Consider the following 478,955-nt stretch of genomic DNA (forward strand, 5'->3'; position numbering starts at 1 on the left):
ATTAATCGGGAAGGCGTCGCGAACATGTCGGTAATGTGGTAGATAAGTTTTGAAGTATTATGATTTTTCATGAAATTTTCTTGGAACATCGATTTTTTGTCTTGAAAGCATTTGCAGCTCCTCGGTCGGCGGCGAGCGTATACACGAACACGCGTCGCGGTAAAAGCCTCCGTCGGAGATGATAAAGGGGTAAGATCGGCGGAAAACTAAAAAGATATGAAATTGCGGCCGATAAAGCCGGGCTGCCGAGAAACCGGCAGAAATATGCAAAGAGGCGCGAGGAACCACGCGAACCGGGAAACACCGTGTGGCAGCTCGTATCAAGGAAGGGACCTAATGCAGGAGCGCCGGGCGGCTGACCGCATAGTTTGAACGGGAACTGCGATTGGCCCATAAATTAACGGTGATAGCGGGCCTGGCGGCAAGCGGCACGACTAAACCGTGTTTCCGATGTGTACACTGGTATCGGGTTCTGAAACATGGTCCTAAGTACTCGGGTATTAACTATTCTTGTCTAGACCGTGGCATCTGAGGCCAACTTTCGGACTTTGGTATTGCGAAAACGGGAAACTTTTCGTTCGCCCGGCTTGCGTGCACGTTTTCCGTTCATGTTTCAGCGAAGGCCGGAAATTTTTCAACGGAGGAAAAACGACGATTAAGTTCGTTATAGACGGTCAACTAGATCCTTGGAAAAAATGGATTTGCATGGCCGCTATTATATATTATCGCGAGATTTATTCGAGTGATTAACTTCAAACCTGGCGTGTACCTTCGGGCAAGTTTTTATTATCGTTAGTGCCCGTGATCAACGAAAGAAAATCAAGGATTACAAGAACAGGGGAATATTGAAGAGTCCGGATCGATTTCTCCCTCGGCTTTAATCTTTCGCTGGAATATCGCGGCGGAGGTTTGTTTTCACTTGATCCCGGAACAACAGACCTTTTCAACCTAAACTGAAATCTGAATGTTTAAAATATTCCCTTACAAAATTTCTGTTTTTGTTCTTCTTGGAACACGTTAAGAAATAACAACTCGACGGTGTGATTTCTGTTGAAAGAATATTCACCTCAAAACAGCGCTCCAGAGTTGACTAGGATACTATGTATTAATTTTCAGACTAATTGCGGTTGTAGCACCGGTAACGATTTATCAACCGTTTATAAATATAAAACCACAGGACCGTGCACGCGTTAGAAATGAAAAAGCACCGGCCGTTGATTTTCGCGAAAAATCCGCGTTTCCGGAGTCCCGTCGATTTTTCCGGGCTCCTGAGCAGCGCCTCGAAACAAGCTAGGTAGGAAAACCGCGTTGCCAGGGAGATTAGCGAGCGTAACTTCCGAGAAGCTCGGCTTAATGTACCGTTATGATCTTTATGGGAGGCGTTTATGGTCCATTACGATACAGTTTTCGCGCCGAAAACCATACAAACGGACGACCGTCTGCGAGATCCGCGCAAAGTCCTCAGGATCCTCCGAAAGGGGCAGTTTCGATTATTGAATTTTTGCCGCGGGTCGATCGACGACGAAATTGTGCCCGTGACGAAAAACCCTCATTAATTGTCCCGTTCCGGGGGTGGCTACGCGCGCGGGCACGAGCGCACTCTTCCACTTTTAATTACGCCAGCCAGCCCCGTAATTCTCCACTCGCGCCGATTTCGCCGCGTAATGAAAATCTCGAGCTAACAGGATGATCATCGGTAGACGAATGAAGCGAATTTGCAGTAATCGCGAAGGCAGCCGGGGATATTTAATTAACGAAGCTTATTTTAATGGTCCCCGATGAACCGTGGCCGCCTCCCGACGATCGGTAACAGTCGCGTAAACCGAAAAAGAAGCGTGGCTGGCGAAATCGGCGGGCATGATCGCGCCCGAGTTTTTCCCGTTTTCCGAGAGAGTAACGTTAAACCGCGTAATCAACGCGCAGCGAAATTAATCGCTCGGCAAACGACACCGTTTACGCGGCAAATTATTGGCCGGCCGCTCAAAGAGATACTATCTTTAATTTTCGCGGTGTACGCGGTGCCCGGCCTGTACAGTCGATTATCGTTCATGCTGCGCTGCCGGACAACATCCGCGGATCGCGGATTTTATGCGTTTATAACTTTCTCGATTTTTAAAACCGGACAGAGTGTAACGAGTTTCGTATCGTACGTTCACGTCAGTTTCACGAGAGATTTGCATTTCTTGTATGAGTAATCCTCTAATAGGGGGAAATCATGTTTCGATTTCGTTTTCTATAAATTGGTTCCACCGTCTAATTATAAGTAATAAAATGGTTGAGAACAAAAACTTTAAAAGTAACGTAAAATAGTTACTTTTAATGGTCCGTAAATCCGGTGCTGAAGCGTTGCTCGCTGGGCGCACGAGAGGACAACAGTTTCGTAAATAACGAAGCGTCCAGGACGTGGCAGGACACCCAGTAGATCGGATTCTGGATCGCAGCGATGATAAAGATGATGGTAAATTGCTATTAGAAAAAAAGCCGTGGTCGCGGCGAGCGGTGGACCGGGGCCGGAACCCGGCCATGCGTTTAAGTGCACGCGACAGAATGCATAATATAGATGCGCCGTCGATAAAGCGGACGCGCGTGCAATCGCCGCGCTGCGCGCCGCCGGGCCCGCGAGGCTGCTCTATGAGCTTTCAAGGCTGCCGCGCGATTATCTCGGTAACGGTAACGACGAGCCAGCCCGGTTCTCCTTCGACAAGGGTCGTGTTAATTTTCCACCCCCGTCGCCTTTCTCCTGCAACCACCCCCTCGGCTTCGGATCGCTATGATCGACGACGTGCCTCCCATGGGCCCTCGTATTTATGGGGCTCGAGATTAGCTCCAGACCCCGGGGCCGTAACCTTTTTCGACGAGCAAAGACGACTTTTATGGGATCGCTGCGTAATCGGGGATACGTTATCGTCGTCCCTGCCGCTCGAATAACTTCATCGCGAGCCTCCTCTTTCTCTCTCTCTCTCTCTCTCTTTCTCTCTCCCTCTCCGTGTCGAAACGCCGATCATCCGCACATTCTTGCCCCGGTAAATATTTTACACCGGTGTCTGCAGCCTGCCCGGGTAAATTTAACCGGTCGCTGAAAAATCCCGAGCAGAAACAAACGGACGCGCGCGCCGTAATCGCCACCTGAAATATTGAAGACTTCTTTTATGAGCTGAACGTTCTCGGAACACCGACTCCGAGATGCGCAGGTGTGCCGGAGATCGGATTTACTTTCGCGGAAATGTTCTTATGACGTTGCGCAATTTTTGCCCTGCATTGTTAACGCGTTCGCTGTTTATGTCACGACTATGAAATCTTTTCAAGACGTTCGATGAGATTCTCAAATGTAGACGTATCAATTTCTTCGGTTTTCCAGTAGCTTTCGCACTATTATCGCGATTACAGTAAAATAAATCATAAGCGGTTAACACTATATTTGTTAGTACTCTCGACGAAATGTCCAGACACATGGACAACACAGTGTTTGTGCTCCGGGCCTGATTTATCTGAAAACAGACCGCAGCCCCCATGAACCTTGAATCTAGACGTACCTGGACCGGGTCAATCCGGACCCCAGAGCCAAGGGGTTAAGCCAGCGTGCAAGCACTCTCGATCTCGCTCGGTCGATCGAACAAAGCCCGGATCGTCTCGATTGCCTCTCGCAATTCATAATGGGGACGGTAGAGGGGGTTGCATTATCGTCGCGCTCCCCTCCCCACCCCTCCGGAGCGCATTACTTTCCGAGATACGATCGGGCTTCGATTCCCTTAATGAGTAACGGTCGATCGAGCAATGATTTCGCCGGATTTCGAAATCGGCGGAGCAGCGTGGATCAAACCGGCGGTGCGCGCCCTCCGCCCGTAGACAACGGTGCCGGACGGGGTAGATAAAATCTGTATTACGTTTAGGGACACGCACGTGCAAACCTATTAACGTGTGCGTCGCGACGCTGCCACAGAGAAAGAGATAGAGATAGAGTGAGAGAGAATCGTCCGGCGGATCCGCGTGATTTACGCGCGCCAGAGCTGCTCCGAATTCCAAAGCTTCCTATTAACCGATCCCTCCCTCGCGGATGTTCGTAACGAATTTTGAAAAACGATTTTATCGGCCAGACTCGATTGTGCCCGATAGAACGCAACCGGCGCGGCGCGGTCCGCGATATATTTCACGAGGACAGTCGCGTAATTGCGGCATACATCTCCCGGCGCCCCTAATTTCGCTATAAGTCTCGCATCAAGGCGAAAAACCTTACCCGACGGAAAACAATTTCTCCACGGTTTTTACACGGCCCCTGGAGCCAACGTCGACCGGCGACGCCGAAGAACGCTTTAATCGACGAAATTTCCTGGTCGAAAGTAGATTCCGAATTTTCGCGACGAAGAAGTTTAATTGCCGACGTCCGAAAACTTTTAAAGCGTTTCCGCTTGTCCGCTCCGAACGAAGACTTGTTCTTAGCCGGCATGCTGGGAAAAAAGAGCCGTCGAGGCGGTTTTTACGCCGCGACGCGGGAAAGCTTGTCGATGGCGTTTTAAGCTCGAATCAATTTTCGACGACGGACACGGAAGACGAGGGCCCGAAGAGCTTCGGAGGAGACGATATTTTCGCGCGAGTTTCAACGCTTTCCGATCGATGGAGCTTTCGCGGGGAAGAGTGCCGATGCCGGATCGATCGATTACGCGTTTTGACATCGCCTCGCTGCTGGAGACAATGGAACTGCGACCTGGAAGCCATCGAGTTATCTGTTGACCTATGCCGAACTACTCTTCGTCGGAATATTTTACGTGGCAATTGAAAATCGACATTGTGCTGGTCGGCCACGCGTAAACCGGTGCTTGAGCATTTGCAATAAGTAGATTTTGTGCATTTTTGAGAACAATCGGTAGATGAAATGTGAAAAATTAAAGATATAACATAAAACAATTAGAAGAAGGAACACATTTCTGATTTTTGATTTTTAGTTTTCGTAAAGATCCATAGTCTGAGTATCCTATCCGAGACTTTAAAAATCGAGAATTACAGTTATTGTCAAAAAAGAGGATGATGTCCAGGCGATTTTTCTGAGTGGAAACACGCGGTGGAAACGTTGTAAATACATCAAAAGGTTGTAACAATGGTGAATTTACAAACGCGAACGTTCGATAACGAGAATAAAAAAACATTCGGTGTAGCTAGGATTCCATTAAAAGCTCGATCGTTTTCATCTAAAAATCGGGCAATTCGTGCAAATGGCTCCAATAATTCGATCACCCGCTGCAATATGTATCTCAATCTGAACTGGAACGTTGGCTGCCAACGTTCGAAAATACAACCGCGAACAATTCCATAAAACATCGCAGACCAGAAAAAGACCACGCTTCCCATGTTTCCCTCCCATGGTTTCGCGAGCTAACGAATCGGACGGTTCCGCGTCAATATTTAATTTAATCATCTCCGGCGGTCCGCAGCCCGTAAACAATTCTGCGAAGCGGTTGCGCCACGTTTTCCCGTCGATTAGAAAACAACGGGATTCGTTTGTTTCGCGGTGCTCGCGGCTTGTAAAATCCTCGGGAAACCTTCGCTTCGGTTCTCGGCGTGATTCCGCGCGGTTAACGAGACCTCCGAACGTTTACAGAACGTGGCTCTCGTTTCGCGGAACGGGATCGCTGTTAATCTCGCGAGCCTAACGCGGCCATAAATTATCCGAACGAGCTGGCGCGCGGAAAGTGTTCTAGCGAGCTGGTTTTCGCGGTCGATGGTTTATAGACTCGATCCGGCGTACTGTTAGATTCCGGATTCCCCCGGTCATTATCATCCTCGACCTTCCCGCGATCGAGACCCGCTATCTCGATTCGCCTAAGCGCCGCCGTCGATCCGCGGTGGCCTCGCGAACGCATACCTGCTCGCTTTGGAAACGCGGCTGCCGGAGATGGTAATTCCACGATACCGGATCGCCGGCCCGTGTTTACTCTGTCAATAATAATGAACGCAAGGGCGGTCGGACGCGGCGGTTGTATATTTTCCCAGAGATCCAAGCGCGACCATTGTATCTTCCCGGAAGACCTTCAGATCTGATTCCATGATCTTCGGCCGATCGACCTCTTCCACGGTGTGTCGGAGATTTACTAGGGACCATGGATCCGACGCGGACCCTGTTCCACAGATCTCGAGGATCACCGTGTATTCATAAATTTCAGAGTTAACGATCCGTGCGCTGTTGCTCAACACTTTCGCGGCACCGCGACATAACGTTGCCGAGATTGTAAAAGGAGCGCGGGAAAGCCGACTGCGTTTCGCATTTCATTCGTTTTTCATCATTGTTAAATGGAACTGTGAGTCAAAATTACTTGTTTCCGATTTTTTCTGATTTCTCGCCGAATTTTTCCCCTTATCCTTCGACGCGTTCGAACGGCTCTCCCACTGCTCAGCAAGCATGTTCGCGTTAGGTCGTTCAATATATACCAACATCTTTTAGTATGTAATTGATTATATGTTTGAAGTGTGCAGTTAAAATTAAAATGTACCAGCTATTTTTGCCGATCAGACGGAGAGAATTGTAAGAAATCGTTGTTAGTATTAACGTACTGTGAATTTTCTTAAATTTACATCAATTATTTTATAAAATATTATTGGCTTGGTCAAAAAATTCGTTCCGAAATACATTAGGTAGCTTCATACGGTTCTTCTTATAATATTATGTCGTCCCATAAGTTCGTGCCGTGGATATGTTTATATTATTCACCATTGAAAAGTATTTTAATGAAAAACCGCAGAAATTTTTTAGTGACGGTATGATGTCTTTTGACCTCTTCTGGTTGTGGAATGAAAGGGTGATTACATACTTTATTTTTAGAATTTAAATGGTACAAGAGTAAACGGCACGAACTTATGGGACGACCTAATATGTGCTTCGATAGTGAAATTCATTCAAACATTTTACACAGAATCGTCTTTAACACTAACTTTACGGAGCACTAAAAGTGGCCAGTTTGGATTGTTTTATAAAAATATCAAGAATATATTCAGCCAGATTTTTAGCAGCTTTATATACATATATTCCAAGGAATAAATGTGTTAAAAAAATTTCCTATAAATGCATTTTTACAATCACAATAATCGTAAATCAAAGAACATAGAACCCGCAAATCTAAGGTTGAAATCAGTATATTGGTTTTGGGAAAAAGGTCGTTCGTTTTTCCTAGAGCTACCTTAAGAGGAAAATCTGCGTTTCAATGAACGGTATACAAAGAACGTATTAATACCTGTCTCGCGTGCAATGTGTTAATGAGAAAAGCGCAGAGAAACGCAAAGAAATCCTGGAAAAGGATCCTGAGGAAGGTGGATGAGCTCGGGTTTCCCACGGAAGAGCAGGACAGTGTTCCACGCAAGGTACCGTTGCACTTCCGGCAAGGAGGCTGGTAGTGGGAGCGAGCACGTGGTCGCGGATGCACCCCGCGATGCACACTGAACAGAGAAGGGGGCTCGGTGGTTGAATAAGGGCGAGAGCAGGCGATTGTATGCGCGCGCAACCTCGGGCCACGCTACAGCCGGTGGCTCGACGCTCGGCCGCGTGGTCGGGCTCTCGGGCCGCTTCAGTAACTCCGAAACCGTCGAGCGGGAGAGTCACGTCCGACTTCGAACCATTCGAACGACCGAGACGCGCGAAAACAGTGTTTCTGACCCGCGTACCTCTGACCGAATCTTTTCCACGTCGCCAACAGCTTGGCAACTGAACCCTAAATCTCGATCTATCAGAATTCATACCGACCCTTAACGAACTCAGTGTTTGTGTGTGTGCAGATTCTGGTCTTTGTGACTGAAAGAATCGGCCGAAGGATCGAGCGAGTCCTTCGCTCCTCGGTGAACTGTCGCAAACTTCCACGGTGCTTGATAATCGGTGTCTCCAGAGGATCCCCGGTAAATTGTCTCCGCGCGTCGCCGTTCCCTGTGATGCTCTCGGCCTGAGCTTCGAAAGGGACTCTCTGAAAGGCTGTTTCGGTTAATCAAAATGAAGGCGATTCGCCTAGCTGCGATCCTTTCCGCGCTCGCGATTCTCGTCGACTCGGTGCCGACAGATTCCGCGCAGTCGAAGGTCGACGTGCTGAAGTGTTGCCTCGACAAAGAGGAGCTGGTGGTTCCGAAGGAAACCGATTCGAAAGCGAACCCAGAAACCTCGATACGCTGCAAGCCCAGCGAAAGGGACTGGCAACCGCACATCTACTCGCCGTCCCTTCGGGCTTTTGTCCCCCAGATACCACGCGAATGGAACGTCGTCCAAGGGAAAAAGCCCGAGTGCGGCAACACACACGAGTTGACCTACGTGCCCTACAGAAGCTCGAATCCCTTCATCTTCTTCGACGACGGCCAGGCGATACTGGACATTCATACTAGTGACAGACTGGAGCCGGAGAAGTACTGTGCGGACTCCGCGGCTCTGCTTACGTGCGTGCCCAGGACGATGGAGGGAAACCATGCGGCCGCGACCATGAGGCCGCGCGTGCGACACTGCTGCGGCGAAAACGCTGCGTTTCACGATGAAAAGTGAGTTCCGCGGGATTTTCTTTTTCGGTTAGAAGATTTGCATTTGTGGCAAATTAAGGTTTTAGATCATTTATTTTTGAATATTAAAAGCTGGACCATTCTGACAGCTTCATGGTTCGAGGACTGCTTATAGATTCGTTCAGGAAGCTTTTAGATATTTTTTGAGATCAACATAATTCTCGATTGGAGGATCTGATTAGGATCACCTACAGATTTATTTAGAAAGTTTTTGAACATGTTTTGGACATGCTATTTTCCGTTGTTTTTGAACTACGTAGATCAAATGAATCCTTAAATGGAGGATTTTTCTGGAAACTGCTCAGATCCTCCGTGCTGGACCAGAGGGTCAAAACAAAGGTCGCTCGGAAGAATTGCAATGTTGACGGTACGGCGTCGCTGGAATTAATTCTGAGGCGCGCGACGGCGACGTTCTCGTTTGTAGATTTAACGGAGACTCCGTCGGGTTGACGTTAGATTCTTGTAGATTGAATATCAGATTCCGGGAGAGGATCCTATTAGCTCGGACGGCTTAATAGGCCCGGCAGAGTTCTGGTAAACGGTCGATCCGGGTCTAGTGTGCTCTAGCGGTGGTTTTCTCCCAACAATCTGTGGCTAATGTCAGTCTAAACTCGTTTAGAGGGTTAGGGTAATGCGAGCCTGTCAGAGGAATGGTCCACGAGCTCCGCGAGACAGCCCGTATGCCTCGTGGGCGCACTTGGTACTACGGACGATTAAATTGATATTAGAGGCCATTATCCGAATAGATTGAGATTTAACTCGGACGTAAACGATCGGTGACACACCGGCTCGTATATGTGTACACACGCACCTGATAACCAATTATGCGATCAAACACACGGCGACGGTTCCGGGTGAGTCCGCGACGACGCCGTGTGTTTACGTATGACAGAGAACAGCTGAAAGTCGGGGGTCAGCGTCCCGTTTGTGGATACACGGGAAGAACGCCCGGTAATACACTCCATTGTCGAGGTCGTCGGTACAGGGGACGCGAAAACAGAGAATAACCGAATAACATCGCGGACTAATGGCCGTGTCGCGTGCGTTCTCCTTTACAGAAGCGGATAAACGAGTTTTAAGGCACGCTTAGGCGTCCGCCCCGCGCATAGTCTAACGGCCAACGTAACGCGCCGACCTGGCCCTCGAGAGTGTAATACAGCAACGTCAAACTGGAATTGCGCTCTCGAAACATACCTCCCGACCCAGACCCAATAAACTAAAGTGCAGGGCCCCGACCCTCGGCGCCCCGCTGCGCCGCACAAAGTAAATTTTTGACACGACGCACAAAAAGTCTGCCCTGCGAAGCGCCGGGAAACTTATGTTGGGGCGCACGGACCGTCCGCTAGGGGCGGGCACCTTTCAAAGCGACGCAAACTGTGAGAAAGTTGGTCGGCGACATTCTTTACATTTTTGGATCGGTGGCGACATCCATTCGCGCGTTTACTGGAATTCTTTTTCTTTAGTGCATTTCCGTTTGAGATTTATAGCGTTTTCTTTCATAGTCTGATTTGTTTAAGTCACCGCTGGGTTCTTTTAAAATATTGTGCGTCGAAGAGCCGGTAGAGGAGGCTTTAAAGTTGGGAGTAAAATTTTTTTAAGCCTGATATGGTATATTAACCCTTTGCGGTCGTATTAAGTTTATGGATAGGTGTCGGGCTGGTCGGAATTAATTTTTGTTGAACGAGCAGTGATACAAAAGAAAAACAAAATTTATTAATTCTTTTTTAAACTTTAGATATGTGTAACACAAGAATATGTTTTAATTTTATGTAAAAATTATATTTTATACTTCTCCATCATTTAGTCTTCTTTATATATGTTTATGGGGATAATATAAGATCAGGATGGTTCTTTGTTGTGGCAGCTGAGAGCAGACATACGACTGGAACGGTGAAAAAGCTTTATTTATTAAATTTTGTAAATGTATTTTTGAGAACGTGTGACATGAATTTTTAAGGATACGTCTTGAATATTAACTCCTGAACAAAATCTGTTAAATATGAGTGTTATACCTTCCTTTTGCGACTCGATAACAGTTCTGTTCTTTTTTAACCAATATTTCAGCATTAAGGTAAATGTAGATTTGTACGACAAGGGACTAATCTAAACGGCAGAGTAATACCGATCTTGCAGGATTAAAGGAATCATCGAATTGAAAGAATGGCCGGATAAATGTTAAAGAAACGAATATTGTAAATGGATCGGGGAAGATGGAGGAACGCAGTAGAATTGATCGGTCTTTTTTAACAATAAGCGGTGCGGTTGGCACAGTTTTCGGGGCAGCGAGAATAAACCACGGGAGTTCGTGAAACGAACAGTTCCGACGGATCTGTAGTGACAGTCTCCGGGGTCCGGATGGAACAATCCATGCGGCGATCAACGAAAATTTATCGGTTTCACCTGGCTGTAGCGTATTTTTATTGAAAGCCCGGTTGTCGTTCGACACCCGGGTCAAAAATAAATGATTGCAGCCGTGCCGCGCGCGGGTCGGGTCGGGTCGGGCCGGGCCGGGTCGGGTCTCTCTCGAACGCGTTGTGTTTGCGATGCAAGCGTGACGTTCGGGTAAACAGAGAACGAAAGCCGGGGGGCTCCGTTTTAATCGCGTTCCCAATCGGCCGAGCTTGGGCGTTCCGTGGACTTTGTTGGCATTCTGTGTAGCCAGCTCGCGCGTTTCCTAGATAAATTCCTGCGATACGGCGTTTTTTTTTTCTGTGGCGCGTGGTGCCGACTAGAACAGACAGAAAGAACGAGAAAGAGAGAGAGAGAAAGAAACTTCTATTCCCGTAGCCGTTCCCTATTCGCGTCTCAAATTCCGTGAACCGCGGATCCGTCGAGCACGAATTCTACGTGACCGCGCATTTTGAATCGCTCGCCGTGGCCAATGTTAACACGCCACTTTCGGGAAACGAGATGTTACGACTTTCACTTCTTCGACGGCGATTAGAAATGGTGTTTTTTACCGGCTTCGAGCCGATTCTGGGTCATGGCTGGATCGAACCGTCTTCTAAAACTGAAGGAAAGAGAGAGCTACATACGCTCCCGTCCACATTATTTTCGTATTAACCCCTTAACGTGTACGCTCGAGTTAATTCGAGCGCGCTAAACAGGCCAAACTGTGCACACGAGATAATTCGAGCGGCGTTGTATTTTATGCTGCTATAATGTTTAACACTCGAATATAATTCAGAATTGAAAATAACAATGTGAAAGCAAAGAAAACAAATCGTTTTATTGATATTTATCATTTACATGGGATTGTAAGCTATAACGCTTATTTATTCAAGAATAAAATATAGCTTTTTTCCATGGAACAAAAGCGCAGTATATCAAAAATTGATTTTTTGGCCGGTTTTTTAAAAAAACTGTGCGTTAAGGGGTTAAAGGACGTGTATTATGAAATAAAAATGGTAATATCGTCTAATGTCGAGAACATGTATTTCAATCAAATTGTATGTCAAAGGTCTGACCAAAATATCTCACATTTTCTTTTCATCAGTACATCTGTAGATTAATTTTTAAAATTTTAGTGGGATAATCATTCTTGAATTTGTCTTCTGGATTTTGGGCACGCTTCTCTTCTTCCATCTGACTCATCCCACAATTCTCAATCTCTTCCTCCCAACATTTATTCAAATTGTATACCTTTAATTTTGCGTTCAAATATTATCGTATAATACCTGCATATGAACCAATAAAGTCAAGCCCGAAACTTTCATTCTTGTACCCGATTACCAATTTGCTGAAAATAAGTGTCTGCCGGTGATTTATGGACTGGAGTGTACACATATTTTGCTTTCGAACTCGTTTTTAAAAATATTTACGGCGTTTATTTTTCGGACCGTAACAAGCGAAAAAATCATTGCAAAACCTGCGATACTATTTTTTCACTGGGATAAATTTTTTTACCTTAATTGAGGCATTACAAAAATATCATTGAATTTGTGTGTCGCGTATGGAATAATAATGAAATGTGTTGAATTTGTTGCAGACACTCCTGTGTGGTTCTAAACGAATCCGTAGACGACACGCCGCTCTTGCCGAACGCGTCCTCCGCTGTTGAGATCATACCCGGCTTTCCATCATGTCCGCGATCCGACAATTTCTCGATCGTTGGCGATACGAAGGATGCGGTGTTGTTGCCGGATGGCAGCATGGAGATCGGCGGGGTCACTTTACCGGCTGGTCAGTTCTGCGTTGAGAGGATCAAGGAGCTGAAAGTGGCCAAGGTGTTCGCATGCGCTGAGCATGATTCACAAAGGTTCGTTCGAAACATACCTGCGTGTATTCCTCGTCGGATCCTTTGTAAACTTTACTGCTACCCGATGATTTAGAGCTTCCTTCGACACTCGAATTCCTATTTGAACTCTTGCTAGACAATAAATTTCCTACAGGGTCCTCAATTTTGTGTACTCGGTGATTAAGAGCACTCTTTGCTCCCAGAGTGCAAAAGGTCACGGCACCCGGTATAAAATTATGTATTATATGACAAATAGACTGCGAATTTTATGCATTTATGAGAAAAATTAGTAGGTGTAATTTTAAGTAGCAAAAATATTAGAACGATTTAAGCATACTATTATATTATTTTCAATCTGTCAAACATAATAAGAAAGAAAATAAATTTCTATCTCACTTCAGATTCGTTGCAGTTCAGGTAAAAAAATTGTATTTCGCATAGAGATCCGCAGCGTAATGATAAAATAATTTATATTATAAAGATGCATATTTCGTCTGGAGAGTTTGTAAGTTCAAAGGAAAATGGACGGTTTGCGATTGGAAATCCGCTATTTAATTATCGCGATGGTTAACAGAAGCGTTAGTACATATTTACTGCAATGTCGCAGCAGCGTGTCCTTAATTACACGCGCAATGACTTTATTACTTTCCTTGTCGTTTCCCTGGCGGAGGCCGCGTCAGGATTTGCTCTCGTTAACGCGTCGGTCCTCGAGCTTAGCGCAACGAGCGTCCGTCTCGACGGACCTCGTTTCTTCGTTAAGGGAAACTACCGCGGCGAGCCAACGTAAAACGTCCATAAACCGTTCAACGTCCAGAGAAACATCCAGAGAAACGTTCGCAAGCCGTCGAACAACGGGGCGAGCAAGTTCGATCGTTTCGGGAAAATGATTGCTCGCGATTCATTGGGTTCGGATGAAAATCGGGGTTAACGGCACGCAGTTCCCCGGGTTCCTTTTAATTTATTTCCGATCGATCGCCTCCCAGTTTCGCTCGACTTCTCGGGATTTTGCACGTGGAATCTGCGCGTTCGATCTCCGAACCGCGGCTTAATTGCGCGAGCGTCGACGACGACACCACCGGAAAAAGTCGGCTGCGCCTCACTTTCACTTCTCTCGCAAAGTATTTCTAGGTCACACCCGACCGAGTCATCCGATGATCCGCTCGAAACCGTCGCGGTGTCCCGACGCTCGAACTACGGAATCATTGGCATTTCCTGACGTAACGAAACCCCCGAGACTGATTTCAGTGACGGGAAGCGTCTGATCGAACACGCTGAGCGTCGCAGAAAAAAAATTGCAGGATGCACATATCTGCGCGACGTCGGTGGAAGAAATTAAATTGTTCTGTTCGCGTCGTCGGAATGGAATGTGTTCGTCTTTTTCTTGAAATGTGGAGCAGGAAAAGTGAACGCGGGGCTCGACAAATTCTATAAGCTCTCGTCTTTCTACATTCGATTGCAACGAAAACGGAAAGAAACGAAAGATTTCATTCGGAGAAAGACGCCGCGAGAGAATGTTCGCTCGGAGGGACGCGCGAGGTAAATTCCCGATTTTCTTTGCGTTCGGAGATAAAATCAGGAGCATCGATGCGGTCGGCGGAGATTCCAGACATCCGAAATCCGAAACGGAATTTCTTAATCATTTTCGAACGCCGGTATAGATCCGAATATTATGGATTCCGTTTGGGAGGGACGCTCGCTTTCGTCCGGCGGCGTTCGGTCTCCGGGATTCCGGGACGACGGTCGGTAATAGGGTCCGTGGCACAAGAGTCCCGGAAATTACACAGAAAACGTATCGCGGGTTGGCTGCACGGGTTTCGCGTGTAATTTGCAAAGCAACGCTCGAAACTCAATTAACGGGAGCGTTTACATGTGGCCCGGCCTCTCGGCCCACACCCCTCTCTCTCTATCTCTCTCTCTCTCTCCTCTCCTCTCCTCCTCTCGTCGAGAAACGGCCGGGCTTTTACAAGTGACCGTCGCACCACCTGAAGCTCCGGCCTCCGCCGTCGACGTTCCGTTTCGAATTCAAGGTGTTTCGAGTCGATTTGCACAGCGGTGGCACGCTAACTCCGGGAAAACCGGATCGATCCCGAAAGAAAGCTCCTGAGAACGAAAAATACAGGTGTTCCTCGTTAGCGTTTTGCTTTTTCATGAAATACGGTATCTACACGATACATGTCCAAAAGACGGGACTAAGCAGTGACATGTATCGGCCTGGAGATACTGTTTTGATCCACGCTGAACGTAGAAAGGGACAGTGAAGCTCTAGAGCCCCGCGGCAGTGGGGATAGTTCTGAGACTCTTATCCGCTAGGCATTTGTGACATATATCGAGTAAACACTGTACTCTGTTCCATCACCAAATTTCTAGATAATAGAAAGTAGTGCCTACTACTTCAAAGTGTCGTATAGCGTCCCCCGATCACAAAGACCGTTGCTCCCCTCTTCGTCTCTAACCAACGAACATAACCGCCTACCGTTTTAATAGTCACTACTCGATACCGTCGTGGTACGTTCTCCCAATCCCGCTGACGAGGTAACCTCGTACCTCAGGCATAAAGTGCCAGCTATCTTCTGAAAATCACGTCGGTCAGCGTGAATCCTAAGGGATGATCGTACGTAGCCGATGATCAGGGAAACCTCCTTCTATTTACTATAGTTTCGGCAGCTGGCGCGTTCCCTCGGCACCCGTCGCCGGTGACCCAGCTGAAACCATCTCTGGAATCGGAGAAACGTTTTCTCTCTCTTCGGGACTTTCACTTGCCTGTCCAGAACAGGTTGTGGATTCACGTCGGAATTCAGGAACTCCGTATGCCGCGCGGCCGCGTTTCGTGGCTCGAGAAGAAGCAACCTCTAGGACGAGCATGATCTGCGGGATTCGGACCGCTGTGTTGTTTTCAAACGGACGGAGCTCGCGTGCGCGTTGCGAGAGACGCGCGCGGTGATTGAATGATGGATTAGATTGATTCCCCGGCGTTGCTCTCGGGTTAATCTGATCTGATGCTTGACTTTTCTCATTTTGTTTCTGTGCTCTACTTTGTATTCTCTCGTTCTACCTTTTTTGTTAGATGCCTTGCAGCAATTTGTTTTTAGGCTACTGCGCGTCGAATCAATTTTTCTCTTTGTAGAATATTAAACTCTTTACCTGGACAAAGACGGTAACATTGCTGATCGCAAGCTAGTAATGAATGCTCAAATATTAACAAATAGACAAATCACGATGACAGTGATTGTGGAAATTTTGCCTAGGCTGTTGCGCTAATTTTCTCGTCTCATGAATGAGTAAATATTGGGACCACCAGACTGTATGCGTAGACGAATTTAATGATGTTGTTCTATTATTTTCTTGACATTTTCAGGCGATTGAAAGAGAAAATACATTTTCAGTAAATTTTGTTTTCTTACAACTGATTTACAAGGGAGCATACTTTTCTGAGAACTACCTTAAAATTCTATAAAAATCAGTTTGCTTCGCTTCGGTGTGTTCGCTTGTAATAGAATTTTAATCTTGCAAGATCCGCAGTCCAGAATCTGTTTAAGACGAATCTGACCGATTGTGTGTCTCGGAATATTTCCAGACCAAAGATGCAGGCCGCGGACATCAGGTTCACCTTGTACCCCGTCGGCTTCATCATCAGCGCCGTGTTTCTAGCAGCTACGTTAGCGGCCGGCTGCCTGCTGCCAGTCTCTCATCACGTTCTGCATTGGCGTTGCCAGACTCATCACGTCGCCTGCCTAATGCTCGGCGATATTCTCATGGCCATCATCCAGCTCGCCGGCGTTTCTCTGCCTGGCGGAAGCTGCAAGGTGCTCGGTGAGTCATTCTGTTTTATCGGTGTTTTCTATCCTAGACAACACGCGGCTTCCCTCGACCGTGTCAACCCCGTGGGAGCCGATGGTTTTTCAGGGAGATTAAATCGAAACGAAGAAAACGGGAGGGTTACCGGCTCGGGAAATCGTTTGTGACTCAGGCGCTAGCCTCGATAATCGCGATTCTTCAAGGCCTGTCGACGATTATGTAAAAAGCCGCCGCGCGAACAGCTACCACGCCCTCCAGAGAAGTCCGTGAAAGCCAGAATTATTGACTCCGCGTTTTGAGGTCTTCCAGCTTAACTGCTGGACGCGTAAAAATCCCGTGAAGCATCTTCCTTAATGACACCGGGTCTAAAATCAACCTTTATCCTGGTCACAGAGTCGCTTATCCTCTTGCATGGTCATAACTCAATTTAGCCCGTTCGATGTATCGGCTATAAAAGCTGATTCTTTGATCCGGACATAAAATTGTGTTATCTTTATGCGGTGATAGTAAACTTGTCCTGGCTCTGCAGGATGCGGCTGTATGTTCGTCAGGATTTGATTTATTTTGTATAATATATATTATCATTTATATGATGTATAATTAGAACTTTTGTTTTTGTCCGATCGATTCGTTCAAGCTTCTATAATTTCTCTCGACCCGCGCCGACCTTTCTCCGATTTTATTAATCTTCCGAAACGCTGCTCAATTATGTATATTCATTTTAACGCGCAACCCGACTCCAAAGGTTAAATATTAATGACGGCAAAATAACATTTCACTTCTAATCACGCGAACCGAATTCATTGTATTAATTAACGCTGCCCCCATCCCCCTCGTCAAATTTTCAGGATTAAATTCTCTCGCCCGTTCGCGTTATCATTCTATTAGCCCGCGGGCATAAATGCTGCTCTGTTATTTTCCAATTTGTTTCAGTAGCGAGCTTGTAATAGTAACGAGGTTCGATAATTACGAAGTTCAATAATTACGTAGAATTACAACGGAAGACCATAATAGGTGAATTTCCACGACCCTTCAAAACCCTTCTCTCAGCCACTGTAGCATGTTTAAAAAAGAAAACCGGATGGGTAAAAATGGTTTTTCTTTTACTGGAAGATATTTTCAAATCAAGACAGAATAATAATTCTACTAATTTTATTTCTTCTACTTGATTTTCATATCACCGTTTCAAGGTAATTAGAATGACCAAACTCTAACTTTTCTAGAATGTTTGGGTTTCGTAGCTTCAAACTATACACCTGGAGGTATTTCAGTATTTACAGAATTTTTTAGAAGATTCCTGCGCAATATTTCACAGTCCGAAGATACAGGATCCATCTTATGAGTAATAAAAATCTGTTCGCAACTACGTAGAATTTCCAGACACCGCAAACGCACAATCAGTGAGCAATCAATATTCCAATTACAACTATCGCGTTCATCGAGCGCAAGTTAAAACGTATAGCTTCAAACTATACACCTGGAGGTATTTCAGTAAATTTTTACAGAATTTTTGAGAAGATTCCTTTGCGATATTTCACAGTCCGACGACAACGGAACCATTTTATGAGTAATAAAAATGTGTTTGCAACTACGTAGAATTTCCAGACACCGCAAACGCACAAACATCCAGCAATCAATATTCCAATTACAACTATCGTGTTCATGGAGCACAAGTTAAAACGTCGCCAGAAGTTCCCGCCATGAGAAATCGAACGATTAACCCGATCCAAGTTCGGTGGCCGCAGCGTCACCCAGTTTCCCGCAGTTAATTGGCAGTCCACTGTACTTTTCGAAAATGCATGCCACTTCTGACGCAGCACCGGAGTTCCGGCCGTTGAAAGAGGGGGGGGGGGGTGGGAAGGAGGTCGAAACGTTTCAGGTTCAGCCGAGTAGAAGGAGCGCAATTTCCCGTTAAATTAATCGCGAGCGAGTCGATTAAGCTTCGCACGCGCGCACGCAACTCTGTGAGGAGCAGAGGGGTTTCGCGCGCCGCACGAATTTTTCTCCGCGAACAATCGCGCGCGGGCGATGATACGCGCCGAGCGGGAAACCATGCGACTAAATACACCGATGGAATTCGAATTCGAGTCGGCCGGGCCGCTCGGAACGCGCTTTATTTGCCGGTCCCACCCCTGAAACTGCCGGCTAATTATTCGGATAATCGTGGTAATCCCTCGCAGAGCCTCGCCTGCGTTCCGCCTCGCTCCGCCTTGCTCCCGATCGCGAGAATCGATTACCGAGCGCACCTGCGAGACCCGGTGCACGCCAGGAGAGCCTCGGACCAACGATTTTCTCATTTGCGTCTCGTCCGGCCTCTGTGTCCCCGACATTATCGCAACCGACCCGGCCTTTTTTCGCGCAAGCAGATTCCACCTTGGTCCGTTTTGCCCGGCAATTATGTCCCGCCGCGGGATAACCCGGCGCCATTTGCATGGAACGTATTTCTTTCGCTTCGACCCTGTAATCCCTACCAGCCGCGGACATATATTTCCGACCGCGCTACGAATTTCCGCGAGAATTTCGCCAACGACGCCACGTGCGCGAATTTTATTTATACGTTGCGGGTTTTTTTGGAAAAAACCTACCATTTGTAGCATTTTTCTATTTTATTTTCTAACGTTAGATACATTTTCACGAGATCCTCGCGCAATTGTCACTCGTTTCACAGATCAAGTAGAACTTTACTCGTAATTTCATGCTTTGAATGCATCTTTAACGCTAGGTTCACGGGGCACTAAAAGAGACTATTTGACATTAGTTTATAAAAATAACGAGAATGTGCCTCCCAAATTTTGAATAGCATATACCCAAAGAAATAAATTTGTGGAATAATTCCTCACGGATGTGTCTTTAGAATCTTAATAATTTTGAATTAAAAATATTAGAACCCGCCATTTTGCCGGGTCCCGCAAACCTAGTGTTGAATATCTCTGAGGAGCGTGACCACCAAAATTTGTATTCGCGTGAACATCGAATTTTTGAAATTTGATTTACGAACGATTCTTGCATAAACACCATAATGCTGAATTTGTTGTAAGAAAATCGCTGGTAGAGTGGGAACAGTATTTTTCCTAGAGACGTTTCAAAGCAGTAATATTCCGTCGACAATGGCGGCAGGCTTCGGGCCCGAAATATTGCGAGCCACGCGAGTTCACGAACACGCATGCCGACCAACAGGTTTATAGCTTCCGGTGATGAGAGCGTTTCAGGTTGCAGCGAAGGGCCGGGCCACGGATCGTGGGGAAAGGAGAGAAAGTGGGACAAGGCACGCCGAGTGACCCACAATCGTACTCTCCCGGTTACTTCTTGCTTTTTCTTCGATGCTCCTCGCTTCCCCAGACGGCGAAAACTTTTCGTTCCCTTATCGGAGAGTTTCATCTGGATTCTCTCTCACTCGAGGGGGAACGTTGCTGTGTTAGTGGAACGTACACCGGCTCCGAAAATATCCGACCACTTGTTCGCGATGAACAATGAACTTTGCTATTTGAACGTACCGAACGCGACTGGGTGCATTAGCATTTGTACACTTGGTATTAACCAGTGTCATCGAGGAAGAAACATTTGCGAGAGAATGGCTTCAAATTGTGTGACTACCGTAGCCACTGTAATATTGCAAATCTTTTGTATGTTTCTTGACTGAAACTTTTTGCTCCGCTTTAGATGCTGTCAAATAATTTTGTTCCTTCAATTTTGTCTTACAGTTTGATGTACTTGTTCTAAATATGGGATCAGGAATGAAACATCGTGGAATTACTATTTAATTTATAAATAGAAAAATACTAGATACTATATAAAATACTAAATACTGCAAATACTAGAATTAAATGCACGAATTAATTGCTTTTTAATTCCTGTAGCTTGTACATCGAGGTTTTCCACAATGGTTACGCATTTTAGAAGTGGAACATCCTTTTTTCGGTGCAAGTGAAAAGCGTTCAATAAAATGTATTTACAAATGGTGCTCGAAATAGCGAGTAAATGGAGTACGGTATACGTGCAGCAATTAAAAGCTACGGGTTCAGAGCAGCTGACAATACCCGCTCGTGTAACAGTCCAACTAGGACGTAGCGAGTAATTTATACAGTGCTTCGGAAACAAAAAGCGACTTCGGCTAACAGAGGCCATAACTTTCGCGCGAAACAGATCGCGCTTCAGTCTCGTCGGCTCCCGGGAAGCGCGAGTTCGTTGCATATGAATTTTTCAGCTCGCCAATCCGGCCACGACCGACTCGGCCAACTATAGTAGAAGCGATGCAAAATTTAGATAACTCTCGAGAGCCACCGCGAATCGAAGAACGTCGCGGTACTCGTTTCATCCGTGGAGGAGGGAAACACGGCGAGCAAGAGTAACCGAGAGAAAGAAGGTATTAAAATTCACGAGCGTTTTTAATTCGATTAGTTCTCGGTGGTCTTTGAGGAACAAGATGGTGGCAACAGAGAGAACCAGCCGGGTTGAAAAATTCAACTCGATTACTCGCTCGCCCCGCAAGCGGAATCTAGTTTCCCGGCGGCGGCGACGCGAACCTCTTGTTCGACGGTTCTCTGCTCGCGAGCAGAATAATTCGCGGATTCGGAAATGTACTCGCTCCTTACGTCGATCACATTCGAGATCGAGAGAGAGAGAGAGAATTATTTCCGGCCGATCAGTCGAGATCCGGCGAAACAAATCGACGTATCCGGACAGGCACAGCGAGCCTCGTCAAAAACTGAGCATCGTGTTTGACTTTCCCGAAAGTTCGAATTTATTTTTCCGTCGGATCAAGTTCCCGGAAGCTTGTCGGAGCTTCCTTCTGCTTCCCGAGATTCGAGACAGCCCGTCGGATAAACTCCTCGAGTCGTTTACGACGGTTTCGTCGATGCCGCTTTGCGTACCGGGTCATTCCACGCCAAATCGATCACGGTTCCCCTCAATGTCAAGAACTGCGCGCAGGATAGGATGCTTGTGACGCAATACATGCGAAATTAGGGGGGAGTTCAGTCATCGTACAGCGGAATTCGTATTCGTTTATTAAATATGGATTTTTGAAATTTCCAATCTTTCTTTCATTTTCACAGGAATTCGCTTCATGCTCGTGAATTCTTATTTCGGGAACCATTCGTCGGATCGAGTTCATCTTTTTTTCCATTTGAATGAGGGAGGTTTTAGGCATCTGAGAACCTTTTTATAAAACCCTGGCCACTGAATTCCCCAGTCACTTTCCGCATACACGAATTTTTTCCCATTTTCGCAAAGCCGCTTCGTGCTTGAGAATTTTTATCTCGAAAACCATTTGTCGGATCGAGTCGGTTCTTTTTGCACAATGTTCCACAAGGTTTGCCCTGCGACAGGAATACCTTCTTCGCGCGATTCCTGTCGCAGCCGCGCGGCGCATATTAATTGCGCCCGGCTCGACAACAGGATAGTTCGCGTTTCACACTGTCGGTTTTACGTAACCCGAGCCGGTCGGACTCCCGCGGACGAGTCCTCGAGGACGCGATCGAACGCGAGGAATCGATTTTTCCCGGCTACCGAGCCCCGAGCCCGACTTTCTGCGGTTTTCTGCCTCATCTTCGTGTTCCCCGGCGCCGCGAGCACGCTTCTCCGGTGTCCGGTTACGGAGACCGTAGACAAGGCAGAATTTCGTGCTACCGATGGCAGGCTGGGACGCGACGTTCAGCTAACGGTAGCCGATCTTTTTCATCGGCGGAAAACGCGTCTCTCTCGGCGATCGTTCGCGGAATCGACGTTGGCCTTGCCTCGCCTTGCCTCGCCTTGCCTCGCCGCGCGGCGCGATGTACGAGGCGAGCCATTGGATAACGGGTTTAACGTTTCGCGCGGCAATTACCGGAGTTTTTCTGCGCCCGCGGAGCAGCACTGTGTCTGGCGATGTTGGTATGCGGTCGAACCGATTACGAGGACGTGTTGCGTTTCCTTTTTTCTTTTTTTTTTTTCTTTCTTCTTTTAAATTGTGACGCGATTTACGATCTCGCGTGGCGCAACGATACCACGGCCCCGCGTTGCCGTGACAAGAGAGTTGCGTGCGATCGACGGCTGTCTCTCACGGTAGCGAAAACACCTTCGACTTAGGGGACCGTTCTCGCTTCAAGGGAAACGTCCAGCTTACCCGTGAGATCGGTTCCGATACCGTGAAAGTGGATTCCGAGCGTCTTTTGTACCAGGTGCTTTCGAAATTGGTCGCTTCGTGTTCGTTTCAGGAAGTTTGATCGACTCTCGTGTTGACAGTGACTGCTGTTCCGTGGTGTGGCTAGTGTATGCTCTTTTCACCGTACATGTTTCGGACGTTATGCTGGGGACTGTTAGGGAATCTTGAATTTTCTTAGCTTCATGTGCAGGACAGAAAAGTTTAAATATGTGTAAGATACAGAATTCTCAATGTGCGAAGTGCAGAATTATCGATATATGTCAACAATACTCGAGCCTTGTTATGCTTACAGTGAATTCTCGTTAAGAGTCAGTGCCAACCTTACGATTTGGAGTCGGTGGAACTACCCACACCACCGCGGTGAGTGTGTGTACGTGCAACATTGTATCGGAGAAAGACATTTTCTCAGTCTTCTTGTCACTATCGGTTGGTAGTCATACGTTTATGACTTATAGACGGATGTGACTCTTAGGTTTCCAGCGTGCCCTGTGTATTTCAAATGCGACGCTCGGCGAGAACCTCAGATTTCCTCTAAGAGTCAGTCGCCAGAACCGCGCAACTGACTCGTAACGAGAATTCACTGTACACTCGGCGTCCGAGGCCTTTCGAGCTCTGCGGCCCCTCAAGGGGTATGCCCCGCGGTAGTGTGGATAATTCCACGACGTTTATCATGCAGGCCTTCGCAACATATATAGAAAAATCACTGTAAATATGAGAGATTGAATATGCAATGCAGAAATTTCTTAAGGTGTGAAACACAAATGCTAGAAACTTGTAGGTGCATAGAGTAGAAAATATTCAGTCTCCGAGGTTGTCAAATAGAAGGAATAAGGAAGTAGAAAAAATTGAATGGAGGAATAAAGAAGGTGGGCTACGTAAAATAAAAAATTCCTATACAAGCTATAAGAAGAAGGCAGTGGCTCTGCGACATGCAGAGTAGGAAAAGTTCGGCACGAATACAAGGTATCCGATACGAAAAGTAGGAAAGGTTTGTCTTGTGCCCGAAAAAAGTTTCGGAACCAGAAGAGAAGACGGGATCGTCATCTGGAACGTATAAATACCGAGAGGTGACAAATCGGAGAGAGCACCGACGGCAGCGAACCGGAGAACAAATACGGGTGACGGCGTCGTCGTCGTAGTCGTCGTCGTCGCCGTCGCTTGAACAAAAATTCGTGACTTTTCGTCGCAGGAGTCGTGTTTTTGCCGTCATTAATTCCGGGGATATCGCCGCCGTCACGGCGGGGGTGGGTTTCTTTCCTCGTACGAGACGGACAGAGATTATGGGTCCCTCGTCTTTTCCACTAGCGAACGAATGAAAGCGAACGAAAAGAAAACAAAAGAACCTGCCTCTCCTTTGTGGACTTTAATCGAGAAAATGAGGACCGTTCTTAAAAATCGGTCGGGGACCGAAGATTTTCTACGAGATACTAGGGAAGAACGTTTCGCGAATGTGTTTTTGGCGTAATTGAGAGCGACGAGCACACTTTATAATCCTAACGACGTCCTCCGTAAATATATCTTCACTTTTGCATATAACATTTTCATCGTATTATGCGTTCCCTGAACGTTTTATCAGAGTAAAATAATAGTAGATCGAAATTATTGGCCTCTTTTTTGTGGACTTTAATCGAGAAAATGAGGACCGTTCTTAAAAATCGGTCCGGGACCGAAGATTTTCTACGAGATACTAGGGAAGAACGTCTCGCGAATGTGTTTTTGGCGTAATTGAGAGCGACGAGCACACTTTATAATCCTAACGACGTCCTCCGTAAATATATCTTCACTTTTGCATATAACATTTTCACCGTATTATGCGTTCCCTGAACGTTTTATCAGAGTAAAATAATAGTAGATCGAAATTATTGGCCTCTTTTTTGTGGACTTTAATTGAGAAAATGAGGACCGTTCTTAAAAATCAGTTCGGGACCGAAGATTTTCGACGAGGTACTAGGGAAGAACGTCTCGCGAATGTGTTTTTGGCGTAATTGAGAGCGACGAGCACACTTTATAATCCTAACGACGTCCTCCGTAAATATATCTTCACTTTTGCATATAACATTTTCATCGTATTATGCGTTCCCTGAACGTTTTATCAGAGTAAAATAATAGTAGATCGAAATTATTGGCCTCTTTTTTGTGGACTTTAATTGAGAAAATGAGGACCGTTCTTAAAAATCAGTTCGGGACCGAAGATTTTCGACGAGATACTAGGGAAGAACGTCTCGCGAATGTGTTTTTGGCGTAATTGAGAGCGACGAGCACACTTTATAATCCTAACGACGTCCTCCGTAAATATATCTTCACTTTTGCATATAACATTTTCATCGTATTATGCGTTCCCTGAACGTTTTATCAGAGTAAAATAATAGTAAATGGAAATGATTGGGAGTAACCGGGTAGTCGAAGAGTTACAGGTAACCGATGGTGCGTGGAATATCGGTTTTTGCATTCGTTTAAAGCAAGACGAGGATCCGCGTCGCTGGCAGGCCCGACCGTACATGTAAATCCGTTCGAGGAAGGCGCGCAGCTTGGCAGAATCAAAAATAGTCCGGACTTATTGGTAGTCATCGTACGCGAGCACCGTCGCGATTTATTATTCACTGTAACAGCCGGCAAAAAGCGCGGAACTAATCGAGAGACGCGGCAAATGGAAACCTGCGCTCTCGATTTTCCCGTGGACGGTTCTCTCGTGTCGACGGGTTTTTCCCATAAATGGCGGGTTCGGCTCGCCGTTGCTCGGTCAAAGTCACGGCCGAGGAAATCTCGGGTCTCTCTGTGTGCCGTGTTTTCTTAGGAAACACGGTTTCACGTGGCCGGGCTCCGGGAACTGATATCCGAAAACTGAGCCGGGGGAAAAACGCTACATAATTCTTCTTCTATTCACTCTCCCACGACATGTCCGAGATTATTTAGAAAACCAACATGGGATCGGTCGATCCTCGACATTTATTTTTATACGTCTATAGTAATTATCAGACTGCAGATTTTATGCATTTATGGAAGTACAAAGGAAAGATTATAAGAATCAGAGGATATGTAATTTTCAACAAAATTATTGAAAAAATACAAGCAAACTGATATCTAGATCCTATGGCTTACAGTTGATGGATTTTTTATTTTCTGTTGACTTTTTCTCGATATCTGTCGCAAATACCTGGCTGATAAAAGTCGCAGAGCTATCCCCACCACCGCGGGGTGTACCCCGCGAGGGGCCAAGAAGCTCGAGAGTCCAGTATCGAGAGAATAGTATCTCCTCGACGATATATGTCACTGGCAGGATCCGTGTTGTTGACATATATCGAGAAAACACAGTATAGAGAAGTGGTAAAAGAAGCATCACAAGTTAAATCTGTCGGTCTCCATCAGCGCCAGCTATTAAAATGTTAACCGTCGTACTATGCAAATTCGACCTAGAAACTTTCCTGAATGAAAAGGAAATCGCTCGGCCTATTTGATCGGCAACACAATCAGCGTGGGCGGAGACGGTTTTTCTGCTCGCGGCGTCACGTGGAGGATCATTCCGCGGATATCGAAGCGGCGAGATCGATTAGAAAGGAGTTACGACATCGTGCTCTCGCGATCGTCCTTGCAGGTCGCTCTCGTCACGAAGCGGCGCGGCTCGGCGCGGCGCGATGTTGCGCGCCGGAAGAACAGTTTCCATGAAGTCATCCGGCTCGAGGCACGGGAGGCACTCGCAAGGTCGAAAGTAATTAAAAGTGAATCGAGCCTGGCTAAAGGAAGGCGAGGGGCGAGAAGAGAGTTCGCGGTTCACCGCAATCAAAGCGTTATGAAACGAAGACATCTCGTTGGTATCCCTTCGGGTGGAGTTTCTGGCGAAGCCGAGCACTGTACATCTCGAAATGTCCACAGAAAGTTCTAGTCGCTCGATGACTCTAATTAAGGAAGTCTTTTAGCGTGACAGGTGTTTTTTAGACTCCTTTACAATTTTTTTTTTGTGGACATTCTATAAAAGCTATTACAATTTTTTTTTAGAGAAATAGAATTCAATTTGGCCGCAGTGGAACATTTGATTTTCAATGGCTTTGATGCTGCAACGGCAATTCGATTCCCATGGTTTGCACGGTTTTGGTTGTCAGAGAGAATGAAAAAAGTCTATAGGAAAAAATAGAAAAATATTGAAAATTTCAGAATGGCAGCACTTTGAGTATAAAGTTCCGATTCCATCGGCTTTTTTGTCCGTTTCCGAGGCTGTAATAATTAGGATAAAATTAATTTTGGCACGATTGTGATACCGACGATAGTCGCACGTGCGCTGAAGATATATGCAAAATTTGAGCTCGATTGGTGCAGTAGTTTTTCATTATTGCCGGCCTCTGATGCGTCACACCGAACAATCTATAATTTCATGATTTTCCAGACTAAGATTATAAAATTTCAACAGTATATTTTTTAAATGTACTAGTGAAGTGTGCAAATAGAAATCGATCTTTTGGGCACTCTAATCTCCCCTTAATCCAGATTCGAAGATCTAGAATCAACGGAGCAGGCCTACTTTATTCAAAAGGGTGTCAGTCCCGTGGCCCCCTTTCCCTGTGAATCATAATTGCGATAAGTCGACCACGTGGCGAGCTGTGTGGAGCTTATTGTGGGCCGCCATAACAACCCGTCCGTCAACAACGAGCCCTTTTATGCCCGTCGACGGTTCCGCGAAAAATGCGACATCGTGAACAAAATAATGCTTGTTTATCAGTTTGAACAGGTGACGAAACCGTTCCGAAATATCCTCCGGAAGATCTCTCGTCTCTTTGTTGCACTGTTCGTTATTTATCCCCGGGATCGTTCTTAATTAAAAGATAAGACAGGGGGCAGAATGCGGCGACGTTATCCGGTCACTTTCTTTCTCGGCCTCTTGATCGATGGCTCGGCTAATTAGCCTGAAACGTCGGCACGCGCGGATTTCGTGTTCCGACCGTTCCGTTGGGGGATATGGCTTTTCGCTCTGTTCGCGAACCTGTCTCTCTCTCTCTCTCTCTCTCTCTCTCTCTCTCTCTCTCTCTCTCTCTCGCTGTGTGTCTTTTTTTATTTCGCGTGGCCACCCACACAACGACACTTATCTCGCTCGTCGACCGTGTCCCCTCGTGGAAAACGCGCGTTTGTCTGATAATTGTCGCCTGTCCCGAACACCGGCTGCGCGTTTCGCGCAGAAGTCGCGGGCTGGAATAATTGAAAACAATTACGGGGAATAAATTGTCGGCGACTTGTCCGACTAAACGGACCAGCAGCCCGACAAAAAAAAAAAGAAGAAACAAACGCTGCACGAAATACTTCGCGGCTGGTGCTTGCTGCTTGTCCGCGAATACGAGGAGGACGCGGAATTCTTGACGCGGCAGTCAGAGTGACTGCGGATATTTGTTCTAGAGTCACGGACGTTCTTCTGTGGGAAGTTATTATACAAATTGACATTTCGGATCGAGAAAGGTCGAAGTTGAGAACTTGATATCAATTGAAAATGTCTTGTTACAATAATCTAGATTTAGTACTGTTAACTTTTCTTTGCTAGATCACACCCTTGTTTAAGAATAAATCATTTCATTCACGGTCACGTTTTTGCTGTACAACGAAACGCATTTTTTGGCGCTGTCGTTGCGACTTTGACAGCGCGCGTAACGAGCGGCAGTAACGCCACCGTCGCCGCCGCGTCGTAAATAATTTCCCCGTGGCAACGATAAAATTAGAAACTCCGAACCTAATTTACTTTCGCGCCGAAGTTATTATTGCTCTACCAGCAGAATGTTCGGGCGCGAGTTCTCTCTCTCTCTTGTCTAAATATTATGAAACGTTCGCTACAGGTTCGGCCATTTTATAACAGCGGGTAATCCCTCTCTCTCGCCACCTAAATCCCGCACGTATCTTCCATTTTTCTGCTTTCCACGGATTTCTGCTGTCCGCAGTTCCGCTTTCGCGCGACGGAAACCACCGAGGCGTGCGCACCGTGTGTCCGACGGATCATAAAGCCGCGAGACCGTGACAATTCGCGCGCACTAACGCAAAAACCGTCTTAAACCGTTGCCGAATCGGGACCGACGATTTCGCGACGAGAAGAAGAAGAAGTTTCCGCGCGAATAACTTCCACGAGGCATCGGGACGATCCGAGTTCCCCTCGGTTTCTCATTGTTTCGCGATTTCCATTGTCCAAAAAGGACGATTAATTCGCTGTCAGAGGCTTTCGCCGATCTGTCCGTCCGGCGAAAATCATTTTCGAATAATGGATAAGTAATTTCGCCTACTACTACATTTATTCCAGGAAAATTGAAATTCTAACAAAAATGTAGATCGAACGGTATTTCTCAAATGAAATTGCGAGTGGTTCAAGAGAGACCCGAAAAAAAGCGGCAGGGTCAACCTAAACTCTCAGAACAATATTCTCGGGAAGCATAAACTTTGAAGGAAAAATGGAAATGTGAATTCATTTACAATACCTCGATCTCTTCCACTGAATAAAAAGCAAATAGTAAATTCGCCAGGAGGAAGTTGAAGAAGTTCTGAAATAAATATAAATAATAAATATTCTAAAATCTCGCACACTTCGTGTCTAGTTAATGAATGAACGTTACCAGAAATGCAGCCTGCGAAAATGATCGATGGTATCGCGGTGCAAGGATAAATATGCTGGATATAGAGTGCAGCTGTCGCGAAGTGGTCGAATAAAATGAGAAGTGGACAATTTGATAGAGACTGATGGAGTAAAGTGAAACTTATGGCAGATGCTTGAAGAGAGGGAGGTTTTTGAACAGTCCTATAATTTGGAAGCAGACGAAATAATCTGGCAGGGGCTCGTAGAGGCCGTCGCGGGCGTATTTAATAAATGCGCAGCGAGCGCGGGATTTGGTTGCATCGATTGCCTATCTGGAAAGCGAGAGCGGCACAGGACCGGGTCTGGGTCCGGTTAATGAATAATCAGCCATCGTTTCGCGTCCTTTTTCCGCGGATTCCGTTTGTGCGATTACCGGGGCGCTTTAACGGGCTACCGCAGATAGGGAATACCGGAAACACCGTCGAAAACAGCGGCGCCGGGCGTCCGCGTCGAAGCTCCCGCTCGTAAAAGCTTTGAATACGGGTCTATGAACGATCGCGGGCGCTGGGATTTCCTCGAAAGTCCAGTCAGTCGTTTTGCCGCGGAACCGCCGAATAAAAGCGCCTGGCAAACACGAGCCGGAGTTTTGTCTGGTGCCGCGGCAAATCGCAGCGCGCCATTTTTATGTTTGCTCTGCCAGAGAGAAAGAGAGAGAGAGAGAGAGGGGGGATTAAAGGAGAGAGGAGGGGATAGAAGAAGGAAAAAGAAAGAAGGGTGATTAAAGAGCGCCACGGCGCTCGCGGGCAAGAACAAGCCCGAGAGCAAAAAAAGAAAAACCGGCGAATCGTATGTCATACGTGGGCGGGGGGCGGTGTGCAATTGGAACCACATGGCCGCATTTGCATCTCCTTTTTTCCGTCTCTTCTTTTTGCACGCGGCCACAGGCGGCGCGGCGCGGCGCGGCGCGACGAGCCCGGTTCGCGCCGACCGCAGGATAACAAGAACAAAAGTGCTTCTAATTTTTCGGAGACAAAAGACCGGTCTTTCGCGGAACTTCGGAAAACGGCTTTCAACTTTTCCCGAAAAAAATCCGTTTTCTAGACGCTCGGTCGACCGTTTATTTTAATTCCTTTGTGCCACGGACATTTTTCATACCTTTCGACGGTTCAACCGCGCCGCGGGATTTTTTCCTTCACTTCCGCCGAACGCTCTTTTTCGTTCGACAAACGTCTCTTTGACTAGATTATCTCCGTGCCCAACGATCCTTCGTCGGTGCTGCCACTTTTCTTTATGTTTTTAGAGAATTCTTTTTGTCCGGTGATATTTAAATCGCGGACCTTTACGTTGAATTAAACTGTATTTCTGAACTACACAGCACACTTAACATTTCTTTTTACGAAGCTGCAGGAGCTCAAAATTGGACCTTTATGACTCCTCTAGTCTTGTGTAGTAGTATATTTATGTAATATCCGCAAAAATTGTGTCCTATGGACACGAGAGACTAAAGAGGGTTGAAAGAAGGCTACTCAGTATTAGACATCGAGCATAATACGAAACCAAAAATTGAAATACGGAACGGAATCAGAAATTACGTGAAATCTTCTTCCTGCAAAGTGAAAACAAAAATCGTGCAAACACCTCGAGTATCAACCACGCCGGGAAATATCGTCTATATCGGTGCATCGGAATGTAAAACAGAGATCTGCGCACGCTAATTGTCAATAATTGCAGTGGAGGGGGTATAAAAGGCGCAGAGGGCGGCTCGTAAACTATTTCGATAGCGTATCTGGCGGCGGGCGGGCGAAAGTCGGGCGTCAAAAATTTTATGCGAACCGAAGGCGGTTCGTCGGCCCCGTTGCGGAATGAAAAATGGAGGACGGCACCGGTTACGGAGGAACTTTGCCACCGATAGACCGAGAATAACAGCTCGTAAAACTTGCCGGAGACACGTTAAACGCGATACCGGTGGCAGCTCGCTGGTTTCATAAATTCCTGCCATTGTTCGGGGGCTGGTTTCCATCGAGCGGCGATCTTGATTCGGGAGAAGAATCAACGGCCCCGGACGTGTTTCCCCGGGCTCTCTCTTTCTCGGATCGCGAAAATAAGGCTTGAATATTTCCCTTCCTTTATCGAGAAGAGCGCGATTGTCTGGCACACGCTCTTCCTCGGACTGCAAACGTCGGCGCGGCTAGGCTGGGAGAACGATTGGGAAATAATTGACCAATTTAAGGTTACGTGACTGGAACGTGTCTCGCCGGGAAAAAGACACGGGGGAGGAGAGAGAAAGAGAGAGAGAGGAGGTCGGTTCTGGTGGTCCCACGGGCTCTTCTGCCACCCCAACGAACATTCCCGCCCCCTTTTTTCTGCTCCCCCGATTCGACTGTACCTTGTCGACAACCAGATTACGTTTCTGTCGCGCTGTAAATATGATCGATGCGTTCCGTTCGGTCGGATCGAACCGGGTGCGAGCTCGAGACACCCGATTCCTGTCTACGACTCGAGATTGGATTGAAAGTCGCGACTCCCTGATTGAACCCGCGATCGGTTCGTTGCGATCGATTGGAAACCGGATAGCTTCTGCTTTATTCCGTACCGTTCGCGGGAGCTCTGCCCGCGCGTTCATTGTCGACGTTTGCGAAGCGTGATTCACGCTACCTGCACTGATTCATGAAGATGCTTGAACAATTACTGCGGAATACTTCTGCGTGACGGGTATGTTGTACAACCGTTTTTCAAATGCTAACAATACCGTAGATCAAGATGTGCGTCGAGATTACGCGGAGAAGATTTGAAACGAAATGTTTATTGTAAGCATGCAATTGGTTGCGAAAGTAGTTGGACATACTGTTCGAGAAATCGTGACTTATTGTTTGCGTTACGATAACCGGTTAATTATGTCTTTATGAAACTGTTACCGGTATATTTGCGACAGTTTTCTGGTTAGAATGAGACCAAACACGACACAGTTTGGATCATGTTTACTTGTTTAATCCACGTTTCAGTGGAGCCTCGATTATCCGAACCAATGGTATCTGAATTCTGTGTCGTACGAATACGTGCGTATATGTACGTGCGAACACGTACGAATACGTCATCCATAGATTGTGCAGAACACAATTTACTGTGAAAATCGGTCAAGATTTAATGGAACACTGTAGCTAGAGTTCGGATAATGCAGATAATAATTTGGTTCAAACTATGTCGTGTCTAGGATCATTTCAATCAGGAGAAAATTGCAAATTTAGTGGTAAGAGTTTTACAAAAAAATAACGTTTTGTTACTGAATTAATACTGTCTCATCGATACGCAGGTGTCGCTGTTTTATTTATACAAGTAACACTTCGGCCCCGTATTTTTCGCACGTGCGTCGGTGCATCAACTTAAATTTGACGGATTCGAGAGTGAATATGAGAAGGTTGGCTGGCGTTCGGACAAGAAATCGCGTCGACAGTTAATTCCGGGAGGGGTTCGAGACGAGATTTGTAATCGGTCGACGGGAGCAGTAACGATAATTGATGGATCACGACCGAGCAGCCCACGGGAAACGAATCGTTCGACGCGGCCCTTAAACCGAATTAATCGAACCGGGTTGTACACACGTACTGGAACCGTGGATACCAGATGGATCGTCTCGCGTATTCGTCCCGGCGCGGCGCGACGCGACGCGCGCTGTAAATATGATAGATGAAGCTCGCTCATGCTCTCGTAAGGACCGGGAAATATGTTACGGCGCGAGTCCGATTCCGATGTGAAAAATTGGCCCCGGCCCCCGTCGGCATGGAATTTCCATCCGTGACGGAGCCGGCCGACCATAAATCTCGGTAAACAGCGTGCAGAGACGCGCAAGGCATTTTTTTGTGTCAGGCTGCTGCAACGACGGACGGTTGCATCCACCGAGAGGGAAACGTCGAACCGTTCTCGTCGAAAGAACGAAATACGATCGCGTCCGTTTTCTCCGCGCCGAGGAAACGGCGCGGGGTTGGCGAAATCCGCGATAAATAAACCACCCCTGCGTGCAACTCCCACGCGTGTCAATTTGGATACTTCTTTACGGCGCCGGAGAATAAGGGAGTCCGCTGGATGGAGGTTTAGCACCCTAAACAATCGCGCTCATCTTCCTTTCCGAGAGAAACGGCTTTCAATAATCCGCGCACGATTTACTCTCTTGGAGAAAATTATACAGCTCTTGTCGTTATATCGACGTTCATAAATCGTTTAAATTTTTCCGTTTTCAAATGCAAAGTTTCGCCATGAATGCATCAAATTCGGGCTCCGTTATTGCTGCGAAACTAATTATATTATTTCGCTTTACGTACGTACGATCAACTTTAACATCTCTCGCAACCCCTAATGTTTCCCGAGAATCTGCCTCGCTAATAGCCCTCGGTTCGCCATTATCAATTGCAGAAGGAGCTGGCTCGGGACTGCAGGAATAATTCCATTAGCCCGGCGTCGTATCTTCGTGGCCTGTTTTTTTCCTCGGCGCGGCGCCAGACTGGGCGAATAAAATAATTGTCATCGAGCGGCGGCGGCGGCGGCGACGCATGTCGCGGCCGTGCGGGTCCACGAGGGACTTGTCTAGGGGTAAACCGTGTGGAATAGGGCGTGTAACTGCATTTTCTCGGAGAGAATCATCCCCCTGGAACACCGTTCGCCGGGGGTGAATATGCTGCCGCTCTCTCGGATATCGTGTGGGGTTGAAAAAGTCTCGCGATCGCGTGCGGTTTGCGGGGGATGGTTTCGGAGGGCTGCTGGCCGTCGTTGCGCCAGGTGGAGAGCTTTCTTTTCATTTGTTAACGAGGTTAGAAGCCGCTGGGAGTAGCGGAAATAATTTTTCCGTCTCCTCTCTCCGCCACGAAACCGACCGCGAGCCGCTTACCGTGGCCGTGCTCTCCCGCCGGGCAGGAAAAGCCCCGAGGAAACTGATTGCCCCGGCTTCCCGCGAAATCACGGCGTTATTTATTTTTATTCCGCGCTAACGTACCGCGAAAAGCTCTCCACGATCTACGCGCGAGAGCCACGATCTACGACGCCCACGCTCCCGGTGATGCGTCGCGCTAAATCATCGGGAGGCCGCGTGTTTATCGTCGGGACCCCGCGGCGAAAACCAGCCAGGTGAACGTGCGGTAAATTCGAGAAACTTGAAAGAGAAGCGTCCCGGCGATAAAGTGCCAGGCATTAAAGACGGGGTTGGATCCAGAGAAAGAGAGAGAGAGAGAGAGAGAGGATCGACTCTCTCTCTCTCACCCCCTTCCCCTCCTCCCCACGAAGAAGACGGGAAAACTGAATCGGTTTTCCCAGAGAGAGCCTGGTCTGGGAGAGACGGTCTCTCGCCGCGGCGAAACGTAATCAGCCGGTGATTTCTTTACCCCTTGACGGCACCCCTCGAGCGCAACACCCCCTCGATTTACTCGAGACCTAACGGGATCAAATTATTCGGATGAGTCGGATATTTGTTCTATCGCCGCGCCGCGCCGGGATATTTCCACGACGAAAAAGAGCACGCTTCCTCGTTCTCCTCCTCTCGCGAGAGGAAAACGTAATCAAGCGCCGATTTCTTCCGACCCCCGAGTCCTCGGGAAAAACATCCCCCGACGATTCCGGCTTGATAACATTACCAGAACTCGGACCACCGTGGTCGGGGACGTGTGCTTCGAACTGAATCTGCAATACCGAACAAAGTTTCGCGATGAAAATTGCTGGCTAACCATTACCTAGAAAGCAAAATATGTTCGAACGCTCGTTACTTCGAAACAGTAACACCTGTAGCAAATCGAAATGCGTACTTTTTTCATTGCACGGACTCCAATATTTCTGCGATATTACGGACTAAAATAGAAAACAGACTGTTCAACTGTTTGCCACTCGTAGTTCGGAACGGCGACTAACTCGTAGCAGAAGTTTTGCAGGGGAACAGCGAACGTGCGTCGAGAAAGGGGCATTTCTCTCTTTCTTTTCGCCGGAAGATCGAGATAGGGTGTCCCGCGGTCCGTGACCGAGGCACGAACGAGAAGACCGATGGTTTTCTTGCGAGTTGATCGCGCGGCCCCGGGGTAAACCAGGAGAACAATTGGCTGCGGGACAAAAACGGCGGGCGTAAATTGAAAGGAAGAAGAAAACGGCGAAGAGCGAGCGGCAGAAACGGACGTACCGCCGATCAGCCGCCGCGTCTGAACGACGACGCTGGTCGACGCGACGCGATGCGACGCGACGCCGCGTTATGCCGTTCGATCCCGTTGTTTTACAATCGGCGTTCTGGGAACCCGGCGGCGGGGAACACTCCCGAAAAATGGACGCATTCCAAACGGAGCGAAACTGTCGCCAGACGCGCATACATGGCTGCGCGTGTGCTTCCTGGCCGACTCGAACCAATACACCATATTCGCGAAGTCGCCGAGCCGGCGGAAAGACGCGCCCGAGCTCGAGGTTTTCCGCTCGGATTCGCCGGATTTTATACCTTCGGACGCTCGCCGAGACGGAACTGCAATCCCTATAAAATTGCTCCGTATTCCACGACCGACCCCCCACCCCCCACCTCGCGATTTTGCTCCATTAACGTTAATTCTGACCAGTCGCGCGAATTCCGGTCGGTTTGTCTTCGTTTTCTGTCGACAGTAACGATTGTCATCACCGCTCGTCGAAATGGATTTCTGAACTCGGCCGGGCAGAATGTTATTTAATTCGTTCAATGTTCTGTTCTCTTCAACCGTGCTATTTCAACCCCCAACTTTAAGGGCTGTTTTTACCTTATCAGAAATTGATTTTACACGATCTCTGATCCGCACAGTGTCCTCTCGGCTCAGTGTTTTTACCGGCGTGTCTCTTACCAACTAATTTTACGATAATGGTCCCGACCGAAAGCTTCCTCGACGTTTCCCGCAGTGCGTCGCTGTTTATTTCTCTCCTCAATTTTCCCCGGCGACCAGTTCTCCTTCTCGCAAGCGTTTTACGATTCGTGTATCTCGAAACTCAAGAAAAATGATATGGTAAGCGTTTGAGCCGACGCAAGCGTATCCCGCACGCTCCGCTCGCGGATCAGACAATACGCGGGATACGGAGGCAACGGCAGCAGCCGGCAGCCTCGTAGAAACGGTTCTCCTTTCTTTGTCCCGCGGCTCTTCCTCCGTTTTCCCCTCGGCCAGGCCTACATTCATTCTCTCGCTGCTCCCGGCGCGTCGTCTTTGTCCGCTTCGCCGCTCCGAATCCAGAATCCGGCCGTTTTTTCGACGGACGTGAAAGCCTCGACGCAGCGGCGGAAAGCCGGTTGCGAGTCCGCGACGTCAAGTTTTTAACGTTGTGCGGAAGGGAGACGTCAATCGACGTCTTTTGTTTTCCCACCGATGATTCGCATCTTTCACGTTCTCCGCTGCAAACTTTCTGCGAAATAAACGTTTTCTAGGTTAATTGCTGGAGGCTGGAGAGTTTATTTATTTGCGACGCGTTGGAAATATGAGAGGATTCTAAAACAGACTTGCTTCTTAAACTCCTCTCCCAATTTAAAAATACTATTTTAGTTTTACGTTCTTCGAGTGCTTGAAGAGAAGCAATTAATATTGCTCCTGTGTATTGCCGGTTAACGCAGACAATTTTTATCTCGCGTAAAAGTTCGCAGTCCACTTGTTAGTATCCTTCTGCGAGGCTGAATGTTTTGAAACTTTATTTTCAGGTGTGCCTATTTATACATTCTAAAAATATTACGATCGATAAACTCTTAACGCGCTCGAGTATATTCGCGAATTTATTACTCAATTTGCGATGGCTCGGGGGAATTAAGAGCAAACGGACACGTCGCAGTGCACCGTTCACGCTATGTTAACATTTTAAACATCCTCTTTAGTGGCCTGCGGATTTGGAGTTCGCTGATTCGACGAAGCGCGTTCTTCGCGATGCTGCGCGCGAAATCGATGAATCACTCGGGCCCGGGTCTCTCTGGATTTTCGGACAGGTAAATTATCGCGTTCCTGCCGACCGGGATCGAACAAATGGGCGATGATTCACGCCTCCGCCCCAAAAAACCACGAAACTATTATTATTATACCGTTTTCCTCTGAGACTGTGCAGCAGCCTTGCGGAACACAAAGCGCGGATCAGAGAACCCGCGAAAGTGAAAAATCTTTTCGCTTCACGGTATTACACTTTGTTGCTTCTCGCTGTATTTTGCAGCAGCTCTTAAAAAATAATTACCCATAAATTCAACACCGACAGTACCGACCGAACAAAGTGGCTTTAAAGTGAATTTTATTCGCAGAGTTTATCGTTTCCAATTACGCGCAATTCCGAAGGTGTTGAGTTCTATTACCTTCGAAAAAGATTAATTAAACGTCAGACGCGATTCGAGGTCCGTCAACTACTTGTTAATGGGAGTCGTTGATAACGGCGCGGCGGCACGAAGAAAGTGAACTCTAATAAAAACGGTCATCTATTTACGACTAACGCGGCACGATTAATGCGTTCGCAGTCATCAGCAGCCAATTTAGAGCTAAACGCGTTGAAAAGTCGTGCGATCGCAACCCTCCGCTGTAATTGAGGTAGCGCTGACGATGCTGACGAGTAATCACCGTGGAGAAGTTATGGCTGAAACGGAGTCGATATTTTTCAGCCGTTTCTTATCCCGCGTAGTCCAGTCCCCGCGCTGATCGGGTTCCGCGGAGGATCGTAACGATGATTATGGGACTACGGACAGCAACGGCAGCACACCGCGCACCGGTGCGGCGCGTACATGCGTCTCTGGAGTCGTTGGTAATAACGATAGCGGTAATAAATTGTCGTTGGCCGCGACAGCGCCGACCATATTCACGATTATGACTGTAATAAATTGGTGGACAACCGCTCGGTGGACCGATCGCGCTTATTATTATTAGAGCGAGCACGGAGGCGGTTTCGCGCGGCCGATTACACCGTGCCTCGCTTGTAAGTGAATTAACGCGAACCGCGGGCTAATATCCCATGGAAACCCTGCTCTCGCCCTACGCGATTTTGCCCCGGTTTTTTTTTCCCTCGGACTCCCTATACGGGGACGATAATTATAGTGGTTCTCGCGAACGGTGTCGCGTTTATCGCAAACCGAGCGCGAATATCGGGCCGTCCCGTCGATGGGACGAGTTCTCCAGTCGCGGGAAGATTGATACACCGTAATCAAAAGACACTCTGTAACAACCGTGGGACTCGAGGATCGGCTAACCGACACGTGACCGTGAACCGTCTACGGAACGCGTTCTAAAGCAACGAGCACACTTTCGCCGACGGTTCCCCTACTTCGGATCCTCGCGCCGTTATTACCGCAAATTATTTGTCATTATCCTCCGCGTTCGCTGGCTCGTTTTGCGTTATTAAACCGCGGACGTTTATGCGAACTCCTATTTCAGAGACGAATTTTCGCGGCCGCGCCGGCGAAAATAATTCGCTTTTAATCTCTCCTAAGTGCGGCGACGGTATTGGACCGTGTGGAGGGTTCGCGCTTTCAAGCTCTAACTATGACTCGAGATCGTTCAATGTACTGGTTATTATTTTCTTTTGCATTCACACAGAGGGTTGAATTTGTACAGATGTGCAGAAAACCATAATTACTACAGTCGTCAAAACTGGTAGAGAGGTCGCTTCTTCGGGTTTGAATTTCCCGCGCGGTAAAATTGAGCGGATCTTGCGGAGCGGGTTGTTCGCAGCAGTCGTTTCATCGCGTCGGCGACGGAACCGCGTCGCAGTTATTAAAATTAGTTGCGCGGGACGGGTAACAGAATTTTTAGGTTGGTCCCGGGCACCGTGGAAATATTTTTCGGCTCGCACCCGATTAAATTCGCGCGGCCCGGCAACTCTGCGCAATAATTCACGGCGCCGCGTCGCCGTATCCTTTTCCTCGTTTTTCCGTTCCCCTTTTTTGGCAACGTTTTTAAGGCTCCGTGCGCGGCTAATAGGAAAAGATTGTGTCTCGCTAGGGTGACCATGCTCTCTCTCCGGTTCTCCCCCTCCCGGCTCCGCAGTTCTCTCGCTCGATTTATCATCGTGACGTGTACTGGCTGCGCCTCCTCCCCCCTGTTAGAGGGTGGCTTTCTCTATCCTCTTATCCCCGGCTCTCTGCCTCTCTTTCCCCCTCTTCCCGTTCCCTGCACGAGATCCGCAACGGGCTTCTCTCATCCCGTGAAATTAAGGCGAATCGCGAAGTTTCGTATTTCACCGACCACCCGCTCGCTCTCTCTACTCTCTCGTATGCGATTAAGTTTCCGTCGATGCCCGATAAATCCTTGCTGAACCTCCTGGCTGGTAGTTACGCCCGGCAGGCCGAGGGGCTGCGATCGAAACCTCATCGTTGCTCCCGTGACCCGTGAAACCCCATACCACATTTTCTACGATTGCGGCATCACGGGAGGAACCTGAAGTCGTGGCACCGCTCTTCTACCCTGCGTGTTTAACCCTCGCGCGCCGTTCGAAGCATTATTCCACTCGGACCTCGCGTTTGAAATCGGTTCGAACGTTCTACCCACCCTTTTCCACGATTTTTATAACATTCTTTCGGCTATGATAAGTTGTAACAAGATTACATTGTATCTACATTTAGTTCCAACTATCTACATGTGAAACGCGTTCGTGAGGTTCGGATAAACGAGGTTCTACTAAATCGTCAATTAAACAAGTAAACATACAAAAAATATGAAAATGAAAGGAAAAATGCTAAGTTGCCTAGATCCTTACCCATTCTGTTAAGTTCTAAGGAGTATATCGCCGGTCTTGCCAAGTATATCAAGGATACAAATATGATATAATATATTGTAAGAAAATGTACCGTGTTGCTAATGACCTTTGATGTTGAAGCAACATTAAATAATTAAATTATATATATATATATATATATATAACGCATATCGTGTTTGAACTCATTTCAATCAGAAAATTGTCACAAATGTGTCAATCAAACTTTAACAAAGAGTTAACGGAAATCGACCGAGTATAGAAAGAACAGAAAAATTATATCAAAAAAGGGACTCCGAACGAGTCGAACAATTTCTCTATTAAAAACTTGAAAGATGCATTCAATCTTCAGCTGGACACATGATCGATCCCTACAAAAAGGAGCGTAATAGAACAGGAAAGTTCACTTTCGCTCGGAACAGTCGTGGAAGCCGCGAACAGGGTGGGAACGCGTGCTAATCGCAGCCATTTAAATTCTCCGGCAAAGCGGCCGGAGCATGCAGTCGCATAATTGTGTTACGAATCGAGTGGCCCGATAAAACCGGTATCGTCCCGTCTCGTCCGAAAATAACCATTGGGGGGCGAAAAGAAGGGAGGGGCAAGATCGAGTTCTCCTGTTCTCCTAGCGGGAATCCCCTTCAATTATCAGGGGTAGCCGAGTGGCACGATGAAATTCGAATTCGGACGAAATTCACCGTGTTTCGGTGGTCGAGTACCAATCCACGTCCGGCTCCCGTCGAGTGGGCGGGAAATTCGAAATAAAAGGAACGAGAGACGGGACTACGGGCCTTCGGAAATTTATTCACCGCGTCCGAGGGAAGTTAACGGAGAGAACACCGGTCGTGTCGACGGTCGAATAGCTCCGCGGTATTACCCTGCCGCGAAATAGTGCTGACCGGTGTGATCCCGCCGCACTTCGTTTTAATACATATTCAGACCGGGGACCGGAACTTGCCCGGGAAGACTCCGACGTCTTCCTACGTCGCCGATCTTCCTTCCTCCGCGTTTCCGGTTTCTTCCGTTTATTCCGCCGAGTTTATCGACGTTGAAATTAGGGGGCGTTTTCTCCGGGTATTTTATTGTTCCCTGGTCCGCGCGAACGCATTCGGGTAGTCCCACGCGAAATCGAACACGGTATTATTTAAAATTTTGTGGGAATTTGAGTACGTTGTTCTCTTCGGTGATATACGAACGTGTTTCCAAGGATTTTTTGAAGTTTTGAACACTTGTCATTTTATACGAAGCTTTCGCGGGGGCGAACTGGTTTTATCGCATTCCATTGATGGACACAATGCAGCAATTTTCTGTAGGAAATGAGATCAGGTATTGCACTGTTCAATGTGAGAATTTAATCAAGAAAAGCATGTTACGTTTGTACTCCGGAAAATATCCAATCTAGCGTACAGTGGCACTTTCCATAAATTCGAAATAACATGAGCATTAAATCGGACTTTTGATCATTTGTTTGCAGACTTTTGTGCACCGCGTACGCACGAATCCTAATTCAATCCGGGTCATTACGATTTAAATGCGTCATTACCTTGTATGGGAATTATTGATGATCCTAGCTGCGAATGCGATTAATAAGCTGAATAAATAATGACATTCAAAACATCAATCATGTCTGGTTGCCAATGTCATCGTTATATATATTACAATGTACCATGTGCAAAATTAATTAGCCAGCTGCAACGCATAAAATTCTGTTACCTAAACCAAATGTCGATGCTTATTTACGTGTTTACAAATAGCAATAATAGTATTGATAATTCATTAATTTGTTTCACGGTTATTACTGAAATACAAAAACCAATAATATCTGCGTTTATAAACTGATGCACATAGAAGTCGCACAAGCACAATAAATAAAGCGTTTCTACAAATTTTTAGTTGAAATACCTAATTTGAAATAAAGCTTATTTATTATTTTGCTTATTATTTTCTTACTATATAATACCTTGCTTATTATTCTCAACTCATTAAGCTCAAGGAAGAAAGAAATTCCGTTTCTGTTCTTTAAAATCGATAGAGAAAATATTCGTCAGTTAATTTCCACAAAAAAATAAAGAAAAATATCAGAAGCAATGGATACCAGGGCCGATGAGAAAGGAGGTCGATGCAAGGACACGTCCCGCAAAAAGAGGACCTCCCAAAACCGAAGGACTCTCGGAATCAGAAGTTTCCGAAGCTGGCCGGTAAATGCGGCGTTTCTCGTCTCGTCTTTATCTGTATATTTCATAACCGAGTCTCGCTCGGGTTTTCCGGCGCTCGGGGCTGGCGCATGATTCCTTTCAACCCCCTCGAGCCGGCACGATCTCATTGTAGCACTGTCGGGAGTTGGTTGGTGGGTGGAAAAAGGGGCGGTTGGCGAAAGTTGCCGGTCCGCCGAAAAATACTCGGTTGCTATTGCTCTTGTCGCTGTTGTGGCGCTTCTCGTCGCTTCGCGGGTGCTCGGTTTCCCGTAAAAAGACACCTTTATTCGACGCGTGGAACTCTTGCTTGCGTGCTCTCTCGCGGGCGTTCTCCGCCGTTGAAAAGCGCGTCGAGATTTTTCTTGGCTCGGTTCTCGCGCCGCGCCGCCGTGTCTTCCTTTTTGCGGTGGCCGTCACTCCGGGTAACTCGGGGTTTTCTTCTCTTCCTTCCTTTCCTCCGGTCTCCGCCATGAATTCCCACCCCCTACCCCCCGGAACACCGGTTTTCTGTGCCGGGGGCTTTATTTACGTGTTTTCGGCCGAGTACAAGTGTCCCCGACTCACCGGGCGAACTTCTCCGGCAGTTTGCGAGAAGAATCATTGCCCCCTTTTGCCCGATCCCGTGGGTGTGTCCTAGCTTCCCTAGTGGAAACTAATGGAATCACGTTGGAGACTTTTCTTCGAGCGTACCACCACCCACCCCCACCTACCCTCTCGATTCTAGAGGCTGCTCTGCTCGTTGGCTTGTTCGCGGATGCCACGACTCACCGGATTCCCCGTTGCTGAGCGCTCCGGCTCCCGACAGAATTTCTGAGCACGCCGAACTTTATCGGGCCCCGGGAATATTCTCTATTTTATTAGCAGCGGACTACCCGCGAGAGCCTAGTTTATCGGCGCCGCTGGATTAGAACGGACCAAGAGGCTTAGCGGTTCGAAGCTTCCGCGCCGGATCGCTGATTCGATGATAGAGACCCCGGTGGTCTTGCTTGTACTCCGTAACCGTGCGACACTGTCCTGCCGATGCTACCGATCGTGAGGAGGGTCGTCAGTTGCTGGTCAATAAAGGCGGACGGGAAATTGCTTCCATTGTCCCTGAGAATCTCAAGAATGCGACGTTATGGAGGGAATAGTACATACCTAGTGGAGACAGTAAACCCGGACGGGAGGTAATAAATATAATTTTTTCGTTCGACGCGTGTTTTAGTATATGCAGGAAGTAGGATTATTTATTTTCTTTTTATGTGGAATCACCCCCTGTCCCCCGAATAATACGTAAATTTAAGTGGTCTAAAAGTGAGAAAAGAAATGAATAAGCACGCTCAACGATCAAGAAGAAGCAATGGGCTCCACATCCTGTAGCCAAATGCCTAGAGCCAATAAAATTTCTTTGAAACCGGAGCACGCTGTGTCCGAGTCCACCCCTCGCCGCTTGGCAACCTGTAAATTGGCAAACTAGGTGATGGCGAGTGTCCTATCGATTGAATTCCGCCTCCGAAGAGCCGAGGATCGGCACCGAGCGGACGAGCCGAGCGAGAGTTCACCGAAGCGTGCTAATTAAAATTGATGTCGGGGCGAGGGCACGGCGCGAGGTGGTACGGGGGGGGAGGGGGTAGCGGACCCCGCGTGAAATATGAGAAACGATGGGACACGCGCGGCGCGAGCCTCGAAATTTCGAGTCCGGAGAACGCGGGGGCGAAGGTGGAAATCGCGGCCCGAGGAAATTGAAACCCATAAAACATAATGGTGAGCGACACTCCGGAGGGATTTACGGGCATCGCCATTTCCCATGACCACCTCATTATTTCTCGGCCGTGTCATTTCGCATTCGCGAGGCCACGTTACGTGCCCGGAATGCCTCTCGGACCCCGGTCCTCGGCGACGAGCGATCATCCTTTTCGCCGTGGGGAAGAACAGAAGTACGCTCTCGCGCCAGGTGTTGCTGCGAGCTGCGACACCGTCGACACTGCCATATGGTCGCGCTGTGCCACAGTGCCGTAACATTGTCGTGTCGGGGCGAACTAGTTTCCTTCGACTTTGCATGGAACCACCTGAAAATTAACCCGCTTCCGCTCGATTTGTTCGTAATTCGAAACAATTTTCAGACTAGCTTTGTTCGATTTGAACTGTTACTTGACCAAATAAAAATTTGTTTCTTCCTTTAAAAATTCTGATATATTGGTAGTTATATGTCAGTATGTACAATGTTTACTCGACGTATGTCCAGAACACGGGTCTAGCCAGGGACGTATATCGAACAGGAGATACTATTCTTGGATCCATTCCTAACATAGAAAACGACAGCGAAGCTCTTTGCTAGGGATGATAGATATAAATACTTCTTACTAGGGATGATCAATAAAACTCCTAAAGTAATTAAACTTTTGCTCCTTCAACATTCTCTTACATCTATTTACACAAAACAAAGATAAAAGCCATTTTGAAAACCGTTTAAAAGAGGTTCAAGCACCACAATGGAACAGCCAGAGTGAAATGCAACGGGGTTTCAGAACGAATGTGCAACAAATGTGCAACGAATGTGCAACGTGTGTAGAACGATTCTCGCAGAAAAAGAGATAGTCCAAAGCGACGATGCGCCGAGGACGAGCGATCCTGTCCAGCACCCTGATTTGAATCCAGAGCGCTGGCCATTGTTTCCCGGTCGATCGATCGAGCACGTGGATCGAAGGAGGATCGCGCATCGGACGACTATTTACGTCGTCCTGCCTCGTAATGGCACTCGGTCCTCGCGAGGAGAAGAGGAAGAGCTCCGAGGTCTTCGTAAAAAGGGAGGATTCTTTTCACGCGGCCGCGACAAAGGAGCCCCGAATGACGCTCTCTCCCGGAGAGCAAAATAAAAAGGTGGCGGGAGGTTAATCGCCGTGGCGAAAGTACACACTCGCCTCGTACGTTTTCTCGGTGCACTTATCGGCCGGCAGAACCACCGTCGCCGTATATGCTCGCTTCCACTCGCCACTTACGCGTGCTGACCGACATACAAAGGAGCCGCCGTGGTTCTCAACCCTCGCCTAATATCCTGTGGAATGCCCGGCCTGCTGGGAGAGAGAGAGAGAGAAAGACGCCTATCTGATGAGCTTTTGCCTGCATAGCTCTATTCTTCAAACACTTAAATTGGATAAGAAATTAGTAAATATTTTATCAATCAGGCACATTTTTTATCGCAAGCATACAAGTGCTCTTCGTTCTAATAATTCAGTAAATTTTTAATCGTATGCTTGGAAGTATTTCTTTTTTAATTTTATCCTTGTTTAAAATTATTTCAAAATCTTAGATTTTTGAGATATGTACTATCCAGTAATTTACAGCGAGTTCTCGATATATGTCAACAACACGGGTCTTGCCAGCGTCGTGTATCGTCCAGGAGGCCTCCGAGGCTTCTCAAGCTTCGTGGCCCCGCGGTAGTGGGGATAATTCCGCGACGTTTATCATCCAGGCCTTGGCGACATACATACAAAAATCACTGTATAAATCACTGTAAAAATCAGAAAAAATTTTCCCTTGGCACGATAGCGCTCCCGACAGAAGCCACGCATGTCCCGAAGACGTCTGTAGAATTTGAGTTCGCCTGGTCTCCAAAATATCACAACAACCGTGTCCAAAAGTGCGTTCGACGTTTCGATTTTCTGCAGCCTCCGACGCGTCACACCGAACGATCCATATTTTCTCGAGTACGATTGCAAAGTGTTAGGAGCGTGTTTTTAAGAAACTGTACTTTCGATGTGCGCAAAAGAAAAATCATGTGAAAGAAGGAGAGACGCGGCGGAGGCTACCTGCGCGACTGGGACTCCGTCACGGTGTCGTTGCGCTGTCACGTCGCATTACCGAGTCCCCACGGCTCACAATCGTGGCCATTATGTTTCCACCGGTGGCATGAAAACAGTGGCTCTCCGAGAGCGGCTCGAGGATTTAATTGAGCCTGTTAGGCCGGCGGTCGCCTATTCTTCGAAAGCGAGCGCGACACCGCGCCGATTGTTCGCGGCGCGGCGGGTTTCGAAAGAATCGGGTGTTAAACGGATTCCTCTTTGTTCCGATGGTTGCGTGGACTCTACGGTAGAGGACGCGTACCGGGAAGTCGGCTCCAGGCGAGAGAGACACTCGAGCCATCGGATAGTTTGCCTAGCAATCGTCTTCCGCTCCTAACGGAATCTCACGGCTTTCTATCATCGAAGTATGCCAAACTCTCGCAGGGATCGTCTTTAAAAGACTCCGGGCCCGCTCGTGCCGACCCGGTTCGACAGGACCGGAGTTCGAAATTGTTGACCTTTTCATTTACCAGGGGATAGTAATCACCTGCATTTTATATTCGCGATACTTCTTGCAGACGCCTCTAATTGAATCTCTTGCTCAATTGGTGCAAGATGTAGTACATGGTGGTACATGGACCTACAAAATACGGTGAAACATGGAAAAGGAAAGGAGTCCATTTATAGTTTCGTACGCAATTATTTGTCAAACTAATTCAAGATTACTATCTTGTTATTTTTGGAAGGACATCTTACGGTGGTCGTAGATCATTTTTCATACAGCATGCTTTCTATTCACACAGGCGCGTGGCCTGTTTCAGGACGACTTCAATGTACTATAATACGTTGACCTTCCAAGGTCATTCAAGGTCATTTAAGAATTAATCGTCGCTGTTCAAACTATTACCTACGTTAAACGATTTCGAAGCGATTCAGCGCTTTTTGTACTCAAAAGAGCGAACTATGTATGGTAGCAACGAACACGAGAGAGTTTTTGTGGATAATTTCCTGCGTGGCCTCGTTAGAAGCTGATCATTGCTTGCCGATGTAGTTGTCAGTTATGCAGAAATCCAGCGGACAGATCGGTTGCAGATCGTTTTACACGGTTTCGAGGACGCGGGCAGGAGTGCCCTTCGAACATGTATCGCCGATCGAGTCTTTTCGCCGGCTCTTCTGATGGCGGGGGCGAAAAAAAAAGGAAAAAACGGTGGAAAAGGATGGAAATGTGCAGCGTACGGGGGAGCACAGCGAATCCCCTCGAACGCGTTACGGTTAGCCGATAAATTGCCGCCGCGCCGCTTCTGGAGCACTTTGAAACGTTCGCCGCGATCAGCGAATCGTTATACGTATAAAACGAACGAAATTGCGTTTGCACGCTAGTTTCGGCGGACGATAATGCCGGCACGCGGCTACATCGTTGGAAAAAGGCCTGATGCAGCCACCTGGCCCGCCAAAGTGTCTTCCAATCGTCCCGGCGACGATTTTCCGGCGACTTTTCGACGTGGACGCGTTGCACCACCAACATTTCATTCTCAGTTCAGCGGATCATGTTTTCAACAGGACTCGTGAAATAACCCGGTATTTACAAAGATTTTGTTAGGATCTTCATAAATACAGTACAGTTCACACTAATATGAAAACTACGATAGAATAAAATGAAAGAATCATTAGTCAAATGAAGCAAAAACAGAAAATGACCGAGTTAACTCGTCTTCCCCAGTGAAACGGAAACGAAGAAGAAGAAGATTTTGTTAGGACCTTCATAAATACAGTACAGTTCACACTAATATGGAAACTACGATACAATAAAATGGAAGAATCATTCGCAAAATCAAGCAGAAACCGAAAATGAACGAGTTGACTCGTCTTCCCCAGTGAAACGGAAACGAAGAAGAAGAAGATTTTGTTAGGACCCTCATAAATACAGTGCAGTCCACACTAATATGGACACTACGATACAATAAAATGGAAGAATCATTCGCAAAATCAAGCAGAAACCGAAAATGAACGAGTTGACTCGTCTTCCCCAGTGAAACGGAAACGAAGAAGAAGAAGATTTTGTTAGGACCCTCATAAATACAGTGCAGTCCACACTAATATGGACACTACGATACAATAAAATGGAAGAATCATTCGCAAAATCAAGCAGAAACCGAAAATGAACGAGTTGACTCGTCTTCCCCAGTGAAACGGAAACAGTCGATCCGAAGCCGAGGACGAGGAAGTCGAATAGAGAGATAAATAAGAAGGGAATCGATCGAGGAACGCGAATGATACAGTAGAGAACGGAGTCTGAAATCCGTCTCGTGAGCGGAGGATGTCGCCTTCCCATCTTCTTTTTTAATAAATTCCTCGGGACGATAAAATCGTCGGTCGTCGTCGGTCGTCGTCGATCTTCCTCGAATTCCTGAGCAGTAATTCCGCGACGGAGAGCGAGGCCGACGAGTGGCAGGATTGCGTGGATTCCTAACGTAACTGGATCCGATCGAACCGTAAGCAGATATTTTAATAATCCTGTTTCAATTAAACGTCCTGGCGACTGTTTAGCCTGGATCGAATGCCTTCTTCGATCTCTCGGCGGAGGCTTCGCTTAATCGCGACGGTATAAAGTATCCTCCGTGCACCTTGCGGTCCTCCGATCCGTTCTGAATCATGCGAACCACGGGGGTAGTTCATCGATTCGGAAGTTCCGAATTTTAGTTCATCTCGGAGGAGTATTAAATTCTTTTCTATCATTTTGTATTAAATTTTGTTTATAATAATTTAGACATACGGGAGAAAAATGTGCTTTTCCCGATCATCGTTAATTTAGAGCCCGCAAAAAAATTAATTGACCGCATTACATTTTCAGAAAAATTGCAGTCTAGAATGAAATCTCGTGTAAAATCAAACAACTCTGAACGAAAAGAGAGTTCCATGAAGAACCTCGCCGAGCAACACTAAAATTGACCAAATCACGGCCAGTTTTGACTCATTGAAAATCCCCCGTACCGTGTCCGGCTGTCTCTGTTTTCCGTCCGGCGATGTATGTCGCGCGGCCGCGTAAAATCCGCGGTCTAGTTGCAAGCGATATTCGAAACCCGCGAAACGAGACTGCCTATTGGAATTGCCGGGGATTCGTGAGTACATATTGAACTTGATCCCATCCCCGTTGCTCACGGTGCGCATATACGCGCTCGCGATCGCGTTACCCGCGTTCCCCGGGCGCAGCGGACTAATAGCGCCGAACTGGAGCAGGCAACAAAGCCGCGCGAGAACGCTCCGCTCCGCTCCGCGCCGCACCGCTCGGGCCGGCTCTGCATCGCTCTGCTCAAGCCAAGAGGGCGACTCCGGTTCTCGACAAGTAGAGCATGAAGCGTAAGCAAGCGAGAGCAGTCCGGGGGAAAATGAAACGTCGCTTGGCGCCGAGCAGGGCGGAGCATTGCAGAGCGTTGCAGAGCGTTGCAGACCGATGCGGAGCGGAATGGAGCTGGAACCACGCGAAAACAGGACCGTGATCTCCCCCCTCTCTGTTTCTCTCGAGGACCGTTCTTGTTTACACTCGGGCCACTTCCGCCGGAAAGCGGACCGCACAGCCGCGTTATTGTTCCCTCGAAGAGCTCGCGAAACTCTCTCGCTCCATCTCGCTCTTCGCGTTCGTCGTCGTATGAAGCTTTGATCTACGGACTCGATCTCCGAATGTCTCTCTCTCTCTCTCTCTCACTCTCTTTTTCTGTTTTCTATTGGGAATCGATTCGGGATTACGAGATCCTTCTTCACCTCCTCCACCCCCTCCTCCTCTTCCTTGAGTGCAGAGGAATTTATGGCCCCATTGTTCTCGCTAAAAGTGGACCAGCAGCTGCCGATGGAAACCGGGCCGCGCGGCGAGCCAGGCGGAGGATGCTTCGAGGAGAGGAACTGGTTCCGCTGTTTGCGAACTCGTACAGCTACCGTTCGCTCGTGAAACTACTCCGCTCGCGTCTACGTATATCCATCTGAAAGTCTGAAGGATGCTCCCGAGGCCGCGGACCAACCGACCGGCGGCGTTTCTGCTCTGAAAGTTACCCGATAATCCCGTAACTCGCGGATCCCGGACAACTTAAATCCTCGATCGCGCTATTGACACGTCGAACCGTGATGCTGTAACTCCTCGAACCCGGAGAGCGAACTCTTCTGGATGGCTCCCGGGCGTCGAAAGTGTCCGTCGATCTCTTCGGGATCGATTTTTCTACTGGATTCGAGCCTGTAATGAATATTCCTCACTGGGCAAAAAAATTTATGAAAATCTGCATTCATCGCGAGACGCGGGAGGTACACGTATTTCTTTTCGCGAAGATTGCAATCGGATGAAATTTTGCACTTAATCTACCCAAAATGGTTAAAGCAAAAATAGTCTCTTGCGGTCGACGAAGACAATTTTCATGTTGCGCAAAGATCCGCCGTGAAGTTCCAACAAGTTGCGGAATACACGACGGGAAATTTGTTTTTGGGCCGTCAAAGGGTTGAGACGGCCTGCGGATTTAGTGTGTCGATAGCCGATGGACGGTTATCAGACTGTTCTATCGTGACCGGTAACACGAGAGACTGCCATCCTCGCTCGAGCTGTCCGGGGGAGCGAGCAGTAAAGCTGTCCGTAGGACCGCATTCCGTCAACGGAGCGGACGACAGAGACCTGATTCGCGCGACTGGTTGCCGGTAACGGTTTCCCTCGTCAACGGGGGCGCTTGTTTTCACCGTTGCACTACCGGGCAAAAGATCTGAAAGAGAGTCCCGGTCCGCGTCCTCTCGATACCCGATACCTAATGCGCCGGATTTAATCCAACAAACCGCGGGGTTAGTGGACTAGAACGCTGCACTCGCGCGCGTTTATGCTCCTCGTCGTTGCGCTACGCCGCTGCACATGGTCGTCGGGGGCCCCCCGTCGCGAGAATCGCGATGTCAAAGCGAATATGCAGTCCGGCCGTTTGATTTTTTGCCGGCTTTAATCCCCGCTCGGCCGCGTAACGATCCCCGGCACACCGAGGCTTTTTATTCATGCCGCGCGGAATAGCGCAGAGCGGCGCAGAGCAACGCAGAACGGCGCGCACGCCCGCGCAAAAAGCCAGCTCTCTCTCTCTCTCTCTCTCTCTCTCTCACCGCGGTAAATCGCGTCAAAGGACGTTGCCGCACGTATTATCGATTCCTAGTAGCTTTTAATCCACGGGCCCGGCCTGCCCGACAGCCGGAAATCCAACGTTTCGCGCTCCAATTTCAGCTTTAATCACTGATCACCGAGTGATCGCCCGTTGCAACTCGCAACGGTGACGCAATCGCCTCGACGTTTGACCGAGTATCGTCCGACGGTTCTCGCGGATTTATTGCGCGAGACGGAGATCACCGTGTCGCGACCTTGTTAGCGAGACCTGTCGCACCAATTTCTTTGATCATTCTGGCCATGTCTTAGTTTCCGCTTGATTGTTGACGACGAGGGAATAATCTAGTCGTGTACACTGAATTCTCGATATATGTCAACAACACGGGTCTTGCCGGCCTCGTGCATCGTCCAGGAGACATACGCGAGCCGTGTTTTGTTCACACTCCTCGAGCTTCGTGACCCCACAAGGGGTACACGGTGGTGGGGAGAATTCCGCGATATTTATTGGGTTGTCCGGAAAGTTCGTGTCGATTTTTAAGGAAAACTGAAACCCAGTAAATTTCGATATACATTTATTGAATTATTATAAGTGCCATTTTGTTTCATAATCTTTCTCCATCTTTCGCGCAACTTGCGGTTTTCGGCGAACAACTTTTAAATATGATATTTTATGTCGACCAAAGAGTTAAAGTTTTTGTCATTATGGGAATTTCGTATTGACCTAAAGAGATGAAAATCTGAGGGTGTAATGTCTGGTTAACCCCTTGCCGTACTTTGACGAGTCTGGCTCGTCATGAGAATTTCGGACCAAACGTAAACATTAACATTGCCAGTCAGGTTCGTAGTCGTAATATCACTTCAAACATAAATATCACGAGTCTGACTCGTATTCAAAATTTCGAACCAAACATGAATTGACGCTTGGGCCCGAATTCTTCCGAGCTAAAAGGTACGGCAAGGGGTTAACAATAAATATTGCCAATAAGCTTACGTAAAGGCTGCAGGATCTCTCCATTTAATTTGTATGCCAAGGGGTTGATAGAGTGAATGGGGTAGCACATTCCAATCAAGCTCCAACAGCTTTTAAAAGAAAAAAGCATCAAATGCCTATAATTTACTCTATTTCCTTCCACATTCGAGGGCGTATAAAACTAACAAAAATTAATGTATCCTAATCAAACTTTTTTCTAAAAATGCCTCAAAGATCACCTTTTTAGACTGTCTACGCATACCATTTGCTTTCGATCATTCTGACATATTCAGACCTATCCCAATGCCACCTACGGAAAAACGGCGACATATACAGAGAAATCACTGTACTGTTATCGAGGCAGGTGTCGTTGGGTCGCACGGCCTGCGATTGATCCAGAATAAAAGGAGAAGAAGGCAACGATTGCCAAAGAGATTATAAAAAGACAATACATAATACACGTTCGCAAACTTACCCTGCAAGATGTGGCGACGTTATGAAAACTGTAAAATACAGAAGAAGCCATAAGAAAAATTAAAGCAACCCGTTATCGTTTACGAATGGTCGATGATTAACGGGTGGACCGAGAAAAGGAAAAAGCCAATCGAGACGAACGTTTTCACCTCGGCTAAAATAAAAGTAAATCGCATCCTCGGGGTCGTCCCACAAGCAATATCAATCGGCGAAACGACTTTCAATATCGGCCCCGGTTTTTTCGCTGTCGAAACCGGCGCGGCCGATCCGATAATCGCGTTCGCGACCGAGGGGTTAATTTTCTCGAGCGAGTAACCGGTCTTAATGGCGATAGACGCACACGGTCTCGGGTCCGGCCTGCAAAACGAACGAGGCTCGCGACGCGCAAGAAACGCGATAGGATGCAATTAATCGAAGCCTGTCGACGATAATCCGTCGCGGACGTCTTGCGAAACATCCGATGACGTATTCAATCTCCTATGCTCGGCGGATACATCGGTACATACTACACGGCGCGGCGGCGTTCCGATCGGTTTTCAGAGCGGAAATTTCGCGGACAACGCGATCTAATTAGAAACCGGATGAACGGACACCGTTTTCGAGGCTGTTCGAGAGGCGAAACGCAGAAGCTCTCTGGATATCGACGATATTAATTCTCGAGGCCGACGGCTACGGTGAATGCCAATGAACCAGACTCCCGCAAAAACCAGGCTTGACGTTTCCGATTCACTCGCACGATTTTCGACGACGCCCGCATGCGAACATACTCCGGTTAATGCTTCCCACGTGATTTCAATGATAACTAGTTTGCGAATGCTCGCGCGAATTCGCATTCTCGTTGGCAAACATACCCGGAGAATAGAATCGAATAAAAGTCTTCTGCTCGCGAGTGGGGTCCCTGTCGATCGACGCTTCTTTCATGAGACGCTGTTCAAAAGTACGTACAGTCATTACTCGATATATGTCCCGAATGTCTAGGGGATAAAAGTCCCAGAACTATCCCCACTGCCGCGGGGTATACCCTGTGAGGGGTCAAGAAGTTTCACTGTCCTTTTCTGTCCTGTATCAATATTCTAACCGATATATGTCCCTGGTTAGACCCGTGTTGTCGACATATATCGAGTAAACACTGTAGTTTGCATAGATGTTTGGAATCATTTGCTATTCAGAGACATTTCATCAACCATGTTTGAAGAAGATTCTCCTCATCCGACCCCGTAAGCTCTTTCACAACTAAGGACCATTAAAATTCGCCGTGTGTCATTTGTTCAACATCCTCGTTAACAGTGTGTACACAGTGAGTCACTCGACTCTGTCGCTTCGAACTGCACGGAGACAGTTCGTCACGCAGAAAAATGTTTCAAGCAAAAATTATACTACATTTGACAACGTGCACTTTATTAATTAGTTTCTTCTCACTTTGTTTGTTCGTGGACATATAAAACTCTCCCGACATAAGGTGTAACGCTTCGCGAAAACAATTATTAGCAATTTCTCAAATAGATGCCCTTGTAAAAATTTGATTTCGCAATTTCTAACGTTCCAGGCTGTTCAGTCGAGTCAAACGGGTCAGAGTACCGTTGATTTTTCACGAGGTCTATTTTCAACGATTCCGAAGACACCGCGTCGCCCGAGGCGCATTAAAATAATAAGCAGTCGCATTAAAGTGATTACGGCGCGGCGCGAGGCGACCGCAGGAGCCGGAAGTTCAAGTGTCCCCGTTTAAGAGGATCCGCGGCGGTGTTGGTGGTCGCCATTGTTTTTCTTCCCGTTCTTTTAACAAGCTCAACGAGCGACCGCGACGTTTTCGCCAGCCGTCGAGGAGAGAAGAGAATGGCCGAGCGAGAGCGAGCCGTGGAGCGCGCCTCCTGCACGTCCCAATGAGCCAGCACAATCCGTCGACTCTCGGAAAAATTTCCCTCCTTTTCTCATCCATTCTCTCCGTCTACCTGGGAAAACTCCACTGTCTCTCTGTCTCTGTCGCCGTCCGTTCGACGTCTTTGTTCCTCGCAAACGGAGCCCTTCACAGCTCGCGGGGACTCTACCTCGACGCCTTTTGTATTTTCCGGCTGAAAGTTCGAGACGAGTTTAAGACCCCGGCTACGTCAAACTCGGGGAAAACTCGAGCCCGGCTGACGCGGCGAATCGGTAATTCGGATGTTGGAGCATTTTTTCCGCGAGAAAGCTTATAGAGCATGCGTAACCATCCATTTCGTTCTCTTTCGCAAATGTTCACGGAAACAGCCTCGCAATCAAAATTGAGACACGGACGAGTGGAAATTACGAGTGGTGTCACAGTATTGTAAAGTCGCAATTAAATCAGTAAGAAAAATTCTTTCAGTCTTATTAGTGGTTTCGATACAAAGTTCACCATCGATCGAGATACGAAAATATTTACAGCGTTACTGAACGCAACAAGTCAAGTATAGTATATTCATGTATATTGTGGTATATTCTAGTGTATACTGCTATATTCTAGTATGTTCAAGTATATTCTGGTGTATTCTAGTATACTCTAGTGTATACTGCTATATTCTAGTATGTTCAAGTATATTCATGTATATTCTAGTATATTCTAGTGTATACTGCTATATTCTAGTATGTTCAAGTATATTCTGGTGTATTCTAGTATATTCTAGTGTATACTGCTATATTCTAGTATGTTCAAGTATATTCTGGTATATTCTAGTGTATTTTGATATATTCTAGTATATTCAAGTATATTCTGGTATATTCTAGCGTATTCTACTATATTCAAGTATATCCTGCTATATTCTAGTGTATCCTGATATATTTTAGTATATTCAAGTATATTCTGGTATATTCTAGTGTGTTCTGCTATATTCTATTTTATTCGGGCAACTTGTTTATTCGGTTTATTTAGTGCTGCTAATTTCTCGTAAATTGTAAAGTAGGTCTAATCCAGGTTCCGGTGACGATTCTGCTCCTCTCCCTTCTATTTTGGCACAGCAAAGTTCGCGAAGGGTTAAAATAGAATATTCCAAGTGTCCTAGAAAACGGGAGACCCCTATTTTTCCAAAAAGAAGATATCTGAAGTCATAATTAGCTGTCTCCCTCGCTCCCAAGTCGGGAATCTACAGTAATAGAAGCCAACTGCAATCTTCCACCGGAAGCACAGATAGTCCTTTTGACTCTCGGACTTCATCGTCTCGAATAAACCTCGCCAGAGGGTTTACCGTCCCACGCATCCTCTTCCTGATGTCAGAGAACACCGGTGTATTCTCGGAAGAAGTGGTTGGTCAAGGGCGCGCCCTTGGTCCCCGGTGTACCAGGTCCACACATGTCGAACACCTTCGTGAAACAGATGGTCCCCAGACTTTTGACTGGAGCAAAAAGGGCGGAGGCAAGTTGCCGCGCCAGCATAGAGAAACAGAGTTACACGGAGGGAAAGAGAGAAAGAGGCGGCGCGGCGGCCCGCACTGATTTGGCAGCTGTCGAACACGTTCGGCACTCGTCCAGCTGCCACGTTAATTTTCCTCAGCGCCGTGGGGTCTGCAATTACGTTCACCTCTCTCTCTCTCTCTCTCTCTGTCTCTCTTTCCCTCTCTCCCGCCCTCCGTAGGTCCACGACCAACTAATCGGTATACAATCTGCGAGGCAAATTCGCGAGGACTCGAGGCAGGAAGTTTTCGAGTGGCTCCTGACGGGTAATTGGAATGTCCTGCGATATGTCCCGAAGGATCGTCTAATGGCACTTAATCCTCCTGTTTATTTGGAAACAGACGGAACCTCGAAGGCGAACGAGAAGGGAAAAGAGCCATTTCACCCTTGAGGAATTACAGCTGTTTTTATTCTCGTTGTCCACTCGTTTTCCTAGCCATCTGAGAAACGTAACTTCAATTTTGTGGCTGCTACGAGCGCACTCGTTTACCCTCAGCGACTCGTTGGACGAAGTATAGTCGACGTGTTCGACTCGCACCGCTTTTGCCATCGAACGATTGAAATATCCGAGTAAACGGGTCCGAATCCAGGATCCGCGGATAAACGGTCGCGAATTTCTCGAGACACTTCAGCCGGGAGCGATCCGAGACTACTCAAATTCCCGTGGAACGACCACTCGATCGTGCACGCTACGCTGAGCCCCGAAAATCGCACGCGAAACCGGGCCCCACCCCCTCCGAAATCCAGAATAGGAGGGTGCGTTTATCGTCGCGCAAGGATTCCGCAGCCAAGGAGGAGTTTATTCGATATTCCGCTCGCGGAGGAAGCCGCTCCGATGTGTCCTCCCTCTGCTCTCGGCCCTCTTCACCCCTTTACCGTCCTCCCCCACCACCCCCCGTGGCCCCGTCCTTCGTCGGAGATCCGCCGCAGCAGGCCTGACTCGAATTTTTTATTAAATCCTCGCCACTCGATAATGGCGACTTCTCGTGTGTATCGAGATGAAATGCAATTTTCATCGGCCGTGTACACTCCGCGCGATGCCGAACCCCTCGCACTCGCCCACGGGGGTTTATTTAACCCTCCTACCACGCCTTCCGATTGGATGCCCTCGCTGCTTGCCCTCTACGAGCACAGCCACCCTCACCTTGCCCGCAACCCTTCGAGCGAATCCGAAATAAAATCATTTCGCTTCTTTCGCCTCGAACACTCGCCCCTCGCACCCCCCGGGTGAACCAGGCAACCTGGGCTTCCTTTGTGCTGCAGGTGTATCCTGTTCCGGGCGAAATCTCTCTTTTCGCGTCGTGCTAATTAATGTGGAAACGGTGAGAAGTCTATAGTAATAGCCGGAGGTATCGAAGGGTGTAGACATTAAATATCCAATTTTGTAGTCCCTGGTTTTCCTTCACAAAATTTTCTAATTTAAATGTTTTAAACCGTTCGACTGCGAACATTGATGTACACACATTTACAATTTACACAGTTCGAAAATCGAAGGGAAGTTTCCCCGGTCCGTTAATAGTTGAATGCAGGAGGGTAAAAATCTCATCAAATTTAATTCAACATCCTGCCGCACCGAGTTTAGGATATCGTGAATGTCATGAATGCATAAAATCTGCGGTCTAGTTATTACTAAACTGCGAAAGTTTCGAGATTTATGGCATCTTCTATCGTGCAAAGCAGGGTGAAATAAAGATTGCGGGAAACTTTGTGGCTATGCATAGACCGTGAACAGGCCATTGTCTCTTAAATTGCTCTTTCCTAAACTATTGTGCATAGTGTCGCGAAAAATTAGTAAATACTTCATTGATCGCGCTGTGCGAACCTATTTTACCACCGTGCTGTTTGCGCTCATGTTGCTCTCGACATTTTATCGGTTATTCGGTTACGAAAAATCGATTCAACCGCCTGGGGGGTAACGGTAAAATCGGCGCGGTATCGAACGCGTTAAATAACGACCGGAGAGCTTGAAACGCGTCCCGAAAGGTTCGATCGGCTCGGATCGGCGCGACACGGCTCCGAAGATCGCGGAGGCAGAAATTTCTGGCCGGTTATTCGGGAAACGATTGGTATGTCGCGATAACGCGGATAGAATCGCGGGCACCGGTAAAACGATTCCGGGCCGCAAGCTACAAATAGGCGGCGCAGATCTTTATCGGGACGATCGGTCGCGGAGGTAGATTGAATTTCGAGCGGATTGCGCGCGCCCTGCCGGGGTTATTCCGGGGCGCACGTATAGCCTCCCAATTATTCGAGCAAACATGCGGGTATGCATACCTGCTGCCCTGAACCCCAGGTGAGTAATCAAGGTGAGAGCCGCACACGATGTACACAGGAGGATCGCGGTCGAATTCGTGCGAGGGGACCGTGCGCTGCACTGTCGGCCCCGTGGCCTCCGTGGAATTACCACGTTCCTCGATCGACCGGCACTATTATTTCGAGAATGATAATCCGTTAAAAACACATCGGTCTCCGGCACCTGCTATTCGGGACCTGTTCGCCGTTCCTCGGCGCGAATCGCCGTTTGCTGGAATCAGCTGTGTCGACGCGCAGAGGTCCACACTCAGAATTAGCCAAAATTGAACAGATCCGGATAGCAATTAGTATACAGGGTGTCCCAGCTAACTTGACCACCTTGAATATCTCGCTTAGTGTTAATAATAAAAAGAAAAACGTTATAAAACAATATTAACCTAACCGAAGGGGCAATATAATGATTAGGAAAAAACTTTTTTCAAGGTCATTTTTTTCCAGATATCAAGGTCATCAATTTTTTTTTTAATGGAACTATATATTTTTTTATCGCGATGTAATAGTAGGGGTGAAGATCTCTTCAATGACATATTATCTAATGACCTTCGTGTGACCTTGGGTATGAAAAATCCAAAAAGCATTATAGGTATTATTAGCGATTAATTTACTACACTAATTGGTTTGATTGAACTACTCTATTTCAATAAATGTTTGAAAATAAATGATTCTCTGCCTCTTCTAACAGTTTCATTGCTAATATTGGAACATGCGGTTCTAATACGCATCTTCATATCTTCGGCTGTTGTTGGAACATGCTCATAAACAATACTCTTAAGTGTTCCCCATGAAAAAAAAAATCAAAGACCACGGATTCCATAAAACGTTTGCGCCTCGCCCAATCCAACGTGGAGGAAACTTTTCGTCTAATATTTAACGGGCTATTCTTCAGTTATGTGCCGGACATCCGTCATGCTGATACCACATCTCGATCCTTCGAGCTAATGGTATTTCTTCCAATAGGTGAGGCAAATCTTCAGTTAAAAAATTGGCATATTTGTTACCATTTAATGTATCGTTAATACCTGATAATACCTGTAATGCTTTTTGGATTTTTCATACCCAAGATCACACGAAGGTCATTGTATAATATGTCATTGAAGAGAAGAAAAAAAAATGTAGTTCCATTTAAAAAAAATTGACGACCTTGATATCTCGAAAAAAATTACCTTGAAAAAAGTTTTTTCCGAATCATTATATTGCTCCTTCGGTTAGGTTAATATTGTCCTATAACGATTTTTTCTATTACTAACACTAAGCATGATATTCATGTAATTTCTAAATTCGATCGTTCAGAATTTTGCCTCAAAAATTAATATCGCTTCTGTTGATTGCAGCAGAAGATATTTTAACTTACCGATCCATGTCCGTAGCAAAGACGAGTTAATAAAGGTTTAGGGTTTAGAATTTCAGACCAGGTTTCTCCGAACGTCGACTATTGTGCATTGACGCAGCCGCTTCAATTTTCTTCCTGATTCCCCGGAAGACAGCCTTCCGTTGCGCGATCCACGCTATCCTACTTTTCGATAGTGATTACGGGGATTCCAGCTCGCCAGGAGCCCGGGCTCTCTTTTCACGGTAATCCTGGATGAGAGACGCGCGCAGGCTCCGTTGGATGAATAAAAAAACGGTTTTTTCTCCCCCGGTGAGCCCCTCCAGAAATTGTTAATCCGGTAAGAATTTGAATCGGTTTAATTCGATAAAATTAAAGCCTTCGGCTCTTAGAATGGTCCGTGCTTTTAGAATTCATTTTTTTTTTTTTTGGTTCATGAAAGAAGAAAAAAGTAGAAGAGAAGATGAAAGGATTTCGAGCTCGCGGTAATGGAGGCGCTCCGAGGATGAAGGTGTTATTAAAATTTTTGCTGTAGCCACTCGACAAAATACCGCGCACATTACACGGATTCAGACTTTAGATACTAGCTTATAGGAAATGGAGTTGAGCGGAGTTTTAATGGGATTCTACTGTGTGCGCTATACGCTTGTAATGTTAAAGGGCGTTTTTTCCGTGAACGATATTCGAGTCGAATTTATGTAATGTAAATTTCAAGAAAGTTCTGCGAGAGAGTGACTGCGAGAAACATGATTGCTTCGTGGAAAAATGGTCCAGAAGATGCTGATAAATTGTTGCAAATATTGCGGATGCAAGAGCTGTAGAAAGAATGTCAAGCTAGACTGAATCTCTTTGTCGAATTTATATCGGTTTCTATAATACAATTAGAAAATGTGTAACCCTGCATTTTTCTTAGGCAACAAAATTAATAAATTCTAATTTAAAGTGAAGGAAGTTATGCTAGACCACTTGGAATAAATACGAATTAATTACGGTGAAAGTTCTATTGAAATCAATGCTTTTTGGCACAGAGATGTACGGTAAACTAAGATTGCGCCTATGCTCAGACTCGCTTCGATTATGCGATGTTGCGAAATCGAAGAATCGGCGCGGCGGGGGCAGGCGAGTAGCTCGTCTATCGTGGCTCGCGAAGTGGACGACAGCGTGTCTACTAAACGGCGCAATGATTAACGATCGTCCCGTGGTAATTAATGATCGAGCGCGACGGGGGCGCGTCCCGGGCGCTCGCTAATTTCGATCGCTGTCATAATTAAATACGCGGGGGCATACAGGCCGGGCTGCGGCGTTCTGTAATTTCGCGGCGCGACTAATAACCGGCGCGAGTCCCAAAGCTTCGGAAAATATTTCGAATAACAGAGACGGCAGAAAATTTCGATTAATTTCCACCGGCGAGCGTGAAAGCGGGGGAAAAGGAGAGGGAGAGAGAGGGGCGAGCAGTCGGCGTTGCGGATTCGGTTTTCGCGACGGGAATATTGCGGAAAACGGCCGTGACGGGGTGAAAATCGGCGACAAAGAGTCGTCCGCGGGTTTCCCTTTCCTTTCGGGGAACTCTCTCGTAAAAGAGTTTTAAAACTCGACCCGTTAAAACGAACGGGTCCGGGATTGGTTTTCGCGGTAAAGCCCCGAAGTGGTTCGCGATCCGCGGTCTTAGACGCCCGAGAGCTCTGGAGGGTCTCTCTCCCTCTCTCTCTCTCTCTCTCTCTCTCTCTCTTCCTCTTTTTCCCTCTTCTCCCGGTATTATGACCGCTTATTGTCTTCCGTTCGCGCGCACTTTGCGCTCAAGAAATCCCCTCCACCCCTCTTTTCCCCCCCTCTCGCATTCTCCGGTTCTTTACGGGGCCGCTTCAACGCGGAACCGGCTTAAGAGAATGGCTCAATTCCCGTTGGTAAATTAATTTCCGCCGATGAGGAGAAAATTAAAATTTCCTCGAGGTGTGCCTTCGACCCGTCCAAAACTCTCTCCACAACGATAATTGTTACCGAGTAATTCCACGGTGTATCAATTAATGCTTCGTAGATCCTGGAGAGTTCTCCCACTCTCTCCCCCTCTCTCCGGGGATTTTGTCGATCAGTCGATAATGCGTCGGTGTTCGAAGCCGATAACGCGGCGAGAGGAACGCGGAAACGCGTTTTCGACTTTCCCCGAGGTTGTGCAAACACGTGGACCAGCCGCGTGTACCATTCCCAACGCAACCGCGTATTGTGCGTGCCTCGGAAGCGGCTTTTCAACCGTTGCCAAAGCCGAACAATACCCGAAGGAACGCGCCGCCAGCTCGTGTATACACGGTGTCTGAAAAAAAAACACTGGTCCCGACGGTGTCTTTCGGACACGAGTGCATATTAGTCGAAATTGGAATTCGCAGACGATGAAATTCCTTTTTGGTTACCTCTTTGCTTCAACTGTACCGTGTGTATTATGTAAAAGAACATGAATTTTTCGACGTCGCATACGTCTTCTTGGGTACACTGTATGTCATGTAACTGGTGGAACAACCACAAAAGTGGTATTTTTGCAGTACAAACTGAATCAGAAAGAAACAATGGAACTTCCCATGGAAACAATTACCCGAAACCATGGTTTTCCGCCAGTAGAATTCCTCTTTATAGGAACAAAGGTAACTCTGTGCGAAAAAAATGAATTGAAAGCAGAGAAAGAAATTTTTGGATTCGCTGTACCTCGCCGAACAGCAGTTTGGCCGGTCTGATCATTATTTGCCGAACTTCGAGTGACAGACTTTTATTGGTTGGATTAAAAATAAATGAAAAGTGTAATCGTTTGCAATGATAAAAACGAAGACGCATTATCGAGTTTTAAGAGTAAAATACAACGACTAAAACTTTCTCGAGAGGCAGACATAAAGTATTGCGAACGAACGAGGTCGATGGATTGAAGTATAATAAAATAGCGGGTAAAATAAAGGAGCCACAAAATTTTACTGTCTTATGAGCGGACACGGAAAGCTCAAACGCGCGTTTTACGGTGATTGGCTGATTTCGGTGGACATCGCAATTTGGACTTGGTGCTCGAGCGGACCCATAAAATATCCGGCGATAGGATAGGACCTCTTGTGTTCCGTCTCTCTCGCGTTCCGTATGCATCAAGTGTGCGTTAATCTCATAAAAATAACGAGACTGTGTTTGTTCAAATCTATTCAATAACTTTCCGCAGGAGCGTCCATTTCCTCTAAAATCTTTCTGAAACTAAATAACTTTATATGGTGTCTAATAAAAATACACTTGTACGCGTAAATAGAGTTTAATTAAGTTTGTAGAGTCTGTAGCGTAGAAACAATTTAAGGAATTAATGACTAAAACGAAATTCGACGCGGCAACTTTGCATTCGTTAAACCAAGACCTTTCCGTCGCCGTCTAATAATTCATCAATGACCATGTTAACAAACGACCCCGCCTAACTCTCATCAGCCGCAAGAATGCCGCCTTTCAAGCAGTTCTCTACGCATTTGAATACGAGAAGCCAACAATCGGGACAATTCCTCGAATTCCTTTCGGCACGAACGTCTCAAAGCCCCGAAGTCTCGCCGTTCCGGAAAGTTTATTTTGGAAAGTTATTAGACCGAGGAGATCGTTACCTTTACAGTCGATCCTGGAATCGATCGCCGACGGGAAAACCGTGGTTCCCCGAACACCCAGTGCACGCCTCGGACAAAAACCGTGCTCGCAGAGGATCCGTGTGTGTACGCGAGCCTATGCGGCGCGCTCTCTGTTACGTCTGCCATAACAGCGCTCGGCTGCAAACCACGCAAAACCGAATGCCGCTCTCTGCCGCATACCGAAACGAGTCCGCAAAAAGCGGGACGCGAAATCGATCAGCTCGGTATAAAAATACAGTCGAGTTTTCGGCGTGCACCAACGGGAACACGCGGGGGATGGGTGGATCGCTTTTTTCGCGTCTCTGCGAAAGGAAAAAGTCGGGGCTCCCATTCGTATTACCTTTGTGCTCGCGATTCCTGGTTCCTTCTCTAAAAAAAAAGAGAGCTGCTCGTTATGATTTTTTTTTAGACCAAGTAACGCTTAATTTGCGTGCGAACCTCGTGCGAACGGTTTCGTTGCAGCTCGTTTCTACCCCTGAAATGTTACTTAATTCCCTTGTAATGGGATTGGAAGAAAATTTGTGCCTTTCTCTCAGCGCTTCCAATTTTATTGACATGTTATGCATTTTATAAATTAATCGATTTTTTAAGCACAGAAAATCTGTCGTCTATGTGTATTATATCATCTACCAATCTGTTACAATTTCTTTTGTGTTTTCAATTTTTCTTGGGTTTCTTAACGGAAGACTGACATACGTAGTCATAATAGATGTCCGCACCAGTCTATGGACATCTATTATGACCAGCAATATATATCGGCCCCTTTCTTTCGAGAAATAAAGTATAACACACTGTTATATTAATTTGTAAATAATTTTGTCTTAAAGTAGCAGTTCCAAGCTCTTAGAACCTCAAGGAAACATGTATTTCAATATTTAAACACGAACGAAAATTCACCATCAAGCAACAGATCACTATCGCGTATTCTAATTTCTTCCACTAAATAGTATTATGTTTAATAGTATTGTCCTGCTAATAAATGCACTCATGTCATTCCTTTGCACGACCCAAATAATAATTTCCCGTGCACTCGATCGATCCGAACGACGATCGAAAATTGCATCGCAGCGGAACACCGATGCAACTAATTTAAAAAGTTGCGTCGATACGATCGCGGGCTAAATAACAATTCGCTTGGCGCTCGACCGATTCGAATGATCAGAACTGTTTCGGAGCCAAACAACGATAGCTTATTCATGCTTTTCGAATCACCTTGCCGCGTAGATGGTTCCGGGGAAGAAGTTTCCCGGCGACCGGCCGCGAAACTTTTCCGAACCAGTGTTTCCGCGGTGTTTCAATTTTCATGCGAGACAGTACATTTATTCAAAGATACGCCGGGCGAACGCAGCCGGTGAATTTTCAATTGTTGGTGCGCCCGGCGGAATTGAATCGAATTGAAATTCTGCCGGAGCTCGCCGCTCTGCACCGCACCGCTCCGCTCCTCGCCGCGCGCGCGATGGTAGCCGTCAGTTGCAGGAATAAGGCCAGAACAGTTTTCAGACTGTTCAGACGCCGGTGTCTGAGATCGATCTGCTGTTTCCCGTAGTTTTGACGAGCATCGAGATCCGGGAAATCCGTGTCTCGGTTGTCATCGGGAGAGGAGAAGGACGGGAGAGCAGGAAGAGGGAATTCGCGCGTGTTCCAGCGGGATAAAACGACTCCGGGGGATCGATGGCTATTCAACGTCAGTCTTGTTAATTATACGAGCCAATTAGCCGTGGTTTCCCGCTCCTGTCCGTCAGGAACAGCCCGGTTGTTCCGCGCGTGCTAAGGTCAACGCGCGCATAATTCCCCCGACGCGCGACGTGCGACGCGCGCGGTTCTTTTTTCTTCCTCGAACGCGTCGACGTTAACGAAATTCGACACGCGAAACCTCCGGGCATTCGGTCTCTCAATTCATTTTCCGCTGAGCTTACCTCCGCGGTCTTTTAACCCCGCTTTTCCTGCTCGCCTCGCGAAACCACGTGTTACACCGCGTCACGCGACACGCGAAACGGGAGGGACGCGAGGTGGACGGTTTTCTATTCTACGATTAGCCGCGACAGCACGTTGATCAATATTGGCACACTTGTCGGTAATGGAGGAAGGAAAGATTCCTCAGTCGTCGGAGCACTTGAATAAATATTGTCCGTAGATCGAAGCGGATAGACTGTTTTATATGCAGTCTGAGGCGGTTCGTTAGAATGATCTGTGTTCCTTGTGTTCAGTGGGAATAGTTCATTTGGACAGGGAACGGTCCAAGGCGCGATTTACGGTACCAATTAGTATATTAAAGAACTGGTTTACCAGTCAAACGTCTGTACCTACCCGATTAGTGTGAATGAATAAGGTTCTAGTCGTTCTTCTTCTGTTTATACCAACTGCAGTGCAAGAGAAATTATTGTTCATACGGTGTAAATTATATAGTCTTTATTGTGCTATTTCCTGTGCTAAGTACTTTTGTAATTACAGTCATGATTCGAGGCAGTTTAATATATGACTGTAAATTGCGAGCTTACTATTAGGCGTTTTTCATAAGGAAAACCAGAAATCGCGTTGTCACGACGTCGAAGCGATGACTTTTGTCTTCGCGAAAACCGAGACGCGCAGAAGTCATGGTTTTTAATAGCAGTAATGATTCGCTTTAATCCTGTGCTCGTTATTAAAGCCACACAGACCCAAAAAGGTTGAAAAAGTAGCATTTTTGCTCGTGAACCGTCTCGCAATGGGATAAAAATAATGATAGCGTGAATAGGCTACATTGAACGCGCAATAACAGCGGTGTTATTAAATGTAGCCACGATTAAATCTAATTTTAATATCACGTGACCTTATATATTTCATAAAATGCCCTGTAGTTTCACGTTGATGTTAATTATTTTTTAAAATCGTGTACACAAGCCCCGGGAAAGTAATTACGGTCCGAATATAGTCTTCGTGGTTTATCAGAACTATCGAATATGTTTACGAGCCTGAATGAAGTCTGGCTACTACGAAATTGTCAAAAATGTCCACCTGGTAAAGATCAGACACATTTAATTTTTCATTGGTTCTGCGTTTCATGTATTTTACATTCGACTTGAATACTAAACGTTCTTTACTTCGATGCGCTTGTTTGAACAGAAATATTTTTCCGAATGAAACCATCCATATTTTCGATTAAAATTGTCAAAAACGTTCACCTCTTAAGGGTTAAACTTTAAAAATGAAGGAATAAAATTACATCGATGCATTTATTTCGGTAAAAATATTTTTCATAAAATTAACTCGCGATGGCTGCCATAAAATAGTCAGAAACGTCCATCCTTTAAGGATTCGACTTACCAGAACGATGCGCGCACTGTTTCTCGCTCGACTGCAATTACCTGCACCGTTGAATTCGCCGAAACAATTAACCGCGTCGAAATGAACAGATAAACGAGCGATTCGAAGACAGTCGACGAGTCCGGGGAGTAAATCGAGAAGCAAGAACAGTCGGTTGCAAACCGCGGGATCCGGGATAATCCGGGATGCCCTCACGTGTCCGTCAAAACGTGCGCCGAACAAGGTCCGCCGATGCAATTGGCTCTCGCTCCGGCCGGTTGCGTTGTAACGGAGTTTCGGGCGCGTCGCGCGTGTGTCAAGGCGCATCCGCATGTCGGTCGCATCCTTTGGCACGCGTAAATGCACAGCCACGATGCACATGCAGCTACCTACCCACACGGCACGTTCCCTTCCGACAGATAATCGATACACGGGACAGGAGAGAGCATCGATGATTCCTGTCATTAGCTCGGCTACGACTTCCGATCTCGGGCCGGCAGCAATTTGCGCGCATCGATCCCCTCCGTCCAGTAATTAAAATCAGCAATCAGCGGACCGTAATCTTCAGGAAACATATCGTAGACGGGCGAGCCTCTAACAAGAATCGGATATGCGTTTTTGCGAAATCTGGCGCGCGTTGCGGCACGCGTAATTACCGCTAATAGAGGTTTCTCAAAGGGGATACAAAGGTGCAGACGATTTTTGAATTAATGAACAAGCCACTCTCGTGCGCGATGTGGGAAACGATGCTCTCGATTGTTCGTGGACGAGGAGTTTTTACAATGTTGCGTAGAAAACATTTTCTTTGCGCAACCAGATCGCGCGTGACAGTCTTTCCAAGAGCCTTCTTCTAAGGTTCTAATGGCCTCTTTAAAATCGAAGATGAGGGTTTCACAATAAATTGTTCTAAAGCGACAGCGATTTCATCGCGTAAATCAACAGATTTTTAGAATTAATGTAAGGTAACAACTTCTTCTGAAATAATTATTAAACCGAAAATTATCGAGCTACTTTAATATACAGCTGAATTAAAACAAAACTATGGTTTCGGTAGATACAGCAATTTGCGATACAATTTGCTCGGTCGATTTGCCGAAGACGGTTGCCAATAGAAACCGCGGATGCGCCGAAAACTTTCTCCGTAAAAATCGCGGCAAACGAAAACGAGCCGTAGAAAGCTCGGTTTCTATTGGAAACTATGTTGTTTCGCCAACGATGTTTTCGCTCGCAGTCGCAATTACAAACACCTGATTCTCGTTCTTCACCGTTTCTATCGGTATTCCGTCGAGAACGCAGCGATTTCCCCGGTCGAATGACCAAGAGGCTCGCGCACCTCGAATGCCCACGCGTAATAAATCAAACGCATAAACTTTCCAGCACAATTTTTCCCTTAGCCGCGCACCGCCGGCTGAGATACGAAATTGATTTCCCTCCCCGATGGGAAATCCTATTCCCGCGGGGTCACGTTTCCCTAATTACCCTCCGGGGAGAGAGAGAGAGAGAGAGAGAGAAAAAGAGAGTTCGCATCGGTCCGCCGGGTCGAGGATGCGGGGAACATCTGTTAGGAAATCGAACGATTTCCGAAATTGAATCAAACCAAAGCGGAAATTGCGTAATCGCGCGAGAGGCGGAGGCGGGACGTTTCACGTGGACGAGTATACGGGGTGTCTGGCGCTGATGCACGCACTCGATTATCCCGGAAACCACTGGACACGCGAAACCGTATTTCTTGCACGAATTATGTGCTAATAGACTGTAAACTTTTTGGTCGAACCGAATTTTTTCGTAGAATTAATTTGCACGGCAATGCGCATCGTCGAAATCACACATTCATTATTCGCGTTCTTCCGTTATCCGCCACACAATTTTTACAAGTTTACAATTTTTTCAGTCCGATTTCGGTTTATAGGGTCTAACATTTTATTGCAGCATCAATTCTTCAGTGGCCAGTGTGGGCTTTTCTGGTCGCGCAAGTGCAACAAACGAGAATCTGCGTTCGCTGAAAAGTTTCAAAAAATGCGTTTCCACCGAACGATTTGCCAATTTTTCCAGGAAGAACTTTTGCGAATCGAGTGCAGAAACTTGGTGCAGACACCCTGTAGATAGGCCTCGCCGAAAAGCAGCGTCGCTAGTGTCCGGCAGCCCCCTGGGTCCCCCTGCGGACCATGCTCCCAGTGTTCCACCTGGATGCCCGAGACCGGAGAGCACGTTGGATTCGGCGCGCATTCGAAGCGTGTCCGCCGGGGCAAACGCGACTCGAATTCGCGCCGATCTAACACACGCTCCCTGAGCCGAAAGCGTCGTTCCGGAACGACGTGGACCGTGACGTGGACCGTGTCCCGGCCCGTCGACGGAGCCGAAAACCTTAAAACCCTGCAACTCTGCTGCTTGGACCCTGGGCGTCGCGGTTATTAGAGATCGCCGGGCCAACTCGTCCGAAAAGTGACGCTGTTTGCTTAGGATCCCGCTGACATGCACGCTACCCTCGCAGTCGATCGAGCTCCGTCTGCCAATTCTTTAAATCGACGTCCCTCTGACCGGCTGGACCTCGCTTCGCCAAGATATTGGTGCGTTTAATACTTTGGGGCTGTCCTGACCCATTAAGCCCCTTTTTATTCTTAGATTTTCGCTCTAAACGGTTAGTATTTGTATACTTAAGATTTATACCAAAAGTTAAATTAAATTTTAAAAATTGAATCTTCGTGCGATTAATGGACAAAATATTCCCGGTTTAACCAGCTAGATGCGGAGTTTAATGTTAAAAATCCCTCACGAGTGCGGAATTAAAATCAAACGATGACAAAGTATACACGTCGAACGTAGGCTAAATGCCGCTATTATAAATTTTACGAGAAAAGTAAAGGAAAATGAGAAAGAATAATATTTTTATTCGATAAGAAATTAAGAATTGATTAGCATCAATCGCACAGAAATAGAGATTTGGTCCGACGTGTGTACACGTCAAACGCGCTTAACTGGTTAAGATGGTGGTACTTGGAATGTATTTAGCTCTTCTTACACCATTTTAGACAATTTATGAGATACAAAATGGTTACTACAGGTCGAGCGTTTTAGAATCTCCTGCACGTTCGTGTATACTTCAAGATGGCAATTGCCTATATTATTACGTAAATCATTGAAAAATTGATTTGATCCATCCTCTTCTAATTTTACTGACACATACACTTCTCCTTCGACAATGAAAGCCCGAGGTGAACCGAGATATGTTTAAAATAAGATTACCCGAATATCTTTCGGAACTAATAAAACTCTAGAGCGTGTACTGCTCGCTCAGCATCGGTGGAGAATGTGCGAAATCGAGTTTCGAGCGAGCGTTGAGCAAGAAAAGATCGCCGCACATTTTTCTTCTCCGAGTGGCCCGATATACGATACAATTCCTCGAGGAAAAAGCTGAGAGCATTTCAAAATGCCATGTCCCCAAAGATTTAAATCGTCGAGCGTCCTCGGTAGTGCGTCGACCCCGGACCGGTCGTAAATCGGCCGGGGAGATCGTCCCTGGCGGAGAATAAACGAACGGGTGCTCGTTCCGCGGGATAATCGATGGTGGAGTGATGATTTTTCCGGGCGGATTCGCAACAAGTGAACGAGGGAATCGTCGCTTCGAGGAGCGAGATCTTTGCCGCATCCGCAGCGCCGGAAGAGACGCCGAGAAACGAAACGATTCGAAACGTGGATCCGCGGCTTCGGGGAGGGCGGCTCGGAAAGAATGCCGGAGAGACAAAAGGCAGCTCTCGGAAAAATATGTATCGCGGAGCACGCACGATTGCACAACGGCTTACGGTGGCTGGGCCTCGAAGATTGTCGTTCTGGCAGCCGGCCAGAGGCCGGGGCAAAGTTCGGCATTTTCGTTGCGCCCCGGTATAATAACGCCGCTACCGGCTGCCTTAGGAATTCTGCAGGCTTTCCAGCCTCCGCAGAGAGATCCGGAGAGAGCAAGAGAGAGATGCGAGTGGCTTTAGACTGACGGTCTACGCGCGTTTACCAAACCATACGGGGTTAGATCTCTCCACGTGCTGTTGCCGGTGGCAGTGTGCGCGCGTCGAACGCCGGTCGATCGCAGAGAGTCGAGAGGGTCCTCGAGGGTTAAGCCGCTTTCCAATGTTGCTCGAGCACGCCGGTACACAGCGGCGCTATTAAATCGACCACCTCGCGAAAAATTCAACCCCCCACGTTCACTCGTTAAAATCCCGGAAACCCGGCGACGATGCTTTCCCCGCTCGGCGCGAGACGATTCCCCATGGCTATGGTTTATCGCGACGCGCTGGTCACCGATCTTCCACATCAACCATCGCGATCATTTTCTCCTACATCATGAAATGTCCGACTTTAACACTCGGTTTGCGGACCACCAAAATTACAATATTTTGTAAAAATAACAAGAATTTATCCATCGAAATTTTCAGCTACTCCTTTTCACAGTTTACACCCAAAGAAGTAAATTTGTTGGATAATTTTCCGTGGATGCATCTTTACAATCTCGGTGATTGTAAATTAAAAATATTAGAATCCGTGGTCTTGACGAGTCCCGTGAACCTAGCGTTAAGTTGGGGGTCCAGCACTGGTTTCGCACAGAAATCGTAACGCACAAAATACGGATTTCTATGCCAAGTAGAAGTTTTCAACTGTGAGAAACAGAAATTAGGTAAAAAATATTCTTCTTCTCTGAATGATTTCAATCAACTGAAAACGGCGTAACAGCGCTGTTCGCGCACGGATCGCTCCTTCTCGCAGATTCTTCGGGAAAAACAGTGTCGTCGCGCGAAAACACACGGGGGTCTTCTCGGTACGATCGCCGGCTCCTGTCGTATTTTTCGGAAAACCACCTCGTCCATTATTCAACGTGGCAAGCGCGCGCGCGCGACGTCGTCGTAACAATCCCGGGGACACGGCGCGGCGACTCGTTCGTATAAATTCTCCGGGAAGCGAGACGGCGAAAAAAGGGGCCAGGAAAAGCGGGCGAAGAACCCCGCTAATTGACGTCCCACGAGAGAGGCTACGTTGTTTCTCTTTGGCAACAACGACGACGGGTCCGGGACGTCCGCGAGGCTGCGCCAGGGTCCGGCGCAGGGCGCAGGGTGCGGCGTGGCTTCGTTCGTTAATTATCCGGACGCAAAAAGGAGAGACCGGGTGTTGTAGCGTCCCGGGCTAGAGAAAAAAAGAGGCAGCGTCGAAGTTCCCCGACGAAGCGGGAAATTAATTAGACGCGAGGGGTTGCGCCGGGGTGGGGGTAATTCGTCACGTGGACGTTTACGCCGGGGGTTAAGGGGTGCTATCCGAGTCGGGGGTGGCTCCAGGGGGTGACTGACGAGCTCCTCCAGGAACTACAACGACGTCATCCGGCAGCAATTTCAGCAACACTCGAGACAGAGGCTGTGTGGGCCTGCTGGCGTCGTCGCGAGCGCCGTATCCTCTCCGGCGAGCAGCCATAAGTGGAGATCTCTCGAGTGCCACCGCACGCACAGTCTCTCCATCGTTCGGTCGATTTGTTACCGGATTCTCTCTCTCTCTCTCCCCGTGTTCTCTTTCTCTGGTTCCTATCCCACGGCCACTCATCCGCCCCGATTGGCCGGCGCTCGTTACGGCTAAATATAACAGAATTTCATTGGAACCGGTCGTTGATTGCTCCTCGAGGACTCCGCGCCGATTAGAGGGACCACTCGCGCGAGAGGAACATCCAGACGGGAGAGTGGCTCGTCGGCGAAAAGTTGCCGTGATTTTCGGGGGCTAATCGGAAGCAATCGAGACCCGAGGCGCGTCGGGATTCAAGCAGGATTTCCCGCCACTAGGAAACTCGTTTGCATACATATACAGCTCGCTCGTTTCGCCGAACAATGGCAAAGTCGAAATTTATTAGCAGGGATCCGCGTAGTTCGCCCCCGTTCCAAGGATTAAGCCCCGGGAATACCCCGAAGCTTCGCCCCGGCGCTCGGCCGCCGATAAATCGGCGCTGATTCTCGATGACGTCGGACGCCGAATTCTAAAGACCGGCTACTTTGTGCACAAGTTTATTTTCGTAACCTCCTTCGCACCTCGGGGGAACGGCCGTGCCAGGTTGCGAAACATCGCGAAGACGCACATGTGTCTTCTGGCAACAAGGAAGTGTCGGCCGGATGATTGACGCGGGATCACCTGTTGTACGAGCGCCAGTTGGAAAATTATCTTTCAATAGTATCAACTATTTAGGAAATGTTGAATTCGTCGATTTTATCCTTCGCCTCGTGAATAATGAAACGTTGGACCGAGAATTTTTACGAATCGTATCTATCCGATTTCCAAAAATCATTCGGTTATTCTCCGAAGCTATGAAGATTCAAAACCCGCAGATTTTTTGGACAACAGGAAGAGAGCGTAGAAGATTCCTTATCAGGAAAGGAGGAAGACGCGATGGGAGATGATTTACAACGACGCCCCCGGTCCAGAGACAATGTATCGATTACGTCGAGCACTCCGTTGGCATTGTTCACAGACGAGTCGTAAGAACAGATAAATTATGCCCGCTGGATGGTCTATCCGGCGACGACGATTGTGTCGGGGATTCGCATTGGGCGGTCTCGTGTTCCACGGAAACGTCGCGAAGGGATGGTTCGCGAGTATTTATACGCGGCCGACGCGACATGCTGATTCACCGAGAGTTATTTTCGAGCCCTCGCCCTTAATTACTCACATTAGGGCCGCGAGACACGTCTTGGTCGAGCGAATGGGCCAACCTGCGGTTTTCGACTCGATCGATCGCTAATCTGGATTACAGTCCGCAGCGGAGAGGGGTTTGCGGACGTAAGCTGATCATCGGCGGCGTGTCGTTTGACCCCTGATCTAGGCAACTCGTGACATTTCTTGCTAAGAAGGTGATTTATACCTTGGATAACTCGAAAATACGAGATTCCGGACAGAGAGTGGGAGGAATTATTTTTTTCCGTGGGCAATGCTGCAATTATTTTTCTAATCGAGAATTGTGACGGTAGGACTCACCGTTTGTATGTGGTTTCAGTTTTAGCGTGGTCTTGTTGTCAGCGGAAGATTCAAATATACAATTTTTATTCATAACTTCTGTCTAAACGATGAAAAGCTCCAATATTCGCGTCGATTTTCTGACTTGTTGTTCGACGCACGATCGCGAAACTCTTGTCGGGGAGCCTGGCATTTCCGAGTTCTCGATGTAAAGTGGAAAAAGTATGACCGATTGTGGGAGTTATTGTTTTCCGAGCAGGAGCCAGTGTTTGCCAGCGCGACTGCTTCGTCAACAAGTTCTTGCGCCAGTCATAAGTTCCGAACGACGCAGCCATGCTTTCTATCCGCCCCGATAATTCTTCTTCCGCTGGGTCCTAGCGGGGCTCAGCAGTTCTGGAAAGCGGTTGCCAAACACGCTTCCCTTATGGCTTCTGCATCGTACCGAATGACTCGGAAAATAGTGCAATTTGTGCAAGCTATTAATCAATTTCCCCTAAAAACGAACCTCTGCTTCCAAACCCCCATACAATCTCCAATAACTATTCTAATTATAAATTGTGCTGTATTCATAATCTCACATTCGAAAGAAACACGCAAATAATCTTACTACGGCAAAAATTGTCAGAACATTCAAGAAAGGAAAACTAGCATTTTACAGAAACGGGACTACGACGAGTGCATGCAACTGTGACATTGCACTTTGTGGATTAAAATAAACAAATTCTTGGCTCCCGCTCCGCTATCACCTGACTGATCATCGACATTTAAAACCGCCCAAACTCCCAGAAACGCGTGATCTCCGAGGCAAAGAAGAAACATCCTCTCGTTTAATCGTCACTCGAGGGGCTGCGAGGCCCGCGCGTCAAGTTAAACAATTTAGTGTCCCCCAAAGACACTCTCCTTTCATCCGCGGTTCGGTTCTGCGATTTCGCGCCGCAGGGAAAATAAATATCGCGGCGGAGCGGCGCGGCGCGGCGCGTGTAAATTGGGACAAATCCGCGCGAGCAAATGCGGGAACGATGTAAGCGACAGTTTGTTTTCTTTGGAGTTGCACGGAGAGGGGTCCAGGGCGGCTCGTGTACACACTTCGTAGTGCATTCTTTCAGCGGCTAACATTATCCGTCGCCCTTCGAAGCCGTCGAGCTCGTCTTTTTGCCGGAACACGCGCGAGACCGCGCGCGGATTCCGCTCCCGGCCCGGGCCCACGGGGAATAGCTGGACGCGCAAATTGCCACCATTCTTTTCGATTTTATAGAGAAATTGTTTCGGTGACGTTACGTTATTTTAACCGTAGATAACCGAACCGAATAGCTGAGAACAATATTATTTTCAACGAGATGTCAAGATCAGATTTTTCAAACGAAATGTCCTTTGTTGTCCAAGGAAAATGGCCCCCGTCAATGGACCGAGCGACGAGTTAAACGCTTTTTTTCCCTGTCGAGGCGCACGAGCCTCGCTGTAAATATCCAGCGAAGCGTCGATAGCGCGATTATCGCGGTGAATCCCTCTCGCTGTCTCTGTTTCTCGTTTTTTTTCTCCCCTTTCTTTTTGTTCTTTTTTTTTTGTTATTTTCGCGCTGTACAGGCTTCCGGGTTGGAACGCGCGCACGCGTTCGTATTTCACGCAGGATTTATACTAGCAATCCATTTCGGAATCTAATATTCGCCGCATCAGTTTTATCGCGGGCTTGATTAAATTGGTTCACAGACGCGCGGACGCGCCGCACGGCGCGGCGCCCGCTGTTTGTCGACGCGCCGCGACGCTCGACACGACACCGGTTCCACGGAAATAGGAAAAATTACTTTCTTAGCGACGCTGCTGATTACTACCGTGTTTCGAGGCGGTTGCTATGTTTTTCACCAGAATTTTCCCAGCTGGTGCGACACTCGCTGAACCAAAAGTAGTTTTCATTTATTTGAGTTTAGTGCTCGCTAGCTGTGATATTAAATATTAATATTCCATTTTGAATCAGCCGCGATCTCACGGTATTACTAGCAGGCAAAAATCCTCAGCCGTGGCGGTTTTCAACGGATAACGAGCCCCTCGTTCGCCAGGTGTTCGTAGACATTTAAAAACGTCTAAACGTTCGAATCGCGTGTAGCGTTTCCTAAATTCATTAATTCCTCGGCGTTTCCGTTCCATAAATTTTTCCCTCGCCCCTCTTCGCGCTGCGGCGTTTATTTATTCACGTTAATCGTTTACACGGCCGGGGCCGGGGTCGGGGTCGGGGTCGGGGTCGGGGTCGGCGTATCATCTCCACCCTTCGCGAAATGATTTTCGACGCGTGCTCCGCTACGTGCCACCAATTAATTCCGCTCGGAATTATGGATGTAAAGTACGCATCGGCGAAACGTTCGCCCGCGCTAGCTCGCTCGCTCGCTCGCGGAGTTCTCGAAATAACGCGGACACGGCTGCCACCCGGCACGCCCCGATAACTCGTAAAAACGCCGATCGTAATTCGCCGGGAAAAGCGCGCGACTTTTATTAATCCCGGCGAATTTATCCGCTCGGTTGAGCTTGTAATTCTTGCCAAGACGCTCGAGTATTTTTGCACCGGGCGGAATTGGCGCGAGCGAGAATGTGTGCGGCCACGCTCCCGGTTACAAGTCCTCGAATGATCCCGACGCGGCGCGGCTGCTGGAGGAACATATCGCTCGCCGACACCCGTAAACATTACATCAGGAGCGAGCCGCGTTACATCCACATCCACCGGAATGTCCAAGTAATGTGTCCTAACGAGAGTACATTAGCCGCGTGTCAACACCGCGTTAACACGTGCAACGGTACATCAACGCCGCGCACAACGGATAGAAACGCTACACCAGAACGAAACCCGGCGTTGTATCAACATCGAGGACTGTCTGTTTGCAGCTTGTAACCGCCTCATACAATACCGGAGGTCGGGCACAATTAGACGAGCGTTGAAAGCGCGAGAACCGAGCTCGAGTAGATCAGAACAGCCGGGGGAAAGGCAATTGTTTTTCTCCAGGTGGAAAATTACTGCTCGGATACAAAAACTTTTGTTCGGATAAGGAGGTTAGGAGATTAAATGCAACTTTATATTTTAAGTGTTTATTTAAACCCCGCAACGGAATAAACGTTGATCAGCTTGATTAATATTGTTCGCGTATAACACAATTCTGTATTCGACTGATACACTGAAAGTGCGACTGTCGGTAGTTGGAATAGAAATGTGGGAGCTGTTACTGGTCCTCCTTAGGCCCTTTAATACGGAAAAAGGCGGCGTTCGAAGTGCAATGAACCGCAGGTCATAAAAGACCTCCCTTTTCGCATGTTTCGTGCATTTCGGTGCATACTCCAACAATTTTATTCTAAGATACTCCAAATGAAACTCTAATTTCTTAAATACATCGCGGACGCATGTGTCAGTTTCTAAATTGAAGGGTAAAGCTGTAGCGTACCATTAAATCGCAGTAATTTCGGAAGATTAATTCGGTTTACTCGCGGAGAAACCGCTTGGGACCGCGGGGAGCTCGTGACAGCTCGCAGGAAAAATTTCGTTCGCACCTAATCGCGGGCATGTAATGCTCGACGGTTCCGTAAACGTTTCCCGGGTGCAGTCGGAAGGGTGGAGGCACTCAGCAGATGAGTCTTCGCCGGTTCCAGTCGAGCGTTTCGCTTTTTCCTGGCGGATCAACGCTTCCGGTGTCCTGGGAATCAAGTTTGCGTCGGGATGTCGCGTCACGTCGAATCGCCGGCCCCCGGTGCGTCGTTCTTTCCCCCGGATTAACGTTCGCAACTGACCGATCGACCGTCCCCGGAGTCTGTCGCTAACTTTCATAATTCATCGGCAGCGCGGCTACCCTTTCCGGCTTAGCCGAGCATGAGCAGGAGCACGAGCGGCACAAGCGTGGCGAGACGAGACGAGACGAGCCGGAACGGTGACGGTTCGCTCAGCGCGTTGAATCAAACTCTAATCCCATCTAAATCGGGACGGTGTAATAAATCCGGTATGATTTAATTACGACTCGTCGCGGTGCCATTCCGAAGTATTTAACTTAATCACGGATGTAAATGCCGCCGCCATTAATCTCGGAAGTTGCTGCCGGCTCGCTGCCCGCGTTGGGGTTCTAATCAATTTCTTCCGCTGGATCCGAAGACGCTAACTGTCCCCCCCCCCTCCCCCCGAGTAACTTTCGCTGCCGAAGCGACTGGAACTTAAATTAAGTCTCCTCGCGTTGACTCTCTTAGGGCAGCTCGATCTTCTCTGTATTTATGTTATTGCGCCCTGTTAACTCCACCGTCGCGGATGATAACTTCACTTCGAACGCGTACGAAGCCGTACTGAAGATTTCTAACACCATTCGTGCTTTTTATCAACTGTTTAATCCGCCAGCATTCCTTAAGATTCAATAGGGTAAGCGTTACAGTGAAATTAATGTGATGAATGGGGGAAATATAATGCAAAGGATGGGGCTGTTGCTCTGGCATTTTTTAAAATATAGTCAATAGATCTCTGGTTCCACATTTTTATAGCCTATCTTTCTAAAGGAGATACCTGAAATACACCCACAGTCATAATAGCTGTCCAGCCCAGTCTTATTGATTTACATTTGTGATACACGACCGGATCGGACATCTGTTATGACTATGAGAATATTTCAAGAAATTTATTTCGAAAAGGAACTGTAGTCAGTGAAGTCCGTACAGCATCGTTCAAAAGACAAGAACATATTTACTTTGAGAACGAATAATCAACCCTTATGGCATTGAGTGGATAACAATGTGATTGGAAAAGATCTAACGAAAGTTTAATTCGATTATCCGAAGAGGGGGGACAGCTGGCTGAAACACTGGCACAGATTCCGTTTTAAATTTCATCGGGGCGTTTTAATATTTATACGCCACCCCCTCGGGGACATTAAAAGACACCAAGATCGATATTATTTACGAGAGCCGGAGGGGGTTGCACGGGTCCCCCGGGGCAATTAGATGAGCGCGCGAACGAAGAAAAGGATAAACGGCGGGGTCAAGGCTGCGCGCAATCTAATTCCGACCCCATGCAAATCGAGGCCCTTAACTAGCTGACGTTTCAACCCTTGACACTCGCCCTCCTGCGCGCAGGCTGGTAACGTAACATACCGTGGGCCTCTCCTTCGTTCGAGTCTCTCTCTCTCTCTCCCTCTCTCGACGACTTAAATTAACCCCTCGGACGGTTTCCCGGTCCTCTTTCACCGGCGACACTCGTTATTTCCCTGTTTCCTGCCCCCGACGCCCTTCCCCAGCCGACCAAAGGGTTCGTATCAACGACCGGGACGAAATTAGTTGTCGCGATAATGAAAAACAGCGGTCCGCAGTGTCGCTCCCGATTGCGGCGATACCGGAAGCTTTATTGCCCTCTGCAACCCTTCACGGCCGCTTTTCTCCGGAAAAACAGTCGTTATGCAGCTCGATTAGGACTCTGCTGGCCGGTAAATTAATTCTTTTTAACCCTCCTCCGGCGAGACGAATTCTCTAAAACCCTTTGGCCATTCTTAACCCTTGAGGAACGGGATGAGGCCTCTAAGGCTATTTAGCAATTTCCAACCCTCACGCCCTCCCCCGAAGTAGTTGCTTAAAAGATCCTAAGATAGCACTTCACCCTACTTTTGCTTCACACTTTACATATATGAATTGAGGCACAATTTTTGGTATACAATTTTAGAAAAACAAATTAAACTTTTTTCTGATTTTTCTTCCACAGCTATGACTATTGAGTTTTTGAAAATATTCTCATGAGAAATCACCTATTCAACGGTTCGAACTTTCCATAGACCGTCGACTTTTCCGTATCATACTTGAGCACCATTTCGTCCGCTGGAACCTCCTTCTGAAACTTCTCAAACACAAGTGGCTCAATTAAAAAAGCAGATGAATTCACGCTTTCCAAACGCATCGCCGCGTCCCGGGAAGACAGCGAACAACTTTCTTCTGCCACTCAGGATTTTCCGTCGCGACTTCAGTTTCCCGAGGCAGTTTCTAATTGTACGCCGCGAATCATTTCTAAAGAGGCTCGCCCGGCGAATAATAATTTTCCTGTTGAACGCGCCGGCCATGCTAAATGAGTCAGCGATGGAAATCGCCGTCATTCAGACGGCTCTTTAATCGCCGGAAACGCGGGAAAGTTTCCACGTTTCGAACGCGCGTCCGGAGTTTCATTGAATCCGCCTCGGATCGGATCAACGAGTGGAAACGGTGTCAGGGCGTTAATCAGAGCCTGACGAATCGCTGCACGCAGTATATCGAGTTCGAGCAAACACGCGAGAATCGAGCAGAATCGAGTAGAATCGAGTTTCGAGCGCAGCTTCGACGCAGCCGGCGCAATCGGCGGCGTTCCAACAGGCGAAGCTTTTCCCGAAGAAAGGAAAAGCGTGGGTGAATGGAGAGGGATGGGGTAGGGCGACGCCATTACCATAACAAAGAGGGCGCGATCTCGCGAGACTCTCGATTCTCGAGCCCTCCTCTTTTGCTCCCTCTTGTTCCTCGCCCCGTGGCCTCTACAACCCTTGACTATCGAATTAGGAATACAAAAATTGTATTACGCGCTGATTCTTCGGAAAATTCCGCCGTCACCGTGTTCACCCCGTTTCAACAACGGCGAGATTATTTATTTCAAGACCGCAGCAAAAATAGAATCTTCCTAATTTCTAGAAATCCTGAACATAAATCGTCAATCAGCCAAGAGGAACCTGATTAAAATTCTCTAGAAAGCGAAATTATTCCGCGTTCATCGAAACTCCGCGGAACAAGAATTCCGCGGAATCGCGCGAATCGATGGACGAACCTCTCGCGACTCGCTCGGTCTCGCAACACCTGGAAATTAGTCGCGTGTCCTTAGGCGTTCGGGGGTTGATTAACGAACCCGCGAGCGGCGCTTGTCGCCGGGATTATTCGCTCGCGAGTTCTCCGTTCGCCCGAGGTCGGCTGCGTGTTCGGGATTAACGGCTGCTACGTGGGAAAGACTCGCCGATAATTCTTCGTCGAAAGGGTTACCGGCGTAGGACCGGCGGCTGCCGGCGGCGTTTATCGCGCATCCCGCCCCGGAAATAATTAAATTTCCAAAACTAATTACGCCTCGTTGCAATTATAACTCCGGCGACATTCATCCGTGAACACGCCCGCCCCGTCTCGAACCGGCGCGACGCGACGCGGCGGGGCGGGGCGGGACGGCCGAAATCGTTTCCACCCTTCTTTCGGGGGCTGCAAAACACGCGTGACGCTGTATGTTTGCGCTCGGCCGTCCGTTTCCCATTTGCCGGACATGCTCCCGCTCGAAATTACCGCCCCTGGTGATCGAGTTAGGGCCACTTAATATTTTTCACGGTTTGGGGAGAATTGAAACGGGCCCCCCACCCCCCTGGAAAATTTTGGAGATTTTCATAAGCTCGACAAATGTCCGGACTCGATGCTAACCTTACAGAGAAACGTTTACAAAAATGAGGAACAAGTTAGGCGACAGTTTGTCCACACTTTTCCCGAGTTCTGTTTGCACCCGTGCATCTCTTCGTACTACCTCCTACCTGTGTTTCTCGTGAGGTCTGAAATACTTTCACCGGGAAACTAGTTTCGTTTTAACGTAGTCCAAAGTGCTCCGATAGCTAACAGCAAACTGGCTGATTCAATATTCGGTATTCCAATAAAAATAATAACTGTGAGTTACCATGCTTTCACGTAGATGTAATTAAAAGTGACTGATATTGTTGCTTCGTTTTCACCATGAGAAATTTTCTAGTCACTGAAAGAAATTTCTCTCTCATTTTAGATCCCACTAAATTAATTATAAAATCGAGAATCCACTCATTGCATTAACTTCGTCGAACCATTCTCCGTGGAAACACCTCCGACGTCTGGATAATAATGAATAAAGTAATTTTAGTCGTACGGTTCTCGAAACGAAATCAAGGGTATTTCCCGAACATTTGAAACACGAGTCGCGTGGGCAGACCGCGCAGCTAGAAAATTCGAATGGTCTCGTAGGCGAATGTAGTCGGCATCGCGGGCGCGTAGGCCGATCAAATAAATACGCCGTAAACGGGGTAATATTCTTTTTATCGCGGTCCAACTGCGAAGAACATCGAGGACGGGTAATAATAGTTTGATTCGATCGCTTGGGGTTTATTATTGTAGATCGTCGGGGGCCGCGTGCTCGCGCCTGTTCCTCTATTACCGGGCACTTCCGCGTAGATTTCCGCGATTCTCGCCCGCGGAAACTCCCGACAGTCTGAACAAGAATTAATTCGCTCCGCCAGCTAGAAGATTCGCGAGAATCCTCTCTGGCGTCGCGCGGCAGACGACACTTCGGTGTCAATGATCCGGCGTCGCGGTGCGAGTCGAAAAAAAAAAAACGAGGTGGAAAAATGACGACACTCGGCTGACGAGTCGCCTGCAGGAAGAAGCTCCTAACAGGAAAATAAAAACGGGGAAAAAAGAACCCGTTCCCGCGTTCGCTAACGGTGCTTCTGATCGCGAACATCTCGCGTATGTATCGCCACCGACAACGAGTGAACAGACGGCGAGTATGTTCGCGCGCATGTTCGAGAAACGCCGAGCCCCGCCGAGCCGCTCCGGTGACGCATGAGAAACTTTTGTAACCGAGCCGCGAGATTTGCATTCGCTTCGTTATGCACCGACAACCTCTCGAGCACGAGGCTCGGCCAGATGTTTACAATGCGCGGATTTTTCCTGTATGAACGGATCATGATGAATGGAGGCGTGCCGCGTGTAATTAGCGCTCTTCTCCGCGGAGATCGCTCCCACAAACGCGGAAACGTGGGAAATCACGATGTTTAGATTGATCCTCCTGACTGCCCTGGAGGCAATGAATCATTCGGTGACTCTTAAACGACACTGGAATCGTGCGCAGGTACTAATTTATCCAAAATTAATTGATTACGGTTTGTCTGGGTCGATTGAGACTCGCTCGTTCCTCGTCTCCTCGATTTAATTGGCTCCCTTGCGTCTAATCGACACGGCGGTGAAAAATATGATTATCACACTGCTCCTTCGTACATTTTCTGATAATTTATGATTTCATATTTCGCTCCTGTTCAAGGATTATTTTAATTCGTTTTGGTCTAAAGAAGCTTCAATCCATTTACTGCAAGACGAATATACAATGTTAATTTTGTAAATTTCTTCTGTGAAAATGAAAGCCTAAGGCGCTGTTACATAAGTTTGAAAACAAAGTGTAGAACATGCTATTTATTCAGAATCGATCAAAGTCGATGTAAGTATTTTCACAGATATAATCAAAGAAGCTGAAATTGAGTAAAATAGTATTCGTAGTATGAAGTTTATAATGCGCGGTGTCGGTGCACCGAGCACCTTTTATATTAATATTTATGGGATTATAAATTTTAATGAGACCGTGCACTGTATTATGTATGATTCATCTGTCTATATCTACCGTAAATTATTCAGTAACGGCACGGTTTTCTAATCTACAAATTTTACAGTTTATCGAGATGTATTAATGAATAACCGTTCACACGATTTTGCCCTGAACGAACCAGGAATCATACTCTGTAATGTGTTCAATGTTTAATTTAAATTAGTTCCGCCTACACGGATAAACATCATTAGAATAACACGAAGAGACAAAGAAAGGAATATTCCACCAATTTCACCGCTCAGAAGTTTACGAGCAATAAAATAAATATCCTCGCAGATTTTCGAGTTATTCCCGCGTCTCTTAGCGTGCGTGAAAAGACGCTGTCAGTGCAGTAGATCAATTATACGGGGACAATAACGCCAATAATTAGACAGCCAAGTTCCCACGCGCTAGGCAAACACCGCCGAGCAAACTACCCCACCCCCTCGTGTCGTTCGAATCAAACCAACCCCCTCGACGTGTTTTCGTCAGGGTTGTCGTTTATGCTAGTGCCTCGATTGGGTTTTCCCTAATTCATGTAAGCCCCGATGAAGCCCCCACCCGAAAAATCGTCTCTTACGTCGGTTATCGAAGCCACTCTTTCAACGAGCCTCTCTCGTCAAAATAAAAACCAGCGAAAGCTCTCGCGAGTCTTTTGTGCGCTCGATCGAGAGGGTTGCTTTTGTGCCACCCCCATCCCCCAGCCCCCGCGCCGGCGGTTTTCTGGACGCGCGTTTCGCGATTGCGTTTTCAGAAATTAATGGCCGCGGTCGGGCCACGCGCGAATTCTAAGAACGACTGCGGACGACACCGTGAAAAATTTATCGGGACCGGCCGCCCCCTAGCGGCCAGCATCTTTTCAAACGGATCTTCACAAAAGCTGTCGCTCCCCGGAGCTTTGTCTGGCCCCCGACGCCGCTCCGAACGCTCGCCCCCTATCTCTGTTCATGAATCTTTGAGGATTCGTCGCGTACCTGGCAATCGGACGTTTCCTTTTGTTTCGACTCGCCGTGTACCCGCGCTCCCGAGTCCTCGGGGGTGGCTCTGCTGAAAGAATGATCGACGACGTGGCTGCCGCAACGCTTATCGATTCGGGCTTCTACAGCCCCTGCAATTTTAAACGATCCAGATGTTATTTAACTTAGCCAATTTTTAATCGCAAGCGTGCAACTTCTTCTGGTGAGCAGGATTTACAACTGAGTTGCTTCTTTAGGATTTTACTGTATCAGTGAATACATATTATTCCTGCCATTTGAAATTTTCTGAAAATTTTCTCTTCTCGGCAGGCTATTCCATTTTTCACGATTATCTCAGAAACATTTTTATTCAAGAATTTGCAGTTACTATTACAGACTCAATCTCCAGAACTCGGGCCACGTTGGAACAAAACAGTACCATTGTACCCCAACAAAACATTCGTGTGAGAACAGTATAACAAGAACGATACAAAACCGAGAGGGCGGAGGCGCGGTTGGGGGAGAGATTGTGGAGGATTGGAATGAAAAGAAACGTTTACTTTAGAAAGATTCCGAGTAGGTACAAATGGATCTATCGATTTCGCGTCCCGACCGCAAACGATCGCGGTTCTTTCGATTCTTATCCCGCCTGGCCCAGTAAACGAGGCTTTGTTGTCGCCCGTGGGAAAAATGATTTTCCCCAGGGGACAGATCAGTAAGCGCCTTAACCACCGGCAAAGAAGTTTCTAACGAAGCCCGTTTCTATTGTTCTGTTTCAGCGATCATGGCGCATTTCTTCTTCCTGGCTGCGTTCTTCTGGCTGAACACGATGTGCTTCAACATCTGGTGGACCTTCAGGTGAGTCTCTCTTTTGTCTGGTACACAGTCAGGCGAGCGGGTCCGCAACACGGATTTCATTTGCGCCGGTTCAGTCGTCTCGAATCGATGCGAAACGAAACGAATTTACCATAGCCGCAGGATTCTTAATTGAAACCACGAAAATTTTTGTACCCCATCCAGATCCGCAGTCCAGCTATTTTTCGACAGAGTTGATAAATACAGTGGCAGTATAAAACGTAAAAAACTGAGACAAGAAATATCAATTATAAATTCTGTCGAATAAATTACAAAGGAAATTAGACTACTTTCGCAAGCCAGATTCGCAAACGCCAACCCGTTCGGTCAGCGTTCCGCGAACGGCCGGTTAAAAATTCCGAAAACCCGTATGGCGTTAATTGTCGTGGAATTTCCGAGGCGAGTTAATGGTAACGCTCGATGGAGGGGGGGATGTTAGTGTGTGGGCGTGTGCGGAGTATCCCGAGACGCAACTCCGGATCGTGTACGCTGTCAATTAACACCGGAGGCCAGGTTATCGACCTGGCCGAGTTACGGCTCGCTCGTCCGCGTCGTCTTCGATCAGAAGGCCACTCGTTACTTCGCAATTATGCAATTGCCGCGCAATTACGCAACCACCGCCGGCAATTAATTCATCCCGTCGGCGAGTAAATCGCGGCCCGACGATACCCGGCCGATAACAGTTAAGTGGCCGCCCGAGACTGTTTCTGCCCGCGAAAAACCGCTTCCGGGAGGCACCCCGTTGCCTTTTTTTGCCAGCGAACCCGGCCGTGGGGATAATCACGGGAAACGATCGGCAGAAACTCCGACAAGAAACCCCCGATGCGCCGCGCCGATAAATAATAACTATTAGCGATCACTCGTTTCGAGCGATCGTCTGTTTGCCCGATGATTTATTCGCGGGGCGCGTACACGCGCGTGAATAAAAACGGCGAATAATTATAATTTATCGACAGGCCAGTGGCCTCTCGCTTAATAGACAACAACTATTCCGCGAGGATTGCTTCGGTGAAAGAAGCGAACGCATACTCTCTGAGTAATTGCCGATGTAAAGTTCACCGGGGAACTTTTTCGAAGAGTCAACGACTCCACGGAATGCGGTTCGAACGGCTTTCCTATTCGGCGCAGTTTCCTCGCAAAAATCTCGATGATCCTGGAGAAATTGATTTCCGTACATCGTCTGCGCCCCACAGCGGTATCCGAAATTTATGCATTCGCTTAGGTCGCGGCCGAAGGAGTTGCACAATTAGGCGCGCGAGGTCCGCGGTAGCGCGTATTTATTTATGAGCTCATCATTTTGCCAATGGATGGTTTATTAGCTCGTAAACCGAGACTTTGATCCTTTCACCGGGTACTTCTTGCCTCGGCGATGAATGTAAAAACCAGCTGGCGCGTTCACTGTGCAATTTTCAGCGCTGGCAACCGTTCTTTTCTGTCTATGAGAAGTAGAAAGAATTCCTTCGATCATTAATTACTGTGGACGTTTAACTTGCGACATGGGGAAATCAAATTCTGATAAAATGCTTTATCGGATTTATCGCAAAAGTGTATTTTGCTGAATAAAGTTGTGCTAAGAGTGCAAACAAAAATTCTATTCTTTTCCGTTTGCGTACGCATTTTCTGTTACGCTTCCTGAATTTTACAAATTCTCAGGTGCCACAAAAATAGGTGAAGATTCGTAATCTGTTGATACAAAATTGAGGATTCTTAGAATTAAAAAGGGCTCCAAGCTCATAGGTAATTTTTACCGTGACATATTCAAATATTACAAAATTTGATTATTGAGTTTTGAGGTTGATATTCGGCATGTGGGGTACCAAAATTTGCGGCGAGCCAAAGTAAGGGTTCAGACCGGAAGCAGAATTGGCGAGCGATCGTTAGCGATCGGATCACGTTTGAGACGATGGGGGAAGAAGCAGGGCGCCGCGCCGCGGTGAGAGATGGGATCAAGATCACTCGGTCGACTGGTTAATGCGATGCAACACGGTCGCCATAACGGGTCCTCCCTTCTTCTTCTGCTTCTTCCACGTCTTCGTCGATTTCTTTCATCCGATCCTTCTCGGGTCGCCTCATTTCTCACCTTTTCTCCTCGCCCCGACCCTTTCCGCCTCCTCTTCCCTCACGGTCCTCTTCAACGTCTCACTCTTCTCGTTCCAACCGTTTGCCGAACGAACCTGTACAGTGTACACGCAGCTTCATTTTACCTGCAATTTCTATCATCTCTACAATGTTTCCAATCATCCTTGAGCTTAAAGGAAAAGAACGTTGTCGTCTACTTTATCTTAATACCTCTGCGCACAGAAGAAGAACTTGCTCGTCTGCCTTATCAACCGAGTTCTCGTTAAAGAACGCAACGCCTTTTGCTTATGATAAGACTGTCACTTAAAAGTTGTTCGAAAACTGCTGCTGCTAAAAGAAAAATTCGTCTAGTCTATTAACTCTCGTAATGTTCGATAAAACTGTGTTCGATAAGAGCGCAGTAAAAAGAGTCTTTACATTCAATCATTACTCCGTTTATAAATGAAATAAAGAACATGAAATTTTCGTGCAACAGACCGAACGTCTTGACTGAAAGAGTAACGAAGGGTTAACACCGAAGAACCTGATTGATACCATTATATCGAATTAATACTTGATTATCGTCGATATTAATAATTTCCTTGCTAAACTTCGACAACGTCTCTTGTACCTCCATACTTTCTCTCGATCGAGCCGCGCCATCGCAGAATCCCGGAGCAATTAGCTCCGCCATACATAACGATGATTGTCGATCGATTATGCTCAGGCCCGCAGGCTCGCAATTATGCATTATAAGAGTCGAAGTAACTGGCGGCTTCGCGCGAAAATTGAATTCGCGTTTCCAGCCGTGCGTGCGACCACAGAAACTTCGCCCGAGCAACCGGAAGTCCTCGGCCGGCTCGTTATTGCACCGCGCCGCGTCGCTTCCTTTCCGCCGGCCGTTTAATTGCGGAAAAATCGGGTTTACGCTCGGACTTCGATATCCCATTTACCTTTTTATTACGCTCGGCCGTTTCTTCGTTGCTGCCGCGCGGAATTACGCGCAATTTCCCTTTTAGTAGCGCTTTATTGCCACGAGACCCGCCGGAATTCGCGGCATTCGCTCTTCCTGCGGACCTCTTCCCCTTCCCGAATACTCAGTCCTCGTTGAAGAAGGCAAGAATTACTATTATTACGCCGGGTTTAACGACTGGGACGTGTTAAACAAAGCATTCTTGCTGTTCAATTGTTACAACAGCTGGACTGATTCTATACATTTGTAACAAAAATTAAATAAGCGAAGTTTGGAACATTAATGCTAGGTTTACTGGGCATTAAATATGCCTATTCTACACTACTTTATAAAAATAACACGACAATGTATCTATCCAAATTTTTATCCATTTCTTTTACTATACATACCCAAAGAAATAAATTTGTTTGATAATTTTTCATTCCCGCGCCTTCACAATTTCGATAATTGTGAATTAAGAATGCTAGAACCCGCCATTTTGACGGGTCCCGTAAACCTAGTGTTAGAAGAATTCGGGGGATTAAAGGAATTTGGGAACACCGATGCAACATTCTCAGTTTGTCAAATTTATTGCAGAAACAAAGGGATTTCCGTTCAGCCCCTGCATCTTGCAATTTGCATACCAGGAAACCTGCAAAATAAAATCACCTTTCGGCACATTCCCAAAACGGCTCGCGCACGTTCGGAACACGTACAAACCAGTCGAACTTTTTCCGGAATCACCGGTTTCCGGCCGGAAGTTCGCGGTTCCAATTTTCAGAACTATTTTCGCCCGGCAAATACAAATGACCGCCGATGATCAGGATCGATTCGTTCGTTCCTCGGGATCGGCGAGCACACACCCCCTATCGAGACATCGAAAGCGGCTTTGCGCGGCGGAACGGTTTCCGACTAAAAATAATTTTCGGTTCGATGGATCCGCATCGATGACCGTGAGTTTTCGCGGCCGCGGTTCGACGAACCCCCGTTTCCGGTGCTCTCTATCTCTCTCTCTCTCTCTCTCTCTCTCTCTCTCTCTCTCTCTCTCTCTCTCTCTCTCTCTCTCTCTCTCCCTCGCTCTTGCCGATCAGTCCCGCGTTGCGTTTCCATCCCCCGTGTTCCCTTGCGTTCCGCACACGTCGAAACGTCAGCGACACGTGCGCGAGCGGAGCCTTGTTGTATCCACTTGTTGAGGTGTCACCGACACGTTGCGTTCACGGTGGCCGCTCGCCTCCCTGATTTTCCAGCCGGAAAATTAGCCCGGTGTCATTTGCGGCTGTGCACACGGTCCAAACGTTTCCGCGATGGTCTTGCATCCACCGTGCCACCAGCCTTTCCTTTTTGCTTTTCGTTTTTCTTTTTGCGGAGACGGTTGCCGCAGCGTGACTCGTCATCGGGATGTTTCAGCTGCTTTTGCCTCTTGCTGGCGAATGATACGGCGAATAATTAATTACTGGTGAATACTTCATTGTTTCTTAACACTCATGATCCATAGCTCAGATTTTCTTAAAGATTATTCAACAACAATGGCAATTTTCGATGCAAATTTTATTGATGATAAAAATTAACACAGTGGCAGGATTAAAGGAATTTAGGAACATTGATGCATCACTCTCAGTTCATTAAACTTACTGAACAAGTAAAGAGCTTTCTATTTAGCTCCCGTACCTTGTAACTAATGCATGAGGCGTCTATTTAGCCCCCGCACTGTGCATTCGATGCATTAAATGTTCATTTAACTGCTGTACCTTGCAATTGAAGCACAACATTTCTCTTTGACTCCTGTATCTTATGACTGATGCACGAAACGTGCATTTAACTCCTGTATCTCGTAATTAATGCATACACTTTCTATGTAACTCCTGTATCTTGCGGTAAATATTCATTTAGCTTTTGAACGTTGCAATTGAAACGGTAAATGTCTAATCAGCTTTGTACCTAGCAATTTGTACACAAAATTTCCGTTTAGCTCTTGTCTCTTGCAATTACAGCGTCTACTCTATATATGTCCCAAACGCCTAGCTGATAAAAGTCACAGAACCATCCCCACTACCGCGGGGTGTACCCGGCGAGGAGCTTCGCTGTGGATCAAAGAATCCCCTGGCAGATATATGTCCCTGGCTAGACCCGTGTTTTGGACATATATCGAGCAACCACTGTAATCCATAACCTGTCCATTTATTTCTTGTATTTTGCAATTGATTGTGCTCTGCAGTTGATCCACAAAATGTCCGTTTATCTCCTATGTGTATCTTGCAACTGATGCGTAAAACGTGTACTTAGTCTTCGTATCTGGCAATTAATTCGTAGAATGTCTACCCGCTTCCTGTGCCTCACAATTGATGCGCAAAATGTGTGTTTATCTCCTGCATCTCGGAACCGATGCACAAAAATGTCTGTCTATCTCTCGTATCTAGTAACCGACGCGTAAAATGTTTATTTCGCATAAAGGTTCGCGATGCAGCGCGTCGGACAGCGGTTCCGTGAGAGCGAGTCGCGCAACGCTTCGACGGCAATAACTTATCAAATTTAATTAGCGGCGTTATGGGCGGCTCCAATAATTGTGCCTGCACGGTCGAGCAACCGCCAGAACCGTGACTGTACCAGAAAACGACTGCGTCACGGTTCACTCCTATTGGAGATCGAGCAGATCGCTTTGTTCTTCGAGCTGTTCCGAAGCGTAGCCGATACCACGACCCCGGAACGAGATGCAAGGTGGATTACACGCCCGGAGATTTATGGGATGTTTCCGAAACCATGGCGTATCCAAACAGATACGATTTCGTTGCGCGAAAGTGACCGAGAGTGGAAATCTCATGCGAGGATTCACTTTCGTTTTATGAAGAGAATCGGAGTCCCGTGGTTCCGTAGTCTAACTGTTTTTTTTTGATACCGATCCGCAGTTGCAATTTTAGTCACGGTTACGTGAAAGTGGCTGTCGGAGAAGGTAATCGTCGAGGTGCATTAAAGCGAATTTTGTTCTGAAACTTTTCGAAAAGTTTGAAGCGAAGAACATACGTTTTTGCTGGGGTTCGTTAAAATTTTTAACTAGTCGACGAAGTTTCAAGCACAGCTGTGTGACTTTTACAGCTGTTCTCTAGCAGCTGCATTTTTTGCGAACCTGATTTCTGCGAAACAATCGGACGTATTGATCCAGAAACTTGTACAGCACGCGGAAACTTCGGCTCTCTATTCTGTATCCGCTAATTTTCTCGTAAACTCTTGAAACCCTCTGTCTAGTTACGAAGAGGAGAGAAATTAATGTGCGGGACAACGCTTCGCTACAACCTAAAGAAGCGGAGTAGCATTTAAACTCATTAAGCGCGGCTTCGACTAAACCACCTCGCCTATAACGCAGTGTTATAGGTCACGAGGTTAATCGGTAAAAAATTGAACAGAGGCCCATAGCTCTCGCAGCCGTCGATGGAATCGCAACCGAAGTGGTTAATCGTGATCGAGTGGATGGCTGGCGGCGGTTCAGAGCGGCAGGAAGAGTGTTTCCCACCTTGTACCAACGGGAACAGTAATTTCCATTGACGACGGTGCGCAGCGACTGGGCGGGTCGCGATCGCGGGTCCAATTAGCGCCTTACCCGCGGCCTCGAAGCGTCAATGAGGACCCGATGCCATCGCCGTTACGGTTAATTGAGCCTCGGCAAGAACGGCAGCAGCAGCCTGAGCCGTTTGGCCACCGTTCTCCGCGAGTTCTTACCTCGAACTTGCTCGCCGTTGCGTTGGCGCGCGTGTGCCAATTTTCTGAGAAATTCTTCAATTACCTAACATATCCAGGCAGCTTCCCACGGTCACTGCACAGCTCGTCGCGATCGCTGCCGAAGCGATGCACGCTCGCGCGCGTCGCGTCGCATGACCCCGCACGCCGGTTGCAGTTCTCTTCCTGGCTGCTCCGCGTGCACTCAGCGTTTCTTCTCTAAACGAATTTGCATTCTAGAAGCCCCGGCTACGCCGCGGTAACGCTCGTCGGGAAGATTTCCCGGGGCTCGGCACGATACTTTCGACTGTCCCTTTTATGGGTGTTCACGGGCTTTCCCGAGGAAACGGGAGAGCCGGAGCGGCGCGGCGCGGCGCGGCGTCCGGATCCGCCCGGATTTTCACCGGAAAAATTCGTCCCCTGCAGACAACTTTGCGAGATAGCTCGCGGAAATATTTTATGCGGATGCGAGGCCCCCCTACCCTGCCGCGCGCCATGCTAAGAGCCTGGGAAATGAGCACCGAACCCCGAGCAGGAAGCCAACGGGCAACGAACGCGAATCGCTTTGGCCACGGCGCCGCCTAATGGCCCTGCACCGCTGGCTTTGCGAATTTTTTGCGGTGAAAACTGGCGGATCAATCGATGCGCAATTTGTCGTACCTTACGTTACGTGTTGTACGTACCTTACACTGTATCCGTGATTTTTTTTGGTAATTGAAGACGGTACAGATTGCACCTGACACGCATCCGAACTGGTCTCTAGCAGCGACTCCGAGTGGAATGAAAAGTAGCAAACAATAACAAAATGACGACTAGTCAAAGTTTTTCTGCAGCCCTTAAACACTAATACAGTGATTTCTCTACATATGTCGTCAAGGCTTTGATGATAAACGTCGCGGAATTATCCCCACTAAGCCACGAATCTCGAGAGGCGAGGACTGTAAACATAACTCGTGTATGTCTCCTGGACGATACACTGACAAGACCCGTGTTGTTGACATATATCGAGAACTCACTGTAATTCTTAAGTAGCTGGATAATTGCCAAGGAAACGCGTTTCAAGATAAGTTTTAACGCGAAAAAACAGAAATGGTCGAGCAATTTTCGAGCACTGTAGTCTTAACGACCTTAATGGGCAAAATAGCAATCACGGCTAGACAAAATCTTCCTCGAGCCCCTAAAAACAAACCAAGCGTTAACATACTTTCCACAGGAACATATTTAAAGCTGGCGCAAGACCGTTTCTACCACGGGACAGCAAAAATGGCAAAACCGATCATTTTTGGGCAATAATGGTCCGTAATGGGCTCCCAGAAAATGGTTGCGATTTCAATAGAACGTCGGACCACGGATTCCAACTCCGCCCACGCGATCAATCGTCCCCGACGTGGAAGAAACTCCAATCTCGATGCTTGAACGTGAAACAATGGTCAGTTCTGGCCACCGAGAACAAAGGCAGAACGTGTCGTCTGAGAATCGTTACGGTCCAGTGTGTTACGCACGGTCGGTGTACGTGTGCGCGTGTACACGTGTACACGTCGGTCGTTAAGGTCTCCACTGTTCCCGTGGAGTGGCTCATTAACTTCGTTTATCTCGTTCTCGATAGATGCACCGGGGTCAGTCGGTTTCTCTGGATGCGGGGGCTTTGGGATTCTTGTTTGCTGGTCGATCCTGGGACTGGTCGAGCCTAAGCTGTCATTTAAGCACTATACTTCTTGTGCAAAGAGTAGGTTGCTCCAGTACGATCACCTTAATTACATGGGTGACTAGTCGATTGAAATTCTAGTCTGCACATCAATCATTTCCTTAAAAATGAATTTCACGACTTTTTAACATTGATCCTCTGTAGTCTCGAACAACGTACACTAGAGATCGTATTGTGCTGTCAGCGGACAATTCAAGACGGAATGAATCGCCACTATTGTCTCGTATGCACTCATTGAATCCATTGCGAATAATCAATTGCATTCATTGCTTCCTGATTGTTCATTATACTCTAGAACTGAAACAACAGCTCCGTTTCCTCGTTCTTATTAATACGTTGAACGCCATGGTGGTCGCCGGCACCGTAGTATTGCTTAAAGATGAATGAGAGTTTAACGTCAATTTTTTACTGCCGAAATTAACTAGATCAGAGTGTAAGGTGAGAAGTTGTGCGAAGCACACAAGACTTTAGACGATGCACGACGACGAGTAATGATGTGTACATTTTCGAAGACAAATCCAATTCGGAATTCGCCGAGGATGCTGGGTTTAACAGTTGCCAAGGGTAACTCGGTTCTGGAGGCAAGATATTACAACGTTCCAGGAGACATAAGCAAGCACGCAGCCTCTCCTCGGCAGACGCGAGGACTCTTGAACCGTGGTTGCGGAGCTGTCCTAATGGCACGCAGCGGAAGACGATACTCTAATCTCCGAAGACGGCGGACTGGCCGGTATTAATCAAGCCGAAGGGATCCGCTACAGCTTGCAACTCTCTGTTCGGGTCGGTAAATGAACAGCCGCGGCCGGAATCTCTAATCAACGGGGACCCGTGCAAGTGCCCCGGAAGCATCGGCGTAGCTTAAACGAGCCCCGCGATATTCGCGGAGTTGGCAAGAAATGCCGAAAAGAAAAGAACGCGAGAACCGGCGGGTTTCGGAGACGCTGGAAACGTGATCAAGAACACCAGCCGGCCGGTTGCGGGTGTGCATCCCAACGAGGCTTGATTAAGGCTCCCTTCTGTCCCCGGAGCACAGTGGCTCATTAATTCCGTTATCGCGTTTTCCGTTCCCGTGGCCCCGGATGTATCTCTTGGCCAGTCCCGAATCGAGAGTGGAGCGATTGATTCCGTAGAGAGGAGGAAAAAGAACCGTGCTTGTCTATGTACCGAAATTCTCTCGTGACTTACCGGACATGATGCGACCGTCCTCCGGTCTGCACCCGCCGCGAATAGAGGACCGGTCTAGGCCCCGGTATAAATAGATTGATTCTCATTCATCGGAAATTCGCCGGGGCTGCCGAGCAACGTGCCAAGAGGAGCGTGACCCACATTACCGCGATCGGGTACAACCCGCCGAATTTCGTCACACGGCCATTTTCATGTCGTCCGATTCGACACGGTGGCAGACGGAGCTCGTTATCGATACTATCGCCAGGGAGCATATTTCGCAGCCGCGACGCGGAATGTCCAGGTGGTCAGAGAGTCGTGACGCAAAAGTATGCGGTCTTCTGGTCACTTTTTACCAATTAAAATATTTTTTCCCCACCGTACAAGTGGCTTTCGATTTTATCTCCAGTTTTAGTTTCGCTTCCGAAGAAACGGCAGCCAGAAAAATGTTCCCCAAAAGCGTGTCGTTTTCGCGAAAGAAAAATTGTTACGTTGAAGGTCCTCGCGCTCGAAAATGACCATCAAATGAAATTCCAATTACAATTATCTGATCGCACGTTAAGAAAGAAAAAATAAAATATCGCAACATTTTAGAAATTACTGGACAAATCTTGCACTAGCTTTGGCGCGTTGTATTATGGCAGAAAAATTATGGAAGATTCTCGCTGCTAACTGAGCTGTGCTGCGTGAGCTTGTTTTGAAATGCGACGCGTCTCTCTACGCGTCGCCTGGCTACAAAGAAGCAGTAGTCATACCGAACGTTCGTTCTGAATCTTCTTTCTGAAACTACTGAATCTTTTATATTTCTTGCGTTCTCAATGTGCTTCCCTTTCATTTCAAATAGCAGTTGCACTGGAGCGTCAAGTGGTGACTTGTCTTCGAACTTGCCTGCAAATACAAAAAGTCATACGTACACGAAGAACTGGAGGAATAAAAGAATTTCTTTCCACGAAAAGTCTCCTACACCACTAGAAAAGATATTGTAACTTTCGTCCGCAGAAGATGCACTCTGTATATACTTTCAAAGGAAAATTATAAGACGAGCCGATAATAATAGCATCCACGGTCCCGCCCAGCCGCGTCTTTTTAACCGTATTACGTTATTACAACAGGGTGCATTAATTCGTCGCATCCGCCGCACAATAACGAAAGAGGATCGCTTCTTTGTGCGCGAAGAAGATGATCCGAGACAGCGAGAATAATCGAGAGAGAAAGAGAGAGGGGCACTCTATATTCCGTTCCAGCGAGTTCCATACGGCTGGATGTCCACGCTCTCGGCCCGATGAACGTTCGAACGATTCCCTCTGACGTCCAACTAATTAATTGAATTAAGTAGTTTCCCTGGTCCCTGCTCGGTATTCTCGTCCGGAGGCAAGAGGGAAGCTCTCGGAGAACGGGCGGGCCGGGCCGGGCGGGCTGCTCTTCTTTTGCGCCCGGCTATCGTGTAACGCCGATGAATACCACGGATTACAGGCATCTTGAAGAGACTTCTAGTTCGATGGCCTTTCAAGGGGAACTCCGGGACCGGAGGTAAATTAGTTTAACTCCGCGAGGCAGTCCACGGGCCACGGTTTCAAGCAGGCGCGACTCGAGACCGCCGAGTCTCGAGACCCGACCCGACCCGACTCGACTCAACAGGGAAACTTCGTTCGGGGGATTCTCGAGGACGCGCCCCGGCAACAAGATATCTCGCTGACCGTCACGTTTGCGGTCGTTGCTGTCGGTTTACCAGCGTACTGCCTACGTCGGAACGACGCGAAGTCCAGTTTCACCGGGGCCAAGTTTCGGACGACGCCTGTTCCACGCCAAGCAACCGGCAAACCGGTCCGTCTCCTTGCTCTGTTGACACTTCTCGGCCCGTACCGTGTCCAAACACTGCTTCCACGAGGAATCGAGACGGGGGAGACTAACATTGTAGAACCATCGGAGCTTCGACATCGGAATTTACAAAATTTTTAAACGGAATCTGTATTTGTTCCGTCGTAAAAACCCTCTGCGAAGGGACATCTGCACGACCGCGAAGGTCAATTAGACTACCATAGTCTAGCGTAGTTGAAAACCCGAATAAAACTCAGCTGACGAGCACATGCCGAACTGCGAACCGTTAACGTACCGAAATTTATAGTTTTGTAGCCGTAGCCGCCTCTATCCAAAGGTACCTCTACTCCTACTCTTCCTAATTTTCCACCACATCCAACACCTTCCAAAACACACCCTTCAACCAATCATAGACAATTTCCTAAGACCACACCTACAGTCCGCGACACTTGATTAAACGCAGTGTTATTTTCATAATATTTTAATGTAATAAAGTTTAAATTAACTTTTTTTCCTTGTGCATTCTATTTTTCAGATATAGTAATTAAAGCTTACGCACTTTGCTTGAAGAAATTGTTTATTCTGTATAAAAGTATTCGCTTTTTCTGAAAACAGTCGAAATGCATATGCGACACTTGATTAAACGCGGTTCCTTTTTTTATAGTCACGGTCCTGTTTTCTGCATTTCTTTTGTTTCATTTCGTTTCTTAGCAACCAATGTATCATGTCCAGAATTATACTGCAAGAGCAAGCTAAAAATTTGTGAGAAAAACGAAATAATGGGACGTGCAAAGCAGTTAAACGGTATCGAAATTGGAAAGATTCAGGCGTTAAAAGAAGAAGGGTATTCCAAAAGAGAAATTGCAAGAAGATTAAATAGAAGTGAATTTGTCATACGTTCCTATTTGAAGAATAGTGAAAATTATGGAAAATTATACAAAGGCAGAACTAAAGAGGCTCTATCGCCAAGAGAAAAAAGGTCGGTTTTGAGGATTGCATCGAATTCTACTTGTAGTGCGAAGCAAATTGCTGAGAAGGCTAATGTTTCAGCGAGTGTACGAACCGTACAAAGATATTTAAAAAAGATACCCACCATCGAAAGAAGATGCATGAAGAAAAAACCTTGTTTAAAAGACCGTCATAAAAAGGATAGACTCGAGTTCGCCAGGAAGCATATGGATTGGGTGTCACAATGGCAAAAAGTAATTTTTTCTGACGAGAAAAAGTTTAACTTGGACGGTCCAGATGGGTACTCCTATTATTACCACGATTTGAGAAAGGAAGAAAGAATTTTTTCTCGAAGACAGCATGGAGGAGGATCCGTTATGATTTGGGGAGCCATAAGCTCTAAAGGTGTCGTGGATTTGAAGGTCATGAAAGGGCGGCAGGATTCACAAAAATATTTGGAGATATTAAGAGCAGCAAAAATTAAGATTTTTGGCGTTATTAATGATAATGATTGGATTTTTCAACAAGATAACGCTGCAATACATACTGCCAAGATAATCAAAAAGTGGTTTGAAGAGCAGGAAATAACGTGTTTAGAATGGCCAGCACTATCACCCGACATAAATATAATAGAAAATGTTTGGGGATTTTTGTCAAGAAGGGTCTATATGAATAATAGACAATTTTCAAGTCAAGAAGAGCTGATAACCGCGATTGAAGAGGAGTGGAGAGCCATACCACAGGATTACATAAATACATTGTATAAATCATTACCAAATCGCATATTTCAAATCATAAATAAGAATGGAGGATACTCAAAATATTAATAAACCATGATTGTGATGATAACAATGTGTTTTAGCGGTTTAATTACAGTGCGTTTAATCAAATGTCGCAAGATTATCCTTACTTTTTTTCAAACAAGCGAATAATTTTGTACTGCATAAATAATTTCTCGAAGTAAAGTATGTAAACTTTTATCAAATAGAATCTATCATATTGAAAACACAAAAATGATAATTTAAATTTCATTTAGTTAAAATACAGCAAAAATACCACTGCGTTTAATCAAGTGTCGCGGACTGTACATCCGAGCTTTTCTAATTCCTATACGATTGTGACAAGATTAGAACTGTTTCAAACACCGATCCACCAACAGCAAGCCAAGTCTTGCATCTAGCAAAATAAAGATTCATGTTCTCCGGAGTTTGACTATACAATCATTCGCCGTCAATCTTCACCTTGTCGCGATCCGATTTCTCCCAATTCCGGGATCGACGCGACACCACAATATTTCTTAGAGCAGATTTGTACGTTGGCATTTTTAGAGAGCAGCTGTCCCGATTTGCATTAGGTCCTTCTTCTTGCAAAGGGCGTCATTGTCCTGAACCCTCTAGGTCTTGAAATTTAAAAAAATACATGTTTTGTATCCTCAACTTTGAGGACTGTTTTTATAGTGGATGTGGATCATCCGATTTCCCTTGTAAGAGTACATCGTCATTGAACATACTTATCTACAGAGTCCAATTAACTTCGTACGTTGCACCCTTATTACCTGGTCAAAGACGACGGTTAATTGCCGATTTCTTTCCGCAAGACCGACACTGTACAATATCACAGATGCTACCAAAATCCCTTAGCGATCTAGACTTTTTAACCCTTAGCACTCGAACGGGGACCGCAAGGCGTCACTAAAAATTGCTGTATCATTACCCAAAATATTTTTTTTACATTATTAAATTTGTTTGCCTTTAATAAACTACTAAAAATTCAATATTGTACGAGTAAATTGCACCATTTTCGTATACATAACTTTAAAAATATGTATATAGAAGGGAAATATTCTAGGTCGGAAAAAGTATTTCGTTTTGGAGTTAAAATAGCGTCGAGTGCACAGGGTTAACACACTTCATAGCAAATCGCTAAGATTCTAGAGCAAGCAATAATATATGATCGTGCATCGTATTAATAATCAGAGCACACGCAATCACTTTTGAAACGTTCAGCGCGATGTATGGTCGTCTTAAGGGATGAAGCTTCAAGCAGAATAGCACACGCTGGCCCACAAATAACCAATTCTTCTTCCCGTCGTCCCCAATTAGAAAATCCTCGTTCCCGCATCGAGTTCAGTCGATCCGAGAAGAGAGACATTCGATAAATCCTTCGAGCAATAGATTTCCGCCTTTTTTCTCGAAAAAATAAAATAGTTCGCCGGTTTCTAAACCGGCGCGGATATTCTCGATCAAGGACGCGATCGGATTCCGCGGTGTGTCCCAGTCCCGGGGGCGCCGAGTAAAATTAAAAACGGTTGCGCGGCGGATAAGCCCCGGCAAAATGGATGGGGTCCCGGAGGTGAAAGTGTTTACGATCCATCAGCCGGTAAGCCGGCAACTATTTCTGCCACGGACAGTTCGAGCGAGCCCGCGCGCGTGTCCCCCTCGGTAAAAAATTTTCTTGGCAACGGCCCTGGCCGCGGCGCGCGGGATAACGTTGAAAATCGGGTGTGCGCCCGGCGAATTATATATAATTCGCGGACACACCCGCGGGGCTTCTCTTCTCGTCCGGAGGCTCGTAAATAAAGTCCGAACTAGGTTCGCGAAACTAGGTTCGCGAAACTGATACGCTGTCTCCCTCTCCTCTGGACAGTCGGATCCGGACGGGCTTCCGCGAATTTCTGCGCGAAACCGTTTCCAGCGGCGGTGGTTCGAATGCAATTAGGCTCCGAGCACTTGGCAGCGTGCTCAAAGTTACGAGCTTGGACAATCGGTCCTTTGTCCTGGCGAATAACGCCGTTTGATCGACGATCAAATTGTCCAAGAATTTTTTGAAACGCCCCCAGAAAGTTTCTTTCGCAACGCGTACGTGTTTAATATCGTTAAATGACAGGAGCATATATTCCGGATGTTTCTACCGACATTAAATACCTTTGCCTGTTCTAGACAGTTCCAAATTCCGGCGGAAAATTATTCGTACCTCTCATTGAATATTAAAGTTCAAATACGTTCCATGCAAAACGCATGTTATTACGCACATGTTACCTTCCACGAAGAAACGCCTGCAGAAATCATTCCTGTAACGAAATAGGAATAATAGACACCATTCGTTCTGCGCTAAATTGTATTTACAGTGCAATTTACTTTTCTCGCACAGGAAATTGCATCTCCGCGATTCCCATTCAGAGACACGGTGAATCGACTCGCGGCTAGTCCATTTCCTTTGCCCCGGCGACACTATCGCTTCCACCGGTCCCGAAACAAACGCCCAAAGCCGAGCAAGTCGATAAACATTTCAAAAACGACAGCGTGTCTGTCGATATAAAACGCGGAGCCGCGACAATCCCATCCGGAAACCAGTCGAACAGGTCGTTGGGAAAAGCCGGTCGGTGAAAAAATGATTCGGTTCGCAGCAGCGCGCCGATTGGGAGGCTTGACGAAAGGAAGAATCGCCGATGGGACGTCTAAATATATAACATTCACGGATAATACACAGTTGCGCGGGTAATTGCATTACCGCAAATTGCTACTCGTTACCAGAGGCTGCGGACCGAGCGCAAGAAGGAGCCGCGGCCACGAGAAAATCGAGAGTGACGGCGCGGCGGACTCGATTCGCGGAAAATCGACCATAGGGCGTGTCCGGACGACGAATGATAATACGATCTAGCCTCGATCGCCGTCCGGGCGGCTCTGGATCAGCACCGGATCGGCGGGTTTGATAACTCGGGCTTCGTTCGCGGCGGAATTCCAACGGAAGCTGCCACAGCGGCGACGAGTAATTTATTTTTCTCCGGTTACCGTCAGGTGACAGCTCGACACAAAATCGAAAAAATACACAAAATTGCGTGAAACAAGATTAATTTATTATACATGTGAAATGCTGAGGATATGATAGGAATGGTGTTTCTCCTATCATGAAGCACAGCGTTAGTGAATAAGCAACTTTCTTTAATATAAAAACTTGGAACTGTGAACTTAATATATATAACAGGTATGTCCTGCCCAAACCGATTCTTTTATCGAACTGAACCTTGGTTGGACGCGCAACTAACGTCTTCCCGACTCTCGTCTCGCGTCGATCGTCCTTTTTTTTCCAATCGTCATTTCGACGTATGACGCACACTCCATTAGGCGTTTTACAAGTTGTTACATCGTAACAGCCAAAGCGACGCCGCGCCTACGCCCCGACATTCCCGGATGTGAGTTTTACTTACAATGTGACTACATTATTTCAGCATGAAATACATGCGAACAGACGTTTGACCCTCGAAATACCATATTCGTTACACTCAAGACAATAAGCGGATTTTCTTTACGCGGAATAAAAATTGCACGAATTTTGTTGAAAATAAGAAACCTCGGAAATTCAATTCCGACCACGAAGAACCCACTTTCAGCCCGTTTCAGCCCACTGTGCGCCGGGCGGATCGTTAATCGCGGCAACGTACCCTCGGTTCCTTGGGCTCTTTCCTTGGCCGGTTCGGTCGGCTCGTTACGCGTTAGATAATGCATGCAAATTGCATTAACCAAACGTGACTACCGGTTCTGGGGGACCGCCAGAGAGAGCGTCGGTCAGCTGTCGCCTAGTCAACGACCTGTCCATGTAAAGATAGACGAATCGTCACAGTCGGTTTACCGGTGCAGCTTCCAGGCCAATCTATTATGCGCGACTGTCAGCCCGCGGCCGTATTACGGATGTCCACCGGAGACCAACGCTGAATCATCCGCGACGTTTTCGAAACTTGCTGTGCTCCCTTTGAGCCCGCCGCCGACGCCCGACGTCGTCGTCGTCGTCGTCGTCGGATTGTTCATCGCGTTTTCGACGAATCCTGCCCCCTCCCCTCTCTGTCTCTCACTCTTCCCCTCCCGTGCTCTTCTCTCGTCCCGTTTCTTGCGAGGCCAAGCCTTAATTATTCCGCGGACGAACCGCGCAAGCTGTCCCCTCCTCTCCCCCCGAGGTCTGACGAGCGGTTCTCGTTTTAATCCACGGTAATTAGGGACGCTTCGAGCGGCCAGCAAATAAATTGCCGCCTATCACCAGGTAAATTGCCGCGTTTCTTATTGCGGCTAATAATGATAATTCGTTGTAATTGACATACCCTCTAGTGGTCACCTTCCACCGGGGGAGAAAGTGTTGCGTCTCGTCGCGTCCCGTCACCTTAGAACAATTTCTGGCGGTCATATTTGAGCAGACTTTATGGGCCGCTCTAATGTGTGGTATTTCCAGGTGTAAGGTTCTATTATAGTGTATATTCGAAGAGGTGGGGACGTTTGCCGTAATTGATTGCGACCGTAATCGCTGGCTGCGCTCGTTTATCACATTGCGTCGCGTATAAGCTTCTATTACTGTGCTCGTTATTTCTTTTGTCGCGCGAAAGCACTGGTTAGATTCGCACGTTGAAAAATCTTAGAGGGGCGTGGCTTTTTAAACGGCTCGTAAAGGCTTGGAAAAAGTTCTATGGTTTATGTACTCGTTTATTATCTGTAACCGATACGAACAATTTCACTTTGATCTCCGGCGGGGCAATTTAACCATTCGACTATCCATCTTCTCGCGATATTCGTTTTCGTAACATCGACCCAACGCCAAGATAGAAATTAACCCAAGAAAACAAGGGCCGGCGGAGTGTCAAGAAAAACACGACCATACTCGAGTCGAGAAAGCCAGCTCCGCACCATCCGTTCCTCCATTATTCCGTTCGCTCTCGTTTCTTTCTATTATCGCGGCCACTCGGTCCGCGCTCCACCCCCAACAATAACATAATTGTATTAGTGCCGGGACCGCAGAGAGGCGCCGATAGGGAAGCAAAGAGAACAGAGAAGAGTAAACACGCTCGGCGTTATCCGATCGTAACGAGGGAAGGGAGAGAGAGTAACGTTCGACGAACGAGTCCTCGAACGGTACGCGCAATCGAATTTCAATCGAGCCGCGCATGGCTTACGTCCACCATGCAGTACCGTGATCCAAAGACTAATACGTCTCGGTTATCCTCATCTGCGTCCGGGTGCATACTTTTTTCGGGCTGGCAATTCGTGTCTGACCACAACCTGACCATTCTACTTCTCGCAAACGGTGATTCATGAGAATCTCACGATGTTTCGAGGCCGATCTCTTTCTAAAATCTTTTCATCTAATACTCGAGCTTCTTACAATAAATATCTAATTTATGCTTGTTGCAGTTTTCCTTCTTCGAGCGATTTTTACTTTTGGAATTAAATAAGACATCTCCTGTTATTGAACCTGTTAACCGAGCGGGACGTATAAATACGTCAAACGTAAACAATATCGGGTACGGGTAGGACATATGAATACGTCCTTTTCTATTTGTTTGTAATTTTGTATTTTCCTTTGTGCTTTATGTATAAATAAACGAAAAAATATATATTTCATAGTCTTTTCATTTATTTCAAGCATAAATAAAAAAAAATAATATGAAATTATATCCTCCGGGCGTGACGTATTTATACGTCCTAGTGAAAGAGTTCGCGCCCGTTATATGCTGCGTAATTAAAAAGGGAATTCCCCGGTTAACAGGTTAAGCACGGATATTAAATATGTACATACATAAATATTATAATATACATTATTTTCCTCTTCTTGCCAGGAAAATATAGAGGACAATTCTAGTGACAAGATGGAGATTAAATTTAAGAGCTCCAGAGTGCAAGACCCAGCATGTTAAAATTATTCAAGGAGCATTGAAATTTCAGTTTTTACTTTGCATGAGAATTCGCGGGCTACTGTAGCTACGAAGAAAATGATAGGGCAAGGGGTTGGACATCCTGCGTATCTAATCTAACAAGAAGAGATACGTGGACATGTCAGGGTCTCGAATGAAAATATGTGGGGTTTTAATGCTGCCTGTCCTATATTAGCGATTTCACAGTCGGCAGGCCTACTTGGAGCGAACGTGCGAGCGGTGCAGCACGCAACCGTCACGCACGACTATTACCTGGCCTCCGTGCAATAGGAATCGCTCGAGTGAATCACGCACCGGGGCCCGGACGTCAGGGAACCGGCTTCCTTTTGCCCGGAACGCCCCCGCGCGCCTTCGACGAGCCCGACACCGCCGATAGAATTTCAATTTCGCCGCGTTAATACGTCGCCGATCCGATATCTTCGTCCCCCGAGGTTATTTACATTTCACCTGGGAGAGAGCCGTCGATCGTAATTGGCGACTCCATTCGATCGGCCGGCGGACGCGTTTGCTCGCCGTATCGAGTCGGCACAATCAACCGGAGACGGTGTCCGACCAATCGAAACCTCTTTTAGGACCTGCACTCCGACGGAGCCCTCCAATCAAATTAAACGGGCCGCGGGGAGTGGCGAAAATGGATTCGAACTGGGAACGATTGCTTGTACTTTTCTCTGCGAAAAGAATTCCGACGCAATTCTCTGTAATTGTGCACGTATCTTAACGCTTATATGTCTTCGGGAATATTTGCATCTACCGATAATTCATCCATATAAGCATAAATTGCGTAACTGGTGGTTGTGAAATTTTTGGAAAGTCTATTACAGTGAATTCTCGATATATGTCAACAACGCTGTTCAGGAGACATACCCGAGTTATGTTTACACTCCTCGGTGTCCGAGGCCTCTCACGTGGTATACCTCGCGGTAGTGGGGATAATTCCGCGACGTTTATCACCCAGGCCTTGGCGCCATATATAGAGAAATCACTGTATCTATTGCTAATGTTTCGAGAAGGCTGGCAGTTAGCGCACGTACGAGTCGGGGGAAGGGTAGCCAATAAAAAAAGGGGAAACCACGTGTATCTTGGAAGAAATCTTGGCTACCGAAAACGGGGGTGCAGGGACGAGCCGTGGAAGCTGCATTATGTTGTCCTCGAACCAGGACAAAGACGTATCGCGCCCAGAGAAGGGGGTCCTGCGGGGGTGCAATGAACTTCTTGGCAACTCCTTGGCACCGCTCCCTGAGAAACGAACGCAACGGCTCCTGGGGGACCATGCTCGAAATCCTAACGACCGTTCGTGATTTACTCGGGACTGCGCTAACAGCGAGGACATTTACAATACAGCTCTGTCCGTACATTCGGCAGGAATTTCTTTGGGCAACTGCCTACCGACGACTCGGCGGCGTCCCCTCTACAATCTACTATAATATGTCGAGAGCGTTTCGGTTGCTCCTCGAGATAATGGTCATCGGATAACGTCCCTTTTCACCGGAGACCAGTGTCTCTGGATGATGAACTGCCGGCCTTTGATCTTCCGAATATCCGACTCGAGGAGGAGCTTCTCGGTGTCTCTATATGGCTTAATTACTCAACGATCTTCTTCTTCGTCTTTAGGCGATCGGCGAACTGTCGCCGAGCCCCTCCCCCCCCCCCCTCAGTCGTTGACCTTGGTCTCTGAATTGGGTATTGAAGTGGGCTGTATGTTTCGGAGTGTGTACCGGGAGTTCGTCGAATTATGTTATTTTGGAAGATTGATCTCGGACGCTGAGTGTTGGCAGATTTTATCTGAATTCGCTGTTTGATGGCGGTAGAAAGGTCTGGAAAATATTCTAGCCTATTTCTCTGTTTGTTTTCTGATTTTTAGGTGGAAAGTTCTGGTCGTGAAAATTTAATAATAATTTCTAGTACCCAGTTCAAATAATTAGATACTCCTGCTGGGCTCATTAAAATCAATTTTCATCTCGGAGAGGAAGGTTCGAAAGTGTGTGAAAAAAATTTACGAACAACTATTTAAATTAAACTCTTCACACGAATGTTCAGAATGTTCAGACTGTGATCTAATTCGTCGGATCATGTTCTCCGCAATACGTTCCTGTCAATGGTCTCGATGGACGCGGTAATTCTCAATTACAATTCACGAACGTCCTACAGGTTCTGCAGTCTTTTCACCTTCCGACGAACCGCTGAATACCAACAACAAAAGCAAGGAATCTTTGTGGAACAGAGCAGAGTCTAACAATATTATTGAAGCCAGGGTACGCCGGGATCGCGAAATCCTTCGCGTTCCATTGCCTCCTTCGTTTTCCATTAATTCCTAGTTCCACTCGTTCCCGGTTTCGTTAGCATACGTCAACTCTCGGTTAATTACCTCGAGAGCCGGGTTCACGGGAGAGAGCTGTCGCGTCGTTTCGAATCGAACCCGCGAGCAGAGCCCTAAATTTCTGCTCGTTATCCTTTCCGTGCGTTTCACGTCCTTGCACGGTCGTGTACTCTGGTTACACGCATGATTTGCGCGCGTGCGAACAAGCGTAGGAGAGGAGAGCCACGGCTCCTTGGAACTTCCAGTTCGAGTTCTTCGACAGAGCGTAGCGTGATGTCACGCACGTTTCAAGATGTCTTCGGGTTCTCAGGGAATGTCTGACGAATCGAAGGGACAGCTACAACTTAAGCTCGATCCGCATGTGTTCGTTCTTAATCTTGAATCTCGACAGAACTGCTGTGTGTGTGTATCGAACAGGGATTTAAACTGCTTCGGGAGCTAAGTCAGGGTGTACTCGAAACTTAGCTTGTGTTGGTACACCGCTGATCTGGACTCCTACCGAAACCTAAAGCCTTGACCTACTATAAATTTTGGTGGAGCTCGTGTCTGTACGTTCGACTGGGATTTAAATTGTTCCGGGACCTGGACATAGACCTCGAAGTGTGGATTAAACAACACGAAGATGTAGACTTAAATCCGTTACAAACTTGACCAGTGTTAGAGTGAAGTATCGCATCTCCGTGCAAGTCTCCAACAGATCTGGTCGTCCCGGACCCGCCTCAAACTTATTCATAGATTCGATTCGATCTCGTCCAAATGAGAGCAGGCCCAGCGGGCCAGTCACGGGATCATTCGTTTAATTATCTCGCGAAGACGGGGGCTGGTTTCGATAAGACAAGAAGAGTAGCTCGATGACGGGATCCAGATAAGCGTGGCCAGCCGAAGCTAAGCCGCTCCCGGTAGTCGTACAGCCGAGGACGATCGCGAAATTACGAGCCGCTCGTCCGACAGCGAACTCCCGGAGCGTGACATTGTCACGGATCGTATTGCACGATATGCTCGTCTTCCGTAACCGTGGTTCGTGACTATGAGACCGGGCTCGGTCAGGCACGGCTGACGAGCTTAGGGCCTCGAGAGCGAGCGCCGCGATATACGCTCGCGGATAGAACGTCCGTCCAATTCTCTGCCTAACTGGCGATCAAGTGGTTTTTACGGTGACGTGATTGAAACACAGCGTAAAACGGAATCCGCCGAGGCGGGTGACCCCACGCGGATCGACCGCTCTACAACATCGCGGGATCTCGCTGCCGGAAGTTAGTGTGCTGGCAGCGATCCGCGGGACCTAATCGAGCAAATGGCGAACGCCGAAGAGAACCAAGCTGGAAATTCTGATCGAAAGTCCGAGCTGAGCTGTGTGGTTTAATCGAGTCAGCTGTAACGAGTCTATCTTCGGGAACCCTGGCGCCATTTTGTGATATTCACACAAGATTTGGAAGAGGAACTTGAATTCTTTTGGAACCAACTCGTGGCGATTAATTTAAATTCGGAGCTGTTTAGTTGGGTGGTGTACTATTTATTAGTAAATCGGTAGGACATGATCAAATTAGTTGACCGGGTCTAAAAAAGTTGATGAAAATGCATTTGAAAATTATGTATAAATAAATTGACGAGGGATCCATTTTATGAGCTGAAAATGTTTCCCTCTAAGCAACACTTTCACTCTGCGTTTATATTATCGTGACTGTTATATATATACATATATATATATATACACTTGTAACTGTAAGCTATCGATAAGGTAGAAATCAATGTAATACCTGTCTAACGACATCTGTATAATTACAAACACAATACTGACACGCGTCTGGACAGCGCACACGCGTTGACCTAATCAGACGTTCTAGGACCTTGCTACCATAAACACACTGAAAAGTAAGACTACTGTGTTACATATTCACATCCACTGCCATATCCATATACCTAATTATAACAGTGACACACTGGTCGATGCAATTTCAACATTTGCATCCCCGATCCAAAAATGAGGATGAAGAGCACACGCAACTGTTTAACGTTACTTTTGGCCCCATTCGTCCCAATTTGGCGAACGGGGTCAGACCAGGGTTCACCTGGCCGCAGGAAGCCTGTGTTGGGCCTGTCGCGGGCCGCGAACTCGGTAACACGGTAACGCCGTCATGAAAGTGGAATGAAAGGGCGGCGAGATGGGGGAGGGGGGCAGAGAGCAAGAGCAGGGGGCACGGAAAGAGAGAGGAACCCGTGTCGACGACCCCGGGCCCCGGTAGACTGCACCTGCATCACCTGCGGCCAGGCTCTCCTCGTCTCCGACGATCGTCGGCTCCGTCGCCGTTCGACCGTGCCGCGAACTTGATCTTAGCCGTGAAAAAGTTGCCCGGCCATCTGCGCCGCCGAGGAAGAAGCATTCCTGACGTGTGGTACACGGGCCTACGCGTCCACAGCCACCCAAGGTCACGCGACCGTGTACGCTAAACAAGAAAATGCAACGCGGAATCCGCGGATTCACGCTGCTGCGGATACTCGATCTCTCTCTTTCTCTCTCTCCCTCTTTCTCTCTCGCTTCCTGTCTCTCTTCAGACTCCCCTATCGCGGCGAACATCACGCCGATGTCTTCCCTCGTTCGACGCGGCTCATTAACTACGTCTTCGTCGGCTGTCGCGACCTTCTGTGAATTACTAACCCTCCGCGGGGTTTGGGGATCCCGGGTTCCCGGAATTTCTTGAATGTTTTAGTCCCGGGGCAAGCAGGCGGCCGATTATTGCGATCCTGTGTTCGTGGCGTGCGAATTTTGAGACCCTGATGGCCTGGCTAGATTTAACACCGGAACTACCGAGCCCTGAACGAGACTGATGTATATTCCTTTATGATAATAACGGGATTGAATTTATTCTGATTTCGTAGGACTTTTGTGGTAACGCGTACTTGCATAAAGAAGTACACTAAAGCATTTGCCAAAAATATATTTTTATAACTTCACTAATTCTATTATTTCAAAAATCTGGAATCCGTCATTTTTATGGGTTCGGTCTTAATCTCAGATGATGCTCACTGGTGAATTTATCCTGATCTGCTTCTCGAAGTTTGTATCAGGCTCAGAAGAAATCAGAATCGGAAGAAAATATCGTTCGCTGCATCAAACAAATCCCCGTGGTAAATTCAGAATTAACGCATTATTAATTTTGGTTAATACGCTTGTTCCCGTGCATTTTACAAATTCCCATTACTGCCGTGCAAATATATAATTCACCCTGTAAATGCATAAAAATCCACGGTGTATTTAGTACACCTCATAAAAACGTCTGTTAAATTTAATTCCCCGGTGAATTATTGCAACGAGCCTGGTTTTAACTTCATTTGGATGAATGGATTGAAATACAAAATAATTTGCACGAGATTTACTTGGATTCGACACGATGTAAAGCAACGTTTATTTGAACGAACGGATTGAAATGCGAAATAATTTGCACGGGATTTGCTTGGATCCGACGCGAAGTACCATTTCCCACTATGAGTTCTAAAATAAAAGCAATCAAGTAGCGCCAACAATCCATTATTTCAAAACCGGGTTGCGCTGCGTTGTTGCTCCTGTTCATTTCGAATCGAATTCGTCCGATTCGAAACAATACAGAAGCACAAAGTCCACGAACGCTTTTTTAAATAGTGGAACAAACTTCAAAAAATCGATTCGTCCAAAAGCAAACTTAATAGAACATTGATCGATCCAAAAACACTTGAAGAACGCAACGTGATCGGTTCCGAGCGACAGAATCGTTCGTCTAAATCTTTATTACACCATGACGGGTCTGGCCCGTTGTTACGGGAGTTTCGTAGGCGCGTGTAATTATTTTCGAGACGGGAAGTCTTTGGCGTAGGTGCGCGAAAGTCACGGAAGTCTCGGAGCCGAAGTTTCGCAGGGAGAGCACGCTTTATAATTGCTGCTCCGCTTATCTTGATCGATGAAAGGACCTCCTTACCACGCCACCGATTGCGTCCTGTTGTTTCCATCGGCGCGAGTGTAACGGTACCACGGTACACAATCCTCGCTCGGAAACCCATGCAACCTGTATCCACCGGGCGTAGATCTTATCGGGGTACAAGTCGTGCACAAGCGAAGGCATGCCCGGCCGATCGTAGCCTTGGTTTTCATTGTTCAGTCTACGGGACGTTGCAAACGAATCATTCCGCGAGCTCCTTCTACCGTTAGGCCGCTCTCAAAACTTCTATGAACCGGTTGGCTCCGGGGCATTGTTCTTTTATCCGCGAGAGCGGGGCTTCTTGAGAAAAGGACATCTCTCTCTCTCTCTCTCTCTCTCTCTCTCTTTCTGAAACCACAGCATTTAGGTCAACTTTTAGATTTTTTGCTGGGGAACTGCTGAACCTTTTGCTGGAGGACTTTTGGGTTCAGTTTTGGACATGCTCCGACAAGGTTCGGGAATTTTTTGGCGAGACTAAAATTGAGCTCGTTGTAAGTGGATTCAGGCACTAGGGAAACGAAGAGAACTGTATAGAAGCGTAATTGTATTTAGGTCTTTCTTTCCTATTAAACGATTGAACTTTTTGTTAGAGGATTTTCGTGTACAATTTTGGGCGTCTTTTAGCTAGGTTCACAGATCTTTTGGCAGAGAAAAAGTCAAAACTGAGCTCGCTGTAATCAGATTATTGATTTTCATGCACCCATTAGGGAACAGAACAGAATCATGCTCCGATCTTTGTTCGAAGGTTTCGTAATCCAATTATAAGCCACCCAAGTGGATAATAGAAAGTATGAACCCAGTTCCTCGTTTAACAATAAGCGTATCGATACCACAATTAAATAAGAAAATCGTTCGGCCAGGCGATCGGAAAGGTACAAGAAATATTTGTGGGCGTCGAGCGGTGGGAGGCGTCACCGTTTATTTTGCAACGTGGAATGCAGGACCAGACGCTATTTACCCGGTTATGCGAATGATACAGATCGTAAACCGATTGCTTTTCTCGGGATTCGAGGATGATGTCAGTCACGTATTCGTCTCGTCGAGGATTTTATTCGCCTATTCCGAGTCGGTTTTAAAATTTATTAAACTCTGATGCGAATTTTCACCGTATAAATTGCGCGGACAAATTGCTATCGACAGATTGAAAATAATAAAATCTAATCTAACAAAGCGATCCAACGTGTTACGCATGATCCGGAATTTTACTCTTAAGACCTGTTCATCCCTTCGTTGATGGTTTCCACGAGATAATTCAATTACTGGCTCGCGGTGGAGGTCCAGGAACCTCCGCTAATATCCTGAAACAACACTGGTTACGGAACAGCGCAATGAAAAGGTTTCCCGTGCCAAGTATCGGAGCCAGAAAAGAAAGCAGCACGCGTCCAAGTGGGGAGAAGCTTTTACCGGTGTATACGTATAGAGCGAGAGGCGTCTTCGCGAGAAGCAATCCGCTCGAGAAATTACACGCCGCCTAATTGCCCGCCTAATAGACCGCCGGGGTCATCGTGATCTCACGTTACTCGGTCGCCCATTTCCTCGCGGAAATGAGAAAAGACGATCGCCGCTTTTCACCTAACTGTACCGGTTCTCGCCTGCCCCTCTGCTCGCCCGATTTGTTTATGCAGTCCGTTAATTAACCCCGATAATTAGCCTCGCACTTGGTATGCATTACCCACTTCGCCCGCTTCATTCTTTCTCGCTTAGAAGTTCACTCGCGCGCGAGCCTACGAACGGTTTTAGAAGGCTTCACAAATGCGTCGCTGTTCGCTGTAAAAACTACTTGTTATTTCATCTTGTTCTTTGTAAAACCTTTACCGGCACATTTTTGGCATTTTTCTGGTTAAATCGAGTCCAAACGTGACATAATTCGGAGCATGTTTGTTTTTTCAATTCAGGATTGAGTAGAATTTTGATTATCAGAACCGAGGATGTAAATATTTAATGTTCTACTATGAGAGCACTAGCGTTTCAGTGAACAGTTCAGATAATCGGGGTTCTCACTCCGCCGGGAGTAATTTCAATCAGAGAAATGTCACAAATATGCTGCTACAAGTTTCACCAAAAAAAGAATCATTAACCTCAGAGTGCTGAATGCGTGCAACTCTGGACCAGAATGAAGCGAAATCCCGCGACTCATTAAACGAACCACTCGAGTTTGAGAATCTCACGGTGGTGGACGGAACTCATCAGCCCCGCGAGCACTTTTCAGCGTTGATCCGCGAGCTCGTTCCCGCGATGAAAGTCGGATCACCGTGGAATTTGAGCAAAGCGGTTCGACGGCGGATTCCGCACACGTAGATGCGCTTCGTATGCAAGTTTCGTCCGCTGTCCGGGCCTCTTTATTTCGAAAATTCCACATTCCTCGAGCGGAATAATGGGCAGGACTCGTTCCGACGATTCATCCGCGAGCAATCTCGCGCCGACTGGAGTCCGCGAGGATCGCGGAACCACGCGAAGAATGCCCAGGAGTAGTCGGTCCAACATTTTAATAAACCCCGTGGCCCCCTTTCTTCGCTCCTCGGCAACTTCTCCCGAACGTCCTTTGAACGGCATTTAACCCCTGAGGACACGCGGCAGCTTTTACGAGAAGGAGCTGGACCGGGCCGGGTCGGGTCCCTGTTAGAATCGATCAAAGGACAAGATTGAACGGCTAATTGGCGGTAGGAGAACCGGCCGGAGTCCCGCTGATTGCTGTAATCGTTGACCCATTGTCGTTCTCTATTAAATTAGAAGGGAACCTTGACGCGCGATACTCCGTCAGCAGTGATTCTCAAAATAGAATCGATACAAGCCCACGGTAGAGCTGGTCTTTCACCGGAAACGCCAGCTGAATGGGCGCCGTAATTGTCGCGCAGAAAAGCCTCAAGCCAAGCAACCCCGTTTGATGACTCCGCCGGGAGGTTCTATCCGTTTCCTGATTACTTTTACCGCTTGGTGGATATACGGTCAAAAGAGGTCTACATACGTCGATTGCCGTATCGCAAACTCGAGCAGAATAGGCAGTCCGACGGTGGTAGAGTACGCGCCAGGAAGACGCCGGCTGACAGGTGCATTTGCGGCGTTGCATATTACACGAATCCCAGCGAGGATACCTCGCGGTGCATAGGGGAAGACAAATTTCTGCCATCTGCTTGTCAAAGACGCTGTTTCGGGAAGAATACGTCATTCACTGTAACTAACCTTTCGAGGAAACGGTCGGGACATTTGGATCTGCACTGCTTTATGATTACACTGATGTCTCTATAGATGTCGCCAAGGCCTGCATGATAAATGTCTCGGAATTATCCCCACTACCCCGTCAGGGGCCACGAAGCTCGAGATGCCTCGATAAACATAACACGGCTATGTCTCCTGGACGATACACGTCGCTGGCAAGACCCGTGTTGTTGACATATATCGGGAACTTAGTGTACATCGATTTTGATACAGAAAATCGTTTCCAACGTTTTATAAAATCCTCGTCTTCGAAGGATTACAAAATAAAACCCTTTCTAAATTTATGAGGATTTCTCGCACATAGAAGCGAGATGGAAACGATATTACACGCGAGATTATCGCTCTGGGAATGGTGTTCCTAATTTCTCAACATTTTTCATTTCTCGAGAAATGAGAAATAAGACTATATTTCTCGAGAATTCGCGAGAATTTTTAATAAAATAAAAAAATATTGGGAAACTTTGACCAAACTTTTATAAAGTGAAACGTTACGCTTTTCTTTTGAAATGACTTCTTAAGAAGCATAATGCATCTAATGTAGAATCAGACAATCTACTTCTTTTTTTTTTGTAACAAAATCTTTAGCCGTAGAAAAATTTCTTTCATTTTGTGTGGATGTTGGCTTTATCGTATACAGAACATCCAAAAGTTGCTGAAGATTGGGTGTCCTTTTTTTCAGTGGACTCAAAAATTTGGAATTCCTTTGTTAGAGTCCGGAATTTATTTTCTTCTGCCGCTAAACTCTTGACACTAAATTCTTGAAGGCTATCTGCAATTTCTAATTCTAACTGTTTTTCCAGTGACAGTTCCGCATTCTGAGAATCTGACAGTTTTTCACTATTTTCATAAGAATCGTTGTTATATTTTCCATAAAGTCTGCTTGGAATTTGTTTCGCTATTTTATACATATCTGCCTCGGATGTTAAATAAAAAAAATGTATTTTCTGATTCTTTTTGCAGAGATTCTGGATTATGCAGATATTTTATAAGGGATAAAACAATCTTGTCTCTTCTATCAGATATTTCTTCTTTAATAACAACAAGAAACTCATTACTCAATTCACTATTCAGTTGTTCTAAAGTTTTAAATAAGAATTTAAGAGAACTTAAGAATTTATATGTTATAAAATAAATGAGATTCATAAGAATTTTCCTGAATTTAAATTTCTCGAGAAATACTGGAATTTTTCTCGAGAAAGCGAGAAACAATCAATTATAAAATTTCTCGAGAAATTCTCGAGAAGGAACACTATCTGGGAATGATCGCGGAGCATGTTTGGTGGCAGGAACTATAGCCTGCAAACTTTTCGGTGAGCCCCGTTAGCAGGCCCGATTATTTGCCTGTAATTGCACACAAAATCACGGTTCCACGGTAAACTCGGAGCGTGGCGGAGGCTTTCAGAGGCAGAGTCGCGTCTCTCTCCATTAAAGATGATAGTTGCCACCGCGAGCGCACCCTCCAGCGAAATAATTGAATAATTCAGGCGGCAGCGTCGCGCGCCAGTTTGCGGAGTGTCAGAGGCCCGCCTCGTGGCCGTGCGCAGGGGTTCTCGTCTGTTGTCGGTGTCGCTTTTCGCGTCCGCTTGATACCGAAACCCTTCTTCGTGCCGGCGCGACGCTGCTGGGCACGGCGACAGGTTTTCGCGTTGAAAGGACACCCGATACGTGGTCCGTCTCGTTTAAAAGGACACTTAATCCCGCGCGGACCGCAAGAGCTATTTGGGAACCATTCTTTCCCGCTCGACGGCAATCTTCGTCCGTGCACGCTTCCCTTAACCCTTTGGGGACGAAGGATGAATGCGAACGTACGCTCTTCCAGGTCTATTCTCGTTGTCGTACCTGTCATCCTAATAGTATCCTCGGGCACAGCGTTGTCTCTTCGGGAACACATTTTTCCAGTTTGTCTCCCCAAAAATCTTTCAAATTGAAAAATTTCTATACCCAATTTGCGAATAATTTGCACAAGCCATGGGGATACCCGTGCGCGACAATTCCGCCATTTACGGAGCCACGGATTAGGCCGCGGCGCATCAAAAGGGCTCGGGCATGGTCGTAGATTTTTCTGAAGCCGACCAGTTTCCGCGGAAACTCCTTTCCGAGGAATCGATTGGATCTGGAACGCGGAACGACGCTGCACAAGCGTAACGCCTGCCAATTAGGGGCGCGAGCTGCTCGCGATTGGCGCGTGCGACGATAAAATACGAATTATCACGGTGCCTTATCGCGTATTAATTGGCGAGGATCGCTTGGGCGACGCACAAGGGGCTCCTCGACGACGTCGACGACGCGGCGAATCGTTGAGCGATTCGCGAGACTAGAGGCGGCTTGGTGGCACTTATCAAAGAGGGTGGTCCTCTCTCCGGAGGATGTGTCACTCGCGGCACCACTCAAATCAGATTCTGTTCGCTTAACGCCCTGTCAGTTCTCGCTTTGCAAGCGCGTTGCTCGCTTCAGGAATCACGTCGGCGTCCGTCAGGCCGGTTTATTGCATTTCCAGCGGGTTTCGTCTCGTTTTCACGGTTTGTTTCGCCCTTCATTTCCCGACGCCCCTCTCCAGGCCCTCGCTCGAGAACCAGCCCCGACGCCGACGACGACGTTTCTTCGGCGTTTGCACGCCCCGAAGACGCCCGGCTTCTGACACTTTTCCCCGGGTCCCCGAGTCCCGTCACCCTTGTATCTTTCTTCGGCTTCCGCCTACTCTTTGTCGTCTCCTCCTCCTCGTCTTCGTCCTGCTCCCCGACCCCCCTGTTCACCCTTTCCTCTTCATCTTCTCTCTCCCTCTCTCTTCCTTCCTTCCTTCCTTCCGGACTGCCGTCAACTTTGACACAAAGAATTCGTCTCTTTTAGCCCGTCAAACTTCGCATCGTCCTTAAACCTCCTCCTCATCCTTCTTCCTCCTTTTCTTCGTCCTCGTCTGCTCCTTCTTCCCCCTTTCCTCATATTCAGCCGACAATCGGATCAATCCACGCTGAAAGGAAATTTATAACCCCGCGAGGAGCTGTATCGCGACAGCGGGAAACGCGTATCGCGACGAGATAACAATCCGGGAGGTGGTAACTCGATAAGACCAGCCAATGGGATCGCTGCGCCGCCGCCAGGCTGTTTTACTTATTGAATTTGATTAGCCGATTAGATTAGACGTTTCGTTAGGGTGATCCGGTTACAGGATACCGGGGTAACAATCTTATTTAACATGCTGCGCGACGCTAACGAGCCGCCTCCATGTTTCTGGAAGTGTTCCGCTTAATTGGACGGGATTGACCTGTCGGGAGCGTGTGCAGTTTACACCCTTTGCTCGCGAGCGACGACGCCGGGGCAGTGAAAAATGATTTTGGCTGTTCCAAACAGTTCAGTGACGTTTTTCGACGAACTTTTTTTGGAACGAGATATTTTTAATTTAAATGTTATATTTGGCTCTGCGGTGCGTCATCTTGGTTTATAAGGAAAATCAAAGCGCCAGAGTCACACAAGGTCAGGAAAAATTCAAGATTCTAAATGGAAGAAGTAATATTCTATAACTACCAAGTTTTACAAATCCCCCGTCGATTTTTTAACTTAATAATTCTCAATTTTCTTTATTCTATCGAATGCGTTGTTGCCAGAAACAAGAAGCTGCAAGCGATACAAGAACGACCCCCGTCCACTCTATCTCGTTCGCGCCGCGTAAATATTAGCATAACAGGGTAAAAGTATAATATTAAAGAGCCAGTATCCACCGCACGGGGGTTGAACCGGTCATCCGGAACATCTGCCGCCAAGAATCGGACAAGAAAGATTCGTGTTAGAGAACCGCGTCTCCCCTCTCCCGATCTCTTTATCGGGGATTTAAAAAAATCCTCGAGGTCGTTAACGTCGGCCGAATAAGCCGCAAGAGGTTATTTTTGTTTCACCGCTCACAGTTTTATACGCGATCGGGAAATGCCTCCCGAGAATACTTCTTCAACGCTGCACGCTATACTTTGAACGGATGCCAATTTCTGATTGTCGACCTTCTGAAATGCCATTTTTGGAACCGAGCAGCTTTGATCTCTTGCATACGCGCTCCTTAATGTTCTCTGCTCAAAATGAACCCACATTCTTATAAATGCATGCATTCGCTTTTGGAGATAGGATGGATGGACTTTTTCGACGACGCGCTGCAGATAAAGCATTGTAACTCCTTCGGGTCTAGATCTTTTTGACTAAGAAAAATATATTTAGGTGCTCCAACGGTGCGGTGAAATGGTATTAGAATTGCAAGAGAATCGGTTGCACACACTGCGTATAATAAATCCCCAAAGATGTCCTCTCGGAACGTCGGATTGGATATCGCTCGCGCGGCCACGCGCAAAGATCCGCTTCTTCGACTTGTACGCGGCGTCTCGGCGACGATGCGTGACTCGATGCACGCGCGTATGCGTACGCATATGAAATTGCCACGGCACGAAGCTTAGACGGGCGAAAAAGGAAGTCGAGTGTCGACGGAATGCGACGCTCGGTATGCCCGTCGCTCTCTCGTGTTTTCTCTCTCTTTCTCTCTTCGTCGCTCTCTCTCTCTCTCTCTCTCTCTCTCTCTCTCTCTCTCTCGTGCACGCCGCCGCTTTATTTGCCTTGCCGGCGCCTGTTGCTCTTAATTGAATCCCGTTTCGCGCGGCTGCCCGGGAAAATTGCAGCTTTTCCTTTTTCGAGCTGTCGGGGAAATTTGATATTCCCCTTATTGGCTGCGAAAATCTGTGCACCGTGGCGCGCGCCGCTCAAAATTCCTTTGTCCCCTCGTTCCCGGCTGAAAGCCGAATGAAAAATCTCTTCGATCTGGGAAAAAGAGGCAGCCTCTCTCCCTCTGTTTTTTTTTTACCTCTTCCCGGTATCGCGGAACTCGTCTCGAGTGTCCTCCGACCTGGAAGTTTTCGGGGGACTCGTCGATCACATTTTTCCTCGTTTCCCTGACAGAGCACGGCTTCCCCTTAGTCTTCAGTCATCGATCAGGACTCGAAACTTCCGAAGCACTTTAATAAATCCCCGCGCTTAACCCTTCGGGTAGCGGCACACGGGTCAGAATGACCCGACGTGAAAGTTTACTACACGTACTTTCTGGAACGTTCGGAATTATTAGACTCGGAAGCTGCACAAGCGTTCCGCAACGACGGGGACAGAAAAATTAATAAATATCGCACGTAAATATTCGTACCGCAGTTACCACGAATCGTAGTTTAATATTGAAGAGACATGGTCCGAGCAGAATTGTCAAGATTTTGTATAAAACCGTCAAGGTAACTCGACCAAGAGAAACGACACTGTACACACACGTGTGCGCGAGCTTCTATAATTATAAGAGTAGATTTTAAAAGACTCGGACAGTGGACAGTTAGTAATGTGTTGAATAAAAAAGAATTCCGTTTTTCAGATTTCACGTTTGATGTGCGTTCTCGTGACCGTCGAGACGCCATCTAAAATAGAAGGACCTTGACAAATATATTTATAATTTTCGACACAGACATTTATTCAAGCTGAAGCCTCTCATGTTGGTACTACATACGATGACATGTCTGCAATAAAAAAAAAAAAAGAAAAAACAACGAAGAGGTTCTATGAAGCCGTTGAAGTGGAGAAAAATTAGAATCATTCAACGCGTCAGTCACCTTAAGCTTCTAGCCGAACAAGAACGACTCCTATCAACTTTCTTCTTTTCTTAAGAACTCATTTTGTCAAGGGAATGCGAAAGTTAGGATTACGACTTCTATTAGATTTAGAGAACTTTTTGTAGGGGCCTTACGTCTTCTTTATATAACTTATGCAGTACAAAATGACAACGAGTCTCGCAATGATAAGTATCTACAGTGAGAGGTTAGATGACTGAAGGTTTATTAACTGAACTATAGCAAAGAGATACAAGCAGATTAGACTCTTCAACAGCTAAAGCTACATTGTGCAGCATCATGCGAGTTTAACGGTTGAAGGGGGCTGCGACGATTTTTGAGGCTGAAGGGGGTTGCGACGAGCTTAGGGGATGAATGGGGTTCGCCATAGAGGAGACGGCCAGCCGATGTTCTCGTTTATTTCAAATCAGATCCCCGCGAGGTCCTTCCTCGGTTATGAATGAGGCTCAAAGGCGTTGTTCGAGGAGCTCGCGAGCCTGGTCGAGGGGGCCCGTGCCCCCTTTTGGGCTCGGCGAGCAAACACACGGGATTATTAAACCGTCTACGCGGCACCGAGACGTTTCATCTTTGATTGGCCTCGACGTAATGGGAATACCCGTTCGATTCGAAGTTCGGGCCGAGGGGTGATACGCACACCGCGCGCCTTGCCTCGGCTTCCCAATGTACACACTGTAGGGCCCGATCTTTCCCTCGACACACACCGGTTGCCTTTAATATTACCACTGTGTTCGATACTGATGAGAGCTTTAATTATGCAATTCGGGGCGCCGTGGAACTGGGATCGGCCCCGTGTAATTACGTGTCCCGCCCGGCAGACCCATCTACGTACGCTTTTTAATCCGGAAGGAATTCGCGGTACACCCTTCCTGCGTTATAACTCCAGGATCTCCGGAATAATTCTGAAATAGTTTTTCGTTCACACACAAAATAATACTTAAATAGTGTTGAACATAGTCGAATAGACTACGCCGAGACCGGGGAAGAAACTGTCATTCCCGTCAGTTTTCCAATCTTCAGCTCGAAAGAATGCTTGCTCGATTATCAGACATTAGCCCTTGGGACTCGAATGGCGACTGTAAGGCGCCCCTAAAAATTGCAGTGTCATTATTCAAAATATTTTTAACATTATCAAATTTGTTTGTCTCTCATAAATTACTAAACACTTCAGTATTGTACAACATGAAAACAAATATATACAATTGTTCTAAAAATATATTAAATTTTGGAATTAAAATAGCTTCGAGTGCAAAGGGTTTTAATGATCGAGAACTGTAAAAAATGTTAAACTTGGAATCCACAAATTCCACCATAGTAACTGCTTACCATTTTCTCGTGTATCGTATTACCGAGTTCCATAGGTCTTCAGAGTCCACTCCGTCGCAACAATATGCCGAACCGACGTCCACCATAGGAACAGAGCGTTATCGGGAGCGATCGGCGGAGTCCCCCTAACAATAATCGCGAAAGCGATCGGTGATGGTTAGCTGGCAGTCTCGGGACTTGACCGAAGGGTGTCCATAAATCATCGTCCACGGGGTACGCGTTCGACGAGGTAGCCGTGGAAGGTTTCGGGGGTGCGCAAGGAGCAAGGAGCAAGGACCGCCGCGCCGAAAAGAACAACGGGGGCTTTCAAGGGAATTGGAGTGGCCACCGATAGGTCGGTTTGGCGATGAGGAAAAAACGCGAGAAGTCACCGGGCGAGGCAAGAGAGCCGTCCAATCCATTAGGAATGGGACAACGGTAGCATGGCGGCGGTGGCGGTTGCGGCTCGCCTTGCAAATATTTGCTACATAAATCCGGCTGGCGAAAACGATCGTCGGAGCTCGACCCCCCGCGGCGCTCGACATTCCTCTTCGCTCCTCGTACCTTCTTCCTCGGATCCTGCACACGCCGGGCTCTCTCCGGGCGTATCCTGCTGGGAACAACTTCGGGAACCCGACAACGAGCCGAATGGAAACGCGAATATCGGGTTACCGCCGCGAAACACAACGGAAGCCGTACCAATTTGCATGCGAGCCGCGGTCCCCGTTTCCTCACGCCGCCCCCGCGAAAAGAAAAAAGTGCGACGAGACGCGACGCGACGCGACGCGACGCCGTCTGGGAGCAGGTACGGTTGCAGCTCGAAGCGCCGACTGCCGCGGCATGTTTACTGTTATCGATTATTGCACGTTCACTGGGTCAATTACGGACTCCGGCCGGGTAATTTGACCGTGAGAGGCCGCGAACGTAAACATCGACGAACCCGGCCGCGCTCAGTCGCTACTCGTAATTGCGGCCGCTTTAATCATCGCCGCGAACCTTGCCTGTTGCGAACCGCTAATTGTAAGCAGTTTCCTTCAAACCTCTTCCGAGACCTCGAGGCGAGATTCTCGGCTAAAGTTGGAGAATCGACTAGTATTTGAACATTTTTTTTTTTTTCTAGACAACTATTAGCCATAGGAAACTAATTCCTCTAGGATCACCTGAAAGCTAAATTGTTAGCTGCTTCATTAATATTTCTTTCCCGATTGTTGGAATAAAATTCTTGTCTTTCGTAACAATTTCCGCTGTTTAACACTTTGACTGCCAAACTAGAAACCTCGAAAATTCCATAAAATCCAAGTAAGTTATTTAACGAAATAAAAATTGAAAATAATTAAATATATGATATTGAGTAGTCCTCCAACTTTATTAACGTGAAAATTCATTTTACAACTTGGACAAATAATTCCGTCACCCACATATGGGTGACGTGGCGGTCAACGTGTTAAAGTGGCTAATTCAGGAAACGATTAAAGCCATTATTCGGTCATCTTCGGCGGTGTTGTTGTTCTGAATATGCTAGGAATAGGTTGATAGTTGTGCTTATTCGAACGGTACTTTATCAGTAGTTCCTTTGATATTAACAAAAAGGCTGACTGCAGTGTTTTCTCGATATATGTCACCAACACGGGTCTTGCCAGGAACATGTATCATCCAGGAGATACTATGATTCTTTGATCCACGTGAACGTCGAACCCGACCTGTATTACTTTTACACTCCTCGGCATTCGAGGCCTCTCGAGGTAGTGGGGATAGTTCTGCGACTTTTATCAGCCAGGTATTTGCGACATATAACGAGAAAAGACTGCATTGGTAGGCACTGAAATAAGGCTCTATACTTTAAAGACTAGACCTCGCGAAGATGAGCGAAAGGAATCCCTCAAATTCCAGGTACCCAGGTACTCAATCCTCAGCACCTGCCCAGCAGCCAGCCACCTGGCCCGACGACCACTCTCCCATCTTCCACATGCATCTTGAGCGATCCCCCTAACCATCGGACAAACTCAGACTCTCTAGCCGAAGCCTAAGTAGATCGGTGTAAGTCGGTTTCCTCCGCAAGAAAAAGGATGGTAACTCGATTCCGAAAGTTGCTCAACACCGTGGAACGCGCGTCGCGTTCCAACCGGGGAATTTGCACGGCAAATAAGCGGCTCGGCCATCGCGTGTACATAGCGTGCTCGGAGAAGTACAAAGAGAGGCACGGAAACGGGAAAAGAAAATCATTCGATTCCCCGTCGTCGGTTCTACGGTGTTCTCCGCGCCCCGCAGCCCGCGCCGTTGCCCGCGCCGTTCCACACCGTTCCGCGCCTCTCCCGCGCCGTTTTCGTGTTCCCTTCGTTCCCCCGTGCGTCAGACGACCTTCAATTTCCGGCGGACGAGAGGCAGAAAGCCCGTTTGCACGATACCCACGGTAGGCAGTTCGCCTCGGAACGATGCCTCGGTTGCCAACAGCTACAGAACGCCGGCTAAATGCGCGAGTCAGGGACGCGCGATGCCTCGGACGGGGCTAAATTAATTTCGAACTTAATTGCGCCCGTCCGAATCGGATACCCGACGGCCGGTTAATTGATTCCGCGAGGATTCGTTAGCTTTTCCCGGACCCGCGACAGTGCCGCCTGTCCTCGCGATTCGAACAACCCGATCCGACAAGCGAGTCATGCTTCCTACGTGCATAAATTATTATCAACCCCTTCGCCGAGGGAGGAATTTTTCAATGAATTGTCGCGAGTCGTTCGCTCAATGGAAAATAGCATTCCTTTGAAATACAGGGGTACATGAAGTGTTGAACAAATTGTCTTCCGTGTTTTGTACGGTCCTTGACACTTTAGGAACAACGCGCGAGTTCCTTGATGTACGACCAATGTTGTGTAAACAATAATGCTTGTAGAATGTCAGATACAGTGAATTCTCGATATATGTCAATAACACGGGTCTGGCCAGGGACATATATCTGCCAGGAGATGCTATTCATTGATCCACAGCGAAGCCCTAGAGTAGTGGGGATAATTTCGCGACTTTTATCATGCAGGCCTTGACGACATGTATAAATCACTGTATGCGTACCTTTGGAAGGTGAAATATTACCCTATGTATATAGGATACCATGCACAAAAATATTAACGAACTTCACTTCTAGAATGATCTAACAACTCTAGAAACATCCAGTGAATTTTTTTGACAAAATATGTTTCGTCGCCCGTTCGTGTCAACATCTGGTCCGTCCGAGGCGGCGCGCGTTTTTCGCATAAACAGTTGTATTTCCCTGCGAAATAAGGGGACCGAAGACTGACAGATATGTCGTGAATATCGAGCCCGTTAATTAATTAAAAAGCACACACGGCCCGGAGCGGTGATTCGCCCGAAACAGCCAATTACGGATATTGGAGAATAATGACGACAACGAAGGGAGAGCCGTCGGCCGCTGTTACTCAATTAGCAACAATTATGATGCCGGGAAACAATAACGCCCGGCTCCCCCCGGTCGCGGCGACGCACCGGGCGAAAACACAACGGGTGAAAACGCGTCGACGGGAATATCGGGGACGCGCGGGGGCGGTTTGGGACGTCGATCGACATCATTGTGAAATGCATAATTACAAAAAAAGCATTTTCCCCATTCTCTCCGATTCATTCTCTGCCGGAAAACGGCAATCGATGTCGACGCGCCGCGCGCCCGCGTCTAGATGAACAAACACGGGCCGAATGAAAGGAAAATGAGCGTCGCTCGGCCATTGTGGTGGAAAATAGAATCAGGAAGACCGAACAGTTTTGATAATCACGTTCCGTTTTCTATTAAACTTTGCCATAGCTCTCCCGCTGCTTCGAATAATTTTATGAAACAACCGCCTCGCGTTCCCCGATGTCTGTTCGTTATGAGCGGCCCATTCGTTCTTCAATGACAATAGTTAATAAACATGTATTCAGAAATTTATTTCTGCGGGAGAACATCCTCTGCACGATGCAAAAAATTGCATTCCGATATGCAGACAGATCTAATTGAATAAATAGTGAGAGACGGTTACACGTGGGAAGAAATGATGACAATTCCCTCTGGAAAGTTAAGAGGAGACAAGTTCCAAAATTGATCCGAATCTCTAAACTACAGCGAATTTTCTCCCCACACAGCATCAAGTTAAATTCCCCACGCGAAGCCGATCTGCGTAGAGTTGTTCTCTGCAGCTTCCGAAGTCGGCGGAACAAAAACAAGAATTTAAGTTCCGGAAGGAAAGTTGGTTTCTAATCCACGGAAGAAACGGCGAAAAAGAAAAAATTGAAAGGCTGGGCGAACGCAAACGGAAAAAAGAGTGAGGCGACGAGGAGGGAGCTGCGAAAGAAGCGAAACGGGTGGAGGGGTGTATAAAAATTAAAAGTCGATGGATAGACAAAACTGAACGAGAGACGGCGAAGGGGGTAAAAAGTCGCGGCTCGGAAGACGGGGCGGCGGAATAAAAGAAGAAACGCAGAAGAAAGGAGACGCGAGAAGGAAGGTAAAAAAAAAAGGGAGGAGGAACGGAGCGGAAAAGAAAGAGGGAGAGAATGGAGGTCGGCTTGTGCCTGGCAGTACGGCGAAAAAAGAGGGTCGGGATAAACGAGTTAAGTTAGAGCGACAGAAAGGGGCCAACCTCTGCCAGGCGCCGTGTCTGTCCAGATTGCAGCTCGTGGACGGAAGAGGAAGAGAGCGAAACGAATCACGGAACAATAATGCTTAGAGCGCCGGCTACGATTAAAGTATTTCCCTTTTACGCCGGGATAAGTAAGGCGCGTAGCCTTTTTTCCTCTCCTAGCCGGTAATTCGATTTCGAAAATGAAAAGGCTCGACACCGGTGCGCCTCGATATTTCACCCGTGCCTCTCCTCTTCTCTATCTATTTCTCTCTCTCTCTCTCTCTCTCATCCCCCAGCGATATCTTAAGGATAAATCTCGTTTGTATCCTTTCTGCCTTTGCAGAGCCAGCCAGCCCTTCGGCCGACTTATTTTTCCATTTCCGACTTTTCCGCGTCCGGGCAAATGAAATAATTCGGATCAAAGCACGTTTAAGGCGAATCCGCGAGGTATCCGAGACGAACGCGTCTTCTTCTCCCGCGAATCCTCCGGATCCTCTCGCGAGCTTCCCAAGCGTGGTTGGATCGCTGCTCATTTGTGCCGTTAGTATTAAGCCCGATTATTAAGAAATTTCTTAATACGTAGACTCCGGATTCTATGAATTTATGGCAAAATTTTTATGAATTTAGGTGCAATTTAACACTAGAACTACCGAACCAGTCAAAATGACTGATTTCAAATTTTTTCGTCCGCAATTACTGAAATTATAATAATGTTTTCATCAGAAATCGTTGAATGAACTTTATTTGAGCACACGTTGGAATAAAACTTGTACGAGGTTTGAATAGATGTATTTATTACTCGGTAGTTCCAATGTTAAAGCAGTGGACAGGAATTTGAGAATCACTAAAGTCCCTCTGCCTAATAATTTTCGGGAGACTTGCATAAAATGTTGCAAAATAGAGCGAGCACACGACGGTTTCAGTGTCGTGTCGCATTTTAGAGTTCTAACTTTAGTAAAAGCATATACTATGTACCAAAGCAGTAAGATGATTCAACCTGGTCGAGAGTATATCAATGACACGAACACGAATACCCGACGCTACAAGCGTAAATTACTATAGCTAGGTTATTCGAAATAACCATGTCACCCGCATTAAAATCGCATTGAAATGAGAGAGGCGACCGAGCACGCGTCGCACGCAATCGAAAATCGCATCCACTAGAACCGCGACAAATGACGGCCGACCTGCAGCTTCCGGGGGCCAGGAATCTGACTTTAAAATGAAGACGTCTCCGCCGGTGAGAGAGACGACGTGCTCTCTCTTCTCCGAAGATCAGCCGGCCGACACTTTTCGGCTCCTCTTTCAACGCGGCTCTTCCCCGGAATAATACAATCCGGGAAGCCGAGCAGACACTTCCTGACGCGTATTGTTTTACACCGACACGGACGAAACTGCTCTTCCGCTTTCGAACACGTTCCCCACCCCCCGCGCACTGCTAGTTTCAATCCAAAGCAGCCGAGCGCCTTCTTCCTAATCGCATAACCGAAACCTGCATTAATCGTGTAGGGCCTATACAATATAGGTACACAAAAATTCTCCGGAAAGTTTCATGTAAGTTCTCGATGTATGTCAACGTTACGGGTCTAGCCGGTGTCGTGTATCGTGCAGGAGATATACTAATTTATACTCCTCAGCGACCGAGGCCTCTCGAGCTTCGCGGCCCCTCACGGAGTATACGGTAGTGGGGATAATTCCGCGACGTTTATCCTCTATGCCTTGGCGACAAATATAGAGAAATTACTGTATCGTCGGTTTATAAGAATTCACAAAGCTAGGTTTAGTTTCGCGTATCCGATTTATCTGCCGGTAGACCCTGCAGTAAGACGGTAATCTTGAATACTTACCGACGTTAATTAAAAGTGTCTTAGTAACGCAATCGATACATTTTTCTACGCATTTCGCCCGTCATTTTCCGCTTCGCAGATTCCTCGCGTGCCTTCGGATCGCGTGGTTCGTTCCCGGCGTTCCTCCGGCGTCGGCCAATTAATCGCGCCTCGGTCCGAGGCGAAAAAAAAAAGAGGAAGAAGAAGAAGAAGAAGAAGAAGAGAAAGAAAAGAGATAAAAGAAGGAAAGAAAGAATCCAGGTCGCGGGTTCGAAGGCTCGTGTTAATGGCTCGCGCCTCGAGTCGGCTCGTTAATGGCGCGGCGCCCTAAATCCCGAGCAATTATTTGTCTTCGGGCCGCGAAGCGCGAATCGGAGATAACGCGTCGAACAAACAGTCCTCTCGCTCTCCCGAGACACGGAGAAGCGCAGCCACCGGCTAAGCCAAACCGCAGTCGACGGCGAAACGTCGACCCTGTTTTACCGGGATGACCTTTGTCCAGAAGAGGATGCACCGGGTAAACACGGATTAGAACGGAGGCTAAGGTCGGCCGTATAATGTAGCCGGGGCTTGTAAAATTAATGTTATTTAGTCTCGGCCCGGTGAGCCCGGTGTTATTTAGTCTGACGGTTTTCAGGTTCAGGAAGGTGTGGGCGTGACTTAATGCCTGTTTGATAGAGTTTACACGTCGGATTGTTTGGATTTGCTAGTATCTAGACTAACGCCGTCCGAGTTTAGCATACCGTCGCTCTACGGATTAATCTGGCCGGAATATTTCCTTGACCTAAGAAAGTTCTAGTTCAGTGGCCCTGGGGCCCGGACCTGCCCTAATCCTGGATCAAGACTGCCACCGAAATGGTAAGGAGTGACACGAAATTGGAAAAAGGTCTAGCTAAACCGAGATGATCAAGACAACACTGAGGGTCACTAGGCAAATCTTGCGACGATGGGATCTGGTGATATTTAGTACTTAATATTTCGGTATTTATGTTCGGTATTTCTACAGAGTGAATATATCACCCTCTAGGCTCAGTAGTTCTTAATTCGAGAACTGACCCGGGCTCTGCTCACCTGGAGGCCATTTTCTTTGAATCGTACACGGAAGTAATGATTTTTTAGGTTCAATGCCACCTAGTGGAATAATAGAATTAATATGTAACACTTGCTAGTCCTGGAAGGAGGGTCTTTAACTTCGCCATGCTTTGATTAGAAAATTGAGTCCCACTCGTCATTCCCTTTGTCTTCGAATCCCACAGTGCAGCAACTACTTCCCGAGTCTACTACCGCCTGGGAAACTCCCAAAAATTCAAGTTTCACACCGTCGAGACTCGGTAGAACGCGTGTACGCCACTCAGCGAGCTGAGGAGCCCTCGGCTGCGCCCTAGCGAACCAAAACACAGCGCCGGTACTTGCCACATGCCCCTTCAGTGTCTACAGTCAACGGCTTCTTGCCTTAGCACCCTCTGCCAAGCGAACACCCTTCGGGCCGGGTAGTTTATGCTCCACGCAACCCGAGGTTTAGCCCGGTGGCGAGAGAAAACTGTGCTCGTAGCGCAATTAAAGTTGTTACACTGTAATCAAATCGGTGATTAATATACAGGGTGCTCGTGGCTTCCCTCCCGCGTAGTTGAACGCAGCAACCGGTAGTATAGGTTCACCCTTGTTCACGCTCTTCCGCCCTCTCGGAAAGGGATAGGTTCGCACGTGACTCATCGGAAAGGGATAGGCGCGCACGTGCGCACGCACATTTTAATTCGAGCACCGGACCGGCGGCGGCTTGTTTTATTATGCGTGCGGCCAGCCGTATCTCTCTCCCAGGTACCGTGGAAAAGTGCGTGCCCGGACCCGGAGAGCACCGGCGAAACGAGAACGTGCCGATGGCACGGTCTCACGCGAACCCGCGGAAACTTCCCTAACGAACTCATCCCGCGAGTATTATCGCCGCGGCTGCGTTTCCACGAAGATCCGACTCCACAGGCCAGAAGCAATTGCCTGCTATAATAGTCACTTCGCCGCGATTAGCGTGATCATCGCGTCGCGGACCTTCGCCGAGACACGCTCGACTTCTCCGCCGCGATCGTTCTCCGCAAAAAACGATCGCTCGGTATTTCCAACGCTGTGCGCCATTTTTACATTCCGTGATTTTATGTTCAAAATACAACTGAATACTTTTGCTGGCTTTCACAGTCTCGCAAATTGCTGTTAAAAGACATTTTCTGTACATAAACTTTTTATTATTTTCGTTACATTTATTAGAATTTATTTTAGCGTTTCAAGACAACTTTTGTTCCATCAAATTTAGTCGAATACAATATGGACCCATTTGATTCGAAATTTAATGGCATCTTCGGTTTATACATAAGTGTTTACTCGATGGATGTCCAAAACACGGGTCTAGCCATGGACATACATCGGGAAGGAGATAATATTCTTTGACCCACGCGACCTTACGCTCCTCGGCGACCTAGGCCTTTCGAGGTTCGGGATATACCCCGCGGCAGTGGGGATAGTTGCGTGACTTTTATCGGCTAGGCTTTTGGGACATATATGGAGTAAACACTGTATCTTTTCTCGTACGTAATAGCATCGTTATATACTGAAAAGGAGAACTAGGAAACTGTATGGACGTGTTGATAATACATTTTATCGTAGGTACAAAGATAAAAACGTGAATTATCTTGTATATTGTAAACTGTCATTGCAAAGGTATCTCTCGGCGCAAACTGTTGGAAAACGTAACTTACTCGGCGTACGAACAGCGCGAGCATCGTCTTTTTGCCAGAAACAGCTATCTCGTTGGAAGACGAGGCGAGCAAGGCGAACTTGGAGCAATTGTTAGTACTATTTCGAAGACCTCGAAGTTCGAGGTTCCATTTGGAGAGGCACTACGTTTCTGCAGTAGATTGAGAAGTCCGATAGTCCTCCTCAGATCGTGCAAACTTGCGGATGAAGTACATTTAAGCGCCACTTTGCCAGTGTAGTCACGCTCCCGAGAGGAATTAGAGTATACCTCGAAGCGTTTAAGCTTTAAAGTCATTCTTTTATGGGGACGAGGCGTTCCGAATGAAAAAAATCCTTGGGAACCAAGTCGGTTGGACAGTCATCGGATTAAGCTTGATACACTCGCGGTTTTACTTCGCTCCTTTCGTTTTAGTTTATCTTAACTTTCCTCTTAATCCTTTAATTGCCACCGGTCCGGGATGTTTTTAATTTGGATCGGCCTTCTGTTTATTTCTTGCTCGCCATGCTTTCTGAACTTTGTGTCGGCTGTATCTATTATTCTTTATTCTTCTGTTTATATCCTTATTTGTCTTGAATAAATTCGTGGGCTTTCTATTGCAGAAGAAGATATTGAATTAATATAAAATCGAGATATTGAAAGAATTTAAGAAGGCCGATATATTATTCTTGACTAAGTTTATTAAAAGAGGGGAGATTCTCTGTGGCCGCTGTCTCTAGCAACCGACGCGTTAATTTTGCGAAAGGATCGGCGGTCCAGTTATTAATATCCAGAACTCTATATTCGTTTTGGCAATTGCGCAACGTCATTCGATCGAGGGGCCAATTGTTCCTCGACGGAACGGCGAATCTCGTCGAAACGAACAAAACCAGCTGCGTATCCGGAAATGTCCATATTTCGCGCAACGATCCATCACAGTCGAATCGGTTTTAGGGGGAGGGGATCCTTCGCGGAGGAAGATTGAGCCGGCCTATCCGCGAAATCTCGCGTCTCTAGTAAATATTGATGTAACAGCCCGGCGCTATCTGAATATTGCGATCGATCGATCGCAGAACGGGGCAAACATCGTTGCGCAAACACAGACTTTCGGCCGTACGTTCGCGTACACGTACTACATATACACAGGCGAGCGTGCGCTCGCTCGCGCGCACCTGTATTAATCCCATAATGGAAAGACACGTAATTAATCCGGTGACTGCGGTCAACTAGCGCGCCGACGGGAAACGAGTACTCGCCGGCGACGACGCCGACAAGTCCGGTTGTTGCGAATCGCCGAAACGCGTCGGCAAACACCGACGCGAATTTTTTCCGGCAGAGTTCGTTACCCGCCGCGTTAAACCCTGTTCCCGCTTCGGGAGTCCCGTCACGCGGTCCGGACAGGAATAACAGCGAAGAAACTTTTACTCTTCCCCTCGTTTAGTCGCTTTCGATCCTACCTGCCGCGAATTGTCCGCGCAAAAAATCCAAGCCAGATCCAGATCGAAGCTTCGCTTTTAATTCGCACGTTTGGTCGAAACCGGAGCACAAAATATTCTATCACCGGCGAGGGAAACTCAAAGAGCGCTGAATTTTCGTAAATTTCCAAATCACACAATAATGATTCGAGGGTTCATCTAACACTAGGTTTACGGGGGAACTAAATATGCCTATTCTACATTACTTTATAAAAATAACGGAAATGTATCTATCAAAATTTTTAGCCATTAGAATTTTTTCCCCCAAGAAATAAAGTTGAATATTTTCTCATTCGTGCGTCTTTATAATTTCGATAATTGTGAATTGAGAGTACTGGAACCCGCCATTTTGACGGGTCCCGTAATCCTAGTGTGAAGTTAGTTTTTCTCGAAAAAAGAACAATTACTTCTTTCGAACTAGTTTTCAGATTGAAATAATTTTACGGCATTGAAACATTTTTTTACGGACTAAAACCAGTACAAATTTAAATATGGAAGTCTCCCCTTTATAATGACCTCGTTAAACTTGATGCACGATTTTTTTCACTGTTTTATTCGACTTCGTACGGCAGTGTGTAACCTACTGTAACAATTTAACTACCGGAACCGTCAAAATGACGGACTTCACGTTTCACGGTTTGCGAGAGAATAAAAATGCTTCTCTAGGAATTTACTGAATAATTTCTTTTGCTGGAGCGTATAACAGCGTATAATAACTATCGCGCAAAATCTACATAAATGCAACCTTGTTTCTTCTGTAAAAAGTAGGCTAGAGTAGCTATCGTAATTATGAACATGTTTCAGAGGTCTCCTTTCGGAAACCGAACCATGATACTTAATGGAACTAGTATAAAAAGCAAGGATAATCGTGGGACCTAATGGGTTTCAATTTTTGCGACGATAATAACATTCATTTCGCGGGATAAATCTGTTGCTAGATAATTCGAAATAGTTTAAAAAATGTTTAAGACACAAAATACTTTAAGCAGAGCATCGTAAGTCGGATTAGAATATATTTTCATGGTGGTTTTCAAGGATTAAGGAACGAGGAGAGGGTAAGCTCATTTTTTCGGATAAACACGAGCCTGATTGAGAACCTCGGGTAACTATCTTCTCGCTTTCGCCATCGTTGAGCGAGTAGGTGTCATAAGCGCGAGGGAAAAGGTGTTCCGCAACGAACGTCCATGATCGATCACCGTCTAATCTCTTTACCGGATAAACGTGTCTCCGTCTGATAACGAGATCCTTCTTCGGAGTGTTTTATGGGTCCTCGGCGATCGTTCAATCGCGCCGGAACAAATTACTCGTGCTCGCCGAGCGGAAACCGCAATTTCAATTTCTTTTTCATTTTATCCATCTCCGTCTCAAAAATCGTCGCACGCAAAACTCAAGCGGCTCCATTTCAGGTAACGCGTTCCCCTACTTCCAATTTGTCTTACTTCGCGACGGAACGTCCTTCTGGAAAACGATTGCACTTATTGGGAACAGAATTACAGAATTGATTCGCAAGCACGCTGAAACTTTAGCCAATTTTCGTGATGCAATAATTGTTTGGAATTATGGCCAAAATGGTGGCCAAGGGTTATATTTCACCGGCCGATTTTCGTGACGAGCGATCGAAGTCTCGGGTGTCTCCGTCAGCCGCGAAGCAGATTTCCGAAGAGCAGCTTCGCAATTTAAATCGGGGAATCGCGCGTCGCGTTTCGCGCGGACGACCGTGCGACCCCCCCCCCCCCCTCCCCATTAAATATTAGTTTTGAATTCGAAACCGGAAATTCGAGGAGCGCAGCCCCGTCGGTCGTGCAAACGCGCGGCAATTGCGTTCCGGGCGGGGCGGAATGCGATTCCAATCTCGATTCTTCGAGCCCAGCCAGTGTACCTTTCCCGCTGGAAATTTCCGTCAAGATTAAAATTATATTTACACGGCCGGCAGCAGCGGGAACGGGACGATGGATTTTCGAGTCACGCGCGACTTTTTCCGTCCTGTGTACACACAGTGCTTTCTTGTCCCTCCTCTGACGAGCCGTGTCGACGCGGTATCGCGCGCGGAGATCGCCGCGCCTCGGCCCCGAAAAATACCGTATATTCGGAGATCGTATCTTCTGTCGTCAGTAACTCGCCGAAAATCCCTTGTACCTCCTCTCTCTCTCTTTGCTTAAGATCAGCTTAAAATCCTCCCCGAATCTCGGAAGGGTCCATAAATCATCCGACTGTCGGCGTCCCGGGGTCGAGCAATTAGGCCTGGGCCTGCGTTACCCGGCCCATCGGCTCGGTCCTTCCGGTCTAATCCTCGCGAAGCATTCGAATACATTTCACTGGAACAATGAGGCGGATCATGCTAAGTAACTCGAGAACACCTATCGTGTCGAGTTTCTTTTATTTTTCGCGAAACGGGTTTTTCTACCGTCTGAAAAGCAACGGAGCATTTGTGAATAGTGTAGAGCCGCGATCATCGCGTAGTCCGTTCAAAATAGAGGATACAGGGAGGTCTAACCGGTGGTTTCCGGAGTTGAACGAACACGCGACCTTCCCGGCACTGGCGATCCTGTCGGCCGCCGCATTCCAGCGGGGCGATCAGGTTTATTAACGCAGCGGAGTCTTATTTGCCCGGTGGGTGGTTCCGCGGCTAGATTGCCGGTTAAGGGTTAACGACACAGCTGGCCGCTCCCTCCCCCGCAGCGAATTGGCCTGGTCGCAGGTTATGGCATTGTCGTGGAGGGGTTCTCGATAGGCGCAAGCGGAGAGGTAGAGGGGGGCACACGCACCTGGTGCAAGCGATGGTGGCGATGGTGGCGCGGTAGACCGACGGAATTCGATTAATCCCGTCGCAACGGAGGATCGATCGGTCCCTGGGTCGACTGGACCGGAGAATCGGAAGCGCGCGACCCGCTCGCATAACGTTTAATTAATCCGCCGCGTGTGCACCTCCCCTACCCCGTCTCCATCCGCGCATGTACTCGCCGCGCCGTCTGCTTAAAAGGAAGGAAGCGGAGCAGCTTCTCGTCGCTGTTTATTAGCGCCGGGGCTGCGCAACCCGGGCCAATATGTTGCGGCGATCGAGCCGGCGCGCGGCGGCTCGTGTTTGTTTATCCCACATCAAAAGGACCGACGGTTAATCATCGCTTTCTCCCGCGCAACCGCGTTTCCGCCGCGCCGCGCGGAGACTCGCAATTCCGCGCGCAATTCCTCCGATACAAGTGCCTACCTCCAAGTCTTCGTCGCTGCCCCCGGCGCGGTGCGGTGCGCGGACGATCCTCTACCTCCTCAGCTACCGGGATCAACCGTTCGGATCTCGACAAGCTGGATCCTGATCAACGCAACCGACGTACCATCCGTGTGCACTCCGGTTTCATATACACACGTCGAAGAAAGTCAATGTTTGAGCTGCGATCTCTCCGTGGTTGCGGTCATCCTATCCCCGGAAGATGAACGCTTTGAGATTGATGCGATCTACCGGACAACGCATGCATCGCCGATTTTCGTTGAGACCGGTCTTTGCCTAAAATGTTTGTTCCGCGCTTTACTTTCCAGAACCAGCGGTGAGAGAGTTGTTTGGTTTGGTGTCTCGATGAACTGTGTCGTCGAGGAACCAAATACCCGGGTACATCGGAACGTAATTACAGTGATTTCTCCATATATGTCGCCAAGGCCTGGATGATAAACGTCGCGGAATTATCCCCACTACCGTGTACCCCGTGAAGGGTCACGGAGTTCGAGAGGCCTTGGCGCGCCGAGGAGTGTAAACATAACTCGGGTATGTCTCCTGGACGATACACGACGCTGGCAAGACCCGTGTTGTTGACATATATCGAGAATTCACTGTATGTATTATGATCGTGAGAGAGTACTGGGGCACCGTTGTAAGGTTACTACGAATTTTTGTCGAATCGGTGAAATCAATTTTACTCTGCGGTATTGTACACGTTCAAATTTTATCTGAACCTTCAAACGACAAAATTCTTCAATATTTCATTGTTAGGGCTGATCTTGTCTGCTGATACCGCAATTTATCTTTCTCTTTAAGAATTTTGTGCGTGTCAAAATTATACGTTGGACTGTGGACGGTAGAAAGTGGAACGTTTGTCATCGAATAAAAATCTCGGTAACGAAATCACTGTTCGTTCTCCATACGTCTGCGTCGTCTAATATTCCGAAGGAATTAGTAATTAAGCTTCCGCACCTGGTTTCAGAAGCCAGCTCCGCAGCACGTGTTTAATATCGCCGCTTTTCACCGAGTAATCCACCGGTACGGTGGTTTAACCTCGTGCAGATAATCGAGTCATTATTACCATTATCATCCTGATCGCTCCACATTCCAAGGATTAGCACACGATCATACTCCATTAACCGACCACGCCCAAATCCATTGATTTGCCGAAAAATTGCATCGGTTCCAGCGCACGGCCCACTTCGGAAAGTTCATAGGTTCGCCGCTAAATAGAGCGACGTAAAAAATGAAGGGCGTGGACCGGATTTAAGCGAATCCGCTGGGCAGAAGCCCCGGTGGCCGAAATAGCCGACAGTCGAAAAGCCTTCGGGTCTCAGCGGTCTCGGTCCGGCTCGTTCGCCTCTCCGCTCTCCGGGTCGATTAATTAAAAATTACCCAGGAGTGCAATTAGCCCGAGCCGAATGGATCGATCGAGGAAATATAGTGAATTAATTAAAGCTGTTCGTGCGCGCACGAAGCGGAGACTGATCGGCGCACCGCCATCGGTGGCGAACATATATAACACGTGTCCCCGTGGCTGGTCCGACAGATCGAAATTATCTTTCGCTCGTTCCGCCAGCGCGAATGGATTAAAGGCGAATAACCTTCCCTCCCTTTCCCTTTCCCTTCCTTTTTCTATCTGTCGCGCGACCGATAGCTTTCTGTCATCGGCAGTTGCGGAGCGTAGATACGAGTTGCTCAGACTCAGTCTTTACTGGTTTGTAGTTACATTGAAACGTGTTAGGATACAACGACTACAGAAAATATAGCGAATTCTCGATATATGTCAACAGCACGGGTCTTCCCAGCGTCGTGTATCGTCCAGGTGACATACGCCGAGTTATGTTTACACGCCTCGGCGTCCGAAGCCTCTCGAGGTATACCCCGCGGTAGTGGGGATAATTCCGCGACGTTTATCGCCCAGGCCTTGGCGACATATATAGAGAAATCGCTGTATCTGTCCTTTATAAATTCCTAATGAAAATAGCCCTCGATTAACATTGTCTCCAAAAAGGGAACTGATCAAGCGCCACGCGCATAACCTTCTGTCCCCCTATTTTTCTTGATCTTTATCTGTCGAGCGACAGAGAACTTCCTGTCCGTCTTCGGCGGTGGCCAGACCGTCGACCTGGCCACCGTCAGGTAATTACCCGTCTCTCCCTTTCGGTCGCGTTCTCTCGCTCCTCCATCTTCCGGCGGTTTTTGCACTGGATTCCTCTACCTGCCTCAATGTACCGTAAAAACTCATGACTCACCGGCAGATTTTCCCGCACGATGAAACGCTATCGTTCCGAGAGGCGGCGTCCTAACGGATACCACGGACGATTGCCGGGGTCGCGCCGACCCCAACCGGAAGTGCTTCGAGGCGATCGACCGAGGAAAAAGTATACGATCAGAGTTGAGAGCGAGATTTATTTCCCATTTTTAGCGAGGTCTACGCTCGCTTCGCTCCGGAGAACCGCGAGGCCTCGCGGCTGTGTTCCGACGCTGTTCCGCTTGATCCGAGCGGGTAGAGGCGTCTCAGCTTGGAATCGTCAAAATTGGAAAAATTATTTCACCTCTGCACGGTGGCCCTGTTCGTACAATCTTGGAAATGATTAAACTATAGATTTTATGCATAGAAATGAGCAGATCCAGTGCAAGACCCTAAAAATATTTTAGTATTTACGATCATTTTGAACTCGTTGATATTATTAAGAGCGAAAACGAATGTCTATACATCTCCTGCGTTAATACAGACAATTTTTATTTCGCATAAAAATCCGCAGTCTAATTCGTACACACACTTTCCAGTCCCAGAATGGCAATAGATACTTTTTGGAACCGCCACAGTCCAGAACCCTCTCGAACATCCCCGGCCACATAAACCAGCATGATGCCTCGACGATCAAAAGCTTCACCAATGAAAAGCCAGGAAGAAAAATTCTCAATTAACCCGGCACAGGTGTACACAATTTTTCGCGGAACCGTGTGTCAAAGCGCGAGGATTCGGCAAATCCGCGAGCGTGTAAAGAGAGCGTGTTCCGCAGATATTCGATAGATGAGGCAGGCTGCGTAAAGCGCGGCGTATTATAATTATGCTGTAATAAGTCCCGTGACACGTAATGAGTCTTTTGACGGGGCCATAATTAGAGTTATCCGAGCGTACATCAAAGTAGAGGGAGCGAGAGAAAGCGGCAGGCCGAGAGAAAAGGGGACGAGCTGGCTGCCGTTAGCTTTTCGGGTTAATGTCCATCTCTCGTTGGCACTTGCCGGTGCTATTTGACGCCAACTGTCCTACCGGAAGTGGGGCCGGAAACCGCGTTCCGCGAGGAACAGTCGACCCGGCGCGATGACCCGCTCGAACGACGGCGGGTCGCCGGAACTTCGTCGAACAAGTTCTCTGTGGCGGGTCCTGCCCTGCTCGAACGACTCTTCCAAGTATCGGAATCGCATTTAGGGGAGTAGAGCACCCTCATCATTAAAACAATTTTGATTCAATCTTCTCGCAGTTTAAAGCGACTGTGTCTTTTAAACAAAATTTGTCGCCGTTATTTTATAATTTAATCTGCGGAGGGCACTCAATTTTGCAACGGTCGCAAGAGAACGCCCTTTTAATCGATCCGTCGCAGGTACCGATCACGCTCGACCAGCGGAATCACGTTTAATCGATCTGTCGCGGACAGAGCGATTCCTCGAAGCGTCGAAATCGCGGAGCTATCGATCCGCGTCCCGCAGATTTATTGTCTCCGGACGAGCAATGCTTCTGCTCGTCGCTTTTTACGCTGTTCACTTTTTTTGCGCGGAATAAAGGACCCGTTCCTCCAAGTTTCGCGCCGTTTTGCTCGGTTTTTACGCTGGAGCGCTTGTAATTAACCTTTTTCCGATCGATGCTCGAGTCTTTTTCATCGAGCCGGTCGAATCCTATTGCGATACAGGGATGAAGAGTACGGATAAGGACGGTCGACGGTTTCGAATGTCCAGAGAGGACGGGGTTGTTTTATAACGATGTAATAAATCCGACGGAGTCGCCGGCTGCATTAATTATCCGCGCGCCATTTTGGCGGACCAGCTCCGGGGGAACCTTTACCGAGCGTTCCTTCCTCGTTAACAGTGCAACCACCGGACCAGTCAATTTGTCTGGTCCTACATTTTTTATTTTTTGCACAATTTATATAACTGAGAGTCCTACCAGTCCTGAATAAATTAAATTTTGCCATTTTTGCGAGACGCTGGGACCTGGGGTCGCTTTTAGTGCTTCGAAGTTACTGTCGTGCGGTAGTTCCAACAATTTTTCAAAGCTGCTTCGGGTAGAATCCGAAGAAGATTTTAACGTCAAATGTGGATATTCATTTTAATTGTGGTATTCTCAAAGAAATCGAATCTTATCAGAGTTTTTAGCAAAGAGGTACCACGCTATTTTCCAGAAGATATTTCCGACAGAAATTGAACGCGCTGTTCAGTGAACGCATCCTCCAATAAAAAGCCTCGGTAATTCGCGAGGACCGATTAATCGATCGCTTAACAGTTCCGGAGCAAAGGAGTTAATGCCGAAAAAGGACGGCATTAACGTGGACGCGGCGCGGAAATGAGCGTAGGTGCGCCGTAAACGCATTAAACGACGGCATCCTGATTACGCGGGACATCACGGGTGCAATTAAGCAATTGGTCGCGGTTTCCATTCCGCAGACACCCGGAAACGGTGGACGCGACGAATGCGCCCGTCGAGACGCCTCGTCGGGAGCGTGACGAGCGATCTATCAGGCCGGGCATTGCCGGCCGCGGTGTTAATTTTCCTCATTAATCCGACCGATGCCGGCTCGCATATCAATGTTGTCCGTCAATCGCCAGGAAACTTCCCATCGACATGGATGACGAGTTCGCCGGGCTTGATTTATGGAGCCGAGCTAATTGTTTAACGTCCCGACTCGTGCGCGACTCGACAGCGGGATTCTGTGTACCGGCGTGCTTCATTTCGCGGTGCCGGAGGAACGTGGTTCGCGTGACTTACTGCCGGAAATTGGCAAACCTCTCCTGGAATACCGAATTTCATCGACAGCATCATCGACAGTGCACGCGGCTGTATAACTCTGAGATTATACATTTATTATTTCTATTCGACTTTCTTCGAAATCCTTACCATCTTAACACTATTCCTACCGACACTTCATGTATACCTACTCCTACCGCGACCGGTCAAATGACCGGTCTTTAGCACAACTTATATTCTTTAATATAGAATGAAGATAATAGCCAATTTGACAGTATAAAAATATAGTTTCTTTTATTTAGGAGTATATAATGTATATTTTATTCGTTTTCACCGCATAATATTTCGTTTACTATACCCTGTTGGGCCTGATGTTCCCCTAAAAATATTCTGAATAGGTGCTCTTCCAGGATTAGACCCTTCTTTTACTTGTTGCCAAACAGTTCCGTCTACAGCAGTTTCGATTACCTCTTCCTCATTCTCACTATCGGAACTAACTAAAAATCTCCTTCTCTTTCGTCCTCTACGTACGTTCGAAACATTCTCTTCGTCCTCATCGGTGTTCGAGTCGTTCTCAAATGGATCATAATTTTCCGTATTGTCATTTTCAATATCAAAAATTTCGAACGTCTTGACATTTTGGGAACGAATATTGAAGGGATAAAATAAAAATTAAAATATAAAAATGTAAATCAAGATGGATAAAAAAATGAACGAAAGATAAAATGTGAAACTTACTACGAAGTATTGTTGGTTTGTTCACTGTTTTGAAAATGACACTTATAACGCGTAATACGATATAAAATAAAAGTAGAATAATAATAGAATAAAAATACAAAATAGTAAAAGACTGCCGAATATGCTCCTTGTAACTTTCACGTTTTGATGCTCTCTGTTCAGCTCACAAGACTTTACCGATTTGAATTCGTGAGAAGACGTCTAGGCATCTCCTTCGGCTATGATTTTATTTATTTTACAGTCATAGTAGATAAGACGGTGTAAGAAAATCCGAGGTTCTGGACCGCTTCGGATACCAATCAGGCAAATAAACACCGTGAGGCCGATAGGCGAGCGAGAACTGTTAACACTTTGAAGTACCGTAAAGCAGTCCCTGGATGGCACTTTTCGACTAAAATCATACCACAACTGCCTTACCTTTCGTTTGTAACGACTTTATAGTTTTGGAATTGAGTCTTTGAAAGAATACTATTACAAAAAGATATAAATCGTTCTACCGGTCAAATGACCGGTCGCGGTAGGTAAGACAGACTAGAAATTTTTCTCAGAAAATAAACAATAAAAAAAGAAGCGAATATTGAAAAATGTATTATACGCATATCTCAGGAAAAGTCGTGAAGTTTAAAGGCGATTCAATTACGTTGTACATAAGAAATTCGAAATTTTAAAAACGGTCATTTGACCGGTCCCGGTAGGAATAGTGTTAAATAAGTACTAGCTTAACGCCAGGTTTACGGGGCACTGAATACAGCGATTTCTCTGTATATGTCGCCGAGGCCTGGATGCTAAACGTCGCGGAGTTCTCCCCACTACCGAAACTCGAGAGGCTTCGGACACCGAGGAGTGTAAACATAACACGGCTCGGGCAGATCTTTCTGATTAATCGTGGATCTATGGGGGCCAGATCGTAATTGGGCAACGGCCCAACGAGTCATGGAGCCGGAAAACCGTCGAAAACTCGCATCCTCGGGGCGGCAGTTCGCAGTCGGGATGGATTAGGCGACGGAACGCAGTCAAGGGAACAATGTCGCGGTATTTGTGGAATACGGCCGTTTCATTGTGGACTGGTTTCGGGGGGTCTGGGTTTACGATTCGCGGCGGAATGGTCCTCTCCATTTGGATTCCGGCCGGTCGTTCCGTGGCGCGGCGTTCAAACAGAAGACGTTAAAGGGGGCATAAAGCGGCGACAATGTAAAGAATTCCTCGGAAACAGCTCCCGGCCAGACAGTTGGGAGTCCGCGATATTGTCCCGAAACGCGGGCTTATTTCTGGAACCGGTGTCGTCCCAGGAATCGCGTTCTTCGCGTATTCTTAGACCACCTTTCGGCGAGCCGGGACTCTTGCGGACGTCTTTAGCCGGCGAGACAAAGGTTCTGCGGACGTCGCGATCATAGTACCGGAGATCCGAGAGAGGAACGGGATTTTAGGAGAGAGGGAGCTGGGTCTTTCGGTGGAATCATCGAGGTTGCAGTCTCAAAAAATTTGTCACCGTCGAACAAGTGATCGACACGGTGTTTCCTCCGTAACATCGCGCAGGACGCTGCGGAATAGTGATATTTTTCTTCGTTTTCGCTGCGCAGCGATTGACCGTTTCCTCGCGATTGCATCACGAGATGACAGGTCGAGCTAAATGGAGGTAAAAGGGGCAGCAAAACGTGACGCTACGGAGCCGGCACCGCATACGGGAATCGTTAACGGGAAAGGTGTATCGGGCAATCACGATCAAAAGGAAGCTCTGGTAACAGTGATTACGCGTCGCTCGACGGCCTGGCCGCGTTACAGATCGATTAGCGCGAGCCTGGACGGATTAATCGATCGTCCATTCTACCATTTCCTGCGAGAGCCACGGCTGTCGACGGCAATTCGCCGAAATCAGAACCGGCACGTCGACCGATCGCCGGGGCCAATCGGCTGCTAATGGATTTATAATTTCGACCGATGTGCCCCCGGCACGCTACTCGCACTTTTCCGTTGTTCCTGGTGTGTACACGCGTTCCGACACGCCGGAATTAGTCGAACCGTGATGTAAATCGAGTGGCCTATTGTCACGGGAACCTGCATTCCCATTGTTCTCCTTGGGAAATATCAGTGGCTCTTTCTCAAATTGTATGTCATTGTTATTGCTCGCATTTCCATCCCGATTGCTTCGACAATTTTTCCCCTATTTTTATTACCCTCCTTGGTATTCTCGCTCGAAAATATTTTCGTGCTCGAAAGTCGAGGAGAGTGGGAAGAATTCTGCATCACTCCGTCCAGTAGGAATTAACTAATTTTTTGAGGGGATGTTTGAGCCACACACTGTGGAGTAACGGTGGCTGTTTTTATTATTTTCTTGGATATTCTGTACCGAAAATTTTATTAAAAGACACCTGAAGGTCGTGGAAAGGGTGAAAAATTCTGCACCGCTACGGTCTTAATAATAATTGAGAACTTGAAATAAAAAATTAATGTGGATTTTTTTAAAAATGTTGCGATGGGTTCAACGGTAATTAAGATCGGAACGGAGGCAGTCGTCCGCAAAAATCTCCGAAAATGTCCGCCGTCTGAAGATCGGCAGATATCGGGGGTGGAAAAAGCGACGACAGAATTGCGACCGGTGGATAGGTAACCTATTTCTGTTGGCACGTGCCGTAACTTCCTGTCGCGGGCAGTTTAGGTGGTCGGGGGTGAACAGGTTGAGGGTGAACGGTGGCTTGCCGTTGACAGATCGGACCGGACCAATTGGCCGACATCGGAAATCGGAGATTTCTCGTGGAAAAGCGGCGTTCCCTCCTTGAAAGGACTCGATAACGCGTTCACGCGACACAAAAGGGTGACAGGCCGGGGTCAGTTGCGAAATCGGAACCGGGAGGTGAACGACAAACCTGTCCGGTCGGCGTTTCTCTCTCTTTCTGGTTCTGGTGGTCGAGAAAAAAAAACTCCGTGCAAAAATGGGGTGCGTGCGCTCTAACAATGTGTAATGGTCGGCCATTCACACCGACGCGACGCGAAGGATTAACTCGGCGCGAGGACCGACGCGACGCTGTTTACGCGTTTCCTATTCGCAGCTTTTTTACGAGCACTCCATTTTTAATACCGGCAGAATCCCCGAAAAACACTGGGATTCTGGGACGGTGGATGTTGCGGTGAAATTGTGGCTCTCCGAGGGCGTTGTTAATTTTCTTATGGACCGTAGTTACTGTCTACGTGGGTATAAAGTTGTAAGTTGCTCCGTCAGTTTGTGCCATTTATGTGTTGCTTTACCGTCTACTTCAATTTTCAATGGCACACGCTCCGAAATGATGGCAAAGTGTAAAGCGGCGAAGTTCTACAACCCATTTTCATTTTTATGACAAAGACACCGATCAAAACCTCGCGCAATTTGAATAATCCTGCAAGAAAAACTGGGAAACACGTCGTTCCGTCAGGTGAGATGATTCCAGCGTTGGAAAATCTAGAAATCGAACGCCGATCTGTCCGCGCGCAACTGTGAAGCATGAAACGCGGTTGCAAAACAACGCGGCGCAAATCAGCGCAGACCTTGTCGGACTTTTCCTAGCGAACCGGTCGCGTTTCAGCTTAGTGCGTCATAGTCTGCGAACCATTTTCCGGTAATCTAAGATCAAACAAACAGCCGTACAAGTTTACACGGCGACCAATAGCTCGGCCGTCACGCGAACGGCTAAACAGTGGAAAGAGAGACACAGGGGCTCTGGCGATAATGTTTGCGGCTCGGCACGGTCGACTCGGAAGTTTGTCTGTCGAGAAGTTCCTCGAGGCGCGGAGCGTTTCTCGGGGTACACGGAGCATAAATTAGGAATGGAAATCAGGCCCGGGTACACGGGTTGCACGGCGCGGCGTTGCACCGCGTTGCACCCCGTTGCACCGACGACGAGGGAGCAACAGCGGGCCCGCAGAGAATCGCTGCTCTCTTCAATACCATGAAATCTGGATAAACCTGGCGGAGAGATACTCGGTTGCGTCAATCGCCCACGCGTGCCCGACAACCAGAGTCGCCCGATGTTTATTTACAACAAAGTCCCGTCGCGCCGGATGGTCGGAATTACGCAAACACTTCCGAGGTCCGAAGCGAGCGCCAGACGATCCCAAGAAACGCTGGAGTTTTGGCCCTTTTTGGTCCCCTGGATGCGTCACATTTTACTCCGGATAGTCAAACTTGGCCTGAAATTAACCCTTTTGTTTATCTTTAATTCGCATTTATGGTTCCGAGAAGATTCACCATTTTTAAGCATCGATAAGTCTAATTTGTAAGGAATTTAAACAGACGTAAAACATTAAATCATTTATTAACAACACGTCTTTCTCCGGTGTCCGACCTGACGAGACTGCTCGTCCTTTTATCGTCTCGTTCGTTTTTCGTTTTTCGACGTTCGTTTTATCAATAATTTGAACATATGAGTATTTGCATGAACAATATATACAGTGACGGATTAAATCTTAGCTTACAAATTGTAGCTGTACACAGTTTATTCAGGTTCCGTTCGCATCCTCCGGTTTTGCAATGTGCAAGGCATAAAAGCAAGATAAACTATTCGAAGATGACTGTTGTTGCGACCACGACGCAGGAGGAAACAGTCATTCTTCGCATCATCGGCGCAGATGAACGGTCGGAAATATTTGCGGAGTATTCCATGCGCGATGCAGTTTTGTTTTAAGTTTAATCCGACTGTTTACGGTTGCATTTCCGTCGTTTCTGACACGCTGTTCGTGCAGCCCGCGTCGCTCACGCGCGATTCGAGCGCAATTACGCAATTTGCACGCGAGATTCGAAATTACGGGCGTTACTCTCTTCCTAGTTACTCTGTTTCTCTCTTTCTCTCTCCCCCTCTCTCTCTCTCTCTCTCTCTCTCTCTCTCTCGTGCGATTTCCCTCCCTCTCTTTTTATCTTCGACGTATCCTTCGATGTAATCGGCCCTCTTCGAGTCACGAACTCGCGATCGACTCTGGGAATTTCTTCACGGCCAGATCCCTTGTAGAAGGATTATGGGCCCTGGAACTATCCGATGGGTTGGAATAACCCATTCCAGTTTTATTATCGAAAATTGCTGATATAGCTAGGATACTTCGTTGGGAAAACATTAAACAAGCTTTCGTTTACTCGTGTTAACGCTGCGATAGAGTGGACGCACGAGGAATGCATCCTTGTGATTTTTAAAAAAAAAGTGTGGATGGTATTTATTCCTTGGAGGCTAATCAAATACTTTTTGCGATTGTGCAATACGACGTTCAGTCGTATTATTATGAAATACCTCCAGTTAGGCTGGTCATAATGACGACTAGCGTAAAACACGACGATCCAGCTCGGCCTATCGTTTTATTTCCTCAGTTGCAATAATCACAGCTCTATCCGTCTTTAATAACATCCCGAAAGAGGAGAATACAGTATTTATGTACATTGTGTGCATACATTTGCTTCGATGCTTAAGTTTTATCAACGAGGAGATATTTTTAGCGAAACGGTTGAAATTGTTGAGATTCTTGTCACGAGTCTGACGCGGTATTCTACGACAAGTGGTTAGAAATTTATGTACTAAGTAATGGTTATTTATTTGTTGCAGGTAATTGTTTTCGCAGTCCATTTTTCGGGAGGAGGGTCCTTTTGAACACCATCCATCATAGTAGCTGTCCACCCCATCGGAATCACTAAAGTCTGATGACGTTTGGCCCCTAGGGGTGGAGCAGACAGCTATTATGACAGACGGTATGTTCCCTTTAATTTCTTTCTTCATAAAACAGACTATTAATTTAACAATATTACTATATTTCACAATATACTTTCTGCTTTATACGTTTACGGTGCCAATTAATGTTTGTTTGTTCCTTGTAATAATACCGTCTACAGATGAAACAGATTTACCACAAATTATTATTAAATTGACACTATTATTGTGTCTTACTGTTTCTTCCAAGTGCAATCAAAATAATCGAAGAATTAAAAGACTGATAGTCGCATCATGCCATAATTCATCAATTGCCAGCTCGATTAGTCAAAGTTTCTCCCGAAAGAACTGAGAAGCACATGCTCGGCCTCCCACGCAGCGATCAATCACCAGATTTCCATCATTGCCGGAAGATCATTAAAATCTAATAATCATTTCGAGCCGAAACGGCGTTCTCCGTGGACCGGAAGTAGCTCGTTCCCGCGGCAAGGGCAAACGCGTCGCGTCGCGTCGGCGACTGGCACTCGTAAACCAGGAACACAATTACAACCGCACGAGCGAGTAAATATTGTTCGAAGCGGGGAGCAAAGAGGCTGAAACGCGAGCACGCCGGCCAGCCTCGCTCGAAATTATGTGCATCGGAGTAGTCACGACGCGGAGCGGTTTTCCATCGGCTATTTAAAATTCGCTTCGCCATTGTTTTTCCAACGTGCAGCGTGCTGGCGTCGCCGCGGTGGCCAAATCCGCCAAAAATGCGGACAAACGCCATACATTTTTTGGTCATATTTTATTCATTAATAACAGGCCAGTCTTAGCCAAAATAAAAAGCCTAATTCTGGCGCTATCATTTTTCTGAGATAGAAAACCACCCTTGCGGGGGATGCTCTACATTAAAAAGATGAACCCTTGACTGGTGCGATAGAAATCAATAATTCTTTCTAGGAAATAGCTTTAACACTGCTTAACAGTCCTAATGGTCTGTTAATCGTATTAACACATCTTCCGCGGGAAGCGACTAAAGTCGTTTTGTGCGGATTATTGATGGATTATTGTTATCGATGGGTTTTTGTGATGTTTTTACAATAAAATCGGATAGACATGCAAAACGCAACACGGTAAGACTTTGGCGGCAAAGTGCCCGCGCAAGATGTGTTAAATTCCATGAGCATGAAACCTTCTTTTCAATTTTGTCCACATTTTCGATCAAATTGCCGATTACAGCGACGTGTCTAGTTTTACTGTAGGACACAATTGTCTGCAGTGGACCGATGGTCGCGAAACCGGTCGAACGGCCACGTGATCGATTAAAAGGCGGAGAAAAATGGAAAGGAGCGTGAAAACGAGGCGAAATTGCAGCGGCGTCGGGCCGCGTGCTCTTTCCTCCTTCCAGTTGCGATTCGCGGCTCGGAGAGAGTGCTCGGGACTTCTATTATACCTGAGCTAATAACCAGCTCGCGATTCTCTGGACCGTAACGCGATACGTTTACGAAACCGTGAGCTGTAACGTCCGGTCGACGCGCTAACGAAAGTCCCGTCTCCGCTTCTCGTGCAAAGCGCGCACGCACACACACACGCACGCACGCACGCACGCGTTTGTATCAAGCGTTTTCTACCAGCGAGGGGTCCCGGTATCGTCGCGACGTGTAATTCTTGCCCCGTGTACCGTAAAACGATAATTACGTCGCGCGGAAGGCGAATCGATTTCGTCTTCGACGTGACCGTCGGTCTTGAATTACACGACATACCGGCTGGACGTCGTCCGGTGACGTTCTTTTGCGTACCGGAAGTGTCGTCCAACACTCTGCCGCAGAAACATTATATTCCTTGTTTCTCTAACGCGTCAGAATTTTATACGACGTGCTGAGGAAATATCAAACTTCATCAAATTCTTAACACTTTATTTGACGACCAACGGTTGAGCATTTGATAATGAATTGTCGAAAAGCGACAGCAGTTTTGTTCATATTACAGCAAATTATGTGGATGAACACAGTGTGACAGCTTCTTCTGAAATTACTGCTTGAAAGAAAATTGTTGAGGTTTTTTCTTTGTACGTACAAAGCGGTCGTTAAAAAGTTGATTGATAAACTATAAAGTAGCATAATAGACTACATGGAAAACCTAAGAAAAGAAGAAACGACGTCCAAGTGTAATTAGTAATAATTACTAATTACCCACACCAAATTTTGAAAATAGATTGTTTAGAGATTATTTGCTGGTTCTGTAGACTGTTTGGAGGATCTAATTGAAATTGTAAAACGATACAGTTGCTGCGGTAATAGATCTCTCTGGGTGGATCTATTCGATCTAGACCGCGGAGGTATTAGTGTCAGTGCTGATTTTTACGTAGTTAAAACATCTACAGATTTGTAGATTTCAGAGGAAACTATGTTGTTACATATCGACTGTACGTATTTCCTAATAGTTAATTTCCGTCTTTGGGTCTCTGATGCGAACCATAAATGAATCTTCAAGAATTTATTCTAACTAATGGGTTGTACCAATCTTTTTGAAATTTTAAGGCTGTCTTACCACACTGTTGAAGCACCTAAAGTATTTTTTTTTAACCAAAAAGCGTTACGCATAAAGGAGCTATAATCACTTACGCACAGCTCGTCGTTGAAAGATGCCAGCCTGTAGATAGCAAGAATGATAATGCTCGCCTAATTTTTTCTTTCGAAGAATATTTTCAAAGGCCATCGATCTGTACAAAATTGACTATTTCAATTTGCTGTAGAATATATCAGGATTTTTCGTTACGAAGCGGCCGAGCTCGGAGGAGGTCCGCCGGAGTTCAAGGTCCCGAGGATGGTTGCGAAACGATGGAGGTCCGGGGAGTTGGCCTGATCCAGGTTAGCGTACCCAGAAGTCCGGGGCTCGAAGGAATAATGGATCAGCGCCTAGCAGTCGAGCATTAGCTACCTTCTCCCCGCTCCATCAATCGCTATCTGCGAATTTCGCAACGTTTATCGACCGATCGTGAAACACGCTCGTAAATACTCGCTGGAATAAACGACCCGGCTTTCTCTCTCTCTCTCTCTCTCTCCCTCTCTCACTTTCCCTCTCTCTCTCTCCTGGGAGCGCGTTTCTATCGTTGCACAGCGGCGTGTCGGCTAGTTTCCTTATCTAATCACGCGTCGAGCTGCCGCGCGCGCTGTGAATCACGATCACGATCCACCGATCGAAACAAAAACGCGTTCCCCGTGCGTCAACTGGTCCTCTCTGCTTGCCGGGGCCCGACGACTTTCGCCATAAGCGCGCCTCTCACACCTATGCGTACCCCCGATCGACGACCGGTCTCTCTCGCATTCCTGCGATCCCCGCTGACGTCATCGGCCAGCCTTTTTAGCATCGCGAATCTAGCCGAGGAATCGGCCGATCCCACGGCTAAAGGTTCCGATTAGAATCTTTCCAGGTGAGTCATCTTTGTTTCGTATTGCCCGCGGTGCTCGGTTCATAGAGCGGTCCGCGTCCGGATCTAATTAGGATAGCAGATGTATGGTTCGCACGAAGTGTGATCGAAAAGAAACCGGTCCCGATCGGTTTTACGAAGCCGATATCAGATGAGGTGCGTTGGCTGTGATCAAATTGTTAGCGTCACTTTTCTTGTCCACGTGACGAATGATATTACCTGCGGCTAAACGTGTATTCTAGATCAATAATCCATAAAGAAAGAATAGAAATTCAATGTGGTGAGGTTTTCATTTAACAATCGATTGTTTCAATGACGGACGATCTATCACGATGAAAAGTGCCCAAAGTCTCTTCTCAAACGTCGTCTGAGCGATGGTGGATTTAGTATTAAATGAAAAGGAAGAAAAAACAATGATTATAAATTAAAGAAATCTAAAATCAGTGGTCTGGCCGGTGGAGGCCGGTTGATTGTTGCAAGAAAACGGAAAAGGAGAAGAAAAAGCGCATTGAAAGGGCAAAGTATGCGGGGTGCGCGCGCGCGTCGGCTTGTCGGGTCCCGAGCCAGGTAAATAGTTGGCATAATTTGCGTGACGCTTAGCGCATTCGGCGAAGGAATCATCGTCGGTCGTATTTCTTGTCGCGGAACGATGCGCGCCGGGGTCGTCGACACGCGAGCCGCAGAAAACATTGCACCGGCTGCAGTTCGCAATTGGCAAGATGCGCCGGGATCCCCGTAGGACAACGTCGGGCTGATTATGGTCTTCGCGTGGGTCGTGGTTCTTTCCAGCGACGCTTAGAGCCAAGCCGGGAATAATGCCCGCGACGAGGACCCACGACGATCGCGAGCCTTGATCATCAAGGGGAGACCCCTCTCGTATCCCGCCTCGAATCTTGATTGTTGACGTTGGCGAACATCGGTTTTTCGATAAATCAAGCCGCGGCGATCTAGCGAGGTGAACGCACCTGGCTCGCTTCTCCCCCAGCCGCAACAAATCATTTCGCGTCCAAGGAAAATACACGCCCGAGGACAACCGGCGGCCATCGTAATTTCGTTCGCGAGCTAACGATCCTATCGCCGCATGCAACCGAATGCATAATGGATCGCCTGCTGACAAATTCGCTCGGTTTCTTCTTCAACCCCTCCGGAAAAAGCCGGCCGAAGACTGCATTATGTTTGACGGTGTTGGGCAATTTTCTGGTCGTTCATTATACCACCGCGTTTTCCCTCGCGCAAGATGCGGCGTTGATCTAACGGGACGGCTGTGCAGCTTTTTCTTGAGTCAGACCTGGCTCTAACCACCGTCGCTCGAAATGAACGGTTCCAGATTTTTTATTTCACAATTACAAATACATTTAGTAGAGCATAAATTGTAATGCGAACCGCACAAAATCTGTATAAATTCAATCTCGTCGGTTTTATAAGACTCGGTGGGTTTAGTGTTAACATGGAAACTTTACTGTAACTAGACTGCGGATCTTTATGCAAAATAAAAAATTTTTACCTGAATTGCAACGAACCGAAGTCAAATATTTAGCAGATTGAAAATAATGTAATAGTATGTTTAAATTTTTCTAATATTTGTGCTACTTAAAATTATACCTAATTTTTGTCATAAATGCATAAAATTCACAGTCTAATCATAGCCTATTCACGAGCTGTTTAATGCAAAAGGGAAGTAAGCAATTTTAAACATTGGGATCAACTTACCCGAAATGTTCTTCGATATTTCACTTTACCACGACGCTTTCTGTCCGAGGAATTAGAGGCTTTTCTTTATTTAAAATCAAAACGCCAGAGAAAATGACACAGCATCGGGGACTTAACGATTTAACACCAGGCGTTGGAATAATTTCCCGAGCCGTTGTGCACACGGTTATCCTGATTTTCACGGCACCAAGTGTTTCCCAGTCGCCGAGCGCGGCGCCTAACGTCGTCACGGGATAAGATGCGAGCCGAAAAACCGTAGCAAGCGTTGCAAGCCGGCAAACAGGGGGTAAAAGCTGTTTATTATCAGAACTTGGTGGAAACTCGAGGAAGAGGGGTCGGGTGGGCCGCAATATGTCGCGTCGGCGAACTTTTTCCGTTACCGAATAATCGTTTAGCGATTAACGCGGCGAAAGTTAGTCGGTCGGTGGTGTGTGGGTGGAAGGCGTCGTGTCTCGTCGTCGTCGGGTTGGTACTCGGAGGAGCAGAACAGCGTGCGTCTGGCGTCGGGGCGGCAAACCGAGACACCTTTTTCTCTCTTCAGAGAGATAGAGAGAGAGAGAGAGAGAGAGAGAGAGAGAAGCCTGACCATCTGCCGCCAGAGTCTGCACGCCAGAGGAGAGAAAGAGATGGTTCGCGCGGAGAAATGCGAGCAGAGAAATGCGGGTTACTGATTTGAATATCGGACATGGGGCCGGCGGCGGGGTTCGCGGGTTTAATTAAAACCGCTGTTTCGCTCGAAGTGCCGCTACGTGTCGTGTCTAAATGAAAATCGAAATATCGTCGAGCCTGTCCCTCCCCGCGCCTACGACCTTCCTCTTTTCTCTCGGCGTCCGGTGCTCCTGATGCCTAGACTCTAACACACACACCCACACACACACAAATATACACACATCCCCTAACTCTCTCATGCTCTCGCCGCCGCCGCGCCGCCACCCTCGTCAAAATCGTCGTCCGCCGACCCGGCTGATCGGTCCTGATGGAGCCTACCGAGTTATTCGTCATTCGTGAAATTGGAAAGCTCTCCGCGAGCGGATATTGGATGAGCGAGAGAGAGCGCCGACTGATTCCGAAAGGAGCAGCTCCCCGGGCGGAGTTTGTACAGGGGTTATATTAGACGAGCATCCAGCCAAACGTTACCCGTAGGAAAACGAACTCTGTCGCGACTCGGGGATCGTGCTGTTCCAATACCGGGCTCGATTCGGCCCGATTCTCGCGGGTGCGTCGACGGAAAGGGATGGGGCCTCCGGGAGGATGCTACTCTTCCCGTAGAATGCGCTTTTCTTTTTAGGAGGAACGCCGGTTTCGCGTGTCTGCCGTGGGACCGCGCGAGATACTCGAAAGTGCGACTGTCTTGTTATCTGAGAGGCGGAGTTATGTTCCTGGGAGAATGGCTCTTCTGCGGTTACGCGGGGATGTTAGTCTTCTTACGTCTTACGCCCTCAAAGATACTATTTCAGGTATTGTTTTCGGTAGAGGTGTTACTACCTTGATTCAGAAAATTATTTTCTGGCCTTATAGTTTCTCTATGGTATAAATGGTAATAAAATCTTCCTCTATGGTATAAGCTGCTTCTCACCGCTCCACAGGATCAATCCTGGTCCAAAGGGGCAAGCGTTGCTCCGGAACAGTAGTAAGCGGCTGCAGCTGGTACACCTAATCAGTTTCGCGGTGCGCTTCCGTAGTTTACGGTGCGCGGCGAAAAGAATTATACGATTGGTTGGCTCTCGCGGCTTCTCTCGGAATATTCATAGAGAACTTAATTACGGCCGAACAAGCCCTGGTGCGCGGTGGAAGAGACGGAAACGTGGGGTGGGAGGAAGAGAGAGAGAGAGAAAGAGGAACCGCAGGTAACAGCTCCGGAGAGCCGGAGCTAATCGGCCGCGAATTCGCGGAACGAAAAGGATCTCGCAGAAATTTATCGGCGGGCGTTAATCGCGGCCGACATGGCGAGGGCGGGCTCAGGAATTCGAAGACATCGGTCCACCGAGCTGATTCGCCGTGGGGATTCCGGGACGAGTCACACTTTTCCATGAAATCGTCGTCGGTCGATCCTCGGTGTGCGCTCCGAGCAAGCGTTTCTTCTCCTTTTCTGGGACGAAATGGTCCCTCGGGGACACTGCGCGCGGTGTATGGGCTTATCGTGAGAGAAATTCGATGAACTCGTTGGGGAAACCGCAGTCCGTTCTCTTTGACCGTCGAGCGTGCCAGCGTGCCGGTGAAAAATATTTTCGATGCGGGACGTAAGCAAACAATAATCCCGCGAGCGTTGCATCACAGCCGCCCACGCGATAGATTCATCATGCCGCCGGCCCGTTCGTTTCCAGCTCACGTGTCGGCCACATGTTCTCGTTCTCCTATTCCTTCCTTCCTGTTTCCTTTCTTCTGGCCCCGGCTACGTGCTACGACCAAAACCAGACTGATGGGACCTCGTTTCGTCCTCGATAAATGATCGCGCGCTTCTTCAGCGATTTTCATCCGGCCCAACGAACAGCTTCCCCATTCTCTCAATCTTTTCTCTCCGCTTCTCTCTTTCTATTTTTCTACCTTTTTCTCGCGCCGTCTCCCTTTTCCTCTCTTGTTCTCCTCGTCGGCGAAAGAGTCCTTGATAAACGATCGTGGCCATCCACCGTGCACTTTCCCTAGACCGATTCGATCTGTCCGGCGAGCACGGGTTTTGCCGCCCTTTGCAAGTAAATTAGTGCTCAGTCGCCGGCCCATCGATCGCCTGTCCTTCGCCCTGCACGCTTCGCCTACCGTAAATTCGGCCGGGCGGCCGCAGCTCCGCAGATCCAGCCGCCCCTGACCATTGGAATGCCTTAATTTCGAGTGCAGTTTTTTTGAGAAACGATCTTGCATTTATTTCAATTTTTCTGAACATTTTTTGCGAGTTTCTGGGCAACAAGTGTCGTCCGACTGGCCTCCTAGCGCTCTAGATTGCCCCCAGGGGCATACGCCAATGCATATATTTCTCCTAAGAATTTCTCTTTCCTTTCCAACTCTGTTACGCGATTATTCTCTATTTCCTGTCCTGCTAGTCGCACATTTGGTGACCAGCCCTTCACGAATTTCCAATGCATCCTTGAGAACGTCGCCAGAGTTCTGGTTTTCGTCAGTCTCGGTCCTTCGCCTACCTCTTAGCTTTCTCTGTTTACGACTCTTTTCCGCCGTCCCCATCGCTGTCACTGTCTTCTCAAGTTTTCCTCTTCTATTCTCTTTCCTTTTTCTCTCCTCTCTTTTTGCCTTTTCTAACTCCGACGTGTTTAAGAATGCAACGAGAGTCGCCAGTTGATTGTAAGCCTCCGAGACTACAACACCAGCACCGCACTGACATTCGCGCTTACCGATATTGTTAATAAACGAAGTGAGCACAATCTCTGTTATTTTATACCGCCTTACCCACTTCAGAGCTATTGTCAGAAAAGAGACAGAACAAATGGTAGAATATTCTCATTTCTATTTTCCGTGGATGGACTGTAAGAGTACTTCTTAGTAGGCGTAGCCTCTTGCTCAATCATCGCACATGGTTGCACAAAGTTTGCACACGGTTGCGCAAAGAAATATCAAGTTTGAGCAAATAGTATCAGAGGAAGGGATAGCAGGTTAGGAAGCTCTTAATTCTACCTTTTCTATGCCAAATGCTGTAAGTGGGCGTGTCCTCGTTGCTCTTTGTTTCGACAGAGTTGCAGAGCTCTGCTGCATAGGATGATCGGTGCACCTATCATCACGTGTTTGCTCGGCTACAACGTGGATGGACTGTAGTAAGACCGTTTCTTAGTATGCATGGCCTCTTGCTCAATCATTGCACATGGTTGCGCAAAGAAACATCAAGTTTGAGCAAATAGTATCAGAGGAAGGGATAGCAGGTTAGGAAGCTCTTAATTCTACCTTTTCTATGCCAAATGCTGTAAGTGGGCGTGTCTTTGTAGCTCTGCAGAGTACCAGAGCCCTGCTCCATAGAATGATCGGTACACCTGTCATTAAGTATTTGCTCCGGCTACAGCGTTGATTTTAGAAGTTTCAGAACTGGCGCAAGAATTACCTTTCGGGGCTCTGCCTGGCTCCTGGAATCGAGAGCACCGAAGCCACGCCCACTCGGATCCCTCTAGGATCTAGAAGATCTGCGGAAGAGTTTACAGAAAGAGGCAGAGATAGAAGATAGAAATAGAGAGGTCTTGTAGCACCACCAATGCCTAATTTTCAAGAGACCCACAGCCTCTTAATTATCTCCCCCCCCCCCCCATTTAAAACTCGTGTCCCACGCCCATTCTAGACGCAGGACCCGACTCTTCGAATCCTCGTCCGCTTTTTGCATTTAATCTCGAGGTTATGGACGTCGCAGCCAAAGAGAAGGCCCTCGACCCTAATTATGGGTGGAGCTTCCCGTAGCTTCTTCCCCGGCCCTCGAGACACACACGGTCAAATAAAAGTGGCGCGACCGTCTCTGAAGCATCCCCTCGCGGATTTCCATGCTTCCTTTCGCAACCTAATTAGGTGGGCCGGTGATCGGCGCAATTTCTCCCACAGGCCTCTCCGAAGCCGTACGAATCCTTGGGGGAACACTGACCCAGCCACGTTCCTCACCCCGAGTCTTCCCGGAATCCAACGTTATCTGGCCGAAACGGAAATAGGGATGGCTTCCAGTCGCTCCTCGACCCTCGGTTCGTTAAAAATAACCAGAGAGAAGAACCGAACGCAGACGATCGGTCGATCGGCGGTGAAAGAAACCGCGATTTTTCCGCCGAAGCCTGGTCTCACCTTCGCTCGTTCTTCTCTTGTTGCGTCTGACTCGGATTCTTCTCTCAGAACCCGCGTTCCTCTGCGGATGACGGTGAAAGCAGCATGACTGTGAGATTTAGAAAGAAAAATTTGCGATCGAGGTAAACGGTTGTTTTTCTTACCCGGGGATCACTATCTTCTTAACCCCTCGGACCCGACGTCAGTTCGCCTCGAAAGCCCATTTTCTGGACAGAGCTCCATCACTGGAAAGTTAATAGAAGGGAGCACATTTGTATTTGTTCGACGATCCACAAATCTCAGAAATTTCCGATGCAGTTTGCCAGCCACGGCCACCCAAGATAACAGGGTGCGCCTTCCTAATTTATAACAAGGGCCACTGTGCGGCCCGAAGCGGACCAGATGTTAGGCGTTGAAAATTAATTATTCAGTGACAATGGCGAGATCCTATTACAATGCAGCCGTCCCGAATGCACCGGATTCCTATGGGGCTCTACCAGGCACTGCCTAAACGCACGTACAAAGCGAAGCAAGCTCGACCCTCGATACCGAAGAAAGATATCGCATAAGCACGAAGCGATATCCCCGGAGCCGGAGGATTAAGCGCAGCACCGTGTGACAGCATGAAGCTCGAGATGGCAGGGTGTACCCGTTGAAAAATTTCCGGATTAATTCATCGGTGCCAGATCCGGTGGACAGCGCTGCGCATTCAGAAGATCGTAAACAGCTCTCGGACGCCGGAGAAGTAGCAGACGTCCGTGCACAAAGGGGCCGATGCATCCGCGTCGGATATCGCGCGAGCAGCGAGCCACGGGCCCCCGCAAGAAACGCATTAACCAGTCTCCGATAAACGAAATATAGCGACATAACAGTCGGCATGACCGGAGAGAGAGAGAGAGAGAGAGAGAAAGCGCAGCTCGTCCATGCGTCCTCGGTGCAACCCTGCGCTGGCTACGTCACGCGACAAATGTCCCGCAATGGCGCACCGAGACCGGCGTAAAAACACGCGTGCAACGTCTGTCATTGGCGTCTGGCGGCTACAACCCTTGAACTTCTATCTTTAGAGCCGGTGTCTGCGGGCAGCGCACGCTTCTGGAGTCGCTTCAGGCAAGAAGCCCCGTCTCGATCAACGTCCGCCACTGTTCCTCGAGGTATCGAACGCAAAAGGAAGCGACCTCTTCCCGAACTAAAATATTTTAATCTCGAACGTTTTACAGGTTTCTCGGTCGCTTCCTCCCAAAAACGTGCACGCGAGAGATACATTCATGGCGGCATCCCTTCGCCACCATATCCCTTCGTACACGAACTTCGAACGAAATCGCACGGAATATTTGTACCGCTTCCAATTAAGCTGGCCTAGCTGAACAAACGATATCCTGAACATCCGGGAATGTTGCCCGCAGTTCAAACTTATCTGCAGACCATTATGCACGAACAAAACCATTTTGTGTGCGAGTCGCTTCGGAGTACGCGCTCTTTCTGAGCTGTTGAAGTGGTTATTGTTCGCATAGGAATGTGGATTTTATGCATTTATTACGGAAACGAGATTGTGCGAATGCCTCAGAGCGCCGATTGTTTCGCGTAACTAAGATTATTTTATATTATATTGAACTGGCACATTTCGAACAGCAGCAAGACTAACGGAAGGGACACCTGTACACCGCGGTATACCTGTGAAGGGTTAAAAATGCTTGTGGCACATGGGTAGACCTATAGAGTGCGATGCACCTGGGAAAACATTTTTGCAACCGCGGAATGGTTTCGTAAGTGGATTGCTTGTTCGTAGTTTAGGTTTCTAGGCCTGTAAGAGCGAAGACAAAGCGAACACCGAAAACACTTGGACTCGCCGAAGCCGAAGAACCCCTCGAGCCTGGTTCCACGACAGGGTATAGCGATGTTAGGGCCGATCGTATCGCGGCGAAGATCGCGGAGCCGAGTTCGAGCGTGTCTTGTCGAGCACGGTGGTCTGGCTGATAAAAAGACGATCCCACCTCTCTTCTAATCGCGATGTCCCCGGGGTAAGATCCTCGACACGGTGGAACGAGAGATTAACGTCCAGCTGCGTCTCGCAGATGCAACTCTCGCGCGGCGTAGAGTTTGGCTGCCATTAGCGAACCGTCTGGACGGATGAAAGCTCCGAGCCGGCCGGCTTTCCCTCTCCCTCCCCCTTCGTCCCCGTCTTCTGCATCGTTCCGTAGGCCCGCGTTCGCTCGAGGTGGAATAACTGCTCGGCCCATTAGGCCTGAATCCGGCTTAACCGAGAGAGGAGGACTTCTCGGCTCGATCTCCGGGGCCGGGAGGCGCGACTCGCCGCGCGGAAAACCCGGCGAGAATTATTTATCGGCGGAATTATTCCGTGCAGAATCGAAGGAGCCGCGCGAGCCCGCTCGTTACGCATTCATGCGGCCTCTATTATCATCCGTCTAGCGTTGCAGCCGGCTGAAAGACGCCGAGAGGAGTGGAGAGGAGGGAGGGGGCGGGGGGCCTCTTCTTCCCCGCAACGGAAGTTCGGTCACCCACGAGCCCTGACAAAGGATCCATTCTTGCGGCGGGACCCCGACCCCCCGTTTTCCGTTTGGCCGCGACGCCGTGCCCCACTCGTTAACGCTTCCATTTTCTTTTCCACCGACCAAAGTTTAAGCCCACAAATTCACGACATCAATGGTCCACGGTCTACGCTTCCCCGGGAACAACCGCGATCGTGTAGCCCAGCCGTGTACCGTGCGGAGAACCCTAAGTTGCGAGGGTCCAGGAAGCCTAGTAAATTGTTCATGGCATGATCTGGTCTATATAATGGTATAGACTTTATCATCATCTGCTAGATTGTTCATAATAGTACATTAACACGTTAACTGCGATGTCGGTCACATGTGAGTGACAGTGATTTTTGACTAGGTTGGAGTCATTCATTTTTAGTGTGACATATCCAGCTAAGGCGAATTTTATTAAGATCTTTAGAATTCAAAAGGGTTAAAACAGCATGCCCTATAATACATTTAAGATTTCTGGTTTCGCTTTCTCTCGGAATGATATTTGGCGCTTAACGTGTTAATACAGTTGGTAGTCAACAATCTCTGCACAGCACCTTCGTGTACGGCAATGCTGGAGCAACTGATCGCTTCCGAGCATTGTCGCCAGATTAAGACTTGCCTCCCACTCTACCGTACCCCTTCTACGACGGCTGTTCTCCATTCAGACGGCGAGCATCCCCACCCTACCGCCCGGTCGCGTGATTAGTCTCTGTCATGCAACGTCACGTGACTGATCCGATAACCACGGAGAGAGGGTAACTGTATACCCCTGAATTTCCCCGGTCCGGCGTACTGCTTACGAGCCGCTGGCCCCACTAATTACAGGTGAACGGTCACCTCTTTCGAGCAACAGAATCTAGGAAAACCGAGTAGACTAAGCGGGCGAAAAATTAGTGGAAATTTATTCAGATGTAAAGCTAAGTAAAGCATTACACCAGCCGAAATTCGCAGGATCCCGACAAAAGGGCGCGACGGACCGTTTCCCGGGAGGCGTGTGCGAATTCAAAGAGCCTCGGGTACCTCCGGATACTTTATTATTCCGTGGTCGTCCCATGCAAGGAACCGGGGCTGCTCCAGTTGCAGGCGTCCTGCACGGTGCACCGCAAAAACGGCTGGAAATCCGCGGGATGCACCGGGGGCCCCTCCCGCGCGGGTGCCGGTTTTATCGCTCGTAAAGCCCCCGGAGTTCCTCGCGACTGCCATAAACCGTTCTCCGCGGATGGCTTTCTCGTTCACGCTCGCTCGTAACTCTGCGATTCCCCTATCCCCTCCGCCCCTCTTTCCCGGATTGGTCCACGTTTCGTCGGGGACGATCCTTTCAAACAATGCCACCTTCCAAAGGTGGGCTAATACGTCCGGTGCCTGAGCTTGACGTCGGTCTTTTAACCTGTCGCGCGCACTCCCCCGAGGTTCGTCCGTGAATGAACCGTCGTCGTCGTGGTCCCGGAGTGCACCGCGCTAGCGGAGTGCAATAAAACAGATAAAGGCTGTAAAAGTGCCGCCACCGGATAGTGGATCGAGATGATTGCCGCCTCGCGAACGTTTCGGCAATAACGCCGCGGCGGCGGCGGCGGCGGTCGGGAAACGAGCGGCGGGCTCGTTGATTGAAACAATTAAACTCGGAACCGTGCCATCGGTCAACTTTTCCCGGCGACAAATTAAAAAACTTGCCGGCTAACCTAGCTCGCACCGTTTCCGGAAACCGAGGACGTCGAGGTGACCGGAATCAGTGCGGACAGGTGGAACGGCGCTGCGGTCGTCGATTGAAACAATAAACTCGGACACTGGAACTTTTGCACCTCGTTCGAGAACTTTCCTCGCGGCCAATTGAGAAATTTCGCTGAAAGTTATTTCTCTCAGTCTTTTAGAACAACGGTTCGCGTGCGGTTTCGTTCCCGAAGAAGTTGGTTATCGTTAGACTGCGGATTTTATGCGCTTATGATAAAAATGAGTCGGTGTAATTTAAAACAGTAAAAAGATTAAAGGAGTTTATCAATGTCGACATACCATTTTTAACACGTAGAAATGATCAATGAGCAAAATAAATTGTTACTTGGCTCCTGTAGATTGCAATTGATGTTTTATTTTGCATAAAGATTCGCAGTCTAGTTATTATTCAAGGATTGTCACTGTTTCACGGGGGCAGCGGTTAACAACATGGTTAGCAAGTTTTGTTGCCCAAAAAGTTATCGAGAATACTAAACGCCGTAAATGCACAAAATCGGTCTATCGATTAATCAATCATGCGCACCTGCCAGTCGATAAATTCGTAATTGGATATGTTAATTTTCTGGCTCACCGCGGCGTATCGAGATCGAGCGTGAACGGACTAAGATCGTGGCGATCCAGAGCGCCCGCTAAATCCACGGATCGATGAAAGGGATCACTCACGGCCGGTAATCCGAAACGGTTTTTTGATCGATTCGAGTGCCGGCTATGACGCCACCGGCAAAAACGCGTCTCGCTGCTTCTCGCGGCGCGGCGCGGCGCGGCAGAGGCGCATCAACGAGAGCACGTATTAATTAGGAAAGGATCTTGCGGGAGACTGAAGAAGCTTCCTCTCGAGAATCGCCAGGGCTTGTTTTACGACCGGGTTAAGCGTGGTTCGTTTTATGGCCGCGCTTTTTTTCCCTTAATTTTATAAAGAGTATATAACTCAGGGCTGGCACGCGCTCCAGGAGACTTCATCCGGCGGGATGGATTCGCTTTAACCTTTTCCTCTGCTCTTCTCGTTTATGGTAACGACGCCCAGAAGTTCACTGGACCCGGCTTAATTTTCATATAATTAAAGAATCAAGCTGTTACACGAATCGGTCACCTGGATCTCGATGTCTCAGTCACCCTTCTTACGAGGGGATGAAATGTTCAAAGTTACTCTCATCTGTTCTTCGTTTCTGTCGCTTAATCTGCCTCTAAATTATTTATACGTTTCAGTACTTAATCTGTATGTTAATCACTTATCTCTCCGTCGTATTGATTTTTTGCGTCAACTTCACAAAGATTCCCAAGATTTTTACCTTTGCTTGTTGGTCACAAATAGATTGTGGATTTTTCGCGGTTCTAATAAAACTAGGCAGAGCATTTCTGCAGTGAACATTTTTATTTCGCCGAAAAATTCTTCTAATGACTTTTCATCATCGCGTAGATTGCAGACGATTGTAGCGACGCTTGGCGCGAGTCTTCGGAGAGCGGTGCCGCGATTACAGGTGCGATTAAGTCGTTTCGGCCGGACGAGGGTGTACCGGTTCGTCGCCGATTTTCCGGCGCGGCGCGAAACTTCGTGTCCGGGGCTCAACTGCCGTTGAAAATCGGCTTCCGTTCTATCAATGGCACGCGTGCACTTCGGTTTTGCGGGCGAGCATGGCGGGCTAATGGCCATTTATCGACACTATCGGCTCCGGGGCCCCGGTAAATGGTGTCGGCGCGCGAGGCCAGGACGTTGAATGCCGCTTCCCGTACACAGTTCGAACGTCAAAGAGCTTCCTTCGCCGGTTCGGGCGCAGTCGGTCTTGCGGATTTGCGGTTTCGGGCCATCGCCGGCTGGCCAGAATTCGATCGACAGTTTTCCAAGTATCGATCCCGGCCGCATAGTTGCCCGGGAACCGGCAGAGACGAGTCATCCCGCGTGTCGCGTCGAGCCGCGCGATTTTCCGCTCCGCGTGCCGAGAAGATGATCGAATCCGAGCGTCTGCGTCGCGTCGACCAACCCTGAATACGAATAGGGAGGACAGCCGCCCAGCTGCATCTTCCTCGAGATCGTTTCGCGATCGAACGCTCCCGACCGGCTCGCACTCTCGCGCAAATTACTCCCGAAACTTGGCGACGATCGATTACCGGCGACCAGCCCGAGGATTGCCCTGATAAATTCGCCGAGTTATCGAGATGATGAATCGTCTTCGCGATCCCGAAGACTGAGCGGATCCGGATCGCGACCCGGCACCGCAGTGACGTATGGAGTTTCGCCGAACGGGACCGGCTTTTGTTTCGCGACGCCGCAGCTCGCGTGAGAAATGTACCGCGCGGAAACGAATGCGCGATGGCCCCGGATAAACGATCGTGAAAAATCCCCGCAGCCTCGCGGACATTTATCTGGCCGGCTCGCGTCTAGATCCCCGGGATCCGAACTTTTGTAGCTAACCGTTTCGCCCCGTTCAATCTCGAAGCAGGATCACTGTCCTCGCGCGTTCCACGTTAACCCCCATCGCCGGAAATTTGTTATAGCCCGATGCAGACGCGCCTGCGAAAATCGAACGATTTGCAAGCCGGCGCACGGCGAGCGACAGCTTTAAGGATCGTATCTTCTGATCGGGTCCGCCGCCTCTATTCACCTGCATCCGGAATTTATTGTTTCATCTCGGTCGGAGCTGCCTATCGTTCTCTTCTATACTATTAATACGCTTCACTAATAATTGACACAGTTTCTGAAATCGGAAAAATATTAGGGGGACCCATAAGTAATTAATTATTTTGAAATCTAAAACAAACTTTCTAGTAAATTCAGGTTTTTATTTCTTAATTTATTATATAATCTCCATCATTATTAAGGACAGTTTGCCATCTTTCCTGTAAATTTTTGAATCCTCCTCTTATAGGAATCCAGGGTTCTATAGAAGTGAATGTTTTATTTCTCTATAGATCTTCTACAGAAGTGAATGTTTTATTTCTTAAATAATACTCCAGAGATCTGAAAAGATGATAGTCAGAGGGAGCAATATCTTGTCAGTACGGGGGGTGCTTCCCATTGCAATTATTTGATTTTTCCCTGAGTGAGTTTCACTGTATTGGGCATTGTCAATTTGCAGTATTACTCCTTTTTTGTGGACTAATGATACCCTCTTTTTCAATAGTTCTGAATACAGCCGTTGTAACTGTTTCTCCAGGTTTCAACAACTCAAAGTGAATTATGCCACGACAGTGTCACCAACCGCACAGTAACACCTTTCTAAGTGATAAGCTGGGTTTAGGGGTTGATATTGCGGTTTGATTTGCAGAAAGCCATTGCTTGGAACGCTTTATGTTATCATAAAGAATCCATTTTTCATCTCCGGTGACGATTCTGCTAAGAAATGGATCTCTACGAAATCTGGATAGCAATGAAGTGCAAATTGATCGACGAATATTCTCGTTGGTCTCAGATCATTGATGCGGTACCCATATTCCTTGCCTATAAGTCTTTCCCATTTCGTGTAGGTGCCTTTGTATAGTTGACCATGTGGACCCAAGGCTTCTCGATAATTCTTGTATACTTAATTTTGGATCAGCTTCCACTAGAGATTTTAGGGTGTCATTATCAAATTCAACTGGTCGTCCGAGGCCTATCAGAGAGATCATAATAACCAGCAGCAGACCTTCTGAACCAACGTTGACACTTGTTGACCTTCAATACATCTCCATAAACATCGCAAATTTTCTTTGTTGTTACCGTTGCATTAAATCCCGCATGAAAATGAAAAATTATGCAATGATGAATATCGGAAGGTACGACGCCACCATTTTATTACAAGGTTGTATAAGAATTATACGTTTTAGAATATTTTGAACACAGGCTGCTTTGCCGAAAACTATAAAAGAATACGTGTTTCCTCTTCAAATATCGGTACAGAACTAAAGGCAAAACAAATTCTTTGCAAATAATTGATTACTTATGGGTGCCTCTAATAGCTCCTGTAGGAATGGAAGATCGTTACATCGGTTTTTGATTAGTTGTTATCTACTTGGTATCCCGGAGTATGCAGAAGATAGTGCGGTGGCAAATGCGCCGTCAATTTTCCGGGACAATCGTTCGGTCGATTGGCTCGGGGACCTTTGAAATAGACCATTTCTTTTCGTCGTTCCGGGATTCCATCAAAACGAGGAAACATTCGCTTCCTGTCCCGTCGGATCCTTATCTAGCGAGCCGACGCGACGACGTCGCACGGAACAGAAACCAGACGACCAATCCCACGGAAGACGTCTGTTAGGACAATAATTCCCCGGCGGTGATCGAATTATACGCGAACAAACTACCAGCAGCCGCCGCCGCAGCCGCGCCACGGCGACTACCGTTTCCGTCGCACCACCGTCGAGTCCACCCTTTTGACCTGTCCTCAACCCCTGGCGGCCACCCGCCCCTTCTGTCTCCTTTCTTCGAGCATAAACTCTCCGGCATCCCCGCAATTTCTCTTGGCCACCCCCCTTTCGCAGACTACTTCTCTACTGTTCCGCATTTGTGGCCCTTCATTTGCAGATAACCACTCGTGGAACCGCCAAACAATCAGCAGGACCCTCCAGTGCATCCCACCATTCATTTCCTTCCTTCCTTCCTTTCTTCCTTCCTACATTCTCTGCCTTCCTTCCTTCCTTCCTTTCCCTCAGGCGCGTTCCTTTTACGCGCGACAACGTTTAAACAGCTAACACCTGGAAAGGATTCGCGACGAAGGGGATGAAAAAGTAGAATGCCGAGGGCGGACGCTTCGAATCGCCTCGAGAACCCTCCGCCCCCGAATGGGGGGTGGAAAAAAGAATGAAAGGGTGTCGTCTGGCCTCTGAACCGACTACGAACGTGGCGTTCGCGCTTCTTTCGCTTTTCAACCCCCACGGAATTAAATAGCGACGCTGGGTCGCGGCCTCCTCGCCAGACTGGCTGCGACGACCAACCCGGCCCTTTCACCGAGCCCTTGTCCGGATCACCCTACATCTGCTGTTTACGTTACTTCGAGCCGGTCCCGGCATTAATCGCGGCGTCGACTCCGTCTTAAAAGACCGCCGGAAATCCTCTTTCAGGATCTATTATTTCGATTCCAACCCCTCGCCTTTGCGTTTCCGTTGAATCCGTGGAACGTGCCTCCGATCCTCCACCTAAATCTCAAAAAATATCCCGCATCAATTTTAAAGAATATCGACAATATATTTTATTCGGTATTACATTACGTTACATTTTTATACAGGGTGAACAGTTGAAAGAGAAAGAGACTGAAGAAATATTTTAATTGAAAAAAGAAATATTAAATAAAATCGTCAGCGTATCTCTAAAATAGAAGTTATTCTTCGTATAGAAAATTCTATCATAATATCAGTTACAAATTTTTTTAAATTTGAGGTGGATGGCCGAATTCATTGGACGGAAAAAATATCATTAAATTCTCTGATCCAGCGGTCGGACCAGCTCCAAAAGCGAAGTCGAAATTAATTAACACTGTCATTTAATCTCCTCCGTTCGCCGCACCGCGAAACGGCCGCGCTCGATATAATATTAAGTTTCCTCGTGAATTATCCTGGCATCGACGCGCATCGTGCGCCGTTTCTTTCGCGCGCGCGCGCTTGTTGCGGACTCTCGCGGAAATGTGATTTACAATGACGCCGCTTGTTATTGAAAACTGCGGCGAACAACACGGCGCGGCGATAAATATCGGGAACGCGTCGCGGGATTAATTAAATCAGAGTGTAGTTTATTCGCGGCGCGAGATTCGTTAATGAATTAATTGAAATGTCTGTCGGTGGTCCGGGCGGAGTCCCGATCCGACAATTATCGGATGCTCGTGCAATTTTCATTACCGCGGCCCGGCCGAACAGAAAGGACCGTCAGGATGGCCGGCGCGTGTTATCGCGTGGTCTCCGAGCGAGAGGGAGGAAAATAAAGGGGTGGAACGTGGCCCATTTTTCCGATAATCGTCTGGAATCCCTACCAAACGTTTCCTACCGGTCCTGCGCGTCGCTGGGAGATCGTTCACCTCATAGATCGCTTCCTGGGGATCCAGAAGGTCGAGGTCACATTCGAGGAATGCATTCAGATCCCGATTCACTAATTTTTCTGCATAGATTTTCGCCCGTTCTTCTCCGAGGCGATTCAACCCTCGCCTGGTCGACCGTCTTCACAGTTGACATTGTCAAAGACCATTTACAGCGTTGTTTCTGAACGCTTTCAAACTTATTTTGTATGCCCCTAACGGCACCGCTGCCAAATTAAATGATTCACTAGTAAATTAGAAATAAAAATGTTTCAAATGTTCTTCGTCAATGACAGAGAACAGGAATTAAATAGAAATGGTCCTCGAACGTGTGTAGAATATAATCGAAGAATATGACTGGGGAAGATTCTCTATGAAATATGCAAACATAAGACGAAAGAAGCGCCGAAAAGATTCAAGAGAGGAGCTTCCATCTCGAATAGAAATGCTAAAAAACGAATTCATTTCTGTTCAACGAAACCTCCAACTTTTTCCGAGTTCACCAGCCACCGTGGTCGGGGGATGACGTTTCGGTTTTCTCGCCCGGCAGACACCCCATAGAAATCCGCTGCCCTCTTGTTCTTTTTTTTTCGGTTTCACCCCTGGCTCTTCCCGAACCCTCTAAGTGGATCGATATCGTCGCGGGCCTCAGTGTTTTGTATATCAACCCTCTGTTCCTGTAGAACGCGCGACGCGACGCGACGCGACGCGACGCGACGTTTCGTCACCGCCGATGGAGCGTGCCGGAAGAAGAAGTCACTCTTCGTTACCGCTCGAGGGCCTCGCATAGACCCCGCGATAGCTTGTCCTCGGCCCTGGTACACCCTCCCTGTTTGTTTTCCTTCTGGTCCCTTCTGTTTTTCCTCCATTAGCGAGCGCCCCGCCGCCCGCCCGTAACACGTACGGCGCACCATATTCCTTGTCCCCGTTGTCTCCGGTCTGTTGTCGTTCCGTTATCCGCGTCAATATACACCTGACAGCTTCTCACGACGATCCCTCGACTTGTCCGGCTCCATCCTACCCACCGACCCTGGCTTCTTCGCGTAACTCCGACGAGATTGCGCCTTTCCTCTCTGTTTCTTCAATGGCGTCTTACTCGATGGGCGAATTCATCTCGGGATCCCGAGAAAACTCGGGCCTTGGAACGATTCGAGGGACTTCAACACCCTGGAAGGGGAGAGTGGTGTGGACCACTCGAGGGTGTCGTGAATTATCCCTAAGTATCACGTTACAGGACACCCTAGAGCATAGGTCCCGGATGTACGTCGAGAAATATTCGTACACTACAGTAATGCCTCGATATACGTGACAGAGATACGCACGATACTTGCAACTTTATCTCCACTACCGCGACGTATAAATCTTTAAGAGACGTGTAGCCTGAAAGGTATGGTAGGGTTAGATACATCGGTGAGACAATATTAATAGCAAAATCTTGTTTGTTTTCTATCATTTCTTTACGAAAAACTTCAACGAATATACTCGTAACATTTTCCTAATTAAAATGTGTCCAAACAAGACACGATTCGGAACACAGTTCCCCGTCGATCCACGATTTAGTAGAACCTCGATCATCCGAACCGATGATGCCCGTATTCTCAAAGAAAAATTCTCGGAGCGGTTCAATCTAACTCGATGAAGACTTAATTTAAGTCTGTTCTGTTATCCGAACAGTCGTGCCTCGGTAAGGATAATTGATTCCTTGCAATTAACCTGGACGAACATCGGAAGACGTTCGCACAGCATCCTTGCATTAAGTACAACAAGACTGTTAATTGCGGGTAGATTCTTGTCGGTGCTGACATGATCAGCTTCCGCCGGTCGTGTACCGAATAGCTGTCCGATGTTCCGATGATCAGCTTCAAGGCTACCGGGTGTTGCAGGCGAAACAGCAGGATCGCAGCCGATCTTTCTGGCCGCAACACGCCGCGGTTTCTCGCCGATTATGCAACGGCATTCCTCGAACCAGTTACGTCAAGGACGCGCGTGCACCATGCCGGTGCACTGTTGCAGCTCCCGGACCGCCTTCGGGACGGACAGCCGCGACAGGATACGGACCATCGATCATAGCTCGCGAGTGAAAGGTGTCACCGCTCTGGGCTTCTCGTAGATCGCTCTTCAACGTTTGCAGATTTCACTTCCCTCGCTTCATTCACGTCAGTCCGTTTGCGGGAAGGACACGGGGAATGATGGATACACTGTGTTTCTAGTTTCGGGAACGTCATTCCGCCATGGAACAACTGTTTCAGATCGTCGAGGTTACAAACTATGCGACGTATTGCCTCTTTGTGCATTGCTTACCGTCGTGTGATAATTATAACAAAATTTTCAGGCACGAAGGTTGCCGGGAAAAATTCTTTTAGATTTGGGGATTATTTACGCAGAATCCTATTCTCACAAGCAACCTTATAAAAATCAGGTGAAGGAATCAGAAAAATTATTGAAATATTTTCTGCTGGCTAGAAGATGACTATCAACTGTCCTAATATACTTCTTCAATCAAACACTTCCAACCAACCATGTGATACCAAACAATTACTCAAATCGCATTCGGAAGTCGCTCTTGAATCCACAAGAAAAAAATGATTTTTCAACCAAGCTCCGCCCACGCAACGGCGTAGAATTTCACGAGCGAAATATTAACAGCTCGCGGCTCGGGGTCTTCGAGCATTCCGTCGGGTTCACGGTTAATGAAAGTTCGCGGCGCTCGGTGATCGAGATCCAGGCACGCCTCCTTCTTGTCGCTGGATCGCGGCAATTCCGTGGAGCGGCGTTGCGGGGATCGAGGCGACGGATCGCGGCCGCTTTTTCTCCGGGGAAAGGAGCCGACCGAACGCGTTCGTGTTGCACGCGAGACCTACGATAACGTCGCGTGAACCCCCGCGATCACCTCTTCTCTCCCTTGATCACCCGATAACCTGGCGATAGGTGCGCAAGCCTGATACGCTCCGCTTGACGAACTTATCGTGACCGCGACAGGATTCTGACACTTTCAATTTTCTACCCCTAACCGGCCCGCGGAACCGACTCCGACTTCACGCGATACCTGCGAGTTCTGTTGCGAGGCCTGTTAACCTTTTAGCTACTGTTAGGTGTGTGCTGAAGCAGCCCCTTTCTACCGTTCATTCATAATGGCTAGTGATTTTTAATCCACCCTGTATGGATGTCCATTAGCCAGCGGACGTCGAAATCAGTTCAGTGAGCTAATACAGTGATTTCTCTGTATATGTCGCCAAGGCCTGGATGATAAACGTCGCGGAATTATCCACACTACCGCGGGGTATACCCCGAAGCTCGTGAGGCCTCGGACGCAGAGGAGTGTAAACATAACACGGCTCGGGTATGTCTCCTTTACGATACAGGACGCTGGCAAGACCCATGCTGTTGACATATATCGAGAATTCACTGTAAAACTAACTGGAACGTTGATATTTGCGACATAGCGACTTGTAAATTGCAGACCTGCCCGAGTAGATCCAAACGTTGAAAACTAAAATGACTCCGGTATACTTAAATTTTAATACACTGTGTGACACTACTAGTTCGGTAGTATGGTACTCTGAGTTTAAAGCAACTCTTAATAAAGTGACGTTCATAAAGAACCGCAGAATCATGATTATTCTGTCTACGCTTTTGTATGTACATTGGAGATACTGATCAAATTTAGTACGCTGTCAGTACAATAGTCGATTTTAATTACTCTATCTAAAGTTCAACAATTTTCTTTTTAATCTCTTGCCTCGTAATTCATCTCGCAACTACCCTTACCGGGAGCTCGCTTATATTTTAATAATTCCATAAAAGAACATGGAATTCCACGTTCATTTTAGGTCTACATTTACTTTGCAGATTAAACACCGATAAGTGAACCGGAAATGTATGCAAATTTACATATTCAGAAAGAAACCGTGATTAAATGAAATTCTCTTTCCCTGGCCGATGCTTTGCGTAAATTGCGAACAAAACGAGACCGTGTTGTACTCTTACAAATCTTGGATTTCGCGTTTTCTTGAAAACTTTCTTACGTTATACGCGTGTTTGCATATGCAATCTCGTAATCGCTGTTCCCGTTCAACAAATTAATCAGTCCCTTTATGGGGTGATTCTTTACAGTGAAAACTGGGACTAGAGCAAATGTTGTGATCAATTCCAACATGATAGTGACGTCGCTGAAACTCGTCTCCTCGAATTAACATCTCAAAAAATCCTACTTTATATTATATCTGTCGTGCCTCTTGTTGTTCGTCCTGGATCGTCCAGCTATTAGAATCGAGTAGAGTAGAAAAACTAATAGAAACATTTCAAGAACTGTCATTTTGTCAAAATCGTCGATTCACATTGCCACCAGCGAATAAGAAGCGGAAAACTGCACGCGCCTCTCTGAGGAGGCTGTGTCGTCGTTTATGCCCTAAGTAACCGCAGGCACGTAAAGTGTTGATAGTCGCAGACCTAGGTCTAATCCCTGCAGAAACCATCAGCAGACGTAATCCGTCTCGGTCCGGGTCCAAAGCACGGCCGAGCTTAACCCAGAAAGGTGCTCTTCCGACGCATTCAACCATCCAGCGAGATCGTTCCGCAAAATGGGGAAGACACCAAGAATTTCCAGCTGGTCTGGCTCGAAGAGAGAAAGCGAGAGAAAGGGAGAAAGAGAGAGAGAGAGAGAGAGAGAGAGAGAGAGAGAGAGAGAGTGAGGTGGAATAAAAGTGAGAGCGTGCAGAGTCGTCGAAACGAGGCTCGGTGAAAAAGTTCTCCGTCAGGCGGTTTGTCTATTGTCCGCCCCCTTCAGTCGGAAACTTCCCAAGAATGCCGTGCGAGAGGGCCACGTGTGCCGCATGAATTATTTCACGGGGGCTTTTCCCGCGTCCCCGCACTGCGGAGCGGTGCGGAGTGAAGCGGAGAGAACCCTTCCGCTCTAATTGCCGTAATCGCTTCGGTGACGTTACTCCGGAATATTGAAAATTCTGCGCGAGCCAGGCGTCATTGCCCTTCGCCCGTGGAAACTCTTCGCTCGTTCGTCTTGAATTACTCCGGCGGGGGTGTGTTAAGCCGGGCTGAACACGCTGAAGGGGTGAAAACGGACGTGACAGAGCGCGCGTGGGGGTGGATCGGTGAAGGGAGAGGAATACCGAATGGGTGGCGACGCTTTCGAAACGCGAAAACGACAGACCCTCTTCTCTTCCGCCGGTCGTTATCTTCTCCGGTCGTAATCGACGTCTAATTCCGGAAGCGCGATATTGATTATGCGGAAACCGAGCGACCGGCGAGCGCGGCTGGCCCCCTGTAATTCCGCTCGCGAGAGACCACCGGGCCGATCCGTCGAGTTTATATCCTCCGTCTCAGAAGCAAGAAGACGCGGCGAGACCGGCAGCCCTGTAATTGTCGCGATCGTCGCTGGTTATTGCGGCTAATTAACGTCCGTTCGTTAGCCGCTCTTTCCACCGCTCCTCCCCTCTCGGCTCGATGCTAACCGCCGCGCAGTGTCCTTCAGTCGGTCTGCTTCTTCTTCGAGCGGGACCTCCAGCCGCCGAGCAGACCGCCAAAGAGTTGGCCTTTTTCGATCCATGTGAAGCGATCGATTGTTGAGCGATCGGATCCTTTTTTTAGACTAGGTAAATAGACTGTTTCGTTCGAACTGCTCGAACTATCGTCACGTGTTCCGTGAAACATGTAAAGCGACTGCAATTTAAAGGTCGCCGCCCATTTAACGCCATTTCACATGAGTTGCAAGTAGAATTGCGTGGGTAACATTTCAAACGGCAGAGACATTAACCGAGTGTAAATTCGTACAACTGTGCACAACAAGATTAAGAAGCCACTTGTTGAACTCCTAACGAACAAGTCGCTTTTGCTAAACAGAAAACGACTGCTCAACAAAGACAAATATTTGCAGGGGTATACAGACATCCAATCTAACGTTCTAGCTGCGCGATCTTCAAATACACTAGACACGGCAGAAAATGTCCTGAAGAGCAAACGCAAACGCGAGAAGAATTCAAACGAACCACACGCCTAATCACCGAATAAATAGTAGTCAAGTGGTTCTGAATGAATCGTAAGGACGAATTTCGCAAGCAACAAGACAGCGGAGCATCTTCGCGATTCCAATTAAACGGGAATTACAATGATTTTTAAAGGAAAACTTCCATCTCCCGTTTCGGCCGTCACGACCAGCGGAAGATTAATCTCGAAAAAAAGAAAACGAAACGAAGATAACTTTCCGAGCGGGAGGCGGAAATGAAAATCCAGTCTCGCGGACGAATTAATTTCACGTCTCTCGCGGTGTTCCCGAGGCGTGGCGTCGCGTCGCGCGAAGAAACTTCCCACCGGGAAAGAAGATCAGGAATGATAATCCGCGACGTTCGAAGGGGCGTCGCGCGGGGAATCCGGCAAATGTTGCGTAGGAACGATAGTGGCCCGAAACTTTGCCCTTTCCGGGAACGTATGGAAAGCGAGAGGCCCGCGCGCTTTATTGAAAAGTTTCCGGAGAGCCGGTTAAGTGCGAGCGAACTTCCAGCGGCGCAAGAGCCGCGAGGATTTCTCGCTTCGGAACCGCGCGACGGCGGTTCCGCGCCCGCGCCCCCGCACGCGATTTATCTGTCCGGCCACGCGGTTCTATTTGCCCGTTTACCCGGAGCTGGATCCTCCGGTTATCCGTCCCATTGCTCCCTTATCGATCGTGTACCGGCGCGGCGGCGGCGGCGGCGTGTCCATTTATCTGCGGCCCCGATAAATCCTCGGCGAAGAAACCGACTCCCCGCCACCAAAGAATGCGCTTATTGCGGTCAATTAGCAACAAGATCGCAAAGTCTATCGTTAACGTCTTAACTCGTCCGATTAGGTGTCCGCCAGGGAGACCAGTTCCACAGAGAGCCGCGCCGCTTTACAACATAATCGATCACGCAATTAGTCTACGCGCCAGACCTTGCCATCGGGAGAACAGATTAATCGACGGCAATCAGATGTTTTATGATCCTCCGATGACGAACAAACTCCCGGCTTTTGGATTCCCGACGACCGGGACGAGTTCTCGAAGATTTCGGAATATATCGGAATTCCCGAAAAATTCTTTGGGAATCTCGACAAACTCGAGAGCCCGATAACGCGACGAAACGCTATTGCGTAGTCACAGTTTTCGGATGACGAGATTCTTTGCTCGGATCGTTAAAATTCGCCTCTGCCGCTCACACGTTGTAGAAAGAACGCAAGAGCGCGTTAGTTTATGTAAATTTATGACCAGAAAGTAACATGCCTGAGATAACGAGAATGTTAATGAATCGGTAAGATTCAGCCTTCAGAACAAGACAAATTCAACACGAAAAGATTTATGACAGACCTTAATGTTAACTAGTTGCGAGAGTCCCGACTTTCCGACGACCAAAAAGGACTTCACCGTTCGCGGAGCGTTAATAATCTTCTAGATTGCAGTTCATTAGATAATAATCAAGTGGATAACAAAGTAGCCGGCCTTTCCAACTCCGTTTACGCTCGAGACCGCTCCGAACTTTCCCGCGGAGCGCGATGATTTATTTCGAGCCCGAGGATCACTCGCCGGCGCGGCGTAGCCGGTTGGTTTGCTCGTATCTTCGGCGACGCGAATTTATGCGCGAACGGATACGCGCTCGTTAATTGGTAATAACAGCCGTGTAACATCCCGAAAGCGGAAGAAACTCTGTCGTGAAATTGACGTCGGTTAATCAGCGTGTTACGAGAAAAACATGTATGTACATCTTGGAAACGGGAAGGGCGTAACTGATTACTTTGTTACAGTCACTACAGTGAATTCTCGATATATGTCAACAACACGGGTCTCTGCCAGCGTCGTGTATCCTGAAGGAGACACACCCGAGCCGTGTTTATATTTCCTCGCGAGGTATACCCCGCGGTAGTGGGGATAATTCCGCGACGTTTATCACCCAGGCCGCGGCGACATATATAGAGAAGTCACTGTATCCGCTGCGCACGGAGATGGAAAATGGGATTGTTTGTTGTCACGTGCAAGGAAAAGTCTCTCGAAGGATTTCTCAAACGCGACAGCTTTCACCGGATTCGAATGTTTCAGAGTTTCCAGTGTTGCGGCGATCCGCTTTGATGCCTCTACTTTAATTGGCCACCGTTCGCATTAAGAGCTCGTATTAAGGGATCGAGCAAAAGCGGCGTGCCGGACGTTTTATCGTGGAAACGGGGATTTTTTCCTTCCTTCCGCGTGCACGCGAGCCACCGCACCGCGCCGACGAGATACATAATATCTTCTCTGTCCATCTCGGACCGGCCCGTAATGACCTATCCTTCCCGTTCCGTATTCTCTGCGAGCCGTGGCGCGATACCGTCTGCTAGAGCAGTACCTCTAACTGGCACTGCCACTAATTGCCGTCCGTATAATTACCATATCGGGCAGATAAATATAGGGCTCTTACCTTCTGCCTGCGAGACAGTCGGCGGTGGCGTTACGCTCGCCGCGTGCGCTTGAAAGATACAAGACCGGCAGACAGAAGAACGGGGGTGGTCTGTAATTTACGCATTTTTATCCTCGACGGACGGGGCGACGACGCGAACCTCATGATACAATATTTCCCCGGCTTGTCTTTCTCGCGAATCGATCGCCCTTTGTCTCGGAAACTGCTCGCGACAAATGTTTCCACCTTGTTTCCACCCCTGTGCAACAGATCGATCGAGACAGCAGGTCTTTTAACCCTTTCGAGGTTCGTTAATATTCAATACTTCACAGTGTTAATACTGTTATGCAAATTATAAACATACTGCAGATTTTATGTATTTACCGTGGATTTCTCTATATATGTCGCCAACGCCTGGATGATAAACGTCGCGGAATTATCCCCACTACCGCGGGGCATACGGATCTCGAGAGACCTCGGACGCCGAGAAGCGTAAAGTCGCGTGGACCAAAGAATAGTATCCCCTGGCCGATATATGTCCGCGGCTGGGCCCGTGTTTTGGACATATATCGAGTAAACATTGCATAGCATTTTCAAACGTTGTAACATATGTTATATCGTTGTCAATTCTTGCTGTAATTACAGGATTACTGATTACAGGCTCTGCACTATCATTTTATTTCTTGTTTCCAATATATTGTATTTTATAATTTACTTTCCCGAGTAGATGTTATCACCGACTCAATCCAATTGGCAAAGTATTAATATAACAATTACCTGAACGCAGAGTACGATCGAAACAACATTTAACTGCGTTCGTATTTAATATAATATTGGTATATTGGATTACTGTGCAATAAGGATTCTCGTATCCAAGATGGCCGCTGTCGAACGAGTTAAAAAGCGGAACGCTGTAACGCGCGACGCTGACGGCGACAGCGAACGAAATTCTCAATTGGTTTTCCTCCGTTATTATTATTTCCGTGCAAACACGCGAAACAAATATTTCCGTAGCGCATACACGCTTTTATCCCGGGCAGATTCCACGTTCGCGATTTTCAACCCTCTGCAAAATAAACCGCATAAAACGAATATTCCTTGTAAACCGCGGGGCCGAGTACACAATTGTATCGAATGTTTGCGTTACCGTATCAGTGAATTTTTTTTTTTATTTATTGCCATCGTTTACCGGCGCAAGTGAATTCTCCGTTATTAACGTGGCAAACGGGTGGGAACGGTGATGTAAACGTCTCGCTTACTTTATTTGCGCAGACATGGCAAACACGCGACGGTGTACGATTAAAAGACGCCGTTTCGATGGGTACTTTGTTGTTATTAAACCGACCGGCTCCTTTCGTTTATTCCTTGCACACGATGAAAGATCGCGTGCCGTGGGAAAGACACGAACGTGAAAAATCATAACTGGACTAACTAGAATTGTAATGGTATTGTAGAAGCCTTCAATTTCTACGGGATCTCACATTGGTGCGATCTCTATTTCATCGGCGTGGTAGTCGTCGACCGGAAAGCCCTTCACGGGGAATCCATTATTACAAAAATAACCTTTATCTCTTCCGTGCTCCGACAATGGGTTATGCTTCCTGCGCGAGAGCAGGAAGGAAAAGAGACAGAGCACAAGCTTGGCGTAATCCTCTTTGTCACGGAAGACATCGTCGTTCGCAAATTGCCTGGCTGCGTCGGTACTCCGTCGGCGAGCGATACACTCGTATCGGCGACGTTTTCTGGAGCGAATGGGAAACAGAGGCCCATAAAAATATTCGCGACGCGCGAATAAAGATGCCGCACAAAGGAAGCGGCAGCGCGTGATGCAGGCGCGTCCGCGCGCGCGCGCCCGCCGGTGGCCACGGTAACGGCTCCCTAATTTTCTACGACCGTAATATTTAATGCGCTCCCCCGTGATCCCTGGCAGCGGCTCGCCAACGATCTTTCTCTCTCGCTCTCTCGCCGTACGCTCTCTCCGACTCCATTTTCGGCGAGGGAAAGCGGGGACAGGGTGGAAAATTATTGTGGCGCCGCGCCGACATCGAAGCGAGACGCGAAACCGCGCGTCCCGACGCCGAATCCGCTCCTATTCCGCCCCATTCCGCCCGCGAAACTTTCCTCCGGGCCTGGCCGAGGACTAATCGCGCGGCTCGGCCGCGGTGACGACTAATTAGCGCTCCCGGAAATGAACCGTGCCGCCAGGAATTAATATATCTCCAGACCTCGCCCTCGTCTCATCCTTTTTGGAACGGAGACGTACCCAGGACCGACAACGATACCGGAAATACTGCGAGCTCTCGGCAGTTCCCTTTGGTCCGGTGCTTTACGAGCCGAGTAAATCGTGCCGGTGATTAGGGAAATGATCGCCACGGCAATTAGACAAAGAACGCCGCAATTCCGGCCCGCGGACCGCTTACCTCCGCGCCGCACACCGCGTTGACGTACTCCGGCTCCACCGTGTCTTCGGCCGCGCTGAGATACGGTTACGATCCCGGCGAGATTATGGTATCAACGGTCCCGAGTAATCGAGTCGCGAGATAGCCGATTGAGGAGCACTTTGCCAGTCCACGGTTCAGGATGCTGGGGCTAGCGAGGGGTTCGAACTGGCCGAAAAAAGTGAACTAGAACGGCAGGAAACGAGATTGCGGTGCTATTAACGATAGGTACTCTGCTAGAGGCGATTCGCGATATCGGAGTAGCGATGGGTACGAACCGGCTAAAATGTGAACCAGAAGATGGTGGGGGCTCGGAAAAGTAATTACGCTGCTGGTAATTGTACGGGGGAATCGAGTCGACAGATAACAGAACGAACAGCACTTTCCTGGCACGAGGATTGGAATGTGTACGATTAGATGTGGTATTGCAATTTTCAGTGGAACTCGGGTGCAAGTGGTTTGGAATTCTTAAAATTTGAGATGTATTCTGTGCCATTTAACGGGGATTAGTTACAATTAAATTGGAGATTTAATTACTATGTCCTGGTAGATATTAAATTTTTAGATATCAAATTAGATATCAAATTCGATAAAAAATTATGGTTTTTCTTGAAATTAAACTTGAAGATAGATAGATCTCAAGGATAACGTGCTGTTTTAAAAACGTCAGAAACGGCCTTCTACATAAGAATGCAACAGTACTTAGTCAACCGAATAAAATTAGCGAGGGGTTAGAATGTACCACAAAATTCAACTAGGCAATCGAAAGACTAGATTACGCTACAATTAACGACCCGGAATAATGGAGTCTCGAGATAGCCGGTCTAGGACCACTTTGCCAGCGCAAGGACCAGGATGCCAAACTAGTAACGGCTCGAAACGTACCGAAAAATTGAACCATGGAAACCGAGATTTAGATTACGCTACAATTAACGATCCGAAGTAATCAAGTGGTGAAATAGCTGGCCGAGGAGCACTTTACCACCGCAAGAATCCGAATAACAATCCAGTGACGGTTCGAAACGTATAAAAAAATTAAACCGGATAGTCCACAGACTAGATTAGGCTACAATTAACGACCCGGAATAATGGAATTGCGAGATAGCCGACCGAGGTGCACTTTACCACCGCAAGGATCAGGATGTCAAGCTAGCGGTGGCTCTAAACGTACCAAGAAATTAAACTAGTTGGTCCGAAAAACTAAATGACACTATTATTAACCATTTGCACTCGGAGCCATCGACTCTAGATTCATAATGTCCCCTTAGAGAGAACATCCGAGTGCAAAAGGTTAACATCCGAGTTCAAAGGTCGAGATATCAGTTTAGCGATGGGTCTGAACATACCAACAAAATTGATCAAGAAAATCTAAATCTTCGTAGCAATACTCCTAATGGATTTCAAAGCTTTTCTGCCGTGAAGCAGACACTGAACCGAACGCTGAAGTACTTTTCACGGAACCCCCGTAGGTTCTGCTGTAATTTATCTCAGACTAGCTGAATCATCCCTCGGAACGTTTCTTTTTATGATTCCCGCTTTGTCCGACGATACCGCGGCCGCTCCCCGGGTCCCGCAACAATTTTCACTTTTTGACAACAGCCACGGTCGACGTTTGCCATATCCGCAGTAACGTCGCTCCAGATAGGGTGCGATTTACGAGCGGGCAACCCTCCGCGCGCAGTAAAGCCGCCGCGCCGCGCCGGCCCCCTCCGCTCTGTTGTTATAGCGACGTTAAACTAGCCAGACAATGACGTAGCTTTACGATTCCGGCAGTCATTGGTCTGCTGATCGGGGCCGAAATATAATGAATCCGAAGTCTCGTTAATAATCCCGGCACGATAAATCCGCGAGCGGATCGGAACTGACCCTATTATCCGCGGCTTTGCCCTCTGACCGCTTCGGTGCGCCTCCTCGTGTCCGATCGCAATTTTCTCCTCCTGCATCGAGTCTGATCCGACATTGACACTTGCAGCAATAGTTATGCACTCTGTTAGTCCTCGGCGCATCAGTTGACAACGCCAGAATTACGCGGTAGGCGAGTAGCTTGGCAAAATTGCAAAATTCTGAACTGTTCTAAACAGGAATGTCATTCACGGTTGTGTATAAATACATCAACCAGATTTTATAAATACATTGCCCAGAAGTTCAATAAACAGCATTGTCACATTAAAAATTGAATTTTTCGAAATTCCAGCGCAGAACCGACTCGGCATTTAACGTATTGCTGACAGAGTTACGTAATCGGGTTGCACGACGTAGCAGCAAGTTATGAAATAAAGGAGAATATATTTTCCGGACCACAAAGGGTTAAATACTATTCGGTAGCCGTCAGCCTTTTCCACGGGAGCAAATGCGCCCCTAACGTCGTCGCAAAAAGGCGAAAATGGGTGATTTACTTTCAGAATCGAGCGCAACGACGACGACGACGCGATGCAAATGTGGATTCGGTGGTCCTCGTCGGCGGCAATTAACCTCGGCGCACAGATTTCCCGGTGTCCTCGCGTTTATTACTCGTCACGGTTAATTAGATCGTTACCGGCGGATTCGCCGGCGCGCCGCGGCTTGACACGCAAACGACCGTCATTCCGCCGGAGCGTCGTCTGATCCGCGTGTCGCCGGTCGGACATATTTTTTATCGCGTCCCATCATCCCGAGGAGCCCGATTTTTCGGGGCTGGAAGCCGGCCAGCGATTCTCCTTATTGCGAATTCGTTCGTTCGCCGAACGCGATTTGCATCGGTGAGGGACGGCGAACGGTGTAACTTCCTCGGGAGTACAAGCGCCTCGCGCGCGGTTATTGTTCGTCCGATTGTCACTGTAGAACGAAAATAGAGCACCGGTTGCTGTGTCGCTTCGGCCGACGACGCCTCTCGAAGTTGAAACACGACCCGGTGCCCCCCACCCCTTCGAATTGCATAATAACGCTCCCGAGAGTCCCGGCGTGTTTGGCCGATGCTAAACAGTCGCGAAACTTTCCGGCGAAACTCGGCGCGGGCGCACGCGTTCCGCTCGGTCAGGCCTTTCGAAAAAGGCTTCCCCGGTGTTCGACGGTGTCCGTGGAATGCCCGGCATGCATTAATTGCGTCCAAGGTAATTGTTTCGCTCGTCACACCGTGGACGAGCTCCACGAGGGCGTCGATAGCTTTGCACCTTTTCCTTTGCTAGTCTTGCCTCGCCACGCCTCGCCCCGCCTCGCGCTCGAGAAACCGCGTTAATTGCCGACGTTTTCCTCCACGATTTCCGCGAACGCTCTGGACCGCAGGGAAACTGGGAAAACTCCGGGAAAATGCACTGAATTCTTCGGAGTGCGTTTAGCGTCCGTTGTTGCCGTGGGTTTCACTAGTTTTCTGTGCGATCCACGAATCTATTGGACAGGTCTTTTGGCTTCAAGGGGGGATTCTCGTCTGCAGCAGCAGAAACTACTAATGTTTTAACATTTTCTGAAATCAATTATTTTATAGGTACTAAGAGGCGACGAAAAGTACAACCAAATTTTCTATTCGTCTTTGTACCACTATCGCAGTGCAGGAATACACTAAAAATCCGTTAAAATTGTACGAAAAATTTATGTGAATGCACAGAATATTATAAACGAAAATTAAAGTCAAATCCACGTAAAAATTACGTAAATATCGACAGACGTACTTCGAAGAATATATTTTAGGGCTACAATGTCCAAGCATACAGAAGAATCTAAAGAAACTATATACAAATATACACATTGTACATATACACATTATTACATTATTATATACATATTAAATTTTCTATATAATGGCTATTGACAGAGGTACTTCGAGGAATATATTTTAGGGCTTCAATATCCAAGCGTTCGAAGGAATCTAAACAAACTATATATATTAAATTTTCTTGCCATACACCAGAGAACAAGAGTGTGCGGAAAATTATACCAGGGTCTCGGAAGACCCCAGGGTACCGTTCGAGGGTTAAAAAATGTACCATCTTCATAAGAATTAAATGACAACATTTCCGAGAAGCATCATTCGCAGCTAAACTCAATTCGCGCACGTATTTCCGTGGAAACAGTGATCCAACTAGAACGCGCAACCTGTAATCGTTTTCTACGTTCTAAACGAGGCTCGTATAACTCACGGAACGTCCGGGCATCGCTAATTGCGTTCGCGGGGGGTTAATTGAAACGAAAAGCGTCGGTTCCCTGGCTCCTGATTACGCAAAACGGCCTGGCATCGATCCTCGAAGTAGCGTGGTTCCCCGATGGAACGAACCACGGTGGAACTTTTATTCCCCGTCGGTTCTAATGGCGTTTCCCATAGAAACTCGACTACGGGATCACCGGGCGGGGGTGTTTTATTGTTCGCATTCCAGGGCGGCGTTTAAGTGCACCGAACGGTCTCGTGTTTCGTGGCTTCCGCGCGTGTCTCGTGTTTTCTCTTTCTCTCTCGTTCTCGTGTTTTTCCTGTCTGACCGGTCGTTTCCCTTTTTCGTTGCAGGGATCTGAGACCAGCCAGTTTGGAGAAAGGCCAAGAGGCCCTCAGACTGCGAGTGTACACCATCTACGCTTGGGGTGGGCCGCTCTTGGTCGCCGGGGTGGCTGCTCTTCTGGATCATCTTCCGCCCCAGCCGCAGTACACGTTCCTCCGGCCACGATTCGGCGAGAAACACTGTTGGTTCTACGGTAAGTTCCCTTTTCCCCTTTCCCCGTTCGCATGAGATCCTGCGCAGCAAAGCCGGCCCGGGAACCTTTGAACTCATCACGGAAAAGTTTCCACGTCGGGAAGAGTCGCTGGAGTCTCGAGCAGCTTGACTTTAATCAGAGTGGCGGCGCGACGTTCACTCTCGACTGATTCGGTCAGCCTGCTTGGAAAACCAGCCCGTCGAATATTATCAACCATCCCCTCGTGCACGGGGGTACGGGGTCCGTACTCATTACAAATCAAATTCCGTGCCGCGCTGTTTGCGTTTACACACGCTTTGCTCCGAAAACAAAATTTGACTGTGCAAAGAGTAACTGCGGCCGCGCGACCGACCCCTGCTGTTAAGGGCGAACCCTTGGCCCGCGAATGCGGGTACCGCTTTGTTCCTGCTGGACCTACTATTTATTTATTTATTTATTGTTTCCGCGCGACAGTTTTACAGTACCGTGTTTTATTTCTTTGTTCATTCGGCCGGATGGCTCGGCGCGTATTTATAACGTAAAAGTGTACATTGACTACGACAGAATTACTGAAACACTGTTTACCAGGGAATGTAAAGTCTAGTAATTTTATTTTAGTTGCTTGGAAGCAAATGATTTACATAGGCAACAAGTTGAAATTTTTCGGGGTTTTTTGTGTAATCGCGAATGGAAATAGTTCATTACGGAAACGAACATCGATCGAGAACTATCAGGGAGGTTCAAGGAAATATTTACCGGTGCGAAATGGATCTCGGAACGGAAAGAGGTTGCCGCGGTAATTAATCCTCGGTCGTAGTACGAGCGCCACGAATTAATTCGATCGCGTCACACGCGACTTATCAGTGAATTAATTTCCCGGTGGTTGTCGGGCCGCGGATCTCTGGTGTTCCGTTGTTGGAACGACATTCGAGGGTGGGGGAGGGCCGGACTTGCTGACATTAGTAACGGATCAGTTCCACAGACGGTAATGGAGCCTATTACCGAAAGTAATACACGCTGGCAGGAGTACGGTTAACACGTAATTCCCTGTGATCCGATTATTCCGCTAATTAATAGGACTGGTCAGTCGTGTTCGGGGCGCTGATTAAATCGGTTTCGTTAACCGATCGATCGACGGCCCCCGGGCGAGGGGGTTGGGAGGGGAGCGCCGCGGATTAATTGGTAATCGAGGCTATGCTATCCACAAGAAAATCATTTCGAAGAATCTCGATGATCTGCGCGACCACCTGAAAATTACGAGGAACGCTCTTGCGAGGAATGGGTATTAATGATTTTCTTAAATATACTCGATCGAATTCATAGCTAGATTAAATCCAGAGAACTTCATTTCACGAAACCTATAAAGAAATTGATCCAGATTGATTGGTCCGGAAGATTGTTTTTGCGACATATTTTCGTACATTTTTCAAAGGTATGCCATAAGTGTATAAAAACAAGTATGTCATGTATGTCTATTAATCATTTGTACATCAGGCGTACCTGCTCAGTGCAAGTCACTGTATGAATAAAACGAGTAAAACCAAACATAATAGTCAACATTGTAGCGCGTGACACGTTGACGTCTACGCGGTATGAGCAGAGCCATAATTCGTAGCTGGGATCACGTCGAAGGGTGCGCAGGCTGAACTATGCGGTCGGAAGAAAAATTAACCCTAGCAACACGCCGCTAATGGCGACTGCCTCGCTAAGAGGATTACTCGGCTCCCAAAATATCTCGTTACCGGCGTGTACAGCCCGCGTCTCCGGCCTCCGTCTTCGGGCCCCTGATTTTTGGTAATGTACACATAGGCGTAATCGGCCGAGATAAGAAACAATGGCACACGCTATCAGCGTCCGCATAGTGGCAGGCGCGGAGAGGCAGCGAGTACTTCGCTAAGAGGATTACACCGTTCCCGAAAGATTGTATTTAAGTATGACGCAGGGTGGCCGAATAAGAAGATCGATACCCCCGGAGTACGCTTAATACCTCGAATCCCTAATAATAACCGCCGCGAGCCCTAGCTACCTCTTCTCCCTGTGTGTGCGTGTGCACGGATGAGTGGGTTGCACGGGCGCACACCGACCGAGGATAATAAGGAGCCGAACGGTAATGTCGTGTCTTTATTCGTGGCCGAGGCTCCGGCTACGGTTGCAGGCTATTTAACGAGCAACCCCCGTAATCCACATCCAGTGCACTCCGTAATCCGGCTGGCATACTCTTCCCACCCCTATACTACCCTCTCCGTGTCTCCCTTTCTCTCTCCGTTTCAGTTGGTGCGCGCAAATACTCGTTTCAAACAGTAGCGACTACCGCGTCGCGTATTAATTTCCCGCGGTCGTGATATTTATCGACGACGGGAGGGGTGGGCCGAGGAGCACACCCCCCGCGGCGAATTAATGTTTAGCTTTTATATCCTTTGACAAATATAAATTCCCCCCGCGCAAACCCCCTCCCTCTCTTTCTCTCTCTCTCTCTCTGTCCCGTGTATTTTCGTTTCGGTTTCCGGCCGACCGGGACCACCGGGCTCCGGTTTTCGGATCCTATCCCGATCCATCCCCGCGAAATTCACCTACCCCCCTACCCCCCCCCCCGTGTTTATTGATCGTACGCCGCGATTTTATTGGCTAGCAGGCGCGCGTGGCGCGACCCGGACGCGGAATCCGCTGCGAGTTTCCGCGAGCTCGTCCAGAAACGGGGATGGGGATGGCGATGGGCGCGTTTGATTGGAATTCTTACCGTACCCCGACCCGTTTATGGGCATCTGATACAGGGATCTGAATGGCGAAATGACGATCTGCGTGGGGATCGATCGCGTTTGTTCACTCTGATCGGAGTACGTTGTTCGGTATACTGGCAACGGAGTTTTACGAGTTTGCGGGAGAAATGGGGGGAAAACGAACAGGCAGAATGTTAGCATCCCTTAAATAAGGAAACAATTTTGATAGAATCGGTGTCGGGCGTTACGATCTTTTTAGGGTAACGAGTCTCGTATTAGGCAGCTTCGCCACCCTGCTTCGCTATGTTCGCGCGGGGGTACGTCGCACCCTGTTTGCAAATTCTACGGGTGCGCGGCAGCGTGTTCCACGCGTGCAACCCCTAAGCGCCTCGCTTACCGGCCGTATTACCTGTGCATTTTGTCGGGGCACGGTTTCCAAGAGGGGGTTGACGATGTGCGGGGTGGGTTCATGGGGTTCCCTGCGTAGGGGTTGGGACTGGCTGGCGCCAGGATTATCTGCCGACCCCATCGTCTCGGGCTGCGTTGTTACGGGGTGTGCCCGCGTGACGTAGTGGGGGGGGACGTGAAGTGTCGAGGGAGCCGGAAAGGGAGCGAATCGACAGGATCGGCGGGTAGGATGGCCTGCGGAACGAGCGAACCTGTCGGTGGAGCGCAGAAATTACGTCTGAGAGTGGAAATTTAGTGGGGTGCGCCCGCGTGTTTACGCAACTTTGAGCCTCCCGGTAATTATTGCTACGTGTTTTGATCCCCGGTAGCTGGAAACGAGGGGCGAAAGGGTGAATGGAGGGGGGTCGAGGAGCCAAAAAGAAGGCGAAAAAGAGGGCGGCACGAACGGAAGCGTGAAGGAGGACGAGAGCGCGAAAGGGGTGTGGGAAACGCGGGCTAACGTCCGTTGCAGAGAGCCCCGTCTGTCTGTCTGTTCGTCCGTCCGTTCCTCCCTCCCTCTGAACCCCTCACCGGGTCTCCCGGTGCAAAAGCATTGTGTCAGGACGTAACAACTCGCGATAGTGCGACGCGCAGCTTCCCATGGGGCACCATTATCCTGATTTAGCGCCACGGCTACGACTCTATTTCCTACGCGTTTCCCTGCTACGCTTCCTCCCTTTGTCCGGCTTAGCTTTATTTGCGCGAAAAAGAAGAGGGGAAGGGAACGCGAACGCGGCACCCCGGGCTGAACGGATTGACACGTTCGAGTGCCTTGCACACCTAACCTGACGCCGCGGCACTCGTTACGATCTCTCCAATGCGATTACGTGATGCCCACCGGCGCACGTCGCGCCGGACACCATAGGACACCCACATGCGCGACAGACGTCGTATACCTCGTCTTTGGCCGCGCCACACGCATCTCCTATCGGACCTTTAACAAGGAACGACGGTCCACTGACTTTTGCACTTTGCGACTTGTGCCTTTGTCATCCTGGCTCGTAAAAGCCACGGATAAAGGGAGCGTAACTCTGCGAGTGTTCTCCTACTTGCTACTACCATGCTACTTCAGCATGGACGATGCCCGTTGAAAGAAATGTGTGCACATGATCTCTACCTCATGAAAAAAAAATACACAACTTCGCCATTTAACACGTTGACCGCCATGTCACCCACATGTGGGTGACGGAATTATTTGTCCTGGTTTTCAAATGAATTTTTACGTTAATATATTCATTGTACCAAATTTAATTAGAATCTGTAAAATGCAAGAAAGCTGGAAATAACTTACTTTGATTTTATGGAATTTTTCAGGTATCTAGTTTGGCAGTCAAAGTGTTAAATCATCCCTCTAGCTCTGATAGTCGCCAGGATATTCTTCGACTAAACGTGGTTCTCACGCCTAAACTTTGAAGATTGTTTTCACCCCTTGAGCATGAACGAAGGTCGCAGAATTTGTAGTTTTCAAGATATTCGAAAAAAGTTCTCACGTACGATACATTTGCGATCATTACTGTTTGCTTCTTTGGAGAGGAGAATGGATACGTAATGTTTTAGAAAGGGTTTAGTTAATCAACGTATTATATTCGTATTGTCAACTGCAGCACTAGATAACTTGGTCGCACAGGAAGAAACCGTGTCCCTGAATGGCGAAGGGCAAAGGAGCAACGGCCGCATCGGCCGCCTTTAGTGTTTGGCAGTTGTGGTGTTAGAGGTCTCAGGACACCCCTTCAGGATGGTCTGCTGTTAATGCTAGAGAATTTCGCAAAAGCCATAGTAGAGGGGGCGGAAAAATTCTGCTAGTCGAATGCAAACGAGGATGGGCGAGTGTAAGGGGCTTGTCGAGGAAGGGATGCTTCCCACCCTCCGGGGAGCGAAACGGCCTCGAAGAGGGTGAATAAACGGGGACGTAAGAAAACTCATTTACCAGCACATCGAAACGATCCGTGCTCGATGCCGGCAGACTGGTATTCAGGCCTCTCTCACTCTCTCTTTCACTCTCTCTCACCCCCCCCCCCCCCCATTGCCGTCGTGCACCGGCATTCTGGCGTTCCGGTGTTCCGCCGCGCCCCATAACAACGTAGGCCGAAACGATGGGGTAGAGAGATAAATCTGGTGCCAGCCAGTCCCAACCCCGCAACGCGCTCGAAACCAGCGGAACTCTGGTTCCCCTCGCCTAAGCCCGCTAACTACCGTGCGGCCCACTAAACTGTACACGTAAACGCACACTGGCACGCGTCTGCGGGAGTCCTCTGGTCTGGAACTATAAACAAAATTTTCTTTTTCCGCGTTTTCCCGAAGCACGCGTCCTTAAAAACGTGTCTGCGAAGGAATTGGTTAAAATCGTAAATTCAATAAAGTTACGGATGCTCGAAGCACGCAGCTCTCGTATACGAGAAGATTTCAAGGGAAAATCTTCAGAAAAATTTGGTGAAAATCTTCAGAAAACTCACCACTATCGCATGTACCAAGAACTGTAACAAAATATGTTTCTCTTCTTTTATCATATCAAATGTCAGCATAAAGCGCAGGAAATTCAGTGGTAATTCGACTTGAAAAAATTATGTTATACAGTCCAAGTAATAGACAATATTGTACGCAAAACAGTCGTTCCATTTCTTTGCGAGGACTACAAAATAACGCTCTAGACCCTCCTAAGCAGCAGACGAGCTTCCCATTCGACGTTCCTTTGTGTGGATACGTGTTATTAGCGCACCTGCACGCGTCGCCCGGCAAAAACCAGTCGCGGGATTTCAGGGCTGTGTTGCAGCGCAATTTTCTGGCAGGAAATCGGCCTCGTCAGACGGTTTCCTGTTCCGCGAGCGAGGGAACCGAGCCCGGATCGTGCGCGACGATTCCACGGGAAATTGCGGCTGCATGCTGCGGACCCTGAAGAAACAGGGGAAGAACCTACGCGGCGCTGGTTAGCGGAGATTACCGGCCTCGTTCCGTTGTTCCAGGATGGGAAGTTTTTTTTTCTGTGGGATTGGGCAGATGCGATCCGACCAGTGATAACGCTGTTACGGCGATTAGACGAGATGGGAGATCCTGGAGGCGGATCCCAGGACCATCGAGTCCTGATCCTTGCGGTTTCGATAGGGAATATTGAATGGCTCTGCGGTAGACTGCAGATCATTCCTTGGAATTTAGATGACAGCTTACCTGTCTGGTCCAATGTTTATTACATACTTTATAGGCTTAAATAGCAGATGATTTCTTAGATATCTTTTACCAACGATTTTTTCTCGTAAATGAGTTTTTAATAGTTTTTAGTATCTTGATTTCCTTCTGCCTGAAATCATTAATCGTTCACCAAACGTTCGTTACACAGACGAAGAACGAAGGGTTTCCAGAACTTCCAGAACAGAAGGTTTCACAAATACCACTCACCCCATTCTTTGTGATAGCGTTTAACCTTATTCTCCTAGATCTATATAGGTAAGAAGAGGGGATTCCCTAAGAGACCCCCAGAAGAAACTCGAGGGAATGGACGGGAAAAGAATCCTCTAAATGTCAGGGAAGAATCCCGAGGAACTGCAAACCTAATCCGAGGGATGAGTCCTCTGGCAAGCCTAACATGAAGCGCTTTTCGCGCGTTAAAGCGTGGCGGCTGCCACTGTAATAATTCACATTATCGTTCCGAGTAAAATTCCCCAAAATATTTGCAAATAAAAATGTCCAACTCGTATACAAGCTATCCGAGTTGCCACTGCCTGGCAACACACAATTATTTATTAAAGCGTTAAAACAAGCTCACCAAAATCTGTTAAAAATGGCTAACAATTTGCTCGCTCACCGAACAACGAGTCACAGAATGGAAGAAGAGGAAAGGATCGGTGTTTCGTCCCAAAAGAATTTCTTTGTCCGATCGGCCGGGACGATTCCTCCGAATTAGTCGAATTCACCTGGATTCTGAATTATTGAATTTTCCGGCCACTTTGGAATCTAGACGGCGCGGCAAGGAATCGCGATGAAAAAGGGAGAGGGAGAGAGAGTGAGAGAGGGGAGGGGAGACAGGGAGGAAAAAAGGATTCGGGGACACGTTTCGTCGGGGACGGCAGTTGGCCAGCAGGAGCGGAATATTCAACTAACGTTCGCATACATTAGAATGGTAAATCTCCGGACTATCCTCCGTATCTATGCAATCTCATGCCCGTGGAAGTTCGGCGGAGCCGGGTGAACACCGGAGACCCGAAACGATAGGATTAGAGAGATAACCTGTCCGACTCCGACCGTGCGAAACGCCACCCTCGAGCACCCCTAGGCTCCACCAACACCCCCTCGTTCTCGACGGGGGTTGTGTTCGTAGTAGACGCGTCGTTGTCGTCGATATTTATTATCGCTTTGCTCGTGCCGCAAACTCTTATTGAAAGGCACGCCTCCCCGCGGTGTTTCGCGCCCGGGGCCAAACTATCCGGGAACTTGTTTCGAGCGGGCGCCGTGCAGCGTCGCGCCGCGCCGCGCCGCGACGGTTTAATTGGCTGCGGATTCAGGGAAGCGTTTGTCATTCGAGGATGTAGAATCACCTGAGCTCCCCGGAGGCACCCGCCGGAATCGGTATCGACGGGGGAATTCAATTTCCGCGTTCGGTTTACAACTTCGCGGGATTTCCACCTGGAATCGGGACACCGGACCACCGGGCGGCTTCAAATTAACCCTTGGTCGACGTTTTGACCCCCATCGTAAACGCAATTGATATTTTTTCGGTGCAGAAGTAACCGGAGAGCGGTGGTACGCAGCACAGATTCGTCCTTTAACCCTTAAATGCATGAGTGGGGTCCGCAAAGGACCCCAGTGTTGGATTTTGTGTTAACATTTTTAGCCGCGCCATTTGTGAACTGAGGAGTTCAGCTATTTGCTTCTGTCAATATTTAGGTTGTGTTTAATGTGTTTACAGAAATAAATTGTTGCTGTAATCAAAGTTAGCAAGGAATTAGGTAAGTGGGGTCCTCAATGGACCCCATGTATGCATTCATGTTCCTAATATTTAGTTTACCTATGCACTTAAGGGTTAAGTTTAACCCTTAGCACTCGAATGGCGACTGTAAGGCGCCACTAAAAATTGCTCTATCATTGTCCAACATATTTTTTACATTATTAAATTTGTTTGTATTTAACCCCCTAACGCACAGTTATTTTGAAAAAAATCAATTTTTTATATACTGCGCTTTTGTTCCATGGAAAAAGGCTATATTTTATTCTTGAATAAATAAGTGTTACAGCTTACAATCCCATGTAAATGATAAATATCAATAAAACGATTTTTTTTCTTTGCTTTCACATTGTTATTTTCAATTCTCGATTATATTCGAGTGTGCAAAATTATAGCAGCATAAAATACAACGCCGCTCGAATACAAGTTAAGGGGTTAATAAATTACTGAACACTTCAGTATTGTACGAGTAAATCATTTTCATAACATGAAAAAATATATGTAGAAGGGAAATATTCTAGGTCGGAAGAAATGTTTCGTTTTGGAGTTAAAATAGCTTCGAGTGCAAAGGGGCAACCCTTTGAGGGCGAATACCCGCCCGATGCTGTAAATATCTTATTTGAAAAAATCAGTAAATATTGTTCATTTTTCGACAATCTAGTTCTCTGAGAAAAACGTTTTTACAACGACACTCGAATAAATCCCGGTGAATAAATGATTCGAAGAAAATTAAATTCATAAAATGTATTGACTTATTCCAGCTTTCTTTGTATATGTTTTTTAATTAAATGGACAAGCCGATATCGAAGCTGAACCTTCGACTTTCGAGGGAGAAGACGGATGCTCTCTCGACCTCGTGGCTCGCATTCGCCGGGCCAGGGTAAATCCGATAATTCGGGCCACTCGATTCTTCCGTCGTTTATTTTTTTTTTTTTTTTCGTTTTGTGTGGCTTGCGTGTGCATCGTTGCCGGGGATTTCGCGGCGTTTAAACGCGACGCATCGGATCGCTCGATTATTAACGCGCTCGCAACGAACGGGCCGAATGTGGGCCGTTATCAATTTCACCGATGGGATTTCCGAGCGGACCTCTTCCGCGGACGCGGAATTCAAAGGACTTTTTTTTATCCCCGGCCGTCGATTCAGTCATTATTCGCGTCGTTATCACGAGCGAAACGAGCCAAAACGATCCGTTTAATCATCCTCGAGACCGGTCGCGCCTATTAATTACATCGCTCGGGCCCGTTTTCAACTGTTTGCGTTCGAATGGCACCTCTGCGAATCGAATCCACTCGAGCTTACATGGAATGCGAACTGTGCCTCACCGTGGCCGGTTCTACGTGTGGCATACGTTCGTGAATTCGTGTTTCGTGAATTCCTAAGAATTTCGACCAATGGGAGCACCGTGAATACACTCGATTACCGGTTTGATGGATTTATGTTACGAATTTCGGTACCGTGCCCATTCACTTTGCCAATTGAAAATTTCATTTTCGGCGCGGGCGGAACTTCAAAGGGCGTGCGATGTGTTCTGATCCCCGCAAATCCAGATATAACAATCCACATTCATACAATTTGTAACAAATTACGTTTCGTCACAAATTATTGTTCTATATAATACAAAGGGGCAAGGCTTGTATTGTCTGAAACATAACGTAGATAAAACAAGTTAAAACCGTCTTCAAATAATTGTTCCAAAGAATATTAACACGTTAAGCGGCAAATATCATTCCCAGAGATTCTCTCAAAATCAGAGTAATTTAATTAATGATAACGAAACTAGAAATTTTAAATGTATTATACGGGATGCCGCTTTAACCCTTTTGAATTCTAAAGATCTAAATAAAATTCGGTGTATCTGGACATGTCACAATAAAAATTAATGTCCAAACCTAGTCAAAAATCACTGTCAGTCATATGTAACTGACATGGCAGTTAACGATGTTAATAATATAAATGCAGAAGTATCTATAGCAATTTGAACTACATTTTATATAAAAATGTAGGAAGAATGAAAATGTAAGAAGGCATATTTTCAACTGTCTACATGAAACGATGTATAAATGCGGATAAAAAATGTTTTCAGTTTGCTTGCCTGAGTCACATTAATTAATCTTCAACATTTTGGATCCATATGAAAGCACAGAAAATCATCCCCTAGGCTCCTCACGTGTCAGAATCAGTTTTCCGCCGGCAGTTTTCGCCTCGGCTGAAACGTCTTCAAACCAGTCGAGTAGCCGGGTCCGCGCGGACCCAGTAGGGCCCTCCGCTATCTAATTAGAGCGAATCCCGACCGCGGGACCGTGAAATCGCGGAAACAAGTTCGTGGAACGTAATCGTTCGGGGAAGGGCGTGCTGCCGGGGGTGGGCGATTAGGACACGCGAGTCGGCAACGAAAACGCGGAGGGAGGGAATTAGCGAATGCTAAAGAGCCTGGTGGAAGTGTCCCGGGTCGGAACGGTTGTTCGGAATCCCCCCGGCGATCCTGCTTTATTTATCGCGGCACTCTCGTTTTATTGGCCGCGTTCGCAATGAATCGGAATCGCGCGCCGGGGCTGGGAGAGAGGAATTCTCTTATTGTCGTTGTCCCGAGGTTGGAACCTCGTAAACTGGGCTTGCCGGGGGTTGGCGAGGGTGTGGCTGTGGGTGAGGGTGTGGGTCGTTGTTTTACCGACGAGTTTCCTGTGTATCGCGAAACATTCTGCAACAACAACAACAACAGGATCAAATGGAGGAGAACAGTTTTCAAGATCGAATTAGTCCGGCAAGGATTTCGATCGCGATTCGATCGGTGTTCGGAGGGGAAGGGATGGTATCCGCGGTGGCCATCCCGAAATTCGTTTTCGTTCAACCCCCGTCCCCCTGTCCCCCGGAAAATTCGTTTAACGGCCGATTTCGGGGGCAGCGGGGCGCGACGCGGCGCGACGGCTGAAATTTGTTGGCAACGGGTTCGCGGGCTCGTTGCCCGATACGCTGATACAAGCTCGCACAATCACTTTCGATTATCTGAAAAACCGTCGGTGATTAAAATGACGCCGGCGATAAATCTGCCGCCACCGTGGAAAAAGCGGTCCCGCCGGAGGAGGAGGGGTTCGTTGGGCTTTGCGGGGTTTTGGGGGGTCTTGCGGGGACGGACGGAGAGAAATGCGAATCGAGGCGGAATCGTCGCTTCTCCACTCTCTCTCTCTCTCTCTCTCCCTCTCTGTCTCTCTCTCTTTCCCTCGCTCCGGGCCGCCCGCTCGGCCGGCTAATTATATTTGACAGCGATTTGTGCGCGCGAATTTAACGCGTTTTTCAAATTCCACGGCACCCCCCTCTCTCTCTCTCTCTCTCTCTCTCTCTCTCTGCCACGTTGATTTACGCGCCGGCGCTCGCAGCTCCCAGCCGCGAACATTGTAATTGATAAAGCGAGGAAAGCTTGTTGTTGCGTGCGGATCGCCGCTCGTAAATCCTTCGACGGCGCTCGATGATCCGGAAAAACACCGACAATTACAACGACGTCGAACGATGCGTCACTGTCGCCTTCGTCGAGCCGCGACGACGACATTAACGCGCCGCGTTTTCGCGACGAATCTATCCGGTTCGCGAAAACTGGTCTTTTTGCGGGCCTGCGCGTGCGCGCCGGACGACGGTAATAGCGGCTCATCGGGCAGATCTGTTGCACTTTAAATAATCCCGCGCCGCACGGAATTCCCGTGATCCGACGCGGATAAACTAATTCGTACCTCACAGACAAAAAGTTTCGCCAGTTTGTCCAATTATCGGTCCGACCACGCTGCCTCGATACTCCCGAGCTTGATACGCGAGAGTGAATGGACTCGGGATAGCTGTGAACACCGTTATGGTCGCTTCGTCCTTCGTGTCGTGATCAGTGCATTCTCTTAAATTCCCAAGTTAAAATCCCGAGCAAAACGCTTCGCGAGCCTTCACTCGGAAACGCATAATTCCCGGTCGATTTTTGTGCTTGCTAGTCTGAAAGTATTGTTAGCTTCGTTACGATTCAATTAATTTAAACAAGTCGCCCTTACCGATCTTCAAATAATTTTAATCCTCTCAACCGAATGTCTGAAACGTTATAACAAATCTATATTCACGCATCCGCATTCCGGTTCTGGAATACAATGACAGAAATTCGGGTTTGACTTGGTCCCAGGGTGCAAACAGTTCCAACGGACAATAATTCTAAATTGTCGAAGATCGCAGCACAAATTTTATTTTACCGAATCCACTACAGATTACCATAACCCATAAATCTGTAGATCAGCCCCCAGATTCGCTGGAAATTCGCGTAATCGATCGTCGAACGAAGTTTCACCGGTCGCCAGAGAGCGCGCGCGTTTGTAAATCGTGTTTGCGTGCACAGGTTGACCCCATAGGGGTGCGTACAAAGGGTCGGTCGTATGATTGACAAGCGGAGGAACATGTTTGAACGCTAATTTTATGTTCCGCGCGGTAATGTTTGAAAACATAGTATAGCTTCATCGATCTCGTCGTAAAAAGGGTACAGTTAATTCCGTGGACCCGTTTAAGGGTTGCAGCATCAAGATTCGGAGAGCGCAAGAACGGCCAGAGCGACGGATCCTCTATCTGCTCGCATCCTTATCTTCGCCAACTCGGGCAAGTTGTCCTCGCAAAAACGTGTATATCTCTGCTCACGCTCGAGCGAACAGAACCTATCCGAAAGGGCCGGCCTGTTCTCAAGGGGTGGCTGCGACGGAGGTTCGAAGTCTGATTAGAAACGGTGATTACCAGGTACACGCGGAAACTCGGCGGACGCGGGGGATACCCTCGCGGAGAAAAACATCCACGTCCTTTTTGCGAACAAAATCTATTTAGAGTTGGATGATAAGAGACATCATCCCCCCGCCGCGCCGGGTCGCCGAGGGAAACTCGGCTGATCTTGATAGAAAAAGTTTCGCGGAGGCGCCACGACCTCCCCGGAAGGATGAAAGGTCCTGCGGCCGAGGAAAAAGTTGGCAAATTTTGGTCCCAGCCTGCCTGGACAACCGCGGAATTTTGAGTTGGTCTGATGAGCGGCCGGATAAAAACCGGAGCAACCAGCGGCGGAGTAATTTTAATCAGCGACCGACATTTCCCGCACAAAACGCGACTTTTCCCTGTGCAAATTTACTCCGATCAAATCCGGTCCAGCACCTGTCACTCTTTATTCCGGCTAAAGTTTCTTCGGCGCTTCTTACTTTACCAAATTTTCTGCACAAAACGCGACATTCGCCGTGATCGGTAAACTGTTCGGTAAAGCAAGCAGCGCCGAATGTATTCCAGCAGACTGAAATTGATAGGTGCCGGCTCGGTTTGATTCAAAGCGAAATTTAGAGGATCGTCTGAGTGATCGACGACGCAACAACCTCTCGTCGAGCCTGCGATCAGAGTGGCTGAAGGAGTCGGATCACAAAGGAGCTCTCGCGCTGAAACAATGGAGTCGTCGAGCGAGGAAAAATTCGATTGCGATCGATCGAATCGTTGAAGCGCGAAACTGCCGCCGGAAGTGGTTAATTAAATCGGGAATGCGATCGGGAATAATCGTGGATCTGGGAGCACGAGATTCACGAACCTCGGGAACTCGATGCGAGCGCATTGCGGAGCTGTGTTGTACGTTGGCGCATAGTTCGTCGTATTGGAACAATTTTTGAAATTGTTTTACAGAATCGAAACTGGTCAAAAAGTTTTCTGAATCGTCGTATACCTGTCCAATGTCTTTTTCTCGTTCGCAGAAATAATGTTGATAAAAATTCTGATTTCTCGCCGAAAAGAATCGCATGATCGCGAAGCGAACAGTGGACGTTGGAGGGGGACGAATGACTGGATCCGCGGCGGCATAAGAAACAGGGAGAAGAGTAACGAGCGAGTTACGAATCTCGGCAGTACAGGGAGCAAACTGGCGTCTATATTTGCTGAGTTTTGGCGGGTCGCCAACAATAGCTGTTTCGGCCAGGTTATATCTCACTCCATGGCAACCCATAACAAACATAAGTGAATTATGTCGACGCGTGCCGTTCGATACTTTACGGAGCCGATTAATCGGCTTGTCGGGAACGCTCCGCGAGATCAATTGCGTACGTCGCCCGTCATCCTTTCACCTTCTCTCTCTCTCTTCCGCTCCCTCTCTAACGACGCCAATTTATTCCGCATTATCCGTTTAGCCAATTTTTCAGACGATCGCGCGTGCGCGCGCACGAGATCAATTTTTGTTCGCGAACCGGGAGCACCGGGGATCGATTGATCGAGAGGATTAACTGGTCGGAGCGGAAACGGAAGCGCCCGCGGCTCGAATCCGCTCGAATTCTGGACGCCGTCGGGTTAACAGCCTATTAACTTTATCGCGAGAACGATCGCAACAATATTAACTACCCGAAGTCGCGGCCTTATTACCGGCAGTAACAGTTCTGTCGCTGGTACTAACGGAGTTAATAACAAAGTCGTTATCAACCGAGGAATACCCTATCAATACGCTCCTCCAACGGCCAAGATCAGCCCAGATAATGCTCGAAGTAAAGTTAGTCGTTACAGTATGGACTTTGTGCAATTTATGGGGTAGTTACACATTCGGTACGGTGGTCGATACACTGCTGTGACAGTTTTAATTTCCTTGGACCACGGTGGGCAGATTCCGGGCTGTATGCATTTATTATCAAAATGAGTAGAGCATGTGTTAAACGAAGAAAATACTTGAACCATTTCAAAAGACTGTTCTGTTATTTTCATTCGTTTAAGATCATTAACCGTTTGCTTTTGCGCTGCGAGTTTCAGTGTATCTTTGTTGCTCCGTGGGAGTGAACGTAGTCTGATATTGATTGATATTTGTCTAAATGAGAGTGTTTTATTTGACAACATCAAGTCAAAATATGTCCCGCAGTTTTCGTGCGTTCTTGCAAGAATTGCTTAGCAGTCAAACGGTTAAGAAATTAATGTCTTGAAATTCACACAGACAAATTTTCCCTGGATAATTTCTAGAAAATTAGTTAACGACACTTCAGTCTTCAGGATTACCAACGAACAGTGTATTATTCCTCGGAAAGTTTAACACTAGATTTACGGGACCCGTCAAAATGACGGATTCTAATATTTTTAATTCACGAATATTCAGATTGCAAACACGGATCCATGAGGAATTATTTAACAAATTGATTTTTCTAGGTATATACTATTAAAAAAATTGCTACAGATTTTGATAGATATATTCATGTCATTTTTATAAGGAAATGTAAAATAGTCATTTTTAGTGCTCCGTGAACCTACTGTTAAATAACTTGCTTTGTCCTTCCAAGACAGCACCGTCGCTCCGCCTGCAATCCAAAAATTCTGTGCCAGCATAAACATCCTAATGCCCGGTTTCCGGCAATACTTCCGCGTTATCTCGTATCGATTCGCCATCGCGGACACGTGCTCCCGAGCCATGGCAATTTTGAGATCGGGGGCGAAGTGTATGGGGCTGTCGGTTCGAGTATTCACTCCCCGCCCATAAAGCGACAGTATAGCGCGATCAAACCGTTCGCGAAGTATCCTCGCGAGCGTCGATCGTAGGTAATAGTGGGGAGAAAAAAAAAAAGAATCGCGCGTGCCGTTGACAGCTAGGATATATCCTCGAGGCTCCCTTTTCGCGATGCAGCCTCGCCCGGCTAGGATTAACACAACTGGGTCAGCTGCAGCCCAGTGTCAGGGTGCATCGGCATCCATGAAAGTTTTGCGGCGTAAGGATTTTATGTATGAGTTTGTTTGCGGACGAGCGCGCGACCCTCTCGCCGATAAGTGGCCACGAGGCTCTCGACAGCCGCGTGCTCCTGGCAGATTGCGCGCGCGCGCGCGCGCGTTTTCGCACATGGTGATTTTTTTTGCCCCTCAAAAGCCGGGGTTCTATCCCCCGATAACCGGTCCAGGCGACCCGCGGTTCTTTATTTACCATAAAACTCGAGCGCGGCTCGCGGACCCGGATTTCGACCGCGGCTAAAATTTTATTACCGCCACCATGACAAACCGGCCAATTACTAACCACCGATACGCTAATAGAGTCGTTTTTCACGAATGCCAACGAGGAAAAAAAAAGAAACACGAGGGAGCGACAGAGAGAGTGAGAGAGAAAGAGCGAACCGCCGAGCGATTCAGTTTCGAACAAAAACTGCCGGGAAAAGGTATATTCTTTATTCGATCGAGGTAACACGTGCTCCCCGACCGCGGACCGGCATGCCCCAGTACGTACCGATTCGAAAAACAGGCTGCGATCGCGAGCCGATGGACACCGCGGATGAAATGCTACCGCATGGTGGTCGATTATTCTGGAAAATACTCTGGTACATGTTATTTCTGTGTTTCTGAAAGATGAACTTTCGATCACTTCAATTTTTCCCGTTGTTAGGAACACTATACGCGAAAACGATTATAAGTGGACTGCGGATCTTTATGCGAAATAAAAAATGTTTCCAATCATTACAATACACGGGAGGCGAATAAAAAGTTTGTACTTCGTTTAACTATCTTATTAACCCCTTGCACTACAATATCGAGTCATGCTCGTGACGAAGATTCTGAACAGAGTCTAATAAATATGTATGTTATTAATTTCCTCTAAACCGAAATAAAATTCTATTTTGACGTTGTTAATGTACAGCTATTGGAGAACATGTAGGCATACGATAGATATAAATTTTCTCCTTTTTTAAAGGAAATTAGGAATTACAAGAAAGTTCTAATCACTGAAACCGCAAAATAAATCGTGGTGCAAGAGGTTAAACTGAAACCAATAAGCTGATGTCCTTACATTTTTTCAATATGGCCGCTGCTTTAAATTGTGCGTACCCATTTTTATCATAAATGCATAAAATCCGCAGTCTAATACACTTATACAACAAACTATATAAAAATGCTAATTTAGAAAATTGTTTCTATTTCTGTCTCATTTTTTAGAACAGAAATCTAAGGCTTACAAAAATAGGTGAAGTTTCGGAATTTTTCCTTCAAAATTAATTCCTTCGAATTTTATTTAACATTCTAGATTTTTCGAGGTATAGAAATATACCCTGCAGTTTTATGGATATTAGTTCTCCCGCGATCATAGGGAAAATGAACGTTTCCGTTTCTGCGAGTCCCGAGCCACCCCGTCTGACTATTTAATAGCCAGAAGAATAGCGAGCGTACGATCACCGTTCCCGGGTCTACCCGCCGACAACTCCAATTACCCATCGATCCGGTAATTGTACCGTTTCGTTATTATCCTGTATCAAGGAAAAACTTTTCCCTCGGCCGGTTGATTCAGGGTACGCGCGACCATAAACGTTCCTCGGGGGTAGGTTTACGCGTACCAACAGGCCAAAGCAACGTATCAATTTGCTCGGGAACTAGTCATCCGCCCTCTCTCTCTCTCTCTCTCTCTCTCTCTCTCTCTCTCTCTCTCTCTCTCTCTTTCTCTCTTCCCAGCACGCGTTTATACTTACCGGATCGACTCGGCTCGGTTGATTCACGAAAACTACTCCCGGCACCCCCCGACCGTTATGTATCGCATCAAAACGAACGGTATTCATATTCATAGATGTGCCGCGAGTTCCGGGGAAATTTCGCGATCTTCCGACGATCCAGACACGCATCCCCCGACCCCCTCTTCGATCCCCGAAGTCTACGAGGTTTCGATAAGTAGACGGTGTCGTGATCCGATGTAATTTCGGACCGGGAACGAGGATGGATTCGCGTGATCCGCGCGAGAATTCCGTGACGCGATTCTCGCCCGTTGCGCTTTCCGGAAGAAAGGAGATCCGAACGAGGGTCGACGGTGATTAGGCTGTTGCGCGAACGAGCTATCGCCCGGGGATTCCAACTTCTGTGAAAGTTTGCCGAGCGAGGATTTTTATCGCTCGTGCCGAACACCGGTTCTTATTCGTACCGATTTTCACCGTAGAAACTTTTACAGAATTCTGAAATAGTGCATTCAATGCATTCAAACGGTAGGTCATTTTCTACGTACTGTAGCGGTCGTGAAAGAGAACGGAACACATCAGTCACCGGTTTCTCCGAATCAACCAGCAAAAATGCGAGCATCGATCCAGGCATTGTATCGACAAGGTTGCTCCCCCGATGCAGTTACAAGGGAATCCAAGGGATAATCGTAGAGTATAAATCTTGGACACTCCCCGGAGGGTCCGGCGAGGCCGCAGAGTGCCCGTTGATCCTCGGAAGACCGCGCGAGGCTTTGCAATCCTCCGAAGGGTATTCGAAACGAGAGACTGATAGAAAATAGGCTGTTCCGTAACTAATTGGTTTCCATGGAGCCGAGGTTTCCGAAATCGTTTCGGATAACGAGGTCGCGGGCGAGAGAAAGAGAGAGAGAGAGAGAGAGAGAATGCGAGAGAACCGTCCGTTAACGAAGCAATGGAAATTGCAGGGAATAATGACGCACGAGGTCCGGGGGAGCCGTAACCGCGAGAAATATCCGAAAACCCGGGAACGGTCGTAATGGGATCTTGAAAAGGGAAACAAATGGATCCAATTAACGACGTCGAAGCGGCGGAATATTGAAAATATCGGCGGAGCGTAATTAAAATGCGCCGCGGTCCCCCCTCGGAACCCTTTTAACCAAATCATTTCTGCGTTGCGCCTCGGTGCATGCACGTGACCGCGGCAAATCTCGTCTCCTGTTCTCTCTCTCTCTCTCTCTCTCTCTCTTTCGTTCTCTAGCGTCCTCTGTCTTTCCCAGGCGGACAGAATCGCCGGAAATAAACCGGGCGACGTAACGGCAGTTTACCATTTCGAGCCGCTCACGCAACACGGGCGGACACGCGCGTCTCCGCTTTGGCCGTCTTTTCGCCCGTGTCCCCAGCCCCCGTAACGCTACCAAAACAAACGGTCCCTGTCAGCGGATCGCGGCTCCGCGATTTATTCCTCCCACCCGTGAATTATCGATCTATTTGCGGCTGTTCGCGAGATTTTTCCACCACCGGTCGCTTTATTTCCGTCCGCAAGCGTCCTTGAGCGAGCTCCTACCCTGCTCCCGCCGTCGCTGGTCCCGGAAACGATCGGTTTCCCGCTTTTACGACGGAAGAAACCATACCTAGTTGCTCGTTCTCCCCGCTAACAGATCGTAGGGGCATCGACGAGTGTCGCTACAAATTTACGTTCACGGAATTCCTCTCTCTCTCTCTCTCTCTCTCTTTCTCTCTCTCTCTCTCTCTCTCTCTGTCCCCATGCACAGATCCTCGAAGCTGTCAATTCGCGCGGGAGCCCAAACGGGAAACCCAGCGGGGCTGTTTACGTTCGCAGAACTCGTCTATTTTCGGCGCATTTTGCAACCGGAACGATCCAATTACACACGCAAATGGAGCACCAATTTGCGCGTCGACGGACCGGCCGCGCGCGTTTATTAATCCGGGATGGACGGCTTTTTGCGATGGCTTTTGCGGGTGTTTCGATTCGGGCTTCTTCTCTCGATGCCGAAGGATAGTTGCTAGTTTCGTTCCTTGTTCCTTCAGCTACCGAATTTGCGCCTCTTTAACACTTCGACTGCCAAACTAGAAACCTGAAAAATTCCATAAAATCAAAGTAAGTTATTCAATGAAATAGAAATTGAAAAAAATTAAATGTATGGTATCGAGTAGTCCTCCAACTGTCGTGCATTTTATAGATCCTAATCAAATTTGGTACGATTTACATATTAACGTAAAAATTCATTCTAAAACCTGGACAAATAATTTCGTCACGCACATATGGGTCACATGGCACATAAGCGGCATGGCACTTTACTTACTGGGTCGAATGCCGCGTATATGGCGGCAAAAATCAAATTAATTACTAATATAAATATTTAAATTTATAAAAATGTTGAATCCACAGTTACTCTTCGTATGAAAAATAGCTTGGACCTGGTGGGAAGTAAACTTGATATACTTCCGGATCGTTAAGGGTTAAATTGCATTAGGCATTATTAATTCTGCTAGCAAATGTATCGTGTACTATAAGAAAGAATGATCAAACTGTTCGAAATCGTCCGGCCGCCCTTACAGTCCAAGGGTTAATACAATTTTTGAAGGATTTACTATCGAAACAAAAAATTGCATAAAGATATCCTGGTCTGCTAATCACCCCGGTGGGTTTAACACAATAAGAACCTGAGGGCTACAGTGGACCCCGCCTCGTTCCTCGTCACTGTAGCGCCTAATCTCCTCGAGACGAGATTCTACGTCAGAATTCGTCAACGCCGGATTAGCGGTCGCGTGAAACGTTAAAACCAACATGTCCACACGCGAGAAAGAAAGCAGCACGTGCACGAAGCCTCAAAGTCGACTGTCAGATCTCCTAGATCATAAACTGGTTACCGGTTCAAAGCCCTTTGCCCGGCACCGTGATAACAAGCAACCCGTACGAAATTATAATAAGCAAAAGCTCGAGCTGCCGTGTGCACGGGAGTCGTTCAACCCAGCGGGGATCCGTCGTTTCGCGATCGCCTAATCGTTAATGGCGGTCGAACCGACTTCCGGTTAATCGGCGCGGCCACGCGGCAAAACAACTCGTCCTCTGTTTCGCCAGAGACCCGGTGAATCGAACCGACTACTCGGCGCGCGCACACCAGCTTGAATTAAACGTCGTAAAGATAAACTGGCTCGGCCATTCAAGCTCGATCGGAGGGTTTATTATTGAACGGACCGGCCAGCAGATATTTAGAGTGTTTCCAGGTCCCGGCTTCTGTCCCGACGCCGCTCACGCTCGCAGTTCTTTCCTCTTGACGACGCGGGATAATCGGGATTAATCAGCGGCCTCGTCCGACCATAATTAATTCTTGACCCATTGCCGCATAATCGCGAGTCTGATGAAGGGTTCAACCGCAATCTGCTAAATTCAAATATTGTATCTAGACCGCGGCTCGTCATCTTTCTTAGGTTGCTTCATATGTCCGATTTTACAATGCAAATATTATGAGGTGTTTCAGTCTAGAAATACTATCATAGCCCGCAGGCTTATTATACACATTGTTCTGAGTCACGAAGCTGATCTTTATGGCCGTACCTTCAATTTTTTATTGACGGGTCTAATTGTACTCTGAAGTTTATTTTAACGTCAATCAATGTGTCTGTCGTGTATGCTTTCTATACGGTTTATGCTGTAGTATTTTTTTTTTAACTTCACGATACATGTAGCATTCGTGCTGTGGCATACATGTTTAACACGTTCACTGCCTTGTCACCCATATGTGGGTGACGGAATTATTTGTCCAGGTTTCAAAATGAATTTTTGCGTTAATGTATTCATTGTACCAAATTTAATTAGGATCTGTAAAATGCAAGAAAGTTGGGGAACTACTCAATATGATACATTTAATCTTCTTCAATTTTTATTTCATTAAATAACTTACTTTGATTTCATGGAATTTTTGAGGTTTCTAGTTGGGCAGTCAAAGTGTTAATTTGCAAGGTATGTAGGAGTAAAAATAAATATTCCGCGAGATATCAAATAAAGTTACATATTTTGGGGTTGAGGAAGATACTTAAAATAACGATCGCACAGGTAAATCGTTAGCTTAATCCAACCGCTCAGACCAGCCGCCATTAAAAAACGAGATGAAGCGAACTAAAATGTAAACTGTGCAAGGGTGCGGTCCAGCAGGTAGCTCAGCGACTAATCCCAAACCCTAACCAGCGCCACCATTCAGGGATTACATTCGGGCACAATAAACCTCGAACCAGCCCTAAGTAAACATTTCCTCTCTTCTGATTACAGGTGACATGGAGATCCTAGCGTACTTCTTCGGGCCGATCGGCGTTCTTCTCGCGGTGAATCTGCTGTTCTTCGCGGCGACGGCTCGCGAGCTGACGTGCGGCCTGTGGAAGGGTGAATTCGTGAAGAGCACCACGGAAAGGTGAGTCGAGCGTACCAAGCATAAAAAGTCTCTCTCGAGAAGAAAGAACCTAACCCCCGACATTCGGGAAACGAGGTCCCGCGGTTTGCCGTTCGCCGAGATCCGCAGCGAACCGGCACGGCGCGCCTGTTCCTTCCACGGGAGAGACAAAATATTTACCTGCGGAGCATCCCGAGGCGAGTCGCCCGGCTCTGCGTCCCGCGCCGCACCCAACCGCGCCTTTGTATCTCGTAAATATTTACGGGATTTTTCCGCGAACGTTCAACAGCCTCTTTCGCAACGGCCGAGCGCAAAAAGGCTGGAGAGCCGCGGGTCGGGCCCAGGCGGGCCTTCGATCTCGCTGAAAAACTTTCCGTTTCCGTTGAGCGTTGCCAGAACCGCAACGGCGAAACGAACGGTAGCCGGGCCGAGTTGCTCCCGGTTATTTTCAGTTTACCGAGTGGCACACGGTGAACCCCGATCCAAATCACGTTGAACCGCAACTCGCTGTACCGTGCGTCTCCGTTTCGTTCGCGAGCGTGTCCGCGGAAACGGTTTTTCTGCCAAGCAACCGGAACTTTCTAGGAAAAAGAAACCGTCGAAGATCCATTAAGTCCGAGGCGATCGTGGAAACGGCTCGTTTCCGCGAAATCGCGCGAGAAACTCTGCGCGGAACGATTACCCGGCGAACCTGGGAACCTTAAACCGCGAAGTTGAAGAAGCTCGTTTGTTTGGTCGGTTAGGGCGGCGGCTGGTAAACGCGATACACAACGATTAACAGGTGCAACGGTAACGCGTCGGTGTAGAATAGTTTGGTGAAACGCGATGCGCTACAACGGGTAACGGAGACCCGGTCGCGTCGTCTTGTCTTCTTCGTTTTATTGCGCGGACGCGAACGATGCTTTATTTCGGCGCGAAGGACAACGCTCGGGGCCGATAAACATCAAGGATAACTGGGCTCCATCGGAGACGTTCCTCGCGGATAATCGGGATCATCGAACGCGCTCAGCCTCGGGACATCCGCTTAACAAGATGGCCCTACGGAATCCCAATGCCTGCGAACGTACACAGGTGAAGATTGACGAGCGATGATTTCGGTATTTAGAACGAGATCGGGGTGAACGGGAGGGAGATCGATGCGGCTTAATCCTGGAGACTGCAGGAGACCTGATACACCTAAGAGTTGCCATTTTTTACCGGGACGATCGAGAGATACGGAGAGCTTGTCTGATTAGCGAGATAACTGACCCGCGATTTTGGAAAGGATAGTCTGCTGGAGCGTTAAATAGAGATACTTATCAGACAGGTATAGAGACACTAAGCCCCTTTTTCATGTTCTCGGCGCCGTTGGTTCAACCTCATGAGCTCCTCAAGTGAAAAATCCTGGATTTTTTGGTTCAGACGATGCAGAATCTCTTGTTTCTTCAGGATTCCGTTACAATTTCATCTGTTTGTTTTAATACGTCGATTGATCAATCATAATCCTAAGGAATTACATAGCAATTAAAGTCTGCTGGGATCCTACCGCTTTTTCAATACAACGGAACGAAAAATGGATGGAAACTATGGGAGACCGTACAACTATTTCTGAAATCATTTTTCTGTGAATTGGCAATTCATCGTCGTTTGCAAATATCCGAGAGAAGCTCTTTAGAGTGCAAAGAAAGGCCATATTTATCTAATGCATGTAATGGACATGTGTATTTTCAGTAATGTTTTCTAACTGCTGAGCAGAGACAATTTTAAGACTGAAAATGTTCTTGACAATATGCAGAAGTGCTTTAGACGTTCGAGAAGAGCTGCGGCAAACCTTCTCAGAAAAATGGCCCAAAAATGGTCCTCTCCTTGATGCTAGAAACAAAACCAGGATTGTAATATTTCGTCCGCCGGCCTGACCGTGTATGCATCGACCTTGAACCAGTCGATACCCAACAAACAGGACTATGTCATACCGATCGGGTTTTCCGTTCCGTAGCCTGCCATTGTTAGAAAATGGTGAACAGTCCGGTTTCGGCCCGGCAATTACCTTGGCCGGGCGTGGACGGTGAGTCACGCGGGCCGTTTTCGAAATCCTGCTTCATGAAACTCGCGGTTTACAATCGCGTCTGCGTCCAAAGCTCGCGAAACGCCGTTCGGAACAACTGCAAAAGATACGTGGTCGTAAACCGGCGTGAAATTCCCGGAGAAACTGTCCAGATCGATGCGTAAAAAAAAAAAAAAGAGAAAAAGGAAAATATTATCTTCGGACCCTCGCGCGACCGTGTGCGCTCTCTTTCGCAACGAGTCGCCGCGACGACGAGTGCCGTTTGACGAATCACATTTTTTTCGGATATTTATGCGAGCGTGCCGAAGCGCCGAGCCTTTTTATAGAGCGACGGGGCTCAAAGGAGAATTTATTTTATCAGGGCCGCGCGCCGACAGATATCAGGCATCGAATCGTTATTTTCCATTCGTTCACGGGGTCCCTCCGTGCCACCTTTGCTCCCTCTCGTCCCGCGCGCGAAATTGATATTGACGATCTCAATTTGCGATTCTCTTTCGGCCCGAGCCTCTACCATTTCCCTCTCGCCGTCTCCCTTTCTCCGGCCCGGTCTGTTCCTTTTTGTTTCTCTTTTCTCCTCGTTTCCATACGGGACACGGCCGCCATAATGGCGGATACAGATTCTCTGTAGCTCTCGCGTTCGTTCCCCACAGCCCCCCTGGTTTTCTAACCCCATACGTAATTTCGGGGAGACCGGGCTCTTTTTCATCCGGCCGCGCGGTTATTCTGATACGAATATTCGGCTCGTGGAAGAGCTGCCGGAAAAATTACCGTCGGGTCCACGCGTCGCGCCATTTGTCGATCGCTTCTGAACATGCTGCTTCAGAATCTTCGTGTGCGCGCACAGACTTTGCGTGTGCGTGTGTTACGCCGTATACACAGTTTTATGCTGTATTTCGTAGCAGATGCTCCCGCGGATTTACATTTTTATAGACAATTCTCTACCTCGTCAGGAGAAGCCATGGGAATTATTTGTGTTGTAACACGACTGCGGATTTTATACGTTCGTGACGAAATGGAATAGGTGAAATTGAAATTGTAGGAATAAATAATATTAAAAAGGGTATCATTCGATATCACGAGATTTGCACTATTTTCGCAAAAGGTCAATTATTCAGCGCCGAAGCACATTTCGTGCCGCTTCGATGCATCATACTTTCAACAGCTCCATTACTTTGAGAAATCGTCCTGACCGACTTTCCTCGGGACCAACGTAAACGACCTCGCATTTTTAATCTGCCTCGCCTGGTAAAATTTCAACAGAATTCTCACGTTCCCCCGGAGTTTTAAAGAACTTCCCGTGCAGTGCACCGACGACCATGCTCTCGAGCGCGCGTACACGAAATCCGACTGAAAACACTGTCTCGGTTGAAGAATAAGACGAGGGTCAGACTGTTTTTCAAAAGACCCGTGAGCCTCTGTACGCATGACGGGGTCCGCGTTAGAAACGGGCTCGTAGTATCTTTTTCACCGTGCACAAATAAATGCCGCACGCAAAAATAGAAATTGTTTCCGATCTCTGTCAAGGCTGATCCGCGGATCTATCTTAACACGGTGTGCTCCCACGCTCGGGTTCTCTTTGTTGACTGTACAGTGTGGCCTAGTAATTTCCGACAGGCTTTCCCACCGAGATCAAGGGAAAATCGACCTGACAGCATGGAACTGTAAACTCCGTGTCAATTAAGCCTGTGAAACTTAAATTCAGGAAAATGTGCAATTATAGATTATAATTTTTTGAAATTCAGTGCGAAAAAGAACAGTTTATGTGTACGCATTACTTGCATAAAGTATGAAGTGAAGAATTTTGCACAGTCGCATTTTGTGCTCGGTAGGTTTAGCGTAAAAGTGACTAAGAGAAGAAATACATTTTCATCTGGCTCCATATCGCAGCCTCGCGAGATCCGAAAACTAAATGGACTTTTCCCTTGTCCCTAGCATAATCCCTAGCGTGCCGCACAATGACAGCAGCGGCGCAAGCAACAGTTTCAAGGTTCGGAAATGAAAGCTCGCCGTTCCTCCGCGAATGTTACACCGGGTCTAGCACGGTCACGGTTTAAAAGTTGCAGCATCGCCGCGAAAATAAACGCGCCGCGAATAAAGCGAGAGACCCGGCTCAAAGGGACCTCTTTTGAGTTACGCCCGTGCCAGAGGCGACAAGGTTGAACGTGATAAAACACGCGCTATAACCGTCATGCCGTATGATGCTTGTCCCGCGAGATGCAGCCGCGAGACTCCGGCTCCCGGAACGTTTCCGCTCTTCGAGGTTCCCGCGATCGTAAACTTCTGTTTTCGTTGGCTTCGGGGATGCTCCTGGCTAGACGTAACCGTAACCGGAAGTCGTGGCGAAAATTACCGACCTCGCTCACTAACATTGTTGTTATTCCAACGTCAACAGGACCGACTACATTACTCTCGATCGTTTGTCCCAAGTTGAAACGAGGAAACACGCCGAATCTTCTGCAAGAAAAGTTCCTTTTCAAAAGACAAAAACGCGAAATCACTTGCACTCTACACTGTCATATAAATTCTACGCTGTTATATAAATAATTTCTTTATTTAAGTAATACCTGCAGTTCTGACGTTCAAAAACTATGCGATTGCCTCGATTGCAGGTCAGACGATTATAGAATTCTTTCCCAAGATACAGTTAAAATGTCAAGTCGGTTGGTATTTTACCTTCTTCTTAATAATGCAAAACCCACGACGACGTTGTCTCCAGAGAAGCGACCCAGAAATATGTGTCAGCCGCATACGCTTCTGTAGTTAATAACTTTGACAATACCGCGAATTCTAACTTGAACTTTTGCAGTGACGTTGTGGAAGAGTCAGGGTGCAGAATCCTGCAAAATGAATTCGCCAAATCCACCGTTTTCCCTGTTATGTTTTGCAATAGCTTCCACTTTTTCGTTCGATTCGCGGAGACAGTCGGATCCCATCGATTTCTGATAATCCACGAAAGGTTGATTCGATATAAATATCGGGAAGTTCGCGCACATGCACACGCTCCTCCAGATCCGACACGTGCAACCATAACACACGCGTACGCACATTTTCCGTGTACGCTTTTTCGCCGATTTTGCCGGCTGGCGAGGAATGCTTGTTTTATAGCGTCGTCTAGACAAAACGCTCACCATTAAATATCCGTCGCATTATATCGAGAGTAACAAGCGATCGTAGGCTATATACCGTCGGCTGTCGGCGCCGTTTTCCCGGGGATCATTTTTCCTTTTTCTCTGTTATTAATGCCGTCGATATTTCCGATCTCGGCAGACGCTAACAATCCATATCCACCCTTCTGTCTCGTTACGTCAATTAACTCGTCGGTGGATCCGCGAGCCTTCCTTTCCGAACGGATAGAGTGGCATTAATTTGAAGCATCGAATAAAAATACAAGCGAGTGTCTGCCGCGAACGATCCTCCTTCGCCTGCCATTGGTCGTTGCACCCCTGATCGCGATCCTACTTCTTCCTTTTTCCACCACGGACCGTCGCAATCGGCTTTCTTCTATTTTCCGCAGAGCGACTTGAAACTCGAAGATCCCGAGATCGAGCGAGGCGACACGTTGCTGTTTAAATTCAAATTTCGCCATCCCTCGTAAGCCTCCACCACCGTATCAACGCACGGTCGAAACTTTCCAATTTTATGCGACACCTGAATCCACTGCTGCGAACACCACCTGAAATTAAATCTTAAACAGAGCGAGTTCTCGGCGAGTGTCTAAATGAAATGTCTGCGAGCGAATTAACAGTTTCGACCCAAGTGCGCTGAAGGGTTCAGAAAGTTCAGTCAAATGTTTAAGACGGTTAATCGATTCAGCCCGCAGACGGTTTAATTTTCATTCTTTTCTCTTCCATTGGCCGAACTAGCATCTAATTAATTCCTCTAGCATGTGGTCGCATCGTCGAGCGTTTGGATGTTTCGATCGGTTTTGTCCAGGTACGGGCCGCGGCTCGGCCCGATGAATTTTTCAAGGGTTCCGGGCCGATGAAACTTTCATTCGAATAATAACCGGTCGACCGCGGGATTATTCGCTCGTATAAAAACCGGATCAATAATAAAACGGGCGGCGTGGTCCGCGGTTTAATCGCCGGGCAATATTTCCATTAGTTCACCGGGTTATAACCGGGGCCCGGGGGCCGGCGTTGTTTGATTTTCGATTTTACACGGTCGTTCTGCAACGGCATAATATCGTCGTACATGCATACATCCGCCGCGGAACGGCACACGTGTCCGACCGTGAGTAATAGAATCGGACCGGGCCGGCGCGATTTTGTCGGAGCACGGGGCCGCCGCGCCGTTCGCGGACCAGTTTTGGTTAAAAGATGGTTTACACCGGATCATGTAAAATCGAAACCCGCGAACGCACGCGTCGAACCCGAGCGAGCGATTCCGCGAGCGGAATAACAAGCAACCGTTGCACACAACACAACAATACCCGGCGTCCGGTTGAAAATCCATCCCGTGTCGCGTTTCGAGGCTCCATTGTGCCGTCGGTCGATCGCCAGACGCGTAATAGCCCGGTCAAACTTTACGCGCCCGTACGTCCGCCTCGCTGATTTGACTTTCATAATCCGAGCCCAACCGCCCCTCCTCCCCCTCCCCACCCTCCGCGCAGACACGCTACATTTAGGGAGCCCGGAATCACTTTCGAACTTGTACGCGAACCGTGATCGCGGTCCCATCGAATTTGCCACCGGCCCTGCCGAGGACCAGATCCGAGGCTCGTTCGGAATCGACTCTTTCGCCAGACCTTCGATTTTCCACGAGTTGGTGAACCTCGCTATAGAACCGTCTTCTAACTCAATCAATTCGCAAAGTGGGAAACCTTTTCCCAACAATTTTCGTCTCGACATTGATCCCTATTTGTCTAATCATTATTGCTGGACTGCGAATCTTTATACAAGTTCCAATTGAATTTTATAAAATCACGTACTATAAACTAGTAAGTCTAATTTTCACACAAAAGGGCCCAGTCTTCGTAGATTCGCGATAAGGTAGAGTGACTACGTTACCGTCAAAAAATGGTTTTACGTGCCTCAAGTTTTCGTCCTTATATAAGAATATTTTGTCGCTGGTGAAGGGCTCATTCGAAAGAGGAAGGTTCAATCCAGTGCGCGCTGGTCAGGAGCTGCCGAGATTATGCCGATATTTGGTAATATAAGCGTTAGAAGTAGGCCAAAAATTGACGATGTGCATGCCGTGGAATCCAAGCATTTTTATGCCATTGGATGAGTTTTCTGGATGAAGTCGAGACCAACGCGCACTAGAAAATATCTCAAGCTACAAATTGAGCTATATTTTGTCTCGATTCTCTGCGAAATGAAGCCAAAAACTTGAAGCACATTTCTGGCGTCAGAACTCATAATATCGATAATACAGAGCAAAGACTGTGACAAGTTTAGTCACAGATTTAAGACCCGTCGAATCAAGACCAACACGGATCTTAAGTCTGTGTCTGAAGACTGTGAATGGAAATTATTAATTAAAAAATGACGTGACTACCCCGGGCCCCTAAGAATGGCAGCTCGATTTTTTAATCCGGAATGACTTTCAGCTGTTTTCCTATTTCAAAATGGCCTCGAGATTGGTCGGAATAAACTCACAAGCACAAACCCACCGGAGTGTTGGATAAACAAACTATAACATCAACAATCGCCGTACAAATACGTATGAACATAGCCGCTGTAAAAGGTCTCCCCTTGGCGGCAGCTTTGAATATTTCATCGAGAGCAGTACGGTTCTCGGAACAGGCGTTTTCGAGCAAACTTTTTTTTCCAACTGGTCAACTATCCACGATTACGGTTTCTGTCGTTGATTGACGGTTAAGAGGAATAATTGCGGTGTCTCCAGACGTCCGGCGCGTCGTGTGAAAAGTTTCCGTAGTTCGGAGGCATAACAGAGCAGAACGGTTGAAAAGACTCGCAAACGGTTCGAGGAAAAGAAGTGTGTGTTGGTTCTCGGAGGGGTTGGCAATAAGCGACTGTCAGGAGGACACGGGAACCGGTGATGGAAGGTAACCAGAACGGGGGTTCGGTGTAACCTTCATAACGCCATAATTTCCCGACACACGACACCGTAACGGGTCGCGAATGTTCTGCCGGAACGTATTAATAATGCTTTGACTTCGACCACAATGCGATGCATACATTACGCGGCGCAACGTGTCATGCCGAACAAACGGATACGTTCGCCGGGTCTGATTTATGCCCGTCGTAATTGAACGCTGTGCTAATTGAATCGAGCGCCGGTTTTTCGAGCCGGAAACTCGTCGGCTACGCTCGTGCTACTCGATAATGCGCGAATCAAACTGGAACAGGTGCGCTTTTCATTCGGCAAAATAATGCGGGCACAGTCGGCGGCCGCTTGTTACCGCGAACGGACAATGAAAAATTCAGGTGGGAGCCCGCTTGCTCGGATCTTCGCGGCGAGTAATTAAACGAATACTGACGATAGTGTCTTCGTCTGCATACCGTTCGTACAGAATAGGCTTTACCGCACAAACCTTTCGTCTAGTTCAATAACTTCCTAGTTATTGAACTAGGTGTCTTATCGTTTGTATTGTACCATTAACAGTGACGATTTCTTTGATTCCAGAGCGGCGTTAGGACGCGTCTGCATGAAGCTGGTGGTGGTGATGGGCGTCACCTGGGTGGCGGACGTGGTGTCGTGGGTAGTCGGCGGTCCGCAGTACATCTGGTACTTCACGGACCTGATAAACGCCTTCCAGGGCGTGTTGATCTTCGTGGTGGTTGGTTGCCAGCCGCAAGTGCGTGCTGCCTTGAAGAGGCTGTTCAACAGGAATCCGCGAACGAACGCCGGAAGGCAGGGTAACGGTCTGAGCACGACCAGCCACGGGATGCCCAGCATGGGGGACAGCGTCACCCAGAACCCGAGCACCAAGACAGCCCCGTTGGAGACCATCTGCTAAAGAGAAAGAAAGAGAAAGAGGGGGAGAGAGAGAGAGAGAGCGAGAGAGACAGACTGGCTTTTCCCGCCACGGTGATTTAGCGGGAATCTTCTGATCGCTTGCAGGAAGCTCTATGTCTCCCGTGGATCGGGTCTGCGGCCTATCATCAATAAACAGCCGATCGACGGGATCCAGAGGACGGGGCGCAGAGCTCGTTCACGAAGAGATAGACGTCCAAAGCCAGACGCGGAAGTTAACCGCGGTTGATCGAGCTGGGAGACCGGAAGAGAACACGGTATACGAAGCGATACGAGCGTTCCCACCGGAGCGTAGAGGCGCGTAGACGCGTAGGGGTCGCGACGATAGGGTCGAGGAAGGCAGGATTTTCAGTTTACAACCCGGCCGTTATCGGATCCACCCAGAACAATACCGATCGGCGATGCTTATGCTGGATGCTCGATAGCCAACCGTCGAGCCGGGTCGATGACCTCGAGGACCGTGAACCTCGGTTCCGGACCACTTTTCAAGCGATCGAGAGAGACTCTCCGCGGCAGCTGTACTCGGATGTAGGCCTCGAGTCGAAGGCTCCTAGCGCCCGAGGTCGTCGACCTTGACGACAGAAGTCCCCGCGAAGAATGCGCCGACTGTCGCAGACGACTGTCCCCGTGGACCCGGCCGCGGGGAATGCGACACGCCGAGAGCCTGTCACGTTGAATAGTTCATTGTCACGGTAGAACACAATGGGAGAGCGGAGAAAACAACGCGATGCGACAAATATTCATAGAGACCAGGTTCAACCTTCCCCGGGGACCAGGTCTCTCTTGTTCCTCGGGTTCGAAACGTAATTCGTGCATCGTCGACCTCGTCGCCCGCGATCGGAGCTGCGCGGGAACCCGATCATCGGGCCGGGTCGGGTTCTCCAAAATTTCGGGATTCCCAACATCTTTATTTGGGAATCCCGAATACTCTCAGGACTCCCGAAGCATACCAAAACATTCTAGAACCCGCCCCGAAAAATATTCTCAACCCGTCCCGACCCGACAGTTTCGGGTCCTCGCACACCTCCACCCGCCACTGAACCACGAAGAGTTTGCAACGGGACGTGCCGCGACCACTCCGTCGATCGGGTATTTATAAACGGGGGACTAATGAGACGACGCGTGCCCGATACGAGACGCTACTTTGTTCGAATGTTATTAATAAACGGCGCCAGCCGAGGTCGGTCCTGATTCGGGGTGAGCATCTCTCTTCCAGCAACGGTAACGATGATCGACGACCGTCGAGAGCAACGATCCAGCTTTCTTTCTTTCTTTCTCATTTGTTTTTGCGCAATGACTCGGCCCGTCCAGGCCGCGGTCAGAATTTCGCGTTCGGGGAACGATTGCTACGTTCGGGGAAATCGAGTTTTAATCGGGACGGTCGGGATCGTGGAAGAAATCAAGATTGAGCAACTCGTGAGCGAAATCATTTATATTCGGTGTTGTTTTTCTGAAAGGAAATAACTTTTTGCGAACGTTGTAGGTGAGAGAAATGATTTATTCGGTTGTCAAAGTTGAACCGGCTCCTGAATTATTGAGTATATTGAAATAAAAAGCATTCGCAGCGTTCGTGGTGATATTAATCTTTTGGGGACGACAGTTCTGCTCTATATTGGCTTTAATACTGCTTCAAAATTTATTATATGAAGTCAGATTGTTGGAAAAATATTCAAAAGTGCCAAATTTGAAGTATGACCAGATAAAATCAGTATCTTTTTTATATTTCGTAACTATTTTTCTTCGAGATGCTCACCTCTCAGTCTTCCCAGGATGAAATTTCCAAGGGAAAAAAGCAGATCGACCTTGACCCCCGTGTTTCGCACGAAGCTCCGTAGAAAATCGTGCTATCCCATGGTGTCTACTTTCGGCCTGGGGCTTCATTATTCATCGGGCGCGCTCCAAGCCGCGAGCGATCGCGCTTCAATTTTCTTTAGCATAAATTTGCATCGACACAGTCGCGATCGAGGGGGGGGGGGGGGGGAATCCTCTGCCATTGGTATGCGCGACGTCCGGAGTTTTACACCGGCGAGCCTCGTCATCGATCGGGCTTATCGATCACTCGTTAAATAACCCGATTCCGCGTACTTTCCTGCCGGGCTTATCGCGCGTAATCCATTCATGGTTTTATCCCGGCGTGCACGATTTCTTGCGCGATCACGTCTTTTTACGACCGCACTCCGCAGCCGTCCCGTTCCGGGAGAATATCCGCTCACTGCCGACCATCGATTTCGATAAGAACACTTCGAAAATAATTAGCAAACGGCTTTCGCAATAGCACTCGACGAGACTCGACGATCGCGTCAGTAATTCTGTACTCGAGACACGCCGAACCTCTTCCCGGCACCTTCTCTTTATTTTACGAGAATGATAGTGAGTACCTTTATGTTGTTTTATTAACGAAAATCTACAAGCTTTTTACGAATAGACAGAAATGATTTTAGTTTTCGCTTAATGTTAATTAGTACTCGCAGCAAAGTGGGATAATGCTTATCGGACTGCTGAACTTTATGCGTGAGTTATTAAGTAAAATATAATAATAGCAGATGAACAAAATTCAGTATTGTTATGTTCGTTTTAACCGTTCGTGAGTAAATTTTTGTTTGATGTATGTTTCTTTGAGATTGCATAAAGTTTCAGGGTCTAGCAAAGCAGTGGCGCACACGTGCGATTGTAGCCTTGAATTATTTTTCCGTTTGGTGAATAAATAATCGAAAGAAGGAACGAGTCGGTCGACTCGGGTACAGAGTGTCCACCGGAAGCACAAAGAGGCGACATCGTATACGATTTGCGAACCATGTTTTTGTACTTTTCATACCGCAGATTTTCGAGATTTTACACAGAGGACCGCGAAACGGCTCCGTCGTTCGCGATCTGTCAACGGGCGAGTCCTTTTCCGTTCCTCCTCGCCCCGTTTAACGATATACACGCACTTCTGTTTCCTTCAACCGTTAACGTGAGTCACGCATCCGCGGCGACGTACACGCAGGTAGGTCAGGGCATAATCGACTCGAACTCGTGACAATACACTCTAGGAATTCAATGCCTTCGGAAATGCCTTCCAAATGTGGTGTTCAACGTGCCGAATTGTATACAATGGGGAACCAGGCGAGACCAGGTGAAATCTCCTCCCGGTTCTCGCGTTCAGCGCGTGCGGCCGCGATATTCGGCCAGCAACTTCCGGTTACGTTCGCCCGAGATCTTATCCTCCGTCTGCATAGTTAACCCTATGAGCAAGAACTACCCTCGTTACACTCTTCATCTTCTATTTCTCCCTCGACTCGTTCCCTGCCGTGGGTACCATTTTCGGTGCGCCTTGAACTCAAGGACTGACACGACACGCATCGGGAAACAATGCACAATCAAATAATTTGTCTCACTGCCATTTTTAGACGAGCGTACTTCACCTTTCGTATCGTATTTTATACTTTTTAACAATGTTAACGATAACACCCTCGATTTTCTGCTCTATTGAACTTCTCTTGCTCCTCTGTGACATTCGGGCAGCACTTTGACCGCCACGTCAGCTGGTCTGACACCGAACGTCCTTGTTCAAAATTGATTTTCCAATCAGAATCGAATACAAAAATGGTCCCACAAGGAAAATCTCTATATCAACGCCAGTCACAGAAGGGACAGACGAGGGTTACAAATCAATTTTTGTAGTTCAGTTCAAATTAAATGCAAAAATGGCCCGACAGGGAACGTCTCTATACGAAACGGCAAGTTTCATCGGAGAAAGCGATTTTTTACGCCACTTCATACCCGTCTATCCCGCCAAGTAACGATATAAGTAAGTTCGTAGTTTAACGAGCTCTCGGGGGGTTAATTAATCACGGTAGCTCGTCGATGGGGTCACGTTCGAGTCCCGGCCCCGTCGAGATCGCGAAGTTTGAAAACCGCGTGGAGTAATAGCTCGCGCCGAGCCGCGTCGCGTCGGCGAGAAAGACAGGTATAAGAAACAAGCGGCGATATCGATTTCCGGATCGAGTTCGCGGCGAACGTGATCGGAAGTGGGCAGCGATCGCACGCACCGCATAAAACCTCTATGTAGAGTTAATAACGCCGCGCTCGAGTTTTGCTATTCGCCAAGCAACACGTGCGCGGCCTTTGACGAGCGGCACGAACCAGCCGCAGAGAGTAAAATCGTCGTCATATGTTTCTTCAGGTGCACCCAAGAGACTGAGCCGCGCGCACCCATCGCTCATGCTAGCCAAAAAGCTTTCCGTTTCCATTCGAGGATCCTCTGAAACTGCGAGCATGGTCTCAACAAAAAAAGAAAAAAAAAATTGAAAAACAAAGACTGGTGTTCGGAGAAAAAGCACACACGATCCTCGAGCGGGAGCGGATCTTTTCACGAGCCTCCTTAGTTCCTTTTCTTCTTCGGTGTGAATGTGAGAGCGGACGAGGGCGTCGTTCGCGTTTAATGACGATGACGGGGGGAACCAGGAAATTTTCCAGCCCGGAGACTCGAAAGAAAGAGAGACGTCGACGACGTCCCCGTCCTCGCGTTGCGTGCGTCTAGTGCGTGCCAGGTTGTAGCTGATGCGAGTTAATCGCGTGACAATGCGAGCGTGCGAACGGCACCGTGTAATTAGTGTATTAACGAGCTGTAACTTCGTTACAAATCCCCTTTCGCTGTGTATAATCGCGGCGAACAATGCGCGACGTCGCACGGCGACGGTCGCCGCGTGGCACTCAATCGTCGGGGGACTTTCTCGTCTTCTGGATCAAGGATCAATTAAACGTCTCCCACGATCCATCTGTCCAAGATGGACGCACGGCCACGAACCCGACGCCGCGCGTCTCGTCCTCCATTGATCGCCGCTCGCCATCGCATCCTTGTAGATAGCATTCACTCGTCATTGTATTACGTGTATAATTACTGCGTACGTTGGATCGCGATAATTGGACGATAACGCTGCTCTAACGGCCCACTAAATCTGTAAGTTATTATTAGGCGTCCGGCAACGCCGGCGGATCCCATAGACCGCGGGGCTACGCGGCCATTTTGCGGACAATCGGCTGCCAAAATGGACAATGGCACGCCGAACACAAGCTGGAAGTGAAGTTCATTAGCTGCACCGATATGCAATCCAGCTGGTTGATCCCTAATCTACCGCTGTTGTGATCCCCGAAAATTAAAATGGTAGACACCTTCTATTTTATTAGAGACAAATGTTATTGACAGACTGCCGGATTCGTGTGCAAAATAAAAATTTCCTGCATCCGTAAATAATGCATCTGTAAAGTAATTAACTACGTATCTAGTTAACTATTCAATATTACACTTTCAGCTCCATTTAATTAATTAAAGTCGACTGCATCAATCATTAACTATCATCTTTGAAAATAAAAATGTCTGGAAGATGTCTTCGTACAAATGTGAACTTTATACATCTTTTAGAGACACCTTTCAGAATATTAGAAAGCACAGATTAATTATTCAATAGTGCTCTGTTGCACGTCATCATTTGAAGTCGTTCCGACTGCTGTAATTTTTGTCTTCCCGAGAAAAATGAATTCTGTCCAGCAGTTTTCTTTCTAATTCGTTTATTGGTGCATCTAATAAATTGAGTTTCTTAACGACCAAAAAGTAATAATAATTCAAAGGGGGGCTGAAAGCAATAAGAATGGCAACTCTGCGAAGATCGCTCGAGTCTGCAGGATCTGCCGGTCGATCGGGCCCCAGTGTACATTAACGTAACGTCCGTCGTAGTCGGCGGATAGTTAGTCAGGTAGTTAAGATAACCTAAGCCAAGGGACACCCGTAGCCTTAAACTAATTTATTCGGAGTAGACGTTGTTGGCGTACGAACAATAAGATGAACGGTAATGTATTAGGCGTAGCGCTGTTGATATTGCCGGGATAGCCGCGTTATCCTGCGAGATGTACGCGAGCGTCTCTGGTAAGTACACGATTCGAATCGATAGCTCTAGGGTAGCTGGTATACACGCGCGTTTGTGCGTACACTATCGCTCAGAAATAGTTGGCCAGTCACGACAGTCAGTTTCTAGGAATACAGAAAATAAGAGACAACACGGGCTATTTGCTTTCCGATCGATCTCGCACCGTTCTTTTCCGATCAGGCCAACTGTTCACTGAAATTGTAAAACAGTGAAAAAATTGCGAGAGTTTATATTTTATACAGCTTATTAAAATGATTAAGGACTGAAATTTCAACTCCAGTTTCTTACAATCGATGCAGAGCGTTTAGTTACGGTACAAAAGTTGAGTAAAATGGGGATGCCATTTTGAGCGCCGAGGAAAAATTGAATGTAGCGCGGATAAAATCGAAGAATCCTGCGAATCCATTGGATTGTTGTGCGATCAGATGGTTTTGAGCGGTAGTGTACTCGGTAGCTTGCCAGTATAGAGGCGTAGGGTTAAGGTGAAGCTTGAGAATCGCGCGAATCACGCGGACAGCACCTGAGAGAAGACCGAACGTGCGTTCTCCAGCGAGGAGGAAGGAGAGAGACGACCGACGAGTATGGTCGTTCCTGGAGAAAATCCGTAGTCGTTCGAGCAATGGCTCGGCCGATTATCGAGTGCCGCGTGCCATCGCGTAATTTACGTGCGTGCACGCGGTCCCGCGGCGGAAAATCCAATGTTGAATTTAACATCGCGACGGTCGCGGATGGTACGCGCGTCGCGTCGGTATGTCGCGCCAACATCTTTCGGAATCGCATGAGAACGCTTCTTCTCTCCTTCCGAGCCTAGATCACTCGAAACTCCAGGTGGTTCCCGCTGGTTTCGCGGAAATCTTTCACTTTTTGTACATTTTTTACACTCGCGTCCGATGCAGCAGGCAATTTTTGTTCGATGTTGTGCAGACTGTTGTGAAGAAACGCGTGCGGATTTCTTCGGAGAGAATACGGAGGCTATATGTATACAGATTTAGAGAGAATGAGAGAGAGATAGAGCGAGAGAGCGTGTGTGTGTGTGTGAGAAAGAGAGAAAGAGACAATAGTATTAACTGGTCGAGACCAACCTGGACGAGCCTTGCGGCGGGGCTCGTCTCGGCTCGATTCAACATGTAGAGGACTGTCGATTCACTTATGGTAGAGAGTTTACGATTACAACGACCCTGTACTACGACCGAAGCGTACACCATTCCTGTACAATGTATCGTAACAGTATTTACTATCGCACTAATGGTAATAAACGATAACTGTTAGTACGTTCGCCGGGAGCCTTCATTCGCCAACCCCTGAACTATCCTGAACCTTACTGTCCTACAGATTGTGTTTCTGGAAGCGATTTCATAGAAACTTCATCATCAGAGCGACTTGGCGCATCCTAAAATCTTCCGAAGTATCTGCGAGCCTGTCTTTGGCGAAACGAATGTCTGTTCGATCGCAGCGACGGTCAAGTGGCTCATAAAAATCTCTATGTTCCGATAAACATCCGCAGTCTAATTCGGAACGACCTCGAGCACCGTTCGCAGAGTTCTCCGATTTACAACGACGCGACGGCGCCAGTGCACGCGCCCATAGAATCTAAATTGATTAGCCCAATAATCGTGTAACGACGTTTGCCCCGGGTATGCATCATCGATTCGGTGGCGGGAAGTTTGGAGCCGGACAGACCCTTTCTAATTCAATCAGGCAACTTCCCTGTCACGGACTCGGGCATTAGCCGAGCGAAGCCGGAAACTTCGACCGCATTGTTAGTCGGGGACAATTACGCCCGGGCTCTTATTAAACGAACGAATTTTACAGCCGGTTAATTAGATCCGTGTTCCCCGGCGTTGCGTTAAATTCCGAGTCTGGAGAGCGAGAGAGAACGGTACCGCGTCGACGAGAGTGTCGCCATTAATCCCAAACGTTTCGAAACGGGGGCAAACATCGACGCCCGATAATTCTTGTCGAATAGGCGAGCCTTTATTTAAGGAAGATCGATGGTAGCAGCCACGTTGCATCCGGTGGCCGAACCGACGGGTGCAACGACCCTTTGTTTACTCAGTTCGTAGGTCGAACGTTTACTCGCTGATAGTTGAGTGACATCCTTAGAATTTGGGTCGACGTTTGGTAAATGATTCCGTTCGATATTCTCGGCGTGTGACTTGCCTCGTTGGCTCCGTCGAGAGAGACCGCGCATGATAATAAATAAATCTGGAACGGCCGCGGTCAGGCTTCAAGGTGAAATTGTTTATTTGGACTATATCGACATTATACAGTACATGGATTCGATTTTATGTAATATATCAGTCGCAGAATCGTCGCTGGAGTCACGCCTGAGATTCGACTGGCTGCCGCTATCTGTGGTCATGCATATGAACCATCAACAACGTTGAAAGAGAAATATCGGCCAGGGTAGTTACTATTTAATGAACAGGATGATGCACCTAATTCTGTCACCTTAAATCGTTCGTTAGCTGCTTGTTATTAAATTTCCAGTCAGAGGTCAACGAAAAGCAAAATAAAAGTAAAATAGCAAAAAATTAATGACTACATTTCAGACCTCCCTTGATGCCACACAATTTTTCTTCGGAACATTTGTCCATTTAACAAACAGTTTACAAGTAATTTAAGATGTTAGAATTAGGTATCGCAACCCGTGTACTTACCGTATACGGCTGCAGTTTCGACAATTTCTCCTTTTCCTCACTGGATAAGTTCAACTTTTGTCTAAAACGATACACAAAAACAGTTGCAATTGTTTACAATAATATTTTGAATATTGCAATCATCAAACGTACAAGTTGTAGTCGATGTCCTGAGGTATGATCATCTGCTCGTTCTTGCGAATTTCATTGACCTCGTGCTGTTGTTCCTCGATCCCGCGCGCGTAAAGCGCCTCTATCTAGAAGATCAATTGAGCGGTCATAATAATCAACGATGAGCATCTACTGATTTACCGGTATTAGTTGTAGTGAAACACGCGGCAACTCTGATGTACGTTCGATAGCACCAAAGAAGACGCAATCGCGCTGCATAAAATGATGTTCAGTATGTACCTCCAATCTCCGTGCAACTATTGGATCGTCGCCTAAATGTTGAAATCGTTCCGGAAGTACTTTGATTAACGCTTCGATGGAAACACGATCCTCGAATATGCTCAACGCTTCAAAGGCAGACTTGCGTTGAACACCTCTGCTTTTGCGCATATTCAACAATCTTCGCCATTCTGTGGTAGATCGGGTGTCACTTTTCAACAACTCTATACCATCTTGTAATTTCGACAGAAGGCTTTCCGTCTTCGACATTCTCTCTTCCGATACGCAACCCGTTTCGTATCCTTTCCTGGTGAGCCTTTGGTCGGCGTTATCTGGTCGCAGGCTTAGCCTAAACTCCGCGCGGCTGGTGAACATTCTGTAAGGTTCGTTTGTCCCTTGAGTAGTGAGATCGTCGATAAGAACGCCTATGTAGCCCTCTGTCCGACTTATTATCAATGATTTTTTCTTGAGAACCTGGTAAATTAATCCTGAATGTTATTTTCAAAATAGAGCTGGAGCGGAGATTGGTACAACTAATTACAAACCTTAGCTGCAGCATTAGCGCCCGCTATTATACCTTGTGCAGCAGCCTCTTCGTAACCAGTGGTGCCATTTATCTGTCCAGCAAGAAACAATCCTGGTATCCTCTTCGTTTCCAATTTAACGTTCAACTCTGTAGGGTCTATGTAATCGTACTCGACACCATAGCCAGGTCTCACTACAGAAATATAGTACAATTTTTAGTCACACGATCGGAAAAATTTGTTATGATTAGATTGCGGATTTTTATGCAAAATAAACATTGTCTGGATTAATTTCAAGATACTAAAGCCACATAAACATTTATTTCTTTGCTTAATCGTTTTAAAAAGTCGAAAATAAAAGAAAGGTGTTTTCAAATTCTTTAAATATTTCCATTGTTTTCTATTTAATTTACCCATTTTTACCATGAATGCATATGATCCGCAGTCTAATTATGATCAAAAGAGAGGAAACTTACACATTTTGGCATTTTCTAATCCTGGTATGTACCGAATCAGCTCCTGTTGCTTCTCTGCTGGAAGGGTGCATGATAATCCCGAGGGATATATTACAGGTGAGTCAAATCCTTCCGGTTCCAACCAAATTTGGTGCTCGGAGGCGGGAAATTTTAACACTTTACTCTCTATGCTTGGGCAGTATCGCGGCCCATTTATCTCCTCCGTTATGTGCGAATTGCAATGTAAATTCTCTTTTACTACTTTGGACACACCTTCCGTTGCAAATGTTAGATGACAGCTTACTTGCTTCTCTGCGGGTAGCCAGACTGTCTTGTTCAAGAATGAGAAAGGTGTTGGTACTTTGTCTGGCAACTTCAAACTGCATTTGGAAAAATCTATGGTAGATTTTTCTATTCGTGGTGGAGTACCTAAATAGCACAATGGTCTCGTGAATGTAATACTATGGAGGTAAGAAAGATAGTTAAAGTGGTACATACCAGTTTTCAATCTTCCCATCCTGAATCCAATCCGTTCTAATGTATTAGCTAAACCTATGCTTGGTTCATCGCCAAGTCTTCCAGCAGGTCTCTTCTCTAAACCAATATTGATTTGACCCTTCAGGAAGGTGCCAGTTGTTATAACAACTGCTCCACTGTATATTTTTGTACCATCCTCTACAACAAGTAAATTCTTAATTTTTTGAAAAACAGATTTAGTATGGTCATAATATGAGCATACTAAGAATTATTCCGTGACAACTTGGAGAATCTCCTTGGATGATTAAATCTTCTACAGAGGATTCGCATATTTGTAAACCGGGAGTGTTGAACAGTTCTTCCTGTAAGTGTTTCTTATATAAATCACGGTCGATTTGTGCTCTGTAACCCCATACAGCTGGACCTTTGCGTTTATTTAATATGGTATATTGCATCCCAGACAGATCACATATACGACAACAAATCCCATCCAAAGCGTCTACTTCTCTCATGAGATTCCCTTTGCCGATTCCACCGAAGGATGGATTGCACGACATTTCTCCTGTTCAGTCAAAACATTGTTCTGAACTATGATTCCACAAAGCTTTATTTCACTGTATCAATAGTACAGATGGTCGAGAACCCGTTAATGTTAGCTATCTGATGATATTAGGATTTTCGAGAATCTCGATACATTCGAAAACTCGAATACACTTGGAAATCCTGAAATTTTCAAGAACTCATCCTGATCCCGAATAAAATTCTTGATCCGCCCAACCCGACATTTCCAGGTTTTCGCACACCTCTAATAAATAGGAATCATACCTACTGTGCTTTTCTTGTGGGTGACCAATAAAGTTTTAGCATTCATCCTAGCAGCTGCTGCACAGGCTTCTGTTCCAGCATGACCACCCCCAATTACAATAACATCAAATTTGTGTTCATTAACTGTGGATGATGCATTTCGTATGCAATGGTAAAACCTCTGTCTATAGCGCAATCCCAAAGAGGGCAGTCCAATTCTTTTCAAGCTCATGTTACTGTTAAATTGACCTAGGATAAGAAAATAAAACACTCTTTACAATTTTATAAATAAATTCTTGTTTAATTCATTGTAGTTAAATATGCAAATACAAAATTAAAAAAAAAACAAATAAATATAAAAAAAGAGAAAGGTGCTTATGATATAAAAAAGTCATGATTTTCAAGTTTTTTAAATATGCAATTGTATTTAATTGCATCTTGAATCTTTGATAAAATGAACTCGTTGCAGAAATCTGCTTTACTCTCAAATCTTATGTTCATGTATTGCAAATTATTTAGGAACTCCATAACAAAGTCAAAGCAATTCATTGCTGTTTCATCATAATTTTCAGACTTCCACTTTGCAGACTCTAACATATTTTTTAGAGTTGCATCCCAATGGCAATCCCAAGAGTTTGGAGTTATTTTGAATGCAATACAACTTGTCCACTTTGATTGGTCATTCAAGATGATGCCTTGTTTATCATATTCATAAATAACTCCACTTGAATCTGTTATTCCTATATGCAAATCTTTGAACACATCATAATCATTTATGAATGTGCCTTGGGATGGTCTAACAATTATAGCAGCTGGATGATATGTTGCATTTGTGTATGGATATGGTACTAAAAAAGGCTCTATAATATAATCCAAAATATGTGACTGACAAATTGGACACACTTCTAGAACCCTTTTGCAAAAAATGCTTTTTGAGGTGCAATGACGGAAACATATAATTCCAGGATCAACAGCCATGGTGTTCCTACTTTCTTTAACAGCCTCAAAGGAATAACATGTTCATAGAATCAAACGAGATAGATCTAAAGCTATCTAAAGCCATCTAAAGCTATAAAAATAATGAATTTCCTTCATTATTAACATGGTTCATGCTTACAATATAAAACAAGGCTTGCTAAAAATATTTACCTTTACGAATGCAATGTTATGACCCGCATTTAACGTTGGAGCGGTACCATAAAATATAAATCTAATTAAAGTTTATGCATTTTTATACATATATTTACAAGAACATGCGAGTATTTTCCATACTTGCACATAACCTCAAGTCGTGTCACTTGTACTATGTACATACATACACGGTATCCGGACAGTAATAAAATTCGAAAAGCCTTCAGCGCGTGCCTAGGGGATTTTATCTTGTGGCGCAAAGATCCCCACATTTTTAACAAATGTTAAGTAAAATTCGACCGATTTTCTCGTTGACATATGAATTGAAGATATTAATAACTAAGAGCTTTATTCTAAATTTGGACATCTTATATGCACCAACATAATAATGGTTTATGGTTTATCGTTTATTCTTCCCTTTATATATATCATACAAAGATGGCGTTGGAGAGCCTGAGCTCTATCTGCCCAATACAAAAAACGGTCCTTACATATTATTGTTAATCTAATTACTTATATATTATAAATATAAATACATGTGCAATATACTCCTTTCACCTTATTTTATCCATTATATAATCAATATTCAACACTAATAATCCGCGCATCTACCCAAACTTCTCTGCCGGTACATGGTCAGCCACTCGGACATTTACCATAGTACTTTGGTTAGGGTATATTGATCACTTGCGTAGGTGTTTGTTTTGTCATAGAGAACGCTTCAAACTGTTCAATTTTTAATTAAAAAAGTCAATTGACATAACGCTTCACAAATTACATATTTCTTGTATAAGTTTAAAAACATGCCATGTAATTTCAGAATACATATAATACAATTAAGAATGTCCTTCACAGTTAAAGAAATATAATATAACCGTGAAGCTTAATGTAACCATTTACATATAAATTGCTTCCTTTATCAACATCTCTGGTCTCAGAACAATAAGAATATGTTCACGCAATCGGTACTTGTCAAATTTCTTTTCGACTGCTAATGCATCACTCACTGTCATGAAATAAGCATGAATGTACCTAACTCCAGAGTATGGTACTTGCTGGATGTCTGTTGTTGCGATCGGATGATGATCATTGAAAAGAGTTAATATCTCTTTTAGCTCTACACTGGGATCAATATTGGCTATAATCACCTCTTGAGCTGGAATAATGGTTTTTTTATTTCTATAGACCAAGGAAGGAATTTCACCTTCGTCAAATGAACTCTCCATTGTCTTTGTAGTCTGGTCAGCAATTTCAGAGCTGATCGAAATTTCAGATCTTCTTTTGTTCATGTGTACTATCTTCGTTGACGTTGATCCAATAGAGGTGTCACAACCACTGTCTATTTTACTGACCACATTATGATAACCCGATTGCTTCTGAATTGCTTCTTCAGAATTGGAGAGATTGATTGGTTCTGTTTTCCCAGGTTTATGTGTCTTGTTCTTACATTTTTGGTTAATTTTGTGTTTATGTGGTAATATCTTAATGCTCTTATGATCTTTGAAACCATTTAGGCAATTTATGGTGTCTTCTAAATTTTTATATCGTATAAAATAGAAACCAAATTGACCACCTGTACCACGTATAGTCACAGAGCCATAAACGGAAAACATTTTATTGATTTCGTCTTCACTTATCCCGTGAAAATTCGAGAAATGTATTACATATGAATCGTTTCTTCTATCGTAGTAATGTTCGTAATTCATATTTGTATAAGACTTTTCACAGAATTCCAGTAGAAAATACAAATATTCTTTCGTTTTGACTATATATTGTGCTCGCGACGTTAGCGTCCTTCTGCTTCCTTCAACGCCGATGAGACCACTGACTACATATATAAATTATGGCCAGAGAGGAATTTATGGCAAGGCAAGAATCATCTGATTCATGAAATTAGTTTCTAACTGATGGCGCCACCTGTGAGTGCAAGCTGATTTACCGACCAGAAATTGGGACCGGGAAAAAGAGTTTTCAAATAAGATAAGAAGAAAAATCAACTGTATTTTGTAATACAAAAAGGATCTATCGTTACCTGCTTTTTTATATTGTGATAAAATAAAAGTGGCTTGTATTTAATGCCTTGTTGTTTACCGAATGTTGCCGAACGCTGCGCTACAGATAAGCCATCTTATGGCTTGTCTTGGGTTTATTAGATTCGTGTCATAGATGTCGTCGTGTATATACATACACATCGGAGAGGGTGTTCACCAGTGCCAGTGTTCGCTTTTACTTGCTTTCTTGACAGTAGCATTCAGAAAGAAAAGAACCGCTAGCAAACGTTATTTTAGGGTTTGTTAACACACTGCTGATCCAAGCCTCGTCATGGACGATTTACAGAATTATAAACTGCAGCTCCAGCAGGTGAGACTTTTGTTTTTTGCTTAACCTCATCGAAATGGTGGAATGGCGAGTCCATTTTTGGTGATCCCGTCGTTGTTTACGAGCTCTTGGGCAGAAATGAATTTTCGGTTTTCTCGGTTTAGGTGGAAGCAGCGCTTACCACGGATCCGACAAATGAAGAACTCCTGAAATTGAAAATTGATCTCGAGGAAGTAATAGAGCTGACACATGATTTAATTAAATCACAACAACAGGAAAAAAGGCAAGCCAATGGCATGGATGCTAAAGATCCTATTTTACTTGCAGTTCTGGCCAATAAATGGAAGGTTGGTGATCAGTGCATGGCACCCTGGAGCGAGGATGGCAAGTAAGTAGTTCTTAATGCCATTTAACGATATATTATTATCCCTTTCGGACTCTCAAGTTGATAAAACCAATATTTTGTGATTATTGTTTCGTGTTATAATCTTAGAATTCACTAAACCTTAATGTTAGTAACACTAACGTGAATCTAATGTTGTTTTATCTATCGTTCAAGCAATATGTAAACATAAAACATTTGTGACATACTTTAACTGACAGCCATTATCATTTCATTCATGAGATTCTCATGACCATGTTGAATATCTGTCTACAAGTAACGTATCTTCTATGATTAATGTATAACTTTTCAGATACTATGAAGCAACCATAGATGTAATAAGCGAGGATGGAGTCGTGAATGTAACTTTCAATGAATATAAAAATACCGACGTCACAATGCTAAGTCAACTAAAATCAGTAGCCAAAAGGCCAGCATCGGATTGGGCAGATCAGAAATCAAAGTAAGTGATTGGCTACTATGTTTTATTTCTTTCACTAATAATTTAAGATTAATACAATCTTGCCTAAGTTTGAGTATACGCCAGATTTTAAAGTATATTGTCGTTTGTTTTGTAATGCTAATCATTAATTTTTCTCCTTATCCCTCTATTCCTAATTGGCCATCATAATCACTCTACTGTTTGGTGTGCCTTGACCTGAAATTCCAATATTGTTGATTTATCCCTTGGTGATGCGCTATCTATGTACATTGCCGGAAACCAGGAAAAGGTAACAGGAAATATCAGATTTTAATGAAATATTACTTTTATGGTAAATGTATGGTTTTAGTGTTTATTGTAATGGATGAAACTGAGAATTGAGTGATTGAAGATGTTTCAGACTAACAATTAAGTAAACCCTAAGTTATTATCATCATTTATAAATCCAGAGTACATTTCCACCTATTATAAAATAAATCAAAATAGTTCTTATTATTCAAGTTATAAGAATTTCATAAATGTTTATCTGTTAAATAGTCGCAATACTTTTAGATTTAGCAGAAAATGTATGGTACATGTATCAGTATATTGTCGTGCTGCAGGTCTTTATTCAGTTACTTCAATTGAAGTACTCCTATGTCTGATAAATTCATTAATTTACAGAAAAATGCAAGCTGCTGCAGTAGCGGGTTCGGATCCCAATAAACAGAGGGAATACCTAAAGAAAAAGAAACAGAGGAAACTTCAACGATTTAAAGAACTAGAGGAAGAACGTGAAATGGAGAAAAACAAATGGCTAGCATTTACAAACAAGGTAACACCAGCAGTCTGATTTATTTATAAAAGACTTGATCAATTGTTTATATTGTTTTGTTTTTTATGTTACATGAGCAGTCTTCGAAGAAAGGCGTAATTAAAAAGAGTATATTTGCCACACCAGAAAATGTAAATGGTCGAGTAGGAATTGGTACCTGTGGCGTGAGTGGCCGAGAAATGACAAAATTCAGTAACGGTGAAAAATGGAGGAGGGGAGCATGAATGTTATTGTAAATACAGGAATTAATATTTCGCGGGATAGAATTATGAATTATTGTTATATTACATTGAAATTGTTTCCTTGAGGGAACTGACAAAAAAAAAAAAGAAAACGTATGTTTTGCGTTATGAGACGTGAATGAGGAGAGTGTAGTTGTATCTTGAGACTGTGTGTAGACATTATGTTGCAAACGAACAATGACCTCAATAAATCCTGAAATTATCTGGATTTTCTACCTTCATGGAATGAATGCGTCGTCACGAATGAATGTATTTCTAGATTGATACATTTATGTGGGTATGATTTGTTTACAATCTATAAATGATACGAATAAATGTATATTTTAAAGTCAAATTATGTTTATTAAATGCCTTCGTGGAATTCAGGTAACATTAGGACTACCGACAATTGAAATAGTTTATTTTTAATTATAAAAATGGCAAGAATGCATTTGACAACATTTAATGAATGAATTTGTTTCCTAACTTTTACGAAATAAAAAATCTGAAATATCCAGTAATTTCAATATTAAATCAATTTAACACGTCTGGTGTGAGGCAAGACCTTACGGAACGCTAGCCAATGAAAGCAAAGACGTGTGGAGTAAGTACATACTGCACACGCTATATATGTATATGAAACACTCAACCCATACCTGCATAGTACCGTTCAGTACCGTTCAGTACCGTTCAGTACCGTTCAGTACCGTTCAGTACCGTTAGAAAGATCAAAAATGGTCGTTCTATTGTGGAACAACACGTCACCACTAGGTGATATATTTGAAACGATAAGATTGATATAAGAAATTGATAAACTGCAAAAAATATGACACTACTAAGTTTCGATGACACAGTAGAGGCTTGCGATAGCCACTGATTCATGTACATATACGCAGAGAACGCATTCTAACCTATCCTCGTTAAGATTGACAACAAACGTATTAAGTATATGGAACGCTTTTTCCTTGCTGAAATAGCAAAATAATTTTATATTTATTTTATTAAACACATAATAGCAGCTACAACATTTGCTTGAACAGTGTTAATCAATGATTTATGTACTATTTACTATACTGAGATTATGCATTACTAAATAGACATGAGGCATACTAGACAGAACTTTTGTATTTGTTTATCAATATATTCTATACTACTTTTACAAAGTCGGAATTGAAAGAAGAAGACTGATATTGTTACCGTAGAGCAGCTAATTATTGTACCCAATTATTGTATCCCAATGAATAGAAACATGGAATCCAATGACAGAAATCAAATGTCAAACGGAGATGCTGCGAGCAATAAAGACATTGATTGGTCCAGGTATGGCTTGCATAATGTAGAAACTCAAAGAAATAATGAAACAAGAAGGAATAATGGAGAGTACGAAGAACTTGGACCCGATATGTATCAGACAGGTGCAAATGAGCTGTTTGCCCAAGAATATGTAAGTAATTGCATCAAACAAAGTAATGCTTGTATTTATATCTTGTCATATTTTATCAGAGCTCAGATCCTTGGTGGAAATCAAACTTTTTCATTTCTCAACCTGTATTGTTTGGAACTTGGGACGGTGTGTTTACATCTTGTCTTATAAATATTTTTGGAGTAATTGTTTTCTTGAGATCTGGTTGGATAGTGGGACAAGCTGGCGTTCTCAATGCAGTACTAATTGTATTATCTACAGGTAAATGCATATAGTTACTTAACACATTAAATGCCATGCGGATCCCTAGGGATTGGTTGTAGACTTACCATTTACGCTGTGTAGGTCCTTACTTAATAGATAGATACTTAAGAGATTTTTTACTGTTTCAGTATGCACTGTATTAGTAACTGTACTATCTGCAGTGGGAATATGTGAAAGGTGTCGAGTAGAAAGTGGAGGAGTTTATTTTTTGTTGTCACACGTGTTAGGATCAAGATTTGGTGGATCAATCGGGCTATTATACTGCTTTGGACAGGTGAGGCAGCATAGCAATTGGTAACAATAATGGAAAATTACTTGAAACTCTTGTTGCAGGCGGTGGGTTGTGCATTGAATGTGTTAGGTTTTGGAGAATCTATGGCTGGTTTGGTACACTTAGAGTCTGCTTGGGCAGAGCGTGGTTTTGCATGTGCAGCTGTTATCTTGTTATCTGTTATCAATGTTGCTGGTGTCAAATGGGTCATAAAACTTCAATTCCTTCTCCTGTTAATTTTACTTCTTGCTGGGGTAGACTTTGTGGTGGGAAGTTTTACTCATGTGAATATTGGTAAGATTCTGTGTGCTTTCTAACAAATAATTCATTGAATACCTGTATAATTTTGCTAATATTGTAGAGGCTGGCTTCGAGGGCTGGTTTTCAGGAAATTTGAGAAATAACACTTTCCCTAACTATCAGAATGGATATAGTTGGTTCACAGTGTTCGGTGTATTCTTTCCTACTGTAACTGGTGTTTTAGCTGGTATCAATATGAGTGGGGATTTACGACATCCGTCCACTGATATCCCTAATGGTACCCTAGCAGCAGTTGGAACTGGGTAATTACCGCAACTAGACATTTACATAAATTTACATGTTAGAGTTGTGCGAGAACCCGACATTGTCGTGTTGGAACAAAATTTCCGGATTCTCGAATTTATATTGTATTTTCTATTTTCAGAACCTTTTTGTATCTATGTTTCATTCTATTTCTTGCGTCAACATGCACTCGTAATGCACTCCTGACGGACTTTATGATTGCATCAAAGGTGTCAGGTATCTCGGTATTATTGTTGGCGGGCTTGTACGTATCTTCGTTCAGTAGTTGTTTGGGTGCTATGTATGGCACACCCCGAGTTCTTCAGTCCATTGCTAGTCAAAATGTTATACCAGGGATGAGTTGTCTACAGAGAGGGGTGAGTCAAAGCGATGGAAAGCTTTGTTCAATTAATTAGGCTTACTATAACGAAATTAAACTTATTCTTTAGAGGGGACCGAACAAAGTGCCCGTGTACGCAATGATGGTGGTTGCCGTTGTTACATTGACGTTTATCATCACTGGGCAAATTAACACGCTCGCGCCAATTGTCACGATGCCTTTCCTCTTGACTTACGCATGCTTAGACTACGCGTATTTTGCTCTTGCGCAAACGTTTGATATACAGTTGACTCGAGAGCAAAGATTTCGAACGCAGTCTCCAACGTTTGACCGCAATTATGGAGTAGCGAGTAGGGATAATTCGATACCGGACATGGACAATGATTTGGATAATCTCTTTCCTGAAAGAATCAGACATAAAAATCTTGTTGTAAGTACATGTGAATGTTAGACCATTGTGTTGCGATAATAAGAAATTATTTTGAAATTATTTATAGAGAAATCCTAGTCTCTCTGAGAATAACGTTTATATAGACTCCTCGCCGAGTGTTGATGAAAATACTAGCCCCGCGGATAATACCGAACGAAAGATTCACATCCATAATAAATTGGGAAACTGGTACAGTCCTTTGTGTAACAGATGGCTTTCACTATTAGGTGTAAGTTTCCATACGTTTTACGTGTAGAAGTTGTGTAAATATGGTTTTGACGAGAGTGTGATTTCCAGTGCCTTATCAAGTTGCTTATAATGTTTCTCGTACATTGGGGTTATGCCATTGCCAACATAGTCGTTGTGTTCCTTGTGTGGAGCTACGTTGGTCATGCTAATCCCGCTGTGAAACCGGGAGTATCATCAGAATTTAAATTCTTCAGTTGGCTGAAGATAGCGTTATTGAAGCTCATGGGGTAATCATTAAAAGCATTATGATAATTTACTACATTTATAATACAGTGTTTAATCGTTCGATTTTTTCAATTTTAGAAGGAAAGTTTATGACTACGAACAAATTGTTGTTACTCCGGTCCATCCAGGAGTTGAAACGTGTTCAGCTCAACTGAATGAAGAGAACGAGGATTTCGCTGGTAGAAGAAGATATCATCAAACAGCCACGGTTACAGGGCAATATGTGAATATTGACTAGAAAAGGAAGACTGTAAAATATTTAGAAAAATCTGATTGAAGAGATATACATGTAAAACTAGGCAGGAGGAATTGTAAAGGAATCGCATTAATTTTATATCCTACTATATCGAACAAAGAGAGCGTTGCGAACTTTTTAACGCTATTAACCGCACAAAACTAGTCTTAACCAGAGTACATTTCATATCTTAGGCACGTGGAATTTTTTATACAGTGCAGCATAATAGCCTTAACGATACTAACAATCTCCATCAAAGATCAGCTGTTATAACTTTTTCTAACGATTTACTCTATGGGCAGCAGGCGCAGTTGAAGCAATATACTGCCAGAAGCATTTCTAAAATGAAGGGTCCATTCATTCTTAATTGAAATTATTTTAATAACAATAGCTTGTAACGCGAGATTATTTATTTTTTAGTAGTCCTACTAATTTGTAGTTAGAACTGAATCATAGTATCATAACATGATTGTATTGCAGCGTCGTCATATTTATATAATAAATATTCTGTAAATATGTAGTGATAATATATTTATATGCTATCGAACATTTTTATAAACGTCTTTGCGGCGACGAGTACGCCGATAATAAAATATAGATTAGTACATAGAAATCTTGTACCTCTTTTATTTATTGAAGATAGTGAAAATTATAACATTTCACCAGACAAGGGGTGAGTATATTTAAAAATTATATTTTCAAATTCTGGAGCCATTGTACTACTAAATCAACGTAGTATGCATTAATTATTTCATATTTTCGCGCTCTTTTTAATTTTACAATTTATAGCAGTTTTATTAACTTTTGACATTATAATATTATGTTTGAGCTGAAGAAACAGGATTCACGTAGTGCTTGAAAACATTAGTGTTCAAAAGTTGAGTGAGAACGTTAGAGTGTCGTCATTCTGGTTGTTTTTTTAAAACAATTAGTTGTTTAATTAATACCGTAGTTTCTTGTGCGGGGTAATGTTAAAGTATGGACGAGATTCTTCATTATTTTAATCATATTATCTATTAAATAGTTAAATAACAGCAAGATGCAGCTTTTTTAATTGGGACATTCTGGTGAGTATAATCCTCCTTCCATTTTCATCATTCTCTTATTTCGCTGAGTTACACATTGTTCAATGTGGAAGCAATATTAGCTCCAGCAGTACATTATATTCGCAATAGTTAGCGAAACATATAAAAATCATTGAAATATTGATAATTAGATCTAATCGAAGCCAAATTAAATCGAATTGTGTAGGTTCGAATGGATTGGAGTAAACTGGAGTGAACTAGTTTATGTCCACGCGTGCTGCAACGGGTACAAGCGGGTATAAGAGGATTTGGGCGGATTAGAGTGTATTAGGGCAGATTCGAATGGTTTAGAAAAGATTGGATTTGATTGGCATGAGTTAGAATGGACCGGAATGAATCGGGCGGCTTGGAACGGACCGGAATGAACCACAGCGAAACAGAATGAACCGGACCTGGCTGAACCGAATCAGGACGAACTGGACCAGGCTGAACCGAACCAGGATGGACCATACTAGGGTGAACAGGAACCGGCTGAACTGGACCAGGATGAACAGGAGAAGGTAAGATTGAAATAGATTGTATAAAGATGTACCGGATCCGGAAGAATCGGACCAAGATGAACCGGACTAGGATGAAACGGACCAAGATGAACTAGACTAGGATGAACCGGACCAGGGTGAACCGGACCAGGATGGACAGGAGATGGTAAGAAAGAAATAGAATGACTCGTATTAGGATGAACTGGACCAGGCTGAACAGGACCAGGATGGACCGGACTAGGGCGAACAGGAACCGGCCGAACTGGACCAGGATAAACAGGAGAAGGTAAGATAGAAATAGAATGAATTGTATACAGATGTACCGGAACCGGAAGAATCGAACCAAGATTAACCGTCCAGGATAAAACGGACCAGGGTGAACCGGACCAGGATGGACAGTAGATGGTAAAAGAGAAACAGAATGAATCGTATAAGGATGAACTGGTCCAGGGTGAACAGGACATGGCCGAACTGGACCAGGATAATCAAAGCCAGGATGGAGAGGATCAGGATGGACCGGAACCGGCAGAAGCGGGTTAGGATGAAGCGACCCAGGATGAACAGGATCGAGTAAGAGAGCACCAGAATGTTTAAATCGATTTAAACCGGAATGAAATAAACCGGAACGTATTACAGCCAAACGGAATAAGTTGGAAGCGCGGAGGGCAATCGAGGACCGGAATGAATTGGAGCAGGTTGCACCGAAACAAAATGAACTAGAACGTATTAGAGAGGAATGGATTGAACCGCAACGAGTAAGAGAGCATCAGAATGAGTTGGAGTTGGTCAGAGTGAAACGAAGTGGATCGGAGTGGCCCTAAGCTGTTTAATTACGGTAATGAATTGGTAATGATTATAACGTATATAGTAATTAGCAATAGACTAATAATTATATGCATAGTACGCTAATTGCATAAGTATCTATATAAATAAACTACGCCACGGAAACTGATTAAAAGTAGTGAGCTGCGTTCGAACATTATTTATTCATTCTTATTTGCTGTTACGTTTGCTTAGCACTTTGACCATGAAAATGTTCTAATTGCGTTTTCATAGTCTTGTTATTAATCGCCTCGGATTCAGTAAGTGTTGCAAGCCGCTGGAACCTACGCGGTGAGCTTCGGAAGCTTCGAGGTCCGCGGTGATCTCGCGGTTAGCCGTGATGGTTAACCTTCCCCTGCGCACCAGCCTCTTACGTGGTTGCGTTAAAATCATTCCCGGCGTCAGAATGCGAGATAATTAGTTCTGGAGTATCAACATCGCATTTCTGAAACCTTCTTCCAATATTTAGCGCTATGCCTCACATCGGAGCTTTCCAAATATTGTCTTCATTTCTGATATCATATTGATCTTGCAAAACAATTGTTCACTGGACTAGAAGAAAGTTGTTTTAGTGAATAACAAATTTTGATATGTTTCTTAACAATTTTTTTTACTGCAATTTCCTAAATATATTTCAAAAGTTAATTCATAATTCACGGTCAGTTAACAGTTTACCTACCGCTAATGATTGGATTCAAAATTTTTAAATACTCGGAATTGTGAGTTTTATTTTAAAACTAAAATTCTCCAATTTAACTTTTCATCTTATTTTATTCTGTAACCTAATGAAATTGTGTTTCGGTTGCAACAGAGTTGACAAATGCTCCGAATATTTGACCATATTGCTCCGGACATATATGAAGAGGACACTGCTAGATGATCATTGATTTCAACGAGCTTCAGCGTGGTTAATCTACACCGAAAATGCGCGCGAGAGTACGTTTGCGATTATTAATAATATGGAATCTAATAAATTCCTGAAGTATCCGGTCCTACGCGCGCTAACACTGTTTTAATCGAAATTTACTTTGACAGGGCATTGCCTACAAGCCTGGATACCCAGACTGGCCAAGAGTGTCCGCGCATGCATCCCGTAGTGCGATGTACTATAAATAGACTGCGGAAGTTTATGTATTTACACGTTTCCATTCAGAAAGGAATTGGCGTGAAATTAAATTTAATTTCCTGCGTGAACTGTTCACGTAAATCAATATCGAAATCGGACTGTATTGAATATTATTGAAGCCCATATTTTATTAACATTTTGTAAGCCTTTGTATTCGCTATACAAAAATTTCCGCGGTCTAGTTATAAACTTTGAATGTCGATATCTTCGTTATTAGCGCTTTTCGGTTCGTCAACAGCTTTGGGTATGTATAATTGAAAGTCATTTTTGTCGATTATGTAGTCGCCGCAAACACGTTACTTCAATATGCGGCGCCATAAATGTTTTAATCGAATTTGCAAACATCCCTTGCATGAATTATTAATAGGATCTTTTTTAAGGGAGCAGTATAATCAACTTTAAAAAATCATGAAGGTTTCTGACCAAGAATTCTCTTTGAAAGATGCACCAATCTAACAATTTAAGAATATAAGAATTAAAAATGTTCCAACGAAAACATTTTGTATAATTTCCTAGAATATGAGGGAAATTGTTCTAAAAGTTCGAGAAAGAAACGCTCCATAGTTTCTCAAGCTGCCCCTTTAAATATTACTCGGCAAATATTGATTGTAACAGAAGACATTCGTTCGATCTGCTCATCCCCGGGTATCTAGTCTTCTTATCTACCTTGTACAATACCTTGCCCCATGTTGTTCGAGATTATGCTCGAGCCGTTCGATCGAAAAGTCCGCATATTGGATTCTTGGATAAGCAGAACTCAAACTAATCGAATGAAAACATTTCGGTAGCCCGGGAAAGTAAAGCCGCACGAAGGTCTTTGATAAATGGTCAATCCTGTACAACGAAGTTGCGAATGTTATTTCCAGAGTTCTATATTACAGGTTTCTTCGTAGTTCGTGGCTGAAGAACGTTGGTGAATAGGTTCCCGAGAATCCTAATTCCGAATTGAAGCTTGGACCGAGTTCTAACTCACAAATGGTCACCTGGGAACGCTGTAATTTGGCCCTGTTGACTACACGTGTTTCTTGATTTTAATAACTAATAAAGCTGGAGAACCTTGCATCTGGATTGTGGGATGAATTATACATGGCATTTGAGATGTACGGACTTCGGCTCGAGTCAAGCCGTAGGTTCAAGCATTAAATCGATGGAGTGGTGTACAGAAGCGTAGAATTTATGGGAAAACTTGCGCCTAGGCTCTTCGACGTCTTGGGATGAAGAACTCTTCCGTATCTGCAGATATAAGAATCTTGAAGCAGAAATTGAGTAGCTGTTAGTATCATCGATTGTGATTTTCAGGGGCAAAGCGTTCCAAAAGATAATGTTGCCATAAGCAAAGTAGCTAGCATAAATTATTTACTTGGGAAACTCAGGTTATTCTCTGTATATTGGGAAAGATAAGACTCGCGCAAATAGGGTAGCTACATTAACATAAATCATTACCGCTAGGAGCTAAACTTCTGCAGGGATTATATTCTCACGTATTAGGTTACTAAATTGAGTCACCTTTTCTAGAAATTCAGCTGCTGTTTCTCCACTTCTCCAACTTTGAGAGCGGTTTTCACCTACACCCAGTTAAAAAGGTCTGCATACATCCTTTAACACGTGGACTGCCATGCGAATTTTATCCACAAGTTTAATAACAATTGTCAGTTACTTGATAATGAAGTTCACACCTTATACTACAATCTAGTTAATTTCATCACTTGACATAGTAAGGAACAAAGCATGTACATTCAGAGCTTTGTTGTGATAGTTTTAGGAGGACATCGAAAAATGTAAGAAATATAGTGAAGGGGTACCTGGTTGCCTACACAAGGATCGGTCAGAGATATGGAGACATTTTTGGCTGACTGTATTTCCAAAACACAATCACTCAAGACAGTTGGTAGGAAATTTGTTAATTTTAGGAAGAACCTATTACCAACAGCCTCTCATGTGACAGACTGTAGCATCCCAAAGAGCAATCGTGGGAGTGGGGAATTATCGTCTCGGCTGATCAGGCGGGTGAACCCGCTCCGGCTCAAGATAAGAAGAAACTACTTCATCAGAGTCGGGGTTCTCGTAGCACCTAGGCTAGGTGTCGGTCGAAACGAGGGTTGCCCGTGCGTGGGGGTGTACGATGACGGAGCTGGGTGACGGTTTTCGAGTGTCGGCCAGGAGGGAGGGTTAAAAAGGGGGTTGTTCGTCGATGCCGGGTCGGCGAGGACGGCTGGTGGGGCGAGGGCGGGTGGCCACGTTCGAGGGAGGGAGGGTACAGCGGGTAGGGGGAGGTCGGTGGCCGTCGGTGTGGGATCCTAGTCGAATGCCGGATCCGCGGTGGTAACTTCAGTGCGCGATCAACCACCGACGTGTGTTTACGGTCGGAGCTCCAGCGGAAGCTGCGAGGCCTGGCTGCTGCGGGGTGAGAATTCCTTTCTTTCCTTTATGATCTATATGGATCATTTTGCTACCCTCGCCACCACTGTGACCGACCACTCGATAAGTGGAGATTTTTCTCACGATCGACGGATCTTACCGTCGGCTTCGATCCCTCAATCCTCGTGCTATAAGTGAAACTCCATGGTCCGAGAGGGTGAGATAGTGACTCGAGGCCGAAACTGATGGGACTATCTTGCAAACGGGACGTCGAGAATCGCCCACGTGTTCTCGACTCCGCTGTCCCGGACCAGGACTCTAACGAGCTGCCACGCTCGTTAGGGGTCCGATTGGAATTTTGGCGACGACCTTTCTCTGGGAGAGTCGAGCCCGAGGAGCATGATCCAGTGACGAGTGACGGGGAGGTTTCGTTGATGAATGGTGAACGGTCGGGCACGAGTAGCTTGATTGTAAGGGTCAATTTGGGTTCCGCAATTTTTGGTACAGCTGCCGGTGTTAGGACTTGTTTCGTTGTTGTGTGCCAGGCTTTGTGCGAGATTCTTACGAGCCTTGACGATCATTGTTCTCCACGTGGTTGGTTTCGAACCACGATCATGGGGGTTGGAACGTTGTTGATCTTGTGAACAGAGTTTGTTCGAGGATCTGTTAAAGTTCATTAGTAAAAATGCTTTGTGCGAGTATGAGGTAAAAGTGGTGTGAAAGTTGAGGTCCTTGTTAGGAGTTGATGTATTAATGATTATGAGACTGGTGTGTTCTCGAATTCATTTTTTGAGGGTGCAATCTCGAGAATAATTGTAGTTTATATACAGGTTTAAAGTCAATTTCCAGTAAATTGATGTAAGCCATTTTCTACTTGTGCAATGTCGAGTATAATCGTAGTTTGTGTCGATAGGTTTGTTTATAGTGTTATTTTGTTGTCTACCTCTCAATGGTGGGTAGAAGTGTAAATAAGATAGATCACACCAGGAAAACTGAGCAAAACGAAAAATAGCTAAGGTCATCCAAATATAATGAATAATTTAGTGGAAGTAAAAAATGATAAGTGAATGTATCAACGTGTGAGAATTTAAATGAAAGGAATCTAAGGCTAAGTTTTTACTATTATTTCTCCTGCAGAAAGATTACCAGTAGAATAGTCGTAATTCGAGCACGTGGTTGTAACACGTGGATTTCTTCCACCACGACACACCGATTATCCTCAAGCGAAAATAAACCATGAATTTCGCAGTCGAAAACTTTCTCATAATCGAGGCTCATCCCTCCCCCGAGTTTGAGTTTCTCAAAGCAGCCGGACCGTTCTTTACATGTCGATGCATCGACTCGATCGCGTTTGCTTATTCCGGCTACTTTTTATCGTTACGAAGAAAGTTTCGGAGGAGTTGTTAGGAAGTTATGAACCTCGGCGGCTTTTCAGGGTCAAGGTGTCGATATCGAGCACTCGCTTCGCTTTACAACGCCCCGGTCTATTCAGAGGAAACTTTCGACCGTATTATCTACCGAATAAAATAGTTTCTCGCGTTGAAATTGTTCCAACACGTTGCTTGTAAATTGTCCGCAAAATTGTGGACAATTTAACTCGTTCAACTCCAGGCAAATTCCATTCGAAACTGTTTCCGAATTACGCAAATGTGTATTTTAGTTTCTCTCCGGGCACTAACGTCTTATTTTCGAGTACTAATTCATGAGCACGCTTGATCACTTTTGTGGAATCGCGTGTACAATATTGAAACGGATAATTCTTCTAATTTCAGAGTACTCGACAGAGTGACGCTTAAAATTAAAACGCAAATTATTTTAATATTGATTTCGATTTAGTTTGAGTTGTGATATTCTTAGCTCTTCCACGTTCCTGGGGTCAATTTCCATTCATTATCTAGACATTGTTAAATCATTTATTCAAACGAGGATTAAGAAGGAACATTTCTCACTAAAATCGATAAAAATGCCTTGACAAATAATGCGCTAAAAGAAACGCAAAGTCGAACATTATGCGTCTTTGATTGAGCGCAAAAGTGTTCCACCGTTCCTCGCGTCCGATATAATTTAGGGTGAGGTGAGGTTCGATTTTTTTTTTGTATTCGGCACAGGGAACGTTTGATTGCGATCTGTCATTCGGAACGAACGAAGAAAATAGGTCAGCCGAACTGTTTTCAAGGGTCTGTCTGCCGCGCGAAAATTCGCGGTACGTAGTAATCGCTTGACGCCGCTTCAAAAAAAAAAAAAAATGTTCTGGGTGGAGGGTTGAGACAGTTTTCAAACGGAATCGAGGTGGGAAGAAGATAGAGGATCGACCGAGTGATTTTCTCTTGGTCGAATGTTTGAACGCGTTCGCCGGGAAGTCCGGATAATCGTGTCGATAAACGGGGATGTGTTCCCGAAACGAATCGAAAGATGAAACGTGCCGTTACAACGTGTTACAGGGATATTTCAGTCGATAGAATTCCGATTTAATACCCCTTCTCCCCCCAGCGGTGATTAAAAACATGACGTCACATAGCAAACAATTTGAAACCATTGAAAAGTTCCTTTTTAAAGTCAGGCTGGAGAAGACGAAATTGCGAAGCGAATATCACAGATCGCCGCGTTTTATTAAATTTTATGAACGAGAATTGTTGGAAAATTGCTTGTTCGCGAGGCTGTAGAATGCGTTCTGTCCTTTGCGATGAATTGTTCTTTTCCCTGGAAAAAATTGATGAAACATATTTTAAAGCGAGAGCTTCCTTTCGCTTTGTGCTCTACAAATAATTTTCCTAATAAATCTTATTGCTTATTCAGCGTTAGAAGAACGATTTTAAAGGAGACAGATTGAGCAGAGCGAATTATATTTATAATATGACGTACACCAAGCAATATAAGCAGTAAATATTATTTTAAAATTGTCGGGGGGTAATTTTGCGGGCTAATAAGTTCCGATTGAAGATCAATACGACGTCAAGTAAGGTGTCACCTTGAGTCTGTGGCGGGTTCGACGACCGAAAGTTCCATTAGCTTCGAAAATCTGAAGTGTTTGGTCCGAGGAATTCGGGGAAATTCAATAATTCCTTTCATTATTCAGAACTATTCTAATTTCGAACGATGGGACGGATCGATACGCGTTATCCGGCATAATTATTCCGTAATAAAATTTTGATAGCTGCCCGAGGAGGATTTAATGAGCAATAGTGGAATCTAAAGAATCCCGCAACGGGGAAGTTATAATGATTTTTCCGCGATTCGGCCGCTGCGGATGGGGCCCGGGGGGGGGGGGGAGATTAAAAGACGAATACATTTCCATTTTATGGACTATTTTAGGCGATCTCCTTCCCGGTGGATACGGCCGATCAATAATTCAGAGATTCCCGCGCTTGTTCGTGTTCCGCGGGGGAAGAATGGTTTTTCGGAATTCCTCGTAAAACAGTACACCACCCGGCTGTTTTTATTCGCAGCAGTAACAACTTTATTCGCGGCCGAGCATCTATAAAATGATCGTAAAACGTCCTGTACAGGCGTGTAACAAGAAAAAAAAGGGGTGGAGGAGAGAAGGTTGAGAAAATATATCGAATTTTCGGTTTTGGATTATCCTGTTCGCGCGCCGGTCTTTAATGTTTTACGAGCCACTCGTGAAATTGTTTCTCGGGAGCGATGGAATGACGATGAGTTTTGGGCTCGATGTTTTGCTGGAAGTGACTAGTCATGCGCGTCAAGGTGTCAAACTGTACATGGTAATTGATGTCTATGTTGAAGGATTTTTCCTTGATATAATTAATTTCTCACTGATTCAATAATATAGCAATAAAGAAAGAAGTAGATTAACTAGGCTTTGGTGCATGTTGGAATGGCGTTTAACGTGTTGAACTCTTTTAATGCTTTCACAGTTTCATCCCCCGTCCATTCATCCCTATCGCAAACGCATAAAATCCGTCAGGATCACGAAGGCGTTGAACCACGCGATGCTCAAACAAGGGCTTATCTGTTGGATGATCCAACCCTCTGGTTTCATCAGCGAGAGTCCCAGAAGCTCGGCCAATTAATTTCTTGGAGTAGCAGGGTCGTCGCGGGGCGATTTTCAGTGTCAAGGTGGCCGATGGAGAACGCGGATCGAAAGGGGGTCGGGGTCGTGCTGCAGGAGTATTCGAAACTCCTCCGGTAAGAACGCCAGGAACGCGGTACTACGGGGGTGGTTGCCGTATCGCAGCGGCGGTTAGGGTGGTGGTGGTGCCGGTTTGCGGTGGAACACGTAACCCACACTCTGCCGCGGCTCCGGCGCGCTAGAGTGCCGTAAAAGTGGTGGTGGTGGCGTGGCCGTGTCGTAGTACCAGGCGGTAGTAGCAGCGCCTGGGTGGTAGTAGTAGTAATAGTAGTACGATAGTGGGTACAACGCTATGTCTGGCCGAGTTCATGAATGAACGACCACTTCGCTTTCGCGCGAGCGCTAATGGGCTTCCTTTCTCGTGGATCGAACCGCCCCCGCATTTTTGTTACGGGCCTGGCCGGCCCGCACCTGTTACCAAGATCGCCAATCGCTGCGAATGGTAATGATTTACTGATGGCGGAAAGCACTGGCCCTCGACCAAAATAAAACGCCCCCTGGTTTGAGAAAATTCTTTATTAAACAGGCATTCATTCTAGTGCATTTCCCCACGAGCGAATCTACAATATTTTCCCTCCTTGAAACGATTGGGGCAGCTAAATGTGAGAGTTCAATGAAGGGAAGAATTGTTGTATTTAACGAAAGGTATTATTTGAGAATAATCATTCGAGGCGGTTTGTTACCGGGAAAGATTGCACGAAATAAAAACGTAGCTGTATCGAAGTATGATCGAAAGGTGATCGAGTCTGATATAGCGAAAAGTTATTTCGCAACGACAGCACCGAGTTAGATTGTTATCGATCGTGCCAGAAACCCTGTCGTTTTTGAGGCAAATCGATTATGCGAACATGAATTATCTAGGCAGTTCTGTGTCGCTCTTCAACAGGCGTAATAGCTGTCCGGCGGAATTCTGAAATAGTCAATGCTGCGTTTAAGCGAAACGGAATAATTGAAACGCTAATTCGCCCGCATTGTGCCGGCCGAATGAAAATACGGCTTCGTGAATTCTCGGCGATCATTTGATTTTAAAGAGTCCGCTTCTTATTGCCGCGCAGGAACTTCTTCTTTAACGAGAATCGTCGGAGTACGACTGAAAAGATTTCATTTCGTCCTGGAATTGTAAATTTACTTGGACGACGACTTGGATTCGACCTCGTTTTCGTATCAAACTCTATTCTGTGTTAATCGGCGGCTTTTTCTGCGGACGTTCTCAGTGAGATCGAGTGTGAAGTACAAATCACGTGGTAGACTCGTGTTCCGTTAATCGTGCTTGCACAAACTTTAATGATCTTTGTAAATTTTACAGTTCTGATCAAACTTGAACCCAACTTGATTCAACCTCCGAGCAAGTTTGACTCAAAGCTCGCTGAACTTCATTCAAACTGGAACCCAACTTGATTCAATCTCGAAGCAAGTTTGACTCAAAGCTCGCTGTACTTAGTTGAAACTTGAACTCAACTTGATTCAACCTCGAAGCAAGTTTGACTCAAAGCTCGCTGAACTTCATTTGAACTTGAACTCAACTTTATTCAACCTCGAATCAAGTTTGACTTAAAACTCGCTGAACTTCATTCAAATTTGAACCCAACTTGATTCAACCTCTATGCAAGTTTGACCCAAAGCTTTCTGAACTTCGTTCAAACTTGAATCCAACTTGATTCAATCTCGAAGCAAGTTTGTCTTAAAGCTCGCGGAACTTGATTCAAACTTGAACCCAACTTGAATGAAACTTAAATCAAACTTTGGGCCAATTTCTACCAAACTTGAATGAAACACTAATCAACTTCGAATCAAACTTGGCGACACCAAAGTTTTAATTCGATTTCCCGGCTCTTGCGGGAGATTCCAATTACCGAAACAGAATTCTAAAATACCCTAAATTACCTTCAGCTCGTTACCGCCGCGTAATTTCCGTTCGCATACCCGAAGCCGGAGATTGCTTCTATTTGTTTCTATTTGTTTCGCATTCTCTTTTTTCCTTTCCGCCACCGATAATTGGCCGTTTCGATGGTCGATTCCGCGGCGACTCGTTTCTCCGGGCGATAACGCGTAATCAAACTATGAATATTTGCTCAGTCTCCGGTTCGGTAAACGAGCCTATATTTTTTTATAATTATCCCCGTCGATTCGGTATTTGAAGTGCGCGTGACCCGGTTTCCGGCGTGTTATTTCGGCGCCGCGCCGATCGAAAGACACGAACGTCGGCGGGAGGCTCTGTAGCATGTTTGATCGGCGACAGTAAAATCCTGATAGAATTTGTATGCGATTTCGGTTAGGCGTGTCTCGGGGTCGTTGGACGGACTCGTAAACCCGTCCGATGCGTCTCCTATCCGGCGGTTCGTGTCTCTCAACTCTTGCACGCCGGCTTTTAGTTCCATTTATTTTTTTTTTACGACGTGTTTGTATCATGTTTCCGCCCCAGCGTGTTCGCGTTCGCGTATTCCGTTCGATCTTCCAACCAGCGAGGAAGACTTCAACGAATGAAAAATTTAAGCTTGTTGTTTTTCGACGGGCGTTCAGCGAAACGTTGCAGTTGCGAAAACTGAGCTAAATTGAATAGCGTTTCGTTTCCTTGCCTCTAAGCTGGAAAATTAGTACATCATCGAGACATTAATGGAATACAAAATAAAAACGTGGAATCAATTTTTTAAAACAGTTTGAGCACCGTAGACGCCATCAAAGACGAGAAACATCATCGAGCGCTAAGTGAAATTGATTAGATTCGATATTTTTCAATTATTAAAGCTCGCGATTAAACACTGGACATCATCGAAAAGTCGAGAGAACTCATCGCCGGCGAAGCGAAATCGATTAACCATTTTGGACACCGGAAAACGTCGAGCGATTGTACAGTTTATGGATTATTCTAGCGAACAAACGGCGCCGAAGGTAAAATCGAACGTTCGCGATAAAATTTCATTCTCGATCCGCGCGTCCTTATTAATTACTAGTTAATTTCGACGGAACGAGACCCGGGGGGCACGCATTGCCACGCGATTATGCAGTGCCAATATTTATCGCGATTCCATTACGATATCTGTGCGCGGCGTCGCATCGGATTACGAATAAAGTATAGACCGGAAACGCGGGAAGAATTCGGTACACAGAATCTATACCTAGGATATTCAATATATCTGGTAGCACTCGAAACGGCATGATCGCGAATTTCGTCGGACGTGTATCGATCCGGTGCGACGGTAATCGCTGTTTTAATTATGTCGCCCGACGCGTCTCGTCTACGTTAATTCGATTCGCGTTCTGGCGTTTTTTTTTTAATCCTACAACGACAATGACTTTTCCGATACGTCGCAAGAAAACGACGTTTGAACACCGTTCGATACCTTTTCTGCGTTCGTCATTTCAATCACGACTGGGTCGTTAAAATGCATTAAAAGCAGCGTGTCGGCGCGGCGTAGTCTCGCGGAGAAATATTTCACGTTGCCGCGAACGCTTTTTTTCCCGGGGAACGGACAACGAATGGCGTCGCGACGCTCGATACGGCCGTCCGGTTTTCGCGTAGAATGAAATTGATGGTACAACGGCCGACATTATCGGTTATTATGTCACGAAAGACACGTAACGCGAACGCGCAGCGCAGTCGGCCGCGTTTGATGCGTGCATTAAACCGGACCCGGTTGAAATATTAAACACGATGCTGACTGGTCCGCAAATAATCGCGCCGTTATCGATCACCGGTAATGATTAATTTACGCGGGACTATGCCGTGTTCGTCTCTGTTCCCCGGTTTTTATGCCGGGCTACTTCTGGTTCGGGATCATACTCCCGTTCTGCTCGTGCGAACGTGTTTAGCTGACATTTTCTGTCGTCGGAGTGATTTTGAAAATAGGAATCGAATTTCCGTGATTTTTGTAGATCGCTTTCTTCTAGCTTGCTTAGATTTATTTATACTGATGTTCTAATTGCTTCTGCATCTTCTTCTTCAGTCAGAATACGTCTGGTTCATTTGAACTCTAACATTCGAACTTCAGCTCTATAAATTATTTTTATTGCAGTTCAACAGACCTCAACCTACATCAACTCACGCAAACTCGTCGGAACTCGTCTTCAACCTCCGTAAATCTTCACAGAAATCATTGCAATGTAGTTTAATTTCAAGTAATTCATTTCCATGTATTTTCAATGAGCACATCTCCATTTCAACTCTCTCCGACTTCTGAAACTTCACGTTTAAACGCTGCAAATGATTTCCACTCTACTTGAACCTAATTCCTTCTACCATATATTTCTGCTCGAAAGCAGTTTCAACCTTATTCAACAGGGTCCACTTGATCAACTATAGCCGATCAACATTTTCTTCGATCACGCGTCGTTGTTTCACCGTTCCAGGGATTGCGTGTCACCGATAAATCGATAAGTTACGTCGCCAGGGGAAGAACACTATTCCAGCGGACATTTATAACTTGACTGGAGTAATTAATTTCCCGGTGTAGTTACGAATTAACGCGGCGGCGCCGTGCCATTAATCACGGGTAGCAAACCTAGAAGCGGGCCGCGTTAATCAGTAATTCATACTTTCCGCGTTAATTCAATCGGTCCGCCATTGCATCGTGAAATAATGTGAGATTTATTTAATCGACGGAACGCCGAGAGAGCCGAACACTTGGGAGATTTAACGCTTTACCGGAAACTCGTTTCGACATCGACGGCGATACCCCGTCGTTCTCGTGCTCGGAAAATCTGAGATATCTACTAATTAAGACACCGAGCACCGCCGTTACATCTGCAATTAACACGCTCGGTCCACTTAGCTTCTCGACGTAACTGAATTGAAGTGAACGTGAAATTTGACGGCATCGCTTCGTCAAAATTCTCCCCGATTCGCGCACTCGCGGGACCAGAAAACCATGTAATTCCGCGTCGATCAAAAGGGTTTTAAGGTCGGAAACCGGAAATGGTATTCCCTTCGAGGGAAGCGTAAATGACTCGGCTGCGGCTTCCGTCCTTTGGCGACATCGTCGCTCAAAAGTGCCGCGGCAACCAGGCTCGCAATTAATGGGGACAAGTAACTTGTAAAAAGCCAACTCGTTACATACCTTTCGACGGATTTCGAATGCGCGCGGCTCCAAGAAAACGTCCGGCAACGTGGTCGTGATTAACATTCGTAAACGGCTTAAATATTCATTCGACTGTTCAACATATCTATAATTATCCAATCGTGAAATTAATTTTAAAGTTGTACGAATTGCTTCTTTCGTTGAATTTTTAAATTAAAATGCAGCTTCAACGCTAGTTTTTTCTGTATCTCTTTTTCTTAAACTTATATTAAAGAGCGTAGCTTTATTGTTAGTTCTCTGTATCAACTGAATTTTTGTCTTCGTTTAGCTATTTACTCGAAACACAGCTTTATTAATCATTTGTTATCTCATTCGACTGTTCAACATATTTATAATTATCCAATCGTGAAATTAATTCTAAAGTTGTACGAATTGCTTCTTTCGTTGAATTTTTAAATTAAAATGCCGCTTCAATGCTACTTTTTCTGTATTTCTTTTTCTTAAACTTCTACTAAAGAGCGTAGCTTTATTGTTAGTTCTCTGTATCAACTGAATTTTTGTCTTCGTTTAGCTATTTACTCGAAACACAGCTTCATTAATCATTCGTTATCTCTTATAACGGGTTGCTGTAACGTGTATAGAATAAATTCTTTATTCGTTCACGGATGACTTTTTACGTGGAAAGTGCATCATTGTCGTTAATTCCGCGTGCGAATTCGCGACGCGCGTGCTCCTTTCAACTATTTGTTAGCGCAATAACAGAGGAATCGCGACACCGATAGTCGGTTCACGGCGGGAATGAAATTCGTAGTTAAATCTATATCCGGGTAAACTGGCGAAACTGTCGGGGGGACAGGGTGCGCGGGGTCGTTCATTAGCACGGTCGGCGTTGGAGCGCGGCGGGAGTTAAAGCAGAGATTAATGAGTATCACAATCGTCAATTGTTCCCGCACGTCGGGGTATCACACGCGACGACCGGGAACGCCGCCGATTGACACTGCACCAGCCCCCGGACGGATAGAGGGTTTGCGCCGGGGGTTCGAGATACGGGGTGGGGGTGTACAAAACAAAAGTTTTTCCTGCTCTCGGCCGAGACAATGGGCTCCCACTTGCCTTTTCGGAAATATTTTCAGCCACTCCGGCTCTCTTCCCCTTTTCATGCTACTCTTTCTCTCTCTCTCTCTCTTCCCGAGTCCAGGGGAAGGGAAAGTAGAAATTCTCGGAAGTCCCTCTTTCTTTCCTCGATCCTCTGCCACCCCCGCCCCGTCGTCGGTTCTTCTTCTGTCAACCCTTCCGAAGGGAATTCAGCGCCGATGGAATGCGCTCTAGTGCCACTCGGCTGCGTATCGACTCGACGGCTGCCACCACCGGATTGATACGAAAGATCATCGCGATGGTATCGAGTGCGCTGACGATCGATCGAAGTGTCTTTGCATAGCGGGAAAACGATTTTATCGGGGACATTGAATCACGGGGCCGGGGCGCGTCCGAGGCCTCTACACCGCGGCAGTGGGGATAATTCCGCGACGTTTATCATCCAGGCCTCGGCGACATATATAGAGAAATCACTGTACTACTCGTAACTTTCGACGATTTCTCCTTCGGAAGTGGGACTTGAGTCCCGAAACGAGAATTCAGTAGTGGGAACGAAAACTAGCTGTTCGTCTGCGTAACGTGGAACGAGTTCGTCGGGATTGGCAGTGGAGAGCGCCGATATGACGGTCTAATAACGCCCTAAGACCCGTCGTGCTTCATTAAATTTAGGATAAAACTAACGGGGATGGCATTAACGTAACTGTTTTAAAAGGGAAGGGAAAAATAATGATCTCTCTCCCGGGGCGCTCGGCCGTAGTCGAGCCGTTCCCCGCGAGCTTATTAGAATTTTTCGTTTGAGATATCCACTTAATTGACTCCGTGTGAAGGGATGAGAATAAGGGATGTTAAGGTTGGTGGACAGGGGAGAGAAAAAGCGGGTAAAGGGGTACGAGAATAAGTGGTTGGAGAGAAAGAGAGCCAGCTCGGGGTCTGGTGGACCCGGGGATGGGGGCTCCATTATCGTAATTAATACCATTACAATTAACGCGCCAGAGACGTCGGTACGTTCGTTGGCCGGGCTGGGGCTTGGATTCCTTTTACTGCACTTTTATCGCGACCAAGCTTTTCCGGCTCCGTAACGAGCGGAAACTCGGCTCAAGATTATTCTTGGATTTCTGTGCACGCGTTTTCGGACGTCCTTTTCTCTTTCTCTTGAACGGCGCTTCGCGATTGTCGCCGTCATTGGCTCGTGACGCTGCGACGACCCTGTTTGGACACACTTTTCATAATTGTGCCCATAATTATGAAAGTGGTCTAAGTCAAAATTAAAAAAAAAAAGTGAGTTTATCAGTTATTTCACACCACGTTATTTTAAACTAAATTTATTCAATGTAATTTTTACGATATCGTCAAAAATGAACCATGGTGGTGGTCGGTGGTGAGCCAGTGGTTGTAATTTCAACATTATGTGGAATTCATTTAGTGTTAATTATGAAAGTGGTCTAAGTCAAAAATTTAAAGAAATTATATAAACATAACTTGAAAATGGCGCGTGGCGCTCTGTGACGCGTTTCTGAACTACATAATAAGCCGATGAAAATTGACACGGTGCCAGCAATTACTGTTTAACTTTTATTACAAATAGATAAGTTGCTGTCTATGGTTCGTTCGGTTCGAGGATCGTTTTCGAACGACTTTCACCAACAGCCTCCGAATAAACGATGCAAAGCTATGCTCTCGTCGAGAAATTGTGTACTCGATGAAAATTTTACAACGTTAAACACGCATTGCAGTACAAGTATTCGCAAACAAATGATTTGCTCGTTTTGCAAAGCGGAGTTATAAAATCTTCGGCGTTGCGTTCGGGGGTCTGTAGAAAGTGAAGGGAGCATAACGAGCGTCTCGAGCATAGGAGAACCGGCAGGTATTCTTGCCGGCGAAGATTTCTGTAGCTGAAACAGCGAATTCATCCTCGGTCGGAATTAATCATATGAACCGTTCCGTCAGAGTTTTTCATCGTCCACTGAATGTTCAATTTAGCAGGCCGCGAGGCTCCATTACCGTAATCAACGGGGGCCCCGGGTAACGCGTGCCGGAAGCCTGAATTCCTTTCAAGGCGGGTTTATCACCGGGAAAGGGTTGTTCGGCCGCGCGAAACCCTCGTTTCGAAAAGTCTTGGATTTCCGGGGCGAGTCTTGAATGCGGCCCGTTTCATTCCATCTCGTTTTACGCTAGTCATCCTCCCGTTTTTATTGCCTGGCGCATTGTTGTTCCGCGCGCAGAAGCTTCGCACTCCTACCTCACTCTCTCTCTCTCTCTCTCTCCCTTGCACTTTCACTCGCTCGCTCTCCTGTGTCTCTCATCCATTCTCTCGAACGTTTCTCCTTTCCTCGCCAGTCAGCGAACACATGTTTTACGGCGATTAACGTTCCGCCGAGTGTAAGCCCGGCACATAACTCTCATTCATTAATTCGTTTGATAAATTAATCCGCGACGTTCTGACGGCTGATTAATCTTCCGCGCCGAGAGCGCCGCCGCGATCGATAGATCGGGAACGTTCGGAGAACCGGATCGGTGTGTCGGTTCCCTCGTTAATCGCGGGGAACAATGGGTCGCGGTGCCTGTTTCAAGATAATCCTTCTTCCTGAGCGATCGGTCGAACTTATATCGAATGCTCGAACAATTGAGTTTTCTCGCGGAATTGATCGAACCCGTTCGAAGAAACGCTGACAAATTTTCGTCCTCCAAAGTGGCCGCGCGGCCCTTTGCGCTCGCTGCCATTCGCGAGCAGAGAATTCCTTAAAGCACCCTACTCATTACTCCGAAAGAAAATTCCAGCGCTCCTTAAGACCGCAATCCTTTAATATTTTCATCTCGTGTGCATGTATGATCAAGAGCTGTTTTAGTGCGAGCTTTTACAAATCCTACATTATACGGTGCAACAATGTTCCTCGATGAGGTTGCAGCTTTTAAAAGTGTACATAAAATATGATTGATTATCAAGCACACGCACGTTTGATCCTATTTTAAAAATAAGCGCATGCAATGAATGTAGAATCTTAATCCTCTGCTCATTCGTTGATGAATGAAGATTAAGATTTTCGCAGATTGATGGAGTATGAAGTGATAAAATAGTGTAATCGATTAAGTGAAATAACAAAACGCGGTTCCAGTTTAAAAATGGAAAATTTCGCTCTTTTTCTGATTGGATATTTCTCTCTTTTGCGGAACAACAGGGCTAGTGTCTCAATTAAATTAATTATCCCCGGAGATCAGAAATCTGCGGGAGAGATTACAATGTTTTCCTTTGATGTGCAACGAGCGCTCCTATTTGCAATGCGCGTCGATTTTCCGCGGGGAGTCGAATTAAAAGCTAACGGAGTATAGTTGGTTTATTGGACGGGCGTGCGGTCGAGCGAATTGACGGCTAAAAAATTTAAGTCACCGGTCCCGGTCCATCGTGGGCGTTTTTCGTTAATAATCGTTTCGCGTTGTTGCCGGTGGCCGAACGTTTTCGCGTTTCCGCTGACTGGGCGCTCGCCGCCCACCCTGCTGACTTGGTGTTATTATTCTCCGTGAAAATTCTGATTTATTTGTCGATCTGGATTTTAATAGCCCTTTTATAACAATCAACTATTCCGGCTCGGTGGCTCGCCCGGCCCGAATTGAATTATTCCCGTTGCTGTTTTTTTTTTCGTTCTCTGTTTTTTCCACCCCTTCTCCCACCTAATAACTAATTCCCCGTGTGTCAACAATTTTTTATGAGTTGTTTTAGTGTCCGTGTTCATTCAGCCCCCGAGCACCGTAATTGTTATCACTGAGCGTGTTTTTTTCTTTTTGAAATTCATTTTTCACTCGCTGCAAATTTCAATGAAATTCAATCGGATTTTTCGGTTGTTTTTTATCCGATGAAATTGCTGGCCGGGAAATTTAATTGTCTCAACTGTCGAGACAGTTGTCTACGAAAATACGAATCTGCATAAACATCCGTTCTAATTACTAGACTGCGAATGTACATGCAAATTGGCATTTCGAGGGGTTATTTTATGGAAATCAGAAGAAGAGTGGAAACCTTATTTTTCCAAAAGATTTGTCCTGTAAAAGTTAAAACAGCGGTACTGCTACATTTCGTAGTATTCTAAATTTGATTATCTCCCATGACACCTTTTATTCTTTTACTACAGACTCTTCGACATTTAACAGAATTCTTAGAATTTTAAAGATTAACTTATCGATAGATCAGTTTCGCTGAGAAACGGAGAAAGTAATATTCTTTCAAGAAAAGTTTCTAGGCTGTTAGGAACGTGTCCGATATAAAATAATTATTATCCTGACTCCGCTTATTTTAAGTCACAGTTTTTTTTTTACCGTGAATCTATTCTTGTTTGCCAGGCACCGACACATTGTCTCTTTCCCTAGGAATCCATTAACTTTGATTTTTGCACGCAAAATGGCGCGCTGTTCGACAGAGAATCACTATACCTCGCGGACACGCGGAGAATATGTTTCCCACAGCATCCCGGTGTGCCGCGCCGGAACAACCGGTTTCACCAGGCACTCGCATAATCGTTCGCAGTCCCGTTTTTCACGGTTCGCACTATCATTTTATTCGTTCCATTTTTTTCGGTTTCTCCTGTCGATGCAAATGGCGGTTCTCACCGAACGCGGTCCGCGATCGACGTAAATATTAACCGGTAATCCGGGATCGGGCTCGACATTAAAAATTCATGGCGATGGCGGGCGGCGCGGCGGCCGCGTGTATTTCACGGGTCATCGACGGGAATATTTTTCGCGGATACGCGGTCTCGCGAGAATATGCGAAAAACAAACACGAAAAAATCGACCGTACGATTCTGGTCGCGGGTTTATCCCAAAAGCCTGGGATAAATTGAGCGACAGGCGGTTAGGCCACTTTGTGCTTGGAAAACAGCGGCCTTTCAGAAATCTCGAATTATTTCCGAAATTTATGGGGTTGCGCGTCGGTTTCGTCACTGTTGCGCGACTTTCTAATCTCGTTGCAACAGTATCGAGTCTACCGGCACGTAATTTCGAGCTACTGAAGTTCATAAACATTTTTAACTCTTGCAAGATGGATACTTTCTAGATCCGTTCAAGTATTGCACATAAATTTTTTATTGCACATTTTTCAACCTACTCCGCTGAAATGAATGTTGCCTTTCTTGCCGAACCCAATAAAATAAGGATTTAAATGGGCTCGTAGAAAATTAGAATTCTTAGAGAACGTTTGCAATTCTGGCTCAAATTGATTCCAAGTGCTGCTGTGCGAGGGTTAACAACGAAGCAGATGCTTCAAGAGAATTTGATATGTAACTTGCTTGGGAAGATTGAAGCGTACTTTTTTACGAGCGATTTATCGGATTCTTTTGAAAAATTGATACACACAAACGCAAGGCAATGCGTACACGCGTATCGTGTGTATTTGAGCAGCGTAAAAAAAGTTTACGATCTGTTAAAACGCGGTATTCGCTGCCTCGGCACCGAGTAATCTGCAGTGTAAAAATTTACGACCGTTCACGCCCCCCGAATTTCTCTCCGGTCGTTCGTTCGAAAGGGTGGCTGGGCTTGCGCGACTGAGAAACATCGAATACTGGGGATGCTCTTTCGATTCCCCGTGCACCTGCACTGAATTCCGATGCGTTTCACTCCAATTTGGACATTTGATCCGATGGAAGCATTTCGAACAGCTTTTGCATAATTATTACAATTTCTCATCAGACTTTAAACGCTGACGGTAGACGAATCTCCAACAAATTAATCATTTTATCTTAACCCTTTGCACTCGAAGCTATTTTAACTCCAAAAGGAAACATTTCTTCCGACCTAGAATATTTCCCTTCTATATATTTGTTTTCATATTATACAGACGAAAATGGTGCGATTTACACGTACAGTATTGAAATGTTTAGTAATTTATTAAATACAACCAAATTTAATAATGCGAAACATATTTTGAATAATAATACAGCAATTTTTAATGGTGCCTTACAGTCACCATTCGAGTGCTAAGGGTTAATATTCTTTAAGTACATAAATTACTCTATTTGAAATCTTAGGAACGTGTTTGCATTATGTTACAAACCACTAGATTCAAATCAATCCAGCGACAACAAAAATGAAAATTGGAAGCTTACGTCCGCAGAAAGGACTCACAGAAGAATGAATAAACTCTCGGTTGAATTTGTTTTTTTTTTTTAATTTACTAAATAATTCAAAGGGAGAGAATTATGTTTCCTTTTCAGAATTTTCGCAAAGAAGTCCAGCCGGTCGAGACTTTATTGTCCTTGCGCCAAGTGAATTAAGCCGCAATTCAGTGCTAAGTGATTAAAGGAACGCGATTTGAAGTTTTTGTCCGCGCCCGTCGGGCAACAATGCTCGTTAAAATTGCTCAAGAGTCCGGTGACGATAATTCCGCGGGTCTGAAGAGTGTTCACATGGAAAGCTGTTTTCCGCGGAGCGGTGGCTGACCACGACAATGGTCCCCCGTTCATTTTGCACGTGCATACGTCATGGAAATGTCATTTGCAGCGTTCGCGTAGTACGTGCGTCGGCCGGTGTATTATGTAATTCAGTGCTCGCAACCGGGTCACATGAGTTACTGTTCCATGAGTATCTGGTCGGTGTGGCCAAACCGGCCGCGCTAATTACAACGCAAACCGGCGCATAATCAAACAGGTAACAAGCACGCCGAGTGGTCCGTTGACATATTATTAAACACTTAAGATCGCTTCCGGTCATCGCGAACAGGACCGTTCGCCGTGTGGACTCGGCCCCGCTGTTTATTAACAATGATCGGTTCCGGTTCGGCAAGTTCTCGGTCAGGTCGACGTGAACCGCGAAATTAGTACCTCGCTTTATTATTAAAATAGTAATCATGCATGGTGCACAGCAGTGTCAAAATGTTTGAGGCCGTTAAACTATATTTGACTCTGAACAGAGAGATAAACAGGTAAAATTACCAGATTTCTGTCGAGTTCCTAAAAATTAACATAAACGTGGAAGTTCTTCGATACAACGCGTAAACAAATTGATAGAAAACTGAAAACTTACTATGTTCAACAGCAAATGAAAATTCAAAATTTTTCACCTATGATTATAAGGTTTGTAGAATTGCAAACATACCTCTCGGAACGATTGTGGTCCGATTAATATAGATTTAAACCATTGATATTGCGCCACTATTTCTCGAGCAAGTAGTATAGAACAATGTTTGATCAGATAAATTGTACAGAATAGGTTTAATTTTTGATAAGATAAAATGGTATTGGACTGGCACATAGATGAACAATAAATTAGTATAGATAGTATCAATCGTATATGGTCAGGCTAATAATACATGTGAGGCGTGGTCGGACTAGTGGAATAGGATCGTCTGTGTCAGACAAGTAGAATATCAACAGAACCGGGGTCAGCGAGGCAGAATAGAGACATTTCCAAGATCAAAGAAGTAGGGTAAAGATATCCACAGGTCGGGCGAGTAGTATAGCTCGGTTTCTGGCCAGACAAGTGGAATACAACGTCGGTATCAGACGAATGGGATAGATACGGTCTACGTCGACGTTTATATTCAGCAAAAATGTATCACCTCCCTTAATAGAATTCTCCGACTATAATGCATTTCGCGGTATCAACAGAATCGATCTCGCAGAGATTTAAGTGAAATATTTCCACACTCACGTTCGAATTTAAGTGTCCCATTTCACAGCAGTTATCGAAGACTGAAAGCGGGTGAGTGCCCGCAGTTCCAGATACTCCCGACGTCAATCGAACTGCCGTGAAACGATCCCAGCGTATCACAATATCTTCAAATTTCCACGCGGACCGTAAGGACAGAATAAACTACGATATCCATACCAAGAAACATAAATTTTCCACGGTGCACGGCCGGGGCAACTTCGAACTTTCCTCGCACGTAGTTTCGCCGCTCCTACGACGGAACTTTTCAAGCTCCCCGAAAGACGTATCGCGTACATGCTCGCATGGAAAGCTTTCGTTTTTTTTCCTGCGAGCGCTCTATCTCTCTCTCCCTCTCTCTCTCTCTCTCTCTCTCTCTCTCTGTTCTCGCGCACAGTCAGTCGAAAGATAACACCGTGGCGAGGAAATTTAAATGTGAACAATGCTCCGGGAATTAGCATAAGCGCATCGATCTTACCGCGTCGGCCGCGCGCGTCCTCGCAAGAAAGTTTCGCGAAAAAGGGCCGTTGCAGTCTTCCCATTTCCGCGGAACAGTCTTCCTTTGCGGTCCTGGCTCTCAGTATGTAAATCTATGGGAATTAAATTTAAGCATGACGAGCGGAATTTCAGAGGCAATTTGGAATCGCGGTCTCTTTTGCGCCAGCGGAAACGCGCCATTGACGATTAGTCGGTTAAATCGGTTGGACTTGTTACGTTGACTATTGGGAACAAAGTATGGAAAAGTTAGGTGTGCGGCGTCGTTGCAACTGCCTTCTCAATTTTATAGATCCGCGTTTGGCATATGTGCTTTTGTCTTATTCGTTTCATTCATTTCTGTTGTGTGCACTCAAGGGTTAGTCGAACAAGTGGAATAGGATCGTGTTTGATCAGACACAATACTGATCTTCTATATTTTAGTAATCCGATACCCTCAAGTGAAAATGTTGCAATATTTTAGTTTTTATTTCCTAGTTTTAATGCAATCAGATAATCATAATTTGAGATTTATTTAATGGTCATTCCTGACCTCGAAGATCTTTACCGTAACGATTCCTGGTTCGTGAAAACTGTACGCGTTCTGGAGAGCTTAACTGGTCAGAAATTACCAAAAGACAGAAAGCGAGCGCATGAGGTTTAAGCTAGACGAGCCACTGTATGAGGCAAGTAGTAGAGCAGAGAAATTGATCGGACCACCGAAATGGGATTACTTGTTGGAACTATTCGTGCGAGCGGAATAAGGGCTCCGGTTCTCGCGTTGTTCAAGGACAGTTTAGCGGCCGTCAAGTTCATTTATCCCCGTAATGTTATCGCCGTGGCGTATACGTACTCGTATAACCTGCGAGCGGTACACAAGGCGACGAAGTTTCTGCGGGTTCCGAGCTCGAGCCGCGGTTTCGCGAAGTAGTTGGCAGTCGAACTCGGCCGGCTTTAAGGTAGCCGGCGGGTTACACCGCGCGAAATAGACCCCGGGACGTCAGCGCTCTGAAGCGGCCATTACAGGATCGCGTTAATTACACCAGCACTTAACGCGCCGCCGTGGAAATTAACGGGGGCTTTCCGTGATACGTTCTTTTCGCCGGGGTGACGTTCTTGTTTGCGCGAGAGCATCGATCCTGTTCGCTCGGAATTTCCGTGTTTTTGTTCGTTTTCTTGCCTCGAACGGCAAACAGCAGCGGCAGCTACGGCAGCAGCGGCAACGACTATGCAGTTTCTATTAGGCTAGAAAATTGACCGTCCAGACCGACGCCTTTCTACGTTTCCCGAACGAGAACTAACTGTTGATCCGACGATGATATTCGTAAAGCGCGTAGACGTTTCCCAGAGATTCGCATTCTGTTTTTTATCGTTGCTCGTTCGATATTCACCGAAGCTTGCTCGGCGAGCATTTACGAGGAACAAAACGGAATTATGGATCTTCCAGGGGATTTTATAACGCGACCCGGCGCGCGTTTACGACCGTCCACCTTGTTTCGCAATCTTTCACCCGCCGCCGCCGTACGCTTCCTCGCGAAGCGGATTCGAGAAAGTTGCACCTCTAAATTGCCTTAAAAGAGGGTTGCGCGGATGGACGAAGGAAAGATCGGTTTACGAGGGAAGTTAGCGCACGCCCCTCGTCTCACCCCGGGGGAGAAGCGCGGATTTTACGATCGTCCGAGTGTGTATTAATTAAACGGTAATCGAGTTGCTAAACTGTAACTATGTAGCCGACGCTTCGCGCACGGTGGGCGTGAAAAATGAAGATTTCATGACACGAGCTGCCACGGAATAAGTAATATCCTTACTAACTTTTGAAAATGATCAGCGGCCATATTTCCGCGCTTTAACCTGTTAACTCGGCGATCTTTTAATTTTAAACAAGATTTACGCGAATACGCCGGATGGACGCTACAGCACTTAAATGGTGGAAGATTTGTTGGTTGATTTAAGAAGGCAATAAAATGTTTCTAAAAGCTGATGGAAAATATACATAATTTAAACGTATTCGTACTCTAGCTATTTTTATATTGCGGATACAAGGAAATTAGATGTTGAATACTTAGCCAACTGGTATAACGATTATTCCGAGCTAAATAGGTTAATAGAATGTGTCCCATGTTGTGCTAGACAAGTAGAATAGGATGTAATAAATCAGACGTGCAGCTCAGGTTTATGTATAACCAGTCCAATAGAATAGGGTCAAATAAAACGGAATATTACCAAAACAGCTGCTTCAGTATATCTACGAGAGATCTATTTCTGCGACAACAAGTAGAACAAGCCCCACATCGATCAGACAAGACTTGTCCTGACTCACTCAAAGCTTTTTAAACTCGAGTGAAAGCTAATTTTGCTTTCCACCTCAATTATTTGTGCAATACAAGTAAAAGTAGATTATCTGGATGAATATTAAAATAATGAAACGTTTATTCCAAACTATTCAGAAGAATGTGTCCTACTTTGTACTAACAAGTGGAATAATCCGTAACAAGTCAAACAAGTAGTTTAAAAGTAGAACGAGTCCAAGAATGATCGAACAAACTCGTTCGATTGACTGACTATTGGCCAGAGAATATTTTAATTGTCTAATGAACATGAAAAAATTATGAAATGCGCGAATTCTCTATTCGTGTTGAAAGTTGCTATGGTTTCCGGTCGGAGCTTTTCAAACAGTTTCAAAGTCGCGCGGTCCGCATTCACCGTCGAATTGAAAGCCACGGTTTGATTACTGGACTGAAAAATTTCTCGGACGGTGTCGTCGTTGTCGCGTGTCCGTCATTGAATGGACCGGCGTCCACGCGAATGCGTGTCCACGCAGCCGTACGTCACGCATCAGTAAAGTAGTAAACGTCACGCGCTCTTCGTGCACCGCCGCGGCGGATACCGCGGGGTTTTAATCAACCGCCACGTGCAACGGGGACACGCCCGTTCACCGGGTAGAGATGATTTTGATCAGACCCGTCGTAATGAAGAGCGCCGGGCGTCTTGATCACGCTAATTGGAAAGCGCGGCCGGCCTCGCGTGGAATTTCATCGGGATAATTAACGCGCGAACGCAAAAACCTCGACGATAAACAGGAATATAATCGGGTGCGGGGGTTTTCATTGGTTCGGAGGGTTATGGTCGATTCACATCAAACGTGTCGGCACTGTCGACGCGGATCTCGAAAGACAGAGCCGTGTATAAATTAAAATTAATTAGCCTGGCCTAACATCAAAAAATGTAATGTAATATTCGCTAATTAACTCCCAAAGTGTTGCCTGTCTATTAGTACCTAGTAGCTTTTGAAACTCTGACTTATAGTCATGGTTCATACTCGAGGATTTATTAATAATGTGTCCTTTAACACAAGTCACTGGGAATGCTACTAATGTTACATCACGTGACAAGTGGTAATGCCGTTTTTTTTTGTGGCACTGAAATAATCGCTAGAGATACGATTACCATAAAATGGATTCGCTTTCTTTCGCATTCTTTGCCATGAACGTAAAAGAACGATACTCTTCTGGAAATACGAGGAGGGTCAAAGGAAGCTGGTTTTAATAACGTTTCCTGCCGGTTTCCTTGTCCGAAGATAATCTGTTCGTGTCCGACATGTCTACCAGAATCCTCTTTTCTTCGTTGAACAGTTTCCATCGATGAATCCGCAGCGTAAGCACTTCTCGAGCGCTCTTCCCTCAGTCGGGAAGAAGCAACTAAGTAAATAGGACCGTAATAAATCCGATTGTTCCTATCGTCCGAGGCACAATGATCAAGACAGTTCAGATTTAATGCGGGTGACCCGAGAGGACGATGTCGATGCCGCAGTCTGCAGTACGCTCCTTAAAAATATCCTATTATTTACGGTTGCTACTTTACCTCGAAGCTATCGCAGCGGAAAGCGACGTAATGCGATTGCCAGTGGGACTAATTCGATTAGCGTTGGGGTTCGAAAGAAAACTCGGGGAGAATGAATGGAGACGGAGACATCGACTCTGTATCTTATAAGATGAATTAGAATTACTCTACACTGACTGACTAGACTGAATCATAGACATACATTCGAAGGAATTGAATTTACAATAAATAGAGTTTCTTACCAATTGATTTTATTTCATTAGATTCCCGAAAAACTAAACACTAGGTTAACACAATTTGAAGGAAGAATGTGGGAAGAATTCGAAACAATAGCTAACGAGTAAAATTTGCATGCCCGTCCTCGAATTCCGGAAGCTAATTTTCGGTAGTAAATGGTAGTATCCAGATACACAGCCAGCACCTAGCCAAGGAGAGAACAGAAATAAGTAATTTCAGTATCAATTAATTAAACCTAATTTGCAGGAGGCCAATGAAACAAAATCAATTTCGAGGAGACTCTAACTAGATCCAATTCCTTTCAAGTGTCGGGCCAGGATCTAATTTCTCGAACTCGATCCAGGAACGTTCCTTCCTTTCCGTTGAAGAGGATAAGAATTCGAAATCCAGCTCAATCGTCGAAGTTTCGTTGTAAGAACCGGGCCTCGAAAAAATCCTTCACTCACCGTCGGCGGGTCTGAAACCGTTCCCATCGTTAAACACGATTACGCGGGTGGGTAAGACGTTGGTTGGTGGCGAAAAAGGAAAAACCAGAGGAAGACGGATGAACGAAGATCGCGACGCGATTATCCGTAAGGGATAAGGGTGACCGCGACGTGAACTGATCCTCGCCGGCGCGGTGTGGCGCGCGGCGGGAAAAAGGAACGGGGCCCGATCCCGGTGCCATGGATCTCCGTAACGTATCGTGGCGGCATCGAGCGATTTAGAGAGAGAAACGAGCGCGCCGGTTAAAAATGTTCCCACCGCGAAGCAGTTCGTTTCCGGAGCTCGTTCCGCGAGTGGTGTGCGAGAGTATATTCGTGGAAAAGGCCGAGCAGCGGCACCGTGCGCTGCTCGAGCGGATCCGCCAGCGAGCAGTGCAGAGCATTTTTACGGTTCCCAGGAATTTCTTGGACGTTGCTTAATTCTTGCCGCCCCAGCAATTGGCGAACGCTCCTCGGAGCTCGGTGACCGATGTTGCGCTTTGGAAAACGTTTACGGACCGAGATAATTAGGGCAGGTGTTCCCGGAGTTCAGACTGCACTAAATTCTACATTAGAGCGCGAGGAAATCTTGTATTTATTTAGAAATTCAGTTAGTGCTGCGTTCTAGTGTCGGAATTCTGATTAAAGTAGAAGTAGTTTAAGCATCGTGTATGGTCAGGCAGGTAGAATGTATTGCTTTGTTATGAACATGACAGGAGAAACTAGTGGAGGAACTCAACGTTTGATCAGACTAGTAAAAAAATATCCTGCGCGATGAGGCCAGTAGAAATTCTCATGTATGGTCAGACAAGTAGAAATTCTCATGCATCGTCAGACAAGTAGAAATCCACATCTATGGTCAAGTAGAAAATGTCAATGGACAAACTAATGGAAAACTATGATTTCTATGTGGTCAATTCGAGTGGTTAAGCTAGTGGAAAAATCTTGTTTGTGGCCAGGCAAGTTGAAAATACCAGACATGTTCAAACCAGTAGAAAATGCTGTTGGTGGTCAGGCCAGCTGAAAGATCGTACGTGACGAGATAGATAGAATAAATGCCATAAATGGTCAAACACGTGGAATAACGGTCCCTTTTATGGGAAGTGGAATGGGATCCGTTTATGTACAGACGTGTACTGGATTTTACAGTGTTCCCGTCGACATAAACATTGATGTCTCGGGCGTATCTTAAGGGTAAAGTTGTTTGATCGAGATACGGCGGAATTATTTTTGATACGGTCGGAAGGGTGAAAGAATTTTCGGTCGTTAATTTTGTCGAAGGTAGGAGTCCTCGTGAAGACCCGGTAGCGAAACTACGCCGCTGGGAGTAGATATATGTAGAGCTGTAGGGGGATTTGGCGTCTCTATTCGAAGCGTAAAATCGTCCAGCGGTGCATTTTTATGCCGCCCCTGTAATTTCTCGTCCTTCCACCGACACTTTCCTTCCAGTTCCTTATTGTTGTACTTGGTGCGGCCCGATGTTTCGCTAACGTTGCCTCGAGTTACCGGTAACCATCGTTCCGTTCGCAGCTTTATGAGAGGTATAAGGCGTTCCCGGTTATATGGTGGACGTTTCACCATCCGGCCGGGTTTATTTGTCCCTTTTAGATCCGAACGCAACAAATACCGCCGCGGTCGCGAAAGTAATTTCCCATTTTATCGGACTACGAACCGGATCGTCTTTTAAATTTCGATCGGGGGCGACTAAAAAGTTTAATATGATGCTCCACTTTCTCATTGCCGCGACGTGACGTATTGAAATCATTCCCGCGTCGAAGAAGAACGGAGGAAAATAAGTAAAAAGTTAAAATGTCCGTCGGGTTGACGATTTCGTGCATTTCCGGGCAAAAGCAGCCCGTTCCTTTTCGTTGAACGGATTTCTACGAATTTCAAGTGCGAAATGCCTCTGGAAAGGTCAGCCCTTAGGACAGCTGGCGACACAATTCGCCGGGCGGCCCTTTAAGAATGACATTTCGCTTCGTAACAGGGTCACACGGACATTAACACGCCGCGGAGTGTTATCAAACCGGCGCGCCGAGAGACGCCTCGCAATTACATTCCCATGAAAGACGCAAACGCTTGTTAATGTTAATAGAACGAAACCTTGACAATTTCGCCGACAATTTCTCGGCTGTTCCGCCGCCTTGGAATCTTTATACTATGCTTCGCACACAATTATGCCCCGTAAAACGTGTTACGAGCGTCTCTTCGACGTCAATTAATTCGTTATGTTGTACTCGTAAAAGCCGTCATAATTAATAAACTATCCGAACGATCCTCCGAACGATCTCCGTGGAACACGGGTTTAGCGGAAACCACGGAACCCGCCGCGTCTCATATCGATCGTTTCTCGAAAGGATACACCAACTCGAGCAGAACAATTAAAAGCCCTCTAATGCAGAATTGAAACTCTGAATTTAAATGGAATGCTAGTCATTCAACGAGAGCTTAATTTATTAACGTCTCTCGCGTCGTTCCATTTTTCACCTTCGTTGAAACAATTCGTTAACTATGTCTCTCTTTCCATGATATCGTTTCAATTTACGATCGTGTTAATTTGAAAGCAGAGAACAAATTAAAGTAGTAGACGAAAGTTAACTAATCATTTTACGAAGCGTAATGGAACCTGACGTGTTTATTTTACTGAAAAATGTTGTTACGTGTACTGGAAAGAATGTATGTTCAGCGTACGTTTATTAAAAAATACGATTTTAGAGAATTTGCGAATTTCCAGCTTCTCTTTTAACTGTATACTTTATTTTCCCGGAAAGTACGCGCATGCGATGTTCGCGTAAATCTGGAAGCGAGTACCGTCAACCGTGAGTGTACATTTGTCGTATACGTTGTGTTTGAACATTTTAAAAAAATATCTCCGGGTACGCGTTTCGCGGTTTACAAAGTCACGGCGGTATCGTTTGTCGTCGCTGTCGATGGTTTCGGAGGGACCTCTTGCGTTTTCCGGTCTGTCGAAATAAACACGGCGTTGAAGGGCCACTCTATTTCCCTTGAAAGGTCTCGTTGTCCCACATCGTCTCCTCGATGACATCATTATCGCGGGAAAATAGATCGCGGTTTCACAGTTCGTTGCTAAATCGCGCGAGCGTTTTCGCCGGCGTCGTCCCGCGCTGCGTGCGCGCTGGTCTCTCTCTCTCTCGGTGACGGAGCAGGGGTTACTCGACGTGGGGGTGAAAAAAAAACGAGGAGAGACAAGAGAGAGATAGGTTAGATAGAACAAGCAAGAGAGTGGAGGGGAGGAAAAAAGGGACGCTCCACTCTTTTGGCGCGCGGAATCTCGCGCAACTCGAAAATGAATGGCACTTCAATCCTCGGGGGCAGGACGAGGGGTCAGGGGCGGAAAATCTCCGCCGCCTGTGCCTCGGCTCCATTGTAAAATGATACAAAGAAGAAGGACAAAGCGGAAGAACGGAGCAGAGATTCTGCCGTGTCGAAACGGACAGAGAAGGAGAAGTGGAAAGACAGGTCGGATAGCCGTAGTGTGTCGGTGAAGAACACGGCGAGAGCGAGAAAGAGCGCAGACAGAGAGAAAGAGAGAGAGAGAGAGAAGAGAGAATAGGGAGAGAGAGCAAGAGTGTCGCGTGTCTGTTCAAACACGCTCGTCCCCTCTCGCCTCGTCTTTTCGTCCTCTTTGCGTGGCGCGCGAGTACGAGGGACCAAGTCGAGGAGAGCACTCCAGCTTCATTGCATAATACATACACGGGACACCGAGTTACACTGGGTTCGTGTGCGTTCCGAGCGTTCCCTCTACACGCTGACACGTCGAGAAGGATCGCTACACCGACCGGGAACGAGACCAACGGTGTTTGGCAGCGGCAGTTTCGCGGGATCCGGCCGATGCGATGCGATGCGATGCGATGCAATGCGATGATTCGTTGGAAATTCAGTCGGCGTTCGTGGTTCGATGAACCGGCGAATTGATTTCGTTCGTGGTTACATGCGACGCTGAATATGCTCGCATATTCGCGGGGATGACGAGTCGTCCCCCCTGAACTCTCCCTTTCCCTTGATACCGTAACGAAGGGAATTATGTCTGTCTATTTTTGTGACGGGAAACGTCGCGGATTTGTTATCCTCGACAAACAAACCCTTGGGGTAACTTTGACTATTTGTGGCTGGAACAGTGACTTGAAAACAACAATTTATACGAAAAATGGAACTGAACCAGTCATTTGCTTTGTGCAAGGTAATAACCATTGGTAGACAAGTAGAATAGAGTCAGTTTTTTGTCAGACAAGTAGCATAAAACACGATTTAAATATTCCACGGTCGATTAAGTGGTATAGGATGATTTTAGTCAGACAGATGTTGCAGAAATACCTATAATCAGTTAAGTAGTATATAAACCTTATTGATCAAACAAGTGATGCGGAATTTATGGTCAGGCGAGTGGTATAGGTCGGGCTTTGATCAGGAGACTAGTGCAGCGAAATTTATAATCAGATAAGTAGTATAGAATGAGAAAATGGAAATTATAGAGACTCTACTAAAGAACGAAGTAGATGTTAATGCGGGAGACGAATTCATTAATGTTTATAAAACAGCCATTAACGAGAAATTAGAAGTAGTATAGAATGGATGGTAACCTACGTAAAATCAAACGAGTAATAAAAGTGTTGCTCCAGGATTAACACAATTGCAACTGAAACAAGAAAAGTGCATAAATGTATCCAGTAAAAATAATCGAGGATTCGTAAATTATTTATCCCGTGTACACGAATTAGCGAGCACTGGTAAAAACGTTGTAGAATACTCAAGTCTTAGAAAAAAGTGAATCCAAGGGAAGGTAAATGATCGAGATGCAAATGTTTCGCCCCCATTGGTATCGTGCATCGACGGTTTGGTCGATTCGTTCTGCCGGCAAACTCGATTCTCCGGGACGTAGTTCCAGCGGCGCGGTAATTCGATTATGTTCCATTCGCCGGAAGTGAAGCCCGGGCGACTTCCTTTCGTCGCCGCTCATTCCTAATTCAGTTCTCTTTTTCGCCTTTTCCATCTTCGTTCGGTGTATCGATCGGCCATCTTGTTTCGATCACCCGCGCCGGGAAATGTCCTTCTCGCGACGACGTTCGTCGTTGGTGATTTCGCGTTTGAAACCATCGGCGATCTATTTCGCGGGCCATCGACGCGTCCTCGCGAGTACTCCGCCCGTGTTTTCCACGCTAAACGGGTTACTTCAGTGAATGGAAATTTAAGCGTGGTCGCGGGGGCTGGGGAAAAAACCGTTTGCCTAGACCGGACAATAGGCGGCGGGAGGAAAAAGAAACGCGCGGGTGGACATTGTTCTCCTAATGACTCGGTTTTTGTGGTTCCTACCGCGGCCGACGTTGTCCCGCGGTTGTCTCATCTTTCTGTTTTGCGCCGGCGGAATTTTTCTCCCGTATACTTGTGGCCACCAACGAGAAAAATGTTGCTGCGCAAACAGCGCCGGGTATCAGATGAATTTACAAGCGAATCTAATACGGGCGTTGCGACTTCGTGTAAACTGAAACGTTTAAAAATAGGAATCCGGTTGCAGTTGTTAAATTTACGATGCCCCACGTCACTGGATAAAAAATCCTCTTTTATTTTAGAGTTTGAACTTCTCTTTTATCCATTTATATTTTATCCAGCCAGTACTATTACGAGCCAGTCACTAATCAAATAAGCAGTGTAGCCAGTAGAATTTAGCCGGGTAAGGAGTACAGGGTCGGTCACTAGTCAGACAAGTATAACATAAAAATATTGATCAGACAACCAGAATAGGAAAACAACTTCGGTCAATCAAACGGTACACAGCCTGTCGCTAATCAAACAAGTAGTATAGCCACAGTAATGTTCTACCTGTTGAGCTAAATATACTTGTTCGTGTGCTTAAAGCGCACAGCAAAATCGATTCAGCTCCTGAGGCACGTAGCTGCGTGAAATCCCATCCTCTGAGGGATGATAAAAATCGCTCGGCCGTTTCCTGAACATTCATCTTGACACGAAAACGTCGCATCCGCCTCGACACAAACAGCCGAAATGCAAATCCACGGGGCGACTCGTTTTGAAACAGCGCGGCGAATGGAGTCACCGGAGATTGCGGGGGGGATTAAAAACCGAAGCGGAAGAGGGAGCGTGGTAGGGGATTGGATCCGTGGTAAGACGATTCTCGTCGGTCCCGTTCCCATGGTCGTTTATCCGGTTTTTAAAGCCGGGGCCAGCGTCGATATCCGATTCGTGTATCACGGGGGAAGGGATTCGAAAATCAGCCATTAGGATTACGGCGCGTATCGTAAGCCGGGGACCGCGTCCGATTCTTCCAAGTCGAAGAAACATCCCGGCCTGCTCGTTCCCGCCGGTCCTTTAAGCTTCACCCTGGCGGCTACGGGAGCCACGGCAAGACATTCGAGCCACGAAGCGATGTACGGGCAAACACGGATTACAATGGCCGTTAGCTTATCCCACCCTTGTGTGCAATAGAAAAGTAGGAAGAAAACCTTAAGGGTACCTCGTTCCCTTCGTTCGCTCGGCGAACTTTAATGGCTCCCCGGTCTGGAACTTCTTAATGCGTCTATTTTGCGAGGAACTTTAGCCACCGGAGAGCGGCGGAGTCCTATATCGGGCCATCGAGAGTATTGCGCGATCGAATCATTGTGGCCGCCACAATCACCGTTGGGAACAACTTTCCGATCGATCCCCGAGCTTGATTCGTTCCGTGACTAAAGCAAGTCAATCTTGCTCTTGATGTTTATCGTCCACGGAATGTCCTTAACGAGTGGTTTATAAAGTTTTACGGTTGCGACGGAGTTGTACGGACAATGAGCGAGCACGGAGGAAGGAACACAAAGGCGCAGGGGAAAACATACAGGGATAAAAGGACCCGCTTAATTTCCTTTGTAACTTTTTCAAATTGAAGCGTCTAACAACGTGAAATTTAACAACCACAAATTCTGCAGTTTCATAGTTGTCAATTATGAAGGAAGAATGTTGGCAAGGAGTATAGGTGACTTACAAGTCGGACAGTCACGTGGAACGTATCACCAGCATTTTAAGATCGCATTTAAAAAATGCGAAGGTAGAAGAAAATGCAGAAGTGGAATCGTTTTTTGTCATGAAAGCGGGATGAGTGCTGGAGCATGCTAATCACAGTTCCCTCATTATCCGTGGTACAATTGGCGAGAGTAGTCGATTCCGAGTTCGACCGAGCCGTCTGGGGTGCAGCATCGATTGCTCTCGAGGCGCACAACAGGGCGGCCGGTCACGCTCTCGCGGGCCACGTGATCGAAGAAAATCCTGCGTGACTGGGCGAGAGGATTTAACGACCCCCGTTTATATCGCGCCACCGTTAGCCGGCTGGGGCACACAATCCAATTTTTCCGTTCTCCCGTCCCCCTTGCCCCGAAGGGCCGCGGTAATGCGTCCCGCCGCCCTTTTCATCCCCGCCTCTTGCCACCTTGATCCTCCGCCGGAGGCAATTACCTATGCAAAGAGGCGAAAAAGTAACGACCGACTAGACGCATCGACGCGACCCAGACCAGCACCTGGAACGCGCGTCGGAACGACGCCGTTTTCCCCGGAGCCTATCGACGGTTTAAGCTCGTTGTCTTCCGTCCATCCCCACCACCCGCCACCCCTAGTTCTCGCTCTTTACACCATAGAGCTGCTCGAAAAAAAGAAACGAGAAAAATATCGACCGACCCCGGACACCCCGTCCGCGATAAGCTTTCACGTTAATGCCGGTAATCCAGGACTTCTTGGAGGGATCCGGTCTTCGCCGAGTTTTAAAGGGATTTCGTTCGGAAATGAATTATTCCGCCGACTTCGGCCGATGCGAACCATACCCTTTTTCTTCTATTTTCGGTCCTGCAAAGGCCCGACCGGGCTTCCGGTTTTTAGCCGAGCCGCCGCGCCGTGTGAGCATGCGCCCGCGACCACTGTGATGCTAATGCTGAATTTATACCGAGGAATTTGGAATTTTGATAATTCATTGCCGTCTCGAAGGGGGAGCTTTAATTTTCGAAAGCTCGCTTTGCGTTTTGGTCACTCGACGCCTCTTATGATAGAACGGCCTTTCGGCAAATATTTCCAAGAATGTGTAGGGGTAGAGTGGCAGCAGATTGTAAATGCTCGAATTGTTCCCGTTGTTGACGTTAAACGATTCCGTTTCCAAGTGAATCGGGATCGTCTTCCGACAAACAATTAGACCTTCGTTCAATTCAAATGACTGCGGATTCCGGATCGCACGGACTTACTCTGATTCGATTGGCGTAGGAGATTACTGTAAGAGACGTTTATGTAATTCACGGTCCCGTGTTCGTTCCTTAAAGGAACAAGATTGTACCCGGAGCTCCTCTGGAACGAGGTGGAATTAAACCAATGGAATGTTCGGTGGCGTTCTACAGCCATACCCGAACGGAACGATCGTTGAAGACGATGTAATTTCTTGATTAGAAACCGAAGGGAGCCTACTGCTTATCGAGCTGCCCGTGCAACATACCGGGGAACCCTGCAAACTTTTATTCGAATTTACATGTTCGTAACAATATACTATGATACTAAATAATAAACGTATAATAGTCTACGTATAGCATGTCCTGAATGCCACCTAGAACAGCCAGGTCCGTGGTCAGACAAGTAAAATAAGTAGTATAGGCTCCAATATATAATACCAAGTAGTATAGGTCAATCACTGGCCACACATAAAGAACGAGGAAAATTGATGTACAAATAAATAGGATGGTGATCCACCTGACAAGTAGTATAAGTTAATATATGGTCAGACAAGTAGAGCAGGTCCAGTTACTAATCAAACAGGAAGTATAATCCAACCACTAATCAAGTAAATAAAACACAGCTCCGCTGAGTAGAATAGGACAATCATTAACCAAGAAGGTAGTACAACTCAATAACGAGTCAGACAAGTAAATCTCATCTAATACAACAAAAAGCCTAATTGATGTACCACAAGAAACTTTCAGATTGAACCAATATCGTAGAAGTTATCCGGTATAAGACAAGTAGTACAGGTCAGTACGTGAACCGGCACTAGGACCAAGACAAGTGGTCAATCAAAGAGGAAGAACAGAGACGATTCGAGTACGATTCTCGCCACGTGCCGCGCAAGATGTGGTTCATCGGAGTGCAGGTGTGAAGTCGGCTGAACGAACGATGCACTGAAAAATTGAACTGCAAACAATGGGCTACTGCCCGTGTCTTACCCGTCCGACGGGTCAGCTGTACGTTACAATACCGAACACCAAACGCCACAACGAGAAACTCGTTTTCCGCGCATCAAGCAACGCCGAGTGCAGCAAACAGAACAGGGTCAGCCAATAAACGGGTCCGTCCACTGTACACGCGGGTTTCACTGACGGGGCGACATTAATTAATTGCGGTCAGTCAGCGGAAACGACGTCGCGGTCCTATCACCCGGTAAATTACTCGACGGCTTTGACCCTTCGCCGAAGGGCCGGCCGATGCCTTGAAGTAATTGAAATTTAAGACGCGAAACGAGCGCATCGACGACCACTCTGCCCAAATCCCGTCGTCGCTTCGACCCGATTCGATCCAATTAGGCGTCGCCTCGAGGGATCGGGTGTCTACCCTCTCCCTCCCTCTCCCTCTCTTTGTCACTCTCTCTCTCTCTCTCTCTCTCTCTCTCTCTCTCTCTGCCTATCTTCTTCCGACACTATCTAGACGTAGGGCCCCGGCCAGATTCGATTCCGTTTCCGCGTTTCTTTCGTGCTGCCTGCCCTCCTCTCTCCTCGCCCTCCGTGTTTCACCCTCTTCCGTCATCCCCTTAAGGAACGAACAAACAGGGACCGCGGTGACGTGAACTACTTTCGAAGAAATTCCAATTCCGTGGTCGACTGAGTGTCAGGATCGAGAGGTTTTCAGGGAGAAACGAGTATCGGATGTTCCCTCGGCTTTATGGACCCCCGGGAACTATTATTTAACTTGCGGCTGGCGAGTGTTGCGGTAGGCCTCGATGAGACCTTTCTATGCTTTGTTATTTAGTCCACGAAATGAATCCTTTAGAGTCTCTGTCGTGAAACGTGAAGTTTGTCGTTCCAACTTTATATCTTTAAAATTATCTGGAATTTATAAATTGCAAATTTCAATCATTGTAGTCTGCAAACGAAACAAGTAGAACAACGCAACCGCTAGTCAGACGAGCAGTATACGAATCGCAGAGGTTTAAATCGTCGCTGGCAGGTGGAATATTAAATTGGGACACAAAAAAGCTACAGATGCTCCATTCTTAATAAACAGTCGCATAATGGAAGAGTTAAAAATCGATTGGAGAGGAGAATGGTGTTATTGGTCGCAAAATGGATCAGAAGTAGTGAAATATTAATTTGCAGATGGTGCGATCGATTTTTGAGGAACTGTTCCACAATGGGGAGATTAAAAATCGATTGGACAGGAGGGTGGTGTGACATTGGTTGCAGAAATTTTCGGAAGTGTCCGGATCGACGTCGGACTGGTCGCATTATGCATACGCGGATTATTCGTTCTGCGTATTAGGCGTGAGACCGGCGCAACTGACGTGCACGTCGACCGCGGCGGGGCTTCGAAATTAACGGACAGTGAGCGTAATTATTTCAATGGTCGCGTCGGCGGCCGGTCGGCTCGCTGTTCGACCTACATACCGGCAAAGCAACCGAGCCACCCGGCTACCAATCGCGTTGAATTAGCGATTCGGCCTACTTAACAGAACGCCGCGCCGCGCCGGCGAACGGCCGGTTTGCGACTGTTCGCGATACGGCCACGTTCGACGCCGGGAATTCGACCTATATCGATTAACGCCGGTGAAAGGATTACAACATTCGAACACGATGGCTCTGCTGATAAATGAATCCTCGATTTCTATGCGATTGTTCACCCGTTCCACCTGGTTCCTCCTCTCGGAGCAGAAACCGCCTGCGCGATCGCTAATTCAAAGGATATGAAAATCCCAAGGGAATGGAATAAAAATTTCAATAAACCAGCCTTTTATCCTGTTTTTTTTAAACCGGCCAACTGGAACGGCGAGCAGATCGCCGAGTTTTTCCGACGGGGCGTAATACGCGTCGAAGCACAGCTTAGCACAAGAATTAACGATGTTTTACGTTATTTTCGACCCGTGCTCCCTTAATTGGCTAATTAAACGCCCCATTCAATTGTAGCTTCTATAAAATAGTTTTCAGCAAGCACTCCCCCGATTATTACGTGGCTCTCGATGGGGTATAATCAGTCGACGACATAAATAGCTGGAATTAATCTAATAACGGATTTATTGTACGGCGAAACGGAAATGCTGTTAATCTGTTGTTTCGTTCGACCGGGGAATTTCGTGCGTTTGGGAACATTTTTGTGCAGCTATCGAACACTGAATTTTGTACAATTCAATACGGCACCTTTTATTCGCAATTTGGCTTGTCGATCGAGCCGGTTTTCAAGTTTGAACAGTTGTGTAACACGAGACAATTAATACGAACGCAACAAAATGTTTCATATTTTATACAAATATGAATGCGGTGATGTTATAGAACGAGAGAAAAGTTTATTTAAAAAGAAAATTTAAAGACAACGGAGAAGGAACAGGGTAGACGAGTTAACTCGTTTTCTTCGACGAAAGGAAAATTATTTTAGTTAATTATTAATAATTAAGTAATTATTAATAATTATAGTTTCCAATTATTTCTATTCTATGAAAGATGGCGGATAATATTTCTTAAATACTTTATATCAAGGAGCACGTATAACGCGTACAAAAACTGCAAAATTATTATAAAAGGACACATAAATTACATATTAAAAAAATTAACATAGTATGAACAGCAGAGTGCACCCATACTTCGTTTGCATAAGCAAAGATATACGCGGAAGAAAGCGACAACAATATCAGAACACGTTAATATGCACAAGCTAAATTACAAAAAATAAGAAAACAGTAAAAAATATACTGAAAAGGAACCCAATGGAAAAATAAATAAATAGACAAAATAATCTAGAGAAGTCTATCGACATCCAAACTGCAGAAAGTCGCGCGACGTCACAGTGGCGTCAGCGGTCGTTCGGATGTAAAATAAACGGCGGAAGTGCGTTATCGGAACTGCTGATAAAACTGTCGGCGCAGATAACGTTTCATTTCCGGCCTTAATTAAAACTGGTGGAAATATCAGCGGCCCCGTGCGACGGTTCGCACCTGCCGACATTTAAATAACTTCTCCGTAACCGCGATGATAAAATCGGGATCGGGCCGAGCCGTTCATCGGAGAAAACCACTTTACCGTACGTGCCCGTAATAAGAAGCTCGTCCTGGATACTTTTGCGTTTCAGAGATTCGAGCAGAGAAGGGAAACGCATTGACACTGACACGCGTGGGTGGAGTGTGTTGCGAGAGGGACCCGTTGAAAGGAGAAGGCAAAAGCATAGTAAAAGCATAAAGGAACGCGTTCTTTACGGTCCCTTTGCTACCGCTCATCAGGCTCGCTCCTTTCAACCGATATCAGGTATTTCCTGATTCAAATTTTTCACGCGATGCCGTTCCCCCTAACGACTCCGATCTGGGTCAGCTTTTATTAAAGCTTCGAGCCCCCCCCCCCACTTCGTGATCCTCCTTTTTTCTTTCGAATCGTTACTACGCCATCGTACGTTTTGATTTCGGAGATTACACCTGTTGGCCGACTGCCGCATTAGCGTTCTGTTCGGCGAGCATCGTTGCTATTTCGAAGCAAAGTATAAATCTGTGCTCGGAAAATATTAATGTTAAGTTTCGACGTTGTTCTTTTGTTAAATTTTTTCTATCTAAATAGATCTTCTCTAAAAGTTACCGAATTTGAAGAAAATAAGTAAAGAACCTGTCATATGAGTATATTGATAAGTCACAGCGATGGAAATTGTCAATATCTTCTCGTTTCATTTATTACTATTTTTCAGCTGAAGCTACAAATTTTGATATGAATATCACAGGCTTAATAATGCGTGGTCGGAAGCAACCAGATTGGTAACACAGGCGAGAGTGGCTAACAGCGAACGGAACGAGGAATTCTGGACTCCAGAGTAAGGTTGGAATGTCATGAATGTGATTTCGAAGTACCGGAAGTGGGCCGGGAGAAGGAGGGTGGCTGAAAAGTACAGTAATGGCTAGTTACCTGTCGGGAATTTTCTCTTTTGAGGTCCTTGGAACGAGGAACACGGTGCAAAAACAGTAAATATCAGGTTGAGATGTCACCCGGAAGTGCCTTTGAGTGTTGGGCCAACATGAAAGTACAGTAATGCTTCGCAACTAGTTTACAGTTTCATAAATAATGCAGTTCTCGTAAGGTAGTTACACTTACAAGCGTAAGTTTTGTTCCATCAAGCAAGTTCGAAGATTATAGTTTATTTAAAGCAACGATCACCGAAAGAAGCACTACTGTACTTTGCTATATCATTTAATTTCACCGGATATAAATTACTAAACGTGCAATCTCTGGAATCTGTTAGGTTCACTTTCACAATGAATAAGACTCGCCAAAAGTGACTTTTCGAGGGGTACTAAATCTGTTAAAAAATACGAGATTATGATTAGGCTTTGGCTTTTCATCGAGAAATCGATCGTCACGGTTCACACTCGACGATCAACGTTGTACAAGGAGGTCATTAGGGATACAGAGCAAGCATTGCCGCTCTCGACGGGCAGGATCATCTTCATAGAACAGCAAAGCCACATTGTGGGCCAAGTGGGCTGGAGGCATTCGGTTGTCCACACTCAAAGGCAATGGAGACCTGAATATGGCAGGCCAGGTACTCGTACCCCGAAATCCATTGATGGAACGGCCGCAAACAGACGGCATACAACAAGCAATAATCTGTAATGCTCGCTTCGACAGGACCAGAAATGACACTTGCCATCCCTTTGTGCACCACTATTTCATCCATTATATTTTCTAATAGCCAATCAACGATTCTCAATTTTTAATAAATTTAATGTTGAAGGACAAGGCACTCTTGGGAAGAATGAGACCCCATTAAAAAATTACAGATAACGAGAAGAAGTAAAATTTAGAAGTAGAAGATGAAAAGATGTATGTATACGAATGAAAATTGATACTAGAGGCACCTTACGAACACTGAAGACAGCAAAGAAAATAGTGTTATATAGTAACGAAATGCTAAACATAATTGAATGGACAAAACTTTTGAGACTTAGTAAATATCGAACAAAACATGTTTTCCACTTGAGGCTGTTGTTTTCCTAGCTCCAAACGATAATAAACAAACAAAAAATGCGATGGAATATTATTTTAGAAGTCCTTCGATTGAGCAATCCGTAAAAGGGATCACGGTGCACTGTAGGTCGCAGGGAACAGGTTATAGCGTTGCTATTCACCAATTCTGCGGGAGCATTGAGCTAATGGTGCATCCCCGCTGCACCGGTGCTACGCGACGAGTCTCGGCGGACAGTATGCACCGGGCTCCCGGGTCATCCGTCGACCTACTCCTTCGGCACAGCTGTCACTTGAGGGACCAGGGTCGTGCCGGTGCGATATCGTAATATTCTCGAAATTATTAATCCGCTCGCGGCAGCAGACGAGGATCCAGGTCGTCGCACGTTCCGCCTTCGCCGAGGCCGCTGCACCCGCAGCAGCCCTTCGGCCCGGTGCATTTCGCGGTAGCACAAGCGGACAAGCCCCGCGAGAGCCCCGGCGCAATTAACGGATGAATACCAGCGAGATAACAACCTCAACTTTTTTAATAATAACGCCAGTTTTTAGCGTCGCCGCTCCGCTCCGCGCCGAAAGAAACCGGCCGCGCCCCCCCCCCCCCCACGCGCTGTCAGCCCGCCGTTTTTTCCCTCGCGTTTGATTCCTCCGCGATTGCGGGTAGGACAGAACTGTGTACCCCTTTCTTCCACTTTTTGCTATTTTCGCGAACGTGCGAGTCGCTCCCCCGGTTTTTTTCGTTTTCCCTTTGTTGGCCGGCGACCATTGTCTCCCGCTCTCGCGGAAACTCGTCGACGACGGCTTCCGAACGGCCACCATGACGGAACCTCGTTGAGGGCTACCGCGATACATCGGCCATTGTGTCGGACTTATAATCGCGATGGAATTCGAGTAGCGAACGATTCTGAAATGCCCGCCGATCGGGGATGCAGTTGCGCTTCGATTTTTTAATTGTTTAGGTACCCGAAGGGTTCTCGGCGCATTCAGCTGCAACGCGCGCACCCTCCTGTTTGCCAGAAGTTTGTAACGAACGTGTATGGGGGTTCTACGGGTTTTTCGTACGGAACATGGCCACCGCTTTTTTTTTTCGAATTTGTTTGTCGCTTTTGTTCGAGCACTGTGCTTGTTTTCGTACACTGTGTTTGCCTTCCGGTTGAAATATTTCGTGTTTTGTGTGCCGAGTTTCAATGAACGTACTATACCGCCCTTGCTTGTGTTCCCAACTGGAACGATTAGAATTTGTTAATAATCTTAAGCGAAGCATGCGTCGGGTGGAATTCTTGTCTGAGTTTACGTTTATTTGAACTACTTGTTTCTCGATTTTGCGTTGTCGCGTTTCTGTTTGTGGATTGTTAAAAAATTGCGTGTGAATAAATGTAGTTTGCTTTACAAATTTGCCGAAACAACCGTTCAAATAATAACTGGTACATACGAGTCTGACCATATATAGTTTGTACTACTTACGACCTCCTACATTTCTAGAAAACCATGCAATCTTCCAGAATTCTTTGGAGCGGTACTGATAGACTGATCAATTTCAAACTTTCTGGCTACATTCGTTGATCTTTAGAGTGACTAAAGAAAATCTTTTCATAAACAAATTCTGACCCAAAGTTACGACGAATATAATAATTACTCACTGCGGATTTTATGTCTTCATAATAAGAATGAATAGATAAAATACAGAACTGGGGACCAGCTACAGGCAGTTCAACACCATCCACATTATCTTGTTTTTCTCAAAATTCTCAGGCTCCATTCTTCCGAAAGTTCAAAATTCAAATCAACGCAGTCTAACAGACAAACCCCGGTGAAATCTAAACTTTCCGGTGGATATCGGCAAACCAATCGACTCGGGCGGCTTATCGTTCAAAGGACGCGTGATCAAACTTGCCAGAGGTCTGCCGAATCGCTGTGGAAAGCGGCGGGAGCGTCGCCGTGACGCGGCCGCCGCGCTGGAATTAAATTGCAAAATAGTTTCGTGGTAAATAACGAGCGGAAAGTTTATCCGGAGTAGGTGGCGGGCGGGAAGGCGTCTTCTTCGTTTGTTGGGTGCCGGCGGTATATAATGTACGAGGTACATAGGGCGAAGTCGGTGCTTGTCTCCGCCGCGAGCCGTAGCAACGGAATCCTGAGACGGCCGAATCGAATTTAATTACCGATGTGTAGATATTTACTTCGTGCGCCCGCGGCCGCGAGCGTCGCGACGCCGAGGTGGAAGGAGGAGCAGGCGTCGGCGACGGAGCTCGTTAAAAATTTAATTTTCCACGAGGACGGGGTTGGGCGAAAGCCTTTCCTCCTCTGGCAAAGGTCATCCAAGACGTGTACCGGCCGGACGGAATTTATTTAACGTCGGTGCCGATTTGCGACCCTTCCATCGATCGAAAACTTCTCCCACATTTTCTTCTTCCGCTCTTTTCAATCCTCGAACACGTTCGTACATTCCTGCAAACTCGAGTTGCCAGTAAATTCTTGCTTTTTTATTGGTCCAACTGGCCATTTTTATGGAATTATGTTCGCTCGATTTTTGAGAAGTTTGGATGACATTTTTTCGATTCTTTTGTGCTTTAAATGTGGAAGATGTGCCGATGGACATTATATAATATGATTCTACAAATCTTAAAGAAATTACTATAGGATCGCAAGGAGCTCCTGTCGGAGACAGTAATATTGCTTTATTGCGCGATTCTGCAGCGTTGTTATACGTTTAATACATTGCTCACTGAAGCCTCGGCTCCATTTTATTTCCCGAGTTTCCGCGCACGGAGCACGCGTGCAAACTTTTCGCAAACAACGTTCAGTGCCGCTTCTCAGATCGACATTATCGTGGGACGGAAGTTAGGGGTTAAACTCGTACCTAAGAATGTAATATTGCATTCTTCGATCGCAGTTTCCCCCTGTTCATATAGTTCCGCGAACTTTCGAACTGCTGACTTCGATCGCTTTTTCGAAACTTTCCTTCCCGGTAACGTTGACCTCTCTCGATCCCCTACTATTTTAGGTAATCGTATAATTTCACCCGTGAAGGGTGGAATAGTGCTGACGATCTGGGCAGGGGTCGGTTGCGTTCTCGAGTCTTCTAACTTTTTCGGAGATTGCCGGCCCTCCTCCGCAATCCTGTTTTACGGTCCGTCAAATTTGGAGATCGCGTACGTCCCGTTTCTTATTGGTTAGGTAGCTGGACTAGTAATCAACGTGCTCGAAAAATTAAACAGAAAAATATTCTGTAGTCGGAGTCTGTGTAGGAAAATTAAAGACAATTTCATTGAGCGGTTGAGGATTTTAAGCATTGTGGTTTATTGTCACAGAATGTATTCTATCGGACAGAAATATTTCATGACCCGACCTTTCTTCATTTTTTAATATTTTGCTTACGACAGTCGGCGATTGGGTTGATGTGTTAATCTTCCTTTCATTGCAGTCGTTGGATTATACGATTTTGATTGCAGAGAGGATTTAAATTGTTACTCAACGATGATAAAAACGTGTTAATCAAGGCATTTTGAAAAATTGTACCCACTCACATTGTGTTTCCCTTTAACATGTTCTTGCACCGCTCGATACAGAAAAAAGCTCAGACATAATAAGAGTAAGAGGAGAAAGCGAAAGGAAGCAAGGACCACGGCGTCGACTTGCAGGAAAGTTTCAAGACAAGAATAATAAAGGACTTCTTGAAGTACAACATTTAAATCGATCGTAACAAAAGCATCCAGCGATCGTGAACGAAGAAGCAGGGATTAACACATTGGCAGATGAAGCATCGTGTCGTTCGTCAGTGGGATGGTTTTGGAGCATCGTTCCGCGACGGCTGCCGTTAATTTCATTAGGTGGTAACCAGGGGGGGGGGGGTAACGAGTGCTTATAAGTAACGAGACGCCACCGAGCTCCGCGGGCAGCAAGCCGGATTTACATTCCCGGCCTGTTACGATTTCATTTGCATTCGGCCGCGCTCCTATTACCGATTTCGTAACGACCGAAAAACGAGGAGCACGACACCGGTGTCCTTTTTTTCCCCCCAGCCCCGACCACCGTCTCTTCATCGAGCCAGACCGTAATCACAATTATCCGGGCACCGTCGCGCCCGTAGAACCGGAAAAATCGAAGGGTTTACCCTCGTCTTTACTCGTTACCCTCCCCCTTGCTAAGCACAGGGTTGGATTAGTCTGCTAGAAACCCCGGGAGAGCCTGAAGAACGGCACGGTGATGTTTTACCTTGCTCCTGTTAAATATTTGACATTGGCTTTAATATTATTTTACGTCTACCCTCTTTTAATCGATGGAACACTCCGCGTGTCCGACCGGACGCCGACTCACATTACTTGCTGATTTATTTGTTAACTTTCATGTTAATAACGTGGCTTTAGTGCAGTGTTGCATTACCCTGTGAGTTTGGCATTATTTTATGTCAATCCTTCTTTGGACGATGGAACATCGAGCGTTTTATCGGACGCTGACTTGTACTACTTGCTGGTTTATTTTTGTCTTGATCTGAGGTTTGCACTATGTAAGATGGGGTTGTAGTAATTGGTCAGGCATGATGAGGGAGTTTGGTTGACTTTGCTGCGTCTAATCAGTGCGGTATTATACTACTTAACACTTTAGGTAGATTATTAACCGAGCTTAATAACTTTTAAATTGTAATCTCTGAAGAAGATTATACTATGGAAGATTATATTATAGTTGCTCGAGATAATTGATAAATTGTTATCGCTATCGAATGGTTCCTCGAGAAGTTCTTAATCAATTGTTTTTTTACTTCTGGAACTTATTGTTCAATTAATTCACGATTGAATTTCTTCTACGACTACGTACACTCAATAGAGTTTTAGCTTATTTACAAGATCACTAGTTCATAATTATTCGAATTAGGTGAACATTCGTGATACGTCCGATTTACCGTGGATTCACACTTACACTTGCATCGCGAATAAGTAATTCCCGTCTGACAGCATGTAATTTTGTATCACTCGAGAACCAATTTCCAGAGACAAACAGACATCCGTTTCCACTTGTCCGAGCAAATGCAGGTTCATACCACTTGCGTCTTGCCTAAGTGCTTCTGTCTGACGGTATATAATTTTGTATCGCCGGGGAACCTATTTCTACAGACAAATAGACTTACGCTGCCATTGTAACTAGCTCTGTACGAGCTTCTACAATTCTTCTCCGTGGAATTCCACACTGAATGCAGATGTCTTCATCTACCTCCAGCATAGTCATAGTTTCCAAACATTTCTGAACTCTTCATAAAAAATTCTTTTCATTTTCCTACATTCTCCGGTGCAATTGTATGCAAGGACAAGGACTTAATATTGTAACATTATCGAAATTTAAGCTTCATGTGCTTCTCGGTTGAAAAATTGATCTCCCTTCTGTAAAGGATTTTACATTCACGTCGATGGCAGAAAAATGATTGTGCCAGTCCACAATAAAAAGCTGAACCTGGTTCACCGATGAAAACAGAAGCTTGCAAGTAAGTTCGGACAATCGTTCGAATTAGAGGGTGCAACAAAACACCGAGAGGATCTTTTGTGCCAACAATGTCTGAGCATCGGCAAACAACTGGAACAAGAAAAAAGGTTTCCGAGCAAGAACGCAGTCGCAGCTCGATCGTGAAAGTTAATCATTGCCCGAGAGCTTTCAGGCAGTCGTGAATTCCGTATCGATCTTCGTTAAGTTGAAGTTTGCATAGAAAAGTTGCGGGACTTGGTTCCATTCTCCTTAATGCCCGATGATTTTGTACACGGGGGGTAACTGTTAGCCGGAGGATGGAGTCCCTGGCGGGCCAGCTCGCCGATGGATCGCTTTCGAATCAATTACATCAAGATTTCCCAGAGCCTCGGTGCAAACAAGGCGCCGGGCCGGGCCGGGCCGGGCCGCGCCGCATGAAAACTTGAAAAGTATTTCACCTCGTGGAACTCGACCGCCAAGGCGGGTAATGAAGTACCGCCGAACCCCGCGGGAGTCAACAAAGTTTCATTAAAGCGGAAGCAGCTCAACCTGCTACCGTCCCTCATAAATGAGTATCCTCATGTATGTAACTTAAATCGATTCCCGGCGAGCCGCCGCGGCTCCACACTCGGCGAACTTTAATTCCCTTCGCCCTCCAATTATACCGGATGCGCCGCTACTTTTGTTGAACTTCGCGTGATCCGGCATGCGACACTTTCACAATTTCCTATTCGAAAAATACGCTGCCACAAGTTCACAAATTCGTAGAACTTCAATGAAAGTATTCGGTTAAACTTCCTACCTCAAGAAACCAGAAATTTTTAACCGTCTTCTTGTAATCCTGTAGATTTTGGCGAGGAAATGCCGAAAATCAAAGTTTTAATCTTAGGAATTGACTGGTTTAGAAATTATCCGAGTACAATCATCAAACATTATTTATTCTATACATTGACATTATTTCTCACATTTTAAATTTTTCTATTCGGATAAAAGCTCTGACGACTTGTTCTTAGTGCAGGATATATTTCGTAAAGTAATGATCGATGAATAAAGAAGGCCTTCACAAGACGAAACTGCAATTAGAGGTCTGAATTAGCAATGTTTATTCCATGCATTACAATCTTCCACGCGAATTACTTTTTTTGCGAAACCGGGTTCGTTTGCGGAAATGATTAAACCAGAAACGAACAAGACGAAAGCCAGCGAACCCTTTTCGAAAAGGATTTCTCTGCGCTTTCGCGTCCGAGGAGGATTAAATCTCGTCCTGGCAATTTTCCGTCGAAAATGAGACTTTTGAATTTTTTCGCTCACACGTTTTCGTCGACGAGCCGGGTCTCGCTCGTTGTTCGACGGGTTCGCACGCGGATTTATCGGCAACGCATAATTACTTGAAACACGCTTTACAATGCGTTGAAAAACGCGTTAACTCAAAAGGATCCGTGTCCCCGGTAATAGATTTAATTTCAACGCCACACGTACGTCGGAATAATCATGTTCCCTGCGATAATCAGAGGATAATGAATCGCCATTATACTCGGCCACGGGAATTGAAAGGACATCTTACAATTCTCAGCTTTTCCAGCTCAAACGAAATTGGATTCCGTTAAAAATAATCCCGTTACCATCGGAATTCAAGAATGCTTGTTAACAGTCGCTCTCGACGTCAAATTAATTTTGTGCACGTTTCATTGTGTAGAACACAAAACTGGCTCTTTTTCGTTAAAATTTCTCTAACAGTGAAAATCTATCACTGTTAATCCGCTAGACAAAGTAACTGCGAACGAAACTGAACAAAACAATTATGAGCAAAGCTGAATCTGGTTAATTAATGTCGCAATTGATATAACAATTTGAAGAAACTTTGACATAGAAATTCAGTATAAAAATAGTGTTCTGCTCGTTTTGACAACTTGTAGAAGGATGATGTACGTAGAGATAAGAAGTTCCATTCATTCAAAGTAGATAACAGGGTTCGTTCACCAAACAGAGGACGTTTTATGAAAACAAAGGGACCGACGCTCTAACGTAGATACCGTGGCATAATCCCGAAACTTTCGGACAGCGACAATTTCATTCTGCCGCGTTCCATTCTTTCACAACGGATCGAGAAACCGGCGATTATCCTACGGACAAACGTTTGCCGTCGTCGTCGACGCGACGGTCTGGTTACGAAAGTTCACGGAACCTGCACGGTCCCTCGTTTAGAGAGAGTATCTTGCAGACGTAATTGACGCGTGTTATGGTGACGTCCCTATAGCGGCGGCGAGAGCATGCTCGTACGAGCGCAAAATCGAATCGTTTCCAGCGGGCTGCTTCACAGTTTATTGCTGGATACCGCACATCGACGTTGCATTCTGGGAATGTCTCTACTCGGAAATAATCCGCCCCCTCTGCTAATCTTTCTGCCTATTGTTCGTCTGGCTAGTTTGACCTTTCCTCAAAACTCGTGAACGCAGACTCTCGAACCAATTTAGGCGAGCCCCTTTAACCTACAGGGATTCCAAAAATGATACCATTCAGAATTTTACAGAATTCTATACATATTTTGAAAGCAATTTGTTCGATTAAAATACTCCACAAAAATAAAGGCAACGGGGCATTATATTTTACTGGCAAAAGGACAAAGACTGGAGGATTCATTTTTTATTTGCGTCGTGTAAAAAAGGTTTTCGGTAGTTCTTTTTAATTGGGAACACCGTGTGCATGACCACCGAAAATTCGCAATTTCAATTTCCAGGAGAAAGAATGACGATCGATCGGATTTATCATAATTACCGTGAAATTGCGCTCCTGTATTCAGCACCGATCCTCCGGTGGACGCACAGACGAATTTCAGAATTCGAATGAACGAGCGAGCCGCTCATAATCGTCTCGTGGTATTCCATAAAGTTGCACGCGGAGCTGCGATTGATTGATTCGGAAATGTTGTGGCTGATGCGGATGACAGCTGGATAATAAGCCTGTCAGTGGACGGCAAAGCGGAGATATTAGCATATTATTTTTTCCCTGTCGTGAGTGCTAAGTTATTTGACGGTGATGCCACCGCTGAATAGATAGACGACGTCAATTTTCTAGAGTGAGCACCGAGGCTCGAGTGCTCTTTGCTCCGGGCGTATTTTAGATTGCCCCTCGGGGCAAATAAGATTAGAGAAACAGTGACCTTCCAGCGAGTTCAGCTCCCATGACCACGGAAGATAGGTTTTGATATTGATACATCGAGCTCAGTGCCCCGTGGGGCAATCTGTGCTCGCGTTTGCTCTAGGGAGACACTTCTAGACAAACAAGTTGTATGGAGTAAGGTGAGTGGGCGTGGTTTCGTTGCCCTCGATTTTAGTGGAGCAGAGGTGATGCCTTAGGAAGTAATTTATGATCTTGTGTACTCTAGAATGATGCTTCGAGAGGCAATAAAAGTCCCAGGAGGAGATGAAAGACTGTAGTTTGCTGCTCTATCTAAATTGCTCCGAGTGGGCGTGGTTTAGTTGCCCTCCATTTTATTGGAGCAGAGGTGATGCCTTATGAAGTAATTTATGATCATGTGTACTCTAGATTGATGCTTCGAGAAGGACTAAAAATCCCAGGTGGAGATAGAAGACTGTAGTTTGCTGCTCTATCTAAATTGCTCCGAGTGGGCGTGGTTTAGTTGCCCTCCATTTTATTGGAGCAGAGTCAACATAGTACCTCCCCAAGACAACCTGTGCCCATGTTTGCTCAAGAATGGCATTTCAAGTCAAATATACCACAAAGAATACAAAAAATTATTCACCCTACTCGCTCTACATGAAATATTTTATGTGGGCGTGGTTTATTTGCTCCGAGCTTTTCATGGAGGCAAAGGCACAGTTTTTACCTGCTCTAGGGAATCGAACGATCGAGGATTCAGCGATGCAATGCTTCCGAGGACAAAAATTGAAAAATCGCAAATAGAAGGATACATATTTTTTGCAAATTGCTGAATGTCGCGCTTTGATGTACGGGGATAGGGGCAGACGCGAGCGTGGGTGGAAGAAGAGCTTTTCATCTGTCGCGCAGCGAAACTCTATTTAGTCGAGCTTGCGTGGCTCGCACGCATTCACCGAGCACGTATCCCCGGTTTTCTATATTTCGAGACATTTAAACGATGGAAAAAAAAATTCCTGTTTATACGCCTCTGTCGGCGAACAATGGTCCGCCAGAGGTGTCTCGCATCCGCGTTCCCTGTAAATGGAATCGGCGAACAGGGGATGGTAGGCATTAGTGGGATTACAGAATCCCGGGGAAAGTTGAAATGGAACTTCATTGGCCAGAATGTAAATTCGATTTGAACGATCCGCTGTTTATCCGCGGGGCTTGTTTGTCGTGAGAGAAATTACTTTTCAAGAGATCTTTCAGACGCTGCGGAAGATGTAATGAAGACGGAAGTTGTAAGAAATGTAATGAGTTTTACGAATGAAACGATTGTGCCGGGTTTTTTTTTTGTTCGGCTGTCCTCCGGGAATTGCGGTGGTACGAAAGACGAATGAAAAGAGAGACGTTCATTGCTAATAAAAGTGGTTACGTTTTATTAGAAAAAACTTGCAACGAGGTTTATAGATGAAACTATTGGGTGTTCCGATCAGTTGTTTTATGCACGCGGAAGGTGAAAGAGTGTGAAATTATTTGTTCGGTCGAAGTTATGGCTGTCTAGAGAGACATTTCACCAACAACGGTCGCCAGGCTCTCGGTAGAGTTATAGCAAGCTACCATGATCGCAATGGCCCAATGAAAGGTTCATTCTAGCGAAACGAGCCGTCATTGTTATTGCAAGTTGATGCGATCCTAAGTCGGTGCAGATGGGAGTCACTTTATTGGAGTACCGCGTGAATTCTATAAACAAATTATATATTGCAGCTCGGAAGGTAGCCGTATTTGTTGATAATCTAGTATAATATATTACCAATAATCTAGTATAATATAGTACCAATAATTTCACTCTGTTTCATATTTCAACATTAACTTTCAGAAAGTTCGTCTATTACCATCTTTTTTAAGGAAGACGAAGGCTATTATTCGTTAAGCAGATGATTAGACTATTTCACACAGTGCTATAAGTGATGGCACTGTTCACGTCCCAGTATAGCGTTTCACGGATCGACTACAAATTGTTAACAGTTAGTGGGCTTTAACTTCCATCGTTAAAAGTTTTCGCTGTGAGAGAAAGAAAGCGCGAGGAAAGACCAGCAAGGAGAGAGATGAAGAAGAAGCATTTGAAGAAGCTAGCCGAGAAATCACATGTTCCTTTTAATAACATTTTAACAATTTTCACAGTCGAAAAATAATGTAATAAATGCATGTAATCCGTAGTCGACTGAATCATTTGAATATTTTATTTTCGGGGTAGTCGTAAAATTAGCTCGCTTCCTCACGAGGGTTAAACAATACCTACGGTTGCCTGTGTCTTTCGAGTTGAACATTCAAAATTTCAATTTTCGGAGCAAACGCGTCGATGGGGTGAAAATTGCGATGGGGGTGAGTGAAAGAGGGGTTGATCGGGGCGTGGAAAAGATTAGAAAGTCGCAGGGGGCAAAGTTCCCGAGACGAGACGAAGGGCTGTTCGCGGGGGTGGTTTCGTATTTAGTTGAAAAGCCAGAGGGCGAGTATCCGTGGGACAAAGTTCGCGGCGCAAGCCGGAAAAACCGGATCGCGGGGTGGCCGCGGAGAAACGCGCGGCGCGGGAAGAATACGTGAATCGTGATGCGGTTAAAAACTTCGGATGTCGCTTTCGCCGGGGGTAAACTGCTTTCACGTCGCTCTCCCCGTTTAATTAATCTTTCCGCGCGGAACTTCCGGCCGCGGCCGCAAAAAGTCCACCGCGTTTCTTCGCTGTCGTGGAAGCAACGGGAAAACTGGGTCCAGGTAATTCCCGATATCCCGGACGTTGCTTCGCAATGATGGTGAGAAATAATCCGCAAATTTTGTCCGTCTATAAATGTTGCCTGCCCGAAATCTCTGTCGGACATGTCTGAATTTGGAACGAAGCTTCCAGCGCCTTTCTTCTTCAGGAAAGCGACTCACGTGACACGTTGACACTGAAAATGGAGCTTCAGGAATTTTTTCTGGAAAGACGGCAAATTATTTTGAAAATTTTAGGGCATAAATCCATGTCTTAGAAAGTAACATATTTTTTTAAAGAGGTTATGTTCGGTCTGCTGGCCGACAAGGATTAAAAACTTTTAAATAAGAATATAATTGTAAGGACAAAAGGTACTAGAGGACGTAAATGGCAACAGCTTGAAGTCATTCAAACAAAGCGTTGAAATTACAATCGCAGGTGTATTCGAACGGAAAAGTAAAGAGAAGCGGCATGTTATAATTGAAAAATTATGAAAGTATGCCGCGTCATTGAAAATGCAACGTGGCGTTGCAATGGTAACGGGACAGACGGTTTGTCCGCGGAACGGGCGCGCCTACGTTAAATTCCGAGATTAAATTTCGCTTTTTAAAAGAATTAATAATGGATATCAACGTTGTTCTAATTTCTTACGAAATTAAAATCTCTCATTTAATTCAGGGGGAACGTGTATCTCGTTTTAAAACTGCACAACGAAACACGGCTGCGAACGATAAACGACCGTGCAAGTGAATTATAAACGGGTGCGCTATTTTTACACCTTTTTATTTTTCTAAATAAAGCACAATCTCGAAGCGGGTAACGAAAGAAAATACGACGCGATAAGCACTGCTCCCGCAGTGAATTTTAATTTCACCTTTTATCCCGTTCCTACCTCGCGCTTTCTCTCTCTCTCTCTCTCTCTCTCTCTCTCTCTCTCCCTCTTCTTCTTTTTCTTCTCTCTTCCTCTTTCTCGCTCTCGAGTTAATTTTGATCAGCCTTAGTCAGGATTTTTTTCGCGAGGCAATCTTTTTGACAATAATTACCCCGTGATTCGCTGCGAACATTCTGCCGTCCATGATGCTCAAAGTGATGGTGGTTTTCCGAGTTAAATTCACAGTGTTTCCGAAATTGTGCTAAATGTTTTGCCGTGTTCCATTGTTACGGTTTCCTTCTTCGACGACATGAAAAGTAAACTAATGAGAAACTCACTGATTATAATCTTTATTCTTACGGATATTTCTGTTCCAGAATTGTCTACTATTGATGCTCGTCACCGTTTTTTAATATCTTGCATCATTTTTTAGTAGTTAAAATGAGAAATTCAAAAGGGGAGCTCCAATCAACAAACTGAAAAGGCAACAAACCATATAAAATATATTAAACATTGTAAACAATATTGAAAATACTGGATTTATTTAAATAAACCTAGTTGAAGCTCTGGAAGTAGAATTGATGCTGAAATGAACAAATTGAAACGACAATGAATAATATTAAAAATATTAAATATTATAAGCGCAACAGTCAAAATAGCAAACACCAAATGGTATTAAGAATGCGAAACACCGTACGTGATATTGCGAATAAAAAAATCATTTGAAAGAAATTCAAAAATATTTGATCACCAAAAATAAAGAAGCATTAGGAACTGAGTGGAGTGATAATTGTGTTAATGTTACGATTGTGCGAATCGATGATGTACAAGATGACTGCATTGCAACGATACGTTTCGCCATGCACGAGGATATCTTCGTTATTGTATAACAAACGGAGTGAAATTGTAGCCGAACACTGTTCTCACAAACGCATCACCGTCACTGAAACAGGATCCTGGTTGTCGAAGCTTCGACGCCGACACAATGGCCGATCACGGTCCGCCTGTTTACTGATCCACTTCTTCAACACCGAATATTCAGTGTGCACTGAATAATAAATTTCATAAACAACGCCATAACGCACCGGGCAAGATAAACAGCTCGGGAGCGTATTATGATGATTACCGTAGGAGGCTGCGCCGAAACGCACAATGAAACTCGACGTTTAAACTCGGCTCTCGCGAAATCCGCCTTTTTCACCGGTCGCTTATCCCTGGTGGTTTTTGACGATTCCGAAAATCAATAATTCTGGTAATCATTAATCTCGGTAATGAAGTCATTTTCCGAGCCTTCGAAAGCCTCCGAAAATTAACAATTTTATCCCAGGAAGAGGGAATTACAAACATCTTATTTATTATTAAAATGATGGTGTGAGCGCCCTCGAGTTTTAACGAGGATTTAACAAGCTCCGTCGAACCTAACTTAATTACGCAAAGTTCCCGACTTTCGATCACGAGGCAACAAATACAATTCTTCCGAAGCCATGGTCCCATCTTCGAGAGACTTCTCTTCGATTTCCGAGACCTGCATTTCCCGTGTTCGCTGCTCGCAATACGAAATATTTTATTGTTCCTTGTAAATCTGCGAGCAAAAGGAATGAAAAGGGACGGTCGTGATTCGTCGGAGCGCATTACAGCGCCTTCTTTTTCCCTCCATGTTCGTCGACAGGCTCGTTTCTTATCATCCTTATCGGCGACGCGCGTTCGATCCCTGCATATTTCCGCGCCGCCGCGCGAAGATGACGAGCAGACAGATTTCCAGGTGTTCGCTAGCTTGTTCCCGGCGAATGAGGCGAACGTCACCGGCCGACTATTGCTTTTCGTCGGCCGTGAAAACACGGTCTTGTACCCCGGAGACTTTTCCCCCATCATTTCCTCCTCTTTCCCCGTTGCTAGCAGGGATCGAGGATTTTCCATCTGTCTGGAAGAGATCGTCGCAGTCTATACGCGCCTCGTCTCCCGATTCCCCGGGAAAATTCGGTTTCGGCAGGTTCTATTGATATTACGCGAAATATACTCTGTCTGATCCAGCAATTGTTCTATGTGTACGTATACACGTGGCGGAATCGAATACGTGTAATATCGTGCAGCAAAGGAGCCTCGTGCTTCTATATCTCTGGTAATTGTTATATTGATTTATTGCGAGTTCGATCAAATGTGTTCGGTCTATTTTCCTTCGCTCTCCCGCAGATTATTTATTTATGAATATTTTCACTGTTGCTGGGATCTACGTATCCAACAATTTGTTCAACATTTCTGTCCTCATACGTGTAGAGACTGTGGATTTTTACGCAGAGTAAAAACTGTTTGCAATTTATTACAGGACACCGGGAACCAGGAGTTTATTTCTCTCTTTTGTTGTTTTACTGGGTTGTTAAAAATGTGTTGATATTCTCTAATATTTTTTTTTTTTTTGGTCTATTTACTGTTTCAAGTTACGCTCCCCAATTTTTGTCATAAATGCGGGCACAAAATATGCAGTGTTTCATATAATATTAACGATTCTGAATTTTTTAAGTTGTTCAATGGAAGAACTAAATATTCATCGATAGGTAATACGGTTTAGTAAATATTGAATGAGATGGATTATTTCTGTTGAGCTGAAATGAAAATTCCACTCTTCTCTGTCGTCAATATTCAAAGAGGCCGCACTAGTAAATATAAATTTCTTTTTTGAGTATTGATCGAACCCGGGTGCATTTCGTCTGGTCTTTTTTCCCCGGCGTTTCTGGACCACCGTGCCATTTGATGGAAACACACAGGTGGAGCCCGGTCTTGTTTCACTTTATACGAAAATCGAAGAGCCGGTCTCACTCGGCGAATGTACGGCTTTCCCCGGATCTAATATTCACTAAGAACGAAAGAAATGGCTGGCTCGATTCCGGAACGACTTTATTCGACACGCTCGGTCGCGATCTCTTGAAATATTGCGATTCCTTATTCGTTTATTGATGTCCCGAGAATGTACTGCGGAGAGTTTCGAGCATGGTCACCAAATTTTTGCGAATCGACGAGCGCCACAACAATTTTGCGGATATTTTCGCTGTATTCCTGCCACAAATTTTCTTAATTCGACACCAAGATTAATTGCCCACCTGTTCCGATAACGTGATTCTATCAATAAACACAACAGAGACCTTTAATTGGTAGGTGATTTTACCGTGCGTACTGTTTAACAATAATAGCAAAATTCAGACTTCGTACAACTTCTGTAATAATACACGCTCGAATAAAAAAAGTTCAATGAAAAATTTCTGACGAAAACATTTTCAAAGCATGAATTTTAACCTAATATTGAGCCTCTCGATATTTCTTTATTAATTTCGAAGTTGAAAAATTTCGTTTAATATCGCGAGACGGAACAAGCGATATTACAGGGTACTGTTTATTTTTCGCTCATAAGGAACCACTTGAAAACAAAAAAAAAATAAAAAAAGAGGAATTGCAGGACGCAAGCGAAACGCATTGTTTGACCGGAACGGTTTTGGCGATCGTTTCTGCGGCCGGCGCGGCGTTTGCTTGTTAAAAATTTCAACGGGAAATTGTCGGCGCGGCGGATCCGAAACAAATGAAATTTTCACGGGCTGTAATAAAAACGCGGAAAGATACACCATCCGGTAATTTGTATTTGATTTTGCAACGGGGCAACGTTTGCACGGTTTTCGATAACGAAATCGATGCGCGGCCCGCGTTTAATCGTTACGGATTCAACGGGGGAAACTGATCAATGATGACCGAAAGAGAAATATAATCTGTTTGGTCCTGTTTGTCGAAAACGGTAACCTGTTTGCACAGTTGCCGAATAATGTCCTGTTAGTTCTGCTCGGCAAACCGTGAGCTCTGCGATTAGTTTCCGCGGCGCTTCAAATTATTCAAGGTATGCGTGTCGCGGTTGTTTCGACCGGAATCAACCGTTAGGAAATAAAACCGCACCGGACACGTGCGCCACGGAAACAGCAACATTATTCCGTCAAGATAATTAACGGTTTGCAAACCCATTTCGCAGTATTTCTTTCGCGAACGCTTCGTTTTTACTCGAAATCGATACGCTTCGTGAAAATTCAAATTTCTTGTCGAATTAAATAAAAAGATAAGCAATAAACATACGAGACCGTGTCCTTTCCGGCCGAAATTTCGGATAACAATTTCACCATTTTCGTAGCCCAAACGCTGCATCAACAGCGAAATATCCGAACCGAAAACGCGATCAGCAGCTTAATAAATATCTTGGGAGCAAATAGACGGTGGCAATTAGCCGCGTTAAAATTCAGGAATTATGTTCGACCGGGTAATTACGAACGTGCAACGATCACGCGTTAATCGTCAGTGTTCGCAACGAAATTTACTCGGCCGACACTGAAACGCCCGATCTCCAGAGAATTTCGGGACCGATAGCGTTGCATTGTCATTGCATTCGGCCTGGGTTGCACTGAAAGATTCGCGCGGGCGAAATGCAACCTGAATTCCGGCCACGTCTGCGAAAGTAGACGGGGATAGGCGAGAGGAGGCGCACGGGCAGGGACCACCGGTGAAACTTTGAAATATTTCAACGGGAAAAGCGCAAGTGCTAAACAAGATCCGCAGAGATTCCGCCGGTGCATCAAAAAGTCGGATTCACTTTAAAAAATGCATTTTCTCTGTACACCAGACCGTGACTTCGCTACGAGCGAGCGCGCGTCTCGTTCCGTGTCTCCGAATTCGCCGGTGCAACGTGTGCAACGCTAACGTATGTCACGCGAAACGTTCCTCGTCTGATTTGATTGCATTGTGCGCGCAAAGATCAATAAATTGCCCTTGAAATATAAGATAGAAAATGCTAGGGTGCGTTTATTTCGCGAAATACAGTAATTGTATTTTTTAATTTTGCGAGACTAGTATTAAATTTCATTTAGCCAACGTCCAGAAATTTTCGGCACATACACAACGATCTCCAGTGACCGCGCGTCAACAGGAAAAAAGTCAATCGCCCGTGGGAAACGGTTCGCAAACTGTCGAAGATAGTCGGCGTAACGAGGCCGGCTCGCGATCGTAATTCGCTGATTACAAATTATTAAGTAAACCATGCCGGAAATCCGGACGTGGCATTACCGGGGTGAACACGCAAACAGATGAGTAGGCGGTGACAATTATTGACGATAAATTTGGCCCCGGATAACCGGACGTCGCGCGCCCGTCTGTTATCAGCCCGCGGAGCCGGATAACGGATTTTGCACACCGCCGCGATACGCCGGGAGAGGCCCGCGCAAAACACCGTGCCACCGAGTAATTGTCGTTAACTGTTCATAATGCCCCCAATTTTCGACGAGCGTCCTTCGTCGACGCGTCACGCAAGATATCCGACCCCGACGTCCGGCCGAATTGGACGTTTATCGACGCCGCGCCAGCGACGATTAAAATATTTGAATTTCGATCTTCGGTGCACCGTGTGAATTGGTGCATTCATGGAGCCGCGAGTGCTTTGCGGAGTTTAAGCGTTTATTGGGACTTTGAAATCTGTCATTTTTGGAATCTGATACACCAGAACCTGTATAGTACAAAAATAGATAGATAGATTCTGATATAGATTTTATCAGACTTTTTCTGATATTAATATCAGCAAATTCTCAAACACAAAATTCCAGTAAGACCCCAGTCGTGTCTGAATTTATTGGCAGAATTGCAGGAAGCCAGATGCAAAACGAGTGCTAATATGTTCCACGTGGCGCAGCGAAGACTGCGTAATAACCACGGGATCCTGGGAACGCTTTCCGCGTCTGAAAGCCGCTTTGAGGCTTCCTTCGACAGGAACAGAAGAACTTTCTCGCTGTGGAAAAAGTCCGGTTCCGCGAAAAAATATCGCGGTATCGGGGAATTTAGCTCGAGGTGGCGGATCGTCGTCGGGCTATTCTGAAACAGCGACGCCTACTCCGGTGAATTTGAGGCGTCGGGACGAGAGCGGGCGACGAGCGTCTACTATCGAGTTCCGCTTGCGGAAGAATGGAAATTCTCTTTATTCGCATCAAACCCAGTCCGGCGGCCGCGTTCTCGCATAATAAAGCCGGCATGGGAAACGTTCCGTGACATTCGAGAGTCTCGCGTTTCCACGCGTTATTTGCGCCCTGAAAACGCGCGGAACACGTCGCGCTCCCTATCGAGTCTCGTATTCCATAAAGCACTTTTCCACTGTCTAGGTCCTCTCTACCGTCAGCTCGCCTGTGTCCGCGTGCGATCGCGAGCGCGTGCGCGCCCTTTTGTAATTTTCGCCGTGCAGTAACGCGTTCGGGGTTATTGCATTTTCGATGCGTTTCGCAAACCGAAGCTTCTTAACGCTGGCCTGCTCTCGGGACGCCTTTTCTGTTCCTCGAGCCCATTAGAAAATAGTTCGCGGAGCACAATTTTGCTGTGTTAGTCGAGTCGGAGACCGGAGGGTTAGGTGATTTTTAATTAGGGAGCTTGCTGGTTCGTTAGGGAATTCTTTCTAATTGCGAGCTCAGAAAGTGGAGGTTTTATTAAAATTAAATTATTAGAGGCACGATGCGAGGAATATTGGTCGTGTATGCGATAATGTTAGCGACAATATTACATCAATACTTCCTAGAAAGATGATAAAAAAGGGCTGATGGTTCTGGACACGAGGTTAACGCAAAGTTTGGCAGCGTTGAAAGGAACGTCGAAGAATCGGCCGCGGTTCTCCCCGAAGACTTTCGCACAACATGTCTATCGGGGAAATATGAGACAAATTTCATTGAAAGTTGGTGGATGCGTGAGTGGAGAAGGGGATCCCGGCAGAAGTCGCCTGAATCCCAGGAAAGTATTCCCGGCCCCGCATCCGGGGCCGTGTTTCAATTCGAACCATCCGACGCAGCTCGTTCCGAAGGAACTTTTTCCCGCGGAGGTGTCCCAGCCCCCTCCCCCGCGCCCGGAAGTTTTGAAATTCAAATACGGCAAAGTTTCGCCGAAGAATAACGTTGTCCCGGTTGTATCGTAGCCGGAAACTTCCCCCCGGCCAGGGGAGGTTCCTGGTATTCTTTCGCGACGAGTTCGCGATGCTCTTTCAACGGGACACGTCAGAATTTTGCGAGCAATGAACAGACCGCATACTCTGCGACGTGTCTCCGTCGTGCGCGTCACGATCTTCGATCGCCAAGTTCGAATTTGATTGGAGAACGATCGGGAAAGGCGTGCAAGTCCCGTAAACTCTTGTCCGTGAAACATAGTTCGATCGCTCCTTGTTCGTACCTTCTGCTCGTTCGTTTCTGTCGCTAGATTTATACCGGGGGCCCGTGTAGACAGATTTCTTTTAGTTCCTCTAACCAATTCAGCCGCGCACCGAGGAAACTCGTACCCGAGAGTAAACATCTTGGCAACGTTTCTTTTTCTTCGGACGAGTGTCGTTTGAATTTGTCGTGTGCGAAGATTGCGAGAAGAAAGCTTGTTGCTTGATATCTTGCGTGCTTCGAGAGGCGTCCGGAACGTCTGTGCCTAAATAATTGTTGATATGGATTTTTTAAACGATAGTTTAACGAGGACATTTTTTCAGAAAAACTACTAATTTGCGAAAGTACAGTTGTTTCAAGTCTGATTCTTCTCTTAAGAAGTACAGGAACTTTGCTAATTTTCAGAAACGGTGCCAAAAGGAAGGAAAACACGCCGAAGAAAGTTTAGGTGACTCTGTCTGGAGATTCCTCTGTCCCATGAGAATGCAGATGAACATTTACACGTTTTATATTCGTACGCAACTTTTAAAATTTATTGCAGGACCACTAGAGCTACAAAACTTTCTGCACTGTATTCGTACATGACTCAATATGATAAGCAGATATCTGAATATTGTAAACAATTTAAACGTCGAACTTCAATTTTGCGTGTAGAATTGTCAGAACTTTCAACAACATAGCGCACAAGCAAAATTTGACTACAATACAGCATGTCCGATCGCACTGTGAAAAATCTGTCGCTTCTACATCGCTCAGCTTTCCCAAAATAAATTCGCAAAAATAGCCCATTTATTAAACACTCTGCTGATCGATATCCACGAGCTGGTAGCGCTCGCGATGCCCGACCCGCGCGAAGAAAATACAAATTTCCCAGCGGGGGAAAACTGCGGGCATTCTTCCAAGACCTCTATTTCGATACGCCACGGTCATTTTGCGAGAAATAACGGTCGGCGTATCGAGTCGAGAGGCTTCGCGGTCGCAGGCTTTCGTTCCGTTTCGAGGTCTCTCATCGTGGTTTCCCCGTCGAACAGAGAACCGTTTTCCGCCCCCTTTTCGCTGTCTCCTTTTTTCCTCGCGTTCGCCCCTTGACGCAAATTGCCGCGTTTCAAACGCGCCGGTTAATTAGATATTTTCTTTTCCTCGAGCGCGTTTACCCCGGGCCCCGGCACGGCGCGCGGCAATGGGAAAGTTTTCCCGTCCATGTTATTTCCCCCCTTTTCGGGAACGGGTTCGCCCTGTGGCCTGTGCACGCGCCGCGCGCGACCGCTAACGATTTTAGCCCCTCCATTTCACGACAATGGGAATTTTCAAAGCGGCCTCAAGCACCGCGTTTGTACTTGACAATTCCCCGGGTTTATTACGGTCGCCGGTGATGTTCGACGTGTCCGGCTCTGTCTCCCGTTTTCGGGACTTCCGACGGCAAACCGCGCGGAAACGCGTTCGTTTTACGCGTCAGTTCGGTCTACCTCCGGTCCGATGCGCATACTACACACCTGTCGAATTTCGAGGAATTGTTAGGTTGCTGCGAGCAAAGAAACACAAACCCCATTTCAAAGGGGCAACAATCAGGGTTTTCAGTTACTTTCTATCTCCAAGAACTATCGATATTTTTCATCCGACAAAACTGTAACTCTACCAGCAGCATCGTTTCTCGCGAGAAAAATTCGCGCCGTAAATTATTGACCTACATCACTGATTTACGTTGGAATAAGCGGTATAAACAGCCTGAGGGATTGAGGAAAGTTAGAAACTAGATTCTCACTAAAATTTCTCCGTTGGCGATAAAAATTGCCACCGGCCATCCCGGCAGAAGCAGACCCGTTGTTTTTCTGTTTATAATCGAGGGGAGAGTATCAGGGCGTAGGCGAAGAGCGGGTTGGCGCCCGGTACCCGCCGCGAACGGGTAGAATTTTCGTCGGGTCCGTTAAGTCGGTAAGCGGCTTACGATTTCCGTTCTACGGTTCGCCGGCAGGGAAGCTCTCAAACGCGGAACGAGGCGGAGAGGTGGGAAAACTAGGAAGTTACCGGGCCATAGACCAGCAAACGTTGGACCAGGAGAGGATTTCTGTTGGTTTCTGAGAGGAATTAGGAAAAAGATCGGCGTAGTCCCGCGATTTTGGCTACCCCCGACGCGTAATTCCACTCTCCGACGGCTTTCAAACGGGAATTTCATTGTTTACGGCGACCTAGTGCCGCGTTATCGTGCTGGACGATATTTCTATGAGAAGAAATGAACGTTAAAATATGAACTGATATCGTTGGCAATGTCGCATTTCACCGATAGGATTCATATCCTATTATGCAGAATATAATAGAATTGCTGGCCGAACCAGCGATCCATTCTTTTCATATGCGGTGTACGTTGTCCCCGTCATTACATTGCGGATATAATTGTATGAATAATATAGCGGACCGTTTGACATGCCAATTTAGCCTCCGGTACGCTAGCCAATAGGATGCGTAAGTAACAAGTGCATCTGAGACACGCTTGTGACTTTCTTCCTTCCCTTTTCGTTACGATCGACGAGACGTCTGAGTGTCTGTAAATGGTATCGAATTACCCACCGTGCGTTTCTTCAAGGTATAATATTTCGTGTTTTTATTGTTTGATCCTTTCAATATATATAATTCGGGTATAATTTCGTTCAAAGAAGATCAACAAGAATTGTCTTCTTTACCGTATACATGTAAAAGCACCAGAGAAAGAACCGTGAAAATAAAGTGGTACGAGACGATACGAATGAAATATTGAAAAATTGCAGATACTCGACAAATCATCGACACAATCATTCACGAAAGTGTTTCACACGCGTCGACGCCCCGTGTAACCCATTTACACGAGCGTGCGGGCATTCCGATTCTTGTCCGATGTAATTAATTCCATTCCGCGGCTGCATTCTATTAAACGCAACACGCCCGGAATTATTATTCTAATTAATATACGACCCTCGACCCGCGCGTTATATTACCGTACGACTGTTGCTCTATTAAGCGAAACCGCCTTCAGCACCTTGACCGGGTCGAATTTAAATTTTAAATGGCGCCGCCGGTCCCTGCAAGATGGAGGCCTTTCCGGTGATACCGGCGGGAAGCCGAGCTGGCCCGTAAATTTTTCGGTGATGGCCAATTCCAAAGCAAATCGACCTTTTTCCGACCGATAAAAGGATTCCTTTTTTTATTAGATTGAAATATTGCGACCCGCGTGACGCATGAAACCGTCCTTAGCCTGCCTCGAAATTCTTTTCGGAAATATTGCCGCGATCATACTGCGGAATTTTTAAACAGATTTTTTAGTAATGTTGCAACTTCGGTGGACTTTTAAAAATTTTTACGAGGACTTTTTCATTTCTAATTTTGACATCATGCACGAAATCGCCTTTCTAACTGTAGCAATCAATTTTTCTATTTGACTTTTAACTTGAGTGATCGATTTTTCCGACGGAATAACAAATTGCTATTCCCATTTTTTTTTCAGCGTGGGAGCTGCAGTTCGGAGGTCCACCTGGAGGTCAGATTTGAATGGTCCAAGTATTCTGACGTGAGTATCATCAATCTCATCGTGTACTGATACTATATACATCATGTTCGTAAACACACTCCAAAGCTCCAAACAGACGCCTACAAAAATCAGCAGTCCATCGCACAAACAAAAAATTCCACAAAAATATTCAGCAATTCCATCTAGTTAAAAATAGAAGGCGAACTTCGTTAATTATCGCTCATGCTTTCGCCGTATCTATTTCCCCGAAACGAGACTTCCCTCGTTAAAACCAAATAATAATTAATTAAATTGTTCCTGCCAGTATAGAGAGCTCTATGCACATAACAAAGTTCGGTGTACGTTGCATCCTGTTTGGTATTCTAATATTTTAATGCAACCGTTTTAATCATTTTATTCCGACATGTGATGCTAAAGCAACTGAAATCTCGGTATAATCAACACGGCGTATTTATCGCCGGGAAATTGGAGAGTTGTAAATTATTTCGGTCTCGATTTTCGAGATTTGGTACGATCGTGTCGCCGGTTAACGAATCTATGTAATGGCCGGCCGGAAATTAGTTGCGTGTTTAAGGTTAATTCGTTACCGATACCGGACGACGTTCATGACGTCGGCGAACGCTTTTAAGTTATTACCGGTCGACGATTCATCAATTAAACCCCGTTCGCCATTAAATTACTACGATTTCACGGTTAGACCGTGAGTTTGGTATTAACCGCTCGGATCACCATGACTTTCTCGCTGGCGTTCTTATCATATTAAAAGCCTCTCGCGTCATTAACATCCCTCATCCTTAATCGTCATGCTGTGAAATTGATACGACTTTTTCGGTCGAGCTACTGTTTCGTATAAGCGGGAGACAAAATTTACACAATTTTGTTAACACATTTCCTGCGTATAGTGGATACATGATATGTTCCTTTTCCCACAGAAAATTGTTAATAACAAACCAGTGACGGTGGTTGAGAAATCGTAAGGCAAGGGAGAAACGAAATTTGTGGAAATCGATCGAACCTGCGGAAAATGATGTTGTCCGGTCGGTTTCGCAAATTGCAGGCAGGTATTCGGACGTTTCTGAGTATTCTTATTCGGCGCATGGTGGCGTGCGGCATGAATGCGTAAAATCCTTCAGCGGGGTCATAAATTCTCGTCGACGGAATCACTTATCCTCGGGGGCCGAAACGGTAAATTACACGGTTCCACTCGCCATGACTGACAATCGTGGCTGACTTTAGAAACGTCCGGCACAACGATGCGCGCGGTTGCACCGTTGCAACGTGGCGCATGTGGCTCGTGCATACACGGTCGATCTGCGTCCGTGTGAAAGGGACGGCGGGGCGGGGGAGAAGAGGGTTCCACGGTCGTGTATCGTACGGTGTATGGATGTCCAATGGGCAAATACACGCTAGGTCGAGCACGAACGCATCAGAAACTGTCGTGTCATTACTCTGTTGCGACTCGGACGTTGAACGGAGAGCACGGGCCGAGGATCGTGGACGGCATCCGTTCGTCGTTATCGAAGGGCGTGGTGGTGGTATCGGCATCGATTTTAATGCCATCCGGTCAATGGCAGACCGATACACGTGTTTTCGATAACGAACTTCCGGCGTGCCTGCCGCCCGTTATTAGAGAACTGCCCCCTCCTCCCCGCACCCCCGCGCCACCGCCGACGCTAATAAAATTTCCTTGATTCATCCTGCTCGATATTTATTCCCGGCCGCGTTGTAACGGCGCATCGATCCGACAATCAACCCTCTGCGCTGCCGGTTACAATGACGAGTCGAAATTGCACCGAGGATTTGCTAAATTGATCATATTTCTCGGAAAGTAAACAGCCGTCTCTCGATGCTTTTTAAAATTCTCCACGAACTTGTATATCTAGCTGAACCAGTTGGCTGTTGCGACCTCTTTGAAAAATGTGTACCTAAGTTGCGTCGCAAACATTAACCGCTGTTTGAATTGCAGCTGTTTTGACGAGTATACTCGTCATGACATATAATATTGCCATTTCTTCATGACGAGTATACTCGTCAAACACAGTTAACTGGTTAAAAAGAAATCTATACTTGCACGAATTTTTCTGAGAGGAAATGGCGGCCTTAGGGACCTAATGGCCGCTTTAAACAGTGTTTTGTGGGGACTGAAGCGCTGAAACTGACTATTTTACATTACTTTATAAAAGTAAGAAATTTTTATTTTACATTTGCACTTTTAGGAATCAGTTCTTGTTACTGTCAGCAGTGTCAATATTCCTATCGCAGAAATGTAAGTCTATTCTCCCCTCTTCGCAAGGAACGATGTAAATATCAATATTCTAACATGAACGTCCGCCGTAATCACTTTTCCGAAAACATCTCACAAAAAGTTTTCCCACTCGTGTCGCCGACAAGTTACGATCTCGGAATAATTAGAGGGAAGCTCACGGCCATTACTGTCGCGGTATAACCCGTATCCTTTCAGAAAGCAGCGGCCATAACGTATTATGAGCTTGTATTTCAGTGTTCGAGAGGGTGCAGGTGTGTTTTACGTGACATTTTGCGCTCCTTTCACGCAGCACGGAGCGTTGCGCGCGACCTCACGGTGTTCCCGAAATCACTAGGACACCGTGGACCGGCGGGATATTAATATCCAATTTGTCTTCGAATTTTTGCATAATTATTCCGGCGACATCGAGTACACCGGGTCACACGGGACCGATAACGACGGGTCGTCGTATTCAGCGGGTAGCGAGGTCGGAAGCCCGGGTAAAGGGCAACGGGACAAGGGTTCAGCTCGCTCGACATTGTTAGGACAACCTTTGATCTACGCGAGCCATCCACCTGTCGCTGCGTACGTAATTAGCGGGGAAACAGTCGCCTCGCGATTCCGCCAAGAAAAATTCGCCGTGCGAACCGGATCCCTTTGTCGTGTCGCAGAAATTACCGGTCGATGGCCGTCATGCTGCTCGTTCGATCGAGGACTGTCGTCGACGAGCTCGCCGTTGATAGTTGACGAATGAAAAGATCATAAGTGAAAATTATGCGATACGGTGCACACAGTACGGCAACCTGGAAAATGACAACAATTGTTTTGTCTTGTGAAACTTTTACCGACGGATTCGCGGCATTTTTCTGATTAAAATGAGTCACCAATGAAGAACTCGGGGGGTTCGGATAATCGAGGTTCTATTAAATCGTGAATTCACCACGCAAATAGGCTCCGAATGGGGTCGTGTTTGGTCTCGTTTTAACCAGAGAAATGTCAGAAATATGTTGGAAAAAGTTTCACAATGAAATAAATGATGATAAAAAATTGCTGTCATTGTATTCGCAAAAGTGTCTGTTGAACTGCGCTGCAAGTATGCGGCGAAGTAATAATTCAGCTAAAAATGACATTATCGCGTACATCCTTCAGCAGATGCGCATTAATTTTAAGTATTATACGGCAGAACGTCGGATAAAGCGGAATTTTTCTGGCAAGACACACGGTGCACGGAACAAGAATATATCATAGAATTCGGTCCCGGCAAGAAGTTTCAGAACAGAAATAACTTAAGTGCGTTAACGAAAAAAGGTTCGCCAAGAACACCGAAAAGAATATGCGGAACGTGCAGTGGAGTAGGTTAAAAGTGACTTTAAATATTTTTACGGTTCCGATGTAAGTATTCCACGATGTCGTAAAGGCGAAGTTTCAATTTAAAAATTGACAGTGAGCTTGGGGCGTTTTAACCCGCTGCTTTAGACGCTTTATAGCGCACCGTCGATCGTTCTGCAACTTAAAAACCGGGAACGTTACGTCTCCACTTTGTATTTACGAGCTTCCTTATTACGTTCGCGAATGGTAGAAACACAGAGTCTACTACGCAAGTGACGTAGAACTTCAACTTTGCACGACGGACGCAAATTTTCCGATTCTCAAACTTCTGTGCTCCAGCTTTTGAAACTCCAAAGTTTGAAAGTTTCGAACTTTGAAATTTTCGCGCGATTCCAATTTTCAAGTTTTCAAATTTTTGCACGACTTAAATTTTTAAATTTTCGCAAGATTAAAATTTTCAAATTTCCAAGCGGAAGGTTCTAAACTTTCGAGCTTGCGAATTCTCGACGTTTAAAATTTAAAATTTCCAACTTCCAAAGATCCGCAATTCTAATTCAGTTTCCAAGCTCTCGGAGTTCGAAATTTTCAGATTCCTAAATCTCTTTCTTCAAGCTTTCATTTCTCCGACTCTCTAAATCTTCTCGACTGCAAGCTTCGTCTCTCCACATTTTCCTCTCCATCCCGACTTTCAATTCTCCAAATCTGAACAAGTTTCCAGGCAGCGACATTTCCTCAGTTGCTCAAAGCTCCGTCACCTCCACCATAAGAACCCCCATCAAACCCTTCGCTTGTCGGAAACTGCTGGACAGTTCATCCTGCTCAACAGTACCCCATCTCCTCGAGTCTACAAAATTCCGCAATCTTCCCTATAGCCCGGCTGCTCTGAGATCGTTCAAAGGGTGCAAACGACACACTCGACTCTGATTTCCCCTATAGTGCGGCCGTACAATCACTATAACACTAGACTAGCGGTGCGAAAGAGAAAAGTTACAAAGGTGCGAATGGGGGAGAGTGGTATGAGGAAACCCGCAATCGAGGATCTTCCAACCATCATCAATTCTCGAAAATCTCAACAAGTCTCCGAGCAGCTGTACGTTCAGGTGCTGAAAGCTCCATCGTCTCCATCCTTGCAACCTCCATGCACCCTTTCGCTCGTCGGAAACTGCTGGACAGTTCATCCTGCTCGACAGTATCCAGCCCGTCCTCTCGAGTCCCGAAAATTCCCCATAACCACCCTACTCGAACAATAAGTAAGATCTACGAAAGGGAGCGAGCGCTACACTCGACGATCTTTCAACAAGCGAATCCCTGATTTCCCCTGTAGTGCGTCCGCGCGATCGCTATAACACTAGGCTGGCGGCGCGAACGAGAAAAGCTGGAAAGGTGAGAAAAGGAGAGAAGGAAGAGAGGGGTAGCAGGAAGCGCGCAATCGAGGATCCAGTGGATCCTCCCTCGAATTCTTCGATCGGTCGTATTTGCTATGGTGCGGGGGCGTAGGACGACCGTGGAGAGGTATTTGCCCTGATGAAAGGCCCTTTCAGCCTGAGACAAAAGCGCCGCCGGGCTTCCCGGCCGTGCGATCGATCCGCGCCTACGAAGGGACAGATGGAACCTGTGAGCGGACTAATTCGAGAAGCCGTTCTCGAATCGGAGCGTCGCGACGGGCTGAGAACACCGACGCGACGCCGCGCCGATGCGGCGCGATTCAGCGCGGTGCAGAGCGGCGCGAGGAGATCCCGACCGAGGCTGGCAAAGGATCACATTCGAGCCGAGTCGACCGGAAGATGAGCGGATCGAAGGATCCAGGGGGTCCGTTTCTGTTGCTCCTGACTCCATCGCTCGTTCGGCTTCTGCGTCCCATTCGGCGTGTTCTATTAGGCGCGTCGTGAATCGCCTCTTTTTAACTTCGATGCAGCCTCCTCTGCGAATATACTGCTCCATCGCGGATGGATTATCGCGCGAACAATAGCCCGATTTTTATAGACGGAGCGATGGACCAAAGTCTCTAAAGATTCTGCGTTCCGGTTTGTTTGTTAACGATGCACTGATAAAATTTTCGTTACTGGTAGAAAGGTTGCAAAAAGCAATATTTGCTATTTTCTTCACGGTTCCGACTACATGCAATTTTTCCAATATAACACTTCAATATTGGCACGAAGAGTTACGTTGTAGGAGGAGGAATGGCACTGTGATAAAATGTTAAATCGAAAATCCAGCTACAAACACATAACGCAACCCAATATTACAAATTTTTCTACAGACGAATTTAGAGTTTTCATCAAAGGGTCTCTTCAACATTATTGAATTCTTTGAAGCGCTTTTTTTTATTGCGCGGCATACACTATCGTTTATAAGTAATCGAACGCTCGCTGTACGAAGTGTTCGATAAAACGCTGGCAGAAAAATGTAAACCATATTATTCATTAAAAAGTAGTATTATTGTTATGCTGTGATGTTAACTATCTTTTATCCGTACATTCTTTCTGTTAATTCTGAACGTTCTTAATTTTGGACGACTTGTGGACCTCACTGTTTTCGGTGCAGATACGTGATACATTTTTCCAGTTAAAATCACCCGACACGCTCTGCCATAGTCATTGTTAAAATACGAGAACGTGGGATCGTCGTTTTAATAGAAACTGTGTTCGATTAAATATTGCTCGGTCGGAACAGCGCGAAATAATGTGCCGGCCGTCGCGCAGTGTCCACCGCGACAATTTATTAGTGTTTCCCTCGTTATGCATTCAGAACGTTCACGGGGTTGGAGACACGACGGTGCTTAGAGGAATCTTTTTTTCCGTGGCGCGCCATTAAAATTCCCAGCACGATGAAAATATTTCTTAAGCGCGGTTCGGCCCGCTACCTCTTCTATTAAACTGAATTCTTTAAACGCGCCCCTTGCGGCCGCTCGAAACACGACGAAATTTCCCATTTGCGTTTCTTTATTTCCTGCTTGCACGCGATTTTGGTTAACCGCTGGCGAGAGACGAGACAAAGTTACTGCGAGATCAGAGTTTCGCTGTGGAGAGCTGTTTTTAAGTGGATACGTGCCTTCATGTTATTCGTTAATAGCTTATTCTATAGCAGTTTATTTCGTTGCATTTTGTCGCTTCTGACCTTCAAAGTGAAACTTGTTGAATTAATTAAGGAAATGCATTCTTGAGAACTAGCCTCGATAGTTGTTCCTCTGTGGAGATACAGCTTAATGTTCTACATGAATCCGAATCAATATTGGAGCTATATGATATTGATATAATATTGATTAATATTGGAGCCGTAACTCGTTGCAGTTTATTCTTGAGGAAAGACACACTTGGGGACCAACCTCGATAGTTGTTCCTCTGTGGAGACGTAGCTTAATGTTCTATATGAACCAGAATCAATTTAATATTGGAGCCGTAACTGGTTGCAGTTTAGTCTTGAGTAAATACACACTTGAGGACCAACCTCGATAGTTGTTCCTCTGTGGAGACGTAGCTTAATGTTCTATATAAACCAGAATCAATTTAATATTGAAGCCGTAACTCGTTGCAGTTTATTCCTGAGTAAATACACACTTGAGAACCAACCTCGATATTTGTTCCTCTGTGGAGACGTAGCTTAATGTTCTATGTGAACCCCGCTCAACACGACTTCATGTAAATATTTTTTCTAAGCTTGTTAGTGCAATTCACAACAGTCTATTCTCAAGTAAAAACGCACTTAAAAATTGCCCTCGATACTTGTTCTTTCGTGGAGGCGCAGCATAACGGTTCGTGTTTTCATTGTTGGAATAAATTCGCACAAGTCCGCTCCAAAATAGCGCTGGCTCGCGAGCCATTTCCGGCAACAGTTTCCAATAAATATTTCCACCAAAACGTTCGAAGCATTGAAAACGAATATGTAACAGCACTTTCATCGCTTTTTCGAAAATGGAACACAGTTAGCGATAAGAGAAATGAATTTTTCCCCGGAAATCATTTAACACGATTTTTTTATGAATTTCTGCCAGCAGTCGTATTACACTTTTTGCTAGTGCACGTTTTACAAAACGACTTAACAACAACACATATATATTCATATATGTAACTTAATATCGAACGAGAAACAGCCAGTCAATTTTATTTATTAATATAGGTCGACCGGTGCCGCGGATGCTTGCGGTACATTCAAAATTACCATCGAGTTGTTATTGAAAACGTGAGATAAGCAGAATTTATTTGATTGCAACGTTGGCTCCATTTAATTAACTGTAAAACGCACGGCCTCATTAAACGTTGACAATAGCGATCGAGACTCTGCAGCCGGGCTCCACTTCGCAAAACTACGCTTTCATGCTCCGAGCATTGTATTAGAAGTCAGTTCATTCTCCGAACATCTATTAAAAGTGTTCGGTCAAACCCTAATTTAATTAATTGTAAAAGACAGGTGTACTTTAACGTCGATAACAGCAATTTTGTTGCAATTCTGCTTTATGTACGATTGCGTTTACGGTACGAGCTTATTTTTTAATTCACGAGAAAGGAACAATTTTAACGTCGAAAAATCGTATTTTTACATTAAACAACTGTCAATTCGTAAGAAACAAATGTTTCCAGTAACCATTCATTTATCTACTAGAAAAAATGAAGGAGGCTGTCGCTCAGTCATTTTTCACTGTTTTGCTACCAAAAAAATGATTAAAAATTCTATAACATATAACAAAACGAGGTACTCGTTTAAAGGAAGGGTTCATTAATTTTTTCAGGAGAAATTCTGAAAAGTTTTCATTGGAGTGATGAGCTGACGTTGACTCTTTAATGTCGATCGGAATCAGGTGACAGCTGTTCGGGCTGTTCTTTTGAACGGTAAGCGGTTTTAGATCGCGCGCAGATCCGTGAAATTCGCGTTCTCGGGCAATTCCGCGCGACAATTACGGTGAAATCCGCGATTGCGACCCGGTAATGCCGTGACACAGTTCGGAACGGCAACGAGAAGACAATGGGCCGGTACTCTCATTTACGAAAAGCACCCTGAGAGGGAGCGGACGAGGCCGACGAGAGCCGGGCCACGTTTCAGGCGAACCTTGAGCGGCCTTTTTTTCGGCATAGTATCTTCAAAGTGGCCTTCGTCGCTTTTCAAGCGGATGCTCGTGTTTGAAAGACTCTTGGCGCGGTTTGTCGAGCGCCTTGCTTGATAATCCGAATACCGATGCTCCACGGCCTCCCCGTTTTCGTTTTCTTTGATTTTTTTTACCCTCCGACCGCCATTATTCGAATAACCGGAAGTTGACAACATTTTTTTTCAAAGTATCCCTCAACCCCATTGTCCCCTCCTCTTTCATTTCTCCCGAACCATTGTCCGGATTAAAGGAAGAATTAATTTAATCAGAATTGCTGTTCGCAAAATAGAATAAAAGTTTGATTGATTTAGTGTTCTTCGGACGCTTGGTATTATTTTAAATTTCACGCAATGAATTAGATACATACATGTTAAATGAGCGGTCGAGAAGAATGAGCAGAGTGATTTACGGGAACGAAAACTCGAGAATAAAACGCGACAACCAGTTTTAAGTTTCGCCCATAAATCCCAAGGATCCGGGGGACTTGAATTTTCGTCCACGTAATTAGGTTCGTCGAAAATAAGGCACCAGTACGTAGGATATGTATACGTAGACAAGCGTGCGACGGTGTGCCGTTCGTAATCGTGCAAACGTACAATGGTAGTTTCTCGACTTAACAAACCGAAACATTTTATTTCGGGCGTTCTGGACGGAACCGTGAAATTTTAACTCGTCATATCCGGCGCTTCGTAATAGCGAGACGTGCGCGGCCGCGAATTGTGCCGTCGTAAAAATGTTCGGTTCGCTGGTCGTCGACTTTCATAACGTCAACTCTGAATTGCTAATTAGTCGCATTCCGCAGTAATACACCGTATTATTTCTTAATTCCTTTGCACTTGGAATAATTGTTGCCCGCGTTCTCGCTTTTCGACGAGTGTTGGAAAAATTGTTCGTCACGAAATCTGAATAGGCGGCTCATTAATTCGAGGGGATTGGAATCATTTTTGGACGGTCTCTCGGTTAATAAAATACAGAAAATTCTTTTGGCATAGAGGATCGAATAATTGAAAATTAATTAGACAATTTTGCGAGGCTTCCTGACGAAATGTGAATAATAGGAGGAAACTGGAATAATTTTTACTCAGAAATTTTATCATCGCACGAATGCAAATTTTTTTGATCCGCTGATTTTGTGAAGAATCCAAATTTTTCATTCATTTTGGTTCAGACCATAGCCTCACTTTTTTATTTTCCATTAGCAGAAGGACCGGAATCATGAGAACCGTCAACACATTTTTTCCAAAACAAACTCTATATAAAAATACGCAACTCATCTAAGTTTGATTATTTTTACTTGAAAAAAAAAAATGATGTGTCTACTCCGAATAGACATGAATATGTGTGCAGAAGCCCAACACAAAAAGTAGGATAGTTGTTCTGAAAAAAATTCCTAAAAATTGGAGGAAAAGCCTCGGAAATCGGAGCACCCCCTTAATCGTCGGATTCGTTTGGCCACGAATCTCGGCGCAGCGACCCATGTCGCGTTTCAACCCTCCGAACCACGAGTCCCATAAATAGACCAGGGTTTTATCGTTTGCCAGGGCACGAAATCCCCTAAGGGCAATCATAAGGTGTTTATATTGCGTGACGCAACGCAACGCAACGCAACGCAACGCGGACCAACCACCCCCCTGGCTACGGGTAGCTAATCGTCGTCGGCGGCATTGAGAGCTGGCCGATCGAGCTTGCACGGGACACGGGGTATTTAGATGGTTATCCACGGTTAAACCCCCGCGCACACCCCTTCCGAACGGCTATTTATCCTCGGTGAATAGCAATTCTATGGATTAGGGTCCTTCGCGGGCCGCGGTATCAGAATATCTGAAAGCCGCCGACAATGGATACCTGTAATCGCGTGTTGTCGATTAACCGTTCTGCGGGTACCCCGGCGCTCTCACCCTTTACTCAAGTTTCTGTTTGGACCATTAAACTGTCTTGTCCGTGGTCGTTCGGCCCCCAGACCCTGCGGGGCGATTCTGATCTGCTTCGGAAAGACCAGGAACACTGTTCTTATACAAAAAATACATCGACTTCATTTACGTTCATTACGTTCATTTTGTTCTAGGAAAGTTTTGCATGATGCAGAGGGTGAGAAATTGAAGATGCGCTTCGTAGATTTGAAGATTGAAGCTCCCTCCACATAACTACCTTGATGTACGATTTTTTAAAACGGTTTTATACAAAAAGAACAAGGAAGAAGTTTGGTTGTGTAAAGGTCCTATCTACTGCAAACTTGGCAGTACCCCAAGCTCGGTGGCTAAAAAAATCGTACATTAAGTTTTAGGGGGCCATTGTAAAAGGGAAGCTTAAATCTTCTTATCTCTGGTAGATTTTTTCACGAAAAAATTTTCCAACGTTTCTACATGCGTGTGAGTCGGTAGTGTTTTGGGGGAAAAACGTATCTTCAAAACTGAAGGCAAACAGCCCTCAAAATTGAAGGTGGGAACTAGACGGGTTACCGTCTGAAATATTTTAACGTCGTTTCTACGTCTGAAATTGCCAATTCTGTCTAGCGAATAAGTTTTAATTAGATTTCCATCGTTTTGAATACATTATAAAGCTGATTGTACGAGTGACCGGCGTCCACTTGATTTGATATTCGCGTCGCAAAAATAATTCGCGGCTACCAGTAGAACTGACAGGCCGTGCAACTTCAACAAGGCAAAAGAGACTATTATTTTTAACTGGAGCTCAATAGTTGAAATGGATTCTCCTCGGTGGGAATGTTCGTGTTCGCAAGGAGCACGGCTCCGTTCGTCGACAAATACAATAAACTGGCACATCGCGAAGTTCGTTTCGCGCTCTCGATTGTCGATCTTTTATTTAACCTGCTCGCGCGACGTTTCCACTCGGCTACTGCTGCGGGGAATTCGCAGAGGAGATTTATATCTGGCAAGTAACTGCAAAGCCGGTAACATCCCTTTTTCCGGAAGATTGTATCTTTCAAAGGAACAATTTAAAACACTAGCGCGGCATTTGCATGGTAAGCACTTTTTTGCTGAAAGTTTCAATGTACCCGGGCCGGGGGAATGTAATTTCCCTGGGCCCATGAGTCCTGATCATAAATACGAAACTAAGCTTCATAAATATAAATTATCCCAAAGGAAATGTGAGGCGGCCGGGAATCTTTAATCTCGCCGTCGAAAATTCGATTCCGATCGATTATCTCGACACGGAATTGCGCGGCGAGCGTGAACTCGCTTCTTCCATCGCCTCGGGCTCTTTTTTGCCGACTTGATTCACTGCGGAGAGCATCAAATTGTCAATCCAACGTGGAACCAGCTCGGTTTTATTTCTTGGTCGTGGAAAAACACGAATTTGTTTATTTTCACCTAGTTCTGTGAATAAATGTTATAGGTTCTTACAAAAATTTGTTCTCGCTTCGATTATTTTTCGCTGCTTTTTGAATAAATAAAACGAGAGGCGTCGGTGCTTCAAAAATTACTTTCATTCTTCTTGGTAAGGAAGACGTTGTCGACGTTACCGGCATCGTGACATTCCGTGTAATTGGAGGAAAGAAAAAGAAACGGCTTTAGTCATGTATGAGACAATTATTTTTAATGCTACGTAAGCACTTGTTTCTCCGTGGAACGCGGCTCTCCCAACTCGAAATTCTACCCAAGTATCTCGGAAACGCGTCTACTTCTATTCCCAGATTCTCCTCTCATCTCTGTCTCAAATTCCTCTGAGGCAATTTCTATCGAGAGTCGATTAGGTTTCACGATTAAATTTTCAAATATCGATAGCAAGAGAACAGTGTAATGAAAAGAAAATTGAAAAATGGTTCCGATTTTGTCGTTCGATGATAGTTCACAAATACCCGCGAATATTGATCTTTGTCACTAGTAAATTTGTTGTAGATTACTGTGGTACTAATTAACGATGTTGATCGGCCACGCAGCTCAAATAGAAATTTGAGCAGTGAATTTGCGTTTCCGTATTAATTTGACAGATATCACATTATGCATGTTACATAGCGCTATCTACATGTAGCTCGAAGTAACAATTCAAGAATAATAATACAGGACGCTCAACAGAATTTAATACTATTTCATGATAAAATTTATTAATCCAGACATTGAAACATTATTCATATACCGTAAAATTTAATGAAACATACACTCCTAAATGCATGTAAATGATACATGTACATATTTTTTTTTTTTAAATTGAAGATTGGAAATACGCTCTAATTAAAACAATATTCGATAGCTCTCTGAAACTTATACTTTTCAACGTTGAAGCAGATTTCATTGATAACGAAGCCATAAAAGTGCATGTTCGGGAATTCATTCTGTAGACTGATTAATTTTCACCTATTCTGTAATGAAAAGTCAATCAGAATCCCGATAAATGCATTTTTGTAATATTCGCAACAAAGTCAAGCTACGCAACCGCTCGATGCCGCTACTGTTAAAAATTCGTGATTAACAACTAACTCGCTGACTTTTTTAATCAATTCTCTGAAAGCAAGAACAACTTCAGAGCAGTTTAATAAATCTTTCATCCGTAATAATCAGTCAAAAGAAATGTATCAAAAGACTGCTTGTAAAAATTCAGCTATTTTCGAAGACGTTTAATTTCTCTCCGCTTTTCGTACGATTGATTTTCTGTCTGTCGGTGTTGTCAGATTAGATTGTGACGTTTTAAGTGAAACACAGTCAGTCGACTTAAAATACAGAGCAAAAATAGGCAAAGCATTATCCTAGCATTATCCTATTATCCTTTGCGCGACGATTGCAAATCGGAAGATGACACGAGGGTCGAAGAATTCGCGTCGTTTTCGCGTTGAAAGATCCCCAGCGGCCCCGGTTCTAAAATTTGACGACGAGCGAGATATTCTCCGGCGCGAGCTGGATTTTCCACGATTCCAGGCTCGAAGTCCGGCGGACAGTCGGGCGATTTAAATTCCGCACGAGTACCGGACCGGTTCGCAAGAAGTAGATGATCAGATCGGTCAGATATGCCCGATCCAGAGACCGTGGAAGCCTCGCCGGGCGATTTTCCGTGCGGGCCGGACAGGTCAATCGGAATTTTAAATCGACACGCAGCCTCGGATGTTTGCCCGAAAAGCTTTCAGCCTGTAAATTATTCATCGTACGCCGCCTGCCAGCGGCTCGGTGACGCATCGAAAAGAAGAGCCTGTTACCCCCCCCCCCCGTGTTGCTTCTAATGCTCGACATCCTGCTCGATAAAAGATCATTCCGATACCGAGCGAGAAAAAGATACAAAAGGGACGTCGCGCCGCGCCGCGCCGCTTTCTGCACCGTTGTTCCGCAAGCTTGTCGAGCACCGTTCGCTCCTCGAACTTATAATAGCCACCCCATGAGCGATTTTATCGGACTCCGTTCAGCAGAGTGCAGAACCTCCGTGGACCATTGTGTGGCCGTTGTGTTCGGCGAATGCGTTATTTAATCTGCGATTTTACCGATGCAGGTATTATCTCTGGAGTCTCTTTTCAGGGTGTATTGTTTGTGTTGCGTTTTGTTTCTTTTGACGTGGTTGTTCTCTCTATAAAGTAGACGTTGATTGAACAGACACAATTTTTGGAAACAATTACAATCAATGTACCTTGCGGTAACAACCGGAATAGATTTAAAATGGCGACGATTGAACAGATATATTGTTTGAGATATGTACAATCAATGTACGTCGTGATAACAACCTGAACACAAAGGCGATAATTGAACAGATTATTTGAGATGACTACAATGAATGTACCTTGGAGTAACAACCACAATGGACGGTGATTGAACAGATACATCATTCGAGAAGACTGCAATGAATGTACCTTGGAGTAACAACCACGATGGATTAAAGTAAACGATAATCGAAGAAATACTTTATTCGAGACAGTGAGAGAAGCTGTCTAATAATGAATCCCAATAAAGTGTGATTTGGTGGAGTATATCGCAATCAACATTAATTTCTGACCTCTGTGGAAGCTTAATATCATACTAATGAAAGTTTCAGTAATAGTTAAGGACGGTAGGTCGGTTCGCGAGAAGGTAGAAAGAAAAATTAGTTCTGGAAAATTTACGATCCAGTGTAATCGGCTGTGTTGCTCAAGGAAGTGAGCAAAGAGCTTTAGCGCAAGAAATTTATTTATTTCTATTTGGGTGGCCGTGGAATCGACCGTTTCGACGTATCGCCGTGCTCGATCGACCAATCGCGTCCTCCGCTCGTAAGACACAACCGGCAGCGTCTGGGAAACGTCAGCTTTGACAAGATTGCCGTCGGTAAACCGCGTAATTGTCCCCTCCGAGGGGACATCGCCGGGGTTCGTTACGATTTAATGAGTTCACTTTTTCTTCCCCGGAACATTGAGCACGGGGCGAAGTTCGAACGCATTTCCCTGGTCGATTGAACGGACGTGCTCTTTATCTGCTGGCCGATCGATTCGTCTTCGCCTCTAATGAGCCGGAACCATTCCGCCATCGATGTTCGATTAATTGTCGATGATATTTTCGCGATTCTCGAAACAGTTGGACTGGGGTAAGTGGATGGATTGCCTCGACAAATTGATTTTCGAGCGTTTCGCAAATACTATTTATACGGAAAACCACGAGTTCTGTCAACAGCTTTACTTGGATTCATTATATTAATTTCGGTTGGAGTTATTTTCCTCTGTTTGACACGTACAAGCCACTTAAACCTACAGTATCATGTTGGCTATGCAACAAATGAATATTTTGGAGTAGAATAATTGTGCACTTTGCTTAATTGTTAGGCGAAATTTTATACGATGCACATACAAATATTGATACATTTTGCAATTGCAATTTCCGAAGCGTGCGTTCCAGTTAGTTTCATTAAATGTAGAGTTTGTGTTCGGTTAATTCCCTGCGATTATATTTTTCTTCGAGCTCCCTTGCAAAGCCACAAAGTCCTGACACAAGGGAAGCACACGGTGTTCTTCCGGCAGATATGGCGCGCATCAACACGCGCGAGAACGGCGCAGCGCGGCGCGTCGCAGCGAGCGGATATAGAGATAGCGGCTTCTGGCCGGCTCTCTCGGCAGAAGGACGTTGGATTTATGTCCTATTCATTACGTAGCGACACAGGGACGCGGTGTCAGAGGCCGCAAATGCACGGGGCAGAGGCGGAGAGGCCGGTGCGGCAGAGTGCACCGCGCTCTTCACCGCTCCGCGTCGCGCTGCATCCCGCTGCATCGCGCTGCATCGCACCGCGTGCCATCGATCCCGCGTTTGCTGGTACCGGTGTGTTTACCGTGCGACGAGCTGCTGTTTGTTCGGTGGGACGGCACGCAGTCACGGTTCACCGTTACGTGGCGATACATTAATGACAGCCGGACGTCGCGTCGGTACTGCGCGCGGATAACGGCCGCGCCGGATGTCACCAGGGGTACATCCGCAAGCGAGCGCGCCCGCGCACGCGCTCTATCTGCGCGTCCCTTGTTTTCTTAACCCTTTGCCTGCTGACGCTGTGCACGGGGTCGTCGAACAATCGCTTAGCCGGATAAGGACGCGTGTGCCGATGGATCCCGCTGGGAAATCGATTCGAGCCATGAGAGTTTGCTCGAACGAGCAGTTCGGCGGCTGAGTTTCCTCGGGGCACGGATCAATAGGGATCTACATAGTGGGCTAACCCTCAAGGTTAACGCGAATTCGCTGCAGCCATGGCTAGAATATACATATACAAAATTTACTGTAATCCAGAGATCGAGGCAAACAGTTATATCCTGTTTCGAAAACAAATTCTAGGAACTTCTCCGAAAAGCGTTCTCGTGGAACAGGTATTTTCGAATCTGCGTGATACAAGTTTCACGAAAACAACTTACTTAGAACGCTTAGTAAAAAATGGTTCTATAAGAGATGCCAGTATAATTAACAGTTGTATGAATGTTTTTCAAGGGATTTACGATTCCGGGTCCTGCGCGAGTTTCGCGCAGACTCTCTCCGGTAAATGAACGCGAGGTAGCATGAGAGCTAGAGCAAGAGCGGTGCGGCCGTCAACGGCATCGCGGCCATCCGCACGACTATTTAACCGGGTATCCGGTGCACGGCGCGGCGGCCGCACCGCGGTGAACGCGTTTGATACGGCTGCACACGCTTTTCACCGGCGCTATCGACTGTGGCGACACTTTGTTCGAAAATCGTGACGTACGAACACGCCCATTGTACGCGCTGCACGGTCGAGCCGGCCGCAAACCAGAGCATTGTCTCGCCGACGGCCGATTCCCGCTCAATGGTAATCGAGAGTCGATTAGAAAATTCGTAGTGTTTCGACCGTGCCAATCGACGTCATTAGCCCGGCGGAACCGGAAAGTTCAATCCTCCGACGAGGAAAATTGCTTGGTACAAAGTCTGATACCTCAGGGTCTTGGTACAGTGAATTCTCGATATACAGGGTGAGTCACCTAACGTTTGCTTCCATATTTCAGTTTTATACGTTTTTTCTGTCCTTGACCTTGAATGACTTTGGAATAATTGTTGTCACTGAACTCCTAATGAAAGGGACTATCATTGTAGGTGTTTAAAAAAGGGTGGTTCCATTTAAAAAAGTCAAGGCGACCTTGATATCTCTACAAAAATGACATAAAAACAACATTTTTTTTTGGCATCGTGTCAGCCCCATTGTACCATTCAACTTTGTGCTTACCATATTTTACGTATCTTTAGAAACAACAAAGATATTTGAAGTGCAAACGTTAGGTGACTCGCCCTGTATGTCAACAACACTAGCCAGTGTCTTGTATCGTCCAGGAGCCCTGTCATGTTTACACTCCTCGGGGTCCGAGGTCTCTCGAGCTTCGAGGCCCCTCACGGGGTATGCGTTTATCATCCAGGCCATACGTAGTCTGAAAATGGAGAATAGACATTAATTGACGATCGCGTACCACGATTCCTCTTTCCTACAAGACCAAATGGAACGTTCGCATGAACATTTCTCAGTATTTTTGAGCACACTCCTCTATCGTCCCTCAATATGAAAGGGGTGTTCTGTTGATCCCAAACGCAGGGCGTCCGAAAATTCTCGCCCGTGTTTTCGCGATGCCGGCTCCCGTGTACGCCGGGTCATCACACGCGCGGCGCACAATGGCGCCGCAACGCGCGCTGCTACGCCCACAAAGAGGATTGCCCGCAGAGGCAGTTGCCTGCACCCGTACGCCAACGTGAAATCGCCGGAGCGGAATACTCGGCGACCGGCTTGATGCACGCTCCTGTCGTAATTCAGCGGGAATGGTCGGGCCATCAAACGCGACGATACCGTACCGGTCCCGGTGGCTGAACCAACAGATCCCTGGACACGTTGCTCGCCTCCGCCCGAAAACGGCTGCGCCTGTGAAGTGGTCCGCTCTATCTTGACCCAGCTCGATCCCCGAAAAATTTCACCTCTACCGATTCGTCTTGTGTTCGGGCCGTTTGCCCGTGCACACCTCTCCAACCGCGGCGATTGCCGTTCGACGTTATAGTCTTTGTTGCGTGCTAGGAATTCCGGCGGGATAGAGCTGTCGCGAGGAAACCCGCTCCAGGGGATTGAGTCCTGTGGGCGAGAATGCCGACGCGATTTCGGGGCAACCCACGCGTAAAATTGTCACCACTCCGCGACCTCGAGGACAGAATTTCGTCGAGATAGTTGCTCGCAGCATAGAGGTCACGCGATCGCTGGGGGATTGCGTTCAGCAACGTCTAGAGCTGCGTTTCCCAAAATTCAAACGAAATTGAAAATTCAAGCTTTCTCTTTACGTCGAGTTTTACCTGCCGTTCTGAAGAGGAAGCTCCGATTCAGATCTGTGGCGGATTTTATCACGAAAAATAATTTTGTAATCTTTTCCAGAGACGGTTCAGTTTGATAAGAGTGTAGTGGATCAGGAAAGGTTGGAGACTGTGTTCTGGAGCATCGAATTGGACAGGTGCTGACGACATGCTCTCGGTACAGCTACCAACAAGTTCTGAATCATGACACAGTGATTTCATTTGTTTATTTATTCACAGGTAAATAAACACTTCCGTGTACACGTGGTAATAGGCAGCTAGGGTGGTTGCATAGCGTCGGTAAACATAATGTTGCAGACACCGCGTCTAAGTGAAGCCTGACAGCTAAACAAGTCTCTCAGCATGCTAGAATTGCTTGTATCAATAATATAGTCGAATTGGCCTTACTAAAAGTAATCTTGTTTATCTATATGGAGCACACAAGAATCCCTCAAGCTTTTAATCCTCGTATGATCCTCGGAAATGGTTGCCTAGAAAATCCTGGGATAATGCTTCACCCATTTTTGCTTTACACTTTAAACGAACGAATTATACTTCGTTTATATAGTCGCAGATAAAAGAAATTCGTGTCACTAAACAAACAGGAAAATAGCAAACAGTTACCAAACAAGTACTAAAAACAGAAAAAGGGTGAATTTTGAAAGCAATATCTCTCTGTATTGTGTTTCGGATATTCAATTTTGTCATAAATGCATAAAATTAATGAGTTGGACAAAGACCGTAAAAAAATATTTGTAGATATTACGAACGCCTTTACATTGCTTTAAAGAAGCCTCACCAAGCTCAGGCAAAGTGTAGTACTTTTTCTTTTCTTAGGCGCCACTAAAAATTGTAGTATCATTATTCAAAATATTTTTTACATTATCAAATTTGTTTGTCTTTCATAAATTACTAAACCCTTCGGTATTGTACGAGTAAATTGCACCATTTTCGTATGTACAACATGAAAACAAATATATAGAATTTTTTTGTTAAATTAAAATAAAAATATATTCAATTTTGGAGTTAAAATAGCTTCGAGTGCAAAGTGTTAATAAAATGCGGAATGTGTCTGCAGTTTCTGTACCAAGTACCGTTTTCGACGAGAAACATCAACGAGCCCCGTTTCCAGCACCGAATATCGGAGCCGCAAATTGGTAAATTAGTGTCTTCAGTCGAATACAAGCCAGAAAACGGATTTTCCTCTCGGATGAACATCCCGAGCGAAGGATTCCCGCGTCTCCCACCCCCGCCGTTCGTCACTTCCGGCAAGGTAACCGGCACCTGAAGAACTTTTATCGCGCGTCAGAAAATTCACCCTCCTTCCACGACGAACGACAGGAGCCGGGCGTGTGTTATCGGGATATCGGATCACTCGATAGCGAGAAATCGATAGCATTGTCCTCCACCCGTTCTCCCTACACCCCCGCGCGCCCAGGTTTTCGGAGAACCGCATTACCGGCTTCTCTCGCCCTCCGAGGGAAAGAAGCCCTTCGAGCGAGGTTTGTTAAGATTTTCGTGCCCGTCCTCACTCGTGAATCTACCGGCACCGATTCGTGTCAAACAGTTAACACTTTATTGGAGCGATCGTAACATTCTGACAACGAGGTCTGCGTTGATTAGATTTCGGGTCGATCGCGGCTCTTTAGAGGGGGCGAAAAATGTGTAACAATATAGAGAATGTAGCATACATACTGAAAAATTTCTACCAAATGTCCTGTTAATTAAAACGCTTTCAAAGAACATAAATGAAAATCTGCTACATTTGAAATAAAATGTCCGGCGGCGGACATTTTTCTCCACAAACAACACGAACTGTCCGACATCGTAAATTCTCATTCAGTGCCGCACCAATTTGACACTTTTTATGCTTTTTACGAGATTTTCAGGATCATCAACAATGTAATGATATAAATGTCAAGAACGTACCATTTATTTTCCTCGTTTCTGGTAAAAATATTGCTGTTGGACATTTGTCAACGAATAAATTATTGCGTATTCCTTAAATACGAGACAAGTTACCTTAAAATTTTTAGAAAAATCTTCGTGTTCATCCCTTGAAATGTCTTGGGGTAAATAAAATGCTACGAATGATACACTATTGTTGAATTAAAGTGTCAGCGAGAAGCGAAGGAATGAGAGGATTTAGAGTGTAACTGTTTCAGAGAAATGCGCGAGGGTCGGAAAATTTCAATTCGCGGAGGACTTCTCGCGGTAGCATAGAGTGCGTGGGAGTGATTGTGTCGCGGTGACCCGGTGTTCACGTGAACCTGGTCGCATTACCAGCGCCGGTGAGCACCTAACAAACTGTAGTGGAGGGACTCTACACCGTGAGATGCTTCAAACTGATCGTAATTTTTTATTTCTAGTTGAAAAGTCTCGTTTGCCCGACGCGATAGGAGACACCCCGCTGTGTTAACGACGCTAGACGGAACACGCGCCTCCCACCCCCCGCGGCCACCGCGTACCCCCCATAAAAAGATATAAAATATCGCGTGGTTTTTCTCGTTCCTGATAAAACGGGTTACTACTGTGCACATAAATTTTACTACACCGACCAGATGAAATGTGCGATCCGCCGCTTCCTCGACCATCCCCTCCGCCTTCCCCCACTCCCTGGTTCAACCCCCTCGTCGTCGTTCCCGTCTACGATTCTGTTGGGATTTCGGTCATCTCTTTTTTTTCCTCTCTTTCTCGTCGAACGTCGATACCCGCTCGAAACTGGTAATGGAAACATGAATTTTAGATGGCCCGGAAGATTCTGTTAATGGTCATCTCTTGCATCCGGGTTTCCGCGGCCGCGTTCCACCACCCCCGCGTTCGAGGGCACGGGGGTTGCGACTGCGAATGGAAAAAGCTCTGTCCTCCCTGACAACAGCTGAAAATGGAGAAAAATAATGCGCCCGGCCAAAGTGGACGGGAAATTTCATCCCCGAGGTGTATACACCGCTCGCCCGCGGCTGGTTTGCCCTGAATCCAAACAGAATTTGTTGCAATAATCGAATTTAATAAAAAAGAAAAGAGGATGTGTGATCGCTTCGAAATGATTTGTCTGATGAAGAAGACTCTTTGTGAGAGAAAATGAATATTTACATTGTTACTCAAATGTGTGTTGCGATGTTTTACTCGACGATTCTTACCCTTTGTTTTATAATTACGCTGTGGGGTTCTCTGTAAAGCAGAAAACCTCTGTGGTAATTATTCTGGCACGGTGAAAATAATGTAACAGCATTTTCAAGTCTTTCTTGTCACGTAGACGTGCCATAACATGTCATAGTTAATATAATGATGTTGTTGAGCAATTTTCGGAATACTGGGGCAGACTTGTACTGTAGATTATTAGTCGAATTAATTGTGTTCTTCTTTGTCTAAAAGTAGCTTTTGTAATAATAATTTTATTAGAATGGAATTTTATTTTATATGAAATATTTTGACGATTTATGCCCCCATGTATAACAAAGCTGTATCATACACATCCTGATCGATGTCGAGTGTTCATTGTTCCAAAGTCCATCGTCAGTTACATTGAAACAAAAGGGGGTTAATTCATTCCATTGAACTTTCGACTAATTTCATTGTTCCAATAAATGGCGCGTCGCCGTCAATAGACTGCACACTTCGGTTTTGTTGATCTCTCGAAATGTGTGCGTGGATGCTGAACCTCCCACATAACCTGTCTCGCATAAATCAAAATATTACATTAATCCAACTGATTGCAAATTGCGAGAAAACCATTTTAAAACACAGTTGAACTGTTGCACAATTTTATAATTGAGTCTTTTGGTAGAAACAAGAGGTGCGCGCACCAAAGTGCGATTTTATTAAAAAGCAATGCAATTATATTACTTATTTGTTTTATTGGTAACCGTAAGAACAATTTATATGGCTCGAAGTCATTTTAAAAAATAATGTGAAGCACTGTCTAACCGTTATGAAAATTTCTAATTGATGTTCTGAATAGAAAACGGGGTACGTGCATGAAAAGATTTTAACAAAAAGCAATGCAATTAATATACAGACTTCACTATACGAACAAACAATGAAGTCATAATTTATGCAGAGGAATTTAATTTTTTCTGACGAGTGAAGTGAATGAAGTTGATTAAATGCTGAATTTATAAAAAAGAAAGAAAAGAATGAGCAACACCGAAAGAACAAAATTGTTAGAAGGGTTACGAATCTCGCTTTTTCAGAGCACAAAACGTTGTTCCAGCGGAGAATTTTGTGTGTTTTCGGATGTTTCCGGAAGATGAGCGCGAATATATGTTAGTGTCGCGTTTCGCAGTGCACTGTACGTACATATCAGCGAGTCGGGCACCGCGATTTATCGAATGCGAAAAAAAGAATTCGCGACGAGCATTACACCTTCGCGGAACCGGAAGAACGTGAATTCTGCGCTCTCCACCCCCGTCAACCCCCGACGTTTCCTCCGCCGTTAACGGAAAAATGTCGCGGGGAATTTATGCGGCGGAATGTCTTCAAAAAAAAAAAAAAATGTTGATCTCATTATTAGCGAAACGGTAGCGCGAGACCGCTTTGTGCGACTCGCTTTCAAAAAGAAGCGAAGCCCAATCGACGAGGATTTTCGCGGTTCCGCCGAAACAACAATTGTTCCCGGGGCTTCCTGTGCTTTTTTAAGGGTACCGGAAGTGCGTTCGCGATTGCTCGACGCTGCCGGACACCGGGAATAATTTCATATTGTTTTTATTCGACTGTGTGGATTTTGCGCATTTATTACTCCGGCGATTGTTGGCAACGAATTGATATTAAAAGTATAGGCTATGTTTTGTTAACCTCGCTGCTGTTAATTGAACAAACAGCACTTGCCGCTTTGCGCATCGAATGTTTCCATTTCTTTCTTCTTTTTTTTTTTTGTCTGTTCTCTAGTGCAGCGCGAATTATTGCGTGTAAACGGGAACGCGGGCGCATGCACGTCCTGTTATTATCGAGTAATTAAACAAAGTTTCTCAATCGAAGCAGCATTCTAGGCTGTTTTCCAAGAGAGCGTCCGATCGGTGTTGACTCGCACCCCGTTGATCGATAATATGGCTAGCATAACGCGAATTTAATAAAAAAAAATACTGTTTGCGAGAGACTGTTTGGTAACAGTGCGCTGTTCAATTCAGAACAGGTCCAATTTAAACAACTTTTAATTAACGTTACAACGAATACGCGGATCGGATGCTGCGATCGAATACCGTTGCGAGAAAAAGAAAACCGTGCACTCGCAAATGATCTTTTTTTTTTGTGATTTAATTACTCCTCCTTCTTGCGGTTCACTTACGCGGGGCCCGTTCGAAATTTATGCTCGTGCTTTTCAAAACATTAAGGACCACTCATTCATTTTAATTGAAGCCGCGAGACTTTCGTACTTGTTAATATTTTTTTAAAGAGCAATGGAAGCTGTTTGTTCATAACTTGTTGAAATTATCGCGACTTTTATATCGATAACTGTTAGGGATTAATGCATTTGTTCTTGTTAGTTATTTAAGCTTCCATCAATTTACGCTATACCTCTGGTCGATAGAGAATATTAAAGCACCGAATCTTAAATAACACTAAGCTCATAATACTATCCCATGGAGCATTTATGTACAGCTTATATGATCATTTATATTTCAGTGCTCCAGATTTTCATTTTATTTCGAACCGAACAGAATACTCAATAAGCCAAACTAATCACCGACTCCATGTATAAAATTCAAAGAGAGATTAATACCTGCACGAGCATCCCCGGTTTAATCAAGCGACGCGACACCGATACAGTGTACCACAGAGGCTCCTCTAATACTTAGAAAAAATCAAATTTCCCGTTTCCCATACGCGTAAAAATTCCCAGCATACCCTTTCCGACCGATCGAACTCTCTGCCTTTCGGATTACAGTCGTTTCAACTCGGATTCGGCCGAATGGCAGCCTGATCAAAGGGAATCCCGTAATCAACGGTGGCCGTCCAAAAATGTTTTCGATTTTCGAGATCGTCTCCCCTCTCCCCGTCCCCCGCAACCAGTTTCGACGGGAACGACAGCGTTCCGCATTACGGTTTTTCATTTGCATGGCACCCGACCCGCCGTTTCTTAATTCCATAATTTTTAACCAGAGGGGTGGCGAGACCGGGAACAAAGGCGATCCTAATCATTGATTTTCACGGGCCCGCGATACCGGAAAATCGTTTGCGGCGAATCACATCTAAACACAACAATGGGGTATATGATCAACAATGGGCGTATTGTTTCCTCCGTCATCATCCATTCCGTAGCTTGCGATTCCATCATCGGAACCCTGGAAACCAAAACAACAAAGGCCATTTCCAATCACCGATACGCTGTTCGCATCTTTCGCCCCCCTCCCCCAAGTTCTACCCCCTCTTACCGCCTCTCGTCCCATCCAGCCCCTTCTTTCGCGATAGCTATAGCGAATCCTGCGATAGCGAATCCTCTTTTCTCCGGCGGGCTTTTTTTCCGCGTTCTCAGCTAATACGGACGCGTAGCCTCGCACAATGCCCCGATAATCTCCGCGGTTGTCGAGGGTGAAAGTTCTCCCGTCAATTATTGGCCGGACAATGGCGGAACCCGCGGATCGATTCCGTTTGCTCGTGTCTCATCCCCTCGTGACATGCGCCTGCACGTATTCCGCGGGTAAACTTATTCGAACCTGCGATTTACTCTTTGTTTCTTTCAGTTTTATTGGCTCGCGCTCCCAGCCCGTCCGCTTTCCCTGCTTTTATTTTAAGGGACTACTTCTAATCGATTTTAATATGCTTTCCCGAGGCAATTTATGGAGTTTCGCGGGATTAAATCGAGGCTGGAAGATCGTGCTTCCTGATAACAATTTTTAGGCAGAATTGTTGCTCGCGTTGATAACTCAGAGTAACATGGCTTGGATTTTAGAGATCGAAAATGTCCAATCCAAATATTTTTCAGATCGAATTTAATATGCTTTCCCGAGGGAATTTATGGAGTTTCGCGGGATTAAATCGAGGTTGGAAGATCGTGCTTCCTGATAACAATTTTTAGGCAGAATTGTTGCTCGCGTTGATAACTCAGAGTAACATGGCTTGGATTTTAGGGGTCGAATATCTCCAATCCAAATATTTTTCAAGTCGAATTTAAAATGCTTTCCAGATGGAATTTATAGACTTCGTTTCGAGGACTCGATTGAACTTCAAGTTTGTAGGAGAATTTGAAATGGTAAAAAATCGGAAAATTCTCAAAGTTTCTATAAAACAACTGTTAATATCAGGATTGGAATAAGGACTGTAGTATATTTTCGCTCAAAGCAAACCGGATCTTTCAACGATTCGGCAACGCTCGAAGACAAAGAGTGGCTAGCGTCGTGACGTATCGCTTCGCTTCCCAGTATCGAGTCGGTCCGAGATCGGGAACAGGCGAAAAACAAAGTTCCCCGACAGCTGTTCCCATTATTGCCGCGTCCGGGGTTAATGGGCGAATCAGTCTGAAAGATTGTCGGCCGATCCCGGAGGACAGAATGCGAACGACCCGCAAACTTGGCGAAGATGAGCTCCAGAATGGAAAGAGGAAGACAAAGAGCAAGCTCCAGAGACAGAGAGAAAGAGGTGCATAGAAAGTGAGAGATGGAGAGACAGAGATAGAGAGAGACAGCTGCAGAGAAAGACGAAGAGAGATGGAGACAGCAGCTCGAACGTTCAGCGGATCCAACCGGGAACTTTCTGTTTAAGTACGGAATAAACTTGTCTTAATTGTAACGTTCAAATACGTTGAAGCGGGAGTGGGGGACGCAACGCGAGTTACGCTTAGGCTCTTATCTTATCAGGGTCCTGGCGGTGTCTCGAGCATATTCGTAATCGTCGATGCTCCTCGGAGCCCGCTAATAAAACCGACGGCGAAACTTCGATTATCGGGGGATATCCCGGGCGAGGTAATTGAATTTCTTGGCTAATGGAACGATCCCGGATCCTTGGCGGGATTCGACGATCCTGAAATATGCCGGCCGAGACCGCGGGAATCCCCCAACCAAGAGGCGTGTGTCTCGCATCTCGAGCAGAAAACCATCCTGGCGAAAGTTGCCCGAACTTCGAGACGCATCCCGCATAACGCGGAATTGCCTCCGCGAATCGCTATCGCGGGCCCGACGCCGCAGACAGACGGTTCGACGATTTTTATGCAAAACACAAATTTTCTACGGCGATTGCAACGAACTGGAGTGAAGCATAACTTTATAATAGGTCCTTAACAGATCGTAACAGGTCCAGTGGGTTAAAACCATGCACAGTGTTTACACGATACATGTCCAAAATACGGGTCTAGCCGGGGACTTGTATCGGGCAGGAGATACTATTCTTTAAGAGTGTAGAAAAGGACAGCTTTAGAGGTCACGGATCATGGCTTCTCACGGGGTATTTGGGACATATATAGAGTAAACACTGTACCTTTAAATTTTTCTTTTTACTGTTTTCTGTTGCTTGTCCTCATTTTTCTTTCTTATTTTCGAGGAGAATTTTCTTAAAAACAATCTCAATCGTCATAAAAATATTTACCATTGTGTGCAAATATTTACCAACTGTGGTAGCAGAAAAAGCTCAGCGGCTTTGATCCAATAGATTTTGTCGGTTGAAAAATATCATTAAATGGGACCGTGTAACAGAATTAAACTATCAAACAGAGTTCCTTCACCTGTACAGCATCCAGCGAAAACTTTAATCAAAGCCCCGCCCAAGATCAAATTTTTCCACGAGAAACGGAAAGGTGTTCGAGCGAAATGATTTCATTGCTGATTCCTTTCCCCAGGAAACGTTGCGAGAGTGTGAATTTGCATACTTCGTTTCTTCGATCCTCAGTCTGTTTCGCGAGCTCTCCCCGGCGAGTTCAAGCCCTCGAAACAATCTCCTTTATCCCCGCCAAGGGGTGAATTCGCGCGATCTCTGTCGTTCCTCGCGAAAACACGGTCCGCTGGCCGTTTTCATGCGGCCGATGCGACGCTTTTCTCCGCAGACGTTTCTGCCGCGACACAAAGGTGAGTCGTGCTCGAAGGAAAAGCTCGCGACTCAAAAGATTAACGCGCGATAATTACCCGGGACAAAGGAGGCCGTTCCTCGTGCATCGACGCTGTTCGACGCGCGCCGAACGTGTTTTCACTATTTCTCTGGCGCGCGCGCCATCAAAGCGAGTAAACGCGCGAAATCCTCGGCCATTCATCGCCGAACAATATGATTTCTGTATAATTAAGAGCCGAGTAATGGGGAAACGAGATGCCCGGGTTATAATTGCGGAATCTTAGCCTGCTTGCCGCGAACAATACCGGGAAGGCCGGTGGAAATGCGACAAAACGGTGAATGGACGATTTCAGAAGCGAAGCATCGAGACCGCGAATTCTAGAGCTGTCCCCTGAGCTATTGTTTCTAATTTCATATTACATTCTGCGGGCGTAGATAACAATGTATTCTTTTAATAATTGTTATATTCATTTTTGTCACGAATACTCAAAATTCACAATCAAATACTTCGAGGACCTCTTGGGGTAATTTTTAACAAAACGGAGAATGCATTATCAAACTAAGTATTTATTAGACGTATCGTGCTCGTGTGATTTATTTAGTTTCGCGGCGCGGGGGTGTGTTTTTTCGCATTTTTTGGCAAAATCTCCGCACCCGGAACGAGAATTCCCGTCGCCGGTGATTGACCAATGTCTCAGGTGTTTTAATTCCTGTGAAATTAGATCGACCCGTTTTTCCGCCGCGAGTTTCTCGATTTTTGACGTATCGCGTTTTTTTTTTGTCTCTGCGCGTGTCCCGGCTGATTTTTTCCTTGATTTACGAGTCGCCGTTGCTGCGCCGGTCGTTTCCACGACTAGCATCCCGGTTTGTAAAATTCACGCGGTCCACTTTTACACGGAGTTCCGTTGACATTGTTTATTGTTCGGCGGCGTGTCCTCGCAAACACGGCGCGATTAATTTTTGTTACTGTGGCCGGCCGTAAATTCGCCCCTGGATTTATTTTGTTTAGCTTGCAACCACCGCCCGCTGAAAAGAATATATTCTCTGGCACTCGTCTATCCTGCAGTTTATAATTAATTAAACCGGATTCGAGTGACAGCGAGTACTTCTGTTGTTGCGAGTTTTCCTCGAATTTCTGTTCCATCGAAAGCACTGTTCGTGCACCGATGAAACCGATGAAATTGAGTCGACAACTTTTATATGAAATACCACTGTTTTCTATGCGTTTGTTCGATGGAGTACAGTTCAGTTTTTAAGTGTAAAAAATATCACAAAATTCTGATACTACGAACCTTTGTATTCATTTTCGTGAACCGAAATAATTTAATTGGTTGTTCGATTTAGCAGACACATTTCTGATTTCACGTATTTTTAGCAGGGAGCAGCAAACGCAACACAAGACAACCATTATCGACAATCCAGCGAACCCGTCAATGTCTGTTCTTATCGATAATATCTCGCCGCAATTCGCACAGAATTAAATATTAAATTATCGCGCCATCAAACTCGAAATCTGCATAATCCGCTGTCAGATCGCCAGACAGCGGACTAATTCATAATCCGCTAAACCGTTCTAATCGTAATAATTCATTCGACGGAGGAACCTAAAAATTCCCCGAGTCCCCGGAGATATAATATGATCGATTCAAATATGGAGATAATAAACACTGGTGGGAAAAATTACCTGGAAGAGAAGAACGACCGTCAATTAAAGTAACAGAGCAATAAATAGAAACCAAACGATTGATTCAATTTTTGTATTTAAGCTCGTGCTGTAACAGAAATGGTGGAAAATCTGAACAAGATTTAGTGTCATTTTTAGGGGGCAGCAAATGCACTTTTATTGCTTCTCATTGATCGATAAAAGTGCTAAAAATGAACTCCAACCGTCACTGTAGCGTTAATTAGTATTTCGCTGTCAGCGCAGGGAACATAATTTCGATCCGCGATGCCTGTTTAAACTCCGTTCACACTCGTCGATCGTCGCACTTTGATTGTCGACGGGCGATAGGACCGTCCCCCGCCCCGAACAACCATAGTTTCGCTTCTAATGATTTCGCTCGAATCGACGGTGAATTGTGGATAGGCAAACATTATACAGTCCTCGACAGTGTTATATATCTCGTGGAGGTATTCCAGCGTATTCTCGTGTGCGATACAAGTTGATTGCATTCCGACCGCATAAAAGATCCTATTCGCAAAAGAGGAGAGCAAGAGAGAGAGAGGGGGGGTGCAAGAGGAAGGTAAAAGGGGTGCACGGTTTGCTTTTCCACCCCCGTGGAGTCACCAGCCCCTCCCCACCGTCTACCACCTTCCTTACGATCCAACGGGCGTCTCTTCGGTTGAAAATTTATCCAACCGGAAATTAAACCGTGCTGGTCCAGCGACCTGTCTATCTGCCAGCAAATCGCGTCCCGTTTCTCGGCTTGGCTCGCTCTGATCTCTCTGGTTTCTCATCTTCGGCGATAAAACCGGCTGACGATTTGCACGATCAAGACGTCGCGTCGATCCCACTCGTCAACGAGGATTTGTATTCTCGCGACTGTGAACGCGACACGATTCGAGTTCGATTCTTTCCCGTCCGCCGGGCGGTTTCCCGGTGACCTGAGATATTTAGCTGTGCTCCGCAAAACCCGGTATCGATTCGACTCGAATGTGGATATTAATAAGCACCGAGCGCACTGTCTGACTGCGGACGCTGCAGCGGGTTCGGGATACAATTATTTTCCGCGACGAACGCGAACTCTCTCGAGTTGAAACTCGGGTTTTGCCGGGCCCGTCGTTGCGTGGAACTACACGACATTATTCCAAGCATTTTCCACCGTAGATATTGTTGCTATGGACCCTTACGCAAAGTAAAAATTGCCTGCATCAATTACAATTCACTGGGACCGAATGAAAATTTATTTCTTCCTTTAATCATTCGAATACGATAAGTATATCGCGACTCTTACATTCCTTTTACCGTATTATGTTTCGCCTGATCGTGCTTGCTGTAGAATCCGCAGTTATCCATTTATTGTTAACGATTCGAAATGTCGAAAGTCGTTCCAAGTAACGTGATCTAATTATCCCGTTTCTATCACTTCAAATCAATTTTCTCTCAGCGTTCCCACGTGTCGCGTGGCCTATTAAAATATCGTTCGCGTTCTCCGAGGTCGTGCAAGCAAAGAAATAACGAACTGAGAAAGATGATGCTCGGGTGTATCGCGAGCGACGTAGATCAATCGCGGGCGTACGCGCAGGATACATTGAAAAGAGGAGAACAACGAAAACGAGGTTGGTTCGTTCGTCGGGCGAATTGATTGCCGGTATAGCGTTCTCGTTTTCCAATCGACGACGGAACGGTACGGTACGGAACGGGACGGAACGGAGTGGTAGGAAACGGTGTGAAGAAGATGTTTATGCTTCGAGCCCTTCGGCCAAGTGAAAATTAACGATCCGGTGTCTCTGTGAAACAGCGCGTCGCACAAAAGCCTCCTCAGACTGCGCATTGTTTATACGCTCGCATCGATAACGAAATGAAAAAGGAGAGACGGACGGACGGGCCGGGGAACAAGGAAACAAGCAGGACTCGGGGACAAAGAGCCTCTGGAAGGATTCCTTTGATCTATCGATGGCTCTCCGACTCCGGTGCATTGTAATAAATGTTTTTATATCATCCGCCCCCGCTACGACGACGACGAAACCTTTGTCGACGGGGCTGCTGCTGTCGGCGCTCGCGCCGCCCAAGAATTTCCCATTATTATCGACGCGAATTGTTTGCAGGAGGAAAGTTTCGCGAACTGCATGCGCGAGTCGAAAGTTTTCGGCAAGCTTGTATCCACATTTTCCGGTGCAATGGCCGACATCGTTCTGCAAGGGGAACCATCTTTGGTTTATCTTGGTAACATCTCTAATGTTTGGTAATGCTCTCTGTCTACCACACGTTTCCTCTTGTTCTCATTTTGCCTACTTGATGTGCAGGCGTTTTCCTCTAATTTAACTGTCTCGTTTCGCTTTTCATTCAAAGTTCAATAAAACTTTCAAGACGGTTTTGTAAAGAGGAAGTTTCAATCAGAACAAAATTTTGCAATGACACTCTACACATTCTTCTGTGCGAACATTTCCATTTATATGATTTCAGCCGCTTTCGATCGCTTTTTCGATCGATTGCCCCGCGATTCCGGACAATTCCTCGAGAGATCGAATCTGACGGTCCCTCGGGTGGTTGTTCGTTAACCGATCGCCGATTGCCTAATTCTCGGGCATCCTGCGCAACTTTATTCCCCGGACGCTTAACCCTTCACCGATCGATCGGGCACCGGTTGCCGGGAACGGCTAAAAATGAGATAAAAGTGGAAGCGAGGGGGTCGAACAGGAACCGGCGGAGGTTTGAGGGGAATTGGGGGATAGGCGAGCGGGGGGGGGGGGTAAGAAACGACAGGGGTTCTCGAAGAAGGACTCGAACGGGTTGCGGGGACGAGGGACGCGGGGAAGAAGGAGGATGTGCTGTCGTTCTGAAAGGATAGATTGTTAAGCTACGGCTGAATGGGAACGTCTCCTTTTTACCTCTCGTTCGGCTCTTTTCTTTCGCTCGTCTCCCAGCCGACTTTTCGATTTTCTACGTCGTCGCGAAGAAAGGATATTGTTCAGCTCCGGCAAGAGCAACCGGGAGACAGACGGCGGCGCGTCGGAAGAACGAGACGACGCGCCGCGACGCGCTGCGAGCCGCCGCGCAGCGTCGCGCTGCCGCCGAGGATTTTTCATCAACGTTTGCTCAGCCGAAGTGCTGATTAGCGGCGCCGATGAGATTGTTTCCGGCCTCGAGATCCTCCAGGAATCCTGGAAACGATGGCCGAGTCCTCCTCGGCGGCGAAAGACTCTGCAAGACTTCTTCTTCTTCTTGAAAATCCTTTCTTGTTAGCTGTATGCAAAAGTTTCAGGCTTCTTCGACCGTTCAAGCATCACAATTATTTATCCTCTGCAAAGAATCTTCAGTCTTCATGCTCGTTTGTTTGCTATCGATAGGTCTAAGCAATTAACGTCACCGTCGACTGGTAACATACCTAATGAGCAGTGTAGCGACTGACTGTGGACACTACATAGGGTTCAGGATAAAATTATTTTGGGTCTTCGGTTAGATTAGAACTATACGAAATAATTCACAGCATTTTGTAGGGTAATTATTGCCATTTGCGTTTTTTTGTCCTGTTACTTTTTTTTTTTAGTAGGTCATTAAGTGGAAGCTTCGTAAGAAGGTAACCAGGATAATTTGGTAGTTCATCATGGAAATTATTATTACTGGACTGTGGATCGTTATGTAAAATATACTATTGATTTATAATGTGGTTTTATACACACAATTGGAATTTTATCGATATACGATTTTGTTCCACCAGATTTTAATAACTCTGTAAATATTTTTCAATTTCTAAAATACATGTACGCACGTGGTTAAGCCAGGCTTGAAGTATGATTCTTCGGTCTATAAGACCGTAATGGCGGAGCGGAAAGCGTCGCGGCCATTTTTCTTCGTGCAATGCACCGCGATAATTCAACGGATCAGAGAATTAGCTTGAAAAAGGTTTCTGCGTTTCATAGGCCGCAATAGAACACTTCCATTGCGGTGTACGTAGATTCTCCTTGTACATAAAAGGCAACGGTCACGTAATACCGACATACGAGCTTCTTAGAGTGAAAAGTGCGATCAAGAGACGGATAAAATTGAGTTTCACGGGTTCCATACTTAGCAGAAGAAGAAATTCAGTAGCTTGTGACGCATTAAGTGAAGTGAGCTATAATATTTCTGGTGTAGTAGAATCGGAGTTCGAATTCAGCACACGTTCCCGCGCTTTTTGCGCGAAGATGGCCGAGTGTTTTCTTTTGAAACTCTCTTAGAGTTTGATCCTTAAGAAGAATGAATAATTAATTTTCCAGAGTGTGGTGGATCGTTTATTATGTCCTCAATTAATCTACTGTTTTATTAAAATTTAACTTTATCTGTACAGAATTGTGTGTACAGTTAAAAGTGGAAAAAAATCTTTTTTCCCTTTTGTGTTATTCATTAGGTAAAGCCTGGAATCTTGCATTAAATAATCGACGCATGACAAATGATTTTTTGAGTGATGAACAATAATTATGTTTTACTGTTTAAATATCAGGTGACAATTTTAACATAGCTCGTGTATTATCTCGTTTTAATCAGAAGAAAAAATGTTTGAAGTGTGACCAAGAAAATATTTTCATCAGAGGAATGATGAATTTCTCGCTGGAGATGAAAACAATATGGACACCTGCGAAGACTTTCTGCTATAATAATGGATAGTTCCCTTCGACGAGATCGTGTATCCAAGAATTTATAAGGAGGTCAAACAAAAATATAAATACTTCCATTGGAACTTAGCAATCCGAGTTCTCCAATTCCCAGCCAGGAAGACCTGGTGCGCTGTCAAAGAAACTTTCTTTCGAGAACTTCTCTGAGATATTTCTCCCAGGATGAGTACTATGTAACATCCATTACCTGCATAAGAATAGAAAAATGTTTCGAATAACGCGTATCTGACGACAAAAGGGAAAAGTAAGATCAGCCTTTGTTCTTTCACAGCGAAAGCTGTGTGTACATCATTTGTATTCGCGAACATCATGTTGTCACGTTACCTGCTACAAACCTTCTGCGATATACTCACCAAATTTTAACGTATAAGGATCATTGTTCCATTTTCTAATTATTCTGTTCAAAATATTCCATTCTTATGATTCCTCTGACATTTTTAAGATGAACTGCTACGAGATTGAAATTTCTATTTCTGTTTTCCAAATTAATTTTCTTTTACGGTATTATGGGGAAAATTGGTAGACCGAGATTGGCGACTTCGTCTCTTGAGGCTTTCGGCTGAGAGTGGTGTCCCTTTGGAAATATAATCCTAAAGTTTCGCTAACATCCTAGTTTCATGAGGGGACATAGTAACAGTGCGTCATTCGATCCCGAAATTAACGGCGACAGCTTGCTTCAGATTGAGATTAAATGTCACAATGACACTGTCCCTAATGAAGTAATATAATATATCTATCATATAATACAAAGTTGAATAAAGGTCTGATAGTATCGAAGCCTTGGAAAGTTTCTTAAAGGGTAGACAACGAAATTCTATCGCCTGTTAGTAAAACATCTTAAACTTTCAGAAAAATCGATTTATTAAAAGAACTCTTCGTCAGAAAAAGGGAGCACAACTACCAGGATCAAATACGATTGCATTGAAAAAACTTCTTGCTCCAATAAGAAACGTTTATGTGCACTCTGCTAGAAACCACAATCAACCGACGCCTGGCTTAATCCGCTAAAAACATTATTAATCCTCAACTGGCAGAGTCCCTCACTCCCCACGAAACTTTAAAAAGAACGATAATCCAGCTATATTTATCACGAACGAGATTATACTCGCATTACTTATTTCATTATAGTTAGCTTGGACGTTTAAGCTCGCAGGGAACGTCGATCCATAATGCAGGAAGTTAAATTATATTACAGCGTTTTCATTGTTCGTGTTTAATCACTTGCAGAGAGCTCAATTTTCATTCTTCCTATATTTAAAAATTTGCGAACACTACCAAGACATCGATGGAAACATACATGAAAGCTTCCGCAGTTTCGCAGTAAAAAAAAAAAGAAAGTCGTCGAGTTATCCTAGAAGCCACCATGCTCGAGACTAGAATAGCCCATTACCGATTTCCAATCGTTTTCCGCCAGAGGCGGTGTCTTAGATCCCCGTGTCGTTTACGGTCTGGAACGAGGCTGATGGGGGAACGGGCGAAATCAGTCGGATCCAGGCTCGGATTTCCGTCGATCGATCGCAAATATTCGAAGCAATCGACACGGCACAGACAGAAGCGAAACAAGCACCGCTCGAGTGCCATCGACGTCCGGATAGGATCGGCCCTCGTCGCTCCCGAGAGCACTTTTATATTACGTACAAAGTTGTATTCGAATTACAAGCTCCCGCGTCCGCGATCCGACGTAGTCGTTGTTTGCCAGAGGATCGATAACGTTCCGCAGCATTCGGGAACGGGGGGATCGAGGGAACCGAGAGAGGAACGCGTTCGATCGACGCGACGGGATCGCGCTTTTAATTCCTCCGACGCCGGGCCGTTGCTGGCTGCGTCCCGACGACAGGGGACCGACGTCGATTATTCCCAGTCGGTCTGACATTTCCCCGGTACCCGGTAATCGGCAACCGAGCGGCCGTTTGTTCGAGAGTTACCGAATTTTCAATTGTGCCTCGACAATCGATGCGAAAAATTCTCGATAAGCGAGCATCCTCCGCGGTACCCACCCTGGAAATCGGCTGGACGATCGATTGATCGTGATCGAGAGATATTCTGGCTGTTTCCGTGTCTCCTGGAATGAGTAGAGGGCATGCTTGTCAAAGATGATACAGACTCACCCTGGATAACGTGATCCAATAATTTCGCTTGGGATTACTGTGTGAAAGAGGATTTTTAAGCTACTTTTCGGTACTCTTGCAATCTAATATAATTTGTTGATCGTAATTCTCTGCTGTATTAATAAACGACATGAAGAGATTGATGATAACCGAGCAAAGCTATGATACGATTTAATATCAGATTATTGCGTATGAAATGTCCGATTTTGACGGCCACATTTTTAAGAAAATGGTTGACTCTTGCCGCCGGCGTATGATGACAGAAACAACTGGATGCAATCGGCAGTTTTCGAACGCTTTGTTACGAATTGAAGGCATGCTGTTGGCATGTTGTTGCAAACTCGGACATAATTGTTATTCGGTTATAAAAACGGCGTAATTATTTCCGTTAGAAAAGAAAGTTTTCATTATTAGATAGGTATTTTCAAAATTAATATTTTGATTTAATATATTTTCCGAATAACCGAATAGCAGGTAGGATTTTTATGTGGATTGTGTGTCGTCCACACTGTAGTATGCGAAGGAAGACTCGCGGAGTCGCGAGGAATCGATCGCTGGCTTCCGGTCCCCTGGAAATCTCGGCGTCGAGTAACTCGCGGTGGAAGTTGAATAGCCGTGCCGCAGGGGCAAGACAAGGACGGGCAAGAGTTATGCATTATGATCCGGCGTTCGCAAACCCCCGGGTTTCACCCTCCGCCGCCAACCTAATAACATCACTTGTTGCACAGGCCGAGCCCCCGTGACCCCGCCGCCACCCCCTCTGCCCCGACGCGACCCTTTCATCGGGGGTGCTCCAACCCCCCCGACCTCGCGCAAAACTATTGCCCCGATCCCCACCACCCCCGAAGACGGGGAAAGTCCCGTCTCGAGGATACCCGCCCCCGCCGTCTTATGAATTTCATTTATCTCAGCCGGAGCATCTCGCACGCGACGCCGCCGCCGCCACGGCGTCTCGACGCCTCCGGAATGTCGACACCGAATGGAACCGCAATCTTCGACGGATTCGAGATGCTCGTCGATCGGCGACTATTTATCTCCGTTCTTCACCGAGTCGAACGAGAATTTGTTGCTAGATTCGCCGACGAATTTTCAAACTAGAAATGAAAATAAGTAACAATTTCTACGTAGAAATATCTCGAATCCATTTTGCCCAAACGATTGAGAACAATTTGCAAAATTTTGACTCAGGGCAGCAAAATCCCAAGCCGATTCCCAAGCAAAAAATAGCAGACGAGGTCCAACAAAAGAATCCGCTCCCATTGAACGGCAAATAATCGATTCTCTCCTGCGAATTTTAATTATATGTTTCTCAATCCTACCCGCCAGCCACTGTTTCCCAACCCCGGGCCGATGCACATTGACAAAGGCCTGTGTGCTCAAGCGATTAAGAATAGAAATCAGTTCCGCTCACTTTCCCAACGATTTCCAGTAAACAATACGGAATGAAAATTAAATCGACCGACCGTGTTATTCTCCGTCTATGTTGTTTCAGTTGTCCAGTCGGACATCGTTGCGTTCGTTTCTGTTTGAAACACGCGCTTTCCGTGGCGTTATACCAGCATGAAAAGAATACAAAACGCGGGGATCGAAGTCTGTTTTGACATCGACTGGAAATAGCCGGGGAACAATCGCGGAAAGTGTAAAGTTTTTATTTAGTGTTTCTCGAAACGATCGCGTACCGCGACGCAACAATCGGCGACGCGAATTTGTGGCAAACAACGGCCGGATTATTGCGGAATAAAGCAGGCAATTTTGTTTCACAAATTTTTCGAGCTCCGTTTCAGTTCCAGTTTTAAAAAATTGAAGCGAAAAGTACGCAGACATTTTAACTTAAGGAATAAGTAGAATGAAATTCAAATAGGTGTATCATCTTCTCATGGATCAACACTGTTGAAAAGAATTTTTCTTTTAGAATTCGTGAAGTTATGGAAATATTTGATTGAGAAATTTTTCTTAATTTTTGCTGATCCGAGTAACGCGGGATCAAAGTCAGGCTTTCAGCTCGAGAGGGTTTCCCAGTAAACAGAGGTCTGTCAGCCCCATCAGTATTCCTCGATCTCAATTAACTCGGTCGTAGGAGTGACTGGCATCCGGTAGGAAGTAGTGATCCTAACAGAAGTTCTGTGGTAGCTGCGATTTTTCCAGCGGTCCAGGCGAGTTTCCCAAGCCGCCCACCGGTGAGGAACATTTACACCGTAGGTCGGGTTTTCTCATTAAGGCGGGGCTCGTCCCGGAGTGTCCTCGAGGCCGGTATGATAATCGGCTGAATCGAAGATGAGTCGCCGAGGAAAATAAATTCTTCTTCCGACTCGGCCGGCCCCCGGAGCCCGGAGAGCTTGGTCCTCTCCCCTCTTCTTCCGTCGTCGAAGACAAAGAGGCTTTATTATGCGCGAAGAACGGTGGAAATTGAGAACGAAGGGAGCCGGAGATTGGCGGCAATGCCAGCTCTTCCTGGGCCCGGGATAGCCGGCGACCTTATATCCGCAGACCGTAATTTATCACGCCTTACGGTCGCTGTTTTATCTCGCGGCGTCTTTATGAGGACAACCGACGATTTCCGCGTCGATTTGTAATAATGTAAGAGCACGTTCCCGACCGTTGCGTTGCGTTCCTCCCAACCGCCTCGGAAGTCAAGATTTTCACGCGACTGGCCACGCTGCGAGCGGATGAAAATACTCTCGACGTGAATTGAGATGAACGGCGCTCCGTGGATTTAGTTATGTGACGTCTTACGCTGTTCTCTTTCGGTTCGGTCTCGTCTGGAATTATAGTTGCTGAGATGGGCGACAAGATGTTGGACATAACGTCTTTTTTTGCCAATAGTCACATTGTATCTTGGAAATAATGATCAATCGACGGAATCTATTCTTAAGATCAGGAGAATTAAATAGATGGTAAACAAGAATGTTCTACAGTCAAGATACATGTGCTTGTGATACGCCCTCTTCGTTAAGCCACGCCCACTCGTCTTGAGTCACACCTCCTGGGTAGCATTTAATAGTATTTCATTCCCAATAGATTTATTGAATCATCCATCGCTCTTGGCTCAATTAAAAATACGAAAAACATTATTGCATAAATAAAATGTTCTCTTTTTATAACAAGTGTCAAAGTTGTTGATATTAATTGTAACCATGCTCAGGACTCAATATTATCGTGGTTCAAGAAAGAACTATTTAAGGAAGAATTCAATTTCCTTTTCTTGAACACTTTAGGACCCGCCTCTTTAATTAAACCACGCCTACTCTTCCCCCCGTTCGGACTTACAGAGCACATAAAGGCGTGAACTTCTGAACAGTGTTCTTCACAGTATTCTCTTAGAAGAAAAGTATAGATATTTCGGTGTCATTGTTCTCCCACTTAGAGGGTTCTGAGACACGCCCCTTCAATTAAACCACACCCACTTCTCCTTCCATCGCGACTCAGAGCACGCGGAGGGGGAAAACTTTCGACCAGCGTTCTGTACACGGCTTCTTTTACCAGGGAATTAATGGTCGGGCATCCGTAGAAATATAATTTAGGATCACCTGGTCTTCTTTCCCGTCCCCTGGTTCCCGTAAGTGTTTACGACGGCGCTCGATCGATAGACAGAGAGCCCCGCAGCACGCTAATTGAATACCTCCGATTTATCAGATGCTACGAGTGCCCTCGACGGGGGCAGATCAAGCTTTTTTTCCCCGTCGCCCGTTTCCAATTTAGCGACCGGCGATTCCGTATATCGTGACAGGCGACAGAGCTGAAGAGAGCCCGGGGGCTTCGGGACAGAGTGTCGCTTCGACCACTTTAACGAGGTCCTCTTCAGCCCCACCCGCTCCTCTTCTTCATCCCCTTTCCTCCTCTTACAGCGTGTCTCTTCTTCCCGCTTTTATCCGTTTCGTCCTAACCCACTGTTATTTAATTCCACCACGGTCGCGGCACGTTCCACGGATATTAGAAACCGCGACGTGAATTGGATTCGCCGGCCCATAAATTGCCCTCATTGTCATTTAAACGAGCCGGTAATACACTGCCCGGGAATTATGTTAACGTTCGCATGGACAGAACGCCGGTTTATTATCGAGTTACGTTTGCCCGCGGTACACGAGGTTCCGATGTAATCTTCACCGCCATCGCCCTTTTTTCGGAAGAAATCGAAATTTCATAGTCAATTAACTACCAATTACAAGAACCGGCCTCTACCATGTTTGCAAAACGCGATCGAGTAAACAGATGTAACGAGAGAGATTTTTGCAGGTAATAAAACAGCGTTAAAAAACGAAGTGAAACACACGAAAAGCTAGAATATATGAGAAATAATGAGGTTCTAAATGGAAACTGTGTATACTGTGTTTCAGCGCTAAAAACAGACCAACCAGGAACAAGTTCGTTTCGCTGGAATTCAAAAGGCACACATATTCACGGAGAAATATTTGGCACGTATTTTTTTATCGACTATCCAGGCTGTAGGGGCGAGAGCAGCCCTCAAAGTTGAGGGTTGAAATACATTTTTCTAAATATCTCTGGAACCAGAGGGCGCGTGGAAAATATTAAAAAAAAAAACTGTTCGAGCTCGAACCGTGAAATTTCTCGTATAAAAATAACGTTATTTAACAATAAATTGATATAAAATATTCGATAAAAATTTTCACCAAATGAATATACAGAATTTTTCCAATTTAAACCAGGGAGTATGTTAGCAGATAACATTTTTCGACGGCTTGTTTATTCGAAATAGAAAAGAGTGACCTAGTGACACAAATATTTTCCGCGGCGAAGTTTTTGTTTGGTTACAATGTGCATCTGGTGTTGTTGTTTTTAGAAAAATTGACAAATTTACTTGAAAATTTACTCTGCTTGGCAATTGTGAGTAGACTTTTGAGTCCGTCTGCTCAGGAATTGAATTTTTATGAATTTCGCAACTCGAGCACGCAATTTTCGTTTATTCTTACATGCACATTTTCTTCATCAGCTGCATAGCAATCGCATAGAGGGTGCAAATCGGCGTCGAGCGTTCCGCTAGAGGTTCGAATCGGAATTTACCGGAGACTGTATCCTCGTTTGATCTTCTTCCTCCCATCCGAGGCTCTTTCCCGTTCGGTTGACCTGACTTCTCCGCAAATTTTCGCACGTACCTCGTGAAGTCCGACCTGCTTCAAAGTCGACGCCCTTCTCCCCGTTCGCCTAACCGGTAGAGAGGTCCGGAAATTTCTCCGGTGGTGGTTCGAGAGAGCCGGCTTCCGAAGAAAAAGCGACCGCGCTCTGACAGCTGTAATCGTTTTCCTCGCCGATAAAGTGGGCGTGGAATCCAGATAAGGTTCCCTCTCTCGTCGGGAGTTTACGCTCCTCTTAAAAATCGGTCCCTGTTTGTATCCTTCGGCACAGTGTACACACGTACACCTACGTGCAGGTGTTTGCCTGTAAACTCGTGAAAAACGTTCCGGGCGTAAATTGCGTTCCGTAATTTCTGGCTGACGCCGAGCGGAGACACGTCGCGCGACCGGCGAGTTTAATCAATCAGAAACGACTTACCAAATTCCTCCCCGGGTCCTTAACATTCTACTCGGAGCGGAAAGTTTGATTTCCCTTCGCTGTTACTGCAAATTGCGACGCGGCGATACTGTGCCCACCGACAATCTGCAATTCCGCATCGGTCTACGCTTGTAGGAGACGCAAAAATCATTCTTGTCGCGTGGAAAATTTATTATAGCTTTTACGATCTTTCTCGAGGTATAAAGAAAATTTATTGGCCACCGTACGTCGTTAGAAATAATCTCCTTCCCTTCCCAAAACGAGGAGTATAAACTCTTAATAATGTCACTTCGATAAAACACCTAAAAAAGATCGTATTTCAAATTTTAAGGACTCATTCCAAAGGGGAAGCTCCGATCTTCAAGTCTATGGTGGAGTCAACCCTGAAATAATTTCCCAAAGTTTTTTGAAGAAAGTTTTAGCATTGTGGAACAATTTTAACCCTTAGCCCTCGAGTGGTGACTCTGAAGCACCACTAGAAATTGTTGTGGCAATATTTCAAGGAAATTACGAAACATATTACAAAATATTTGTTACATTACAAAATTTGTATTCAATAGATTACTAAACATTTAAATATTATATGTGGAAATCGAATCAGTTTCGTATGAATAAAATGAAAATATTCTAAGACGGAAGAAAATTTTAGTTTTAGAATGAAAATAGCGCCGAGTGCAAAGGGTTAATATCGACGAATTTTCAAAAATCGGGAATGTACAGTTTAGATACTGTTCGGAACAGGTGAGGGCGTCCCATCATACGGCGCAATTAGGTACGAAGAAACAGGTAGAAACGTTCGTGGGCCACGGTAAGCAAACTTGTCTGGATGTAAACACAATAAGCTGCCGGCGCGGCGGGAATCTGCGTCGCGTAACGCCCGCGTAAACAACCTGTAACGCCGCCGGGCCGGGCCGGGCCATTATGGAATCCAATAACGCAACTTAAGACGTCGTTACACGGCCCCGTGTAAACCGTGCGCGCAACGGTTTACATAGTCACCGCTTCGAAGGTCAATGAAGAGGCAAATGAATCGATCGTCTTCCGAACGTCTTGGAAACGATTTCTTGCGAAAATTCGGAGGTACGTACACCTGAAGACACGGAGGAGCTTCCAGCGGTATTTCGAAGAACTTCCAAGGTTTTTGGGACTTGTAAAGCTACGTGAATGGCTCCTGAGGATTCTCGAGGACTTATCAAAGGTCCTTTTTCGCTGGAGAATCAGAGAAATTTGAGGAGCTGCGAAACTCGGGCTCCTAAGCCACGTTAAAAATTTCTGAGGTGCTTGTAGACTACTCTCAAGAATTTCTGAGCTTCGTTCATCGATTACTTGGAGAGTATTTGACAAAATGTGAACATTTTCTGATCCAAGCTTAAGGATAACAAAATCAAAGTAGTAAACTCTGAAATATATAGGAAGGAATCGGTAGGAATCGTTTAGGGTAAAATTGAGGTAATCGATTGTAGTTAGAAATGGAAGGAAAATTGCGGTACGGGAAAGGGTAGATGGAAGGTATCGAGACGCGAGTAGGAGGGCGAAACGTTCAGGAGGGCACTCGATGGTGACCGGTTTGATCCATTATTCACGCGCAGCGAGCCGCGAGACCCTTTTTCATTATTTCAGCCCGGCCCTATCGCGGCCAGCCCCGGGGATCCACGGTGAAATTTTCTTTCGTATTCAACAGGTGAGCTCAGACACGGGCTCTCGGGATAAGCGATTTAGACGTATCCTTCGGCGGACAAAAGGCGGAGCCAGAGGTTCCTGCCGATCGATCCTATAACCACTTGCCGGTAGAAGGGGGCTTGTTAAAGTGCCAACGAATTCAATATCGTAATTTTCTGGCGAAGCAGATTTTCCACCGATTAACTCGCGTCCCATTCTGATATCTCCCCCCGCTGCTCGCGGGATCCTTTTGATACCCGCGGCAATAATGGGTTCCGTTACTTCACTCGGAAACGTACCACGAAACACGCGAACGCATCGGAAGATTTGATTTCATGCTCGTGTCGGCTCGGGGAAGATTAACCCTCCCATGATCCGTACGAATAGGTGTGTAAAAGATTCTAGGATATACGTTAACCTATTCTTCATTTATACTTTAAGACAACACCGTAATGTCACCGTTTCGAAGAAACACATCTTTAACACTAGGTTTACGGAGCACTAAACATGACTATTTTACATTACCGTATAAAAATAACATGAATGTATTGATCAAAATTTGTAGCCATTTTTTAAATAATATATACCCAAAGAAATCAATTTGTTAAATAATTGCTCACGGATGCATTTTTACAATCTCAATATTCGCAATTTAAAAATATTAGAATTCGTCATTTTGACAGGTCCCGTAAATCTAGTGTTGACACAAGTGGAGACAAATCAATTCTATCTTACATCAATAATATTTTAGAAAATTGTTTAAAATTTCCATAACATAATAATCGAGAGAAAAGTGGCAAAGAAAAATAATAAACTCGACTGAATTTATATTCTAAGCAGAACTTGCATATTAAAATCGACAGTGGCATTCCCACGTTCAGACAGCGTCCTCGCAAAAATTGAAATACAGAAGCACATTTCCTCGACGTTCAACCCCTTTAAATCAAAACCACCCCTGTTAAACCGCGCATCATATTTTCGAATAACCGCGGCCTAACGTCGCATAAGAAGCGAAGAGAGTAATTCAGCCGGGATCAAACGCGCGGCGCACCCTCTTCGAAAATCCCGCCCCTGTACTCTATCTTGCGTTTCGAAAAAAAAAGAAATATCTTCCATCAAGCCGAGGCTAGACGGGAAGAATTATTAAAGGTCTCGGCGAGGGGGGATTGGAAAGAGGAACGATATGAATGCATTATTCGTCGCTTCGCGATGCGACGAACGCGCGGTGAGTAACCATAGACGAACGGATTTCGTTCGATCATGGCGGCGCGTGTCCCTTTGCGGCGAGTCCACCCCTGCGAACCCCCTCGAACCCCTTGAAACACCGGGAAATCCCCGCAAAACCGCGCGCCACCCCCGGTTCGACGCTTTTACCCGCGTTATGGCCGCGACTCGACTGCTCTCAAAGCTTTTTGCGGAGGTTACCGTTGAAAAGAAGTCACCGACCGTCAGGAATCATGTCATGCCGCGGTTCTCAGGGTTGGTTTTCAAAGTTCGCGGCTCGAGGACCGGCTCCTACGCGTCTCTTCGCCGGCACACACGTTCGTTTGCGCAAACATGAACCCGCGAATGGCTATACGTTCGTTACTCGCCCTTTAGCTCCGCGATGGAGCACCCGCGGGGGAAACGTGAATTTCTCTACGCTCGGATTCGATTCTTATCGCGAATGCGATGTAATGGAGCCTTTCCGACTCCTTTTTCGCTCTCGCCGCTGCTCGCGCATTTAGGTTCGAACATGGTTCTCCACGCGCCTGCTATTTGCTTATGTTCGTCGATTCGCGAGCTTGCGATGCGAGCTCTCTTCCTTTTTGTGCGTTCAATGTTGCTGAACGTCGTCGTTAGCCGCTACACGAGTTCTTTATTGCAGTTTGCGTCGGCAGCGATTTATACGAGCCGTTGATTAATGTTTAGCAATGGTTCTATAGAACACGTAAATACCAGAGGATGTTGCATTTGTATTATGCAATCCACGCTAAAATTGTATTACAATTATTTTATTCGATGACGGTTCAACCATCGAATTTACATTCTGCACAATAATTGAAAGCGAAACGAGCCTTTGCGCGCGACCTGATACAATCATCATCTATTCAACCTAATAACCCCGAGGTCCGACGAAGCAAATGGCGGTACAATCGCGTGACAATCACGCGCGCATCGGATCGATCCAATTGGATTATGGCTGCACGTTTTTCCGGGGTTGCCGGCAAACAAGGGCGGCAGGGGGTTGGACACGCAGGGGAGGGTGGGCCACCCCTAAAAACACATTCCGTTGGCCGAGCAGGGAAGCTTGGGGATGGCTCGCAGGGATGGCGGACGATGCCGGAGACCGGATGCGCGACGGCGGTCATTTTTCACGGCGCGGACCTCCGTTTCCGGTCCACGATCACCGCGAAATACAAACACGAATGGCGCTGGAAATATGTGGGCAAGGCTACCCTGTCTGGGGACGGAACTGAACCGACGGGGGAGCAGAGCAAGGGGGAGGAAAAAAGGACAACGACCTCGACGATGTCCTCTCACTGGTTCGGTCTTCTTTCCTTTGCTGAGGTATCGCACGAGAAGTTCGGGTGTGCATGGTAAATGAGAGAAAAACCGTTGCGGTTCCGTCTCCCGGAAGATTGACGATCCATGGTGTCTACATGGTGATCCAAAACTTCACCGTGCCCAGGGATTCGCGAAATTTCCCCAGTGTTCTTCCCCTTGCGACGTGCGGCGGCGAGCTTGCTGATAATCTGTGTTAAGGATTTTTAATTTGTCGGGGAGTACAGGTTCGTTAAAATGTGGTGGTCCTATCAATCGCAACCGATAAGAAAGAGACAGCTGTTTCACGTTCAAAAACGATTTTAGTTCATTTCCAAATTGTTTGAGAAAAACGCAAAATTAAAGGTACATTGTACAGGATGATTCAGAATGAATCCGTTCCCTTAACAAAAACCACGAACGGTCAAAAACCTAATTCCAGAAAGATCAAAATCTTCAAAAAATTTCCAACTCGTAGAAAAGAATTACCGTACAGCAGAAAAGAACAAATGACGGAGCCGATGTACGGTTTCAAGCGAGACCTTTCAAAATTCATTGTCGGGCGTTGAACGTTTATGGATGCATATAGTTCGCGACGGAAGTTGGAGAGAACGATAAACCAGCTGCGCGGTGCTTCACGGGAATTCAGTGTGAATTCGCCGGTGGTCGCGTACGTTGATATTGAATAAAACAATAAGAAACGATCGCGGTAACGGCCGTAACACGGATCGACGGTGTAGCGGTGGCGGGGGCGAAGTTCAGACAACCATAACCCCTTCATACTTATTTTCCGAGAGGCGACACCGTCCGCCCGATGACAAATATTGCTTCCCCCTCCCCCTCGTGTGCTCTCCCTAGCCGATCGTATTTTGTCCCGGTTTATGGTGCGTGTACAAGGATTTACCGTCGGCACCGCATCTTATCCTCGGGCACACGGCCTGACGATGCGTCGGGCGTCGGCCACGAACAAGAAACTAGCTTCGAAAGGATGATTTATGGGCTGACCACGGTCTCGCCTCGAATTTTTCCTCTCTTAGGAAAATCGGTTTATCGTCCGGGGAAACGTGATTGTAATGTATCGTCTGTCGCGGGACTGCGGAATGCTCGCTAACGTTGAACCGCGGGAAGAAATATTTCGGGGATCGTGATCTATGCCGGCTGCAATCGGCTTGTAATACGACTCTTTCAACCCTCGTACGCGCCTCTGTGAAAACTCTTCGGAATTGATACAGTAGTTTCTGTTTTACACGTCAATTTAACCAATCGTCTTTCAAAGGAATACGAAAATAAGGACTAGAAGATTTAAATTAAATATACCATTAGGTCCTCCATCTTCTGCCGGAATAAATAACGAATATCTTTGAGCAAGATCCACGTAGGAGCAGGATGAATAGACGATTAGGTGTGCTCCAGATATCGAATGCATCAGGGTTAATTTTGAACTATTAAAATGGAACTATATGTGGACTAACGATCAAACCTGATCCAATCTCCAGCTGGATCTAAGTAAATGATAGAGCTCTAGTTTTGGTACACACAACCTAAAAGATAGTCAATTAAGGTATTGCTAGGTCCGAATCAATACTGAATATTGGCCCAATGAGGGTCAGGCCCGGTGCGATCCGAGTTAGTCCGAGGTTAGGCCTGAATCAAATTTGATTGTCGCCACTTAAGCCTGGATCCTTAAGTTAATCCTAAATTAGATCCGCGCCGCGTGCAGGCTAAGCTTTCATTATATCTGTACTATGTTTGGCTAAAGTCAACCTAAGCCAGGACAAGGTGTCAGAGTACTAGATTAGATCTGAAGATAACGAGTTACACAAATACGTACTGTAGGTTGGTGTAAATACAAATATTTGATTTAAGTTGCGTTTCACCGACGAATTCTGTTTGATTTTAATAAAACAAATAGAGTTCTCGTTGCTTCGAACAGTCTTTGACCTTTTTTTTTTCTTCTTCTTCTTCTTACTTTCGTTTCTCCCTCCCCGACAGTATGAAATATTAAGATAAATGTATTATACGGTCGTCGAATGACGCCCTGAAAAATAGCACGTCACTCTTCAGAAATAAATGAATATCTTAGCCGCGGCACCATCAATCTTATTGCTTATCGACCGGCTGATACGTGTACCTACACCGAGGCTAATACGTTTCAATTCGATGGCCGGGGAGTGTGCGGCTTCCATTTTTATTCTCCGGCGCACTCGAAAGTAAGCTCCCGGAACGGCCAATGAAAACGCTGAATCGCTCTCCCCTAACGCAATTTCATTTCTTCGAAAGTGCTCCACTTTGACTGTATAAACTTTTACATTATGTGCCGGCCGGTTAAGAGCAGGTTCCAAGGGACCGCGGTTTAAATTCATCGCGTAATTCGCTCGTTCTGTTCGATTGTTATCTTGTCGAGTGATTCCTCTGCTTTTTACTGTTCCTGACACATCGCGACGGTTAATCATTTTTTCAAACGCGGTAAACGAGAGAATCAATGTCTTTTGTCAATCTTCATTGCAACAGAAAAATAAGGCGTCGGGCAGTCGAATTTTTTAACTTGCAGACAAAAGATGCAATTTATATCTTGATTTGAGTGGAACAAAAATACAAAAATCAAAGTCAAAAAGTGTCCTAATTTGGTGTTCTATGTATAGAACGATATTAAAGATTCAAATAAACTTTATAGGAGATTGAAAATGATACGACAAAAATATCTTTAATCCAAAATAAATTTTGCATCTGGTGTAGCGTATGCAGAGCGACGTTAAAAGTTACAATAGAGTGGCGGAAGATGAATTTTGAGCGTCTTTCAGCGTTCGGGTTTAATGAACCGAAAATGGAACAGTTTCGCGGGGGTTTGGGGTACCCAGCCACTCGGATTTCACCGATTCCGTGTGTTATTAACGTTATGAAACGTCAGTTCGGTCGTCGGTCCGCGGTTTTTCGGTCGCAATCATTTAACGGGACCATTCGATCGAAATTTTCCGCTGGCGAAGAGGAACACAGAGGGAGCGAGAGAGCGGGAGGATAACTCGGTCGACACAGCGGTTATACACGGTGGCCCGCGCACACGCGGAAACGTACTAATTGATTAATGGTCGGCAGATGTAGGGGCACCATGCTAATTTGCCCCGTGCCTGTTAACACTCCCGTAAAATCTGTTAAACGCGACGCCGTAATAAGCGTCACGCTTCTCCGGGCCCATTCACTTGAATTTATTGAATTCGTCCATGGTGCCAGTCCGTGAATTATTTCACCCTCGTCAATGAGATACTTATGGCTGCGTCTCTTCGCGATCGTAAACACAATATACTTACCGCCAGAAATTAATCTTTACTGTACACAAATCAGTAGATCAGTACATCAATTGCAAGACAAAAAATCAAAGAAAAAGATATCATACAATCTTTATTAATTTTAATATACCATTTAAAATAATATATTTTTTAGTTGTTTTAATGTCCCTGCTTTTTTTAATTTTACTCGATCACAAATGCATAAAATTGGGTAAAATACATATTCTCTGCATTAATTGCAAAATGAAATAGAAAATTGTTTCTTGCTTTATTAATTTTAATAGACTTGAAACAACACATCGACGTACTTAAATTGTTTGAATCTTCCTGCTTCCTTACATTTCACCTGCTTAATTATGTTGTGAACCCATTAAGTCTGGAGACTTGTGACGAACTTTAACTTTGCGGTAGAGATTTTCTTCAATAAATAACTTTGATTTTGCGGTACTTTTCGGAGTGGTGGTTCGGTAGTCAACACGTTAACGAATCGCCCGACCCGCTTTCCAACTTTCGCGGCAACAATTTTGTGCAGGGTGCTTTCAACGAGATCGGCGAATGGTGTGCTTATCATTAACGAAGCGACCGAACCCTTTTCGCATCATGATTCGCAACAAAAATTCCGTGTTTTCGGTTTTCCAACGTTACAGAATTTTTACAGGACTAATATTGGAGTGCGAAAGTTTTGATGGGTTTCGCTGTAATCGAAAGAAATTGTATTAGCTTGTGGAAAATAATGTACATAATACTGGCTGCTATAAGTTTGAGTGAGAATTAAATTACATTAACGTTACTAATGTTCCACGTTTCGAGAAATGATAAGGTGCGCATTCAGGCTTCTTGCCTCAATCGCTAAACAATTCGCTCTTTGTTGCAGGAATGCGCCGAGAATGCGTTGAATTGATTCCACTTCGACGAATTTTGGCTTCGGGAATGAATTCGACCGTGCTGCTCTTCCTTCTGACTGGTGAGTACTGGATTCCCCGAAATTTGTTAATAGTTTTTGCTCAAATGTCACTTGTAAAAAAAAAAAACTGAACAAATCCAACGATCCGAAAATAAAAACAATTTATCACTATTTTTGTAAAAGAGGACTGCCAAAACGAGAAAACATAAAACACATAAAATCTTATTAAAAACATAAAATTACAATCAATCTAAGTCACTATTGTCCTACGAAAAGGACTATTAACACAAAAAATGGATTCCCTTAGTTAGTTAGTTCAGTTCAAGGGAACCAACTATAGATCGCCCAAGACAAAGCATCGTCTTCCCCCTCTCTTCGCCCAAAAAAAGCAAGACTCGTTTCTCTCGTCAGTCTTTCAATAAACCAATCACCGAGTAGCTCGACAACTTCGCTTATCGCGACCCTCGGGGGGTCTCGACGAGAAACGGAATCCAAATTACCCTCCGTTCAAGCCTCGAAAAAGATCGCAGATTGCCGGGAGTCCATTGTCTTAAGGAGGACCCATATAATAACAGCCCTATCTGTCCATTAATCTATACACAGTTGACCCCCCGCGAACACGCCCCCTGGGAACAGAAATCCCTTTCCACCCCTTGTGTCGGCTATTATCAAGGTGAGACGGGGACAGGCGTGGCCGGGTCATATGGGGGCACGTGAATAGGGGTGGCTTCGACACAAAGTTCATATTCACCTCGGATACTGCCACTTCCGTTGCTGAACTTGATCCCATTTGTTATTCCATTGGATCGGTACCAAAACTTCAGCAGACTTTTAATAGACCGTCGTTATTTCGCGGAAACAATTTTATTAAACGTCTCTGATGACGTTGATAAACGATTGTCGTTCAAACAAAAATTGGATGGCTTGAAAATTGAAACTCGTGATTGTCAAATACCAATTTTATAAATTAGTGTCTGTATATAATTATAGGAAATTTTAGTGCATATACAAAGCCATATAACAATTTTAAAGAATATACAAAGTCACACATTGTAACAAATTTTGTGGCATGTAGAAAGTCACGTACAAATTGTAACAATTTTTAATACAAGCACGTAGTCATATAAAACTTGTAAACATTCTATTTGCCACTATTACGGTCAGTTTAGCATCAAACGGAATCGTTATTAGCGTCATTATTATTAAAGAAGCGTTATGCCAGGTGGAAATAGGGGTGGCCAAGTCACGGGGGACGTTTCCAGAACACAGAGGTGTCCCGGACACAAGTCACACCCCAATTGCTGCCAATTCTCTATCGTCGTTGGCAGTCGTCCATTTCTACCCCTCGCACCTGCCCACCACCCCGGTCGACGTCCCTAATGCGTGAGAAGGGGTTGAAGAAATTCATTCGTTTCGGGAAAGTTGAATTTCCTCGACAGCCTGGACCTCTCTGGGGCTTTTTGATTGCCGCGACGGATCTTGAGGGTCGAGTCTTACGATTTTATGGTAATGGAAGGGTTGCCGAGGGCTGGAATTGACTTCTGAAGCGAAGGAATATTGAACGCTAATGAGGGTGGGACACGGGGCATGATTGGGAGAGGTTTAATAGCTGCATTGAATTGTTTCGACGACTGCTGTTACTTCTACCAATGAGTATTTAATCGTCTAAATACTGTACCTAATGAATACATTGATTTTAATATTATGTACAACATTTCTTGCGACTAAATGGAAAATTATTCGAATCAGTTTCCAGCGGTGGAACTATCCTATAACGTGCATGCTTTCAGTTGGTATTATAAGCGAGGAAGTTAATATGTAGTTAGTATAAAAATATTTTACATGCATCCTTTTTCAGCTCTTATTGTTCACGTTGCAGGAGTGAACGTCGAGGGTTGTTTTTATCCCTCCAATATGACTGTACAGTATTTCTTGTAATTAAGTGAAAAACGATTTAAAATAAAATCGTAAAAATTGACACGCGAAGAGAATAAGGGAGAGCTAACAGTTTTCGAAGGCTTTCGAAAATTCTTTGGAAAAATACAAAGAACGCTAGAGAAATGGTTCCAGATCCCAAGAGAATGATTTGGAAGAGAACAATGGGTGCTCCATCCCGGCGTGCATTTTCACGAAATCGAACGACTCCTTTCCATCACGGGGGCCAAAAAGGGTCCGGTGCAAAGGCGAAACGTGCAGAAGGTGGTGACCAAGGTGGATAAAATCGATAGCCGGAACGAAGGAGCCCCTCGAAACGGAAACGACCCAGTAAAACGAAAGAGTGACCTAAGTTTGATTTGGCAGAGATCGACTGGTGGCTCGCAGCGTCCCCGGCCCTCTCCTCTCGTCTCTCTCTCTCTCTCTCACTCTCTCGTTTCTTTGGTTCGCTGGAATAGGCCGTGCTCTCCGACTCGCGCCTCTCACAAAGCCAGACACGGTGGAAAAAGGAGGATCGTACTCTCTCGTACACGTCCATCGGTGGCTATCTACGTTGCAGAGCCTACGGTCGATGCAACGAAAGAGGGGAACGAACGGACCGGATAGAGGAGCCGAAGGGAAAGACCGATATAGACGGCGGAGGGAACGAGAGGATGAGAGGGCTGTGACAGGAGGGTCAGGGGGAGGGAGGAGAGGGAGAGAAGGGAGCGGGAAAAAAAAGAGGAAGAAGTACGTTTGGTTTGGCAGCGGGCGGTGGGCGTCGAACTCGGGACATCGCGCGCGGATGACGAGTAATCGATCACGAGCACTGTGCCAACACTCCGTATCCCGAGGAGGGTCCAGTGATTCTCATTTTCTGGTTTATCGATGTTCCGGCTCCGAACGATCCCCGAAATCGCGATGATTTACTGCGAGACCGGTAGAGGGTCGAAGGACGAGTATTCCCCCCTCTCCAACCCCTGCCACATGACTCGGAGAAGTTCGACTGGCGGTGAACTTTCGAAAAAGACCCGAGGACCCGACAGCTTGATCTATGATATTCGCGTATTTCCCTCAAGGAAGACTGGATCGAGCTTTATGGACGTACCTCGGTTGTATTTCTTTGCTCGGTCTTGCTGGGACCGAACGTGATTCTCGGCGTCTGTGCGCTGAGCGTCTTCTGTTTTCGGGAGACTCGGCCTTTTTCTTTGTGGGTTTTTACTTGGCCGTGTACTGGGAAGGTTGTTTTGGAGGAAACTTTCCGTTAGGTTTGCGATTATGGCGGTTTGAATTTATTTTGTCGCGTATTTGAATCGCTGGTGGCTGTACAGGGTGGTTCAGCCGAAGGTGCTATCTGAATAATATTTGACTAAAACCAAGTCAATTGCAGAAACGAATTTTTTAACGAAACGACTTATATTAACCACCGACTAAACTGCCCAGCAACGGGGATAAAATTATTTATCGATCCCCAACAGAGTCGTCGGTGAAAATCATTGTCTTCCCTTCGAGCTACTCGCCCCATTTCGTTTCACGCGTTCGCGTTTACGGTAGTTGTCAATGATCGCAATGCCTGTCTGTCGTTCGTACCCCGTCGCAGCCCCCTGTTGTTCGACGAGCGAATGATAAAATCGAGATCTACAAAGTGTACAGCACGGTCGACAGCCGCGACAGTGAACAGACGTAAAGTACGCTGACATGTACACGGGTCCCGGGGTATTCGTCCCGCTAGACAGTCCTATTGATTTCTGATTGAGGCAATCGCCGATGCCAACGACCATATCGGACAGGCTTGCCGAACGTTCCGAACTGCCTGCGGGTAGCCTGGATGCCCGAATCTGTCTGTGGGCTACTCTGCTGGCCAATTTTCACCGATTATGCCCGACTGGCCGACTACCCGAATCTATCCGAGGCGCCTGAATTCGTCCGCTGACGTTTAGCGCACGATTCTGACCGAATCTGCCCGAGTCCAACCGAGTGCACGAATCTGGCTGCGGGAGCTCGAGATGCCTGAGTGTCCGACTCTGCCCGATCAGGCCCGAGCTGGTCCGAGTGACCGAGTGCCTGAGTCTAGCCGCTCGCGCTCGAGATGCCCGATTCTGTCCGAGCCTGTCCGAATCCAACCGAGTGCACGAATCTGGCTGCGGGAGCTCGAGATGCCTGAGTGTCCGAATCTGCCCGATCAGGCCCGATCTGGTCCGAATGACCGAGTGCCTGAATCTACCCGCTGGCGCTCGAGATGCCCGATTCTGTCCGAGTCTGCCCGAGTGCTGGAATCTAGTCGCTAGCACTGAGGCTATTCTGCCCGATTCCGCACGATTCCGTCCGAATCACCACGAGTACCTGAATCTGCCTGTGAGTGCTCATGACGTCAGAGTGCTTGAAGAAATTTCCAAAGTGCTGTGTCAACAGAATAGATAGACTCAATTGAATAAAATATATTTCAAGGTGGAAGGTAAATATTATTTTAAGATGCTGCGGAACCGCGATTTCTTTGCACCAACCTAATAAAAACTTTTACCGGCGAATTTCCAAGTAGATACTGTTTGCATACTTCGTTTGTGTGAAAGACGAAGTATCAACTGAATTGTACTACGTAGTAGTAATAGAAGATTATGCTCGAGAAATCCAGTGTTTGCTTTCACTCGTGAGAAGCATTATTTTCGTGCGTACGACTCATTGACGAGTCGTCGACGGGAAAGGGGCTGGTTCGTCGGCTTGAGTATCGCGGTCGAAGAAGGGGATGGCGGGGGGATGATAAGTTGCTCGAACCTCGATTCGAGCAGCTCTCGATGGTAGGAAGAATTTCGCCAAGCACTTCTTCAAATATTTAAGCAGACCTACCGGGAACGATGAGTTGCCTTTATCGTTAATTTCGATGAACGAAAGTCAGCGAATCATCGGCGCAGAAAACGCTGACGGCAAAGAGAGAGAGAGAGAGAGAGAGAGAGAGAGAGAGAGAGAGAATCGGGCTGTTCGCTAATTATGACGGTTTACAAGGTACCGGGACTTCGGGCTCGCGATTCGAAAACTTGTTTTATTTAGTTTTTTCCAGCAGGCGGAATAAAAGTTTGCTGGGGTAATTCGCCGGCCAATTATCGCGATGCGATCATGCAAATTTTTCGCGATTCAATCTCGAGATGATTATTACATCGTCGTCGGTTTAGACGCATTCGAACGCTTCTTCGTCGTTTTGACGACCGGTTGAGATTATTTCGAAGGGGTTGCGCTCCGTCGTTCAGTGAAAGTTTCGGCACGCCTAAGAATCAGAATTTCGAGGTTCGATTAATGCCTGGTGCAACGCCCACGCTTCCCGCTAACTAGAACGCGGTTCGAACAAGTTTCCGCGGATTAACAACTTCGTAACGAGCACAATGAAGTATTAATTAATACCGCGTGGTTAATTAACGAGCGATTAAGCCGAATGACCGCGGAACGATAGCAATTAACCGCTTCTCCGAGCGGAGTCGGCTGAATACGAGCGCTGCTTTCTTCGCCGCGTCAAAGCACAGTTTTCACATATAAAAATCCACTTAACGATAAATTAAGAAAACTCTGCACATTTTTTTTTTTATTTACAATTTTTTACCGACATTCCTAGCACGATTCTTCATTGTCCGTCAATTATTTCAATGTTTCCACAAAATAGTCTTAAAATTGAATTTGTCATAATTGTAAATGTTAGTATCAATCACAAATTTTCTCCCGGTTTCGTACAGTTGAAAATTAACCAAATTAAGAAATATTCAGCTTGACCACCAATTTGTGCTGTCGCACAAATCTGATAAACATCTTAAATTCTGAAAACCGCGGGTCTTTTAATTTTTCGTTTGAGCCTCATTCCGCGGCAATTTATTTTTCATGCGACTTGTTCTCCGGGCTCGCCGTACAAAGAGAATAACAACTTTGTCGCGGCTTAATACTCCGCTGATTCAGCTTCACTTTTGTCGCGTTTTTCAAACCAGATTTCGCCGGTAATTTCCCACAGCGAAGAATGCAAATTAAAATTCAATTTGCCATTCCGCTTCGCGCAATTTTCGCTATAGAATTACCGAGTCAGAGATAACTAAAACAGATAATGGAAAGTTTTAATTTCCGAGGCAAATCCTAACTTCCGGATCTCAATTAAGACGTAAACTCGATTCATTCGATAACGTGACTTATTTCACTATCGCGTAATGGACGCGCGCGTGTACTCTCGTGCTTTCATTTTTCGGGGGTACAATGATCCAAAAGTTCCATTGTGAAAATCTTGATTCTTGATGTCACCGGTGCCTCTCTTTTTCTATCATTTTTCCCCCCGGCAGAGTATAATGCTCTTCTTTTCGAGGAACACTCTTTTGACCTCGGTTTTTCTAAACGTGTTCCGCTCACTGTCTACAAATAAAGAGTTTTTAAACATTTGTTTTATCAGTGAAACGTTGATATCCTCGCTAGTCTCTCTCTAGGTGTCAAGAGGTCGGAATATGCCGACATAATGATTCATTTTCGGTCTGATGCAAATTAATTGTTTAGCATTTGATGTTCACATTCGGCCGTGTGAATGTTGGAAATCTCCACCGGAAAGGGTTGCGATACCGAGGAGATTTCGCGAGGAAATATCGCAGGCACAGCTGAGAGCCACGTGTAACGCGAATATCCGTGTCCGTAATGCTTTCACGAAAAATACAGACAGCGAGGCAGCCACCCCCGCACCCGTGGCCATCCCCGGTATCGATTTCTGGCCGATGGAGTATCGCGATACTCGCTCCCGTCCCTCACCCCTCGAGCTCTCGCAGTCGATCGCCATTCCTTGTGATGCTGGCTGCGCTGCCTCCTGTCTCCTCCACCTTTTTTCCTCCCCTCTGCCTACAGATACACGCGTGTACCCGCATCACCCGCCCCCGACGGTACCCGACACTAAGCGAAGGTACGTGTCCACTCGAAAATGGACGGTCTCACCCTCGACGGTCCGACTTTGCTTCTTTCGCGCGATTTCGGGGTGATTAGGGTTCCGGCCGATTCGATCACTTCCTTGCTAACCCTAGAGTAACCCTAGGAATCGTCACGGGTCTGAGGAAGACCGTGGCGGGTCCTTTTTGACCCGTGGCTCCAGGTTCCGAATTAGAAAATATTTAGCAGTGCTTTAGTATAGTTGCATTTTAAGTTTAAAGAACCTGTTTACTAAGGAATCATTGACCCAACATTCTCTATTTTAATAAAAAGGAATACTTTATTGTCAACATTATAAAATGGAAGCATCGAGGAAATATGAGGGCGATGAAATAATTAACGCTTTTTAACGGGTAGAAAGCAATTAAAGGCAGCTTTTCCTGATCCAGCAGATAGTCTTTGTTTATAATTACCTCTTGCTTTGCAGTCATACTTATTGCTCAAGAGAATGTCTACGTTTACGTACAAAGGTACTCGTTGTCGGAGAGCAACCCCTGCAAACAGCCTTTAAAACAGTTTCGTCGTTTATTACAAAGAGCAGCTTTAAAATGTTCATCGAACGCCACACTTTACAGAAAACTGTGCTCAGTATTCCTTTGTAAAATGATGCAAACATAATTACTTATCTCCGTTTAATTTTCCCGAGATTTATCGAAACTCCGTCATAAAACAATTGTTTTTAATGTCTACCAGGGACATTTCTTTTCTCGATTTTTCAAGACGCGTGAAATATCGCGGGCGAAGTTCTCGATAGTTTTCGGCGGGATGTTCGACAGTTTCCGATCGTCGCTCGTCGTCTATCGGTTCGTTATAGAGATCTGCCGATTCCGTCGGACATGCCTGTATTTTACATACGAACCACGGAGCTCTCGGAGATTTTACAAATCATTGGAATCTTTCCACCACCGCCGTGGGAATGGAAAGAGTAATGACAGCGGAGACAAGGGTGACCCGAATATTCTGTATTCAATCCTCGGCGGAAATTACTTTCATTTTCGCCCGCGAAAATACCGGGGCGACGATGAATCGACGGTTCCCGGTCGTTCAGCCGCGAAATGCAACAATCAAACGACGATTAAAAAGAATGGAGAGCCGAAAAAGGGACAGCACCCCTTTTTTTCCCGAGCTTGTCCGGGTGTCGTGCCTCATTAAAAACGTATTCTTCGCGAGGCGCGATCGGCGATGAGATGAACGGGTTGAATGGGCACGGGAACCTCGCGGCGTCAAAAATAATCTACGTTTTTTCTAACTTTCATTTGTAGAAAAAAACATTCCACTGTTCCCGGTACAAAACTAGGATAAACCTTCGCGCGTATAAAGTATTCAGCCAAGAATTTATTTCAAGCGAACACATTTTAACTATTTGAACGGAGGACGAAGCAATTACTGAATTTTTTTTACCGCCTGCATTGTTTTTACAAATTTTGGAATTTTTCTTGCGGGATGTACAATACGTACGGGTGTAAATTGTAGTTGCACAATTTTTTAAATATATTTGGAACTCTCACTCGATCGTAAATGTTTTATTAGTGCGATTCTGGGACTCTGGGGAAGACAAGTTGGGAATCCCTGCTTTAAAGATGAAATATTCATAGCGGGAAAGCAATATTTCATTTCTATTTGAATAGAATGAAAAATATTCAGATTTATTAAATTGTATTTGAAATCTCCGCTGCGGGTCTGCGTCGATACTACGCAAGAAAGATTAACAAGAACTAAATTGTTAATGTCCCCACATATTTCATTGTACCATTTGTTATTTTCAACTACACAGATTCGTGGGTGTTCCAAATCACATTGGCAGTACCATTCGGCTAATTTGTCGACGAATTCAGTTATACATTTAACTAATTACAGCTTCATATTCTTCATAATTTGCAACACGAGAGAATCTGTAAAGTTGAACGTAACAAGTGAAAATTGAACCTGATCGGCACATTTATCTATGCGATTTAAAAGAAAATGGTAAAAATGTGTACTTTTGGAGTACCAGGAAACGTTCCACCTGCCGACGTGCAAAAATTTACTTTCGCACAGCCATAAAGGAGATACGTCGAGGGGAGTGCCGATTCGGGCATCGAATTCGCTTTATCTCCTTTTCGTGTCGGTCGATAAGCGTTTTCTCTCTCTCTTTCTCTCTCTCTCTCGAGAGAAAGAAACAAAGAGGGAGAGAACGAGAGGACGGGGGGCAATTTCCTGACGCGGATATTCTTTTTCACGAGTAGGGGGGTGGGGGGTTCCCGAAGACCGTGCAGACGGCGGGGAGACGTTGTCGCAACTTCATTCGCTGACAATGCTTACGTTGCCATAACTCGAGGCCTCCGACCGCACCGTGGCCATTCTGAACTGCCGAAACGTGACCGTGTTCCCAGATCGAACCATTTAGTTTACGAGATAGCGCGCGGTATATCTGGTAACACGAGCCAATCCACGCCGGAACGGCGTGTGTAATCCCATTATCATTTTCGGTCGAGGAGCCGTCGATTAGTCGATTCGGATTACCCGCGCGAAATCGGTAACTCGGCCTGTTTACAGGTCCCAGGAATCACCGGCCGATAACCGGCTCCCAAGATCCTCAGTCGACCGGAGGAAACTTCGTAAATATCTCCTGGGAGACGGCGTTCTCTCAGTGGTTCAATCGCGTCCGAAACCGATGGAAAAATAAACAGGAAGGGTAACAACAATTATTCTTGTATACCTTCCGCTTTGGGGGTGACAAGGAACAGGCTTTTTGTGTCCATTGCCCTAGGGCTGCGGACGAAAATATTTCCTGTAATACTTGATCAACTGATTTCATCGGTGTTGAAAATAAAAATATTTCCTGTATATTGTTTCTGCACATACGCATTGTATTTAGAAGGAAAATATTTTTTGAACCTTTTGCTACAGGGTTCGAAACAAAAATAATATCTTCTGCTTTAGGGTTGAAAGTAGAAATGCTTTTAGTATCTTTACAGCGTAATAAACAATGATAGTTGTAAACTGATCTAGTCGTGAGCATCCTGTTGCACTTTCGTGGAGACAATTTTCGATTATACGTTGATCTGAAAACAAGAAAAAAAAAGTAATAATCACCAATGTGCATTGTATATCCAATTGACACAGCAAAGTTCCACCTCAAATACATTTTCGATCGATCGATCGGAGTGGCTCTTTCGCGGAGGAAACGTCCGCACTGCAGCCAATTCCGCCTGAAAACAAAAAAGCTCAAGTGGCAGGACAGTGTTCGAGGACATTCCAAACAGGAGCAGTATGATTTTCCGCGCAGCCGGAGGACAACGTTTGCCGACAAAACCGCGTTGAAACGAAACCGAGCGTTCTCTGCGCGAAAGTGCAACGCAACGTTGGCAGCGCGGCGGTCGACAGTATACATTGTTCTTTCGGGATACGATGGGAATCGAAGGGGGTTGCAGGGGGGAGGGAACAAAAATGGTTTCCCGGTTGGCAATGCAAAAATCGTTCCCCGTCGGCGCCGTTTCTCGTTTCCCGACACGCCGCGCGCCGAGCCGGGCTAGTTGATTAAAGCGTATCAACGCGTACGGCCTCGCGATAGCATGTGCCGGTTGTCGCGCCCCGACCGGTCGTTCGATTTCTGTCAGGATCGATTTTATCCCACGGCATTATGGTCCCTCTCTCCCGCGCACGCCGGATACGCGTCCACGGCGTTTTGCGTGACCGCAGAGGGCGTGTTGCCAGAGGCGCTAAAATGCGCGCTTAATATTTACTCCCGACCGCAAAGCGGAACGCATCGTTGCCAGGCATCGCGAATTTCATTAACAATATCGCCGATCAAATATCGCTCTCGCTCCACCCTCGACCCGCGATCGTTTTCGCTCCGATTACGCGACCGTCCCTCGCTCGCATAAATCTATAAAACCTGTTTTTAAAGCGGATCGCGTCTCGCGAAACGCGGTTTCCGTTCTGAAAATTGACACCGACGCGTGTCATTGGACTGCGGATTTTTCGACCGAAATCAAAATTTTCCGACTCAATTGCAGGAGTCAGGGGTCAATTAGAAAATTAGAATTAGGCAATTAGAAAATTAGAATTTGAATAGAACGTGTATAGCACGTACTATCCAAATGTCAAAAGGGTTGAGAAATAGTATAAACAATATTTTCGACATGGTGGAAATGTTAGCCTACAGTGTTTGGAACTATAGCGAGAGGAATGAGGTATAGAAGTTGTGAGAGAGACGGGTAGAGAACAATAGTGGACTGTATGATATAATAAGATAGTATATTAAAATAAAGTGGAAAGTGTACAAGAAAGCGGTGAATGGAACAGGTAGAAAACAGCGGCGAATATACGGAAGCGATTATGTGACGCGCAAATCGTGAAGCGCACGATTTGGGAGGAAAAAGAGTCGTGAAGCGCACGGGTAAACGATAGAGAAAAGCGACTATGATCGAGCGATCGAGCGTGTCAAAGGACCCCGCGCAGCGGTTATCGCGGGTTATTTATACTGTGGCGGGGCCACCGACAGCGGAAGGAATAAGGAGTGGGATTTTTGAAAATGACAAAGGAATTGGCAGTGTCGAACCTTAGCTAGCGCACGAGGGCAATGCCCTAACGGTCGCTGCTGCACAGGAGACTAGGACGGTGGGTACGACGACTCCCGCGACAAATAATCCTTTAGACGTAAACATAAAGTTTACGTACGTTCACCCAGGGCCGGCCTCGAGCTCGATCAGCTGGGCTATTGTTAACACCGAGACATGGTCGCACCGAGGCCGCTCGTCTGCGGATTAGCGAGCAAAAACTTTGTGGCCTATATAATAAAAGAAATGGTGTTTGCGTTACCGAAATTCCCGGTAACGCCTGCAACGATTTCGAACATACAGGGTAGTTCAAAATCGATGAGCAAGCGACTACAACAACGCCGAAACCCCCCACTCTGTTTCGCGATCGATCGATTAATATTTATTCCATTAGGGCACAACACAGCGAAAACTAATTTCACGCGTCGCGTGATTCCACGCCGAATCCGATTTTGATCTGGCGTTATTATGTACTTTTCGCTTCTTCCCAATCCCTACTCACCCCTCTTTCTCTCTCTCTCTCTCTCTCTCTCTCTCTCTCTCTCTACCCCGTTCTCTGGATTGAATCGCGTCCCGCGCCACGGTTCCGAGGCGTGCACTTCAAAGCGCCGGAAAAACGATGGATCGAGGTTGTTGGATTTTTTCCCATTTCGCCGAGAACCGACGAACGAATTTTCACGGATTATCCCCGGGAAAAGTGTGTGCACAGGTATCGCGCGCACGCTCCCCTTCCTCCTGTCGCAATTTTTCCATAAAGATCAATTAGCTTCGTTATACGGGGAAAAAGTTTTCGCAAGTTTCTATTATCAGCCATTCTCGCTGGAAATTGACACTTTCCGTCTCGCCGCTCGTCCGATATTTCATTTATTTATGTATGGAACGCCACTTTGTCGCGTGTTGGGACCATCTGTGGCAATGAGAAGATCCTACGACGTATGATTTTTGTGCAAATACACTAGACATTTACAGGTAGCCCTCCTAGAACACGGCATCTTATAACACGGTTTCGCCATAACACGATTCATAAATTGCGGGAACCCTCCTACAACACGGCTACAATTAAATTAAAGTTGCGTTAAATTAAAATAATATTTTTTGTTTTGTATTGTACATACATTTATAGTTTTAATAAAAATTAAGTTGTTTATGTAGAATTAAAAAAAAATCGTAGCCCCCCTTTTTGTACTGGCTCTGGGTCTCATGCAACACGGCATTTTCTAGGAACCTATCTACCGCGTTATAGGAAGGTTACCTGTACTATAAAATTCTGTGAAAAATTGGAAAATTGAAAGAATCACATCAATTTGAAATGTTCATGAAAGAACTACTTGAAGCGTTTACGACAGAAGGACAGCAATTTGTTCAGAAAATAGTTCCTCGAGACGACGATGGTTTCGCGAGTGCTCGCGTTGCAGTTGAAAACGGCGAATCGCGGTGCGGGAGAGAGAGTCCGCCAATTTCCCGGCTCTAATATCTTGCCGATTACGGGGTTGTTGGGCTGGCGGCGCGCAAACCCGATTTGTTGTGCCAACCTGACAGCCGAGACGAACTTTAACACGCAATAACGAGCGTACGCGTCGACGAGGCGTCGCGATCCCTAACTCCGTCGCCGACGGCCCGTGATGGATTAGACGCGAAAACGACACATGACGGATACGAAATGAAAATCTGATTCGAAACCCGCGTATCAATCGATCGATACCCCTCCGACCGGCCTCGAAATGCTCCCGCAAAATCGGTTCCGAAAGCTCGCACCATTCGATTTTCCCGCCGAATCGGTGCGATTCCTGAGCCGCACGCTGTGTGCAATATCGACTGAATCTTTCCTCGAACGACCCTCCATCTTAGCCTTTCTTCCTCTCTTGAGAATACGTCCTTTGTCATCGATCTTTTATTTCTAACTGAAAAAGAAAATCTGTTCCACTTGAATTTTTTATGGAGTTTTCACATGAAGTGGAGTTGAACTGAAATTTTGCTTTATATTGCGAAAGGCGTGATTCTGCTTTTATTTTAGTTTGAAGTGAAAAATCGAGAATTATTTATTAGTACATAAGGAGGAAAATTCGACCAAAAGTCTGAATTGGTTACAAACTGCGGTTTTTTATACAAAATTGTCTGTATGGCAAGATTATGTTCAAATGCTTTAAATGTTTTTACCGGGTTGCGTTGAATGTACTCGTTTCAGACAGAAACGCATGAAATCCGCGGTGAAATTGCGAAGAGATGTTCGGAGACTCGAGGAGCACAAATATTGTGGTATAACAATTTTGAATATCGCTGGGCAGCCTTGAAAATTGTGGTTTATACAGACCGAAGCTGTTCGACACAGTCGGTAACCTCAGAAAGTCGGTCAGCGAGGTTATGCAGAAGTTTGACGACCGTCCTCAACCGGCAGCCCCTGTCGTTTCAATCGGAGTAGAACGTGTCCCGAGTTTCGAAACGCGTTTTCGTCAGGTGATATCCGTCACGTGTCGCTTTCGACTCCAATCCATCACGGTCACTCGATCCGACCGAATATCGAGAGCTTACACACAGATACAAATGTTTGTGCTTGGAATTCCGCTGCTTCCGATTCCGCTGTCCCCATGATTTCAATGATTTCCTGCTCGTGAAAACTATCCGTCAAACCGTTCAACTTAATTGTCTCGGTTCGTTAATTAAATTTACGCGGCCCGTTTTACCGAAATCAATGCTTCGCTAGACTTCAGTTCTTTACTCATGCATGACGCGCGCAAATTTAAGAAATTCAAAGAAATTACTGTACTGAGCGAAACCCCTCGCTCTAGAGACTATATATTCAGAATAGAATTCGTTCCAACTTGGAAGGACATTAGCTATTGATAACTAGTAACATTTCAAGCAACGATTCCAACGAAATTAAGCATACTCGATGAGCCGAGTCCGTTCCGAAGTCGCAACACGGTGCAGTTCGATTCCAAAAACGGTTCCCGAAAGCAGCGATCACTAGGGATGGTTAAATTATTCAGGCAGTTCTTACCTCTTTCAGCCAGACTCCGGATTCCATTTGCCCGAGTATTCGGGGCCCTCAAAAATAGAATCACGAAGGCAGCCACGTGTATTCATCGATCGGTGAATATTAACGTTGCAGGATTCGGGACCGGTTCGCAGCGGCCTGATCCAACAACGTCGAAAACCCTCGTGAACTTTCGAAAATCCCGTTTTGGCAGCGGCGGGTTGGCAAATTCGTCGGGTGCCTCGGTAACGCTGATCGCGGCCGAATTCGATTATTCACGAGCTCGGGTTATCTACATAATAATCGTCGGGATCCGATTAAATTGGTAAATCGTGTCAGTCATTCCACGTATACACTGTATTGGACATGATGATTGAACGTCTAATGTGCTTAGGTATTTCGTGCAATTGAAAAGTAGTAAAATCCTTGTGTTGAATACTTGTGTTCAGGTTGTCGGGGATAATCTTCGAGTGTAAACGTTCCTTCAGGTGTATAACATTTGTGGGTTGCATTTCAAGAAGTTTTTGGAGAGGATGGACGTTGGTCCGGTTTTTTGCCGACTGCGAAAATTTCGCGGGTAAAAGCGTGATTTTATCTAAGCAACGGTGGTGTACCGGAACGAAAGGTACTCGGTCAGGATTTCGAGAGGGTGGATTCTTCGGGTGGAGGGTGAAAGAAGGGATCGCGGGGCGCGCGAACGAGGGGCGTGCACCACCGGGGGTGCCTTTTTTAGTCCACTTATCGGCGAACCACTCGACCACGATGGCTATATTTAATTCAGCGCTTAGGTGGCGCGAGAGAGAACCGGGCCACTTGACTCTCTTTTCGCTTGGTTCGATTGACTCCGGGGCTAATTCCGAAGTATCTGGAGCGTCTACGGCTGCATTGTGCTATTCTGATGATTGTCGGAGGCGGGGGACCGGATCCGGCCAACGAATCGATCGTGTTCTAACATCTACACTACAATCTCCACGCTTGTCGAACCTATCCGGCAATGAGCATACAAACAATTGTCTCAATACAGGTTCAAAACAATTTTTATATCATTTCTTCCAAACACGAAGAACGGAACAAGACGCACCTTGTATCCTTCGGCACACATTTCTGTGCACAAATTAAATCAAAGCGAAGAGCTTTCTTCGCAAACTACAAATAATAAAGTAACTCTTGTTGGTTTATAAATGAGTCATCTAGGTACGAAGTCCCTTACAAATCTTTAGAAGATGATCACACTCATTCAGTTCATTACCAATATTATGGTGATCCTGTACATTCCCAAGTAACTTCCATCAATAGTGTACTGCCTTCTTAAGGCAGTGATAAGATAAGAAAAAAATCTGATAGCGCTGAGTACCCAAAGTGTGAGAAACGATACATGTGACGCCACACCGGCGTCATCGGCCGTGACGGTGTTAACAAAATTCCAGAGGTGGACGAAACTTCCAGCACACGTCTTTATCTAACCCAGTTTTATTTTCGTGGAGGCGTTTCTTACAAAATTGCACTAAAACATCGTATCAAACCCGACAAACGACAATCCACTGTTATACTTCCGGAGCAAGCATATCTTCCCACAATTCCAAAAACCGTGATTGCCCGCCGACAGGCAATCAAACAGCGACAAACAAGAAGCATTAGAGCAGGAGCCACCGGTAATTAAACAAATACAATTCCCGGCGGATTCGTCGACTTGGTTGGTACATACAGCCGGGAGTATAAAAGTGAGTCGTCGCGGCGCGGTGCGTCGGGTAGTGGCGGTACCAGGGATCGATAATTCCGGCCATTATTGGTTATTAGTCGCTACGATCGATGCCGGTGCAATCTCCGGCCCCCCGTCACGGCCGCGACGTTAAGTAATCTCTGGCTGGCGTGTTTCGTCGAATTATCGTCGTGTCCCGGTGTTCCTCGAGAGCATTGTCTCTCCGGCAAATCGGTAGAGCAGAAGGAAACACCGTCCCTCGAGTGGCTGGTGCTCGGTTGCGAGCCGATTCTTCGTTTAAAAGCGGACCTTCGTTCGCGATACTCGACGCGATCGCATAATGGAACCGCGGACGTGAAGTGTGCACACAGTAATATCTTTCCTAAAGAGCTGCAGGAGAGGGGGGTAGGGGTGAGAGAGCAGATAGTCGGTTAACGTACAGAATAATGCAATAACGTTCCACTATTATTAACGTTCATGAGTGCAAGAACGGCGAGAGCTAAAGGAGATCTCGAGAGCCACTCGACCATATTTCCTGCACCGAGGACCGGGACTTTTTCCTGTTCACGTTTCCGCTTTTTTCCCTCCAACCGAACGTCGTCGTCGTCGTCTACCTCGATTTCGAGCTGTCGTAAAATTTCACGGGGATACGGCCGATTATATGGGATCGACCGATGGGGGTGGGAGAACGATTCGTATTCTCGGACCTATCAAGAAATTGACAATCGATAGACTGGCGCGCGACGAACACGATTCGTTGAAGTGTCCCGGAAACGTTTTCGAGATACGTGGCGCGGGAGATGACTATCACTGCGTCGATTTTGCACCATTAGCATTTGCTCGGGAGAAATTTGTCGGTGATTGGTTAGCCAGGATCATTTTCATCTCTCGTATGAACTCTTTTTTGGGTGATTTTTGTGTATTTATTTCTGCAATAATTATAGGCATGTTAAATTCAGAAATATTAATTTCCCGTAAACATTGGATGGCTGCGACGAGAGTTCACGATCGCTAGTGAAAAGCAAGTCATCAACAAGTTATCAGATCAATAGAGCGTTCCGTAATCTTTTTGATCTTTTTTTAACGGGAGGCGCCGAACGACAATGGTCGCGCGGATGATCTATTTTCCGAAACCCAATTGTAACGCATACAGAATCAATCTCCGTTCGTCGAGGACCGTAGCCGCGTTACATCGTAGGACGCGTCGCGTCGCGCGTCGCACAGTTCCCCGGATTTTTTGGGCGAATTTGTTTTTCATTTGTCCGCGGTGATTGTACGCGGAGCCGATCGATATCGCGACAACACAGGCGGGCCGGAGCCGCGTGCTCCATGTTCGACGCAAACAATTTATTTATTCAAACAGAGTCCGTAGTCCGGTCCCGATCATTTCCCGAGGTTCCTTCTCCTCGTTTCGAATTCCTCCATTGTTTGCGATTTGTTACCGGCGTTCCTCGATTAATTTTTGCCCGATGGAAAAAAGTTCGAAATGAAATTTACATCGGGCGCGCACGAAGAACAACGTAAACGTTGCCGCCAGAATGACGTCAGTCCTCGTACAAACATCATTGATCCGCGTGCTCCACATATACGTCGATCGGGCGTCTGACTGTATTTAAATGTAATATAAATATATTTTCAATTTTCTGGCTGGTTCTATGAAATCTAGATTGTTCAGATTTCGTATTTCTTTCTGGTAGGGGTTATTTAGTAACTCACACTCGACAAATTCACTTATTCTTAAGAATTTAATTTCTTTGAGGAGTCGATGATTACTGACCTGAATTTGTACCCATCAGCTTTCATATTTAAATTAGTATGAGACATTCAATAATGCACACTCGACCAACTCACTTATTCTTGAGAATTCTACTCTTTCTACTCTTATTCTATTCTTCTTCTTAAGAATCAAATTATCACTTGTCTTAATAATTTCTCTTTCATTTAACAATCTTCGCTGGTACTGCAAGTTCATATACATTCAATAATTTGAATAATAAAATTCATTCGATTTTAGTGGGGTTCTCAATGTCGATTTTGAAATGTACACTAACGGGAACTTCTTAACATTCAATATCTCAAATTGAAGGTCAAAGATGGTGCTTTAGTGAAATTCTGTTGGAAATGACACATGAAAAAAATCGAACGAAGAAACACGTTATTCTCTATACTCCATTCTCACCAGGGGTCACTCCACACCCCTTTCATCAGCCCTATATAAACTAAACAGTATCAATAATCCCTGAACCGTAGAATCAAATCCAAACTTCCCAAATCCTCCCTCTAAATCCCCCTGTATCAAAAATACTAATTTCAAACAATCGATGCATCGATGACCGCCACGCTCCGCAACCCCTCTCACCCTCGTCGATATTGCCAGCCAATATCGTCGCATGGCAGGAAGTGGAATAGCATGCCGGTCGAAACGTGGAGAATCATGTTCGTCCTCCACGCCGATCGAGCCGAATCGCTTTCAGTGGAACAATAAGACTGGGACCCGTAGTTCGTCGTCGAAGAGGGACGCTTTTCTGCATCGCGTCGTTGGAAAAAGGGGGGTTGCGATTGAATTCAGCCCTCGCGAGCTGCGCGTCGCATCGCGGGAGGTCTCGGTTTATCCAAGGGTCTCCATTTCGTCGCTCATATTTGTACATTATCGGGTAGGTGGGCGGGTGTGTGCGGGTACGGGGGCGTCGGGGATCTCTGGCGCGATGGGACGGATAGAAACGCTGAGCGGGCTTTTGACGCCGCGCCGGCGGGCAAAGCTTCGGGAAAGCGGCGGGAGCTTTGATATACGACCGGTTTCTCTCCCTATCTCTCTCTCTCTCTCTTTCTCTCTGTCTCTCTCACTCTGGCAATCTCCCTGTACCCTTCTGCAGCCCGGTGACTACCAATAATCGAACGTTATTGCGTTACCGGATGCTGAGACCGGCCAACGCAGCCCGGCGCGGCGGTCGTAACACCTGCACACCGGAAACGAAGAACGGAGAACGGCTGTTGCACAGAGACGCAGCAAAAAATCCGGAACGCGAAATTTCGCATCACCGGGGACCCGGTTCGCATCCCCCGATCCATGCCCTCTACGATCATTTGATTGTACCGCTGCGGTCCGGCGCCGCTGCGATGATAATTGGTCACGTGACGTTTGCCTTTCGGTCTTGCTTTGAGCCACGTGGTTTCCGGACTAATGAACGGGGCTCGGGATTTAATGCACCGCTCCTGAATCGATCCCGTGGTTTTCGCGCTCGTTGCGGTCCACGGGCGATCATCTGATTCTGTGCGACCTGGTTTTAGGTTTTAATGCCGCGCGTGTGACGCATTCGTGTTCGCATCATGGAAGTACCTGGTACGATGAGAAAGTTACTTTTGCGATCGGCGATTGAGCGAAACGCCTGTCATCTATGAATCACGAGGGAATTGACAGAGTAATTAGTACCGGAAATTTAAACTTTTCAGGTTTTCGTTCATTGGGGAAATTGTTTCGAGTTTATCTCATTTTCGACATTGTTCAATTAAAGGGTAGTGTGCCGGTGTATTGCCTGTTGTGTTATTTGTATAGCGTGACAGGTTTGTTATGCTAAAAATGTTATGTCACACATTTCCGCTTTTTCAAAAAGACCATCCGGTAGGTGGAAGTAAATTTCACTTTCGGTGAAAGTTCGCCAATTTTTCTGTTTTACATTTTGTAAAATTTCTCCACGATTGCATTTTGTTGCATTTCTGTGAAACAAGATTGGTATTTCTATTGATATTTTATTAAAAATGGTTCTTTTCTTTTGGTTTGAATACACGTTATGTGAAATTGGTCACACGAATTATCAGAGAGACTTCCGTTCGAGAGAAATCCGTGCATTAATTAAACGTGAATAGTTTATGCATACGACGAACCAGTTTGGTTTCTTCCTTTTATTAAATTTCGATTTCAGTCGAATTTAATTCGAGAGGTATTCCTGTAACATTTATGAGACGCGTTAATGCATTCCATTAGATATAGTAATGACCGTTATTGAACAGAATATTTTATCAGGCACGTTCCATATTACAGCGGTATTACTCCTTGCTATCGATTAACTAGTAGAATTGCATATGTTACCTCTGCATCAAGATTATGTAACATTAACATGAATGTTCTTTGAAGGGAACGAAATTTTGCTGCAAAAGAGAATTACGTTTTGCTTTGAACTTCGGACTGTACATTATTCCCTTTAAATATTGACTGGAATTAAGAAATCTTAATTTTGCGGGACGAGATGAGAAATAAAAATTATTAAACCAAGTTTTAAACAAGTATATATTATTTTTATTTGCTATGGTATCACAAGAGTTTCATGAAAAATAGCCAAGAGTTAATTACTAAATTTTGCATATGAATATATGGACCCAAAAGTACGTACTAGTATAATTTCTTTTTGTGTAGAAAAATTTCGAGAATTCATGTCCTGCGAAAAGATTCGATTAGCAACAGTAAACGTCGTCCCATCATAGTTTAATCTCGAGAAAGAAGTTTGTCCTGGTTCTGGGAGGACTGTCCATCAAAATTGGCTGAGAGCTCTATCGTAACTCATCGGCAACAGTAGCTGTTAATGACGATGGAGCGACGCGATGGCGGAAGCGTATCGCGAATCATCGTTAACGTGGAAATTCTGCGCGAAATTTACGGAAGATAAGCGGGATCGCGACGGTGTCGATTCCGCCGGGGAAGTTTCCCGGTAAACCGAAGTTCACTGCTAATTTCTCGTCCCGCCACACCTCAAAGTACACTTTAATTACGTTAAACGGGAAGTAAATTACATTAGATGTCAACGCTCGAGGATGTAAGCCCCGGCGTCGCCAGTCTCTGCCAGCAGCGGCCGACTCCATTTCACGCGGATCCTAATATAAGAAGAGATTTAATTAATTGTCCGGCCATTAATGAGATTCAGGCCGAACTTTCATGCAATTAGGCGACGACGACGACGTTTCGAAAAAAATATGCCACGGTGCTCCTCTGATTACTCCCTCGGCATTATTAAATTCTTTATACGCTTCCACCAATTGTTAACTCGTCACTCGAACGAGACAAAATGTTTGAAAGCTTTTCAGCGCCCTCCTGTGCGAGAAGGTGTCTCAAAAAAGAAAAAACAAAATCGTATCCTGTCATGGCATAAAGCATCCTCTTATGCGACTTACAAGACGGTGGCAACGTCGAGCGAACAGTCGCGTACAAAGGGCGCACCGTTATTATGCCACCAATGCGGAAACTCCAATTTTTGCGAGACAAGCCGCCACGCAATTTCCCGGAGAACTCTGAGCTGACAACTGTTCGGAATAGCGTTTCCCAGCGCACCGGCTTATCCGAACTCCTTGTTTCCGGAATATATCAGGAATTACGCGCTGGATCGCGCTCCAGCTGCAATATCCGGCTACTTGATTTTAAATTTCTTCCTCCTGTTGCGCGCACACGCGCATTTAAAACTGAATGACGTAATCCCCGGGCTCGCGATCATGCGATCCTCCTCCTAAATCGGATCTTCCGCGAAATTAGCGAGATCGGTGAACCGGGAATCCGACGAGCGCAAACTGTGATCGGCTAGAAACTTTCCATCCTGCTCATTTTACGAGAAAATCATTTTTCGGACGTCCTACGACGAGCGTTCTCGCAATCCGACGGCTTTGATGCGATTATAGCCAAATTTGCTAGAGACTCGGTCCGTTTTCTGCAGCTCGTGAATTTTATTTTCATTAATTTTCACATTTGAATTTTATTTCTATTGACGTTTACACAATAGTTTTAACTCCTTGTTGTGCGTGCTGTAGGAAATAAACTTCCCTAAACCGCGAAACAAGAGAAAAGGATCCGTACCTTTTGTACAACTATTTCAGAGGGTTAATTCGACCCCGCCGACAACAATACAGGGGAGGATTGAACTCTCGAGGGAACATTTTTCTTCCCTTGAAAAATACATGCGAGTTCGACACGCCCTCGAAGATCGGGCAACTTTCCTTTCGCTTAACAGCTGCGACCCCCGCCACGGAATCAGGGGGTGTTCATCGAATCGTTTCTGACCCATTTTCCACCCCGTGTACACCAATAACCTCTACCTTCGAGAAGGGAGAGCCTCGGCTGCTGTGTTCGAGCCAAAACGCATTAAGCGTTAACTAGCGTCGCTTCTCCCTTCGAACATCCTCGCCGCCATATTTGTTAGCGCCACGTGTGCGCACGGTACGCAGCCCAATTACCGACTATTATGGCGAACTTTTATTTGCAGACATACGGCGTTAATGAGCTCCGTCGGATTGCGATGGGCGGGGAGGGGAGGCGTGGGCGGGGATTAAACTTAAACGCTTCTCGGCTTTCCTCCTTCGTGAAAATTCCGGAAGCTACCCGTCGGAGTTTTTCAAACTCGACGAACGCCAGCTACACTAACTATTTGTTTATTCAGATTTGAATGAACTAGTTATTGTTATTACATTTACTATTTCAGCAATTTTATTACGAAACGCCCGAACGAATTTCCAGGATTGAACGCCCGTGCAGGAATTTTATTACTGCACGTATTTATTTCTGATATCGATCGAATCGAAATACTGCAGAGCCGCCATCATTCGACTGCGTTTCACTGTTTCTCTTAAATATATATTTTTAGAATGAAATTGCTTGATACGAATAAAGTGAATTTTATTAATGAGTGTACAGAATGAATTCGACCAATGTGCTTTTCGAGTGAATTTCATTAATACGTTTTTGGAATGAATTTTTCGCGAACAGCTATGTAAACTGTATTAAATTGTGAATTTTACTATAGAAAGAAAGAATCGAATCCGTGACATCGGTGCAACAAATTTTATTACAACTCTCGGCTCGTCGGAACATTCAGTTTTAATCAACGTTTATGCAAAACAAGTTTGATCAACAACACGTTAAAAATCCGCATTTAACAACATCGTTCCCCTAAAACGAAGAGAGAAATACTCGCGCGAGTATTCGAAGCTGCTGAACATTTCCACTCGGCACCGAGCGGAAGGATTAAACGGAAAGTGCGAATGAAAAATTGTTTATTTGTATCATGTTCACTGTATCGAAAAAGTGTTCGCAGAGGGTGCTAGGCGAGAACGCAAACGAATAATTCCGGCGTCGCGGACAGAGGGGACGAGTGGCAATTTGCAAAGCGCGGGCGGCGACTAAACAATTAAAATACACGCGTGAAAGACACTACGGCCACGCGCGCGAACCTTTGATCAGAAGCACCGGTTTGCCGCGATAGGCGAGGCTGATAGCAATATGTCGGGAACTGGGTCAAGTGCAGTTCAGTTACCCTCTTGGACCACCCTGCAACCTGCCCGGAAAGCGTTTTCGAAACACAAAGCTTGCTCGATCGAGTACGGGATTGTTTGCCGTCGCTTGCGTACCTCGACCGCGTCGCTTAAAGAAAATAACGCCGATAATCGCGATACTTACGCTGAAAATAACAATTTTTATTATTCCCGTTCCCGTTGTTCAAAGGTTTCACTATTTACCTACCTGTATTTATTTGTTTTTCGCAGTCTCTCGGTTCTTCTTTCATTGATGGCACAGCATCCAGGAATAAATAATGAAACAAAATAAAGACACTGGAAAATACCAGAACGTTTTCGAATAGAGCAAACAACGTGCATACTTCGTGTATATTCCATTCATTCCAATCTAACGAAGTAGAATTTATCTGTAAACATTTATACAGAACGTTTATTCACATATGAATTGTAGATTGCTTTATTATATTAATTGAACGAAATATTTTTACTTCTAGTGAGGGAGATATTAAATAAAGCACAATACATGGAAGTAGCGTCAGTACTTTCTAAAAAACTCGAGACTGTTAATTTAATACCATTTGGAAAAAACGTGTACATTCAATGTGAGTCATAAAAGAATAAAATTATCAATATTTTGTTATCCCCGGATACTTGAAGAATGTCCTTTAATTATTAGAATTCACTGAAAAATTTCTTTTCGATTTTTGTCTTTATTCTTCGTTTCAAACATGAAATAGTCAACGATTCGCATAAATCGTAGGAAATAATTTTCTTGCGAATCCTTTAAAAAAAAAAAAGCATGAAGAACATATAAAAATAGTGAAAAATAACAGCGATAAAGTTGGAGATAATAAAGGAGCCCGCTCGAGCCCAACGGGAGGCACGGGAGAAGTATTGAGGCTACGAAGGTATTAAAACAATGTCCAAGCAAAAGTGGCATTTCGTTCGATCGGATATCCCCGGCGAGGGTATCCAGCATGAGTGTCGAAACGTATATCGAATACCGTTGCACGAGGCGTTTCGACGCAAAGCGCACACGGGGCGCATCGATTGCACAGGGGTTAGGAGATACCGGTGCACACCGGAAACCAGGTCAAAAACGGTTCGGTTAGCCTGTCGAACGTTGCATCGCGCTTTTCTCGAAAGCCCTTTGAAAACACGAGAAGCCGGCCCTACGGTAGATACCTGCGTTTCCCTCGGATTTAACATCCACCCCTTTCGTCCCCACTTCATTCTCACCCCCTTCATTCCCGACCTCCCCTCCGCCTCTCTTCTCGATTCCTGACCCCTCCAGTTGACCCGGCACGGCGACCATATGGGATCCATTGTACGATAAAGGATCCTCGATTGAATTCGGGTACAATTGACACCGTTCATCGGTTAAATAATATTGGGTTGACCCGACGAGTGTGCAGGCTTGCCAAGTTGTCGTTCGATTGCCATCAACGGAGGAATTAACGAACTTCCACGAGATATCTTCGTGTTTGCGGTGGAAGCAGATTTTGGAGGATATATTAATTATATTAATTTTCTTAACGACTCGAAAGCGGAGAGCTGGAACGAGCTTTTTTTTCGGTGCATCGTGATTTTTGCGGGATATTTTAATATAGAAGAAAACCCCTTTGGGGATATTATTTCGTTAATGATACGCTGCTAATGACTCGCAGATGGTATATAAAATTAAAAGTTATAATTATAACGCGTTCAGTTTTTTCTTTGGAAGGTAATTCAAACTTTCTCAATTTTTATATGTAGTGAATAGTAGCGATCGTGGATATTGATGGAATTGATAATAACATTAAAGAAGAAATATGACAGATTTCTCTGGCAGTTATGTTTTGGTCGGACGAGAGGACGCAAATGAATTGTTAACGGGTAACTGAATGTCATTCGGTGAGAGAGGTTCGTTAAAAAGTTTTTAGAATAATAAACGACAACAGTCGGGGAATTTTTAGCGATTCTCGCGTGGCGCGGCGGTTGCGTTTTCTCCCGCGGCTTCATTTCTACGTATATAGCCGACAGAATGCTGGTAGACGGTGGCAACAGCAACGGCGGAGATTAGTCGAGATTGTGGTTCGCCAGCGGCACTTTCTCACGTTACTGGCGTTTATTACGGGCCGCACGGTAAATAGTTAATTCATTAATGTGAATAACGCAACCCGCACCGCGGCGAACCTAACCATAATAATTGTGTAATAAATCCGTCCAGCCTGCTCCGTCTTTGCTCCTCGTCTCTTTCGCCTTTCTCCGAAAACGATTTCAACCGAATGCGCAACTCCAAGGAAATTAAACAAATAACTCTTTTTTATTCGCCTCTCGAGACGGTCTCCGCAAAACATGACTATTGTGGTTCCCTAAGTTTAGTTTCTAAACGTACAAACTCACGAACAAGATTCAGCGAAATAAGTTACAAGTCTGTTTCTTTTTTTATTGTACAGTTGTAACTTCCGATGAGAGGTTATTCTGCAGTCTGTGTTACATACATAATATTACAATAACAACCTTATACTAATGTGAAGGTAACGCAATAGATACATATCCGTTGAAGTCGCTTAATTGGTAATGGACGTTATGGTGGCATTATATACACAATCCACAATCTTTCAGGAAGGAACATAAGATCTTGCATAGAGTGTTTGTAGGTCTGTGGAGTAGTACATTGCACGACATGGGAAGAAAACAACCCTGTAATCTCAGGTTATATATATATTACAAGTCTGTTACCGATTAATCTTTCTTTTTCAAGTTCCGTTTCATTCGCCCGTTTTTGTGACAAACGCATAAATTCCGCGGTCCAAACACGAAACAGAAAACGCACGATCCATCACGAACGGTTGCACGTGTATCATGTACCGCCTACTGTCTGCTGTATCGCGGAATAAAAATTCCGCTAATAGTAATTCGAAGCTCGAAACAACAGCTGAAAAACGGAAGCTTCGTGGAAACGGCTGTCGGGCTGTCGTTCCGCAACTTCGATTTTGGATTTCGTCCAGAGACATTGCGCGCGGAAATCCGCGGAAAGAACGACGCGACGGGTAGCATCGGTCCCCGAAATTCCGGGTTTTCGGGTTTCGCCGAAAACTTGAGAGAGCCTATCGGGCGAGCAGGCGGCGGTCTCGCCGACTCGGCGCGACCGTCCCGGGGCGTAGGAGCTGTCGGAGTCTGTCGGCGGAACAAGGACGCCAGGCTACACGAGTATAATCGGCTTACACCAACGCAGCCTGACGAGCCCGTGAACGGACGGGCAGACTTGATCCCAAAAGCCTCGATACCTCCAAAGCCCCGATATAACTCCGCCGCCACCCACCCTGCCACCCCCCTCAACCCCCGGAGCCTCCCCTCCCCCGCGGTAGAATGACGAAGCCGGAGCCCCTTCCGCGAGTCCCCGTCGAACAGAATGGAATGTACGGGGGATGGGGGTACGGGGGGTTGATCCGTTCGTATTTCCCGCGGAACGGGTTCGATGCACCCGAGGCCTGGCCCCACGCCACTCAACGCAGAAATTAATGATGATTCGACGGAATTAAGCGCGATCAATCTGTCCCCCTTTCCTGGATCCGCGAGACACAGCCTGCGATAGGTGGAACATCCTGTCGACGGGATCCTTCCAAGTCATCGTGGCCTCCCTGTCGTTTAATCACCCGTTCAATTGAGTTTGCTGATTTTACGTAAACGCTTTCAGAGAAATGAGACTTCTTAACGTATGTAACGCGTCCGAATTTGGTGGATTGATTGAAAGAGATGTGAACGAATAACACAAACTTTATTGCGTCGCGTGACGACACGTCTGTGACCTTACGCAAACAGTACCGGCGATGCGACGTAAGAGTCAGATTATACTAGGCGGGTCAGACTCTGAGGGCCTGTAAACGCTAGATGCAAAAACAGGGTACACAAATTTTCAGAATTTATTACCCTCAGCGTCTGACCTGACTAGTATAATCTGACCCAAAGTAGACCCTGGTAGCGAAGCGATTAAAATCGCAGTATTATTTTGATCGTGGTCGGAGCAACTTCTTCTCGTTCCCTGTCACGATTTCGTAAAGTGCGTTGTGTAGTGTTCAGTGATTGTGTAAAAGTATGGTGTTTCGTACTTTGAAAATAGGCCCCGAAAGACAGGCGCAATTATTCGAACGTATTCGCCTGAGTCGATAATAGTGTTCTGTGGATTCGACGGAGGAACAGATGATTCTGAAAAATTTGTAAGTGTGCTTTACGTTAATATCTTATAATGTAGGATTAGTATTCGCATGTATAACATTGGATACAAGGATTTCTTTCACATTTTGTAACTTTAAAGTTATGATCCGATTGGGCAGGGTGGTAATGATTTGGTACGAGCCTAGCGACGAATGTCCCTTTAAATTTCGTTTGTCTCGAGGCACGCACACGATTACGCTCCGTCTCATCGATACGGTCAGCTGGACTGTACTAGTAGGGTTTTCGCTATACTTATAACTCCACAGAATCAAATTTTGCGGAAACTTTAACAGCTTCTATCTCGATTACTATTTGTCTGCGCGCGACGTATGGTTCCTTTCAAACTTTTTCATTTCTCGAAGGTGTTGATGTAAAGAAGAACTTTAACAACGATTTTCTTTGTTATAAACAATTTTGCGGCAATTTCTTTGACATACATCCACCGATCCAGAGGTGTAGATTCACCCCTAGGACGGATGACCGTTACTTTTTATACACCCTGTACATCACTCGACTGGATATTCCATATTACCACGCCATTTAATAGAGCGCGCAAATCGATATATTTGAAACTATATGTATCTCGTAACATGAACAGCTAATTATTTGGACTAGCCAATGTAGAGATCAGATTCAGATGGAACGTGTGCAGCACTGGGTAAAAAGTGGACCAGTGTACTGACTGTGTTATGCATTAGTAGGAAACTGTGCACCCTTTGTTCATCATAGGGTTAACTTTTTAAAGATTTCTGTAATGTACACAAATTTTTGTTCTTTCAAACACTGTTCTTTTTGGGTTTAAGAAAAATAAATATTTCCCCTAGTATCTAATGCCCTAGTATCGTTTGTACTCTTTATGCACGGTTATTTAATCCTTTGTTGCCTGGATCCTGTCGTATTGCATTTCTCAAAATCTGGGGGTGACGAAAACTTTCGGATTTGTATACGGTGCTTAAAAATATACAAGAATTGCCTGCCGGTTGTAGGAACGTTAAAAAAGGGTTAAAGTTCGTTGGACAGTGTAATGAAAGTCGTAAGATAGTTATTAACACGACAGGCAGAATATACGGCCTCGTAGAGAAATCTCTGGTAACACCGCCGCTTCCGGTGGAGTTATCCGGGAGCCAGATAGCCCGGGCGCAGAGCGCCGTGAAATTTCGTGTCGTAATGAAAAATTGGACGGACGGGCCAAAACCGTTGCCGAAATAACGTCAGACGTTTACGGTTTGCTGGGAGGGGCACGATAAACGTAAACCGCGCCTAGGAAACCTTTGGTATTTTATTTAAAAACAATACGGTTGAAGACGGTGTTGGAAACTGAAGCGGATTATCCTTCGATCGGCAATATCGAACTCGCAACGGGAGCCATAAATGTTACGTAGTGACAAAGTGGAAATACACATTGCGCGAACACATTGAACTATGAATGTACTGAAAAATAATGAAATATATGTATGCGGTTTTATCAAGCGCGATATCGCGTTACTCGATTGTCAACATTTCGAGATCAGCGACAGAAGATGTAAAAAAATCACAAATCGTGAATGATCGTACCACATATTACCCCACAAAGAGTAAATAATAAGAACACAGTAACCCTATAGAGGACGAAGTCACCCTCCCACCGAGGAATAAAACAATAGTATCGTGAAAAGGGAGCCGCGAAAAAGGGGTTGAAACCTAGTTAAACCCGACCGGTCGGTAATCAATCGCCGGAAGAATAGCAGGAGAACGGTAGAAAGAGAGAAAAGGGGGGAAGATCATACGTTCGAACACGCGCGAGTGATACTCGCGCTTTCACGTGTGCCGGTAGACAATGGGAGAGTGTAATCCACGGCCAATCTCGCGGCGCGGGTTGTCGCCGACGGCAACGCGGGTCCGCGTGGGTCCGCGTCGAACCATCCGATATTTTCCCGATCTCCTCGACGCCCCTATCGTCGTCGCCGATCAAAGCGAGAGGCGTGCGGTCTTCTGTTTCCCCGTCGATCCCGGCGGACATTCTCCGGCAAAAAGCCTGGATGTTCTCCTCTCCCTATTCCTCCCTCTCTCTCTCTCTCTCTCTCTCTCTCTCTTCAAACCCCACTCTTTCGCGGGTTCTCTCTCGCCTCTTATCTCCGGCTGTCCGCTTTCTCCTTTGTTCCTCGCCGTGATACCCGCTCTTGATTCCGCCTCGCTATCCTACCGGTCGCAAGTGTCTGTTCGCTTGAAAAATTGCGTGCGTACTTCAACCCGGCCTGGAAATATACGATTTTCCCTACTGAAGGACCTACCCTAAAGGCGGATAAGGGACACGGCCGGTTAGGCTGAGGAGAGTTTGAACACCCGCGATTGGACTCGCGAGGATTCGTCGAGTTATTTTGAACCCCTTCGCTTTTACCGCGAGATCGGCACTGGAAGGATGTGTGGGCTTGAGTAGATCTTAAAAGGTTCGTCGCTGTTTAGCGGTGGAAAGGTGTAGGGGATGTTTGTGCAGAGGCTGATTTATTTCGACGATTTTTCAATTGTTCAGCAGGGGCTGTTTCTGTAGAATCGAAAGGGTAGGACGATTTTTAGTTATTATCCTTGGAGTGTTTTGCACATTGCGTTTTGCACCCTCAAGTTTCCTATAAACGTATGATTTTTCGAAAGGTAATTAGACACTGTCAAATAACCATTTTCTGTGTTATAATATAATAGTTTTCCACCGCTTTAAAAGTAATCTATTTTCACAAGGAAAATGAACAAGTGCATCCTCGATGTATTTTATATGAAATACTGTTTTTATTCTATGGATAAATTTTCTTGAAGAAAGCATTGTAATTTGAACAAAGGCGCGTGCTTTTACAACCCTTAAGACCTACAGTATTCACCTTAATTTGCCCTTTATTATAAAATTGACATAGCAGTGAAAAGTCAATATGCAAAATGACCAATTATTAAATTAGCAAATTTGAAAATTCAATATTGTAATAGGATAGGTTTACATTTTCAAAAGCAAGGGAGGAGAGTGGTAGATTGTCACAGGGGAGGAACGAGGCTTAATCCAAAAACGAAGCCCAAGCCATTCCGAGCGATGCTTTCTCCAATGATCCCACAGAATGATTCCAAACCACAGCCATTTTTCGAACCCCATCATTTGGCATTGCCAACGCTATCATCCGATCAACAGGGGGTGAAAAAAGAGAAAGGCAAAGAAGGACAACCTCGGCAGATCAAAGCGCGTCGACAAACGCATTAACCGAGCTCTCCACGGTGAAAAATCGCGACGATATCGGTCGAGCAAGCGGGAATGATCCTCGCGCAGCCCGGAGTGATATTAATCCCGCTCGGAGAGACAGCAAAGCTTGCGAGAGAGGGTCGAAGAGGAAACCTGGGGCAGGGGATGGTGTGGTAAGAGCGGAGGCTGCGCGGCCGTGTCTTTTGAAGCAAGACTCTTGGTGGGCGCAGATGGCCCGAAGAGGGAGCTCTTTGTAGCTCGTACATCTCGCTAATTAAATAAAAAAAATCCCCTTTCTTCGTTTCCTACACACACTCTCTCTCTCTCTCTCACTCTCTCTCTCTCTCTCTCTCTCTTTCTTTCTGGCCGTTGGCTCCGGCTATTCTTCCGTGTGTCGGCCCGCGGGCGGCCGTCACCCGACGTCTCTGACTTCGCGCTAGTCGTATGGGGAAAGAGCGCAGAAGAAAGGGGGACTGTCGTTGCCATTGTTTCATCCTGTTTGCATTGTTCCACGTGGATCCTCGGCGAATAGACGGTGACGCATCTAACGTTATTTATATCGCCGAATGGCGATTTCAACCCCTCTCGACCCGCGACTCCTGAAAAACGAAAAACGTTTAATTTAAGTAACATAGAGTCTTAGAAAGAACAATTGTTATAAATCTTATAAAAAGTCGTCTTGTATGTAAAATTTTCGGCACAATAAGTAGCTACGAAAATTCGTTCCATCCACAAAATTCGTTCAATCGATTTAAGAGCCCGCGCTTCCCCACGCGGCTGGACACCATTGGCCGGCGAACGCAGCGCGCGCAATTACGAATCGCTCGGATTAATATGCACTAACCTCTGCGCGAGCGATAAAAACCGCGGAACAATGGCACGCGTTTATTCCACAATGCCACTCGAAAACTACGAGCACGATGGGGAGCCGGTTCGGCACAATACGTCTGTAAACAATACCCGATATCTTTCTATCGATTCCGATCCGAAACCGATGGTGGAATAGCGATTGTGTTGAGGCGTTGATGGATGACGAAAATCAAACATTCGTGAATGGGTACGCGAATTTCCTTGGGATTAATTGGCGAGATATTGGCTAACAAACTACATTATTTTTTAGTAGATGCACGATCTTTGTTTCTCGTTTGATCTTTGTGTGGTCCTCAAAAACTCTCGCTTGACATTTTAATCTGACAAAACAGAGTTACAGTTCAATTTGATTCAACTACAGGAAACTTTTGAATGAACAAAAGAAAATTATTAATTGTTCGTATATAATGACGATCCATATAAATCGATCCGCTCAGCGAACAGAATAAAGAGGGTAAAAAAAGTCGCAAAATGGGGGCCTGTGGAGTGGAGAGACGCGATTAGTATGCTCATAACGAGTCGAGCTCAAAGACCGGTCAAATATTTACTGGGCGAAGACCCCTTTGATAAGATTTTTTATTGCAGAATCCCGCGAATTTCCCTGTCGAGCACCTCGTCGTCGGTTCTCGCGCGGTTTCTCTCCCGCCCACGCGCTGACAATGAACTTGCGGTGGTGGATCGCTTTCGAGACGATCCACGTAAGGAGAGAGAGAGAGAGAGAGCGCACACGCGAGAGAGAGAGAGAGCTTCCCTCCACGATCAGGAATGCGAATCGACGTTGATTGCCTGCGAAAGCATCCCGGGATTCCCCGTTTACCCGACGATAAAGCAAACGCCGCGGAAACATCGATCGCTCGCGATCCTACCAACGTGATTTCGAACGACAACGAGTGGCACGGCGAACGGAGAAAGCCTCGGTGGATTTCTTTTGTCGCGGCGACAATGAGACTGTTAATTCGTTTCCGTGTTTTCTATTGTGGGATTAAGAGCCGTCGCGACTGTTTAGCCGTCGCGTTCGCGGCGTTGGTTATTTAATCAACGGGGGTGAGAAACGGTGAAAACAGTTGCAACGGCGGCTAAGAACCGTGAAAGAAAGAGCTGAAGTGGCTTTTGAGGCCGCTCATTGTGTACTATTTGTGTTTCACCGTTTTGAAAAGTTCATGAGCGCATTCCGACCGCCGCGCCGCGCCGCGGTTATTTATTTAGCGCGGGCCTGTTGCATTATGCAAATGTATGGAACAGGTGTGCTGGATTAATCGGCGCAAAAATGAAGGGGCCAAGATTGCGGCCCATTGTCGCGACGATTGCGTTAGTTCTCAAAGAATGACTGTGTTTCGACGTTTTGTTGATCGCGAGTTAACCAGGCTGACAATTTTATGTGTACGCGTGGCGATCTGAAATTGGATAACAGGATAAATGTACTCGAATACTCGCCCATTAAATATGTCGTCAGATGCAAGATTTATATTTCACGCATTTTGGGAAAAACAACCGAGCGCCTTGCAAGATAAATGCATCGTTCGGAGCGCTGTCAGTCTGCGAAGGAGCCCGTCGGCAGACATCAAAGGGGATCGGGCAGGTATCCACGGTCGGAAACAATGTCAAGCAGAGCGAGAGGAACGGGCACCGTTCCCGGATGCTGCAGAGAGCAAAGAACCGAATAAAAACGTCCCTCCACTCCCACCCCTCTCTACCGCGCGCTCGGAACACGGTGTTCAAACATTCGCAGACATCGCGGCACTCGGATCTCCAATACGGTATCGACAGCCATTGACAGTTTAAGCCCGGGCTCTCCCGGGTGCGTTTGTAGATCGACGCAGCCGCCGCCGCCGCCGCCGCCGCCGCCGACGACGACGGCGAGGGATTCCCCGGTTCTATCGAAAAAGTAACGATCTGTCCAGGGCACGCGGTTCCTCTGGTACGCGACTGGTCGCGCGGAAATGCCGGTTGATGACGAGGATGGTGGGAGAGAGTAGGGGCTGGGTGCAATGGTGGGGCGGAGAAAACCGGGAGTGGAAAGGTTCATTGAAGGGCGATGAGGACCTGGAGGGCGAGGACCCAGCCGGGCGGTCTCGAGTGTCTTGTCAATATGTATAGTGTCATCGATGTCTCTCCACTGGACGACGATCCTTCCTATGCATCGTGTAACTGAGACGACGTGTGTGCGTCGCGGTGTACGTCGGTGTACGTGCACCTCTCTGCCGACGCACACGAAGCGACGCATGTAACTGCAACCACTTCAATTACTGCCGGCAATGATTTTAGGGAAAAATAGTTCGGCCGGTTGAATCGTTTCGACGTAATTTAACGTCATTAGCTTTGATGTTGGTGGAGGTTTGCGGAGGTCGTATGAAGTCTGTGTTTTTATAGAGGATTGTATGTGTTTTGTTGCGTTGATCGAGTCGGCTTGCGATCTCTGCATGGGAAAGTATTAACTGATTTGTTATTTTATTGTTTTTTACGGAAGGTTTACATCTGTGACATTTTTCTGATTAAAACGAGTCCAAACATGACACCGTTCGGACTGCTTCTTCTATTGAAGATTACAGTAGAACCTCCATTATCCGAACCGATTTATATGAAACATTATTCATTGTATAAATTCCTAAAGATTTAATTTGGTAGCAAAATCATTACTTCTTTCTAATGACATGCTCCATCTTGTATAGATGGGACGGGGGTTGGAAATTGTCTGGCTGGTAGCAAGGGGGATGCCCATTGTGGTCACAGGTACTTGGTACAGGGCCAACTACACGTGGTTCCTATTTTTTCCTGACGTCACTATGCAAAGTAGTTCTCCTTTCGCGAGACATTATTTGTTTCTGCCTTCCGGTGACGCGTTTGTTAAACAGAGGTGGGGGGGATCGTGAGGGAGAATGGAAGTCGGGTGGTGTGAGGAACCTCGAACAGGTTTTGGTGTTAGGGTCGTTGCAAGGACGAGGCTCGTGGTGTGGGAGATATCGAACAGTTCAGCCGTGTAATCTCGAAGTCGATGGAGTCGAATGGCGGGGCTTATGCCAAGTATACACGTGAGGGTCGTTACCGGCAGTGGGGGACCCGAGAACAAATGTAGTGGTGGAGACTGTTGTGTTTGTGTTATCGAACTGGGAGGATCTTATATTGTAAGACACTGGCTCAAGTCGTGGTGTTCAGAGTCGTTATTGAAAATCGTCAAGTGGATACACAGCTTTAATTTTTTAGCACTGAATTATTTGCGTGTGGATTCTGGAACGTTAAAATATCTGCAATTCGACCTTTTAGTTTGTAGTTGCTTGCAACTGGAATTTATGGTGTGTGGAAACACGGTGTTTAGTGGTTTTGACTTAAGCAACGTATCCACTTGAGAGGCATTATAACGAATGAAGTATTTAAGCCAAGATCCATCAGTAGTTATTAATATTAAAATTTAGAGTCACGTACGACTAGATTTAGGGGCATAGAGGTATTGACATTGAAAATGTCTGACTTAAGCAACGTATCCACTTGAGAGCCATTATCGGAAGTAACTCGACTCGATATCTATTGTTCATTTGTCATTTGTATTTTCGGGACACAGAGTGTGCACATTCGCAGGAACAAGTCGCCTCGAATTATAAAATTTCGAAGCTGTTGCTTTGCACTTTGCGAGACACATGCAACACTTTCGTTACGGTTTAGCTGCCACGTATCCAGAATTCTATTATTCAGTAGTCGCGAGCATTCGAATATTCGTGTTTCCTTTTTATGAGCCGCGAGTCCAGCCGGCTCTGGGATTTTATTATTCAACGGGCCCCTCCGTCGAATTATGTAGCCTCTAATACATTTCAATGGAATTCTACACGACGGAGAAGCCGCGACCATATTTGAACATGTAATTCGGACGCTGTCAGTGCCGTGTTCGACCAATCAGAAATCCTCGTAACCGGTGCTCTATGCCTTGAATGGTGTCATATTCGGGCTGTATAGCTCTCAAAGTGGCGCATCCAAGTTTTACGATTACGATGGCCATCGCATGCGTATTTTATAACCCCAGGAGATTTCGTATTCGATTTTCACGACTCGCCAGGAATTGCACGCGCACTCGTTTCGAAATTACTTCGAACTTAATGGCTTTCCAATAATCAAATCCTGAAAATATTACGTCATCCAATTACGATATCTTCCTTGCCGCAGACTATTACAATTAGCAAACATCGAGTTTGCACTTTCATAGACTCTGGTGAAACGTAAGAAAAATTTACTAGTTTGAAAAATTTATTCAAATAATTTTTGAATACTTAAATACCTACATCGGACGAATTTTCATTTTTATACACAATTCGTAGTTCCGTTTATTTGACTGTGAGAGTAAACTCGAATTTTAAATGACTCGACGTTTTAGATAAATATAGAGATTTTTGCTGTACAACAAATTCTTTATTAGCGATAAAAGGAAATGAGTTTGTTTTTCCTCGGATTCGTCGCGAATAGAGGGCCACGTACAGAACGTTAAACGGAATCACAACGGGATATTAATTCAGCAAATTATTGGGAGTCACGGTGCGAATTGTATCGAGCCACGCGACGATGCCGAATTTATGGAAGCAATTTTCGTGGGACGAGAAATTAATAGGAAAAAGCCCCGTACACGATCGTAAACAACAGCCACAAATTTCACCGCGGTTATTTAAACGGGTCCGATTAAAATGTTGCTGTTATCGGTAATTATAACGATCAGCACGTGCGACTAATTAACGCGCCATTAGCCGTCAGCCGCCACTTTATGGGGTTCCCCGTACCTATCGGTGCAACCCCAGCCCGTGTATCCATTATTACCTATCTATCCGATTTCACTCATAACATTAAGAAAAATATGAGTTCTGTGCTATCAAGCCTTGATAATTGATACAATAAAATTAATTCTTACTTATACTTTTGACAACCCCTTCCCTACAGATTTAAATTAAATTATTGAGATGGAGGTCACAGGGACGATTCAGAGGATGGCCACTGCTCAAATACCTCACAGTGGCCGCTAAAGAAAGAATTCCATTTAGCAAATTACGAAGCCACGATTATCGATCTCTCGTTCACTATCAAATTTCGTTACCCTGGAAGGTACGAAAAAATAAAATAAGGAGGCCAGAGGCGCCGGACGGAATCCACGTTAATAAATAATTACCCCTATAAATATGCGAGCGCGCGCGAAGAAACACGCCGAGGATTCGCGAGCCTCTACCGGGACGAAAATATATCCTGTCCTGCGCGAATCGCGGGCGCGCTATACATATTCAGCGCGGTCATTATAATCCAATATAATCCCGAATATTTTACGGGGCCGGGAAACTGCAGAGAAGGAGACAGGGGACTGACAAAAGGGGCAAGGAACAAGACGCAGGAGACGCGTATGGCGTGCCCCACCCTGAACATTGTTTGGATCTCACCCCCCATCCACCCCTTCGACACCCCACGTCTCACTTTCGATTAATTAAGTGCTCGACCCTTTTCGGGGGCTACGAATAGCCACGGGCGCACTTCGTGCCCGCCTGACTTCTGAAAAGTGTGTTTTGTCCTCTGGAAGCTGCGTCAGGCAAATTGAGCGCACTTAGTTTTCTAACCCTTTTGTTTTGCACTTCCCGATTGTGCAGATTTTGCTTTGCTTAATGGGAGCTCTGGTTTAGGCGTCGGGTCAGCTGAGACCCAGAATTCTCGGTTCCGTTTAGATTTTATTTTCAAGGAGATTGACGTTGGCACATCCTGAAAAATATTAATCTGCTTTTTTAATAATTTTTTTATTCTCTAAATGTTTGATTTTCGATAACCAAATATTTTTATCTGTTTAAGTGAAGGTTAGAGGTGGAGCTTGTATTTCTTAAATAATTGTCCTTGCACATGTTTTATTTTAAAAAATTCTTAAAGTTGCTGGTACTTATGTCAATGTTTTTGGGGGGGGGGGGGTTAATGATTTTCGACGTGATACGAAGAGTCTTTAATAGCAAAACAAATGGTTAAATAGTCTGAATACAACGAACAGAAAATTGTTCATGGTTTCGAACCTGGTAGGGATCGTTTCTAGTAGCGAAACAAGTAGTCAAACATCGATAGAAGAACTTCGTGTATCGGAGGGCCACAAAAGCGTTTCAAAGGATTCTAATGGACTCGTTCTTCTTTCCTGATTGTTCAACATCCTGTTTGTACGTCGAAGCGGAGAACTGCGTGTCGATCAGGCCAAGTTACTCGTTATCGGCTAGCTCGAATCGCGAAACTCGGCCGAGCGAACTCGAAAACCAATAATTAGGAGCATGACGGTAATTAAGAATTATTGCCTATCGATCACCGTGCTCTCCGAGAGAACTTCCCCATGAAACGGTGTGGTATCGTTCCTCTTCGGAAACGGGAAACCATGTGCTCTTGTCCTTTCCCTTCCGGTTCGACGCCTTGTCTGGTAATTTTAACAAGCTCGATGGTTCGCCGATCGGAACTCGTTCGGGCGTTTCATATTTTTACAAGAGTCCACGATGCAGTCGACCATGTTAAATGGCCGGTATGTTAACAGCTATATACGGTAAACTTCAAATCAATAAATTGGGTTTGCTTGTTTCATTTACAAATTTAGATTTTAAAGAGATACATCTGGCAATACAATCACTGAAAAATGGAGGAAAACGTAATAATTAGAATGGAAGTAGAAACTGAGTGAATTTGCACCCTGAGGGTCATGCTAGAGGTGAAAATAATTCTATGAAATAACAATAATGGTATTAAAAATTGACGGGGATACTCGGAACGCCGAAGTTAAACGCAGCGGTCTTGTATTATGCATAAAGGGATATGCGCGGAGATTCATAAGTTGCTTAGTCTCCGAGCTTAGGCCCGCTAAGGTTAAACCAAGGCGTAATTCCCGAGGGAGGATGGAAGGCGAGGGCAGCGGATAAAGCAGGCATTTCCAATAGAGAGCTTCTTTAAATCCTCCAGAGGGAGCGTTTCAAGAATCACTCGTTGCCGCTTTACGACAGAATTGACCCGCACCCTGAATGGAGTTCTGACGTCGGTAGTTTTCACTCGCGAAAGTGACCGTGTCGAGTTCCGCGTCCCATTGTTGGAACGTTCGTTTGTCTGCGCGCCTGTATTCCCGTGTATGTGTGCGGGCGCGCGCGCAACTGTATCGACGGGTTTAAAGGATATGCGGCAGCACGCGATCCTCTCTCGAAAAATTTTCCACGAAGAATTCTGTTACAGCCGTTCCGCGACATTCTCCCAGGAAACTTTCTCGAGCTTTCCTCGAGCCGAGCTTTCTTCTTTGTTGACAGCGTTGTTGCTCCTCTAATGTACTCGGCGCTTAGCGAGTCTTAGAAAATGTCGCGGGCGCTGAGCCGACTGCACACTCTGGGTTTTGTGCTTTCCTCGGCGCCTGCTAATTTGCCAAATTATGCCGGGACTGACAGAATTTTTAATCGAATTTTATTCATTTCGAGGAGCAGTGTATTTTAATCTTTCTAATCATTCAAAACACGGTAAGGTGTCCACAGCGTCCATCACGGAACCAACGCGATCCTGAAATTTTATAATTCGCGGTGTCGCGAAATTCGAGGGTTTCGCGAGTCGGTCCGTCGCGCGTCGTCGCTCGTCTTGAGCACCACTGAAGGTCGGACGTTTCGCGACGCATTCACGACAGAAATAAATACAGAGTGAAAAGGGCTCGGGTTCTTTTCACGGAAGAATATAATTGCCAGAAAAATAAACGATTGCAAAGTCTGTTTGTTCGCGCCTCTCCCGCCCCCTCGTCGGTTCCGCGCGCGCGCGTTTTCTCTGTGTAACCTGCCACCCGTCGTGTCCCCTCTCCTTTTCTCTCTCTCTCTCTCTCTCTCTCTCTCTCTCTCTCTCTCTCTCTCTGTCTATTTCTCGGTTCCCCTTGTACGTCCCCGCGTGCACCTTTCCTTTTTTATCCGTGCACACTTTCGCGCGGTGTCTTCCGCCCTCTGGACCTCCGTTGGTTGCCCTCCACCCCCGTTTCGCGACGAACCAACCCCCGTTTTCCCGGCACTCTTCAACCGGCGTCCCTCTATTGCGACTTCGTGGAGAAGCTCACTCGACTCGCGGGTCAACGAATTCGCAATTACGATCTTTCACGTCGACGTGACTACCTACTCTCTCGTCGACTTTGGAATCCCGGACGATATTCCTGGCTGGCTCTGCAGGCCGAGCTCTTCTTCCTCTTCTGCTTACTTTTTCGTCTTCTTCATCTTCTTCTTCTTCTTCTACCGCACCTCTTCTTATCCCTCCTCGTTCCTTTTCTACGGCGTCGCCTTTTTTCCTCGATTTTCTCGCGTTCATCGCCGTGCTCTGCAACCCCGACCACCATCCGTACCCACCCTTCGTCCACGGTCTTGTTGGTTTTTCCCGTCTTTCCTTCGGCTGTTGACTCGTCCCGAGAGCTTTCTTCCACGACTCCAACTCTCCTAACCACCCCCCCCACACCCTCTTTTTGCACGGCCGCGGTTTCCCTTATCCTTCGATTCCATCGTACATCCGATTTATTCGCTTCTTACCTTTTTACCTGCGCCCTCGCGATGCTGGCGCTCGGTCGAGTGAGCTTCTCGGGAGAGAAAAAAATCAATTTTTTGAATCGTCGACACGAGAAAACAGCCTTCATACCGCGCTCGTTCGTGGCCCCCTGAGAATTTCATCATCAATTCATCTGTTTACTCTCCTTGTAGCAGCGGAAATTGTGGCAGAGTTTTGCTTCAGGATAATTTTATCGAAGAAAGTGATCGTGCTGCTTTTCTAGACCGTCGTGTTTCGGTTGCTCCAATTTAATAAACAATCGTTGCTACGATTTTGTTTTTAATCTTCGTTAGGGGATGCAGTTAGTTCCTGCGATGTAATGTTTTGTATTTGCATCCTTATGAGGATGTTTGTTTGCAATTTCCTTTGCAGCTGTGGCAGTTTCACTTGTGAACGAAACAATCAGTCACGTAATAAAAAATCTTTAAAAAGCACAGGACAGTTTCCATCAAGCATTGCATTAACTCGACTGTCAGACGGACTTTTTCGAAAGCTATTCGCGTTCCTGTACACGAAGAGAAACGAAGATTCCGAACAAAACAGCTAAATTCCCGGTGCAGAGGGTGGCTGGCAAGCGGACTGATTGGGAAGACGGCTTCCGGTGTAGCAACTCGCGCTCGCGTCAAGTGCCCCGGCCGAGCCTAAGGCGATTATGGCACCGCCTCCGGATCTCGAAAATCTCATTACCGTCTCGACGGTCGTCTTCTCGAGGCGACCGGACCCTGTTGGCCTGCGAAGAAGAAGTCAAAGAAACGAGGCGCGCGTCGGCGCGGACGAAGCCGAGAGAAGAGATAGAAAGATCAACGGAAGAAGGAGATGTCGCGGCCGGAAGGAGAGTGTTAGGCGAGGAGATGATGCTGAGAGGACTGCTCGCGTGTCAGGGAAACCTGAATCCTGCTAGTCTCGAAAGACAGTGGAGATAGCGCGGTGTAAATGGGGAAAAAGTGCTCATCGCGTGGAAAATTGTACATCCTTGCCGCAGGGAGATTTTACTACAAGGAAAACTGTTGGGAAATTCTGTAGAACTCGATTGAGTCGCATCAGGACGGACGCAAAGCAAAAGGATGAGAAAAGGAATATTATGATTTTAATTACGTTTCTTAGAGTTCGCCAAGAATTATTGAGTTATACCACTTGGTAGACCAGTATTGTACCATTTGTCGGATCATGCACCGACGCACATTGTGTTTCTAAATGTTTGTCAACAATTATTGAGTTATACTACTTGGTAGATCCGTATCGTACCATTTGTCTGACCATATATTGGCTCACATTGCGTTTCTAGAGGTTTGTCAAGAATTATTGAGCTGTGCTACTTGGCAGACCAATTTTGTACAGCTTGTCTGATCATATAACGACCCACGCTACTTGCAGGACAACGTGGCGTTGGCCAGCGTGTAGGATTATATACGGTCTAACACTACTTCTCCGATTATGTACGACCTAACACTACTTGCCTGATCACATACGGTCACGTACCACTTGCCCGACAGCGTACGTTCACGTACCACTTGTCGGGTCACATATGATCGCATATTACCAGGCTGCGTAGATAGCGCCTTGTACTACTCGCGCGGACATGTACCACCCTGCACCGCGTGACGCCTATAAATATTTTAACACTGTTTCAACGCGATACACGTGTGCCTGGCCATTAAACCGTGAAATTTGCTGTATCTGATGCTGCATCTTCAAATATTCTTATAGAGTGCCAAATTGGTTCACAACACTTTCCTGACCACATCCTGACTTGCGCTGCTGCTTATTTAATTACATACCAATGTCGCATACTTTTCCGCTACCAGACAAATAGAATATGAAAGTTTTACCAGATCTCTAGACAAAATTTCTAGCCCCGGATTCATGGAACAACAGTCGCCCGATCGCTATGACTGTTTGCGAGCGCACTGTTTATGAATTCCCAACAAAATCCGCGGAATCACGTCGTCGTCGCCGGCGTCGAATTAATTGAAACATAGTTGCGACTCGTGTCGCGTTTCGCGACTCGCCGGCATCGATTTCTCGAAATAACGACCGGCGTTCGATTATTCAAGCCCGTCTGTCTGTGCGCATCCGGTGCCATAAAAAATGCAGTCCTTAAATCGCGGATGCATGCCTCATCAAAGGTGGGGGTGGCGTGGGGGAGGCGCGGAGGAGAGAGGGAGAGAGAGTAAAATATCCCACATTGATGTTTTTGCTTTCTCCGCGGATCTGTCGGGGGGATCGGCACGGCGTATACTTTCATTTATATTTAAGTCACGTTCCCGCGTGCTTTTGCGCGCGCGTTTCGCACACACATGTACACGCAAGCCCGCCTACGTGTCCAATAATACGCCGGTGAAATATGTGAAACGCAACCGCTAACATTTATCGATCATCCGGCCGCGGTCTCCTTCGTTCGTGGTAACTTTCGGCAGGGCCGCTTTTCGACAATGCTCCATTATCTTACCGGTTTGGCCCGTTCGCTTGACTCGCTCTCAGAAAAATTATTTACGGCAACGAGAAACGGCTCGATTGCTCCCATTCCTCGAAAGGAACGGCTATTAATCGTCCCGCCTTTATCCCCCTTCACCCTCCCGTCTCTGTAACGCCTCGCGCAAATATTAATCGTTGATAATTAATGGCCTCCGCGCTTTTAACTTTCACGCTCGACTAACTTTTTCCGCTTACCGCCCGAACATCCCCGCAGATCGCGAAACAACGGGCTCGCCGCCGTGCACCTGCTCCGACGCGAAAAAGGGGAAAAAACTGCCGCGATATTTTAGGCCAACTTTCAGATTTGTTAACGCTGAATCACGGTACCGTTTATTGCCAGACCTTGTGTACACTTTTATCTGCCCTCCTGTAATCTCCGGGAATTTTTTCCGGAGGAATTACCGGAGTCGAGATTGCTGCGAGCGATTAACTGCATCCGCAAGAAAAACAAGTTGCTAAACATAAAATTAATTTCCCGTTTAGCATGAGAGTAACTATAACCCGTCCCGCGATAAAATAATTAAGCATCGAGAATAAAGAGAATGGCGACATTCTTGAAAATATCGCCCTTTTTAACTTTTCACGAATTCTGAAAACAAGAAATTGTGTCGGCCGGAGACACGTGTCCTGAACACGCCGAAACGAGTTCGAAGTAAATCGGTTGCTGAAAGTATTAACAAATTCGATAAACATATTTCAGAGGGACGCGAAGCTTTTAGACGCTCTCCCAATTTTGACTTCCTGCAACTTTGCCAATTTCGGGAATTTGAAGGTGCGACTTCGGAGACACGTTTCCGCGAGCCTGTTAGCGAGGCGAGAAAAATTGGAGTTTTTTCAAAGTTGTAGACCCGGATATCTTCGTGAATTCGCGGAACGACTGCCGTGCGTCAAGCGAAATGCACTCGCGACTGCGAAACTTTCAGGCGCACCGGCTCCATCAAACGCAGCGGCAGATATTTACCTTTTCGGTTTTTGATGTATGGCGAATGTGTTCGACGCTCTTTACTCGCGAGCGAGCACCGTGGGATATTTAGAGAGCTCGTCATTATCATTTCGGAGAGGAGAAAATTTGTGAATGCAGTAATTCACTGTATGGCCAGACAATACACAATAGTGGTAACGTGTAAAAACTGTTCCATTCACGTCGGCAGACAAACGGGTCTCGGTAACATTTCGACTGTTTAATTCACATTAAAACCGATGTGAACGATAACGCGGTAATAGCAACGCTTCGAAATACTCAGCTCCGGGAATGATTGAAGCGATCCGCGTATTTCTACGAAACTGTTGTTCGCGGAACTGGAAGCAGTCTCTCTCCCACTCTGTTCTATTTTAACGTTATTACAATTATCTTGTTTGTCGGTGCATTCACCGTTGAAGGGTGTTTCTAGTTCGGTTCTATGGCGGAATATTTCGAGAGCCGGTAACGGTTGAATATGACGGCGTTGAAAGGAAAAAGGACTAAATAAACGGGAACAGTACGAGTCGTGTGACTCGACGCCCGGCTGTGAAGGGGTATGGTAATAGGGGGGGTGGGTGCATCGATCATTTGCGAAAATATCGTAAATAGAGCCGGCAAAGGCCGCCGAGTGCAGCGAATGCGAGAGAAAACCGACGGAAAAAGGGGAAACGTTAGAGAGGCGAGTTATTTTTACGTTGCGCCTCCGTTGTCGTAATTCAGAGTTTGTGTGTCGAAGGATACGCGATTCCGCGATATACTAGCATGGCCGTCGTTTCGTCTGCTTTTCCGTCGAGTACCTCCGTTCCACAAATCCCTAGTCTTATAAAAGTCCATTAAATGTAACGTCGATTTAATCGATTTACAAATACAGTTCACTATGGCAACATTTTCCATCTATTCTCTTTCTGTAGTAGTATAAGACAACAATTGATCACACAAGTAGCATAGCACCGTAAATGCTCAGAGAAGCAGTATATATCAAGCAATGATCCGACAAGTAGAGCATATCAATCAATTGTCAGATAAGTAGTATACACAAGCCAAAGGTAAGACATGCAGCATATACCAATCAATGGTCAGACAAGTAGTATATGCCAATCGATGGTCAGGAAAATCGTACAGGTCAAATCCTGATTAGACAATGTAATATTACGGCGATCTCTCGCCGGCCATGAACAATTTCATTTGCGTAATAATGACTGGTGTAAGCGAATGATTGCGAAACGAGTCGCGGTTGAAATTCATGACGTTTCAACATGTAATGAGACCGACAGAACCCGGCCACACAATGAGTCGTTAATCGAACCAAACGACAAATGGTATTGCTATTGGTCTCTTTCTTTTTTTATTTGCCAGCCAGGGCGGTTATTCTGAGTCCGCCACTGGAAATACAAAGTTGAACGAGCCCTTCGCGCGGCAATTTTCCACACGTGTCGAGCAATTACTACCCTCCCCCTGCCCCTCACACTCCTCCCCCGTGTTTTCGATTACTGGCGGCGCGAACGATTATTGCCCCGAGTTAATTGCAGAATTCAATAGCGAGCGTTCTTGAGGCACGTTGCTCCTCGAGTTCTTTCATGATGTAGAGGCACGTGCAATGATATCCTTATTTCGTTGGACAGTTAACGAACAACTAATTGCGGCGAGATTGATAATAAGGATCGGGACGAAATCGATATTTGCTGGAATTCAATACTTTGTTGGAAATTGAGTTACATCGTTTTTCGTGTACGATGAGAATGGGTGTGCTTGTACCGATGAAGTAAATAGATACTTGAAATTTGAGATTATTATTTCCGTGTATATTGCTCAACAAAGTCAAGGGATCGCTGAAGTTGTAATCGATATATCGCCCATCTTTTGGCTCGTGTAACTTCATGTAAAAACTCCTTACAGTATTCTACCTGTGCTCGTTTTAAAGGGCAAGTCTCAACTTTCACGCCCTTAAACTCCGCTTTTACAGAGACCCTTTCTATTACAAAGCCAGGAGGGAAGCTAAAGTCGTTTTCCGTCCTTTGAACTAAAACAATTACGTAAAGAAAATTATTTTCATCGCCTAAATGTTGGCTAATAAGTGTACAAAATATAGAATTATTTCACTGAAAGCACTGCTGTAAAAAAGAAGTTTGAAATGTCGCCTTACAATCACAATGTCGAACCAGAGAGAACCCTTAGGTGTCCAATGTTATAAGAACAATTGCCGTGGAATCTATATTTATGGTGTGCCGACAAAGGCTGTTTACCTTGAGGTGCTGCAGTGTTGAACGTCGATCTCTGGTTTCCGGTTACAAAAGCGGTCGGCGAGAGAGAGAGAGAGAGAGAGCCACGCGGAACAGTTGCTTTCGTAACGATACGGCGAGGCAGTAAAGGTCGACGCTTCTCGTTTAGCGCAAGACGAAATTAAATCTGGCAAAAGCCAAGACTCGCTATCGAGCCTGTATAACAGCCGGCGACACGGCAACGAGGGTGGAAGAGCGGCGCCCGCAACGAGGAGAGAAGGCAGAGCTAAGAAACAACGTTAACGAACGTTTGCCAGGGAAACAACGTAAACAGCATGCAAAAATAAGAAAGCGTGCGGCGCGCGCCGTCGGAGCCCGTTTTAAAAGCGTGGTGCGTCTTCCTTTTCCACTTTTGACCCGTAGTTTTCACAGAAATTGAGCATCCCCGTCTGACTGCCGGACGAACACAGACGAGCCGCGTACATTTGCCGTGTCCTGATTCCTATCTGCTTTTGGTTAACGCGTTGACCCGGGCAAATGATATTTTAGAAGGAACCGCGTCGCCAGCGAAAATCTGGCAGAAAACGTCCGAAGAATTTAGAAGCTTTTAAACGAATTTTGTATGGCCGTCTGGCTACGGACCTTCCCATTCTACTCATGTATATGGAGAAGATCGAAATCGAAATAGAATTGTGCGATCAAATAAAGCAACCCGGTGGAAATCGGAATTGGATCGAAATGTTATGGTGGGCAACGAAAATTGAGGACGAAGAGTGTGTCCTGCAAGTAGTATAGGGTATATCTAGCGTCAGAAAATTTTCTACCTCGGTCTGCACTGAAGAAAATATACCGATTGTCTACGATCAAATCAGTAGTATAAATCAGCCTATTGTCGGGCAGGTAGTATCATTTAATCCGAGTTATGTCAGTTTAGTTGTTATACCCAAGCAAGCAGTATAAACCTGATTCATAGTCAGACAAGTAGTATGAGCCCACTCAATAGTCAGATCAGTAGTGTAACTTTAGTCTATGGTCAGACAGCTGATGTTACTCCAGTCGTTAGTACATGGTTAGATGAATAGTATAGAGACAAATAGAAAAGTATATAAGTAGACAGTTACATAAGTAGTACAAATCCAGAATATGGTCTGACAACAGCAGAAGTCTCATATGTTATTAGCCAAATGATATGATCCCAATCAGTGACTAAACAAGTAGTACAAGTCTGACATTGAGTAATATAGGTCCTGTATATGATCAGAAATGTAGTATGAGCTAAATAAATTGACAATAACAGTGAATCATCTTTATGGGCAGCCAAGCAAGGTAAAGTTGATTTTGAGTTCAGACAGCAACGACAAGTTTTTTCGAAATAAATTTCGTTCGGTTGTCTGACTGCGTGAGGACCGATTCTACTGGGACCAGCGACCGGTTGAAACAGAATTACGCAAACAAATAAAGCAGCTCAATGAAAATCGATATCGGGGAGGGGGGTGACACGCGGGGATGGAATCGGGGACGAGCAATGAAAATTGGCGAAATAACGTGATGAAAAAAAAAGAGCGTGGAAGGTACATCGGTCGGAGGGTCGGAAGGATCGGAGGGAGGGCATTGTAGATTGGATGGTGACAAGATGCGGTAAAATTGCAACTGTCGGATCTCACGTTCCACGCCCACACGTGCCACGTACAGACCCACCGTGCCGGGAGATTTTGCGAGCTTACGAGTCAGGCTTCCCTGTCGATCGATCGATGAATTTCGACGGGGGGCGGGAACCTTTGATATACGGGCCCGAGGATTGATCGAACAGTGGCGTTTAATATAATGTCGTTTCACCGGGAACTTTATTGGTTTTCCCATTGGTACACGGAGGAATCTCGGCGACGTGTTGGCCAGCCAGTGGAAGTCTTTTTAGCAATTTTGAAAAAACTACTCTGTGAAGCAGAGAAACATGAATTGTTAATTCTCTCAGCAACACGATTTCAACTCTCGTACGTTCCTCAGAGTACAAATTTTCACATTTCCGATTCTGCCAAATGCACGATTTTCTATCGTTTGGGTTTTTCAAACTTGTGAAATTATCCAAGAATCTTTTATGCAACTACAACACAACCTGTTCACGTTTGTCAACTAGTATACCGTGTGTCTAGAAGACAGCTAAACCAGTGATATAAATCTTGGTACGATCAGACAAGCGATGTTAGTATACGTGTACTCATAAAAGTGAAACGAGTCAACGTGTGGCTATAAAAGTGGTGCGAACCAATATATGGTCGTACAAGTGAAATTAATTGGCGTACGACGCGACGGTGTAATAACAATGAAATTAGTCAATATGTCTTCGTTCAAGTAGAATTCGAATAAAATGAACCACACCCTACCTGTGCTTATATTAAAGAATGAAATCTCTACTTTAACGTCTACGAATGTTTTCAAAGATCCAATAAAGGTTTATTCTTTACTACTGAAGCAAGTCGTATATCCGAGAAGTGTGCGAGGTTTAAGTGTTTATGTTTGATGCTGGGAACGGTCTTTCGATGATCCGGCAGCTGTGAATGGCCGGGAACGGAGAACGATCTTCGAGCTCGTTCGAAGCCAAATTGTGATCCGAGATACGAGGTTCGTTCAACGGACAATTCGAGAAAGCGGGTACGCGGGAGGGAGTGGGGACGAGGGGATTATCGATCAGATTATTTGGAAGACGCAGCCAGCTGTTCGGTTCGCAGACCGAATCGGATACACAAATTATTCACGTATTGGCCCGATAGCACCGCACACGCGCGGAACCCGACAACTTCGATAACAGGTTTCGAGGGCGGACGAGGCGGATGAGGGCGGAAATTCTCGGATGGCCGATTGAAATTCATACCCTTTGCCCTTTCGGACGATAAAATTACGGGGATAGACCGCTAATGCGTCGAACGCTGTTCCACGGAACGGTTCACGTTTTCACGTTGTTTCGATACAATCGTTCGACGAACGGAACGATTTGAATCAAGGCCTTTTCAGCGGCCACGTCGAATTAAAATAATACCGCGGTGTATAAATCAACGGTGATAAATTCGGGGAAACGAATAAATTGATCGAGTCATTGTCGAGAAAGCCGCGATATAAATTAACGGTGACCGGTTGTGTCGGCGCATTGTCCGATCGAGCGTAGAATCGTGCTGCAACGTTGGAGGATCCCGCCACGTCGAGATTCGCGGTTGAAATGCAAGGCTGCCGGGGCTCCTCTTTGACGCAACCGGTCCCATGAATGCATAAAATGATGGACGACGCGGGAGAATGGCGCTCCGACGGATGTGAAGGTACAAATCAGAGTGCTTTCCATTGTAAATGCTGGGCTCTTGTGTCGTACGAGAGATATAAATTCATATGATATCGAAACATTTGACTGATTGTATCGAATGCATATCGACGAACTGCAAGAACTTCCCGGCGGATTTACATACATACCTGAAGTGGAGTAGAACTGTCATTCGGAGGACACCCAATAAAGATCGTATAAGTCGCGATGAGGGAAGATAAGAGCCTTCATTTGAGAGTCAAGTGGAACGTCAATCGATAAGACAAACAGTAGTCGGTATCACCAGCCACTCGGCAGTGGAATATGCCAGTAAACGGTCAGACCGGTTGTACGAATCGGTAGCTCGGAACAAAGTACTGGACAGAAAAGTAGTCCAAGTTCTGGTTGTCAGACGCGTAGTATAGCTCTGTCACTTCTCAGACAAGTGAAATAGGATCAGTCGGAGATCAGAACATTAGGTTGTGAATGATCAATGGTGAGACAAGTGTAATTACATGTGTAATTAGAACAGTGCATTAAATCAGACTTTGATCAGACAAGTAGTATAGATCAATGTATTATGCCATATTATATATAATGTAAGTAGTTGTTCTTAGAGTTATAATAGCTGAAACCCTTCAGAATTCCATGAGAACCTACCTGGAACAATATCACTGGTTAGTCTGTAGACACCGATACTTGGGTCCACTATGACCCAGTGCATAAAAATCGAAACGATACCTGTTCCTTTAGAAATAATAGAAAGTATCGTTAGACGAAGTACCTTGAATAATTTGTTAAACAAAAATCTACAAAGTAGAGCTATGAACGAAGCATTTTCAACTGTGAAATTATCGTAAATGCTCGCCCTTTGAGGGTCAACTGGTCGAAATGAGAGTGTACCGGTTTGTCGGCTGCTCGATTTCGATTTTAGTGTCGCGAATGTATCCGCACACGCAGAGGAGACTAATGCTCAAAGTCGTCGAATCCAGCGTTACGCAATTTACGGTCCCATTGACAGCCAGTTTCGCTGGGTTTGGTTTCTCTGATTAATGCGCCCGTGATTTATCGTACACTACGGAAATACGTGCGGCGGTACGCACACACGAAGATTGATCATTATTATAATCTGAGGGGTGCCGGCGTTCCATGGCCATGCGAAACATCTGCTACTGCGAACTCCTCTCATCTATCTCCATCTCGGCACCGCAGCCTCGAACCACGACGAAACTCGCAGGAAAACATTTCTGTTCAGAGGGATCCGGCAGAAATGTTGTCTTCTTGGCCCATCTTATCGAACCATAAACAGATTTATTACTCCCGGCTTTTTATGATAATGTACTTCTGGGTAGAGTTGTGACCGACGATTACCGATAGACTGTCGATATTCTGCGGATGAAATTTATCGAATCTTGTCGCAACAACATCTTATTGTACCTCGATCGTAAATAGGAAAATTTTGATTTAAAAAAGTACAATTGCATGTAAATGCAGAGCTTTCTTTGCGTTGCAATCTCCCGATAATTTCATCGGTAATCGCATCTTCTGTACCGATCATTACCGATTCCCCGCATTATCTTTTGCGATGGTCTGGCCATAAAGGATAAACCCTCGAGGATGCACGAAGGATCATCGGCCGACGAGTCGGTGCTGAAGAGATCCGACAATAGAATCGTAAATTCGTTAATTGCGGCTTACGGGTCGGCGTTTAATTAATAGCACGAAACGCTGCGACGTTCCGTACCGTTCCCCGATCAATTCCGTTCGAAACGATCGCGAATTCGGCGCGGTCCTTCCGAACGGGAGGAACGGATACAGCCTACATCCGGTTTATTAATTCAATTCAATCGTTCAGATATTCATCGAGCCGCGATTCCTCGGAAGAATGAAGGCATTCGAGTAAATAAAAGCGTCCGAGGCTTTCATTAAATTTACGATAAAAGTTGGAGAAAATGCTGTGAAAAGGGCGCCCTCTCTTTCTCGTTTTCTCTGTCTCCTTCCCCCTTCCCCTACTTTACTTCCTCGATTCTGGTGTCTATTATCGAAGGACAAATCAATTGTCACTCGACGCGCTACGGAGATATTCATCGTCTTCATCGTCTTCATCGAACGCGGCGAAGTAATAATCGAAATGAAGAACCGGAATACGGATTCCCTCTGTTCCACGGTGATTCACGGATACTTGCCGCTTATTGTAAATTTTCTCTGTGGTGGGTCGGCCCCTTATTCTTATTCCCTTGTACCTTTATTGTTGAGGACAAAGCCACCGCTTCGTTACCGAACGCATTCTTTGAAACCTGCAGCGTGCAGAATATTTTGTTCGTTCCCTTCGTCAGATTTCTAATTGTTTTTCCACGCATCGTGTCGATAAAATTCGTAGAACAATGTGAAACGAATTTTCAACACTGAAAATCCGACTATTAGAGTATTCCAGAAAAATTATGTATGGGGTTTATTTTTATTATAGACGGTATTGTCAGAATAGTTTTACTATCACATATGTTGTATATATATCGTAGAGGCGCCGGTTCAATTTTAGCCGATTAATTTAATTCTTTTTTTAATCTCCTACTGAATTTCAATTTTCTCCTACTGAAACGTGTATATCTCCTTAAAAGTCTGCGTTCATTATAAAATTTTTCATTTTGCTATGATCATGAAACTTCGCAGCCTAATAACAATCACCAGCCAACCGGCAAATTAATATTACCTGTCCGAACTACTATGCCGAACACGTCCAGTCCCATACGTCTGATTACACACAGACCCACACCACCGGCAACAAACATTCCTAAGCCACTTGTCTGACCAGATTCATCCCTATACCACTCGCCGGGGCCCCATACATTTCTAAACTACTTGTCTGGCCACATACATTTGTAAACCACTCGTCTGACCAGGCGTGTGTTTGAACCACTTGTCCAACCACACACGTGTCTGAACCACTTGTCCGGTCGCATACAGGCCTGGACTACTCTGTCGACTGCATATATTTATAATCGCCGAGTCGGACGCGTGCCGGGTTGAATAACCAGCCTGACTATTTCCCGGCGATTCTCCTCTGGCACACGTCTCGCGCGGAGCGTGCGCGTGTCGCATTCCAAGATCATGACTCTTTCGCGAAAGACGGGAATCAAGCAACGCGCGACGCAGCTCCGTCTGGCAACTCGACGCCCGTCATGAAATGGAATTTCAATTTCCTGCCCGTGGAGAAGCCCGGCTCCGGAGCTCCTAACGAGGGATGCAAATTTCATCGCGACGCGGCGTCTTGCGACCCGCGCGAGCGTTCAAATCCCGGCCGCGTCAAAGCGTATTTTAAGCCACACCGCGGCCCCACACCGGCCTAAATAATTCATCCGGTGAATTATTTCCGCTCGCGGGGAGCCTCTTAACTTGGATCGATCCCATCGATCCTGTTCCGTCTAACGGCGCCGACTCGATCGATAGCGAACCCGACGGTTTTAACCGGCGGACAGAATTGTCCAAACCGCCTTCGGTTGCTCGAGAAGTTATTTAAAACCGGACCGATTATTAATTACTGCTACCTCTGGTCGGACGGACGGTGTGCCCGAACGGTCCGTCACGTTTATCGATCATTTACAATTTTAATAATGGTTCGGACGGTTGCCACAATTTCGCGGTGAACTGTCTAATTTTAGATACTAAATAGGCTGGAGATGTTGAAGGGTTTGTAGAATATTTCGGAATGTAAAACACAGATAAGAAAATTCTCTAAAGATCCGCTTCCACTCCTCTTCCAATTCCCCTGCGTTCGGCAGATCCGTCAGCAGAAAAATTCATTCGAACGAATGACGAAATGTAGGTGAGGCGGCGGGCGAACGCGTTAAAGAACATTTTCATTTGCGTGCCGTTGTGACGACGGTAAAAATGGGATGGTCGGCGGTGCCACCTGGAGCGTGAACGATTTCCATTCGTCGGACCGGGGATGTTTCATAAAGAAAGAAGCCTCCTCGAGGAAGCCGCGGTACGCACGCGACCTCTCATCCTTATCTTCGCCCATTACCCCCAGCGACAACGCGGTCCCGCGGGGAGAAACGTTTTCACGGCTGTCTGCGTGTCAGCGAAAAACCGCTGCTCTTTGCGTTCCCCCTGTTTCCACCGGCGGCTCACGCTAACCTTGTCTCGCGATCCCGCTTGAATTTCCTGCGAAACGTGCGAGCTTCGCTAAAAATGGTCTAGACTGGAAATTCGGTCTTACTATAATACAACCCCCCGTCGAACTATAATTCTCGCGAACACGTGGAACGTGACCTTTCAGAAGATGTTTCTAAACGCTGGACGTTCGCCCCGAAAAGGGGGTGGTTTCATTCGTAACTCTTATGTCGGTAACCACCAATGATGTTGCACTTTATAGTTTTAAAAGACTGTTAAATAAAAAATGTGAATTTAGTAAAACAGTTCGTTAACTTTAGAAAGACAAATATCGTTTTGTTAAACATGAATCTCGAGGAGAGACACTACCTATTAATATATAATATCATAGTTAATATCAATTACATCAACTGTCCGATTGGATACTGTCTTATTCTACTTACAATATTGGAGTCTCTCCTATTAATCTTGATATAAAAAACTTGTTCCACTTGTTAGGTAGAAATTCATTCTGGCTCGATGCCAGTTTTATCCGCATGCTCGTCTACATACAGCCACTCACAAAAGTCTTCGCGCACAGTGGAACAATTCGTTCAATTTAATATTATTAACTTTTTAGTGGCAGTACGTTAAAGTATTTATTATTTGAAGACTTCAGTTTGATTAAAACGTTACTGGAAAACGACAATATTACATTGAACGACATGCAGCGTTGTGTACAGACGCCTTTGTAGATAACAGAGCATATATGTGGAAACTTTTTATTTTACGCTGTGAAAATGTCGCGCAAAATGGAATGGCGGCTTTTCCCGCGGAGTATATACGCGCATCAGAGTTTAACGGGGGAACGGAACGAGAGAATGATTTCCCTATAAATCGAAGAGCCACTTTCGAAAGCGCTTTTTAAATCCCCGGATTTCGAATTAAATATTTCAGCGGGCCGGTGACGCGGTCGCTCGTTCCCAGGCCGTTTAATCTCAGGCTGGCCGTAGTGTCAAATCGATGTGGAATGTAGGTCGAATTCGGCTTACCGGAATTGATTTCTCCGGTTTCTGAATTATTGTTGTAGTGCGCGTGCACTGGACTGTATGACAATCCCTCCCTGCTAACGCCGCCTCCTCTCCCCCCGCTACCTTCGAATCCCACCCCCGCACTTCTGTTGTCCGAGCCCCAAACGCAAAATGCGATACCCGCATGCAATATCAAAGCGTTCATTGTCGAACCGCTTGACGGAACTCTTGCGCTCGGAAAATGGCCTCGAATGATACTGCCTGCGAATCGAGTAATTCGTCCGTTTCCTTCTCTGGCTAATCACTGTTTAAATAACCGAGCAACGTCATCTTCTTTCCCCGAAAATGCTGAATACATCAAACATTCAATACTTATGTAGGAATTCACTGATTTTGAATGTCCACTTCAAACAAATATGACTTTCTACAAATTAAATTTTTCTGTTCACGTTCAGCCAGTAAAACATTCCATTTATTTTCTATTTCATGTATGAATAATTGATTTTCCATTTATACCTTCCGACTGATATCGGAAAAGAAATGTGATACCCCATCTACGAAAAATATTAGGATTTTATATAAAAATTTAAAATATTTAAATAAGAAACTGATAATTGAACTTGAAAGATTAATCTGTGAACATTACAATTGAAAACAAGTTATCCTCGGAACCGAATAGAAACATCACAAGTATACATAAAGATTAATTTTTGCAAAATTCGTCCACGGATTTGGGTAATCCAGCAATTGTAGTAGAAGTGTACCTCAAATCGCGAAATCGCATTTGAAGCTTAAAGGATTACCAGAGAGCTGGAATTTTATTTTGAAAATTTCTTCGACGAACTCCATTAATAGCGTTCGCTTCGGAGTAGTAAAATTATGAAATTCAAATAGTCGGGGGTTACAGAGAGTCTGGAACTTCACGAAAACGGTGAATGAAGTAACGGGGGATCGGGCGAAATGAAAATTTTATGTAAATCCATGGAAAAATCTGGGGCCTCCGTAAATACTAGTATCACTGACGGGTTTTTCCGTTTGTTTTTCAGCGTACATTTTGGAAATTGTGCTTGGCCAGCAAGGACCGGTGTTCGTTCTCGAGCCACCAAGTACCCTGGTCTTCTCCAATACCACGGGCTCCCAGCTAAGCTGCTCTGCCCATGGGAGTCCAACGCCGCACGTCACCTGGATAACTAGCCCAGATCAGAGACCGGTCACTGCTGTTCCCGGGCTTAGGTAAGCAATCAACATAAGAGCTTCATATGGGACAATGTGCCCGGAACAGTTCTCGGATAATTTCGATACTATCGAAATGAAATTTCCATTTGGTTCCTAACTGCAATATATCTCCCCGCGTTTATCTCAACGTGGGAGAAAAGCCAATTTATTTCTAAATAATTTCAAAGTCATTCCCAAGACAACACTTAATCTCATTAATTATTGATCTGTCATGACATTGACCAATACTACTTATTCATGTTCATACATTTTCGTAATTCATTTCTTTCTGAATCACTCACAAGAGCATCACGTATTTTATTTCTTCTACATTTACTTACACTAATATACATTTACATTAAACCACTCGATTACAACACTACACACGTTGTTTGAACCACCTGTCTGATTAAACACTTACTTCTACTTCTTTTCGTAGCACACACATACCACTTCTATATTCTTGCTTGAGCATCGCCGCAACGTGTAGCAAATTAATTACGGTGTTGCGTCATTATGAACATTAATCTCTGCTACTTGTCTGACTATGCACATTCCATATCACTTGTCGCATGGAACAGTGAGCCCCTCGTTCATCTGACTATGCCTCTTGCATCACTACCCTACTTGTTTGACTATAACCGTCGTAAAGCTTGACACCCTCTACTGGCCTGGTTATAAACGGTCCACACCACTTGCCAACCGAAACACTGACTTCGTATAGTTGTCGGTCCGTACACGTTCTATATCACTTGCAGAATAGAACAGCGACGTCTTCCGACTGTCTGACTATATGTACCTTATATCACTTGCCAGATCTAGCACCGATATCCTCTCTTGCCCTGACTACAAATTTCCTATATCACTTGCCGGAGGAAAAAATGACATTGCTTATTTGTCTGAATGGACATATTCTATACCACTTGCCGGGTACAATAATGATGCGTGCATTGAGTCTGACTATATATACTCTATTCCACTTGTTACATACAATAGTGATATATTCTGCGTGGCCGACTATAACTGTCCTATATCTTATCGAGGCAGTATACTTGCCTGGCCATAAACGTCCTATATTCCTTGCCAGATAGGACACTGGCTCCCCTATTTATCTGGCCATACACAAGCTATACTACTTGCCGATTGAAATATTGGAATTCTCTAGTTGTCCGATTATGAACGTCCTCTATCACTTACTGGAACAAATACGTAGCACATTTTCTGATTTGAATCGTTGTGTATCACTTTCAATATAACACTTTCTGCTTGTCTGATGATGCACATCCTATATCACTCGACGAATCCAACACTGATATTCTCTACACGTCCGACCATAAATGTCCTATGCTTTGCCTCAGAATCTACGTCCTATATCAATCACCAGATAAAAGCCAGACATCCTCTACTCGTCCGACCATAAACGTCCTATATCACTTGCCGAACGAAACGCCGACATTCTCCACCTGTGTGACCAAAACATCCGTCAAGATTTAATCGTTTGTTCAGCAAGGAAAACTACAATAAACGGAGGAGCATGACCAAAACGAACAATCGTTCAGAACGAAATCTCGCCGTTCGGATTGAAGCGCGGGAGGGGAGGGGGTGGGGTGGGGAGATAATTCTATTTACTTGTCGCCGGCCAAGATTAGTCTGTCGTCCCTACGTCACGAAGATATTTGTCGAAAAAGAGCCGTCTGCTGGGAAGGCGTCCAACGGGGGCCGGCTTTCGTTGACGAAAGGAACGGTTTCCCGTAATTCCGTTTCAGTTATCGAGCGGCCTTTGTAAGATACGCTTTTTCAGCTGCAAAATTCGCGGCGTTACTCGCAAGAGTGTACGACAAGATAGAAAATGGGTAAGCGGATTAGCGTGTCCGGGATTTAGAAGTTTCGAGCCGCTGTAAATTGCCGGAGTTTCCTAACGCGCTTCCGCGATCAAACTTACATTGTCCCGCCCGGAAAAATCCGGCCGCGGTATTGCGCTCGCAGAGCCGTCATTATCGCGCAACTTTCGCCGCAACCAATTAATAATTTCGAACCGGTCCGGTTAGCAATCACGGCGCGATGCCTTTTTCCAGGCGACCATCAATTCCCACGGATCCATCAAACTTTACGTGTCGAGTAGGGAATAAAAAAATTATTTATTCAACCCGTTCACGTTGGTTACGTGTCGTTTGTGAGAAATAAGTACATAATGTGTCAATGTGCACGTCCACTATAATACATAACAGGAATGTTATGTACATTTCGAAGCTTGTGTCGTAGAAAGAATTTTCAAAAATGAAGTGATGAAAAGATCCTAAAAAGTCATAGCAAAAACGTATTTAAAAATGCATTGAAAAATATTAATCGACCGAGTAAGTAACTGGAACTGGTTTAGTTGACAAATTTTGTGGGTCATCCAAAGTGGAAGTATCTTTGACGATCGTACTCGGTGTGACTGCCAGTATCTATCCTCAGGATACAGCTAGGCGAAGCCCTCCGGATCGTGTAAGATTCGTATTATTGGAAGTTTGATGCTGTACGCTCGGCAATATCGTAACCGTGGCACCTGGGGAAACCATTTCCTCCTGGTAATTGAAATGTTCCTTATCCAATGGCCGTCTCTCGTAAGTTTGTCCGCAGCTCGATGTCCCCGGGGAAAGCGTAAACTCTCGTTCCCATGACTTCGATAGATGGGCATCACACGTTAATCACGTTGCCATGCTGTGGCGGAACGATGCGAAAAACGGAGCCGCAAGCGTTCACCCTCAACCGTTGGCTGCATATCGAAAATTCCAAAACGGTTACCAAGATGAATTCCAAGGATATTGAACGTCTTAACGACAAATGTGTTAAGAACATAAAAACATCCAAATACAACCAAGAGGTGCATAAGTGAATAGGAACAAGTAGTATAAGTCAACGTTTAATTCATCACGAGTCGTATAAATCCAGAGAAATGTATACAGACATTCAGAAGACGTATACATGAACGAAAGCAAGTAGTAAAGATCAATGCTTCATCAGCCAAGTGTCACAAAGATGGAGATGCAGCAAGAACCACTCTGAATGGAAATGAGTAATAAAAATGGACGTCTCATCCAACAAGTGTCACTAGAATTGTACTCAAACAAGGAGTATAGAACCCCTTTGATCAGACACGCTTCTTTCTTGCTTGACGTTCGCTTCTACATTCTGTCCTCTTTTTCCAATGATACACCCCCTTGAAACCCTTTATCCTTGCGTATCTTCCTTTGCGGACCCTTCACCGACATGTATCTCTCCGTTACAAGCTGCTCTTCACCGTTCCCTTTATCGAACGCTTTCGAACTCGTCGGAGGTTTCTTTTCCTCGTCGGAACGGGAACCCTCGAGGGCACCGATACGTCTTTAATCGATCGGTGTGTTCGAGCAACGGATAACTGGCAGCCAATTTCGCCCGAGACGCAAATGAACGCGACCGTTGAATGGCTGACCGTGGAGAGCGAAGATCGGAGGCTCAAAGGGACCTTGGGATCCGAGGAGCGGAGGAAGGGATGCTGAAAGGGTTGCCAGCCCAATCCAAGGTTGCTTCCCCTTGCGTTATCCGCGAAGTTCTTTGCGGCCGGGAAGCTCGTACTGTTCGTATCCGCTCCAAGAATCAAACTGTTCCGTGACTTCGACAGAAACGATCCAATCTTCCCTGCGGTTGATGTCTGGGATCAGCGAGGAATTCCCAGGTGAAAGTAACATTTTCCGAAACTCTTTACCAGTGATTGAATCCTGCGGTCTTAAGGCCGCATTCAGGCGGGATCCTCCGACGAGATACGAACGAGACCTTCCGGCGTGCTTCTCAGAATTTTAAACAGTGCACCACTAAAATCTGATGGCCCGGCGAAATGGCATCGACGAGCCACGGATCCCTACTACTCATTCTCCTTTACGTATACACGCGTTCTCGTTATATCTGAGTCTTTGGGATGCTTGTCCGATGGAACGTTGACTCATACTACTTCTTTTTCGTTTATGCACATACCTTCCAAATGTCTCGGATACCTTATTACTTGTTTCACATAGCACTGACTTGCACTACTTATTTCTGTTTTTGTTCATACCTTCTGAAAGTTTTTCAACGTCGGACAATTGTAGGATCATATATGGACTTTTACTACTTATTTTCTTTGTGATATTATTAAATCAACAGCAGTCTTTCTGAGAAAACATCGATTTCTACTATTTTTGGAAAAAGATCAAGTTCCTTTACCTTAAAGCTTCATAAAACCTCCAAAAAAAAAAAATCGTACATCACGTTTCTGCTTCTTATCACGTACAATCTTCCAATCTGCGGTTGATTCAGTCCCGAGGAAAATTTTTCAATGTTTCCAGAAATGGTTCAAACCGTAGCATGTTCGGGAAGGTATATTTTCGGTTTCCCACACGCTATATACGATGCATAATAATGTGTATAAAGAAGCATCTTGTTTGTACGAGTGCATTGAAAACGAGGTAGATGAAACGAAGGGAAGATCAACAGAAATAACGAGCCGGCACGAAAACCAGAAACGTTTCCTAGTTATGCGAACGAGGCACCTGGCATCACGGCTCGTATACTGGAATTTGTCTTGCCGCGCGAGCGATCGGCCAACGGGAACGACCCGCCCATTTAATCCGTGTCACGAGATTATTATATTTTACAGTGGCCGGCCAGACATCGAGCGGATGATGCATGACCGGGAGTTGGTTAACGCATCCTCGACCCCCGCGAAAATGGAACGGCGTGGTTCGTGGGCGGTGCCACCCACGCACGAGTGGGAATCTGTTGATGACGCTTGACGCGCTGAAAAACCGTGCATGACACGCTACCACTGCGTGTTCGACACGGAATGCCATACATGGCACGGGCGAGAGAAAAAAAATCGCGCCGGCGTATTTAAACCATTACGGTCGCGTGTTGACATTATATTCCGCTGTTGCGACACCGATTCGACAGTGCATCTGCTTCCACCAACACCAACATCAAACCATATTTCCCGTTTGCATTTTAAAAACATATTGCCACCATTCCCAAGCTCCCTTCTCCCCTCGCATACTCGCTCTGGAACGAGACGTTACAATACATGTTACACGAGTAAAATTGCGCATAAATTTGACTCCGGAGCGAGGTCGAAATTCGAACGCAGATTAGATCAAGTGTAATTCGCGAGATGGAAGGAATTTCGAGCTTCAATTGCAGATTCAAAGCCGGTTAGAATTATTAAACAGAATTAATCGCTCGCTATTTACGCAAATTGGAACTTGTGGAAAAACGTTCCGACCAATTGAAACTCTCCATCAGAGAATTGAAGTTTTTTTCTTTACACGGCACCAGAGGCGGTTGCAATTTTCGTAGAAGACTCCGACGGGGGTCCATGTTTCGTTCGATGGAGGTGGAAAGAATGCAAATGCACGGGGGACGAGATAATTGTCAGCGCTACGGTCATTTCATGGTAATACGTACCAGTCGTTCGTCTAATTCATAGGTTACCTTTTTTCGAGTCACGACCCTCTATTTAAAGCTTTTTTGTTCGGCGACCTCTTTCGTTAAGCCTTAAGCGAATTATTGGAGTAGTTACGGCCCTGCTCAAATTTACTCTGATAATTATGTAATGTATATTAATGTAACTGTTTATACAGACATTTATTAGCTCGCTTCATTTCCGATGCTGCAATGCAAAATTGATTTATACTTACCAATTCAACGGAAATGAATATTTAAATATATTGATGGAACTGTTCAGATTTTGGATCGCATTTTGAAAATTCATTGAACAACAGTTTCTACATATTTTATAAAATACAAAAATCGTGCACTTGGGAATATTGATAGTTGAATATCATACTGTCGAAAGGGGTTGTTGAGCCAGAAAAAAATTTTCAAAAATGGAGCTCTGTGAAAAAAAAAGTCAGCAAAGTGGTCTAATCCACAGCTCACAGTTTTTTGGAAAAGAGGCGATTGCTTTTTTTAATGTTCTGAAATTTTGACACATTTTACCTCACTAAAGATGGCTATCCGAGCAGGACAGGTGCGTGTCACGAATGCGAGGTAAATGGGGGTTGTCGTATTCAGGAAATGCGACTCGAAATTTCGATTTTGAGCAGTGACCCGTACGGTCCCGTGAAAAAATCGATGCTCGCGGAAATAACCGAATTTTCAGTTTCGATTATCGACAACGTGTCCCGGGCAAGCTTTCCCGTACACGTGATAAATATGAACACGGATTAAACGAGGCGGGCACACGACGCTTGCCCGGGGAAATGATTTACATTAACGTTTAATGCGTTCAACTTCACCGTCCGCGCACGTCAGCATGAAATATCCGATGGCTGCCGTAAACTCTATAACTGATCGAAAAATTATTTTATAAAGCCCCGTGTGTTATTAATTATCGCCATTTACCTGTCCAGCGGACGTTATTCTATTTGTTTGACGAGCCATCGAAACCCTCCACTTGTCTAATTGATAGGCTACCGTTTGACGTTTCACGAATGGTTGATCTACATCACTCGCGATCAGATGTTATCTACAAATATTCTATAAACGTAGCTTCAGTTGTATTAAATATTTTTGTTGATTCTTTTGTCTGACAAGAGAATGTGATCATCTAATTGTTTAATTAAAACGTTTTTATATGCCACTTCGCAGAAGTTTGACTTGCACTACACTCCTAACGTGTTAAACGTTTCTTGTCTGACTAGGGATGTGCTTACACTACTTGTTTATTCAAATGGCTTTACTTTAGGTTGTCTAATGCATTTCTTGTCGGACGCCACACCGGTTGCCACTACTTGCCTCACTATATATACTCCTGCTTCCTTGTCCGGCGATCCATTGAGCTACTCTACTTGTTTGAACGAGCATTTCCTGCATCACTCGACTGATCAATAATTGATCTTCTCTACTTCCGTTGTCCTGTATTTTCTGAAATATTTACAGGATTTCTAACTTTAGACATTTTCATTAATAAATACTTACTAGGAAAAACCCTGATTAAACATCTGTTTCTTTCCTTGATCAAGGATGTCCTTACAAAATTGATTTACGCTGAAGATTTGCGTGGATACTATGCAATATTCATCGAAATAAATTGCACGGACGGCGACCGCGATCATTAAACATCATTAAACGCACCCACACTCGCTACGCGACCGTATACACTCCTAATTAAAACATCTGAAAAGCTTCTCTTGCCTTTTATATTCGCTACTCGCACGAGCGAAGGAAATCTAGGAGGAGTAGAATTTCCATTTCCGGTGATAACGTCGGGAATGGAAATGTACGCGGGACATTTTGCCGACGACAAACATTTTTTTCTTCCGTTATTTGCAGGCAATTACTCGGGAATGGAACCCTCTACTTCCCGCCGTTCCTCGCGCAGGATTTTCGCGCGGAGGTCCACAACGCAAGGTACAGATGCCGAGCTACCAGCTCCGTGGGGACAGTGCTGTCTCGCGAGGTCACCCTTCGTGCTGGTAAGTCAACAAGAATTCATGAGAATTTTTATTAATATTCCAAATCCGCTGGAACGTGTCCCATCCTAACGTGTTCGCCACCAATTGTCAAACATGTGCGATGGTTAAATGAAATTAATTTTATGTACGCTGCTGAAGTCACTCAACCCTGCCACTTTAAATTTATATCATTTAAAGGCTCCATAGGAGCCTGCTCGTTATGCTACAAAATGTTTCAAGTAAAATTTCTATGGTAAATAAATTGAATCCCGTTATTAATTTTATGTGGAGAAATTTAATAGTCGCGGAATCGGGCAAACCTAAGAATTAAATAATTTCGGGTAGATTTCGACGCGAATCACCGAGTCCTCGAATGAAAGCGAAACGGGCCCGGTTAATGGCACGAAAATAGTGCAAAATATTGCGTAGGCGGACACGGTCTCGTTGCACGGTCGTCACGTATTCACCGTGTACGCGGACACAAGTCTCATTATCGTATCCCGGCGCGGTACTCATTAATTACTATGCTTTTTTCTTCATCGTCGTGCTCGACAGTGAGATGAAAATACTCGCGCGACGCGCTATGCCAACGATATACGGTATCGCGAAAGTAATTACGTTTTTAGTGTCGAATGAAAAAGACGCGTCTGGCCGTGGTCGTTAACGGATTGTCTGCTTCTTGTTTTTTCATTAAACTGTGCTCCATATTCGCCGAATTCCAGTCCAATCGTGGCCGAAGCAAAACTGAACATTTTGTAGAATTTTGTGAATACATGATTGTAGGAAAATGCATCAACAAAATTCTTCATATGTACACGAAGAAAGTATTAACGTAAAAGTGAATACGTTTATTTTCTCATGGGCTATAAATTTTTCCACGAATTTGCGGAAGGGTTCAATGAACTTCTTTGTTACCTAAAAGTTGTTTGAACACTTCCCCATGCTGTTTAACACTTTGGCTGCCCAACTAGAAACCTCGAAAATTCCATAAAATCAGTGTTATTTAATGAAATAAAAATTGAAGAAAATTAAATGTATGATAGTGAGTAGTCCTCCAACTTTCTGGAATTTTACAGATTCTAATCAAATTTGGTAAAATAAATATACTAACGTAAAAATTCATTTTAAAACATGTACAAATAATTCCGTCACCCACATATGGGTGACATGGCAGTCAACGTGTTAAATTGTTTTATAATTCTCAGCCAGTCTGAGACAGTGTACTTCTACTTGAAAATAAAAACAAGAGTATCCATCGTTCCATTAATATTTTTTTTCTTCAATTTTTCGAACAATTTCCTGTAGGACGCTGAAGGAACATTTTCTGTCAAAAATAAAAATTGATCGGGCTCTTCTCCTACAGACTTTCGGATTAAATTTCTTTTCCCCATAGGAGACAATGGGAAGAACCGGCGAGAACGACCATTAGGTCGCAAGTGTCCGGGTCCGCAGGTTTCGTGCGCAATTCCCGGCTCGTTTCCGGAAGTGTTATCCGAGAGGCGTGATCGGTAAACAAGGCACCTACTTGCCAGACCGCATTGTCGCTAAACAAGCCGCAGGCGAGGCTTCCCCGTACGGTTTTTGCGAGCGGATGTGCGGATCAATGTTGCAGCCACGCGCTGGTAGCGGTGCTGTTACGTTAAGCACTTCCGCCCGGGGGAGAAGTAGAATCGCGGGTATTGTATTGGCTGGTTCCCCGTCCCGAATAACTTGCCAGCTGATTATAAGTGAAAGCCGCTTAGCATAATCACCTGAATATTTAGCAGTTTCAAGGTAAAGTTGATTCCGTCGCCGCCACCGCCGCCTACAGTAAATAATCCGCGAATATTCCAAGATCCGTAGATTCTTCCAGCAGCCAGTTTTTCTCACGGCCATTGTGCAGTCGTTATGTCTGCGAGGGTGAGATCGTGTTTACGCGTCCACCGCCCGGGAGAAGTTTCCTTTGGCTCGCCAAACGGTGTGGGAAATTACCGGATAGAATGGTGTACGATTCTTGCCCCGGCCAAACACAGACTCCCCGCGCTACTTGTCTGATCAAACACCGAACTTATCTACTTGCTAACGGCATAGTTCCCCGAACCAGCTGCCCGATTACAGGGCCACGGTTCCCGTGTTGCTTGTCTGGGTGCTCGTCCGTGCGCCACTCGCCCGCTCGATTCGATCGTCTTACACCGTCGTCTTACGACATTGATCCGTGTAAGCAACGATCTTCGTTACTTTCGCTCGATATGCTGTTGCTTTACCACGATCCGAGCCGTGTATCTCCTATTCCGCCTCGATCGGGGAAACTTCTCTGTGCCGAGCCATCGAAACTGCGTCTCTTAGTCCTTTCCTGTCACGTTCGTCATCATTACATATTCATTGGTCGATCCGGGGAAAAGGGACCTCGAGAATTTATTTATCTCAAAATTCGATTGGCGGGATCGGAACAAGGGAAGAATAGTACAGGATAAGTGCCGAGTGCAGTTGCACGAGCGATTTGGACTACTTGTTCGAGCAGGCATTGAGCTGTACTACTCGTTCGATAAGGTATTGGGTTGTAGTCTATTTGATAAATTAAGCACTGATCTGCACTGGTTGTTCGATTAAGCATTGATCTGTACTACTTGCTCGATGAAGTAATAACTCCTGCTGTAGTCGTTCGTCTCTTCCACTTGTCGGATTAGACGTTGATCTGTACTACTTCTCTGGTTGGTCCGTAGTACTGGATCGAATGAACACCGATTTTCAGTACTTTTGTAGACTGTGCTATCATATTACTCGCTTTACGCGTTACAAAGTTTGTCTTATTATTTATAAGCATTGATCTGTGTCACTTTCACTTAATTGTTTGAAGGCGTTGGTCTGTACCATTGGTCCCCTAAGGATTTGTGCTACTTCTAGCTTAAAATACTATTGAAAATGTTATTAAATTTCTGGCAAAGTGTGAACAATCCAGACCAATGTTACTTGGGTTTATCTCACCACCCGTCTGACTAGGCGCTGATTTCCACTACTTTCTCGACGAAACACCCGAACTCTTGCGCGGTGTCAATCGAAGAATCCGTAATTCCGGTAACTTTCTGTCGATAAACGTGGCTCCATGCGGTTCCGATGGGACCGTTGGTGTGTCCTCGCCCTTTCCCGTCACGTTCGTTCTCTCCTCGACCACGTAATCGATCCGGCGGAAGATGGGAACCCGAAAATTTATTTATCCATCGATACGGGGAGTCGGCCGGCCCTTGGGGAGAGGAGGGTTACGTGCGTACAATAAATGTCAATTACAGACGTGGAACGTCGGCCGTTGAACGTGACTGGTCGCGCGGCGACGGCTAAAAGTTCCCGAAGATCCCATTATGCCGGAAGCGTTGTAACGGACTGCGTTCCCACCGAGACATCCCCAGGTAAATACCGAAGGGAAAACGCCCGGTGAAAGCCGTTAAATTGTATCGGAGGAAGTTCGATTCGTGCTCGATGCCAGCCAAAGAGAAGTGCCAGGACCAAGAGAGGAAGAGAGAGAGAGAGAGGGAGGGAGAGGGAGAGAAAATGAGAAAGAGAAGAAACGAGTCATGTCCGTAGGAGCGAAATGTTGCTGCAACGGGACAAAACTTTGTCCGGCAGGGGGTTTACGTGAGCCACCATTTAAATGGCTGATTTTAAGCCGACCAACGCCACCGGTGCATACAAAGCTACCCCCATCGTGAATGGCACCTGTACATACACAGAGCCACCGAAATTAGAAGGGAATTCGGAATCCTTCTATTTAAGTTCTACCCACCGCCGACTTCGATCCGCCACCCTACCCCATCGACGCCCAATGGGTTCGAACCTTTCACGGTGTTTGCTCCTGCCTGGCGATTTTTAACGTGACTCGGGTCCAACTGGCTTCTCGAGAAACTAATCTTCCCGGCGCACACGATTTTCCTTCGATTCTGGAAGCACTAAGTTGTCTTTAATTAGATATTTTTCGACGGAGAACAGAAACTATTTCTGCGTGCTGTGTGGTCCTGTTAATTACAAGATTATTGTGCGTACAGTATTGGATTGCAGTACCACTTTTTCCGAAAATCCTACTTTTATGAAGTATCCACGACATGGAAATACGTGCTTAAAATACACGCGAGAATTTTCCTCCGTCCTCTTTTAATAGGTTCCCCTTGTACGCGTCCTAAAACAATAGCCACGTAAGCCGGCATCACAGCACGGGGAATAATATCTCGTTTCTTTCTCTATTCTCTTTCCGACCGCATTGCCCCCGTGGCTTTCGTTTTGTTTGACTCGACGGTAAAATAAAATCAAACGTAAAAGATCGTGCTCGCCGTAGAGCACGCAGCCAACTAAGAACGCATCCATTTGCATATATTTCGCGAATTTATTCACCGTTCCACGATTCGTGTCTAAATTCACAGTAACGGAACAATGCGGACGTTCAATGAAGCATAAACTGTTTATTTTAAGCGCCCGACCTTTTGCCATGATGTCGCGACTCGTTACTTCACCGGCGAGCGGTCTATGCACTCGGCGGATTAAGTCTGATACGAACATTTGAATACTGTCCAGTCTATTAGGGTTGCACGCGTATAAAGAACGAAAGGGGAGTCTTCAGAGAGGGAGAGAGAAAGAAACATTCCGGTGGTCGGATTGCGGGACTCGAAAAAGGAATACTCGATTAGAGAAAGGGCAAAGTCGCCTGATCTCCGGCGCGCTTTCCATCTCCGAGCAGGCTTGCTCATCTGGATGCACGGTATCGCGAAGTGAAAGGCCGTGGCTATAGTAAAGAGCGATGCCGGGCCGGACAAGGCTGAAAAGCGATGAGGAATTTATCTGAAATGACATCGGGGCGACCCTCGTCTCCGGCAAAGGACTTATTCCCGAAGAGGGTGGCTGGGGGGAGGGGCGCGGTGGAGGGGAGGAAAGGCGGCATTGTCTAAAAGGGGAACCGTGCTACCCTTTTTCCCCGAGCACGTATCCCAGGCGGGCTACCAGCGCCGCGAGAAGCCAAGGGACCCTGGGAATATTCATCGAGCCGTGCCACTTTCGATGATGATCTCTGACGGTGCCCGGCTGGAACCGAGTCGACTAGACCAATCGAGAGAAACAGAGCGAGATTATCGGGGATTCATTGTTTTTTAAAGGATCGGTAATTAATTAATTCTCGGGTCATACTTTACCGCTGGGAGCCACAAGCATTCACCGCGGTAATTGGAACCGGTTGTTTCCTTTGCACGCGTTCGCCGGTGCGATTGTGTACGCCGCGATTTATTTGATTCATTATTGTGGTAGATAGTCGGAAATATTGATTGGGCTATAAGGGTCTGATACGAGGTGAGTTGTACCACTTGTTTCGCCGTGGAGTAATTTGAACGATTTCGGAGAACTTTACGGAGATAAATTTACAATCTCCTCTTTTGATAAACGATTATATAATAGAGCTGTTGCTGCTGTTGTTTAACAAAATTGTAGATTTTTCTGTTTGTTTAACAAAGAAATTATTGTTTTTTTTTCACCACACACTGTTCATACTACTTGCTTTATCTATCATTGATTTCTACTACTGTCTGATTAAGATCGAGTGTATACTACTTGCCTGATTAACAACAAATCTTTGCTTCTTGCCTAATTTAAAATACAAGTATCTATTATATGTCTGACTAATCATGAACCCCTACTACATATCTACTTCAAAGACAGTGTCTGTTACCCGTCTGAATAAAAATAGGCCTCTACTACTTTATTTTCCTCTTCAGTGACGAACCTCCGCTTTCTCTGTGGTTGTACTGGAATCTCTACTACTTGCTTAATCATAGAGGAACCTCTACTACTTATGTGACTGATCACCGAGTTCTCTTCTTTGGCATCATCAAAAACGAACCTCTACTACTGATCGCATTAAGAACGAGTCTCTGGTACTTGCTTGACTACAAACGATCCTCTACTACTTGTGCAAACGATGAACAACGAGCCGCACTTATTTGTTTGGTTAAAGCCGAACCACTACTACTTACCCCATTTAGAACGAGACATGACTACTTGTCAGACTAAAAACGACCTTCTACTGTCTGTCTACACAAACGTAGACGCTTCACTGCTTTCCTTCCCAAGAATTAACCTCTTGTCTGACCCAATACTGCCTATTACTACTGCCGCCGAACTGTAATTTCCGCCTTCCCAATGTACTTTTTATTGCCGATTCTCCCAAGATTGAAATGAATTTGCAAAATAAATTGGATGGCGTATCGAATGGTTGGTAAAGCCTTGAAAAATGGATCCCTTGAAGGGGTTAATTTCGTCCGTACATATTGAACCGATCACGCTCGAAGGAATCAGCGAATCGAGCCGCGTCGATACAGAAATAGACGGGGAACGGATACGCGACGCCGTCACGTAAACCGAAGAAACTTAATCCCGGCGATGGTTGCGAATCCACGGAAATATCGTTGCCCGGTTGGCTGGAGATCTGCGCATATTGGCTTCATTTGCACGTTTCGTTTCGTCCGTCGTTTCCTCCCTCTCTCCGCAGAATTTTATCGTCGCCCGAGCATTTCCCGACCTCGTAACCGGTCGTTGGGTCGCGCGCCCTCTCAGGAACCGCATCGCTATCCTAATTTTTAACGGTTCCCCGCGGAACGACTGCAATAATCAAGAATCTCATCCTTACGTCCCGTCCGTGAATCTCTTTGTACTTTTTGCAGCCGCGAACGGCGCTGCCTAATTGGAGCCGTTAAGTCGAGCTTAATTTCTATTATGTGTTTTACGGTCACGATTGCGGACGCTCTTTCCGCGACGGTATAAGTTTTAATCCGAGCAGCTTAGCCCTCGAGCCCTGAGCAACTAATTAGGATTTCGTAGATCGCGACAGGGCGCTCGGAAGAAAAGCTTTTTTGAATTTTTGTCCGAATAAATTTCCTGCGAGTAGTACGAGTATGAAATTAGCTCAGCAGGTACCAGATTTTTACGGGTACTGCTCCGAGATCGTAGTTTTGTTTGCTCGAATCTTGCCGGGGGTTGAGAAGACAGAATTTTCGGAGTGCTCTCGAGTCCCGCGATGGACTCGATCGATTGCTACCCGTCGTCGCGGCCAAAGTTCGCAAGTCGAGGCCGTCTAGGGCAACTGAAATTCTTCGTTTCGCTCTGAGCGAAAGTTTCGCCGCGGGGAAGCGCGCGCCGGGCCAATTTAAGCCGAAAAGAGGAATTCGAAAGTCGAGTTTGAGCTCGATGCTCGTCGTGACCATGTTGCCCCCTCTATGAGGGAAAAACTTGGTCAGACCCCGAAGGGCTCTCGACTTCGGGGTCGCACAGAACACCGGCCGGCTTTGGTTTGCTTCGCCCGCTTTTAGTTACCGTGAGAAACGGAACTTCAAAATTAGAAGAGACACTGCTAGTATCCTCGCATAAATCTGGAAAGCGGTAGTAAATTTGCGACACTATTTCAGAAGTCAGTAGTTGCCTCTAATTATTGAGTTCTATGCTTGTACGCATTTTGACCATTTCTGTAAATTTAAAGTGAAAAGTGTAGCTTGTTTCTGTAATCTATATCCCAAGTAATTAAAAAATAGCGTTTAGTTTGCTGAATTTTTAGTTTTACATCACGCCAGAGGATATATTGATCTACACTACTGATTTGTATTACTAGCCTCATAACAGCATCATGCTATCTAACTACCCAACAGTCTTATGGCTTCTTCGATCAAATACCACCAGGCATTATTTGTTTCACCCAGTATCACTAAATTCTGGTTCGTACTACTTGCTTCGGTAAATATCCGTCGATACTACTTGTCTGTCCAAACTTGAATGTATCCTATTAGTTCGATCAAATATCTGCTCCTTGTGTCCACTCGATTAGACCGCAACATTCTCTAGCCGTCTCTCTAAAGAGCTGTCTTCATCACTTGCTTGTTACCGCAGCTATCATTCGTTTGATGATACTGTACTCTTACTTCCTGCTCGATCAAACATTGACCTGTGCTACTTGCCTCACCAAGCAGAAGCCTGTTTTACTCAACTACATGACTACACTGTAAATTCTACGATGTCATAGTTTGCGTGAGCGTGTGAATTACAATTCAGTACAAACTTTAGTGAAAGTTTCTACAACCAGAAGTTAATCTATCTTCCTGTTTCATTAAAGAAGATTACATGCTTCTACTTTATTAACTCGGGATTATTAGATAGATAATAAGTATTCATTACGGCCATTGTGTGTAACATCCTTAAACATAGTCATTAATTTAAACTCGGCGAATTTATTGCATATGAATGACAAATTCATGTATTTACTGCATCTAAAAATCTTCCAAATTTTTGAAAATCAGAATTTTAGTGAAATGTATTTTTGTTCTATTCTGGTTTGAAACCACTGCAACCAAAATTCAAGAAGATATGGTATCTGATTCTCGTATCAGGGGATCAGATCGTCCGTAAAATTCCGCAATGCATAGTTCCCACGTGACAACGCGATTACTTTAAAGGCGAAAGGGAAAAGACTTTGTGGTCGCCGGGACGCAAGCAGCCAATTGATTCCAATTACCGTGAAAGAGCCCCGGCCAACTTTAATTTCCATTAAGATCGGCGGTCTGTAGATAGCGGAATCCTGAGAGCAAGCGTGTCGCACAAAGAGAGAATGGGGGCTCTCCTCTCGCAGACCGTTATCAGCTGGCCGTTCAGGATGCGCGCGAGCGAGAGAGCGACCCGGTGGCTTTTAAACAGCGATAATTAACGCGGGAATAAGCAACGCGGTCCGTGACTCGAAATGTAAACGGGCCCGATGAATGGGGCGAACCCGGCGACCCCTATCCTCATGACCAATTAACTGTCTCATTCACGGTGCCTTGTGCATCCATCCGGGGATAGGCAGTCGCGACGTCCGGGACGTCCTCGTCCCCGAGTCCGAATGCGACAGAGATGAAAAGAGGTGCGTCTGGTCAAAGAGCGCGCGCGCGCGACCACCTGAAAAGGGGGAGAGGTCGGAAACGAAAAAAAGGAAACGAAATTGCGAGTCCGACTCCGGAGAAAGAAAGCCCGGCCAGATAGAAGACCAGAACGAGAGGGGCGCGAGATTAGATGAAGATGGCCGGCAGGAGATATACTGTGTCCGACGAAATGATGGAACGTTTGATGTACAGTGGCTCCTAAAAGTATTTGAACACCGAACTTCACATTGGAACTGATGTAATTTTGCGAAGAAGAATCGTACGGCGATAAATCTGGTCTCGTTTCAAACCTGAAAGACCATTTTTTTTTTCTAAAATATTGTTGCATGGCATAGCGAGTGGGGAACTGAAGATCTAAAACGAATTCTCGGTAGCATCCATTTAACATCGATTTTGAAGCAACACAAAACGTTCCAATCTAAAATCCAGGAATTAAATTGCAAGGCGAGGGGTGAATTACGAAAAATCCTGAAACGTATCAAACGTCTCATCGTTCTGCCGAGCACTGTATCAGGTGGGGTGGCCGCGCAGAAAAAGGGTTGCAGTTCCAAGACAAAGGGTCGAGCAAACGGGAAAGAGCAAAAATCCGTGGGGAGTGGGGGGAATAAGAAGCAAATAGTGGAGACACACCGGTTGAAAGGAAAAGGGACAACAGGGACAGATTGGTAGGGGGTTTAACTCGGCTAGGGTAGCGAATCGGACTGTGCGCAGCCCGGGAGAAAGGTAGGGTCTGCGTTTCCCGTGGGAGGGATGAAATCTTGGTGAATGCCGGGTCACTCGTTTAAATAATTAAACGCGTAATTACCGCCGGCTGGAACACATTTTAATGAACGGTGCCTCTCCCCCGCCCCTCCGACGGTGTGCCCCATCCCCGTGAACCGAGAGAGAGACGTCGTCAAGAGTGTCGGGAGTCGTCGACCAACCCCCCAGACTTTTCAGAGGCGAGTTTTGCAGAGCCTCGCGAAACTTTTCGAATCGGAACGGCGAAATAGATTGGCCGGTAACGAGACGCTTCTTCTGTATCCAGGAGGCCGAGCGACGCGATGGTCAGTCGCCGCACGCAAACTTCTGCTCCTTCTTCCGGCTGTTGCTCGAGTGCCGGAAGCGGAGTCGCGATTATCGGTCTCGGAACCCGTTTGTTAATGAGAACGCTCAGGTTCGATGTAACGAGGCTCAATTAACGCCGCGGATCCGGCGCCCGACGCCGCGACGCTCGCGATCTCTCTGCGACTACCTTTCGCTACTAATTACGCTTAGCCCCTTAAGCGGCCGACTTTTTGCTGCTCTTTGTGCGAACTGCTGCGTTCAAAGCGGGGAATTACTTCTATGGCAATGGCATTACGTCGTGAAGCTACGCAACTTTGTGTTTGCACACAATTTGTGACAAGTAGACGGATCTTTATGTAAAATAAAAATACAAAATCTTCTTTCCGAATATTGTTAGGAAATTGTGAAAGTAACGAAGTTGCCGTGTATGTGTTTAAGAGGTTCAAAATAATGTAACAGAATTTTAAAATTCTTTTAGCATTTCTACTCATTTTTATGATAAGTCCGTGAAATCCGCTGTGTAGCTATAAGAACTTACAGTATTAGGCGATCTTTAGTATTGTAGAATTATGTGCATTTGTGACAAGTAAACGAATATATATTTAGAATAAAAATACAAATTTATCTTCTTTCTGAATATTGTTAGGAAATGGTGACAGTAACGAAGTTGCCGTGTATGTGTTTAAGAGGTTGAAAACAATGTAACAGAATTTTAAAATTCTTTTAGCATCTCTACTCATTTTTATGATAAGTCCGTGGAATCCGCTGTGTAGCGATAAGAACACAGAGTAAGTAAAATAGGGAATTTAGGTATTTAAGGATGTCGTTGCATTATTTTCGTCCTATTAAAATTATTCAAAGGAGGAATACCTTATTTCTGCTGGAACAGCGATCTTGTTATGCATTTCGTTAGTTGTTGCAGTCAAGGATGAGGGTACAAAGTCGTATCCCGTTGCGGATTTTAGAATTCGCATCCACGAGCAGCAGAGGAAAAGGGCAGGCTCGTAAACGCGTTACGTCCGATATTTAAATTGCGCCGCCGAAATGAGACAGCGTAACAGCGTGACGACCGACGACCTGACAGTACTATTAAGAGCAATATCGTACCTGGCCTGTCAGTTCCGAGAATAAATGGAGCAGCGACGGAACTGCTCGAGCTGAAAATGAATTTCCGGATGCGGCGCTAATCTTATCTCCGCCGGAGGATTCACCGTCGACGAACGTCCGCTTTTCTTTGCCCTTCTCTCCGCCTCCTCTGCCGCCGTAAAACCGAGCAAATCCACCGGGCCGACATCAAAAAGAATATCTTGGTATACTGGAACACGAACGCATTGTTAATCTGATGCCTCGGCTACAAACAATACGAATCGGTTCGGCTTGCTGTAGATCTTCGAACCGGTTCTTTCAATTCGCCGATTTTCTCAATTTTTATTTTACCCATACGCTCCTTAGAAGTAATCGCGTAAAAAATTCCAGTATAATAATTCACTCACCTTTGCACTCGCATTTTACACCGAATGCTTCTCTTTAGCAGCACGGTACGCGATGTTTTCCATATTTAAAATATATAAACTTGTTAAAAATACGTTTCTCGTGCTGATTCGATGACACGATGCACTGTTATTTATTCCAGCAAGCCGAATAAACATTCCGGCTACTCAGCTCAAAACGGGGATTAAAAGGGTGTCGACCGCGCCAGGGGATAAACCATTCCGAACCCTCGGCGCAGCGATTTGTATTCTAAACGTCGATAGGGGGTAGTTTGTAGTTCGATCTGAAACAGAGCGGCGTGAACGCCATTCCGATTCTTCGATGGGTTCTCGGAGGCAAAGCAGAAACCCGGGGCCATTACATCCTCGATTTAGCCTGGGAATCGGGGTGGGGTCGTAATGGCACGGGCGCGGTGGCATCTTCCGTTCATGGGGGTCGTCTCGTCGATTTTTACCGTGAGAATTTCACCGTGGTACCGGATACCACGTCGCGCCGCGTGATTTATAACTTCTGCGTCGTTGGTGTCTTTCGCCCCGGGCACTCGAGAAGGTGTTGGTAAACAACGTCGGACTCCATGAAAAATCCCCGGGATCCTCTGGTTCTATGCAAATACGATGAGAGGGGGATGGGCCGGTCGAACCGAACCCGAACTACCCGCACCCCCTCTGTACCCGCGACTCGATTCGATATCGTTAAACAAATGCCGCTCCGCCAGATATCCTCGCGCGGAAGGGGCTCTTCTCGGTGATTTATGAAAGGCCAGCTATTAATCAGTTTCTGACGTGCTCCTTTACCGTTCGCGGCGATCAGAGCAACCCCCCGTGCACCCTTGCCCCGTCACCGGGGCATTAATGGTAAATAAATGATCATTATTGGATCGCAGTTTAGATGATACGCGTTTGCGATCTTGGCACCAGGTCTGCGCAGCATTAACGCCTTACCGCATTATTACTTTATAAAAATATCAAAAGTACACGTAGATATGAAGAGATAAATTCGTTCAATAATTCCCCATTCAGTTTTGTAATCTCAATAATCGTTAATCGGACAATTTTGAACCTGTAGATCTAGCTTCAATGTGCGTAATAATATCAGCCCTTTTTTTACAAAATGACTATTCGATTTTTTAAATGAACGATGTCCTACGTTTTATTTCGTCTGCATTATTTCAAGATAAATAATCGTATCTTTTATCTTCAATATTTTCCTCTTACGTTGTTTATGAATGTGTACGCAATTACGAAATTAAACTGATAGACTGTTAACGACAACGAGTATAATAAAGGGCAATCGGAGGGGCGAAGTTTTGGAGCTAACGGGGTTGCTAATTTTCGCGGAATCACTGATGATTATTAAAATATGTCACGCAATGGAACAAGTATGTCCCTTTAATGATGCAGTATTGTAACACCGGACAATGGACAGTGCGTTAATAAATAATGCCACGCTTATCTGTTCCATTAATTACGTGTATAGAGTAGCGGCCAATGAATAAATAAAACTCTCTTTACATTTAATAATGATAATCTCGTTCAATTAATTAGTTCGACAGATGATAATAGTGGTGAAATCGTCACGAGGTTCTCGAATCACGGTTTTCATGACGGGCGTAATGCACGCTCCACGCGCCCCGAATATAACTTTGATTTTGCGCCGGATTCGTAACAATGATAATCAGTGGCTGGTTAATGCCGCGTCAGAGTATTTACGGATGCAACACGATGCTTCCGAGACGGGGACATTTCATTGTAAATGCAACGCGACGATTTCCAGTTTATACAAAGGCTTTATTAACCGGTTCGGAACCGATACGTAAAATATTCACGAAATAAGAACCCGGCCAATTAAAATCCGCGGGAATCATTTTCATCGTGTCCCCCAAGCAACTTTATCTCGCTTAATATTTTTCTACAAATAACACGCGTGGCTCACCTTTCGCGCGGTGTACGTATTTTCCCACAGCTTAATTTTTAACGGTGTTTCAACGCGTTTATTTGTTTTGACACGAGTTTTTTTAGTTTCGTTTACTTTCATACGGTTTTGGCGTCGTTTCCGTGTACTGTCACGCGGATATTTATGTCGCTTCTGTTGATTTTTACACGATGTTTTACATCCGTTTTATTTAGTTTTGGTAATCGTTCTGGTAACGGTGCTTTGGTCAAGCGGAGGAGGATGTGAATAATGCTTATATCAATATACACACGTAGGAATTAAAATTTCTATCATAAAACTGAAGAAATTTAAGAATTGTTGTGTTACCTATTAAAAATTATTGTAAGAAGGAATAGACGGAATCGACTAAGAAAATATGTATTTTCTACGAAGGACTGGCGTCTAGCAATTACAGTTTACTGGAATGGTTGTGCCGAAGTTGTAACCGAGATTTTCTTTTCGGATTCCAGTGCTGACGGTGCCCGGCTACGACGTGAGGGTGAATAGATCCCCCGTGGTGGAGGGTTGCAACGCGGTTTTATCTTGCACCGCCCGGGAAGACGTCAAAGAACACCTGACAGTCACTTCCTGGTTCCGCGACGATGCCATTCTTCTGCCTGGCAGCACGGACACCGGTGAGTACACGCGTCCCTGTTTCTCAATTAAATATTTTTACGGCGGCCAGCTAAGTACAAAAAGCTCGCACAATGCCGCGACTCGCGCGCGGGATTGATCGCGGGCTTTTCAAACAGCCGGTTGTTCAATTTTGTTTTGTCGTTTCTGGCTGCTCTGTTTTATCCTGTTCACGTCATGCTTTTTTCACCGACGCTTTTTCGCTAATTTTTATGCCAACTTCGAGATTAAATTTTGTTCGCGAGTTCCGTGAATATTAATTTGCACGTGGCTAAATTCTACAAGATGGTCCACGAATCGTTCGCAACCTGATTTGAGCTATTTCTGATAGTTTAACGTGAACAAAAATGCCTCGACATTAATTTAAATGTTAATGGATAATTAAAATGGGACGTCCTACCGCAAAAATATTAATTATTTAAAGCTGAACTGTGGAAATATTTCTGAAAACTGCAGATTGAAATTCGGTATTATTTTGTTGGAACACGTTTTGGTGGTACGATATAAGAGAGACACTGTCACTGTCACTGTCTCTCTCTCTCTCTCGCGCGTTATCAGAGGCAGTTGGCTGACTATTTGTGAGTACGACAGGGCTGGCTACGTTTATTCATGCCCAGCCTTCCGTAAAATATTTCATCTTGCGAACGACAACACGCTGTCGAGGTATTCCTAAGAAATGGAGCTCTTTGAAGCGCACTTGCCGCGCGCCTCAGGAATAGTTGACTCTAACTACTGTAAACGCGGAATGCGGTATTAATATCGAAATCTTAGTGAGATCGTTTACGAGACAGGCCCGGCGAGTCTTCCAGATTTCATATTACGCTCATAACGTGAATCCCCTAGCCTGCCTTAAAGTCACGAACCTCCAAACGAAACTGTAACATAATTTTATTAACGAACTACCAACCACTCATTTACATGAAACAATGGTGGAAATTTCTGCTACATTTTTACATTTTCCATAATATTTTTTCACATATTTTGGAAGACTCGCTGTATTTTTAATCACTGCAGCACAATTCGAATAATGATTTTCGCTCAGGCAACATTTACTATACTATATGAATCGCAGGAACGATTTTACTGAGGCTTCAATCCACTTTCGTTCCAGTATATTTACGCAAATTTCCGCAAAAGCAATTCTATGTCCTCAATAATTTTGAAACGAGAAATTTGACACCTCTCGAACAGACGGTCCTGTTAATTCTGGAACGAATGCGTCTGCTATGTACTTAAATCTGCAAACAAATCTGTACGCGTTCAAACAGTGGTGCAATTTTATCTGTCGCAACCGTATTGTGTGTGTTTGTAATTAATTTCGAAGCTCTCAGAAACGCAGAGAATTAAATATGCGTTACGGGATCGTTATCAGGCCGGAGGAACGAAACGGGATGGATAGGGATTCAGGGGAATCATTTGTCACAAGCAGGGCGAATTAATTTTCTTCAGTTCTGTGTAACAATTACGCGGGTTCCCATCAAGAACGAGGCAATTCAGCGGAACGGCTTGAATGGTATCGTCGCGAGCACCGGATCATTTATAATCTTGGAGCGGTGCCGGCCCATATTTGCTTAGCACGGGGCGATGCATTTTGTTGCAATGATAATCGTAAACAAGTCACGCGCACGCGGCGGATGCAATATTGATGGTGGAAGCCGCGAGCATCTGGATGCTGAATGAGCTGCTCCCAGCGTCGATAATTAGATCGCCCGGATTTATGCGGATACCATGCAACGGGAAATCCTTCTTTCGCATTTTCTTCGCGGAAATAAACCCTCGCGGTGATCTGCTCGCGTTGGTCGTGGATTCCGGCGACAAAAGACCGGGAAAAAATTCATTCTACCGCGAACATCACTCTCGGGCATTGTCAGTGGGAGTTTCCTGAAATCCAACTTTCGCGTCAGCTTATTTAATCCGCTCAGGAAAGAAAGTAAGATGTAAATATTCTTTGCCATTTGATCCTCTGAGAACTAATTCTCAGAGTTACAAACGAGTAATTGAATTATTTATATATATTTTTTTAAACTTACCACCGTCAGTGAAATCACCGGTTTCAGATTTTGTTACTTCTATTGAAATTACAGAGACGCATTCGTGGGGGATGATCGACTAAATTCCGTTATTCAGAAACACATAATGACAATAATACATAAATTCAGCAACACGTTCATTAAAATACAATCTGAAGTGTACCCGAATCAGGCTTCGCCGAGCGTCCCGAGCGCAAAGGAGTAACTTCCTCTCGTAATCTCCATGCGCAATCTCTTCCGCCGGCTGTTGGGAAGAGGGGGGAAAGGGGGAAAAGGGAAAGCAAACATTCTACTCTCCATCATCCGCAGAAAGATTCCACTCCATCGTCGCTTGGGCTCGCGAGACTCGAACTTCTTCGAGGCAGCGGCGTTTTATTGCCAAGCGAGCGACGAACTTTGATCCTCCTCGACGTCACGAAAAAAACTCTGGGCGAATCTGTGCAAATGGGATGAGAGCGAGACAGGTAGGGACGCGAAGGGAAGAGTGAAGGTAAAGAGAGAAAGAGAGAGAATGGAGAAAGCAAAGAAGAGGGGAAAACGTCGGCACGAGGAAAACGCCGGCAGGATGATCGCGCGAAGCCTCCGCTCCGGGCCGCTTTGTCAATTATCCGGATTCGAACTTAACGACCGTCGTCGTCGTCGTCGTCGTCGTCGTCGACGGGAAACGAGGCCCGTTCCGCTTGTCGGCGGTCCTCGACGACGACATCGCCGATGGAAAACAGTCGAGAGATTGTACAAAGGCATAAAGCGTCGAGTGGAGCGCTTGAAGCGGGGCTGAACGCGCCCGCGATACCTGAAACCCGTCCCCGCAGTCGGCTGTGTGTGCACGCGCGTGTTCCGCTCTACCTGAAAAACCGGAAAAAGGGTCGAGCACCTATTTCCGGCGGCCCTGGGACGAGGGAAGGGCCGGGGAAACGGAGGAGGGGCCATTATTAAAAGCATAAAGCCACTTCCGCGCGCTGTTGCCGCAGCCCAACTTCAATGGAGGAGCGAGGATCCCGCGACGACGCGAAAAATTCGCAGAGCACCCGTCCGCTTTGATATCCGGCTCCCGGATCGAACATTGTCTTCCCAGAATACCCCTCTCCCGTTCCCGGCCCCCCGGAAACCGCGACTGCTTTCCCTGTCTTTGAGCGCGAGTGTGATCTTTGGTGCCTCGTTCAGAATTCTTTGGGGTTGATAGTGAGGGACCGTGATCGGTTCGTTGCCAACATAGTTGGTTCGGATGGAGGGAATTGGTGATATGGATTGGAACTTGGATGAGAGATTTGTTGATTTTTTTCTGGAGGTTTTGGGCCCTTGAAAGGGAAGAAATTGTTGGCGAATGTTAGAAAGTTGAGTGGAAGTCTTGTGGTTTGTTGACAATTTTTCTGTTCCTGATTCCTTGTTATTTATTTGCTTTGGTTCAAAGGCTCTGTGTTGTGGAAACTGCAATGTTTGATTTATGGTGTACTTGTATTACCACTGCTTCGTAATTTGCATTCTCTGGAAGTAATACGTCTGAGAATAATGATTTGGGTTTATGGACATTAGTAGTATCGATTGAAAGCTGAATGGGAGCTTCATAGATATTTTATTACCGGTTTTAGTTCCTTTAAAATTGAAAAGAAAGAATTATTGAAAATTCAGCAAAAAAAGCTATCGATTTTATGAATAATAACGTTAATAATGGCTTAGTTACGATGATAATAGTAGGTTTAAAATTATGGCGCATAATAGAGGTTTATAGAGTTTTTTTATCAGCTTTATTTCGTTTTTATCCTATCCCCTTTGGTTTAGGAATTCTATGCCGTGTAAACTGCATTGTCTGATTTATGCCGTACTCGTACTACTAGCTTTTCACCATTCGCATTTTCCTGAAACGAAAATTTATTTCTGACCTACATTAATGCTACAATGGCATGCTGGCCTCTCCTATGACTCCAGAAAAAAACTCCTACATACCAATTTTCACTAATGCATGGCAAAATAATTAGAAATGTAAAATATCTCGAACGGTCTTGACAGAGGCCATTAACGTTTCAAGAAGACACCAGTATTGTTTACTAGAACTAGAACTACAACAACACTGTATCGTTGCAATATTAACCAACTATTAATTACGCTAACACGAGAATCCAAAGTGTCATTAACTACTTTTACCTGATAACGCAGTGCCGGTATCAGCACCGAAATTTTGTATTTTAAATCTGTTACCCACTTTGTTACAGTTTCGTATGATGTCAGGAGCACGCGCGATTGATTTGTAGTTTGTTATCGCGAAAATTTAACAGTCGCAAACTTGAAGGGGAATTGAACTGTCGCGTCGCAGGGATTGCAGAGACTTTAAGGAAATGGTTAGGTCTCGAACGGTTGTTTTGCCGTAATAATCGTGATCAATTGCAATCGAATGGCTCGGTTAGCCGGGCGCCGGAGACACTTTAATTTCAATTAAAAAGCCCGGCTCGAGGGCGAGTTCACGAGCAAACCGTCTGAGAGAAGTTTAAACGTTTATTCCCGACGCGTGGAACTTTCATCGAGGGATCCCCGCGTAAACAATCCCCGAAACAGTCTCGGCGAATAAAAAAGAGAGAGAGAGAGAGAGAGAGAGAGAGAGAGAGTGGAAAGGATAGGAGAAAGAGAGAGAGAGAGAGAGAGAGAGAGAGAGAGAGAGAGAAAGCGGTCTTCAAACTTCATTTTCCATGGCGCCGAGACTTTCGCCGGTGCCTTTCCATAAACAGTCCTTGAAGCACCCTCCCGGGGGTAAATACTGCTATCCCTTCTACCTCGGCCGGTTTCATTCGTAAATTCGAGGCTCTGCGCCGATAGAAATTAAAACCGCCGCGAGAAGATTGGACCGTTCCGCTATTGCGAGCTCACTATATCCGCGAGAACAATCCTTTTATTTGTATTACGAGATTCCATTCCAAATTGCACCATTTGTAACAGGCTATCCCATCGAAATACTGAAAAAAGCATCGTCGAGTAAAACTTATAGAAACTCTCCAAGGGGGTTGATCTTCTGGCTCTCAGACTGGAGTGAAATAGAAATTTATTTTCTGTCTTAATATGTTTGATAGGTTGAAAATAACGTAACAGCATTTCCAAATTTTTCTAATGTTTTTACTGTTTTCTAAACAAATTAAAAACATTCGCAGGAGAGGAGTGAAAGTAAAAAAATAGAATACGAAAGACCTAAAAAAAAAATAGAATGGTTGCATGCCCGCGATTTCTACATCACTCGATTACCCAGTTTTTCCGCAGAACGCAACGATACGGTGTAAAAAGTTCGATTCGAGTGCCTCGCCGCAGATTAATCGAAACTTTTCGAAGGAAAGAATACGCGGCAACGCTTCCGCGGCTGATTTGCATGGATTTCCATTGAACGAACAGCGGCCGATTTACGTTAGGACTTTTTCCGTGGCGCAATACGCGTCACGTCGGTTCTAATATTTAACATATTGGCAGACGTTGGCCAATCGAGGTGTCCAAAATAGCAGTCGGCGCCGATACGGTGCACGTCGGGAGGCCCGGGTGCATAAGAATCGCGACATCTGCGGGATATTTCCATTCGGCTGCGCAGGAAATCGCCGCGAGTCCCGCAGGAGTGACGACAATAACGGACGGCAGCCGGGGTGGAACGGGGACAGAGAGAGACCTAAGCCGGGGACCGCGGCACTCGAGCGTTTTAATATCGGGAAATGGCGAAAACAAACACGGCAACACCAGAAGAAATATGGAAATCCCGGGGAAACACGGGAAAATATTCTGGGGCCGGGCATCGGTATGGACACGACGAGGAGATAGTAATATACGCTCGTACAGGATACGAGGCTCCCAACTGCAAACACCGAATCGCCGGGTCGCGTTCGGCGCGACAAAAATGGAAAGAGACAGGAAAAGGAACCGACCGTCGACCGGAGAGAGACGGACTGATTTATTATTCGAAATGAAAGTGCACTCGGCCGTGGAAGTGGCAAAATAACTTCGGCGTTCTTCAAAATACGGCAAAATTTCGTAGCGCTCTGTGTGGATTTTCTCAGACAAATGTTACATTCTTACATATTTTTGCAACATTCGGCGCTACAAGAAGAGAGAGAGAGAGAGAGAGAAAGAGAGCCGATTGTTGATTCAGAGGAATGGAAGATGGTGTGTATTTTAATGTTTCATATTCTACTTCGCACCGAAGGGACAAGGTACATGGTGTTCTGTGCTGCAGATATTTCTTTCCTTGCAGGGAGATTGCAAATAAAACTTCCACCTTCAGAACAAGAAATGATTCTGTTAGCGTTGCGAGTTGTTTTATCTGGTACTGTTGGGATGGTTTATTTTTATTTCCACGTGTCGAATGTGGCAGCACTCGCCTGATGAGAGCATGTCACGCTTCGGTTTGAGACGAGTGTATTTACTATATATTTCTTCTCATTGAATTAGTCCCGTTCCCGAGACAGATGTCTGACATGTGGTACCGTATTATTTCTCTTAAACACTCCTCACTAGTTACACCGATAACAGCTGCTTCCAACTTGTTTAATTACAAACTTTCTATACTCTTCTGGTTACTTAGCATCGCGTTACTAATAATCCTAGACCACTCGCCTGAGCAGTAACGATTTCATTCTACTAGTCTGACTATTAACGCTTTCGTTCTACTTGTCTGTACCTCAACGATCTTATTCTACTTCTCCAGTCGAGTTGTCAGTCTACTGTTCTACATGTCTTGCTGCAAATTATACTATTCTAATCGTCTGGCTACAAACGATCCTACCGCGCTTGCCTAAGTACAAACTATTCTAGTTGTCTGGCCATAGACGATGTTATTCTACTTGTCTAGTTTCAAATGCTGCCATTGTACAGCTTCGAACGTTGCTATACCATTTCGGTTACTAACGATCTCGCTCGCGACTTATCCATCCAGCGTTCATTACAGCCATAGCGAAACAATAAAATACTTGTGTTACTCCTTTGAATCGTCCTGCTCGGAACAAAGTGTTCTACAGGGTGGACCAGCAGGACTCTCGATTCTACGGACAGCGTCGATATCGATCGCGTCTCGGTCGAACCGCCGTCTCGCCGGAACGAAATCCGGGACAGGTAATCGTCTAGCGCAGGTACTCGGTTCCCGGAAGACGTGAAAAAACTTCTTGACGAGTCGTCGCACGCGCGTCCGTTAGCCTCGTTCAATATTTACCGGGGGCCAGCGCGAAGCAACGAAGGCAGTAAACAGTAAACAGGAAAGTCGCTCGTTCGCTGGCTCCGCTCGCGGGGAAAAGTATCCGCCCTCGTAAACGGTGACGAACAAATTGAAGAGCCGAGGAGGCAGCTTTGAGCGACGTCGCGGAGGAAAAAAGGAATAAAATCGTAATCATGACGCCGCCTGCAAAGGGACCGGGGAAATGAGGGATGAGACGAAGGAACGACGGCCGAGGAGATGGAGGAGGAGAACAGAAATGGATGAGGAGAAAGGGAAGGGCTAGTTGCTTTGGAAGTGTGTGCAGACACTCGTATGAGGCTCGGCCGGTGTCCGTGGAACGTCGGGCCGGGTCCCGAACAGAGGGAAGATTTTCAGGTGAGACCGGTGCCGGAGCCAGGATACCAGGAGCCAGGTCCGCCGGGGAATGAGATGTCAACATTACCCGGCCTTGTGAAGGGGGCACCAATTACCTGGCTGGCAGAAGATAAACTCCTGAATCATTCACCCACTCCAGGTCGATAGGAAGCCCCCGCTGTTTCAAACTACAAGCCCCGATCCCGGAAAAAAGGGGCTGCCGTGTGCCCGTCCAGAGGATAAATATTAGGCTGACGCTTGTGCCAGCTCTGCGAGAGACGTTCCAGACGGCGGAAGTTACGCAGCCAAGTATGGTAACGCCGGGACGCGGAAAAACAGCGCAGAGAATCCGCTAAGAAACTGGTTGCAAAAATGAAGACTTCTTTCGCGCATAAATCGATAACGATATACATCAACGGGACATAAGAATCAGGAATATCGTGGCTGCCTACCGATCTGCACCTGAAAGACCCACATAAATATATCTCCTTTGGTATCGAACATTTTTTAACGAAAAAATTCACGCATATTCTCAGAATGTTAGTTTAAATTTTCCCATGAGTTTCAAAAAGATCCACCTCATAGTTCCTTTAGAGAAAAATTTCAGAGATCACCTTACGTTTCATAAACGTTTATGCATCTCCATTTCTACCGGACATGTCGCAACGAAAAAATGTATACCCACTGCTAAAATATCGGTTAAATTATTCTACAAGTTTCAGAAAGATCCCTTTCATAGTTTCGAAAAAAGAAATTGTCACAGTTCACCTTACTTCTGGCGTTCAACCGGCCTACCCCCTGAATACGGACTTGGACCCGTCTCCACCCGAACAGCTTCCCAAAGTGATGATGTCAGGCCACATGTGCACCTCGCCAGCATCCCCAGGCTGCGTCCGCAATGCACCGTGGCCAGCTGGTTCCCTTGATTCGAAGAAAGTCACTCGGTTGCATCGATCCCGGTGTTTCCGCAGATCGCGGGCTCGTCGGCTACCCCTTTGAGAGGCGATGGTGTTAATGAGCGAGCGCTGGCACGTTGCCTCGATATGGCGTCCTGGGGTTCTGTGTTCTCCATCAGGGGGACACGTGAGAGAATGAGAGAGAGGGAGAGAGGGAGAGAGAGGAGGAGAACGGGGGGCAGCGATAACCGGTGTGGCGCACACGGAGATGAAGAAGAGGCGGCCGGCCTGCCACGTCGCGACGTGCAGGTGTTTCCGTGCGACGTGTACGGCACAATATTACCCGCCTAGTTACGAAACAAACGTATCACACCCCGACACGACGTGATGTTCTCCATGATATCCTGCCTGCCGCGCGCACCGCTCCCTGTATAACTGTATATACCGCGGTACCTGTTACGTGCACCCGACCGGCATAAATATGTATGGGACATGAATGCCTGAGCGTGTACAGGACGAACCGAACCAGGGAGTTAGCACACGTACTCCCAGGCCGTGGAGGGGATCACCGGGGATGCTAGATCCGCATCCTCTCTCCCTCTCTCTATATACATGTATATTCCTCTCTCTCTCTCTCTCTCTCTCTGTTTCTCTCTTCGGCCGTTCCCTTTTACGGGCCAGCCAGACCGAGGACCAAACGTATCGCGGTAACCTTGTTGCTGTTTGAATAAACAGCTAGGCCTCCTACGCTTTTTACCCTTTGATCGGGCCGACGCTGGCTTCCTTGTTATTTTCTGCCTACTCGCTCTTCCCACCTTCCTCGTATGGAGATCGCCTGGGACCAGCTGCGAACGCTGCGACGTGTCTGGCGATGTGATTTCCGTTGAGTGTCGAGCCGACCTCTGGGAGCTTTTAGACGGCTGCAAATGGGTGTCTGCTGGGAATTTTTTACACAAGAAAACTAACGGACGTACCAATATCAAATTTGCCACGAACGTTGCCCGCGCTTTCTGCTTGACGTCTAATTATTTTGGTATCGATAGGCACTGTATATTCTGTCCGGCGGAAGCAATCATTATTCAACCATTAACGGTCCGGAAGTATTTCAAGTTTACTTCCCGCCAGGTCCAAGATATTTTTCATACGAAGAGTAACTGTTCAGATTTTCATATCAAGTATAGAAAGGAAAATATTTATATTTTATTTTATATACATTTATATTTTATTGTTTTGTATTTTTGCTGCCATATACGCGGCATTGACCCAGTAAGTAAAAGTGCCATGCCGCTTATATGGCGGCATTGGTCCGTTGAGGGTTAAAAAATTTTCTAGGCTACCACATCCTTGAAAATTTTTTACAAAATATCTGGCGAAAGTATCGCGATGAAAATTGGCACAATCGTTACTCCTGCTCCGAAATAGTGCATAGAACACGTAACGTTATCAAGAGCAACGAAAAGGACGCCTGCATAATTTCTGAAAGAGCCAGAGAAAGAACAAAAGAGAAGCATGGCTGGACAAAGGTGTTGCAAGATTGATTCGGTATTCCTTATGACTGTGTGCCCCGCTGAACGAGCGCCGTTCGACGTATGAATACTGAACGGTGTCTGTAGTAAGACGTGGTAGATGAAAGATACTCGGATCCACCGCGGAAAGTAGCTTCAACCGACAGACACTCAATTCGGTATTAGCCGGTAAAGTCGGTCCAAAAATCCTCGTCGACGGTGTCGGGACTGGCGGGAGAGGTAAATGGATGCTCTCGCGAGAGACCGAACGAACCGTTCGATTGAAATACGTGCCTGGAGAATCTGTCGCGAACGTGCGTCCGTCGAGCGCTCGAAGATTTCACGAAGCGGGGGTGGTCGGGGAGCTTTTACGTAAACGCCGGCCGTCTTCTCCGTTACTCGGAGATCCACTCTTTGTCGGAGACACTTTCCGCTCTTCCTCGTCTGAAATGCGGCTCTGAGAACCCCCCAGTGCAACGACGGAACTCCGCTATTTCAACGGCGAGCAATTATTTGCCGAATATAAACGATCTGCTTATTTCCGACGGCGAAATCGCAACTGATTATGCGGTGCTTCAGGGGGCGGCCGATTATGCGAATTAGTTCTTCTGACGTTGATCGGTAACTTGGTGGCCGTAAAAATCAGATGATGCCGTCAAAGCAATTCATTTAACGGAGCAAGTATATATTACGGACCAGTATATATTAATTATCCTTTTAGTTAATTTGAAATTGAGTTTTAAGTCTGTGTGGACAACTAATTCTGTCACTCAAATTTGGGTGACGTGACAGCCGACTCATGATAGTGTCAACTGCGTGGTTTACGGTGATTCGTACTCCTACATTTTAACCTTCGTGGAATTATTCTAATCTATAAAATTTGTTGAAAGAAAATTACCTTTTTCGTTTTACTTTCAAAGAACGCACTAGAGCCGATGAAAGCAGAGGCTTGATTTTGAAAAACGAGAGTCCAAATAGAGACTAAAGCAGCAATATCTTTACGAAGTTATAAACATTTAAACATTTAGCGGTCCATTAACTTGGATCACCGGTGCACGCAGTTTCGAACGAATATAAAACCATCGCATGTATACTGTTGACCAGGGACGACGCGTCGAAATAAAGAAAACCGTGTCAGCGTGCTATCACCGTCCATTTTATTTTACTCTAACCGGAGAGGGATGGTGGGAGGGGGAAGAACAAAATACGATCAGTAGAGAAAAATACGATCACTCGGCCGGAACGAGCTGTGCGTCCGTCATAGGCGAGAGGCGCTTTCGAAAATTCCAAAAGGAAGATTTATCGGCCATTTTCGAGATCGTTCCCAGCGCGTGTGTTTCCCGGGCTTTCCCAGCGGCAGCGACGGGACGGCCGCGGCCCGGGAGCCGTGGTTTTCGTTATTGCTCCGTTTCGCGAGCATCGTGTCATTGTGCTCGCGAGATTCGCCCGCGCCGCAATCGACGTTTATTGATCGACAAGAATCGCGGATACGCTCAGGGTGGCCCCCCGGCGCGCGTACATCACGCGAAATCACTGCGAAAGTTGCCGATGTTCCACCGCGTAAGAGATTTTTGGTCCCCGGGGAAATTCAACATGATTTTCGAAAAAAGAAAAAATGTGCCAAATCGTAAAATAACTTATAAACAACGTCAATAAACACGATAACGAATCGATTCAAAGTTCGCCTACTTCCCCAGCGCAGAAATTATGTGGGCGCTTTAAATTTTTCACGGGCTGGATCAACGGGGATCCCCATTCGATCCGTCGACGTGCACCGAACCTCGCGAGCTTATTTGAATGCGATCGGCAGCTGATATGGGAGGAGGAGGCGCAAGGGAGAGGCGAACGAGCCCCCGTTAAGTATTTATAATTCAATCTCGTGCCACCGGCACACCGACGAATTAACTTTTCACTTAGTTGTTTCCGTTCCGCGGCCGAACTTCGACCAGAATTTTATTTTTCATCGGGCAACCCCGTACCACCCGGAAACGCTTCGATGACTACTCCAGGGTGTGTTACAATCTCTGCCGAACCGATTCCCCCGACGGAAATCTATTTTTCAAGCTTTCACGGCTGCCCTAATCCGGCCAGCAGCGGCGCGTTCTTCGGCTTCAATCGAATAACGCTGTTGTTGCACCCGATAGTTCTCAGTTTTGTACTTTTAATGAACGCGATGCCCGGATCCGTGCTCTCTCGCTCGAATGGAGATATCTTGTTGGCCAAGAGTTCTACACGGAGAATCGATTCGCGGCACGAGTGGCTCGAAGTGTACCGTTAACGATCACTGCTTCGGGAAGATTGCGATCAGAAACCTCGACGTATCTCTGTAAGTACTATTTACCAATGATTTCCTTATGCGGTCGTTTTACAGGTTTTTATGAGTGATTCACACAAGTGACAAATAAAAATCCGATCATTCGACCTTTAGTGTTAACACGCTTCCTTGAACGATAAACAGATCGCGAATTTAAGGCATTTATTGTATACTAAACAAATTTTAATCAGGACATCAGTGTATTAGTTTCGACTTGATAAGATCATTAACCAGTTAACCGCGTTTCTTATCGATTAAAAATGTAATTCTTTTTCATTTTTCTTTACTTTTTTCGTAAAATTTAGAATAGCGGCATCGGGCCTGCGTTCGACGTGTATACTCGTCGTTCTTTGATTTTAATTCCCGTGAGGGATTTTTAAAATTAAACTCCGCGGTTAACCGATTAACACTTTGAACGCCAAACTAGAAACCCGAAAAATTCCATAAAATCAAAGTAAGTTGTTTAATGAAATAAAAATTGCAAAAAATTAAATGTACGATACTGAGTAATCCTCCAACTTTCTTGCGTGTTACAGATCCTAATTAAGTTTAGTGCAATGAATATATCAACGTAAAAATTCATTTTAAAACCTGCACAAATAATTCCGTCAGCCACATATGGCTGACGTGGCGTTCAACGTGTTCAGTGAGGAAAGAAAATATTCGGCTCCTGTGTCTTGCAAGCAACGTAAAAATATTTTATTTTGCATAAAGATCCGCAGTCTAATGATAATAAAATTGCCACCCTGGCAACAAATTTTACTCTCTCCAAAAGGCAGAATCGTGTACACCTCTCTTTGCGGTATTTGCGGTAATCGATCGGGAATTTGGTAAAAACATTCTCCGGGAAAGTCTGCGGAACATTGTCGCATCAGTTTCGACTAGCCGGTGCGCAACCTGTTTCCCGACGACTTTCACGTATCCATGGCGGGGGCGTGAGGTCGGTGTACGTGTGCCCGAAGACACGGGTGCTGCACGGTGCCGAAGTTACGGGCTATTTATCTCTGTATTTTTATTCCACCGGGGAAGGCGATATTAAATTGCTGCTTTCGCGGGCGTCCGCCCCTTCCCCCACCCACTCGCATCCGGGGAAGCTCTCACCCTCGCCACCGCTACCGACTTTATTTCCTATTTCTTTCGGCGACCGTGTCCGGGAAGAGAGAGAAAGAGAGTGAGAGAGGATTTCGCGGGTTTGCCTGCGCTAGTTCCTGATATACGGGGTCAGTTCGGTGCTGGGGAAATAAGAAACGGGACCGAGGAGAATAAATATCGGGACGCCGATGAAAGTCGGTCGATCACTTTTTTATCGAGAACAGTTTTCGCTCAGAGTTCCTTCCGGGACATTCAGTCGTGGGCTGAATGAGGCCTAGGCTGAACGTAGTTGAGTTCCACGTTAGGTATACATTAATAAAAAATGAATTCCCAAAATTATCCTGAAGAAGGTAGCGTTGCTCCAGCTTTCGTTACCTACCGGAGGTATTACGGAACAAGGAATGTCTCCGGAGGAGGATCGAAGGATAAGCGGAGGAATCGATGGTACGGATTACCCGTCGAATACGCCTCGCGCGGCGAATGTATTAAAAACAAGCGCGTCGCGCGAGGGAAAAATAAAGTGGTTCCATCCGCCGTTATATAAGGTGGATCGGTTCGGTTTCCTCGAGTCTACGCTCGCGAAAGAGGCTTTGCCTCCCGATCCGACGCGAGAACGGGGACGCAAAGGGGAGAGAGAGAGAGAGAGAGAGAGAGGGCCGTTCCAATTGAAAACAAAACCGGCATACCGGATTTGCCGGGGTCCGAGCAGAAAAATATCACGGCCGTTCGACGACGAGGCCGTTCACGATACTCCCAATATTTTTCTCTGGCTGGCTCCGATCCGCGGCAGCGAAAGGTTATGCAAAATCCTCGGCATCTGTCGATGAAATCCCGTCGAATCACCGACGGACGTACCGTCAGGCGTGAAATTTTCAATTTAGTCGAGCCAACGGCCGGACCTCGGGTCCCGGCGACCCCGTTCGACCAGACCAGACCAGACCAGACCATCCGATGGAGATTCTTTCGCATCGCGGAGCGAATCTCGAGACCGTGGAATGGCCCCACGTGACCGATTTATCCGCAGATATTTTTTAGCGAAGCCGTAACTCCATTCCTGCCCGGTTTCCGCGAGCTTGAAACGCTTTCGAGAGCCTCCCGCAATTTTTCCGCTGCTCCGCCGATGGATCCGGTGCGATTCTTTCCGAGAGTTGCGTCGATGCGTCAGAAAACTAATATAGTAAATGAAATCGGCGACAAACAGCACGCTCGGTATTTGCAGCGGCACTGAAATATAATAGTTTTATGGAAATAGATGCAAGTAGGAGTCTGTGTAATTGCAGTCGCAACGCTTGCTCGAGGTGGCATAAATTGTACCGACTCGTTTCTAGCATGAATGCATAAAATCCTGCAATTTCCATACACCCAATAAACCATGTTTAACAATTCGACTGCCAAACTAGGCACCTCAAGAATTCCACAAAATCAAAGTAAGCTATTTAGTAAAATAAAAATTGAAAATAATTATATGATATTGAGTAGCCCTCCAATTTTCTTGCATTTTGTAGATCCTGATCAGTACAATTAATGTATTAACGTAATTCCGTCACCGACATATGGTGGCGGTCAACGTGTTAAAAGATGCACTCTGTGGTGTAAAGAATTCAATCGCCGATTAGTCGCTAACAACCTGAAACGTCGATGCCGCTCTGCACATTATGGTAACAGTATTGTGTCAAGATATTGAGGGATTGTTCTGCGCCCCATAGAAAAACAATGTCGGAAACTCCGGCTTACAAACAATTCGCCGCCGATTCGTTTTTTTGCCGCGGCGCGGAAACGGCGCGGCGTTTCCTCCGCAAAAACGCGATCCTCGATCAGGAAAGTGCCAGCAAATGGATCGCGTTGTTTCGCCGGTCCCGCAGACAATGCCGCGACGCGACAGAAGTCAGCGTCGCGATAATGAAAATGTGCCTTTTGCGGGATAGACAGGGCCGAGGCAAGAAATACTACGACAAAGCCGCGGGCGAGCAACGTTTGACGCGGCGCGGCGGCTGGTCCCGGCGAAGGCGAAAAACTTGAAGAAGGATCGATAAAAGCTTCGAGGCGTTCGCTCGGTCCTGCCAGGACATACGGAGGGTGCGAAGTTCACCGACATCGGACGCGACCCTGACTGAAACGCATAAAGCACCCCCGTAATGAAAGCGTTCGAGCGTACGGCGGGTTTTGTCGAGGCACGCGACCTGCTCTCTCTCTCACACTCTCTCTCACTCTCTCTTCTCTCTTCACAGCCATTCTTTCGACAGATCGTGCTCCTCGTCCCTGCTTGAAAAGACAGACGTGTACTTAACGTATTGCAGGTCGCAGCGACTCGGATATTGTTGGCCTTTGTGCTCCGCCACTTCTTTCCGCGATGGATCTTCATCTTTCCTCTCTGTGTTACTCTAACTGTCACTGTTTCGCTCGTTTCGTTGGTTGATTGTTTACTCGACGCGGTGCAACTAAAATTCTTCCTTGGACAATTTCGTCGTCTTCGATTTTGATTAACACAGTGAGCGCTCAGCTATTTCTAACATTTCGTTACGTCGATGGCATTTATTCAGGGAAATGAACATTGAAAATTTAGACTATCCTAATAAAATTGACTATCCTGCACGTTCTAAATTTGGTACACTGAATACGTTAAATCTGCAGATAATTTTGGACGGTTTCTAAAATGCCAGATGTTATTGATTACTGTGGGCAAAAAGATTTTGAAGCTTTTCGTAGAGTGGCTCCACATGTTTTAAATAGAGCCAAGCAACTTTTTCTGACCCCGAAAAATTATTTTTAGAGTCTTATGGATTTGGAACGAATAATTGCAGATTTCTTGACAAGCTGAATCTGAACGTGTCACTCTGAATCTCGGCTAAAGCTATTGTAGACCTGATTTAACCTAACCTTAACAGAAATTTCCTTCAACTCCAAGCTTAACATGATTTGGACCTGACATGTGGAACCGACTCGAATGGTTAAGACTATTACTTAATGCTACTGATTAGATAATAACTGCATATGACCACCAGTATGAAGAATACTGCGTGCTTTTTTCCCAATATCTTGGCCATTTAATTTTACCTTGCCACGTCGACCTGATTGCAGGTGGAAGATTCGTGGTCACGTCCCAGGGAGACCTTCACATCAGAGCCGCCAGACAAGAGGATGCCAAGGCCACGTACTCATGCTTGACTCTGCACGCATTAACCAGCGAGAGGAGGAGGAGCGAGCCTGCAACGCTGACAGTAACAGGCATGATCTGAAATTCATGATTTTTCGGTGTCCTTCCTGCAAAGTCACAAGTCGATGTCATACTAACACTGAGCTGCCCTGTACCGTTTCTTTTTTGTCATTTTCATCAACTTTACTTACCTGTTTATTTCGTTGCCATTTTAAAATAATTTTAGCTCTCTTCATCCCCTCAATGGGGTTAACATGAGTGCCATGTGTCCATAGATTTATCCGCTCTCCACTCTTCCAGATTTATTTATACTAACGATCTATTTATTCTAATGTAACAATTTCTTATAATTTCGTTGCCTTCTCGCAACTTGCCACTGTTCATTTCGAATTTTCCATTCCAAAAAAAAAAAAAAGAAAAATTGAAATCTCCACCACCGGACGCTCAAAGTGTCAAACTTCGCAAAATTCTGCACTCCTGAGAAGACTATTATGTGGAATCGACGTCGGACCCCCCATAGAGCTGCTAATGTGAAAAGTTTCGGAGCTGCCTCGTGATTAATTTCGGATGTGTAATATTTCGAACGAGATCCTTTGTTTAAGCATCCCGCGCTGTTCACCATGATCAAGGATTAACAAGTACGGGAGACGGAGAGCGTGTAAAATTTTAATACTCACCGTGGAATTTGCAGAGCCGAGCGGATCCATGCCACCGAGACTGATGCAGAGGTCCCAGATCGCCATTTCTGCGGAAAGCGGCTCGGACGTTCACCTTACTTGCTCTGCCCAAGGAAACCCGCCCCCGCAATTTACCTGGTATCGCGATGTTAACGGTTGGTTTAACTAGGGGATTGTTTACTGTCTAATCCGTGGCACACTGTAGATTCCATTATCTGACACGATCGCGTGATATCGACACCGCCCGCACGTTGTCGTCCGAACCTTGATAGCGTGACGTTATGATAATGCGATCATTCAGGATGTGTCGGAGAAAAACATACTCGAATCGTGAAATTTACGCTCTTTCTTCTGTTATAAATTATTCCTAGCAATCAAATCAATTGTGTCAGTCCTACGTGTAAATCTACATGTAAAAAAATTGTGCAATCGTGAGCTATTTTTCTATAAAAACGTGCTGGAAAATATTGTATTTCTAAATTTCAAATTAATATTAGAGAAATTAATATCTTATTCTTATATTTTTAGTTGGCCTATGCCTGCTTAATTAACACATTCCGATGAAACTTCTCTCATCGAAATCGTCAAAAATAACGCTCACATCACCAGTTAATTCTGATTTGCAAAACAGTAACTCGTTTACATTCGTCCTCGGTATTTACTTTGTCCGCGAATATCGAGTAATTGATATTTTATTTCTATATTTGTATTTGATCTAGAACCGATTGTTTAACTTTGATTCGCAGCCGTAGGACGTTTTATACTGACGCCTTTGTCACGCTATTAATCTTTGGGATAATCCGTCGGTTTTATCGAGTATTCAAGAGCACGAGTGAATTCGCGCGACGTGCGCGCGCGCAGATGTAATATCCGATTCCGTGATCCCGTTACCGCAGCTATTAGATTACTATCCTCGGGATCGAAAACTAAAATATAACGTTGGCCGTTGACGTGCTGTTTCAGCGAATATTGGTCGCGGGTATAACGTGCGCGGCTGTTGTTGCAGGACACCCGATATCAGTGGAATCGTTCGGCCAGCGGATCCAACTCTGGGGCGATTTGATGCAAATTCGTCGCGTGGACGCCCAGGACGCAGGAAGATACATTTGCCGAGCCAGCAATCAGTTCGGCGAGCAGCGGGCGGAAACACACCTGTCGGTCACGTCGAAACTTAACGCGCGGATACAGCCCCGTGTTCAGGTGCGAAACCACCAACGTTTACTCCTTTTCACGCCGAAACCCATCATCGAGCGCCCCACACCTGCGAGGCTGCTATCAACTTTAGTCCTTTCCTGTTGCAACCTTAGTAACATAGTTTTCCATACGTTTCCTCCTGTCAGGACCGAAGATCTCTTTCACTCTTTAAAATCTTCTTTATGGTGAGATGAAATTGTTAAGATTTTTCCATTAATACAAACTCCCAAGAAAAATTCAACATCCCAAAGAAAGAAGGATCAAGCGTTTGATATGTCAAAAATTTATACTTCTTGCACTGTCTCTGTTTAACACGTTGACTGCCATGTCACCCAAATGTGAGTGACGGAATGATTAAATTAAAATGAACTTTTACGTTGATATATTCATTCTACCAAATTTGGTTAGGATCTGTAAAATGCAAGAAGGTTGGGTGAGATTACTCAATATCATACATTTGATTTTTCAATTTTTATTTCATTAAATAACGTACTTTGATTTTAGGGAATTTTTGAGGTTTCCTGTTTGGCAGTCAAAGTGTTAACCAAGGAAATTCAAAACATTTCATCCGCCATTTAAATACTGTCATACAATTATATCACAGCAGTACAACAAACTTCCGTATCCGCACAAGCTCACTCCGTTTCACCAGGACATCACGTCGTCGTAGACTTCGTTATCCTGATTGCGTCATCAGGACTCCAGGCTTCGCATGCCTAGTTATGATTTTTGTGATGATCTTTCCGTAGACAGTTCCATCTCGCTGCAATTTCGAATGTGAAAATAGAGTCGCTCGCTCGCTCGCGTCCGCGTCCGCGTCCGCGTCCGTGTCCGTGTCCGGCATGATTGAATACGTCGAGGAGGAACAGACGCGGCTGACAGAATCAGGGGAAGAAGAGCCGCGTAAATCGTGACACGGGCATTAACTTTCGAGCACGAATCGTTAACCGTTTCCCGGTTATTTACAGACCATCAATTCCGGCGAGTCCGCCACTATGAATTGCACAGTGGAGGGTTATCCGGTCGAGAGCGTCGAGTGGTTGCACGATGGTGTGCCGGTATTGACCACGCAGGACACGAGGATCAGATTGCTGGCTCCTCTGGTCCTCGTGATAGGCTCGGTCGGCCGGAAGGACAAGGGGATGTACCAGTGCCTCGTCAGAAGCGACAAGGAGAACGCTCAGGCCACCGCGGAATTGAAACTCGGAGGTATTCATGCAGATCACCTCCTTACCCCAAGAACCATCGAGGACAAAAGTCGCCGATTTACATTAGGCCCACCTGTCTAATCCCTCAAGTTCCAAGCTAGTACCCCGCGCATTTAAGTAGCAATGGATCGGCACATCCTGTTCTCCAATTTTTCAGACCACCAAGAACGCGTCAAAATTGGAGGCAAAAGTCTCCAATTGACGACGTTAGGCTCATATGTCTAACCCCTGAAGCTCTAGCACTCATCTAACTAGCAAGGGATCAGTGCATCCTTTCTTCCAATTTTTCGGACAATCAGCTCATACATTTCGGCAAGAATAATTTTAATTCAAAGCAATAATCTGAACCAACAGCGAAATTGAAGTAAAGCAATATTTAGTAATATAAAGTGTAAAGTAAAATTGATCGAATCGTCGTCCCAGGATCCCGTGCGAAACTATTTCCAAAAAACGTGAGAGCAAACCTTAAAAATTGGTATTCGCGAAAGAAAAAGCTAGGTGCAACAACAACGAAACAGTCATTACGAGTAATTGTTCAATTGTGACAGATACCGTGCCGGAGCTGCAATACACGTTCATCGAGCAAGCCCTTCGTCCAGGACCTCCGGTGTCCTTGCGATGCTCAGCGACAGGATCACCGCCGCCGTCGTTCACTTGGCTCCTGGACGGAGAACCTCTGAGCGAGATCGCAGCTGGACACAGGTGTGCATCTAGATCGCATCGATCAATATTCCGCTTCTTAACTGGAAACAATGTCCGTGCAGGTACGCGATAGGGCAGTACGTCGATCAGTCCGGCGACGTGATCAGTCATTTGAACATATCATCGGCTGGAGCCGAAGATGGCGGCCTGTACGCCTGCGTCGCTCACAATACACTGGCCACCGTCGAGCATAAGTCTAGATTGAACATTTATGGTAATCAAATTTCATTTATAATAGTCCCGTCGACATTGGCGTTTCGGCAATGGCACAGTTTTTTTACCGATCTTTAAACTGAAACAGCCATTTCGAGCTTTGCAAGTATGGTCTTAGGAGCGACAGGGGGTTCGCAAAAGTTGGCCAAAATCGAAGCAATTTGTTTAGGAAAATAATGAATGGAGTGTTTCACTAAAACATGACGTTTATGGCAGCGTCTGCATAATGTGTATTCAACGATTTAATTTTATATTGTACCGTGTCTTTCTATCTATGGGGAACATGTTAATATCGGAAGGATCGCGAGTCGCATTTCGAACAATCGCAATTATCGGCGTGTACATCGGATGAATAATGACTGGGGGAGGCGAGCATGGTGCGGACGGATTCCGTGGATCATTCAATATGGACGAAGCCGTATTAGAAGGCGTTTCACGTCGATTAATTATTTCAGGTCCACCGTATATCCGATCGATAGGGCCGGTCCGCGCGATAGCCGGTGTCAATACCACCATCGCCTGTCCTTACTCCGGCTACCCCATCACATCCGTCGAGTGGGCTCGCGGCGGTGTTGAGCTTCTCCTTGACATAAGGCACCGCGTTGACAGCGAGGGTCACCTTAGCATTGCCAACGTCGACCCTAACGACGCTGGCATCTACACCTGCAAGGTGCGCGCACCGTCCGGCGAGACTGCCAGCAGGGACATCAGATTAACAGTCAGCAGTGAGTATCGTTCACCTAGAATTTTCCTTCAAAATTTTGTAAAATATTGTACAACTTCTATTAACGCGAGCTAATCATATTTTCTTTTGATTTTTACGAAAAGACACATTCTGATCCACTGAAGGAACTTTCTATGCTGACCTGTGTAAAACAATCTGCATTATGTGTAAATTCTTTGTAACGATCGTTTGTATCTCGTAAAGGGTTTAATTGTTGCTGTTGTATCGCATAGACTCTTTGAAAATGTCAGGAAACTAGAATTTGTACATGATTGTCATCACTTTTCACGAAAGGCCGAAATCGGTTTAATCGTTTTAGAGTCGGCGAAAAATCATTATCTGCTCGAGAACCTTGTTTGGGATGCAGATGAAATTGTATCGTTAAAACGTTGCTTTTATTTTCTGCCATTCGGTACGTTCGTTTTATTCGATGTAGCATTTCGACGTCGAGGCAGTGTCGTAACCGTACACGCTCGCGTTAATAAGAAAGGAGGAACTTGTTTTTCCCCGTTCACAGCAGACCGCGTTGCGAACAAGTCAGGAAGTAAATTGCACACCCGGAAGTATTCGTGTAGCGTTACTTTTTAAGTTTCTCTCATTTGTCAAGACGTTCGGAGGAGGGAAACAGCCGAGAAACGAACGCGCGGGTAGAGAACGGTGAATTCTAACCGGAAGTTTTTCGATTCTCGGTGACTGTTGCAATACTTCCCGAAGAAAGACTCTGTTAGACTGTTTCTACAATTTTTAAATGTTCCCGCACAATTTTAATTCGTTCCAGGTCCACCGATTATGAGTCCCTTCAATTTCCCACCGAAACTGCAGGAAGGGGGCAGAGCACAGGTCACGTGCAGCGTCACTTCCGGTGATCTTCCTATTGCATTCTCCTGGCTCAAGGACGGCGAGAAGCTGCCATCTTCTTTGCGCGTACGTTGTTTCCCGCTTCCCTGTAAATGGGGTTTCAGTTTTCGATCATTTTCCGTGGAAATTTTTGTGAAATTGGGACCCCCAAGATTGGGCAAGTTAAATGCCAGTTGCATGAATTATTTAAATAAAAAGTCACTGAAAATAATTTCCATACCTCGCGTAGACTGCTGTGTCTTCAGCATTTCTCTGAATATTAATTATAGTAAATTACATAAATTACATAAATTATATAAATTAATTAGTGAATTATAGTCTCACAATTTTCTGAATTTCCGTCTTGAATATCTCCCCTCGCCAAACGCTTCCGAGCGTTTGTTCCTCCTTCCGCAGTTTTCGAGGATTCTTTTGCAAAATCGAAGACACCGGGAACGAAAGTCGATTTTGTTTGTAGATCGAGGAAAGCGTCGCAGAATTCTTCAGCGTGCTAGTGTTCAACAAGCTCTCCTCAAGGCACAGCGGGAAGTACACGTGCGTGGCAACGAACAGCGCTGCCAAAGTGAACCACAGCGCCGAACTTTTGGTGAAGGTGCCGCCGCAATGGATGTCGGAGCCGCAGGACGTGGCCACCCTTCTAGGCAACCCTTTGATCGTCTACTGCGAGGCGAAAGGGTTTCCACCACCGCGGATCACGTGGCTGCGCGCCAGGCGTCGAACTCCCAATGACTATCAACCGTTGCTCGACGGATCCGACGGTAGGCTGACCATACTGCCGAATGGATCCCTTTGGACCGCCTCCGCGGGACCTCAGGACGAAGGACATTACCTCTGCAGAGCAAACAATGGCATTGGCTCCGGACTTAGCAAAGTGATCTACGTGTCTGTTCATGGTACGTGATGATCCCCTCTTGGCTGTTTAAACTGACGAGCATACAAAACTGACGAGCTGAGGGAAATGTAGGTTCAGTGGAAAATTGTACATTGAAAAATTCACTATCAATTTAGTTTTATTAAAAGATGGTCTAGGTGGTTCGTTCCACTGTCTTTTTGAAATTTTCGGCAAGTTTTGATTTTTATTCGAATGGGCTGAACTTTTCTGAAATTATTACAAGGGGAATGTACAGAATGAATTTGATATTATAAATACTATGTATATGATAAATTACCTAAAAGCTCAGATTTAATATATCCGCGACGGCCTTGAAAAATTTTGCCCACAATATTAATATATTTAAGGAAGCAGTAACGGACCGATGAATTAAACTAGGTAAAGAAATCCAGGAAAGAATGGAAAAATAAAAACGTGGAAATGAGAACAAAAATAATGCAGACATTTGGAAAAGGTGGAAGCCTAACGATCTTCAGTCGAACAAATTTTTGCAGAATCCCGGTACAACCCGGGCAGCAATTCACCGGCTATTTGCGATATTATATCAATCAGCGAATTAGCCAGTTCAAACAGCAAAGTTGTGAGAGCGTCGACCGAAAACTTTGCAGCTTTGCTGCTCGTTTACCAGTTCTGGAGGACTTTATCTCCGCCGTTATATTTGCCCGAATCCTCCACTCGTCTCGTCGCTAATTGGCTCCTCCTTATTAATAGTTTTGAAGTGTCCGCGGGCATCGCTGTCTTCCAAAGAAACTCGAACGTACTCGACCGGAGAGAAAAAAAGAGCCGTCGCCGCTCCAAACGGGTCTCTCTCGACGAGGCCCGGCGAAATTCAATTTCATCCCCCCCGCCCCCGAATTAAAAACTGTTGCCGACCGGCGTTTATGGCGTTTCCACTGGAAAAGTCGATCGGTTTTTGGCCTCCCTCGACCGGTGTGTTTTTCCCCGTTCCAGAGCCGGCGAGATTCGAGTTCCAGAGCAAAAACGTAACGATCCGTCGCGGCGAGTCCGTCACCCTCAATTGCACCGTTATTGGCGACAACCCGATAAAAGTGCAGTGGATGCACAACAGCGACCGCTTGGACACGAACAACCATCGGCTGAGCATAAGACAGATCAAAGCGGAGAGCGGACTGAAGTCCCAATTGTCTATAGACAGCAGCGATCGACAGGACTCTGGAGTCTACAGGTGCACGGCCGAGAACGCTTATGGCAGGAGCGAACACCTGATTTACCTGGCCGTTCAAGGTACGCATTTCCGTTTTCGAGCCCTCCTGACACTCTACGAGTCCTTTTAAACAAATCAAATCATGCTTGTATTTATCATCACTTATTTTTACAGCATTAATTTGACACATTTTTGCTGTAAAAATACCACAGAAGGTAATATCTGTTCGGGTCAAATCGTCGCGTGAGAGTTGGCAACGAAACGAAATTTAACAAATTTATGGTGAAGTATCATTAAGTGAAAATGGACCGCCTCGGAGAACTTCTACGTTCATTTCCTGTTTCCAGATACAAAATCATTGATCTCCTTTTCCGACATGTCTGTTTAAACGGTGAAATTATAAATGCGACGCTGTTTGAGTCAATATTTAGAGCACAAATGGATAATGGAATATTCTAGATCTTTTGTTGAACTATTCCGAGCAGCCCGCGAGGGTTAAGCCCGGAATTAATCCGCGGTAAAATATCGATTCGCCGAGCGATTTCGCAGCGTCCGGTACAAAACATGAATCCAATTTGCCGGCAGTGACGTTTTGTCCGACGGTTTCGAGTGTTTTCGAACCGCTCGAGTCTTCGATTGAAACCGTCCTGCCGTGTGCCGGTTTTCAAAAACTATCGATACAAGCGCGGGCCCGAACGGGCGTTAACGAACACCAATGTTCCCGTTCGAATAAGATTACTCAACGTTTTCTGGATAAACTGATATTTTCCCAGGAACGTGACGCGACTCGCTATCGAAGTACTTGACTCTCTCTCTCTTTCTCTCTCTATATATATCCCTATACATATCCACTTTGTGCCCGCAGAGAGGCCAGATCCACCGGCCTCGCTGGAAGTCATAGAAATCGGCTCGCGATCGATACGATTGCTCTGGAAAAGGGCCTTTGACGGAAACAGCCCGATACGGAATTACGTTATTCAGTATCGGTCCCTGAATCACGGTTTGACGGGCGATTGGAACCCGGAGAAAACGCACAATGTCACCTACACACCGGGATCCTCCGGCACAGGGAACGCGATCCATCCGACGCAGAACGGTGCGTAACCATACGTTTAATCCCGGGCCGAGCGGCTTTGATCGCTCGGACATTCATGCGTTCCTCCGGATTCACCGGGAACATCTGTTTTATGCTACTTCGTTTATTCTATTAAAATGGATCGACACGCTCGGAACAGCCCGGCTCGGTGCGCCGTTTAGACAAAAGTTTTCAGCCAATTCGACGATTCAATGGTCATTCAGCACGATTGTCGCGCGGAAACACGTAGGCTACGGGACCGTGCCATTAATCATTATCGTCGCTAGTATCGCCATTCGATGCTCCTTTAGGAAAATTGTATATTTGTTAACACGTTGAATGCCACGTCACCCATATGTGGGTGACGGAATCATTTGTGCAGGTTTTAAAAATGAATTTTTACGTTGATATGTTCATTGTACCAAACTTGATTGGGATCCGTAACATGCAAGAAAGTTGGAGGACTACTCGGTATCGTAGATTTAATTTTTTTCAATTTTTATTTCATTAAATAACTTGCTTTGATTTTATGGAATTTTTGGGGTTTCTAGTTTGGCGATCAAAGTGTTAAGTGAGAAACGATAAAGAAGCCAAGTATTTTAGATTTATTATATATCGACGAGAATGAAGTAGAATTTTATTTCAGTTTATGGAAGACTGATTACTGCGGATCTTTATGCATTTATCGCTTCTGAAAATTGTCAAAAAATGCTGTAATATAAAATTCCACAGAATTTAGTAAGATTTTTATTTATTTCAGATCTAGAAAGGTCACAACTACAGGAAATTAGAATTTATTTGTTTCCACTTTCCTAAAATTTGCCTACAAAAATTGAAAATTGCATAACAGTCCGCAGTCTATTGATTACATGCATATTTAGTTTAGAACCTGTTCTTGACTAGATGTTACAGCGCAAAATTGTCTGACGTTCAGGGGAAATATGCTTGCTGTTAACAAAATAGTGGAGCGTTGGACGGATGATTGAATAAATTTTGTCCGTGGGCGGGTTAGAGTAATGTTTCTTGTTTTTACGGTTCTGTTGTGGTTGGACGTGGACGTTTTAACGCGTTGCCGTTCCTGTTCAAAGGTTTGTCTCCTTTCGAAGCCGCCAACGAGAACCAGGAAGTGGCTCTTGTGGGCGGTCTCCATCCCGCTGTGACTTATACGTTTCGCATATTCGCTATAAATTCGATAGACGTGAGTGCACCCACTGACGCCGTGGTGGCGAAGACCCAGGAAGAAGGTAAAATACGTTTCTACCTTGAAACAAGTTTACTGTCTTTTCAAGAGTAGCTTTAAAATGATATCTTTCGATGGCGCAGCGCCGACCGAGCCGCCGCAAAGTATCAAGGTGCAATCTGCCGGGCCTGGGGAACTTATGGTTAGCTGGCAGGTATGAAATGTCTCCCGGACAATTTATTTTCCGAATGTAATATTTACATATATGTATTATTGAATGTACTAGTAATATTGAATGCGTTAAAATCTGGATAGTACTGATCACGAATCAGAGTTGGTAAGAATCGTAGGGAATCACTGACGAGGATTTGTTCGGCTCACAGCCACCCCCAAAGGAGTCCTGCAACGGGGATTTATTGGGCTACATAGTGACGTGGTCGGAACATTCGTCTTCGACGTCGGGTGTGAACCAAAGCAAAAGTTTAACCGTGAACGGATGGACGGCCACCAAGGTGCAACTAACCGGCCTCAGGAAGTTCACCAAGTACGATGTATCGATCAGAGCTTTCAACAGCATCGCCAGTGGCCCGGCTAGTGTTCCCATTGTTGGGACCACTCAGGAAGGAGGTACCAGCACTCGACAATTGGCTATTATATTAGGTCACACCGCTGGTCGTTTCTTCGCACCATCTCCAAGTATAAAATAATCGTTGATCGTAAATTCGTGTTTAACCGTCGAAGTACATTAAGCTTCGCTTTCAAATGCATCCTATTATCTATCAACGATCTTTCTGATTTCATCTTCCCACAATTCTTGGAATTTTTCATCGAGAAACAATGCACTATATGTCGAATTTGAAAACATTTTCCATTGATCCTTTCCAGCGCAGATTTTAGTTCTGTAAAATGTCCTCTGAACAACATTACAAATAATTGTGTACACAAAGTGTGATACAACTTCTGGAACGACCTAATGTATTATATCCAGGATAAGTTAATATATGTTACGATATATTATAACAATAATTATCTTTGATTTATTATTACAGTACCGGAAACTCCGCCAACACAAGTCGCCTGTGTTCCTCTCTCTTCCCAAAGCGTGAAAGTTTCTTGGAGCGCTCCTCCAGCACATCAACATGGCGGAATCATTCAGGGCTACAAAGTATACTACCGACCAGTGATCACTGACAACAGTGAGTAAACATTTAATCCGAGAAACTACTCGAATCCACTCGGAAATGTATTTAAACTCACCACTTGTTTCTATGAAATATCCCATTAATAAAACAAAGTCCTGAAGATGCACGAACTATATTTTCGAACAACGATTGTTTAAACATTCCAGTGGACATCTCGACGGTCGGCGAAGTGAAGAAGACCTCCAGCGTGGAAACCTACTTGCACACTTTGTACAAGTACACGAACTACTCGATCAGGGTCTTGGCTTACACCGGCGCGGGTGATGGAGTCCTGAGTCCGCCAATTTTTTGCGTCACGGAGGAGGATGGTACGAATCAATCGATCGACCCAATTAATTAGAAGCCCCCAGAGGACGTCTCAAAAGTATCATTCCGTGTTTTTAGTGCCCGGTCCACCGGCTGGCATCAAAGCTTTGGCTTTAACTGCGGAGAGCATATTAGTTTCGTGGTTGCCACCCCTGCAGCCGAATGGGAACGTCTCCAAATACACGGTTTATAGCAGGGAAGCTGGCTCTAGCAATCACAATGCGCACACCATGCACGAACCGCCCTCTTCGCCGACCGATACGCTCACTATGGAGCTTAGGGGCTTGGTGGAGAGGTAGGGCAATCGAACTTTGAGAAATGGATCAGTGGAAAATTGAAGAGAACAGATAAAGATTTGTGTTCTTGCAGGCAACTGTACGAGTTCTGGGTGTCTGCGACCACTGGACTGGGAGAGGGGGAGCCAACAACCACTGTGACGCAGACTACAAACACCAGAGGTTCGATGAAATGAATGTTTATGTACCTCGAAATCTCATATGTGATTTAATCAACAAATTTCAATTTTTCTCTCTGTGGAAAATTGGTTTAGTGCATTGCTCTCTTCAATTCAGTATTGGTTTGTTCGTGCAGCTCCAGCTAGGGTGGCGTCCTTCTCGCAAATTTTGAGAAGAGCGATCAAGTCTTCGATCACACTATCGTGTCTCGTCGTTGGAAATCCCACGCCTCGTCCAATGTGGAAATTTCGCAACGGTCCAGTCTCCACTGGCCGCCATTACGAGCTGACGGCTGAAGGCCATCTTAACATTCGTGGTCAGTTTCCTGATTTACCTCAACAAAAAATGATTAACTTGTGGATTTGTATGCAATCACAAAACCGTTCTATCGACGCTTAAACTCCGCGATCTATACATAAACTAAGATTGTAAAGCTTATGATATAAGAATGAGAATGATCAATCGTTTAGGGTTGGAGCAATCGGTGGCCGGAAACTACACCTGTTCAGCCACCAACCTCTTCGGAGATGATTCAATCACGTACACGGTGGTCGTAGTTATGCCACCCAGGGCACCCTCGTTGGAACTGCAGTATACCACAACGAATAGCATAAGACTTCGATGGAGCCACCCTAATAATGGCGGCGCCACTATTCAAGGCACGTGACAGAAATTCGTAGCACATTCGACAACAAAGTAAAACTTCTAGGGAAGTGCAATTAATAGAGTCTTTGTGGGCCTCGTTAGGCTACGTGTTGAGCTACAAAAGGGACCAAGGTGGCTGGGAAGAAATCGCATTGTCGCCAGAACAATCAGAATTCATCCTGACAGGGTTAAAATGCGGTTCCTCCTATTTGGCACACTTGACAGCGCACAATCGAGTGGGTACTGGCAATCCGAGTACTCCCATAAGCGCGACCACCAAGGGGACTGGTAATGCAGATAATATTTTATTAATCCTGCTAGTAACAATTTCCTTAGACATTCCTGGAAAACCATCTGTATTAAAGAATTATGAGCTGAGACATAAATACTGAAAGCTACTCATTCTAGTGTTTCCTCAAAAAATATTTCTACTTCATGATTATTTTTGTAACAAGACAATTTTGTTGATTTTATTCACAGCCCCCCTGCTACCGAAAGACAGAGACATAATCACCGCCAACGGCACCTCCGTCAAGCTAAACTTACTGTCCTGGCCTAATGGCGGCTGCCCCATACAATATTACACCGTAGAGTACAGAAGACGAGTCAGCACCGAGCAATGGATCCTAGTGGCGAATCGTGCGACGGAGAACCTAGTCATAAGAGACCTAAAAACCGCCTCGTGGTACAGCCTGCGTCTGACAGCCCACAACGACGCTGGGTCGACGCAGACCCAGATGGAATTCGCGACAACCACTCTCAGCGGCGTCAGCATAGGTCCTCCGAACGATTTTATCATGGAGGACGACGTCAAAAAGACTGTACCCAATCAGAAAGTCCTCTACGTGGTCGTGCCCCTCGTCTGCGCCATTGTGCTCATCATCTCGGCCGCCATTTTGGGATATGTTATGCTGAAGCGCAGCGGAAGGTACTTAAACAAAACACTATTTTATTTAACATTCGTTTACTGTTTTCTGCGAAAGAGAAGAATGTTTCTTCTGGTAAAACAATTTTCAGTCTGCTGTATAAATTTTATTGTTTTCAATGGTTCTTTCGCCGTTCGTCAGTGTTGAACAGGATGAGATACGGATTAAAAAGGTAACATGAATGTGTTCCCAGGGCGAATTACTTAGGGGAAATCCTGCCCGGACAACAGCAGAACCAACAACCGGGATTGGGACTGGTCCAGCCACCAGCACATCAGCAACACCATAATATTTCCAGCTGTATGTCCACTGTGCAATTAAAGTCCACAGCCGAACGCGATAACAGGAGGAATCATCAGGTTTACACTAGCTCGCCGGTGAAGCAGGAGAACCACAAGCCGAATGATCATGGATCGGGTATGTGGACACTTTCGAACCCGTTACGTCACTAATTGTAGATATCTAGTCTTCTCAATTGTTCGAAACACGAAAATTTCTATGTAAAAAATTCTTTCTAGAATCCCTCAGTCTTGTAACTATGGAACCCAGTGAACAAAGAGTTAAGTGGATTAGAATTTGTCATTTCTCTTTGCAGAAATGTACGAAATCAGCCCGTACGCGACGTTCAGCGTCCCCGGAAGGGAAAATCGTTCCGTAACGACAGCGACGCTCGATTACACGATGCACTTCAAAACGTTCGGCCATTCCGAGAACGAGGACACCAACACGATCGACTACGAACGGTCCAGCGTCGACTTCGAGAGGTAACAATGTTTTCTTTCGATTCCTCCGCGTCTCCAAGCGCATGAATCATGTCCGGCGAATGCAGAGCCCCTCGCTTCACTTCCGCTCCGAACCCCTTTCTCTTCCTCCTTCTGGTGTTCTTTCACGCGCAGGTCCAAAACGTCAAGGTGGCACAAGCAACGATACTTCCCGAGCATCGCGGAAGCCGAGAGCAATCTGCGATCGAGCCGACAAGGATCCGGAAGCGACACATCCGGAAGTCCTTGCGGGGAGTGCAAGCTCCAAGGCGCGTGCTACAGGGTGCCTGTTAAGCCTTGCAGAGGTAAATCGAACGTATTTTACCATTTACATTCGTGTCATACTGTGTAGCTTAATTTGAAGAAAGCATCGACTTCGCAACCTTGCTCATTAATCTCTCGTGCCAGTTTAATGAACTTTTTGGCGATTCGCAAAAAGAACCCGCATGTCTGTATACTATTTGTGTACTGCGTTATTGTATACTTTTTGCGTTTTCAAACAAGGAATTTTTGTGAACTTCATTGTTTGAATGTCGAATTGATTTTTTACCCTCGTGACAATTTGATATTAGGTACACATACTGATTCAATCAGGAAAGTGAGGGATGAATGTGGGTTAATAAGTGACTAACAACCAGAGAAGTGTGTTTTCTATCATGGTATCGCATGTTACACGTGGCCTTTGGGGCACTATGTCCCGAAAGGATTTTTCGTTTGATTATAAATAGAGATAGTTGTAGATATTTGTAAAATTTGTAAAACATATTCGCAGTCTATCCATAGAGAAGCCTGTCTGCTTGTATTTAAGTGCTCCTTTCAGTAATTGATGAATTATTCGATTGCTTCATTGGCGTCGCAGTTTCGAGGCACGAATTGGCAGTGACTTTAGGAACCTTCGTTAGGAATTTCGCTAATTTTCTTGGTGTGATCGAACATTTGCAGATGTGTTCTCACGAGGAGTGGAGTCGAGTACAGAATCAAACAACGAAGGTTCACCCTCGCTTGCGAGACGACGAAGCCGACAGCCGAGCCGGTCCACTCGCAGGTAGCCAAGGTTTGTTTGTTTCCACATAGCACTCAGTCCTGATTTTGTTCAGTATTCGTATTATCACGGTCTGATCGGCCTCGTGTCGGCGTGCAACAACAAGATAATGGAAAAACGTAGACCCCCGGCATAATTCACACCAATGTCTTCGCTGAACCCCCGTATGAAACTGTATCTCCGTTTGCACACCTTCTTGTCAATGATTTTGGAAGAACATTCACGCTAAATTTCTTGCAGCTTCAGCTTCCCTTTCTATTGTGCTTAATGTTTTTTTTCTTTCGCTCCCACCTGATCGTGAGCAACTACTTTTTTCCGTTATCAACGCTCAGAAAAGCGTTCAGGAAAGCACAATCGTTTCTTTCGTGATCATTTTATACCGAAACTTGTTAGACTCGTTTAGGTTGAATTTTGTAGTACTTTCGATGCGCACGAAAGTAGTTAGGCTGGTTTGGAACAGTGAATAATTTACTAATGGACTAATCTCGCATTTAAATTACGTTAAAGAAACAAACATTATTCTCCGCCGCAAAATTTCCCTTTTAATGTTTACTGGTTTTTTCAAGCACTGAGAAATCTAGAGTGCATTAATACCGAATTTATCACAAGAACTATGAGTGTACAAGATATGCTTATTCGAGGCAATTGTGCTTCGAACGAGTCAATCGACGAACAACAGCCGATCGTGAGTTCGACCGGGCCGATGTTTTGTTTTCCCATGGGTTCCACGAAAGAAATTAATTTGAATCGATTCCACCAGCAAGATTCTATCGAGTACAGAGCGAACCCTCGACGAAATCGGTTCAAGTTAATTTGCAAGCTCGATCGGATTCGAGTACACCGGTGACGAATGAAATCTTCTTGTTGGCGTGTTTCTATTTTTTTCTCTCCCTTTCTCTCTCTCTCTCTCTCTCTCTCTCTCTCTCTCTCTCTCTCTCTCTCTCTCTCTCTCTCTCTCTCTCTCTCTCTCTATGTCTCTCTGTCTCTCTGCCGCAATTAATCCATCTATTTTCCTAAGACGTTTCTCTCTGGTCTATTTGTGCGTAGTTCGGTGGAGGACATGACGTTGTTGCCGCCAAGCGGGTTTAGCGACAGCCGCGAATTGAGCGACGTAGAATGTGACCGTGATCGCGATCGAGATCGTGACCGTGACCGTGACCGTGATCGTGATCGTGATTGGCAAGGTCTGTCAGCCGGGACCCGCCACGGCGGCAGCTTGGGTAGACTGCCGATCGAGGCCGTCGAATCTATGCTCGCTAGGTATCGACACGAACCTCCGTAGATCGTAGTAAGCTGACACGTTGAGATTCATTTTTTTAACACTTAAGGAGCCGCATGCATCCCGGCGGGATCGAAAAACCAGAAACCTCTAGCCGTTCACTCAAAAGACACGAAACTCCCTCTTAGTTTCGATCAAAATTAATCCTCCTGCTCTGCTGTAGCGAAGGTAATCATTAGAACGTCAAACAAATTTTCATTCGACCCAATGTTTTTCCCTTCATTTAGTTCATACAATTAGCTCTTTGGTACATCATCTTTTTAGAGAAAATAGCTAACCGGAACCAGCACAATTATTATTTCCAAAACTATTTTTAATCTCTTGATACAGTCACCATAACGATAAGGATATTGTTTAGAAAAATATTTTCTATTACGGATTATAAATTTGTTATGTAATTTGATGTATATGCAAACGGTTCCTCTTCGATTCATCGTGGCAGCGTAAATAAACATTAAGAAAATATTCATTGTTTCAGATATTAGTCTATAGACGTTAGGACTTTTTATTTCTAATACATTGTATCATTTTAATAACGTGGTCTTAGTTTTATCCATCCCATAGGTTTGCACTTGCAACATGCATCTAAATGTTTCTCTTGTATGTTCCTTAAAAAACCACACGACACCGCTTTACGTAGAAATTTTTCCATTGATTCACATGTTTACTCTTTATTTTGTCCTTCACCAAATTTCAATAATCAGTTTAAGAACTTCGCGAGCAAGATCAAGGAGAATCGTTGGATACTTAAATTGTCAATAATACTAGTCTTCCGGAAGACGTTCACTGTTAATCGTTCTGGACATTGAAAGCAATCTCGATGGCAGCTGTGCTTTTTGAACCGCCGGATGTATGTGTCTTTTCGAGTAGCACCAAATTTTCTTAGTCACCTACTGTACCCCATAAGATACTGCTTAGTCCAAAGACAATAGAGTCCTAGTGAAAGTATCGCGCTTGCTAGTAACTTGGTGAGATCGAAAACCTGCTGACCAATGTGGAACAATAGATTCAAATTGCTAGTGAGCGCGTACGATCGTGAAATCGATGTATGGAACAAATCGCAGCTACAAACGATCCTCTTATACTTCGTTCCAGGTACCAGCAAAGGAAGGAGCAAGAGAGGCAAGAGTTCACGATTCACGTATGATCGGGACTGAAAGAATTCTAGCGGAAGGATTCTTGGAATGTAAATGGAAAAGACTGTCTATAAGCCCGCTTGAGATTGTCAATGGGAGACTGTGGCTGTCGACGGCCATTTTCCGCGAGTGCCACCGTGTAAAAAGGGGGGTCGCAGAGCTGCTGTGGCAACGCTGGATCAATCACGCTGGAAACAGATGACGACATCTCTAAAAAGATGGCCGTTTTAATCGTAGAAACGTTCGAGAACAGAAAATAAGTCTGCACCTAATACTGCCGTTACGTTGGACGCCATTTTGCGTTGCCCACGACCAAACAAAAAAAAAAACAAGTACGACCATTTTGCGTTTGCTGACGCGCGAAAGTACGAGACACAAGAGGTCCCCAGAAACGATCAGAGCATTCCAAAAGAGAAAAATCGGTTCGCTGGCCCGACGTTAGGAAACAAGTCAATTTAGCGACGCGACTAATGAATTACAATCGAGTATAATCGTTCGTTGTATAGCATAGATCCCGTGTGTACGTCGGTCACGCTGTTACAAACCGCGAGACGATCGGTTTAAGCAATCGTCGATCGAGTTATCATTGATTTTCCTCGGCAACGATCGAGCTCGTTGACGAACCACCATTTTCCCTCGAGCTCGACTGCCGCAAAACCAACAAAATGGCCGACGAGACCTCAGCTCGAGACCGAGGGCCCATCGTATACAATATTCCTAGTTATCGGCATTAAAGGGGCGTAATCGTACGCCTCGATCTCTTTCCTTTGATCAAAGTGATTCCGTTGATCGCTCGTTTCGTAGATTATCAAATATTTATTGAGCGCGTCGATCCGCGCGCAGTTGCGGTCTGGGGCGAGGCGTGTGATCGGGACAGAGATACTAGCTACTAAGGTGTATATACATGTAAGCAACATATTTAGAGGATGGATAAATTATCGGTATAAAGCGACACCTCGATCATCAATCGCGCTGTACAACAAACTTTAATTTTACCTCGGACTACCGGCTCTGAATTGTGCATTTTCGGCGTCCCTTCCACGATAATCATTTTTTTAAACACATTTACTTACTTATAAGATAAACGTTGTCATCTTCTTCGGGAGAATCTACAGAACGATTTCACGCAAGATACAACCAAGTAATTACGACCATGTAAGAGGGCAGTGTCGCCAGATGAGGGGAGGGAGCACGAATCGAGGGGAAAAAGTTACCCTCTCTTTACCAGTAGCGGAGTATGCATGACAGGGGAAGGGGAAGAAGGGGAAGTTAGAGTGGGGATGCAAGTCTTGATCTGGCGACACTGCAAGAGGGGGATAAATGAAAATACTGATTTCTCAGCGCACAAAGTGGAAATGCCTGTTCAAAGTTGGTGGTCCGCTATGTTGTACAGTGTTCAAGGTACCTAGCTTTAAGGGCCGTTTTGTAACATAGCTATTATAAATAATAGAACGTGCGACCTTTTGCGATCTTTGCAATCGAGGTTTTTCTAAATTCGATCGCGCCATTCGTTCCGGGCGGAATTGTTTGAAATGCGGAGAAGCAAAAGGTAGAATGTCGCTCGAAACAGTGGGAGAACCGGCGCGGCGTCGATCCAAGACGACCGACGATCCATAGATCAGCCGACGGTTCTCCGTTGCACAGACTGACGTGGACGAAACTCTAGTCCCCGTGAATCGTTCTCGGGACCGAGGTCGATTGACTACGCTTACGTTCGTTTCTGCCAAAGGCTATTGCCTCTCGATCGTTATGATATTCGAAACGAAGCACCGGTTTCGAAAATTCCAAGACAAGGGCATATACTTCACTATTTTTTTTTTCCTTTCCTCGGGAAGAGAGAACGAAAGACTTACCCGAACAATTTCACTCGACGTTCACTTTCCGCAGGATACATCTCCATCTCGAACGTCTCGAACAGACTGGATCATTTTTAGAATTTAAACACCGTGTGTTAACGTTAAGGAAAAAACGTGAAGGTGTCATAGGGGATGATTTGTGTCCGACTTGGCCAGCCTCGGATTAGTGCATCGAATCGCCACTGGTCCGAGCTTCGGGGGAAAGTAGCTGTATATGGATTGCATTTTGTTTTCGGAACGCCATGCTTACGAATCAATTGCTACGGACAAAATACTCCCATAGGCAATTATAAGAATTAGACAGCCTTAATTTTTGTCTCTCTTTAAAATTTAATTTTATGCAATACTTGTAATAATTCCATTTTAGAACTGAGTATTCATTTTAAGAGCAATTTTATATTTCTGGTAATAATTTTAAATATTGAACTATCGTGGAAAATGCATGGTACGAAATTATGAAAAAGAAATATACAAATATGAAACACTGATACAAAAACAAAAATACTTTTGGTACTCTGGTTATAAATTAGCCAGCTACCAGATTCTTAAGGATGGCACTCTTCCACATCCGGCCACTTTCCTCTACCATCTTAATTTATGATATTAACCGATAAACTGCCAGATCAGCTTCATTTGAACGTCTCGAGATTGCGTCTTCGATTTCCGAAGTTCCTCTATTGCTGACATTCGCTAACGCGTGAACGAGCATGTCGAAAGTTCTTCCAGCGGTACTCGAATTTGTAAACACTTTAACTTTTTGACTCTGTGTCTTGCTATTGCGGATGCGAATGTATAATATATTGTAACTTGTGAACCACGCGAAACTGTACCGAGTGACCCGAAAATCCCGCGGGGTGTACTTGGAAGAGATTGAGAGTGAAGCGAAGCAGAGTATGCCTACTCGCGAATGAACAGTTTGTTAATCTGTACAGAATGTGATGGACACGACAGCTTCCAGAACGATTGAATAATAATTTAATTAGCTTAAGAACGAGAGAGGCCACCGTGATTTCGGATCGGTGTTTTGGTCACGGCCGGGACTCGTGACCGTAGCTAGAAAAAGACCGGGAGATTAGGGGAATTTGTTCGTTTTTTTTCTCGTCTTTCTGTTTTCGTTCGGATGAGGAACGCATGCGTGAATGATCATGTGTGATGCATAGGAGCTCGTTGGGCAAGCCCGGCTGCGGACGAGCAAACTATTTGTACATGGGAATCGTGAGACTCTAGACATTTATGTATCATATCCTCGTATAAGTATCCGTGGACGAAACCCGATGAATCTAATCGTCGTCCATTATGGTTCAACGCGGTGGATGCGGAGTATAAATAAAACAATCGAATGTCGTAACGAAGTGTCAAACTTACAGATGGTATGTTAACTCAGCTTGTTAATAAAGAAGGACAGACATTTATTCGGCGCACAGTTACTCACTGAATCTCCCTGATAAACTAGAAGCGCGACAGAACTTTTGTTGCATGTTAAATCGATTCAAATTCACCGCCATAAGACGGCATTCAGAGCCATTTTGCGTAGTGGCAAAACGCTCAAACGCAAAATAAGATGATGCAGGTTCTGTTCCAGGCTAAAAAGATGATGCAGGAAAAGTAGGGACACTAAAACCCCGAGCGTGAGCACTCTCACTTCCTCTCTGTCAATACTTTCCCATTGAAATTTTATCATTTCTGAGGGCTCTAATTGATTCTGGAAGAGTGAACGTAATTTAGAAATACTTGCTAAAGATTTGAAACGTTATTAGGTCGAAAGACCATTCGTTTTATCTTCAGCAGAATTAAGATTGTTTGTTTTAAATTATTTATTACAGTTAAATATGTTACAAAAAGTAGTATTTATTTACTGTTTAAATATTTCGAATCATGATTTACATTTACAGTTCTGTCGAGGCAATGATTACGACACTGCTGGCACTCCATGTAATAATTGGATCAGAATTAACAATATAAAACACTTGCACTATACCTGTAAAAACAAGGTTATCCTTTGATGACTGCGATTGGTCGTAACTTTATGCACTTCCGAGATATGCCTGCTGCATGACATGTGTTTACAACGTCTGTTACATTTTTATATGATTCCGGTGCTTCCTCCATTACCAGTTTCGGTGATGCGACTCTTATAGATATTCCCTGCTGTTCTAATTTCTGTAGGACTTGCATGTAATCTAAATTTCTCCGCGATTTCGCTCGAGACAGAGCGCGTCCCTGAAAGCAATTTTTCGTTAGAATTTTCTATACCATTTTGTAAATGAATTATTGATACTTACTGCGCCGTGACAAGTCGAGCCAAATGTCTCCTTCATACCCTGTTCGGTACCGGTTAGAACATAACTGCAGGTTCCCATGGTACCACCAATCAAAACCGGCTGACCCGTAAGTTGATAGTCCACTGGAATCAAGGGATGATGGGGTGGGAATGCTCTCGTGGATCCCTGAAAAATATAAATTTTTTACGATGGTCAATCAAACGTGTTTCTGACTAGAGCATAACATAGTTAACTACAATTTTTTAATTTACCTTCCTATGAACTAAAAGCGTCTTCTGTTTACCGTCGACCATGTGTTCCTCTACCTTCGCAATGTTATGTGAGACGTCGTATATAACATGCATATCTAAATCATCGGGGGACATTCTGAACTGTTTCGCAAAGGCTTGACGGCTGAGGAATGTCATGGAGCTTCTGTTAACCCAAGCGAAGTTGGCAGCTGCTGCCATGGCTTTTAAGTAATCTTGACCTTCTTGAGATTTAATGTGAGCACAAGCTAATTGCCTATCATTCGTTTCAATGTTATCTCTCTTCATAGCTTTCTCCATTTGAACAAGTGCATCTATAAATCAAGAAGCATTAAAAATTGATAACATTATAAATGATGTTAGTTCTTCAATGAATCTATTACCAGTGGCAACTTGATGGCCAAATCCTCTGCTACCAGAGTGAATCATAACACAGACTTGGCCCTTTTCTTCTATCCCCATTTTACATGCTGCCCATTTGTCGTAAATTTCATCTACTACTTGAATCTCAGCATAGTGATTCCCTGCTCCTAAGGTTCCAAGCTGAAAGACATATGTTGCAATTTCTGTTCACATTAAATAAATCTATTAGCCTTACCTGTGGAAGTCCTCGCTTTTTAGCCCTCATGGATACCTTTGAAGAGTCTGCGTTCAGCATTCTACCATACTCTTCGCAATGTTCTTTATCTTCTGCCCAAATATAGCCTGTGTAGAGTTAAGAAACAAATTGTGTTGCCTCAGAGTAGCCATTCGATTGTTAAGGGTTGACAAAAGTTTCTAGTTTTAATGAACGAAGCAAATACCTTCTCTCAGAGACCAGTCCATGCCCATTTCCAGAGCTTCCTCCAAGTCCCTGGCATTCATTGGTATGATTCCTTTAGAACCAACACCAACAGGGATGTGATCGAACATGCTTTGTGCCAGTTGCTCCTATTTATTTCATTCAATTATATTTAATCCTACAATATGGTTTAGTGAAATGGATAAATGACGATAAAGCAGTACCTTCACAGGCAACACATCCTGCTCGAACAGATTAGTTCTCAACAAGCGTACACCGCAATTAATGTCAAATCCCACTCCACCAGGAGATACTACTGACTTAGGGTCATCCATGTCAAATGCTGCCATATTGCCAATGGCAAAACCATAGCCAGAATGAACATCTGGCAATCCAATGGATCTCCAGACGATTCCAGGAAGCGCAGCTACATTAGCAATTTGTTTCACTCCTGGTAGAAAACCTCCTACTGCGCCAGGTCTGCAGGAATTTCTTAATTCATCCAACATCAAACGTTCCAGCGTATTGTTTACATAAAAAACACCTTCCACCTAAAAGACAAGAAAAGGAACATGTAGAATCTTTCATAGAAATCGCAAACCAAAGAGTGTAATGAGATACATACATTCATATTAGGTTGAAAACCTTTCTTGATCCTCCAACAATTATCATTTATCTTTTCTAAATACTTCAATTCTTCGTTATACTGCCTGACTACCATTTTTAGAGTAAATATAGATTTTCTTTTCTGTGAAACTGTGTGAATAATATCGATGTTTTACAATCAAGTTAAACTCGAACAATACACGTGCTAATCTTTGATTATAATTATAAAACCTGTCAATGACAGAAATCAGCCGGCAAGTGCGAATGTACAAATACAGAGTGAGAGAACTGAAGTTAGGCTTTGAGCACCGACGAGATATATATTATCTCTCTGGTGCAGATATATACCAGCTGATGGTATAATCTTGGAACAGGGTTTGTTACCTGAAGCCGGTTCTATAAGTTATGTGGTCTACGGTGGAACCATAACTTGCCTGTGGTAGCGTCACTATTTCTCACCTGTCGAAAGGCTAGTCAAACGACTACATACATAGTTTTACGAAGCGGATAATCCTTATCTATGTGTAAATAAGAAACATATAATTCGAGCGACTGTTTCAATGATAGACAGAATTTTCTTGTACAATACGTCAGGAAATTGGTATGTGGTTCATCTTATGTCTATCAATCTTTGAAACTCGTACTTGACGAAGGGGAGAAAAATCATTGAGTGGATGTGTCTGCGACCTGTTAATCGAAATCTTGATAGTGAACTTGATCGGGCAGGTATAGTATGTGTAACTATGATCATATGGATATACGTTTGTTCTTCTACGTCATAGTATTCGATTGTTAGTCAGTGGCATTTGCCTCATTCGTTAAAGCTAACCTAAGCGAAGCTAAACATACCAATTGTTATGTTCGTATTATTTTAAACACATTTCTATAGTAATTCTGTTTTTGAACAAGTTATTGAAACAAGTTAATCTATCTGCTCGTCGAGAGCATTGTATTTTTTTAACTTTATCGGAATGGCGTGCGATAAACAATTTTGCTTGCAGTGTTAAAAGAAACGGATCAAAGTGAAAATTAAGAATAGAGAAAGCGTGAATACAAACGGAGAAAATGCTGAAGCGTAAATTTAGTGAGTTGGAAGACGAGAGAGGACCTGCAAAGAATTCATTAGATTCCGATGAAGAAGATGAGGCAGCCGAAGATACTTATAATATTATGAATGAAGATGAATTCGAAGGTATGAGAACATTTAATGATTAGAAATTGAAGTATTCGGTCGAAGCATTAAATACTTATTCTTTGAATTTAGGTGTAGAGGATGGACCAACAGCTCCAGAAACAACTGTGGGTTTCACAGCATTTAACATGAAGGAGGAATTAGAGGAAGGCCACTTTGATAAAGATGGTCATTATCTTTGGGACAAGGAGAAAGAAATAAGAGATAATTGGTTAGACAACATTGATTGGATGCAGGTTTGTATGACAATGATGTACGACTAAGGCTAATTGTTTGGAACAGTATCAATTGTGGCAAGAAACGAATCATTAAGATACGATATAATGTATAAAAGTAGATTTATCATTTCTATAGTTGCTTCTTGTTTTTGGACTCCTGCACATTGAAATATCAGAATATGTTTTCATGCAGCAGTGAATAGAATTATCTGTAAACTCGCCTTGTTTACTCAGTGATGCAAAACATTACTAAGGCATAATCTTGATAGATCAAACCGAGTTCTACAATACGTGTAAAGAAGGAAAACAAAAGCAGTGGATTGGCTGATAGCGATAGCGAGGATGACACGGATATTATGTTCAATCCGGTTCATCTTTATAAACTGATATTGGAATACTTAAAACCAGGAGAAACAGTGTCAAAGGCTTTGTGTAGGCTCGGTAAGTGTTTCAATGTGCGAAATCGAACCACAAAATATGGCATACTCATTGAATCATTTCAGGCAAAGGGAAAAAACGATTAACCACCGCGGAAAGATGGAAAAAGAAAAAAGAAAAGAAGGAGGTGGAGGATGACGAGAACTCTGTGAGCATAACAAAATTAACGGAACTAGCGAACGAGTTGTTAACTCGCACTGGGAACATGGACATATACCAAGAAAGTTATGAACAAATAAAGAAGAAGGTCAATAGATTGATAATAACGTATACCGTAATGTTTCAATATCTTTTTTATATTCATTGTTCATTTGTACAGGTTGAGAGGTCTGAGAAACATGCTCATCCTTCGAAACAGGAAGCAGAGTTAGACATGTACGCTGATGATTTCGACGAGAAGGAAAAAGCAAAGTTGGACGACGGTGAAAGTAATTATATTTTATGCGCGACTCTGTTCATCTGAAAATTTTTCTGTTTCAATGAGATCTTTAATTTCGTACTTTGTTCATTTCATAGAACTGATAATTAGACTGTGGATTTTATGCATTCTATGCATTTATCAAAAACAGTGGGTGGGAGCAATTTGAAACAGCAGATAGATTAAAAGAATTTAAGAATATCCACACTTTTCTTACAATTTAATCAAGTTAGAAAAAAGAAGAATGAACTCTTATTTGGTTCTTGTGTCTTATAATCGATGCAGACAATTTTTATTTTGCATAAAGACCCGCAGTTGAGTAGTATGTTTAATACCTGCAAATTTCAGACAGCGTCAGAGACCCAGCGAATTCTGAAAAAGACAACGCAAAAGATGAAGAAGAAGAAGAGGTCGAGGTGATGTGGGAATTAAAATGGTCGCAGAATGAGAACGCAGAGATCCACGGCCCTCACACCAGTCAGCAGATGCACGCGTGGGCCAAAGAAGGATATTTCAAAGGTGGAGCGTGGGTGCGGCGAACGGGACAGAGCAATCAGTTCTACAACGCCGCGAGAATGGATTTCGAACTTTATCTGTGATATCTTCGTTAGCCCCGTTTGATTAAGCAAAGAAGAGAGAGGGAACTAACACAGTAATATTTCGACAATATCGTAGAGCTTGATCAAACACTGTAAAACTATAGATGTTCAACGGGTCGGGTCACTAATTGTAAATAAATGTACGTGACGGCCATTTAGGTGGCGCACAATCGGGATTAGTCGAACAAAGCCAGCGACGGGAGTCGCTGCATTGATCACGTGCTTAGCACGTTGATGCCTCTTGTTTATCTGCACCGGCTCGACCCGTTGAATAGGCTATAGTGCTTCGTTCGGCATAATTGATATTCGATACGATTGAATGCACCGTCTAATTCAATAGAGAGTATCAAACATGTATAATACTGTAACAAAGTTTAATGAAGAACCGCTCGATGAGTGATAACTATGTAACAAGTGACAAAATTGTTCATGTCTTTATTTAAACTAATGTATCGTCAGTACCAATACTGAGTAACAATTCATTCCACTTAAGTCGAGCACGAGCGAGGGAGAGAAAGAGGGAAACGTGTCCATTTCTTGATACATATCGCACGAATAAATGTGTGTTCGTTTGACAAGCACCGTGACGTTCTTTATCATCTTTACAAGTTTCGAGGACGCTTTTTAAAAGCGTACTTCGCCTTTTTACTGTTATACTAAACGGCATCCGGTACGCCACTTAAATTTCGAGGGAAAAAAAACTGAACACCCACACTTGAGAAACTTCCTGTGTATATGCCCGATGGGAATAGGGGTGGCGGAATTTATAGTTCGCGACGCCGCGCTATTTTTACACTGGATTTTATCCCCAAAGTAAATCTATTTGTACCCTGGCATAAAAACCTTGCGACCACCCCTGTTTATTCAGCGGAGTGCGGTCCGGTGTCCTCTCGCTGCTTTCGGATCTTTCAACAAATAAATTCTAGACGTTTTTTAATGCGTGTTTACCTTATTGGCGAAGCATAAACGTCTGCCATTTTATTCAAGTTCAACTCGAGAATCAACCTCTCGGCAATTGCTTGAATCATGATTAATTTCACTCATATTTTGACTGCGTAGATTGTATATACACTCCTATATTTTCATTAACGGTTTAATATCGACAACAGAGATATAGAATTTTATTTCAGTTTAACAGGAACGAATAATATACATATTTCATAGGGCAGTGGTTGGTTATTAAACACCACTCCTGGCTGGAAATATAATCAAACATATTCGACTTTATGTAAATATTTTCTTTACATATAAAATTTGTTTTATCGTTAAAGAAAATATTTCTCGATCGAATTATTTTTGCCAGGACAATCGGGACACTCATTTTCCTGCGCCGTCACAGAAAAATGAGAACGGAAGTTCTAAAAAGTCATTCACCAATCGAAACATGTAACAGTCAAACAAAACATGTAACAATTAAACATTTAAAAACGAAAATGCACAAATAGGACAGACAGAGGAATCAGGACGTCTACTACACAACACAAACGAAGAGGATTCAACAGATGGACCGTGTGATACTGAATATACAATATAATTTTATTAGATATCTTAAACATTTTTATTAGCAATGTATGAAATTTCTATATGGTTACTTAAAATATTTCGTGTATGTAAGTAAATCGTACATACATATGTACCCGTGAGTATGCGGTTTTTATATTTATATTTATATATATATATATATATATATACTTTTTCTTGCTGTATATATAAATCGGTAAGTATAAATTCGTAGCTCCTCTCTAGAATTCAGAAATAATTTCGGAGCATATTCAAAAAATGCAACGCGCGAGGCTTGCTCCTCGGGATTCGAACTTGTAGTGTAAAATTGGACTGAGACATCTACGAACATGTTTCCAGTCGAGAAAGAATTACGTTTACATTATTATCAAACGTTCCAACGACGGTGAACGCGGCCCGGAAACCGCTTCCGAAAGATTTCGATCTCGGAGTCGCTTTTATCGTCGCGACCCCGTCGAAACAAACTGCCAATTCCTTTAGTCAACGATTCTACGGAAAACTGTTCTGCGATTGCTAGTAAAATAGAAATCGTCACCGAGCGCTTCCGGCGTCTCTGAGCCGCCCCACGCTTCCGGTGGGCGGCGTCGCAAGAGAAAAAGGACAAGCGACTGTACAAAAACGGCTATAAACACACGAAACTATTTACAGGAAAGAGACTGGGACACGGACACGGTGCGGCGTGTGGACTCGCGCAGAGATCAACGGAAACAAGTGATACAATCATTGGTCTTTTCTTTTCTTTTCTTTTTTTTTTCTTTTTCTTTTTCTCTTTTCAGTTCGCACAATCCGCGGCGGTTACGGTTTTCAGGGGATCACAGAGGAAACGATCAGACGAAGGACAAAGATCAAAGGTAAAGAACGGCACAAACAGTGGACGCATTCGTAAGCCGGTTTCATAAACGCACGTAAGTATGCAAGCTGTAACAAAGCGTTCTGACGAGCCTCGTCAACGTGAAAACAAAAGAACCGCTTTCTGTATTGTCTTAATTCTAGTCTTAACTACTCTACACAGTTCTAAAGTACTCCATTAATGTTAAATAGGTGAGCCCGTGACTACAGAGGCGGACACCTTCGCGTTTGAGACACGACCCCTCGATCGCAATTCGTTTTACGGATCGCCAGACTGCGGATCTTCCTGCGAAATACAAATTGTCTGAATTCATTACAGGATAGACGACCTACACAGACGTTTCATTAACATTAAACCGATTAGCATTGGTCGAATGACCGATCTCAAATTTTATGTTTCGAAATTGTTGAAATTATGAAGATCCATTTCATGGGAAACGATTGAATCAGTTCCTGAATGCAAATATAAGGTAAAAATGGTGAAACATCTGAATAAATTGAATATTTTTCTAAATATTCTTTTTCTATTCATTTTTGTAATAAATCCATAAAATCCGCAGTCTGCAGATCATTCTGCGCACTTATTAACCTTTTCGCTGCAAAATACTTTCACACTGTAAACATTGTCACAGTGCTCAAGCGTGCCTGCGCTCGCAACACGGAAACTGGTGAACGTTTATTTGTAACGTTTGTTATAATGAAAAAAGTACTCGAACGTATTCAAAGTTCTTTAATTGTTGTTTTGAAGCGATAGATTGAAGTGCAATCGCTTGCTGCGATCGTTCCACGCTTCCGTAAATTAATTTGCGAATAATTGGCCGTAACGCTAGAATGTAATTTAAATCATCGTTGCGTAATCTCGGCAACTAATTAATGACTTTTGAAAACTGTTCCATTATTTCTGGGACACCCTCCGTATCGGTGCTACAGTTGTTGCTATAATTATAATAAAGGAAAATTCGCGTGTAATGTAATAAACGTTCAAGCATCCGAAATGCCATTAAAACTTGATTGTGCAGCTTCAAAATGTGCTTCTCGTTAATCAAGTTTTAATAAAGCAATTTAGAAAAAAGAGTTTACACGAAATGACTATACTATCTCATTCGGGAATGAATTCACTCGATGCTAAACAATTAATTTATGTATTCATTTACCTTCTGCTATTGATCAGTTCATCAAACAAAATTCACAGTCGCAAATAACATTCCACTGTGGACTAAAATATTCTGGAAAATGTGCACCGTGCATCCTGCATTATTCATCCAAAAATTCAATTAAAAATTTCGCTGCAAATTCTGTAAACAATTCAGCGAGTCTACAATTGAAAAGATCAATATGCGATTATGGTCACAAAATGACCAAAGGACGACGAGTGTAACCTGCATATTCGTATTTAACCCTTAGACGGTGAAGTCTGGGTCTGCTCTGACCCAGAAAATAAAAATCGTTATCTCGCTGCTCAGTTGCCGGTGAATAATTTGAAATGTCATTCTGTGTCATTAGAAGTACATGATAGGAAGATTGACGTGTCTAATAAAAGCAACTTGAACAGCAGCTTCTGAAACTTAGGAAAACAACGCCGTATGATGGCGCAATGTCTCGAGTAATGTCAACCGTGCAATTGTGAAATTGTCTGTCAACCGAGAGTTGACGGCATCTTCGTCGAAAACATTTCCAGCAAATTCTCTAGATAACTTAGCGAGTCCAAAATTGGAAGAATCGATACGTTGGTCATTAAGGCCATGAAGTAGCCGAAGGACGGTGCCGGTTTAACTATATGCACTCTTCATATGCACAGTCAACAGCATTTTCATATTAAAAAAATCGATAAGAGCCAATGAGAATATAAATTGTCTACATCAACTCGAAGAAACAAGAATCAAGTAAATTCTCTCTTCGATTACTTCAATAAGCTGGAAATGATGCATTGTTAGCCTCACCCCTCCAGAGTAAATATTTTTCTCGTTGACATTTCACAATGCTGCTGTGTTACAGAAAATCAGTAAAACATTTCGAAAATGAAAACAGTAGAAATTCGATTGATGTATCTCGCAGACCCAACCCCGTGCACCGGAGGGATGAGACGCGTTTAATCTTGCCGTTCTATCGAATTGCAACTTTTCATTTTTATCGTGAATGCATAAAATCTGCCGTCTGGCGACGAGGGGTGTTGAAACGAAGTTTCCGGGTTCGCCGAACGAGTGCGCGGCCGAGAATTGGTTCTCAAACGGTCGGGCGACCGTCCTCGTCATCGATGCTCGTAATTAGGGGCATTAGCATCGTCGAAAGGGCGAGCGAAAAAGCCCTCGGCGCGGCGCGCGCGCTACCGTCTACGATTTACAAGCGGAAATACAGAGCCGACCTCGGCGGCCCTCGAAGAATCGTTACGGTATTCTCGCATCGTTGTTATGAAACCGGCGGAGATACTATCGTAGAGACAGAGAGACGGGAAAACGAACATTTATTTCGAAAAAGGTGAAAACAACGGAGACACACACACGGAGAGAGACGGACGTGACGCGCATTCGACGCGTTCGCGCGTCTTCGGCTTCTATGTACATACAAAAATAGCCGTCAATGGGGAACGCCGCCCCGCAAACGCATCGAAATCCTCCCGGACGAAACCGGAAGTAGGGACGTCGGGAGGAAGGGGAACGCGGGAAACGGAGAAGTCGCCGAACCGTCATCGAGCGTGAAAACGACGCCGTTTCATATTCTTTTTGTTCGTCTCCACCCTGACTTTCGGAACGTTCGTGCAACATAATTGTCTTGTTAACATTTTGCACTCCATTTTGTGTTCCGCTTTTTCTTTAGAGGTGAAACAGTTCAATTGTATTCCCACAGGTATGAGCCTGTTCAGAACTGACAAGAAACATTAGAATTTCATTTCTGTGCCATGTAATTATACTACACGAACTTACTGTTAGCCGGTCGTTAGTGTTTCGAAGAAAATTTTTTTTTTCTCGAACTCATCGAACCGTTCTCGCCGAGCCGATCGAACCCTAAGCCTCTCCACCTCCACGCAACCCGCCCTTCTCTTTTCCATCCTCTTCGCCGTTCTTCAGACGGCCCCGGGATTCATGTAGCATGACTAACTGCCATGACTAACGAGTTGGGCCAAGTGCCACCGAAGAATCTTGGCTAACCGACCAGGAAGGTGGAACGAAACGCTTCCAACTCTAATATTTCGCCCTGTCGCGAGTCGGTCTCGCTTTTCTTTTAATTGGTCCTTAATCTACTTCTTTCGTAGCTGCCCCGCCGCGGCTTTAAGCTCGCTCCTCGCCAACGATCTATCCTTGTCCCCGCCGTTGATAACCCAACAAACTGGGGATCACCTATTCATCGGGAAACTAATAGTCTGCGGACTATTAACTCGTCCACCGAGCCGTGTCGTTTTTCACGGGGACTCGAGGAGTTCGAAACAACGATGGCTCTGTATTTACTTTTAATCATTGGTCTATCGAGCAGCGTTTCGAACGGTGTCCTATCCGTTCGGTTCAACTTTCAATTTGCTGCTTCAATATTGATAACAGGAAAATAAAATTGCAGTTCGATTTAAAGGAAATAACTACCACTCACACCTCTAATAGACAAGAAACCTTGATTAGGATATGGTAAAAAAAAAAGAAATGATAGAAAAATCGGAAAATTGAAAGAATCGAACGACCCGAAGAAATCAAGCTTTCGCGGCCAAATTCGTCGCATAGGGGATCGGTATTCGAGACCGGCACGCGGCAGACGTAAAATCGGCCCCGGATTCGAAGGGCTCGCGATAGTTTTATCGGCTGGCGATCGCGTGAGAGGGCCCGGAGAGCGTTCGACGAGAAAATGAGATGGGAAATGAAAAATCCCGGGAGTTAGCCGGATCGGCTAATGGCGGAGCTGTCGTTGCGAGGAACTTTTCGGCCGACTCGTCACGACCGATTGCTCGCGAATTTCGTATCGGAGCTCGGAAAGTTTCCGGCGGCGATGGACGGGCCGGATGGTCCCTCAGGTCGATGTCGCCAGTTCTAGGTCAGTGGGATCCGTTGCGTGAGATCGTTTTCACGACCCCCGGAGTCCCCTTGAACCTGGCCAGAATGAATTTTTCAGGAGCAAGTCTGGTCCTGAGTAGGCTCGCTGAGGGTAGCAACCCTCTCCGGTATCCTCCTGGCCGATTCCGGTGGATACACGTTCTTACAGGTGGCACGAATAATTCATCCCACCGTTTAGCCTCTTCAATTTTTTATGGGCACCGGCCGCGGGTTAAACAGCGGCGTAAATTAAACGAACGCCGCGCTCGGGGAGCTGTTTCCCGGCCGATTTCCAGCCTTGTTGCGAAGACCTTCGAGACTGATCCATTGGGTAAGATAGTAATTAAGTAGACTGGGGGTTTTCATTCGGAATGAAAATGATGTAGGTCCCTTTGTAAGAGACTGAAATCAAATTTTCTCTTCTGATGACTTTGAAAAGTCGAAAATGATTTAACCATTCGATATATTATATCCTTGGGATTCGTCTTTTCAATTTTGTACTTGACGTTATTAATTTTTATCATGGAACCCGCAGTTTACTAATTCGATCGAGGCAGTCTTTATGTAGAGTAACGCAGAAAATTTTGGTTATTGACGTAAGGGTTAAATGTTATCTTGAACGGTAATCCACCAAGAACTTATCTAGACCCATAGAACGATTTAAAAAGACCGACCGAGAATGGCCAAAGCGAAGACACTCGACTCCCCAGAAAAATGAATATTAATACAGGGACCGGTGAGATTATCTTGGCGATCTTGGTCGGCGTGGTTCGCGTGGCGTGTTAGAGGGTCTATCAATCGAAGATAATCATTCCTGACCAAGGGACCGAGTCATAACTCCTGATCCTATCGAGGATCCGTCGCGGGAGCACCGAACGTTCTTGCGGGCAGAGGTTTATCGCGTCGAAATGAATATTTAACGGGCGAACTTCTCCTCGGGGAACTGCGCCGCGGCGGGAGAGAGACTTTAATCAGTGTGGATTCGATATTCCATGAAATTTCCGACGAGTCCAGAGAGAGAGAGGAGGGAGGTTGGAAAGAGGAGAGTGGAAAGAGGGGTAGACGAGGGAGGGCGGAGGGTGAAATGCGTTTTGAGGAGGCGCTCGACGGCGAGACACACGCAGGCGGATTACGGGATGGGCGTCGCGACCCGCGAGTTCGCCTAATGATTCTCATCGTTTCCGCGACACCCTCGCATGCACGTTCCACCAGGCGAATTCGAAGGTGCGATTCGTACTGGGTGTCCAGAAAAATCCGCTTCTCCGAAACGGCGAAACAAACACAACGTACTGCCGAAAACAGCTGTCATTCGTTCCTTTCGATTTTATGGGAAAATATTTAATTTTAACGCTTCGTAAATGAAAGAAGACTTACGTCTTCCAGAAAGTGTTGGGGGGGGGGGTCGAAGGTTATGGATAATTTTTTTACTATATTATTTTTCGAGAGGTTTTGAGAGCATACGTATTTTTGAAAATTTAGTATCGCTCTCCCCTCGTCCGACAAATGGGCGTTTCGTTCCATTGTGCTAGGGCGTGGTTAACCCTAATTCTCACAAAGTATATAAACAGGACGATTTTTCACCCATTTTTGCTTTATGTTTTAACATTTAATGCCAGAACTGTCGGTCCATTGCTCTGACGATTGCTGACAGATATTTTCTGAACACCCTGTACACTCGTGGGTACACTTATTATCATCCTGATGCATTCAAGTATATCTGCTTCTCTTCTCTCTCATTCTCTCTCACTCTTTCTCTCTCGCTCTCTTATCGTATTTAAAACGTAACATCTTTTTCCCAAACTTAACATCATAAATTAATAAATAAATATATATATAATATATATATATTATTTATACGGGGTGAACAACCTAACTTGATCACCTGGAATATCTCACTTATTTTTTGTGGTAAGGAAAATCGTAAAACATTTTTAAAATATTAGAATATAAAATACTAAATAGTAAGATATGTTTTTAAATGGGAGTGCAATATTTTTGCCATCATGCTGCAATATAGCTCAAGTCAAAACCAACCCAATAACAACATGACATTCACATGACCTCGGGTATCATTTTAAAAACATTGACGACCTTGATATGTCAAAAAGTATAAATTGTTTGAGACGACATTCCGGAAAATGTGTTGCTCACAACATCTGCCCGTTATATTTAAACGTTTATCTTAAACATGTTTTCGTATCGTCAAAAGCAAGTGAAATATCGAAGCTGATCAATCTATGTTGCCCACCCTGTACATGTATACGCTTAAGTCTGTATAAACGTGTAGTTCTCGTGTCCAAATATGTATATTCGGTGTGTGTGCGTGCGCGCGTGTCATCTGTACGTGTCGTGGTGTGTCTACTAGGTAAAGGTCGCGTCTATTATTGCTTCAATTTACAAAGATGGCCGAAAATGGCTCCTGGGAGGGCCAAACGGTGCTCCTCCAGTCTCTTAACACGTGTCTTTTTGCTCCCTTGAATATGTCTTGCACGGAGGAACGCGTTGACCAAAGGGCGACGAGCCTAAACTGCTGCCGCTGACTGTTCCTTCGTAGTTTTTCGTTCATAACCTTTCATCGATTAACCCTCGTACGTTCCTTAAGCTATGTCCACACTGAAGCAAACGTCTTTTGCTCGGCGAAAAAAGCAAAAGGCGACAGAAAGTCGCTCGACGTGGCCTCGAGTGTGGACATCTTTTTCGAAATAAAAAATTGCGAGGAATGTGCAGAAGGGGGTTAACGTAAACGCAATCACAGCACGGAATCATTACGGAAACACCGCGTACAATACCGGAATCATCCCCGGTCCCGATCGGTCAGCAATTTTTGCACGGAATTACACAAATTTACCGGCGGCGTTTCGAAAGTTTGCAATTCCGGGCCGCGACGGCCCCTGGGGGCAGTCTTTTTTAAACGAATCGCAGTAATGCGTCGATTGAAATACTCTCGCGTGTGGTGCAGCCGGTAATCAATTAAAAGCCTGTGGGACCGGTCAATTAAAACGGTTTACAGCGGCGGGGGCGCGAGGACCCTTTAAAATCCGGGATTTTAACCCTTTGAGGACGAGAGTCGGCATATTGACGACATCAGGCTCGTGTATCTAATTCCCGAGGTTGCAAACGAATTATTTAACCGTTTAATCAACGTAAGATCGATGCACCGTAACCATTTCTCCGAGTATGTTAAATTCTCATGTATTGCAGCGTTTGCTGAAGCAAATGGTCGCGAACGTGTCAAGGACAATTTTACCCAAATTTTACAAAATCCTCGCGAGCATGAAGGGTCGAAGGAAGTAGCAGCGAGTACAGCGTTTAGCCTCGGCCCTTCGGCAGCGAGAGGTCCGCGTCCTTAAACTGGTTTCTCGTTAATCCTTGCTTGAGGTAGCCAACCGTATCGCGAGAATCGCGTTCGAGTCGGAGATGGCGAAAAAAGGGGACGGCGGAAAGTGAGAAGAGACGGTTTTGGACGAAGACGGATAAGAGAACGGTTGGAGGATCGAGGGAGAAGGACGAAGGAACAAGGACGAGGAGAGACAGTAATCTCGAGACGCTAGTCTAGAAGGTTTTAAACGGACTAACGAGACGCTGCTTTGATTTGATTTGTCACTACGTTTAAACGCGAAATGAACGGCCGCCTCGGAACACGCGTTTTCCGCGCGGAGCGAGCGGAATCCGACGCGATATCCGCGGGAATAAATACGTTCGCAGCCCCCCTCCCGGCCAGAAGCAACCGGCACCCACAAACCCCTTCCAGCGCAATTTGCATTCCCCGTCGGATTGCACTCGCACCGGCGAAAATGCATTCTGGTCCTGCAGCGGGCCAACTATCTCGGAAGACATTTCATTTTCAACTCGTCCGACCCGGTCGCCGCGACGCTCTTCGGAACCTGTCGTCGAAATGCGTTCCCAACTATGCGCACTGGTTGCACGATGATCAGGCGAGAAGGTGGTAATCATGTTTTCCTCGCAAGTACACTGCGGATCTTTAATACCGAACGTTAAATCGTACGCTGGCCCAAGGGTTCCGATTTTCGAGACCGTTTTCGAAATTTTTTTTAGAACAACCATTGAACCTTCGGCATTGGGATTTTACACACACGTGTATTGATGTTTGAAGTACACGTGTGATTTTTTTCGAGTAGCGATAGCCAAAATTACGTGAGTTATATTTTTTTTATGGAGCTGGATTCTTTCCACTGATAGAACAGCGTTTGAAATTTTTTTTTAGAACAACCATTGAACCTTCGGCATTGGGATTTTACACACACATCTATAGAGGTTTGAAGCACACGTGTGATTTTTTTCAAGTAATAATAGTCAAAATTACGTGAGTTGTATTTTTTTTATGAAGGTGGATTCTTTCTACTGATGGAACAGCGTTGCAAGTGCGTCGGTTTCGCTTATCCGGGGCGCGGTCGCTAAAGCGGGGCGGCCACCGCGTCGACGAGCGTTCTCGGACTTTTTATCCGTGTCCTCGGCTAATCGTGGGATTCGCACTTAGAGGAATACGAGTCCTACGCCCTCGCTCTCCTCCACGGACGACGGAATCGATACTTTCGGTGAGCAGGGGATTACCTTATCACGGTCGATCTCGGGCAATCAGTCAGAACAGATCCTCATTAAATCCCAACTTTCCTGTCCCGGGGATCGCGACAAGCAGCAATGGGGCCGAGACCATTACGTACTCATGAATATCAATTGGTTCAATATCCAAGGTTCATTTCGTTGGATTCGATTAGTACGTGGAAAAGCGGATGGCCTGTTCCTTCAAGCTATCTCTCCCCGTTCGAATTGCGATCGGATCGGCTTCGTTCTAATAATTAGACTGTGAATCTTTGTGCGAAATACTAATTTCCTAAGTCAGTTGTAGAACACAGAAGACGGACGACAATGCGCCTCCCCGTTTGATCATTCGGGTAAATTGGAAATGTAGATTTCCCAAAATGACGAAACCGAGCAGCAGAAACAGTGAAAATATTGCAAGAATATAACAATGTCGTCGGATTATTTTCAACCCAAAATTTATACTTTATTTCAGTTTCTTGCAATTGAGCTGGACAGTTTCTATTTTGCGTAATCCATTACCGTGGTCGAGCAGGGCAAAGACGCCTCCATCGAAAGAGCATAGAACAATCGAGAAAGCAGTACATTCATTTTTAACCCACTCAAATTATCAAACAAACAAAATTTTGATTTTTCATAAAGATCCACAGTCTACTTCACCTGGATTAAAGACGTCTCCAACGAAAGAACGTCGAACATCAACGCCACCCAGTTCCTCTACCTCCGAAACCCCAGGTCCAAAGTTCTAATTTGTTCAAGAACTCGCGCGCGACTCGAGCCCCTCGCCAGCCGGCCTCCGCGCGGGCAGATTTACA

The 478,955-nt window shown here is 45.8% G+C and overlaps 8 protein-coding genes across 15 annotated transcripts; 5 read left to right on the forward strand and 3 right to left on the reverse strand.

The window, feature by feature from the left end:
* The first annotated feature begins 7,404 nt into the window (after positions 1-7,404).
* On the forward strand, positions 7,405-214,813 carry Mthl1 (adhesion G-protein coupled receptor methuselah-like 1). Its single transcript, XM_076798678.1, has 7 exons — positions 7,405-8,499; positions 12,506-12,775; positions 16,329-16,564; positions 84,447-84,525; positions 180,585-180,769; positions 202,557-202,695; positions 211,310-214,813. Exons 1-7 carry the CDS (start codon positions 7,967-7,969, stop codon positions 211,641-211,643), a joined length of 1,776 nt encoding a protein of 591 aa, XP_076654793.1. The 5' UTR covers positions 7,405-7,966; the 3' UTR covers positions 211,644-214,813.
* Positions 214,814-219,789: 4,976 nt separating this feature from the next.
* On the reverse strand, positions 219,790-224,188 carry LOC143359957 (5-taurinomethyluridine-[tRNA] synthase subunit MTO1, mitochondrial). Of its 3 annotated transcripts, none has more exons than XM_076798396.1 (10): positions 224,011-224,188; positions 222,877-223,104; positions 222,314-222,613; positions 222,073-222,249; positions 221,596-222,003; positions 221,141-221,313; positions 220,617-221,069; positions 220,359-220,462; positions 220,227-220,287; positions 219,790-219,918 (listed from the first exon to the last, which is right to left on the reverse strand). In XM_076798396.1, the coding sequence occupies exons 2-10, from the start codon at positions 223,085-223,087 to the stop codon at positions 219,829-219,831; spliced, it is 1,977 nt and encodes a 658-aa protein (XP_076654511.1). In that variant the 5' UTR covers positions 223,088-223,104; positions 224,011-224,188; the 3' UTR covers positions 219,790-219,828. The 3 variants fall into 3 exon arrangements, with proteins under 3 accessions (XP_076654511.1, XP_076654510.1, XP_076654512.1); XM_076798395.1 differs by having other exon boundaries at positions 224,005-224,188; XM_076798397.1 differs by lacking the exon at positions 224,011-224,188 and having other exon boundaries at positions 222,314-222,774; positions 222,877-222,997.
* A 594-nt stretch (positions 224,189-224,782) lies between these two features.
* LOC143359768 (uncharacterized) lies at positions 224,783-225,736 on the reverse strand. The gene has a single exon (XM_076797975.1). The coding sequence runs from the start codon at positions 225,690-225,692 to the stop codon at positions 224,883-224,885; it is 810 nt and encodes a 269-aa protein (XP_076654090.1). The 5' UTR covers positions 225,693-225,736; the 3' UTR covers positions 224,783-224,882.
* A 413-nt stretch (positions 225,737-226,149) lies between these two features.
* Spf30 (Splicing factor 30) lies at positions 226,150-228,519 on the forward strand. Its single transcript, XM_076798399.1, has 5 exons — positions 226,150-226,347; positions 226,470-226,693; positions 227,001-227,150; positions 227,793-227,943; positions 228,024-228,519. The coding sequence occupies exons 1-5, from the start codon at positions 226,309-226,311 to the stop codon at positions 228,165-228,167; spliced, it is 708 nt and encodes a 235-aa protein (XP_076654514.1). The 5' UTR covers positions 226,150-226,308; the 3' UTR covers positions 228,168-228,519.
* Positions 228,520-228,653: 134 nt separating this feature from the next.
* LOC143359959 (solute carrier family 12 member 8) lies at positions 228,654-232,751 on the forward strand. The gene is made up of 11 exons (XM_076798398.1): positions 228,654-228,847; positions 228,888-229,608; positions 229,668-229,848; positions 229,980-230,125; positions 230,185-230,416; positions 230,484-230,685; positions 230,808-231,042; positions 231,115-231,435; positions 231,503-231,664; positions 231,733-231,911; positions 231,988-232,751. The coding sequence occupies exons 2-11, from the start codon at positions 229,402-229,404 to the stop codon at positions 232,145-232,147; spliced, it is 2,025 nt and encodes a 674-aa protein (XP_076654513.1). The 5' UTR covers positions 228,654-228,847; positions 228,888-229,401; the 3' UTR covers positions 232,148-232,751.
* Positions 232,752-237,945: 5,194 nt separating this feature from the next.
* Positions 237,946-459,549, forward strand: Dscam3 (Down syndrome cell adhesion molecule 3). 6 transcript variants are annotated; one of them, XM_076797432.1, is made up of 34 exons: positions 237,946-238,060; positions 297,874-297,936; positions 347,515-347,604; positions 402,773-402,959; positions 410,265-410,407; positions 424,239-424,403; positions 440,844-440,990; positions 441,611-441,751; positions 442,603-442,796; positions 443,759-443,999; positions 444,547-444,700; positions 444,763-444,914; positions 445,369-445,638; positions 446,416-446,561; positions 446,953-447,388; positions 448,339-448,632; positions 449,418-449,648; positions 450,716-450,871; positions 450,951-451,021; positions 451,191-451,434; positions 451,857-452,003; positions 452,156-452,317; positions 452,394-452,610; positions 452,685-452,773; positions 452,907-453,086; positions 453,241-453,429; positions 453,518-453,703; positions 453,896-454,343; positions 454,535-454,758; positions 454,937-455,105; positions 455,238-455,407; positions 456,045-456,147; positions 457,192-457,432; positions 458,519-459,549. In XM_076797432.1, exons 3-33 carry the CDS (start codon positions 347,517-347,519, stop codon positions 457,424-457,426), a joined length of 5,979 nt encoding a protein of 1,992 aa, XP_076653547.1. In that variant the 5' UTR covers positions 237,946-238,060; positions 297,874-297,936; positions 347,515-347,516; the 3' UTR covers positions 457,427-457,432; positions 458,519-459,549. The 6 variants fall into 6 exon arrangements, with proteins under 6 accessions (XP_076653547.1, XP_076653545.1, XP_076653546.1 ...); XM_076797430.1 differs by having other exon boundaries at positions 457,192-457,404; XM_076797431.1 differs by having other exon boundaries at positions 455,253-455,407; positions 457,192-457,404.
* Positions 459,550-462,243: 2,694 nt separating this feature from the next.
* Rtcb (RtcB RNA ligase) lies at positions 462,244-464,628 on the reverse strand. The gene is made up of 8 exons (XM_076798342.1): positions 464,352-464,628; positions 463,951-464,277; positions 463,749-463,875; positions 463,544-463,650; positions 463,329-463,488; positions 462,949-463,259; positions 462,698-462,862; positions 462,244-462,635 (listed from the first exon to the last, which is right to left on the reverse strand). The coding sequence occupies exons 1-8, from the start codon at positions 464,445-464,447 to the stop codon at positions 462,408-462,410; spliced, it is 1,521 nt and encodes a 506-aa protein (XP_076654457.1). The 5' UTR covers positions 464,448-464,628; the 3' UTR covers positions 462,244-462,407.
* A 113-nt stretch (positions 464,629-464,741) lies between these two features.
* On the forward strand, positions 464,742-473,589 carry Holn1 (CD2 antigen cytoplasmic tail-binding protein 2 homolog holn1). The gene is made up of 7 exons (XM_076798541.1): positions 464,742-465,058; positions 465,334-465,524; positions 465,597-465,760; positions 466,012-466,183; positions 466,246-466,427; positions 466,500-466,608; positions 466,947-473,589. Exons 2-7 carry the CDS (start codon positions 465,398-465,400, stop codon positions 467,195-467,197), a joined length of 1,005 nt encoding a protein of 334 aa, XP_076654656.1. The 5' UTR covers positions 464,742-465,058; positions 465,334-465,397; the 3' UTR covers positions 467,198-473,589.
* Positions 473,590-478,955: the final 5,366 nt, after the last annotated feature.

The sequence above is a fragment of the Halictus rubicundus genome, chromosome 12 (assembly GCF_050948215.1).
Source record: "Halictus rubicundus isolate RS-2024b chromosome 12, iyHalRubi1_principal, whole genome shotgun sequence".
Taxonomy (NCBI): Eukaryota; Metazoa; Arthropoda; class Insecta; order Hymenoptera; family Halictidae; genus Halictus; species Halictus rubicundus.

Bases quoted from the DNA above. Each gene is read 5' to 3' on its own strand.
- Mthl1 (XM_076798678.1), top strand. From the start codon at position 7,967: ATGAAGGCGATTCGCCTAGCTGCGATCCTTTCCGCGCTCGCGATTCTC. The intron at 84,526-180,584 runs GTGAGTCTCTCT...TTTTCGTTGCAG, and splicing joins AACATCTGGTGGACCTTCAG to GGATCTGAGACCAGCCAGTT. The intron at 180,770-202,556 runs GTAAGTTCCCTT...TTCTGATTACAG, and splicing joins GAAACACTGTTGGTTCTACG to GTGACATGGAGATCCTAGCG.
- LOC143359957 (XM_076798396.1), bottom strand. From the start codon at position 223,087: ATGAGCTTGAAAAGAATTGGACTGCCCTCTTTGGGATTGCGCTATAGA. The intron at 222,614-222,876 runs GTATGATTCCTA...TTGACTGAACAG, and splicing joins CCACAAGAAAAGCACAGTAG to GAGAAATGTCGTGCAATCCA. The intron at 222,004-222,072 runs GTATGTACCACT...TGTGCTATTTAG, and splicing joins GATGGGAAGATTGAAAACTG to GTACTCCACCACGAATAGAA.
- LOC143359768 (XM_076797975.1), bottom strand. From the start codon at position 225,692: ATGAATTACGAACATTACTACGATAGAAGAAACGATTCATATGTAATA.
- Spf30 (XM_076798399.1), top strand. From the start codon at position 226,309: ATGGACGATTTACAGAATTATAAACTGCAGCTCCAGCAG. The intron at 226,348-226,469 runs GTGAGACTTTTG...TTCTCGGTTTAG, and splicing joins ATAAACTGCAGCTCCAGCAG to GTGGAAGCAGCGCTTACCAC. The intron at 227,151-227,792 runs GTAAGTGATTGG...ATTAATTTACAG, and splicing joins TGGGCAGATCAGAAATCAAA to AAAAATGCAAGCTGCTGCAG.
- LOC143359959 (XM_076798398.1), top strand. From the start codon at position 229,402: ATGAATAGAAACATGGAATCCAATGACAGAAATCAAATGTCAAACGGA. The intron at 229,849-229,979 runs GTAAATGCATAT...TTACTGTTTCAG, and splicing joins ACTAATTGTATTATCTACAG to TATGCACTGTATTAGTAACT. The intron at 230,417-230,483 runs GTAAGATTCTGT...CTAATATTGTAG, and splicing joins TTTTACTCATGTGAATATTG to AGGCTGGCTTCGAGGGCTGG.
- Dscam3 (XM_076797430.1), top strand. From the start codon at position 347,517: ATGCGCCGAGAATGCGTTGAATTGATTCCACTTCGACGAATTTTGGCT. The intron at 424,404-440,843 runs GTGAGTACACGC...ACCTGATTGCAG, and splicing joins GCCTGGCAGCACGGACACCG to GTGGAAGATTCGTGGTCACG. The intron at 455,408-456,044 runs GTAAATCGAACG...GAACATTTGCAG, and splicing joins GCCTGTTAAGCCTTGCAGAG to ATGTGTTCTCACGAGGAGTG.
- Rtcb (XM_076798342.1), bottom strand. From the start codon at position 464,447: ATGGTAGTCAGGCAGTATAACGAAGAATTGAAGTATTTAGAAAAGATA. The intron at 463,876-463,950 runs GTACTGCTTTAT...TGAAATAAATAG, and splicing joins AGGATGTGTTGCCTGTGAAG to GAGCAACTGGCACAAAGCAT. The intron at 462,636-462,697 runs GTAAGTATCAAT...AATTGCTTTCAG, and splicing joins GCTCGACTTGTCACGGCGCA to GGACGCGCTCTGTCTCGAGC.
- Holn1 (XM_076798541.1), top strand. From the start codon at position 465,398: ATGCTGAAGCGTAAATTTAGTGAGTTGGAAGACGAGAGAGGACCTGCA. The intron at 465,525-465,596 runs GTATGAGAACAT...CTTTGAATTTAG, and splicing joins GAATGAAGATGAATTCGAAG to GTGTAGAGGATGGACCAACA. The intron at 466,184-466,245 runs GTAAGTGTTTCA...GAATCATTTCAG, and splicing joins AAAGGCTTTGTGTAGGCTCG to GCAAAGGGAAAAAACGATTA.